Source organism: Heptranchias perlo, chromosome 30 (genome assembly GCF_035084215.1).
Source record: "Heptranchias perlo isolate sHepPer1 chromosome 30, sHepPer1.hap1, whole genome shotgun sequence".
Classification (NCBI taxonomy): domain Eukaryota; kingdom Metazoa; phylum Chordata; class Chondrichthyes; order Hexanchiformes; family Hexanchidae; genus Heptranchias; species Heptranchias perlo.
Genome location: NC_090354.1, coordinates 27,891,436 through 28,468,151, shown reverse-complemented (window position 1 = coordinate 28,468,151; position 576,716 = coordinate 27,891,436). Strand labels below are relative to the sequence as shown.

General features: G+C 45.2%; 3 protein-coding genes across 7 annotated transcripts in view; all 3 read right to left on the bottom strand.

Annotated features, from left to right (window-relative positions):
* The window catches only part of tanc2a (tetratricopeptide repeat, ankyrin repeat and coiled-coil containing 2a), an 826,495-nt gene extending 774,218 nt beyond the window's left edge, over positions 1–52,277 (bottom strand). For both annotated transcript variants that reach the window (XM_067969114.1, XM_067969115.1), the window contains exon 1: positions 51,924–52,277. The gene's annotated coding sequence lies outside the window, so the exon portion shown is untranslated. The remainder of the gene's footprint in view (positions 1–51,923) is intronic.
* Positions 52,278–177,175: 124,898 nt separating this feature from the next.
* Positions 177,176–429,176, bottom strand: mrc2 (mannose receptor, C-type 2). The gene is made up of 30 exons (XM_067969113.1): positions 428,926–429,176; positions 365,576–365,959; positions 355,392–355,565; positions 345,896–346,060; positions 342,499–342,612; positions 340,447–340,587; positions 336,818–337,006; positions 323,451–323,605; positions 320,883–321,002; positions 287,750–287,865; positions 285,153–285,298; positions 275,801–276,021; positions 244,453–244,595; positions 239,545–239,641; positions 235,731–235,869; positions 226,008–226,040; positions 221,697–221,863; positions 219,962–220,029; positions 218,885–218,985; positions 216,696–216,841; positions 212,039–212,153; positions 211,218–211,381; positions 208,545–208,653; positions 199,797–200,035; positions 194,929–195,097; positions 189,460–189,606; positions 189,173–189,295; positions 183,309–183,488; positions 182,042–182,068; positions 177,176–181,944 (listed from the first exon to the last, which is right to left on the bottom strand). Exons 1-30 carry the CDS (start codon positions 429,017–429,019, stop codon positions 181,715–181,717), a joined length of 4,416 nt encoding a protein of 1,471 aa, XP_067825214.1. The 5' UTR covers positions 429,020–429,176; the 3' UTR covers positions 177,176–181,714.
* A 19,361-nt stretch (positions 429,177–448,537) lies between these two features.
* On the bottom strand, positions 448,538–565,515 carry tlk2 (tousled-like kinase 2). 4 transcript variants are annotated; one of them, XM_067969108.1, is made up of 22 exons: positions 565,135–565,515; positions 533,943–534,021; positions 532,753–532,838; positions 517,355–517,423; positions 516,444–516,516; positions 514,557–514,600; positions 512,495–512,593; positions 510,698–510,793; positions 507,683–507,775; positions 494,004–494,114; positions 488,476–488,612; positions 486,842–486,994; positions 484,805–484,871; positions 483,407–483,504; positions 481,346–481,427; positions 474,583–474,674; positions 470,196–470,285; positions 467,131–467,300; positions 465,433–465,571; positions 459,519–459,630; positions 457,172–457,279; positions 448,538–454,231 (listed from the first exon to the last, which is right to left on the bottom strand). In XM_067969108.1, exons 2-22 carry the CDS (start codon positions 533,959–533,961, stop codon positions 454,064–454,066), a joined length of 2,106 nt encoding a protein of 701 aa, XP_067825209.1. In that variant the 5' UTR covers positions 533,962–534,021; positions 565,135–565,515; the 3' UTR covers positions 448,538–454,063. The 4 variants fall into 4 exon arrangements, with proteins under 4 accessions (XP_067825209.1, XP_067825210.1, XP_067825211.1 ...); XM_067969109.1 differs by having other exon boundaries at positions 532,753–532,835; XM_067969110.1 differs by lacking the exon at positions 533,943–534,021.
* Between the last annotated feature and the right edge of the window lie 11,201 nt (positions 565,516–576,716).

Here is a 576,716-nt window from a genome sequence, read left to right as displayed (position 1 = left end):
TACAGCAAGACATCTTTGGGCTCGTTCAAGCCTTCAAAAAAAGTAACCCAGCTCAATTGCACAAGTACTGTATTAACATATTATTGGCAAACATTTAATTTTATGTATGAAGATCAAGTTCTGAGATGTTGTTGCACAATCCAACCCAAGATCCAAATCTACATCTCATTGATTTTACTTTACATTTTATTAAATTTTGGATCAGTTTACTGGGGAGGAGGAGGGGAGAAACGACCATTTATTATCATGTGTTGCAACGTTCAATTTTGTGTCCATAATGAATATTTTTATAGAATAATTTCTATCCTTCATGTGGATACAACAAAACATGCTGAAGGTTTCAATGCCCAACAGCTATTTGTTTCATTCACTAAACAAGAGATATTCTTTTAACAACCACATTGCAAACAATGAAGAAACCTAAATCAGCCAATTTAACCAGCCTCACAAAAATATAACCAGTTATTTGCCACTTTGAAATTATATAATACCACATGGCTCGCACTTATTCCCTATTTTCTGATCCAACTTATAACGCTTATTTGCATTTCTGTTCTACTCACATTATAAACAGAATGCATATTAGGGACTCTTTGAATAGAATACTTACCCAGTATTAGGGCATCCCTAATTGCTAATGTGCTATTCAGTTGAGTCTGCACACTGCATAGAGATTATTTCCAAAGAAAGCCCAAAATTTATCCTCCATTTGTTAAATAAGGTTGTTTTGAGATTTTGTTCTTCCATTGAAAACAAGAGTACAAACAAATGTTATTCCATCTGGGGCAAGGCAAATTGTTGATTTTTCCCACTGTCATTGGAAGCACAAGAGAGGATATGTTAAAATCCCATACTGACTTATCCTTCTAATGACCTCTCCAGTTCAGACTGTCAAATTAATGGCAATTAAGATTGATTTTGAAAGCAATTTTATGCTGTGAAGCAGCACAATTACAACGGTTGTGACTAAACATTGCTTTGTACTGTAAATTACACAAAGAACCAGGATTCTTGTGTATACATTCAAGGGTAATGATTGCCAATTTGTAATTACTGTACTTCAATAACGGACTAATTTACTGAGAATGTTCTCAAAAGCATTAAATTCACATAGGATTTTGAGGCCTTGCCCAAGGTTATTTTAAATACTGAAATTATTTTTAAAATTAGGATTTTGCTTTTAGAATTTCCACTCATTATTACTGCATTAAACTGTACCATTGATAACGCCAAAGTGGAAACTGAAGCATATTAATAAATGACATCAAGCTTACAATATTAAGACTCATTCCTGAGACTTTGGGTTAATCAGCAACAGGTTGTCAGAGAATATTTACTAGCTTTAAAAGGAAAGTAGCGAAAGATTGTTTTCACTAGTTGGCGAGACAGTTAGACTCACCATCATCGCCAGAAGAATGAAAAGTGAAGCTAGATAAAATTTTTCAGAATAACTAGAACATAGAATGCTCCACCACATTGGCTACTGAGGTCAATATTTAAAAAGGAAATGGCTAAATATTTTAAAAGGCAGGATATGGGGAAAGGGCAGAGAAATTATATTAGTTAATAACTCCAAGTGGTCTACTTCTCTGCTTTAAATTCTATGATTCTAGAGAACACCTGTAGGCAATTCTTCTGCTTACAAATGTGGTATGTGTGATCTAACATAATAGACAACTGAATGTCTTGATTATAAATGACCAAAACCAGGGAGCTGATAATCCAATATATAATTACCTCAAGATACAGATCTATCAGCCTATATAGTTGTATACTTTTCTGCAGTCTACCACTACAATCCTGACAAGTCAACAGGAGATGGAGTAACTTCAAACTCATATCTGACCAGAAACTAGATCAGCTTGGTAGGCGTAGCAGTAGATCAGTATTATGAAGGACAGGTGAAAATTTTGTCGGAGTGTTCAATGAATCTCAATGTAGCGCAAACAGGAAAAGATTCTGAGTCAGGCAAACCTGACTAGTCTGTTCAGACACGAGCAGCTTGTAGCTGAACTCACCTCCTTCAAGTTTATGCTTCCTCCCTGGTAAAATGCTAGCAATCAAGGCAAGAGACTGGGCAGAACCTGCTTCTAAAATCTCAATAGATTTGTCTAGAGACTAGCATTTTAAGACACAGGCTACCTCCTGGAGTGCATCTCAGAAACACCGCACCATATTTATTTGTAACGATCAAGAAAAGTCTTGGGCCTGATGATCTGCAAATATCTCTTATGTTGAAAATGGGACGAGGAACGTGGCTCTTTTGATGAAGTGGCCACTTTTGTAGGCGTCATCCCCAACAGGAGTCAATTTTTCTGTTTAATCCAAGTAATTGGATTTTTCACAACACTTATGGTTTTGTCTGCTTTTATAGAATCAATACAAATCACAGCACAGAAAGAGACCACTGTCCTGTGCCGATGCTAGCTCAACTAAATCTATCCACTCTAATTCCATTTCCCTGCCCTTTATTTCCTGTATCCTTCAATTCCTTTTAAATTATGTTAGTTTCTGCTTCAATAAACTTGCAGTAAAGCATTCCACGTTCTAATGACTGTGGAAAAAAATTCTAATTTATCCCTTCATTCTAATAATGATCTTCTCTCTCTGCTCCCTTATTATTAATTTGAAGAACAGCAGGAACTTTTTATCACCATATACCTTCTCAAAACACATCATAATTTTAAAACCCTGTTAGACATTCACCCCTCCCTTTAATCTTCTCTATTCCAGTGAAAAAGCCCTAACTTTTCAAGCCTTTCTTCATAACTCTAACTTCTCATTCTTGCTGGTACAGAAGTGAATCTTCCCCTTACCCTTTCCATTGGCACCAATATCCTTCCTGTAATTCGTGCCCAGAAATGTGGCCTAACCAACATCTTACACAAATTAAACATTACTACCCTTTTATTTTCATTGCCCCATGTAAAAAAACTCATCCATTTGTCTTTTTATCGCCTTTTTATCTGCACTCCCACCTTTTGCGATCTGCACCCATACATCTCTGTTCTTATTTAGGATATACTTCACTTCGCTGCTCTTTTTCCCAAAACGTACTAATTCACACTGCTGAGTGTTATTACTTTACATTTATTAGTACTTAATTGCCCACTCTGCTAACCTGTATGTCACAGGTGATGTTGGGGTCATGCTTCCCGTGCAATTCCACGGGGCCACGAGCACGATCCAGTCCCCATATCCAGCTGCTTCTGGCAGCATTGGTCAGTCCAGGCAGGCTGAATTCTCAGCCTAATGTACTCTGATTTGGCACTGTCTATATGGATCTTCCTCATCATCGGCAAAGTTCCACAGCCAGAAACGTACCGTCATGGCCATAATGGATTAGATAGTTGCTGCTTCTACACTGAATTCTGCCCCACAGTGAATTCAGAATGAAAACTTACTGCAATAGTTCTGCAAAATATATAGGGTGTGAATCAGGATGGCTATAATGCTGAATAATGTTTTGGTGGTAGCTCTCCTACTATACATACATCAACATAAGCTGGTACTGCAGCAAAAGGGGTTGACGCCTGTCAACAGCAGTTCATCTGGGTTTGTCTACCAGAGGAAGCTTGGGATCCATGGGCAAATAAAGCCCCACTGTGCCTACATTGCTGCTATTAGCTGAATAGGGGTACATCAGTGAGCTGGTGATGAGACATCCAATCACCTGTTAGCTGGTGATGAAGTTTAAAATTAGCTGGGAGGTTCCTCACATGATATTAGGCTTTTCAGTTGATATGTGAAACTTGTCCTGGTCAGGAGAGATCAAGGACATTGGCTCTAACCTGTGGCTTTAGAGTTCAAGAACCTGTCTCTTCATCTTAACTAATTAAACTCTGAATTGTTTTCTATATCAAATATGGAAGATTTTTCATTTTTAATAAAGTCTGTACAATCAACCCACTGTAGTTTGTGTAATTACACTGGATTTTCTGACCTTCCTTCCTATATATCTGTGCTGTCAAGATCCCTGCTTACTGCCAATTGGGTTTGAAAGACAATGATTTTCTTTACTCAAATTTTTGGTTCAGACCAGCACGGAAATCACATGATTACATTTTACAGTGCTGTTCCTAATGATCAAAGATCTGCAATGTTAGGATGACTGAGTCACGATATTTATTTCTGCTGCAGGTGTAGTTTGGATTGTATTATTTTGAGTCTGGACCAATACGCCTCTATATATTTTCAACGAACTTTAGATGGAACCCAACCTCTTTCTCAAAGTGATAAGTATCTAGTATCCATGTCAAAAAAATATAGGGACCCCAAACCAAATTTTTGCATGGGCCAGCGCAAGGCAAACACTGCCCCTACAGTACGTCCTTCTGCATTCTTCCTCAGTTTGCCACGCCCACTAATTTGGCAGCAAACAATCATTCTTCATGTGCCTTTGTTAGAACATTTATACACATGGAAAAAAAGTCACAGCACAGATCACTGGGGCATGCCACTACCCACATCCCACAAATCCCTAAAAGATCCATTTATCTCTATTCTTTCCTTTCTGTCCTACATATATAACTATACTTTATCAGGTCCCTCTTAGCCACTCTCACCATTCGAGCTGTTTTTCCTTAAATTACTAGCACACATTAAAGTGCATCGATAAAATTAAGTTAGTCTCGAATGATCAGTTCCAAATCTGTAGAAGGCAACTAACTCCATTGGTTTATTAGTTCCAGATTATTTAGGTAATCTGTATGAACACAGAGGCTTCCTAATAAATTTTCAAATCTAGATAATTAATCTACTGACAATATAGATAGTTGCAATAAACCAATTCTGTTAGTCTCTTGCTATAAACACAGACTTCAACAACGTCAACATCTTTAATAGTCTTTCAGGGTGAAAACAGCAAAATACACATCAATTGCTCTCGTAGAATTATTTAGTACTATATATTAATGAAAAGATTACAAATGCAAATGGTTACATTTTCCTATTGCAAATAAAATTTGGGACAGGATTATTGCTGTTGGAAAAGTGGCCAGTCACAATTAGTGCAGTATCTTTCTCATGCCATTCACGCGCATGCATTTTCTATTTGCATATCTCCAAAGTGCACTTGGCTTCAACTAGATATTTTTCGCCTGCACCCAGGGGAGATAGAGGGCATGACCATCTCTTCGAGCAAACACATTAAAATGAATTTTCACTGCTGGCTGTGGCTGAACTGCATATATAGATAAGATTGCATCACCCAGGTCTTATCTGTGCTCTTTTCAGCAATAAACTGAAGCAGCAAAAAAAAATTGTTATTTCAACAAGCTGACTGTAGTCTCTCCAGGGATAGGAGTCTGGATAGCAGTGGATATTGTCTATGGAGACAATTAAAAATCTAACAAATCAATCTAAAATAAAAAATGGCTTAATGCACAATATGTGGTCATATTCTTGTGAATAAATGATCACAAAAATAATGCTGCATACAAAGCTATTAAAATTGATGTTGCATACAAAAATGCACTATCATTTGTTTTAATTACACAACTTTTGCAATATGCTATTAACAAACCAAGAGCTAGAAAAAAAATTACAAAGCTACAAAGCAGATTCAGTACTAAAAAGGTAACCAAAACCCAATAAGAACCAGATTTTATGGAGAGATTCTTATGACATCTATATTACCTGCTGTAACCAGTCTGTTGTCACAATCACTATCTAAAATTATAATTCATAAAACAGAGAATTTTTTTTCCCTTCTATTACAGACTCAAAATTAGAACCAGAGAGTTTCTGTGAAAACAGTGGCATTTGCTGGGGATTGATGGAATCCGCAGCTGGATTATCATTCATACGATCAGCCCTACTGCACAATCTAATTTCACTTTCAAATTATGCTGCAAATGCAAAACAGGTCCTTTTCTCAGGTACTCCCTAGGACACAGCATGGTGCAGGAAAAATTCAAGGATTTTTATTCACCTCCTTTCTATCTTTTCCAATTGTTTGAACGTACTTTCTTTTCCTACAATTGACACTAGGCATTAAAGCTACATTTTATACTGTTTTCACTTGAGGGGGAGTCCAAAACTAGGCGCCATAAATATAAGATAGTCACTAATAAATCCAATAAGGAAATCAGGAGAAACTTCTTTACTCAGAGTGGTGAGAATATGGAACTCGTTACCATATGGAGTGGTTGAGCCAAATAGCATAGATGCGTTTAAGATGAAGCTAGATAAGTGCATGAGGGAGAAAGGAATAGGAGATGTTGATAGGGTTAGATGAAGTAAATAGAGTGGGAGGAGGCTCGTGTGGAGCATAAACACCAGCATAGACTGGCTGGGCCAAATAGCCTGTTTCTGTGCTGTAAATTCTATGTAATTCTATATTCATAGGTCTTTCCATAGGATCACAGAAATTTACAGCACAGATGGAAGCTATTCAGCCCATCATATCTGTACCACTCTTTGCTGAAGCGATGCAAGACTGATCCCATTGTCTCACCCTCTCCCCAAAGCCCTGTATCTTCCTTTGCTTCAAATATTTATTCAATTTTCCCTAAAAGATACAATCATCTCTGCTTCAAGCATGATTTGTGGCCAAACATCCCATGCTCAAACAACCACGGGTCGGTGCTGGGTCCCCAACTCTTTACAATCTATATTAACGATTTGGAGGAGGGGACCGAGTGTAACATATCAAAATTTGCAGATAATACAAAGATGGGAGGGAAAGTAGAGAGTGAGGAGGGCATTAAAAACCTACAAGGGGATATAGACAGGCTGGGTGAGTGGGCAGAGATTTGGCAGATGCAATACAATATTGGAAAATGTGAGGTTATGCACTTTGGCAGGAAAAATCAGAGAGCAAGTTATTATCTTGATGGCAAGAGACTGAAAAGTACTGCAGTACAAAGGGATCTGGGGGTCCTGGTGCAAGAAAATCAAAAAGTTAGTATGCAGGTGCAGCAGGTGATCAAGGCGGCCAACGGAATGTTGGCTTTTATAGCTAGGGGGATAGAGTATAAAAACAGGGAGGTATTGCTGCAGTTATATAAGGTATTGGTGAGACCGCACCTAGAATACTGCATACAGTTTTGGTCTCCATACTTAAGAAAAGACATACTTGCTCTCGAGGCAGTACAAAGAAGGTTCACTCGGTCAATCCCGGGGATGAGGGGGCGGACACATGAGGAGAGGTTGAGTAGATTGGGACTCGACTCATTGGAGTTCAGAAGAATGAGAGGCGATCTTATTGAAACATATAAGATTGTGAAGGGGCTTGATCGGGTGGATGCAGTGAGGATGTTCCCAAGGATGGGTGAAACTAGAACTAGGGGGCATAATCTTAGAATAAGGGGCTGCTCCTTCAAAACTGAGATGAGGGGAAACTTCTTCACTCAAAGGGTGGTAGGTCTGTGGAATTTGCTGCCCAGGAAGCTGTGGAAGCTACATCATTGAATAAATTCAAAGCAGAAATAGACAGTTTCCTAGAAGTAAAGGGAATTAGGGGTTATGGGGAGCAGGCAGGAAATTGGACATGAATTTAGATTTGAGGTTAGGATCAGGTCAGCCATGATCTTATTAAATGGCGGAGCAGGCTCGAAGGGCCGATTGGCCGACTCCTGCTCCTATTTCTTATGTTCTTATGTTACCCTCGAGTAAAGAAATTTCTCCTAACCTTTCTTCCCACTCTTGGTAACAATTTTAATTTGATGATTCCCTAATTAGAGGAAACAGTCTTTCCCCATTCCACATCAAAACCCTTCAGAATTTTTAAAACCATCAATTTATAATTTTACTTTTAGGATTTTTAAATCTAGAAATTCAGTAAACAAACAATGTGGTAGGTCAACATTCCCACCTCCAATTCCGAAATCTCAACCATGCCACCAAAAGGGAGGTACTTTCATACTGGAAGAGGAAGCAAAAATATTACATCAGTTTTCTGGTTGCTCACACATCTCCTAGCAGCCAGCTATCCGGCAGTGGCAGAAACAGAGGAATGGGTTCCCAGGCTGATCCCTCAGCTAAAGAGCATTCATGAGCAGAAAGTGATAAATGGTAAATTCTCAATAAGAGTTGAGGAACTACTGGAAGACTGCCTTTTCCATCCCTTAATGGCCCTACCCTTTCTTGCTGACTATCTTTTTGTTTCTAAAAATCTTTGCTATTACCCTTTATGTAAATTAGTCCCTTCTCCACTCTACTCAAATTAGTTACTGCACCATTAAAGTTACTTATACCAAGGCTGCTGAGCTATTTCTTTGATGTTTTATTTCCATTACAGTCACAGTTTTTAACAAAAGCTGCCATTGGGCATTTACCTCAACCAACAATGCACAACTTTCAAATTCAATATCCTAGGATGTTTTTGTGCCCCTTACCCCCTCTCCTGAAGTGAACAATTCAGGTTAGAGTGCAATTCTGCAAACAGTGCCTCCATCAAATGGTCATTCTTTGTGCAAGAGTCTGGACAGCAAGTTAACCATGGGTCTGTCGCAGCTCAACCTGATCCTGTCCTCTCTAGTTCATACACAAATACTTCCACTTATTTCTCCCTAGCCCAGAGACTGTATCACCCCATCTGTTACCCAGCTGAAATAGATGAATTCTGCACCACAGATCAATCATGGCACCTTCCAGTTCCACAGCATGACATGCAGATAAACACCAATTCATTCAGAACTTCTTAAACCAAAGATTTTTTCACTGGTCAGAATAACCAACTTTGCATTGTTTATACTCAGAAGGTGCCTGTAATGCTGCTGAAAATCTTTAATAAATGTAAATACGTATTGTGTGTGGATGAGTTTTGTGCTCAACAATTTAAAGGCAGTCAGTGATGGTAAACTAAACCCATTTCCACTTAAGGCACCAAGTGTCAGTATCAGGCAATCCTGGTTAAGTGAAACATGGTATTACAATCTTGGATTTCTTTCAACTTTTTACTCTTGATGTTCTTGACTTCCATTTTATCAGACTACTCTTATAGATGAGCCCTAGCCTGCCATGTACCAGAAAGTTCTACTGTTTTGATATCTAGTAGGTTTTATAGTGTACCTAGGGTAACAAATAGAGAACTCTTTTTTTAAAAAAAAGATTACTGGTTCTATCCCACACCTCCAAGAAATCCTCATCTTAGAAAGGCAGCAGAACAATACACTCATTAGGCCTGGTTTTAGGTTCTAATTGCCAAAAACATATATTGAACAGCAACTGAAAATACAAATTGTAGCAGTAACAATTTTTTTTTTAAAACTGTAGCTAAATTTCACTAAATCCTCAGTGTAATGGAAAACAATAAATGATTCACAATTTAGATTTTTATACACTTTTTTTTTTCTCAACAACTATCAAATTACCTGGTGAGCCAACACTAGACGTTTCAGACAGATTCACCTCAAAGGCCAGGCAGCCTCTTCCATCTTTGAAGGCCCCAGACAAATTCAGTGATTTAAAAAAGGCAGACTGATAAATCCCTTTGAAACAGTAACTAAAGCTTTGCAAATTTAAATGACCGTCTGCTAAATCCAGAAAACTACCAGGCACATATACAAACAAACCATCCAGCACAAATGAGTGGCTCAGCTCCTCCATCAAGTAACTGCCCAGTGACCATCTAATTAATTGTCACAACAGCATACAGTTCAGCTGGCACATGATCTCAATGAGCAAAGCTGACTTCTTGAACTAAATGTGACAGAATTAAAGAAGCCTATACCCAGATGAATCTTAGATGAAAATCTCAGAAAAACATGCTCAGCAGTAGCAGTGATTCTCCACCCCCTCTCATTTGCCAATCTTGTAGCCTCCGAGTGAAATCGCCAACTTACTCCAAATAACTGACCATTAGCTAATGAGTTCAAACTCCATCCATCCCATTTCACTCAGGAAACCTAGTCAACAGAGGGAAGGACTCATACTATGCAAGTCGTGTTGACTTTCAAATTCTAATTGACTCAGCTGAAATGACAATAACCTAGAATTTGCTGAAAAAAAAACTAATTTTAGACTGTGCTCCCTAGTCCTAGAATCCCCAACCAGCGGAAACAGTTTCTCTCCATCCACCCTATCTGTTCCCTTTAATATCTTATAAACTTCGATCAGATCACCCCTTAACCTTCGAAACTCTAGAGAATACAACCCCAATTTGTGTAATCTCTCCTCGTAACTTAACCTGTTTGTGAACGATGCATGCCATCATTAATGTGCAAATTGGCCAGCAACTTATGACGAGGAAGAGTTACCCCACGTATTGTAAATCACCATGTTGCTGGCTGATTTGCGCCACTCCGCCGTTAACGATGCAAAAACGGCATCTCGCCCTTAACCTCCCTGTGATTTTCATGAAGTGGCTGCATTTGCACTTTAACTGCCCATTAAACTCGCCACAGAAAGTTAAGTCGAGTAATTAATAGCGTACGTACCCTTTTAACAATGTGATAATTGTTAACGACTGCCAATCAACCTCTCGCCCAGAAAGTGAATGATTATAAGTGTAGAGTCTCATTCCTTCAGGTAGTGAATGTTGTTGGAGATTTTATAAATGGGCAAATTTTAAAATTTTACATTTTTTCTTACTTTTTCTTTGTCTCTTTTTTCTCTCTCTCTGAATAAAATCTTTCTTTCCCTCTCTAATTGTCTTTCTGTACCTGATTTGACATTGAATTCACGCACTCTAATTCACCCTCCTTCTCAGTCCTTCCTGTTTGTTTCTCAATCCTTTAATCTCATTGGTTAAGGAGATACATTGTTGGTCCTGTCGTTCACTGAGGTCCCAGATGTCCCGTTGCCCTCATCACGTCATTGTCAGCTTGCACTTCCAACAAATTACTGGCCAAATTTTAAAAAATGAAAGGTGCAGAACAACCTAACCAGGTGCGCTGTTCCAGCAAATTCTGTGCCAATGTTCCAGCCCAATTTCCAGCATGATGCATCTGGTTGTTTATCCAAACAGAACCAAAAATCCCACTGTTCCCTATGATATTTTGGATTTTAAAGGAGCATTTCCATTATTGGAAGAAGCTGAAGAAATACCTGCATTCATCTAGTGCCTTATACCAATTCATTACATCTCAAAGCATTTCACACAATAAATTATTTTGAGCAGTGACCATTGTGTAATAAATTTTAGAGGGAACAAAATACAACAGATTGAGTTTATAACCTCACAAATGGAACTGTACTATGTTACAGCAGTGAGTGTGTCAAGGGGGCCCCAAGAGCGAGTTAAACATGCAACAGAATTTTGAAACTGCATGTGTTAGTTTTAAGCAAAAGCAAAATAGTGCGGATGCTGGAAATCTAAAATAAAAATAGAAAATGCTGGAAAAGCTCAGCAAGTCAGGCAACATCTGTAAAGAAACACAGTTAACATTTCGGTCGAAGGCCTTTCGTCAGAAGTGCCTGACTTGCTGAGCTTTTCCAGCATTTTCTGTTTTTATTTTATGTTAGTTTTATGTAGCAAAAGCTTAGGGCAAAAACAATGATATGGCTAATGCTGACGCCTCAAAACTCAGAAGTTTACCTCATTTCATATTTTTATGCCAGATAGTTTAAGTTTACATTGTGCAGATGTGCTGCAATTTCCCAGAGGTTTAGGCTCGAACATTTTGTCACAGGACCGTAAAGTTTTGTGTAAAGACTGGTCGAGAAGCTCACCGTCAAACATTCTCAACCTCCAATACCCTATTTACAGTGAAATGACTTTGTGGAAGCAAAGTGTGACTAAATAGGTTCTAAATTTTCCCTATTTGCACCGCAGACCAATTCAGATCGCCACAATAACACTAGACTTGTGCAACGACAACTTGCTTTACATAGCACCATTAAATGTAAAAAAACACACCAAAGGGATTCACAGAGGTGTATTGTGAAAAATTAAATGCCAAGCCAAAAGAGGAAATATTAGGTGACCAAAAGCTTGGTTGAAATAGTAAGTTTTAAGAAGGATCTTGAAGGAGGAGTGGTTTAGGGATGAAATTCCAGAGTATGGGGCCTAGACAGCTGAAGGCCCTGTTGTCGATGGGGCAAAGGGAACAGGGTGTACAAGGGGCCAGAGTCAGAGGAACAGAGAGTTCGGTGAGAGGGGAGGGGGGAGGGGGGAGGGGGGGGGGGGGGGGGGAAGAGAGAGGGAAAGAGGGGATGATGAGTTGTAAGGCTGGAGGAAGTTACAGATAGGGAGGGGAACGGACTTGAGGGGATTTTAAAGGAGGTGAGGGGATGGAATAAGATGAAATGATCAGTGGGTGATCAGGTCTTGGTGCAGGATAGGATAGATGCAGCAGAGTTTTGGATGAGCTGAAGTTTACAAGAGGAGAGTATTTGGAATAGTAGAATCTGAAGATGACAAAGGCACGAATGAGGATTTCAACAGCAGATGGGCTGAGGCAGGGTTGGAGGAGGGTGATGTTACGGAGGTGGAAGTGGGCCGTCTTTGTGATGGAGAGGATAGAAGATCGGAAACTCAGCTCAGAGTCGAATAGGACGGCGAGGCTGCGAATAGTCTGGTTCAGCAGAGACAGTGGCCGGGGAGAGGGGTGGAATCGGTGGCAGGGCTAAGGATTTTGCCGGAGGGACCGAAGATGATGGCTTCAATCTTGCCAATGCTTAGCTGCAGGAATTAGCACCGCATCCAAGACGCGATGTTGAATAAGCAGTTTGACAACACACAGGCAATGAAGTGGTCAAGAGAGGAGGTGGAGAAGCAGATGTTGTCAGCATACATTTGGAAGCTGACCCCATGTCTGTGGATAATGTCGCATGTAGATGAGGAAGAGGAAGGGACTACGGACAGATCCTTTGGGACTCTAGGTAACTTTGCAGAGACAGGAAGAGAAGATTGTGGGAGATGCTCTATCTTGTTTCGATAGGTAAGAGTGGAACCAAGCAAGGATAGTTTCACTGAGCTGGACAATGGAGAAAAGGCTTTGGAGGAGGATGTTGTGATCAACTATGTCAAAGGCCGCAGAGAGGTCAAAGAAATGCAAGGAGGAATAATGCACCACAATCACTTTGGTTAAGGCCATTTCAGTGCTATGGCAAGAACGGAATGCTGATTGGAGAGGTTCAAAATCGTGTTGCAGGAAAGGTGGCCGCAGATTTGGGAGGCGGCAGCACATTCGAGGACTTTAAACAGGAAAGGGAGAGTGTAGATGGGGCGATAGTTTGCAAAGACAGAGGGATTGAGGGTGGGTTTTTTTTTGAAGGAGGATGGTGATAGTGATTTTGAAAGGAAGGGACCCAAGTACCTGAGGAGAGGGAACCATTTACAATGTCAACTAGCATGGGGACCAGAAAGGTTAAGTTTGGTGGTAAGCAGTTTTCAAGGGATCCCGAGGATGTTCTCATGGACAAGATGAGCTCGGAGAAGGCATGTGGAGATAGAAACTGTAGAGAGACCCAGGGCAAGAGAACCTGGGGGAGGGTAGGAAAGAGGAAAGGGGAAAGGGGGGAAGCAACACTGGCAGCTGAATGAATGGTCTCAACTTTAGAAGTCCATGTGCTCCACATTGGAGGTGAGTTTGAAGGGATTAGAGGAGAGGTGATTATCTTTGCTCTCTAGATGATCCTGGAATAGTGGGTGGTTTTGGCAAAGAACAGTGAGGACTGACAGTACTTGATGTGGTCTAACCAGATCTGCTGATGGATGGTTAAACCAGTTGGGTACCTTTACACTCAATTCTACACCCCTAGGATTTGAGGAAGCGAAGATGGAAGCCATACCAGGGGCAATAGTCTGAATGGGAGAGTAACGGTTTTGCTGCAGACAAGGGCATTTAAGGCAGAGGTGATGGAATCATTGAGCAAGTAAACAGCAGAATCGTGGTGAATGGAAGATCTAAAGGCTCGGAAGTTGAGAGTTTGAAAGTGCAATTGTACATGACTTTGGGGAGCACCTTCTCATACATGGAAATCAAATGAAGTGATGTTGGAAGAGGGTTGGGGGAATGTGTGATGAGCGATTCAAGAAAGTGGTCGGAAATGGTCTTGTCAGTGATTGAGACCATGTGAACAGAGAGGCACACCAGATAGCAAGATCAAGGAGTTGGAGGGGTTTAGGGAAGACAGAATGGCAGTGAATTCAGAGGAAGGGTAAAGGACTAAGATAGAAATTAAAATCACTGAGGATAAGGAGTCAGCAGGATTACAGACAGCCTGGCTCAGCTTGAGAAATGTCGTCAGAAAGGGAGATGGAATCAGTAACATAGGAGTGGATGTAAAAGACCCCATAGAAGTGGCCAACCAGTCACTAAGTGCGAAGTGGTACATTTTGATTTGAGGGTGGTGGTCAGAGATTGTCTCGTCAATGACCAAGACATCAGGTGCAAGAAGACCTGGAGAGATGACAAGGTTTAGGGGATGCCAAAGGATAATGCTGGGGAAGTTTATATGAAGAGTGACATGGAGGGAAGACAGGAGAGTCATGTAGTCAGAGGAAAGGGGGTTGGAGGAGTTCAAAAGCAGGTTGAAATCACTATGGATGTAGAGTTGCTTGGTGTAGAGGTTGAGGGAATAATGAGATGGGAGGAAGTCAACTTGAGGCTTGTGGGGCTGTTAGGACCATGGCCAAGGCAGCTGTGAAATGCAAATAGTCCAAGATGATTGTTGTGGTATACACGGTCAACTTGCCTTAAGGGCTGTCACCTTCAGGGAAGGGGGAAGAAGTACGTCATGGCTTCAATTTTGTGGAAATTTGTGATTGATCGCCCCTCTCAGGGTGTTGTGTGGCATCTACATTAAGATAAATCAAACACAATCTGTGAACAGATCAGGTTTGATGAACCAAATGACATTTTCTCATTTCATACTTTACGTTCTTATGCTTTTAAGGAGTGTTCTGGCAGTGATTCCTATTTGTATGCAGAGGATGAACCAGTGAGGAAGCTTTTTAGTTGTCGAAATGAGGCCTGAACTTTACCCAGAGGAAATTAATCCTGGAATTAATTATACTTCTGACTTAAAGGATGCCAGTAAGCTATGAATATTTGCAACAAGCCACAAAAAAATTCAGATATAGCAAAAAAGCAAAGAAATAATGATGGATAAGAACTGGAGGGATAAAGAGAATGACGTTACTTGCAAATTGATGATTTACTGCTTTCTAACTCAAAGCTGGAAAGTAATTTACCAACTAGTAATAATCAATGATGATATACATTTTATAAATATGCTTGTGACCTACTCTACTAAAATCTACAAGAGCCAGTAATCAGGTTTCTACAAATAGATCCAAAAGACAAGACTTTTCAAGCCTAAATGTTGAAAAAGAAGTTTGTTTGTTTCAGAAATGAAGCAAGTAACAACCTAAGCCCTTTAGCAGTAGGGCATGTCCCCACATCCAGATGAATGAATCAGATCAGTTATAATTAGTGAGTCATGTTCTTTGCTTTTACCTTTGGAAAAAAAATCAGTAAAAATACAAAACTATTGTACGATTTGTTGGTTCACTTGAATTCCACACAGATGAGAAATTAGTTAAATTAACATGAATTGTGCAAAAGGGCAATCAACACTAAAGACATTCTACTGTATACCATATGGCATGATATTCAACAGAGAGAATAAATAAAAAAAATAGTATATAAGGAAAAGTCCAATTTGTAATCAGCCTACTCTACACATGATCAGCAAAACTCAAATGCAGGGTGCAGGGTGGTGAGTTTCAAGCAAGCAGACACAATGATAAAATCTGAAAGAAAAGCCAAAATGATTTATAAGCTTTCCTTAATAACACTACCAGCTACCATAAAGACCATCATAACAGAAAATCACTGTTACAATAGGTTGGCTGTGAACGATTGTTTAAATTCAAGTACACAACATCATACAGTTTACCACAGTGTATTTGTTACCACTTGTTTGAAGAAGTCGAGGTGATTCTTCAAACAGGATCTTCCCCTTCTAAACAACCAAAACTTGCATTTATAATAGCGCCTTTAACATAGCGAAGCACTGTGGGACGTTTTACAAGAGCATTATCAAACAAAATTTAGAGCCATGTTGATTGCTGTTTACCAGGTTGTGTTCTATATAATCCTCAAGTTTACTCCTGATAATCAATTCCATTATTTTACATGGAACTGAAGACTTCTGTGTATGTTTTGTCATCCATTTTCAATATGGGCACCTCATTTGCCAGTTTTCAATCTATTAGTACCGCCCAGTGTCGCACTCATTCATTGCCCATGCCTCATAAATCTCTTCTCTAGCCTCTCAGCACTTCAGAATACCATTTAACCCTATTACATACATAATCCCTTCAACAGGCAGAAGGGTACTTGGCTGAATGTCTCATCCAAAAGGCAGCACCTGCAATAATGCAGCATTCTCAGTACTGCACTCAGTGTCAACCTAGACGAGTGCCTAAATCTTGGCGTCGTACTTGAACCCATGGCCTTCTATCTCATAATTGCATACTGCACCTTATTTGAGTCAAAAATCAAGGATAATTCTATATATAGGGTCTTATCCACAAGCTTTTATTTGTTTGACTTTGAGAGGGCGGAGGCAATACCCAGCATGGTGCGGCAAAACATAAATCATAAAGAAGTCAAACTTTTCAGCTGGAACACTTTATATTTCCCTTTTGCTGTCCAGGCAGGGAGCATCATTACTGCCACTAAAACCTTTATTTTAGAAAGGAGAAAAAAGGCATTTGATATATTCCTCCCCATTTCATTTCTGTAGGGCTTCCCAAGCATGTAACATTTCAGCCAGACAGGATGGGCAGGCAGCCTGTACCCAGGCCTCTGCCAATACTACCTTACAAGAATTTTTTTGTTGCTGTGCCGGTTTCAAGACAGCAGTGTATGCTGGTCTCCCACTGTCTTTTTCCATTTACACACCCAGCTTAGTTGATCCTACAATGTCCTCCTCATTAACATCTGGGGACTGGTGCCAAAGTTGGGAGAACTGTCCCACAGGCTAGTCAAGCAACAGCCTAACATAGTCACACAGAATCATAACTATCAGCCAATGTCCCAGACTCCTCCATCACCATCCCTGGGTATATCCTGTCCCACCGGCACAACAGACCCACCAGAGGTGGGGGCAAAGTGGTATACACTTGGGTGGCAGTGGTCCTGGAAGTCCTCAACATTGACTCTGGATCTCATGAAGTCTCATAGCTTAAGATCAAATGTAGACAAGGAAACCTTCTGCTCATTACTACCTACCACCCTCCCTCAGCTGATGAATCAGTACTCCATGTTGAACACCACTTGAAGAAAGCACTGAAAGTAGCAAAGGCACAGAATATACTTCGATGATCATCACCAAGTGTGGCTCGGTAGTACTACTATTGACCGAGCTCTGAAGGTCCTAGCTGCCAGACAGGGCTTGTGGCAGGTGGTGAGAACCAACATGAGAGAATAACCTACTAGATCTCATCCTCACCAATCTGCCTGTCGCAGATGCATATATCCATGACGGTATTGGTGGGAGAGACTACCACAGTCCTAGTGGAGACCAGTCTTTACACTGAGGACATCCTCCATCGTGTCATATGATACTACCACTGCACTAAGTGGTATACATTAAGAAGCTATCTAGCAGCTCAAAATTGGGCATCCATAGGGCACTGTGAGCAATCAGCAGCAGCAGGGTTCCACCTCAAACTGTAACCTCATGGCCTGGCATATCCCTCACTCCTCCATCCATCAAGCCAGAGCACTAATCCTGGTTCAATGAAGAGTACAGAAGGGCATGCCAGAAGCAGCACCAGGCATATCTGAGATGAAAATGAGATGCCAACCTTGTTACACAGGACTACATGCATGCTAAACAGTGGAAACAGCAAGCTATAGAGAGAGCAAAGTGATCCCCACAACTAATGGATCACATCAAATCTCTGCAGTTCTGCCACATCCAGTCGCGAATGGTGGCGGACAATTAAGCCACTAACAGGAGGAAGAGGCTCCATGAACATCCCCATCCTCAATGATGGCAGAGCCCAACACGTCAGTGCAAAAGACAAGGCTGAAGCATTCACAACCATCTTCAGCCAAAAGTGCCAAGTGGATGATTCTTCTCAGCCTCCTCCGGAGGTCCCCTCCATCGTAGATGCCAGTCTTCAGCCAATTTGATTCACTTCACGTGATATCAAGAAATGGCTGAGCGCTCTGGACCCAGCAAAGGCTACAGATCCCAACATCATCTTGGTCTGTGGCGCTGAAGACCTATTCTCCAAAACCAGCCGTGCCTCTAGCCAAGCTGTTCCAGTACAGCTACAACACTGGCATCTACCTGACGATGGAGAATTGCCCAGCTTTGTCTCGTCCACAAAAAGCAGGACAAATCCAACCTGGCTAATTACCACCCTACCAGCTTACTCTCAATCATCAGCAAAATGATGGAAGGCATCAGCAACAGTGCACTCAAGCGGCACTTACTCACCAATAACCTGCTCACCAATTCACAGTTTGGATTCCACCTGGACCACTCGGCTCTAGATCTCATTACAGCCTTAGTCCAAACATGGACACAGAGCTGAATTCCAGAGGATATGTGAAAGTGACTGTACTCGATATCAAAGCTGCGTTTGACAGAGTGTGTCACAAAGAAGCACTAGTAAAACTAAAGTCAATGGGGATCAGGGCAAAAATTCTCCAGTGGCTAGAGTCATACCTGGCACAAAGGAAGATGGTTGTGGTTGTTGAAGGCAAATCATCTCAGCACCAAGACATCACTGCAGGAGTTCCTCAGGACAGCGTCCTAGGCCCAGCTATCTTCAGCTGCTTCATCAATGACCTTTCCTCCATCATAAAGTCAGAGGTGGGGCACAGTGTTCATTTCCATTCGCAATTCCTCAGATTATGAAGTAGTCCGTACACTCATGTAGCAAATCCTAACAACATCCAGGCTTGGGCTGATAAGTGGCAAGTAACATTAGCGCCACACAAGTGCCAGGCAATGACCATCTCCAACAAAAGAGCATCTAACCACCTCCCCTTGATATTCAATGGCATTACCATTGCCAAATCCTCCACCGTCAACATCCTGGAGGTCACCATTAACCAGAAACTCAACTGGACCAGCCACATAACTGCAGTGGCTGCTAGAGCAGGTCAGAGGCTGGGTATTCAGCGGTGAGTAGCTCAGCTCCCGACCCTCCAAAGTCTCTCCATCACTTACAAGGCACGAGCTTGAAGTGCAACAGAATATTCTCCACTTGCCTGGATGGATACAGCTACAACACTACTCAAGAAACTAGACACCATCCAGGACAAAGTAGTCTGCCTGACTGGCATGCAATCCACCAGCTGAAACATCCACTCCAGCCACACCATGGCTGCAGTGTGTCCTATCTAAAGTATGCACTGCAGCAAGTCGCTAAAATTTCTTCAGCAGCACCTCTCAAACCTGCACCCTCCACCACCTGGAAGGACAAGGGAAACAGGTGCATGGAAACACCATCACCTCCAAATTCCCCTCCAAGTCATACACTACCCGACTTGGACATATACTGTCATTCCTCAACTTTGCTGGATCAAAATCCTTGGACTCCCTACCCAACAGCATCGTGGAAGTACCTTCACCACATGGACTGCATGTACAAGAAGTCGGCCCACCACCACCTTCTCAAGGGCACCTATGGGTGGCAATAAATGCTGTCCTTGCCACCGACAATCATATTCCAAGAATGAATTTTAAAAAAACATTGTCACCTGCTGCAGTTCTGTCAAATACCAGCCTGAAACAAAGTCCAGTGACAATTCATAAAAAGTGAGTCTATACAACTGCCAGGACAAAGTCCAACTTTTATATGACAAACTACAGCTAACTATGGGAACAATCATAAACTGAAATTTTATAAATGTAAAAGCACCTTATAACCAGGCACCACTTAGTGCACAACCACAATCCAGGGTGTGTCTTCCAATTTCTCCAATAGAGAGTCTGGTCTTTGCTCTGCATCTCGCTACAATACTGAGATTGAGCAATCATTATATCAGGAATTGCAGGTGAAATCACTGGCACAGCAAGTTGAGGTAATGCTGTGCACCAGCAAAACTGGCTCATGCCAGTTCTTTTAACAAACAAAATTCCACATTCAGCTAGATGGTCAAAAGCATTCCTATTCCGACAGATCACAGCAGATTGATGAATGCCTTGCTCAAAATAAGCGCATTAAAGAGCTATCCAACTAGCTTATCAGATAAAAGTCAAGAAAACGAAAAGGCCACTGGGCCAACCAATCTCATTCCTTTCACAGATCGCCTATTACCCAGCTTAATTAATTTCCTGACAGGTTCTGTAAAAATTATTTTCCTCACTACCACAAAAAAATAATGCATACTCCCCATGGGGTAGTTTGGACCATAATGTTCCATATGTAAAGACCTTTAAAATCAGTTTTTACTGATCAATTCTTGTTATCAACCCGGTAATCAGGTTGTTGGAATGCATCAGGGCATTTGACAAGTAATTCCAAGGTTGTATAGATTATTGGTGAGCTCTTGTTTGCAATGTTATGTGATGAATCAGTAAGAACAGATTTCTACCTGAATTTGACCTGCAAAAAGACAAGTTCTTCCTAGTCATAATGGATCCCAAGATGTGCATGCATCGCATTAGTGATGTCATCACGCAATATTGCCAAATTATGTAAGGGAAGTAACTTGAGATTAGATCTTTAAGCACTTAGAAGAATTTGAGAGAGTTGAAGTGCTATCTCATGTCTGATCTGTAGTGCCAAAAAGAAAATGAAGCTGCTATTCTAAGAGGCAGTGTGACAAAATTTAATAAGCTCACACACTTAATAGGCAACATTCTGATTACTTGCCACCCAAGCATCAGCCTTTAGTACACCGTGTATCAACACCCAACAGACTTAATTAAGCAAAGTGCATTTATGATTTATAATGGAGATGGAAGAAAGGAATGAAAATGTCCATCAAGATGTATGGAACGATGATTGGCTCTGGAGCAAAATGTACAAAATGAAGTACATCTGAAGAGCCTTGATAATGACTACAGTTATGTTAGTAACAAAATGGACACAGCATACAATAATCACAAAATACTGTTAATAGCACATATGCAAAATTAAATCTTAGTGTCAACTATTTCACATTTGTCAGACTTGAAAATATTTGTGCTTCACAATACTTGGTGATGTGCATATTTGAACATTAATTTTAGCAGTCAACACATTGCAGTATCCATTCACAAATACTACAAATGAATTTTAACAATAGAACTGGCAGTATATTATGAGCATGGAAAACATTACATTAAAGCGCACATATACTCCTTGTACACTGCATTTTAGTGATGTCAAAATAAAAGTTCAGGTAACCAAAACTGCACATATCGTTGCAAACAAGAGCTCACCAATAATCTATACAATGTTGGAATTACTTGTCAAATGCCCTGATGCATTCCAACAACCTGATTACTAGGTTCTTAACAATCTCAGCGTCACTGCATACTTGTGATGAATTATCAAAAACCATCATTTCTTTTCCATTTGCAACTTTGCTAAGGGATGCTGTCCATGTCCATCTAGTCCAACATGCATTAAATTACATTAAAATCCATCTGCCAATCTGGGTATTCAACCAGTAAAATGACTTAATCCCCTCAAATCCTATTAATATCCCTTACACTCATCACCTGGTCACCCATCTTAGTGAACTAGTTTGAAATGTCATCAATTGGAATTTGCACTCAAGACAATTTAACAACACACTCAAAATTTGTTACACTAAGGAATTCAGATTAAAGAATAAACAAATATGCATCTATGTAGCACTTTCATATCTACAGGATGCCCTAAAGCACTTCATTTTTGATGTGTAGTCACTTATGTAGGCAAATTCAGCACCAATTTGCGCACAACATCCCAAAACTGCAAATTAGATAAATGACTAGTTAATCTTTGTTTTTGTGGTGCACGTCGAGAGAGGGATTTTGGACAAACCACTGAGGGAACTTCCCTGCTCTTCTTCAAATAATGTATTGAGATCGTTTCTGGGGCCTCAGTTTAACACACCACCACGAGCAATGCAGAATTTTTCAATACTGCACTGAGGTATCAGCCTAGATTAAGTGTTCAAGTCCTGAAGTGAAGCTTGAACACACAAACTTTATTTAGGTTGGGGAGGGAAGTCCAAACATGGATTCCTAGGCGTGTCACCAGCTACATTATACCAATCTGAGAAACATGCATTCATTCCCACTCACCGCTTTCTTTCCTTGCACCATGCCTCTATGCATGCCACCAATTTAGCTTTAAGATCATTGGCCTTAATCTTCACAATAAATATCTTATGTCACACGTTATTAAATGGCTTGTTGAAAATCAAAATCTACCACATCCACTCCATATCTTTATCAAAGTTTTGTCATTTCTTTGAATTAGATTAACTTAGTCAAGCAAGACCTGCCTATTACATATCCTCATTCTCTGCCCCATACCTTTTTAAGTGTTCACCAATCTTATCCCTGTTATGGCGTCCAGCAGTTTTCTTACTACTTCAGTGAGGCTAAATGGCCTTTAGACACCAGGGGGCCGATTTTTAGATGGCCGAGAGGGACTCCGAAAATGGCGGAATTCCAGAGCGGGTTCAGTTCAGGTGCGCGTGCAGCTCCCGCATGCGGGACTCCCACCAGCAATTAAAGCCGGCAGGATGATAATTTAGATAGTTATTTAGCTATTTGAGGTACTTGGCAGACCTCACTGACTGGAGATTTTGGCAGGGGTGCAATTTTGAAGGATCCTCAGCGTGTTTCCCAAGCTGTGGGAAACACTCCCTGTTGGAGCAGACGTGTTTCAGCCAGCAGGAGATGCAAAGGATTATTTGACAGTTGGGGAGAATTCTTCATTTATTGCAGCTGGGCACTCTGTCACTTCAGACAAAGTTTTGGCTGCAACACCTTTGTCTTTCCACTCAAAATTATTAATTTATACCCTAAACTCTGCTGCGCAAACACATTTATCTACTTTGCAGACCCCCTCAAACTCACACCGTCAGGATGGGGGGGCGCCATAGCTGCATTCATCACTTCATCCGAGGACGAGCAACATCACCAGCCTTGCCAGGCACGCCATCCACCTCCGGCACGTGGAGCTCCACAACACTGTGCTGCGCCACAAGCACCTGCACAACAGCACGGAGGGCAACAACAGAGGGAGCGGCATCACAGGAGGCACTACCCTTGCCACAGGGTCTACAGACCGAGGCTCAGCTTCCTGGACCTCTCTGAGGAGCAGTGCATACGGAGGCTCAGAGTTAATCGCCAGGTAGTCGCGGACTTCTGCAGCCTCCTTCATGCCGAGCTGATCCTAGCTGGCCTGAGCAGCATCTTCTTACCAGTCGCTGTCAAAGTCACCCCTGCCCTCCACTTCTTCGCCTCCTGATCCTTCCAGGGTGCCACCGGGGACATCGCCGGGGCCCCTCAGTCGTCTGCACACAAATGCATAAGGCAGATCACCGACGGCTTGTTTCGCAGGCCTCCCATTATATCAACTTCCCCATGGATAACCTCAGCCAGACGGAGAGGGCAGTGGGATTCCACGCTGTGGCTGGCTTCCTACGGGCGTAGGGCGTAAGCAATTGTACCCATATAGCAATACGAGCAACTCCACACGAGCCAGGACTGTTCATCAACAGGAAGGGATATCACTCCATCAACAGTAAGCTCATCCATGACCACCGCAAGAGATTCCTTCATGTGTGCGCCAGATACCCTGGAAGCTGCTACGATTCCTTCATCTTCCAGGAGTCCAACATCCCGCCCCTCTTCCACGCACCGAGCACCCGCAAGGGCTGGCTCCTCGGGGACAAGGGATACCCCCTGCACACGTGGCCTATGACACCTCCGAGGAACCCCACCACCGAGCAACAGCGTTGATATAACGACAGCCACGTCGCTACTAGGTCTACAATTGAGCATGCTATAGGGCTGCTCAAGATGCGCTTCAAGTGCGTTGATCGTTCTAAGGGAGCACTTCAATACGCACCAGAGCGGGACGCATTATAGTCGTGACATGTTGTGCAGGGCACAACAGACAACAGAGAGAGGTGACGCTGGAGGAGGCCCCATCCACATCTGCCACCCATATTGAGGACAAGGACGAGGAGCAACCCATTGGCAGAACAGTGGCTCACCTGGCTGCTCGTGAGGCCAGGGAGAAACTGATATGTGAATGGTTCTCCTAACATCAGACAGTGTGAAGAGTCCAGTCCTCACCACCTGGACAGAGGAGCGGCCACACCAGCCCCCTCACCCTGCACAAAATAGTCGTGCAACTACACATACACCCACTGTAGAGTGACCCAATGGGTGGCATCAAGTGTGGGTGTTCATGGTGAACCTTATAAAAAGGGACTTATTACACAAGCCAGTCAAGAATGGCCAAGACGTGGCAATAGTGGTGACAATAATAATATTTAATGTGCCATTAACAAAAATCAAATATAAATAAAAAACATGGCCATCCGTCAAACACCTTTGTGCATCCCCTTTGTGCTAACAAAACCTTTGCCTTACGCTTCCGACTACTCCTACGTGGTGCTTCCCCTGTGGCTGCAGCAGAGGTAGTGGCAGGTTGCTCTTGTTCATGCCCTGACCGATTAGATGCTTTGGGCCTACGCCCTCTGGGTTTCGGTGCCTGTGAGGGCCCCTCCAAAGACTGCACCACCTGCACCTGTGCAGGGGCAGACTCGACCCACTTGGAGAGGAGGCAGCATTGCGGGTATTGGTTGAGAGGGGGGGCAAAGGTGAGACGTGGGAGCACTTTGAGTGGTGTCCCCACTTCCATGTCCCCTTTCTCCATCATCCCTCTCGTGGGCCAGGCCCACATCACTCCTATCAACTTTCTGGACAACAGTTTGGAGGACATGTGTGAAGCCTTGTAAGGCCAGTGCTAGGGTATCTGCCTGCCTGTTTAAGGCGGCAGAAAGTTGCTCATCGAGTCCGAAGGGCCGTTGTCAGGGCCTCAATGGTGAGCCGTGCTTGAAGCTCGATGGAGGCTAACCTTCCCTCCATCACAGACATTCCCACACTTACCCGCGACACTATCTCAGAGATGCCCTCACGTCCCTGCAACAGTATCTCAGAGATTCCCTCCTGTACCTGTGCCACCATTCCACTCATGCAGGAGTTGGACTCCTCCATCCTCTGCGCGATCGTGGAGAGTGCGCGTGGCACCTGTTCCAGCACCTCGATCATTCTCCTTTTAAAGGATGGCCCCCAGGGTTCGGCATCTATCCAGCTGAGCAGAGCCTGGAGAAGAGTGCTCCCATCCACGCGGACTCTCCACAGCTGCCCCTGCCATCAGTGTCTGCTTGTGCTCGTGTCTGTGGTGACTCACCACGTGCAACCCCAACTAACTGAGGACGGGGACCCACCGAGGTGTGTGTATCTGCGCTGGTGGATGGCTCGCTCAGATGTGACGGTGCCCCCTCAGAGGCCGGCATGTCCTCTGGGGAATCGTCCTCCGCCGTCACGGCAGTCGCTGAAGGCCCTGTAAGAGAACAGGAGGCAATATCAAGCATGATGACAGATGTTGAGATGCTGAAGATGGCAAGGCATGTTAACATCATTTGCTATTGAGTGCTGAATGTTAAAGTTCCATCACCAGCCGTTTGTCGGGTGGCAGTCTCGGCGTCCCCGACGGACAGGCATTCGAGGGTGCGGCTCACTTCAAGAGCCTCCTGCTCCTCGTCCGTGAGGACGACCTGATGTTGCGGCCCCCCTCCGGTCTTCACCCTCTCCCGTGCATTCTGGGCTCTCTTCTCTATAAGGGGAGAAAGTAGAGAGGCGTGAGTGAGGGATGGTGACGTGGCCAACCGATGAATGCATTGGTTTGGGTGAGGCTGACCGTGAAAGAGATGCATCAGAGGGTGAGTATGAGACAGAGCCATGACATTGTATGAGGATTGGGTTGAGTGGTAGTGGTGGGATGAGTGCTGGGGAGGTGAGTAAGTGCAGGTAAGTTGAGCTTCAAGTGGGTGTGAGGAGTGATGTGATAGAGTAGTGTTGGCAGTACAGAATGAGTTGGGGGTGAGGGTGGTGATGTGGAAGACTGAGTGTAGGAGAATGAGTAAGTGTACTCACTTTGGCTGACCTAGTTAGGTCATTGAAGGGCTTCCTGCACTGGATCCAGGTGTGGGAGACGTTGCTTCTGCTGGTGATCTCCTCTGCCACCTCGAGCCAGGCCTTCTTGATGGCAGAGGCAGGCCACTTCCTCCCGTCCGCCGGGTAGAAAATCTCCCTCCTCCTCCTCACCCCATCCAGTAGGACCTGGAGTGAGGCATCGTTAAATCTGGGAGCAGTCTTTCCCCTGGTCTGCTCCATGCTGCACTTTTGGTTATTTGCTGCAGGAGCAGCATTGGAGGACTGCCCCTTTAAATAGGGCTCCTCCAGCTGTCAGCCTGTGATGCAGGTGCGCAGTCCGCCCGCTGCGCAGGTTGACGACGGGAAACCCGGAAGCCACAGTAAGTACCTTCAATTTACCCATGACCGCGTAGGGAACGGACTGATTTCACTGGGCGGGTTACCCACGCGCCCAGTCACCCCCCCCCACCCCCCCACACCTCCGCTGCCATCCAGCCTCCCTGGTAATATCAGAGCCCTGGTCTAAACCTTTCCCCTTTGTTGAACAGGAGTGCAACAATTGCCATCCTTCAGGCCTTTGAAATAATTCTCATTGCCAGAAGAATTTTTGAAAATTATTACGGTTAGTATCTCTACTATTTCATCACTAAACTTACTCAGTATTTGAGAACAGCAGACCAGTCAAAGAACTCAACCTTCAATCTCGTCCTTTAAAGAACCTATCTGTCCTGAATTTTGTAATATAGCAACATAGGCAGGAATTCATTACTCACTATTCATCAGGTACGTTGTTGGATTTTCTACTTTACAAAACATATTCTGACAAGGTTAGTGATAAGATCAGAGGGTGTACATTTGGTGATGTGGTGAATTTTAGAACCTGGATAGATGTTCCAGCACTAGTACTTACTTTCAACCCACAAACTAAATAGTGACGCAGAAATTTATGCTTTTGCTAATCTACAAGCTGAAACGTTTGTACGGAAGTCATTTCACCTGTCACAGGTCTCTCAATGTAGAAGGAGGATGTAGAGTTCTCTGGATAACTGAGTTCATTAGGTATACAGAAGAGCTTTAGGATTTACCCCTACACTCCCCAGACTAACTTATTACATCAACGTACATCACACCAGTAATAACTTACGGGTCAGTTCAGTACCACTACTGTAACAATTTTTCTACTGATCGTTTTTGCTTAGATTGACAATGGAAGCTATTTTATACAGATGATCTGTAATTTTGATCTACTACCCCCCCAACAAATACCACTGACTAGATCCTTATTTTGGCAGTTACTCTTACAAGAGCAGAGTTCTCATCCTGCACCAGCTTACACAAAAGTACAAGGAAAACAGAGTTACTGTGATGACACAATCAGGTCAAACTTTATAGCAATCGATACCGACTGGCTGAAAGAAAATTGGACTTTAAGGCCAGTTTCCAGCCAGAGATAGATTTTGTACCCCATTTACTCTGTTGGGATGCCGCTGACAGCAAGAGTACCCAAGAAAATCTGAAACAATTCAATGCCACTGCTATCGGTAAGCTGTCACTGACATAATTTAGGACACATTTGCAATCCTCGAGATGGCCGCAAAAGGGTTGACCTCCCAACTCCAGAGGTCAGCAATGCGCATTTTAGTATGCTACGTTGTATGGACTATTCCCTGACAGCAAGAAAGATCCTGGCTAGATTACAGCTTTAAACAATTGTGCACATGCAAGATTTGCAGATCCAGAGTTGCTTTGAAGTAACATTCAAATCTGAGCAACTGCGCCCCAGTGTATTCCACTGCTGCCCAATCTGCTCCCCAGTATGAAAGGGGCAAATTCAACAATACAGCAACTGAGGCATATTCTTATGCTGGAAACGGCTGCAGAGTACAAGGGAGGTGTTAAGTAATGTTGTGCTGAATCCAAAAATGGATGGTAGGTCAGCAAAAGCAGGGGAAAACAATTATTTTGGAGTAGTAAATAAACAGAATACACAAATAGTGTAAAGATAGATAAGATACAGATAACAGATACAGAAGTAATTTTGAAGTAAGTATAGCAATAAAGCTACTTCAAATATCTCAGGAGCATCATAATATTAATAATTTTTCCTCTCATCATTCTTCGCTATCCGACACACTCAGTAACAATCCGTCGAGTGTCCATACTAGAGACAATGGCAAAAATATCTCCAGTGGGATTAAATAGGAAAAGGCCTGTTTGCTAACAAATGGGCATCATTGAATTTCTACAGAAACAGAACTGGAAAGATTACATCCAGACATGTTCCTGTTACTGACTGGTCATAAAAATGAGATTCATATCAAGAACCAGTGGTTAACTTTTTGATTATGACAGATTCAGCAATTATTCTGGTGTTCAATCTTGATCACTTTTAACCTTAAAAAAATCTCAAAATTCACTCAACATCTCCATTTCCAGGTAGATATATCAACTAAAAATTATGCATATATAAAGCTGGAAATTTAAGTCACTGTTTGGGGTTAAAAAGGCTGTCCTATAAATTGTGATGTTGAATGGTACTGTAGCCCACTTACCTTCTCCTGTTTATTTTGGACTTTCTAACATTGCTCCCCAATCTGTGGCTCCCAATCTATCACTTCTCAGTTTCCACTCTTTTGCCTCGATATTAAGCCCACACGACGGGCGAGAGGAGGTTGGGGGGTTGGGGGGGGGGGGTTAAACGTGAAGAACAGGGAACATGCCCCTAACTGTCCGCGTACACGCCCATTGCCGTTTTTATGGCAGCGGGTTGCGGCGTACGTGTGTCCCGTCTTGGCGGGACCCTTCATTATCATATTTAAATCAGGCTCCCACAGTGCAATTGGGAGCCTGATTTAAATTTAACAGCTGCCGGCCAGGTTTCCCAGGACGCAGGAAACCTGGCAGCGATGGGGAGGTGAGATGTCAAGAAGGGAAGTGCTTTTGGGGCCAGGAGCAGGAGTGCTCTCCCCGGCTCAAGTAAACCTTCAGCTTCCCTTCGGCCAATCGCGGCCTCCCCCCTGCAGTGATAGGTGACCCCCGCCGATCTCCGGCCTGCCTCGTGTTCGACCTTCCCCCCACCCCCAATCTCCAGCCTGTCCCTCGATCGTGATTGTCGGGGACCGTTCCCAAGGGTCCCCAGTTGTGCCCACCTGCCACTCTTTTTCCCCACTCAGCAGCCAGCCAACCTGTCAATTTGGTTGGCTGCCAGGCGAGTAACGTTAGAAGAAAATTATGAGGTCCTGCCATTAAATTCAGCAGGACTTGCGCGTCCCCGGTCTTGACGGGTTTCCCCCAAACCCTCCATGCAAATGCCTTTGTGTCTGCACAGCAGCTCACGATAAAAGTCCGTGTGAATTGAAATAAAATTTCTTGCTCTGGGGGGGGGATGGGGGGGTTAAAGCAACATGTTTTATGAGTGGGTCAGATTCCACCCCCAAGTTTTTTGGCTGGAAAGTAGACGATGGTCATCTTGTATACAAGTGTATATATAGTAAGATTTCTACTACACAGTATCAGTTTTGTTCTTCTAATTAATTTAATACAAACATACATGTTTATATATTCCTAGTTTCCTCTTCTAAATCCCCATTCATATCTCTGCCAAAAAAAAAATCATGTACAGCAGACAAATCTAGACAGCAATGCTTAGCAGGAGTGCAATGATTACTCCATGTGGTTGCTTTGCAAATACTGTCAGAATGTGATTGAAAAATATCAAGCAATTGTAGGACAGGTGCTATATGGCCTGCAGCCTGATTCCTGGGTTCCTTTCCAGCGAGATGACTGAGCTAACCATTACTTGGTCACTAGTTCAGATTTCCAGCATCTGCAGTTTTTTGCTTTTGATTACTTGGTCACTAGTTCAGATTTCCAGCATCTGCAGTTTTTTGCTTTTGATTACTTGGTCACTAGTTTGCCCTGGGTCTTTTGGTCAGGGAAAACAAATAATTGTTTAAATTTCCAAGGATGCTTGGTACAAGCAACATGGTTGCTTAGAACTCTACGAGTACTGAACGAGTGAAACGGACACTCCACCTCTGACTAATTCGGCTGTAAACAAAAAGGAGGGAACGCACAAGTCTCAGATCTTATGATTTGAGTTATGTGAGGACTCAATAACATAATCCAATTTCATATTTCAAATCCATGCCAACAGATTTAGGGAAGTTGTTCTACTAAATCCTTGTTACTTTATTATATCGCTACATGTAAAATAAAATGCCTGGCACAAGAGGTGTTGGGGTCACAGGAGGCAGGCGGAGCTCCTGAGGAATCAAGTCACAAGTTTACTTCCAGCTTATACTGACAAGCTTCACTGCTGGCACTGGCATAAAACCTACTCAAAAAGTGTATACATTGGTGTGAATTCAGAACTATTCACAGTTTATATTGACAGAGGTTGGATTTTAGGACAAATTTCACCATTTGCTTCTATAGGTTGAGAATTACTACACTGGTACATTAGAAACAGCTTCAACTGTAATAGTCCTCGATAAAAGAATGAACAACACTCTGAAGAGAATAGAAAGTAGTGGGACATATTTCTGACAAAACAATTTCTCAGAAAACCCCCAAGCCGACCCTCTACTTCGTCTCTCTTGAAAGTGGTGCATCCTGGTGGGGTACAATTTTTCAAGCAGTGACTTGAAGTGACTATCTTTTGATTGTGAAACTAAACAAGTGACTGTGCAGAAGGTATTTGGCCATGGGAGCCCATCACAGAAATATCAGTTTCCAGGAAGGGGCCACTGTATTAGGAGTCATCCCTAGTTGTCTCTTAAGTTTCCATCCAGTAGCTTAGAGATGCTTAGGCCAATTGTAGCACCCCCACCATCTCCCTAAATGAAGCTGGCTAACTCAGCACAGACATTACAAAGAGCTCAACAAGATTTGTATCTGGGCTCTCAGGTTATTTAAAATTCATTCTCGGAATTCATTCTGGGCATCACAGGCAAGGCCAGCATTTATTGCCCATCCCTAGTCGCCCTTGAGAAGGTGGTGGTGGGCCTTATTCTTGAACTGCTGCAGTCCAGGTGGTGATGGTACTCCCACAGTGCTGTTAGGTAGGGAGTTCCAGGATTTTGACCCAGTGACTATGAAGGAACAGCGATATATGTCCAAGTGGGGATGGTGTGTGACTTGGAGGGGAACTTGGGGGTAATGATGTTTCCGTGGAACTGCTGCCTTTGTCCTTCAAGGTGGTGACGGTCGTGGGTTTGGGAGGTGCTGCCGAAGAAGCCTTGACGACTTGCTGTAGTGCATCTTGTAGATAATATGCACTGCACCCATGGTATGCCGATGGTGGAGGGAGCAAATGTTTAAACTGGTGGATGGGGTGCTGATCAAACTGACTGCTTTGTCCTGGATGGTGACGAGCTTCTTGAGTGTTGTTGCAGTTGCACCTGTCCAGGCAAATGGAGAATATTCCATTGCACTTCAGACCTACGCCTTGTAGGTGGTACAGAGGCTATGGGGAGTCAGGAGGTGATCCACAAAATATTCAGTCTCTGACCTGCTCTAGTAGCCATCTAATTACAAGGCTGGTCCAGTTGAATTTGTGGTTAATGGTAACCTCTAGGATGTTGATGGTGGGAGATTCAGTGGTGGTAATGCTAGTAAATTTCAAGAGAAGGTGGTTTAGGCTCTGTTGTTGAAGTAGGTCCAAAGGATGTCCAAAGGGACTTAGGGGTTCAGGTACATAGATCATTGAAGTGTCATGAACAGGTGCAGAAAATAATCAAGAAGGCAAATGGAATGTTGGCCTTTATATCTAGAGTACAAGGGGGCAGAAGTTATGCTGCAGCTATACAAAACCCTGGTTAGACCGCACCTGGAGTACTGTGAGCAGTTCTGGGCACCGCACCTTTGGACGGACATATTGGCCTTGGAGGGAGTGCAGCGTAGGTTTACTAGAATGACACTCGGACTTCAAGGGTTAAGTTACGAGGGGAGATTACACAAATTGGGGTTGTACTCTCTCGCGTTTCGAAGGTTAAGGGGTGATCTGATCGAAGTTTATAAGATATTAAGGGGAACAGATAGGGTGGATAGAGAGAAACTATTTCCGCTGGTTGGGGATTTTAGGAGGAGGGGGCACAGTCTAAAAATTACAGCCAGACCTTTCAGGAGCGAGATTAGAAAACATTTCTACACACAAAGGGTTGTAGAAGTTTGGAACTCTCTTCTGCAAACGGCAATTGATACTAGCTCAATTGCTAAATTTAAATCTGAGATAGATAGCTTTTTGGCAACCAAAGGTATTAAGGGATATGGGCCCAAGGCAGGGATATGGGCCAAAGGCAGGTATATGGAGTTAGATCACAGATCAGCCATGATCTTATCAAATGGCGGAGCAGGCACGAGGGGCTGAACGGCCTACTCCTGTTCCTATGTTCCTAGTACTTGTGTGGCGCAAAAGCAACTTGCCGTTATCAGCCCTGCATGTTGTCCAGGTCTCGGTGCACGCGGGCATGGACTGCCTTATTATCCAAGGAATTACAAATGGAGCTGAACACTGCAATCATCAGGGAACATCCCCACTTCTAACCTTATGATTTAGTGAAGATCATTGATGAATTAACTGAAGCTAGTTGGGCCAAAGATGCTGCTCTGAGGAACTCCTGCAGCTATGTCCTGGGGCTGAGATGATTGGCCTCGAGCAACCATCTTCCTTTGTGCCAGCCACTGAAGAGTTTTCCCCCTGATCCCCATTGACTTCAGTTTTACTAAGGCTCCTTGGTGCCACACTCAGCTGAATGTGGCCTTGATGTCAAGGACAGTCACTGTCATCTCACCTCTGGAATTCAGTTCGTGTCCATGTTTGGACCAAGGCTCCAATGAGGCCTGGAGCAGAGTGATCCTGGTGGAACCCAAACTGTGCATCGGTGAGCAAGTTATTGGTGAGTAAGTGCCGCTTGATAGTGCTGTTGATGACTCCTTCCATCACTGCAGATGATCAAGTGTAGGCTGATAGAGCGGTAATTGGCAGAGTTCGATTTGTCTTACTTTCTGTGGACACTACATATATGGGCAATTTTCCACATTGTTGGGTAGATGCCACTGTTGTAGCTGTACTGGAATAGCTTGGCTAGCAGCTTAGCTAGTTCTGGAGCACAGGTCTTCAGCTTTACAGCCAGGATGTTGTCAGGACCCGTAGCCTTTGCTGTGTTCAAATTGAACACTCAGCCGTTTCCGACATTACAACAGTGACTACACTGCAAAAGTACTTCATTGGCTGTGAAGCGCTTTGCGATGTCATGATGCTATATAAATGCAAGTCTTTCTTTCTTTATATCACCTCGAGTGAATCAAAGTGGCTGAAGAAACATAGAAAATAGGAGCAGGGTTAGGCCATTCGGCCCTTTGAGCCTGCTCCGCCATTCAATATGATCATGGCTGATCCTCTATCTCAATACCATATTCCCGCTCTCTCCCCATACCCCTTGATGCCTTGTGTATAGAAATCTATCTAGCTCCTTCTTAAATATATTCAGTGACTTGGCCTCCACAGCCTTCTGTGGTAGAGAATTCCTCTCTCTTATTGCCCGTAGCCCCTTAATCATAGCTTTAAGACGAGCTCTCCCTGCTGTGCAACCATATGCCAGTTTCCTATCCCTAGTATATCCCTCTGACCACCCATGTCCCCACGGCCCTGAATGAAACTAGTACCCCGTGCTAATCTGAGAAGTGGCAATTTGTTTCTAAATGTTTATAGCAATATAAAAAGTGACTGCCGTAAGTGCTTTAAAAATAGATTATCCATTCTCAGCTCATACCTGATTTTTTGCTAATTGCCACGTTGCTCCATTCCTGCACCAAGACTGACTGGCTCGTCGGCCTATGGCAATGCTACTCTACAACTGGCTGGGAGAGAACAGCCCAGTTACTTGACTGTTCCCTCAGATTTTCTCACTCTCGCCTAGTTGGGCAATGCCTCATCTCTATGCAAAATAGCTTCCTTGTCTAAACCTTGCTGTGCCACACCACTAAACATGCCATTTAATTGAAGTTTCTATGGAATCATTAAATTATTTTTAAAACCTTCAACAATTTTTAATTTTGTTTTTTTCCATATATACCTTAGTTACCAGATAGTCCATTCCTGCAAAATTCCATTAACAGCAACAAAAAGTGTGCAATGAAAACCGAACTACTGAAGCCACCATATTGAAACTGCATTTTTAAAAAATCATTTTTTCCTTCGGGTTATCCTCCTTCCAAGACCATACGCACTGAACATCAGGAATCATTTCTAATCAACCCACAATGTCAAACAGATGTTGCAAAAGGCTTAACACTGTGCATGCATCATTTAAGTGCAAAAAGCACAGAATTTAAATGGGAGTGAGGCGCATGCTGCCATTTAACTTTGGGAGTAACCATTATGTGCACCCTACCATTAATGTCTTGTAAGCATCCTAGGGAATCTTTGTACCGTATATTGTTGAGTTCGGATCTCATTCCTCAACGTGACTGTTAACAGTCACGTTGGTGGGGGGGGGGGGGTTGCATACCATTGATGTAGGATAACATTCTGAATGATGTTACATATATTGTTCAAGAAATAATTTCCAGTTGATGATCAGGAAATGGTTTGATCATGATATATTACTATATTATTTCCCAGGTAGCGCTCAGTTTAGAAATATATTTTACCCCTTCCTGGAAAACACCTTGAAAATTTTAACATTTCAGCTTTCAAAAAGGTAAAAACTACACCACAGAAAATGTCTCCTCCAATCCCATATCATTTAAGCTTTTGTATCTACTAATAAAAATTGATTCTAATAGGGCAAAATTGTCAATGGTGATTACAGAAGCCAGGAATGTTTTTTTCCCTATATAATAACTATAGATGGCTATCCTATCATTATCTTATTTACCCTTCTAAATCATGTCTATGATCCCAGATACATTAACAAGCTCTTAAGTTCAACACTCCCACACATGGCTATATAGGACATCACGTAATCAAGCAATTCAATCTGGTTTGTAGTAAACTTGAACAAAATCTCTACAATATACTTAGAGATTTTTCATGCTATTTTCATGCAATTGACAAAACTTTAGATACTTGGCTATTTATAAAAACCCAAATGACAAAGGATCATATATTAATGTACCAATTCACTAAGTGGTGCTAAGGAAGTATCCAGAAATGGGTTCCTGCTGGTGGGCTGCAATTCTGCTGAACTCAGCCACACTGAGAATAGAAGCCAAGCAGGGATCAGGAACTTCTCCAGGCAAAATAAGAAATATTTAGGGGCTTTATAATCAGTTTTTACTAATTTCCACCAATAAATTCCCAGATATTCTTTTGGGTGGTGAATCGGTAACAAAGATTAACTCCAGAATTTGAGCCGGGAGGGGGGACAAAATTTCCCACTGTTTTCTTACCAAGTATCAAGTCCGGAGACAGGTGCTCACCATATCCATGCCATCAATACACAGGTTGTATGGTATATAGGCCATGCAGGGGTTAATGATGCAATGTGCATGCATCTTTGGGCACAATTTTCGAAAAATAAATTAATTTAGATTTTTAAGGGGACGTGGATCATCATTAAGTCCTTCTGAGAGGACCATATTCCTTATACTATAGCAAATGTCAACTTTCATTCCCGGTCATCTTTCGAGCCCCAATTCCCCAGTCTCCCTCTCTTTCTCCCCACCCCCACCACCGACCCCGCCACCCTCCCATACCCACCCCTCCCCCTCGCCACCCTACCTACACCTGCCCTCTCCCTCTGCCCCACCCCCCCTGCCCCACCCACACCCCCTGACAACCCATACCACCCCACCCACCATCCATTTTTTGCAGGTTTCACTGTATATTAATACAAGTTCTTCCATTTGCTTTTGTGCACCTTCAGACAATTTAAGAGCAGCAAAGGTATGGGAGCAGGTATGTCACCTTTGCTGCAGTTGATGTGTGACCTGGGTAGATCTGAGCAAGGGAATCAAGGATTTTTAAAAATATAAAGGAGTGCACAACATATCAAGAAGTATCATCCTCCTCCCCATAGCAGGGTTATTTACAACAGTTCAAAGGACGTTTCCACAAAACGGCAGTGAAGCAATTCAAAGCAATTGTCTGAAGTCATTACCATTGTATTCAGAAATGTGCACATTTACAATATTCATAATGGTATTATACCAAGGCATTTAAAAAAACATTTTTCATATGATTATCACATTTTATAAGATATCTGGTTTACAGGACACTTTAGTACTATTGATTAAGGCATATGTTCTCTCTCAAAAGGTGACAGCCCACCACCGTGAAAATCTCATCAACTGCAAATAAGTACAGTATTAATTTCAGAGGATCATCTCAACCCCAGATATAATTCAAAAACAAATCACAAGTAATAACTTTTAAAGTTTTATTTCATACAAGTTCTCCAAATTAAAATTCTCCAGTTACTGCGCAGAGATAAAATTCACATTTACTGCTTCAATTACACACAAGTGTGATACCATAGGCGTTAATCTGCAGTGCAGTAGTACTCCGCATATTTCATCTGGGAGCACATTGCTTCCTACCTCCTTGATCGAGCAGATGGTTTTAAGGGGAAGTTTACAAGAAAATGATAATCCAGCCCAGTAATCTTGAAAATAAAATTTGACATCTGTAAGAATTCCAGCTATAGCAAGATCGTTTCAATAACCAAAAATCCAATGGTCAAGGATTATGCAGAAATCATTTTTTTAAAAAACATTGGCGATTCAGCTGCAAAGAACCATGAACTGATGTGCAGTTAATGGATTAAGCAGCATTTTTTTCAAAGCAGATACAATATCACATTGCACATCAGTAATTCAAACCTAAAAACTGCATTGTGATGTGACCATTTTGTAGAGCAAATGGTTATGTTACACTAGCTATTTTGAGCACTGTTAGTGTAGAGAAATAATGAAAGCAGAAGCTACAGTTCAGACAAGGCATTGTAACTCAACAAGCATCAGACATTTTAGCTGCTCATTACCACTAGAGTTTTATATCCAGTTTGAAACCTAATCACCCTGCAGACTTCACACAAATTGCTCACGTGCAGCCACTATGCACAATACAGTTAACCCATTCTCACCCAAAAAGTCTATACTTAACCACTGAAAATAATTGGGGTCATAGGCCCATGAGCTCCACTGTTCTTATAAAATTATATACCAACTATTGAGAGAATATTCTATTTTTCCACTGTGGAGACTAATTTTAATGCCATTTACGTTGTGTGTTCATACCACTAATCATTCCTCATAGATAGCTTGGACAAGCATCAGCTGATACTGAAATAATATTAGAGATACTAATACTATATACTAATATCTAGAACATCTTCCTACCAAATGAAATTACAAGGAACTTTTATTTTGAGGTTTTTTTTATTCCTTCATGGGATGTGGGCGTCACTGGCGAGGCCAGCATTTATTGCCCTTGAGAAGGTGGTAGCCGCCTTCTTGAACCGCTGCAGTCCATGTGGTGAAGGTTCTCCCACAGTGCTGTTAGGAAGGGAGTTCCAGGATTTTGACACAGCAACGATGAAGGAACAGCGATATATTTCCAAGTCGGGATGGTGTGTGACTTGGAGGGGAACGTGCAGGTGGTGGTGTTCCCATGTGCCTGCTGCCCTTGTCCTTCTAGGTGGTAGAAGTCACAGGTTTAGGAGGTGCTGTCAAAGAAGCCTTGGCCAGTTGCTGCAGTGCATCCTGTGGATGGTACACACTACAGCCACAGTGCGCCGGTAGTGAAGGGAGTGACTGTTTCGGGTGGTGGATGGGGTGCCAATCAAGCAGGCTGCTTAGTCCTGGATGGTGTCAAGCTTCTTGAGTGTTGTGGGAGCTGCACTCATCCAGGCAAGTGGAGAGTATTCCATCACACTCCTGACTTGTGCCTTGTAGATGGTGGAAAGGCTTTGGGGAGTCAGGAGATGAGTCACTCGCCGCAGAATACCCAGCCTCTGACCTGCTGTTGTTGCCACAGTATTTATATGGCTGGTCCAGTTAAGTTTCTGGTCAATGGTGACCCCCAGGATGTTGATGGTGGGGGATTCAACGATGGTAATACCGTTGAATGTCAAGGGGAAGTGGTTAGACTTTCTCTTGTTGGAGATGGTTATTGCCTGGCACTTATCTGGCACGAATGTTACTTGCCACTTATGAGCCCAAGCCTGGATGATGTTCAGGTCTTGCTGCACGCAGGCACAGACTGCTTCATTATCTGAGGGGTTGCGAATGGAACTGAACACTGTGCAATCATCAGCGAACATTCCCATTTCTGACCTTATGATGGAGGGAAGGTCATTGATGAAGCAGCTGAAGATGGTTGGGCCTAGGACACTGCCCTGAGGAACTCCTGCAGCAATGTCCTGGGGCTGAGATGATTGGCCTCCAACAACCACTACCATCTTCCTTTGTGCTAGGTATGACTCCAGCCACTGGAGAGTCTTCCTTAACTTCTGCTTGTACACGCAAAAGGGTTTACAGCAGCTACGGGACTCTAGATTTAAATACATCTGCAACAATGACAATTTAATTTAATGCACAAATTTAAAAATATGCAGGCATTGGTTTAATTCCTCCCAAGGCCATGCGCCAGCAAAGAGGACAGGCAAGTAACTTTCTCCTACACCTACCAATGCTGTTCTCCAGCCATAAGTCAGGATATGTGAGCGAGGTAACATGGGCAACTTGCCTTCTGCGTTCTCTCTGTGAAGAATCATATAGTAACTTACTGCCAGCATGGCTAATATTGGGACCTTGCCTTTAGATGCTACCTTGCATCCAGCTATATTTCATGCATTGGAGCACCAGTTAACCCACTGTGCCATCTTTTCAAAGTGAAAATTTGAGCTCCCTCAATAGCGAGTAAATGCTCCATGTGGTATTGGACACAAACCAGAAGGTTTCAGGTATAATTCTTCAATCTGTTTTCAGACAATAATGCAAATTATTGTCTGTGAAGCTCCAAGGACATGAAAGGAGCTAAATAAATACAAGTTGTTCTTTCTTTACCCGATGTTTAGCCTCACTTCCACCCTTTAAAAAAATACTGCTTTATATACCTCTAAGTAGTCCCATTTATTTGCCTCTAACCAACCCTTAAAAAAACACCCAAGACAACTGGTTCCATTTTCCACACTAGTCATTCAAGTGAATTTGCCAAATTAATACTAATCTGTTCGCAGTTTTGTGTCATAGACCCATAGCCTACAAACTGGGTGAAGATTATCCAACTGATTTCAAGACCCTTACATCTGACAGACAAGAGACTTCCATGACCCCATCTACCAGTTCATCCTTCTATTCAAAGGATAATGTGATAAGCTTACACGCACCCCCACCCCCCCACTTTCATGACTTAAAAAATTTATCTTCTAACAATTATGTGCATGCCATTCTACAATGTGCCTGTCACAAATCACTCTTTCTCCTCTTTTTCTCCCCCCCCCAGTAAGATATATTCCCTCTTGTGATGCATGACCTCATTGACCAATTCAAACAAATATAAAATGTGTATTTGGTAGCTACAAACGTACACACAGAATAAGGTAGCTGAAAAGTCACGGTGGATGCATGTCCAGCTTTTGCTAATTCAGCATCACTCCATGACTAGCCACAAAGAAGTTTGATGTGGAGATGCCGGTGATGGACTGGGGTTGACAATTGTAAACAATTTTACAACACCAAGTTATAGTCCAACTACATAGAGGTATATAAAGCAGTATTTTTTTAAAGGGTGGAAGTGAGGCTAAACATCGGGTAAAGAAAGAACGACTTGTATTTATTTAGCTCCTTTCATGTCCTTACCTGAGGAAGGAGGAAGCCTCCGAAAGCTTGTAGATTTCAAATAAAAATTGTTGGACTATAACTTGGTGTTGTAAAATTGTTTACAATTCACAAAGAAGTTTAACAGAGACTCAGAGTAGTCATCCAAATTTTCAACACCCCTTTTTTCCCAATGAGGACTTAGACAAAGTGCAACTCAATATGGAAAATTAGTAAAATCCTACAGCTTAAAAGCAAAGCTTAATGCATTAGTGAAACAAAGTTGCTGGTCTACCAGACTAAATTTAGAGTTGGTTTAAGAAAATCTTATCTGAAAATTTTGGGATGAATCTCATTCCACTTCAAACTGCAAAGCTTAATTGATCATGACACAAAAATCATTATGTAAAAATTGCTAAGAATTAATTATTAGGTGGGTTCTCATTCACTTAAAGTAAGTAACATTCCATATACCGAATCTTATCATTCTTCAGGAAAGTCATAGAATATATAAAGAAATATGCCATATGATACGATTCTACAATACACATATCCTTGAGAATTCGCCTTAAAACTACACTTTCTCACTTGTAAAAGCATTTTAAAAAGAAGTTTAAAAAGCTCAACAAAAAATGGTTTAGTCTTAGCTCCAGCGAAGGCCAAGATAGTTGGGCAGGGGCAGAAAGAAGAGATGTGATTCAGCAATCCCTGCTGGAAGTGCAAATACGTGAAGGTTTGTGGCAATAATACTTTGGCTGTAATGTCCCACGTGAATTCACCGTTTTGCTTACAGGGTAAGTAAGGAACACACTTACCACAAACATGGTGTTGAAGCACGACAAAGGACCATGAAAATGCAAGTCAGCATGGAGTCAATGGTTTCAGGAGAGGTGAAGAGAAACTTATTGGAAACACAGGTGAAAAAGTACACCTCCATCTGTTTTGCAGAGCAGATGGGTTGCATCGTTGAGCCCATAAGATATTATTCTTGTGAAACTATGTCCATTCTTATTTAATGTCATGAAATTTCCTATTCCCATTTTCATAATTATTTCCTCTCTTCACTGTCATTCCCACGCCCCCTCCAATCCAAAGATCAGACTGGTAACGTACTCCAGATTTGTTTTAAAGATGGACACTAGAAAATGCAATTTTTCTCTCAGTGTGGAGAAGCACTAAACCACAATGCCCAACCTCCCCAATGACCCAACACATATTGTGTGGGGAATCGTAGTTGTGAACCACATCCTTCCATTCTGTGGCAGAAAACGACAAACCAATTTCACTCAAATTAGTTCTCAAGAATTACAACCATTTAAACACATTATGAGGCATAACTCTTCTCATTTCAACATTTTTGCTGTGCCATTCATCTTATTTCTTCTGCCACCTGAACATAAGCTTACAATGGTTTTGAAATAACTAGTGAAAACTAAGCACAACTGTCATCAATTTAGTCCTAATTTATCCAATGATAGCTTATTAAAATGTAATGACAATAGTAGTTTATTAGGTAAAGATGAGGATAGGTTCCCTTCTGTTGCTATACACAGAACTTTGTTAGAGCCAGACATTGGTACAGTACAGGTAAAACAGCTAACCAGTTTCATCCTTTCACAGTACTTTTAAGCCAAAGCATTTTGGACACAGGTAATATTTTTAACCTCAACAGAACACACAATACCATTTGTGCATCAATAATACATGTATACACATGAAATATTCAGTGTGCAAGCAGTTTGTCCTTTGCCTTTCTTTAAAAAATGGCATTACAATGCAAAGATACACATCATTCAGTCATATTAATCCAGAATGCAATTCTCAACGTTTTAGGTCAATGTTATACTTAATATAGTCTGGTCCTTATAAAGCAGTATATCCTAACTTGCTGTGAAAAGCTGAACAAGAGACTCGCTAGTATTTATAAAGAAACTAGTAGCATTTCTTAGAAACACGAGGCATCAATGCTAAAGAAACTATTGGACATTTTTGCCTATGCTATGTTATCAAATTCTTTCAGTTACAAGAGAAACACTCCAAGTTCCTTCCACAAATGTATTCTAGAAAATTCAATGAACAACACAGTTCTACGGTCTTCTAATATGCATTCATGGCACAATTCCTGACTTAATAACCAATTTTGGCCACATCATTGTAGGGATGTGCTGAGCACAAACCAGGTTACTCCCCATCAGTAAGAACTGAAAATAAAGTTGAGCAGAGGGAATCTCCCCAGGATGCACATAAACCACCAAAGACTTGGATGAATGGTTGCCTGTCCACCCTATAATGATGGTGAGTGAAGGAAAATTAGCTCTTATACGCAGAACATCAAACGTAGAGACATATGAAACAGGTTATTCATGCTCTCCTTATACATTAGACACTGCAATCTTGGTCACTAACCTCCCCAACCACTGATGCTATTAACCTCTGGTGGAAGCAAAAAACACCCATGGCCAATTTCAGGAAAATTCCTTCCTGACTCTTAAATTCCAAGAGACGATGGAGTACCCATAATCCTGCCATGAACTGGTAAAATTTGTAAATGAAAAGCAATGCAAATTTTTTTTTAAAAAGATGACTAAACAGCAAAGCTACTCGGTAAACCAAAAAAAAATAGTAACATTGCATCTGGAAAAAATTATTCACCCTCTTAAACACCCATCTTCCCCCGAGCACAGTATTAACCAAATTCCCTTTCCCACAGTCTAGAACAGGTAAATTTGCCTTTTTCGAGTGACCTCTAGAATGTTAGGCTATATTCATTCGCAACTTTCTCAAATACCCAACAAAAAACTGTATCGTTGGTATATTATTCCAAAAAGAATATTCACCTTCCAGCAGCTGTGATATTGTTGGCACACTTCAACAATTTTAGAATATCAAAAACAAAGTGGTAAATGTGTTCCTTATTTGCCCTGTAAACAAGTCTGGCATTACTGGAAGTATTATTTATTATTAAATGCCTACTGTTAGCTCAGGAAACACTGTCTGTGCCAACGTGAAAAAGGACAACAGGTACTTCCTCATACTTCTACAAAATATCTTGGGATAGTTTTCTACTTTAAATGCATTACATAAATATAAGTTGTACACCACTTGCAATATCACATGAATAGACATTACATTGGAGGTGCGAATGAATAAGCAATTATTTCCACTTTGAAAAGAGACTATAGCTAACCTCAGGATATATTTTTTCTGAAGGTAGACAATCTTAAATTAGACATACTCAGGTTGACTAAGTGGAATTGCATTTTGGAGAACTGTGGGGTGAAAAAGTGGTAACTTAACTAATGTCTTAAAATGTGTATTTTTAAAAAGTAATGACAAGATTTAGATATCATCTTAAATTAACAAAGTGACTGCAGAATGTGAGAGCTCCTGGACGCCAGTGTGAGCCAGGGCAAACACGTTTGCAGTGTCTGCAGCTTGAGATGCTGGCAGCCTGTATGGATGAAAGCGGGGGCTGCAGGGTGGATAAGCAAACTGACCGTGGCACCATGGTACAGGAAGCTATTCAAGCGGGGGGAGTTAGTAGGAATGTAGTGGTAGTAGGGGGATAGACACAGTTCTCTGCAGCCGAGAACGAGAGCCCAGGAGGCTGTGTTGCCTGTTCGGTGCCAGGGTTCGGGACATCTGCTCTGGGCTGGAGAGGAACTTGCAGGGGGAGAGGGAGGATCCAGTTGTCGTGGTCCACGTAGGTACCAATGACATAGGTAGGATGATGGAAGAGGTTCTGCTCAGGGAGTATGAACAGCTAGGGGCTAAATTAAAAGGGAGATCTTCAAAGGTAATAATCTTTATTACCTGAGCCACGAGCAAATTGGCATAGGGTAAATAAGATTAGAGAGTTAAATTTGTGGCTCAAAGATTGGTGTGGGAGAAATGGGTTTCGATTTATGGGGCACTGGCACCAGTACTGGGGAAAGTGGGAGCTGTACCGTTGGGACGGCCTTCATCAGAACCGTGCTGGGGCCAGTGTTCTGGCAAATCGTATAACTAGGGTGGTAGAGAGGGCTTTAAACTACATAGTGGGGGCGAGGGATCAAGTAAGGGAAGATATGATAAATTAAAAGAAAGAAGACAAGGCAAGAGAGCAAGGTAGCAATAAGGGAAATGATAATCAGAGAGTGGCAGGAAGGGACAGAGCATGCAAACTTAAGAGTGCGCCAGCAGATAAGGCTAGAGGTTGCAAAAATAGTAAAAAGACAACACTAAAGACTTTGTATCTGAATGCGCGTAGCATTTGTAACAAAACAGATGAATTGACAGTTCAAATCGATGGCAATGGCCTGAATATTCAAGGGCACCTGACATTTTGGAAGGACAGGAAGCTAGGAAAAGGTGGAAAGGTAGCTCTGTTAATTAAGGATGACATGAGTATAAGAGAGAGAAATGACCTTAGTTCTAAAGACCAAGATGTAGAATCAGTTTGGGTAGAGATAAGAAATAGTAAAGGCAAGAAGTCACTTGTGGGAGTAGTTTATAGGCCCCCTAACAGTAACCGGATAGGGTATACAGGAAGAAATAATGGAGGCTTTTGAGAAAGGAACAGCGATAATCATGGGTGATTTTAATCTACATATAGATTGGAAGAATCTGATTGGCAAAGATAGCCTGGAAGATGAGTTCATAGAGTGCTTTCAGGACAATTTCTCAGAGCAGCATGTTCTAGAGCCAACCAGAGAGCGAGTTATTCTAGACCTGGTAATGTGTAATGAGACAGGATTAATTAATGACCTCATTGTAAAGGAGCCTCTAGGTAGCAGTGATCACAATATGTTTGAATTTCACATTCAGTTTGAAGGAGAGAAGAGTAGGTCTAAGACAAGTGTTTTAAATTTAAATAAGGGCAACTATGAGGGCAAGACGAAAGAGCTGGCTAAAGTGAACTGGGAAATAAAGTTAAGGAATAAGTCAGTAAAGACGCAGTGGCAGACATTTAATGAGGTATATTTCATAACACTCAGCAAAGATACATTCCAGTGAGAAAGAAAGAAAGGCTCTAGGGGAAAGACGTGCGATCCGTGGCTAACTAAGGAAGTTAAACATAGTATCAAATTGAAAGAAAAAGCATACAATTCCATGAAAATTAGTGGCAGTTCAGAAGATTGGACAGAATATTAAAAACAGCAAAGAATGACTAAAAGAATAATAAGGAGGGAGAAATTAGAGTACGAGAGAAAGCCAGCTAGAAATATAAAAACAGATAGTAAGAGTTTCTACAGGTATTTAAAAAGGAAAAAAGAGTAAGTAAGGTGAGCGTTGGTCCTCTTGAGTGAGAGTCTGGGGAATTAATAATGGAGAATAAGGAAATGGCGGATGAATTGAACAGATATTTTGCATCAGTCTTCACTGTAGAGGATACAAATAACATGCCAGAAATAATTGTGAATCAAGAGGCAAAAGGAAGGGAGGAACTCAAAACATTTACAATCACAAGGAAAAGGGTTTTGAAAAAATTATTAGAACTAAAAGCTGACATGTCCACAGGTCCTGGTGGACTTCATTCTAGGGTCTTAAAAGAAGAGGCTGCAGAGATAGTAGATTCCATAGTATTAATTTGTCAAAATTCCCTAGATTCTGGAAGGGTCCCATCAGATTGGAAAATAGAAAATGTAACTCCTCTATTCAGAAAGCAGGAAACTACAGGCCAGTTAGCTCAACATCTGTCATAGGGAAAGTGGTTGAATCTATTGTTAAGGAGGTTAGAGCAGGGCACTTAGAAAATCTCAATGCACTCAGGCAGAGTCAACACAGCTTTGTGAAAGGGAAATAGTGTTTGACTAATTTATTAGAGTTCTTTGAGGAAGTAACAAGCAACGTGAATAAAGGGGATTCTGTGGATGTGGTGTACATGGATTTCCAGAAGGCATCTGACAAGGTGTCACATCAAAGGCTACTAGACAAAATAACAGCTCATGGTGTAGGGGGTAACATATTAGCATGGAAAAAGGATTGGTTAGCTAACAGGAAACACAGAATAGGCATAAATGGGTCATTTTCAGGTTGGCAAGATGTAACGAGTGGAGTGCCACAGGGATCTGTGCTGGGGCCTCAACTATTTACAATCTATATTAATGACTTGGATGAAGGGACCGAATGTATGGTTGTTAAATTTGCTGATGTCACAAAGGTAGGTAGGAAAGTAAATTGTGAAGAGGACATAAGGAGTCTCCAAAAGGATATAGATAGGTTAAGTGAGTGGGCAAAAATTTGGCAGAAGGAATAGAAAAGCAATATATTATTTAAATGAAGAGAGATTGCAGAACTCTGAGACACAGAGGGATCTGGGTGTCCTAGTACATGAATCACAAAAAGTTAGTATGCAGGTACGGCAATGATTAGGAAGGCAAATGGAATGTTGTCATTTATTGCAAGGGGAATGGAATATAAAAGTAGAGATGTTTTGCTACAGTTGTACAGGTCATTGGTGAGACCACATCTAGAATACTGTGTGCAGTTTTGGTCTCCTTATTTAAAAAACGACATAACTGCTTTAGAGGCGGTCCAGAGCAGGTTCACTCGACTGATTCCTGGGATGAGGGGGTTATCATATGAGGAAAGGTTGGACAAGTTGGGCCTGTATACTTTGGAGTTGAGAAGAATGAGAGGTGATCTTACTGAAACATAAAAGATCCTGAGAGGACTTGAAGGGATAGATGCTGAGAGGATGTTTCCCCTTGTGGGAGAGACTAGAACTAGGGGCCACAGTTTAAAAATAAGGGGTCTCCCAGTTAAGACGGAGATGAGGAGAAATTTTTTCTCTCAGAGGCTCGTGAGTTTGTGGAACTCCCTTCCCCAGAAAGCGGTGGAGGCAGGGTTAGGAGTCAAAGATTGTAGTAGGTAGACGGGAAAGTAGGGTTGAGGTCACAATCAGTTCAGCCATGATCTTATCAAATGGCCTACTCCTGCTCTTAATTCATATATTTGTATGAAACATTTAAATTAGGCACTATATGGCAGAAATTGCCAGCCTCACTAGATACAAGTGCAGGTCAGAGATAGAGCTACAGCACTGTAGCCCAAATTCTGCACCCTGTTCTCATGTCTAAGAAGGCTTGCATCGTTACTGCAGACTCACAGTTACTGCCCTTATAATTTCAGCACTGACCAAATAAATAGACTAATGTTGTGAATGACAAGAACTTCATAGTTAGTAAGAAATACACAAAAATAATAAGAGACAGATTTCTCCTTTTATACCAACACATAAATAAGTAGTAAAATCAGTAGATTTATTTCACTTGTGGATAGAACCTGAAATGTTGCAGGGCATTTATGCACTCAGGAAAGAAACAATGATTCTCCCACAGATGTACATTTTGTATATTTATCTAGTGTCGGATAGCAGAGATTCATTTCTCTCCCTATTTAGTCTTGCTGTTTATTCCTGGGTCAAATGGTAGGAGAGCAACTCAGTGCAGATCCATCACTTCTCACCTGAAGAACTAGTTTATGGCTAGCTCCAAGGTTACCACATCAGATTATAATCCTTCTCCTACACTTACTTCAGCATACAACTGTTTATCCCTTCACTCACTGCTCCTGTATTTACAATCTACCTAGGTCCATTACTATATAAACATGTGAAAAGGAGAAAAAAATAATTTACAGTCCAATGACAGGAAAGCAGTGGCAGGAAGAATCTGCAACTCCCTCTCTCATCTTCTTTCCCAAAGGTTCATTTAATTTATATCAGTGGGTGACTTCATTACCACATCAGTCTCAAGCACATCAGTTCTAAATTAATTGCCAAATTTAATTTCCAGCATCAGATTTTTCTTCTCTAATTTAGAGACCAGATCAAAGTCAGCCCTAAAGTTTTAAAAAAAGTCCTATCTGTCTCTCATACTCTAATCACTTTTTTGCCTGCAAATATGTTTAATTTGCCAACAATGTCCACCTACACTACTTCCCTAGGTAATATGGCCAATATATTCACCAGACTATGTGTAAATAATTAAGTCTCAGCTCTCTGATCACATTCCCTCTTCTAAATCAATGCCCTTGTAGATTGTGATTATATAGAGACTGTAATTATAGCAAACATATTAGTGTTCATTTTATCTATACCCCTTAGAAACTTGAATCATTGGATGTTACAGCACCAGTCCATCCACCCATCAAGTCTGTGCCAGTGTTTTTCTCCGTGAGCCATCTAGCCTAATGCCACTTCCCTGCTCACTCCCCATACTCTTTTACATTCCTCTTTTTCAAGCAACTAATTCCCTTTTTGATTTATTGAACAGTTTTTGACAGAGAATTTCATTTTCTAACCGCCCACTTCTCGTAAAGAATATTTTTCCTAACCTCCCCCTTTTTTTGCAATTATCTTAAGTTTCCACCTGCATGTTACCGTCTCACCAACCAATGAAAACAATCTTTCAATATTTGCCCATCATAATCTTTCAGAATCTTTAAGACCTCTGTGAGAGCACCCCCTTCTCAGCTCCAGTAAAAAAAAGGCCTTAGCTTTTCAAGTCTTTCTCCCTTGTAACATCCTAATTATACCTTTCCGATTACTTTTATATGGTATCCAAAACTGTACACAATATTCCAATCACTGACCTACGGTTTTGTACAAGTTTAGTATTATTTCCTCATTTTGTATTCTATGCCTCTAGAATTCATTTGCCATTTTTGCAACCTTATCTACTTACTCTTCCACCTTTAATGATGTGTGTATTGTCTGGCCCTCTACTCCATTTAAATTCTTACCTTCTATGGTGCATTGCCTTCCCCTATTACTACTTCCAATATGTATCACTACAATTTTTTCTATGTTAAATCGCCTCTGCCACCTATATGTCCATTCTGCTAGGTCTATCTATATCATCCTCCACTCTTTCACAATCCTCGTCACAATTTGGTGTCATCAGCCAATTTTGATCTTGTTTCCTCAATTCAGATTGTTTAAATACATAGTAAATAACAGTAGTCAGAAGTGGGGCTGTTCGCTAATGACTGCACATTATTCAGCTCCATTCACAATTCCTCAGTTTGGGCTGATGTGTGGTGTGAATGTTACTTGCCGCTGAAGTGCCAGGCAATGACCATCTCCAACAGGAGAGTGCCTAACCACCTCCCCATGACATTCAATGGCATTACCGTCACCAAATCCCCCACCATCAACATCCTGGGGCGGGGAGGGGTCACCTTTGGCCAGAAACTTAACAAAACAGCCACATAAATGCTGTGGCTGCTACAGCAGGTCAGAGGCTGGGTATTCTACCACGAGTGGCTCACCTCCTGACTCTTCAAAGATTTGACCACTCTAATTTAACTTCCTTCGCCCTCGTTACTCTATTTATTTCTCAATCCTTCAATCTGATTGGTTAAGGACTTACACGGTTGTTTGCCCTGTTCACTCAGGTCCCCTCGCACTTTCAGCAACTTGCCACACAAAAGATTTTAAAACATAAATGTGCAAGGGCAAATCCAATTAACAGCGGACACCGTTAGATGCCCTACTACTGCAAAATCTGAGCCATTATCAATTTTGGGGACTTATGTTTCATCTAGCTGACTAAAATTTTGCTCATTTTCTCTACAGCTGCTAAACACATCACAGTGGTTTCGGCAAACTGCTAAGTCTATCTATATCATCCTCCAATGTTTCATAATCCTCGTCACAATCCACCAATATTTCCAGATCCATCTTGTGTTGTGTCCTGTATTCTAATACTGTTTAGTTCTTAATTTCCAATTCTTATTCCCCTTTTCCCTGTCTCATCACCTTGCAGTTATCCACATTAAACAATATGTGCCACTTGTCAGACCAACATTCTTATCTATCCAAATCCCACTAAACTTGATCCTCTAGGTCCATGTTATTTGCAACCCTTCCAGTTTCCTACCAGCAAGCATAATACAAATAGTGGTTTCTGTCCCCATTTCCAAATCATGTATATGTACATTGTAAAAATAACAGCCCAAACACTAATCTCCGAGGCACCCTTCTAGTCATCTCCTTGCACGTTGATGCAGTTTCACGTACAGCTACTTTTTTTGCTTCTTCCAATTCAGCCAATTTCCAATCCACTTCAGAAGCTTCCCCCAATTCCTTGTCTTTCAACCTTTTGAACATGTATGGCACTGAATCAAAAGATTTGCTAAAACGTAAACATATAGTGTTTTATTTGTCAACAAAGTTTGTTATCCCTTCAAAGAAATCCAGTAGATTTATCAGGCATGACATTGCTCTCACAGCCATGCTGACACCCTCTTATTAGTCTATATTATTCAGGGTACTTGATTATTTCTTGCTTCAGGTTGCCCTCTGTTTTACCTACTATGATTTCCCAGTTCCTTCTATAAATTGGCACTACTTTTGCCCTTTCTTTCCCAAGCGAAGACCCAATTTTACTAATGGAGTTCTCAGCAAATTAAACATTTGAAATGTTCCCCACCTTATCAGATTTTACTATTAAAACAAAGATAAAGAAATGGCATGAACTTGGAAATCCAGTCTTTCAAATGATGAGGAAAAAGCTAAAATTTAATGTCTTAAATAATTAGATTATACTAGAAGTTGTCAAGCTGATGTTGAATTAGAGGATTTTTTTTTATCTTCCTTAAAATAAAACTGAACATATCCTAAATCCTCCTTCCCGGAGGCCTGAGACTCTTGGCAGAAAGACACTGATCCTACCAACTAGTAATTCTACCCAAATGTGAAGAATTGTGCATATGTATAGAGCTCTCAAGGTACATAACTGCAAATATTATGTAACCTGGAAAGGGGCATGTACTCACTCTGTATTCTACCAGGACATGTGAAAGCATAAAACCTTGTACAACTCTAACATTCAAAAAAACTTTTAGAAGGTCGCGTTTGCGTTGTGGAGATAGGATAAAGGAAGACCACAGTACTTTTATTTATGTTACCCCATTTTTCAAAAAGGTCTTTCATGCAACACTAGGCGGGGATATACCTGTCAGTACACTTTGTCAACTCTATATTAGTCTGCTCATGGGAAATAAATCACTTGCTATAGCGCCTCTTCCCCTATGTATAACACAGATATTAACTAATATATTTACTGCCAGTAGCAAATCTTACTTTCCTGGGTTCCAAACAAAAAGTCAGCAATGATCACAGACTGTTACTTTTATATGTAGCTACCATATTATTATATCTCTATTCTGGATGTGCAAATTTAAATTATGCACATGACAAGCAGTGAGTTCTTTTAATCAAAGACTGGAAGACAGCAGGTAGAGTGTCAACAGCTTTCAGTATTTAATTACAAAAACAAGTCTTTTTGCACATCATTTATTTTTTAGAATTCCGTGAAAATGAATGATTTATCATGGCAGTTGTGAATTATTCATATTTTCATCAGGTTATTTTCCCAAGCACAGGATGGGGAATAATTTTGTTTTAAAACTATGTCAACAGACATGTTCATTTCAATTATCCACAAAGACATACCACAAAATAATTTTTCTTTCCAAGATTAGTTTTCTGTTATCCAGGAGCTAAGTGAAGTAAACTTTCCTACCAAAAGCAGTTTCTTGATTTCATTTTAATATATAACTACAGGGATGTCCTGCACACATTTTTTGGAATCTATAAATATCTCCCCACACCACTGATTCCATTAAATCCCAATTTCCTTAAGAATGGAGATCAATCCCTCCTCCAACATTGAATCCTAACACTAAACTCTGAACACACCCATTTATTTCAGCATCCCTAGTAGTGATTCCACCTGATACAGTAGCACACATATCCTTTTGTTTTCTTCGAGGAGTGGAGGACAGCACGAGACACAAAAACCAACCATCCCCAATGTTGCTCTGGCTACAACCCCCCCCCCCCCCCCCCCAACATTTATAGCAAAATATTGTAGAATTCAAGCATTCTCAATGTACATAATTATATACACAGAAGGGGTTGTCAATACTAAGGGTGCATTCTCTCTCTTTCCCCTCGAATGGGGAATGGAAGCAATGACTTTGTTCTATTTATATCCCATTCAAACACATCGTTTATATCCAAAACACACCAGATTGGAGAATTATAAACAAGAATGATTCCTAATGTCGGCAGTTATTCCCTTCGGTTTATTTATTGCCTGCCACATGTTCGTGGGTTATTATTTGTTTCTTCGCTCTCTCACCTGAGGTGGACAGTCGCGATGTCTCCGTGTGTCGGTGGTGAACCTTCCTTCACTCGCTGATGAGGAAGAGGAGGCCGCCATTCCCCGCTCCGGACCCTGCCATCCCCGGCACCCGTTTACAATCCAAACCTCAGCTCCTTCTCTTGTGTGAGAATTTTTTTAACCCCCCAAAAAAAATCCCTCCCTTTTTGACAAAATAAAATCTCCACAAAAATTTTTCTTAAAAACTACTCGGTGATATTTTTCTTGTCAGGTTTTTGCTTTCTTTTAAATTCAAAAATAAAACCCCCACTTCGCTCGATCCAAATCTCAACGTACACCTCGCACCTCACCGAGCGAACGCTCACCGCCGGACTCGCGCGCTCGCACCTCAGGCAGCGCGAGGGGGCGGCACTGGCCGCGCGCTCACCGGATCCGCCGCGGTATCCCCGCCCCCCCCCTCCTCACCCTCAACCAATCACACCGCCCTCTCCCGCTACTCATCGCTCCAATTGGTACAGAGCGAATCAAGCCGTCCGACCAATCAGAGTGCGGGAGTCCAGTAATTGACGGGGCCAGTTGCCAATCAAATTAACGAAGGAGAAAAATGTATAATTGGTTGGAATATTCATGAGGCCTGAGGACCAATGGGTGGTTTAGAAGGCGGGGTGTCCTGTCGGTTGTATCAGGGGAGAGCGGTCAATGGTGGTGACAGCGCCTCCTGTCAGTAACATCTGGAATCTCTTACAGTACAACTTGGCGAGCTCGGGTAGGAAGAGTGTTCAATTAAAAACATTCACACGATTTAAAGATTTATTCGTACGGTGATCATTAATAAAACCCAATGGCGGATAGATTTAATGCGAAAAACATCTGCAGTGCTCTTACACATTTTGGTCTTCCAAACTTGGATCTGGAGAACAGATGTTCAGCAGTATTAAAGCGGGAGTGAGAACTACTGGCAGATACAGGTCTGACACCAGTGGTGATGGGGAAGTTTGAGATACTGAATCAAGAGCTGCACAAAAAACATATCACATTCACCTCCTCCATTCCCACTGTCCAGGACCCCAAACGCTCCTTCCAGCTGAAACAGCTTGTATTTCCTTCAATTCACTGCTCACAATGCGGCCTCCTCTACATTAGGGAGACCAAACGCAGATTGGATATTCGCTTTGCTGAACACCTCCGCTCAGTCCTCAAGCATGACCCTGACCTGCTGGTCACTTGCTATTTTAATTCTCTGTCCCACTCCCACTCCCACTCTGACCTCTCAACCCTTGAGCAATGAAGCCCAACAGGAGCTCGAGGAACAGCACCTTATCTTTCGATTAGACACTCTACAACCTTCTGGACTCAACATTGATTTCAATAACTTCAGATCATAACCACTGGTCCCATTTTTTCAGACAGCAAGTGCTGTTAATGGTTCTGATGTTGCCATTTACAGTTCCTCTAGAACGATCTTTTGTTTTTTTACTTGTCCCATTACCACCCTCCTTGCCTTGTACCATCATCCCTTTTGTCATTTAATCACTCCTGCCCTCCACCCTATCACCCTTTGACAGACTGATGACTTTGGAAATTTCCTGGTCCAAACCCTTGGGGATCCCAGGATAAAAATCTATGGTTTTTCCTTATAAAGCATTGGTACCAATACTCTGAATATGCCTGGTGACAATACTTGTAACAAATTTCCAATTTTTATGCTATTACCATAATTTTTACTATTGTATTGGTGATCTACCAGTACTCTGAAAATGAATGTAGCATAGTTTAATATTGCACAGCTTTTTAATCATTCCTGGTCATTGTACCTCTTGCGAGGTTTGTTTGTCCTTAAAACAGCCCAGAACACTGCCAAATAAACACAAAGACAAAACACACTAGGAAAGAGGTACAAAATGCATACATATATTTAAAAATATATATTTTTTGGCTAAACAGTACTATTGCTTATAGTACCTGATGACGATATTGAAATAAGACAGGAGGAACTGAAACAGTTACCTGGAACAGGCAGTAGCAGAATGAGGAACAGAGATCATCACCAGCTAGCCAGCAGTAGGAGCAGCCAAGCAACTGCAACAGAAAGCAGGCGCCATCCAGTCAGCAGCAGCAGTACCCAGGCAGCCACAGTAACAGCCAACTAGCCAGCAAGCCGCTGCATTTGGCCAGTCGCAGCAGCAACCAGTTACAGCAGCACAAGCCAGCCAGAAGTAGCACAGTGATGGAGGCTTGAATTGGAAGCCAGAATCACAAATGTCTCACAGAAACAGGAACAGGTACAACAGCACAAATCCATATTAACCTACTGTATCAGCAAGGTACAAGAACACAATGCTATATTAACCTACTGTATCAGCAAGATACAAGAGCACAATGCTTCTATACTAACTAACTGTATCAGCAAGTACAGGAGCACGTAGCTTCTATATTGATCTACTGTATCCTCGTTATTCAAGAAAGGAGGGAGAGAGAAAACGGGACTAAAGGCCAGTTAGCCTGACATCAGTATTAGGGAAAATGCTAGAATCTATTATTAAGGACGTAGTAACAGAGTACTTAGAAAATCATAATATGATTAGGCAGAGTCAACACGGTTTTATGAAAGGGAAATCATGTTTGACAAACCTATTAGAGTTTTTTGAGGGTGTAACTAGCAGGGTAGATAAGAGGGAACCAGTGGATGTAGTATATTTGGATTTTCAAAAGGCATTCGGTAAGATGTCACACAAAAGGTTGTTACACAAGATTAGGGCTCATGGGATTGGGGGTAATATATTAGCATGGATTGAGGATTGATTACCAGACAGAAAACAGAGAGTAGGAACAAACGGGTCATTTTCGGGTTGGCAGGTTGTATCTAGTGGGGTGCCGCAAGGATCAGTGCTTGGGCCTCATCTGTTTACAATATATATCAATGACTTAGATGAGGGGACCGAGTGTAATATATCCAAGTTTGCTGATGATACAAAGGCGGCTGGGAAAGTAAGCTGCGAGGAAGACACAAAGGGGCTGCAAAGGAATATCGACAGGTTAAGTGAGTGGGCGAGAAGATGGCAGATGGAGTATAATGTGGGGAAATGTGAAATTATCCACTTTGGTAGGAAGAATAGAAAAGCAAAATATTTTTTAAAAGTTGAGAGACTAAGAAATGTTGGTCTTCAGAGGGATTTGGGTGTCCTTGTATACAAATCACAGAAAGTTAACAAGCAGGTACAGCAAGCAATTAGGAAGGCAAATGGTATGTTAGCCTTTATTGCAAGGGGGTTGGAGTATAAGAGTAAGGAGGTCTTGCTGCAATTATATAGGGCTCTAGTGAGACCACACCTGGAGTATTGTGCACAGTTTTGGTCTCCTTATCTAAGGAAGGATATACTTGCCTTAGAGGGGGTGCAACGAAGGTTCACTAGATTGATTCCTGGGATGAGAGGGTTGTCCTATGAGGAGAGATTAAGCAAAATGCACCTACGTTCTCTGACGTTTAGAAGAATAAGAGATGATCTCATTGAAACTCTTATAAAATTCTCAGAGGGCTTGACAGGGTAGATGTTGAGTGGCTATTTCCCCTGGTTGGAGAGTCTAGAACTAGGGGTCATAGTCTCAAGATAAGAAGTCGGTCATTTAGAACCAAGATGAGGTAAAATTTCTTCATCCAGAGAGTTGTGAATCTTTGGAATTCTCTATCCCCGAGGGCTGTGGATGCTCAGTCGTTGAGTATATTGAAGATTGAGATTGAGATTGATAGATTTTTGGATACTAAGGAAATCAAGGGACATGGGGATAGGGCAGGAAAGTGGAGTTGAGGTAGAAGATCAGCCATGATTTTAATGAATGGCGGAGCAGGCTCGAGGGGTTACTATTTCTTACGTTCTTATGTTTTTTTGTATCAGCAAGGTATAAAAGCACGAAGCTTCTATATTAACTAACTATCAGCATATAAAAGGCAGAGGCCAAGAATGCATACTGCCCCATCTTAGTTGTCTAGAATATAATCTTAGTTGACCTGCTTTCCAAAGAAGGGAGTTAGTTAGTTTGCATGGTCCATGTTGGGCAGTCATTTGTCTCCATAGATACAGCTTACTATAATTGTTGAGTATTGCTGCATTTCCCACTCTGCTGCTGCTACCAATTCTGTCGCTCACTCTGCTGTCCCTTTTAACCTATGGTCACTTGTGCAAGGCTACATGATAACATAGAACTGCTAGGGACATGTATCAATTGGCTGTTCCTGTACTTTGCAAGCAACGCACTGTCACAGTGCCAAATGATCTATCTGAGAATATAACACTGGGCATCTATGAGTTTTCTAAATCCCTTCTTGTAACCATTGCCCAAGCAAGTTGACGCTAGCCTTCACTGTTACTTGGAGAGTGGGTATCCAGAGCATCCATAACAGCAGTGGAATGATTCATGAGAGATACTCCGAATAGCATGTTATTACTGAGATCAACACTGGAATTGCCATTGGTGTTACTCCCTCCTCAACGACAGACTGCAATGCAGACAACTATTCATCCAATCTATTTATACCATCTTGCCTTAACATGTCTATAAAGGCAAGTGACTGCTCAACACAGACCATAAATATTAACATGCTTCTTTTGGAAGCAGGCTTGCTAAGGTCTAAAGGGATCATTTTAACCTAACTGGCTGTCCATTTTACACCGCGCCCAACTTTACTCTCCATTGAAGGAAAAGGCGTCCGAACCAAACCCTGCCGTTTCCTGCCTGGCCGGTTCGATATATCTCAAGAGAGGTAGCCTGTGTGCTGAACCTTTACTCTGTGTATGCTGGCCCAAACCAAACCCCGTCACTGCCCTTTGTTTCAACAATGCTTCTGCAGCCATATCTCTATCTAATTTCATAAAGTATCTGTATCTGGCTGGTGCTTAATGTAGTGCAGGATGATTATGCGTTGACTGCTCCTCTCATCAAAGATCCTAGTTTTTCCTTGCTTTGTGCAGATAGCAGATGGAACATTATTAATGGCGTTCTGTTATTCTATGCATTATTACACTCTTGTGCACAGTATGTATGTACAAACCAATGTATCGTAGAATATTCGAGAAATATGGTACATACCAGCTGGTCTATGCGCGACTCCAATCTTCCCTTGCCCAATGACTTTTTTTAATTTCATAGAATCAGAATGAAGCCATTTGGCCCATTGTCTCTGTGCCAGCTCTTTGAAAGAGCTATCCAATTAGACCCACTCCACAGCTCTTTCCCTATTGCCTTATAAATTTCTCTCAGGATGTGGGCGACACTGGCAAGGCTGCATTTATCGATGTTATGGATGCTTTGAATGTCCCAATGACAATGAAGGAACGGCGATGTATGTCCAAATCAAGGTGATGTGTGACTTGGATGAAACATTGGAGGTGATGGTATTCCTGTAACATTGCTGCTCAAGAACCTTTCATCATTTATGCCGGCTAAAAAGCTCATTAGCTCCTGAGAAGTGTTAAAGCATCGGTAAAATACTAGCATTGTGAGTGTTTGATATTTTGCCAGTTCTGCTAACTAAATATGTTTGCATGAAATCACCTTTTTAAAAATTATGCAAACTCACAGTTTTGTTTGTGGACATAAAAAAAAACTTTTAAAAAAGCATTATTAACAAAAAGGGAAATATGGTCCTGTAGAGTGTTAGCCTCTGCAGTCCTTTACCATAAGAACGACTGCCTGTTCCAACCATATTCTCAAGCAACAATGCTGGAAAATAAACTGCTTGATTATATGTAAATTTATTGTTTTCTACACTATCTGGGAATGAATACAAAAGCAATAACCCTTAGCATAGCCATTATTCACAGGGCCACGCTACTATATATCTACCAGCCATAACCTTTGGATATTTGCATGGTTTTACTGCTTTTGTTTTCAGTGTATGAAATAAACGAAACTATTGCAATACGAATGCAACAAGCAGCTTGGACAACATCATAAACTGAGAACAAAGCTCAAGCAGTCTCTAGCAATCACTTGAATCCTGAGATTAGATGACTGTCTCAAAATCCCTGATATCTTTTCTCTCTGTAATAAATCACAAAATCTAGGCTAACACTTCAGTGCAGTACTGGGGGAGTGCTGCAGTGTCAGAGGAGTCGTTTTTCAGATGAGATGTTAAACCGAGGCCCCGTCTGCCCTCTCAGGAATGCACAAAAGATCCCATGGCACTATTTCGAAGAAGATCAGGGGAGTTCTCCCCAGTGTCCCGGTCAATATTTATCCCTCAATATTCCAACAACGTTCACCTGAGGAAGGAGGAAGCCTCCGAAAGCTTGTGAATTTAAAATAAAATTGCTGGACTATAACTTGGTGTTGTAAAATTGTTTACAATTGTCAACCCCAGTCCATCACCGGCATCTCCACATCACAACATCACTAAAACAGATTATCTAGTCATTATCACATTGCTGTTTGTGGGTCCTTGCTGTGTGCAAATTGGCTGTCGCATTTCCCTACAGTGACTACACTTCAAAAGTACTTCATTGACTGTAAAGTGCTTTGGGACATCCTGAGGTCATGAAAGGTACTATATAAGTGCATCTTTCTTTTAAATTTGCCTTGAGGATTTTAATTCAATTTTTATGACAGTTTTGCATTGGCATTGTATGTCCACATGGGCTCTGACTGTGAATACATTCCATGGATTTGATGTATGAAGACACTGACACGGTAAGGTGAATCCCTGTGATGTCAATACTACAGAGTTATTGAGAAGTACGTTGCAGCTGATTATGTAGATATTTTATGACCAGTGTATATTGCAAAAAACAAAAAAATACATGAGTATTTTTCAAGAGTCCAAAGGTTAGTACATGCTTTCATATTAAATTAAAATTAACTTAAATTTATGGGGAAAACTTTCTATACAAAGTACCTCCCTTTCATAAAAGGAATATTAGCCTCAGAAGAATATTGATTTACCCTTTTTAAAAATTGTCCATTTTTGTACTGGCATAGAAACCCTTAAATCAGGTGTCTCTCTGTGTTAGGAACATAATAACATAAGAAATACGAGCAGGAGTAGGCTATGCGACCCCTTGAGCCTGCTCCCCCATTCAATAAGATCATGGTTGATCTTCTACCTCAACTCCACTTTCCCACCCTATCCCCATATCTCTTGCTTCCCTTAGTGTCCAAAAATCTATCGATCTCAATCTTGAAAATACTCAACGACTGAGCATCCACAGCCCTCTGGGGCAGGGAATTCCAAAGATTCACAACCCTCCACCATTCTGAGTGAGGAAATTCTTCCTCATCTCAGTCCTAAAGGGCCGACCTCTTATCCTGAGACTATGACCCCTGCTCTAGGCTACTCTAGTGTCATGTCTGATGGGAAGCATCACCATGCACCCCAGAAGAGCTCCACAGCAGAGACTGTGGGCCGTGATTACAAAATAGCCTGGTGGCTGCCCTTATTGAATGGTAAGAAAATGCAGGTAAGAAAATCGATATATTTTTAAAGAAATATCATTCTGCCAATATCTTCTTCCATAAAATGGGGCAGTGCTTTAAATATAAAATATTCTCCCTTGACTTTATTTCCTCTTTAATTTGATAACATGTAGCTGAAGAAAATCCGAATCAATAAGTCTCAAATAATCCGATCCAGTCTATTGACTGCACTTTATTTTGAGAAAAGCAAGCCAAAAAGAAAAGGAAGAAAGACTTGTATTTATTTCATGACCTCAGGACATCCCAAAGTACTTTACAGCCAATGAAGTTTTTTTTTGAACTGTTGTGATGTAGGAAATGTGGCAGCCAATTTGCGCACAGCAAGCTCCCACAAACAGCAATGTGATAATGACCAGATAATCTGTTTTTAGTGATGTTGGTTGTGGGATAAATATTGGCCAGAACACCTGCTTTTCTGTGAAATAGTGCTATGGGATCTTTTACATCCACCTGAGAGAGCAGATGGGGCCTTGGTTTAACATCTTATCTGCAAGATCTTTGGATATTTGCACTGCAGCAATGCAGCACTCCCTCTAGGCTGGAGTGTCAGCCTAGATTTTTGTGTTCATGGCCCCGATCTTAGAGTGGAGGCGGGATGGCAGCAGGGAGGTGAAGGCGCGTGTGGTAAACCCAAAGAAAAAAAAATTACCTTTTCCGACATGATCGCAATGTGATTGATGGTGAGCAAAGTTACTTCCAGGTTTCGCGCCCGGCAGCCAGCCTGGCTGCCGACAGGAGCTGCAATGTCGTGGGGGGTTGGGGGCAGGGGGAGAAAGAGAGAGAGCGAGATGTCATCCAGCGCTGGAACAGAAGACCGGAGGGGTGGAGGGGACAATCGGGGGGTGGGGGGGGAGAGAGGGGAAGATTGGGGTGACGTGGGGGGGAAGAGGAGAAGATCGGAGAGGGACATCGGGGACTGAGAAGGACATCGGAGAGGGAGACTTTGGACATCGGAGCTGGGTGGAAAGTTGATTTTGTGTTTTAACTTTGTGCAATTTTTTAAATTTAATTTATTTATTTCATTTTTGCCTGATCCGGCCCTTCACACCAGACGTGAATCGGAAGCCGTGGGAAAGCCGCCCAGGTAAGTTAAAAATCGTTCTAACTACCTAATATGTCACAAGTAAAGTACCTCAATGAGGTATATTTGGTTCTTTAACTATCATCCTGATGGCTTTAATTAGCAGCGGGACTTCGAGAAGTGCATGCACAGACAGGAGCGTCTGTGGGGAATTCGGAAGTCGGCGGGTTGGAGCCGGCTTCCGATCCCACTCTATATGTTTGCAATTTTCGCACCCCACCCGCCCCCAACGCACCCGCAATTTAAGTTTAAAATTGAGCCCCAAGTCTCTAGAGTGGGAGTTGAACCTATAAATCTATCTATCTCAGAGGTGAGAGTGCGACCAACTGAGCCACAGCTGACACAGCCAAGGCTCACTGTGAAAGGCAGCACTCGGGTTGAAAGCAGTAATAGCGAGGATGATGGCGGTAGATTTTCAACTTGACACCCATGCATAAAACTGACGCTGCGGATCAGCTGCTCATTACAGAAACCGCCCGATTTTCATTTCCATTTCCATTCTGCGTTCCTCCAATTCTGGACTCTTGCGCATCTCCGACTTCCTTCGCTGGACCATTGGCAGCCATGCCTTCAGCTGTCTAGTTCCTAAGCTCTGGAATTCCCTCCCTAAACCTCTTTGCCTCTCCACCTCTCCCCTACTCCTTTAACACCCTTCTTGAGACCTTCTTCTATGACTAAGCCTTCGGTCAGCTGTTCTAATACCTCCTTATGTGGCTCGTCGGATTACGCTACCCCTTGGGATGGTTTACTATGTTAAAGGCGCTATATAAATGCAAGTTGTTGATATTATAATAAATGGCCAATCTGTAACGACAGTTTTACACCTAGGTGGCAAGTTAAAAATGGCCCCCGAGGTATATTAAGAAGTAGTGATTAGGTGACACCAAGCTAGCATTTTAAAAGCTTGTAGATGTAGGAAGTGAGGAGTTCAACAATTTTGAGGATTTAGAAACTAATTAATTAATCAACTTTCAATGCCACAAATGCATGCGAGATCTCTTTAGAATTTCTAAATAATATTTGTGTCCATCCAGAACAAAATTTCTTGAAAACATGAATGGAGACCTCATGGGCTCAATTTTAAAACGGAGCCGGGAAGGGGGCGGGTTTCTCGGATGTCCTTACGATTTTTGACAAAGGACGTCTTTTTTTTTTGTCGGTTTTCCGTCCGACTGATCGGCTGATTGACAGGCTGGTCTCAGTCGGGCGGGAGACCAGCCAGGGAGAGGACGTCTTCAGGAAAGTCTGCAGGTAAGTCTTTGTTTGTATGGATGGGGGAGGGCACGGGGGGGGCATGGACGGGCAAGGGAGACATGGGTGGGCACCGGAGACATGGGTGGGCGTGGGGGCATAGGTTGGCACAGGTGGGCGTAGGTTGGCATGGGGTGGCGAGTCATGCAGATGGGATCGGGGGTCAGTCACAAGGGGGTGTCGGGATCGGGGGTCATCGTAGGGGTCGGAAAATCGGAGCGGGGTGATCGAGGTCGGAGGTGAGAGGATTGGAGTGGGGGAGGGTTGGGGTCGGGGGTCAGGGGATCGGGGTCGGGGTTCCACGATCGGGGGTCAGGGATTTATGATCGGAGGGGTCCGCGATTGGGGGTCAGGTGCCCGCGATGTTGGGATGGTTGGTGCAGGTGGGCTTGTTGGGTCTGGGGGGAAGCAATCTGTGCCTTTCTAGGCACCTACCTGTTAGTCTCGTGCCTTCTCGCCTCCTTTCATGAGGCGTAAAACAGAAGGCCCGGGAATCCCAGTCCCCCGGGGTTGAAATCGGGAAGTGGAGAAAAATGGAGGCCCGAAGCTTCCTTGAAAGGTTTTAAGGCCCGTCCCGCCTCCTGGGAGTGAGTTGGTCACCCGCCCCTCTTCCCGCCCGGGTGAAAACGGGAAATGGGCAGGTTGGGGGCGGGTCTGAAATGGTGGCAATTTTCAATGCCCCTTCATCCCCAACCCACCCGTTTTTTACTTTGAAAATTGAGCCCCATTTGTTTTGAATAAAACCAATCTAAGAAGAAATAAGTCTCTGTATATTTTTAGATATATCATTACAGTTCAAAGATCTTTTCACAACTGAAGGATGAACATCATTCTACTCCCATACACCTGCCCCACAGAGAGGCAGGAATACCATTTGAAACTTTATCTGCCCAGTATGGGGATAAATGGCAGATGCTGCTGCTCAATTAATCTCTCAGAAAGAAAGAAAGACTTGCATTTATGTAGTATCTTTCACGACCTCAAGATGTCCCAAAGCGCTTTGCCACCAATGAGGTACTTTTGAAGTGTAGCCACTGTTGTAATGTAGGAAACGCGGCAACCAATTTGTGCACAGCAAGATCCCACAAATAGCAATGTGATAATGACCATGTCTTCTGTTTTTTAGTGATGTTGGTTGAGGGATAAACATTGGCCAGGACACCGGGAAGAACTCTCCTGCTCGTCTTCGAAATAGTGCCATGGGGTCTTTTACGTTCACTTGAGAGGGCAGACGGGGCCTCGGTTTAACATCTCATTCGAAAGACGATACCTCTGACAGTGTAGCGCTCCCTCAATACTGCACTGGAGTGTCAACCTGGATTATGTGTTCACATTGTAGTTCATGGCAGAGAAACACACTGAAACAGAGAGAGAGAGAGAGATAAAGATACATACAAATACACACAGAGAGAAAGAGAACTTAAAAATATCCTATAGCAAAGTATAACGTTTGGAAACATAGCAACATCTCTTACATCAGAATCTTGCAAGAACTTGTTTGCACAGATAGTTGTTTGCAAACTGTGTGTTAACTTGGCTCAGTTGTTAACACTCATCTCTGAGGCAGAAATGAGTTTGAACCCCAAATCTGGACCTGAGCACACAATCCAGGTTCACATTTCAGTGCAATACTGAGGGAGTACTGCAGGGTCAGAGGTTCCATCCTTCACATGAGACATTAAACTAAGATCAAGGGAGTCTGTTTCGGTGGTTCAAGTGGATTTCTAAGATCCCATGGCAATCTTTGAAGAGGAGGTGGATGTTCGAACAAATGTCCTGGACAACATTTCTATCTCAACGAATATCATCAAAAACAGATGTACTGGTCAGTCATCTCATGGCAGTTTTTGGGATGTTGCTGCTGAATGGTATTTGTTTACATTACTACAGCCACTGCACTTCAAAGAGTAACTCATTATATTGTGCGTTTTGTAATGAAATGTAAGTTTTATTCTATTTTATTGACTCCATCTTCACACAAAATCAGGTTTAGAATCATAGAATCATAGAGAGTTACGGCACAGAAGGGGGCCATTCGACCCATCACGTCTGTGCCAGCCGAAAAAGGCCAATCCAGCTTAATCCAGCTTAATTAGAGGATGTTGCCTGAAATCCTTGATAATGTTATGCGTTTATATTTCTGTATATATTTCATTTAGACCAGAGATTGCATTGTTCACCTGATGAATTAACATCCCGTCAGATACAATCTTAAGCAATTATTTCTGTTCCATATATAGTCACAGCAAACACGCTGAATTTTCACGCTCCAACAGCTGGCTTCCCTTCACCTTGGTACCAGGCGCAATCCTGTACTAAACAACAAGCATTCTCCTAGCAACCACACTGGCACCACCACATGGGAGACCAAAACTAACCAATTAAAACAGTTTCTGCATCCACAGCCATGACAACAAGGACAGAACCAATAATTTATTTTTCTGCTTTGAACATACATTTCACCTTCTATGATATCATGATGTTACTGCATGGTACATCAACTTAATCTGCCTCTTTTGAATTCAAAATTTAAAACCTAGGCTAGATCAAAAAAAAAAACCACATTTATTTCTGTTTTACCCATTGCGCAAACAGAAAACAGACTCGGGGCCAGAGGGATGGGGGTGGGGCGGGTGTCCATTGGATGCAATATTTGTACAAGAGGAGGATCAGACATCATAACATAGGTGTAAAAAAATCCAAAGTGCATGGTGTTATCAAGTCCATTTGTTGCAAAGATATCACATTCAACTGGTCCCTATTGTCTACCTTCTACACAAATATTTTCAACCAATTCTGCGGTTATCAGGTGACCACTGTCAGAGAATGGTAGGACCTGTAAAAATCTCTGAGTGCACGTGTCCTCCACAGAAGGACAGCTGGGGAATGATACCTTGCTTGTGTTGTTGGAGCATTTCAAGCTTCTATACGCTGCTGTATTACATTTATATTCAAGTTGACTCTGGAAGATTAATCAAATTCCATTCTGAGGCACAAGCAGATGGAATGAGCCCCCGACACACTCTCACACACACATCCATAATATTTCTTTCAGGCCAGTTGTAGGCTCTGAATGCAAATGGATCTCTGAGGTTGGACTTGGTTGTATTGGTATTGGGAAGGAGGTCGCCCACAGTGTGCCATGCAGGTACACCTTGTGCTATCTGTTGCATGCAGATCTTAACCACAGATTTCGACACCATCTTTGAACCTGTTAAAATTCTAGTAAAAAAAAACAAAATACTGCAGATGCTGGAAATCTGGAAAAAAAAACCACAGAAAATGTTGGAAACAATCAGCAAATCAGGCAGCATCTGTAATGAAAGGAAAATATAATACCCTTCATCAGAATCAGAAGATATTACAGGTGAGCAGCTTATAAGAAGGAACAGAGAGAGGGAAAGCGGAAAAAGAATGTATACACACAAGGAAAGAGAAAGAATGAGCTGTAAAGTGGTTCACTAGAGAACAGGAGACGGTTAACTGACAGAAGTGAAAATAGCATGAGGTAAAAAGAGGCATGATGAGAGAAATTAGAAATAAAAGACATATACGAGGCCCAGAGGATGGATGAATAATTAAAGCAAGTTAGCTAAGTTGGAGAGGAGATGCATGAAAACCTGACAAAGCAGAGTAGGCTCCAGTTGCCCAGGTGTCCGGTGGAAGGAAAAGGCAAGTCAACACCAGTGGTGTAGACCACCCTGCCTGCAGTGTACCGATGGGGAGATCCCCCTTCCAAGCACCCACCTACTCCCTTCCCCATCCCCGGGATGCGCCAGTGCTTCCAGGGATGGGAGACCGAATGGTTTGGTGCTCTGAATGGGGTTCCCCCATCAGTACACTGCCGGCTGGGTGGTCTGCACCCAGGAAAGCATCTTGGATTTGATTATGAGTAATAGGGATGATCAAATCTCCAACACAAAGCTGGGCGAGGCTTTAAGTGCCAACGATCATAATATGATCACATTTGACATTACAAGGACTGGTGAGATTATAAAAACCCAAACAAAATTGCCAAATTTTAAAAGGACCAACTTTATGTGCTTGAGAAGTCTTGTCAGAGTGGGCCTGGAAGGTTGAATAAGGCTAGGGCAGTGGAGGAACAATGGAGTTCGTTCAAGGAGGTAATTTTGAGTGCAATAGACCAATGTGTACCTATGCTAAGCAAAGGTATCAGGTTTAAAGACTACCAAGCAACTCAGAAAGAAGAAGAAAAAAAGGTATTTAAGGCCATGAAGAAGAATGGCACAAAATTAAGATGGTTTCAATACTAAAAGGCATGCCAGGAGTGTAAAAAAGGCATTAGAGTGGTAAAGAAAAATGTCAATTGAATTTGGCAAGACAAATGAAAAAATATTAATAATAAGTTTTTTTAGGTTATATTAAGAAAAAAGAAAACGAGGCATGGAGTGGGATTGGGCGAGGGCAGGACAACTGATGCTACACAGGCTGCAAAAGTGCCAAATAAGTTTTTTGCCTCAGTTTTTATCTAGGAAACAGATAACTCATTTGATCTGGAAAGGGAATCCCTGTACCACCACCCTCTGGGTTCTATCGGTCAACCAATTATGTATCCGTTGTAAAATATTTCCACTGATTTCCACTTTCTTTATTTTCAGTACCAGCCATTCCAGAGGAACTGTACCAAATGCCTGCAATCCAAGTACACCACATTCACTGCCATACCCCTATCAAGCTCTTTTGGAAAAGAGAAGATGGAGAGGTGATATGATTGCTGTTTCTAGGATTTTAAAGGGACTAGATAATATGGACCATGAAAAACTGTTTCATCTTGGCCAGAACAGTAGAACCAAAGGACATGACCTGTGCTTGAAGGGGGATAAATTCAAAACTAATCTGTGGAAATATTATTTCAGTGAGCAAGTGGTAAATCTATAGAACAGGTTCTCTGGGGAGATGGTGGAAGCAGATAGTGTTGATTCATTCAAATGCAAATTTGATAGATTTCTTTCATAGAATCATAGAATCATAGAAGTTACAACATGGAAACAGGCCCTTCGGCCCAACATGTCCATGTCGCCCAGTTTATACCACTAAGCTAGTCCCAATTGCCTGCACTTGGCCCATATCCCTCGATACCCATCTTCCCCATGTAACTGTCCAAATGCTTTATTTCAGAAAATAATATTTTAGGAAACTGTATTTGAGTAATTTGAGACATGACATATGGTAAATGTAACATGCTTTGGAGGAACAGGTGACTTTAGATTATGGTTCCCAAAGCTCTCCACCACTGGAGGTTTTCCTTGCCTCATTTCTGGGTCCGTTGTAGACTAATTGATAGGGATTGTTTGCTATAATTGGTTAACGACTCCATTATTGTTGTATCAAGCGACTATCAGGATGGTCGAAGGCGAACTAGATGGGCCTTGTTCTTTTTCTGTCTAGCATTTCCTGTGTTCCTATTTGCAATACTTAAAAAATTAAAGATAGTCAGTCCCTAAGGGATTAAAATATCTTACTTCGAAAATATTTCTTACACAATTCAATAAGCTGCCAAACAAATTTCCCCAATGCAATGACATACATGGACAATATGATTGCTATGTTGTTCTCATGGAATTCAAATTCATAGGTAAAGTGAACTTGAGTAGCTAGGGCAGTATCTTTATGCCAAAAGAAGTCGTTCATGCCATAGATGTTAATATTGAGATATTAATGATTTTCCTCCCAAGCATATGCTTGATGGACCATCCATTAATAACAATGAATTAGTCTACTTTGTCTGTATAATTAGTCTGCATAATCACATTCATTAATACATTAAGACAGACTGCCCACCAACCCAACAAACATTTACCTAATTAGTTTAAGTAAAGAAAAGAATAGCCAATTCTTGCTGAAAATATGAATGAATCTGATTAGTTTTGTGTATTAGCCACTCTCCTGATACCGAGGCAAAAGCTACGGCTAGCCGAAACTAATTTTTAAATCACAATTACCCTGTCTATCCAAAGTAAAAAAATACAGATATTTTGTGAAACATTACAACATCTCTGTAATTACAAGCAATGAGGGCCATAGCAACAGTTTCAGATTTTTTGAAATGATATAGCATGGAAACAGCAAAACAGTAGTTGTCTCTCTCCTCTATCAGGAGATACCATTTCAGGTGAATTTTCCACCTTTTCCCCCTGTTTTAAAATGTTTCATCAGCTGATCTAATTTAAACCGAGAACAATAACAGGTGCTCGAGTAAGCTGCAATAGTCACAATGCTTTGTGTTGACGTCATGTGTATCCTTGATGACACCAGTTGGAAAATACAGACTGGCCAGGAAGAGAAACAAAGTAAATAAATATTTCAAAGTATCTACCACATTTTTATATTTTTCATGAATATTGATGCTTATTATATGGGACCCTTTCTCTAAGATGATTGTTTCCACAATGCAAATGGGGCTGACCCTGGAAAATCCTCCAAGAAAGAACTTGCATTTATATAGCGCATTTCACCTCCTCAATATTTCCAAAAGTGCTTCACAGACAATGAAGTACTTTTAAAGTGTAGACATTGTTGTAATGTAGGGAAATACAGCTCTATTTGCACACTAGGTCTGACAAAAAGCAATGACATAGATGACCAGGTGATCTGTTTTTAGTGGTACAGTCCCGACCACTGCTTATCCTGGACAGTTGCCTATATTGGGCAAATGGTGCGAACCATTTGTCATTTCCGTAGCCATCAATTACAAAGGTACCGCTTAAACAGTATTAAATGACTTAGATGAAGGCATAGAAAGTCTCATATCTGAGTTTGCCGATGACACAAAGATTGGTGGCATTGTAAGCAGTGTAGATGAAAACATAAAATTACAAAGCGATATTGATAGATTAGGTGAATGGGCAAAACTGTGGCAAATGGAATTCAATGTAGACAAATGTGAGGTCATCCACTTTGGATCAAAAAAGGATAGAACAGGGTACTTTCTAAATGGTAAAAAGTTAAAAACAGTGGATGTCCAAAGGGACTTCGGGGTTCAGGTACATAGATCATTGAAGTGTCATGAACAGGTGCAGAAAATAATCAAGAAGGCAAATGGAATGTTGGCCTTTATATCTAGAGTACAAGGGGGCAGAAGTTATGCTGCAGCTATACAAAACCCTGGTTAGACCGCACCTGGAGTACTGTGAGCAGTTCTGGGCACCGCACCTTCGGAAGGACATATTGGCCTTGGAGGGAGTGCAGCATAGGTTTACCAGAATGATACTCGGACTTCAAGGGTTAAGTTACAAGGAGAGATTACACAAATTAGGGTTGTATTCTCTAGAGTTTCGAAGGTTAAGGGGTGATCTGATCGAAGTTTATAAGATATTAAGGGGAACAGATAGGGTGGATAGAGAGAAACTATTTCCGCTGGTTGGGGATTTTAGGAGTAGGGGGCACAGTCTAAAAATTAGATCCAGACCTTTCAGGAGCGAGATTAGAAAACATTTCTACACACAAAGGGTTGTAGAAGTTTGGAACTCTCTTCCGCAAACGGCAACTGATACTAGCTCAATTGCTAAATTTAAATCTGAGATAGATAGCTTTTTGGCAACCAAAGGTATTAAGGGATATGGGCCAAAGGCAGGTATATGGAGTTAGATCACAGATCAGCCATGATCTTATCAAATGGCGGAGCAGGCATGAGGGGCTGAATGGCCTACTCCTGTTCCTATGTTCCTATGACAATTTAAGGGCAGTTCAAGCAGCTGTTTGCAAATCTCTGTTTAACTCACCCTCTGACTGTAATTACAACTGCTTGTACCCAGTAAACCATCAAACCAGCACAAACCAGGGATCAGGACCTTTACCCAGTAAACTATCGGAGAATCAGTACAGACCAGGGATCAGGGTCTTTACCCAGTAAACTATCAGAGAATCAGTACAGACCAAGGATCAGGGCCTTTACCCATTGAAGCCACAGAGGGAGAATCACTAACAAAAAGGTCAACTTCTGCTGGATTTGTCAGTGTTGCTTTAAGAACATAAAGAACATAAGAACTAGGAGCAGGAGTAGGCATACGGCCCCTCAAGCCTGCTCCATCATTCAATCAGATCATCTCTAATCTTCGACCTCTACTCCACTTTCCCACCCGATCCTTTGATTCCCCTAGAGTCCAAAAATCTATCCATCTCAGTCTTGAATATATTCAATGACTGAGCACCTACAGCCCTCTGGGGTAGAGAATTCCAAAGATTCACAACCCTCTGCGTGAAGAAATTCCTCCTCATCTCAGTCTTAAATGGTCGCGCCACTTATCCTGCGACTATGCCCTCTAATTCTACACTCTCTAGCCAGGGGAAATAATTTCTCAGCGTCTACCCTGTCAAGCCCCCTCAGAATCTTACATGTTTCAATGAGATCATTCTTCTGAACTCCAGCGAGTACTAGTCCATTCTACTCAACATCTCTTCATAGGACAACCCTCTCATTCCAGGAATTAATCTAGTGAACCTTCATTGCACCACCTCCAAGGCAAGCATATCCTTCCTTAGATAAGGAGACCAAAACTGTGCACAGTACTCCAGGTGAGGTCTCACTAAAGCCCTGTACAACTGTAGTAAGACTTCCTTACTCTTGTACTCCAACCCCCTTGCAATAAAGGCCAACATGCCATTTGCTTTCCTAATTGCCTGCTGTACCTGCATACTAACTTTTTGTGTTTCTTGTACAAGGACACCCAAGTTTTTCTGAACACCAACATTTAATAGCTTCTCACCATTTAAAAAATATTCTGTCTTTCTATTCTTCTTACCAAAGTGAATAACCTCACAGATCCCCACATTATACTCCATCTGCCACCTTCTTGCCCACTCACTTAATCTGTCTATGTCCCTTTGCAGACTCTTTGTGTTCACCTCACAGCTTACTTTCCCACCTAGCTTTGTATCCTCAGCAAACTTGGATACATTATACTCGGTCTCTTCATCTAAGTCATTAATATAGATTCTAAATAGCTGAGGCCCAAGCACCGATCCTTGCGGCACCCCACTAATTACAGCCTGCCAACCTGAGAATGACCTGTTTATCCCTACTCTCTGTTTTCTGTCCGTTAACCAACCCTCTATCCATGCTAATATATTACCCCCAACCCCATGATCCCTTACCTTGTGTAAAAACCTTTTGTGTGGCACCTTATTGGATGCCTTTTGAAAATCCAAATATACCACATCCTGCGGTTCCCCTTTATCTACCCTGCTAGTTACATCCTCTGTTCCCACTTCCTTAATAATGGATTCCAGCATTTTCCCGACAACCAACGTCAGGCTAACTGGCCTGTAGTTCCCTGTTTTCTCTCTCCCTCCCTTCTTGAATAGCGGGGTAACATTTGCTACCTTCCAATCCACTGGGACCGTTCCACAATGTAGAGAATTTTGGAAGATCATAACCAATGCATTCACTATCTCTGCAGTCACCTCTTTTAGAATCCTAGGATTTGGCCATCAGGTCCAGGGGATTTGTCAGCTTTTAGTCCCATTAATTTGCCCAGTAGTTTTTCTCTAGTGATATTAATTGTTTTAAGTTCCTCATTCTCATTTACCCCTTGGTTCCCCACTATTTTTGGTATGCTTTTTGTGTCTTCTATTGTGAAGACAGATACAAAATATTTGTTTAACGCATCTTCCATTTCCTGATTCCCCATTATAATTTCTCCTGTCTCAGCCTCTAAGGGACCAATGTTTACTTTTGCTACTCTCTTCCTTTTTACATACTTGTAGAAGCTCTTACAATCCGTTTTTATATTTCTTGCTAGTTTATTTTAATATTCTATTTTCTCCCTTTTAATCAATTTTTTGGTCGTCCTTTGTTGGTTTCTAAAACTCTCCCAATTCCCAGGCTTATTACTCTTCTTGGCAACATTATAGGCTTCTTCTTTCAATCTAATACTGTCCTTAACTTCTTTAGTTAGCCACGGGTGGATCTCTTTTCCCGTGGAGTTTTTATTTCTCAATGGAATGTATACTATTTGATAATATTGAAATATTTCTTTAAATGTTTGCCATTGCTTTTCAACTGTCAAATCCTTTAATTTAATTTCCCAATCTACCTTTGACAACTCGCCCTTCGTACCTATGTAATTGGCATTAATTAAGTTTAAGGCTCTGGTTTATGACTTAAATACGTTACTTTCAAACTCAATGTGAAATTCTATCATATTATGATCACTCTTCCCCAGGGGTGCTTTAGTGTTTGGTGAGGTTGTTGATCCATTTGCACCTGTGAGCTGACAATTTGTGAATTAAATACTGTAACTTTTTATTGTAACATTTTATTGTAACATTGAGGTACCGAGTGTACTGACTGTCACAATTTTTGATATGTCCGATACAAGGCATCTGGAGTAAGGTGGAAAGTCCTCTGTTTATGACCCTCTCCTCACTGACCTACATTGGCTATCGGTCCCCCAACACCTCAAATTTAAAATTCTCGTTGTGTTTAAATCCTTTCATGGCCTTACCCCTCCCTATCTCTGTAACCTCCTCTAGCCTGATACTCTCCCCCTGGTGCTGGAAAAATGGTGTCTTGGCTGGCTGCTGGTGGTGGCTGGCTGCCAGGAGGTTGATGGGCTGACTGCATGATGGCAGGTTGGCCAGCCTTCCTGATCTGTATGGCTCAGCTACTCACTGGATAAAATCACTGATCCATCAGGGGAGTATGTTTTGTGTGTTTTAATTATACGGTGCTATGGCTCAATCTTGCCTCCGAGTCAGTAGGTCATGGGTTCAAGTCCGACTCCACAGATTTGAGTACATAATCCAGGCTGACACTTCACTACAGTACCGAAGGAGTGCTGCGCTGTTGGAGGTGCCGTCTTTCGGATGAGAGGTTAAACTGAGGCCAAGTCTGCCCTCTCAAGTGGATGTAAAAGATTCCATGACACTATTTGAAGAAGTTCTTCCGGTATCCTGGCCAATATTTAACCCTCAGTCAACATCACTGAAAGAAAACACAGGTTATCTGGTCATGTATCTCATTGCTGTTTGTGGGACCTTGCTATGCCGTGTTTAGGACGGGTTCAGCGGTGGTCAGCATCGGAGGGGGTTTCCCACTCTGCTGTACTTACCCCCAGGGTTTTTGGTGCCTACTTACTTATCTCCTTCCCATAATGTCAACCTATATAGATGCCGAGTGTAGATTTTTGCCAGCTGGAACAATCTCTACGAGACTGCTTGGTGACGACACGCTGGGGGTAATTTTGCATGTCTGCATTGTTGCTGAGGAGCCTTGCCCACCAGCAGCGCAAGTTGGAAATTTTGGGAATGTACTGCCAGGAGGTTGGTGGGCTGACTGCATGGTGGCAGGTTGGCCAGCCTTCCTGATCTGTATGGCTCAGCTCCTCACTGGATAAAGTCACTGATCCATCAGGGGAGTATGTTTTGTGTGTTTTAATTATACGGTGCTTTGGCTCAATCTTGCCTCCGAGTCAGAAGGTCATGGGTTCAAGTCCCACTCCACAGACTTGAGCACATAATCCAGGCTGACACTTCAGTACAGTTTCATTCATTTTCTGATCAGAAAATCGTGGCAGTGCATGCCAGAATTTCCAATTGGTGCTGTTGACGGGTGAGGCTCACAGAATTATCCCTTCTCCATTTTCTGAGGTGCTTTCACATTGCCGCACTGATTCCAGTACCCTGGATGGATTTTTTTTTAATGGACTGTAAGGGCACTGGTGACTCAGTGACTCCTGTAATCAGGCGTAGTTACTGTGTGTTGTGAAGTAGAGTAGATAGATGGTTGGACAGATGTTTTCAGTCGGTATCTTTGAGTAAAACGCGTGGAAAAAACACTGGGTTGCCCCACTGTCAAGAACCCCAAAAATCTATTAAAGTGTTGCCAAAAAAATTGTTTTTCTTTCTTTTTACGCACCAAACCATACAAATTAAACCAAAATGCCACCGTCCTCATTGACTGCTCTCAGTCCCTGGGGTGCCTCAAGCGTACCGGCAGACACTGCGTGCTCCTTCTCCAGGGCCACCTGGATGTGGAGAATGCCGCAGAAGAGAGGCAGACAGCCGGAATGACCGGCCTTACGGGCCATGTCTCGCCTGGACCTGTAGATGGCCACTTTGGTCAGGCCCAGGAGCAGACCCACTCGGACGTCCTCCTACTTGCCCAACCCCCTCCTCACCGGGTGACCAAAGATCAGGAGCGTGGGACTGAAGTGCAGCCAGAACTTGAGGAGCAGCCCCCTTAAATAATAAAACAGGGGCGGCAACTTCTTATACTCAATGTAGACGTGAAATATGGACTCATCCAGGCCGCAGAAATTACAGGTGGCCTGGGAGTCCATGAAATGGCTTAAAAGGCTGTTTGTAGGGACTGCTCCATGCAACACTCTCCACCCCAGATCCCCAATGGCAGAGGGCAGGACTCCTGCGTAGAGAGCCCTCTATTGGGGACCCCCGCCTCCGCTGGACAGCAAGATGGTACGCCAGGGCGTGACTGGATGAGAGACGAGGGCGATGAATTGGAGAGTGTGCAGGAGCAGCCCGTACAGGAAACTCCTTTGCGCAGAGTGAAATGGCACACGTTATCAGTCAGTCTCTCAGTCACAGACTAGTCATTTCAGAATGTGCTGAACGATTGTAAACCCTAGTGCTCATGTGTGCTAAGCATAAATTCACACTATGCTCTCAATTAAAAAGATCAAAGCAAGCTTCCTGTAATCCTGAAAATGAAATGGCCTCTCTACCTCTCTCTACTCCTTTTAATAGCCCCTCAAGGCACTGGTCAAAGAATCCACTTTGGATGCTCAAACTGGTCTGGAGGCCTCTCTGACAGGGGGACAGATGCAGATGTTCGTGGTCTCACCACCTGCTCTAGGTAGTCCTGCATTGTGTTAAATCCTTCTTGGATATTGGCACTGAGGATGGCATCGGACTCTGCCGTGACCCCTGTCATCTGTCTCAGGTCCTCCAAGATGGTCCTCAGTGCCTCCATGGAGTGTGATGTTCAGAAATGCAGGCTCAGGAGCCAGGGACTCCAGGGATTCCAGTGAGAAAGAAAGACTCTAGGGGAAGGACGTACCATCCGTGGCTAACTAAGGAAGTTGAAGATAGTATCAAATTGAAAGAAAAAGCATACAATTCCGTGAAGCTTAGTGGCAGGTCAGAAGATTGGACAGAATATAAAAAACAGCAAAGAATGACTAAAAGAATAATAAGGAGGGAGAAATTAGAGTACGAGAGAAAGCTAGCTAGAAATATAAAAACAGATAGTAAGAGTTTCTACAGGTATTTAAAAAGGAAAAGAATAAGTAAAGTGAGCATTGGTCCTCTAGAGAGTGAGTCTGGGGAATTAATAATGGAGAACAAGGAAATGGCGGATAAATTGAATTTTCCAAAATTCCCTAAATTCTGGAAGGGTCCCATCAGATTGGAAAATAGCGAATATAACTCCTCTATTCAAGAAAGGAGGGAGACAGAAAGCAGGAAACTACAGGCCAGTTAGTTTAACATCTGTCATAGGGAAAATGCTAGAATCTATTATTAAGGAAGTTATAGCAGGGCACTTAGAAAATCTCAGTGCAATCAGGCAGAGTCAACACGGCTTTGCGAAAGGGAAATTGTGTTTGACTAATCGTGTAACATATTAGCATGGATAAAGGATTGGTTAGCTAACAGGACACAGAATAGGCACAAATGGGTCATTTTCAGGTTGGCAAAGTGGAGTGCCACAGGGAGTGGTGCTGGGCCCTCAACTATTTACAATCTATATCAATAACTTGGATGAAGGGACCGAATGTATGGTTGCTAAATTTGCTGATGACACAAAGGTAGGTAGGAAAGTAAGTTGTGAAGAGGACATAAGGAGTCTGCAAAGGGATATAGATAGGTTAAGTGAGTGGGCAAAAATTTGGCAGATGGAGTATAATGTGGGAAAATGTGAACTTGTCCACTTTGGCAGGAGGATTCGAAAAGCAGTATATTTAAATGGAGAGAGATTGCAGAACTCTGAAGTACAGAGGGATCTGGGTGTCCTAGTACATGAATCGCAAAAAGTTAGTATACAGGTACAATTAGTGATTAGGAAGGCAAATGGAATGTTGTCATTTATTGCAAGGGAAACAGAATATAAAAGTAGAGATGTTTTGCTACAGTGGTACAGGACATTGGTGAGACCACATCTAGAATATTATGTGCAGTTTTGGTCTCCTTATTTAAGAAAGGACATAATTGCTTTAGAGGCGGTTCAGAGAAGGTTCACTCGACTGATTCCTGGGATGAGGGGTTATCTTATGAGGAAAGGTTGGACAAGTTGGGCCTGTATACACTGGAGTTGCGAAGAATGAGAGGTGATCTTATTGAAACATATAAAATCCTGAGGGGACTTGAAGGGGTAGATGCTGAGAGGATGTTTCCCTTGTGGGAGTGACTAGAACTAGGGGTTGCAGTTTAAAAATAAGGGATCTCCCAGAGGATATGAGGAGAATTTTTTTCTTTTAGAGGCTCGTGAGTTTGTGGAACTCGCTTCCCCAGAGGGTGGTGGAGGCAGGGTCATTGAATATTTTTAAGGCTGAGTTAGATAGATTCCTGATTAACAAGGGAGTCAAAGGTTATAGTAGGTAGATGGGAAAGTAGGGTTGAGGTCGCAATCAGATCAGCCATGATCTTATCAAATGGCCTACTCCTGCTCTTAATTCGTATGTTCGTATGTTTGTATGGACTGACTCCTGAGGAATCTTCACTTCCCACTGTCAGATCCCACTTTCACCCTAACTTCCCTGATACCGGGAGGGTAATGAATGAGAAAATGCCACACATATAGACAGACAGCAAGGAAGGGTGAGGGCCCGGTTAGCTTCCCTTGGCTTCTCTGGTAAGTGAGTTTAAATTGTTAAAAATGGGAAACCCGACCCCAATCCACCGTGAACCCGCCTACTTCCTGTTTATCTACGGTGGGTTTGGGGTCGGCCAAGTAACCCGCTCTGGAGAGGCGGGTCCACGATTATAATATTTAAATGAGGCTCCGTTCCTTTGATTTTGTCAGTGATTTGGAACTAATGCCCCGGCACGGGTTTCCCAGGGCACGGGAAACCTGGCAGCTAAAGGGAGGCGGGAGCTGCCGGATCCTGCAAATAAATACTTTTCCAGCACAGCTTGTGGGCCAGTAGGAGCTGGAGAGCTTCTCTTGGCCCCTCAAGCAAACCTGCCGTGATCTGCTGACCACCCCCCCCACCACGATCCGATCTCTCCCCCCATGATCCGATCTCTCCCCCCACGATCTGACCTCTCCCCCCCCGATTACATCCGATCTCTCCTCTTCCACGATCTGACCCCCCACAATCCGAGCTCTCCCCCCGAGATCTGATCTCTCCCCCCAATCCGATCTCTCCCCCCCGATCCAATCTCTCTCCCGACGATCCAATCTCTCCCCACGCGAGCCGATCTCCCCCCCGCCGATCCGATCTCTGCCCCCCGATCTGATCTCTCCCCTCACGATCTGATCTCTCCCCTCGCGATTTGATCTCTTCCCCCCCCCCCCCGATCTGATCTCTCCCCCCGGGATTTGATCTCTCTCCCCATGATCTGATCTCTCCCCTCGCGATCTGATCTCTCCTGCCGCAATCCGATCTCTCCCCCCGCGATCCGATCTCTCCCCCCCAATTCAATCTCTGTCCCCACGAGCCAATCTTTCCCCTCCCGATCCGATCTCTCCCCCTGCGATCCGATCTCTCCCCTCCCGATCCGATCTCTCCCCCCCCCCAATCCGATCCGATCCGATTTCCCTCCCTGCGATCTGATCTCTCCCCTCGCAATCTGATCTCTCCTCTCACAATCTGATCTCGCCCCCTGGGATCTTATCTCTCTCCCCGTGATCCGATCTCTCCCCTCGCAATCCGATCTCTCCCCTCCCGATCCATCCCTCCCTCCCTTCTCTCTGGTCCCTGGCTGCTGCCTTGTACCGCAGGCTTTCTCTCCGGACAGCCAGCCAGCCTTTCAATCTGGCCAGTTGCCCGGTGGGAAATGGAGTAAAAAAATTCTAATGCGGTCCTGCCATTAAATTCGGCAGGGCCTCTGCTTTCCCAATATTTCCAGGATTCCCGGCCGGTGACAGGCGCTCCCGCTCTCTCCTTGCTTGCCCGTAAATATCAGGACCAAAGAAGTAAATGAAAGCACAGGAGCAAAAAAACCGTCCTTATTGAGCATACGTTTTCAAACTGAGGTCCTCAGGCCTTATGGTTATCAGATCTTAACCGCCTGTCATCAGAATTCTGAATTTCTGTGTATATATTGATTTATTAAGATGTTATTTGTGTTACAGTGCACTGATAAACATTTTCTGCAACAAAAGCAATGTTTCCTTTGGGCAGCTGGCAACGTCTCTCAGAAATCAGAAAGCAGGCTCACTGGGAGTGTTAATATTCACAGGCAGTACCCCGCACAGAAAAACTTGAAAACCCCTATTGAAGAGGAGGTTGGTAAAAACCAGTTCCGTTTATTTATACTTAGCATTAAATCAAAAGTACAACAAAGGTAAACAGTGGAACATAAAATGCAATAAATAAATAGCTTCTTTGCAGTGATGTAATTAAGGATGAACTGTTACAAGTATTAGAATGACATTACACATTGGGACCAAACAGAAGAATACCACAAATCCACAAACCTGCACAGAACGAGGAGCTGCATCTGATAATGTTATGACCCTAACAGAGGTAGGAAGTGTCAGGCTTCCTTGCATTTGGAGTGTCTGGCTAAAAAGTCATGGGTTCTACAGCTCTACAACTGAGTTAACAAGCAACAAGGTATGAAAATGTACCAAACAGTTGTTTGTATTTAACTGTTTAATACAGTTAAAGTTCAAACCCTTTCAGGTTTTTGAGTCTGAAGTTACAGTTTGTCATTACTTGTACATTTGTTTATTGTAACCAATGTCATACCGTTCAAGTATTGTGAAAACTTCCATAAACAATTTTTAAAAAGCAAAATGTTACTTGCACTAGATAAGTGATGCTAGTTAATCTATACAAGCTAGAAAAAAAAGGCACGATGAACAAACCTAGTCTATATTTAGGACCGCTAACTCCGGTTGGACGTATTCCTTGAGGTTTCATCACATGACCTCCCACCTCCAACCGCCCTGCCCAGTCAAATGGCCATTTTCTCATCTCCAATATTTTTACAACTAATAATTAAATAAAAGCGTTCAAAGAAAATTTAAAAACACGCATTTTTTTAATGCCGTTGTTATTTTTCTCTTGGGATGCTTGTAGCAGTGTCCAGGAGATCGAATTCCAGCTCTTAAGCACAATGAGCATATTTGACAGAAGCGCATAAGCAAACTGTGTAGATTTTAAAATCATCTGTTCAATACCAACCCCCCAGGATGGACGGGAGATGGGCGGGGGGGGGGGATTAAAAATTTAAAAATCTGAAACCCAACCCCAACCCACCTCCAACGCACCGCTTCCAGTTTTAATGGAGGTGGGTTGGGGGTCGTAAAAAATTTAAATGAGGTCCTGCCGTTAAATTCGGCAGGACCTCCGGGTTACCCGCATTTCTGGGTTTCCAGGCTGCTAAACCTATCCCCCCCTCCGCTCCCTCCCCACCTCCCTGTAAATATCGGGGCCATAGAGGTTGATTTTGAGTGCCTTCAATAAATGAAGTATTTGTGATGTTGGGGTCGATTCTCATTGCCTTCGCCTGGTGTTAATGGGGAGGCAACGGATCAAAATGGGGTTCGGTAGACTTACACTAGTAACACCAGCGATGCGGCCGGCGCCATTTTGAAAAGGAGCCTCCCGCCAGGTATCCATAGCGCTCGCCTGATTCAGACGATAGGTCCCATCTAATATGGAAATTGGGGTCCAATGACTTGGATAGGACGCCGATTGCCATTTTAGATTGGACCTGGTCAGAGTGAGCACGGCACAGGCTCTGACCAGTTCCACAGGTGATGGGAGAGAAGGGGCCCTCGAAAGGCAAGTCTCGAATTATTTTCGTGGGCCCCAGAGGAGCAGGAGTGAACCACAGGGGCCCACAAAAGTAATCTGGGCCATTACTGCCCCAGGAACCCCACTCTCCACCATCTCGACCCCCCCCCCCCCCATCCTATACTCAATAATTTGCCTTTCTGGCAGCAGCTCCAGCGCGATTCCAAGTGCCCAATCTGGTGATCTGCATCGGGAGGCCTGTTTGGAGCCCTGCAGCTGGCCTGGTGAATTTAGATGAGGCCAGAGCCTCAAAATCAGAGGGGCCAATTCACCGCCAATAGTGAAAATCGACCCCATGGAGTATTTCTCTCCACAGGCTAAATTTAACAGACATAGATTCGCAGTAAATGGTAAGTAAAAGCAGTAGAAAGTGCCAGCAGGCCTTCCCTCTTATTAACTGGATGCTTCCAGTTTCTTCCCCGTGTTTATAGGCGTTAATAACAATGATGTAAAAAAGAAAATCGCACTCTGGCTCATTAAGTCTAGAAATTTAAAACCTTTCATTTGGGCTAATACGTAAGTTAAGTTATTTATCCCCAGCAAACCTGTTGAGCTGGTTTTTACAAAGTATGGGCATGATTTCAACAATTTTACACAACCATGTGAGAAATAAAACATTCATCACCGCAGCAGAGGCTCATCAACTGGTACCACCCACACACAGTCCCTGGCAGCCTCGTGGACCCACGCTAAAGTCCGTCACTACACATATCGTCTACTATAGTCTGCAGTTGAGCACCGTAAGGAATACACTGTGCACATTAAAGAATGGCAATCTTCAACATATATTGCAAATGCTGTCATTTTATGGAGTGAATTATAGGGCTCAATTTTCAAAGTGAAAAACGGGTGAGTTGGGGGTGGGGGGGCATTGAAAATTGCCACCATTTCAGACCCGCCCCCAACCTGCCCAACACAGATACAACACAGAAGGAGGCCATTCAGCCACTCGTGCCTGTGCCTGTGTTTGTGGGACCTTGCTGTGCGTAAATTGGCTTCCATGTTTCCTGCACTGAAGTGACTGCACTTCAAAAGTACTCCATTGGCCGTTTTGGGATGCCTTGAGGTCGCAGAAGGTGCAATATAAATGCAAGTCTTTCTTTCTTGGTGGTATCTGTGTGCATATAATGTAGTTTATGTGGTGTTACAGTGCTTGTGTGATCACCTAGTTTCCCTACTGCATTTTAAAGCCCTTGTGATTCAGGTACTTCTACAGACACGTTGCTCACGTTCGTAATGTTTGAGTACTGCCACAGCTGAAGGTTAGCAGTGGTGGCAAAGGCCTTGCTACCTATGAGAATGACTATCTGTGATGGATGTAGGGTTGCTAACCCTCCAGGATTGACCTGGAGTTACCAGGAATTGAAGATTAATCTCCTGGACATGGTTACGAGCAACCCGGGAGAAAAAAATAGGGGCATTAAAATAAAATATTGCGTTTTTGTTTCTTTGAACAATTTTGTATATTAGTTATAAAAGTATTTGAGCTGGGGAAAAATGTTGTTTGACTGGGCGGGGCATTTGGAGGTAGGAGATCATGTGGGGATGGTGGTGTAGTGGTTATGTTACTGGACTAGTAATCCAGAAGCTGTGACTAATAATTTGGAGAATGTGAGTTTAACTCCCACCATTGAGTAAGCATTTGAAGTCAGTTTGAAAAATCTGTAAATAAAAAAAACTGTCAAATTGTCATTAAAACCCAATTGGTTCACTAATGCCCTTTAGGGAAGGAAACCTGCCATCCCTACCCAGTCTGGCCTCTATGTGACTCCAATCCCACACCAACATGATTGATTCTAAACTGCTTTCTGAAGTGGCCTAGCAAACCTCCTCAGGGCAACTAGGGATGGGCAATAAATGCTGATCTCGCTAGCGACACTCACATCCTGAGAATGATTTTTTTTAAAAGTCAGAGTGCAACGGGTTATTAGTAAATGGAGGAGGAGAACAACAGCACATATTAGTATGGTAGAATCTGATCATCAAATGTTCACTATAACTGGCTGATTTTAATGGCTGATTCCCATGTGTTCTGCTAGTCTGCTGCTGGAGGCTTTCCTCTCTCTGTGATTCTCTTCTCCTACAGAGTCAAATTTTTTTAGTCCCATTCATTTGATCCCCAACTAGCACTCAGAGCGGAATGCTGCGCAGCGCTAACCGGCAATTTAAACAGATGAGTGGTATTTACCAGTGAGATCTTCTTCCCCACCAGTGCTTCTGAAGGAACCTTCAAACAATTAGCCAGCACCGAAAACCAACAGACCAAAATAAGCAGGCAGGGGCAAAAAATATAGTGTTCAAAATAGCCCATACCTAATTTTCTGGAGTTTATTTCCTATGTAACAAGATTATTTGGTGCATTTTAATTTATGTGTTGCACAAAAATATTTTGAAAACACACAGTATGTTAACTTATTTATGTATATCTTATAGTGTCTCCAACTACAAATAAAATACACTTGGACATGAACTATGTAATCACACTAACAAAAGTCTGCATTCGTAATCTCGTAATAAGCATAAAAGTAGCAGTAAATGGTTAGCTCATGCTGTTTCAGAGTTATCCAGCATATTCCTGAACTCATAGCTTTATTCTATTTGCTCAATGCAAGGTCACATGCTAGAATAATCTCTCGATGCTTGTAAAATTCTACCTGCAGTAACAGGTCAGTCAGCATCTATGGAGAAAACAGACAAGTTACTGTTTCAGGTGTGGTCCCTTTCTCAGAATTGGAAGATATTACAAATGAACAACATTGAGACAGGAACAGAACAAGAGGAAAGGGGAGGGAAACACACACACACACACACACACACGCACACACACACACACACACGAGAAAAGAAATAGAAAGATCGTAAAGTGCTTTAGTGGAAAACAGGAGATGATTAAATGGCGGAAGTGATTTTAACATAAGACAATAGGAGGCATAATGAGAGAAATTAAAAACATTTTCAGTTTCTTTTTCAGACTTCCAGCATCTGCAGTTTTTTGTTTTTTTAGCTACCTGTAATCCTCTCTTAAAGCACTAAGTAGTCACTTAAGGCTTTGAAACAACATGTGAACAGAATACAGCTGTTTCCTGAGCAATTTCATTACAGGAATTAAGTTCAGGAGGCAGTGGGATTGCCACTGTGGTGACCAGACTCTGAACCAGTGAGTGAGGACATGGTCTAAGGGATGGAGGAGCAATATGAGGATGCTAACCGGGACAGTGATGCCATGGGGTCACCATGGGAACGAATGGTCTATGTTAATAGGAAAAGTTATGTACAGGAAAGATACATTTAAGGGGCGATTTCAAAATTACGAGAGGTTTTGACAGAGTAAATAAGGAGAAATTGTTTCCACTGGTGGGAAGGCTAGTAACCAAAGGACACAGGCTTAAGATAATTGGCAAAAGAACCAGAGGGGAGATGAGGAGAATTTTTCTTACGCAGCGAGTTGTTATGATTTGGAATGCACTGGTGGTGGAAGCAGATTCAATAGTAACTTTCAAAATGGAATTGGATAAATACTTGAAAAGGAAAAAATTGCAGGGCAATGGGGAAAGAGCGGAGTGGGGGAATGGGATTAATTGGATAGCTCTTTCAAAGAGCAGGCGCAGAATGGGCCAAATGATCTCTTTCTGTGCTGCAAGATTCTATGATTCTATGAATTCTGAAGTGGATGAATAAGTTCCAATGCTAAGCTGCTGGTAATCTATATGAACAGCAAGAATTCATGAAACCAATTCGATAGTGATTGCTTGGATGGAAAGCTAGCATGGTGATACTAACTCATTTGAAACATCCACTATATCACACAAACTATTCTGTCTCTTGACCTTCTCAGTGCTCTGTGTGCCAATACTGTTCTTCTACTTGCAGAACAAGATGGCTTTCAATGAACAGTCGCGCATTGGCAGGGGAACCAGGCTGTGGAGACTGTTATGGTTCAGGCTTTCTCCTAACACTTTTGTCTTGTACTCGTGTGGAAATGGTGCTTTCCATATGTAGACTTGGTGTCCTGTGAAGTAAAACTTGGACCTCTATATGTGTCATGAAAGCGTGTGATAGTGTGCTCAGGATTAACAATTACCCCCTAAATATGGTATTGACTACTGCAGATCAGATGGGATGCCTACCACATTCTCCCAACTCTTTTGACTTGTGGAAAATACCATGTCATCGAGCCAGCATGTATAACTAATAGATTTATTTATTGGTAGAATGATACATAGAAATAGTATTTCAGTTTTTTGACAGTTTTTTTGTCTATTATTAGTATATTATCCAGGCAGAATGTGAATTCATATAGCTTCATGCCAGCTGATTACTTCACTGATCATTAGTGCCATTTCACAGTGGTCTTGGAATACTCCCCATCTCTCTGATGCCATCTTAATCCTCTGCATGTTTTCTGAGACTTGCTGCTCACTTTAAATCCACTGTCTGGAAGAAAATTCATTTACTGAGATGCTGTCTCATAAATTCATTTTCAATTCCAGGCGTTAACACTGCACAGTTTCATGAGGCAATTCATAGAAAATTAAACATCTGCAACAGACATCTGATACAAGTCCTAAGGGTATCAGCACAGCAGTTAGTGCTATAATTTGTTCATTACTACGCCACTTTCTGTAACACCTAGATTAGGAAATTCCAGCAATAAAACTGAAAAAATACAAGAAATTATTTATTAAATGTTTGTGGCAATTAAAACAAACTCCAAATGAGATAGCACAGTTATACTGAGGGTGATATTTTGTCTGGAGTTTAGTTTTTATGCTGATTTACTGCCTTGCAGAAATGGCAGTCTAGTCGTTAGTTGGTATTTACAACTGTTCACAAATTCCAACAAGGATTTCACATCGCATGGAGTAAAACCATTGATTAAGTTAATTATTAGACAGAGGTGGATTCAGTTTTGGGAACTGCACCTCAGGAAGGATATGGTGGCCTTAGAGGGGGTGCAACGCAGATTCACCAGAATGATACCAGGGCTTAGAGCGTTAAGTTATGAGGGCAGGTTGTATAAACTTAGTTTGTGCTCCCTTGGATATAGAAGATTGAGGGGGATCTGATCAAGGTGTTTATAATGTTAAAAGGATTTGAAAGGACAGCTACAGAGAAACTATTTCCTCTGGTGGGGAAATCAAGAACAAAGAGGCATCATATTAAAATTAGAGCTAAGCCATTCAGTAGCGAAATCAGGAAACACTTCTTCACACAAAGCGTAGTAGAAATCTGGAATTCTCTCCCCCAAAAGGCTGTGGATGCTGGGACAATTGGAGCTTTCAAGACTGAGATCGATAGATTTTTTGTTTGAGAGCAGTATCAAGGGATATGGATCAAAAGCAGGTAAATGGAGTTGAGGTACAGATCAGCCATGATCTAATTGAATGGTGGAGAAGGCCCGAGGGGCCTACACCTGTTCCTATGTTCCTAGTTAACTTCAGCCATATTGCAAATTCTGAATAATCATACGTCACATATTCATGGAATTATACTCGGGCCATGATTTAATTCTCGTTGGTAGATTAAGTCAGTAGAATGGCAGTTGATTTTTTTAAATATTAAAAATAGTGCAGTCATAATGTGTGTGCATAGCATTCTGATCTATCTGGAGTCAGCTGTAGTAAGATTGATGAGTTTTCCAAACATTGGAGCCCACTACAATATATGTATCCAACCCTCGGTATATATCAATATGGAATGTCCGAAGCTATGGCCTGTGGGCATTTGTCAGCTCCTGAGCCCACGAAGCTCAAGCTTACAGTTCTCTGCTTACAGTTCTTACTCCCTGGTTTGTCCCGTTTGAATTTCGTGGGCCCGGGGAGCTTGGAAAGAACTGTTCTTGTTGCTGTTGCCTCCATGGTGGATAAACCCTAAATCGTTCCAGAGACTTGAACACAAAATCTAGGCTGACACTCCAGTGCAGTACTGAGGGAGTGTTACACTGTCAGAGGTGACGTCTTTTAGAGATGAGACATGAAACCAAGGTCCCATCTGCCCTCTCAGGTGGACGTGAAAGATCCCACGGCACTATTCCGAAGAACAGCAGGGGCCTTCTCCCCGGTGTCCTGGCCAATATTTATCCCATAACCAACATCAATAAAACAGTTTATTTGGTCATTGTCACATTGCTGTTTGTGGGACCTTGCAGCGTGCAAATTGGCTGTTGCGTTTCCTACATGACAACAGTGACCATACTTCAAAAGTACTTCAATTGGCTGTAAAGTGCTTTGGGATATCCTGAGGTCGTCAAAGGCACTATATAAATGCAAGTCTTTCTTTGAATGGCCCTGAAGACAAAAATGTGGTCGTGCTGTGTTAGTATATTGCCGTGAATGCGCACAGTGGGGAAAATTTGGTAGGAGTGACCACCGCACAGTCCTTGCAGAGACGACGTCCCGTCTTCGTACTGAGGACACCATCCAACGTGTTGTATGGCACTATCACCGTGCTAAATGGGACAGATTTAGAACAGATCTAGCAGTTCAAAACTGGGCATCCATGAGGCGCTGTGGGCCATCAGCAGCAGCAAGATTGTATTTCACCACAATCTGTAACCTCATGGCCCGGCATATTCCTCACTCTACCATTACTAACAAGCCAGGGGATCAACCCTGGTTCAACGAGGAGTGTAGAAGTGCATGCCAGGAGCAGCACCAGGCCAACCTGGTGAAGCTACAACACAGGACTACATGCATGCTAAACAGCGGAAGCAACATGCTATAGACAGAGCTAAGCGATTCCACAACCAATGGATCAGATCAAAGCTCTGCAGTCCTGCCACATCCAGTCATGCATGGTGGTGGACAATTAAACAACGGGAGGAGGCGGCTCCGTGAACATCCCCATCTTCAATGATGGCAGAGTCCAGCACGTGAGTGCAAAAGACAAAGCTGAAGCGTTTGCAACCATCTTCAGCCAGAAGTGCCAATTGGATGATCCATCTCGGCCTCCTCCCGATATCCCCACCATCACAGAAGCCAGTCTTCAGCCAATTTGATTCACTCCACGTGATATCAAGAAACGGCTGAGTGCACTGGATACAGCAACGGCTATGTGCCCAGACAACATCCTGGCTGTAGTGCTGAAGACTTCCGCTCCAGAACTAGCCGTGCCTCTAGCCAAGCTGTTCCAGTACAGCTGCAACACTGGCATCTACGCATCAAAGTGGAAAATTGCCCAGGTATGTCCTGTCCACAAAAAGCAGGACAAATCCAATCCAGCCAATTCCCGTCCCATCAGTCTACTCTCAATTATCAGCAAAGTGATGGAAGGTGTCGTCGACAGTGCTATCAAGTGGCACTTACTCACTAATAACCTGCTCACCGATGCTCAGTTTGGGTTCTGCCAGGACCACTCGGCTCCAGACCTCATTACAGCCCTGGTCCAAACATGGACAAAAGAGCTGAATTCCAGAGGTGAGGTGAGAATGACTGCATTTGACATCAAGGCAGCATTTGACCGAGTGTGGCAACAAGGAGCCCTAGTAAAATTGAAGTCAATGGGAATCAGGGGGAAAACTCTCCAGTGGCTGGAGTCATACCTAGCACAAAGGAAGATGGTAGTGGTTTTTGGAGGCCAATTACCTCGGCCCCAGGACATCGCTGTAGGTGTTCCTCAGGGCAGCGTCCTAGGCCAAACCATCTTCAGCTGCTTCATCAATGACCTTCCCTCCATCATAAGGTCAGAAGTGGGGATGTTCGCTGATGATTGCACAGTGTTCAGTTCCATTCACAACCCCTCAGATAATGAAGCAGTCCGAGCCCGCATGCAGCAAGACCTGGACAACATCCAGACTTGGGCTGATAAGTGGCAAGTAACATTCGCGCCAGACAAATGCCAGGCAATGACTATCCCCAACGAGAGAGAGTCTAACCACCTCCCCTTGACATTCAATGGCATTACCATTACCAAATCCCCCACCATCAACATCCTGGGGATCACAGTTGACCAGAAACTTAACTGGACCAACCACATAAATACTGTGGCTACAAGAGCAAGTCAGAGGCTGGGTATTCTGCGGCGAGTGACTCACCTCCTGACTCCCCAAAGCCTTTCCACCATCTACAAGGCACAAGTCAGGAGTGTGATGGAATACTCCCCACTTGCCTGGATGAGTGCAGCTCCAACAACACTCAAGAAACTCGATACCATCCAGGACAAAGCAGCCCGCTTGATTGGCACCCCATCCACCACCCTTCACTCCCTTCACCACCGGCACACCGTGGCTGCAGTGAGTACCATCTACAAGATGCACTGCAGCAACTTGCTAAGGGTTCTTCGACAGCACCTCCCAAAACCGCGACCTCTACCATCTAGAAGGACAAGGGCAGCAAGCACATGGGAACACCACCACCTGCACGTTCCCCTCCAAGTCACACACCATCCCAACTTGGAAATATATCGCCGTTCCTTCATTGTCGCTGGGTCAAAATCCTGGAACTTCCTACCTAACAGCACCGTGGGCGAATCTTCACCACACGGACTGCAGCGGTTCAAGAAGACAGCTCACCACCACCTTCTCAAGGGCAATTAGGGATGGGCAATAAATGCTGGCCTTGCCAGTGACGCCCACATCCCATGAACGAATTAAAATAATTATACTTGTAAAACTGGTATTGTGGATCAGCTGCCCGTTATAGAAACCACCCAACTTACATTTCCGCTGATTTCAATGTGAATACATTGTAAACAACACTTATGGGATAAAATTATAGCAACATGTGAGTAGACATTCCAGAAGATGTAATAATGCCACCTGGGGCCTGAACAGCCAGCAAGCTGAAAAATTAACTCTACGCAGGAAATGAAGGGGCAAAGAAAATGTTAAAGAAATAAGTGAAAAGAATAAACTTTTTTTACTTCAAAAAATAGAAAAATATTACGGGTAAATAAAATATGAATTCTGGGTATGAAACTTTTATATGATTACCAGTTGGTTCCACTACAATCTGAGGTTATAGCTTGTACTGACGAGATAATGGCTGGGAATTTCCTGGGAGCTGATCTGCTGCTGTAAGCTCATCGGAAGTGCAGCGGAAACCCCGTTACCGAATTATGGTGATGTTACAGCAACAGAGTGGGAGCCTCTCCGAGGAAATTCCCGATCAATGTCTCTTCAAAAGAAAACCAGAATTTCCCCTTGTAACGTCAGAAATATTGTGATAAATCTGTGCTAGACACAAGCATCATGTGTGAAAAAGAAACAGTGATGGTAAAGCAGTAATATTGTGATATTAGTGTCTATGATAAGTCTGCAATAATCATAGAGTAAATAAGAAGATGTTTTCTATTAAAGATTTAAGAACCACTGGTCACTGAGCTTTAGGAAGAGCCAGTGATCAAAGCAAGTGCCAAAAAGTGGTGCTCCAGATAGGGGTGGGAGGGATGCTGGAGAAGGGCCACCTGAGTCACAGGAGGAGGAGACACTCCTGGCCCCAAAACCTTCCCTGAAAGGCTTTTACATGACTCAAGGGATCTCTAAATTGATACACCCCAGAGCAATGTGGAGGACGGTTGCCAGTTATGTTCCAGTGATGTGAGCTAGGGAGCCCATCTGTTCTGTTACCTGTGCCAAATTATTATTATTAATCAAGTTGTGCTCTTCATCCGGGTTTTCCCACATTACGCACCAGTAGAACATTGTTAGGAACCTGCTTGAGCAGAACGTACCTTCTTCCACAGGGCTTTGCGATACTGGTAGGAGGTTTTGTTGAAAGGCCCAGCATCTGCCTCATTTCTCTGATATGTCTCCTTCTCTGCTGTTACGGACCCTCCTGCTTATTTGAGGAACATCAGAGAGGCTCTTTGGAGGAGTTCGCGTCAGATGATAGATTTTCTCAGCACAGTGTGGACTCCCCTCCCTGGATGTTCGGTGGCTGTGAACAACACCCCCTTGCCAATGGATTCCTTGCCCTCCAGTGGCATATCTCTGGCACTATGCCATTTAATACATGAGAGGAAACATGCACTTGACTTGAAGAACACTGCCCAAGTAGCAACAGTGGATCTCCCAGTGATTTTGCTCGGACTCATTTATTACTGCCTCATTTCCCATATACTTTGAAAATCATTTAAAGATTAAAATGTGCTACAAACAGAACTTATGTGCTGCAATAGTCCACAATCAACAAAACAATAGAAGAACAGGCTGTTGTTCCCTTGGATTTTGTCATGGGTATTGGCTTACATTTTCTTTAACACAAAAGCATAACTGGAGTTTTGCATTGTTGAATATCTTGGTTTCATTGACCCAGCACCCAATGAGCAGACTTTTTCAGTAATAGCTTCTTATTCATTTTGTTTCCGTTGATGGCAGTACAGTCACTTACACCGTCCGAGCTTATCACAGGCAGCCGCCTATAATGGGCAAATGGCACTAACCGTTCACCTTTACCATAGGCATCAATTACAAAGCCATTGCTTATAATGTATTAAGCACCGACTTTTTCTGGCAATTCAATAAGTTCTTACCCTGCACTGACCAATTTAAAAGGCTGTGCTCATTTCAGGCAAAGTTGGGTCTTTAAGCAGTTTCAGTCAGTTATTCGCACCTCGATAAAGTGCGATTACCTTGGTGATCAGATTCTGGATGCAACTGTTAACAATTAGGAGAGGCAATAGCTAAATGGAGAATTCCTGTTTTTAAAAAATATGTTGGTTACTTATCCTTTTGGTTTTACCGTCCACCATGTATAGCGAGCAAATCACTTTAACACCAAACGGTGGGACTGAATCAATCAGAGAATAGAGAAACCGAGTGATGGATCAACAGTAATATACAGACCCTGAGACCTGGGAGCGTTGGCCACTCAGTGACCTTGCACATTGGAGAACGAATGTACGATGTCGCAGAGTGGTGAGATGCAAGTTGAATTCCTCCCATGTTGCAGTAGAGAGGCACCTAGCAGAGACCAGGCATCGAGGAATAAAGGAACAGGAGTAGGCCATTCAGTGAAAAAGAATAAAATTTTAAGTCTTACCCGTTAACTTTGTGCTTGCATACCATAGCTCTGGGCTCACAAGTTAAAGGAAACCGACATCATCCACTCCTCTCAATGGAGTTGGGTTGTTTACTCTAACAACTTGGATTGCCCAAATACTGCCTCCGGCGTAGGAACAGGAGTAGGCCATTCAGCCCCTCGAGCCTGCTCCACCATTCCATTAGATCACGGCTGATCTGCACCTCAACTCCATCTACCTGCCTTAGCTCCATATCTCTTGATGCCCCTACCTAACAAAATCTATCCATCTCAGTCTTGAAAGCTCCAATTGTTCCCCAGCATCCACAGCCTTTTGGGGGAATGAATTCCAGGTTTCCATCACCCTTTGTGTGAAAAAGTACTTCCTGATTTCCCTCCTAAATGGCCTAGCTCTACTTTTAAGATGATGTCCCCTCATACTTGAGCCCCCATCAGAGAAAATAGTTTCTCTATATCTACTCTATTGAATCCTTTTAACATTTTAAACGCCTCAATCAGATCACCCCTCAAACTTCTATCTTCAAGGCAACACAAGCCAAATTTTTGCAACCTGTCCTCATAATTTAACTCCCTTGAAGGGGTTAAAATCCTATGCATTGTAAAATAACAGTGTGTCGCTGGACAAGTGTAAAAGTCAAATATAGAGTCCAGACAACTGATAAGCATGAAATAGAGTCCAGACGTTGATCATCTCGTAATCGAACAATGTGGTTGAAAAACTGTTAAGGCAGTTGGGAGACTGTTGAAAAACAGGACATGTGGCGAGAAAGACAGTTATGGGTTGTACCTGGACTGACACAAATCCAGGAAATAGAGCAATGCATCAAAAGAACTATTGAGGCCTAGCAATAGTAAATGATTGGTCAAAACGGGACTAACCTTAACTTTTACCCACGCCCCAATCAGCAAGAACAACATAAAAAGAAAACATCGCGGTGGAACCAGCACTGCAGTCAACGGAGCCCAAAGAAGCTCGTTTAGAGGGAGAGACTCCAAGAAGACTTCAAGCAGTGGACCTGATCACTCTGCATACCTTGAAGTAGATCCTTGGTAAAAAGGTGTAGGTATTGTTTAGATTTTTAATGTCTGCATGAAATTGTTGGATCATTAAAACTGAACTTTTAGATTAAGACAACAACCGAGTAGCGTAAGTTTCTTTGACTGTCTACCGTCTGGGTCCACGAATCACTGGAATGTCTGGTTTCCTTACGCCCTCATCTCCTGCTGTGGGAAAGATTCTCCGCTGCATGCTCTCTGACAATTGGTTGAGCACAGAATTGATGACAGCCTGGGAGCAGGCTCTATACACTGGGTGGAAAGGTTGTGTGCACTCATGAAGGAGTGTACACCCTCAGTAAAATAATTCTATCACCAAGAGGAACATCAAAGTACCCCGGGGGCAGCTTCTGATGACTAGTTGGACATTGCATTGTACCCCAAAATTTACTCCAAACTGGTATTCCTTTGGGAAATTATGGCTCTTTCATAGCTTGCTGTTTGCGGTAAGTTGTTGGAAGGAATTCTATTCTGGTTTCAGTGGGAAAGTTTAATTGAATGTTGCGACAACAAAAAAAAATCATTCATTAAATAGTGAAATATTACTCAAAATGAAGCAGCTAATTAAATGTCACATTATGTAGATAAGCTAATGCATATTATAATATAATTTGTTTCAAGAGTCTATTAGGAAGAATGTCCCTGATGCTACCACGGCCTAAGCACCATACACTGCAGACAGAATTATTTTTTGCCACAGGATTAAATACAATGTAATCCAATTTTCATTTGTTTTGAACATAAAGATGAATAATAATCATTAGGTGATTATTTAAATAACATATAAATTGCCGTCACTTTATTCAGACATTTCAAGCGTGAGACGTTCAGTCGTTATCATAATTTAGAACTCACAGGGTTATCAGCTGAACAGAATAAAACATAACCAGAGTCTGCACTTATCCAGTTGAATAAGTCCCCAGCGTATGCTTCCTATTTGTTGTCATAAATACGTTGCTCCTCTCTCATATGGTCTCTCTGGCTGCCCTATTTTTTACATGCTCCTGGTATCTACCTCTAGATTTTCTCCTCTTCTAACTCAATTTTGGGTGTCTATCGCCTTGGTGACACCCCCCAACCTTCTCTCCTGTGTTTCTACAGCTACGTCTTCATTTTTACTTCTGCTGTCTTGGTCTTTGTTCACTGTTTGTTCCAGCTTTTAATTTCTTCCTTCCCCTTTTCACAAATCCAACTTCCTTAACCTTTCCTCATAACATAAATGCCTGATGCCTGAAATTATCTTCATTGCTTGCCTCTGCTCCCTTTCAGGAAAATCAATTTTAAAAAATTGAAATCTATTTGATAGCTAACTGGTTCAAAGCACACAGTAAAGCAGAGATCCCCCAAGCGGTAGCACACTCCTCAGCTGGGTGAATTGAATATTTGGCATTTATACTAGTTAACTGGCAACTTAGACCCTTGAGAAGTGTGGAAGCAGCATTATTATGAGTGTGTCGTATTTGGCTGGTTTCCTGTGGCTCGTTATCAAGTTCATGGCGGGGTGGGGGGGTGGGGGGAGTTTTAACCTAACCCGCCCTTTGTGATACCCATGGAATCAGTGGAACGCTGGTTTTACACCCCACCCGATTTTAGTCTCCATTGGACGGGGTGTAAAACCAATGTTCCACCAGATCCTGTGGGTTTCCCATCTGGCGAGTTAAGTTAAAATTATCTCCCATGTTTCATGAAATCAACTGCAGGAAAAATTCCATGCAACCACCATTTCGATTGGCAAATGTTATCATTTACCAAAAAAAAGGCTTTTAACTAAACTAGACCTTGGCAAAAGAGGAAAATATCTCCTAATGGTGGAGTCATATCCGAAGACCCAGCAACAAGCAATGCAAATAAATGGGTGTGAACTGGCAGTAAGGAGAAAATCACTGGCAAATAAATAGCTCATGCTACAAAACCATGTTCAACTAAATGGATTGAACTTCCATTAGAAATAGCATGAGCCAAAACACTTTTTTAGAATTTCATGCAATTAAATGTGTGGTGCTATTCAGTGGGCCGGGTTGCTGTATCTCAGCCTAATGATGGACATTTGTACATCAAATAAACAGTAAAGCCAGCTTATGGAAAGCACAAATACAAGAGCAAATGGGTAGTTTTCCAACCACTGAGGATGAATGGTTAGAGAATGGTTAAGGGCGGGGGGAGGGAGGCAGGGGTCGGAGCAGTTCCAAGAAGGAACATTGGATGACGCCTAAAACTATAGGTCAAGGTACGTTCATTTGGACAGCAGGAACAATCCAAAGCGTGGGCCAGCAGTCCCAAGCGGCAGACAACACAGGGAGGGCCTTTTTTGCCCCCCCGCCACCTCTGCCCAAACACCACTCTGACATCGGTCAGGGGGAGACTTCAAGAGGGGGCCTCAGAGAGATCGATCGGGGGGTGACTTCGAGGAGGGGGGTGCTGGATAGATCAGTCGGAGGGGGAGCCTTGGAGAGATCGATCGGGGACTTCGGGGGGGGGAGGGCTGGAGAAATTGGTCAGGGGCCGGAGAAGTGGGCCAGGGGTTGGAGAGGTTGCTGGGAGTATGATCAAGGGTCGGAAACCCCTCCCCTAAGAATTAAATCTGAAACAGAGCTAAAATTTGAGGCAAGCAGCCTCATTAATATATTTAAATTCAGGACCAGCTCTCTGCAAGTCACACTCCCCTGCCCTTTCCCCGCAGCCCTGCAAATTTTTTCTCTTCAAGTATTTATCCGATTCCCTTTTGAAGGCCATGATTGAATCTGCCTCCACCACCCTCTCAGGCAGTGCGTTCCAGATCACAACCACTCAATGCTTAAAAAAGTTTTTTCCCATGTCACCTTTGGTTCTTTTGCCAGTCATCTCAAATCTGTATCCTTTGGCTCTTGGCCCTTCCGCCAATGGGAACAGCTTCTCTCTATCTACTCTGTCTAGACCCCTCATGATTTTGAACAAACAAATCTCCTCTCAACCTTCACTGCTATAAGGAGAACAACCCCAGCTTCTCCAGTCTATCCATGTAACTGAAGTCCTTCATCCTTGGAACCAGTCTAGTAAATCTATTCTGCATCCTCTCTAAGGCTTTCACATCCTTCCTGAAGTGCGGTTCCCTGAATTGGACACAATACTCCAGTTGTGGCCGAACCAGTGTTTTATAAATGTTCATCATAACTTCCTTGCTTTTGTACTCTATGCTTCTATTTATAAAGCCCAGGATTCTGTAAGCTTTTTTGACCGCTTTTTCAACCTGCCCTGCCACCTTCAATGATCTGTGCACATATACCCCCAGATCTCTCTGTTCCTGAACCCCTTTTGGAATTGTGGAGAAGGATGGAGAAAGTTAAATAAAACTGTGTTATTCTCTATCCCTCCATATCTCTACTGTTCAATCTGGCCCTCTGCCCTCCACTGGCAATACCTGCACTCCCAGTCCAGCACTGCAGAATCCAGCATGTCCCCGAGTATTTGGTCATTTTACCGTCCTTTTGCATTACAGTGCTGCTGCCAACTGCAGCCTCAGTTTTGGTGACAGCAATACTGTCTTCAGAGCACTTCAGAACCATCGGATGAAAAAGTGGGGTACATTGTTCGACTTTAGTTCAGCCAATACAGAGCTCCACCCACTCGGAGCACGTATCATGCATGCGCCCAATTTGCAGACCCACATTTTTCCATCCATTAAAATAAATGACTGGATAAAGATGTGGTAGTGTAGCGGTTATGTTACTGGATTAGTAATACAGAGGTTTGGACCAATAATCCAGAGAACATGGGCTCGATTTTAAAAGTAAAAATCAGGTGGGTTGGGGCATTGAAAATTGCCAGCATTTCAGATCCGCCCCCAACCCACCTCCGACCCGCCCATTTCTGGTTTTCATGGGAGCGGGACGTGGGGCGGGCGACCAACCCGCTCCCAGGAGGCGGGTCGGGCCTTAAAACCTTTCAAGGTGGCTTCAGGCCTCCATTTTTCACTAATTCCCGATTTCAACCCCGGGGGGTCAAGATTCCCGGGCCTTCTGTTTTACACCTCGTGAAAGGAGGCGAGAAGGCCCGAGACTAACAGGTAGGTGCCTAAAAAGACACAGCTTGTGGGCCTAGAGGAGCAGGAGTGCTTCCCCCCAGGCTCAACTAGCCTACCTGCACCAACCCCCTAACGATCGCAGACCCCTGACCCTGATCTCCCGACCCCGATCCCCCGACCCTGACTCCAATCTTCCGACCCCGATCCCCTGACCCCGATCCTCCGACCCCAACCCCGATCCCCTGACCCCAACCCCGATCCCCGACACCGATCCCCGACACCGATCCCCTGACACTGATCCCCTGACACTGATCCTCCGACACCGATCCCCTGACCCCCTGACCCCGATCCTCCGACCTCGATCCTCCCCCTTAACAATCGTGGACCCCTGCGATGACCCCCCCCCCGATCCCGTTCCCCCCCCCCCGTGATTGACCCCCGATCTTATCTCCCATGACTCGCAACACCCGTGTCCACCTATGCCCACCAGTGCCCACCTATGCTAACCCATGCCCCTTGCCCACCCTGTGCCCCTTGCCCACCCATGCCCCTTGCCCACCCGTGCCCCCCCACATCCATACAAACAAAGACTTACCTGCAGACTTACCTGAACACGTCCTCTCCCTGTCTTGTCTCCTGTCCGACTGAGACCAGCCGGTCAGTTGGACAGGAAACCGACAAAAAAAAGACGTCCTTACGTCAAAATCATAAGGACGTCCGGGAAACCTGTACTAATGGGTTTCCCAACCTCAAATTGACCTTCACGCCACCTTCCCGGCTCCGTTTTAAAATCGAGCCCCATGAGTTCAAATCCCACCATGGCAATTTGAGAATTCAGTTTTACAAAATCTGCAGTCCTTACCCAGTCTGGCCTGTATGTGAGTCCAGTCCTGCAATGTGATTGACTCTTAACTGCCCTTTTAAGTGGCTGAGCAAGCCACTCAGTTGTATCAAAACCACTACATGCAACACGAACTGCAGAAGAAGGCCCACCACCACCTCGTCAGGGCAACTAGGGACAGTGACCCCATCCCGAAAATTAATTAAAAAAAGGTGGGCCCACAATCGGGCATGTATTCCAATTCCTGAGATGTACTTTGCACGCTCCTCGGGAGGAGAAAATGCTATCGGTGGCAAATATAAATTCTGCTGTTGGGCCGGATTCTATTTTTTACAATGTGAATGGAGTAGATGGCACAGCACCAGAACTTCGAGCATAGCAGGGAACCACATCTCCTAATCAGTTCTATAATATAAAGGGGTACTGGTCCTAACCAAATATTTATATGGACATAAGAAATAGGAGCAGGAGTAGGCCATACGGCCCCTTGTGCCTGCTCCGCCATTCAATAAGTTCATGGCTGATCTTCTACCTCAATTCCACTTTCCTGCCCGATCCCCCTATCCCTTGATTCCCCTAGAGTCCGAAAATCTATCGATCTCAGTCTTGAATATATTCAATGACTGAGCATCCACAGCCCTCTGGGGTAGAGAATTCTAAAGATTCACAACCCATTGAGTGAAGAAATGTCTTTTCATCTCTGTTCTAAATGGCCAACCCCTTATCCTGAGACTATGCCCCCTAGTTCTAGACTCTCCAGCCAGGGGAAACAACCTCTCAGCACCTACCCTGTCAAGCTCCCTCTGAATCTTACATGTTTCAATGAGATCACCTCTCATTTTTCTAAACTCCAGACAGTTTAGGCCCATTCTACTCAATCTCTTCTCATAGGACAACCCTCTCATCCCAGGAATCAATCTAGTTCATTTATCTAGCTCTTTTTTATTCCTCCTAATTCACAGGCTGCCTTTACTGAGAGGATGAATCCTTGTGGTATCTGTCTCTTTTGTTCTGTTGGTGAAACCTGATGCACTGATCTTCTATCTCGCAGCGGTTCTGTGAGGAACTGTTGAGTATTACCATGTCATTCAGTCTTTGTGTGGGTGTGTGTGTTCTGTTTGTGAATTAGTAGCAGGAAGTTTTTAAACGTCTCTATCTGGCACCATTAGAAATCTTTTTGTTGTCTGGGATGGTGCTGATGGGTCGAGTGGCTAGGCACTTCTTCATTGCTCTTTTGAATTTATTGCAGGGGTATCAGTGTTTTGAACTGTGTTGCTGAGCAGGTTTGGTTACAGTTGCTGGCACACTTTTGTCAGAGAGTAATTGAAGCTTCCCTGTTTTTGTAGGTAATATTTCCTGTTGTTTCTCTCTCAGTCCATTGTCTTGGTGCATTTTCTGTATCAGCTCCATGTGGAATTGACCAAAGCCGGACTGGGTAATGGGTAGCTTGAGAGTGGGATGGTGGGATAAGCTCTGAGGGTGTCTTCAAAAACCAGACTGTATATTGATTTCCCAGTCTGAGTATAGACTGAGTGGGTGGTGGATGCATTGGGCTTTGTTCCGACTGGATTGGATGAATGCCGACCATGCTGCAATCTCCAGGGTCAACATCAGTATAATATTTCCAATCAGCTCCTGGGGTAAAGGGCAGCAGCCATTGGATGCTCGTTGGCTCTGGGGTGGGATCTGCTGTGCTTCTTCAAGATCTTACAGCAGCGCCTTCAAGGGGAAAGTTTTTTTTTGTCATTGAAAATTTCTTGATTCTAGTATGTTTTGATGGAGGAGAGAAGTTAGATGCATCATGTGCCCCTGTAGTTTCATGATGCTTCAGTGGAAATGTTACTGGAGCTTTTTTTAAAATTCGTTCACGGGATGTGGGCGTCGCTGGTGAGGCCAGCATTTATTGCCCATCCCTAATTGCCCTCGAGAAGGTGGTGGTGAGCTGCCTTTTTGAACCGCTGCAGTCCGTGTGGTGACGGTTCTCCCACAGTGCTGTTAGGAAGGGAGTTCCAGGATTTTGACCCAGCGACAATGAAGGAACAGCGATATATTTCCAAGTCGGGATGGTGTGTGACTTGGAGGGGAACGTGCAGGTGGTGTTGTTCCCATGCGCCTGCTGCCCTTGTCCTTCTAGGGGGTAGAGGTCGCGGGTTTGGGAGGTGCTGTCGAAGAAGCCTTGGCGAGTTGCTGCAGTGCATCCTGTGGATGGTGCACACTGCAGCCACTGTGCGCCGGTGGTGAAGGGAGTGAATGTTTAGGGTGGTGGATGGGGTGCCAATCAAGCGGGCTGCTTTATCTTGGATGGTGTCGAGCTTCTTGAGTGTTGTTGTAGCTGCACTCATCCAGGCAAGTGGAGAGTATTCCATCACACTCCTGACTTGTGCCTTGTAGATGGTGGAAAGGCTTTGGGGAGTCAGGAGGTGAGTCACTCGCCGCAGAATACCCAGCCTCTGAGCTAGTGAGGAAAAAGAGAAGAGTTGCTATCCTTAGCACTAAACACCCAGGAGAACATTGCAATGTACAAGGCAGGAGGCGGCGGAGCATGTCAATGCTCAAACCAAGGCACGGAAGATCAAAGTCTGTTAACAGTGTAGAGAGGTCATGAGGGCAACCAAGGTAGGACTGCCTAGCACTTCTTTATATCAAGTAGGTGCGCAAACTATGCATGCTATAGTATACTCTTTCTACAGTTCTTTGAATAATTACCATGCGTGCACAGTAAGTACATAACTGGCAGGGACACACCAGGGCTGGAGGAAGGCCCAGGAACCTCCAAGCATTGACTGATTCTGAAGACGCCCAGATTATTGACCATCAAGGCATGGAGGAAATGGGGGATGGAGAACTGGGAGGCCTCCCCAAGCTCACAGTTGGTACTATCATTCTCACTCTCTTTCTTATCACCTAACTCACTCACATCCTCATTCACTCAACCTCTAGCACCAAAACATACAGTAAAAGCTTCATAGTAGGTGAGACGTTGTGATGTTAATTATAATTGAAGGATTGTAATGATGATAGTGTAGCTTCCATTTCTCTAGGAGATCCCCAGTAGCCATGAAATTCCCAGTACCCACATCTACTCACACAAGCTCCAACTCAGGTACATTTACTCCATGGGAATTAGTTGAGTTACAGGAGGGTGCAGAGGGTGATGCATAGAGTACAGCTGAGCTGCAGCAGTTGGTGTTGATTGAGGAGCAGCAAAAACAACAACTTGCATTTATATAGCGCTTTTAAGGTAGTAAAACATCCCAAGGTGCTTCACAGTAGCGTTATCAGGCACCTTCTGTCCATCAGGCCAGCTCCCGTTCATCCTTAGCTCATGAGCCCAGGAATCATGACCTTACAGAGTCACAATTTAAAAGAAGGGTGTTTCCAGAACACAGTCATTGATACAGTTATTGGAAATTGTTACAACCCACCTGGAACAGATATATGTTAGTGTAGAAGGGTCCGCTACCCGCATCTGCGCAGTGTTAAAGGACGGACTTGAGGCACTGCAGTCTTCCAAGGGGTCTGTGGCAACCACATGGATATCTGCAGGGAGTCCCCACTCCATGTAGCTAAGACCTCTGTTGAACTTCCAGGTACCTCAACACAGCCTCTCTCCTCCAACCTCAACATGCTTGGGAATCAGATAGCTAGAACTGTGAGGTAGGGCTTCAATGACCACATTGATACCAGCGGGCCTGTTGTCGTACCAATCAGTGGCCATGGTGAGGCAGTGCACAGCAGCAGGAACATGCCTGGAGATTGACACAGTAATGGCGCTGTCTAGCAAGATGGCAACACACCGAGGCACTTTCAACAATGATCGCAGACATGGCAAAAAGAAGGCAAGGCCAGAAGACCCCTACGGATGCAAAAGTGGTGGACCCAGCAGTTAAACCATCTCAGGACCCACTTGTCGAAGTAGAGAATCACCTAAATCTCAAGAAACTGTCACAGCAGCCATCTACCTCACTTATTCTTGCCACTGGGGGAGCATTTAGAAAGTTAGGGTTTAGATCATAAAAATTATTCACTGTCGCTAATGGGAAGAACTGGGGCAAAAAAAAATCCACGAGGACACACACATCACAAATAAAATTTAGTTACATAGCAGTTCTAAAGTTCCCAGAATATTCTTGAATAATGCATTATTGAATAATGTACAAACAGATGATAGGAATGGGATCCTTGGTACTTTATTTGCAGCCAAAGCCTATGCAGGTGAAGGTGGATTCATTCATGGCATGGTGAAAATGGACAGAGGACTACTGGTGAATTGGGTTATTCGGTACTTGGGTGAATGCTCCCAAATAACCCAATGCATCAACAGTCCTCAATGACAGCCTGGTGTAAGGCTCTAGCAGCCTGCACTCTGCAGCTGAATCTTCTGTTTCCACCTGAACCTGGCATTTCCTCGCAGGGGCTGGCTATCCTCCTCCTTCAGGTAGTCCATAGTAACACTTTGATGGATGGCAAAGTTGTGCAACATGCAGCACATTATAATGACCCTGAAGACACTGGCTGGGCTATATTATAGGTGCTGCTTCAAGATGGCTCTGCTGCATTCATTAACGATTCAGGTAGTTGCATACATCTCCTTGCATTTATGTCAGCAGCAGTATAGCGGAGTGGGACTAATTGGATAGCTCTTTCAAAGAGCCGGCACAGGCATGATGGGCTGAATGACTGTATGGTTCTATGAGTACACAGCTGTTACAGTGATGTCTTGAGCCATAGCCCAAGATGGTATCCATGGTCCTTTAGGATCCAACCTTGCACTCTTGTGGGTCAAATAATGAGGGCAAGTTGGATTCCCTTAAAGTAAAGGCATCGTGACTGTTGCCAGGGAAGTGGGCATTGACCCGCATAGTCCTGTGCTGATGGTAACAGACGAGCTGAATGCTGATGGAGTGGCAGCCCTTGCCGTTCATGGATGTGCAGCTGTTGTGTGCAAGATGGCTATCATCAATGATGCTCTGCACTTTGGGGAACTCTGCCCTTTGGGAAAAGTCCAGTTTCCTCTCATGCAGTTGCTGGTTGTCCATCAACACTAGGAAAATAAAGTGGTGCAAAGCATTGAAACATAGAAAATAGGAGCAGGAGTAGGCCATTCGGCCCTTCGAGCCTGCTCCACCATTCAATATGATCATGACTGATCCTTTATCTCAATACCATATTCCCGCCCTCTCCTCATACCCCTTGATGCCTTTTGTGTCTCGAAATCTAGCTAGCTCCTTCTTAAATATATTCAGTGACTTGGCCTCCACAGCCTTCTGTGGTAGAGAATTCCACAGGTTCACCACCCTCTGAGTGAAGAAATTTCTCCTCATCTCAGTCCTAAATGTCCTACCCCCTATCCTGAGACTGTGACCCCCTCGATTTGGACCCCCAGCCAGGGGAAACATCCTCCCTGCATCCAGTCTGTCTAGCCCTGTCAGAATTTTATATATTTCAATGAGATCCCCTCTCATTCTTCTAAACTCGAGTGAATACAGGCCGAGTCGACCCAATCTCTCCTCATACGACATTCCTGCCATCCCAGGAATCAGTCTGGTGAACCTTTGCTGCACTCCCTCTATGGCAAGTATATCCTTTCTTAGGTAAGGAGACCAAAACTGCACACAATACTCTAGGTGTGGTCTCACCAAGGCCCTGTATAACTGCAGGAATAAATACTCAAACAAAATCACTCCTACAATTTATTTTCCAAGCTCCAAAAAGTGTAAAATTGGAAATTTAGATGTTGATTTCCTGTCTACTTTGAACCAAGTAATCTTGGATGCCTGTTTTAGATGAATGGGCTGAGCACACATTGCACTTTAATTTTGGGGGGCATATCACCACTACCAGCTTTTGCTCTGGTAGTTTCCATAACCAGATTATACTAGCCAATTGGGCATTATGCAGCAGAAGGGTTTCAGGGAATCCATCACCCACCAATGAGCGGGCGGCCCCCCTTCACACACCAGACACATGTACCCTGCTGGACGTCAACCCAGAATTTAGAGCCAGAGCTGCAGTCACTGGGGGTGTCTGGAGCAGAGCTTGAACCCTTCACCTACTTATTTAGGATTGGGAATACTAACCACTAAAGCAAAGGTTTGCTCCACACATCGCATTCCCAGTACAACTTACAGGAAATTATACATGGGTTCATTTGCATTGAAGGTGGCAGGACAAGTTGATAAGGCTGTTCAAAAAGCATATGGGACTCTGAGCTTTATAAATAGAGGCATTGGGCATGATTTTAGCATGGAGTCAGGAACTGAGTGGGTGGGTAAATAATCGCGTGGGAAACCCTGAAGTGAAGGAGTGCGCTGGATTCTGCGATCGCAACTCAACTGAAGGTAATTGATTTCACTTCCGAGTTCTCCGTGCCACAAACAGCCAGATTGACAGGCTGGCTGTCGGGAGGGAAAGCAGCTGGGAATCGGAGAGGAGGGATGGACGGAGAGATTGTGGGCGGTGGAGGATATCGGTGGGGGGTTCTCGACCATGGGGGTGGGTCTCGATCATTGGCGGGGGAGGGTCTCGACTGGGGGGGGGCCTCGACCATTGTGGAGGAGTCTCGATCATGGGGGGGTCTCGACCATTGGGGGGTATCGCTCGACCATTGGCGGGAGGGATCTCGACCATGGGGAGGTCTCGACCGTTGGTGGGGGGGTCTCGGCCATTTGAGGGGGGTTCTTGACCATTGGCGGGGGATGCCTCGACCATGGGGAGATTCTTGGCCATCAGGGGGGTCTCGACCATAAGGGGTGTCTCGACCATTGGGGTGGAATCTGGACGGGGAGAGGGGCGGGGGGTCTTGACCATGTGGGGGAGGGTCTTGACCAATGAGGTGGAGGAGGGCTCGACCATTGGTCTGGGGGTCTTGGTGTGAATGTTGGTTTAATATCATAACCAGCAATTTCTGAGATGGGGATGGTTAGGGGTGTATGAGAGTTTGTGATCCTATGCCAGAATTTCTGCTCAGTGGTGGGTTTTTTGTCCTAACATGGAATTTGTGCTTTGTGTTTGTGGTCAAATACTGTGGGGTGCATTTGGCTGTATAGTCATTTCTCTGGGGGGGTGGCGGGGTTGTTTCTGAATATATCCTCATTGGCTTGGTTCCCAACCTTTGCTCTGTGGGTGGGTTTTGATTTTTGACTTTTTTTGCTCAGTTGAGTGGGGGCAACGTTTATTATTCTATTGGGGGATGTAGAAAATGATGCAATGGTAGTGCTGCTGGGGAGAGATTTCTTTTCATTGGTTGCAGTTCCTGCTAATTGATCTCCCACGGCATTGCACATGGGGAGTCAAAACCAACACAACTTTCATGTCAACCAAGGGAGATATTTGAACCAAAGCAGGGAGAGAAGGGGTGAAAGGGAGAGGGTGAGAAACTGAAGGCAGACTGGGTGAGGAGGAGAGGAAGGGTAGGGAATGGAGAGGCAGAGATCGGGAGGAATGGGAGGGGAGAGTGGGCGGATTGAGAGTGAGGACAGGGAAGGGGTGGGTGAGGGAGAGATGAGGGGAGAGGATGTTGGTAAGGGAGAGGAGAGAGGGAAAATGAAAGAGGAGGGAAGGAATAGAGAGAGCAAGAGAAGGGGAAGAGGGTGAGAAAAAGGTGAGGTGGAGAAGGAGAGAAGCGATTTTATGATCAGTGCAATATAAGTAACATTCATTTTTGGAACTTCCTAACATCACCAGCACAAGCATTAGCATTAAAAGCTGAAACCATAATGGATGACCCTGGCAGTTATTTTCCGCTGCATATGGGAAATCTGGTGGATTCAATCAAAGGGCCTGTGAACCACTGCTGAGGGAAGACTCAGCTGAGGAAAAAGAAGGGCCTTTAGGAACTCTGGTATGGAAAATAGATTTATTAGAGCAGATATGACAGAGAAGGAGAACATTAGAGAAAGGGATGAAGTATTTACTGGAATTGAGGTGGGAAGAAACACAATCCAAATAGTTGTGGGAGTCTGAGCTTGTAACAAATATCTATGGAAAGCCTATTGCCAAAGATGGAGAGAGAGAAAGACAGAAAAAGAAGGGAAAAGATGAACCACACAAAGGAAAATAATGGATGAGAATTGGAAACACATTTGGAGTTCGATAATTTTTATTAGCAAAACAGCCAGGTTCTTATAAAATATAATGATTCTTTTAAGTAACTTGACTGCAGAATATTCCAATATTTCAGATGTTGTCATTGTTAAAAACATAAGCTCGTGCACACACTCAACATTGATTCAGGGTGTTAACAATTGAGTATTTTCAGTTTATTTAATTTAATTGAGTGATGGCTGGAAGAGTGAATAGAGACCCAACACAAACAACTCTCAGCTGAACCTTTGCCTGAGAGATTGAGAGACCAGCTGCAATCCCTGAGCTTTTCTTGAGATGTGTCAATCTCAGGTTTAAAGGGCCAAATCAACTCCTGCATGAACCGTGCCTCCGTTTCACTGGCGAGTTTGAGAAGCCATGGGAAACCCGTGCAGGTGAGGTGAAATTCATTTCAGGTTCAGAATCCACAAAAAATTACCTACTGTAAGTATTTGAAGTAGATAAATTGCCCCTTTAACGATCTGCTTGCCGGCATTAATAGGGGATGTGACCTCTGGGTCTCCGCAGCACGCACACATCCAAATGCGCCTGGGTTAAACCTGGAAGTGGACGCGTTGGAGCTTGGTTGCGGTCCCGCTGATGAAATCAACAATTTTTACTACCCACCCGCCCCCAGCCCATCCATTCTTGGGGGTTAAAATGACCCCCATAGAGTACAAAAGTTCTGCTAAACTTTTATAAAACACTGGTTAGGCTCCAGCTGGAGCATTGTGTCCAAATCTGGGCACCACACTTTAGGAAGGATGTCAAGGCCTTAGAAAGGGTGCAGAAGAGATTTACTAGAATGGGATGAGGGATGAGGGACTTCAGTTATGTGGAGAGACTGGAGAAGTTGGGATTGTTGTCCTTAGAGCAGAGAAGGTTAAGGTAGATTTAATTTAGGTGTTCAAAATTTTGAGGGGTTTTGGTAGAGTAGATAGGGAGAAATTGTTTCCACTGGCAGGAGGGTCGGCAACCAGAGGATACAGGTTTAAGATAATTGGCAACAAATCCAGGGGGAAATGAGGAGAATTTTTTTTTTGTGTAGCAAGTTGTTACGATTTGGAATGCACTACTTGAAAAGGTGGTGGAAGCAGATTCAATAGTAACTTTCAAAAGGGAAATGGATAAATACTTCAAGAGAAGTTTGCAGGGTTATGGGGAAAGAGCAGGGGAGCGGGACTAATTGGATAGCTCTTTCAAAGAGCTGGCACAGGCACGATGGACCGAATGATTAATTTAAATTTAATCATCATATTTTAATGGAGCTTTCCCCCATTTTCAATGCGAAACTCCCGCCATAAGTGTTACTGAACCGGAAGTTTCCGGGTAGTGCAACATCCATGGAGACCTGGTGAGTGTGATCTCCACCCTGACCTTTAACCTCTCCCTTGGTGTCTAATTTATGTTTGAGAAATTTCTGGGCATCTTGCTCCAAAACTAAACGTTAGCTTTGCATCACCCTTAAAAAAAAATCCTGCATGGAGAAGAATCCGTAAAATTAATACCTTCTGTGTTGTGCCATGTTTATATAGACGGATCCCACTTGTGTGGTGAGACTGTTTAGATAAAAAGGAAAGATCCATCAATATCTGAAAAGAGCAAAGTTGGTTAATGATTGGGATGTAGATCTCTTGTCAATAGTCCTGCAAATATTTGGATTTTTGTATTGGTTATGATGCTGAGGATAGGAACAGCCATTTCCTGTTTAAAAGCAGCATACAGATTTTTTGTATGATGTGTAGTGTGAAACTTGGAGGTATGGGAGAAGGGAGGGTGTAAGGGATTATTGAAAAGTAACAATTCTTACAGCTGTGATATGGAGGATGCTGATCGATTGAGAGAAATCTTGATTGGGATGTCTATGTTTAAAATAGTAGATTTGAAAGAAAGACTTTCATTTATGTAACGCCTTTAGGACGTCCCAAAGCACTTATATAGCTAAAGAAGTACAGTCCCTGTTGTAATGTGGGAAACACAGCAGCCAATTTGCACATAACAAGGTCTCATAAACAGCAATGTGATAATGACCGGATAATCAATTTTTTAGTGATTTTGGTTGAGGGATAAATATTGGCCAGGACACCAGGGAGAACTCCCCTGCTCTTCTTTGAAATAGCACCATGGGATCTTTACATCCACCCAAAAAGGCAGACAGAGCCTTGGTTTAATGGCTCATCTGAGAGACAACACCCCCTCAATAAAGCACTGGAGTGTCAGCCTGGATTTTATACTCAAGCTCCTGGAAAGGGGCTTGAACCATCCACCTTCTGACATCAAAGGCAAAAGTGCTACCCACTAAACTACAGCAGACACTGTTGATTAAGTCTTATCATTCAGTTTCCTCTTTTGAAGGGGTTCGGGGTTGGGCTGGGTTGTTGGCGGAGTTGGGGTCCGTGCAGGAATGGCCGGTAGGGTTGAAGAAACGCACCCCCCGGAAGGAATGGCTGGACTGGTACACTTCAGACGTTACATGTAGATGTCACCCCTTCCTCACCTGCTGCATGTAAATGCCAGAGGGAGGTGGGGGCCAGCTTCCCGGCCGATTTCATTGCCATCCTCCCCCACTTACCCCTGCTCCCTGGGACCACCTGGGGAAAAGTGACGGTAGGCACAAGGCAGCAGCAGTAAAGCCCCAAAATTCTTTTAATAGAGGAAGAGGGCCTAGTGAAGGCCTTCTCTCTCCCCAATTCCACTCCAAAAAATTCTTGGAATTCTCCTCAGGCCTCCCCTGCCCCCTTTAAGTGTCTGGCTGCCTTTTCAAGTGCTGCAGTGGCTGTCCTGCTGGTGGGTTCCCTCCTGGTTCCAAGGATCGTGCCAGCAGAGATAAACAGCCTTGACCCAGGATGGGTTGGGGGTCCCGGCAGAGTGTGAGGATGGTGGTCGGTGGTCCCACCCTGCTTTGATACCCCTGTGAAAAGGAGAATCTGGCCAATAAAATTAAGAATCAAATTTACCTGCAGAGAAATGACAATAAGGAGGAAACCAAAATGGGAGCACTGCAATATTATGCTTCAGGTGAAGGATCGGGTTAGGGCAACTAGCACCTTGGTACCACCAGTGGTGGGGGAAAAAGAATAGCAAGCTTTACAGTGGTGCCTATTAAAGGTAATAGAAACAGGTTTTATTATTACACTTCAGGCGTTACTAAACATTAGAAAATCATGACAACAGGAATTAGGTGTGATAAAAAAGACTTGCATTTATATAGCGCCTTTCACGACCTCAGGACATCCCAAAGCCAATGTATAGCCAGTTAAGTACTTTTGAAGTGTAGTCACTGTTGTAATAAATAGGAAGGATCAAGTATGTTAATATCTGATTCTTAAGATTGTGTTAGAAGATTTTCCTTTACTGTCTCGCAAAAAAAGGATTTTTAATCCTTCAACAATAACTTCTGCTTGCTTGTGGCCCAAGTGGTTATTAAACAACAAGCTTTAATAGATTGACCCACAACAGTATTATTGTTATAATACAACTGTCTTCAGATTACATTAAATGTCAAGCAATTAATACAACCTGGTTTGCCCATGGACTCAGATTGATCATATCTGACCTCTGTGGTGGCCTGGGGTGGTGGACTTCTGACTGTCCTCTCAAGAGCTCTAACATTTGGGAGGGAGCATGCCCTATCTTTATACTATTCAGCTGTGTTGTTCATCATGCAAGCATCTCTGGACTTATCTCCTAGTCGTAAGTCATCCCACCATGCAGATGCGACATTAGCAACTCAAGATAAGTTGTTTTAGGTAATGTAGCCAATGACCTCAACTTCCATCTCTGTTTACAAGCTGTTTGTTCCTTTGAGGAATGCGTGATCTTTCTTATTTGAGTACAGCCCCCCCATTTGGCCTTGTACGGCCCCACCTATGTCAGCTTCATAGCAACTCCGTCTTTTGTTTTGGTGTCGACCCCCTTCTGATGTTATAGCATCTAGAAATGGGCCATCTCTTGACCTTTGGGAGTTTTATAGTACTGAAGTTTCAACATTCTCTGGGGGAAGAATTGGATAAGGGCTGTTTTTGGGCGTAGGTAGCGTGATGCGTTTTTACCCCGTGCCAATGACCCCTGTGCAGGCAGGACGCGAGTTTCGGCTGGCCCGAGGACCACCTGCAATCAGCATTCCATTCCGGGCCTTGAACGTAGAATCAATGCAATTTGCACTTTCCACCACCAGGGGAGCTTAATCTCTTAAAGGGAGGATGTTTCTTAGAAATCTCTTAAAGGGAGCAGGTACCTGTTATTTGCTGAAAATAACAGCCTACTGTCTGCATGGAGTCTGAATGTAGATCAGACATCGCACACGTAAAACACAGATGTAGGTCCCATCTCTATGTTTACACTGATGAGTTATGTTAAAACATTGAATAAAGGTTGCGCACTACTAAATCCCACATCCTCCAATCTGCACGCCAGACCTCACCAATCTGCCGATCTGAGTTGGTACCAGGCCTGCGAGAGTGCGTGCACCAAGGTTCTCTGCTGATACACACTAGAGGCTTTGGTGGAATAGGTGGACAGAAGGAGGGACATCTTATATCCACGGTGGGGGTGGGGGGGAACAAGAGGCCCTCCAGACATATATCCAAAAGGCAGTGGGAGGCAGCGGGGGACAAAGTCAATGCCAGGCGCACAGCATCATCAACATGGATGCAGTGCAGGAAGAAGTTCAATGCTTTGACATGAGTGGTCAAGGTGAGTGAGGTCAACTGTCAAGTGGTGTCTCCTACCAACTGTACCATGCACTACACCCCCCATCACCCACATGCCAACGAACTCACTCTTTCCATCAGTACTCAACTCTTCCAACTGGATGCTTCCTCTTATCCTTACACATTACCACTGTTTCAAGCCACCTACTCACAACTCACAGGCCACACACACTGGCAGCTATTCAACCATGACAGGCACATCACCCAGACACACGTCCCGCTTCCTTGCAGGAGAAAGTGGCGCATATCAGGAGGCAGCAAGTGGCAGTGACGTTTAGCCCCTCAAGCCTGTTCCACCATTCAATGAGATCATGGTGGACCTGTGACCTCACTCCATATACCCACCTTAGCCCCATATCCCTTAATACCCTTGGTTCACAGAAATCTATCAATCTCAGATTTAACATTCACAAGTGAGTTAGCATCAACTGCCATCTGCAGAAGATTGTTCCAAACATCTCCCACCCTTTGTGTGTAGAAGCATTTCCTAACTTCACTCTTGCACGTCCTGGCTCTAATTGTTAGGCTGTGTCCCCGCGTCCTAGTATTCAAATCTAGGAGACCTCCAAAAACAGTTACAAATGTCTCAGCCAGAAGCAATAATCCAGCCACTAACCTGTAAATCCTGCATGGTCCCTTTAAACAGCGCCAGTGGGGGGTCCACCAGGCACTCTAAGACATGTTCAGATGGTTGGGGTTAAGACTGTCCATTGAGTTGAGCGTTAAGTCCCAAAATGGTGTCATCACTTTAAATCAGCGTTGTACACTGATTGAAGCCGTTTTCTCCGTACTTTACATGATTCCAGCGTTTGTTATCTGCGCCTGCGCTAACTCCTATACCAAGATGGTGTCCAGCGCATGTCATGCAGGACACGTGCGTGTGCATCCAAGACACCATCTTGGATGTTGGAGAGGCCGTGTAGCACCGAAACAACGGGAGCTACACGGCCCAATTTAGTGCCCAATGTCTTTTACAAATTGTCTTTGTTCTCACACCGAGACATGACTCTGCCTCCCTCCAACATCTGCCCTCTTGCTAAGATGCTTGGGAGCTTTATGCGAGCTATGCGAGGTGGGATATTTGACCATGCTTGGTTTTAAACCATATTCTTACATAATGCAATGTCAGTCTTCCGATACGGCCTCAGATAGCCCCGGAATGGGTTGCCGTCGGCTGATATTTGCTCGAACGCAGCAAGCTGTTCCAATGTGTATCAGCAGTAAATCTGTGAGTGACGGGCTTTTGTGCCTGACAGGTTTTTCTGTTCTGTTTGAAATCCACCCACAATGATCTTAATCATCAATTACAGATTTAATTAAGAGATAATTACGGACAAAAAAATGGCACACGCACGATTTGCCTTTGACAATCAATGTTATTTAGACAAAGGAAGTTTTATCTGTAAAAGCACCAGTGTACTGTAAAATAACTAATAACCAACACAAATACACACACAGGCAGCAAGCAAAGTGAGAACGGCTGGAATGAGACTCCTGAAGCAAATAGAGCTGTACCAAGTGGGAAAACGTAGCATCCTCCGGAAAAAATTTATTGCTACTGCAGTTATTACCTGGCTGTAAGGGAGAGACAGTGCCGTCAGTCACTTTAGCCCCAGCCGACAGCTCATTAGGGATATCTGTTAATCACTGCATGGTTTTAACCGTGGTTCAATGTTGCCTCTGAATCAGAAGATTATGGGTTCAAGCCCCACTCCAGAGACTTGAGCACATAATCTAGGCTGACATTTCAGTGCAGTACTGAGGGAGTGCTGCACTATCAGAGGTACCGTCTTTCAGATGAGGTGTTAAAACCGAGGCCCCGTCTGCCCTCTCAGGTGGATGTAAAAGATCCCATGGCACTATTTTGAAGAAGAGCAGGGGAGTTCTACCTGGTGTCCTGGCCAATATTTATCCTTCAACCAACATCACTAAAACAGATTATCCGGTCATACATTGCTGTTTGTGGGATCTTGCTGTGTGCAAATTGGCTGCCATGTTTCCTACATTACAACAGTGACTACACTTCACAAGTACTTCATTGGTTGTAAAGCACTTTGGGATGTCCTGAGGTCGTGAAAGGCCCTATATAAATGCAAGTTCTTTTTTTTATTTTGCATGAGGAACTTCAGTTTTGCCACTATCAGTGTAGGTCACTGCTACACACACCATACCATTCGGCTTACACGCTCTTTCTATACTCTTGTCTCAAGATTTTGCTGCCATCGGTCAATATATAGAAGCATTCACAACTGAACTAGCGAAAAGAGCATTTTCCGTAAAAACAAGCAAACCCAGCTCTAAAGGGTAGCTGGATTTTTATTAGGTAAGAATATCAAGGGGTATGGATCAAAGGCGGATAAATGGAGTTGAGGTACAGATCAGCCTTGATCTAATTGAATGGTGGAATAGGCTCGTGGGGCTGAATGGCCTCCTCCTGTTCCTGAGTGCCATGGACTGTCGCTGGTGATAGCAATCGTGTTTTATTGCTAAAAGTGGCTGATGATATCTGTGCATTGTAAAATATTCATTTCACTCAGGGTTTACATATCACTGCATTGTCAAAAAGTGTCAGGTCAGGTCAGATGTCTGAACTATTGCGTTTTGTATAATGCATTGAATGGCGTGCGTGCTTTGTCTGGTACACAATCAGACAAATTATCCTGAATACAACCCTTGTGCTGGTTGTAGACAATGTCATTAAGGTTCCTGTGGGACCTCACTGAGAAATGAACCCTAAACTAGGCAGTGGCTGCAAATTTTCAGTTCAGTCCGAATTCTGAGCAGTGAGATGGAGAAGTTCCGTAACGTATGTGTTATGTACACTTCGAGAGAAGAACCCAACCACCTGAGAGATATGGCTGGAGGAGTGCTTACTGGACTAATTGCATTTTAAAGCTATAAATGACTCTCCTGCTGGAGAAATATCTGTCAGCAATTTGACACTTTAATGGACTTTCTATGTATCCGAATATCATATTGTGCTGAGTGTTAGCCTAAACTGATTTATAGTCAATGCCTATTTCTTATGCACCATTGGGTTGTTGAATTCGTAAATAAAATATTGTAATTACTTTAAGCTGCATGACTCTGGTCTATGTTTCTGAGTCGTGCAGCAGATTGAAAGTGTAGCATGTACCACACAACTCACTGCAATTTGGTTCATTGTTAGATGTAAAGTCCCATTCATATGGGACAAAGTCCACACACAGGAAGCACTGCAAAACTATAAGAAGATGAAGCAGTGCGTGTAATACCCCCCAAGTTGTAACACTATCCAACCAGTTGGCTGTGATGAGAGACTAGATACAACAACAAATTGCATTTATATAGCACATTTAACGTGGTAAAATGTCCCAAGGCGCTTCAAACAAAATTTGATACTGAGCCACATAAGGAGATATTAGGACAGGTGACCAGAAGCTTGGTCAAAGAGGTAGGTTTTAAAGAGCGTCTTAAAGGAGGAGAGAGAGGTAGAGAGGCGGAGAGGTTTAGGGAGGGAATTCCAGAGTATAGGGCCTAGGCAGCTGAAGGCACGGCTGCTAATGGAGGAAAATCGGTTACATTCCCTAGAGATGGAGAAGTTAAGGGTGATCTGACTGAGGCATTTCAAGCAAAAGAAAGGAGTTAGCAAAATAGATAGAGAACAACTTTCCCCTCCAGTCCAGGAATCCAGAACACAGCAACATAATCTTAGAACAGGAGCTAAACTGATCAAAAGCAAATACAGGAAATATGGCTGCACACAAAGCCTTGTGAGAATGTGAAACATACTGCTCCAAAAAGCCGAAGATGTGGAATCCACTGAGGTATTTTAAAGGGAGTTGGATCCTTGGGAAGTAGGCGTAGTAAACGGATATGGAGAAAGAGCAAGGGAATTGGGAATAAAAAGATAAAACAGTTGCCAAGACTAACAAAATGGTGGAGCAGGCTTGATAGGCTCATCGGGTTATATGTTCCTATAACCGCATGTCCCACACTACACACCCCTGACCAGTTAACCCCCCAACACACCTCCAAAGCCCTGTAGCTCAGGACCCATCACGGTCCAGTCAACATCTAAACATCTCCGTCCGTGCTCATAACCCTCAATCCAATTCTTAACTAGATATTTAGTGGCTCTTTTGTAAAGGTGTCAGTAGTCCTGGCATTGGCTGGGAGCCTATCCCACATATTCCTCTGCGACAAAAAAACAAATTTTAAGTCTTACCCGTTGACTTTGTGCTGGCATACCATAGTTCTGGGCTCACAAACCAAATGAAACCTACATCATTCACTCCTCTTAGGGCTCTAACAACTTGATATTGCCCAAATAACAAATTTCCTCCAACTAAATATTGGGAAGACGTAAGCAATTGTCTTCAGTCCCGGTCACACACTCCGTTCCCTTGCCACCGATGCCACCCTGCTCCCTGGCCACTGCCTGAGGTTGAACCAGACTGTTCGAAACCTCCTATTTGATCCTGAACTGAGCTTTTGACCCCATATCCTCTCCATCACCAAGATCGCCTACTTCCATCTCTGTAATATTGCCTGTCTCCGCCCCTGCCTCAGCCCATCTGCTGCTGAAACTCTCATCCATGATCTTGTTACCTCCAGACTCAACTATTTCAATGGTCTCCTGGCTGGCCGCCCATCTTCCACCCTCCGTAACGTTCAGCTCAACCAAAGCTCTGCTGACCGTATCCTAACTCGCACCAAGTCCCATTCACCCGTCAGCCCTGTGCTCGCTGACCTACATTGGCTCCCGGTCCGGCAAAGTCTCAGATTTAAAATTCTCATCCTTGTGTTCGAATCCCTCCATTGTCTCGCCCCTCCCTATTCCTGTAACCTCCTTCAGCCCTACAACCCTTCGAGAACTCCATGTTCCTCCAATTCTAGCCTCTTGTGCATCTCAATTTCCTTCGCCCCTCCATTGGCGCCGTACATCCAGCTGTCTAAGCTCTGGAATTCCCACCCTAAACGTCTTCGTCTCTCTACCTCTCTGTTGTCCTTTAAGATGCTCCTTAAATCCTACCTCTTTGACCGAGCTTTTGGTCACTTGTCCTAACATCTCCTTATGTGCCTCGGTGTCAAATTTTGTCTGATAACGCTCCTGTGAACCACCTAGGGACGTTTTGCTACATTAAAGACGCTCTATAAATGCGAGGAGTTGTAGTAGTAGTAGTAGTAGTAGTAGTAGTTGTTGTTGTTGTTGCACTGCCACCTGCATAGGAATGGGAGTAGGCCATTCAGCCCCTCGAGCTTGCTCCACCATTCAATTAGATCATGGCTGATCTTTATCTCAACTCCATTTGTTCGCCTTAGCTCCATATCCCTTGATACCCTTACCTAACAAAAATCTATCGATCTCAGTCTTGAAAGCTCCAATTGACCCAGCATCCACATCCTTTTGGGGAGAGAATTCCTGATTTCCCTCCTAAATGGCCTGGGTCTATTTTTAAGATTATACCCCCTCGTTCTTGATTCCTCCATCAGAAGAAATAGTTTCTTTGTATCTACCCTATTGAATCCTTTTAACATTTAAACACCTCAATCAGATCACCCTTTAATCTTCGATACTCAAGGGAATACAAGCTAGGTTTATGCAGCCTGTCCTCATAATGTAACTCTCTAAGCCCCGGTATAATTCTGGTGAATCTGTGCCATACGCCCTCCAAGGCCAATACATCCTTCCTGAGGTGTGGTGCCCAGAACTGAACACAGTACTCTAGATGGGGTCTGACCAAGGCAGATTTTCCCACTGTATCTCGCTACAGTTAGTTATGCCTTAGCAGCAGCTGGTAAAGGCACCACAGTGGAATTGAGCCATACAGACCAGAATGTCTCAGGCCTGTGAAGAGTTAACTAATCTTAGCTAGTGCAGCAGTTAGGGCATTACAACTAGCCGCAGTGTCTCTAAACTAGGGACGTGAAAAATCAGCCATGGTTCCTGCATCTGATCACTACCCAGGCTCTTGCTGGAAAGTGCATGGGTGCAAACATCTGGGGTTGATAGGGTCAAACTCAAATCAGATAACCTCTACGGTTGAATAGTGTGCTGAAACACATCATCATGGCTGCCAGCGCCCATGAAACAGCAACAGCCAGCATACTTAGGGGTGAAATAAACAAAGAAAAAAAGATTTGCATTTATATAGCGCCTTTCACGACCTCGGGTCGTCCCAAAGCGCTTTACAGCCAATGAAGTACTTTGAAGTGCAGTCACCGTTGTAATGTAGGAAACGCGGCAGCCAGTTTCGTCAGCACAGCAAGGACCCACAAACAGCAATGAGATAATGACCAGATAATCCGTTTTTAGTGATGTTGGTTGTGGGATAAATGTTGGCGAGGACACCGGGGAGAACGCCCCTGTTGTTCTTTGAAATAGTGCCTTAGGATCTTTTATGTCCACCTGAGAGGGCAGACGGGGCCTAGGTTGAACGTCTCATCCGAAAGACTTTACCTCCGACAGTGCAGCACTCCCTCAGTACTGCACTGGGCTGTCAGCCTTGATTATGTGCTCAAGTGTCTGGAGTGGGGCTTGAACCCACGACCTTGTGACTCAGAAGCAACAAAGATCATCAGTGTGATCACTAGGTGGGAGTCAGTTGGAAGTCAGGAGTTTTAATGACCTTCATGCAAAAACTCCTCTAATACATCAGGCAATATCTTGCCTCTACTTGTGTAATGTTAGGACATTATACATTCTACCATATGGTCAGTGCCTGTACTAATGATATATCAGCAGTGTTCTGGCACAGTTTTAAATGTCAGAACAGTTGGAAATACTCTGCCTTCCATGCAAATACGTTCCTCCAAATCCCGCTGTGTTGTGTATTTTTCACTCTAAAAAAAGAAAGAGGAGAAAACTAACAATTTACACATGGTTTAAACCACATGCACAATTCTCCAAGCCCTGAGGGGGTCTTTAATATTTATACTATTTGTGAAGCTGTGCCTACTCTCAATTCAACAAGCAAATGTCAACCTGTTATCATTTCCATTCTAAGCGATATAAATCATCTGAATGCACACGCTAACTAAAGATAAATTTGTGAGGCAGGCTTGTTAAAAACACCGGCTGTGCTCGTGGCCAGACCCTTGTACTGCACCGAGACCCCCAACAATCTGCGCGCTTCTGCCCCTTTTAGTTTGAAGGGCAGCACAGTAATGGCGATGGTACTTTGGGCGAGTAGCCGGGTTGGCTATCTGCTCAGAGTCCTGGCCATTAGGGTTGCCAACCCTCCAGGATTGTCCTGGAGTCTCCAGGAATTAAAGATTAATCTCCGGGACATTGCTGCGAGCAAACCATAGGAAAAATTACAGGGGTGTTAAAAAAAATTGTGTACTTAAAAATTTTTTCTTTGAACACCAATCTGGTAATGAAGAGTCTGTTCACGTTCCGATTGGCGTGGGAAGGCGGAGTTCGCGAGGACAGACATGTTGGACGATCAATGGCGGGAGTGTGGGGGTGCGGCAATTGCAGCAAGGAGCTCATGTGACAAAACCTCCAGAAATATGTCCAACCAGAGTTGGCAACCCTACTGGTCAGGGGTCAAACTGAGTGGAATGCTATCAGACACACCATGGGCAGGAAAACAAACTAGAGACCATTATTGAGCCTTTTAAGTAAACTCGCAGCCTTTGAACAAGTTTCAGATTCGGCCCTCCTGTGTTCTGTGCCTGTAAAATTACATATAATAAGAAAGCTGTGAACAATTGGATATCAATCTACAAAAAACAGAGCACCAATGGCCCAGGAGTGGTGGAGTATCTTCCTTTCCAAGAGAAGCATGTAAAAGCTCGAGCCTCTTGCAAGGAAACACAGACGCTTAAAAGCAGGCCTTTAAAAACCCAAAGGAATAATGGGTATAGATAACAAATGACTGGGTCAGCTACAAACGGATAGCATGTGCTAAAAGCGTTGGTGTATTATTGCTAGCCACTCTGCAGTGACAAAACAATGTTCAGCACACATAGATGTCCTTTGTTTGACCTGTGAGGCATTAAAGGCTGCTGAGAAACAGAGTGGCATTCACAGTAACGAACGACTAACTGAGGGAAATGATGCATGGTGTGTAGTGGGGGAGGGGCTAAACGTGGGCAGAACATTGGATATATGAACATAATAAAATCTACAATATCCCTAACTGTGGTAACATTTCCCTGTAAATAACATCTAGTTATTCAACTAAGTTTAATACCAGCTGATCAAAATGGTGGTTGTTCTTTGATCTTCTTGCAGTGTTTTCATATGGCATGAATTTATTAATGAACCCATTGGGCATGTGTGCTGAGCTCCAGCGATGCTGTTCACAGACCGAGACCGCTGTTAGGAGGCCATAACTGTACTAACTATGGGCTGGATCTTGCTGGAAAAATAACGGGGTGTTAATGACACAAATCGGCCAGCAAGTTCAGGGGAAGAGGAGATACGTTGTGAGTTTCGAATCTGCAGAACTTCTGGTCGATTTACGCCTCGCCGCTGTTTGCTTCGCACAAACGGCATCTCGCCCTTAGCCTCCCTGTTATTTTTAAGAACTTGCTGGATTTGAACATTCATCGTCCACTAAACTCGCCGCAGAAAGTCAAGTCTGGTAATTAATAGTGTAAGTGTCCTCTTAACGATGTGATAATTGTTAATGCAATGTCAATCTGGCCCAGCAAGGGAACATGTGACGTTGGGGAGTCTCATTCCTTCAGGTGGTGAAATGTTCTTCGAGATTTTAAAAATGTCATATTTTAAATTTAAAATTCTTTTCCTTACTTTTCCTGTCTCCTTTTTCTCTCTTGCTTAATCCAACCTTTCTTTCCCTCTCTTTATTTCTCTTTCTGTACCTGATTCAAGGGCAATTAGGGATGGGCAACAAATGCTGGCCTTACCAGCGACGCCCACATCCCATGAATGAATAATTTAAAAAAATGTCACTCTAATTCACACTATTTCCTTCTCTGTCATCCCTCTGTTCCTTTCTCAATCTTTAAATCTCATTAGTTAAGGAGATAGGCTGTTGGTCCCATCGTTCACTAAGGTCCCAGATGCCCCGTTGCCCTTGTGGTTATCAGTTCACACTTCCAGCAAGTTACGGTGCAAAAAATCTTTGAGCTGAAGGGATGCGGAAAAAGTTTAATGGCGCATGTCGTGAGACGCCTCGCTCCAGTGTTTTCTGAGGCCTTAATGCAATTAGCACATACCTGAAGGGCAGGGCCTCAGCACTACAGGCCCTTCCCCACTGCACAGTAGGCCTGATAATGCATCTGCTCCCGATGCACATAGAATCATACAACACAGAAGTAGGCCATTCTGCCCATCATATCTGTGCCGGCTCTTTGAAAGAGCAATCCAAATAGTCCCATTTGCCTGCTGTTTCCCGATAGCGCTGCACTTTTTTCCTTTTCAAGTATATATCTAATTCCCTTTTGAAAATTACTGTTGAATCTGCTTCCAGTGCAATGCTAGGGCACGATTTTAACATTGAAAAACGGGTGGGTTGGGGGCGGGGGGCATTCAAAATCGCAACCATTTCAGACCCGCCCCCAACCCATCAACAATCCGCCTCTGACCCGCCCACTTCCTATTTTCACGGAGTGGGGACGAGGGGTGGGCAACCAACCTGCTCCCAGGAGGCGGGTTGGTGATTAAAACCTTTCAAGGAGGCTGCGGGCCTCCATTTTTGCAGAGTTTCCGATTTCAACCCCTGGGGGCTGGGATTCCCGGGTCTTCATTTTCACACCAGGTAAAAGGAGGCGAGAAGGCCTGAGACCAACAGGTAGGTGCCTTTCTGGCACAGCTTGTGGGCCCGGAGGAGCAGGAGTGCTTCCCCCAGGCCCAACAAGCCTACCTGCAGTGACCCCCAATGATCACAGAAGCCCCCACGATCTCCGACCCCCCTCCCGTCCCCCCACCAAAGATTGCGGACCCTCCCCCCCCGATCTCTGACACCCCCCCCAACGATCGCGGACCCCCCTGATCTCTGACCTCCCCCAACGATCACGGACCTCCCCCCGATCTCCGACCACCCCCCAACGATAGTGGACCCCACCCAATCGCCGAACCCTCCATCAATCGCGGACCCCCCAATGACCCCCGATCCCAACACTCCCTCTCCCCATGACTGATCCCCGATCCCTCCCCCTATGACTAACTTCCCCCCCGTGATCCCCATGCCCATCGATGTTCCTAAGCCCTCCATGCCCACACATGCCCCTGTGCCCACCCATGCCCCCTGTGCCCACCCATGCCTCCCCATCCCCCCCATCCATTCAATCAGAGATTTACCTGAAGACTTACCTGAACACGTCCTCTCCCCGGCTGCTCTCCTGTCTGACTGAGACCAGCCTGTCAATCAGGCCGGCCAGTTGGACGGCAAACGACAAAAAAAAAGACGCCTTTATGTCAAAATCCTAAGGACGTCCGGGAAACCCGTACATCCGGGTTTCCCGTCCGCAATTTGATCCCCCCCTTCCCGACTTGGGATCAAAATCATGCCCTTAGTGTTGCGTTCTCATAATCAAACACCTCAGTTTACACTGGAACGTTCTATAGGCGCCCAGCTTGAAAAGCAGGATCACCTTTTTCAAATAAACTACAGAATCAATGTAGGAAGATGAAAGAAAGGATTTGCAGTCATATAGCACCTTTCATGACCTCAGAACATCCCAAAGCGCTTTACAACTAATGAAGTACTAATCATTGTTGAAGTGTAGTCACTGTTGTAACATAAGGAAATGCAACAGCCAATTTACAATTGGCAAGGTCCCACAGCAATGAGATAATGGTGATATTGGCTGAGGGATAAATATCAGCCGGGACACTGGGGAGAACTCCCCTGCTCTTCTTCGAATACTGCCATGGGATCTTTTATGTTCACATGAGAGGGGACCTCAGTTTAACAACTCATCTGAAAGACGACATCTCCAACAGTGTAGGACTCCCTCAGTACTGCACTGAAACGTCAGCCTAGATTATGTGTTCAAGTCTCTGGAGTGGGGCTATGAACCCACAACCTTGTAACTCAGAGGCGAGAGTGCTACCACTGAGCCAAGGCTGGAACCTAGAAGTTCCATGAATTGAAAAAAATTGCAAAGATAAGGCAAAAATGTGGGCACATCACAGGCAGGCCTGATCCTATCCTCATCTATAGTCCATAAATGCACTTTCTAGCAGGGACACTAAAGAATGATCAGAGGTGGGAACCCTGACTGATTTTCTTCTTCTAAGCGCAGAAGCACAGAGGTCAATTGAGTTGACCCTATTTCTGCCCTGAGATTTATTAATTTTGTCTATTGTTTTCAGATGTGTGTTTCACAGGATTGAAGTGAAAGAGAGATTGTTGAGTCATGCACATTAAAATGGTACAAAATCAGTAAATCTTTAACAGAATTACAAGCACTGATAACACTGCAAACTGGGAATTGAATGTGTGTGGTTTTAGTGATATAACAGACAAGAGGTTTACCCTCCTCCTTCCTGTCCTTCTTTCTCACCTTTCGATGCAGCAAACTGTTTTGGCAGCAATTCTTTTGCTTTTGTTTTATTTGTCTTTAAAAGCCTCACATGTGGAAATTTATTAAGTACCACTTGAAACTCCAAATGACTTACATCTGCTGGACAGCCTTCATTTGGAAAATTAGTAATATTTTACAAAGAATTACAGTAGACTTGTGACCTATTGCTTCTAAATCCCTGTTGACTACTCTTATGACATAAAGAAAGACTTGCATTCATATAGCGCCTTTCACAACCTCAAGACGTCCCAAAGCACTTCACAGCCAATTAAGTGCGGTTACTGTTGTAATGTACTTTGTAAAATAGGATCAAGCATTTTAGCCTCCACAGATGTTATACTAACCAATCTAAAATTACTAACATCATGCCTTCCTCTTTTTTTGAATATTGGCAAACATTCACATTCAGTTCTCTGGTGTAGCGCCTGAATTTAATATGAACTACGGCCTATTTGATTACTCATTTCCTTTAGAATTTTAGCAAGCATCCCATTTGGTCCAGTGGCCTTGCTGATATTATCTGGAGTGTTGATAACTTGACACCCAGTTAGTGGTGAAATATCTCAGTCTAGTCACTCGGGTTACTTTGAGCAGTCTTAATTCCACTTCGCACATTCTGAAGGATTGAGACAACAGTAATTGATTGCTGACAGTGTATGAGAAACACCAGTGAAACCAGTTATTGGGACCTAAATTGACATCACTTTAACAGTGCATTCACATTACAAGTTAAGCTTTGGTACATAGTGGTTTCACACCAACGTTAAACTATTGTGAGTATAAATCGGGTGTCAAGGCTTGAACCGACTCCAAAGTGAAGCAGAATGGGACTCCCTCCTCCAAGGAGTCTCACTCCGCTTTCCTCCGATGTCAGGTCAGTCCTGAGTCAGGATTCAGGCTGCATTTACACTATAACTGGAGTGAAATGAAACCACTTTGCATCAGCGATAAAATCATTATGTGACCCTGGACTATATTTTCCTGTGTGTAAATGTGTATGAAGAGGAAAGTACGATCAGTAGGAAGTGATAAAGAGCTCTTCCTCTGTTTGTATTGCTTCTCTGAGTCTTGCTTCCTTTCACTGACAGAAATTCGCAAAAAAAAATTGGCTTGTTATGGAACCTTTTACTATCCTTCCGCCTGCTCCTGCCTTATTTGTTTTGCTTGCTTCCTTTCTTCTCTCACAGAAGGGGACAAGTAATTCAGGACTGTATGTGCTACAGTGATATAATTAAAATGACAACAGTTGCATATGTACAAATAGTGACTAATATTACAACCTATGGTTTCCTTTCACAGATGTATGTATCCACAAAACCAAGAATTAGCTCACCAGTGAATAAAAATATGCAGAAGCTTCTTATTTAATGAACTGGTCAAAGATACCTCTTAAGTTTGATTGTAGTCCTAGCTGGGCATTGTTTGGCAGGGGATGCTCATCTCAAGTCCCTGTCGTAGGGGCTGGACTCTTTGGAGCTCACGTTAGCCCAATCTACTTCTTGGTCTAGCCTCATGCACAATGGACCTCTTCAGCTCACAAAATGGGCCACTGGACATCCTACGACTCTTTGCATTCTTCACCTTTTGCTGTTTATTATTATTCCTTGTTCTAGTTTCTCTGATGTTGTTTGCTATCTGATTGTCATGGTGTACCACCCATTTCTTAGCTCTGAACATACTGTTGTATTTGTTACAAAATGCTGAAAGCTTTTTTTGAAAAAGTATTTCTTTACAATATTTGAAAATAAGAATCCACTACTTTTAAAAATATAATCAAAATGACGAATAAACACAAAGAAAATACAGGCATTAACACAGCTCCTTATCACATCTCTCAACACATCTCAGAGTGCGTTAAATATAATAAATTACTTTGAAGTGACTGTTGTTATGTAAAAAAAAATCAGTCCAGCACATAGGAATGTCCCAAAAACAGCAATGAGATAAATAGTCAGTCAATCTTTTTTTGGTGGTATTGAGGTTGAGGAAGGAATGTTGGCCAGGACACCAGAATTCCGTAGGATCTTTAATATCTACCAGAAGAGCATATGGGGCCCCCGTTTCACTGGAGTGTCAGCTTAGTTTATGTACTTTAAAGCCTGAATGGAGCTTGAACTTATAACCTTCTGAATCAGAAGTGAGAGTGTTACCAACGGAGTTAAACCTATACTGTTTAAATGTACTCACTGTACTGTATCTCATGCTAAAATAATTTACATCTGTTCCCTTATGAAGTGGATAAAGTGCAAATATTGGGCAGGATTTATTTTCTAGCTGGCAGGAAGAGAGGCTGGAGGCCTATCCTCTCCACCCCTCCCACCCTAGACACATTTGAATTTTGGCACTTTATTTGGTACCTTTTGGAATGGACTTTTTTTATACACTTAAATATTTCAGAGTTCATATGAGAGAATACAAATGAGTGAGTAGGACTGAAGACTGTAACAGTGAATCAGTACACTTATTAACAAAACAATGTACTTGTTTCTTGAATCTTGTTTCCTGATACTTTGAGCCTGGAATTCACTGTTGGAGATATTAATGTGACATTCCTTTGTTCACAATTTTGACACCATCTTTAATCTATTTATCTTAAACGGATTAAGGCCTACATTAAAATATTGGATAAATGAATTTCATACAAATGTTGGTCATTAATATCGCTGAGGGGTTTCCAGGCTTTGGTCGCAAAATGAATCACTGAAGTGCATAATTTTTTTTTAAAGCCCCTCGTTGCACTAGCAGTTACAGAGACTTACAATCTTGATCAGAAGATGACTGCCCACTGCTCCTCAGCCTTGTGCCATTTTCCATCCTGTGCTTTTGGAGCCGGGATCGGATGCATTTCTTTGGATGCTACAAGGGAAGAAATGGTCCATTCAGGTTCCGAGACTTGCTGTGCTCGAGATGGAGAATGCTGTTCATTTGTCAACGTACCGTGACTATTCTGCAACTTCATGTAGCTGTTCAGAATTGGGGTTCAATCAAAATTAGAAGTGGACCAAAGAACTCAATGCTACACAATTGTAAATATAGCACTGCTCTGGTCCTGGCATCTGCACATAGCAGAAAATTCCGCATTGTCAGCCCGTGATTTTCCATTGATTAATGGATGGAAAGCTGCAGGCAAGGAAGGGAATAGAGCTATATGGGGGCAGGGTGGGAAGAGGTAATAAGAGTGGAAGGAGGTTCATGTGAAGTATAAACACTGGTTGAGCCAAATGGCCTGTCTCTGTGCTGTAGCTTCTGTCTGATTTGTCTGAAAGATTTTTGAGTCTGTAAAAAGGCTCTGATGTTTTTTATCACCATAAGCAGCCACTTAGTTACGAGTGGCCTTTAAGGGCTGCTTATTCACATAATTCCTACTGGACCCCCTTCACCTCACTCCCCACACAAGGCTCAAGTTGTGCAGGGAGTATATGTAAATAATAGTAATGGCCATGCAGTATTCAGCCAGGTCAGTTCATCATTCTGCCCACATGTGCCATTGGACTCTCACAGTGATCCCAGTGACCTTTTTAGGCAAAATCGCTGAATCAGCCCTGTAGTTTGTATATTATGTGGAAGATACGTTGTTGAGGGCTGCGTTCAATCCTCATTCATACTTTAGCCTCTAAGAATAAAAAGTGGGAGCAGCCTCCATTACACCCGTGATTTGTTCTATTTGCAGATTCTACAAAAGGATTTGCTGCCAATCTTTGGGAGGACCCATCAAATTGAAGGAGTCACCGCACAGAATTGCATAGTGTGGAAATTGGGGCGGCGGGGGGGGGGGGGGGGGGGGTCACATTAACCCAACCTGACCAGAAGGAAACTGACAGGATTGGATCGGATGACTGTTTTACACCCCACCCGAAAGTTTCACGCCAGGCAGGTTAGGTTAAAATTACTCCCCAAGTGTCAATGGGCCGGATTTTAATCTAAAAATAACGGGGACCCTAACAACGCAACAGTGCAGATGGTAGAGCAACTTCCGACGACTGCACGGAAATCTGGAAGTTCCGCCACCAGATGCCCTGCTCCTCCAGAAGCTTCGCGAGAAGGAGATCGCGCCGGCTGACCCACTGGTGAAATGACTGCAACGATGCAAAGTTCCTGCACTGCCCTGATGGAAACAAAATAAACTCGCCAGAAAAAGGTACGTCAAGTTTTTTTAAGTGTAACCAAAATTTTAACGGCATGGTAAGTCTTAATCACTGCCAAACAACCTCTGTGACACTGAAAGATTACTTTTACAAGTGTGGAATCTCCTTCCTTCTTTAATTGTTGTTGGACATTTTTTTTTAAAAATTTAAATTTTTATTTTTTTACTTTTTCTTTCTGTCTCTTTCATCTCTGTCCTTTAATTCCATAATTCAATATTTCTGTAACTGATTTTACATTGAATTTACTATTCCATCTGACACTTCCTGGTTCTGTGTCTGCGCTGTTTATTAATATGCTTCAAACTGATTGGTTAAGGGGATACACAGCAGGTTGCCATGTTGTCCCAGTCTGCACTGGATTGAGGGCCTCACAAGAGGAATTTGCAGTCCAAAAACACATGAAAAGTTTTTGGGCAAGTGCAAGTTTAACGAGCAGCGGACGCCACTTGTTCGCCACTCAGAGCGTGTTGTGAATGTGTTGTCTCCTAATCCAATTCACTTCTTCCCTAGAACTTTAAAATTGTGGACCTCCTGCCCTCCTTTAATTTATTCTTCTTTTTACAACCTACAGGCTTTTAAAACCCAAGCTTGGCATCACATGCTTACTATTTCCTGATTTCCTGATTGACTTCAACCTTCTTTCCTACTCTTCTCAAGCTTGGTGGTCTGGCCAATTACCGCCCATCAGTCTACTCTCAATCATCAGCAAAGTGATGGAAGGTGTCGTCGACAGTGCTATCAAGCGGCACTTACTCACCAATAACCTGCTCACTGATGCTCAGTTTGGGTTCCGCCGGGACCACTCGGCTCCAGACCTCATTACAACTTTGGTCCAAACATGGACAAAAGAGCTGAATTCCAGAGGTGAGGTGAGAGTGACTGCCCTTGACATCAAGGCAGCATTTGACCGAGTGTGGCACCAAGGAGCCCTAGTAAAATTGAAGTCAATGGGAATCAGGGGGAAAACTCTCCAGTGGCTGGAGTCATACCTAGCACAAAGGAAAATGGTAGTGGTTGTTGGAGGCCAATCATCTCAGCCCCAGGGCATTGCTGCAGGAGTTCCTCAGGACAGTGTCCTAGGCCCAACCATCTTCAGTGCTTCATCAATGACCTTCCCTCCATCATAAGGTCAGAAATGGGGATGTTCGCTGATGATTGCACAGTGTTCAGTTCCATTCGCAACCCCTCAAATAATGAAGCAGTCCGAGCCCGCATGCAGCAAGACCTGGACAACATCCAGGCTTGGGCTCATAAGTGGCAAGTAACATTCGCGCCAGATAAGTGCCAGGCAATGACCATCTCCAACAAGAGAGAGTCTAACCACCTCCCCTTGACATTCAACGGCATTACCATCGCCGAATCCCCCACCATCAACATCCTGGGGGTCACCATTGACCAGAAACTTAACTGGACCAGCCATATAAATACAGTGGCTACAAGAGCAGGTCAGAGGCTGGGTATTCTGTGGCGAGTGACTCACCTCCTGACTCTCCAAAGCCTTTCCACCATCTACAAGGCACAAGTCAGGAGTGTGATGGAATACTCTCCACTTGCCTGGATGAGTGCAGCTCCAACAACACTCAAGAAGCTTGACACCATCCAGGACAAAGCAGCCCGCTTGATTGGCACCCCATCCACCACCCTAAACATTCACTCCCTTCTCCATCGGCGCACAGTGGCTGCAGTGTGTACCATCCACAGGATGCACTGCAGCAACTCGCCAAGGCTTCTTCGACAGTACCTCCCAAACCCGCGACCTCTACCACCTAGACGGACAAGAGCAGCAGGTACATGGGAACAACACCACCTGCACATTCCCCTCCAAGTCACACACCATCCCGACTTGGAAATATATCGCCATTCCTTCATCGTCGCTGGGTCAAAATCCTGGAACTCCCTTCCCAGCAGCACTGTGGGAGAACCTTCACCACACGGACTGCAGCGGTTCAAGAAATCAGCTCACCACCACCTTCTCAAGGGCAATTAGGGATGGGCAATAAATGCTGGCCTTGCCAGCGACGCCCACATCCCATGAACGAATAAAAATAATGTATGGGCCTTGCCCCTTCACCTAGGTTTTTCAATTAAATTAAAAGGATCACACCCGCCTTAACTATAGAAGAGCATTGGAGATGTTCCTACAACTCCTGGAGACTGATCTTCATTGGTTTTGAGAGGTGCAAATAGGGTTACGCTGTAGCTGAGAGGAGGGCGTTGCTGGATTCCGATCTGTGTATTAAGCAGATTAACTACGGACCAAATTTGAGATGTTGAACAGAGGCTCCATATGCCTGTTCTGGTAGATATTAAAGATCCTATTAAATTCTGATGTGCTGGCCAACATTCCTTCCTTGTCCTCAATACCACCAAGAAACAGCTGAACTGCTTATTCAATCTCATGTTTGTGTGGCATGACAGAGTGCAAAATTGCTGCTGCGTTTTTCTACTTAACAAGTCACTCCACTTCAAACGTGACCAGCCAATTTATAAACTCTTATGCCCTATGCATCCTATCGTCATGCAGTTAGTGTCACAAACATTGTGAACCGCCTGATGAACAAGATAAATACAGTGACCTCAGCCAGATGGAGGATGGAGCTGTTAAAGAGCCAGGACTTGCTCACAATGGCCGATGTGTTCACCTCTTTTGGACTTAGGACTGTCCAGTACCTGCACTGTAACTCCACGGACTCTTATCTTTGGGGCCTGCGCTGTGTTCCCGTTTGTCAGACATCTTCATTTGGCTTTCACCATCCTTGCTGTTCTACTCCAAGATGGTGATGGGCTCTAGGGATGTCATTGAGGACTCACTGGGGAGAATCATCTTTGGAGAAACAGGAGCAGGGGCGACGTTAGAACCATGCAATTGGAACAGGGCCCTGTGTCGGTCAGCAGCCCCGAGTGGCTCCAGGGATAAGTTTGTCTAGTAAAATGTAGGGGCCCCAAACCGTATCTTTGGACAGGACCCCACAAGGCAAATGCCGCTCTTACACAGGAGTTGAAACGACCAGACACAAGTTAAGACGCCCAAACAGATATCTGTTCAATTCCACATCCTAGAACCTGATCACATCGCCTTCTTCCCCCCATTAACAGTGCGCAATCTCAGCTTCCTATCTGACCCTGAGCTAAGCTTCTAACCCAACATCTGAGTCATCACCAAGACCACCCACCTTCAACCTTACCCCATGGCCCATGCCACTGAAACCTTATCCACACCTTAGTAACCTCCAGACTTAACTATTCCAATGCTCTCCTCGTTATTCTCCCGAATTCCATAACTGCACCGAATGTGACATCATATGATGGTGCCATAAAGGTGTCTGTGATGGTGTCAGCCGTGGTTCAGTGGTTGCACTCTCACCTCTGAGTCCGAAAACCGTGGGTTCAAGCCCCACTCCAGGGGCTTGAGCATGTAATCTAGGCTGACACTTCAGTGCAGTACTGAGGGAGTGCTGCACTGTTGGAGGTGCTGTATTTCGGATGAAAGGTTAAACTGAGGTCCTGTTTGCCCTCTCAAGGTAGCTGTAAAAGATCTCATGGCACTATTTCAAAGAAGAACAGGGGAATTCTCCATGGGGTCCTAGCCAATATTTATCTCTTGACCAACATCACTAAAACAGATTATCTGGTCATTTATCACATTGCTGATTGCTGTTTGTGGGATCTTGCTGTGTGCAAGTTGGCTGCCGCATTTCGTATATTACAACATTGACTAAACTTCAAAAAAGTACTTAATTGGCTGTAAAGCACTTTGGGACGTCCTGAGGTTGTGAAAGGTGCTATATAAATGCAAGTATTTCTTTTCTTTTTACAAAACGAAGCCTCAGACTGATGTGTAAAGACAACCATATTTTTAAAGGCGGAATGACTTTATTTTGGTGAAACAATACATCAAATCCATTGTCAAAGTGGTTTGAAGTGAAGACAGAAGGGTGTCAGGGCTGTATCTCGTAACCTGCCTTCTTCAATATTACCATGGACAGTATCATGAGAGAGACTGGTGGGAATAACAAACATTGAAGTTGATGAGCTTCGAAGGACAAAGGTAGACCAGGACCTGGAATATGAAAATGATGTTTCCTGTGAAGCCTCAGATAGGCTGGGGGAGGGGGTGGAAACTCTAGCGCAGGGGGAGGACTGAGACTCCCAAATGGGCCATGAAAAGAGGGGTGGCGTGAAAATACCCAAGGAGAGGCAGAGGCCTGGTGCGGCAGCAGGACATAAAACCTATTGCTACTTCAACGGGCAATGGCAGAACTGGAGGAAGCAGGCAACTGGATGAGAAAGGTGGCAGCCAGATCGAGGAAACGATGCACTTGAAAAGGAAAGATTTGCAGGGCTATGGGGAAAGAACGGGAGAGTGAGATGAATTGGATAGCTCTTTCAAAGAGCCGGCACAGGCATGATGGGCTGAATGGCCCCCTTCTGTGCTGTAAGATTCTATGATTCTATATTAACTTAGCCCAAAGTTATCTTACAAGCTGGACTGCCGTTTCCCCACAGTTGGGATAGTGAACATGTTGGAGACGATATTTTCATCAATTGGCTTTGGAAGATATAGGAACTGAAGGCTTTATAACAACTGAACCTTTCCAGAGGACAGGGAATCAATAATTAATTTAGTTTCTTCAACCACAATAAACACGTTTCATAAGCATTTATTATTCAGTTAATTTACGCTGCAGTTTACACATGGAGACACACAGATAACCTGAGAGATGGGCGATATGGGCCTCAGGCTGGGAATGACTGAGTCGTTTATTTTTACTGCATTATAGATTTATTTTGATAGATTTGCCAATTGATGTGGTAATATAAATGAGTTGTGAACAACAAAACATCTGTGAAAACTTAACAGACAGTGATTATTGCAATGTTTCCAACATTTTCTAGGCGTCTGACATGGGGGCGGGGGGAGCAGGGCGCAGAGGGGTTAATTTTCAATTTACCAACGTGGGGATTGAAGCCTTTGTACAAACTGCTCTCTTTTCCTTTCCGTCAAAATCAATAACGGGCAGCCGACCCACAACTCTAGTAATTACAGTCTGGCAATTGCCCCCAGGGACCCGGAAATTCCTGGGGAGGCCTGGGGTGTGTACGGGGGAGGGGGGGAAATCTGGGGGCAGAGTGGGACTGCTGCCCGCCCACAGACATTGTCCCCGATATTAATGGCGAGGCAGGGATGGTGCGGGGGAGTCCGGTAGCAGGTGGAGAAGCCAGCAAGGTGGGGGACATGGAGGCCCAGCCTAGTTTACATATTTTGGGGGGAGGGGGGGGTCCGCCCCATTTCCAGCACGACTGATGAGCCCACCCGACGACAGCAGCGTCAGTCAGTGGGGGTCCAGACCCACATCGGGTATTTGTAAGAATGATTGCTGGCTTCTTCTGCTGGTTTAGAAACCAATTTTTAAATTTTCACCCTCGTTCACAGGCATCCCTGACACCAGTGTTGCTAAGGGCGTAACTGGGAAATGCATCACATGATGTATTTCTCCCATTTAAGCTCCGGCTCTAATTCCGGACCCCTAAAGTAGGCGTCAGGCCCTTTGCAAATGCAAATCGGGGTTCAAACACCTTTTTGAGATCTCCTCTCCAAGATTGGTTTGCTCTTGAGGCAGCCCTCAGCCAGCTGCACTCAGGGAAATCCAGCTCAAGGGATCGCCCGCAACAAAGAAGGCAAGTAACTTCCCTGAATGTGGAGCCGGGAGGAGTAGGAGTGCTCCACATTAAAAGACCCGATCCCCGACACAGGCCCCGACCCCTGACCCTTGACCCAGGCCCCGACCCCTGACCCAGGCCCCGACCCCTGACCCAGACCCGACCCCCGACACAGACCCGACCCCCGACACAGGCCCCGATCCCTGACACAGGCCCCGATCCCCGACCCCCGACCCCCGACCCAGGCCCCGACCCGATCCCCGACACAGGCCCCGATCCCTGACCCCCAGCCCAAGTAACTTCCCTGAATGTGGAGCCAAGAGGAATAGGAGTGCTCCACATTGAAGGACCTGATCCCCAAACCTGAGCCCCGCGACCCCTGACCCAGGCCCCGACACTTGACCCAGACTCCGACCCAGGCCCCGACCCCGGACCCCCAACCCCTGACCCCCAACCCAGACCCCAAACCCTGACACAGGCCAAGATCCCTGACCTCCAACCCAAGCCCTGACCCCGACCCAGACCAGCTGCTGCGATGCCAAACTCTTCACTGGTGGGCTCTTGATGCTTCACCGGCATCACTGAACTGAGGCCTAAGGCCCAATATCTGGAGCGCCTTGGGCCTCAACATTCAGACGCGAGGGGTGCAAACTATGCCACCCCCACGCACCAAAAAGTGCTTGCGGCCCAATTTCTAGGCCAAAGTGTTTAATACCATTTATTTTATCATTTAAATTGTGCTTTAAATGCTTCTTTCAATTCTAGAGGGTACTCCTGGCACTGGAATAGCTTTTTTAGTTATATTAGTGTCTGTTTCATTTCATAGTGTGCAGATCTTCAAAACTATCAGCCAGCAAGCTGGCCTACAACTGGCCAAAGCAGCTTTGTGTCCGGGAGTGGGGTAAACTAATATTAGCCAGGGTCCCTGCTCCACATCACTATGAAGTGACCTCTTCTGGTAAGTGCATGTGTGAGGACATCAAGTGAAAGAAAGAAACAAAGACTTGTATTTATATAGCGCCTTTCAAAACCTTAGGATGCCCCAAAGTGCTTTACAGCCAATGAGGTACTTTTGAAGTGTAGTCACTGTTGTAATGTAGGAAATGTGGCAGCCAATTTGTGCACAGCAAGATCCCACAGCAATGATATAAATGACCAGATCATTTGTTTTAATGATATTGGTTGAGGGATAAATATTGGCCAGGACACTGGGGAGAACTCACCTTCTCTTCTTCGAATACTGCCATGGGATCTTTTACGTCCACCTGAGAGGGCAGACAGGACCTCGGTTTAACTTCTCATCCGAAAGACGGCACCTCTGACAGTGCAGCACTCCCTCAGTACTGCACCGCAGTGTCAGCCTAGATTTTGTGCTCAATTTTCTGCAATGGGACATGAACCCACTACCATGTGACTGAGATGAGAGAGTGCTACCACTGAGCCAAGGCTGACACCTAGAAGTTCCATGTAGTCACTATTGTAATGTAGGAAATATAGCAGCCAATTTGGGCACAGCAAGCTCTCCCAATCAGCAATGTGATAAATGACTAGATAATCAGTTTTGGTGGTGTTGGTTGAGGGATAAATATTGGCCAGGGGAGACCTCCCCCACTCCTCTTGAAGACAGGGATTGGGTTCAGTTCCATAGTCAGATAGTCTGTCGACGCTCACTGACCAAATGCCAGAAGGCAGGCAGTGACCTTGGACCCATTGCCCAGCCTCAATCACTGCTTCGAAGGGAAGAGGGGCAAAAACTGGAAAAGAAGCAAAACAAAAGCCCAGTTTCCGCTTTGGAGGAGCCCCGGTACCAACAGGAAACCATCGCTGGATCCGGCCCAAGGGGGCAGGGAGTCTCAATACTAAATTGCTGGCACTCAGCATGCATGAGGCACAAATGTTTTGTCGGTACATGTGATGTTCTTCTACCTACTGATGGATTGCTGCACAAATGGTCCCAGCGGGCCAATGCAGTGTTAGATTTGAAACAGTATTACAGCCTTTCAAAGGCCCACATACGTTGTACCTTTGCCTGCCTTTAGAGCCGCGTCTAAATGAAGAGATCCCAGGGCACCACTCTCATTAACCACAACAGAGAGCGCAAATCTTTTTACAGATCCCATGAATGATTAATTATTCTCAAACACCCCACCCTGCCTTTTATCTTTATTTATGTTGGGCTTTGTAATTAGTCAAACAACTGGGCGGGAAAAAAACTTGCAAGAGCTAAGGGCAGATGGCAGCTCGAACAGTCACAACCTAAAGGTCAGGTGTTGAGTCCCAGAGGCACCTGCTACTGCGACTGATTGCCATTAGTTGGGCGAGTTTAATTGATTCTTGGGCAGGCTGTCGGACAGAGCATTGAGTAGAGGGATGGGGTTTCGTCTGGGACAAGGAAGTAAAACTGTTCTAATTACAGGACCCCAGCCAGCGTTCGAGCATTTTCACAAAGAATCCTTTTCAAACAATCCGGCATCACCAGGAGGCAGGTAGAAAAGATATCCCCGCACCCCCCCGCCAAAACTTTCCTCCTCCCAAATACCAGCATTAGACTCAGAAATCACATCTTGGGCTGTTAAAGGAAATATGAAAAAAAGGCTTGCTTTTATATGGCACCTTTCACGACCTTCGGACGTCCCAAAGCGCTTTACAGCTAATGAAGTACTTTTGAAGTGTAGTCACTGTTGTGATGTGGGAAACACAGCAGCCAATTTACGCACAGCAAGATCCCACAAACAGCAATGAGATAATGATCAGATAATCTGTTTCAATGATGTTGGTTGAGAGATAAATATTGGTCAGAACACTGGGAGAACTCCCCTGCTCATCTTTGAAATAGTGCCGTGGGATCTTTTACGTCCACCTGAGAGGAATACAGGACGTCTCATCCAAAAGGCGGCACCTCCGACAGTGCAGCACTCTCTCAGCTGGAGTGTCAGCCTAGATTTTGCGCTCAAATCTCTTGAACCTTCTGACTCAGAGGCAGGAGTTCTACCGTTGAGTATATAGATGGACAAGTAGGAAGTGGATGAAGGGGAATGGAGAGCCAAGCTCCAAATTTGGCTTTCTGTTGTACTTTGTCAATTAAGTTTTATAAATGTCAGATTGTCCTAAAAAATCTCCAAATGATACAGTATTTCGAAATGGTTTTAAACATTTTCCAGATAAATATGTTTTAGGTTAACTTTTTTATGGGTGGCTCCAAAAGGTACATTGCTTCTCCACAGTTCATTCAAATCATAATAATTGTGCTTTTAACTTATTTCAACTTCCTTTGTAATCCAAGATTGAAGAGAAATAACTTAAGTTTTAAATAATAATAAAAAAAGAAGCAGTATTTCTACAACTTATTACATCTAATTAGATAGCTCTTTCAAAGAGCCGGCACAGGCACGATGGGCTGAATGGCCTCCTTCTGTGCTGTAACATGGCTATGATAGTACGACATTCGCTCCTCCCTCAAGACTGAAACTATTATAAATATATCTGCTGCCTCTTTCCCAATAACGTGTAGGAAAATAGACACTTTCGTTTCATTCTGCAGCTACTGCATAGAATTTACAGCACAGAAACAGGCCATTCGGCCCAACAGGTCTATGCCAGTGTTTATGCTCCACACAAGCCTCCTCCCACCTTACTTCATCTCATCCTACACTTCTATTCCTTTCTCCCTCGTGTACTTATCTAGCTTCCCCTTAAATGCAGCTATGCTATTTGCCTCAACTACTCCTTGTGGTAATGAGTTGCACATTCTCACCACTCTCTGATTAATGAAGTTTCTCCTGAATTCCTTACTGGATTTATTGGTGACTATCTTATATTTATGGCCCCTAGTTTTGGACTCCCCCACAAGTGGAAACATCTTCTCCACATCTACCCTATCGAACCCCTTCATAATTTTAAAGACTTCACCCCTCAGCTGTCTCTTTTCTAGGGAAAAGTGCCCCAGCCTGTTCAGTCTTTCCAGATAGTTATAACCTCTGATAGTTACTAACAATTCAAGCTGTTTAAAGCTTTTCCAATATTCGTCAACATTTCCAGTCATCTGAAGTCTAGGTGGAGTTTGCAGCTTCTCCATTTCACTTTCTTTTATGTTTTGCTGCACAGGGCATCTCTTTAACATTTTTGTTCACTGTGATTATTTGTAATTCCAGACTGATGAAAAAAAAATAACTTGATTAAGATTTTAAACAGAACATTTAGCCTCTGGTCATAGAACTCGGTCTTGCAGTCTCATGGGCCGGGGCAATTTGCTTCAGACCAGTCCCTTAATTGAAACTCTGTCAGTCATGATTGCTAAGGGAATATCTCAAAATTACACACTCAAACCAATCTGTAACCTTGACATTTACTAAAGTAGAGAACTTCTATAAATGCTCACATCATTACAATCACGTTGCTACTTTGTAGGAGTTTCAATGAGAATTTGTTTGGAATCTATCCTCCTTTAGAATAAGACTGACAGCAAATAATGACAAAATTAATTTTTAGAAGATTATGGTTTATAAAATTGTTTTTGTTAGGAATATTCATATATCATGAATCTTTCCCCTTGCCTCTATTCAGAGGGTTTTTCCTGGTGTGAGGTTACTGATCAATAAACATCAACCTAATGGTGCAGAGGGAGAGAAACACAGGCAGAGGTTTGAAATATTTTCAATTTAACACCCAATATTTCAAATGTCCAGCTGACTTTAAAATACTTACTGCAATTGCTACCGCAATCTAGTTCACTATGATCCAACCAAGGGTGTCAAGACCGCACACAACTGGGCACCAGAGACAATGATGGACCTCCAGCGCACCAATCAAGATGATGCATGCAGCGCCCTGTCTAATTACTTTGCTCGCTGCTTTTGTCACTTTGCAACAAAGCCCTAACCTTTAGTTTAAAGGATGCGAGTATAACTCGTGCTCCCGCTGAAGGTTAATTAACCACTTACTAAAGCAGATGCTCCAGGTTAGTAAACATGTTTTTTTGCCACTCACAGTGGATTGTCTTCCTTATGTTTTATGTAAGGCTTCTCTCCTACTTTGTTCTTTGACATTCGATTTCATATGTTTCATGAATCTTTAATTTGCTTAATCTGGCAAATTGCTGAGGGTTTCATATTATGAGGAATTTGTGCAGTTGGGGTGTGGGGAGGATTGCATTTACATTAGCTGATAAAACTGTTTAATGTTATTACAGAGAATGTAATCTATTTACTTATTAATTAATTCACTGGCTTTAATACAAGTTATGTGCCTGTGCAAGATGGTCCTTCCACTGTTTAAGCAGATTAAAGGGGATTGCATATTAAATAAATGGACACACCATGCGACTGATACAATAGCTGTGTAAATATGTAGGAAAATGTTTATCAAAGAGACTTTATGTAAGGTAGAAAAATAGATGAAAATGGAAAGACTGATAATGGAGACAGACGGGGATGGAAAATCAGAGAGCTCTTCACAGTAGAGTGCTCTTGAATACCTCCTAATGACCAGCTAAAGAGTAGCATCACAAGAAGCCTTGGATGAAAATTTTAGTGATGTTGGTATCAGTCAACAATAACAACAACTTGCATTTATATAGCATTATCAAACAAAGTTTGACATGCAGTAGAACTTTGAAAAATATTAACGTGCATTGTATTATCGCTTACCTCCAAAGACAATGGCACAGGGAAACACTTAAAATTAACGACTGTTAGTTATACGTCAAGTAGAACAGTCAGAGTCTCCTCACTCAGAACATTGTCAGAGTTCGCAAAACGGACACATAATTTGGAGGTGTGACGCTTCCTTGGAGTACAATCACAGTATGGCCAGATCCTGGTCATGTCTGGTCACCACTGTGAGGGAAATGTGCCTCTTCAGGGTTTGTAAGACTGGCCTCCTGGGCTAAACTCAACAGTTGTACTCTTTCTGGATGAGTCTTGAATCCATCCTTACCCCACCCCCAGGGGTTTGTGTCAATAGTTCAGAAACTGTCACCAGATTGCTAAAACCTTGATGCAATCCCATAATAGGTACGAAACAACAACAATAACTTGCATTTATATATCGCCTGTAATGTAGTAAAACGTCCCAAGGCGCTTCAAAGGAGCATTGTGAAAGCCTGCATGGCCTCTTACATTCTCAGAGGGGTTGTGGATTTCCTAAAGTCAGAGACAGACCATCTTGCAGAGAATATACTACACTGAGTGAACCATTCTGAACAGATTTGTCGCAATACTTCCCTAGCCACCTGTATGATTCCCCTGGTCTCGGGTGGCACAGCACAGTCTACGTTCCACTTCCAAGTCTTTTTGATCCGCTGCCCTATAATTAGGGTGTGCAGTAGAACAGTCGGCGTCCTCTCACCCTCCTCCTGGGGAAGTGTGTAGTCTTCACTTGGAAAGGTTGGGCCTGTCCTTAATGGACCAGAGTCACCTGATGCAGATCTCATGTGCAGCTTAGGGGCGGGTTCAGTTCCCAGAGCCGCAGGAACAGACTGCTTTCAAAACCGACTTCCGGCACCACCATGGACGGTCAGCAGCTCCGTGAGATGTGAGAGCTGCTGCAGCACGAACCGTTACAGTGAGGTTAGAACATTTTTCATCTTTGTTTTCCTTGAAACTATGATATCATAATTGATATCTTCAAATCCATGCCCAACTTTCCCATAACTCTGTGTTTGAACATCTCCAATCAGGTTTCCACCCCTGCCACAGCACTGAATGGGCCCTTATCAAAGTCACAAATGACATCCTGTATGACTGTGACCATGGTAAATGATCCTTCCTCATCATTCTGCAGCCTTTGACATGGTTGACCACACCATCCTCCTCCAATGCCCACTCCTTCATTGTCCAGCTGAGTCGGACTGACCTCGCCTGGTTCCAGTCTTACATATTCAGTCATAGCCAGAGAATCACCTGCAATGGCTTCTCTTCCCGCTCCCGCACGGTTACCTCTGGAGTCGCTCAAGGATCTATCCTTGGCCCCTCCTATTTCTCATCTACATGCTGCTCCTCAGCGACATCATCCGAAAACACAATGTCAGGTTCCACGTGTACGCTGACGACACCCAGCTCTACCTCACCACCATCTCTCTCGACCCCTCCACTGCCTCTGTATTGTTACACTGCTTGTTTGACACTGGATGAGTCGAAATTTCCTCCAATTAAACATTGCGAAGACTGAAGTCATTGTCTTCGGCTCCCACCACAAACTTTGTTCCCTCGCCACCAATTTCATCCCCCTCCCCGGCCACAGTCTCAGGCTGAACCAGACTGTTTGCAGCCCCGGTGTCTTATTTGACCCTGAGATGATCTTCCGACCCCCATATCCTCTGCATTACAAAGACCGTCTACTTCTACCTCTGTAATATTGCCCGTCTCTGCCTCTGCCTCAGCCAATCTGCTGCTGAAACCCTCATCCATGCTTTTATTACCTCCAGACGCAACTATTCCAATTCTCTTCTGGCCGGCCTACCATCTTCCACCCTCCATAAACTTGAGTTCATCCAAAACTCTGCTGGCCGTAACCTAACTCGCACCAAATCCCGTTCACCCATCCCCCATGCTCGCTGACCTACATTGGCTCCCGGTCCAGCAATGTCTCAATTTTAAAACTCTTACCCTCGTGTTCAAATCCCTCCAAGGCCTCACCCTTCCCTATCATTGTAACCTCCTCCAGCCCTACAATCCTCTGAGAACTCTATGTTCCTCCAACTCTGGCCTCTTGTGCATCCCCCACTGCCTACGCCCCACCATTGGCGGCCGTGCCTTCATCTGTCTAGGCCCTAAGCTCTGGAATTCCCTCCTCAAGCCTCTTTGCCTCTCCACTTCTCTCTCATTCTTTAAGATACCGCTTAAAACCTATCTCTTTGATCAAGCGTTTGGTCACCTGTCCTAATGTCACCTTCTTTGGCTCGGTGTCAATTTTTGTCTGATTGCGCTCCTGTGAAGCGCCTTGGGACATTTTACTACGTTAAATGTGCTATATAGATGCAAGTTGTTGTTGTTGATGTGATCAGCAGTGTAAACAAGCCACTGCATTGCCACTTACAACATTGCACGTTCCTCTGTATTAAAAACATGGTGTGGTATTAGAAGATACTTCACAGTGACGAGGCTATACCCTTTGCTACAAAGCCAGGTTTTCTTCAGACTCTGCACGATCGGCAGTTTTTCTTCCGGCTGCTGTTTCAGGCGAACAATTAGGATGAGTCATTCCCACAACATGGAGATGGCCACAGGTGCCATGTGATGTCTACACTCTGTTGTCACAAGTTTTGCATGTAACAGCCACTTCCTCTCGTACCTCCCCCTCAGACCGTTTCCAACCCACTCCATGAGAGACCCAGGATGCCATTTACTCTTCTCCCTCAAACTGCTTTGCTCTATCGAGCTATTACCCAAGGCCGTTAGTAAATATTATAGAAGCAGAGACCCCAGGATTGATCCGGGTGGGACTCCATTCGCCACTGTAGCACAGCTTGAACTATTGCCATTTACTGGTTTGTATCATCAACTCAATTCTGTATTTTGACACTTCACCCTTGATCCCATAAGCCTTCACCTTTGCTGTAAGTCTTTTGTGAGTAACCTTGTCAAATGTCTTTTAAAAGTCACAATTTACAGTTCTGCCCTGAAGCTCTTTGCATTTTTAAAGAAAAATGTAAAACAGAAGGGAACTAATGAAATTATTTGTCTTCCTGGTCTTTCCCCAGACTTTGAACTGAAGAACAGTTCAAAGGTTTGCTTAAGATAAAAAGAAATGCCAAATTGTTTTCCAATAGTTCAATATGATCACAGGACTCTATACATTTATAAAAAGAAAAAGAAAGACCTTGCATTTATATAGCGCCTTTCACAACCTCAGGACGTCCCAAATTGCTTTAAAGGCAATAAAGTACTTTTGAAGTGTAGTCATTGATGTAATGTAGGAAAAGTGGCAGCCAATTTGCGCACAGCAAGGTCCCACAAACAGCAATGTGATAATGACTGGTTCATCTGTTTTAGTGATGTTGGTTGACGGATAAATAAGAGCCAGGACACCGGGGAAACTACCCTGCTCTTTTTCGAATAGTGCCGTGGGCTCTTTTACATCCAGCCGAGAAGGCAGACATCTCATTTCAAAGACGGCATCTCTGACAGCGCAGCATCCCTCAGCACTGCACGGGAATGTCAGCCTGGATTTTGTGCTCAAGTCTCTGGAGTGGGACTTGAACCCACGACCTTCCGATTCAGATGTGAGAGTGGTGCCACTCCTGACATATAACAACGCACCCTTCAGGGAACGGCAAAGATCAATAGTTTAGATATTTAATAAGATTGTGAGCAAGGTTCTGAACATGGTGAGAATCACCAAAAATCAATGAGGTTCAGCATCCCTGTGAAATTCCTGACGGAATTTATTCCCAGACAAGACCTCGACCTCGGACCTGTGATCCTCTCCCTCCCTCCAAGCCTCGTGTCTGGATAGAATGTGTAGACCACGGCCTAATGAAAGATCATCTGAAAAATTGATCAGGCAGCAGGATCTTGTAATAAGACAAAACGGGCTGCATGTTTTCTTCTGTCCCATGAACCTAGAGCTTCAGAGAGTGAGAACGAGGAAACCGGGTCTCAGGCAGGTCGAACAAGGAACAGAAAAAACAGGGGCTAAAAATGAGAATAAAAGAAAAGATTTTTTTTTTGAAAAAGCTGAAAAGTTTAACAAATATTTGATGGTTTGATGACGCCAAACCACCGACCCCCTCTCCTCACTCCCTTCCTGCAATAGTTTCCAGCTTTATTTCCAATGTCTTTGGTTACCAAGAAAATTCTCCACATCAGCACATTTTTTTTTACCACAGGAAACAAATTCCAAGCCGGAGCTCTCAGAGACGATCAGTGCACAGAGTGAGAGCAGGAACGCTGTCTTCTGTGTGTTGCTATGCAATGGGCTCGTTTGGAGAGGGGAGCGTTCAGTATATTTGCGCCAGTAACTAAGAAGAAAATGAACTCCGGGATGAGCTGCTGTTCCTTTTTCCCTGGTGATCGGATGTGTCTGCCGCAGCCCGGTTACCATGGAAACGATGTCAAGGTGATGGAGCCAAAGATGATCTGCAGCACAAGCATGAGAATCCGCCTCATGGCAGTTTCCTCAGGAATTCGTCTTAAGGCTTCCCGAAGAATTTTACATAGAATGTACAGCACAGAAATAGTCCATTCGGCCCATCTGGTCTATGCCGGTTTTTATGCTCCACATGAGCCTCCTCCCGCCATATTTCATCTCACCCTACCTTTAGATCAATCTTTGTAACAGAATTTGTAACAGAAACTTCATCAATTACCGAAGTGTATTCAGAAAAGGTTCTTCATTGGCAGACGCTAAACAAAGATAAAACTAATAAACATTGTCGATAACAGAAAAATTATTGCAGTTGTACTTTGTTCATGTTATTAATAGCGCAAATCCTACCCTACTTACAACATTCGCTGTGGCTGGAGACTTATCTGTAATCCACACCATCCTCCTTCTCGCTGGCTCTCAAAAGCATCTCATTTTTCTGAGGATGCCAAGCTCTGATTATTCATTTTGTAATTTAATTTACTTTTCCTCCCTTAGTTCTTCGCTCACTGTTTCAAGCCAAGAGGGCAGGCAGGCAGGAAAGGTGTTTTCAGGCCTCCTTGTGAGATATGCAAGGAAGGCCCGGGGGTAGCCTGGCCTCGGATTTTCTCCTCCTTCCTGTGCTCACTGTCTCTCCCGTGAGGTGAGACACCTACCAGTCACATGACAGCGCACCAGCACCATTGCAACCCCTGTCTCCGAACAGCACGTGCTGTAAGATATCAGTGTTTGACAGTGTAGTTATTATGTTGCTGGACTAGCAATCCAGCAGGCCTGGACTCGTAATCCAGAGAACGTGAGTTCAAATCCCATCGTGGCAGTTTGAGTATTTGAATTCAGTTGAAAAAAATCTGGAAATAAAAAGTTTGTATCAGAAAAAGTGAAGTTAGGAAGGAAACCTGCTGTCTGGCCTTTATCTGATTCCAGTCCAGTCCCAACAAATGAACATACAAAATTAACGGGCAGGAAAAGACAACCTGGTCCATCGAGCCTACCCCTCATCATGATGGCCGAAGCATCATGACTAGATGCTCCTTCCCTCCCCCCCACCTCCCCAGTCTGGTAATCTCCTGGGAGAGGAAAAAAAACAGAAAAACTCAACCAAAATGGTTGACTCTTAACTGCTCTCTGAAATGGCTTAGTATCAAATGGGGGCAACTGGGGATGGGCAATAAATGCTGGCCCTGTCAGCAATGCCCACATTCAGAGAATGAATCATTAATCTTCTGACATTAACACCTGAAGTACGGGTTCAACAAGCTGAGTAACTACCTGGATTAAACATGAGTAAACACAGTAGCACCTGCGTTCAGTTGCTTTCCGTGAACTTCTGGGTGGAATGTGTCTTGTAGAGGCAGAGTGACCCACCTTTGGAGACAATATCACCTACCCTGTCCAATGGCAGGCTTGCTGGTGTCATCTCACCCTCAACAACTGAAGAAGCGCCTACAGAATTTTTTATATTAGTCTTTGGTTACCAGCTCCCTTAGTGCATTTACAGCTGTTAGCTGTGGCTCAGTGAGTAGCACTCCCACCTCTGAGTCATGAAGGTTGTGGGTTCAAAGTCCTGCTCCTGAGACTTGAGCATAAAATGTATGCCAGCACTCCCAGTGCAGTACTGAGGAAGTGTAGCACTGTTGGAGATGCTGTCTCTCTGATTAGGCTTCATTTACCCTCTTAGGTGGATGTAAAAGATCCCACAACACTATTTTGAAGATTTACACCCCACCTGATTTTTACATTCCATTGACTTCAAATCAGCCGGGTGTAAAACGGGCACCACACCCAAACCCCACCGCGTGCCCGCTGGGCGGGTTAGATTAAAATGACCCCTTTGGGTCTTGTTATTTTCCGTCCTTACCCCACTGACTAGCTCCCGGTCTGTACTAAAGCCGCATTTTTATTCCTCAGCGGGGATCGTTGTTAAAAGAAGGCATTGGGAACAAAGTTGGATTATCCATCGCCAAGTTATTTGAAAAAAGGGGGGAATAAAACGACAAAGAAGAAATGTTGGCCTTTTCGCTGATCTTGCAGAAATGACAGAACCTCAACAGAATTTTGTCCGTCCTGTTTTTGTCACCTCCTCTTGAAGAGAAATTCAAGAAAGTTTAAGGAATCCTCCTGCACAAGCCTGGAGCAAATGAGTCAGGACTGGGTATGAAGATTGGATTGTTTGATTTTTCTGAATGACTGTCAAGGGCCAGGGAGAAGTGTTTTCTCATGGCCCTTTCCCCTTTGGTTGATTAAATAAACTGAAGAGAACCCATGATAGGGTCATTTGTAAATGAATGGGCTTGATGGGTCATCTAACCTGTCATAATTTTATACCCCCCTCCCCATCACTTTAAGGTATCCCAACATTGTGTTCACAACACAAGGGTCAGTGTCCATGGGATGGAGAATACAATGGTGGGCTCTGGGTGGCTGATTCCAGGAAACTCAGGCATGGAGGCCTGAGGCCTGAGTTTGAAGCGCTCAATAAGCCCCACAGCAGGTGGTGGGCACAAAGGGAGCTGGGGGTCTGCGTACAAGGTGTGCGCTTGGCTCACCAGGCCCTTCGAATTCCGTGCACAGCTCCCTAAACATAGCGGGAGCGCCTCTGCAATGCTCCAGCCACACAGCGTCCATCTGAAATGAAGCAGGCCGCCACTGAAATCCAGCATTATCTCTGCTGCAATGTTGCGAGTGTTTCCTGCTCCATTTGAATTTTAAAAAAAGGACTTGAAATTCCTGCAGAGCAACATGGATGAATGGTAAAAATCTGAATCAAATTATAGCTCCGTCTTCTGTGCAAACAAAATAAGTTGTGTTCGAGAATCGCAAACTTATTTTTAGAAACTTGCAGTAGATTTGGAAGGCCTTGGTTGGAAGGCTGCTCCAGTCTGCAATCTGCCCGCTCTCTTGAAATGCTGTTCGAGTCTCGTTGAACAATGGAGTGTACCATCCCATGTAAATATGAGACTCACTTCTCCCCCCACTTCTTTTTTTATAAAGGACCTGTCAATCCGATCAAAAGGTTATTTATAATGGGGGCCGGTGGGGGGGAGAACCAGTGACGTCCATCACCAAGAGGGAGGCTGAGCGTTCCAACAGAGAAGAACAGCACACGGCACTTAAAGAGACACTCCCTCCCTCACCGGTCTATAGAGCTTTGAGCGCATGAATATTCAGGAGTCATGTTCAGACAAAAGAGATGACACTAATGATGAAAAATTATATTGTGGACAGCCCCAGAGATGGCCTGAGAAAGTCTGTGTGCATAAATTTCTTTGCACCAAAAAAATAAAGGATTAAGTAGAAATATATCAAGCCAGTGTATGTCACGATTATCTGCCGTAGAAGATTAAAACCAGACCTGAATGCCAAATGAGGGAAGTACATACTAGTTAATTATACAAGGACCAATCTCACTAGAATGGCTAGATTACTCACAGTCAACAGAACTGTGCCTGTGGCTGGATTCAGAGACAAAGAAATAGATAATTCCGGAATGTGTGTTAGGGTTCCGGCTCTTTTCCTTTGTTGTTCCCAACAAAAAGCTCTGTTTCCATGGGATGGAGAGGACAATGGTGGGCGTTGGGTGGCTGCTCCCTGGAAAGACAGGGGTGAAGGCTTGAGGCCTGAGGCCTGCAATCCGCCTGAAGAACTCATCACGCCTAGGGGTTGCCAATCCTCCAGGATTGTCCTGGAGTCTCCAGGAATTGAAGATTAATCTCCAGGACACTGCTGCGAGCAACACCCGGGAGAAACATCATCGAGGCTATTCAAAGAAAATTGTGTGGTTTTTTTTCCCAATTTCTTTGACAGCTATTGGAGATGGGGATTAAAGGTTTTTGACTGATGGTCATGAATCATTCAGTTGGGTATCAAAACCTCTATTCACTTTCCAATTGGCCTGGGAAGGCAGTTCTCAGTGAGGATGGACGTGTTGTGTGGCCGATGGCAGGAACATGGGGAGGGGGGAAGGGTCATTTGGAAGTGGGGGAGTCGTGTGATGAAACCTCCAGGAATACATCCAACCAGAGTTGGCAACCCTAAACATGGCACAATGCAGGCTGTGAGCACAAAGGGTCCGTGCTCGGGTCGCCAGGCCCCCAAGTTCCATGTACAGCCTCATAACTCGACTGGAGTGCCCCAGCAACCCCTCCCACCGCATCATCACCCATCTGAAATGAAGCAGGTCACCATTGAAATTCAATACAAAAATCCTAACACCCCCTTCCTTTCATCTCCCTGTTAGTCCTGCCCCCCTTTCCTCAGTGGTCCCCATGCCCCTTGTGCCTGTGACCCTTCCACCTCACACTAGGAAAGTGCCCAATGCACAACAGGCAGCCAGCAACCTTTCACTGGGAGATAGTACCTGATAATGTGGCCCTGGCACTCCTAGTGCATCACGAGAGACATGCCTGAGTTTCACGTAGTTGTGCAAATGGGCTGACCTCACTTTGTTCATCAAGGAAATTATGGTAAACCTTTATAAATCATTGGTTGGACCTCAGCTGGAGTACTGTGACCAATTCTGGGCACCACACTTTAGGAAGGATGTCAAGGCCTTGGAGAGGGTGCAGAGGAGATTCACTAGAATGATAGAGTATGAGGAACTTCAGTTATGAGGAGAGATTTTAGAAGCTGGGACTGTTCTTCTTAGAGCAGAGAAGATTGAGGGGAGATTTAATAGAGGCGTTCAAAATTTGGAGGGGTTTTGATAGAGCAAAAAAGGAGAAACTGTTTGCACTGGCAGGAAGGTTGGTAACCAGAGGACACAGATTGGCAAAAGAACCAGAGGGGAGGTGAAGAGATTTTTTTTTATGCAGAGTTGTTATGATCTGGATTGCACTGCCTGAAAGGGTGGTGGAAGCAGATTCAATAGTAACTTTCAAAATGGAATTCATAGAATCATAGAACAGTTACGGCACAGAAGGAGGCCATTCGGCCCATCGAGCCTCTGCCGGCTCTCTGCAAGAGCAATCCAGCTAGTCCCACTCCCCCACTCTTTCCCCGTAGCCCTGCAAAATTTTCTCCTCCTTATTTTTTAGCCCCTCCAGACAACGATAAAACTTCCCCTCTTTAGGTCCACTCATGCCACACACAATTCAAACATAGCAAGCAGGTGAGTAACTAATTACAGGCCTCTGCCAACATTGCCATGGAACTGATCCCAAGAGGATTGTGAGCGTGGCTCGTAGTGAATTGAGGCAATTTATCCTCACTCCATCCAATGAGGAACCACCTGTATTCTGCTCAACACCTCCCATTGCTAACTTAGCTAAGTCTGGTAGGCTCAGTTTGTGGCTAACTAAAGCTTTTAACTCATGTTTCACAACATGTATCACAGCATGCAGCAGCATCCACGTAATGCGCCATTGCATCAAAAATGTTTATTTTTCCCCCTAATTTTTTCCTCTCCTTTCCTGAAAGTGCTGATTCATGCTGGGGGAATCGGATAAATACCTGAAAAAGAAAAATTTGCGTGGCTATGGGGAAAGAACGGGGAAGTGGAACTAATTGGATAGCTCCTTCCAAGAGCAGGCACAGGTTTGATGGGCTGAATGGCCTCCTGTGCTGTATCATTCTATGATTCTATGACTTGTGTGTGCGTAGGCTCCTGCAGTGCAGGCATTGGTGGTGTGACACACAGGCTGAATTATCTGCTTCCGTAAATAGAACGAGTGCCTGATGAGCCAAAATCAGTACCCTTAGATGTGCCTTGAGCAGAATAGTACGCCATGGGACTAACTATTATTCCTTAACTACAGAACATCACATCAGAAACCACCTGGGGGTCAATTTTAACCTTACCATCCTGCCGGAAACCTGCTCCGAGTTAAACCCCGCCTTCCCCAAGTTCTACTCTGAAAGATGGTAAACATCATGCTATCAGACAGTCATGTTCAGGCTAAAATGATCAGGTTTATTTAAGATTAAAAAGTTATACAGAAGCAGAAAGACACAACAAGAAGTTAAAATTAAAACAAAAATAAACAAAAAACTGAACTTAGTGGAAATCTGAAACAGAAACAGAAAATGCTGGAAACACTCAGCAGGTCAGTCAGCACCTGTGGCGAGAACAGAGGAGTCAAGATTTCACAGAGGAATTAAAGTTTGCACAGATGAGTTTTTTAAAATTCATTCATGGGATGTGGGCGTCGCTGGTGAGGCCAGCATTTGTTGCCCTTCCCTAATTGCCCTTGAGAAGGTGGTGGTGAGCCGCCTTCTTGAACTGCTGCAGTCTGGGTGGTGAAGGTTCTCCCACAGTGCTGTTAGGTAGGGAGTTCCAGGATTTTGACCCAGCGACGATGAAGGAACGGCGATATATTTCCAAGTCAGGATGGTGTGTGACTTGGAGGGTAATGTGCAGGTGGTGCGCCTGCTGCCCTTGTCCTTCTAGGTGGTAGAGGTCGCGGATTTGGGAGGTGCTGTCGAAGAAGCCTTGGCGAGTTGCTGCAGTGCATCCTGTGGATGGTACACACTGCAGCCACTGTGCGCCGATGGTGAAGGGGGGTGAATGTTTAGGGTGGCGAATGGGGTGCCAATCAAGCGGGATGCTTTGTCCCGGATGGTGTTGAGCTTCTTGAGTGTTTTTGGAGTTGCACTCATCCAGGCAAGTGGAGAGTATTCCATCACACTCCTGACTTGTGCCTTGTAGATGGTGGAAAGGCTTTGCGGAGTCAGGAGGTGAGTCACTTGCCAGCCTCTGACCTACTCTTGTAGCCCCAGTATTTATGTGGCTGGTCCAGTTATGTTCCTGGTCAATGGTGACCCCCAGGATGTTGATGGTAGGGGATTTGGCAATGGAAATGCTGCTGCATGTCAAGGGGTGGTTGTTAGACTCTCTCTTATTGAAGATGGCAATTGTCAAGCACGAATGTTACTTGCCACTTATCAGTCCAAGCCTGGATGTTGTCCGGGTCTTGCTGCATGCGGGCACGGACTGCTTAATTATCTGAAGGGTTGCAAATGGAACTGAACACTGTGCAATCAGCAGCGAACATCCCCATTCTGACCTTATGATGGAGGGAACGTCATTGATGAAGCAGCTGAAGATGGTTGGGCCTAGGACATTGCCCTGAGGAACTCCTGCAGCAATGTCCTGGGGCTGAGATGATTGGCCTCCAACAACCACTACCATCTTCCTTTGTGCTAGGTATGACTCCAGCCACTGAAGAGTTTTCCCCCTAATTCCCATTGACTTAAATTTTACTAGGGCTCCTTGGTGCCACACTCGGTCAAATGCTGCCTTGATGTTAAGGGCAGTCACTCTCACCTCACCTCTGGAATTCAGCTCTTTTGTCCATGTTTGGACAAGGCTGTAATGCGGTCTGGAACCGAATGGTCCTGGCGGAACCTGAACTGAACATCAGTGAGCAGGTTATTGGTGAATTAAAGTTTGCACAGAGGAGTTAAAGTTTCAGGTGTAAACTCTCCATTAGAACTGGCAAAAAGGTCCATAACTGAAATGTCCACAATCTGTTCTCTCCACAAATGCTAATTGACCTGCTGACTTCTTGTTTCCAGAATTTTCTGTTTTGTTTTTGTATTTCAACACTTGACTTACACAAACTATTTTAAAACAAAAGAAAAGTCAGCCTCAAATCCTTGCAGTTGTTTTGGTAGCTTTTGATGTGCTTCTGATAGACAGCATGCAGGAGATGACTCACACTGAACCTCAGGCTGCCAACTCTGGTTGGAGGCTTCCCTGGAGGTTTGATCATGTGACATTTCGACCGCATGACATCTGACCAAGTGATGACTGATCACGTGACACCTGATCACATGACTTCTACAAATATTATTGCATTTACCTTATAAAGGCTGGATCCCCTGTCGTTGACTCTTTTTGCTCGTGATTTCGCGCCAGCAGCTGTTGTGTGAGAAGTTCTAAGGTGCAGGAGGCCACTCGTGAGCAGGCGAAGAGGGGAAACCGAGGGGGGGGGAAGAGGGGAAAATGAGGGAGGGGAATAGGGGAAACCGAGGGTGGGTAAGAGGGCAAACTGAGGGAGGGTAAGAGGGGAAACCGAGGGAGGGTAAGAGGGGAAACCGAGGAACCCCGCCCATTTCAGAGACCCTCTAATTGCCAAGACCCCCGATTGCTGAGAACCCCCCGATTACTGACACCCCCCCCCCAATTGCCAAGACCCTCCGATTGCTGAGACTCCTTGAATCCCGACTCTTCAGCCTCCTCCCAACTGTGGTCCACGAGGTCGCTGCTCTCTGCGGGTGTCATCCCTGAACCAGAGACTTCTCCAACAGCAGCCGGTTATAGGGCTGTGCCGAGGGGTTGGAGTGGGGGGTGGTGGGGAGGGGGTGGGATCTGCAGCAGGAAATTTAAATCGCTGAATCTCCTGGGCTACTGGAGGCAACGTTCGGGGGAGGAACCCTCGATTCCAGGAAATTCCCGGTCATTCCGAGAGGGTTGGGAACCCTAACTGAGCCCCTCCTGTGGTTAGGAATGTGAAACAGTGAACTGCAAACCACAGGAGGGACCCTCAGTTATATGGGGTACGCTTCCTTTGATGTAAATGCAAACTCTCTAAATGGGAGCTCGAGGAACAGCACCTCATCTTTCGATTAGACACTTTACAACCTGCCGGACTCAACATTGAGTTCAACAACTTCAGGTCATAACCACTGCTCCTATTTTCTGGGACAGCAAGTTCCACTGTTGTCATTTACAGCTCCTCTAGACCCATCTTTTGTTTCTTTACTTGTCCCATTACCACCCTCCTTGCCTTGCACCATCATCCCTTTTGTCATTTAATCACTCCAGCCCTCCACACTATCACAGACCTTCCCTGTTGTTCTTTCCTCTCCTCCCCCCTCTCCCCTTTCCCTGGCTCTGTACTTGCTTAAAATCTGTTTAATCTTCAACTTCTTCCAGTTCTGATGAGAGGCCATCGACCTGAAACATTAACTCTGTTTCTTTCTCCTGACCCGCTGAGTGTTTCCAGCATTTTATGTTTTTATTTCAGATTTCCAGCATCCGCAGTATTTTGCTTTTGTTACCCTCTCACGGTCTGTTTGCTGTGATCCCTGCTGGCTGTCGAAAATCGCATCTTATCCGGTTTGTGTACACCTTGTCAGTGCTTTAAAACAATGTACAGTCAAAACTCTTCTTAGAGCACAGCTCCCTCGATGGCTCAGCCCTTTAAAGTGTAATGAATTCACCCGTCGACTTGCTCACTTCAACACTATCGCAGGACGATCGAAAAGGTTGTCGCGACCGTGGCAACGAGTTACGATGGAGTCAAGTATCTTGCTCTGGACGGACAGCAGTGGAAGAGTTGGGTTACCTCATGTGCCGCTAAACTTAACTTACTTCAACACTTGCCAGGAATTGAATTCACTTTTGGTCAGGCACTGGGGTTTACCACTGACCAACAATTTGATTAGCACTAAGAACCAAGCTTCTGCATCCTGGCTCAGTTACAGATCGAAGAGTCATTTCGGAGTTTGGTGAAGGGAAGTCAGCTTATATCTTAACTCTAGTTTTCTTTTCGAGATTATACGATTTAAAGTATGGAAACTCTTCCCTGTTTGATGCAGGATGAAAACTCTGCACTTGCAGAGAATCGTGGATGTGACATCTAAAGAAAGGGTTAAGTGGGTGGGGAAAATAGGGAATGAAAGATGGGAGCAGTGGGCTTATGAGAGAATTGAAACAAGCTGTAATGGCTGGTGAGAAGATGTAATGAAGAGCTTTCCTCCCGCCCATCCGCTGGTACAAACAGGCTGATCCCTGAGATCCTCGATGGACTCAGAACTGAAGTCACAGTTCTCCTGATGGCTCTGCTCAGAAATGAATATAGGAAGGTCAGAGATTCAATTCCTGGACTGTGCTCAGTTGCTGTACTCAGCTCGGGCTAGTGGTAGAGCACTGGGCTAAGGAGAGAGGATTCCCACTTTTAATCGCAGCCCGGTGAGTCCTGTTGCAAGTGTACATGTGGAATCAGGTGAGAACAGGATTGGGGTTGATAGTGATGTCCTCACAGTCGAATAGCTGATACACGAAGAATGAACCATTGCCTGAGGTACCAAAAAGAGCCAATGCCTGTGGATCCATCCTGCATCATGAGTCCGCACCTTCAAGACTGGGGAAAATCGGAGACAGCAAAGGAATGGGAAGAACTATATCATAGAGAGAAACTATTTCCTCTGGTGGGGGGAGTCCAGAACAAGGGGGCATAATCTTAAAATTAGAGCTAGGCCGTTCAGGAGTGATGTCAGAAAGCACTTCTTCACACAAAGGGTAGTGGAAATCTGGAACTCTCTCCCCAAAAAGCTGTTGAGGCTGGGGGTCAATTGAAAATTTCAAAACTGAGATTGATAGATTTTTGTTAGGCAAGGGTATTAAGGGTTAAGGAACCAAGGCAGGTAAATGGAATTAAGATACAGATCAACCATGATCTAATTGAATGGCGAAACATACTCGAGGGGCTGAATGGCCTCTTCCTGTTCCTACGTTCCTATTTAAAATCAGGTTCAGTTCTGGGTTTATTTGAATCTGAATGTGACTCTCGCTCACATACTCAGTAACTGACATTCTGTAATTCAATTGAGGGGTTCAAATATCAACATAAACTGGGGCAGGTTTGTGAAGATGATAGATTTATGTGGCCTAGATTTATCCGATTTGGTGGGAATCCCACTGGATTGGTGGCGGAGCAGGCTTTGTGTCCACTTGTCTGTATCCACTTGTCTATATCCACTGGCGGATCTGCCAGGGTCAGGCTCAGTTAAACTTTTTTGGGCAAAGTCCCAGCGGTATCTCAACTACTGCCAGGTCACCCACCAGGGGAGGGGAGAGAAATGGCTGTGCGGGGTATCCTGGTTATTAGGAACAGGAGTAGGCCATTCAGCCCCTCGAGCACGTTCCACCATTCAATTGGATCATGGCTGTGAGTACCTTAACTCCATTTACCTGCCTTAGTTCCGTAACCCATGCCTGACAAGAGTCTAGCAATCTCAGTTTTGATGTTTTCAATTGACCCCCAGCTTTTTGGGGGAGAGAGTTCCAGATTTCCACTACTCTTTGTGTGAAGAAGTGCTTCCTGACATCACCCCTGGACGGCCTAGCTCTAATTTTAAGGTTATTCTGGACTCCCCCACCAGAGGAAATAGTCTCTCTCTATCTATCCTGTCAAATCCTTTAATCATCTTAAACACCTCAATTAGATCACCCCTTAATCTTCTATACTCAAGGGAATACAAACCCAGACTATGCAACCTGGCCTCATAATTTAACCCTTTTAGCCCTGGTATCACTGAAGGAGGGAAATGGCTGCACAGAGCACAGTGGCAGTGCAATTGATTGTTCTGTGATCGATTGCACAAGGCTAGGCAGTCCGTTACTTTTTAAAGCTCCCTTCTGCTCCCTCAATGACATTCCTGACGCCCAGTGTTCCTAAAGGAAATATGTCGGATGATGTAATCCCATGATTAATGTATCATTTAAATACACCGGCCCAAATATCCTAGAGCTGGTAGCAAGTGTTGGCAGAATGGCTTCCTGCCGCATTGCCCCTCCCACCAGCTGCAGAATTGCCCCAAATTTGGGCAGTAACATGGCCCAAATCTAGCCCAGGAACTTCCATCCACTTCCAAGTATTAATTTCAACACATAGAACTTGTAGTTTTTATTTTATGTTTAAATATAATTAATGAGTAGACACACACACACACACACACACACACTAGTCAATCTCCCATGGTACAGTATGTGGGGAGTCAAGGTTAAGTTTTTCCAGTACTTTCCGCCAATCTCCAGCTTCCCAAAAGGAGTGGGGGGGGAGGAAGAAGAGCATTTTTAGTCCCAATCTACAGGCGCTATCATTGGGTGGTTCAGTCATGTCAGTTAGGTCCCAGGTAATGGCTGGGCCTAGTACTCATGGCTCCCTTGGAAGAGGCAGCTATACAATCGTACATTATTTTACTGTCAATTACCCTTCAGTCAGGGAGGGCTCATCTCTTGATTGAAGTGGTTTCCAAGGCTCTTTGCTAACTGTCAAATAGTTTGATGATGTGACCTTCTCAAAGGAGTTAAACCTGTATGAGAAGACAAGAAAGCATGCAACAAAAAAATGCCATTCAGTCTATCAAGCTCATTCTTTCCTTAAGTGTCAGCTTGGCTCAGTCAGTAACACTCTTACCTCTAGATCAGAACGTTGTGGGTTCATCGTCCCATTCTGGGACTTCAGCACATGGTCTACTAGGTTGACATTTCAATGGAGTACTGCACTGTCAGAGGTTCTGTTTTTTGCACGAGATGTTAAATCGAGATCCTGTATGTCTGTTCAAGTTGAGGTAAAAAATCCTATGGCATTATTTGAAGAAGAGCAGGGAGTTCTCCCAAATGCTGGAATATGGGATTAGAGTAGACAGGACTGATGGCCGGCGCGGACACGATGGGCCGAAGGGCCTCTATCCGTGCTGTATAACTCTATGACTCTAACATTTCTCCCTCAGCCAACACCACCAAAAAACAGATTAATTGGTCATTCATCTCATTTGCTGTTTATGGGATCTTCCTGTTTGGAAATTGGCTGCTATGTTTGCCTACATTACAACACTTCAAAACTAATTTGTTGGATAAGAATCTCTTTGGGACATGATAAAGCATTACATGGAGGGCAGTTTTTTCTTTTCCACAGAAACCTTTCATGTATAATGTACCCAGTCATGGACTCTATCCCATTTAATCTCCTGAGAGAGAATATTCATCCCTCCTCATCTCCACAGACAATGTCCTTTCCCTCCACCCATCATCCAACAGGACAAGAATCATCAGAGTAGATTTTACTCTCTTTGAGTACACTTCCCGAGAGGAAGCAGCTGCTCGCGTTGTTTCCTGACTTTCATGGCCCAGGGAATTCCAGGATCAGGCCCATCCCGCAGCCGGGGCCGTGTACCTAGAATCTAGGGAGGAAATCGGTGCACAGTTGCAGGCTGCTGAGATAGGGGCCCTTTGGAGAGCAGCAGTTAGAAACCCCCGCCTGCTTCAGGTCATCCTGGGGGAAGGGGGTTTCTAGCTGCTGCCCCTCTTGATTTTCCAATCTAAAATTAATAAGCAGCAAACTAGGTAGACAGATTATCTGGCGTGCTGACCCCTGCATTTGAGCATCTGATCTAAGCTGCTGTTGAGTGAGGTTCACGCTGGCTGTGCTATCTTGTGAAATTTGCTCCAGTACTTATCCGAATAACCTTTGATTCCAATTTTCTAGTTATTCATCTGTATCTGAAAGTCCGTTCCACAGATCTACCAACTGTTTTCTTCTCACTACAAGTTTCTCCTATAGACGTCAGCTCTGTGGGCAGCGATGGCCCTCTGCTACCTCACCAGTAGCATGAGCCTACACAGTGAGTGTTGGCAGGCTGCTCGGAAAGTGGGCGCCGCTGGCAAGGCCAGCATTTATTGCCAACCCTAGTCGCCCTTGAAAAGGTGGTAGTGGGCCTTCTTCTTGAACCGTTGTAGTCCAGGTGGTGAAGGTACTCCCGCAGTATTGTTAGGTAGGGAAATCCAGGATTTTGACCCAGTGACAATGAAAGAATAGGAACATAGGAACATAGGAACAGGAGTAGGCCATTCAGCCCCTCGTGCCTGCTCCGCCATTTGATAAGATCATGGCTGATCTGTGATCGAGCTCCATATACCTGCCTTTGGCCCATATCCCTTAATACCTTTGGTTGCCAAAAAGCTATCTATCTCAGATTTAAATTTAGCAATTGAGCTAGTATCAATTGCCGTTTGCGGAAGAGAGTTCCAAACTTCTACAACCCTTTGTGTGTAGAAATGTTTTCTAATCTCGCTCCTGAAGGGTCTGGCTCTAATTTTTAGACTGTGCCCCCTACTCCTAAAATCCCCGGAAATAGTTTCTCTCTATCCACCCTATCCGTTCCCCTTAATATCTTATAAACTTCGATCAGATCACCCCTTAACCTTCGAAACTCTAGAGAATACAACCCCAATTTGTGTAATCTCTCCTCGTAACTTAACCCTTGAAGTCCGGGTATCATTCTAGTAAACCTAGGCTGCACTCCCTCCAAGGCCAATATGTCCTTCCGAAGGTGCGGTGCCCAGAACTGCAATACATGTCCAAGTTGGGATGGTGTGTTGTTCCCATGCACCTGCTGCCCTTGTCCTTCTAGGTGACAGAGGTCGCGACTGTGGAAGAGATCACCGCTGAGCCCAATTCTGACCTGAAGTCCACACACGTGCATGCAGTTCTAGTAGAAATAGCTGGATTGTGGTCTGGAGCAGGAGACCAGACCATGTATCCCTTCTCTACCCCAGGCTGCGACCAACTATTGGACACCAGTCAATTGCTGCGGCTTAGATCAGCGTGGACCAGGAATCAAATGTGAGGCCTTCTTGGGGGTCTCTGGATGGAGATTCTACCTCCGAGTCGTTGTGATGTCTGCACTATCTGCTCTGATGCAGGGTCAGTACCCGGACACATCATCGAAAGCAAAATACTGCGGATGCTGGAAATCGGAAATAAAAACAGAAACTGCTGGAGAAGCTCAGCAAGTGAGGCAGCATCTGTGGAGAAAGAAACAGAGTTAACGTTTCAGGTCGATGACCTTTCGTCAGAACTCTTGAACACATTAACCTGTCTTTCTGTTTCAGATGCTCTGCATTTCCGATATTTTCTGTTTTTTAGCTCAGATTTCCAGCAACTGCAGTTTTCAATTATATTTCTCCTGTGAATTTCAGCTCCACCGCCAATCTTTTAACAGTGATCTGATTGTATTCTCTGAAAACCTGGCCCAGAAGCAATTCTTTGCCAATGCAACAGGCTACACTTAAAGAATTGATCAGTATTAGCTTTTCCTCCATGAAGTGAGTCACATCGGCAGAGACTTGAGAGAAAGTGTTGAGTGCAAACTTCCCAAAACCACAAAGTCCCAAACGCAAAGCGAACATTTGTGTCAATACTTGTAGCAGGTTAATGACTGGAGTAAGGATAATGAACATTCTGATTGGATAAGGGCCGTGACATGAGTTCCCTCTTCCACCTCTCCGACTTCCGTCTGCCCTTCCCCCGGCACCTTCCCGTGAAAACGCAAGAGATGCAACACCTGCCCATTCACCTCCTCCCACACCACTGTCCAGGGCCTCAAACGCTCCTGTGTGAGTCAGCGATTTACCTGTACTCTCTCTAATTTAGTAAACGGTATCTGTCCATTGCTCACAGTGCGGTCTCCTCTACATTGGGGAAACTAAATAAGGATTAGATAACCGTCCGCAGGTGTAACCCTGAGCTACCTGTAACCCCTCCTCCATCCCCCACACCCCAATTCGCTCTCTGACTTTCCTATCATTGATCTCATACACTGTTCCAATGAAGATCAAACTTCTGATCTGAACAGTAACTTCAGAATTTGCCTCTACCTTCATTTTCAAACCTGTTTTAATTTCACACCTGACCCCCAGGTTTTCCACCTCTCCCATTATCTCACGTTTCTTTAGCTATGTTCACACCCTTTGTTTCTTTAATGTATTGGTGCTTCTATTACTTGATTGAGATGATCTGTCACCTCATTCCACTCATGATTCCTCTCTGTGCTTGCCTGTTATTTCCCCCTCCCCTCCTTCTGTCCCACTCTGTTTCTTCATTTCTAGGGTCCTCACCCAAAACGTTACTGTGCCAGTTCACTTCACCGATGCTGTTAGACCTGCGGAGTTTGGACAGTTTGGACAGTTACATGGGTAAGATGGGTATAGAGGGATATGGGCCAAGTGCAGGCAATTGGGACTAGCTTAGTGGTATAAACTGGGCGACATGGACATGTTGGACCGAAGGGCCTGTTTCCATGTTGTAAACTTTTATGATTCTGTGATTCTATGAGTGTTTCCAGAAATTCCGGCTTTAAAGAAAGAGGAAAGACTTGCATTTATATAGTGCCTTTCACGACCTCAAGACATTCCAATGCACTTTACAGCCAATGAACTACTTTTTGAAGTGTAGTCACTGTTGTAAAGTAGGAAATGCGGCAGTCAATTTGTACACAGCAAGATCCCACAAACAGCAATGTGATAATGAACAGATAATGTGTTTATTTTAGTGATGTTGGTTGAGGGATAAATATTGGCCAGGACATCGGGGACAACTCCCCTGCTCTTCTTCGAATAATATCATGGGATCTTTTACATCCACCTGAGACGGCAGATGGGGCCTTGGTTTAACGTCTCATCTGAAAGACGGCATCTCCGACAGTGCAGCACTCCCTCAGAACTGTACTGGAGTGTCAGCCTGGATTATGTGCTCAAATCTCTGGAGTGGGACTTGAGCCCACGACCTTCTGACTCACACAAGGCGAGAGTGCTGTCCACTGAGTTCTTTCATTTCCCATTTCAGAGTTGCTGCTGTGATATCAGAGAGGTCCCAGTGGCCAATGAAAACATTCAAAGCTCCAGGAGACTGAACTGGTGGGGGCTGTGAGAATCTCCAGTTTAGCAGTCAGAAAATTCTTGTTCCGCAAGAGTGCCTTTGTGTAAGAGGCAATTAACACGGACCCCTAGTTAATTGGTGTTTCATTCCTGAGCAAAAATATTTAAGAATTCTGGTCAAAACATGAAATCACCAATTTGAAATTTTACTGGCATCAACAAAGGTCCCATGGTGATCTGCAGTTTGCATATTACTTTGTCTGAGCTTGCTCCGTTGTCATTAATTTGCCTTCCTCTCGCCCCCGTCTCAAGCTTGTATAGAACCTTGGTTAGACCACACTTGGAGTATTGTGCACAGTTCTGGTCTCCAGATTATAAAAAGGATATAGAGGCACTGGAGAAGGTGCAAAAAAGATTTACAAGGATGATACCAGAACTGAGAGGTTATACCCATCAGGAAAGATTGAACAGGCCGGGGCTCTTTTCTCTAGAAAAGAGAAGGCTGAGGGGGTGACCTAATAGAGATCTTTAAGATTCTGAAAGGGTTTGATAGGGTAGATGTAGAGGAGATGTTTCCACTTGCAGGGGAGCCCAGAACTAGGGGCCATAAATATAAGATAGTCACTAACAAATCCAATAGGGAATTCAGGAGAAACTTCTTTACCCAGAGACTGGTTAGAATGTAGAACTCGCTACCACAAGGAGTAGTTGAGGTGAATAGCATAGATGCATTTAAAGGGAAACTGGATAAACACATGAGGGAGAAAGGAATAGAAGAATATGCTGATAGGGTGAGATGAAGAGGGATGGGAGGAGGTGCCTGTGGAGCATAAACATTGGCAAAGACCAGTTGGGCCGAATGGCCTGTTTCTATGCTGTACATTCTATGTAATTCTTTGTAAGGTATTCTAGATGGAGACTTAATATCGTCCGATTGGGTGACCTATACTCTCCCTTCTTATGTAGATATTTTTTTGATTATAATCGGTCTCCAGATGTTTCCTTGATTCTTCTCTAGGAAGGTGCCAAGGTGCTTTCTGAGAGGGGGGAAACTATTTCATTCACCTCTGGGAAGAAAAGAAAGGCTTTGGCATCCCTGAAGACCTTGGAGGATTAAGTAGCACAATGAATCCTGTCATAAACCTGATGAGTCCTCGGTAATTGCCTCCCTCCAGACTGCACACACAGAGTGCCTGGTGCATTTTACAAATGCTTGTAATTATGAGCACAGGGACAAGCCAAGTTATTTGCTGCTTTATACTGCGTAGACAAAGCAGAACGTGATACCTCCGCAGTGTGTTATAGCGATGGCACAAGGTGCATTTCACATGCAATATCTCCCTTGATGCTTCCATTCTGCTTCATACACACAAGCCTTGCATTTCTTCAAAGGTTTATTGATAGACACTTGACTGAGCCACAGCTCCGTCAGCTGGATAATTTGGATGTCACCGCTCCACATTCTCCTATTCATTAGAGAGGGTTTTCTTCAAATTAAGGAATGTAGGTGAAGGAGCAAGGGCTGTAGTGCAAGATGCTACCAGAGTTGAAATGAGTAGAAATGAGTTTCATTATGGTGTAGTGATTAGGAGCAGTGACATCCAAATTATCCTGCTGATGGAGCTGTAGCTCTGCCAAGTGATTAGGCAATGCCTAATGTGATTATTAATAACATATGGATTGTAAGAGGAAGGGGAGCGTGAGAGAGTAAGGAGGTACTGGGAAAGAATAAATGAGAACAGGAGATTATATTGCCAATAAATCTATACAGCTGAATAAAATTGGTGCTAAAGAGTTCCCGTCTGATTGTCTTGACTCTGAAAGTACCTCATCTCTCTCTTTTTTGATCGGTCACCTCTAGAATGCAACCTTAAAAAAGATTTTAAAATCTCCTACATTGCACCTTCGATTGACACTTTGGGATAGAACTTGACTTTGTGCGATAGTGTAAAACGGGTGATGGTGAGTCGAGAACCCGTTTTACATCCCTCCTGATTTTTATTTCCATTGAGGTCAGTGAAAATATAAATCGGGAGAGTGTAAAACGGGCTTTCGACTCACTATCACCCGTTTTACACCAACCCACAAAGTCAAGATCTACCCCAAAATGTTTTATACTTTTTAACTTACCAGCAAAGATCTCTGCTACTTGTTTTAATATTTTTGCAACCAAACTGATTAATCCTAATTGGTGTACTTACTCTTGTCATCATTTACATTGACATATTGAGGCCTATTCTGCATACAGCAGCATGACCTGAACCACTTTGAGTGTTCTTAACCTGCGCACGCACTGTGCACAAGGGTCATCGGGCCCCAATTCATATGGAATTAGGGGCAAGTCCCATCTTGTACCTGGAGTGCCTGAGCAGTGTTCTGGACTTGTCATCCTTGGAGGGTTTATTGTGTCGCATATTTTGTGTCAGCCGTGGCTCAGTGGTAGCACTCTCATCTCCGAGTTATAAAGTCGGGGATTCAAGTCCCACTCCAGGGACTTGAGCACATGATCCAGGCTGACACTTCCACTGCAGTTCTGAGGGAATGCTGCACTGTCGGAGGTGCTGCCTTTCAGATGAGGTGTTAAACCGAGACTCCGCCTGCTTCCTCAGGCGGGCGTAAAAAATCTCATGGCACTATTCGAAGAAGAGCAGGGGAGTAATTATTCTTCAACCAGCATCACTAAAACCGATGATCTGGTTATTATCACATTGCTGTTGTGGGACCTTGCTGTGCACAAATTGGCTGCTGCATCTCTCAACATTACATCCGTGACTAAACTTCAAAAGTATTTCATTGGTCGTGAATTGCTTTGGGACATCCTGAGGTCGTGTAAGGTGCTTTATAAATGCAAGTCTTTCTTTCTAGACTCTCAGCGCTCATTTCAAACAGGCCCTTAAAGGCAGGCTAGGCATAAAAATGGAACAGCCGATTTGTTGGATGGCTCTCTGCTCCAGTTGGGGCCACCCTCCTTTGCAGGACCTCCTGCACCCTGTCCCTTGTCCTGCAAATCAGGCTGGCTGCCACAACTACATTTTTTTAGATTAGAAAAAGGGCCCGTCAAACACAATACTTACATGAGTTGAGTTAACATTCTGGGCACATTCTGCTTGCAGCCTGGCCCATGGCTGATGTACAGCGATCTGGTGTCACCGTGCCCGGATCACAATTGTTTCGATTATGGAGCTGCACCAACCTCAGGGCATCCAAAAGCTGCAACTGTTCATTGAAATCCACCCTTAGTACATACTATGAGAATGATTGGAAAACTCTCTCTAATTACCTCAGCGGGTAATGTGACGCAGGTTAACAGGGTTCAACCGCTGGTCTGTGCTGAGTCACTTGATCTCAGGCGGACTGGCATTAGAGACACTACAATTGGTTCCCAGGCTAAGGGGAGGGAAAAATCAGGCAGATTTCCTCTCCTGGACCCCGTCAAGTGACCTCAGCTGGAATGCGCATGTTTGTGGACATTAGGTAAGGACACAATCAAACTGGCCTTCGATGCTAGCCACAGTTGAATAGCCTGGTGTTATGATTTGCAGTTTTAAGGTACTGATTTCTCTTTAAATGTTTTTTTCCAATGAGCAGAGCTTGTCTCCACAACCTGGAAACTGCACCTTAACATAATCTGCCCTTGTAGAGGACGTGCAACCTGGGACTAACAATTACCCCAGCTGCATTAATCTGCATATTGGGCATTACATAGATGGGTTTATTGTTACTGCTTCATCAGAGATTCAAAAGGTTAATTAATCCTCATTGGACATTCATAACGACATTAATACTACGTTTTCAATCAACTCAACACAGTGAAACCCTGAGTCCAAATCCAAGCTCAATCAACTGATGTACTTATAAACAATTTACAGAGTAGGCAGAAACATCTAAAGTCAGATAAAGCAATACTAGAACAGTACAATAATCAATCAGAAATATCATTAGAAATGTCACAAGTGATTAATTACCCTTCTGAAAAGTCTGGTGAAGCAGTGACAATATATACTGTAGTCTGTTCGATCTCAGCTGTACCGGCATGTTTTGTGAACTCAAGTACTGATAGGCACGCCCAACGGAACACAGAACAAAGATATCAGCCGGGCTCAGCTGGTAGCAAACTCACCTCTGGTTCAGAAGGTTGTGGATCCAATCCAGGACTTTAGCATAGAATCCAGGCTGTACAGTATTCAGTTCAGTAGTGAGAGAGTGCTGCATTGTCAGAGGTACCGTCCTTCAGATGAGACCCTGTCTGCTGGTTGGACTATTCAAAGCATTCGCTTGGTCCCCTCAACCAAAACACCACAAAACATTAACTGGTCATTCATCTCATTGTTATTTTTGGGATCTTGTACAAAATGACGGCCATGTTTGCCTACATAACAACAGTCACTGCACTTCAAGCAATTAATGTGGCGTGTTTAGACATGTGTCTGAGACTAGATGAGCTGTTAATTAAATGCAAGTCTTTCTCTTCTCTTTCTAAAACTGATCTGATTAAACACATCTTTCACTTGGTAATTTTTTTCTGCACAACAGCTAAACATTTTAACACGTAACACGGAACACAGGCCTACAGGAAATCATCATCACCAAGAATTCAATCGATAATCCAGACAACTGCATTGACCAGTTAGGTGTCATCTGAGAAACCTTCAAACAACCGCAACAACAACTTGCATTTATATAGCGCCGAAACGTCCCGAGGTGCTTTACAGGAGCCTATTCAGAGAAAAATTGACACCGAGCCATAGAAGGAGATATTAGGCCAGGTGACCAAAAGCTGGGTCAAAGAGATAGGTTTTAAGGAGCATCTTAAAGGAGGAGAGGAAGATGGCGAGGCAGAGAGGTTTAGGGAAGGAATTCCAGAACTTAGGGCCTAGGCAGCTGCACTCAACATGCAGGAATGAAGCATTTTGAATATTAGAATATAATTTTGATCTTCAATTGGAGACTCAGTTGGCTGTTTTTGATTTTTAACTATCGGCAGACCAAATGATTGATGTTTTAAATTTAATAACACGTGCAAATTATATATTTGTATCACCATCTACATACATAAAGAATGGCCACTTGGGTGATGTACCAGAATGGTTCTGTACAATGGAATCGTACCCTTGCAAGGGTCACTCTCTACAGGAGAGGAAGGGAGAAAGATTGATAGAAAATACAGATGGTTAAGACTTCAATTCGGCAGATCAAAGCGTGAACAGCCTTTCGATATAATCAACATAAAAGTACTGAGGTTCAGCTGCTCGACCTCACCGGTGCATTTATTGAGTGTAGAGAAAGTCACCGACCCTGTGGTCCCTGAGAGGAGCCACACTCAAAGGGAAGGCGGGATGTAGACAGGGCTACAGTGCGTAACACTAATGCTTGGATACATGCTGTCTTTAAACACTAAAGGTAACTAGAGCCCGAACATCATTTAATCCACTATTATTCCCTAATTCCAATATCAGATCCCTGAAAACTGGGACATGAGAATCAAAATGGAAATCCATATGGTCTCTGGAGTTGGACATGAACCCACAACCTTCTGACTCAGTGGCAAGAGTGCTACCACTGAGCCATGAAGGTGTGAAATATTTATCCATCCTCACATCTACATTGTTCATTGTTCAAAGCCAGCTTCTCTTCAAAAATGGTACCTTGCTCCCCCATCCAACAGTGCAGGAGCCATCCTGTCTTGTGAAGTATGTGTGATCAGTTCAGCCTTTACTTAAAAAAAACCTTCAGTTACACTCTCAACCAGATATTTATCCCGTTCTCGTATTGAAGAGGTTAATCAACAAAGCGGTCTTTGAAATTGGTGTTAGTTCTTCAAAGTAAATGGGTGCTGAGAGTACATTGTCACCTACCTCAAGGCAATACACCGCTGTATGATTCAGGAGGTTAGAGTTTGGCTCCTGATTCCAAGCCTTGCATCATCATTAAAATGCAGGAGAGAAGCCAGCACTTTGTGACACTGTGTTACTGAAGCTAGTGGTGGGTGAACCTCAGTGTTCCAGCAGTAGAGATTTATGGCTTCGAGAACCATAAAAGGCTTTCATTTTATTTTCCACTTAATCCTTGTAAACCTGATCTAATTGCTGTGATGCTGATGGTAAATCTGAGAGGCTGTTGTGAAAGAGAGAATGTTTTATCTGCTGACTGGGCACATTACGTTGGTGTGGTATCGTGATGTGCGATGTAATGTGAGAGGTGCCAGTCTGCACCCACAAAGTACCTGGTCTCAAATGTGTCATAAAGAGAGAAGGAAAAGTGAGAAGTAATTCAGCAGGAGAACAAAAAAAAGAAAAGACTTGCATTTATATAGCGTCTTTCATAACCTCAGGACGTCCCAAAGAGCTTTAAAACTATTGAAGTGGAGACACTGTTGTAATGTAGGAAGTGTGGCAGCCAATTTGTGCACAGCAAGATCCCACAAACAGCAATGAGATAAATCATCTGTTTTAGTGATGTTGGTTGAGGGATAAATGTTGGTCCAGACAGCAGGGAGAACTCCCCTGCTCTTCTTCAAAATAGTACCATGTGATCTTCTTTGTCCACCTGAGAGGGCAGACAAAGTCTTGGTTTAATGTCTCACCTGAAAGACAGTGCAGCGCTCCCGCAGCACTACACTGGGAGCGTCATGCTCAAGTATCTGGAGTGAGACTAATGAACCCACAACCTTCTGACTTAGAGGTAAGAGGGCCACCCACTGAGCCACAGCTGACACCTAGCAACATCCTATCAGATGACTCCAGGAAGCTGGACACCACTGAACTTGCTGCCCTCATGGCAGGAGAATAACACATACTTTCTGGGCAAGGGAACCACAAAAAATGGGGGAAGAAATAAAACAAGCTATTTAATTATTTGAAATGAAGTCTTCATCTGTGAATTATTGATTTCTCCAGATATGTTTTTCATTTCCACCCCAAGTTATTTTGCCCCCTTTTATTTTTCCACCCATTTTCTCCCCTTCCCTGAAGATAATGGGGTCTATTTTCTACTTTTGGGGGACTGACTGTGGGAGCGCGCTGGTTGGCTGCCCCCCATTCTGGCGGCAAAGAAAACCCCCCGCCGCCCCCCCCACGATTTTGAGGTCCCGGCTTCCTTTAAATCTGGCAGGCGAGCTGAGGGGCAGCTAAATAGGCAGCTCTCCAGATTGAGGCCTCAAGATCAGGCTGAGGCAGGTACGTTACGGCAAGGGGGGAGGGGGGAGAAGGAGGGGGGTCATGATCGCAGAGGATGGGGGTCCCGGGCGGCAGGAGCCCAGATTATTCTTGTGAGCCCCGAAGGAGCAGGCGCGATCCTCAGGGGCGACACTTACATTTGGTGAGTCGACTCTGACCTAGAATGGCAATCAGGTGTTAATTGTATCCAATTGAACTACATCAATTAGTGATAATTGTATTCAGGTGGTGTGTATCAATTGGGGACTCTCTTGTATCCATTTACATGAGAGCTGATCGAGGGTGTGGTGTGGGTAATGTGGATTTCTGTGAATAAAGGCTTGGAAAGTTCACCCCATAAGCTTGGTGTCTCACTAGAGTTTTCATCTGTACTTATAAAATGGCTTTCTCCAGCTATCTTATGTGAAATTACCACTCTCTTGAGTGTCCTCAAGGTGTTGTCATCAAGGTCCCATTTACGTCCTAGGATCAAAATGGAGCCGGCCGCATTGCTGATGTTACCGGGACGGTGAATCTACCGAACCCCATTTTGAAGTTGTTACTGCCCTGTTAGCACCAGGCAAAGGCGGTGAAAATTGACCCCGATAACTCTTTCTGGGGTACAGATGCCCTCTGATCCCTCCGCCACGTGAGTGCTCTTCACCTGTGAGCCAAGACAGTGATTGCTCACAGCTTATACACCTGTGGAGGGAACTAGAACCGAGCTCCACCTTGTTCTCACCTGAAGTTCCCCCATCGGCGGTAGTCACGGGCTGATTTTACTTCTTCCGTAGTCCGAGGGCTCGGGGCTATTGTATTGCCCCCGGGCCACCTCCCCAACCACCTCCCCAACCACCTCACCAACCACCTCCCCAACCACCTCACCAACCGCCTCCCCAACCACCTCACCAAACGCCTCCCCAACCGCCTCCCCAACCGCCTCACCAACCGCCTCACCAACCACCTCCCCAACCACCTCCCCAACCACCTCCCCAAACACCTCACCAACCACCTCCCCAACCACCTCCCCAACCACCTCACCAACCACCTCCCCAACCACCTCCCCAACCACCTCACCAACCACCTCCCCAACCACCTCACCAACCACCTCACCAACCACCTCCCCAACCACCTCACCAACCACCTCACCAACCACCTCCCCAACCACCTCCCCAAACGCCTCCCCAACCGCCTCACCAACCACCTCACCAAACACCTCACCAACCACCTCCCCAACCGCCTCCCCAAACGCCTCCCCAACCGCCTCACCAACCGCCTCCCCAACCGCCTCCCCAACCGCCTCCCCAACCGCCTCACCAACCGCCTCCCCAACCGCCTCCCCAACCGCCTCACCAAACGCCTCAACAACCGCCTCACCAAACGCCTCACCAACCGCCTCCCCAACCGCCTCCCCAACCGCCTCCCCAACCGCCTCACCAACCGCCTCCCCAACCGCCTCACCAACCGCCTCACCAACCACCTCCCCAAACGCCTCACCAACCGCCTCACCAACCGCCTCACCAACCGCCTCACCAACCACCTCCCCAAACGCCTCACCAACCGCCTCCCCAAACACCTCCCCAACCACCTCACCAAACACCTCACCAACCACCTCCCCAACCACCTCCCCAACCACCTCCCCAAACACCTCCCCAACCACCTCCCCAACCGCCTCCCCAACCGCCTCCCCAAACGCCTCACCAACCGCCTCACCAAACGCCTCACCAACCGCCTCACCAAACACCTCACCAACCACCTCCCCAACCGCCTCACCAACCGCCTCCCCAACCACCTCACCAACCACCTCCCCAACCGCCTCCCCAAACGCCTCACCAACTGCCTCACCAAACGCCTCACCAACCGCCTCACCAAACACCTCACCAACCACCTCCCCAACCGCCTCACCAACCGCCTCCCCAACCGCCTCCCCAACCGCCTCCCCAACCGCCTCACCAACCGCCTCACCAACCGCCTCCCCAACCACCTCACCAACCTCCTCCCCAACCGCCTCACCAACCGCCTCCCCAACCACCTCACCAACCACCTCCCCAACCACCTCACCAACCACCTCCCCAACCGCCTCACCAACCGCCTCACCAACCACCTCACCAACCACCTCACCAACCACCTCCCCAACCGCCTCACCAACCGCCTCACCACAACCCAGTGATTGAACATTGAACCTTCCTGGTCTTTATGTCCAAATTCCATTCTGGACATTAATGTACCAACTAAGCCATTGTTGAGTCCACAAATGTTCTCTTCAGTCCCCCCCCCCCCCCAATTTTGTCAAGTTATTTTGTCCTCTTACTTTAAATCCCCAACCCATGTCTGAGAGGGTAAGCATGTTTCAGGCCTTGTCAATACTGTTCTGCCAGCAGCCAGCTTGTACTGGACTGTAAGTGACTTGTCCTCCGATGGTCAGGCTGGGATTGGGAGCTCACTGTGTGGGCCCTAAGGTCTGGAATTTCCTCCCTGAACCTCTCTCTCCTTTAAGATGCTCCTTAAAACCTACCTCTGTGACCAAGCTTCCTGTTCTAATATCTCCTTCTTTGGCTCGGTGTCAATTTTTGTCTGATAACGCTTCTGTGAACTGCTTTGTGATGTCTTACCACATTAAAGGCACTATATAAATGCAAGTTGTTGTTATTTAAGTAATGTATCCAGTTTGGTCAACATAGGCGGTGCAGGGAAAAGCCACCAGGCTGATCCCCAAGATCAGAGGGTTGAGCAATGAGGGCTGGGGAAACCGGGGCTCTTTCATCTTGAAAGGTGACATAGGGAAAGGAAAAAATAACTTGCATTTATATAGCACCTTTCACAATCCCAGGACGTCCCAAAGCACTGCACAGCTAATGAAGTACTTTTGAAGTGTAGTCACTGTTGTAATGTAGGGAAACAGGGCAGCCAATTTGCACACAGCAAGATTCCAAGACAGCAATGTATAATGACCATCTGTTTTAGTGATGTTGGTTGACAGATAAATATTGGCCAGGACATTGGGGAGAACTCCCCTGCTCTTCTTCGAATGGTGCCACGGGATCTTTTACATCCACCTGAGAGGGCAGATGGGGCCTCGGTTTAACATCTCCACTGAAAGACGGCACCTCCGACAGTGCACTGAAGCGTCAGTCTGGAATACTGCTCAATTCTCTGGAGTGGGACTTGAACCCAAAATGAAAAAAGACGATAGTTCGAGAGGGCCTCTTAGGGCAGAAAAGTTAAATTGGGAGTGGTACTTCAGGGTAAGATATGGCAGCAGGGTAGGACAAGAGTGCATAGTGGGAACGGTGAATTTCCAACCGGTGAGAGAATTTAGGACTGATGTCAGGAAGAATCTCTTCACACAAAGAGTAATTCACACTTGGAATAGACTTTGGGTAGAGTAGTGGAGGCCAAAATCTTGGAGTCCTTCAGGAGACAGTTGGATGCTCTGATGGGGGCTAAGATGGGCCGATTGGCCTTTCTCATCTGCATTTATCCTTTGAGCTTGTAAATCAAGATGATGCCTCACCTTGCGATGGCACAACATACATTTCCTACATTACAACAGTGACTACATTTTAAAAGTACTTCATTGGTTGTGAAGACCTTTGGGACCTCCTGAGGTCATGAAAGGTGCGATATAAATGCAAGTTCTTTCTTTCTATACCGGTTTCCTTTTTTTTTTATTCGTTCACGGGATGTGGGCGTCGCTGGCGAGGCCGGCATTTATTGCCCATCCCTAATTGTCCTTGAGAAGGTGGTGATGAGCCGCCTGCTTGAACCACTGCAGTCCGTGTGGTGAAGGGAGTGAATGTTTAGGGTAGTGGATGGGGTGCCAATCAAGTAGGCTGCTTTGTCCTGGATGGTTTCGAGCTTCTTGAGTGTTGTTGGAGCTGCACTCATCCAGGCAAGTGGAAAGTATTCCATCACACTCCTGGCGGAAAGGCTTTGGAGAGTCAGGAGGTGAGTCACTCGCCGCAGAATACCCAGCCTCTGACCTGCTCTTGAAACCACAGTGGCTGGTCCAGTTAAGTTTCTGGTCAATGGTGACCCCCAGGATGTTGATGGTGGGGAATTCGGCGATGGTATTGCCATTAAATATCAAGGGGAGGTGGTTAGACTTTCTCTTGTTGGAGATGGTCATTGCCTGTCACTTGTCTGGCGCAAATGTTACTTGCCACTTATCAACCCAAGCCTGGATGTTGTCCAGGTCTTGCTGCATGCGGGCACAGACTGCTTCATTATCTGAGGGGTTGTGAATGGAACTGAACACTGTGCAATCATCAGCGAACATCTCCATTTCTGACCTTATGATGGAGGGAAGGTCATTGATGAAGCAGCTGAAGATGGTTGGGCCTAAGACATTGTCCTGAGGAACTCTGCAGCGATGTTGTGGGGCTGAGATGATTGGCCTCCAACAACCACTACCATCTTCCTTTGTGCTAGGTATGACTCCAGCCACTGGAGAATTTTCCCCCTGATTCCCACTGACTTCAATTTTACTAGGGCTCCTTGGTGCCACACTCGGTCAAACGTTGCCTTGATGTCAAGGGCAATCACTCTCACCTCACCTCTTTAATTCAGCTTTTTTGTCCATGTTTGGACCAAGGCTGTAATGAGGTCTGGAGCCGAGTGGTCCTGGCGGAACCCAAACTGAGCATCGATGAGCAGGTTATTGGTGAGTAAGTGCCGCTTGATAGCACTGTCGACGACACCTTCCATCACTTTGCTGATGATTGAGAGTAGACTGATGGGGCGGTAATTGGCCGGATTGGATTTGTCTTGCTTTTTGTGGACAGGACATACCTGGGCAATTTTCCACATTGTCGGGTGGATGCCAGTGTTGTAGATGTACTGGAACAGCTTGGCTAGAGGCGCAGCTAGTTCTGGAGCAGAAGTCTTCAGCACTACAGCCGGGATGTTGTCGGGGCCCATAGACTTTGCTGTATCCAGTGCACTCAGCCGTTTCTTGCTATCACGTGGAGTGAATCGAATTGACTGAAGACTGGCTTCTGTGATGGTGGGGATATCGGAAGGAGGCCGAGATGGATCATCGACTCGACACTTCTGGCTGAAGATGGTTGCAAACACTTCAGCCTTGTCTTTTGCACTCACGTGCTGGACTCCGCCATCATTGAGGATTCTTACAACACCAGGTTATAGTCGAACAAATTTATTTTAAAATCACAAGCTTTCGGAGATTATCCCCTTCATCTGACGAAGGGGATAATCTCCGAAAGCTTGTGATTTTAAAATAAATTTGTTCGACTATAACCTGGTGTTGTAAGATTCCTTACATTTGTCCACCCCAGTCCATCACCGGCATCTCCACATCATAATTGAGGATGGGGATGTTCACGGAGCCTCCTCCTCCTGTTAGTTGTTTAATTTTCAACCACCATTCAGGACTGGATGTGGCAACACGTTCATGTCTCAAACTCATCACTGATGTCAAAATAAACTATCAGGGTTTGAAACATTACCCAGTATGACAGCACTTTGTGCAGTTCTTGCACAGGCAGACACCCCAGCTGTTCAGTTCACTTGTTCTGATCGGTGAAAATCTCTGAATGTTGTCAAATTACCATTTGATAACTAGTGCTAAACAACTGCTGTGGGGCCTCACCTCAGTGCCTCAGCCTCTCGCTTACGGTGACTGAATAAATCAAATTACATTTTTATTCCATGGGTTCCTGGGGTTTTCACTGCTGTTGTCAGGATTGTATTCTGTCCATTTTTCTGTGAAGATCATAAATCAGTTGTCTTGCTCACGGGCCAGTGGATGGGTTGCTCTTAAAATATTCTCTGACTCTTTCTGTTTATAAAAATCGTAGGATTACATTGTGTTTAATAACACTATTTACCTTGGATCACAATTATGTTTTTGAGGTTAAATTCTTGATCTCTTGTTCTTTTTTCTCCCCTAATTCCTCCTTCTTCCACGTGCACCATGCTGTTCAACCTATTTCCACACTTCAGCCAGTACCTCTCTGTGACCAGCCCTGGCAGGTTCATGAAAGCATCCTCCCTCTGATGTTTCTCTCACTTGCCCCTCCTTGGGTACAGTAGCCTAGTGGTTGTGCTACTAGAAAATAAGAACATAAGAAATAGGAGCAGGAGTAGGCCATACGGCCCCTCAAGCCTGCTCCGCCATTCCATAAGATCATGGCTGATCGTCGACCTCAACTCCATTTTCCCGCCCGATTCCCATATCCCTTGATTCCCCTAGAGTCCAAAAATCTATCTATCTCAGCCTTGAATATATTTAATGACTCAGCATCCACAGCCCTCTGGGGTAGATAATTCCAAAGATTCACAACCCTCTGCGTGAAGAAATTCCTCCTCATCTCAGTCTTGAATGGCCAACCTCTTATCCTGCGACTATGCCCCTAGTTCTGGACTCTCTAGCCAGGGGAAACAATCTCTCAGCATCTACCCTGTCAAGCCCCCTCATAATCTTATATGTTTCAATGAGATGACCTCTCATTCTTCTAAACTCCAGACAGTATAGGCCCATTATGCTCAACCTCTCTTCATAGGATAACCCTTTCATCCCTGGAATTAATCTAGTGAACCTTCGTTGCACCACCTCTAAGGCAAGTATATCCTTCCTTGGATACTGGACTAGCAATCCTGAGGTCAAATCCCATCATGGTAAGTTTGTGGGCCGGCACTCGAAGAATGACCACGGAAGCTGCCAGATAGTTACAAAACCCAACTGGTTCACTAATGTCCTTCAGGGAAGGGCTCACCACGGCCTAGTCTAACCTACATGTGACTCCAGTCCTACAGAATAGGTGACTCTTAATTAGGCTATCAATGTCTTGAGTCACCCACATCCCAAGAAGAAACAAATAAAAGAAAATTGGGGGTTTAATTTTGGGGAGGAGTTCTCCCGATTGTCTGCTGTAACTGTGGTGGAAGATCTGTGGAAACCTTGCTAAAAATGGCACCGATCTTCCGCTGAAGTTACAGCGGTCGGTTGTGAGAACCTCGGCAGAAACTCAAACCTTGGTCCTCACTCGGAGCCTGGCCCCGAGGCTGATCTTGGTCCAGCTCATGCCAATGTCTTCACTGTGCAGCTGGTACTTGGTGACCAGGGCTGGGGAGGCTGAAGGAAGCGGCGTTAAAAGGGCTCAGCCACAAAGTATTTAGCGGAGACCCAGCCTCCCAAAACCACCCCCTATCCCCCGGGTAATGACACCATCCCTGTGCATGAGGCCCGCGGTGATTCTCTACTGCAGTGCCCCTGTCTGTCTTTGTACCATTCAATCTGTGATGCTTCAACAGTTGTAAAAGGTCATTTTTTAATTCATTCTTGGGATGTGGGCGTCGCTGGCAAGGCTGGCATTTATTGCCCATCCCTAGTTGTCCTTGAGAAGGTGGTGGTGGGCTGCCCGCTTGAACCGCTGCAGTCCGAGTGGTGAAGGTGCTCCTGGTGGGCAGCTCAACACCATCATTCTGATTTCAAGGAAGATCTGAATTAAGCTTAACATTTTGTTCATTTAAAGTGATTGATGTTTACCTCCGTTGAATAATAAAACCTTTTATTTTTTAAATCTAATCTCATGGCATCAGGTCAAACATGGGCAAGGAAACCTCCTGCTGATTACCACCTACCATCCTCCCTCAGCTGATGAATCAGTCCTCCTCCATGTTGAGCACCACTTGGAGGAAGCACTGAGGGTAGCAAGGGCACAAAATGTACTCTGGGTGGGGGACTTCAATGTCCATCACCAAGAGTGGCTCGGTAGCACCACGACTGACCGAGCTGGCCGAGTCCTGAAGGACATAGCTGCTAGACTGGGCCTGCGGCAGATGGTGAGCGAACCAACACGAGGGAAAAACTTACTTGACCTCGTCCTCACCAATCTACCTGTCGCAAATGCATCTGTCCATGACAGTATTGGTAGGAGTGACCACCGCACAGTCCTCGTGGAGATGAAGTCCCGTCTTCGCACTGAGGACACCATCCAACGTGTTGTGTGGCACTACCTCCGTGCTAAATGGGATAGATTCAGAACAGATCTAGCAGCTCAAAACTGGGCATCCATGAGGCGCTGTGGGCCATCAGCAGCAGCAGAATTGTATTCCAGCACAATCTGTAACCTCATGGCCCGGCATATTCCTCACTCCACCATTACCAACAAGCCAGGGGATCAACCCTGGTTCAATGAGGAGTGTAGAAGAGCATGCCAGGAGCAGCACCAGGCGTACCTAAAAATGAGGTGCCAACCTGGTGAAGCTACAACTCAGGACTACATGCATGCTGAACAGCGGAAGCAACATGCTATAGACAGAGCTAAGCGATTCCACAACAAACGGATCAGATCAAAGCTCTGCAGTCCTGCCACATCCAGTCGTGAATGGTGGTGGACAATTAAACAACTAACGGGAGGAGGAGGCTCTGCAAACATCCCCATTCTCAATGATGGCGGAGTCCAGCACGTGAGTGCAAAAGACAAGGCTGAAGCGTTTGCAACCATCTTCAGCCAGAAGTGCCGAGTGGATGATCCATCTCAGCCTCCTCCCGATATCCCCACCATCACGGAAGCCAGTCTTCGGCCAATTCGATTCACTCCACGTGATATCAAGAAACGGCTGAGTGCACTGGATACAGCAAAGGCTATGGGCCCCGACAACATCCCAGCTGTAGTGCTGAAGACTTGTGCTCCAGAACTAGCTGCGCCTCGAGCCAAGCTGTTCCAGTACAGCTACAACGCTGGCATCTACCCGACAATGTGGAAAATTGCCCAGGTATGTCCTGTCCACAAAAAGCAGGACAAATCCAATCCGGCCAATTACCGCCCCATCAGTCTACTCTCAATCATCAGCAAAGTGATGGAAGGTGTCGTCGACAGTGCTATCAAGCGGCACTTACTCACCAATAACCTGCTCACCGATGCTCAGTTTGGGTTCCGCCAGGACCACTCGGCTCCAGACCTCATTACAGCCTTGGTCCAAACATGGACAAAAGAGCTGAATTCCAGAGGTGAGGTGAGAGTGACTGCCCTTGACATCAAGGCAGCATTTGACCGAGTGTGGCTCCAAGGAGCCCTAGTAAAATTGAAGTCAATGGGAATCAGGGGGAAAACTCTCCAGTGGCTGGAGTCATACCTAGCACAAAGGTAGATGGTAGTGGTTGTTGGAGGCCAATCATCTCAGCCCCAGGGCATTGCTGCAGGAGTTCCTCAGGGCAGTGTCCTAGGCCCAACCATCTTCAGCTGCTTCATCAATGACCTTCCCTCCATCATAAGGTCAGAAATGGGGATGTTCGCTGATGACTGCACAGTGTTCAGTTCCATTCGCAACCCCTCAGATAATGAAGCAGTCCGAGCCTGCATGCAGCAAGACCTGGACAACATCCAGGCTTGGGCTCATAAGTGGCAAGTAACATTCGCGCCAGATAAGTGCCAGGCAATGACCATCTCCAACAAGAGAGAGTCTAACCACCTCCCCTTGACATTCAACGGCATTACCATCGCCGAATCCCCCACCATCAACATCCTGGGGGTCACCATTGACCAGAAACTTAACTGGACCAGCCATATAAATACTGTGGCTACGAGAGCAGGTCAGAGGCTGGGTATTCTGCGGCGAGTGACTCACCTCCTGACTCCCCAAAGCCTTTCCACCATCTACAAGGCACAAGTCAGGAGTGTGATGGAATACTCTCCACTTGCCTGGATGAGTGCAGCTCCAACAACACTCAAGAAGCTCGACACCATCCAAGATAAAGCAGCCCGCTTGATTGGCACCCCATCCACCACCCTAAACATTCACTCCCTTCACCACCGGCGCACTGTGGCTGCAGTGTGCACCATCCACAGGATGCACTGCAGCAACTCGCCAAGGCTTCTTCGACAGCACCTCCCAAACCCGCGACCTCTACCACCTAGAAGGACAAGAGCAGCAGGCGCATGGGAACAACACCAGCTGCACGTTCCCCTCCAAGTCACACACCATCCCGACTTGGAAATATATCGCCGTTCCTTCATTGTTGCTGGGTCAATATCCTGGAACTCCCTTCCTAACAGCACTGTGGGAGAACAGTCACCACACGGACTGCAGCGGTTCAAGAAGGCGGCTCACCACCACCTTCTCGAGGGCAATTAGGGATGGGCAATAAATGCCGGCCTTGCCAGCGACGCCCACATCCCGTGAACGAATTTTTAAAAAAAAATTACAACCTCAGTATAATCCTGTATGTCTCTTGTCATAATACTGAAATAGACACTGTACAGTATAGGAGTCTGACATTAATATATTGCTGCTCAACAGACTGTATGTGCATTCCTTCATTTCAACAGATACCACCTACTGCAGCAACCCCACACAATGGAGACATTGCAACAGCAAAAATTCAGTCTGAGGTGTATTGTATCCATTAGCTCCACCGTGGGGTGTCAGCTGTGGCTCAGTTGGTCGCACCCTTGCCTCTGCGTCAGAAAGTTGCGGGTTCAAGCCCCACTCCAGAGACTTGATGGAAGATAGGAACAAGAGTAGGCCATTTACCCCCTCAAGCCTGTTCCATTATTCAATGGGATTATGGCTGATCTGTGACCTAACTCCATATCCCTTGCTACCTTTGGTTAACAAAAATCTATCAATCTCATTTAAGCACATGATCTAGGCTGACACTGCAGTGCTACACCATCAGAAGTGGCACCTTTCGGATGAGACATTAAACCAAGGCTGTCTGCCCTCTCAGGTGGATGTAACAAGACCCTGTGGCAGGGGAGCTCTTCCCGGAGTCCCGGCCTCAACTAACACTTAAAACAGATGATCTGGTCATTTATTTCATTGCTGTTTGTGGGACCTTGCTGTGTGCAAATTGGTTGCAACACTTCATTACAACAGTGACTACACTTCAAAAGTAAAATGCTTTGGGAAGTCCTGAGGTTGTGAAAGGCGCTATATAAATGCAAGTCTCTCTTCCACCTCGAAAAAAGTGCAATATTTTTGCATGCATTTTATACAAAACAACGATAAAGCTACTAAACTGAACCCAAATATACAGGTTGGTCTGCTGAAGACAAAGAGTTAATGAAACTCTGAACTCTTAGTCAAGAATTAGAAATGTTAACTCTTTTATATTGTGTTTTCAGGGTTAACGTATCTGCATTTGCTAGATTTCAAGATTTGTTTCTTTTTGTAAACATACTGTAATGCCATTAGTAACCTCCAGCTCTTGCACTGTTGGCAGTGTGCAATAGATGTTCCTGTCTATCCCACTGTGTAAGGGGCAGACCAACCTGTGATCTCTCTCCAGAAATGGCAGCCTGCTCTCAACTTGGGAGGTAATATGCAGGATTGACGAGCTGCCTACGTCAATATCACCACTCTTTCACTGAGAACAGGCTGCTTGTTTCTGCTGGAATGAGGCTCGTGGTCCTCTTTCACTTCAGTCACTACTCACTGGAAACTGGGCAGTAACATCCGTGGAAACAGCATGCACAGTCCTCCGTTGCTATGCTGCTTTTCACAGGTGGCAACTGGGACCCCAGTGATACAAACAATGCCAATGTCGACGAATTAAATAAATGAAAGGGGATAAAACATTGCACTTTTGTGCTACAACAGGAACTCTGTTCCTTTACAAAGTGGTGGAGCTGAGACTTGTTTACTAATTAATCATTATCTCAGTCCCACTCATTAACAAGAGGTCAGTCCCTACCACAGCCCGGGAATAACACTCCGCAGCTCGGATTTCTTCACAAGTATCCCAAATATATATCTGTCCAGTGGTGTTATTATAGGAGCATTCTTAGTCATTTTACTGTTAAATAGAGCAGGTGAAACCTTGGTATCACCTGATTGAATTAGCCTGGTTTTATTAATGAGGATTGACCAAAGCAAGTCAAAAGCAGACAACTGGAGTCTGGACCCTTGTCTTCAGAAAGTTCAGGTATCTGCAATCAAAGCTACAGTTTTCCAGCTCACTCTTTGCCCTTCATAGACTTCAGCTGAACACAGCCAAGCCTTAAAAACATATTGTGTATCCTGGATGCTGCACATAATGGAGACAACTCGCAGTGAGTGGTGGGGGGTGCCAAGGACCATCACTCACCAAATGCCACTGGCACTAAACCCAGGTTTCTCTCTCGGGCCTCATGTTTTCCATCCTGGACTGGCGGGTCTCACTGAACACAGTCAACAAATCCTTTGATAAACTTAAGTGAATTCTTGTTGGACACCTCTAAAATTTTCCAATATCTGCAGGCCAAAATAAACCAACACTCACACACAACTCCCCTGTAAGCCTGAAGTGTGCCTGTTACTTTTTTAAAAATTAACCAGTGTAAGGTGGGTTTTCAGGTCTGTAAATGATTTTCGCTTCCATGGCCCAGGTAGTTGAGATTACTCAATATGACCGAGGGCCACTCGGGTCAGGTAGGATATCTGGAACTCAACCCATTCAATCCTGATTATCAACAGAGCAAGGCCAATCCAATTCAACAGTGCATTCGAGCTGTTATGCTAATGATAATCAATGCTGGAGTGGTATAAGAAACAAAAATCAGGAGAGGTAAATGAGGTGGCCATCACCCCCTGAAAGATTGGGGGGCTGATTTTCTTGCCCCAATTCTATTCATTCTCGGGATGTGGGCGACGCTGGTGAGGTTGGCATTTATTGCCCGTCCCTAGTGGCCCAGAGAAGGTGCTGGTACTCGCTTCAGATTGGTTACTCTGGCAGGGAGGATTGCAGGCCAGTAATTGAAATGAATGGAAGTAAAATCGAGTGGGTTCTGCGAGGGGCACGTGATGCTCCTGCCAGAATTTCCTCTCTGCGTAACACCCAGGAAGTGGAGACAAAAATCTATCCCATGTCCTTGACGAACCCCATTGGAGCCACTGCCCATAACTCTGACTGGCTGTGTTATACTTTAACCCTTTGAGAGTATGGGTGGGGGGGGGTTAATGGCAAAATAAAAACTCTTCACAACATGAACTTAAAAAAACACTTTATTCTGAGAATCCTGTTTGGCAAATTTCTCTGCATTCTGTTATACTCAGCGATAGAAATGGACAGAAAGTCAGTTTTTGCAGCTCCTCTATCACAAAATAAATGTGTATGTTTCGAAAGCTTGAAATAACTTTCAGTACGGGAAGGGTTAAAATCCCCTTCTCATTTCCCCACCCCCCCCCTGAAGAAGTAGCGGAGTTTATTCTAAGAATACTTGGACCCCCAGAACGGATCGTGGGGTGAAATTGGTCTTCCGCCAGTAGCGATAAACAGGCACATAGCGAATCGGTAGCCCATTTTACACCCCGTCCGATTATCTTTCCCATTAACATCGATCGGGCACGGTATAACAAGGACTCGCTGTGACCCCATTTCACGTTACCGACACAGACCAATTTCACCCGCCACCCCCCCCCCCCCACCCCGCCCCCGTATCGTCTGATTGTCATCGAGACTCTTCGTAGCTTTGTGCATGGCTTACTATTTCAATAAAGTGCCCTACAGAATTCCTGGTACTGGCATCGGATGCAAAATAGAAAAAATATTGGTCTCCAGTGTTGCAATCCCTTCATCTGAAAGAACATCAGAAAACAGAAAGATTTATCTTCACGGATCAGAGGAATGTGGGATGATGTTAACATTCAGGGACATTTGTTTCATTGTTTTGGATCCTCCCCCTTCCAGCAGAAGTCAAATGAAAGATTCTGCTCTTGTGATGGTATAATTCCCTTCACTCTGACTTACAAAACTCACTACCTGACTGACTGGTGTTATCGTCCCTCTCAGTGTTAGCTGACTGTGACGTCTTACCACAAGTCCTCTCAAACCCTGCTATAAACTGCCCTCATCTTTTCCCCGTCACTGACCCGACATTCTTTCCTTTACCAGTATCATTCTTTGCTACAGCTTCCAACGTAAAGGCAATCTAACCCCTTCCCCAGAGACCCAAACCAAAAGTTCTCCTGCAGGAACACCTCAAATGCCCCCCAACACCCCTGTAAGAGGGTTTTGGGCAGCCCAGTGAAAGATGCTCCAAAACCCTGCAATGAAGGTGATGGCTCTGACCCAATCCAGAATACTCCCCCACTCTCCCGCCAACTTTAACAGCCAAGAATTGCTCCATCCCTCCAATCATAACTATGCTGCCCAATCACATCCAATATATCAGAGACTATGGGGGTGATTTTAAACCCCAAAAACAGGTGGGTTGGGGGCTGGTGGGAGTTGAAAATAGTTGTTTCTTTGGGTCACAACCGCAAAATTTTCGGACTTTGCATTCCCAGTGGGAAGCTTGTACTTTTACACGCTGACGTTAAACCCGGAAATAAAGCCGGATTGCCGTCACGACCCAAAAAACAACTATTTTCAACTCCCACCCGCCCCCAACCCACCCGTTCTTGGGGTTTAAAATCACCCCCAATAAGTGTCGCAGCAGCACATTATAAAGTGACGGAACCTTAAATTTAAATGTACCTAAAAAGTTTTAAATTTTGTTTCAAATGCAATAAAAAAAACCCAGAGCAACCGCAGCCCTGACGATATTAGTATATGACACTGCACGGTATTAGTACATGACGCTTCACCTCATCGTCTGCTAATTTAACTGAGGTGTTAGCCAGTTTAAAATAAATGGGTTATTGGTTGCCTCATTTCCAGGCTTATATTGGAACAAGTTAGGTAACCAGTTTAACTGCACTTCTTTAACTTTTTATCCGCGTGCTAGCTCAGGAATATAAGGGGTCACTTTAGAAACTCATGCTCCTGGTATGGAGCTTTGCGCCCTGGGAGCACATAACTTGGGATTTGAACACATCCCCCTTCTCCCCAGCATTTTCCATCCATTAAAATTTGTGGATGGAACGTTGTGAGGTCGGAGTGCCCTTTCCTGGAAGCCCCGATTCATGCTCCTGTCTGGGATCGCAAGCTCATCCCTCAAAGAAGGTTTTTCTCCCGCCCCCCCCCCCCAACCAACATATTTCCTCGGAAGTTGGAAGCGTGGGACTTTTCCTTCTGATGAACGCGTGCGATCCGGTGATCAGTGATTGACCCTGACAGGCGCAGTTAAAATTTAATAAATGCAACCGCACTTGGCAGAAGGGGAAACCTCCGAACGATCCAATCTGATGCGGGCAAGTATCTCTCTCTGATCTCTGCTCCACATCATCACTTAAGGTATATTCCCTCTCCTTGCATCTTCCTCTAGCTGGAGCGTTGTTGAGATCTGGGATCTAAGACATGTCCATAACTGCCCAACACCACTGGCTGTTTCCAGTGGGGTTCCGCAGGGCTCAGTACCAGGTCCCTTGCTTTTTGTGGTATATATTAATGATTTGGACTTGAATGTGGGGGCTTGATCAAGAAGTTTGCAGATGATACAAAAATTGGCCATGCGGTTGATAGTGAGGAGGAAAGCTGTCGACTGCAGGAAGATATCAATGGATTGGTCAAATGGGCAGAAAAGTGGCAAATGGAATTCAATCCAGAGAAGTGTGAGGTAATGCATTTGGGGAGGGCAAACAAGGCAAGGGAATACACAATAAATGGGAGGATACTGAGAGGTGTAGAGGAAGTGAGGGACCTTGGAGTGCATGTCCACAGATCCCTGAAGATAGCAGGACAAGTAGATAATGTGGTTAAGAAGGCATACAGGATACTTTCCTTTATTAGCCGAGGCATAGAATATAAGAGCAGGGAGGTTATGCTCGAACTGTATAAAACACTGGTTAGCCCACAGCTTGAGTACTGCATACAGTTCTGGTCACCACATTACAGGAAAGATATGATTGCATTAGAGAGGGTACAGAGGAGATTTACGAGGACGTTGCCGGGGCTGGAGAATTTTAGCTATGAGAAAAGGTTGGATAGGTTGGGGTTGTTTTCTTTGGAATAAAGGAGACTGAGGGGAGATTTAATTGAGGTAAATAAAATTGTGACGGGACTAGATAGAGTGGATAGGGAGGACCTATTTCCCTAAGCAGAGGGGTCAGTGACCAGGGAGCATAGATTTAAAGTATTTGGAAGAAGGATTAGAGGGGAGCTGAGGAGAAGCTTTTTCACCCAGAGGGTGGTGGGGGTCTGGAACTCACTGCCTGAAAGGGTGGTAGAGGCAGAAACCCTCAACTCATTTAAAAAGTACTTGGATGTGCACTTGAAGTGCCGTAACCTACAGGGCTACAGGCCAAGTGCTGGAAAGTGGGATTAAGCTGGATAGCTCTTTTCCGGCCGGCATGGATACGATGGGCTGAATAGCCTCCTTCTGTGCTGTAACTTTCTATGATTCTACTACTCTATATCATTGTTTCTCTCATTTCCTCCCCCAGCGCATCTAACAGGTCAATCGTGTCGATCACATTCGCTCAACTATTCAAACATGTTTTAAAAACAGGCTTTTCAACTCCTGACTTTCTGATTGTGAGTTAGGAACATAGGAACAGGAATGGGCCATTCAGCCCTTCGAGCCTGTTCCGCCATTCAATTAGATCACAGCTGATCTCTATCTTAACTCCATCTACCGGCCTTGGTTCCGTAACCCTTAATACCTTTGCCCAATACCTTCTAATCTCAGTTTTGAAATTTTCAATTGACCCCCAGCCTCAACAGGGGGAAAGAGTTCCAGATTTCCACTACCCTTTGTGTGAAGTGCTTCCTGACATCACCTCTGAACAGCCTAGCTCTAATTTTGAGGCTATGCCCCTTGTTCTGGACTCTCCCACCACAGGAAATAGTTTCTCTCTATCTATTAAATCCTTTAATCATCTTAAACACAAGTTAAGTGGGTAACAAGTGCTGGGTCAGAGGAGGTACAAACCCACACAGTGTTAATCGGGCACATGTCCCATCCTCTCCGATTGCTCTGCTGCCAACCTCTGGCTATTCTCTGTGTGCTGCTCTGCATCAATAGCTTTTCAAGGTCTGCTCTGGGTTGGAGTCACCTGGACGTTAACAGCTGCTCACGGGATGTCTGTCTCGAGCTGCTCACAGAAGCACTTTCAAAGGCAGTGTTGACTCCAACCCAGATCCCGTTCACTCGCACCTCCCTTCCCGTCTGTGGAGGCGTGCGGGCCTCAAAAACAGCGCACAGACTGGGGGAAACACTGCAGCCAACATTTTTACCATGCTGAAACTGAGGGAAGGTTCGTCAGGCACAGTGGGTGCCTGACGATTTTATTCTTTGAATTGTGCACTTTTACATAGAGACGCTCCTGTATAAAGGTCTATAACACAGTTGAAGCCTGTTTATTGGGGTGCCCTGGTGGATACAAATTGCCCCATTTGTCAGATCATCCCTCTGAAGCAAACTCTACCAGTATTGATGTAAATATATTTAGGGAGATAACTGGGTGCCTGAGAAATATATCCTATAAAGGCAAGTCCCCATTAAGCGGTTTCAACTGTATCAACGTGAGATTGTGCTGGGACTCTGTGCTGACCTGCGTTATGTTCTGAACACCAGTCTGTGTTTTCCACACTGCTCGAAAGAGAGAGAGAGAGAGACAGAGACAGAGGAGCAGGTGCCAGTGTTATTCCTGCTGTTCGTTCATTTCCATGTCTGACACCAGGATGTTTTTCTCCACGGATTCGTTGGGTGTTGAGGAGGTCCGGCTGTACCTCGCGCTCTCGAAGGCCCCCCGACGGGAGCCCGACGCTGCCCGCCTTCGATACAGGAGCAGCAGGACCACAACCACAGCCAGCAGCACCAACGCGCCCAGCACGTACAGGATGATGTCTAACGTGTGCCCCTGCAGGCCGGCTGCAAAAACAAACACGGACAAGGAGAAGGAAAATAATGCCTCATAATCGAGTCACCACATTCAAGTGCAAATGAGCAACAGAAAAGTTTTACTTACAGGAAACAGCAAGACTGGTTTCTTGAACTGTGTGGGGAAATTTAAAAAAAATGTTAACTTAGTTGGCAACGAAGGAACTAACAAGCTGGCCTTCTATCTAAGACAGTGTGGGATTTTGACTTTGTGCGATAATGTAAAACGGGCGAGAGCGAGTCGGCAGCCAGTTTTACACCTCTCTCGATTTTTATTTCCATTGACTTCAATTGGGAGAGATGGAAAACGGGCTGCTGACTCCATCACCCGGTCTCTCGCCATTGCACAAAGTCAAAACTACCCCGTAAAGTTGAAAGGATTGGATCACAGCAAGGTTATACAATACAGTATTTTTCTCAGTAAAAATAAAATAATGGCGAGGGTGTCCCTTGGCGGGTTGGTTGTACGGACCAGAGCATCGTAACATGTAGCACACCGCGTATTATTCTGCTGCTAAGGCGGAACCTTAAAGTCACTCTAAGGGACCCTTCAAAGTCACATGGTCTAATTGCTGTAAATAGGCACTTTCTTGGGTCAACGAAAGGACACTTCCTTACTTAATACTTCATGGGGTCACTTAGAGGACAATTGTCTCTGTAGATTGGCAGTTGGTTGTTAGTCCCTGGCTGCCTTTCTTTGTTGAAAAATAGCTTGTTTTGCATCTGTAACGAAGTGCTCAAATTTTAAGAGTCCTTTGCCATCCTTACATGATCTAGTCTCAGATAACATCTCTGCAGAGTGGACTTAAAAAGAACCAAGAGGAGAATGCAGTGAAAAAGAATAAAGGGTGATGGGTTCATAAGAGACTCTTTTGTAAATGAACGACCTGATGTGGTCCTCAGTCACTCAGATCAGGAAGATCCCAGGTTCGATCCCTGGTTTGTGTTGATTTAGCTGATCTCAGCTGGGACCATGGCAATGGCAGAATAATCAGACTCAGTATATGCAGGCTATTGGGGGACAGAAACCAGCCAGGGTTTCTGCTCCTCATTGCTAATCCATTGACCCCTGCTGGAAAGTGCACCAATATAAATGTGAATGTTCGATGAGGGCAGGGATGGAACCCATGGTAGGGGCTGAATGGCCTCCTCTTGTTCCATACTGCAGTATGAGCCACAGGAGGGGAGAATTTCTCAAGAGAAAACAACAAAAAGATTCACTTCCCACTGCCGTGTACACACTGTAACATCTGCTGTGAGCACGGTCTTGTGTCCATCTGCCCAGGAGTCTGCCTGTCCTGGAGCAACGTCAGTCTTTATTAGTCAAAAAAATTCTCTTCCCTTTTAGTTCTTACCTCTTGGCATTTTGCAGACGATGCCTAGTGTGATGCTGGTACAGGGGCCAACTCCCCAGATGCCAGTGTTACTGTTGATCCAATAGCATGTGTTCGGACTCATTAAACTCATGTTTTCAGTTTCACGAACCCAGTTTGAATAGTTCAGGGCCGTCTTATCAGTCCAGACAAGTGAGCCACCTACAGCAACAGGGAATGAAGAGCTGATTATTCCGTAGGATTCATCAATGACAGTAACCGCTTACACCACACGGTAACCACACTTAACTCCAGTAACTGCTTACACTACACAATAACTGCACTAACTACAGTAACTGCTTACACCGCACGGTAACCTCACTAACTACGGTAACCGCACTAACTGCAACCACACTAACTACAGTAACTGCTTACACCGCACGGTAACCTCACTAACTACAATAGCTGCTTATACCGCACTGTAACCTCACTAACTACGGTAACCGCACTAACTGCAACCGCACTAACTACAGTAACTGCTTAAACTTCACAGTAACCGCACTAACTACAGTAACTGCTTAAACTTCACGGTAACTGCACTAACTACAGCAACTGTTAAACTGCATGTTAACCGGACTAACTACTGTAACTGCTTACACTGCATAGTAACCGCACTAACTATGGTAACCGCTTGCATTGTATGGTAATCACACTAACTACAGTAACTGCTTATAATGAACGGTAACCACACTAACTGCTTACACTGCACGGTAACCACACTAACTACAGTAACTGCTCTTTCAACTTGAGAAAAAAGATTTTATTGAAGACATTCACTGCACTACATGTGGTGGTAACTGTTCAATACAGAATAGGGAGATCCAGATCCACATTCCTGGTCTCAGCTGAGTCAAATGATCTTAACTGCGGTGCTCATAGGGTAAGTAATGATTGGTTTCAGCGTTCCTGAGCTAAGGAGGAGAAAACTCCAGTGGCATTTCCTTAAAATGTTTGCGTATCAATATTAGAGAAACCCAGGGTTAAGTTGCGATGCCCCTCGCAGCCAGCTGATGCTCAGCATCTGGGCTTAGGCATGGAAAAGGCCTTTGGAATAATGTACTTTAAGGCTGTCTGTATCCCAGCATGAGTCAGTGTCTTCAGGAGAGGAAGGCAGGAATATGGAAAAACATTAAATAACAGAACGGTTAAAAAGAAAGAACTTGCATTTATATAGCGCCTTTCATGACCTCAGGATGTCCCAAAACGCTTTATAGCCAATGAAGTACTTTTGAAGTGTAGTCACTGTTGTAATGTAGGAAACATGGCAGCCAATTTGCGCACAGCAAGATCCCACAAACAGCAATGTGATAATGACCAGATAATCTGTTTTAGTGATGTTGGTTGAGAGATAAATAATGGTCAGGACACCAGGGAGAACTCCCCCTGCTCTTCTTCGAAATAGTGGCCGTGGGATCTTTTACGTCCACCTGAGAGGGCAGACTTAACGGTTTGACATCTTATCCGAAAGACGGCACCTTCGTCAGTGAAGCACTGCCTCAGTTCTGAACTGAACTAAGAAGGGGTTAACCAGCTGGGAATGAAAAGTCCCCTTTGTCCCATTATTCTAAGTCACTGACAGTTCTACTATCTCTCCCCTTTATTGTCCGGTCACTAAAAGCATCTAATGTGACATTCCACTGATGAAGTTAAAATTTACAGCCTCAGCTCATCAGGGAGAGAGCCCTGCACAAAACAAGATAAGCCCGCTAGTTAAATCGATCAGTAATTAAATGGCCATCGGACTGAACACCTGCTTTTCCAATAGGGACTCTCAACCTTCCAATTGTAATTCTAGGAAATTTTTATGGCCTGCTCCATTGTTTTTTCATTTCGATCCACAGATGTTTTGTGCATTGTAACTGGCGGCTGTTTAAGCACTAATTACTTTTCTCCATGTTAATCGTCACAGATCAGAATTTAAAAGAGACTCAATAGGGAAGTGCTTTCAATGCAAGTCTTTGTACTTTTATGTCTCACTGATCTATCCAGTTTTTATATATCAAAAAACAACCTTTCTTTTAAACAGTATTTGGCAGGTATTGCCATTCAGGAATGAATAGGATTCGGCTCCAGCTCGTTGTGGTTCAGACACTCACTGACTGAGCACATTCCTCATGTCGATGGACCTCAGGCCTCGCCTCTGACTCATGGGGCAGCATTTTGAAAGGGAAAAATGGGTTTGTTGTGGGCGAGGTGGGGGGCATTCAAAATTGCAACAATTTCAGACCCGCCAGTTCACCGGGGCAGGACATGGGGCAGGCAACCAATCCGCTCTCAGGAGGCGGGTTGGTCACTAAAACCTTTCAAGGGGGCTGCGGGTCTCCATTTTTTCAGGTTTCGCGATTTCAACCCCGGGGGGCTGGGATTCCCGGGCCTTCTCCTTCACCCCATGTGAGAGGAGGCGAGAAGGCCTGAAACTGCAGGTAAGAGCCTTTAAAGCACAGTTTGTGGGCCCGGAGGAGCAGCAGTGCTTCCCCCAGGTCCGCCCCAACGATCGTGACCTCCCCCCACCCGACGATTGCAACCCCCCCAACTATCACGACCACCCCCCGCCCCAACGATCGCGGACCCCCGCCATGATCCCGATCCCGACCCCCCCTCCTCAGTGACTGACCCTCGGTGACTGACGCCCGATCCCACCCCCCCCCATGACTAACCTCTGATGACTGCCCCCCCCCCACTTTCGGTGACCCCCATGCCCACTGATGCTCCCATGCCCCCGATGCCCCCTTGCCCACCCATGCCCCCGATGCCCCCTTGCCCACCCATGCCCCCCCCCCCATCCATACAATCTAAGACTTACCTTATCACACCCTCTTCCTTGCTCTGACTAAGGCCAGTCAAAATCGTAAGGATGTCCAGGAAACCTGTACTTCCAGGTTTCCTGTCTGTGATTCCACCTCCCCCGCCCCCTTCCTGGCTCCGAGTTAAAATCCTGGCCATGAAGGCTGTGAGTTGAAGCCCCACTCCAAAGACGTGAGCACAAAATCTAATCTGACGCTCGAGTGCAGTACTGAGGGAGTGCTGCATTGTCAGAGGTGCTGTCCTTCAGGTGAGATTTTAAACCGAGGCCCCGTCTTTGGGGTGTCGTGAAAGGCACTATATAAATGAAAGTTCTTTATTTTTTACTCAGCCTAAAACATCAGGATGTAAAAACTAATGTCCTGTAGGGAAGGAAACCTGCTGTCCTTACCTGGGTCCGGCCTATATGTGACTCCAGCCTCACACCAATGTGGTTGACTCTTAACTGCCCTCTGATATGGAGTACTTTCACCACATGGACTCCAGCGGTTCAAGAAGGCGGCCCACCATCACCTTCTCAAGGGCAACTAGGAATGAGCAATAAACGCCAGCCTTGCCAGTGACGCCCATATCCCGAGAATTAATAAAAGCAAGGCTGCATATAGAGACACCATAAGTCTTGGCCAGAATGGAGATGATTGGGTAATTCCCCTGTTAATCACACCTGAAGAGTGCACTGCTGTGAGTGACTGAGATTGATTTTACGCACATAATTTGTATTATGTAACTATCCTCCACTCATTGCACTTTGCTGGGGAAATAATCCTGCTGTAATCGGGAGACTCTGTTTTGCTATAGTTTCGGTCATGAGTTTGGAGATTCTGTAAATTAAAACCAAAGTCCCGCCCCTGCCTCCAACTCATTGGCTGACATAGTGGTGTCAATATTCACTCTGTAAGAAGAAAACTCCTCCGAGCCACTCCTGGGGTATATCAGGAAACTGCGCACCCTCGGCCCATGATTTTCATCCATTAACTTTAATTGACACAAGATCACCGACTGGGAGCACGCAAATTCCCGCTACACGCACCCAGTGGAATTCTTTACCCCTCCAGGCCATCCTGTGTGCATGGTCCAGCACAGTACTGCCAATCACTGCTCTGCACTGGGTTGGAGTCTTCCTGAAGTCACTGTCCCTTTAAGAAAGTGGTGCTCTGCATGGACAGATGATACACCCACACTCTACTGTATGAAGGTCTTTCTCCAGATTGCACCCTTGATTCTTTTTCTCTCTTCCTGGCAGCAGATCTCTCAGTTGTCTCCCACATCAGATAAATCTTAGTTTTGTGTTGAAAGTCTCTCTTCCTGGAAGAGTTTTGACCACGTACAAAATAAGGGAATTGCTCATTACCCCCACATTGTCCTCTCCCCTCTGTGACTTGGGTTGGTACCAATTGATAGGACGAAAGTCTCCTCTGATGGCTAGAAGGGTCCGAAGTAGGGTTGCCAACTCTGGTTGGACGTATTCCTGGAGGTTTCATCACATGACCTCCAACCTTCAACTGCCCCACCCAGTCAAACAGCCTTTATTCTCATCTCCAATATCTTAATAATGAAAGTGTTCAAAGAAAATGAAAAAAAAACACAATTTTTTTTAAGGTCCCTATGATTTTTCTCCCTGAAGTTACTCGCAGCAGTGGCCAGGAGACTAATCTTCAATTTGTGGAGATTCCAGGACAATCCTAGAGGGTTGGCAACCCTAATGAAATGAATTTGAGCAGTCTCAACCCAGCTCCCAGTGGATAGAGGCCAATATTACAGTTGGTTCTAAATTGCCGAACACAGTCTGAGAAGCCAAAGGAATGGCTAGTGCTTGATGCTGATCTTGGGTCCCCAAAATAGAAAACTGCATCGTGTTCCAGCTCATTTTAATGAGCATATAGAAATTGCAAGTGCTCATACCCGCAGTCATTTGTTTTTGATATTCAAGATGGCAGCACAATTGGGAAAGAGATTTTAGAGTCTTGCTCTACTGAGCCACCTAGGGGCCAGAACCTGGAACTACATTGTGACAGTTGACATAGAAAAACTGATTGGGAACTGCTGACATTGCACTGGTAAATACTGACAGAAAAGTTTGACCAAAAATCGTGACAACAGGAAATAAGGGGCCAGAAATTGCTCCCGAAATAACAGAGGAGCTCAACAGCGCTCTCCGTTTTTAATGGCGAATTGAAGGAGTAAGCTCCCACATTTACATATGCGCACTAAAACGAGGAAATCGTGAACTTGCTCCTATTGGTTCGCCGGTGATTTGACAGCTTCAAATTAAAAGGCAACGCACGCTGCAATCAGTGAAATCACTGAAAAATCGCCAACTTGCTCATCTGCTCAGCTGGAAAGTAATTAATTACGCCATCAAAAGGTACGCTTAAAAATGCCAGGTCTAAACTAAGTTTTAAAAGCATGGTTAGTCTTAATGATTGCAAAACAACTAAAAATTAAATTTTAAAAATGTGAAGTCTCATATTTTAATAGTTTTTGGTCATTTAAAAAAATTAAAATTATTTTTTTATTTTTCCCTTCTGTCTCTTTAATTTAATTCAATTATTTATTTGTTTTATTTACAATGACATCCAGAATACTAACTTTAAATGAATGACGTCTGCTTGCCTGTTTGAGTAATGACACCTGACTTTGTGGGCGTGACTTCTCGTCCTGACAGATTTTGTGGGCGTGTCTTCTATCCTCACAGATATTTCCATGCGTGTTAACTCACGCTGCTCAGAGGCTGCGTTGATAGCGCACAATTTTTTAAAAGTTCAAAATCAAGCAATTCGACGCCACAGAGCCCGCAGTAAGTATTTTCATTAATTTAATTCGCAGGAGCTGTGGTGATCGTTGCCTCGCTGCTCTGCGCGGTTTCTGGCCCAAGGCTTATGGATGCAAGATTAGCATTCAGTACTTTCTGTCATCTTCTATGCCGTGTTCGCTGTAACCACACTACTTGTAGGATCCATGTCCACTAGAGAATGACCCATATATAAATACAGATTGCTTTGCTTCTATCTAGTTGCCATGTTGCAGTGTCCAGACAAACTTACCCTTTGTGTTGTACATGAGACTCAGCCAGGCGCCTTTGGTGTCATTTTCATACGTCTGTAGGTGTTCCCATATAAACACATTCTCAGTCTCATCAAGAATGGATAGCATCTCGGCCCCATGTACTGTTCAAAAACAATTTGGAAAGGAGTACAAAGTAGAGCAGCCAGCATTGTAAATATACAGCACAGTCTGAGGCGTTCCACGACACTCAGTTTCTATAAGATGAACAATGTGTCCCCTGCAGAGATTTTATTATCCCCATCATTTAATCATATATTTTACGTACCTTTTTGACAGAACTTAGCTGCATCTTTGGGAGTTGCTTTCTTCTCCAAGTGGAAAGTATAACAGTGATTACGGAATGGGATCCAGGAAGAATCCTGCAGGCCGTCTGGACAAGTTCCAGTGAAAGTTGACTTGCTGGACCACGAGTCTGTGAAGAAAATACTCGGCACGTCAGCAGCAGGAGGTTAAATTCTGAATCCGGCAGGCAGAAACATCACAAGGGCTCATTTACTCTTCGTACACTGACTGCCTGTTCATTTACTGGTGCTAGCCTACAAATGACCAGGCTTACTGGAACATAGGAACAGCAGTAGGCCATTCAGTCCCTCGAGTCTGTTCCGCCATTCTATTAGATCATGGCTGATTTGAACATCAAATCCATCTCCCCGCCTTTGGTCCGTATCCCCTAATACCCTCACCTAATAAAAACCTATCGATCTCAGTCGTGAAAATTTTAATTGACTCCCAGCATCCACAGCCTTTTGGGGGAAGAGAGTTCCAGATTAGTACTTCCCTTTGTGTGAAAAATTATTTCCTGAGATCACTCCTGAACGACCTAGCTCTAATTTTAAGATTGTGCCCTCTTGTTCTGGATTCCTCCACCAGAGGAAATAGTTTCTCTGTATTGTTGGCCAAGTTGCTTTTGCCTGTGTGTCAGCAGGTCGGAATAAACTCAACAGTTTCTGCAGCCCCTGGCCAACAGTATCTACCCTATCGAATCCCTGTATCAGATAAAATACCTCGATTAGATCACCCCTCACCTTTCTAAACCCCCTCAACTGTCTAATTTAAATTCAATTTCACTGGTGGGATTTGAACTCATGTCCTTTGGTTTGCCAGTTTACTACCATAACTAAGAGGCTACTGTACCCACCCGCTGACCATCCATTGAGAGAGTTAATTCTTACTCTTTTTTTTAGTAGCATCCGCAGATCAGCGCAACTTACTACAGGGCACTGATGTGTGTCACGACTAACGCTAGGCCGAGAAGCACATCAGAATGCAACTGCAACAATGCAGCCGTTCCACTTGCTAAGGTGTTAACCCTGCATTTAACGAGTTCAAACCTGCAAACATTGGCCCATTCTCCCGTGTCGTGTGCGTGGCTGTTGTGCTTTGATTGGCTTAAGTAAAGGTGTCACCGTGGCTCAACAACAACAATTTGCATTTATATAGCGCCTTTAATGTCGTAGAACATTCCAAGGCTCTGCTCTGAATTGGAAGGTTGGTGGTTCAAGTCCCACACCAGAAACTTGAGCACAAAATCTAAGCTTACACTCCAGTGCAGTACTGAAGGAGTGCTGCACTGTCGGAGGTGCCGTCTTTCGGATGAGACATTAAACTGAGGCCCCAGCTGCCCTCACGGGTGGACATAAAAGATCCCATGGCACTATTCAAAGAAGAGCAGGCGGGTTCTCACCGATGTCCTGGCCAACATTTATCCCTCAACCAATATCACTAAAAAAAACAGATTATCTGGTCATTATCTCATTGCTGTTTGTGGGATCTTGCTGTGTGCAAATTGGTTGCCGTATTTCCTCCATTACAATAGTGACTACACTTCAAAAGAACTTAATTGGCTGTAAAGCACATTGGGATATCCTGAGGTTGTGAAAGATGATATATAAATACAAGTTCTTTCTTTAAAAGTGTGTGGACCACGATGTACCCAAAAGGCCCAGCCTTAGAATAGATCCATTCTGGATTTCACTTATAAAAAAAATGGCAGCCCTTGTTGATAGAATATTTAGCTGGAACACTGCTAACACTTGCTGTCCTTTTCAGACAGCTTATCACCAGCTAAAAGGTACGTGTGCACTGACTCAGTCATTTCTCAGAGCTGTGAGGATTAAATTGTACGTCGTTCCAGAACGGCACGGAAATATTCGGAATTAAAAATTTTTAATCTGTCAGGCACAATGCAATGAAGTGTTTAAAAGAAATATAATGCAAACGCTGGAAATGGGAAATAAAAGTCGACAGTGCTGGGACTATGCAGCAGGTCCATCAGCATCTGCGAACAGGCAGGTTAGGGGGTGCAGGCAGGAGGCTGATCAACCCTTCCCTGTGTTCAGATTCTCACTTATTGCTCAAGTTTCTGTTGTACTGGGACCTGCCGCTTCTATTTGGCTCACGCTCTCTATTACTTCTTGTCCTGTTTTTCTTGCCAATATCTGGTAGTTTATATAATCCCCAGCTGGAGTTACGGAAGAGGAGATGGTCCTGATCCCCATCAAATTATGGCTCCCTATGTCACAGTTGTTTGCTGCAAGGTCAGGGTTAGGATAATAGTTTGGGTCGAGACTCGATGTTGGTCTCTTCCCTTTCTCTTTAATAACTTTGAACAAAACAAAGGGAAACATAACATTAAATCACAATATCGTTCCCGGTGTCCACCAAACACTCCAGTCCCTGCGGGCACCGTGTGCTCCCTTTCCAAGGCCACTCAGGCACGGAGAAGTCGGCGGAACAGAGGCAGGCAGAGCAACTCCCCCCATGGGCCGCACTCATCCTGGAGGGTCGGAGTGAAGTGGAGCCAGAAATTGAGCAACAGCCCCCTTAAAGAATCGAACAGGGACTGTAACCCCTCGCATTCAACATATACATGAAACAAGGATTCACCAGGCCTCAAAGATCACAAGCAGCCTGGGAGTCTGTGTATATTGTGTATTTCCATTATTTTCTACTTTCATTTTCAATACAGTTCAGTTCATATGAGGCGGGGGGGGGGGGAATTTGATAGGGTAGATAGAGAGAGACTATTTCCTCTGGTGGGGGAGACCAGAACAGTGATGATACGTGGAAGTGTTCCTGAGTTGGCTCCTGGGCTCAGCTCAGAAAGAGTCCGTTTGACATCTTACAATCTGTAAATACGTCTGATGGAAAAGCCTACTTTTTGGGTCCGCAATATACCTCTATTTTTTAGAGAAGTGCAATTCACTCATCTCATGCCAGTAGCAGGCTGAATGTCAGGAGGTGTAATAAATATCGAGACTCCCGTTAGTAATGTGCTGAATCTCAGCGTGTAATCATTCGCAGTACAAAGCTTACATTTTAACAAAATTTTGTGTCACTACTGTTCGTCTCTGTTTTCTCAACTGCAGATACGCAGTGTCACAACAACATAGCGGGTGCCTTGACATTAACACACGTCCTCACCACCCACGTGCGGATGTTAGTGGTGCGTGCCTAACTGTTCAGCCTATGGCTTCCTGCACTCTCTTTGACAATCCATGGGGGTGATTTTACCCCCCAAGAACGGGTGGGTTGGGGGCGGGTGGGAGTTGAAAACAATTGTTTTTTGGGTCGCGACCGCAACCCGGCTTTATTTCCGGGTTTAACCTCGGCACGGAAAAGTACAGGCTTCCCACTGGGAATGCAAAGTCCGAATATTTTGCGGTTGTGACCCAAAAAAACAACTATTTTCAATTCCCATCTGCCCCCAACCCACCCGTTCTTGGGGTTTAAAATCACCCCCTAGTGTTCAGCTTCCCTGCTCTCCCACATGCCGACTTTGTCTGCATTAGGTCACCTAACCCAGCAACTCCATTCCTCCTGTGGTGCTTTGGGATGAGACGTTAAACCGAGGGCCCCGTCTGCCCTCTCAGGTGGACGTAAAAGATCCCATGGCACGATTTCAAAGAAGAGCAGGGGAGTTCTCTCCGGTGTCCTGGCCAATATTTATCCTTCAACCAACATCACTAAAAACAGTACAAATAAAGAAATAAGAACGGAACATGCCGGAAATACACAGCAGGTCCGTCAGCATCTGTGACGGGGAAAGGCGGGTTATTGACCTTCACAGTGTGTGACCCTTCAATAGAACTGAAAACTGAGAGATAAAGAGAAGTTTCAACAAGGTGGGAAAAAGAGAGAGAAAAGAGGGGAGAGAGAGATATGCCAACCACAGAGAGGGAGCGACTGAATTGAATTGCTGCAAACCCCGAGAAGAAGACAGTTAGATGATACAAAAGATCATCGGTGAGGTGATGAATAGGAAGACTGTGGAGAAGCATAGATAGTGAAAACAGGGGAACAAAACAAGGTGAGAAAATAGAGAAAAACAGAGACAAGGAGAGCTGCAAACACAGATGGGAAATTAAAACGCAAAATGCAACAGCGTGTTGATTTCCTCTCTTCCCTTCTTTTATTTTCCAACCTTCCTAAAATGCCTGTTTATCTCTGAAGTTTCAGTTCTGATGAAAGGTGGGGTGTGGGAGGGTGAGAGTGAGTCAATGCATTGCTCGCGTGCTAGTGATCTGATTCGGGATAACAGAATGTTTCTTTCACTGCACACAGTGATCAAGTGTGGCAGGATGTGAGCGTGCAGTGTCATAACACTATTACAAGAATTTTTTTTAAAATATTCATTCTCGGGATGTGGGCGTCGCTGGCGAGGCCGGCATTTATTGCTCATCCCTAATTGCCCTTGAGAAGGTGGTGGTGAGCCGCCTTCTTGAACCGCTGCAGTCCGTGTGGTGACGGTTCTCCCACAGTGCTGTTAGGAAGGGAGTTCCAGGATTTTGACCCAGCGACGATGAAGGAACGAATTACAGAACAAAAGACATAGAGAGAGAGAAAGAAAGAGAGAGAAGGACAGGAAGCTGGAGTTGCCACTGGTATGTAGTAGCCTTCTCTCGCTGAAGAATAAGGAAATACTGTGAATTCACGTCCATCCCTACATCTAAAAACTAACATCTGCCACAAACAGTGTAGGTAAAAGTCACCCATGAGAACTAGAACCCTTTCACTTAGTGGCCTGGACCTGCCTCGATAGTGAGGGAAAACACATGACACAGCAAGCCGAGCATTAGGTTCAAGGTGCCCAGAGCTGATGCTGCAATCTGGCTTCCCACCAGTAGATGGGGATGTCGGTGCCACCAATATTGCATTTAGCTTTCGAGAGGGGTTCAAGTGCCAGAAGAACAATAATTGTGCTGCATCAGCGCCACCTACAGCCCTGGCTCAGAGGAGGCCGTTCACTTGCATTTGACATGATTGAGGATGGGGGATGAATTCTATTAGATTGAGCAGAAATAATTATTTAATTGTGCCAGACTGTTTATTATAAATAGAAGGGAGCAAGGGCTAACGAGAAGCCATCAAGCAGCACATTTTATGACATGACACAATGTTAAACAAGAATCTTGTTTAATATTCTCTGCCTTTTCATTTTCTGTAATGAACCTTCTCCCCATCAATGCTCCTTAATAAAGTGTGTAAACACTAATTCCTTTATAGGGTAGTTTCACTCATGCTAAGGAGTATGGGTAGAGTGGCCACCATTACCGCACCAATCAGTGCCTGTGCTCTATCTCTTGAGCTCAACGGGTGGCTGGTTTGAAGTCCCAGCAAAATACTGAAGAGGTGATGGTGGCTGAGAGACACGAGGCGCTCATGATGAGGGAGCAGAGGAAGAAAACATCCGGCTCCCGCCCTCTCAGGAGGTGGAATTCCCCACTCAACCTACCTCCGGCCACGTTGCAGATTGCTCCCTTCAGCTTTGTGTCGCAGTTGGACGCTCGCCACGTCCCGTCCAAGTCCATGTGAGCGCAGCCCGAGACCTGACGCGGCTCCCCGTCCTGCCAGTTGGTGTAATCCGACTCCTCCCCGCCCAGCCAAGAGAACTTCCTGGCTCCCTGCGTAAAATCACAGCCGTTACTGAGCGCACAGGCGGTGGGAAAACATGGGCCAGAGAGAGAGAGAGAGAGGAAAGCAGGGAACAACAACAACTTGCATTTATATAGCGCCTTTAACATAGTAAAAGCGTCCCAAAACACTTCACAGGAGTGTTGTCAAACAAAATTTGAAACCGAGCCACATAAGGAGATATTAGGACAGGTGACCACAAGCTTGGTCAAAGTGGTAGGTTTTAAGGAGCGTCTTAAAGGAGGAGAGAGAGGTAGAGAGGCAGAGAGGTTTAGGGAGGGAATTCCAGAGCTGGGGGCATGGGCAGCTGATGGCACGGCCGCCAACGGTGGAGCGATGAAAATCGGGGATGCGGATGAGGCCAGAATTGGAGGAGCGCAGAGATCGCGGAGGATTGATGGGCTGGAGGAGGTTACAGAGATAGGGAGGGGCGAGGCCATGGAGGGATTTGAAAACAAGGATGAGAATTTTAAAATTGAGGCATTGCTGGACCAGGAGCCAGTGCAGGTCAGCGAGCACAGGGGTGATGGAGGAGAGGCAAGGTTGGAACAGACCCCTTTAACAGGAGCCATTGAGCAGTCACGACCCCACTCCTTTATGCTCCAGGCTTTCTGATTTTGACCGCGCCTCTGTTGGGGAGCTGCAGAATGTAACGTCCAGGGCTGGTGTTCCACAGGAGAGATGACACAGCAGTTGATCTGCTTAGAGAACAGCGATAGTTGGAGAAAGTGGATGGAGTGAGGAGATTACGAGAGGGGTAGGATTGCCAACTCTACAGGATTGTCCTGGAGTCTCCAGAAATTGAAGATTAATCTCTTGGACGTTGCTGTGAGCAACACCGGGGAGAAACATCATCGGGGGCATTAAAAAAAAATTAAATGTTTTTTCCATTTTCTTTGAACACTTGCATCTATTGGTTATAAAAATATTGGGGATGGGAAAAAAGGCTGTTTGACCAGGTTGGAGATGGGAGAACATTTGATGAAACCTCCAGGAATATGTCCAACCAGAGTAGGTAACCCTAGAGAGGGGAGAAATGAACAAAAGTCATGATTAATAGTGGAGTAAATGTAGCATTGTGTGGGATGCACTCTGATTCGGTGATACCCCTGACAATCCCAGCCCTTGGCTGCACCGCACACTGAGCAGGTGGGGGCCAACTTACTCTGACTGCGGTTGAGAGGAGCCTGTGGTGCTTTTTATTTACACAGCTGTCAGAAATGTCAAAATGCTAAGCGTGAGATTTGTGATCAAAATAAGGAGTGAGACCCACGAGCCCAGGAGCAGCTGCAATATTCGCGTTTACCTGTTAAGACAATCAGGCTAACGTCTCAGTTAAAATCAGCAAAGTAACCGTTCACAAACAGGGTCCGCGTTCGATGCACACAGGAACCTCAAGGGGCTTGTGCTTAATTTGAAGACTGAGACACATCAACGTTATAAGGTGCATTTTTAGAGCAAAAGGGGCAAATCCTGTGAGACTTGACACTGTGTTTGTAGCCGTGAGGGGTCAGTAATGAGCAAAGTCTGTGGGGGTAATTTTAACTTAACTCGCCCGTCGGGGAACTGACAGGATCGGGAGCTGGTTTTACACTCCGCCTGATTTCACTTTCCATTGAAGTCAACGGACAGGAACATTGGGCGGAGTGTAAAATGGGCATTCCACCCGATCCCGTGGGGCTCCCGCCTGACGAGTTAGGTTAACATTACCTTCCTGCGTGGTGTGTAGTGTGTGAGCACACAAGGTCAGCTCCCGATTGTGAACCGGTGCCATCGCCATCGACCCGGGGAGCCTGTGGGAACGCGTGGAGCCATCACTGAAGGAGCAGGACCCTGTGACATGTGAAGGTCTGTACAAGACACACAGCGTGTGCCATTCCCTAGCAGCATGCAGCAAGATAAAAGCTAACATTACAACAAGTCAAATCACGTCGATCGATTACAGGAGCCTGCTGACCGCTGCAGTCTGTCAAGTCATCAACCACTGGGGGAAAAAAACCACAACATCAGGGCTGAAAATACAATAATGGACTCCTGCCCGTATAGATAATAGAATCATAGAATATTGCAGCACAGAAGGAGGCCATTCGGCCCATCATGGCCGTGCCGTCTCTTTGAAAGAGCTAGCCAATTAGTCCCACTCCCCTGCTCTTTCCCCATAGCCCTGCAAATTTTTCCCTTTCCAGTATTTATCCAATTCTCTTTTGAAAGTTATTATTGAATCTGCTTCCACCGCCCTTTCAGGCAGTGCTTTCTAGATCATAACAACTCGCTGCGTAAAAAAAATTCTCTTTATCTCCCCTCTGGTTCTTTGTCAATTACCTTAAATCTGTCCTCTGGTTATTGACTCTCCCGCCACTGGAAACAGTTTCTCCTTATTTACTCCATCAAAACCCTTCACAATATTGAACCCCTCTATTAAATCTCCCCTTGACCTTCTCTGCTCTAAGGGGAACAATCCCAGTTGAGCTTTGTTGCTGTGGGTGATGATTTTGTTTTGAGTTGTAAGATGTGTTACTGCCTTGTGACACCCCCCTGCCTGTGTGATAAACTACACACACGAGGCAAAGTCAAACACTTTCCCCCTCACAGTGGTAAAGGTTGCAGCCCTGGTGCACCCCGCTCGTTCCTTGCTTAATTGGGCCATTTCGAGGGCAGTCGTACACTTCAACGGTTTATTGGCCTACTGACAGGTCACTGGTGCAGATTTATAGTTCGCACTCTGACCTCTGCATTCCCATCCCTCACCAATCACGGGGGCCCGTGATTCTTCCCACCGCCTCACGGTGAGATGTCCCATGATTTTCTACGCTCACCGGGCACATTTGCTTCCCTGTGTTCTGCAATTTTGCTTAAAAAGGTTGTGGACGCAGTGAAAATGTTGGTTTCTGAGCGAGAAGAAATCACAGTGGCCCTGCTAACCACGAACCTACGACACGCTTGGTTTAAGCCTGGGATGGACAATGGAGATAAACTGGGGGAAATGGGCAAAAGAATGTGGCAGATAAAATTCAATGTCAGTAAGTGTGAGGTGATGTATTTTGGTAAAAAAATAACAGCAGTAATTATACTGTGAATGGAAGTGGGCTCGGAGCTGTGGAAGAGCAGAGGGATTGGGGGGAACAGGTTCACAGGACATTAAAGGCCACACTGTTAAAACAGCTAATAGAATTCTAGGTTTTATCTCAAGAGGTTTAGAATATAAAAGCCAAGAAGTAGTGATAAGTCTATATAAAACCTTAATAGGACCTCAGTTGGAGTACAGCGTACAGTATTGGGGACAACATTATAGGAAGGATATTGATGCTTTAGGGAGGGTACAGTGCAGATTCACTGGGAGGCTGCCTGGTATGAGGAAATACAAACAAGAAAAAGGATGTGAAAAATTGGGTCCTTTTTTATTAGAAAAATGCAAATTACGGGGTGATATGATAGAAATGTTTAAAATTATGAAAGGATGGGACAGGGTAGATAGAAGCAGAGTGTTTCCAGTAGTTGAGGGGTCAGGAATGAGGGGCCATTGATACAAGATTAAATGTTAGAAGAGAGGTCAGGAGAAACTTCTTCACACACAGAGCTATGAGACTGTGGAATTCACTTCCAGAGTTAGTGGTTGAGGCAGAAACCATGGGGGTAATTTTAACCTAACCTGCCCGGCGGGAAGCTGGTGGAATCTGATCAGCCGCATGTTTTACACCCCGCCCGTTTTACACTTCCCTCATTTTACTCTCCCCCTGTTTTAGACTCCCCCTGTTTTACTCCTCCCCCTGGTTTACACTCCCCCTGTTTTACTCCTCCCCCTGTTTTACACTCCGCCCCCTGTTTTACTCCTCCCCCTGTTTTACTCCTCCCCCTGTTTTACACTCCGCCCCCTGTTTTACTCCTCCCCCTGTTTTACTCCTCCCCCTGTTTTACACACCGCCCGGTTTACTCCTCCCCCTGTTTTACTCCTCCCCCTGTTTTACTCCTCCCCCTGTTTTACTCCTCCCCCTGTTTTACACACCGCCCGGTTTACTCCTCCCCCTGTTTTACTCCTCCCCCTGTTTTACTCCTCCCCCTGTTTTACACACCGCCCGGTTTACTCCTCCCCCTGTTTTACTCCTCCCCCTGTTTTACTCCTCCCCCTGTTTTACATTCCGCCCGGTTTACACCCCGCCCAATTGATTGACGTCAACAGGTGGTTAAAATTGGGAGGAGTGTAAAACCGGCAGCCAATCTGATCCCTTCAGTTTCTCGCTGGGAGGGGTTAGGTTAATATTACCCCTTACGTCATGAATGAAAAGGGATTGGAAGGATAAGGGAACAAGGCAGCTAAATGTGATTAGAATTATTTGCTCGCGTGGAAGGTAAACGCTAACATGGATTGGTTGGGCCGAATGGCCTGTTTCCTTGTTACAACTTCTGTGTAACCTGGGATTGGGACCAATGCACCAACATGATTACAATTTTGTCAATTAAAAGTCACAGACACTATTATTGCCCGTCTTACAGTGACAGAACTGTGGTGTAATTCATTGATTGTAAATACTCAAGATCAGTGCAACTAAAATCATGTTGCAAAGTAAAAATTGGTTCTAGTTGTATTTATCATTCTTCAAGGTACTTACAAAAAGTAAGCGACTATTATGAGTTTACACTGCAGATCTACGTGATACAATCTGATAAAAGAGCCTTTGTAGCAGGTGTTACCTCCTCATTAGATAGTCCGATCCAGAGAGGGAGTTGGACGCTATTCATGACCTGTGTAAGGAAGGCCTGATGGTATGGGTCCACCACAGTGGCCAGGGTCTCGTTACGAGTCTCGCAGAGCCAGGCAGCTTCCAGCCAAGTGAGAGGCTTCTGGATAACTCGGTAGGTGCTGTTCATGTAGTTGAGCTTTGACGTCAAAGGAGGTGGGAACCTGGCAGGTGTTGATGGTAGAGACGGGTCTGAATAGAAATGAAGAGAGTTAGGATCAATGGGAAAGTGCAAAGGGACTTATGCCCCTAGGAGGAGTCATGTTTCAAGTTAGATGAATGATAAACAGACAAAGTCACACACTCCCCTCACTGTCCCCACTGCTGTAAGTACTGTTTATCCAACACCAGAGATGTTTGCTACAGAACAACAGAATCACATATGAGACCAGATATGGTAGTGTAGTGGCTTATGTTACTGGACTAACAATCCAGAGACCATGAGTTCAAATCCCACCATAGCAGTTTCTGAATTTGAATTCACTTTTTAAAAAATCTGGACTAAAAGTGACCATGAAGCTGTTGGATTGTCCTAAATTCCCAACTGGTTCACTAATGTCTTTTAGGGAAGGAAACCTGCCGTCCTTACCCAGCCTGGCCTACATGTGACCCCAGTCCCACACCAACGTGGTTGACTCTTATCTGCCCTCTGAAATAGCCTAGAAAGTCACTCAGTTCAAGAACAACTAGGGATGCACAATAAATGCCGGCCTTACCAGCGACGCCCACATACTGAGAATTAATATATAAATTGAGGAAAACTGATGAACAATTTTTTAAAAGTTGACATCTCAGAACAACCTAAAACTCAAAAGGAACCTTAACTAAAGGCTTATGATCAGGGCCACTCGTTTAGGTGATTTAATAAGTTATTATACTTTTTAATGACACCAGTTTCCAGGATTTTTACCAGTGTTTTGGGATCACATTCTGCAATTCGGGTTGTTTCTCTGCACAAAATCTAGGCTGACACGCCAGTGCTGTACTGAGGGAGTGCTGCACTGTCAGAGGTGCCCTCTGTCGGATGAGACGTTAAACCGAGGCCCCGTCTGCCCTCTCAGGTGGATGTAAAAGATCCCATGGCACTATTTCGAATAAGAGCAGGGGCAGGTCCACCCAATGTTCTGGCCAATATTTATCCCTCAACCGCTATCACAGAAAAAAGTTATCTGGTCATTATCACATTGTCGTTTGTGGGATCTTGCTGTGCACAAATTGGCTGCCGCATTTCCTACATTACAACAGTGCTTACACATCGATGGAATTTAAATGAGGCCCGACCATGAAGGTGGTTTGAGCCCCCGACTGATTCCAGATAACAGGCAGCAGTTTGTTCCTGCCGCCGATGGAGGCAGTCACTTCAAAATCAACCCCACTGAGACTCTTATCTACCAGACACAGGTCCCAGATAGAGTCTAAGATTTGCCCTTGGTTTCCAGTTGCTTCACGAGGGTTGCATAAGACACCAGATCAAAAGACTTACACAAATCAATGAAAGCCTCCCCTTGCCACTTCGGCTCGATGGACAAGGGCAGCAATGTCATGGAAACACAATCACCCCCAAGTTCCCCTCCAAGTCACACACCATCATAACTTGGACGTATATAGCCATTCCTTCATCTTCGCTGGGTCGAAATCCTGGAATTTCCTACCCAACACCATTGTGGGAGCATCAGTAGAACAAACTCTGCAGCAGCGTGAACAGAAGGCCCACCACCACCTTCTCAGGGCAATAAATGTGGCCTTGCCAGTGATGCTTACATCCCAAAAACAAATAAAAACATAAGTGGGACTCCTGAGCCTCAGGGTGTTTTGCGACCTCATAAAAAGCCACACACATTCCTCATGAGAGCAAAGTCCAGCCTGTTGCTTTACTCCATTGTCCTCCAAAACATCCAATATGTGCGTCACAACAAACAGAAAATCACCTTGAAAGCCACTGGTATCCAAAAGCTCCCTCAATAGTACTTGGGCTCATTAGCAGCTCCCCTCATTGGATGGAAATGATAACTGAACTCTGGAACACTGAGGGACTGTGTGCCTCAAACAAAACCCTATTTACAAGCCTCACAAGACGGAGCACAACATTACTCATCAAGAACTTTGTCATTCTCCATTCACCTAGAGCAGCTTCCCGGGTTGTGGGAGATGCTGGTAAGGCCACTTTCATTGCCCTTCAGAAGTTGGTGGTGGGCCTTCTTGAGCCGCTGTAGTCCTTCTGGTGATGGTGCTCCCACAGTGTTCGTAGGTAGGAATTTTCAGAATTCTAACCCAGCGACGATGAGGAATGGTGATATATGTGCAAGTCAGGATGGTGTATGACTTGGAGGGGATGATGTTCCCACAGCATTGCTCCTCTTGTCCTTCTTGGTGGTAGAGGTTGCAGGGGAGGGAGGTGCTGATGAAGTAACCTTGGTGAGTTGCTGTAGTGTAGTCTATAGATGGTACTATAGTTGTAGTGCAGTCCATAGATTGTACTGTGTCAGTAGTGTGGTCTATAGATTGTACTATAGCTGTAGAGAGGTCTATAGATTGTACTATAGCTGTAGTGCGGCCTATAGATTGTACTATCGCTGTAGTGTGGTCTATAGATTATACTATCGCTGTAGTGCGGTCTATAGATTGTACTATCGCTGTAGTGCGGTCTATAGATTGTACTATCGCTGTAGTGCGGTCTATAGATTGTACTATCGCTGTAGTGTGGTCTATAGATTGTACTATCGCTGTAGTGTGGTCTATAGATTGTACTATAGCTGTAGTGTGGTCTATAGATTGTACTATCGCTGTAGTGCGGTCTATATATTGTACTATCGCTGTAGTGTGGTCTATAGATTGTACTATCGCTGTAGTGTGGTCTATAGATTGTACTATAACTGTAGTGTGGTCTATAGATTGTACTATCGCTGTAGTGTGGTCTATAGATTGTACTATCGCTGTAGTGCGGTCTATATATTGTACTATCGCTGTAGTGTGGTCTATAGATTGTACTATAGCTGAAGTGCGGTCTATATATTGTACTATCGCTGTAGTGCGGTCTATAGATTGTACTATAGCTGTAGTGCGGTCTATAGATTGTACTATCGCTGTAGTGTGGTCTATAGATACTACAGTTCTGGAGGAGGCCGATATTGAGTCCAGTGGCAGGGGCACTGATCAAGTAATCTGCCCTGTCCTGGATGATGTTGTGTTCTTTAGTGTTATTGCAGCTTTACCAATCGCAGGTCAGTGGTCACTCTTGACTTGAGCCTTGTAGATGGTGGAGAGATTTTAAGTGATCAGGAGGTGAGCCACTTATCAGATGGTACACTCAGCCTCCGTTCTACTCTTGGAGTCATGGTGTTCAGTTCAGCTTCTGGTCAATGATGATGCCCAGGATGTTGATGGTGGTGCCATTGAATGTCAAGAGATGGCTGAACTTTCTCTTATTTGAGTGTCAGCCGTGGCTCAGTGGGTAGCTCTCTGACCTGAGTCAGAAGGTCGTGGGCTCAAATCCCACTCCAGGGACTTGAGCACAAAATCCGGGCTGATACACCAGTGCAGTACTGAAGGAGTGCTGGTCTGTCAGAGGTGCCGTCTTTCAGATGAGATTTTAAAACTAAGGCTCCATCTGCCCTTGCAGGTGGATGTAAAAGATCCTGTGGCACTATTTTGAAGAAGAGCAGGGGAATGTGTCCTGGCCAACATTTATCCCTCAACCAACACTATTAAAAAACAGATTATCTGGTCATTATCACATTGCTGTGTCTGCTCAAATTGGCTGCTGTGTTTCTTACATTGCAACAGTGACTACACTGCAAAAATGTACTTAATTGGCTGTAAAGTGCTTTGGGACATCCTGAGGTTGTGAAAGGTGCTATATAAATGCAAGTCTTTCTTTCTTTCTTCCTTAAGATGGTCATTATCTGGCACATTAATGTGGTGCGAATGTTACCTGCCATTTATTAGCCCAAGTCTGGATCTAATCTGGGTCCTGCTGTAGGCTGCCATGAGCTGATCCATTATCGGAGGAGATGTGAATGGAGCTGAACAGTGTGGAATCATCAATGAACAGCCCCACTCCTGACCTTATGATGAAGAGAAGGTCATTGATGAAGCAACTGAAGATGGTTGGGTCGAGGATGCTTTGCTGAGGAACTCCTGCAGTGATGTCCTGGGCTGAGATGATTGGCCTCCAACAACCACAACCATCGTCCTGTGCATCAGGTATGTCCAGCCATTGGAGAGTTTTCCCTTTGACCCTCAGTGACTTCATGTTTTGCTAGGGCGGCGTTATGCTAAGCTCGGTCGAATGCCTCGATGTCGAGGGCAGTCACTCCCACCTCCCTGATGGTACATTTTACATCACTCTCTCCAATATATTATACATTATCAATCTTTGCCCACATTGCTTCTTGGTACATTTAACATCATTGAGTCTTCATTAGTCGATTTCTGCAGTACATCTCCCCTGAAGCCTTTAAATACTTGGGACACCGCTGGGTGCCATCTCACCACAATCCAGCGAGGGATATCCCTGCCAGGCTCTGGGACACCGCTGGGTGCCATCTCACCACAATCCAGCGAGGGATATCCCTGCCAGGCTCTGGGACACCGCTGGGTGCCATCTCACCACAATCCAGCGAGGGATATCCCTGCCAGGCTCTGGGACACCGCTGGGTGCCATCTCACCACAATCCAGCGAGGGATATCCCTGTCAGGCTCTGGGACACCGCTGGGTGCCATCTCACCACAATCCAGCGAGGGATATCCCTGCCAGGCTCTGGGACATGCACTACCTCCATGGACACATATAGGCTCAAATTCTGCACATGAGCAGACGATATTCCTGCAGCAGCCGGACTGATGTTTGTCAGCAGTGATAGGTAGACGCAATGCAAGAAACGCTGATCGTCAGTGGGAAACGGGTGACGTCTATGGCAGCTTTTTATTTTAAAAAAACCAGTGCCGACTTTGACTGTTCTGTTCTGTTTTCTTGGCTGTTCCTATTGGCGTTATGTACGGCTTAACCTCCTGACTGAACTTTCTCCAGTTCTCTGACGCATTCTTTTCCAGGCTCAGTCTACTGTGTGGCTGCAACATACTGACTTCTGTGGTATTCCAACTAGCACCTTACTCCTGACACAGGCAGAGGGACCTCATCTGCTTTCAATCAGAGTTCATTGAAAATTTTCTTACTTGCAATGTCACTTGTATCCAGCAGGTGCCTCCCTAATGCACTTTTCCCTCGGGTAACGTAACATTACAATGGATCCAGGGCTTTATAAATAGAGGCACAGAGTACAAAATCATGTTATGCTAAACCTTTATAAATCACTGGTTAGGCCTCAGCTGGAGTATTGTGTCCAATTCTGGGCACCACACTTTAGGAAAGATGTCAAGGCCTTGGAGAGGGTACGAGGAGATTTACCGGGGATGAGGGACTTCAGTGATGTGGAGAGACTGGAGAAGCTGGGACTGTTCTCCTTAGAGCAGAGAAGGTTAAGGGGAGATTTAATAGAGGTGTTCAAAATTATATAGGGTTTTGATGGAGTAAATAAGGAGAAATTGTTTCCATTGGAAGGAGGGTCGGTAACCAGAGGACGCAGATTTAAGATAATTGGCAAAAGAATGAGAGGGAGACGAGGAGAATTTTTTTTACGCTGTGAGTTGTAATGATCTGGAATTTACTGCCTGAAAGGGCGGTAGAAGCAGATTCAATAGTGACTTTCAAAAAGGAATTGGATAAAATACTTGAAAAGGAAAAATTTGCTGGTCTATGAGCAAAGAGCAGGGGAGTGGGACTAATTGGATAGCTCTTTCAAAGAACCGGCACAGGCACGATGGGCTGAACGGCCTCCTTCTGTGCTGTAAGATTCTATCAAAACAAATGAGACACACGTTCTAATCCAGTTCCTAAGGTAGTGGGGCAATAACTGCACCAAACCACACCTCCCTGTTGATACTTGTCTGGCATATCAGACTGAAGCAGCCGAGTGTGTAATTGGAATGGTTGCTCCATATGGTCCATGTGCTCCTTGTTGCTTGAGGAGCCCTGGGGCTAGGTTCAGATCCTGGCTGTGATCTGCTTTCTGCTCGTTAACACTCATTCGACTTAACACTGCAACCATGGATGTCTACAGCATTATTAGTCAGAAAAATCACTGAATTTCTTGGGGGCTTTGGCATGTCGCAATAAACGTTTTAGCAAACAGCAAAAGCAAAGATTCCCTCGAGTTTCTTAGAGAAGAAACTGTCACCTGTATCCCAGTTTAAAATGTTCCTGGGACTCTGATGAACTTCAAAATCCTTCATAAAAACAGAAAATGCTGGAACTGCACGATAGGTCAGTCAGCATCTGCAAAGAGAAGACGCTGGTTATGATGCCTTGGATGTGTACCCTTCATAACCTGTCTCTCCTCTTTACAAACACTGACTGTCCTGTGGATTTCCAGGACTAACGGTACAAAGGGACTTGGATCAATCTGCCTGGCAACAGAGTGTGATCAGAATACCACAATTCTCTTTAGTTACCCCACAATTCACTTTAGTTACCCCCACAATCCACTTTCGTTACCCACTGCCAGGTGCCTGGTAATGAACGAGTGTTGGAATCACCTAGTCACGGGGCGGGGAATCTGCAGAAACCATTTTGGGAGGGTCCTTGGGCAGATATAGGGTTACCAACCCTGGAGTCTCCAGGAATTAAATCTCCAGGACACTTTTATTTTCATTTTCTTTGAACACTTTTGTTTATTAGTTATAAAAATATTGGAGATGGGCAAAAGGCTGTTTGATTGACGGTTAAGAATCATCCAATTGAGTAATGAAGAGTCTGTTCGCTTTCAATTTTGCGAGGGAAAGTGATGCACCACAAGGACGGACATGTCGGGTAACCAATGGAAGGAGCATAGGGGCAGGATGATTGAAGGCGGGCGGACATGTAATGAAACCGCCAGGAAAAAGTCCAACCAGAGTTGGCAACCCTAGGCAGGCAGCACAGGAAGTTCAAAACATGTACTAGTTGGCAGCCTCCGAGTTAGAAGGTTGTGGTTTCAAGTCCCACACCAGAGATTTGAGCACAAAATCTAGGCTAACACTCCAGTGCAGTACGACTGCTGCACTGTTGGAGGTGCCGTCTTTTGGATGAGACATTAAACTGAAGCCCCATCTGCCCTCTCAGGTGGATGTAAAAGATCCCATGGCACTATTTGGAAGAAGAGCAGAGGAGTTCTCCCCGGTGTCCTGGCCAATATTTATCCCTCAAACAACATCACTAAAACAGATTATCTGATCATTGTCACATTGCTGTTTGTGGGATCTTGCTGTTTGCAAATTGGCTGCTGCGTTTCCTGCATTACAACAGTGACTACACTTCAAAAGCACTTCATTGGCTGTAAAGCGCTTTAGGATGTCCTGAGGTTGTGAAAGGTGCTATATAAGTTCAAGTCTTTCTCTTTTTCTCCTGGTTATTGTTGCACAAGCAGACCAAGGCCTAGAAATGCTGACGGTCAGTGGGAAATACTGATAGTTGGCACGTATGGAACCAAAATTAAGGCGCTTTCTCCAACAGTGAGGCCACAGCAAACTCCCTGAGCAAATCAGCTTCAACGGGCTTCCTGACTGCATCTTGGAAAGTATGTCAACCTTGTGACTTCACCAATCTCTCTGAGATACTTGCAATTTGAAGATGTCTGTGCTCAAATTCCATAACATACGTGAAGGATGATAGTGGAACTCTCCACCCATCTCACTACATAAGGAGGAATCCTCCTCCACCTACCCTGCAGTTATTCCCATGGAGACAGCTGGGCTAGTGGGTGATGCAATGTATTGATCGAGCTAATGTTCCATTGAGCTGGGACCAGGAGATTCAATGCAGTCCTGAAATGAGCTAACACTCCTCTTCAGTAATGGATTGTTTTCTTTTTACTGAGATACAGGACCTTCTTAAATGGTTAATTAGCCACCCATCTGGCTGATACGATATTGGGTGGGTCTGTGTGGGAGATTGATACTCATTGTCACAGGAGCTTTGCTTGTAGAGGGAATGCCTGAGATTGAGAGCTAAAATCCAGCCCTGCTCATAATCGTGTCCTGAGCTGTGCCACGGTTATTGTTGGCTCGTTGTGGACTTAGAAAATATTCATGGGTTTATGGGGTGATAGAAGTGTTTAAAATTCTGAAGGTGTGGGGACAGGGTTGATAGAATCAGACTGTTTCCAGTAGTTGAGGGGTCAGATCAAGGGGCCATATACAAGATTAAATGTAACTTCTTCACACAGAGAGTTGTGAGGCTGTGGAATTCACTTCCAGGGTTAGTGGTTGAAGGTACGTCAACATTCAAGAGGGGTCGAAGGGATATGGGAACAGGGTGGGCAAATGTGGTTAGAACTATTTGCTCACGTGAAGGAGAAACGCCGACCTGGACTGGTTGGGCCGAATGACTTGTTTCCTTGTTGTAACTTCTATGTTTTTCTGTGTAAAAGTCCTGACACAACACCTGTAGGCCCATAGTGAGCCAACATCCTATTTCTCCAGGCCATGGGTAAGGAATCAATTGAGGTGCTGAGAAAGGGGACACATATCTACGTGAGAAGTAAGTGCGTTAAGGGGTATGGAGAAAGGGCGAGGAATTGGGATTAATAAGATAAAGAGCTGCAAAAATGAAAAGGCGGAGCAGGTCTGATCCCACGTTCTCTGCTAGAGATTGGTTTCACCGTACCTTTGCTTCTCTGACAGATGTAACCATTTTTATCGCCCGTGCAGCTCCTGTCATCCCAGCGTCCAGTGAACTGTGGGTGCAAGGCATGCCAGACGACTGCACAGTTTACCTGGAATGACAATACAGCAGCTTAGTCCTCATGTATAATTGCATCAGATATCACTGATTTCTTTTTTTTTATTCGTTCATGGGATGTGGGCGTCGCTGGCGAGGCCGGCATTTATTGCCCATCCCTAATTGCCCTTGAGACCTTCTTGAACCGCTGCAGTCCGTGTGGTGACGGTTCTCCCACAGTGCTGTTAGGAAGGGAGTTCCAGGATTTTGACCCAGCGATGATGAAGGAACGGCGATATATTTCCAAGTCGGAATGGTGTGTGACTTGGAGGGGAACGTGCAGGTGGTGTTGTTCCCATGTGCCTGCTGTCCTTGTCCTTCTAGGTGGTAGAGGTCGCGGGTCTGGGAGGTGCTGTGTAAGAAGCCTTGGCGAGTTGCTGCAGTGCATCCTGTGGATGGTACACACTGCAGCCACAGTGCACTGGTGGTGAAGGGAGTGAATGTTTAGGGTGGTGGATGGGGTGCCAATCAAGCAGGCTGCTTTGTCCCGGATGGTGTCGAGCTTCTTGAGTGTTGTTGGAGCTGCACTCATCCAAGCAAGTGGAGAGTATTCCATCACACTCCTGACTTGTGCCTTGTAGATGGTGGAAAGGCTTTTGGGGAGTCAGGAGGTGAGTCACTCGCCGCAGAATACCCAGCCTCTGACCTGCTGTTGTAGCCACAGTATTTATATGGCTGGTCCAGTTAAGTTTCTGGTCAATGGTGACCCCCAGGATGTTGATGGTGGGGGATTCGGCGATCGTAATACCGTTGAATGTCAAGGGGAGGTGGTTAGACTCTCTCTTGTTGGAGATTTCAGAACAGAACATACTCTCTCTGGGCAAAGAAAGAAAAAATAAGAACTTGCATTTTTATAGCACCTTTCATGACTTCAGGATGTCCCAAATCACTTTACAGCCAATGAAGTACTTTCTTTGAAGTTTAGTCACTATTGTAATGTAGGAAAGGCAGCAGCCAATTTGCGCACAGCAAGGTCCCACCAACAGCAATGTGATAATGACCAGATAATTTGCTTTAGTGATGTTAGTTGAGGGAAAAATGTTGGCCAGGACACCGGGGAGAACTCTCCTGCTCTTCTTCAAAACAGCACCATGGGATCTTTTACCTCCACCTGAGAGGGCAAACGGGGCAGGAGGCTCGACACCTAACAGCTGAAAGACTGCAGTGGCTGAACAATTACTGGCTGCACAGGTACCTTTACAATTGAACTCTACTAGACTTCAGGGTACAGATGGGTCAGTAACGGATCAAGTAGGAGTTGTATACCCGTTGATATTAAATACATTTCTTTGCATCAGCCATGGCTCAGTTGATAGCAAACTCATCTCTGAGTCAGAAGGTCATGGGATCAAGTCCCACTCCAAAGACTTGAGCACAAATTCTAGACTGACAATTCAGTGCAGTACTGAGGGAGTGCTGCACTGTCGGATGTGACGTCCTTTGGATGAGACGTTAAACTGCCCCGTCTGCCCTCTCAGGTGGATGTAAAAGATCCCACGGTAATATTCGAAGAAGAGCAGAGGAGTTCTCCCCGGTGTCCTGGCCAATATTTATCCCTCAACCTACAGATTAAGCTGGTCATTATCACATTGCTGTTTGAGGGATCTTGCTGTGTGCAAATTTCCTGGCACGTTTCCTACATTACAGCAATGAGTACACTTCCAAAAAGTACTTCATTGGCTGTGAAGCGCTTTGGGACATCCTGAGGTTGTGAAGGGCGTTTTATAAATGCAAGTTCTTTCTCTTTCTTTAACAGCCACGTAATCTTCCATTCCTTATCTGTAATTTTTCAGTTTTATTTAAATTTAGCTTGTGTTTCCCCATTGTCCATACCATTCCCCTTCTTTCTTTGTCTAAATCCACTATGGCATTTTCAGTGTTGTCTTTAAACTGCCCTCACAATCGCAGAAACCGCACCAAGGTGTTTCCAAAGTTGGGAAGGGAGCCAGCCTGAATGAGACAAAAACCAAGACCAGCGAGAGGCAGCTTGGGCACCTGGGGTGGGGGCGGATCGTCTCAAGGACCTGCGGGGGGGGGGGGGAAGGGGGAGCTCCGGGGACCCAGTGGGAAGGGAGCTCGAGGACCCAGCTGGGGTTGGGGGGGGGGAAGACCAGAGACCCAGTGGGTGGGGGGGCAGAGGAGGGAGCTCGGGGATCCAGCGGGGCGGGGGGGGGAAGCTCGGGGACCCAGCCAGGGTGGGGAGGGAGTTCGGAGGCCTGGTCGGGGTGGTGGGAGGGGAGGCAGCTCGGGGACCGAGTGGGGGAGCAGCTCGGGGACCTGGGGGGGCTGCTTGGGGACCCAGCGGGGTGGGGGGGGGCAGCTCATGGACCCAATGGGAGGGGCAACCAGAGGAGACCAGGAAGAGCAACTCTTCCATTTAATGGAGAAAGAAGCAAGTGAATTAGGAAAGGGGTTTGCAAAAGTCGCTCAGGAAAGAGTGGGGGAGGGGGTGAGGAGGAGTCTCCCAAGGCCTGGGGTTGGGTAATCCCGGTACCAAGTCACCTTATAACATTATTCGCTCACGATCTGAGTGGCACCAGGCCAAGAGGGGCAACTTACCAGTTCATTGGTTGCAGAGGAGGCATGATGGCCTGAAGGTTCCCCTGGAGCCCAGTTGACGTATTTCAGTGGTTCCTTTTGCAGCCACTGGAAGTCCTTGTTCGTGTCGTGCAACCCGATCCAGAGATCAAAGGTGATGTTTGGAAGAATGGCCGTTATAAAAGCTGATGTAGAAAAGCACATATAGATCAGGTGGGGCTATGATTAGACGCCAAAGGTGCTGAACCCCGTGGATGGACAGAGTGAAGGAGCTCCCCAGCACTGTCGGCATAATGGGGGTAATTTTGACTTTGTGCGATAGCGTAAAACGGGCGATAGCGAGTCGGCAGCTCCTTTTACATCTCACCCAATTTTTATTTCTATTGAAGTCAAAATTACCCCCAATTACACCAGTCAGCTGACAGCCCGAAAAGCAGACGTTGATAAAGCTGATTCACAGCTTGTACAGTTTCACCTGCTTTAATCCAATAATTTTTGTGTGTGTGTTCGTGTACATGTGTGTTCGTGTGCGCTCATGTGCACGTGTATGTGTGTTCGTGTGCACGAGTGTGCACGTGTATGTGTTCGTGTGCATGAGTGTGCACGTGTATGTGTGTTCGTGTGCACGAGTGTGCGTACGTACCTCCCTCCTGTCCCAAGCCTACATTGTTGAACCTGCAGCTACTCACTGACCTATCTCAGCAGCAGGATGAAGTATGGGGACAGAATGAGGACAATTAAATCGTGCAGACCCTCTGAAATAGGCAAAATTAAAGCAACGATCATTAAATGGAGCCTCGGTGCTGAAATGCGAATAGATACAGACTGTCAGCGATCGATACCTTGTTCGTGGTGATTGGCGATTGTTGCCAGCAGTCCCCCTGCTCTCTCACAAGCAGCTTTCCCTTCAATCCAGTTTACGCGATCCATTTTATTATATCCATGTATCTGGAAACACTGTGGAGAGAAGAAAGAGAAGAGAGGTTAGAAGGAGAGAGTGAAGGAGGAGGGTGCAGAGAGGGAGAGGGGATTGGAAGGAGAGAGTGAAGGAGGAGGGTGCAGAGAGGGAGAGGGGATTGGAAGGAGAGAGTGAAGGAGGAGGGTGCAGAGAGCGAGAGGGGATTAGAAGGAGAGAGTGAAGGAGGAGGGTGCAGAGAGTGAGAGGGGATTAGAAGGAGAGAGTGAAGGAGGAGGGTGCAGAGAGTGAGAGGGGATTAGAAGGAGAGAGTGAAGGAGGAGGGTGCAGAGAGTGAGAGGGGAGAGGAAGGAGAGAGTGAAGGAGGAGGGTGCAGAGAGTGAGAGGGGAGAGGAAGGAGAGAGTGAAGGAGGAGGGTGCAGAGAGTGAGAGGGGAGAGGAAGGAGAGAGTGAAGGAGGAGGGTGCAGAGAGCGAGAGGGGGTTGGAAGGAGAGAGTGAAGGAGGAGGGTGCAGAGAGTGAGAGGGGATTAGAAGGAGAGAGTGAAGGAGGAGGGTGCAGAGAGTGAGAGGGGATTGGAAGGAGAGAGTGAAGGAGGAGGGTGCAGAGAGTGAGAGGGGATTAGAAGGAGAGAGTGAAGGAGGAGGGTGCAGAGAGTGAGAGGGGGTTGGAAGGAGAGAGTGAAGGAGGAGGGTGCAGAGAGTGAGAGGGGGTTGGAAGGAGAGAGTGAAGGAGGAGGGTGCAGAGAGTGAGAGGGGGTAGGAAGGAGAGAGTGAAGGAGGAGGGTGCAGAGAGTGAGAGGGGAGAGGAAGGAGAGAGTGAAGGAGGAGGGTGCAGAGAGTGAGAGGGGAGAGGAAGGAGAGAGTGAAGAAGGAGGGTGCAGAGAGTGAGAGGGGGTTGGAAGGAGAGAGTGAAGGAGGAGGGTGCAGAGAGTGAGAGGGGATTAGAAGGAGAGAGTGAAGGAGGAGGGTGCAGAGAGTGAGAGGGGGTTGGAAGGAGAGAGTGAAGGAGGAGGGTGCAGAGAGTGAGAGGGGATTAGAAGGAGAGAGTGAAGGAGGAGGGTGCAGAGAGTGAGAGGGGATTAGAAGGAGAGAGTGAAGGAGGAGGGTGCAGAGAGTGAGAGGGGGTTGGAAGGAGAGAGTGAAGGAGGAGGGTGCAGAGAGTGAGAGGGGGTTGGAAGGAGAGAGTGAAGGAGGAGGGTGCAGAGAGTGAAGGAGGAGGGTGCAGAGAGCGAGAGGGGGTTGGAAGGAGAGAGTGAAGGAGGAGGGTGCAGAGAGTGAGAGGGGATTAGAAGGAGAGAGTGAAGGAGGAGGGTGCAGAGAGGGAGAGGGGGTAGGAAGGAGAGAGTGAAGGAGGAGGGTGCAGAGAGTGAGAGGGGGTTGGAAGGAGAGAGTGAAGGAGGAGGGTGCAGAGAGGGAGAGGGGGTTGGAAGGAGAGAGTGAAGGAGGAGGGTGCAGAGAGTGAGAGGGGGTTGGAAGGAGAGAGTGAAGGAGGAGGGTGCAGAGAGGGAGAGGGGGTTGGAAGGAGAGAGTGAAGGAGGAGGGTGCAGAGAGTGAGAGGGGAGAGGGAGAGTTAGGAGAGAGTGAAGGAGGAGGGTGCAGAGAGTGAGAGGGGATTAGAAGGAGAGAGTGAAGGAGGAGGGTGCAGAGAGTGAGAGGGGATTAGAAGGAGAGAGTGAAGGAGGAGGGTGCAGAGAGGGAGAGGGGGTTGGAAGGAGAGAGTGAAGGAGGAGGGTGCAGAGAGTGAGAGGGGATTAGAAGGAGAGAGTGAAGGAGGAGGGTGCAGAGAGGGAGAGGGGGTTGGAAGGAGAGAGTGAAGGAGGAGGGTGCAGAGAGGGAGAGGGGGTTGGAAGGAGAGAGTGAAGGAGGAGGGTGCAGAGAGCGAGAGGGGGTTGGAAGGAGAGAGTGAAGGAGGAGGGTGCAGAGAGTGAGAGGGGATTAGAAGGAGAGAGTGAAGGAGGAGGGTGCAGAGAGGGAGAGGGGGTTGGAAGGAGAGAGTGAAGGAGGAGGGTGCAGAGAGGGAGAGGGGGTTGGAAGGAGAGAGTGAAGGAGGAGGGTGCAGAGAGTGAGAGGGGGTTGGAAGGAGAGAGTGAAGGAGGAGGGTGCAGAGAGGGAGAGGGGGTTGGAAGGAGAGAGTGAAGGAGGAGGGTGCAGAGAGTGAGAGGGGGTTGGAAGGAGAGAGTGAAGGAGGAGGGTGCAGAGAGGGAGAGGGGGTTGGAAGGAGAGAGTGAAGGAGGAGGGTGCAGAGAGTGAGAGGGGGTTGGAAGGAGAGAGTGAAGGAGGAGGGTGCAGAGAGTGAGAGGGGGTTGGAAGGAGAGAGTGAAGGAGGAGGGTGCAGAGAGTGAGAGGGGAGAGGGAGAGTTAGGAGAGAGTGAAGGAGGGATGTTGTTTTTGTAGCTTCATGATCTTCCCTTGGAGAACAGTGTGAGGTAGTGGAAGGATTCTCAGGCTGATTAACAGTCTGACAGGCCGCGACTTGAACACTCCTTCCATGGCCATAATCATCTCGATATCAGCCAAGGGGGTGGTTAGTCCTATAGGCCGGGAGGGTTTTCTGGGCAGGGTGGTGGGGGGGTGTTAGAAAGAGAGTGAAGGGGGGGGAGGTTGGAGTAAGTGAGAGGAGGCAACGCAGAGACCGATGGGAAAGACCAAGGGGGAAAATGTAGCTAAATGAAGAATGAGAGAGGGACAGTGGACAAATTTTTCATGTTATTTTATCTCTTTTCTTGCCAACATTCTCCCCTCCCCTGCAGGCATTATTCTTTATTAGGGTTCAGTTGCACAGGCACTGGGTGACCTCCAGTTCTCTTGCCCAAATGACCATTGTCCACTTGACAGCCTCGAAAGTGACCCTCAGGAGACTATTCAATTAGATGGGGGTGGAGCATCACCAGCTGAGAAGCATCCTCCAGCAGGGGCAGTCGGGTATGGATCAGGAGCAGGCAGTCTGACCGACTGCCCCCTCCTACCACCACTCTGGCTGAAATCAACTAATTCAGCAAAGAACAAGGGACCAAACCTGAGACCTCCCTGGTCTGTACAACTCAGTCACTCGTTTCAAATTCACTGAGCCATTGGGGTGAGGGGTGAGCTTCCATTGCCTTCACTCAGAGCAGGCCCTGAACCCAGGGACTCGAGCTAGGCCAATATAGAAGACACTGTGGGACAGGGCTCATGCCTGCAGGTGTCCTATTAAAGGCACAGGGCGGGGAAGGGCTACAAAGATCAATTTGTTTGCCTTCAGGCAGTTCCTGAAAATCAAAATGTACATTTACATTGATATAAAATCAGAAAATGCTCAGTAGGTCAGTCTGTATCTTTCAGTGTGGCCATTTCCAATCTCTGTTCTTTCAATCTCCCTCCATGTTTAAACCCCTTCCCTAGGGACTGCCCTTTGACCTGGTAGGACGGCTTGTGTGCTCTCATGACGCCGGCGCGAGTATAACTCCTGGTAGGTCCGCCAAGCCAGATAGGTCAGCAAGTAGGAGGAGGTTTGCCAACCCTCCAGGATTGTCCTGGAGCCTCCTGGAATTAAAGGTTAATCTCCAGGACACTGAGGCAAACAACCCAGGAGAAAAATCATAGGGGCATTAAAAAAATTGTGTTTTTAAGAAATTTTCTTTGAACACTTTTATAAAAATATTGGAAAATGAGGAAAAATGGCTGTTTCGTGACAGCCAAGATTCATCCAATCAGGAAATGGAGATTGGTGGGGGAAGGCGGGACACCGCGAGGATGGGCGTGTCGGGTGACCAATAGTGTGGGGGCGGGGCGGTTGGAGACGGGAGGTCAGGTGATGAAACCTCCAGGAACACGTCCAACCTGAGTTGGCAACCCCTAGGTAGAAGCCAGACTAAAGGCCGTGCACCGCCTTCCTGGTAAGGGGTTGTGAGTCAAACGAACGACCCATTGACGTAAAAATGCCTTTCGTTACGGAAACAACCCCGAGACAAGACGAGTCTGTTACAGACCGGCAAATATAAACGTCAACCGTGGAGAACGGCGATCTGCTGGATGCAGGGGAAGACGATACTCCGATTGGAGTCAAATATCTCGCACTGGAGAGACAGCAGTGGAAGAAATGGGTTGCCTCATGTGCCATTCGGAGCAGGAGACTCGAACTAACTAACGTACATATTTAAACCGATCAAAAAACAGAAAACACTGCAGACACTCAGCAGGTCGGGCAGCATCGGTGGAGAGAGAAACAATAGGGTCATCAGAAAGGTCATCTGTTTTTATTTCAGATTTCCAGCCCTGGCAGTATTTAGCTTTTATTTAAACCGATGCTTTATTTGAATATACACATGGTCTTGAGTCCGCAGGCGCGGAGTGCGATCTCCCGCCTGGCACTAACTGACCAAGAACATTTCCACTGGTCTGAACATAAGGCCTTAATCATCCAACACCCAACAAACGGAGCTGGTTGCAGCCAGGATCCTGTCACACACGGACTGGTGCGAGACAACACAGGACTGGGCCGAGTGTAAATGAGGTTTTAATACAGTGTATACTGTCCTCCCGGGATCAGTACTTTAAACATATCATAATAAAATCGAACTAGCCCCGCACTTGATGATAATACCTTGTTTACAAATGGGGTCCATCCCCTCGGGCACCCCCCATAGTGCGCAGACGGCGGTGGAGGTAAAGGGGGCTTCACCATTGAACTGTTTGTCCGTTTACATATGTACTGTAGGTCATTCAGGCATCTCTGGTCACCCCACACCTCTGTAATGAGAAGGGGAACATGTGTGTGAGAGAGAGAGAGAGAGACGGAGAGGGAGAATGGAAGTGAAAAAGAGAAAGAATGAGAGCGAGTGAAAAGTGAGTGAGAGAAAATGAGAGTGAGAGGGAGAGTAACCATAGCATCTTATAGCACAGAAGGAGGCCATTCGTCCCATCGTGTCTGTGCCGGCTCTTTGAAAGAGCTATCCAATTAGAGAAAATGGAAGTAAGAGAGAATGAGAGATTGAGGGAAAATGAATGAATGAGAGAACATGAGCGAGACAGAATGAGAAAGTGAGTGAGAAAACAAATGAGAAGCTGAGGGAGAGAGAACCTCATTTGTTAATAGTTTAAAACCACGAATCACATTAAAATAATGAATCTTGATTAGCACTGAGGAGTAAATGCTTTAAAAGGCAGGCATTGTGTCAAAGTCACATTTGTAACTATTTTTAAGGGCCAGTGAAAATGATTTGGCAAATCTTTTTCTGTTCCTTTACAAATTCATCTGCACTGAAGCCCATTGCTGCCTCACTTGTATTTTGTGCATTTGTTATGGAAATGACACCTGACTCTTATAACACTTCCCTTCACTAACAAAAAAAAATGCCAAATATTCCTTCATGAAGGAGGTGCCCCTTCAACATGGATGGGGAGTTTTCTGTGATGTTACAAGATAAAGCCATTGTTACCCAGTGATGCCCACATCTATCGCTGTCAGTGCCCATGGGGTTTAGCATTAAAAGGCCAGCAAATTGTGAAACCAATGACCATAGGCTCTGTTGGTGATTTAATTGCCATCTCCAGTTTTCCACCCTGTGAAAAGTGCACAACTTGCGCAGTAGGGTAAATGTCCACTGTATTGGGGCCCATGATGGCAGGATCAGGGTGCCTATCAAGCAGGTTCATGGTCCCTCGGGCAGTCCTCTCCTGTATGTCCTGAGAGCGCAGCCAATATAGTGATGGTTTGCACAACATAGTCATCGCCTGGTGGTCGGGGGCACCAGGGCAAGGAAAACCTCTGGCCAAATATCCAGTATTAACATTAATGCCCTTTGAGTTTCACATGGCTGAGTGTTAGCCTTAATTAATCTCAGTGGCAGTTGGCTCTGGGAGGCAGCGGTAACGGACAAGAAGTCCTCCCATGGAGGGAGAGGGCCTGGAGTTGGCCCCCTCTCCTCTCAGGGGGCTTCCAATGCTCTGCCGAGGTCTACAAGGCTGCAGCTCCTGCGGTCTTTGGGGGGCTTCTGCCCCTTTAAATCTGCTCCTGCCTCCTGGGATGTTGCACCACGACCATCATTTCCCTCGGGCCTGATGACAGGCTCCCTCATGGCAGTGGGAATGTCACCGGGAGCCTGTCGTGCGTTGGGAGCGACCCGCGACCCAGAAAAACGGGTTGGAATTGGAGGGGAGGGCAGAAGATAAGCTCTGCCGGAACTCTGCCTCGAGCTGGAGAATCCCGTCCAATGTTCCCCATTCCCCCCCCACCGAAAGCCATTGACTCCGACTGGCGTTCAGTTCCATGGATTTGCCACCCTCCGGCCAACTGGCCATTCCTCTTGTGTGACCTTGGACAGCGGGTTTCAGCAGGCTTTTCAACTGTAGTGAGGGGGCATCACAGCCATGCTCTTAGTTAGCTCCATAGTGGACAAACTTTCCAGCCCAGGCCCACAGATAACCCTCAGGAGCAGGAATTCTCGCTCCCTAACCCACGGTGGCCGAGTCCAATTTTAGTGACCCAACCACTGCCCTGACTGAGACTGAGAGCTAACCCAGCACAGGCCGAGGGATCGAACCAGGCCTGGACGGCCCAGCGCTACACCGGGTGGTGAATTTACACACTAGGCCATTGGTGGAGCTCCGTCACCAGGCTTGTGTTGAGTTCCAGGGCATGGCTGTTACAGGCCTTGACAACAAGTTGCACCAAGAAGCCAAAAGCTGCTGCTCCAGGTTAGTTTTAAGCTTCCAAAGTAGGACGTATAAGAAGCTGGAAGGGATTGGGAAATATCTAGCCCATGAGGCTCGTTTCCTTGCCGCTCTTCTTACCTTTACTGGGCGACATGTAGACACATTTTCTGTCCCTAGAAACAGGCCGTGGCCTCCCTGAGGCCCAGGAGACAAAGTTCAGGATTGAACCATCAGACCACCTGTAACACAGAGTCCGGAGACACACGATCAGGAACCTCAACCTTTTATTTTATTTCACTGAACATCAAAGTTTATCAAAATCCCTAAGACTTCAAAAAGCGACCCTTGGGACGTATGTGGATGTATCACGGGGACAGGATTTGGATTGGGTGCAATGCCACCTGCCCTCATGGTCAAAAAGCCGCCTGCCACTCTGTCTAGGTTTATGGACATTGGCCGATTTGGGTCAGACACCCATGGAACCGTATCCCAGCCATGTCTGTGCTTTCAGAAGAGTTGGGGGGGTGGGGGGAGGAGGAGGGGAAGATGAAGAATAAGGTAATACTTCTTTACCCAGAGAGTGGTTAGTATGTGGAACTCACTACCACAAAGAGTAGTTGAGGCGAATATCATAGATGCATTTAAGAGGAAACAAGTTAGGTACCTGAAAGAGAAAGGAATAGAAGGTTATGTTGATAGGGTTAGATGAAATAAGGTGGGAGGAAACATAGAAACATAGAAAATAGGAGCAGGAATAGGCCATTCGGCCCTTCGAGCCTGCTCCGCCATTCAATAAGATCAATGCTGATCCTCTATCTCAATACCATATTCCCGCTCTCTCCCCATACCCCTTGATGCCTTTTGTGTCTAGAAATCTATCTAGCTCCTTCTTAAATATATTCAGTATATATTGGAGGAGGCTCATGTGGAGCATAAACGCCGGCATAGACCAGTTGGGCCGAAAGGCCTTTTTCTGTGCTGTACATTCCATGTAATTCTATGTAATAAAATTCCCACTAGCCAGGGAAGGGCTAGAAACAGCAGAAAATGGGAACAAAACAACTGGTGGTGAGGGGAGGAAAAGATTAATGTACAGCATGGAGAATGGTTACTACAGAATCAGTACTGAGGTCCAATGAAGGTGGTCGAGGGATTCTGAATGCTGAGTGCGGGTGTGAAAAGACTGCACTCTGCACAAGAGTAAATACCACAAACCTGAATCGCCCGTCATTCTCGTAGGTGTGAAGGCCAATCCACCAAAACTGGTCCTGAACCCGGGAAAGCTGGAAAAGTACAAAATGAGCTAGCCATTCCGTTCACTGTAGGTATCTTTTATTTTATTGTTTATTCTCAGGATGTGGGCGTCGTTGCAAGGTCAACATTTATTGCCCATCCCTAACTGCCCTCGAGAAGGTGGTGGTGAGCCGCCTTCTTGAACCGCTGCAGTCCGTGTGGTGAAGGTTCTCCCACAGTGCTGTTAGGAAGGGAGTTCCAGGATTTTGACCCAGCGACGATGAAGGAACGGTGATATATATCCTAATGGAGATGATGTGTGACTTGGAGGGGAACGTACAGGTGATGGTGTTCCCATGCACCTACTGCCACTCGCCACAGAATACCCAGCCTCTGACCTGCTCTAGTAGCCATGGCATTTAAGTGGCTGTTCCAGTTGAGTTTCTGGCCAGTAATCTGTAACTACTAGCCTGGATTTGTTGATAGTGACTCATTGATTTTAAATGGGTTTCAGTCTGCATTACCATTGGGAAATCTAGGTCACTGGGATCTAACACTGCTCATGAAGAATAGCCATTTGGCCAAGGTACCGGAGGGCAGTTGGCACCGACTAGACGTAGAACTGGATCCCAGAAGTGAAATTGGAAAGAACAACCTCCTTCAACGTACAGTCCAGCAACAGTTCAAATTTAAAATTCTCATCCTTGTGTTTAAATCCCTCCACGGCCTTCCCCCTCCCTATCTCTTTAACCTCCTCCAGCCCTACAACACTCCGAGATCTCTGTGTTCCTCCTATCCTGGCCTCTTCTGCATCCCCAACTTCCTTCGCTCCACCCTTGGTGGCCGTGCCTTCAGCTGCCCGGGTCCTAAGCTCTGGAATTCCTTCCCTAAACCTCTCTGCCTCTCCCCCTCTCTCTCCTCCTTTAAGACGCTCCTTAGAAGCTACCTTTTTGTCCAAGCTTTTAGCCAACTGTCCTAATATCTCTTTATGTTGCTCGTTGTCAAATTTTGTTTGTTAACGCTCCTATGAAGCGCCTTGGGACGTTTTCCTACGTTAAAGGCGCTATATAAATGCAAGTTGTTGTTGCACACGGTTTTTAAAATTTTTAGAGAACAAACATAAGAACAGGAGTAGGCCATTCAGCCCGTCAAGCCTGTTCTGTCATTCAATTAGATCGTGGCTGATCTGTACCTCAGTTCCATTTGCTCACCTTTGATCCATATCCCTTGATATCCTTACCTAATAAAAAAAAACTAACGCCAATATAGTTTCTCTCCTCTCCAGAATGAATGTTCAGGCACAGGACCTGCGGGGTGGGAGCGGATAACGGGAATTTGGGAGCGGAGGCCAACCATCGAAGGTGGAATATCACCTGGGGCGTGCTCTTGAATTCCTGATACGTGCTCCCGGGGGGCGGAGCTCTGAGTCGGGAGCACTAATCCGAAACATCTACACTCTCCTTCACTGTTTATTCACCAATGCCGGGGAAATTGTTCAATTGTAAAAAACAGCCTTTAAAATAGATTTACAAATGGGCTGCTTGCATTCATGTGAAACCATTAAATTGGCTGAACGATCCTCACCATTGTCTAGATTCTTATTTCCCCAAATTAACTGCTATGACAGACGTTGGTGCACATCTGTGCAAAAACCACTGGAGATGGTTCCAGGGAGGAGCGCAATGTTGTTTCCCCGGCTGTCTCCCTGGAGCCCTACCTCCTGCAGCGTCTGTCCCAGGAAGGTCAGCTCCTGCTGGCTGTGGATGGACGCCAGCTCCGCTCCGAACCAGGTGCAGATCCGCTGGGCCTGAGGCCAAGTGGAGAGATGCTCAAAGAACTTGTACTCGGCATCCCAGAACCGCACCCACTTCTTACTCTCAACATCTGGAAAGAGACAAGATTGGCTCGGTTACTTTATCTGAAGGAAGGCAAAGGCTAAAAACAAAAACAGAAAATGCTGGAAACACTCAGCAGGTCAGGGCAGCATCTGTAGGGAGAGAAACAGAGTTAACGTTTCAGGTCGATGACCTTTCATCAGAACTGGAAGAAGTTAGAGATTTAACAGTTTTTAAGCAAGTGCAGTGCCAGGGAAAGGGGGGGGGGGTGGGTTGGACGGGGACAAAGCTAAACTTGGAACAATGGAGCTCCTGTTTTGAAGTCTCTGACCCATCTGGGTTTGTACTGGACAGTCCAGTTTGTGAGAAAGGCTGGAAATTTGTAAAATACAAACCAGACATTAAAAAAAAACTGAAGTTCGTATTTCCCACGCATGATATGGGAGTCACACCGTTCAATATTCTAGACTCTTTGGGACGAAACGATTTTCTTGCTGGAAAAGATCACCTGTCCCAGTTACACAACCATTTTAGGTTAATTTTTCTGACCGCATGGTTCAGGTGCAGAGCCTTGCATTTTGGGGGCATGCGTTGGGAAATCTCGCCACAGCCCACTTTAATGGATGGAGAATCATGATCTGGCTGGGCAGGTTTCTGATGAGGCCTCCCAGTAGACGAGGCTCCGTGCTGGGAGCACGCAGCTGGAACGTGTAGCCTCTTTTGTTGCTTTTTCGCTTACGCGCCTATGAAAGGAGGCGCAGCACTGCTATGGACACAACGCTATCCCAGCGTCCATTTCATACGTGAATGTACTCTACTAAATCTATAGGGAGTAGATCACTTTCAATCTGAGAGAAAAGTTGGGATGGCTTTGTGTTTCCCCCCACCCCCCAAGGTCCCAGACACAATCATACGCTCTCTGTTCCTGTCTGTGTCTCTCAATGTAGCAGAGAGGGTAGGGAGGGAGTATGGTGCTTTCAATGAAAGGGTAGAAGGCAGCATTTTGGCAGTGGGAGGGGAATGGGCTACAGTGACTGAGAAAACAATCAAGGCAAAGTTGAATCAGGGCTCGATGCGAGTCGAACTGAGCTTTAACCAGTTTTGGAAATCTCCAGAGCTTCCTGTTTCTGTACTAATGAAAAGGCAGCCCGATAACAAACCCGTCGATTATCAGTGCAGAGAGCAGGCTGACAGATGGCAATGGGATTGAAAGAAAAGCGCCTGATTCCCAGCTGGAACACGGCCAATATCTCTGGCAATTGAAGGATGGAGAAGAAAGACTGGATCTCCAAACAGTTGAATTTTAACACAGTGTGTGGAACTGTCAATCAGATAGTAACAATTGTGGGCAGCCAAAGAGCTTGTTTGGATTTCCTCTGTGAAAAGAACTAGGAGTCATTTATTAACTTGCCAGGACGGAAAGAAAGGGCCTACTCACCTAAAGCCCTTTATTGAATCATTATTTTTCAAACATTACTAGACTACACAAAGCACTGCAACTGATTTCACAAACAAACAAGTTAGGTGTCTTTAATAAATAGACAGGTGAACATCTTCATGAACAGTCACAATCACCTGAAAGAAATTTCTATTTATTTCTGGTCAACATTTATCTCTCAACCAACACCATCAAAATAGATGAATTATCTCGTTGTTTGTGGGATCTTGCTGTGCGCAAATTGGCTGCTGTTTCCTACATTACAACAGTGATTACACTTCAGAAGTACTTCTTTGGTTGTGAAGCACTTTGGGATGTCCTGAGGATGAGACAGGCACTATATAAATGCAAGTTCTTTCCTTAGTTGAAGATCTGTCCTTGCTGTGCGTGAGGTACCTCACCACATACAAAGACTCAGAACATCTACCCTCATATCTCTGTACTTAGTCCTTAGTACTAGATGAGCAGAAACTTCCTCCAATTATATATTGGGAAGACCAAAGCCATTGTCTTTGGTCCCTGCCACCAACTCTGTCCCTCTCCCTGGCCACTGTCTGAGGCTGAATCAGGCTGTTCGCAACCTCGGTGTCCTATTTGATCCTGAGTTGAGCTTCCGACCCAATATCCTATCCATCACCAAGACCACCTACTTCCGTCTCCGTCCCTGCCTCAGCTCATCTGCTGCTGAAACCCTCATTCATGCCTTTGTTACCGCTAGACTTGACTGTTCCAATGCCCTCCTGGCCGAACTCCCATCTTGCACCCTCTGTAAACATGAGCTCATCCAAAACTCTGCTGACTGTATTCTAACTCGCACCAAGTCCCATTCACCCATCACACCTGGGCTCGGTAACCTACATAGGCTCCTGCTCCGGCAACGCCTCGATTTTAAAATTCTCCTCATTTTTAAATCCCTCCATGGCCTCGCCCCTCCCTATCTCTGTAACCTCCTCCAGTCCTACAACCGTCCGCGAATTCTGCGCTCCTCCAATTCTGGCTTCTTATGCGTCCCCGACTTCCTTCGCTCCATCATTGGCGGCCGTTCCTTCAGCTGCCTAGGCCTTAAGCTCTGCAATTCCCTCCCTAAACCTCTCTCTCTTCCTTTAAGACGCTCCTTAAAACCTTCCGCTCATCTGTTCGAATATCTCCTTATGTGGCTCGGTGTCAAATTTTGTTTGATAATCGCTCCTGTGAAGCGCCCTGGGATGTTTTACTACATTAAAGGCACTCAATAAACGCAAATTGTTGTTGTTGTTGTTGTTATCTCCCTTTATTTTGCACAGTCAACAGGTGAAGCCAAGGTCACCCACTGCATCCAGAAAGGGAGCCAGGGCTCAATGGGGCCAGGGCAATGTCTCATCATCAACGCTTTCTGTTTTTGGTTGCCACGAGCAACCATGGATTCAGCACTAAGCCGCCCATATCCATCTCTCTGTCAGGGTGCATTTCACCCATCATGTCACACTTCCTATGTCACACTTTGGTGTAACACACTGTTTGTGTGCAGATTTCTTGTTGTTGATTGGTTCACATTTTGTCACCATAAAACAGCAACGAATCAGATCTGAAGAGACAGCGGACAATTGCGTCAAATGCAAGGAAAGCAGGTCAGAAAACTCAGGACAATAACAAACCAAGCATGATCAGTCAGCAAGAACCATCCATGAAAAAAGGAGGTGAACCAAACTACTCCAAATACTTCTTTTGGAACTGTTTTCGACAGTCATCACTGTCTCCATGAAACTGAGAACTGGGAATAAGGTTTGTAACATAATAAAGACAAAGAAAACATTAAGGAGAAGCTAGATAAGTACACGAGGGAGAAAGGAATTGAAAGATATGTCGATAGGGTGAGATGACGTAGGATGGGAGGAGGCTTGTGTGGAGCACAAACACCGGCATAGACCTGTTGGGCCGATTGGCCTGCTTCTGTGTTGTAAATTCTTTGTAAATAAAAATGATTAAACTTATTTATATAATAGTATTTGCTGTGTTTGAAATGCCTGTAGCAATAATTTCCGTCAGAGGCCTGTGTCTACGTGAAAAGCCTCAGCCTTGAGTTCATGGAGGTTCCCAAAAGTCTTAATTTCCAACAATCATTCAAAAGTGCTGGCACAAATACCTAATGTAATTGATAATCTGTGAATGGCAGATCAGTTAATATAGTAATGAGAAATATAAGTCCCAACTTTACTGCTAGTACTTCCCATGTCACAACATCTCAAGGAACTTCACACATCAATTATTTTTGCAGTGCAGTGACTGTTGATATGTAGGTAAATGTGGCCGTTATTCTACACTAACAAGCTCTCACAAACAGCAATGAGGTGAATGACCAACTCATTCATCTTTCGGTGGTGTTGGTTGAGGATGGAATGTTGGCCAGGACATTGGTAGAATTCCCTGCTCTTCTTCAAATAGCGTCCTGGGATCTTTACCATCGACCCTTACAGGCGGAGCGGGGGCTTGGACCGCAACCTTCTCTCTCAGAGGCGAGAGTGCTACCAAATGAGCCAAGCTGACACATGATAATCTTTGTGATTGCACCAATGTACTGAGAAACCTGGCCATTGACGAACCGCAGAGAAACCAAGAAATGAGATGCCCTGCTCAATCCAGAGAATAATCAACATCATAAAACATAGCAGGGGCAAACAACCCTTGGGGTTTGTTGTCGATGGTGTCTTCTGAACCCCTCCACCACAATACAGCTTCTCACTCCTGTTATTCTGTACTATAGTAAAACGCACTATACCTTCGGTGCCCTCTGGTTCTTTCACAACAGCTCCTGTAGGAAGAAGGATGTGTCTGTTAGAACAGCATGGAATCCCAAGACATGCCATTGCTCTGTCTCAGTTACAGATACATTAACAAAGTGTGTGCTGTCAGCCAGAGCAACTGCTATTACAGGGCTGCACACTATAACACACAGCTATTACAAGGTTATACATTATAATATACAGCTATTACAGGGCTGTATACTATAACACACTGCTATTACAGGGCTGTATACTATAACACACTGCTATTACAGGGCTGCACACTATAACACACAGCTATTACAAGGTTATACATTATAATATACAGCTATTACAGGGCTGTATACTATAACACACTGCTATTACAGGGCTGTACACTATAATACACAGCTATTACATGGTTATACACTATAACACACAGCTATTACAGGGCTGTACACTATAACACACTGCTATTACAGGGCTGTACACTATAACACACTGCTATTACAGGGCTGTACACTATAACACACTGCTATTACAGGGTTGTACACTATAACACACTGCTATTACAGGGTTATGCACTATAACACACTGCTATTGTTGCTTGTCAGCAAAATTGAAGCCCATGGAATAAAAGAGGCAGTGGCAGCATGGATATAAAATTGGTTGACAGGAAACAGAAAGTAGTGGTGAACGGTTGTTTTTTGAACTGGAGGAAGATATACAGTGGTGTTCCCCGGGGTTCAGTACTAGGACCATTGCTTTTTTGGATATATATTGTTGACTTGGACTTGGGTATACAATTTCAAAATTTGCAGATGATGCAAAACTTGGAAGTGTAGTAAACAGTGAGGAGTATATTGATAGACTTCAAGAGGACATAGATAGGCTGGTGGAACAGGAGGAAGCATGGCAGAAGAAGTGTGAAGTGATACATTTTGGCAGGAAGAATGAGGAGAGGCAATCTAAACTAAATGGTACAATTCTAAAGGGGGTGCAGGAACAGAGATACCTGGGGGTATATGTGCACAAATCTTTGAAGGTGGCAGGACAGATTGAAAAAGTAGTTAAGAAAGCATATGGGATCCTGGGCTTTATAAATAGAGGCATAGAGTACAAAAGCAAAGAAGTTATGATGAACCTTTATAAAACACTGGTTCAGCCACAACTGGAGTATTGTGTCCAATTCTGGGCACCGCACTTTAGGAAGGATGTGAAGGCCTTAGAGAGGGTGCAGAAAAGATTTACTAGAATGGTTACATGGATAGACTGGAGAAGCTGGGGTTGTTCTCCTTGGAACAGGGAAGGCTAAGAGAAGATTTGATAGAAGTGTTCAAAATCATGAAGGGTTTAGATAAAGTAAATAAAGAGAAACTGTTCCCATTGGCGGAAAGGTCGAGAACCAGAAGACACAGATTTAAGGTGATTGGCAAAAGAACCAAAGGCGATGTGAGGGAAAACTTTTTTACACAGCGAGTCGTTATGATCTGGAATGCGCTGCCTGAAAGGATGGTGTAAGCAAAATCAATTGTGGCTTTCAAAAAGGAACTGGATAAATACTTGGAGGGAAAAATTTGCAGGGCTATGGCGAAAAAGCGGGGGAATGGGACTAACTGGATTTCTCTTATAAAGAGCCGGCATGAGATTGATGGGCCGAATGGCCTCCTTCTGTGCTGTAACCATTCTATGATTACAGGGCTGTACATTATAACACACTTATTACAGGGCTGTACACTATAACACTATAAGACTGTTTCTCTTTATTTACTTTATCTAAACCCTTCGCTGCTATTACAGGACTGTACACTATAACACACTGCTATTACAGGGCTGTATGCTATAACACACTGCTATTGCAGGGCTGTATGCTATAACACACTGCTATTACAGGGCTGTACACTATAACACACTGCTATTACAGGGCTGTATGCTATAACACACAGCTATTACAGGGCTGTACACTATAACACACTGCTATTACAGGGCTGTACACTATAACACGCTGCTATTACAGGGCTGTACACTATAACATGCTAATATAGTGCTGTATGCTATAACACACAGCTATTACAGGGCTGTACACTATAACACACTGCTATTACAGGGCTGTACACTATAACGCACTGCTATTACAGGGCTGTACATTACAACACACTGCTATTACAGGGCTGTACACTATAACACACTGCAAAGGACACGCCAAAGAGCTTCACTTCCAATGAATTACTTTTGAAGTGTAGACTCTGTTATTATTTAGGCAAAGTATAAAAGTTAATAAAAGTTGTAGATGAGGTTAATTCAGAACACTACCTCAAGGTATGCTGGGATTCTAGAACAAGGGTGCAGAGGCTATAACTGGAGGAAGGACAATATGAGAGAGATGTCAGTAAAAGTGACGGACACTTGGGATGGCTTCTGGGTATGGTAGTGGGGGCAAAAACCTTTGATTCATTCAAGAGACAGTTAGGTGATAATGTTGCGGGGGGGGGGAGGGTAGATTTTTATTTAGAGCTAAGATGGGCAAAAGGGCTTCCCTCATCTGCATCTATCTTGTGATGGCGAGTCAGATTTGAAATTCTACATTCCCAGTAGCCACCACAGGAGGTCAGTAGATTATACACATGGCTTCAATTAACATCCAGGTCGAGTACAGTCACCACCATTTGCCAAGGCCTAAACCAGACAAGGTCGGATCAGGACCTGGGGGAATCAGGGACTTGAGTTCCGAACTTTGCCCTCCTGATGATCACAATGAATTGAAATGCTCAAAAATCTTAATATCGCATGCCTCCAAACCAGACACAAGTGGGGAAAAAAAGAGTAAACACACTTAGAATCGTACAGTACAGAAGGAGACCATTCAGTTGATCGTGTCTGTGTTGGCTCTTTGAGAAAGCTATCAAATTAGTCCCAATCACCTGCTCTTTCTCCATAGCCCTGCAAATTTCTCCTATTCAACTATATATACAATTCTCTTTTGAAAGTTATTATTGAATCTGCTTATACCACCCTTTCAGGGAGTGCATTCCAGATCATAACAACTCGCTGCATAAAAAATGGATTTTTTGCCAATTATCTTAAATCTGTGTCCTCCGGTTACCGATCCTCCTGCCAGTGGAACCAGTTTCTCCCTACCTATTCTATCAAAACCCCATATGATTTTGAACACCTCTATCAAATCGCCCCTTAACCTTCTCTGCTCCAAGGAGAACAATCCCAGCTTCTCTAGTCTCTCCACATAACTGTTGTCCCCCATCCCTGGTACCATTCTGGTAAATCTGCTCTTCACCCTCTCCAAGGCCTTGATATCATTCCTAAAGCATGGTGCCCAGAATGGGACACAACACTCCAGCTGTGACCTAGCCAGTGACTTCTCGGCATCCAGTTTATGTTAGAAATTTTGGGACACCACCTCAGAAACTGGATTTTTCTGGTTAAAAATCAGATGTCTGTGAATCCTAAATCTTGGATTTCCTTCATGCTGGAATTTCCAATGCTGGGTAATGGCCCCATATTGAATAATCTATTACCTGCTGGCAGTGGCTATGTCGTGTTTCAGGTTCCCTCCCTACAGCACCGTTGCCAATGAGCTACTGCCAAAGGAAGTGGCCGGAGTAATAGGCATGGTATTCAGGGGTGGGGGTGCTGCATCTGCTTTCAATTGCAATCCTACTTTATTGAAAATGCCCACAGTGCACCTTGCTACCAGTTGCTGTCTCACTAACATACCTATCAGGTTGTATAACCACCTCTCTTGAAATATCCATGTTACGCCTGTGAAGATCTTGAACCTGAAAATGGAACTATATGTTTTACGCTGCGAGTAGTTATGATATGGAATGCGCTACCTGAAAGGGTTGTGGAAGCAGATTTAATCATGGCTTTCAAAAAGGAATTGGATAAATACTTGAAGGGAAAAGATTTGCAGGGCTACGGGGAAAGAGTGGGGGAACTGGATTGCTCTTACAAAGAGCCGTCATGGGCTCGATGGGCCGAATGGCCTCCTTCTGTGCTGTAACTATTCTTTGATTCTATGTTGGCTTCGTAAAATAGGTCTTCAGTGTCCAATAATCCAACTCTTAGACTTCTTCACAACTCAACCACTGAGTGCGAACAGGCTCTATATTTTCTTCATTCCTTCGTGGCTCTATTGTGTATGACCAGGTAGATGACTTTGGGGTGGGTTGTTTAGTCCATTATTCCTCTGGTTAAGTCATTCTTTCAGACCTGTGCAGAGCATGCATCGTCTCAGCCTCTCATTGTTTCCCTATGTCTTAACGAGCTCTCTCCTGTCACTATCTTTCAACTTCACCGACTGGAGCCTTGGTGCTACTTGTCCTGCTCATGTCCATTCTTACAGAATCTTTCTCCATTGACGCAAAATATCTTCTTTGTTGTCTGATTGATATTTTGTTCTTGAAGTCACTAAACAACCCGGTTTTCGTAGTTTGATGACTATTTCATACATCTACCCATTAGTCATTTAGCTGGTGATCCTGTACTGTTAATGGATGTGTTATGATGGTCCAATAGACTCACCAAGGACCCGTCTATCACTCTGACTTTCTTCAGCCATCTTCCAGCTGGCTGCACTGCACCACTCGACATTCTATTTAACCGAGAGAACTTTGCTTCAGTTAATAATTCACAGCAAACACGCTGAATTCTTATGGAGGTCTTTTATCAGATATGGCGTCATCAGGTCTAGCAACCCATGATGTGCAGTGATTCCTGAACTCTTCCGACTTGTCACTTTGGAGGCTTCAAAGAATTTGAGTTACCTTTCTACTATTAATTCCAGGAATTCTCTTCCAACCTCCTGCCATGTTTTGTCCAGTACTTTTTCTGGGTTATAAAAGACCCCTTGGATGCAATTTGAGAAGAAGAAAGAACATTTAAACAGGACGTCCAAACACAGTTTGCAACTAATAAATTACTTTTGAAGTGTTGTTTTGTTCCAATCTGTCACAGCAAGGTCCCAAAACAATCTGCTTTTGGTGTTGTTGGTTGAGGGAAGAATGTTGTCCAAGACACTGGGCAGACTCCCTGCTCTTCTTCAAATAGCACCACCGGACCACTTATGTTACCTGAGCAGGCAGATGTGCCTAGATCTAATGTCTATCCAACATTGCTGCACTCCCTCTGTACTGCACTGCAGTGTCAGCCTAGGTTGTGTGCTCAGAGCTGAGAGTGGGGCTTGAACAACCTTCTGACACAAAAGAGAGAGTGCCAACCAACAGAGCCAAGCTGACATTTGATACACTGTATTTCTTTTACGTTGTACTTTTATGCCATCCGTTTGTAGCTCATTTTAAAATACCACTCGTCTGCATCCCACATTAATATACCACCCGTCTGCATCCCACTTTAATATACCACCTGTCTGCATCCCACTTTAATATACCACCCGTCTGCATCCCACATTGATAAACCACCCATCTGTATCCCACTTTAATAAACCATCCGTCTGCATCCCACATTAATAAACCATCCGTCTGTATCCCACATTAATAAACCATCCGTCTGCATCCCACATTAATAAACCATCCGTCTGTATCCCACATTAATATACCACCTGTCTGCATCCCACTTTAATAAACCATCCGTCTGCATCCCACATTAATAAACCACCCGTCTGTATCCCACATTAATATACCACCTGTCTGTATCCCACATTAATAAACCACCCGTCTGTATCCCACATTAATATACCACCCGTCTGTATCCCACATTAATATACCACCCGTCTGTATCCCACATTAATATACCACCCGTCTGTATCCCACATTAATATACCACCCGTCTGTATCTCACATTAATAAACCACCCGTCTGTATCCCACATTAATATATGACAAGCCTGTATCCCACATTAATATACCACCCGTCTGTATCCCGCATTAATATATGACACGTCTGTATCCCACATTAATATATGACATGTCTATATCCCACATTAATATATGACATGTCTATATCCCACATTAATAAACCATCCGTTTGTATCCCACATTAAAATACCACCCTTCTGCATCCCACATTAAAATACCACCCATCTGTATCCCACATTAATATACCATCTGTCTGTATCCCACACTAATATATAATGGAGGTATCCCTTTCAGTTTTTCTTTTATTTTGTCCCTGAGAGTTAGTATCATATTCCGAGCAGGATGTAGCTCGCTGGATCTATGTTAATGTGCTGAGCCTGCTGTTGGCTTCCTTCCTCTCCAGAGAAGATCGTTGTGCTTGTCCACAATCCTCAATTGGCTCTCTGACAGTGTCAATCGTCTGCATTTGAATTGAGCTGAGCCCTTTGCAGCCATTAGCTGCCAATATCCTGAGTAAAGTCCTGGAATTCAAACTTTCAGTCTCGTTGTTTATATTTGAAGTAGACAATGTCATTTTCAATGGATCGCATTTCACATCTGCAATTTAACATCTGACCTGCTATTGAGAGCTCTCCATTCACAGTGTTATTGATAGCTCTCTGACTTTGGATTCCACAGTGCACCGACATCTAGCACCAGTTAGCTTCTTGTACCATTGCCTGTCCTGTTCTGTTTGCTTGGCTGTTCCTATTAGCATTATATACGGCTTAAACCCCGACTGAACTTTCTGCAGTTCTCTGACGCATTCTCTTCCACATTCAGTCCACTGTGTGGCTGCAACATACTGACTTCTGTGGTATTCCAACTGACTACTTACTTCTGACACAGGAAGAGGGACTCCATCTGCTTTCAATCAAGAGTTCATTGAAAATTTTCTTACTTGCAATGTCACTTGCATCCAGCAGGTGCCTCCCTAATGCACTTTTCCCTCGGGTAACGTAACATTACAAGATGACTGGAATGAATGACCCAATCCAGTTTTCCATTTTTTTATGAGGGAGGGGTTGTCAATAAGCTGCAACATCCCGCAGCAAGTCCTCTGAATTTCTGCACGTGTTAACGCAATTTGCGGCGGGGGGCGGGGGGTCCAGAACAAGGATACATGATTTTAAAATTCAAACAAATCCAAGTGAATGAAGGAAAAATCTCTTCACACAAAGGGTTGTGAGCATGGGGAACACACTTCCTCAGAACGGCACAGAAAGAGAATCAAGTGCGATGTTTAAAAGGGAGCTAGGTTCTTCGACAGCACCTCCCAAACCTGCGACCTCCACCACCTAGAAGGACAAGGGCAGCAAGTGCATGGGAACAGCACCATCACCTCCAAGTTCCCCTCCACGTCGCACACCGACCCAACTTGGGCATATATCAACATTCCTTCATCGTCATTGGGTCAAAATCCTGGAACTCCCTACCTAATAGCACTGTGGGAGAACCTTCACCACACGGACTGCAGCGGTTCAAGGTAAGGTCGACCACCACCTTCTCAAGGGTAACTAAGGATGGGCAATAAATGTTGGCCTTGCCAGCGATGCCCATAACCCGAGAATGAATTAAAAAAAGATACTCACTTGGGAAGTCATGGCATTAAGGAATAATAGAGAAAAGAGAAGGGACTTGGGATAAGGAGAACAAGTTGCCATGGGAAACAAAATGGCGGACAGGTTTGACGATCCTCCTCACGTTGCTAGGTTTACTGCGAATCTACAGCAGGAATTCTGGTTTCTAATGGGATCTGAGAAGCAAACACTTATTCCAGCAATGGGTCCACCTAGAACCTGCCCCATTCTAATTTATTTTAAAGACTCCCCACCTTCCTATCGGACACAATGGATTCATGTCTTCCTACAATAAGACTCCATGTACGTGATATAAAGGTCTTCACGATTATGAAGGGTTGAGATGAGATAAATAATGGCAGATTGTTTCCATTGGTCAGTGAGATGGCAAAGAGAGGGCACAAATTTAGGTTAATTACAAAAAGCACTAAAAGGGAGGTTACAAAAAGAATTAAAAGGGAGGTAATAAAAACATTCTTTATACTGAGGGATGTTCAGAATGTGGAATTCTCTTTTACATTTCATTCTCGAAATTGAATCTATAAATTCTTTTCAAAGGGAATTGGACAGCTGCTTGAAAAAGAGAGATATTGAACGGTGTGGGGAGTGAGTGGGAGAGTGGGATTAGACTGGGTGGGATATTAAAGGGTATGGGGAGTGAGGGGGAGAGTGGGATTAGATTGGATGGGATATTAAAGGGTAGGGGGAGTGAGTGGGAGAGTGGGATTAGACTGGGTGGGATATTAAGGGGTATGGGGAGTGAGGGGGAGAGTGGGATTAGATTGGATGGGATATTAAAGGGTATGGGGAGTGAGTGGGAGAGTGGGATTAGACTGGGTGGGATATTAAAGGGTATGGGGAGTGAGGGGGAGAGTGGGATTAGATTGGATGGGATATTAAAGGGTAGGGGGAGTGACTGGGAGAGTGGGATTAGACTGGGTGGGATATTAAGGGGTATGGGGAGTGAGTGGGAGAGTGGGATTAGACTGGGTGGGATATTAAAGGGTACGGGGAGTGAGTGGGAGAGTGGGATTAGACTGGGTGGGATATTAAAGGGTAGGGGGAGTGAGTGGGAGAGTGGGATTAGATTGGATGGGATATTAAGGGGTATGGGGAGTGAGAGAGTGGGATTAGACTGGGTGGGATATTAAAGGGTATAGGGAGTGAGTGGGAGAGTGGGATTAGATTGGATGGGATATTAAGGGGTATGGGGAGTCAGAGGGAGAGTGGGATTAGACTGTGTGGGATATTAAAGGGTATGGGGAGTGAGTGGGAGAGTGGGATTAGATTGGATGGGATATTAAAGGGTATGGGGAGTGAGTGGGAGAGTGGGATTAGACTGGGTGGGATATTAGAGATCTGATGGTCTGAATGATATGTTTCTGGGTTGTATCATCCATTGACTATACGTTGAACATGTGCCTAATGTGATCAATTCACAGTTTAAAACACGAGCTCGCTCTTTCCAGGTTTTCCGCTCTCTGCAACAAACCAGCAGCAGTTGAACTAATGCCCACTGTAATGTCCTGAAGCCGATTCGACTGGGACTCAAAGGGAGATTCCTCGGCCCAGAGCAAAATCCAGGCTCCAGTGGCATAAATCTGTGGACAACTGAGCTGCTGAGGGGATCTGAATAACTGTTTAAGAAACCTGAAGATAGGCATTGGACATGAAGAGCCAAACAATATTTACAGGGATGTAATGTACCACCCACTTAAAGTACCTTTGTTTATGAAAGGATATCTTTTCAAGAATTCCACTCAATAACTGGCGTGGTGCTGGGCTTTACTGACCATGAGAGTCTCAGCTTCTATTCTGGCCAATGTTGAGTTAGCAGGTCTCTGTCTGGGCGGGAGTGAGCAGGTTACAATTCGCCTCGGCAATCCTGGGCTAGAGATTAGGGAATGTCGGCCAGGGGCTCTGGCTCCTGATCCCTGTACAAGTGACTCCTGTTGGAGAGTGCGTGTAGGTAAATGTGGGACAGGTTTGGGCTCAGGGTGTGATGCCTTCTGCGGTTGAACAGCCTGTTGACTCCCCGTGGCTCAGGCACTAGGAGTGGCCAGGTGCTGGAGGGCTGCGGAACTCTATTCTGGCATGGGTCAGCACCCTCAGGGGCAGGAGGGCAGATTATTATGGGTTATCGAGTGTCAGGTCTAACCGATGTGCAGGTTCTGAGTCAGACTTAACATTGGGACCTCGGGCACCAGTTGCAGGGCTTCGTTGCTCTGAAGGGATTTGTTGCGTATCGTTCCCTCCACTGCTTCTCCCCCCCTCGCCATCGTTCCTACCTTTGCGGATCTTGCAGATCCAGTCCAGCTGAATCTCGCACCGCACTGCTCGCCACAGCGAGGAGGCCATGTCCGTGACCGCACAGCGTCGGATGTTATCGTCATCGTAGATATCCCGCCCAAAATTGTTGTAGGAATACTGCGCCAGAAGGAAACGGGATTCAGGTTACTTACGTTAGAGGCCTCCTACCCCCAATTCCCTCCACCAAGAGTTGGTCACAGTGACACAACAACAACAACAACAACAGCAGCATTTATATAGCACCTTTAACGTCGTAAAACATCCCAAGGTGCTTCACAGGAGCGATTATCAGAAAGAATTTGACACCGAGCCAAATAAAGAGATATTAGGACAGGTGACCAAAACTTTGGTCAAAGAGGTAGGTTTTAAGGAGCGACTTAAAGGAGGAGGGAGAGGTAGAGAGGTGGAGAGGTTTAGGGAGTGAATTCCAGAGCCTGAGGCGTAGGCAGCCAAAGGCATGGCCGCCAATGGTGGGATGATGAAGGTCGGGGATGTGCAAGAGGCTAGAATTGGAGGAACTCTTGTGGAAGAAACACTCTTCCACAGTGGCCACCACTCCATCGTCAACGCACAAGGGAAGCACTTATACCATTGTTGACTGTGTCACCCATTGCATCTCCTCCATGACCCAGTGCAGGAATGTCAGAGATGCCTTCACTTCTTGTTCATTATTTTCTATACCGCACCATTTTTGTTCCCACTTAGTCGTTTTGGCCTTTGGCCTGGACGGATGTGTGGGGACGGCGGCCGAGGAGGAGGGAGCGGAAGGGTAAACAATCCCTAGGCCGCTCTCACGCACTGCCTGGTATTACTCAATGCCGCACCAAGAAGCACCTAGGGGCAGGGCACCCGCTGGTGTGTGGCTGAGAGTGACTGGGGCATTGCCAGTGCGCTACGACATTCATAAAAAGGATGGACTTGAGTGGTATCCAGTTGGTTACATAACATTGGGACCTAACGACCTATCTTATTATTCAACGCCAGTCAACATAACCGTCACACAGAGCCTATGGCATCAACGCAAGCCACGGACCAATGCCAGCTGGTGGGGAACTACAGAAAACGAACCAGCGATTGGCCTACCCCTGTTCCAATCGCGTCTTTATATTTTTTTTCCATTTTGTCTGTTTAGCTTCTTTTCAAATGAACCTCGACAGTTTTACTTTTGTAATGTGCACACCGACCCCTTCCTCTGAATGTTGCTGCCCATCCTGCAGGTCATCCTAACTTGCACCAGTCCCGTTCACCCATGACCCCCTGTGCTCGCTGACCTACACTGGCTCCCCGTCAGTCAAAGCCTTGATTTTAAAATTCTCATCCTGGTATTCAAGTCCCCCTGTGGTGCCGCCCCTGCCTATCTCTATAAACCTCCTCCAGCCCTATAACCCTCCGAGATCGCTGAGCTCCTCCAATTTTGGCCTTTTACGCATCCCCGATTTTCATCGCTCCACCATGGGCGGCCGTGCCTTCAGCTGCCGAGGGCCCAGGCTCTAGAATTTCCTCCCTAAACCGCTCCACCTCTCTCTCATCCTTTAAGATGCTCTTTGAAACCTACCTCTTTGACCAAGCTTTTGGTCACCTGTCCTAATATCTCCTTATGTGGCTCGGTGTCAAATTTTGTTTGATAATCGCTCCTGTGAAGCGCCTTGAGACGTTTTACTATGTTAAAGACGCAAGTTGTTGTTGTTATGCAAATTATCTGTACTGAAGATTGGACCTGGCCCAACCAATGGAGAGCTCAGGCCAGGGAAACTAAGCAAGGGAGCAGTGATTACCCTTCAAACTTACTAGTAACTTGAACTTGAGGTAAACGGACCGAGGTAAACAGACCGAGGCAAACGGACCGAGGTAAATGGCCTGAGGTAAACAGACCGAGGCAAATGGACCGAGGCAAATGGACTGAGGCAAATGGACTGAGGCAAATGGACTGAGGTAAACAGACCGAGGCAAATGGACTGAGGCAAATGGACTGAGGCAAATGGACTGAGGTAAACGGACCGAGGTAAACGGACCGAGGTCAATGGCCTGAGGTAAACGGACCGAGGTAAATGGACCGAGGCAAATGGGCTGAAGCAAATGGACTGAGGCAAATGGACTGAGGTAAACGGACCGAGGTAAACGGACCGAGGCAAATGGACTGAGGCAAATGGACCGAGGTAAATGGACCGAGGCAAACGGACCGAGGTAAATGGACCGAGGCAAACGGACCGAGGTAAATGGACCGAGGCAAACGGACTGAGGTAAACGGACCGAGTTGGCAGCAGCATGTAATCTAATCAGAGATGGTTTATTGTGACTTTCTAGCAGGTACATTGACGAGAGACAGTCAGGGAGAAAGACAAAAGGATTGAGAAAGAGAAAGCAAGAAAGAGATGGAGGAGAAAGACAGAGACAGAGGCAGAGAAACAGGTCAAGAAAAATGGTGCGGGAGAGGGGTAGAGGGGGAGGAGTAGGAGGGGAGGGGGATGAAAGAGAGGGAGGGGAGATATGATGGAGGAGAGGGAGGGAAAGGGAGGTGGCAGGGGGGGAGTGAGGTGGGATTAAGAGGAGGGAGAGGGAGTAGTAGGAAGGGGGAAGGGAGAGAAGGCAGAGAGAGGGGATAGGAAGGTGAGACTTGTCAAGGGAGAGGGCGGAGACTGGTGAGAGGGTTTGTAAAGAGAAGGAAAAGGGTTGAGGTGAAAGGGTGGAGGGAAAAGGGGAAGAGGATGGGAAAGGAGTGGGAAACAGAGGGGTCAGGGGAGGGGAGGAAAGGGGAGAGGAGGACAGGTACAGGAAAGGAGAGGGGTAGTGAAAAGGGAAAGGGGAAATGGGGAGAGGAGAAGAGAGGGGATGGAAGGGGAGGGGAGGGGGAAGAGGAAAAGGGAAGAAGGGAAGTGGAGAGAATGGGGAGAAGGGCAGAGAAAGGAGGGAGAGAGAAATGAGGAAGCAGGGAGTGAGACAGACTGAGGTAGGAAGGAGACAGAGGGCAAAGAGAGAAGAAATTGGGGAAAAAGGAATTGGGGAAACAGAAATTCTGAACAGCCTGTATTAATCTTCCTACATCAGGCCTGCTGCGAAGTTTTCGGGTGTTTTATTTTGCTCTGTTCCTTCTCAGACTCTTGCATTAATTATTTTTATATGTCATCACACTTTCTAGCAGTAAGTAGGAATGAGCCAAACTGATTAAACCAGCAGACCTGAAATACTAAATGTGCCAGGGATATTTGGACAGCCAAGTGGCCGACCATACTGGTTATGAGACTGGGTTCTGAGCTGGTAGAGTGCGAGCTGGATTCCAGATGGCAGCCTGGGACTAATGGAAGGAAGTATCTTCCTACAGTGATTGAGCGAGAAAAAAGTAAGAACTCGAGCCAATACTGTAGCCAGCTAGACACTCGGAGGCGGGTCACTCACCCACTTCTCACTCACGGATTAGGCCTGCACCACAAGTATCATCAGTGTAAGATAGAGTCAAAGTGTACACACACTGCATGTGAGTATCAGTAACTGTGTAAGATGGACACACACACACACACACACACACACACACACCACTGCGTGTCGGTATCAGTAACTGTGTAAGATGGATAAATACATGCACAATTTAACATCGCACAAGCTGACACACCAGGGATGTTTAACTGTGTGAGATGGGTACAGGGAAAGGGTGATTGATAAGTCAAGAAAGATTAGCCTTTCAGTGCTCCAGTAAGGAGTGTAAGCTCAGCATGTCACTCGCTGCAGAGTACAAACTTGCCAATGTTCAGCCCACTCAAGCAAAGTAGTCTGCACATTGGTCCCTCGGATACTCACTCCCGCTCCGTCGCTCCACGTCCAGCTCCGGTCTGTCCCTGGATTCCGTCTATTCAGCCCAAGCCAGAACCAATGATACTCATGATCCTCCGACTCCCTGGGAAGCAGGAACAGACAGTGACAAAACTAGGCCAATGAGTCTAAACTCCTGTTTTACCATTCACCTTCATTTCATAAATTTCAGGTGACCATCGAATTTTAAAAAAATATCATAGAATGATACAGCACAGGAGGCCATTCAGCCCATCGTGCTTGTGCCATCTCTTTAAAAGAGCTATCCAATTAGTCCCACTCCCCTGCTCTTTCCCCATAGCCCTGCAAATTTTTCCCTTTCAAGTATTTATCGAATTCCATTTTGAATGTTATTATTGAATCTGTCCACCGCCCTTTCAGGCAGTGCATTCCAGACCATAACAACTCGCTGTGTAAAAAACTTTATTCCTCACGTCGCCTCTGGTTCTTTTTCCAATTACCTTAAATCTGTGTCCTCAGGTTACCGACCCTTCTGCCGCTGGAAACAGTTTCTTCTTATTTACTCTATCAAAACCCTTCATGATTTTGAACACCTCTATCAAATTTCCCCATAATCTTCTCTGCTTTAAGGAGAACAATCAAAGTTTCTCTGGTCTCTTCACATAACTGAAGCCTTTCATCCTTGGTACCATTTTAGTAAATCTTCTCTGCACCCTTTCTAAGATCTTGACATCTTTCTAAAGTGTAGTGCCCAGAATTGGCCACAATACTCCAGCTGGTACCTAACCAGTGTTTTAGAAAGGTTTAGCAATACTTCCTTGCTTTTGTACTTTTCATGGCTTTGTGAAAGGGAAGTCGTGTTTGACTAATTTATTAGAGTGCTTTGAGGAAGTAACAAGTAACGTGGATAAAGGGGATTCTGTGGATGTGGTGTACATGGATTTCCAGAAGGCTTTTGACAAGGTGCCACATCAAAGGCTACTACACAAAATAAGAGCTCATGGTGTAGGGGGTAACATATTAGCATGGATAAAGGATTGGTTAGCTAACAGGAAACAGAGAGTAGGCATAAATGGGTCATTTTCAGGTTGGCAAGATGTAACGAGTGGAGTGCCATAGGGATCAGTGCTTGGGCCTCAACTATTTACAATCGATATCAATGACTTGGATGAAGGGACCGAATGTATGGTTGCTAAATTTTCTGATGACACAAAGGTAGGTAGGAAAGTAAATTGTGAAGAGGACATAAGGAGTCTGCAAAAGGATATAGATAGGTTAAGTGAGTGGGCAAAAATTTGGCAGATGGAGTATAATGTGGGAAAATGTGAACTTGTCCACTTTAGCAGGAGGAATAGAAAAGCAATATATTATTTAAATGAAGAGAGATTGCAGAACTCTGAGACACAGAGGGATCTGGGTGTCTAGTACATGAATCACAAAAAGTTAGTATGCAGGTACGGCAATGATTAGGAAGGCAAATGGAATGTTGTCATTTATTGCAAGGGGAATGGAATATAAAAGTAGAGATGTTTTGCTACAGTTGTACAGGTCATTGGTGAGACCACATCTAGAATACTGTGTGCAGTTTTGGTCTCCTTATTTAAGAAAGGACATAATTGCTTTGGAGGAGGTTTAGAGAAGGTTCACTCGACTGATTCCTGGGATGAGGGGGTTATCATATGAGGAAAGGTTGGACAAGTTGGGTCTGTATACACTGAGTTTAGAAGAATGAGAGGTGATCTTACTGAAACATATAAATCCTGAGGGGACTTGAAGGGATAGATGCTGAGAGGATGTTTCCCTTGTGGGAGAGACTAGAACTAGGGGCTACAGTTTAAGACGGAGATGAGGAGAAATTTTTTCTCTCAGAGGGTCGTGAGTCTGTGGAACTCCCTTCCCCAGAGAGCGATGGAGGCAGGGTCATTGAATATTTTTAAGGCAGAGTTAGATAGATTCCTGATTAACAAGGGAGTCAAAGGTTATAGAGGGTAGACGGGAAAGTAGGGTTGAGGTCACAATAAGATCAGCCATGATCTTATCAAAAGGCAGAGCAGGCTGGAGGGGCCGAATGGCCTACTTCTGCTCTTAATTCGTGTGTTCGTATGGACTCTATGCCTCTATTTATAAAGTCAAGGATCCCGTATGGCTTTTTATCTGCCTTCTCGAGTTGTCCTGCCACTTTCAAAGATTTGTGAAAATTCACACATATTAGTTAGAGTGCGTGGGGCCAGTGTCTGGGATACAGTTCCACAAGATGGCGCTGTGCCGAAAAAGCCATGATAAGCCAATATGAAGTTGACCAACTTGCTGTGACTGTACTTGAGATGATCAATAAGTCTACATTGAAGATAGTGAACTGATGAAAAGAATCTGTTGAGCTACATCTGCCAAGTAAGTCAATAAAGCTCCTTATCTTATGCGGAAAGCTGGAGACAACAGCCATCACTCACACTGCCCAGTAACTGACGGGGCAAGGGGTTATAAAGAGGCAAGAAAGAAACAAAAAGAACTTCCACTGATACAACACATTATCATGGAATCACTGAATAGATTCATAGAATGGTTACAGCAGGGAAGGAGGCCATTCGGCCTGTTGAGTCTGTGCCAGCTCTCTGCAAGAGCAATCCAGCTAGTCCCACTCCCCCACCCTATCCCAGTAGCCCTGCAAATTTTTTCCCTTCAAGTACTTATCCAATTCCCTTTTGAAAGCCAAGATTGAATCTCCCTCCACCACCCCCTGAGGCAGTGCATTCCAGATCACAACCACTCGCTGCGTAAAAAAGTTCTTCCTCATGTCGTCTTTGGCTCTTTTTCCAATCACCTTAAATCTGTGTCCTCTGGTTTTTGACAATCGGAACAGTTTCTCTCTATCTACTCCGTCCAGACCCTTCATGAGTTTGAATACCTCGATCAAATCTCCTCGCAACCTTCTCTGCTCTGAGGAGAACAACCCCAGCTTCTCCAGTCTATCCACGTAACTGAAGTCCCTCATCCCTGGAATCATTCCAGTAAATCTCTTCTGCACCCTCTCTAAGGCCTTCACATTCTTCCTAAAGTGCGGTGCCCAGAACTGGACACAATACTCCAGTTGTGGCCGAACCAGTGTTTTATAAAGGTTCATCATAACTTCCTTGCTTTTGTACTCTATGCCTCTATTTATAAAGCCCAGGATCCCATATGCTTTCTTAACCTGCCCTGACACCTTCAATGATTTGTGCACATATACCCCCAGATCGCTCTGTTCCTGTACCCCTTTTAGAGTTGTATCCTTTAGTTTATATTGCCTCTCCTCATTCTTCCCACAGAAATGTATCACTTCACATTTTTCAGCGTTGAATTTCATCTGCCACAAGTCCGTCCATTCCACCAGCCTGTCTATATCCTCTTGAAGTCTATCACTATCCTCCCCACTGTTCATTACGCTTCCAAGTTTTGTGTCATATGCAAATTTTGAAATCATGGCCAAAGAACATCCCATAGTACTTCACGACCACAACAGATAATATCTTTTGTGTTAGGGTGCAATCTGAGGTTAGATAGGGAATATGGGGTCAGATAGGGATTGGGGGTCAGATAGGATTTGGGGGTCAGATAGGGATTGGGGGTCAGATAGGGATTGGGATCATAGGGATTGTCAGACAGGGATGGGGGGGGTTAGACAGGGATTGTGGCTATATTATGAGATTCGACAAGGATTGTGAAGTTAGACAGGGATTTTTTTTTATTCGTTCATGGGATGTGGGCGTCGCTGGCAAAGCCAGCATTTATTGCCCATCCCTAATTGCCCTTGAGAAGGTGGTGGTGAGCCGCCTTCTTGAACCGCTGCAGTCCGTGTGGTGAAAGTTCTCCCACAGTGCTGTTAGGTAGGGAGTACCAGGATTTTGACCCAGCAACGATGAAGGAACGGCGATATATTTTCAAGTCGGGATGGTGCGTGACTTGGAGGGGAACGTGCAGGTGGTGTTGTTCCCATGTGCCTGCTGCCCTTCTAGGTGGTAGAGGTCGCGGGTTTGGGAGGTGCTGTCGAAGAAGCCTTGGCCAGTTGCTGCAGTGCAGCCTGTGGATGGTACACACTGCAGCCACGGTGCGCCAGTGGTGAAGGGAGTGAATGTTTAGGGTGGTGGATGGGGTGCCAATCAAGCGGGCTGCTTTGTCCTGGATGGTGTCGAGCTTCTTGAGTGTTGTTGGAGCTGCACTCATCCAGGCAAGTGGAGAGTATTCCATCACACTCCTGAGTTGTGCCCTGTAGATGGTGGAAAGGCTTTGGGGAGTCAGGAGGTGAGTCACTCGCCGCAGAATACCCAGCCTCTGACCTGTTCTTGTAGCCTCAGTATTTATGTGGCTGGTCCAGTTAAGTTTCTGGTCAATGGTGACCCCCCAGGATGTTGATGGTGGGAGATTTGGTGATGGTAATGCCGTTGAATGTCAAGGGGAGTTGGTTAGACTCTCTCTTGTTGGAGATGGTCATTGCCTGGCACTTGTCTGGCGCGAATGTTATTTGCCACTTATCAGCCCAAGCCTGGGTGTTGTCCAGGTCTTACTGCATGCGGGCTCGGACTGCTTCATTATCTGAGGGGTTGCGAATGGAACTGAACACTGTGCAGTCATCAGTGAACATCTCCATTGCTGACCTTATGATGGAGGGAAGGTCATTGATGAAGCAGCTGAAGATGGTTGTTGGGTCAGATGGGGATTGGGGGATTAGACAGGGATTGGGGGGTTAGATAGGGACTGTGGGGTGGAAAGAATGAGCTCATCGGTCAAAAGGCAAGTTCCATTTCTGTGCTTTCTAAGGACCAGGCCCCTTCTGCTCACCCTTCCTCCAGGGACAGCTTCAAAGAAAGCAAGTCCTTGAAGGGAAGGGAGTCTGGGGACTCCAAAACTCTCCCCCCTCTCCAAAAAAAGTAATTCTTTAATCTGGGTTTGTTGACTCACCCAAATATTTCATGGACCAGTTTCTCTGAAAACTTCTCCTCTTCGAAGCTGTTGATGCTGAGCAATTGAGCACCTTGCTCATGGCAGAACATGTGTGCCTGCACCCAGTTCTTCTTCGCATGGACACTGTTGAAGTGAAACACCTGGTCAGGACAAGGAAAGAAAGCAAGACAAGCGTGAACACTGAGCGAGCAGCACCTGGGCAACCTAAATATTAAACGTTCAGAACTTTGGGACATCAGAAATCACAGAAAATTATCTGTTCAGGTTAAATAGAATTATATAGAAGTAACAGCACAGAAACAGGCCATTCTGCCCCACTGGTCTGTACCGGCGTTTATGCTCCACATGAGCCTCTTCCAATTCCTCTTCATCTAACCCTATCAGTTTAACCTTCTATTCCTTTCTCCCTTGTGTATTTATCTATCTTCTCTTTAAATGAATCTATACTATTCGCCTCACCCATCCCATGTGGTAACCAGCTCCACATTCTAACCACTCTCTGGGTGAAGAAGTTCCTCCTGAATTCCCTATTGGATTTTGTGGTGACTATCTTATATTTATGACCCCTAGTTTTGGAGTTCCCCACAAGTGGAAACATTTTCTCCACGAGTACCCTATCAAACCTTTTCATAATCTTAAAGATCTCCAACTCTAAAAAAAAGAGCCCCCAACAAGATGTTGTACCATATATGTGTTTACTTTGAAAACTCGATGGAGTACAGATGGGAGTAGAAAAAAAGTCTTGTATTTATCTGCTCTGCCTCATTTTTCAGAAAAATCTCACAGTGCTTCACAACAACAACAACTTGCATTTATATAGCGCCTTTAACATCATAAAACGTCCCAAGGCGCTTCACAGGACCAATTTTCAAACAAAATCTGCTACAGGGCCACATGAGGAGATATTAAGACAGGTGACCAAAAGCTTGGTCAAAGAGATAAGTTTTAAGAAGCATCTTAAAGGAGCAGAGAGAGGTAGAGAGGCAAAGAGGTTTAGGGAGGGAATTCCAGAGCAGGTGAAGACCTGGCCTAGGCAGCTGAAGGCACGGCCACCAATGGTGGAGCGATTAAAATCGGGGATGCGCAAGAGGCAAGAATTGAAGGGTCGTAGAGATCTGGGAGGGAGGTTATAGAGATAGGGAGGGGCAAAGACATGGAGGGATTCTGAAAACAAGGATGAGAATTTTAAAATAGACACGTTCCTGGACTGGGAGCCAATGTAGAGAAGAAACCATAGGGGTTGTGGGTGAACGGCATTTGGCGTGAGTTAGGATACGGACAGCAGAGTTTTGGATGAGGAAGCAATGAATTACTCTGAAGTGCTGTGATTGTGTTATGTTGGCTAACTTGGCAGCCATTTTGCACACAGCAGGATCCCAAAAACAGCAGGTTCAAGTCTTACTCTGTTTTGTTCCTTATCTGAGCCATGTTGAGCGTGTGGCCAGGAGCAGAGTAGAAGGAGTGGATTTTCCTCTGCTTTGCCGTCCGAAAGCAAGCGGGATAGAGGCAGAAAAGAGGGTGAGTTTTGGCAGTGAGGTCTTCTGCCTCAACCTGAATTTCCCTTCCCTGCCCTGCCTGGACCAGCACTAGACTCTCCTTCCCCGCCCACCGCTCGTTAATGCCAGTGGTGTGGAGGGGGTGGGGGCGCGGTTTGCGTCCCAGTCCATTTGCTTCCCATCCACCATGGTTCCACCGCTTCCTGGGACCACCTGGTGACCCACAGCAATAGGCCCGGGGTAGCGGGTAGTGGCCCCAGCTGAAGGGAGAGGGCCTTACAGCAGTGGGATTCCTGCAGGGAGCCCATTGTGAATATGTAATGACCCCTGACCCAGGAAACAGGGTCCGAGTCATGGCGGTGAGCATGAGTCCCGTTCTAACCCTGTAATGGTGTGATCAGGAAAATCCAGCAGGAAGAGGGTAAATCGATGGGAAGAGTCACGCCTGGGCGAATTCTGACAGCTCCTGGAGGACTTACAAAGAATGGAGCCCATCCGCTCAGCTGTAGCCATCAGGCCAGATGGACAAAGAAAAGGGGTTGAAATATCAAGGGGAAATCTATCAAAAATGAAGAAAGCTGATGAACATTTGGTGTTTGCAGAGGAATTGTCAATGTTCAGACCTTGATGCAGGAATCTGCCAACTTTTGGGCCTTCAGTGCCCAAGTAAAGCCTCATTCTTCCCAAAATATTTACCAGGGCTTTTCCACTAGGGAGAGGGTGAAAAAAGTGCAAAAATACACAACTGAATTGCACTCAACTAATGAGCAGGAGCAGTGCACAGGATCCCATCGCTCGAGCTCACCACAACATGTCTGTTCAGTGTCTGCGGTATGGAGTGAGCACCATTACCACAGCAGTACTTGTAAATATGGATACTTTGAATTGGAGGGTTTCTACACAGGACTGATGTTTGACTGTCTCATTTACAAAACTTCAAGAGGCTAGAGAATAGAAATGGCCATTTCTCCTGAACTCACAGTCTCGCCGGAAATGATCGAATTCTGGACACCTGCATTTGGAATGTTGCTGGTCCCTCCTGGCTGGAAATTGAAGGATGAGTGCGGATACAACGGACTGTGTCTCAATCCCATCCGCCCCCCGCCTTCCAGAATTACACCAGAAAATCAGCGGAGGGAGGGCAGGAAATCCCAGTCAGTAATGCTCGATGAATATGTGGGGATTACTCCACATGGCAGTTATAAAGATTCTATCAATCAGTGCCCAGCTGTGGAATGACCTTTAACTCGCAATCTAGGCTTGGCTCCTGCGAGACGCCAACAGAAGAAGAATTTAGATAATGCCTTATCACGTCTCTTAGAAACATCCCAGAACACGGCGTTCAAAGTGCAGGCAAATGTGGTCACCAACTTTGTGCACAACAAGATCAAGAATTGGATAAATTGAGCAATGAATCTGTTTTTGGTGGAGTTGGTTGAGGGTAGCATACTGGCTAGGATACCCAGCTCTTCTTCGAATTTCATGGGATCTTCGCCATCCACCCAAACCACCAGATCAGGCAGCCAGGCACCCATCCAAAGAATGGAAAGTGCATTCAGCCACTTACCTTGCTGCTACTTGGTCATTGGTTTACCCTGGGATCTTTGCACCACAGGAAACAAGTAATCACTGAGATGCTCACATTTTCTTCATACAAGAGACTCATGGGTATTTGTCCAAATTGGCAGAATGCGACTAGTGCTGTCCCCCAAGGATCTGTACTGAGGCCACAGCTTTTCACTAGTTTATAAATGACTTGGATGTGGGAATGGAGGGCCATATATCTAAGTTCGCTGACGACAGTAAGTTAGGTGGCACAATAAATAGTGTAGATGGGAGCAGAAAGTTGCAAAGGGACATTGATGGATTAAGTGAGTGGACAAAACTGGCAGATAGAGTTCAATGTGGGGAAGTGTGAGATCATCCACTTTGGACATAAGAAAGATAGATCAGGATATTTTCTAAATGTCGAGAAGCTAGGAACTGTGGAGCAGAAGGCAGATTTAGGGGTCCAAGAACAGAAATCACTAAAAGCTAGTGGACAGCTGCAAAAAATAATTTAAAAGGCTACTGGAATGTCGGTCTTTAACTCGAGGGGGCTGGAATACAAAGGGGTGGAGGTTATGTTACAGTTATATAAAGCTCTGGTTAGACCCCATTTAGAGTACTGCATTCCGGTGTGGGCACCGCACCTCAGGAAAGATATATTGGCCTTGATGGGGATGCAGTGCAAGTTCACCAGAACGAGTACTGGTGGGTAAGACCAAATGGGCAAGGGCTCGGATCTGCAGGAATTCTGAAGATCTGTGGACTTCTGGAATGTTGGCCCAACAGGCTGAATGAGGGAGCATGCCCAGAACATGAGCAGCAGTGTGCTCCTCTGGCGGCAGCCTCCCGAGCACACATCCTTCAGGGAGACATGGAACTGGTGGACCAAGTGTGGGGTGTGGCACGTTCACGGTGTTATCCTGATCCGGCCCTCGTGCCTTCTGCTGTAGGTAACAACCGTTGGGACATGCTTCAGTACTGCCCAATCCCCTCTCCTTCATCCAGAGGCCAGGGTCTGGCTACCTGGCCTCTTTTTATGTATTCTTTTAATCAGGAAGCAAACATGGTGCAGAAAGCGGGGATGTGTGGTGGGGATTCATTGGGGAGTGGAGGTACAGGATCGGGAGAGTAGGGTTGGCTCAGATTGGAACTTTTCAGGGAGAGTTGGGTTATGGAGGAAGTGTTTAGTTTTTGTTTATTCGTTCATGGGATGTGGGCATCGCTGGCAAGGCCAGCATTTATTGCCCATCCCTAATTGCCCTTGAGAAGGTGGTGGTGAGCCGCCTTCTTGAACTGCTGCAGTCCGTGTGGTGAAGGTTCTCCCACAGTGCTGTTAGGAAGGGAGTTCCAGGATTTTGACCCAGCGACGATGAAGGAACGGCGATATATTTCCAAGTTTGGAGGTGGGAGAATGGGTCATGTTGGGTGAGGTGGCATTTGCCTGCCTGTTGTTGAAAGGGCAGGTTTTGTGAGGAGCTGAGCTAGTTTGGTAGTGCCTTGCCACGTCAGGTTTAGGCACAGTGCTCCCTCCCACGCAGCGGCTAATGCCTCTGAGCTAGGCTGAGGTTTCCTAGTTCCTAGACTGTGTTCTTCAGAAAGTGCAGCATCAAGTGACTCTTACAAACACTACTGGCCTGCTTTTTATGTTAATGATTTTGATCTTTTTGAAGTAAAGCTTAACTGGGATTTGCCTGGACCGCAGCCTCTCTTATATTCAGTGCTATGACTGCCGCTGCTCCTGAACTCTTTTACTCTTCCCTGAGAGACATTTCTGCTCCACTCTGTGAAGAATCAAGTTACTTTGAAACAAATGTTTTAATTTATTTCCATCAAATAACATCAGAAACATGACTTTTCCACATACTTCTCCCGCACAGAGGGAGCTGCCTCTGATACACACTGACTCTACAAGCTCACTGAGACTGGCCTGGACTGAGGAAAGGACGTGCAGTCCCATCGAGCTCGCCCTTTCCACTGACCATGTTTAATCTGCCCTGACCCTCCAGGATTGACCTGGAGTCTCCAGGAATTAAAGATTAATCTCCAGGACACTGCTGCGAGCAACAGCTGGGGAGAAAAATCATAGGGACATTAAAAAAAGTGTTTTTTTTCATTTTCTTTGAATACTTTCGTTTATCAGTTATAAAAATATTAGAGAGAGGGAGAAAAGTCTGTTTGACCAAGTGGGGCTGTTAAAGGCGGGAAGTCATGTGATGCGATGTAACCTCCAGGCATACGTCGAACTGGAGTTGGCAACCCTACCTGCCCTGGACTCTACCCCACCCATCTAATCGTCTGAGGGAAAGGTCTCCGTAGGGATAATTTTGCAAATTTGCACACCCTCTGCCAAACTGCACCTGTTAAAAGTACACAGCAGGAATTTGTGCCTGAATTCCCATTGAGTGCTGCAAGTGGTCAAAGATTGAGGCCAGGGTGGCATGGACATGTACAATTGCACGAGTGCCGTGCATTCAGACCTCTTCTTTATAAAGATCTCTACTGCTCTCCACACTTTTAGATCCTTCTGCACCCAGAGGCTCTGCCACGTGCCTTCCACTGCACGGCTTGAATCAAACAGCCGGGAGATTTGTACAGTCAAAGCAAGTGAGTCAGAGTGCTGGAGGCCCTGGTGTTTGAACTCTCTGCCTTTCCCCTTGGTTTTGGAATCAAATGCTGCTCCATGCAGGGCAAGTGGATTTCATCCATGTGAGAGTGACACAGATAAACACGGGTTTAACAAATGGTATCTGAAAAATTCAACCAAAAGAAGCGAATTGCAAGCTCGCAACAAACCAGCAATCTGCTCCACATGGAGATCTTTTGACTAAATATAATGTGCTCACCAAAAGAGAAACACTGAGAATTTTTTGTTGACGACCGTTCCCGTGCTCAGTACTGGGCCACACTGAGGTCCCTCGAACTGTCGCAATGTCAAAATCTCTAGGGGTAATTTTAACCTAACTCGCCGGGCGGGAAACCCACAGGATCGGGTGGAACAATGAGTTTATACCCCGGCCAATATTACACTCCAGTGACCTCAACAGAGAGTAAAATCGGGCGAGGTGTAAAGCCAGTGTTGCACCTGATCCCGTCAGTTTTCCAACGGTCGGGTTAGGTTAAGATGAGTTTAGCACAGATTGTGAAATGACAGGCTTGCACTAAAGACCAAAGAAGGAAAGAACTTGCATGGATATAGCACCCTTCAGCATCCTCAGGTCGCCCCAAAGTGCTTCACAATGAATTACTGTTTTGAAGTGTAGTCACTATTGTTATGTAGGCAAACGCAGCAGTCAATTTGCTCACAATAAGATCGGGCGGAGTGTAAAACGGGGCGTCCACTCGCTACCACCCGTTTTACGATGCCGCCCAAAGTCGAATTTCACCCCACAATGAGCTTAACCCCTCTCTTCACACTGCTAAAAATTAGGTGCGATATTATGGTCAACAAGCTCAGCATCCCTGGCCCCTCCGCACTCAGAAGCCAAGATTGTAGTGAATTCCAGGCCTCACTGTGCGGAGACACGGTATCTGTCCTTGGAAGTATTTTCAGCCAGGAGTTACTGCATCGTGGCAGCACTGTGCTGTTGTGGTTTAGAACATGTGTTTTTGGTTAAGATAGAAAATTAAATTGTGCATTAACACATGAAATATCCCAAAGAATAGGAGAGTTCGGGCTCAGCAATGCTGGTTTCTTACTTCCAACTCCACAGGAAAAGAAACTCTGGCCAAAATGAATTAAGGGCACGGATTGTTAACGTATTTTTTTGCTCAGTCAGCGCTGCATTTATCTGAGGGAGGCTATTATTAGGTGAAGCATAAGCATGGAATGAGAGGTCACTTGGCTCATTATGCTGACTCCTGCCATTAATCATGTAAAATCTACCCCATCATGGACTCGATCCAATCATGGACTCGACCTCATCACGTATAAGGTACCCTATTATGCTCTGTACCCCATCACGGTCTGTACCTCATTTTCGGGATATGGGCATCGCTGGCAAGACCAGCATTCATTGCCCATCCCTAGTTGCCCTTGAGAAGGTGGTGGGGAGCCTTCTTCTAAAACCACTGCAGTTCATGTGGTGACGGTTCTCCCACAGTGCTGTTAGGTAAGGAGTTCCAGGATTTTGACCCAGCGACAATGAAGGAATGGCCGATATATGTCCAAGTCGGAATGGTGTGTGACTTGAAGGGGAACATGGTGTTCCCATGCACCTGCTGCTTTTGTCCTTCTAGATGGCGGAAGTCGCAGGTTTGGGAGGCGTTGGAGTACTATTCTGTAGATAGTACACACTGCAGCAACTGTAAACGGTGGTGGGGCATGTGGATGTTTAGGTTGGTGGATGAAGTACTTTGTCCTGGATGATGTCGAGCTTCTTGAGTGTTGTTGGAGCTGCACCCATCCAGGCAAGTGGAGAGTATTCCATCGCAATCCTGACTTGTGCCTTGTAGATGGTGGAGAAGCTTTGGGGAGTCAGAAGGTGAGTCACTCGCCACAGAATACTCAGCCTCTGACCTGCTCTAGTAGCCACTGTATTTATGTGGCTGGTTCAGTTGAGTTTTTGGTCAATGGCGACCCCCAGGATGTTGATGGTGGGGGACTCGGTGATGGTAATGCCATTGAACGTCAAGGAGAGGTAGTTAGGCTATCTCTTGTCGGAGATGGTCATTGCCTGGCATGAATGTTACTTGCCATTTATCGGCCCGAGCCTTGCTGTTGTCCATATCTTGCTGCATGCAAACATGGATTGCTTCATTGTCTGCGGAATTGTGAATAATTCCTGTGCAATCATTAGCAAACAGGCCCAGTTATGACCTTATGATGGAGAAAAGGTCATTGATGAAGCACTGATAAAGATAGTTGGGCCTAGGGCACTGTCCTGAGGAACACCTGAAGTGATGTCCTGGGGCTGAGATGATTGGCCTCCAACAACCACCACCATCTTCCTTTGTGCCGGGTATCACTCCAGCCACTGGAGAGTTTTCCCTCTGATCCCCATTGACTTCAGTTTTACTAGTGCTCCTTGATGCCACACTCAGTCAAATGCTGCCTTGATGTCAAGGGCAGTCACTCTAACCTCACCTCTGGAATTCAGCTCATATCCTTGTTTGGACCAAGACTGTAATGAGGTCTGGAGCCGAGCGATCCTGACTGAACCCAAACTGAGCATCGGTGAGCAAGTTATTAGTGAGTAAGTGCTGCTTGATAATACTGTCGACGACACCTTCCATCACTGCTGATGATTGAGAGTAAGCTGATGGGGGAGGGGTGATTGGCGGGTTGAAATTGTCCTGCTTTTGTGGACACTCACCCGTCGTGGAATCTGCCCGACACATTTAATTTCCTGAGGAAAGGAAGTTCTGCCAAATTTCTCCCCAAAGATAATTGGGCAAAGCTCCATAATATCCACACTCATTATTCTTTTACTCGTTAAATAATCGGCCTCTTCATTAGTCAACTCTGCTGGCCGATTTCCACGGGTGACAGTTCCATGGTCCGAGCAACACAAGGACCACCATGTTATCTGAACCACCTGCAGCACTGAAGCTCACTCTCAACGTTTCCTTTGGAGAGGCCATTTGACCCTTTAAAGCATTAGTATTTACTATGCGCATTTTATGGAACTTCCATTCATTAACTGAAGACGAAGTGAACTGGAACACCATTAGTTCCCATCTAGATATTGTGCTTGAAAGAATGAAGTAAAGCCCTTATAACTCAGCCAAATTCACCTTAAAAACAATCTGATTACATGCAAAAATGTGGAATAAACAACTCTCTGTAAAGTTCCCAACATTGTACAATGTAGTGAGGTAATTTCACCTTTATGCACCATTTTATAAGCTAAGAACCTGGGGATACATTTCTGAGGTTGATATCCTGCAGGCCCAGTTCATTGGTTTATTGCACCTCAAAGACGTTGTGATAATTTGGGAACAAGGCTCAGAATGGGGTCATTTGGCCACTGTAGCTCTTTCTACTGTGACAGGGCTGCCGATTCATGAACATCCATTCTATACCATCACACAAACTCAAAATCTACCCCATTGGGTTAATAATTATTATATACTAATGGAACATTTGTAATGCTCATGATAAGTTGGAGAGCATACTGATTTACAATGACAGGGGAGTTATATATCATTATAATCCAGGCAAAAAATATGGAATTAGAAATTGAAGTGAAATAGGGCCCATCAGCGGCCTGATTTTAAGGGAATTAAACTAGCAAAAACACCCAGCTCAGTAACTGAAGGGAAGCACTGAAAGTGGAGTTCCAGGATCCTGAAGTAGGGATAGGCCCTTGGAGGAAAATGTTGTTTTAGTGACTTACAACAGTGTCGAGAAAACTGCATGGGTAAAATTACAGTAAAGGCGGCTGCGTAATGTAAAACGCTGAGACTGCTGCCTGAACTGAATGTGCTCGGGCAGAGCCTCAAGGGTAAAACGGCCTCTTCGGATTTCCCACTCAACCATTTTGTGAAGGCAGCGAGCACTCTGCAGCTGGATTCACCCACCCGCTGAGTAGCTCGTTAGCCTCTTGCATAGTGCTAAAGGATCTTTATTACAGGTGCATCCTGATGGGAATCTCCAGTGCTCAGCCAGTTAACAAAACTGAATTGCACAAAATCCCCATTTAAAAGTCGTGCACTCCAGGCGTTTTGTTAGCAGCTTGTCGATAAGTAAAGAAAAGTTTTTTGACTTTTTTTTGTTAACATGGAGGTAAAATATAGTTCGCTGAGCCAGAGACATGGCCACTATAGTCACATACACAAAATGTTTCTAAAATTAATTCTCTGGATGTGGGCGTCGCTAGCAAGGCCGGCATTTATTGCCCATCCCTGGTTGCCCTGAGAAAGTTTTGATACAACTGAGTGATTTGCGAGGCCACTTCACTGGTTAGGGCCGAGATGGAGCATTGTGGGCAATTCTGGGCACCACAGTGTGGGAAGAATGTCAAGGCCTTAGAGAATGTGCAGAGGTGATTCACTGGAATGGTACCAGGGATGAAAGACTTCAGTTATGTGGAGAAACTAGAGAAATTGGGATTGGTCTCCTTAGAGCAGAGAAGATTGAGGGGGGGTTTGATAGCGGTGTTCAAAATTATGAAGGGTTTTGATAGAGAAAATAAGGAGAAACTGTTTCCAGTGGGTCGGTAACCAGTGGGCACAGATTTAAGATAATTGGGAAAAGGACCAGAGGCGAGATGAGGAAAAAAAATGTATGCAGCGAGTTGTTATGATCTGGAATTCACTGCCTGAAAGGGCGGTGGAAGCAGATTCACTAGTGACTTTCAAAAGGGAATTGGATAAATACTTGAAGGGGAAAAATTTGCAGGTCTATGGGGAAAGAGCAGGGGAGTGAAACTAATTGGATAGCTCTTTCAAAGAGCTGGCACGGCACGATGGGCCGAATGGCCTCCTTCTGTGCTGCATCATTCTATGATACAGAGGGCAGTCAATAGTCAACCATGTTGGTGTGGAACAGAAGTCACATATAGACCAGGTAAGGACGGCAAGTTTCTTTCCCGAAAGGACATTAGTGAACCAGTTGGGTTCTTACGACAATGCGACAACCTTATGGTCACTTTCACAGAGACCAGCTTTTTATTTCTAGATTTTTAAAACTGAGCTCAATCTGCCCACGGTGGGATTTGAACTCACGTTCTTCTGGATTATTAGTCCTGGCCTCTGAATGAATTACTAATCCAGTAATATAACCACTACACTGCCGTACCTGCCTACAATTATAGACAGCTGTGCGGCCAATGGAAGCGTCTCCTTGCAGCATACTCTCGAAAAACCGACCGTCGCATGTTCACGCTGAATAAACACCGGGTGACACACCCGTCGCCGTCACTCCGTGTGGTTCATTTACCTCGTGCGAGGATTACAGGCGGCTAACCTGCGCCTTAACACTTGTCCCTGTGCCGCCCGGGCTGTCAGACACCATCAGTTATACAGACCTGGCAAGGCTACAGCTGAATTACATCCACAACTGACTGGAGGTTACATCCACTGCACTGATAATTATTACTTTTAATACCAGATTTTAATGGGAAGGACTAAACCAGGTCATGTAAAATGCCTTGCACAGCCTCACTGACCCATCGAACGAGCTTGGGGGGTATATCCCTCCCAGGTTTTTACTGCAGGTTTCAGTTTGCGAGTGGCTGGTGGAAAAGTCTTATCTGTCCTGTACACAACATCCGAAACTTCACTGATTCTAAATAGAAGCCTAAACACATTTATATTCTTTTCCATATCTCAGCAGTGAACACCCCAGCCAAGAATAGCAAACAAACATTATCTTTTATCTATTATTATCCTGCACCATAATCACAGGCTTGGAGCTCAAGAATTGTGATTATTTAAAAAAAAACAGAAATAATTAGGTATGTATTCTTAAATGGCCTTCGTAAATGGCCATTTGCGTCCAAGATTTGGAGGGAAGGGAGGGGGATGGGATTGGCGAGAGGGAATGGGTCACAGAAAGTTCAGGAGCTCAGGTAGCATGGCAGCTCCAGGCTGACGCAGGGGGGTGTGTCGCTCAATGGTTTCCATGTGGTGAATCTGGCCCGAGTTTGTTCATTTTCTTCTTCAGGGTGATGGGATTGTCTGATTCTACAAGATGTCCCGTCCTGTCTGATGACAAACAAATGCTCACCAATGGCTGCTAGTTGGTGAAGACTGGCTGAGTTAGTAGTTTTCTCTGGTCTTGCTGGTGCCCGTGCAGTTCAATGCATCTTCTCCATCTTCCTCGCTGCAACACTCCACCCCATCACCATGAAGCTCCCCGCCAGAGTGGAGCTAACCTACAGGACAAGCGGGAAACTGTTCAACCTTTGACGCCTCCAGGCCAGAACCAAGACCACCCCAACTTCTGTCATCGAGCTGCAGTACGCAGACGATGCCAGCGTGTGCGCACACTCAGAGGCCGAGCTACAAACCATCGTCGACGCATTCACCGAGGCGTACGAGAGAATGGGCCTCAGGCTAAACATCTGGAAAATAAAGGTCCTCTACCAGCCCGCTCCTGCCACACAACACTGCCCGCACCCCCCGCCGACCATCAAGATCCACGGTGAGCCTCTGGACAGCGTGGATCATTTCCCATACCTCGGGAGCCTCCTCTCGACGATGAAATCCAACAACGACTCCAATGCGCCAGTGTAGCCTTCGGACATCTGAGGAACAGAGTGTTCGAAGACCGAGACCTCAAATCCAGCACCAGCCTCATGGTCTACAGAGCAACCGTGGTCCCCGCCCTCAAGTACGCATCAGAAACATGGACAATGTACAGCAGACACCTCAAATCCCTGGAGAGATATCATCAACGTTGCCTCCGCAAAATCCTGCAAATCCACTGGCAGGATAGGCGTACCAACGTGAGTGTTCTCTCCCAGGCTAACATCCCCAGTATCGAGGCACTGGTCACACTCAACTAGCTGCGATGGGCGGGCCACATTGTCCGCATGCCCGACACAAGATTCCCTAAACAAGTGCTCTACTCCGAGCTCCACAATGGCAGACAATCGGAGGAAACGCTATAAGGACACTCTCAAAGCCTCCCTAAAAAAATGAAACATCCCCACCGACACGTGGGAATCGCTTGCCCTAGAACGCCCAACTGGAGAAGAAGCATCTGCGAAAGCGCCAGTTACCTCGAGCGTCACCGAGTGGAGCACGTGGAGGCCAAGCGTAAGCAGCGGAAAGAGCGCGCAGAATCCAGAGCGTCTCACCCACCCACCCGCCTTATTAAACACTACCTGACCCACCTGTGGCAGAGTCTGCGGCTCCAGGATTGGACTATTCAGTCACCACAGAGCCCACCCTCCTGGAGTGGTGGCAAGTCGTCCTCGACCCTGAGGGACTGCCAAAGAGGGAGAGCATAAGCCTGCAGTGTGTGTATATGGAACGCCCTGTTTCAGTCACTTGGTTGGTGCTGTTGTGTCAGCTCAGTGGGTAGTTCAAGCCCCATTCCAGAGACTTGAGCACAAAATCTAGGCTTGCAGTGCAGTACTGAGGGAGTGCTGCACTGTCGGAGGTGCCGTCTTTTGGATGAGACGTTAAACCAATGCCCCACGTGCCCTCTCAGGTGGACATAAAAGATACCATGATACTATTTCGAAGAAGAGCAGGGGTGTTCTCCTCGGTGTTCTGGCCAATATTTATCCCTCAACCAACACCTAAAAACAGATTATCTGGTTATCATCACATCGCTGTTTGCGGGATCTTGCTGTGCGCAAATTGGCTGCTGCGTTTCCAACATTACAACAGTGACTACACTTCAAAAGTACTTCATTGGCTGTAAAGTGCTTTGGGACGTCCTGAGGTTGTGATAGGCCCTATAGAAATGCAAGTTCTTTATGTTGCCGTTGTTTCCTCAGCAACCGTTTTTTTAGTGCTGTTGACAGGGGTGTGTTTCAAAGCTGTCCGCTCTGTGTCCGGCTCACTCTCCACAAGCACCTCCCAGTCGGTTGTGTTGGTGCCACCCGGCTTCAGGGTGTAATTCAACATCTCCCTAAAACTGTTCCTGTGCCTGCCCCGTGAACACTCAGCATGTTGGTGCTCGCCTTGCTCGGGAAGCCATGATCGAACAAGGCCCATCCAGCTGAGCTGTGCTTCTATTACCTCAATGCTGTTTGGTTTTACAAATTTGGCTCCTGTCATTTGATGGGCCTGAGGCAGTGCAGGTGAAACTTGTTGAGCATCTGACGTGTCTATGGTTTTATGGCCAAGGTTTTATGACCAAGGTTTTATGACCGTGGAGGAGAGTCAAAGTGAAAACTGCATGACATACAGTACCTTGAGTGTGAAAACTAATACTGCGATCCTGCCAGAAGATTAATCTCCTGCCTTCAGTGCTCACATCCCTCTCTCAATCTGCCAAAGGAGTACCAAAACTAGAATCATAGAATGGTTACAGCACAGATGGAGGCCATTCGGCCTGTCGAGCCCGTGCTGGCTCTCTGCAAGAGCAATCCAGCTAGTCCCACTCCCCCGCCCTTTCCCTGTAACCCTGGAATTTTTTTCCCTTCCTGTACTTATCCAATTCCTTTTTGATGATTGAATCTGCCTCCACCACCCTTTCAGACAGTGCATTCCAGATCATCACCACTCGCTGGATAAAAAAGTTTTTTCTCATGTCGTCTTTGGTTCTTTTGCCAATCACCTTAAACCTGGTTCTTGATCCTTCTGCCAATGGGAACAGTTTCTCTCTATCTACTCTGTCTAGACCCTCCATGATTTTGAACACCTCTATCAAATCTCCTCTCAACCTTCTCTGCTCTGAGGAGAACAACCCCAGCTTCTCCAGTCTATACACGTAACTGAAGTGCCTCATCCCTGGAACTAGGGGCCATAAATATAAGATAGTCACTAATAAATCCAATAGGAAATTCAGGAGAAGCTTATTTGCCCAGAGTGGTTAAAATGTGGAACTCGCTACTACAAGGAGTGGCTGAGGCGAATAACGTAAATGCATTTAAGGGGAAGCTAGATAAACACATGAGGGAGAAAGGAATAGAAGGATATGCTGATAGGGTGAGATGAAGAAGGGTGGGAGGAGGCTCGTGTGGAGCATAAATACTGGCATGGACCTGATGGGACGAATGTCCTGTTTCTATGTAATTCTACGGTCTCTCTGACGCAAGTAAGCATTTCTTGGCCGAGCACCTTCCGACTGCACAGTTAGTCACAGCACTCAGTTCGCTCTCAGTGAGGGTGACGGATGGTTTGATGTACTGTTTACCAGGTTCAGGTTTTCAACTACAGATAATGCAGGATGTGGGCGGTGTTGGGGGGGGTCCATGGAAGGTAGCAAAATAATTGAACAAAGCGGAAATTATAACGTTTAAAAAATATATCATCAGCGATGTGCACCTGACAGCCCAGGCTTGGTCCCCAAGGGATTTTCATCTTGCAGATTGACACCTTCCCTTTAAATCCGAATCCCATTTATAATTACTTTTGCCATAATAGTGGTGACTGGGCAATGCATTGATGTGATATTCCTTTGTCCGCTAACTTAATGCACACGTAAACTTGTTTAGTTTAAAGGGGCATATTCATCCTTGTATTCAAATCCCTCCATGGCATCGTCCCTCGCTCTCTCTGTAACCTCCTCCAGCCTTACAACTCTCTGAGAACTCTGCGTTCCTCCAATTCTGGCCTCTTGTCCACCCTCCACTTCCATTGCCCCACCATTGGTGGCCGTGCTTTTAGCCGCCTAGGTCCTGAGCTCTGGAATTCCCTCCCTAAACCTCTCCACCTCTCCACCACTCTCTCCTCCTTTGAGACCCTCCTTAAAATCTACCTCTTTGACCAAGTTTTTGGTCATCTGTCCTAATGTCTCCTTCTTTGGCTCAGTGTCCATTTTTGTCTGATTGCGCTCCTGTGAAGCTCCTTGGGACGGTTTACTACGTTAAAGGCGCTATATAGATGTAAGTTATTGTTATATATCTTATAGGTAAATATTTTGAGTTAAAATAGCAGACAGAGGAATGTTATACTAATGTGTTAAACAATTATCCACCAACAGTAATTTCTGCCCTTAAAAACTGGACAGAATGGGTTTCATATAAATTAATGGAGAAAAGCAGCATTTCTAAAAAAAAAATCTTAAATATAAATGAGGAATGCACTTACTGGGAGATCGGTTTAAAAAAAAATCCAGACCACTAATGAGTGATGTCTGTGCTCACATTCAGAGCTTCTGATCTCCTCTGTTTGCAAATTCTGAAAGGGACTGATTGTGTGTTACAAAGATAGACATGAATCACTTGGCCTCTCCTAAACTGCAATCGAAGCAGTCTGGGGAAATGGGCAAGGGCTGCCTTTGTGTTTCTATCACTCCCCTGAGGCACCATTGGCGTTCTGAGCTACGGGGCGATTGCCAGGAGATCACACTCTCGGGTACGTTTTACTTTCCAATCGCACGGGTACAAAGGATCACAGCGAACAGCAAGGTCAAAAGGTCGGTGGAATTGTTCCTTTGCAGATGTGAGGCCTGCCAGCCCGGGAACACTCACCGTCTGACTTCACCTCAGAAGCCGGCCGCAGGTCCTAACCCCAACACCAGCTCACAGGGTCCAACTCCTCTTATTGTGCTAAGGATTACAATCTGTGAAATCGGGGTTAAAAGCCCAAGGAGGGAGGTGGGGGGGGGGGTCGGAGAGGAATTCTCCACATTTTTCCTCCCCGGAATTCTTTTATATGTTTTTTTTTGCTAGGAGATTCCATGGCTGCTGGGTGGGGGGGGGGGGGGCGGGGGGGGGGGGGGGCGGGGGGAGTGTCTAGTTGGGAGGCTCCAGGCATCGCGAGTGTGGGGCAGGCTCGATGGACCAGTTGGTCTTTTCCTGCCCGTCATTTTCGTATGTAAACAGGAAATGTGGTCAGGAATTGAAGCCTTGCAAGCTGGAAACTCTTGTTTATAGATTTGGGAGTTTGCACGAAAGGCACTCCTGGAGTTGTCCAGTGGGATGGTATGAAGCTGCAGTAACGCATTTTGCCTTGAGGTAGGAGGATACGGATGAGTGCAGACACTCACCGTGGCGACTTCCCAATCTCAGCCAGGCCACGTCGGGGGTGTTGCTGAGCAGACGGCACATGGATAAATCAGAGGCTGCAAAAATCTACAGGGATGAGGGACTTCAGTTATGTGGAGAGACTGGAGAAGCTGGGGTTGTTCTCCTTAGAGCAGAGAAGGTCAAGGGGAGATTTAATAGAGGTGTTCAAAATTATATGGGGTTTTGATAGTGTAAATAAGGAGGAACTGTTTTCACTGGCAGGAGGGTCAGTAACCAAAGGTCACAGATTTAAGGTAATTGGCAAAAGAACCAGAGGGGAAATTAGGAGAATTTTTTTTACGCAGCGAGTTGTTATGATCTGGAATGCACTGCCTGAAAGGGCGGTGGAAGCAGATTCAATAGTAACTTTCAAAAGGGAATTGGATAAATACTTGAAAAGGAAATATTTGCAGGGCTATGGGGAAAGAAGAGAAGTGGGACTAATTGGATAGCTCTTTCAGAGCCGGCACAGGCACGATGGGGCGAATGGCCTCCTCCTGTGCTGCTGCTCCTGCCTACTTTCCAGTGACAGCTGGCGAGGGCATCCGGGGATTAGAAGACATCCACGGTGAGAAAACTTGCTCTCCGTGAGGTACAGTCACTTGGGAAAGGTACCAGAGAACCAGACCCCAGTGTGAGTCACTGCCAGGAGAGCAGTGATGAAAGGAAAAAATTTGGGGAGAAAGCAAGGGAGTGGGACTAATTGGATAGCTCTTTCAAAGGGCCGGCACGGGCAAGATGGACCGAATGGGCTCCTTATGTGCTGTATTATTCTATGACAGAGGACAGTGATTGGATGGTGATTAGTACATGGGACCCAAAGAGGAGAATAAAACAATGGAAAGGGGGTGGATTGAAAAAATAACTATTTATAGCTATAGTCAGGAGACCCCACCTCGTCAGAAAATTTCCTCATGGCGATTATGTTTGAGGTATCATCCAAAGTTTTTCACCATGACAACGCGATGGGTTTCACCTCACTCTTTAATATTCCACACAGCCTCCTGTCAACACACCAGGATTGTCTGGCCACCACCCTCGCTGGCAGGCTGTCACTGCTTTCTCTTCTCATACTGCAACCAGCTTCTCCGTTGCTCTGGTGCTGGCTTGATTTATCGCACCAAGTCCCGTTCACCCATCACCCTCTGCTCGCTGACCTTCTTTGGCTCGCGGTCCGGCAACATCTCGATTTAAAAATTCTCATCCTTGTTTTCAGAATCCCTCCTTGTTCTTGCCCCTCCCTATCGCTGTAACCTCCTCCAGCCCTACAACCCTCCGAGGTCTCTGCGCTCTTCCAATTCTGGCCTCTTGCGCATCCCCAATTTTCATCGGTCCACCATTTGCGGTCGTGCCTTCAGCTGCCTAGGCCCTGAGCTCAGGAATTCCCTCCCTAAACCTCTCCACCTCTCTACCTCTCTCTCCTCCTTTAAGATGCTCCTTAAAACTTACCTCTTTGATCAAGCTTTTGGTCACCTGTTCTAATATCTCCTTATGTGGCTCGGTGTCAAATACTGTTTGATAACGTTCCTGTGAAGCACCTTGTTTTGCTACATTAAAGGCGCTATACAAATGCAAGTTGCTGTTATAGCAACTGAACGCGCAAGGCCTTCGACGAGATCGTAACAAACCAAGAGACTAAGGGAAGGCCTTATGAGGCACCAGGTGGTCCTGCTGGTAGCTCACAGTTGATCTGAGAAGATTCTGAACTCACCGACACCAATGATATGAAGTTCACAATTACTCCACATACTGAAGCAAGTCCTCGTTGCTGAGGAAATAGAGGATGCAACAGAGCAACATGGAAGAGGACAATAAATTAGACAACCTTTGAAAGTAATGGGCTTAAAGGGGCGTTTCCTTCACATTTGGCAAATTATTTTGTGCTTCCGGAGGGAAAGGCTGTAATTCAAGTTCCACGATGAATGTCACACGGAAGCGATACAATGACATGGTTTAATGAAATTTATAACATGACTACATATTTTCACAAACTAATCGAAGATGGTTTGACAGACACATTCTCACAAAGATAGAGCTCCTTTGTCCCCCCTCCAATCTTCTCCCCATCTCTCCTCAAGGTAGTCACGCATGCAGGGCATAGTTTCAAAGGTACCAACAGCCATCTGGTACCTTAGCCAAGTGGTAGCCCCCAGGTGCAAGCTCCCCGTGGGCAAGCCCAGACGGTAACTGTCAGCAGGCTATTCAGGGAGATTTTAATTACCTACTTATTGATTGGGACAAAGAGGGGGTAAATGGAAAAAAGGGAAAGAAGTCCCCAAAATGTGTACAGGACTCCTTCCTCGAGCAGTATGTCAGTAAGTCAACAAGAGCGGACTCTTTGCTAGATCTGGTTATGGGTAATGAAATAAATCAGATAGATGAGCTAAACGTGGGTAATGACCACAATATTATACGGTTTAGGATCCAACTAGAAAAAGAAAATGTCAGTACAAAACTAAACCACCAGAATGGCAGATTTTAGAAAGATGAGCGAGCTAGCTGAGGTGAGGTGACAGAAGAAATAAACACATCGCACTATAGAGGAACAGCGGGATGTTTTTTAAAAAAGAGATTTCAAAGATGCAGAATAAGTAAGTTCCATTAAAAAAGGAAACTACTAATAGTTTCAGACTGCCTTGAATAAATAGAGATTAGAAACCAAATAAAATAGAAGACCTGCATTTATATAGTGCCTTTTATGGCCACAGGATGTCCCACAGCTAATTCATTATTTCTGAAGTACAGTCACTGTTGTAATGTAGAAAACGCTGCAGCCAATTTGCGCACAGCAAGATCCCACAAACAGCAATGAGATAAATGACCAGATAATCTGTTTTAGGTGTTGGCTGAGGGATAAATATCGGCCAGAACACCTGGAGAACTCCCCTGTTCTTCTTTAAATAGCGATCTTTTAAATCCACCCGAGAGGCGAGACATGGCCTCGGTTTAACGTCTTATCCAAAAGATGGCACCTCCGACAGTGCAGCACTCCCTCAGCACTGCACTGAAGTGTCAGCCTGGATTATGAGCTCAAGTCCCGGGAGTGAGACTTGAACCATGAACTGCTGACCTAGAGGTGAGAATGCCACACATTGAGCCAATATTTCTAATTAAGTAGGACCAGTGGACATAAATTCAATTTAGTTGAAAGAAATTTGGAAAACAATTTGAGGAAAAACTATTTTATTCAAAAGAGTGATAAATATTTAGTACGATCTACCAGGTGGGATGTGGAGATGAGCTGCCAGGAGCTAAACGGCCTTTTCTTGTCTGTGACCGAAGGTTTGTGAATAAGCGGCTTGATTTTTTTTGTTACAAAACTGTGAGACAGTTGGACAGAGGTCAGATGATATATTTATAAAAGCAAGCAACCACTCGGCTATCTCCTCCATGCCTGGCGTACCCTCAACTTGGGTCCCTGCGCCCGATCGCTATCAAACGCCACCTTCTGGAAAATATGGCCACGTGGACGTCGTGTCTCCTGATCTGGCTTCGATCGCTCAATGGGATCGGAGAGGAACGCTCCAGATTTTATTTTCCCTTTTTGACCTTGGCTTTTTTTCTGGATTTTTTGCCTCTCCCTGGAGATTACATGACTGTGGGGGGGGGAGGGGCACGGTGTAGGAAGTGTCTAGTCATGATGCTCTTGGCATCATGAGTGTGGGGCAGGCTTGGTGGGCCAGGTGGTTCTTTTCCTGCCCCTCAATTTCGTATGAGGCAGAACAGGAACAGGTTCGGCCGTGACGTCTCACACGGTTGAATAGCCTACCGACACTCACTCTGAAGGCTCACTGGTGAAGATTGGTCACTTATGAAAGAGCAGTTGGTGCCTGTGAAATTGTGCCCAGCACAGGTCAGCGCGTTGAGAGGACGAGGGAGACACTGTGTGGGTCTCACATAGCCACCAGTGATCAGAAAGTAAACGTGCAGCGATTCGCTGAAGTCAGCAGCTGCAGCACTCGGTAGAGAAACCAGTCTTTCAAACCGCTGGCCACACAGACGTCCGGCGGGTTTACCACCGAGCTGCAGCCGGCTCGTCGCAAACGGCCACTCGGCTCGATACTGAGAGCAGCTGCTGACTCATTTTTTTGGGGGGGATACAGAAAGCCTCCTGTCTGAGCGTCCAGGTTACTGCGAGCGGGTTTAATCAGAGAGTAGCGGAAGGTAAAGGATCCTGTGGCTTGCGTGCTGGCTGCCTCTGAGCTCACCTCCGCACGCAGACCGACCATCTGGACTGGAAGGGAAGCCAGATTCTGATGCAATATTCAGCAGTGCTCTGGGTCAGAGGGATTTCTGCTGAAATACTGAACAGCTCAGTGATCCTGAAAAACAGTGATTACAGAGAACAGACGGAGCAACTCTGACTCGAAATAACTGGAAACAATTGCACTGATGACCAGTACGATAATCTCAATCATTATAACCAGATCACTCATTAATAAACCAGGTTTTACAGTCCGGTTCTCATGGAAAAGCGTGGGCAACAACTAGTAATTTATTCTTTAAACTGGAAGTTTGTCATTTGGGACTATTTACACAACGTTGATTCATTTTGGTTTCTTTTGTGAACTGGTTTGAGTTGAGTTGGCGTAACCTGAAAAACTGCTGCTCACTCACTCGTACACTGACATGTTACTTAGCCAGAGGCTGCACACAATTCCTTCTGACTGGGCCAATCTCCAGAGCGCTGTCTGGATCTGAGACAGACCAAGTTGTCATCGCTGTCTGGTGCCAGTAAGTAGACTGGGAGGAAGTATGAAATTGAACGTATGACGAACCTTTGTGAATCTCTGCGGACAGTCCTGGTAAACACTGAAGCTGGTGAGAATCAGTACATTTGCCCATAACAACAACTTGCGCGGCGAAAACATCCCAAGGAGCTTCACAGGAGTATTATCAGAAAAATTTGACAAAAAAAGTCTTGTATTTATCTGCTCTAACTCATGTTTCAGAAACATCTCACAGTGCTTGACAACAACAACAGCTACTTGCATTTATATAGCGCCTTTAATGTCGTAAAACGTCCCAAGGCGCTTCACAGGCTCAAATTTTCAAACAAAATTTGATTCCGAGCCACATTAGGAGATATTAGGACCTCACAGAGGTAGGTGTTAAGGAGCGTCTTAAAGAAGGAGAGAGGGGTGGAGAGATGGAGAGGTTTAGGGAGGGAATTCCAGAGCTTAGGGCCTAGGCAGCTGAAGGCACGGCCGCCAATGGTGGGCGATGGAAATCGGGAATGCACAAAGGGCCAGAATTGGAGGAGCGCAGAGATCTTGGAGGGTTGTAGTGCTGGAGGAGATTACAGAGCTAGGGAGGGGCGAGGCTATGGAGGGATTAGAAAACAAGGATGAGAATTTTAAATTTGAGGCGTTGCTGGACCTGGAACCAATGTAGGTCAACGAGCCCATGGATCTTCCTCAGTATCACAGCCCAGAAAGGTTGCACAACCTATAGACATGGTCAGAATATGTGTAGTAGTCTGAGAGCTCCCCTCAGCCCGTATCAGGCAATGCGGGTTCTATCTCCAAGGCTCCAGTTGCTTCTCCCAGTTTATTGGTAATGGATAGTCTTTGGATAGCATTGCAGCTGGACATATGCCTTCCTAGTTCCGGTTATCAGCCTGGCTCAGATTCAGAAGGTCGTGGGTTCAATAGTCACTTCAGAGAGACGAGCACTTCCTCAGGACATCCTATTTTGATTTACAACCGGTGGGTTACATGAAAACCATGATCCGTTGCAACATGACACCAGGATAGACCAATAATAAGGAAGGAAATTGCATCTATATAGCACCTTTCACCTCAGGACTTCCCGATGACAGCCAATTAATTAATTTTGAAATGTAGACTGTTGTTATGTAGGCAAACATGGCAGCCAAGTGGTACACAGCAAGATCCCACAAACAGAAAAATTATAAGTTAATCAGTTTTTGGTGGTGTTGGTTAAGGGATAAATATTGGCCAGGACACTGAGGGATTCCCAGCTCTTCTTAGAATAGTGCCGTGGAATTTTATACGGCCACCTGAACAGGTAGACAAAGCCTCAGTTTAAGGTCTCATTCAAAAGATGGCTCCTATAGCAGTGCAGCACTCCCTCAGTACTGCACTGGAACGTCAGCCTAGATTATTGGCTCAGATATTGGATGGGAGAATAAACAATTGGGAATTGAAACATCAGCCTGAGGGGTACGGAATTGGAAACCAAGAAATCGGAACCAGAAGAGAGGGCTTTCTGTAAGTAAGTAGAGCAGACAAACACCGACTCCCACAATCTCCCCAAAACTCCCATCACATTTCAGACATCACACTTCAAACTGTCAAGTGTAAGAAAACTAGTCAATCCCTGCTGGTTTTTCTGGCCTTTATAACTTGAGCTCTCCACAGGTGGAAGAACCAAGAATTTATAAGCAACTGTCAACCTACAAAAACAACTTTAGTCAACAAGTAGCCTCTAAAAGACCGCAGGGACCAATGGATTTCAAACTTTTCTGCAAATACTGAAACGTTCCAGGGGACCCCCTGCAAATATCAATAGGCTCCCAGGAACTCCTACAAATTCAGACACACTCCCAGGAACCCTCAGTCTTAATTTCCAAAAGACAGTGTCAGCTACCCAAAGAAAAAGAGTGCAGGAAATGTTTTTTTAATATAATAGTATACAGCAACAGAAATAATGTTAGTAAGTCAACAAATACAGAAAAAATGCAAGATAGAAATCTGATAGGACATAGGAACAGGAGTAGGCCATTCAGCCCCTCGAGCATATTCTGCCATTCAATTAGATCATGGCTGATCTGTATCTTATCTCCATCTATCTGCCTTGGTTCCATAACCCTTAATACCTTTGCCTAACAAAAATCTATCAATCTCAGTTTTCAGATAGCCTCAAGGACCCCCTCACAGACCCCCTCCTTCCCCTGGGGTTCAGGGAGCACTCGTCCACAGGGAGTCCCCGAGCGACAGCCTTAAAGGCACAGACCAGGTTAAATGTGGTTGCATCTTAGTGGAGGAAACATCAAAGCTGTGTTCTAGATCCCAGTACCATGAGCAATGCCAGGGGAGATCGGCTAGTTACAATAAATATTGAGCTCTTAAAAAAAAATTCTTCTGATAGTCAAATTGGAGCTCTCACCTTGCCTTCCACCTCAGCGTGTGATGTGGTTTGCCTTTGATACAATTTTGGAGAGTTGGGTTGATGGCAAGAACAAAGGCGTTTAGGCACCAGCTGTAACAGCCTTCAGTAAGTGAGGAAAACAAAGATAGTTTTGTCTGTGATCTCCATATCCGTCACGTTCTGTGTCTAAACATACCCACAGCCCATTGATTAGAATCCCTTGTAATTACTACTCAGTGAATTCCTCGTGCCTGAAGGGATCGGGGCGGGGGAGGGGGGGAGTGGGCGGGGCAGAAAAATGACAATCACGAGAGTTTGAATCACATAGAATCATAGAATCATAGAAGTTTACAACATGGAAACAGGCCCTTCGGCCCAACATGTCCATGTCGCCCAGTTTATACCACTAAGCTAGTCCCAATTGCCTGCACTTGGCCCATATCCCTCTATACCCATCTTACCCATGTAACTGTCCAAATGCTTTTTAAAAGACAAAATTGTACCCGCCTCTACTACTGCCTCTGGCAGCTCGTTCCAGACACTCACCACCCTTTGAGTGAAAAAATTGCCCCTCTGGACCCTTTTGTATCTCTCCCCTCTCACCTTAAATCTATGTCCCCTCGTTATAGACTCCCCTACCTTTGGGAAAAGATTTTGACTATCTACCTTATCTATGCCCCTCATTATTTTATAGACTTGTATAAGATCACCCCATCAACCTCCTACTCTCCAGGGAAAAAAGTCCCAGTCTATCTAACCTCTCCCTATAAGTCAAACCATTAAGTCCCGGCAGCATCCCAGTAAATCTTTTCTGCACTCTTTCTAGTTTCATAATATCCTTTCTATAATAGGGTGACCAGAACTGTACACAGTATTCCAAGTGTGGCCTAACTAATGTCTTGTACAACTTCAACAAGACATCCCAACTCCTGTATTCAATGTTCTGACCAATGAAACCAAGCAAGCTGAATGCCTTCTTCACCACCCTATCCACCTGTGACTCCACTTTCAAGGAGCTATGAACCTGTACTCCTAGATCTCTTTGTTCTATAACTCTCCCCAACGCCCTACCATTAACGGAGTAGGTCCTGGCCCGATTCGATCTACCAAAATGCATCACCTCACATTTATCTAAATTAAACTCCATCTGCCATTCATCGGCCCACTGGCCCAATTTATCAAGATCCCGTTGCAATCCTAGGAGCATTTGTTGATATACTCAGAAAATTAATGCACAGAAGGAGGCCATTCGGCCCATCAAGTCCGTGCCAGCCGAAAATGAGCCACCCAGCCTAATCCCACTTTCCAGCACTTGGTCTGTAGCCCGATCGAGGGGTTGGGGTTGAAGTTATTCCAAATCTTTGGAATCAGAGTGCAACCAATGCAAAACCTGCAATTCACTGAAAAATTACAATCTGCAAAAGAACATTGTACATGGTGCTAACACGGCTGATATCTCACAAACCTATCTCACTAAAGTGCATCCATCCTAAGGCAAGACCTGGTTCTAAATGATTCAAAGTTATCCAGAAAATTAACCCTCTCGTGAGCCAGATTGAGCAAAAAAACTGTTTTCAGAATAATACCAAGGCATGGCTGTTACCTAAGAAATCATGGAAGAAGCACAGGCCTCTCAGCCTATCAATAGGCAGGAGAGTAAATTTTACAAGTAAGTACATCAAGTGCGGATCCTCGCCCCTCCTCCCTCAGCGTGTATCGGGAATTCTCCCACAATTTTTCCGTCCAGTAATTGTAACATCTATCCTCATGTACAGTCTACATTCCTGCACTCTACCACACAGAGCTAATCCTTGCTTTGCATTAAAACGCCCTGATCCCCATAGGTTAACAAGCAAAATTCAAAAATATTCATCCATCCATCCTCACAGGAACCATTGTCTCTCATGGACCTTTTCATCAGCCAGGTACATACCCATCCCTAGAACCTCTGACTGTACTGTCAGCCTTTGGCTCTGGTAGCATTCTTGTCTCTGAGTCAGAAAATGGTGGGTTCAAGCCCCACTCCAGGATTTGAGCAACTAATTTCAGCTGACACTCCAGTGCAGTTCTGGGGGAGTGCTGCACTGTCGGAGGTGCCGTCTTTCAGATGAGTTGTTAAACTGAGGCCCCATCTGCCCTCTCAGGTGGATGTTAAAGAACCCATGGCACTATTCGATGAAGAGCAGGAGAGTTTGCCCCGGTGCCCTGGACAATATTTATACCTCAACCAACACCTAAAAAACAGATTATCTGGTCATCTATCTCATTGCTGTTTGGAGAACCTTGCTATGTTCAAATCGGCTGTCATGTTTCCTTATCTTACAACAATAGTAGTTTACAGGCTGTGAAGCACTTTGGGACATCCTGAGATCATGAAAGACGCTATATAAATGCAAATCCTTTCTTTTTTTCTTTCTATCCAGCTCCTTTTTTTGTGAGTTAATGGACTCAGCCTCAATTGTTGTTGCTGACCGTCTGTCCCATGTCCCATTCCTTTAGTTTTTTTTTGTTTCTAAGGCCCTGAAATTGCACTGTGGAATCGCTTTAATTTAAACAGGTTAACATTTCCACTGCGAAATTACAGACGAACGCGTTAAATGTTTGTCTACCGGTATCCCACAGCTTATTCTCAGGCCTTAAGTTACTTCAGAACCTTGCCCTTTTCTGGTAAATACTAAGACTTAACTTTTCAACTCTGATACAACTCTTATTGAATTGGGTCCATTCTAGTCACCCAATGTTACACATTCTGAAGTGACATTGCTTATCATTAGTATAGTAGTTCAAATGTAAATATTATACTGTCTAAACCTCCTGTTAACTAATCTCCATCACCTGCCTCCCAAACCAGTTATTTTAGACTTGAGGACAGGCCAAATTGCAGAATACTACACTTAAAATGGCCACTGATGTCTCAATTTCTGGAACCATGTTAACTGTCATTTATTTCTGTGTTTGACAGGCACCCTTTTATCTCTCTCTCCTCCCCCCTCTGCTCTCCCACAGCTCTGCTTCATGTCCTGCTGTTGGGATTGCTAGAAAAATCCAATACGGAATTACGTAACAGGCTGTTTGGCTGATCATTCCCAACTCATGGCAGCTCCCACCTGCCTGCCAAAGTCAAACGCAGCATCTCTCAGCAAGAGTGGGGAAGCGCAGGAAACAAGGACAGGTGGCAGAGATCAGCATAAATTGAAGTTTGGGAGCCCAGTGAGGAGGGCATTGGAAAAAGAAAGAACTTGCATTTATATAGCGCCTTTCATGTCCTCAAGACGTCTCAAAGTACTTTCCAGCCAAAGAAGTTTTTTTGAAGTGTAGATCCCACAAATAGCAATGAGATAAGTGTCCGGATAATCTGTTTTGGTGGCTTTGGTTGCGGTATAAATATTGGCCAGGCTAGCAGGAGAACTCGCCTGCTCTTCTTCGAATAACACCCTGGGATCTTTTATGTCCGCCTGAACAGGTAGACAGGATCTCAGTTCAAAGTCTTCTCCAAACAATGGCATCTCCGACAGTGCAGCACTCCCTCGGTAATGCAATGAAATTGTCAGCCTAGATAAAAAGTGCTTGAGTCTCTAGAGTGAGGCTTGAACCCACAACCTTCTGACTCAGAAGCAAGAGTGCTACCACTGAGCCAGGCTAACACTTAAAGGGCATGAACAAGGGTTCCAGTGACCGATGGAGATGGGTAATGTTATGAGTAGCCTTGTGATGGACCGGATGTGGGGTCGGAGAATCGGGCAGGACCGAGGTTCCACACCAAGAGGTTGAACTTGAGTGGGAAACCAGGAAGGGGGGATGGGATTATGGGCCAAGGCACAGAGTTTATGGCAGGGGTCAAATAGGATAGTTTCGGTCTTGTCATTGTTGAGCTATGAATTCTGTAAGTCAGGTCAGCGCAGCAATAGACGTGGACTTAAGAGTAGCGGTAGAGAGATAAAGCTGGGCATCGTCAGCATACATATGAAAGCTGACCCCATGCTTATGAGTGGTGGCGTCGAGTAGGGTGAGGAGGGATAGCGTACGATGGTTAGAGTGACAGAAGATCATGAATGACTTTGACCAGTCTGATCTTAGTGCTGTGAGTGACACAGAAACCAGATGGTAAGGGCTGGAACAGGGAGTGGTGCGAGAGGTAGGTAGCCAATGGGTAGTGATAACATGTTCCAGAAGCTTGGAGAGGTTGAGATTGAGCAGAAGCTGGAGAGGATAGCGGTGATGGAAGGGAGGCTTTTATTAAGAGTTGGATCGTTATTTGCTTTGAGTCTTATGAGAGGGAGCAGTTTCTGATGTCGGCGAGCATTCGGCACCCAGAAGGAGAAGTCCTGTGGCCAGGAGCTGAGTCGGGAGAGGGCCTAGGACATACAAAGTGAGTCTCATGGAAGTGATGAGTCTGGTGAGGGCTGGGGTGGACATAGAGAAATGATAGTGTGTTGTGTAATTAGAACAATGGTAGATGGTGAACTAAAGTGCCAGGAAGGTCGGGGGAGCTGAAGGAGACTGGAGCAGCTGAGCAAAATCTCAGCTTTGCTACTTTTGTCCTACAGAAAAGGACTCTTCTTAGCATCCTGAAAAATGTCCACTGTGAAAGCTACAATACTAAATGGAAATATCTCATTCAAAGGTGCCAAAACCAGGTAAAACAACCCATGCAGCGATGGGGGGAAAGAGAGAAGTAGAAGCTGACCTAGAATGGTACCAGGGATGAGGGACTTCAGCTATGTGGTGAGACCAGAAAAGTTGGGATTGTTCTCCTTAGAGCAGAGAAGGTTAAGGGAAGATTTAATAGAGGTGATCAAAATTATGAGTGGTTTTGACAGAGTAGATAGAGAGAAACTGTTCCCACTGGCAGGAAGGTTAGTAACCAGAGGACACAGATGTAAAATAATTGGTAAAAGAGCCAGAGGGGAGATGAGAAGAATTTTTTTTTTTACGCAGCGAGTTGTTATGATCTGGAATGCACTGCCCGAAAGGGTGGTGGGAACAAATTCAATAATAACTTTCGAAAGGGAATTGGATAAATACTTGAAAAGGAAAAATCTGCAGGGCTACGGGGAAAGAGCAGGGGCTAATCGGATAACTCTTTCAAAGAGCCGGCACAGCCATGAGGGGCTGAATGGCCTCCTTCTGTGTTGTATGATTCAATGACCTTTAAGCACTCCTGTCCCATTTCAAACCGAGGCCGTCCCCCAGTTTAATGAGACACTCATGGCCACCACTGCAGCCTGTCACCTGCCTTTGGCAGGACGTTACGTTTGCTGAACATCAAATAGTCTCCAGATTCATTAAAAATAGCTAGAATGGCAAACCATTTTTCTGGCAGTTATTGTCCTGCTGCAATTTGAATGCTTGAGCTGGATTGACGTCAAATTTCTGCACGTTTTATTTCACCATGAGGGTCATGGCTTGATGTTCAGTCCATCTTATCTTGTTTGGCGCTTCGACAGAGCTGTCAACTTACCTAAAGCAGCAGCTGAGTTTCATTTTACATTAAGAATTACAGCATATCAAGAGCAATCCTACACTCCCAATACATGCAAGAGGGAACCTGCATTCATAGGATCACAGGTATTTCTAGACGAAGAAAGACCATGGTCCATCTAGTTCGCCTTCTACCATCCTGGTAATCGCATGATACAATGATGATAGAGTTGTTGACTAATCATAGCAATCGATCTCTACCAATGAGTCTACAACAGACCCAGACATGAGGTGAGGAAACCCCCAGTGGTGGAGAGCTTTGGGAACCATAGGTCCAAAGACACCTGTTCCTCCCAAGTATTCTACACTTATCACATGTCAAATTACTCATATACCATATCACAAAATGTTATTTTCTGAAAGGAATCTTTCTGATTTGCATTTGAATGAATCGATACAAACTGTTTCCACCGTCTCCCTAGGGAACCTGTTCCATAGATTGACCATTCACTCATTGAAATATTGTTTCCACAGATTAGTTTTGAATTTACCCAATCCAATGGGTCAATAAGGATTCTGCATTCTCAGTGCAGCAGATCCAGAGGGATTCTGTACTCCCGATAAACCAGACCAAGATGGGTCCTGCACTCCTAATACAGTGGACCAAAAGCAGAAAAAGTGGGATCCTGTACGCCTAACACAATGGGTCATGAGTGATCCAGCACCCCCATGTAACAGATGAGCAGGGACTCTCTAATCTCAGTTGAAGGGTTCTGAGGAATCCTATATTTCTATTGCAGTGGATGAGGAGGGGTTCTGTGCTCCCAATACAACAGATCAGATGGGATCCTATGTGCCCAATACATTGGATCAGAAGTGATCCTATATGCCTATTACAATAGATCAGATGAGATCCAGAGCTGCCAGCTCAATGGTTCAGATGGGATCCTATATGTCCAATACCATGGATCAGATGGAATCCTGTGATCCCAATACAAAAGATCAGCTAAAATCCTATGTGCCAAATACAATGGATCAGATGGGATCCTGTGCTCCAACAATGGATCAGATGGGATCCTGTGGTCCCAACACAATGGATCAGATGGGATCCTATGGTCCCAACACAATGGATCAGATGGGATCCTGTGGTCCCAACACAATGGATCAGATGGGATGTTATATGTCAAGTATCATAGATCAAGAGGTTTTGTTTGGAGGTGGAGCAAATTGCTTCTAACTCTGGATTCTATTAACTCAACTTATATTCTCACTTTAGTCACATTTCTCCTCAGAAAACTTCCCACCCATTGATTCACATGCCATAATAGCATGAATGTAGATCTTGAAATCTGTGCTTGTGCTCACACTGAGAAGCTCTGCCTTCCCCCTTTGTAAACAATTTTACAACACCAAGTTATAGTCCAACAATTTTATTTGAAAATCACAAGCTTTCGGAGGCTTCCTCCTTCCTCAGGTGAGGAAGGAGGAAGCCTCCGAAAGCTTGTGATTTTCAAATAAAATTGTTGGACTATAACTTGGTGTTGTAAAATTGTTTACAATTGTCAACCCCAGTCCATCACCGGCATCTCCACATCATTCCCTTTTTGTGCCTGTGGCCTCAGTACAACAAGGCAGACCTCACCACATGAAGCCCTACCACACGACTGTTTACATTTAAAGTGATTTAATCACAACTACGGGGAAAGCAGTTTTGTATCCGTGCCTAAGATATAAGTGCACTATTGAATTGCTGCAGCACGTCATTTCTACAAGGGTTCTTTATGTTTAGACAGCGTTATATCAGTACCACAATAAGGCTTTGAGTCATTGCCAATCTCAGCCACATCACAACAACAACATGCATTTCTACAACGCCATTAACTTAGTGAAACATCCCAAAGCACTTCACAGGAGCGATTATCAGACAAAAATTTGACACCGAGCCACACAACGAGATATTAGGACAGGTGACCACAAGCTTAGTCAAAGAGGTAGGTTTTAAAGAACATCTTAAAGGAGGAGAGGTGGAGAGGTTTAGGGAGGGAATTCTAGAGCTTGGGCAGCTGAAGGCACGGCTGCCAATGATGGAGCGATGGAAATCGGGGTTGCGCAACAGTCAAACTTCAAAAAGAAGATGAGATGAATTTTGACTGCTTTCCAAAGTAAACTTGTAAAGAAATTCCTGACTCTCCCTACCTTGTAGCAGTGTCGGAGCGTTTGGGAGGAGCTCCATCCCTGTGGGCAGCTTCCTGTAACACTAGGTGTAGGAGTCACTGCCGCTGGCCCGACATCTGGGTTGAGTGAGGTTGCCAGGTTCTGCCTGCAGATGTATTTTGCCCTGAAGCTGTTGCAATCCTTCACGTTCCATAATCCAACGGAGTTTCCCGTAGCCAGTACCACGCAGCCACCTTTATAACCTGCAACACAAGGCTCAGTTCATCCATTCTGTACTCCAGTGTAACACTGCAAGCTACAAGGCAGGAGGCACTGAACCTCACACATGCCAGATTAGGATTAAGAGTAGATTGACAAGATGGTTTTTATTTCTGTAAATAAAGAAAGACCTTGCATTTATATCATGCCTATCACCACCTCAGGACATCCCAAAGCCCTTTACAGCCAATGAAGTACTTCTTGAAGTGTAATCACTGTTGTAGCGTAGGAAACGCGGCAGCCAATCTGCGCACAGCAAGGTTCCAGACACAGCAATGTGATAATTACTAGACAATCTGTTTTCTTTTTCATGATGTTGGCTGAAGGATAAGTATTGGCCAGATACCATGGAGAACTCCCCTGCTCTTCTTCGAAGTAGTGCCATGAGATCTTTTACGTCCACCGGGAGAGGGCAGATGGGGCCTCAGTTTAACCACTCATCCGAAAGACGGCACCTCCGATAGTGCAGCACTCCCTCAGAACTGTACTGGAGTGTCAGCCCTGATTTTGTGCTCAAGTCTCTGAAGTGGGACTTGAACCCACGACCTTCTGACTCAGAGGCAAGAGTGCCACCACTAAGCAAAGACTTACACCTTACTTAAGGTACTACAAGGTTTATTTATTTTCTCCTGATTTGTTTCCATCAGGTCTCCCCACATCTAGCACTGGCCAAGAGAGCAGGTAAGTGGTCTGCTTTCATGCCTCTGTTGATGTGCTGTCTGCAAGGAAACACCAGACACAGTCTGCAGCGACCATCCTTCTAATTTTCCCTTCTTCCTGCCCTGTGTTTGATGCCTCCTCACGGAACTGAGCCTGGGAATTCACTCTGTAGGCAACCAAGAACCCAATCTATCACTCTATGACACAACATACTAGAACTCCAATGCTGAGCACCACCAAAAATCTTTAAAGCAGAAGCTTCTGCTTTTCCCTTGTTATTGTGCCTCACATGCACGTTGTCCCCGGGTCTGATAATCTACAGCTGTTTTTCTCCACTTGAACTCAAATTCAGTGACAATATGTGACTTCACGGCACTTAGGGTAATGTGCATACTCAACATTTTTTAACTGTAGTAATTTTGCAGTAATTTTGACTGTTTTTGTGTTTTTATTCCCATGTGTGATATTAAATTGGGTTATTAGCTCAATTTATATCAAAACAAACCAACTTGCCATATTGAGATGCAAGTAAACCATACGTCCACCAAACTTGTGACTCACACTTCCCAATGTCATTCGCTAAGTTTCTTTTGTTTCCATCATTTACCTGCCATTTGCTTTTTTAAGAAAAAAGAACCAACTCCTTCCTAATGATAGCTTGATAAACTACCTATTCACCTATCAACTTTTAGACAAGTAAGTTACTTATCCTGGTGTGGGAAGGGAAACAAGGGAGGATTAGCTGTACTGAATTGAAAGTTAAAATTAGGACTCATTGAGCCATGAAAATATCACCCTGGTGGAGAAAGATGAGCCTCAGCTCAGATCCACATCAAGGACCGATCAAATAGCAAAACATATTTTGGAAGCCAACCCAACAGTAACCTTTAGTAAACATCCATTTCCCAAATTAGTACTTTAGTATCTGAGATGTTAGAGGCAAGTATCTCTATCTCTGCCTCCCTGCTGGGCTAACATTTGCCTTGCTGGCTCCAGGACTAAACACATAGGTTATTGTTCCAAAGTTTTCCAATGGTTTGCTATCAAGAAGGCCTGCGGTCTTGCCAGATTATCTTGGAGAAACAATAGTTAATTAAATATCGGTACATTTTTTATCATTGCAGTGTCCCTATGCACCGATGAGGCTTTCAGAAGTTGCTTCTCTTCCATCTTTATGGCTATCCATTGCTACAGCTCATCACTGGAGTTAATTAATCAATTTAAGTCGGCTGTAATAGCAATAAGTGGTACTGATGTACAGACCTGAAGATGGATGAGACATGGTTTCTTAAAGCTTAAAGAGTAAGTTAAGGGAATGCTGTCCATATTTAAATTACCAATTCTTCACCGAGAATTATTTTAGTCAAATACAGTCAACCATGAGGAAGGACGTGACTCACTTTACAGACTATTCTGAAACATGTCAGTGGAGCCACGGAGGAATGGTTTCTACCAAGGACCTCGGTACAGCATCGCAGAGATAGGACGCTGGCGCTCTCAACAGCAACCTGCCCCCATGTGATGCAGCCATTTCTTCCGATGCCCCACTGGAGCTCTGATGCTTTTAATATCAGGGAATCCCCTCCATTGCCTGTAACCTTCTCCAGCCCCACAACCCTCCGAGAACTCTGCATTCCTCCAATTTTGGCCTCATGTGCGCCTCCGATTTCCTTCGCCCCACCATTGACGGCCTTGCCTTCAGCCATCTAGGCTCTATGCTCTGAAATTCCCTCCTTAAAACCTACCTCTTTGACCAAGCTTTTGGTCCCCTGCCCTTATGTGGCTCAAAGTCACATTTTGTGTGCTAACACTCCTGTGAAGCGCCTTGGGATGTTTTACTACGTTAAAGGCGCTATATAAATGCAAGTTATTGTTGTTGACCAATCTCAAGGCCAGCAGATAAGCCACCTTCCACTGGACCTACTGCTACCGGCAGGGAAGCACAGAAGGCACCGTCCCAAGTGACATATCCACAATCTGAGAAGTCCACGGAAAACCATCCCCTTGGAGAAGTTCCCCAATGACTCTGAGGATAATTGCACCACCTGGTGTGGCACTGAACCTTGCAGATCGCGAACGTCCCAGGTCCAATTCCTTCTCAGTCTGATGAACGGTCATTGACCTGAAACGTTAACTCTCGTTTCTCTCTCCACAGATGCAGCCGGACCTGCTGAGTGTTTCCAGGATTTTCTGTTTTTATTCCTTCTCTCTGTGTTAGATGGTTAGTACACTCACTATAATTTACCTCAGTGCCTGGGTCAGATCAAGGAGCAAAAAACTTCATCGTTCTATCTGCTCAAATTCAAAGCTAAATGGCAACCACCCTGGAATCTGGGTCCCAAAGCCCCAATCCCATTCCTGCAAACACAGAGTTCACTCCTCCTTCTCAGGTTGTCAATTTTGTGGTATGGAGGGATTATTTACTTTTGGGGACTTTCCAAGAATTTTCAGCAGCAGCAAAGGAGACATCAGGATTCCAGGGTCAATCACTTTCCTGCCTGGTTTTTTGGCAAAAGACAATAACCCTGAACTTTTGGGATCTACCAAGATGGCAGCCAAGTCTCGCTATTGTATGTGTTTGAGGCTTAAGTAATCGTCATGAAAATACACTGCACTGTACACATTGTAATATTACAACACACACACACACAAACATAAATAGTTGATGCAAAAAATTACAACAATTTAATTGTAAATCACTTTCAGCTGGCTGTCAGATCCAGGGATGGCTATACAAATATTGTGGACTAATCTGTGTCGTTGAGTGTAACGTTTAACGTTCTTTAGTAAGAACCTGACCCGAGTTCTCTGGAATTTACTGTAAGTGGAACCACTCTGCCAAAAAAATACTTTTTTTGTTGCTCGAGGCAGAGTTTCCATGAACTGCAGATCAAATTAACACTTTAGTAACACCCCAGCCCACCTAATCATTCGTTCACCACCGGCGCACTGTGGCTGCAGTGTGCACCATCCACAGGATGCACTGCAGCAACTCGCCAAGGCTTCTTCGACAGCACCTCCCAAACCCGCGACCTCTACCACCTAGAAGGACAAGAGCAGCAGGCGCATGGGAACAACACCACCTGCACATTCCCCTCCAAGTCACACACCATCCCGACTTGGAAATATATCGCCGTTCCTTCATTGTCGCTGGGTCAAAATCCTGGAACTCCCTTCCTAACAGCACTGTGGGAGAACCGTCACCACACGGACTGCAGCGGTTCAAGAAGGCGGCTCACCACCACCTTCTCGAGGGCAATTAGGGATGGGCAATAAATGCTGGCCTCGCCAGCGACGCCCACATCCCGTGAACGAATAAAAAAAAAAGCAGAAAAATAAATACAGAACGTTGACCTGCCTCCTCCTCAGTGGCCCAGCTGGTAAATCATGTGGTGTTGCTCCACATAGATCTCGAAGATTAAAGAGTTTGACTCCCTGGTCTGTGCTGATCTTAGCTGGGGTAGCAGCAGGGGGCACTAAAATTGTCTCTGGGGCCTCAGAGGGAGTTGGGGGGGGGTGGGGGGTGGAATCAGCCAGTGCTCCCAGTGCTCTCGAGCTGCAACATGCATGTGTGTGAGGATGTTGGACGGCGACAGGATTAGGCTCAACTGTAATGTGATCCCCCCCCCACGGTCAAACAGCCTTGCCAACAATTATTGGCAAGGCTCAAACATGAACAGTGGCCAAAGAACTGGTGGCTGCCAAGGCCCATGGACCAGTCAGCACCTGCAGGGGAGGAGGGAGGAAAATTGAGGGGGAAAAAACAGAAAGCTTTGAATAAAAACACAATTTTCTTACAAAAGCAATGACTTCTAAGAGGTGCTGGTGTCTCCTGGTGACCTTTGCCCACACCTTGGTGAGACTCAATTCACTGGGTATAGCTTCTACCAGTGGAAACAGTTTCTCACCATTGACTCTATCGAAACTCTTCATAATTCTGAACACCCCTATTAAATCTTTATCTTTTTGATATATATTAATGACCTGGACTTGGGTATTCAGGGCATAATTTCAAAGTTTGCAGATGACACGGAACTCGGAAATGTAGTAAACAGTGAGGAGGATAGTAATAGACTTCAGGAAGACATAGACAGACTAGTAAAATGGGCAGACACACGGCAGATAGAATTTAACACAGAGAGAGTCTAACCAACTCCCCTTGACATTCAACGGCATTACCATCGCCGAATCCCCCATCAACATCGTCAGGGTCACCATTGACCAGAAACTAAACTGGACCAGCTACATAAATACTGTGGCTACAAGAGCAGGTCAGAGGCTGGGTATTCTGCGGTGAGTGACTCACCTCCTGACTCCACAAAGCCTTTCCACCATCTACAAGGCACAAGTCAGGAGTGTGATGGAATACTCTCCACTTGCCTGGATGAGTGCAGCTCCAACAACACTCAAGAAGCTTGACACCATCCAGGACAAAGCATCCCACTTGATTGGCACCCAATCCACCACCCTAAACATTCACTCCCTTCACCACTGGCGCACCGTGGCTGCAGTGTGTACCATCCACAGGATGCACTGCAGCAACTCGCCAAGGATTCTTCGACAGCACCTTCCAAACCCGCGACCTCTACCACCTAGAAGAACAAGGGAACAACACCACCTGCACGTTCCCCTCCAAGTCACACACCATCCCGACTTGGAAATATATCGCCGTTCCTTCATCGTCGCTGGGTCAAAATCCTGGAACCCCCTACCTAACAGCACTGTGGGAGAACCTTCACCACATGGACTGCAGCGGTTCAAGAAGGCGGCTCATCACCACCTTCCCAAGGGCAATTAGGGTTGGGCAATAAATGTCGGTCTCACCAGCAACGCCAACATCCCATGAACGAATAAAAAAAGTAGTGAGAAGTGATGCATTTTGGAAGGAAGAAAACTGAAGTCCCTCATCCTTGGCACCATTCTAGTAAATCTCTTCTGCAGCCTCTCTAAGGCCTTGATATACTTGCTAAAGTGTGGTGCCCAGAATTGGACACAATACTCGTGCTGAGGCCTAACCAGTGATTTATAAAGGTTTAGCATAACCTCCTTGCTTTTGTACTCTATGCCTCTATTAATAAAGCCAAGGACCCCATAAGCTTTTTTTAAACGGCCTTATCAACTTGTCCTGCCACCTTCAAAGATTTGTACACATACACCCCCAGCTCTCTCTGTTCCTGTACCTCCTTTAAAATTGTACCATTTAGTTTATATTGCCTCTCCTCATTCTTTCTTCCAAAATGCATCACCTCACATTTCTCTGTGTTAAATTTTATCTGCCATGTGTCTGCCCATTTCATCAGTCTGTCTACATCCTCCTGAAGTCTGTTACTATCCTGCTCACTGTTTACTACATTTCCAAGTCCTAATACCATCTCCCATAAAACCTGCTTCCAACCTGTTTCTTTGTGCAGCTAATGGGGGGGGAAAAATCATGAGAAAAATCCCACAAAAGTTGGCAGAAGAGGATGTTTTATAGGGTTAAGTATTTAGGATTTTGGCTTCCCTGAAGACACAGTTGGTAAATGCACTACTGAGCCGTGTCGATCAGTGAGGTCTCAGGTTCAGTCCTTGGTCTGTGCTGAATTAGCTGATTGCCCTCCCTGGTTCGGCCTATTATAATTGTTCTCAGTGCCTTTTGGCTAGAGAAGTGAAGTATTATCCTGGATTCCCACTACAGATCGCTATCCAGTAAATCCTGCTGGATGTACACGCGCGAACATTGTGGGAGGACCGGATCAGGTTCGGCTCTCAGGTCCCCCATGACTGAATAGCCTGCTGACAGTGACGGTCCAGGTTCACACGTTGGGCCAGTGCTGAACTGGCCCCTCCACTGTTCCATTTTAATCAGGAGGTCCTGACTTCAAACAGCGCTGCTCAGAAAAGCAGCCATTCCGCACAGGGCTCCTAAGGCAACAAAATCTGCCGATCGACCAGTTGTACAAAAACGTCGTCCCAATCTCCATCCTGTCAACACACCGCAGGCTGAGAGGTGTAGTACTGGAGGACGGCCAATCCCCTGAAAATGGGTCCGCAAATTCAGGAGAGGATCAGAGCAAATTGGAAAAAGTGGTTGGGATTCAGCTCAGAGTGTTCCAAGCTGGTCGACAGGCAAATTATGGTGACTTCAGAATCTTGTGCCAAAATGCTGCTTTTCTGAGCAGTGCTATTTAAAATCAGGACCTCCTGATTAACTCTAGGGTACGGTAGTGTAGTGGTTATTTTACTGGACTAATAATCCAGTAGAATGTGAGTTCAAATCCCACCATGGGCAGTTTGAGAATCTGAATTCAGTTTTAAAAATCTGAAAATAAAAAGCTGGTATCAGTAAAAGTGACCATGAAGCTGTCGGATTGTTGTAAAAACCCAATTGGTTCAGTAATACCCTTTAGGGAAGGAAACCTGCCGTCCGTACCTGGTCTGGCCTACATGTGACTCCAGTCCAACACCAATGTAGTTGACTTTTAAAAGCCCTCTGAAGTGGCCTAGCAAGCCACTCAATTATGTTAAAACCGCTACAAAGGAGGCAGCTCACCACCACCTTCTCAAGGGCAACTAGAGATGGGCAATAAATGCTGGCCTTGCATCCCGAGAATGAATTTTTAAAAAAAATCCCAGGTTCCAATTTGGGAGAGCCATGTCCAAGCTGCACAACCTTAAAAATCCAGTGCAGAATTTCCCTTCAGCCCGGCCAAAAACAAAACTCTGGATGCGCGTTCTCGGAGGTTTTCAATGACCGTTTATATTCAGCCCTGGAAATCAACTTCCTGAAGAGTACTTGAAATGGAGGAATCGCAACCGCAAAAACAAAACTACATTCAAACGTTAACACGGAGCGCTGGGCGACTTTCACAGTGCAGTTGTATCTTTTTACTTGTCCAGATTTTGTGTGTGTGTGTGTGTGTGTGTGTGTGTGTGTGTGTGTATTTTTATAGAACAAAGCCTCATTATTAACTAGCTGCATAGCTCAGATGTCCTTAAAACCTACAGCAGTTATAAAAATGAAAGCATTCGCCAGTGTAATTACACCCAGGCAGCCAACCACTCACGCTGCACATTTATTTCCTCGTCACCCCGAGTGATATTAGTTCCAGATGTGCTGCGTACCATTGTGTGGCCAAAGCAAACACCAGTCAGCCCAGATTCACTGCTGCCTGCCCAACAGCACCTCACAGGAGACAAAAAGCACTCTGGAAGTCTTTCTGTATAAACTTTGTCATTTTTTCCTTATGTGGAAGGAAGATTGCTTTAGTGCATTGGGTGCAGCTAAATCATAAAACTGTGGCTGAACGGGGTAACACTCTTGCTTCCGAGTCAGAAGGTTGTGGGTTCAAGTCCCGCTCCAGAGACTTGAGCACAAATTCTCCAGTGCAGTACTGAGGGAGTGCTGCATTGTTGGAGGTGCCGTCTTTTGGATGAAATGTTAAACCGAAGCCCCTTTTGCCCTCTCGGGTGGACGAGAAAGGTCCCATGGCAATATTTCGAAGAAGAGCAGGGGAGTCTTCCCCGGCGTCCTGGTCAGTATTTAACCCTCAACCAACATCACGAAAACACAGATTATCTGGTCATTTATCTCATTGCTGTTTGTGGGATCTTGCTGTGCACAAATTGGCTGTTGCGTATCCTACATTACAACAGTGACTACACTTCAAAAGTACTTCATTGCTTGTAAAGCACTTTGGGACGTCCCGAGGTCATGAAAGGCGCTATATAAATGCAACTTTTTTTTTCAGTTCCTACATAACAACAGTGACTGCACTTCAAAAGTCATTCGTTGTACGTGAAGGGCTTGAGGATATTTCTCTGAGATGTGATGAGACTTTATATAAATGCAAATTCTTACGTTGCATTTACAGCTCAGAGAAAATCTTCCCGTCCCTCCCGTGGTCCCTGGCTCAGCCCATTCAGTCCCATTCCCAGTTTACAGATTGACTCAACTTTTTTTTTTGATCTTTGCTTTTGACATCAGTGAGCCATTTCGAAAGTGTAAACTGATTGGTTTTGAAGTCTGGTCACTATATTGTGGATAAGCCAATGTTATTCAGAATATGATGAGGGACTGGCTAAGTCCCGCCTCCCTCTCTCGGCTTCGCATCGAGAGGTCTATTTTTGGTGTGACAGTGTGGAAGTTTCTTGTGTGTAAACCTGACACTGAAGACGACACTTTTCCGATCACTGTTGCTTCAATAAAGGCGGTAACCCAAATGGTTCAAGGACCTGCGCTGGGAATTTCCTTTATGGTTTCCCCAAAGTCGGGGGGGGATGGTGGGATGTTCAGAGGCTGCCCTCCAGCTGTGTTAAGCAGCTGGATGGCCACATACTCCTGAAAATGACCCTAAATCTGAAACAGTTGAGGGAGTCAGAGTTAGACAAACCTCCAACAGCGGTTCCCCGGCGGGGAAGCTCCTGATGAACGTTCACGCGATAGCGGGGAGGTTTAAAGGGGTCACGCTCTTACCTGGCTGGTTCCGATTCCAGTTGGTGAAGGAGACGGCGTCCCCTCCCATCCATTGGAAGACCCCCGGATGGTTGGCGTCCTGCAGCCCCGTCCAGAAGTTGCCCGATCGACCGAGGATGAGGCTGATAATAAACGACTGCTCAAATCTAACAGGAAACACAAAGGGAATCAGAACAACTAACGACAGCAGCTTAAAACTGGGGAAGACACAGTTTCTGAAGAGCAGGAGATTGGAATGATGAGACGCTCAATAGCTTTTCACTTTAAATAGCAAACTTACTTCCAGATATGGGTATCTCGAAACTAGGATTAAGGTGGAATTTTCATCTCTACATTCTCAATCAATGCTCCCATGCGTCCTCTGGATGGGTTTCCTCAGCGACGAACAGGTGTAGACTAAACTCCTAACTGTCCCAGTCTCACTCTGTGATCAGATAGTGAGCTCACCTGGGGTGAGGAACAGCCCCACCAATTGGAATACCCAGTACCCTGCTGGAGGACCTATTCATTAAACACAGGGGGTCATTTTAGCTCCCAACCAGCATGTGTGGTGCGTCTGGTGGTGGTGGGGGGGGGTTGGGTTAAGATGGTGGTGGTGGGGTTCTCGCAGTGTTCCCAACGCATTCCGGCCGCAGCCCCTTCCTCCCACCATCTTAAACTACCTGAGAACAGGCACGGAAGAGCCGCCCACTCCCAGCAGGCGGGGTCCTACTTTACATTGGGATGTCGTGGCCCGATGACACAATTGGCAACACGACAGCATTTCAACTTCTGGACTCGGGAGGCCCCCGACAGGCAGAAGTCACGGAGTAGCCAGAGAGTTTAATAATCTGGTCTCCACATTACAAAAAGGATATAGAGGCACTGGAGAAGGTGCAAAAAAGATTTACAAGGATGATACCAGAACTGAGAGGCTATAACTATCAGGAAAGACTGAACAGGCTGGGGCTTTATTCTCTGGAAAAGAGAAGGATGAGGGGTGACCTGATGGAGGTCTTCAAAATTATGAAAGGGTTTGATAGCGTAGATGTCGAGAAGATGTTTCCATTTGTGGGGGAGACCAAAACTAGGGGGTCTATATAAGATAGTCACTAATAAACCCAATAGGGAATTCAGGAGAATCTTCTTTTCCCAGAGCGTGATTAAAATGTGGAACTCGCTACCACAAGGAGTAGTTGAGGCGACTAGCAGAGATGCATTTATGGGGAAGCTGGATAAGTACAAGGGAGAAAGGAACAGAAGGATATCCTGATAGGGTGAGATGAAGTAGGGAGGGAGAAAGCTCGTGTGGAGCATAAACACCGGCATAGACCTGATGGGCCGAATGGCTTGTTTCTGCGCTGTAAAATTCTATGTAAATATGTAACTTTTCAGTGGAATCCTTGTGGGCCAGGAGGAGCAGCAATTCTCCCCCAGGCCCTGCAAGGATTCCTTGGGCCTCCCCAGCCCCGGCCTCCCCATCCCTCTCCCAGTATTCGTTGCCAAGCCACCTCCCCCAGTCCCTAACTTCAGTCCGGGGACTGTTCCCTTGGGTCCCCGACCCGATTTCTGCTCTGCCCACTGGCCCAGACGTCATTCCCGCTAATTTCAGGCGGCAGATTATTTAAATGAGGGCTGGGAGTTAAAATGGCCCAGGCCTCGCGGTGGGCTTCCCGCAGGGGGCTTCCCTCCCACCCCCCACTTAAAATCGACCCCCAGGAATCTCTCATATAAATCAGCACTTTGAATGCAGGTGTGTGACTATGAGACGGGTGGGGAGGATTCCACTAGCCGGTGCTGAGTAACATTTAGGTTTATAACAGTTAACCTAAAATGGGTTTGGAGTGTCTGAAGCCAGTTCATAGTGGCTGTGGGCCCACAGCTCAAAGCAGTCTCTGTTTTGGAACTAAAATGGTAACCTCAAAGATCACAAGGATAGCCATTATGCAAAATGAAAAAATGTCATACTGCTGAATTAGGGCGTGACCTTCCATGGGGATAGGGCTGAGGTGCATTGCTGGGGCCGAATAGAGAGAGCTTTACTCTGCACCCGCTGACCTACATTGGCTCCAGGTCCGGCAACACCTCGATTTTAAAATTCTCATCCTTGTTTTCAAATCCCTCCAAGGCCTCGCCCCCTCCCTCTCTCTGTGGCCTCCTCCAGCCCTACAACCCTCCGCCATCTCTGCGCTCCTGGATTAATATCTGGATGAGCACAAAATATTCACTCTCCCCACCCTAATAAAAAGGACAGTTGGATCTAGTTTAGTTTTTGAAATGATCTCTCAGCTGGGGAAAAACGTTCCGGAATAAAATCGATCCCAATTTTTTTCGAACAAACCTGAACTCCACGACCCCACGCAGGGATTGCCGGCTCGGTAAAGGAGAGATCCCCTTGGAGTCCCTCAGCACGGGGCATTAACTAAAGAGCTCCTGTGACATTGATTGCACTGTGGCACACACGCAAGCGAGGAGGGAGTGAATCGGTAGTTTACATATAGGGACTACCCCCGGCATTGCTGGCCCGTCAGCATTGAGATCACTCAGATCAGTAAGGCCCGAGCTGCTTGTCCTCAGTTTGATGCGGGTCTCCGTCTGGATATAGGACTCCCACGTACCTGTTCAGGATGGTCACGAGGGTTGACCTTTGACCTGTGCACTTCTTCAAGGCCTCGTCGAAGGTCACCGATTCCTCACCCACAAAATAGCAGGAAGAGCCGTGCAACTTCCAGCCCTGCGAGAAGGGAAAATACATTTTTAGTGAAGATCTGCTGCTGTACCACTCAGAGGAGGGGTGCCCGGTGTTATTGCCATTAGAATTCAGGCTCTTAACTTGGCAGTTTCCATGCATGTCTTATGAACTGAGACTTCTATGACACAAATAGAATAGCCTGAAACAGGGGTAATATTTACCCCATTGTGCGGTTTTTATGCACCAGAAACAACATAGGCTGCACGGCATATTCTCCTGACAGGGAACTGGATAAATATTTGAAGGGGAAAAATTTGCAGGGCTCTGGGACTAATTGGACAGCTCTTTCAAAAAGCCGGCACAGGCATGATGGGCCGAATTGCCTCCTCCAATCCTGTATCATTCTATAATTCTATGATTCTAACTCAAGATAGAGGGACCAGCAACATTTCTACTCTTCTAAAGACGGGCTTCAACACACCAGATCACAGTTGTTATTTTCCCCTCTAATCATGCAGTCTTGCTACTAATCTAGTTTACCATTCATATAGGCGATGTACGAACATCAAACTTCCAACTATTATGGTTGGTTTCGATACCTTGACATACATATCTGAGAATAATCCCAAGCAGCTGAAAGGTATTTCAAAGACATGAGGGAATTTCTGGTACAATTAACTTGTGACTCGTGTCAGCCATCGCTCAGTGGGTAGCACTCGAGGAGCTGAGTCAGAAGGTTGTGGGTTCAAGCTCCACTCCAGGGACCTGAGCGCACAATCTGGGCTGACACTCCAGTGCAGTCCTGAGGGAGTGCTGCACCGTTGGAGGTGCTGTCTTTTGGATGAGATGATAAACCAAGGTGTAAACCCATCCACCCTCTCAAGTGGCACGATTTCAAAGACGACCAGGGAGTTCTTCCCGGTATTCCAACTAATATTTATCCCCCAACCAACACCTAAAAAACAGATTATCTGGTCATTATCACATTGCTGTTTGTGGGATCTTTCTGTGCACTACATTACAACAGTGACTACACTTTCAAAAGTACTTCATTGGTTGTAAAGCGCTTTGGTGCGTCCTGAGGTCATGCAAGGTGCTATATAAATGCAAGTCTTTCTTCTTTCTTTCTTACATGTACACTCCTCCATTCCCAGCAAGGAGTTGTGTTCACAGGGACTACGAGTTGGAGACTCTAACAGTTCCATACCGATTCCCTTCTATATCTCGAATGGCTTCAGGTGGAGCTGCACCTTGACACCCAGCGCATTTGGGCTCTTTGGTACCAGGCTGGAGGACATGGCAAAGGACCCAACAGAGGGCGTTCAGACTTGTTGTCAAACCACGTCCACTAATTTAAGAGGGGGACAGAAAATAGCGTGGGCTACGAACCAGACTTGTTAACCTCCGTGCCCAACTCACGATGTGCTCCTGTTGTACGAAGCTCAGCACCAGGAGCACTAAATCATAACATTGACACTGATCATTACTTCTGATTAAACATGCGTTGAAAACCCAGTAAGACCGCTGCCAGAAAGGCACATTTAATTCAAGTGCACCCGAGGAGGATAGAGACAAATACATTTCTTCATGTGATTTCTGGACCTGACAATCTGATATTAGCAACTGAATTAAGAAGAGTGTGATGAGCGGTGCTTCCCAAACACTTCTCCTGTAATGGGACAATTGATATTTTTCTGTATCTCCCACCTATGAGAAAAGCACTGAGGTAGAAAATCGTCTGGGGCAGAGCCACTAAACAGGCGGTTTCACATCGACCGCCTGATATTTATTTCTACTGAAGTCGGTGGAGTTGAATATCGGATAGGGAGTGTAACAGGCAGTCGATTAGATACCCGCCCTAGACAATGCTATTGCGATGTAGCTATTGCGTATTGTTCTGAAGTTTTGTTCTAATATTCGTTTAAAGTCCCTGTGATCCTGCGTGTTTGGTGAGATTCGCTGGGGTAGTTACAATCCTTCCCAGGCCTGCTGTTGGCACCATCGCTGAGCCTGTGCCAGAAAGGCATCTTCTCGCTCGGTGAATTGTTTGACAAGAATGAAAACGTCCAACTTCAGAAAAGCTTGGCCACCTCTGTGTTTTTGCCTTCGCCCCCATTTTCCAGCCTTTACTGCCAACTTAACAACGTCACAATCATTGGCGCACGAGAAACACCTTGTTCCTGCTCACTCAGGCAGTTAAGCTAATAATTTTAACCAGGCTCCGTTAAAGGGAAGACTTTGGGAGAATGCTCGTACAAAGTACATCCCATCCCCTCTAAAACAAGCGCCACCGTTATCTTTCACCTACTGGACACACCCTCGTTTTGAGCCTTTGTTTCAGGTCTCCACTCTCCTCTGGAGCTGTTGCTGTGACATACGGACGGCCTCTGTGTGTCCAGGAGCAACTGAATTTATTTTAACCTGAGCCGGGGAGCTGATCTGGAGCTGTGTGAGAGCGAGTTCAGAATTATTAGCAACAGGGAAAGGTTATTTGGCCCCACTCAATCCCATTTCTCTCCAGAAACGCATTTCTGTGATTATTGAGCTTTATTTATACAGTTCTTATAATAAGGCTTTCCTGGTAACTTTTTTCACATTTCTATTATCCTTTGAGTGGAAAAGTTCTGCCAACTCCCCTTTTTACTCTTAACTTCCGAATTTTTAACTTGCGACACTTTGGCCAGGCCAACTTTGTGAAACTTCCTTCTATTTCTTCCTGAAGTCTCTCATTGAGAGAGGCCCAGGGTGAATCTCTCAGTGAGAAAAAGCTGGGTGAATTCACACTCTGCCAGTAGGTCTGTTGTGACGTAAAACTACTGCCCCGGGCAGGCCTGATTGGCTCCAGAAGCTCCCTACTGGAGTGACCACCCACTCCCCTTTTAACGCACTGTGCCAGCTCACATCCGCGATAACAGGAGATTGGTGTGCCAGTAGCCTTTAAACCAGACTCACTCCTCTGCCAGATAAATGTCACTCTGAACCCCTCAGCATTCGAGGAATGCAGCAGAGACTCGTATCAGATGCTCTCCGTGTGTACCTTGCGCCTTCCCGTTGCAGCACGGTGCTGAGGGGAAGCCGGTGCAGAACACAAGCACCGAGATCAGCCCCGTGCCCCGGGATAAGTCTGCATTACAGCGCGGTCAGTGGGAAAACCGGCCCCGTATTCCACTCCCAGGGCCAAGGCTTTTTTTTTTGTTCTGTGAGGCTTATTTATTCTGGATGGGTTCAGCACACACAAGAAAACGGCCTCTGTTCCAGCCATCTAGACAGAGAGAGAGGCACAATCTCTGAACAAAAGCAGTTTTCACGTTGTAAGGCAGGGGCGGGGGGGGGGGGGGGGGGGGGAGGGGGGAGGGGGGGAGGTGAGAAGGCAAAGCTGTTGCCCAGCAACAGGGAAAAGGAGAAAAACCAGGAGCAGGAGAAGGGAAGGAAGGAAGGAGAGAGGGAAGAAGGAAAAAAGGGAAGAAAGAAATAAGAAAAGGGAAGAAAGAAAGAAAGTGAAAAAAGGGAAGAAAGAGAAAAATAACAAGACTTGCATTTATACAGCTCATTTCACGACCTCAAGACATCCCAAAGCGCTTTACAGCCAATTAAGTACTTTTTAAAGTGTAGTCACTGTTCTAATGTAGGAAACACGGCAGCCAATTTGCACACAGCAAGCTCCCACAAACAGCAATGAAATAAATGACCAGATAATCTGTTTTAGTGATGTTGGTTGAGGGATAAATATTGGCCAGGACAATGGGGAGAATTCCCCTGCTCTTCTTTGAAATAATGCAATGGCATCTTTTACGTCGACCTGGAGCTACTTTGCTTTTTTTTTTCATATGTACGTTTTAGTCCCATTCTTGTTTTTATTTATTGAGGAGCTGACCTCGGCCTTTCGTGGCTGGTTACCTGGTTACCAGCAGACTGGCTTCCATTCAGCGGCACACTGGCCCAAACTTGGAGCTGGGCCTCGGCGCTGGGGTCTCTTGAAAGTGTGAAGACGGATAGGGAGGTGAAGCCGCTTTGGAGGGGAAGAGTTCCAGACGGCAGGGGTATAGTTACTGTCAGATCAGTCAGACCAGATTGGCACGTGCAGAATTCCTCGTTCTTGTGCGTGAAACTTATGGGCCCCACTCTAACTCATTTGCATTTGGTGGCGGGTATTTCTTTCTTTTTTATATATAGGTGTCAGCCTTGGCTCAGTGGGTAGCCAAGTCAGGAGCTCGTGGGCTCAAGCCCTAATCCAGAGATTTGAGCACGTAATCCAGGCTGACACTTCAGCGCAGTACTGAGGGAGTGCTGCACTGTCGGAGGTGCCATCTTTCGGATGAGATGTTAAACCGCTGCCCTCTCAAATGGACGTAAAAGATCCCATAGCACCAGTTGAAGAAGAGCAGGGGAATTCTCTCCGGTGCCCTGGCCAATATTTATCCCTCAACCAACACCTAAAACAGATTATCTGGTCATTATCACATTGCTGTTTGTGGGATCTTGCTGTGCGCAAATTGATTGCCGTGTTTCCCGACCTGACAACAGTGATTACACTTCAAAAAAGCACTTCATTGGTTGTAAAGCGCTTTGGGGCGTCCTAAGGTCATGAATGGCGCTATATAAATGCAACTCTTTTCCTTTATCTCCCTGTCACGTTTGGGATTTTCTGACCGTTTTCCTACAGAAAGTATTTACAAAAAAAAGCTATGTTTAAGGGTTGTGCTTTTAAAGCAAAGTGGAATCACTGCATTTTTTTTTAAAAAGGCAGTGTTAAAAGGTGGGTAAAATGCTCATGGAATAGGCTCTGATTTTGTTTCCCTGAAGTCCGTAAACAATAAGTAATTCATCAGTAATCGATAACACCTCATACCCCCTGACCCTGGGCATGGGCAGGGGTTGTCTGGCATAGGTCCTCCACCCCCACTCCTGTTTTGTGAACACAGGGAGATAAAAAAACAGATGGAAACACATGCAGTCGGTCAGGTTTTCAAACAGAAAGCTGTGAGGGCAAGCTTCTACCAGGCTCAGAAGACTTGAATGCAGAAGGCCATTTTGTTTATGTCAAGCAATGATGTGGGGAAGTATAGGGTATTTATTATTTTGTATTATGCAAAGCCAGGTTCTACTGATTGAATGAAGTGAGTTTGATTGTAACTGTTGATCTGTATGTTCACTTGCTGTGACTTTATAGCAGCTTAAAAATTTGTATCTGGTTTTTTTCTGTCTGCCTTTGAACAAATTGGAGAGGCATATGTGGAGGAACATGATAAAAACACAAATATCGGGTTCAGAATACAAGGAGCTCCTACTGTTACACGCCTGGGTTACACTATCATATATTTAGATATTGGGCAGTACGGGCACACTCCTGAGCATAAGATGCTCAGACCACTTATGGGAGTGAGTGGTACCACTTTACTTGAAAGTGTATCTATCCAAGTTGACATAAATGAGGGCCAGGCGGGACCTCCTGTAGGGCACTGAATGCCGGAGACCCCATAGGAAGGTGACATAGGCAGTCTGGAGGGAGGTGGCAAAGACAGTCAGTCCCTGAGGACTGCTACGCAGCGCAGAAAGAGGTTCAATGTCCTTACAAGGGTGGTCAAAGTAAGTCAAGGCACTGGTGCCAATATACATCCTCTACTATTCAGACAGCTTCTTTCACCTCCTTGTTAAACTCTTTCTCTCTCAGCATCTGGGTCTCAGGGGAACTCGCTTCAACAAAGGGAAACCTTTCCAAACACTCGAGCACTTTCCTTATTCAAAACCACTCACTTTGCCTGCAACCAGGACTTCTGCTAGTCTTCTAGGACACTTTGTTTAAAGGGACATGGCACCTTCACCTCTCATCATCATGGCAGCATGCATGACCTCATCTCGGGGAAGTCTCAATGACACTCACAATCCTGAAAGATTGTCTTCTCCCCCTCCAAAACAATGGCATAGAACCACTGCCAAAGAAGGACAACCAGGGGAGGACAACCATCAACGGAAACCCAGAGTCCGCAGGAGAGGAGGTATTAGATTCAATAGGAAGATGGACAGAAGAGTCGTTCGAGGTGAACTAAAGCGTAATGTAGGAAATGTAGCAGCTAATTTGCACACAGCAAGATCCCACAAATAGTAATGAGATAATGACCAGATAATCTATTTTAAGTGTTGGTTGAGGGGTAAATATTGGTCAGGATACTATGGAGAACGCCCCTGCTCTTCTTTGAATAGTGCCACGAGATCTTTTACGTCTACCGAGAGGACAGACGGGGCCTTGGTTCAACGTCTCATCTGAAAGACGGCACCGACAGTGCAACACTCCCTCAGTACTGCATTAAAGTGGCAGCTTGGAATATGTGTTCAAGTCTCTGGAGTGAACTTGAACCTACGATCTCCTGACTCAGAGGCAAGAGTGCTATCACTGAGCCAAGGCTGACAAAATCCCTCGTTCTAGGTCAATGCTTATAGGGGTTCCTAGGCCTGACTGTGGTGGAACGGAATCAAAATCAATGGCGATACAACCCTAAAAGCTAGGTATGATGCATCATTAGCTGCGTATATTAATTCAGGCTCCCCACAACAACAATCCTTCAGTGAATTGAACAATGTGACATGATACTTTTGCAAGGACTAAGCAGACATTGACAAATCAATGAGAAAGAACAGAGAGACAACCATCAACTGGCACGATACCTCAAAAAATTCACCACTTTACTCTTAACCTCGAGTTGGAAAGCCCTGCGCCAATTCATCTGCTTCATTTGAAAGAGTATCAGCAGTTGCATCTTCTCCCAATAGCTGGTTAGAGAGTGGGACTGGTAATAATCACAGTCTGTAGAATTCAGGCCTCCTACCACCTTGGCTGGCAGAGGAGGAAAGATGGCTCTGAAGGGGATATGGGGCAAAGAGGAAATACAAAAGAACTCTAAAGGCACTATTGATTGGACAAACCATATTTTTTGTGACTGGAAGGCTGCTCTTGTAGCCACAGTATTTATGTAGCTGGTCCAGTTAAGTTTCTGGTCAATGGTGACCCCCAGGATGTTGATGGTAATGCCATTGAATGTCAAGGGGAGGTGGTTAGACTCTCTCTTGGAGATGGTCATTGCTCGGCACTCGTCTGGCGCAAATGTTACTTGCCACTTATCAGCCCAAGCCTGGATGTTGTCCAGGTCTTGCTGCATGCGGGCTCGGACTGCTTCATTATCTGAGGGGTTGCGAATGGAACTGAACACTGTGCAATCGTCAGCGAACATACCCATTTCTGACCTTATGATGGAGGGAAGTTCATTGATGAAGCAGCTGAAGATGGTTGGGCCGAGGACACTGCCTTGAGGAACTCCAGCAGCAATGTCCTGGGGCTGAGATGATTGGCCTCCAACAACCACTACCATCTTCCTTTGTGCTAGGTACGACTCCAGCCACTGGAGAGTTTTCCCCGATTCCCATTGACTTCAATTTTACTAGGGCTCCTTGGTGCCACACTCGGTCAAATGCTGCCTTGATGTCAAGGGCAGTCACTCTCACCTCACTTCTGGAATTCAGCTCTTTTGTCCATGTTTGGACCAAGGCTGTAATGAGGTCTGGTGCCGAATGGTCCTGGCGGAACCCAAACTGAGCACCGGTGAACAGGTTATTGGTGAGTAAGTGCCACTTGATAGCACTGTCGACGACACCTTCCATCACTTTGTTCATGATTGAGAGTAGACTGATGGGACGGTAATTGGCCGGATTGGATTTGTCCTGCTTTTTGTGGACAGGATATACCTGGGCAATTTTCCACATTGTCGGGTAGATGCCAGTGTTGTAGCTGTACTGGAACAGCTTGGCTCGAGGCGCGGCTAGTTCTGGAGCACAGGTCTTCAGCACTACAGCCGGGATGTTGTCAGGACCCGTAGCCTTTGTTGTATCCAGTGCACTCAGCCGTTTCTTGATATCACGTGGAGTGAATCGAATTGGCTGAAGACTGGTTTCTGTGATGGTGGGGAGATGGGGAGGAGGCCGAGATGGATCATCTACTCGGCACTTCTGGCTGAAGATGGTTGCAAATGCTTCAGCCTTGTCTTTTGCACTCACGTGCTGGACTCTGCCATTATTGAGGATGGGGATGTTTGCAGAGCCTCCTCCTCCCGTTAGTTGTTTAATTGTCCACCACCATTCACGACTGGATGTGGCAGGACTGCAGAGCTTTGATCTGATCCATTGGTTGTGGAATCACTTAGCTCTGTCTATAGCACGTTGCTTCCGCTGTTTAGCATGCATGTAGTCCTGAGTTGTAGCTTCACCAGGTTGGCACCTCATTTTGAGGTACGCCTGTTGCTGCTCCTGCCATGTTCTTCTACATTCCACATTGAACCAGGGTTGATCCCCTGGCTTGTTGGTAATGGTGGAGTGAGGAATATGCCGGGCCATGAGGTTACAGATTGTGCTGGAATACAATTCTGCTGCTGCTGATGGCCCACAGCGCCTCATGGATGCTCAGTTTTGAGCTGCTAGATCTGTTCTGAATCTATCCCATTTAGCACGGTGGTAGTGCCACACAACACGTTGGATGGTGTCCTCAGTGTGCAGACGGGATTTCGTCTCCACAAGGACTGTGGGGTGGTCACTCCTACCAATACTGTCATGGACAGATGCATCTATGACAGGTAGATTGGTGAGGATGAGGTCAAGTTGGTTTTTCCCTTGTGTTGGTTCGCTCACCACCTGCCGCAGGCCCAGTCTGGCAGCTATGTCCTTCATGATTCGGCCAGCTCGGTCAGTAATGGTGCTACCGAGCCACTCTTGATGATGGATGTTGCTTCCTCCAAGTGGTGCTCAACATGGAAGAGGACTGATTCATTAGCTGAGGGAGGGCGGTAGGTTGTAATCAGCAGGAGGTTTTCTTGCCCATGTTTGACCTGATGCCATGAGATTTCATGGGGTCCGGAGTCAATGTTGAGGACTCCCTGACTGTATATCACTGTACCGCCACCTCTGGTGGGTCTGTCCTGCCGGTGGGACAGGACATACCCAAGGATGGTGATGGAAGAGTCTGGGACGTTGGCTGAAAGGTATGATTCTGTGAGTATGGCTATGTCAGGCTGTTGCTTGACTAGTCTGTGGGACAGCTCTCCCAATTTTGGCACAAGTCCCCAGATGTTAGTGAGGAGGACTTTGCAGGGTCGACTGGATATGGGGTTCTACTTATTCAGCAGAAGTTCAAGCTCCAGGGTCAGGTTTTGTTTCACTAACTGGATGTGATTGGGGGGCAATTTTAAACTAACCCTCCCGTTGGGAAACTGACGGGATTGGGTGCGACGTTGGGTTTACACCCCACTCGATTTTACTTTCCAGTGAAGTCACTGGAGGGCAATATCAGGCAGGCTGTAAATCCAGCGTTCCACCTGACCCCATGGGTTTCCCACCAAGCGAGTCAGGTTACAATTGCCCCCAAAGGCTTTCAGTCCCAAAACAATTTTAAAAAAAAGACCATCCTTGAGGTATGACTGAGAAATACCAGGAATGGTGCATTTGTTCTTCTGCCAAGGAAGCAATCGGGTAAACGACGGATCTTTGCTTCTTCTCTTCAAATCATCAGGGTGTCCAGGATTTGGCAAAGCAGTTGACTATTGCTCAAGTAAAATAGTTCGGGAATTTAAAAAAAAGATCTGCCTAATTCTGGACACTCAGAACTCGCTGAGTACAGCAAATCATTCCTGGCACAAAGTGAGCTTGTTAAAGAAACAAAGGAAATGCAGGCTGCCAGCAGGGTTAGAGGCCCAGAAAGATCTCGGCTGTTAGATTAATGGATTTAAACCTAGTGTATGGTGAACGATGGCTTCATAAAAAGGACATTACCGAGTGCAATATCTTCTCTTGTGGATCTGCCTTTTCACACCAAGGGGGCTGAACTCATCCTCTCAAGTGTAAGGAGGGAAAGTGAAAACAGACAATTACATCCCTTGGGGGGATTTACTCCAGCGAGAACGGAGAGCACATTTAACTCTCAATGGAGAGGAATCGAGTGAACAGCGCTGGGCTGGTATTATTCACAAGCTAGTTGAAGAAATGACCAGAGTTAAGAATGAGCAAACTCGCATTTATATCGCACCTTTTACAATCTTGTGACGTCCCAAAGCACTTTACAGCCAATGAGGTACTTTTGAAGTGTGGTCACTGTTGTAATGTAAGAGGGCTAATGTGGAAGCCCATGTGAGCCATTAGAGCACGCTCTGGAAGCTTGCTTCTCTTCCCCAGTATGATTCACTTCTCACAGGTGTAGAACAACAACAAAAACTTGCATTTATATAGTACCTTTAACATAGTAAAAAGTCCCAAGGCACTTCACAGGAACGTTATCAAACAAAATTTTTCACCAAGCCACGTAAGGAGATATTAGGACAGGTGATTAAAAGCTTGGTCAAAGAGGTCGGTTTTAAGGAGTGTCTTAAAGGAGGAGAGAGAGGTAGAGAGATGGAGAGGTTTAGGGAGGGAATTCCAGAGCTTAGGGTCTAGGCAGCTGAAGGCAAAGCCGCCAATGGTGGAGCGAAGGAAATCAGGGACGTGCAAGAGGCCAGAATTGGAAGAGTGCAGAGATTTCGGAGGGCTGTAGGGCTAAAGGAGGTTACAGAGATAGGGAGGGGCAAGGCCATGGAGGAATTCGAAGAAAAGGTTGCAAATTTTAAAAATCAAGAGAAGGGCAGAGATGATGCCTGAAGGAGGGCTAACTGCCCCTGAGCAAAGATATATCAGATCAGGACCTGCAGAACCGCAATGTGATTCCAACCTCATGAGGCCAGCAATATAACAGAGGATACTTCAGGAGCACGAATAGGTGGTTGAGTCACTTGCCTACGTGCAGGGGATAATGCAATCGGTTGGCACCCAATTGGGTGATGTCATGTGGCAAGGGGTGGAGCTGCATCGGTGCCATTTGAAACAGAAGCATTGAGATCACAGGCAGCAAGAAACGTCGCAGCAACTCTCACCAATGCTCCCACTGCAACACTGGGGTCCACACTCCATGGTGGCTGACCTCCCTCCTTGGCTGGAGAATCGTTGGACGAGCACCTCCATTGCCAGGATGTACGCTCAATCAGCCAGCGGGCTGAGAAATGATGGTAGCCTTTAAGTGGGGAGGTATTGCTTATGTTTGCCACCAGAAGACCTTGCTGTATCTAGCGACAGGCAAAATACATTGCAAGTGGGCCCCAGCGCTGCCCCCTCGTGTACCCTGCCCCCGGGGCCCCCTCGTGTACCCTGCCCCGGTGCTGCCTCCTCGTGTACCCTGCCCCCGGGGCCCCCTCGTGTACCCTGCCCCCGGGGCCCCCTCATGTACCCTGCCCCGGTGCTGCCTCCTCGTGTACCCTGCCCCCGGGGCCCCCTCGTGTACCCTGCCCCCGGGGCCCCCTCGTGTACCCTGCCCCGGTGCTGCCTCCTCGTGTACCCTGCCCCCGGGGCCCCCTCGTGTACCCTGCCCCCGGGGCCCCCTCATGTACCCTGCCCCGGTGCTGCCTCCTCGTGTACCCTGCCCCCGGGGCCCCCTCGTGTACCCTGCCCCCGGGGCCCCCTCATGTACCCTGCCCCGGTGCTGCCTCCTCGTGTACCCTGCCCCCGGGGACCCCTCGTGTACCCTGCCCCCGGGGACCCCTCGTGTACCCTGCCCCCGGGGCCCCCTCATGTACCCTGCCCCGGTGCTGCCTCCTCGTGTACCCTGCCCCCGGGGACCCCTCGTGTACCCTGCCCCCGGGGACCCCTCGTGTACCCTGCCCCCGGGGCCCCCTCATGTACCCTGCCCCGGTGCTGCCTCCTCGTGTACCCTGCCCCCGGGGACCCCTCGTGTACCCTGCCCCCGGGGACCCCTCGTGTACCCTGCCCCCGGGGCCCCCTCATGTACCCTGCCCCGGTGCTGCCTCCTCGTGTACCCTGCCCCCGGGGACCCCTCGTGTACCCTGCCCCCGGGGACCCCTCGTGTACCCTGCCCCCGGGGCCCCCTCGTGTACCCTGCCCCCGGGGACCCCTCGTGTACCCTGCCCCCGGGGCCCCCTCATGTACCCTGCCCCGGTGCTGCCTCCTCGTGTACCCTGCCCCCGGGGACCCCTCGTGTACCCTGCCCCCGGGGCCCCCTCGTGTACCCTGCCCCCGGGGACCCCTCGTGTACTCAATGTTAACGCTGCTTCACGTACTCGACAGCAGGGCTGCCAGAGTAGGAGCTATCCTTAGTGGCAATGGTGCAAGAAAAGGGGCCATCAACCCTTGTGCTTCTCTCTGAGCAGAATGGTCAACTGAGTGTCAATTCGATCCACGCTGGAGGCCACCTTCATGAAACATGTCCACCAGGAACTTTATTGAGACCGTCCAAACTAACTCCACCCAGGATCTTTAAGCCTTAGAAACATCAACCCCTCTGTGGAAACTAAATTTGAGCCCAAGTTGAGGAGGTGAAAGCTTAATGTTTCTCAGTCCCTATATCAGAGGCATAGAAACATGGCAAATTTACAGCACAGAAGGAGGCCATTCGGCCCATCGTATCTGTGCCGGTCGAAATACAGCCACCCAGCCTAATCCCACGTTCTGGTACTTGGTCCGTAGCCTTGTAGGTTATGGCACTTCAAGTGCATATCCTCGTACCTTTTAAATGTGATGAGGGTTTCTGCCTCTACCACCCTTTCAGGCAGTGAGTTCCAGACCCCCACCACCCTCTGGGTGAAAACATTTTTCCTCAGCTCCCCTCTAATCCTTCTACCAATCACTTTAAATCTATGCCCCCTGGTTATTGACATCTCTGCTAAGGGAAATAGGTCCTTCCTATCCACTCTATCTAGGCAGCTCATAATTTTATACACCTCAATTAAATCACCCCTCAGCCTCCTCTGTTCCAAAGAAAACAACCTCAACCTGACCAATCTTTCCTCATTGCTAGAATTCTCCAGTCCTGGCAACATCCTCGTAAATCTTCTCTGTACCCTCTCTAGTGCAATCACACCTTTCCTGTAATGTGGTGACTAGAACTGTATGCAGTACTCAAGCTGTGGCCTAACCAGTGTTTTATACAGTTCCAGCATAACCTCCCTGGTCTTATATTCTATGCCTCGGCTAATAAAGGAAAGTATCCAGAATGTCTTCTTAACCACCTTGTCTACCGGTCCTGCTACCTTCAAGGATCTGTGGACATGCACTCCAAGGTCCCTCACTGCCTCGACACCTCTCAGTATCCTCCCATTTATTGTGTATTCCCTTGCCTTGTTTGCCCTCCCCAAATGCATTACCTCACACTTCTCTGGATTGAATTCCATTTGCCACTTTTCTGCCCACCTGACCAGTCCATTGATATCTTCCTGCAGCCTACAGCTTTCCTCCTCACTATCAACCACATGGCGAATTTTTGTATCATCTGCAAACTTATTAATCACGCCCCCTACATTTAAATCATTAATATATACCACAAAAAGCAAGGAACCTAGTACTTTTTTTTTATTCGTTCATGGGATGTGGGCGTCACTGGCGAGGCCAGCATTTATTGCCCATCCCTAATTGCCCTCGAGAAGGTGGTGGTGAGCCGCCTTCTTGAACCGCTGCAGTCCGTGTGGTGAAGGTTCTCCCACAGTGCTGTTAGGAAGGGAGTTCCACGATTTTGACCCAGCGACGATAAAGAAACAGCGATATATTTCCAAGTCAGGATGGTGTGTGACTTGGAGGGGAACGTGCAGGTGGTGTTGTTCCCATGTGCCTGCTGCTCTTGTCCTTCTAGGTGGTCGAGGTCGCGGGTTTGGGAGGTGCTGTCGAAGAATCCTTGGCGAGTTGCTGCGGCGCATCCTGTGGATCGTACACACTGCAGCCACGGTGCGCCAGTGGTGAAGGGAGTGAATATTTAGGGTGGTGGATGGGGTGCCAATCAAGCAGGCTGCTTTGTTCTGGATGATGTCGAGCTTCTTGAGTGTTGTTGGAGCTGCACTCATCCAGGCAAGTGGAGAGTATTCCATCACACTCCTGCCTTGTGCCTTGTAGATGATGGAAAGGCTTTGGGGAGTCAGGAGGTGAGTCACTCGCCGCAGAATACCCAGCCTCTGACCTGCTCTCGTAGCCACAGTATTTATATGGCTGGTCCAGTTAAGTTTCTGGTCAATGGTGACCCCAGGATGTTGATGGTGGGGGATTCGGCGATGGTAATTTTTTTTTTTATTAGTTCACGGGATGTGGGCGTCGCTGGCAAGGCCGGCATTTATTGCCCATCCCTAATTGCCCTCGAGAAGGTGGTGGTGAGCCGCCTTCTTGAACCGCTGCAGTCCGTGTGGTGACGGTTCTCCCACAGTGCTGTTAGGAAGGGAGTTCCACGATTTTGACCCAGCGACGATGAAGGAACGGCGATATATTTCCAAGTCGGGATGGTATGTGACTTGGAGGGGAACGTGCAGGTGGTGTTGTTCCCATGCGCCTGCTGCTCTTGTCCTTCTAGGTGGTAGAGGTCGCGGGTTTGGGAGGTGCTGTCGAAGAATCCTTGGCGAGTTGCTGCAGTGCATCCTGTGGATGGTGCACACTGCAGCCACTGTGCGCCGGTGGTGAAGGGAGTGAATGTTTAGGGTGGTGGATGGGGTGCCAATCAAGCGGGCTGCTTTATCTTGGATGGTGTCGAGCTTCTTGAGTGTTGTTGGAGCTGCACTCATCCAGGCAAGTGGAGAGTATTCCATCACACTCCTGACTTGTGCCTTGTAGATGGTGGAAAGGCTTTGGGGAGTCAGGAGGTGAGTCACTCGCCGCAGATTACCCAGCCTCTGACCTGCTCTCGTAGCCACAGTATTTATATGGCTGGTCCAGTTAAGTTTCTGTTCAATGGTGACCCCCAGGATGTTGATGGTGGGGGATTCGGCGATGGTAATGCCGTTGAATGTCAGGGGGAGGTGGTTAGACTCTCTCTTGTTGGAGATGGTCATTGCCTGGCACTTATCTGGCGCGAATGTTACTTGCCACTTATGAGCCCTAGCCTGGATGTTGTCCAGGTCTTGCTGCATGCGGGCTCGGACTGCTTCATTATCTGAGGGGTTGCGAATGGAACTGAACACTGTGCAGTCATCAGCGAACATCCCCATTTCTGACCTTATGATGGAGGGAAGGTCATTGATGAAGCAGCTGAAGATGGTTGGGCCTAGGACACTGCCCTGAGGAACTCCTGCAGCAATGCCCTGGGGCTGAGATGATTGGCCTCCAACAACCACTACCATCTTCCTTTGTGCTAGGTATGACTCCAGCCACTGAAGAGTTTTCCCCCTGATTCCCATTGACTTCAATTTTACTAGGGCTCCTTGGTGCCACACTCGGTCAAATGCTGCCCTGATGTCAAGGGCAGTCACTCTCACCTCACCTCTGGAATTCAGCTCTTTTGTCCATGTTTGGACCAAGGCTGTAATGAGGTCTGGTGCCGAGTGGTCCTGGCGGAACCCAAACTGAGCATCGGTGAGCAGGTTATTGGTGAGTAAGTGCCGCTTGATAGCACTGTCGACGACACCTTCCATCACTTTGCTGATGATTGAGAGTAGACTGATGGGGCGGTAATTGGCCGGATTGGATTTGTCCTGCTTTTTGTGGACAGGACATACCTGGGCAATGTTCCACATTGTCGGGTGGATGCCAGTGTTGTAGCTGTACTGGAACAGCTTGGCTCGAGGCGCAGCTAGTTCTGGAGCACAAGTCTTCAGCACTACAGCTGGGATGTTGTCGGGGCCCATATCCTTTGCTGTATCCAGTGCACTCAGCCGTTTCTTTATATCACGTGGAGTGAATCGAATTGGCCGAAGACTGGCTTCCGTGATGGTGGGGATATCGGGAGGAGGCTGAGATGGATCATCCACTCGGCACTTCTGGCTGAAGATGGTTGCAAATGCTTCAGCCTTGTCTTTTGCACTCACGTGCTGGACTCCGCCATCATTGAGAATGGGGATGTTTGCAGAGCCTCCTCCTCCCGTTAGTTGTTTAATTGTCCACCACCATTCACGACTGGATGTGGCAGGACTGCAGAGCTTTGATCTGATCCGTTGGTTGTGGCATCGCTTAGCTCTGTCTATAGCATGTTGCTTCCGCAGTTTAGCATGCATGTAGTCCTGAGTTGTAGCTTCACCAGGTTGGCACCTCATTTTTCGGTCCGCCTGGTGCCGGTGAATGTCAAGCGGAGGTGGTTAGACTCTCTCTTGTTGGAGGTGGTCATTGCCTGGCACTATTCTGGCACGTATGTTACTTGCCACTTATCAGCCCAAGCCTGGATGTTGTCCAGGTCTCGCTGCATACGGGCACAGACTGCTTTATTATCTGAGGGGTTGCGAATGGAACTGAACACTGTACTGAGCCCTGCGGAACCCCACTGGAAACAGCCTTCCAGTCACAAAAACACCCATCGACCATTACCTTTTGCTTCCTGCCACTGAGCCAATTTTGGATCCAATTTGCCACTTTCCCTTGGATATCATGGGCTTTTACCTTTTTAACCAGTCTGTCATGTGGGCCTTTGTCAAAAGCCTTGCTAAAATCCATGTCGACTACATCAAACATGTTACCCTCATCGACCCTCCTTGTTACCTCCTCAAAAAATTCAATCAAGTTAGTCAGACATGACCTCCCCTTAACAAATCCATGCTGACTGTCCTTGATTAATCCAGGCCTTTCTAAATGATGGTTTATCCTGTCCCTCAGAATTCATTCCAATAATTTGCCCATCACCAAGTTTAGACTGACTGGCCTGTAATTACTCGGTCTATCCTTTTCTCCCTTTTTAAACAACGGTACAACGTTAGCAGTCCTCCAATCCTCCGGCACCACGCCTGTAGCCAGGGAGGATTGGAAAATGATGGTCAGAGCCTCCGCTATTCCCTCCCTTGCTTCTCTTAACAGCCTGGGATACATTTCATCCGGGCCTGACGATTTATCCACTTTCAAAGATGCTAAACCCCTTAATACTTCCTCTCTCACTATGTTTATCCATCCAATATTTCACACTCCTCCTCCTTAACAACAATCTCTGCATCATCCCGCTCTTTTTTGAAGACAGGCGCAAACTATTTATTAAGAACCATACCCACATCTTCTGCCTCCACACACAGATTACCTTTTTGGTCTCTAATAGGCCCTACTCTTTCCTTCGTTATCCTCTTGCTCTTTATGTATTTATAAAACATTTTTGGGTTTTCCTTAATTTTACTTGCCAGTATTTTTTCATGCCCTCTCTTTACTTTCCTAATTTCCTTTTTAATTTCACTCCTGCACTTTCTATACTCCTCTAGGCTTTCTGCAGTATTGAACTCTCAGTGTCTGACATAAGCTTTCATTTTTTGCCTTATCTTACCCTGTATGCTCCTTATCATCCAGGGGGCTCTGGATTTGGGAGTCCCACCCTTTTTCTTTGTGGGAACATGTTTACTCTGAACCCTTTGAATCTCCCCCTTGAATGTCTCCCACATCTCTGACATTGAATTACCTTCAAGTAGCTGTTTCCAGTCCACTTTTGCTAAATCACTTCTCAGCTTAGTAAAATTGGCCTTTCCCTAATTTAAAACTTTTACTCCTGTTCTATTTTTGTCTATTTTAAATCTAGCTGAATTATGATCACTACCACCAAAATGCTCTCCCACTGATACTCCTTCCACCTGCCCAGCTTCATTCCCTGAAACTAAATCCAGAACTGCGTCCCCCCTCTTGTTGGGTTTGCTACATACTGGCTAAAAAAGTTCTTCTGAATGCACTTTAAGAATTCTGTGCCCTCGATACCTTTTGCACTGATTATATCCCAGTTAATATTAGATTAGTTGAAGTCCCCCACTATTACTGCCCTATTTTTGCACTTCCCAGAAATTTGCCGACATACTTGCTTTTCTATCTCCCTCTGACTGGGTGTCTATAGTACACTCCCAGCAGTGTGGCTGCCCCTTTTTTGTTATTTAGCTCAACCGTTATGGACTCATTTGACGATCCTTCTAACATACCATCCCTCCTCACAGCCGCAATTGTTTCTTTAACCAATATTGCCACCCTCCGCCCCCCCCACCACCTCCTTTTTTATCCCCCTCTCTATCACGTCTGAAAACCCTGTAACCAGGAACGTTAAGCTGCATTCCTGCCCCTGTTTAAGCCTTGTTTCAGTAATAGCTAAGATATCATACTTCCTATGCCCTCAGCTCATCTGCCTTAATCACTAGACTCCTTGCACTGAGGTATATACCATTAAGCACTGCCAAACTCCTTTGTTGTCTAGTTTCTAACCTTTGACTCCTCTGCCTTCCAAACTCGCTGATTAATTTTCTGCCTTCCATTTCCAGCTCTGCTTCTCTCCCGTCTGAATCTACGCTCAGGTTCCCATCCCCCTGCCAAGCTAGTTTAAACTCCCCCCCCCCCCCAACAACAGCACTAGCGAACCTCCCTGCGAGGACATTGGTCCCGGCTCCATTGAGGTGCAATCTGTCCGGCCTGTAGAGGTCCCACCTCCCCCAGTACTGGTCCCAATGCTCCAGGAATCTAAAGCCCTCCCTCCTGCACCATCTCTCCAGCCACGCATTCATCTTTTCTATCCTTCTATTTCTATACTCACTAGCGCGTGGCACCGGGAGTAATCCAGAGATTACTACCTATGAGGTCCTGCTTATTAATCTCTTTACAAACTCCTTAAAATCTGCCTGCAGGACCTCATCCCTCTTTCTACCTATGTCAATGGGACCGACATGGACTACGACTTCTGGCTGTTCACCCTCCCCCTCCAGAATGTTCTGCAGCCGCTCGGTGACATTCTTGACCCTGGCACCAGGGAGGCAACATACCATCCTGGAATCTCATCTGCGGCTGCAGAAACGCCTGTCTGTTCCCCTAACTCTAGAATCCCCTATCACTATTGCTCTCCTGACCTTTCTCCTCTCTCCCGTGTACAGCTGAGCCACCTATGGTGCTGTGGACTTGGATCTGGCTGCACTCCCCAGAGGAACCCTCTCCCTCACCAGTATTCAGAACTGAATATTGGTTAGACAGTGAGATGCCCTCAGGGGACTCCTGCACTACCTGCTTGGTCCTCCTTGTCTGTCTGGCGGTCACCCAGTCCCTCTCTGCCTGCACTCTCTTAAGCTGCGGGGTGACCATCTCCTGAAACGTGCTATCCACGTACCTCTCAGCCTTGCGGATGCACTGCAGTGACACCAGCTCTGAAATCTGGAGCTTGAGCTCCTCCAGCTGATGACACTTCCTGCACGTGGTTGTCCAGGACACGGGAAGCATCCTGGAGTTCCAACATGGCACAGGCTGTGCATTCGACGGGTCTGAGCTGCCCTGCCATGCCTCCATGCAGATGACTCCTTCATCCTGTCCTTTCAGGCTGGATTTGAACGCAGAATGTTTTTCTAACCATTCTATTATTCACTCCATTAAAGTTAACAAGTCACCTGGTTCAGACAGAATGCATCCTAGGTTGCTGGGGGAAGCTAGGGTGGAGATAGCAGAAGCTCTGACCACAATCTTTCAATCCTCCTTTGATGTGCGAGCGGTGCCGGAAGATTGGAGGGTTGCAAATGCTGCACCGCTGTTCAAAAAAGGGAAGAGGGATAAACCTGGTAATTACAGGCCAATCAGTCTGAAGTCAGTGGTAGGAAAACTACTAGAGACCATCGTCAAGGACAAAATTAATTCTCACTTGGAGGAGCATAGATCAGTAAGGGATAGCCAGCATGGATTAGTTAAAGGCATATCTGACTAACCTGATTGAGTGCTTTGATGAAGTATCAGAGAGGGTTGATGAGGGTAGTGTAGTAGATGGTATATATATGGACTTTCAAAAGGCATTTGATAAAGTATCACATAACAGACTTATTCATAAAATAGAAGCACATGGGATTAAAGGGATGGTGGTAACTTGGGCATATAATTGGCTAAATGATAGGAGGCAGAGAGTAGTGGTGAACGGATGTTTTTCTGACTGGAGTTCTGACTCCGTTCCCTAGCCATCAACTCCATCCCTCTCCCTGGCCACTGTTTGAGGCTGAACCAGACCGTTCGTAACCTTAGCGTCCTCTTTGACCCTGAGATGAGATTCTGACCACATATCCTATTTTAAGAGGGGTGCAAGAGCACAGGGGCCTGGGGGTCCATTTTCACAAATCTTTGAAGGTGGCAGGGTAAGTTGATAAGGTGGTTAAGAAAGCGTATGGGTTACTTGGCTTTGTAAATAGGGGCATTGAATACAAAAACAAGGAAGTTATGCTAAACCTTTACAAATCACTGATTAGGCCTCAGCTGGAGTAGTGTGCACAATTCTGGGCACCACACTTTAGGAAGGATGTCAAAGCCTTGCAGAGGGTACAGAGGAGGTTAACCTGGGTGATGCCAGGGATAAGTGACTTCAGTTACGTGGAGAGATTGCAGAAGTTGGGATTGTTCTCCTTAGAGCAGAGGAGGTTAAAGGGAGACCTAATAGAGGTCAAAATTACTTGGCAGTTGATGCTAGCTCAATTGTTAATTTTAAATCTGAGATTTATAGATTTTTGTGAACCCAATGTATTAAGGGATATGGGGCTAAGATGCGTATATGGAGTTAGGTCACAGATCAGCCATGATCTCACTGAACGGCAGAACAGGCTCAAGGGGCTAAATGGCCTACTCCTGTCCCTATGTTCCCAAGGGTGGACATTGCGGAGGCTCTGGCCACAATCTTTGAATCCTCCTTAGGTATAGGAATGGTGCCAGAGGACTGGAGGATTGCAAATGTTACACCCTTAATGAAAAAAAGGGGAGGGGGAAAAACCCGGCAACGACAGGCCAGTCAGCCAAACATCGGTGGTGGGGAAACTTTTAGAGACAATAATCCGGGACAAAAGTAATTGGCACTTGGTAAAATATGGATTAATAAATAAAAGCCAGCAAGGATTTGTTAACGGCAAATTGTGTTTGACTAACTTGATTGAGTTCTTTGATGAAGTAACGGAGAGGGTTGATGAGAGTAGTGCAGTTGACGTTGTGTATATGGACTTTCAAAAGGCATTTGACTAATAGGCTTGTTAGCAAAATTGAAGCCCTTGCGATTAAAGGGACAGTGGCAGTCTGGATATGAAATTGGCTAACGGACAGAAAGCAGAGAGTAGTGGTGAACGGTTGTTTTTCAGACTGGAGGGAAGTATACAGTGGTGTTCCCCAGGGGTCAGTATTAGGACCACTGCTCTTATTGATAAATATTAATGACCTGGACTTGGGTATAGAGGGTATAATTTCAAAGTTTGCAGATGACACAAAACTCAGAAATGTAGTAAACAGTGAGGAGGATAGTAACAGACTTCAGGAGGACATAGACAGATTGGTGAAATGGGCAGACACATGGCAGATGAAATTTAACACTGAGAACAGTGAAGTGATTCATTTTGGTAGGAAGAATGAGGAGAGGCAATATAAACTAAATGGTACAATTCTAAAGGGGGCGCAGGAACAGAGAGACCTGGGAGGTTTATGTACACAAATCTTTGAAGATGGCAGGACAGGTTGAGAAGGCTGTTAAAAAAACCAATCGGGATCCTGGGCTTTTATAAATAGAGGCATAGAGTACAAAAGTAAGGAAGTTATGCTAAACCTTTATAAAACACTGGTTAGGTCTCAGCTGGAGTATTGTGTCCAATTCTGGGCACCACATTTTAGGAAGGATATGAAGGCCTTGGAAAGGGTACAGAGGAGATTTACTAGAATGGTACCAGGGATGCAGGACTTTAGTTATGTGGAGAGACTGGAGAAGCTGGGATTGTTCTCCTTAGAGCAGAGAAGGTTAAGGGGAGATTTGATAGAGGTGTTCAAAATCATGAAGGGTTTCGATAGAGTAAATAAGGAGAAACCGTTTCCAGTGGCAGAAGGGTCGGTAACCTGAGGACACAGATTTAAGGTGAGCAGCAAAAGAACCAGAGGGGAGATGAGCAAGTTGTTATGATCTAGAATGCACTGCCTGAAAGGGCGGTGGAAGCAGTTTCAATAATAACTTTCAAAAGGGAATTGAATAAATACTTGAAGTGAAAAAATTTGCGGGGCTATGGGGAATGAGCAGGGGAATGAGACTAGTTGGATAGCTCTTTCAAAGAGCCGGCACAGGCACGATGGACCGAATGGCCGCCTCCAGTGCCGTGTGATGCTATGAGATATTTCGATAGAGCAAGTAGGGACAAACTGTTTCCTCTGGCAAGTGGGTTGGTAACCAGAGGACATAGATTTAAAATAATTTGCAAAAGAACTAGAGGGGAAATGGGGAGAAATGTTTTCATGCAGAGGGTTGTTAAGATCTGGAATGTACTACCTGAAAGGGTGGTGGAAGCAGGTTCCGTGGGAGTTTTCAAAAGACAATTGGACACGTACTTGAAGAGGACTATTTTGCAGGGTTATGGGACTAATTTAGGCAGCACTTTCAACGAGCGGGCACAGGCACGACGGGCCAAATGGCTTCCTCCTGTGTTGTAAGATTCTATGATTCTAAGGCAGATAAAGCTTTACTCCTTTGGCAGTAGCGGTTTCTAAGGTGGGGGTTTTGAACAGAGAAAAGCAGCGGGCTTGGATATGGATAGAACAACCCCAAACTGAGAGAAAGGCGAGCCCAAAGGCTTAAACTTTGCATTGCTTTAAATGGGAGTGCTGTAGTTGCCATGGTGGCACAACCTGTTGGTGCACCAATGCACAAAGCGTTCAGCCGCAGCTTTCGTCCCTTGCATCCCCAAACTTCCCGATCGCGGGCAGGTCACCCCACCCAGTCGCCAAGCAGAGGCCAAGGGGTTCCCCACAGGGAAAGATCGTAGGGTGCGTCATCCCTAGGATGCACTGGCACAGCCCCTAGCGGGCAGTTTAGAGCAGCACTGGCAGAAGAATGGGAGCAGGCTGCCTCAGATGGGCCTGAGGGGGGAATCAGAGGGCAAAAGTGGAAAAATGACCAGCAAATTAAAAGAGGAACCAGTTAAATGTCATTATGGTGAGGAAAAAGTCTGTCTGTTTGCAGCAGGATCCAATGTTGTACTACTTTCTCAAAAAATTACATGGCTTGTTCCTTTCTTTTAACAAGTCTCATTAGCCTCACAAAGGCCCAAGCTGACCCCCATTTGTGGGACACCTCCCAGCAGCTGACACTAAAGAGAGTGAGGGAGCACGGAGTAGCAGCTATCGATGGAGTCTGGTTTCGACAGAGTCTATAATTGGGAATTTAGTGAGTGAGGGGATTCGGTGCAGTAAGGGGTGAGGTGCATTTGATTAGTCAGCGGAGAGGAGCGTGCCGAGGGCGGAGAGGGGCGCGCCGAGGGCGGAGAGGGGCGCGCCGAGGGCGGAGAGGGGCGCGCCGAGGGCGGAGAGGGGCGCGCCGAGGGCGGAGAGGGGCGGAGAGGGGCGTGCCGAGGGCGGAGAGGGGCGTGCCGAGGGCGGAGAGGGGCGCGCCGAGGGCGGAGAGGGGCGCGCCGAGGGCGGAGAGGGGCGCGCCGAGGGCGGAGAGGGGCGGGGAGGGGCGCGCCGAGGGCGGAGAGGGGCGGGGAGGGGCGCGCCGAGGGCGGAGAGGGGCGGGGAGGGGCGCGCCGAGGGCGGAGAGGGGCGGGGAGGGGCGCGCCGAGGGCGGAGAGGGGCGCGCCGAGGGCGGAGAGGGGCGCGCCGAGGGCGGGTCACAGCAACAAAACAAAACTGCAATGTGACGTCACAGGTAAGGCAGGTAGGTGGTTGGTGGAGAGTATCTCTTCAGTTTTCTTCTTTCTTAGGACTGTGGGCTCAGTAACTTACAGCATAAAACTAATTTTTAAAAAAAGATCTAAACTTAATTTAATTAATTAAACAAGGCCAGTACTTGGTTCAACCTAAAAATAATGATTGGCATTGTAGTAATCAATTAACTAAATAAAATAGTTATGACAGGGCAGGAGATGTGTTGCAGCTGCAATATGTGGGAGCTACTGGACAGTTTTGTCCAGGGCGACTACATCTGCAGCTCGAGGAACGTCAGCTCTGAGTTGAGGAGCTGGAGTCCGAGCTGCGGACATTGCGAGGCATCAGGGAGGGAGAAAGTTACCTGGACACTTTGATCCAGGAGGCAGTCACGCCCCTTAGTCTAAATACTGTAGAATTGGCATGTGGTCAGGGACAGGAGGGTGTGACTGCGAGTGAGGCAGGTACGGGGATCCAGGAGGTAACATTGCAGGAGCCTCAGCCTCTGCACTTGTCCAATAGATAAAAGGCTCTTGCAGCCCTTGTGGACGAGTGCAGGGAGGACAAGCAAACTGGCCACGGCACCGTGGTTCAGGGGACCATTCAAGTGGGGGGAGTCAAAAGGAATGTGGTTGTAGTAGGCGACAGTATGGTTAGAGGGATAGACACTGTTCTCTGCAGCCAGGAGCATGAGTCCCGAAGGCTGTGTTGCCTACCCGGTGCCAGGGTTAAGGACATCTCCTCAGGGCTGGAGAGAAACTTGGAGTGGGAGGGGGAGGATCCAGTTGTCGTGGTCCACGGAGATACCAATGACATAGGTAGGACTAAGAAAGAGGTTTTGCTGAGGGAGTTTGAGCAGATAGTGACTAAATTAAAAAGCATAACCATAAAGGTGATAATCTCCAGATTATTACCTGAGCCACGAGCAAATTGGCACAGGGTAAATCAGATCAGAGAGATGAATGCGTGGCTCAAAGATTGGTGTTGGAGAAGTGGGTTTTGATTCATGGGGCACTGGCACCAGTACTGGGGAAAGTGGGAGCTGTTCCGTTGGGACGGGCTTCACCTGAACCTTGCTGGGACCAGTGTTCTGACAAACCGAATAACTAGGGCAGTAGAGAAGGCTTTAAACTAAATAGAGGAGGGGAGGGCTCAGGTAGGGCGAAGTTTAAATTGATAAAGAGAAAAGACAAGGAAGTAGTACAGGAAAGTGATGGGGGTAATGATAAACAGTGTGTGTCAGGAAGGGACAGAGCGTACAAACATAAGAGCGCACTAGCAAATGGGGCCGGGGTAGGAAAGAATGGTAAAAAGACAAAATTAAAGGTTCGTAATAAGATAGATGAATTGACGGCACAAATAGAAACAAATGGGTATGATCTTGTGGCCAGTGCAGAGACGTGGTTGCAGGGTGACCAAGGTTGGGAGCTAAATATTCAGGGTTATTTAACATTTCGGAAGGATAGGAAAAAAGATAAAGGTGGTGGGGTAGCTTTGTTAATAAAGGATGAAATTGGTATAATAGTGAGAAATGATCTTGGCTCAGAAGATCAAGATGTCGAATCAATTTGGGTGGAGGTAAGAAATAGCAAAGGAAAGAAATCACTGGTGGGAGTAGTATATAGGCCCCCTAACAGTAGCTACACTGTAGGGCAAAATATTAATCAGGAAATAATGGAGGCTTGTAAAAAAGGTAATGCAATAATCATGGACAATTTCAACTTTCACATAGATTGGACAAATCAAATCGGCAAAAATAGCCCTGAGGAGGAGTTCATAGAGTGTATTAGGGACTGTTTCTTAGACCACTACGTTGGGGAACCAACCAGGGAACAGGCCATTTTGGATCTGGTAATGGGTAACGAAACAGGATTAATTAATGATCTCAAAGTAAAGGATCCCTTGGGAAGCAGTGATCATAACATGATAGAATTTCACATCCAGTTTGAGAGCAAGGATCTTGGGTCTGAAACTACTGTATTAAACTTAAATAAGGGCAATTATAAAGGAATGAGGGCGGAATTGGCTAAAGTGGACTGGGTAAACAGATTAGATGGTATGATGGTGGATAAGCAGTGGCAAATGTTTAAAAAGATATTTTGTGACTCGCAACAAAAATATATCCCTGTGAAGAGGAAAGACTCCACAAAAAGGGTGAACCAACCATCGCTAACTAAGGAAGTCAAGGATGGTATCAGGTTAAAAGAAAAAGCATACAACAGTGCAAAGATTACTGGTAAGCCCAAAGATTGGGAAAACTTTAAAAACCAGAAAAGGATGACTAAAAGAATAATAAAGAGGGAGAAAATAAATTATGAGAGTAAACTAGCAAGAAATATAAAAACTGACAGTAAAAGCTTCTACAAGTATATAAAAAGGAAGAGGGTAGCTAAAGTAAACATTGGTCCCTTAGAGGACGAGACTGGGGAAATAATAATGGAAAACAAGGAAATAGCAGAGGAATTGAACAGATATTTTGTATCTGTCCTCACAGTAGAAGACACTAATAATATACGAATAATAGTAGAAAATCAAGGGGCAAAGGGGAGCGAGGAACTAAAAACAATCACTATCACTAGAGAAAATGTACTAGGCAAACTAATGGGTCTAAAGGCTGACAACTCCCCTGGACCTGATGGCTTGCATCCAAGGGTCTTAAAGGAAGTGGCTACAGAGATAGTGGATGCATTGGTTGTAATCTTCCAGAATTCACTAGATTCTGGAAAGGTCCCAGCGGATTGGAAAACCACAAATGTAACACCCCTATTCAAGAAGGGAGTGAGACAGTAAGCAGGTAACTATAGACCAGTTAGCCTAATGTCTGTCATTGGGAAAATGCTAGAATCCATTATTAAGGAAGTAGTAGCAGGACACTTGGAGACTCATAATACAATCAAGGAGAGTCAACATGGTTTTATGAAGGGGAAACCATGTCTGTCAAATTTATTAGAGTTCTTTGAGGAAGTAACGGGCAGGGTAGATAAAGGGAAACCAATGGATGCAGTATATTTGGATTTCCAAAAGGCATTCGATAAGGTGCCACATAAAAGATTACTGCACAAGATAAGAGCTCATGGTTTTGGGGGTAATATACAGGCATGGATAGAGGATTGGCTAACTAACAGAAAACAAAGAGTCAGGATAAAAGGGTCATTTTCCAAATGGCAATCTGTAACTAGTGGGGTGCCACAGGGCTCAGTGCTGGGGCCTCAACTATTTACAATATATATCAGTGACTTGGATGAAGGAACAGAGTGTCTTGTGGCCAAATTTGCTGATGATACAAAGATAGGTGGAAAAGCAAGTTGCGATGAGGACACAAAGTGTCTGCAAAGGGATATTGACAGGTTAAGCGAATGGGCAAAAATTTGGCAGATGGAATATAATGTGGGAAAATGTGAAGTCATCCACTTTGGGAGGAAAAATAAAAAAGCAAAATATTATTTGAATGGAGAAATACTACAAAATGCTGCGGTACAGAGAGATCTGGGTGTCCTCGTACATGAAACACAAAAAATCAACATACAGGTGCAGCAGGTAATCCGGAAGGCAAATGGAATATTGGCCTTTATTTCTAGGGGGATGGAGTAGAAAAGCAGGGAAGTCATGCTACAACTGTACAGGGTGCTGGTGAGACCACACCTGGAGTACTGCGTACAGTTCTGGTGCCTTTATTTAAGGAAGGACATACTTGCATTGGAGGCAGTTCAGAGAACGTTCATTAGGTTGATTCCAGGTATGGAAGGGCTGTCTTATGAGGAAAGATTGAACAGGTTGGGTCTATACTCATTGGAGTTTAGAAGAATGAGAGGAGATCTTATTGAAACATACAAGGTTCTGAGGGGACTCGATAGGGTCGATGCTGAGAGGATGTTACCCCTCATGGGGGAATCTAAAACTAGGAGGCATAGTCTCAGAATAAGGGGTCACCGGTTTAAGATGGAAATGAGGAGGAATTTCTTCTCCCAGAGGGTCGTAAATCTTTGGAATTCTTTACCCCAAAAAGTTGTGGAGGCGGAGTCATTGAATACATTCAAGGCTGAGTTAGACAAATTTTTGATCAGCAAGGGAGTCAAAGGATATGGGGAAAGGGCAGGGAAGTGGAGTTGAGGTAAAAGTCAGATCAGCCATGATCCCATTAAATCGTGGAGCAGGCTCGAGGGGCCGAATGGCCTACTCCTGCTCCTATCTCTTATGGTCTTATAGTCTAAAGGGGCCTGATAGCAGTCATTCAAACATCACTGACTGGCGGCCCAGCTCAATGGGCCAACTTTAGATCGTGTGCTTTATTGACCAAAGTGACTTTTCCAACATCTGGCCAGAGGCAGGTGGCTACTCAGTTGGGGTTTAATGCTGTGGAGGAAGGGCAGCGAGAGGTGTTGCAAATGAATTAATAATATTCAGGGACGCGAGAGTGAATATTCATTGAAGGTTTAAAAAAAAAATCGGCCAGGGTTCCTGTTCCTGGTCCCGTGACCACTGCTGGAGAGTCAACGTGTGGACATCGGGCGTGGACGTCGGGCGTGGACAGGATGGAGCTCAGTCTCAACATCCCATATGGTTAAATTGACCGCCGGCACACCAATAGCGGCTGACACCAGATGGGACTGAGGCAAGAGGCGGGGGGGGCGGGAGGAGGGCAGAGAAAGAGTAAAGGAGATAAAACTGGGGAAAACAATGAAGACTGAATGGGTCAGCACTCTAAAGGCCAAGCTGCAGCTTGAGGATGGCCCGAGCTTTACTGGTTACAATTGGCTCCATTCTGCAGGAAGCATCAGCTTCTCGCAAATCCATTTTAAAACTTGGAAAATTAAATTTTTTTTTACTCATTCATGGGATGTGGGCGTCGCTGGCAAGGCCAGCATTTATTGCCCATCCCTAATTGTCCTTGAGAAGGTGGTGGTGAGCCGCCTTCTTGAACCACTGCAGTCCATGTGGTGAAGGTTCTCCCACAGTGCTGTTAGGTAGGGAGCTCCAGGATTTTGACCCAGCGACGATGAAGGAACGACGATATATTTCCAAGTCAGGATGGTGTGTGACTTGGAGGGGAACGTGAAGGCAGTGTTATTCCCATCTCCCTTAAATGTTGAACACCCGACTCCCCAGAGTTGCCAAAAAGATCTGTCAGTATCTTCAGCAAGGGCTCAAACCCATTGCCAGCATCTGTTTGATTGAGCTTTCAACCCAGGCCCCTCACTGGGAGTCAGACTATGAGCTGGTCAGCACAGAGATGTCGAAAGCCAAATGTCACTAGAGCAAGAAACAGCTTTCAACCAAAAGTAATACATCTCGTTCCTGAAAAGTGAAACATGGCAGATGTGTTGCACCCCCACTCTGAGCCCCGCCTTGCACCCCCACTCTGAGCCTTGCGTTACAGAATGCCCAAACATGGCTCTGAATAAGACTGATTCCACAATCCCAGCAGGAAGCCGCACCCGCAGAGAACACATCGCACAATCCCAGGAGTGGAGCCCGGGAGTGTCCACCCATCATCAAACTGCGGGCCAGCCGTTTTCCGCGACTCGTAATATCAGAGGGCAGCTCATGCTCGGAGTGTTGGAACGTGGAATAACCCCCACGTGTTGATGGAAGTTCATAATATTTCAACTAAGAAAAAGGCGCTGGAGCGAGTCCTTCTCCTCTCAGTCAAGGAAGCCTCTCTTTTTGGTGCCAGCAGTTAGTTATTCAGAGTACTGACACTGCCTGCAATGGTTACTTGACAGCCTGACTCAATGAAAGAAAGAACTTGGATTTATATAGCACCTTTCATCACTTCAGCACGTCCCAAAGCACTTTGCAGCCAATAAAGTACTTTTCAGATGTAGTCACTGTTGTAATGTAGGAAACATGGCAGCCAATTTTCACACAGCAAAGTCCCACAAACAGCAATGAGATAATGACCAGATCATCTGTTTTTTTTTTAGTGATGTTGGTCGAGGGCTAATTATTGGCCAGGACAATGGGGAGAAGTCCTTTGCTCTTCTTCGAATAGTGCTGTGGGATCTTTTATGTCCACCTGAGAGGGCAGACGAGACCTCAGTTTAATGTCTCATCCGAAAGACGACACCTCCGACAGTATTGCATTCCCTCAGTACTGCACTGGAGAGTCAGCCTAGATTTTGTGCTCAAGTCTCTGGAGTGGGACTTGAACCCACGACCTTCTGACTCACACGAGGTGAGAGCGTTGTCCACGGAGCAACGGCTGACAATGGGCCAACTTCCTTCATGTTAACGTATGTTTTCCAACAGCTGGCCAGACAGTGGGAGGTTAATATGTCTGAACAGGGGGGAGGGAGAACTGTCTGGAAAATACAGCTGCAATAAAACTGGGAAATGAAACAGCAGCAACAGTTTTACCGTCTGAATCTGCGATCCGGCATCACAGGAGATCTCAGGCTGTGCACCTGCCATCGCCTGCGATTCTCTGCCCGTGTGTGCCGCTCCCCACCAGGGACTGGGGGTTGTGGCCTCCCCCTCCACGTCTTCTCTCTTACAGCGCTGACTGGGGTCGGAATCCTGTGCTCAGGAACTGACAAATCACATCAAATAGTCCAAACTTTTCAAGCGTCCCGTTTAAATTAGTTACAATTACAGAAAGGATCTTGGTTTATCCCATATTTGGATTGCTCCCCTGTACCTGGTTTGCTCCCCCACCCCGTACCTGGATTGCCCCCTCCCCCCCCGTACCTGGATTGCCCCCTCCCCCCCCGTACCTGGTTTGCCCCCTCCCCCCCCGTACCTGGATTGCCCCTCCCCCCCGTACCTGGATTGCCCCCTCCCCCCCCGTACCTGGATTGCCCCCTCCCCCCCCCGTACCTGGATTGCCCCCTCCCCCCCCGTACCTGGATTGCCCCCTCCCCCCCCCGTACCTGGTTTGCCCCCTCCCCCCCCGTACCTGGATTGCCCCTCCCCCCCCGTACCTGGATTGCCCCCTCCCCCCCCGTACCTGGATTGCCCCCTCCCCCCCCCGTACCTGGTTTGCCCCCTCCCCCCCCGTACCTGGATTGCCCCTCCCCCCCCGTACCTGGATTGCCCCCTCCCCCCCCGTACCTGGATTGCCCCCTCCCCCCCCGTACCTGGATTGCCCCCTCCCCCCCCGTACCTGGATTGCCCCCTCCCCCCCCCGTACCTGGTTTGCCCCCTCCCCCCCGTACCTGGTTTGCCCCCTCCCCCCCGTACCTGGTTTGCCCCCTCCCCCCCGTACCTGGTTTGCCCCCTCCCCCACCCCGTACCTGGTTCTTTTTAGGAAGCAATTAGGAAAGCAAATGGCATGTTGGCCTTTATTGCAAGGTGGGGGGGGGGTGTGGAGTACAAGAGTAAGGAAGTCTTACTACAGTTGTACAGGGCTTTGGTGAGACCTCACCTGGAATACTGTGTACCATTTTGGTCTCCTTATCTAAGGAAGGATATACTTGCCTTAGAGGCAATGCAACAAAGGTTCACTAGATTGATTCCTATGAGGAGAGATTAAGTAAAAGGGGCCTATATTCTCTAGAGGTTAGAAGAATGAGAGGCAATCTCATTGAAACATTTAAGATTCTGATGGGGCTCGACAGGGTAGATGCTGAGAGGTTGTTTCCCCTGGCTGGAGAGTCTAGTACTAGGGGGCATAGTCTCAGGATAAAGGGTCGGCCATTTAAGACTGAGATGAGGAGTCATTTCTTCACTCAGAGGGTTGTGAATCTTTGGAATTTCCTACCCGAGAAGGCTGTGGTTGCTGAGTCATTGAATATATTTAAGGCTGAGATGGACAGATTTTTGGACTCTTGGGGAATCGAGGGATATGGGGATCGGGCAGGAAAGTGGAATTGAGGTCGAAGATCAGCCATGGTCTGATTGAATGGTGGAGCAGGCTCGAGGGGCCGTATGGCCTACTCCTGCTCCTATTTCTTATCTTTGCAAGCCCCCCTACCCCGTACCTGGATCTCCCTCCCCCCACCACTCGTACCTGGATCGGCCCCCCCCCCGTACCTGTATCGCCACCCCCCCAATACCTGGATCGTCCCCCCGTACCTGGATCGCCCCCCCCCCCCCCATACTTGGTTTGCCCTGTCCAGTCACTGTTTTCTTTTAAAAGGTTTGTTAACATTGTGTCCCTTCAAATATGTACAATCCGACATCACCAACACCAAAATAAAAAGCTAGAAATCACTGTGTGATATTAGCGTCCGAGCGCTCAATGGGGGCCATTTTGACTTTGGGCGATAGTGTAAAACAAACAATATCAATTCAACCACCCGTTATGCATCTCCCCCGATTTCCATTTCCATTGAAGTCACTGGGAGAGGTGTGTAACGGGCGGCTGAATCAATATTGTTCTTTTGACACTATCCAAATCAAAATGACCCCCATTGTGTCTTTACAACATTCGTTTGTCTGCTGTTTAATGGAAGCATCGGCCACATCTTCTTAAACAGGCTAACGTCGCTGTTAAAATAGCAGACAAAGGAATATCACATGATCGCACTGCTCAAAGTAATTTGAAGGCTCAAGAGTCAGTGTAATGAGCTGAACCTCCCCAAAGGAAAGCAGAACATGGCAACAGCAGCAATGACCGGGAGGCAACGGAGGTGTCCACGCATGGGGTTTGCTGTTCATTCTCGGGATGTGGGCATCGCTGGCAAGGCTGGTATTGATTGCTACATAAAAATGTAAATAAATGCACAGGCCAGAGTTCTTTAAAAAGTCAGCCCCTCCTGTCTGTCCCTATAAGGCCACTCTGCCAGTGTTTGCCCCCCACAGCTGGGCCCTTGTTTCCTCCCCCCCACCACCCCCACCCCCCCCACAACTGGGCCCTTGTTTGCCCCCCACAGCTGGGCCCTTGTTTCCTCCCCCCCCCACAGCTGGGCCCTTGTTTCCTCCCCCCCCCTACAGCTGGGCCCTTGTTTCCTCCCCCTTCCCCCCCCCCCACAACTGGGCCTCTGTTTGCCCCCTACAGCTGGGCCAACTTTCAACTTTCTGCCCGGGCACAAAACTGTCTTTGCGGAAATAAATGTAAATGAAAATCAGGCACGCAAGCTGCACGCAAATATCTTTTACATAACAGTAAACAAACCTATAGAGGGAGGGAAAGACGGACGGAGGGGGGAAAGAGATATAAAGAGAGGAAAGAAGCACACAGACATATAGCGTGGGGGGCGGGGGAAGAGAAGCTGAGGAAGGAGATAGACACCGTCAGAGAGACAGCGGGGAGAGAGGCACAGAGAGACAGACAGTGAAGGTAAAAGTAAAAGAAAGCAATAAAGGGAGACAAACCCAAAAATGGGGATGGTGAGAGAGAGAGAGAGGAAGAGAGGGAGGAAGAGAGAGAGAGAGAGAGAGGGAGAGAGAGGGAGAGAGAGAGAGAGAGAGAGAGAGAGAAAAAATGGTTCCCGCTCTAGAAGGATGTGGGATACAGCCAGATTTCTCAAAGCCAAATCATCAGTTTGGAAGGGTATTGGTTGACTGACCTTTGCACAGCCGGGGTTGTCCTCCAACATCTCCTCCTCCTCCTCTTCAGAGAAGCAGCTGGGCTTTTTGCAGATTGACGCTAGTGTGAGATTACAGGGCCCATCATTCCAGCGCCCTTCCTGGTTCAGAAAAGAGAAAGAATAGGTAGTGCTTGAGCCTGAGTGTTTACTGGAGATGCAGATAGGCTGCCCCACAAGGGAGAGAGAAATAGCACGCAGAGTGCCGGAAGGCTGGCCATCGTCTCGACTGACTGACACTCGACTACTTAACAATGCATCTGATTAACGAAAATTTGTAAATAAGTCATCCAGGGTTAAACCAACCTGTTTTGACAACTAAATGCTCTTGTTGTAAATCCCAGTACACAATTAGTTCGATGGTGACAGCTTCACATTCAGAGTGTGGTCAACAATAACATCCAAATACTTTTCCTTTGGCATTTTTGCTAATGGATAGCGACACTGAACTGATCCCCTTCCCTGTGAGATATGACCTCTCCAGGGCATAATATGACTCCCTCTGTGGTGCGATACAACACAGAGCCGGTCACTCCCCTCCGTCCCCTCGGGCCGGTCACTCTCTCCCGTCCCCTCGGGCCGGTCACTCTCTCCCGTCCCCTCGGGCCGGTCACTCTCTCCCGTCCCCTCGGGCCGGTCACTCTCCTCCGTCCCCTCGGGCCGGTCACTCTCTCCCGTCCCCTTGGGCCGGTCACTCTCTCCCATCCCCTCGGCCCGGTCACTCTCTCCCGTCCCCTCGGCCCGGTCACTCTCTCCCGTCCCCTCGGGCCGGTCACTCTCTCCCGTCCCCTCGGCCCGGTCACTCTCTCCCGTCCCCTCGGCCCGGTCACTCTCTCCCGTCCCCTCGGGCCGGTCACTCTCTCCCGTCCCCTCGGGCCGGTCACTCTCTCCCGTCCCCTCGGGCCGGTCACTCTCTCCCGTCCCCTCGGGCCGTTCACTCTCTCCCGTCCCCTCGGGCCGGTCACCCTATACTGGTCATACCCAGACGGGGTATCCCCTATATTGCATTATATCCAGAAAGAGAGTCCCTAACACTGAATCACTACCAGATGCAGGGAATTCCCTTTGCTGCGTCATGCCCAGGCAGGCAATTCGCTACACCGCATGAAATCCATACACAGGAAATCACTCATGATGCATCACAACAGAGACAGGTATCCTCCATAGTCCACAATAGCCAAAGACAGGGTATCCCCTACGGAGGTAACAATCTAATAGGAGCCTCCGATTCAATGGATGCGAGTTCAAGGAATGGCAATTCCAGGAGCCAGACATGCTCTGAGGAGACCTCCTTGGCAAAATTCAACAGAGCGCAGTCCTCAAATAACCTGCCAGACGAGGGACCCCCCTCTCATACCTGCTGCATAACACTCGAAAGGTATATATCAACCTGCAATGTGCAGAATATTACATTGTGTATCCTTTCAATTGAAATCCCAGCCCCATACTCCTCCCTCTCCTGCTTAACTCTTTAGGAATATTGAAACCTTGGTTCTGATATGTTCCAGGCCACCGTTCTGTGTTTGAGGTGTAACCAGTATCGATTTCAATGTATTTGACATCATGCCCATCAGACTGATGTTCAAAGACTGTGTAACAGGAAGTGGGTGGGATAGCAGTGAAGGGCCGACATTGGCGTTCCAGGTTTGAGAGGGGATCCGATGGGAAACCCGAATGGCGGACGCTACGTTCCATTGCCCGAAGTGAAGTGAAGCTGATTTTATACTGACGGTCAGTGTTTCTTCCTCTCCGATTTTCCCTCCCTTTCATCACTGCTCTCCTGGTGGTGACTTACCCTGGGGTCTGGTTCTCTGGTACCTTTCCCAAGTGACCGTACCTCACGGAGAGTAAGTTTTCTCAACGTGGAAGTCTTCCGATGCCCGGATGCCCTCGCCAGCAGTCACTGGAAAATGGGCAGGAGCAGCAATTCATAGAATCATACAGCAAAGAAGGAGGCCATTCGCCCCATCGTGCCTGTGGTGGTTCTGAAAGAGCTATCCAATTAGTCCCACTCCCCTGCTCTTTCCCATAGCCCTGAAAAATTTTCCTCTTCAAATATTTATCCAATTCCCTTTTGAAAGTTATTATTGAATCTGCTTCCACCGCCCTTTCAGGCAGTGCATTCCAGATCATAACAACTCACTGCATAAAAAAAATTCTCATCTACCCCCTTGTTCTTTTTCCAATTATCTTAAATCTGTGTCCTCTGGTTATCGGCCTTCCTGCCAGTGGAAACAGTTTCTCCCTATCTACTCTATCAAAACCCTTCAATCCTGGTGAACATTGTTTTTAGCCTTCCCCTAGATCAGGGCTGCTAAACTCAGTTGTTTGACCAGACTGCTGTTCCTTGTTGTGATCAGTTAATTTAGTGCAGACCAGGGATTATATTATACGACTCAATGTCACTGCATGTGCACCAGCTCACGGATCATCGAAGGAAGAGGGGAGGGTTATTGAACATCCAAGGTGGCCATTCTGAGTGGAGGAGGATTAAGTGAATTCTGTTTCCGCCCCTTTGCGGCTCTACTGAAAGGAGAGACCATCTCTTACCGAGCCCCAGAGTGTGACGCAGTCCTCTTGGCTGCTTGCGAAGTTGTTGGGCTCGAATGGATGCCAGTAGGTGAAGTGAACTGGAGTCCCATCCGACCACTCAAAGTTCATCTGGAGTTTGATGTCGTTGAGGCCAATCCACAACTCCTCGACATCTGCAGCGAGAGGAGAGACAGGTGGGCTTTAGGGAGCTGAGATAAGGGGCTAAATCCAGCTGCACTGCAGCTCAACCCCAGACACACACCATCAGACGCACGTCCCGCACCTCAGACACACACACACCCCGCTACAGACATACACACACCTGCTTTATCACCCGCTCTCCCAGTCAACCATGGACTCAGTAACTGGCAGTGAGGGCAACCTGTAAAAGCCCCGGTTTGTAATTCGCCAGTGATCAGATCAGGAACTGCTCACACATTGAAATTCCAGTCCCCATTAACACCACCAAAGTACGAAGGAAGATCTCTTTATAATCATGGCTTCAGCCGGTTTCACCGTAATGTGAAGGGGCCGGTGATGCTGCCTCTGGAGGCTGGCGAAATCCGGAAGTGGCAGTTTCCCCATGATGCTCGGCAGGGTGGCAGCAGGGACTATCAACGGGATCTGTGATCCGTACAACGCCTTGTAGTACAGGCCCCGCCAGAGTTTGTACCAGGAAAGTGGGGACCCCCAGTCCAGGGAGTCTCCGCCACCCCTTCACCCTGTGTCATCGACCGAGACAGTGTCAGCCGTGGCTCAGTTGGTAGCACTGTCACCTCTGAGTCAGAAAGTTGTGGGTTCAAGTCCCACTCCAGTGCAGTACTGAGTGAGTGCTGCACTGTCAGATATGCTGTCTATTTTTTAGTCATGTTGGTTGAGGAGAACTCCCCTATTCTTTTTCAAATAATGCAGTGGGATCTTTAATGTCCAACTGAGAGGGCAGACGGGTCTCAGTCTAACGTCTCATCCGAAAGACAACACCTCTGACAGTGCAGCACTCCCTCAGCACTGTACTGGAGAGTCAGCCTAGATTTTGTGCTCAAGTCTCTGGAATGGGACTTGAACCCACAACCTTCTGACACAACCTTGGTCAAAGAGGTAGGTTTAAAGGAGCATCTTAAGGGAGGAGAGAGAGGTGGAGAGACGGAGAGATCTAGGGAGGGAATTCCAGAGCTTAGGGTCTAGGCAGTTGAAGGCACGGCTGCCAATGGAGCAGCGAAAGAAATATGGGTTGCACAAGAGGCAAGAATTGGAGTAACACAGAGTTCTCGGGGGGTGGTAGGGCTGGAGGAAGTTACAGAGATAGGGAGGGGTGAGGATTTGGAGGAATTTGAACACAAGGATAAGAATTTTAAAATCGAGGCTTTGCCAGACCCCAACACACCATAGAAATATGAAAACATGGAAATTCTCTGCCAGATTGTCGAAAGGACATCCCCATTGTGTGGTCAGGATATTGGAATAGCATGAACTGTCGGCTTGGCTCAGTTGGTAGTACTCTCATCTCTGAGTCAGAAGATTGTGCGCTGAAGCCTCACTGCAGGACTTGAGCACATGATCTACACTGACAATTCGGTGCAGTACTGAAGGGAGTGCTGCACTGTCAGAGGTGCCGTCTTTCAGATGAGACGGGAAGCTGAGGCCGTGCTTGACTGTTCAGCAATGCGTAAATGATCCCATGGCACTTTTCAAAGAGCAGAGTTCTCCCCGGTGTCCCGGTTAATACTTAACCCTCAACCAACACCACCAAAACAGATCAACTGGTCATTCCTCTCTTTGCTGCTGTGGGACCTTACAGTGCCTGAATTGGCTGTTGTGTTTCCCACATAACAACAGTGACTACAATTCAAAAGTACTTCACAGCCTATGAAGCCCTTTGGGAAGTCTGAGGACATGAAAGGCTCTTTATAAATGCAAGTTTGTATGTTCGTTCTTTCTTTGTGACCAGATCGGAAAGGGATCAATGAAGCTGTGATGAAGCTCCCCTGATATCTAAATCTTTACTTACCTGGCCAGTATCCTATCATTAGACACATCTCTAGATAAAGTGTTTCATCTACTGAGGAAGGCCTGCTCAGCTTTTGGCTTTGTGACAAAGTGTGTATGGGATGAGCAAGGACTGACAACTAAGATCAAGCTCAAAGAGCAGAAGGCAAAGGTCCTGACATCTCTTCCTCCACAGCGGAGAGGCTTGTTCGGCCTACAGAGACCACAAAGACCTTGATAATTTCCACCTCCACCCCTTGGCAAACATCCGATGACACAACAAGATTCCAAACACGGAGGCCTCGGTCCATGTTGGCTTTTCAGCAACTGAGTTCATGTTGATAAAGGCTCAGCTGAGATTGACTGGGCAGATCTACAAGGAGATGGAGCCAAGTTTCAGGTCACAGAAACCATCGCCATCAGTGAATGGGCCAGCCCTGTACTTCATGCTTGCTGAAGGTGTCCTTGCAGCAGATGGCGTGGTTCTGCCCAGTCTCTCTGATGGCCTGCACCCTGTAAAGACAGTTTCCTACATTCCCAGGCCACGAGAGCCTTCTCCTCTTGGCCAGATTTTCCATGTTTCTTTCCCTACCTCCACTAATCTGCTGTAGCCACTCAGACCTCCTCTGGACCCAACCTTTGTTTCCTTACTTGCCCCATTATCACTCCCCTTTTGCCTTGCATCATCACCCCTTTTGTCATGTAATCACTGCCCTTCACCCTGTCACAGACCTTCCTTTAGTTCTTTCCTCCCCCCGCCCACCTCTTTGTCCTGGCTCTGTATTTACCGAAAAGCTGTTCATTTCTAACATCTTTCAACTTCTGATGAAAGGTTATCGACCCGAAACGTTAACTCTGTTTCTCTCTCCACAGATGCTGCCTGACCTGCTGAGGGTTTCCAGCATTTTCTGTTTTTATTCCCTACATTTGTTGCCAGGTAGGTATGGCAGGGCCTGCAGATGTGGATGGTGACATCTGGGCAGGATATGATGGAAAGATCACCCTGGCACGTCTTCTTTCATACAACATCACCGAGAAGGTGACATACTGAGACTAGGAATGTGTCTGAGGAAATATCCAACATAATGGATAGTCAGGAATTCATACATCTTAATGGTGCCATTGGGTCTGCTGTCACAGCTTCCTGTTGGAACAGGAGCCAAACGAGGTCTGCAGATGGGGGGGTGGGGGTACCGACAGTGGGCACAGAGCCACCTGATCTGCCTGGCATCCCTTTGTTGGTCCTCCTCCTCTTTTCGCAAACACCTCAGAGAGGTGGATTCCCATTGGGAAACCCACTGGTGATAGTAATGGCGGAGGAAACAAGAATAGAAATTAGAAAAATTGGCGCAAAAACTCGTGAGAACCTAAATGGCAGCAGGGAAAGAAACAAAAAATGAATGAAGGGAAACAGTTAATATATGGCTAAAGTAAACTTCTCTTAACATTACTGTGTCCCTTCCATGACCTTCAGTATACTTACAGCCATCTAGCAACCCTGGGCACCTACGTCATATGGATGTGGTTACGAGTGAATATCTAAACATTAGACAACTACCAAGGGGTCATCCCTGCCCTCAAATTAATATTTAAATGAAGTCCCCACCCGTTTCTTACGCTGGTTTTTCCTGCCAGGAAATCGCAGGTGATGCAAAGTGTGCAGGGATCTGGTGTAACAGATTTCAACCCACTTTTCAAACTGTGATCAGCCAAGTGTTTTCACTTGTGGGGGAGACCAAAACTAGGGTTTTTTTTTTATTCGTTCACGGGATGTGGGCGTCGCTGGCGAGGCCGGCATTTATTGCCCATCCCTATTTGCCCTTGAGAAGGTGGTGGTGAGCCGCCTTCTTGAACCGCTGCAGTCCGTGTGGTGACGGTTCTCCCACAGTGCTGTTAGGAAGGGAGTTCCAGGATTTTGACCCAGCGACAATGAAGGAACGGCGATATATTTCCAAGTCGGGATGGTGTGTGACTTGGAGGGGAACATGCAGGTGGTGTTGTTCCCATGTGCCTGCTGCTCTTGTCCTTCTAGGTGGTAGAGGTCGCGGGTTTGGGAGGTGCTGTCGGAGAAGCCTTGGCGAGTTGCTGCACTGCATCCTGTGGATGGTGCACACTGCAGCCACGGTGCGCCGGTGGTGAAGGGAGTGAATGTTTAGGGTGGTGGATGGGGTGCCAATCAAGCGGGCTGCTTTATCTTGGATGGTGTCGAGCTTCTTGAGTGTTGTTGGAGCTGCACTCATCCAGGCAAGTGGGGAGTATTCCATCACACTCCTGACTTGTGCCTTGTAGATGGTGGAAAGGCTTTGGGGAGTCAGGAGGTGAGTCACTCGCCGCAGAATACCCAGCCTCTGACCTGCTCTCGTAGCCACAGTATTTATATGGCTGGTCCAGTTAAGTTTCTGGTCAATGGTGACCCCCAGGATGTTGATGGTGGGGGATTCGGCGATGGTAATGCCGTTGAATGTCAAGGGGAGGTGGTTGGACTCTCTCTTGTTGGAGATGGTCATTGCCTGGCACTTATCTGGCGCGAATGTTACTTGCCACTTGTGATCCCAAGCCTGGATGTTGTCCAGGTCTTGCTGCATGCGAGCTCGGACTGCTTCATTATTTGAGGGGTTGCGAATGGAACTGAACACTGTGCAGTCATCAGCGAACATCCCCATTTCTGACCTTATGATGGAGGGAAGGTCATTGATGAAGCAGCTGAAGATGGTTGGGCCTAGGACACTGCCCTGAGGAACTTCTGCTGCAATGTCCTGGGGCTGAGATGATTGGCCTCCAACAACCACTACCATCTTCCTTTGTGCTAGGTATGACTCCAGCCACTGGAGAGTTTTCCCCCTGATTCCCATTGACTTCAATTTTACTAGGGCTCCTTGGTGCCACACTCGGTCAAATGCTGCCTTGATGTCAAGGGCAGTCACTCTCACCTCACCTCTGGAATTCAGCTCTTTTGTCCATGTTTGGACCAACGCTGTAATGAGGTCTGGAGCCGAGTGGTCCTGGCGGAACCCAAACTGAGCATCGGTGAGCAGGTTATTGGTGAGTAAGTGTCGCTTGATAGCACTGTCGACGACACCTTCCATCACTTTGCTGATGATTGAGAGTAGACTGATGGGGCGGTAGTTGGCCGGATTGGATTTGTCCTGCTTTTTGTGGACAGGACATACCTGGGCAATTTTCCACATTGTCGGGTAGATGCCAGTGTTGTAGCTGTACTGGAACAGCTTGGCGAGAGGCGCAGCTAGTTCTGGAGCACAAGTCTTCAGCACTACAGCTGGGATGTTGTCGGGGCCCATAGCCTTTGCTGTATCCAGTGCACTCAGCCGTTTCTTGATATCACGTGGAGTGAATCGAATTGGCTGAAGACTGGCTTCTGTGATGGTGGGGATATCGGGAGGAGGCTGGGGTCATAAATATAAGATAGTCACTAATAGATCCAATCGGGAATTCAGGAGAAACCTCTTCACCCAGAGAGTGGTGAGAATGTGGAACTCGCTACCACAAGGAGTAGTTGAGGCAAATAGCATAGATGGACTTAAGGACAAGTTAGATAAACACATGAGGGAGAAAGGAATAGAAGTATATGCTAATAGGGTTAGATGAAGTAAGGAGGAAAGAGACTCGTGTGGAACATAAACACCAGCATGAACCAGTTGGGCCGAATGGCCTGTTTTTGTGCTATACATTCTATGTAAAAATTTGCAAGCACAAAGGGATGTTGGAGGGTTTCAGCAGCAGATGGGCTGAGTTGGGGTAGAGGTGGGTGATGTTACTGAGGTGGAGGTCGGCAGTCATTGTGATGGAGAGGATATGGGGTCAGAAGCTCAGCTCAGGGTCAAATAGGATGCCGAGGTTGCAAACAGTCTGGTTCAGCCTGAAGCAGTGGCCAGGGAGGGAGATGGAGTCAGGGTTGAGAGTACAGGGTTTGTGGTGAGGGTCACAGACATTGGCTTCGGTCTTCGCAATGTTTAACTGGAGGAAGTTGTGGCTCATCCAAAACTGAATGTCGGACCAGCAGTCTGACAGCATAGGGGCAGTGCAAAGGTCAAGAGACCAGGTGAAGATGTACATTCCATTCGCTCCCCTCCTCTCCTAAAACTACTCCCGAACTGGCCATTGGGAAGATTAGCACAGCAGCACGGGTGACCTTCCCTGTGCTATTTTCTCCATGCACGTCAAGAAGCATTTGCCTTCTGCTCGGCACATCTCCTGGTGATACAGCGTGAATCTGGTACTCACCATATGAAGACAGACAGACTTGCATTTATATAGTGCCTTTCATGACCTCAGGACGTTCCAAAGCGGTTCATGAAATACTTTTTAAGTGCAGTCACTGTAGGAAATGCGGCAGCCAACTTGCGCTCAGCAAGGTTCCACTAACAGCAATGTGACAATGACCAGATCGTCTGTTTTAGTGATGTTGGTTGAGGGATAAATATTGACCAGGACACCGGGAAGAACTCCTTTGCTCTTCTTCAAAACAGTGCCAGTGGATCTTTTACGTCCACCCAAGATGGCAGGCGGGGCCTCGGTTTAACGTCTCATCCGAAAGACGGCACCTCAGACAGTGCAGCGCTCCCTCAGCGTTGCACTGAAGTGTCAGCCTAGATTATGGGCTTGAACCTTGATTCAGAGGCGAGAATGCTACCACTGATTCACGGCCGACAGCTATGTCACCATATGTGCCAAAACACAGCCAAACACTCCGTGGCACAGCACCAAATATCAAATAGGGTTTCAGTGTGGAGGATTTTCAGACAAGATGCAACGCATGGTCTATTGAAGATACTAAAGGTTGAGGTCACTGCCTGAAGCGTCTGTTGCATGAAAGGTAGTTGAAATGTCTGACACCCAGTCTGATTTTATCAGGTGAGAAGGCTAATTCAAGGCGTTGTCTGCTCGAGGTAGGATTTGACTGTGGAGAAAGGCTGTGAAGGTTTGCAGCTGTGAGCCAACTTCAAAAGGAACGAACACCTGGTCCTATTTGAGCCAGCTGGTCAGTAAGATGATCAGCACTTTAAACAGACGTCAAGAGGAAATCCCAACCAATAGGAGAAGGGGGTGGGGGGGGGGGGCTCGAGGGTTTGATAGCTAGTGTCTTTCAAAGGGGGCATAACATTAATATTAGAGCTAGGCTGCTTGAGGGTCATAGAATCATCGAGTCATAGAAATTTACAGCACAGAAGGAGGCTATTCGGCCCATCGTGTCTGTGCCGGCCGAAAAAGAGCTATCCAGCCTAATCCCACTTTCCAGCTCTTGGTCCAAAGCCTTGTAGGTTACAACACTTCAAGTGCACATCCAACTACTTTTTAAAGGTGACTGCCTGAAAGGGTGGTAGAGGCAGAAACCCTCAGGCAGTGAGTTCCAGACCCCCACCACCCTCTAGATGAAAAAATTTCTCCTCAACTCCCCTCTAATCCTTCTACTAACTACTTTAAATCTATGCCCCCTGGTTATTGGCCTCTCTGCTAAGGGAAATAGGTCCTTCCTATCCATTCTATCTGGGCCCCTCATAATTTTATATACCTTAATTAAATCTCCCCTCAGCCTCCTCTGTTCCAAAGGAAACAACCCCAGCCTATCCAATTCATGTCAGGAAGCACTTCTTCACACAGAGTAGTGGAAACCTGGAACTCTCTTCCCCAAAAAGCTGCTGAGGCTGGGGGTCAACTGAAAATTTCAAAACTGAGATTGATAGATTTTTGTTAGGCAAGGCTATTAAGGGATGTGGAACCAATGCGGGTAGCTGGAGTTAAAATTCAGATCAGTCATGATCTAACTGAATGGAAGAACAGGCTCGAGGGGTGTTACGGCCTACTCCTGTTCCTACGTTCTTATTCTTGCTTGGGGGGGGGGAAGGGGTTGGAGAAGCTGGGAGAGACGTTGCTGTGGGCGGGTGAGAAGGGGGTGATTAGACATATTGGTATTGGTCGCGAATGCAGCTGTGAGGAGGACACAAAGAGTCTGCAAAGGGATATAGACAGGTTAAGTGAGTGGGCAAGAAGGTGGCAGATGGAGTATAATGTGGGGAAATGTGAGGTTATTTACATTGGCAGGAAGAATAGAAAAACAGAATATTTTTTAAATGATGAGAAACTATTAAATGTTGGTGTTCAGAGAGATTTGGGTGTCTTCATACAAGAAACACAAAAAGTTAGTGTGCAGGTGCAGCAAGCAATTAGGAAAGCAAATGGAATGTTGGCCTTTATTGCAAGGGGTTTGGAGTAAAAGAGTAAGGAAGTCTTACTACAATTGTACAGAGCTTTGGTGAGACCTCACCTGGAGTACATCGTACAGTTTTGATCTCCTTATCTAAGGAAGGATATACTTGCCTTAGAGGGGGTGCAACAATGGTTCACTAGATTGATTCCTGGGATGAGAGGGTTGTCCTATGAGGAGAGATTGAGTAGAATGGGCCTATACTCTGGAGTTTAGAAGAATGAGAGGTGATCTCATTGAAACATAAGATTCTGAGGGGGCTTGACAGGGTAGATAGTAAGAGGTTGTTTCCCCTGGTTGGAGAGTCGAGAACTAGGGGGCATAGTTGCAGGATAAGGGGTCTGCCATTTAGGACTGAGATGAGGAGGCATTTCTTCACTCAGAGGGTTGCGAATCTTTGGAATTCTCTACCCCAGCGGGCTGTGGATGCTCAGTCGTTGAGTATATTCAAGGCTGAGATCGATAGATTTTTGGACCCTAGGGGAATCAAGGGATATGGGGATCGGGCGGGAAAGTGGAGTTGAGGTTGAAGATCAGCCATGATCTGACTGAATGCGGAGAAGGCTCGAGGGGCCTTATGACCTACTTCTGCTCCTATTTCTTATGTTTCAATGTTCTTAACTGTAGGGTTGTGACGCAAGGATACAAGAATCTATGAAATACATTGTGCCTGTTATACAATCCGTTAGCAGATATAAATGTAGCGGAGTAGAACAGTCAAGTATTCATTTCCAGTTTAAATCTCTCCCTCCAATTAGGAAAACAGCAGCCTCAACCATCAATAGATGAATCTAGCCGCAAACCATCATTGAGAGAGTAGCTCTTGTGACGCTCCCTGATTTATCTTTTGACCCTGTGAAGAGAGCCCTGGTCTCCCTCGCGCAGTGATTGGGGTGCGGGGGGGGAGGCTGAGAATCAAACAGAATGGGGGAGGCGACCAGCCCCTCCCAGCCAGCACCATAGGTCAGGACAGCCCTGGGTGTCAGCTGTATATGGACACAAGCTGAGTTCATTACATTATACAGCACCTCCCAGTGTCTGCTGGCATGCAGTCAGCACAGAATCCCGAGTATCGCAGTGAGAGATACACGCACCGAATCCCAACATCACGGTGAGAGATACATACACAGAATCCCGAGTATCGCGGTGAGAGATACACGCACCGAATCCCGAGTATCGCGGTGAGGGATACACTCACCGAATCCAGAGTATCACGGTGAGGGATACACGCACCGAATCCCGAGTATCACGGTGAGGGATACACGCACCGAATCCCAACATCACGGTGAGAGATACACTCACCGAATCCCGAGTATCGCGGTGAGGGATACATACACAGAATCCCGAGTATCGCGGTGAGGGTTACACGCTCCGAATCCCAAGTATCGCGGTGAGAGATACACTCACCGAATCCCAAGTATCGCGGTGAGAGATACACTCACCGAATCCCAAGTATCACGGTGAGAGTTACACTCACCGAATCCCGAGTATCGCGGTGAGAGATACACTCACCGAATCCCGAGTATCGCGGTGAGAGTTACACTCACCGAATCCCGAGTATCGCGGTGAGAGATACACTCACCGAATCCCAACTTCGCGGTGAGGGGTACAGGCACCAAATCCAGAGTAACGCAGTGACAGATACACTCACCGAATCCAGAGAATCGCGGTGAGAGATATCGCAATACTCTGGATTCAGCGAGTGTATCTCTCACCACTATACTCGGGATTCGATGAGTGTGAGAAATACATACACTGAATCCCGAGTATCGCGGTGAGGGATACACGCACTGAATCCCGAATATCACGGTGAGGGATACACTCACCGAATCCCGAGTATCACGGTGAGAGATACACTCACCGAATCCCGAGTATCGCGGTGAGAGATACACTCGCCGAATCCCGAGTATCGCGGTGAGAGATACACTCACCGAATCCCGAGTATCGCGGTGAGAGATACACTCACCGAATCCCGAGTATCGCGGTGAGAGATACACTCACCGAATCCAGAGTGTCGCGGTGAGAGTTACACTCACCGAATCCAGAGTGTCGCGGTGAGAGTTACACTCACCGAATCCCGAGTATCGCTGTGAGAGATACACTCGCCGAATCCCGAGTATCGCGGTGAGAGATACACTCACCGAATCCCGAGTATCGCGGTGAGAATTACACTCGCCGAATCCAGAATATCGCGGTGAGAATTACACTCACCGAATCCCGAGTATCGCGGTGAGAGATACACTCACCAAATCCCGAGTATCGCGGTGAGAATTACACTCACCGAATCCCGAGTATCGCGGTGAGAGATACACTCACCGAATCCAGAGTATCGCGGTGAGAGATACACTCACCGAATCCCAACTTCGCGGTGAGGGGTACAGGCACCAAATCCAGAGTAACGCAGTGACAGATACACTCACCTAATCCCGAGTATCGCGGTGAGAGATACACTCACCGAATCCCGAGTATCGCGGTGAGAGATACACTCACCGAATCCCGAGTGTCGCGGTGAGAGTTACACTCACTGAATCCCGAGTATCGCGGTGAGAGATACACTCGCCGAATCCCGAGTATCACGGTGAGAGATACACTCACCGAATCCCGAGTATCGCGGTGAGAGATACACTCACCGAATCCCGAGTATCGCGGTGAGAGATACACTCACCGAATCCCGAGTATCGCGGTGAGAGTTACACTCACCGAATCCCGAGTATCGCGGTGAGAGTTACACTCACCGAATCCCGAGTATCGCGGTGAGAGTTACACTCACCGAATCCCAACTTCGCGGTGAGGGGTACAGGCACCAAATCCAGAGTAACGCAGTGACAGATACACTCACCGAATCCAGAGAATCGCGGTGAGAGATATCACAATACTCTGGATTCAGCGAGTGTATCTCTCACCACTATACTCGGGATTCGATGAGTGTGAGAAATACATACACTGAATCCAGAGTATCGCGGTGAGGGATACACGCACTGAATCCCGAATATCACGGTGAGGGATACACTCACCGAATCCCGAGTATCACGGTGAGAGATACACTCACCGAATCCCGAGTATCGCGGTGAGAGATACACTCGCCGAATCCCGAGTATCACGGTGAGGGATACACGCACTGAATCCCGAATATCACGGTGAGGGATACACTCACCGAATCCCGAGTATCACGGTGAGGGATACACGCACTGAATCCCGAATATCACGGTGAGGGATACACGCACTGAATCCCGAATATCACGGTGAGGGATACACTCACCGAATCCCGAGTATCACGGTGAGGGATACACGCACTGAATCCCGAATATCACGGTGAGGGATACACGCACTGAATCCCGAATATCACGGTGAGGGATACACGCACTGAATCCCGAGTATCGCGGTGAGGGATACACGCACTGAATCCCGAGTATCACGGTGAGGGATACACGCACTGAATCCCGAGTATCACGGTGAGGGATACACGCACTGAATCCCGAGTATCGCGGTGAGGGATACACGCACTGAATCCCGAGTATCACGGTGAGGGATACACGCACTGAATCCCGAGTATCACGGTGAGAGATACACACCGAATCCCGAGTATTGCGATGAGGGATACACGCACTGAATCCCGAGTATCACGGTGAGGGATACACACACTGAATCCCGAGTATCATGGTGAGGGATACACACACTGAATCCCGAGTATCGCGGTGAGGGATACACGCACTGAATCCCGAGTATCACGGTGAGGGATACACGCACCGAATCCCGAGTATCACGGTGAGGGATACACGCACTGAATCCCGAGTATCACGGTGAGGGGTACACGCACTGAATCCCGAGTATCACGGTGAGGGATACACGCACTGAATCCCGAGTATCACGGTGAGGGATACACGCACTGAATCCCGAGTATCACGGTGAGGGATACACGCACTGAATCCCGAGCAGTAGTTTTACTGGAGTCTCTGAGGTCTGTGACAGTCAGGAAGTCCCAACAATGGATATTGTTGGATGAATATGATTACAGAATACGTTTAGGGTTTGCTGATTAGGGAAGGTGCAAAGGAGTTTTAACAAAAGTCAAAATTGTTTTGGACTGGATGTTTTATGGGGCCTCACTGCTTTTGTGGAATTACTGGGAAATTCCATTGCCCTGTTTACAAAAATGAACATTATTTGTGTTACTCTACATGGCAGCATCATGATGTTAAGGTTGTGCAGCTCCTCAGGAACCTTTCCTCAAAATGGCAGCAACCTCCCTTTAACAACACAGCCCGGCCAGTGAGGAGGCCCCTCCAGTGAGAAAGGCCCCTCCAGCGAGAAAAATTTAGAACCGGTGTTTAGTGTGTTTAAAATGTTACCGATTTTCTCCCGTTTGTTTCAGCTCTGCCTCATCATTCCCCAGCTGAGGCGGGAGTGCAACCTCCAAGATCTCCACCTAGGCTGTTTCCAATAGGCTGTTGGGAGGTGCATGGAATGGGTCGGGTTGACTCTCTCTGATTTTCTATCCGTACCCATGCAGTAAAGTCCAGGACTCTGCTTGGCTTCTCCCTGTTACTGTGGCTGAGATCAGCAATCATGTATATGATTGTTTGCAATTCTGCATGAATGGAATTCCTGATTTTAACCATTGTCAGCCATGACAGCACCTACACACTGCACCCATTAGTGGGTTAAAGCTATTCGCACTTGGTTCTATCACAATGATTAGTACATAGAATTACATTGAATTTACAGCACAGGAACAGGCCATTCACACCAACAGGTCCGTGCCAGTGTTTAAGCTCCACATGAACCTACTTCCACCCTACTTCATCTAACCCTATCTGCATATCCATCTGTTACTTTCTCCCTCATGCACTTATCTAGCTTCCCCTTAAATGCATCCATGCTATTCTCCTCGACTACTCCTTGTGGTAGTGAATTCCACATTCTAACCACTCTCTGGTAAAGAAGTTTCTCCTGAATTTCCTATTGGATTTATTACTGACTATATTATATTTATGACTGCTAGTTTTGGACTCCCCCACAAGTGGAAACATCTCTACATCTACCCTATCGAACCCCTTGAGAATTTTAAAGACCTCTATCAGGTCACCCCTCAGCCTTTTCTATTCTAGAGAAAAGTGCCGCAGCTTGTTTAGTCTGTTCCCAGTGTCACTAATTGTCCAGGGTAACGTGGCCTTACCCTGTTTGACCTGGGTCAGGATGAATTCCAGCTCGGCCAGGTTGTGGAGGCTGACCAGGTTTCCCTCGGATCTCACGCAGCTCTTCTGTGATTCCTGCCAGCTCCTCTTCTCACTGTTCAGCCGGTAGCAGTTGCACTGAAATGGCAGCCAGCCCACATCGCACTTGGTCTTCCGGTTGACCCAGATATCTAATGGGAAAGTAAATGGTTAATTCCTCAACTAGAAAGAGGTGCTCAGTGGTTCTTATATTTTAACTCTTGTATGTAAAGAGCCCTTGGTGATTTGGAAGGATGCAGTCATGTGATATGAAATTAAAGAGAAAGAAAGACTTGCATTTATATAATGCCTTTCATGATCTTAGGACATCCCAAAGCTCTTTCTGCTACTCAGACTGGCAAAAGGTGGGAAGTGGTGTTCCACAGGGATTGGTGCTGGGACCACTGTTGGTCACAATTTACATTAATAATTTAGATTCAGGAATCGGAAGTACAATTAGCACAAAATTTGCAGACGACACCAAATTGAGGGGTGTAGTTAATACAAAGGAAGAATGCATCAAAATGCAAGAGGGCATTAATAAACGTGCTGAATGGGCGTGGAATTGGCAAATGAATTTCAATATAGATAAGTGTGAGGTGGTGCATTATGGTAGGAAGAATAAAGAGGCCACATACTGCTTGAATAATAAGTCTGAATGGGGTAGAGGAGCAAAGGGATCTCGGGGTACAGATACACAAATCACTAAAAGTAGCGATGCAGGTTAATAAGGCCATAAAATAGGTTCATTTCTAGAGGGATAGAATTGAAAAGCAGAGAAGTTATGTTAAACTTTTGTAGAACCTTGGTTAAACCACACTTGGAGTACTGTGAACAGTTCTGGTCTCCATATTATATAGAGGAATCGGAGAGGGTGCAAAAAAGATTCACTAGGATGATACCAGAACTGAGAGGATATACTTATCAGGAAAGGCTGAAAGGCTGGGGCTCTTCTCTCTAGGAAAGAGAAGGCCGAGCGGTGACCTGATAAGAGGTCTTTACGATAATGAAAGGGTTTGATAGGGTAGGCTCAGGGAAAATGTTTCCACTTGTGAGAAGTCCAAAACCAGAGGTCATAAATATAAAATAGTCACTAATAAATCCAATAAGGAATTCAGGAGAAACTTCTTTAGCCAAAGAGTGGTTAGAATGTGGAATGCGCCACCACAAGTTGAGGCAAATAGCTTAGATACATTTAAGCGGAAGTTAGATAAGTACATGAGAGAGAAAGGAATAGAAGGACATGCTGATAGGGTTAGATGAAGAGGGGTGGGAGGAGGCTCGTGTGGAGCATAAATGCCGGCATAGACCAGTTGGGCCGAATGGCCTGTCTCTGTGCTGTAGACTTGATGTAAGTACTTTTTGAAGTATAGTCATTGTTTTAATGTAGGAAACCTGGCAGCCAATTTGCACACAGCAAGGTTCAACAAACAGCAGATAATGACCAGATCATCTGATGGGTTTGATCATCTGAAGGCTTCAAATGGAATCTTCAATTTGAACCAGACAGGCCTGAGAAATATTTTCCACAAAATGACTGGGACCAAGCAAATTTAAATAGCCATTAACTCCAAAGGTCACACCTATCAAAAATATACTCCAACCAATCCCGTATGAACCGAATAACTTAGCCCCTCTGTTGGACGCTTGGCTCAGACAAACTGGGGCGGCAGGGGGGGGGGGCGTTGAGGAATTTCACAGATCTTTTCTCTCCCCAAATTGGCCTGGGTTTTTGATCTGGTTTTTCGCCTCTCCCAGGGGATCACATGGTTTCGGGTGGGGTGGGGAGTCTACATATTGTGGTACACAGGGTATCACAGTTGTGTGAGACAGGCTGGATGGACCAAAGGGTCTTTTCCTGTCCGTCATTGTTTCTAGTTAGTTTGGACTGGAGGCCCATTCATACTCACAGGGAGTTGTACTCTGTGCCAGAATGTGAATCCATCTACTGGTTTAATCTAGGGGAATCCATGCATAGGAAACACGAGCGGAACCCAGACCATAATTAATTAATGGCAATTGGTTTTTCAATTCCCTTTCCCTCCCTGCCATACTCCTCCCCCCACCCCTCTCCTCTCCGTCATAACTGGCTCCTGGTGGCGTCCCATTCGACAGATTTACACCAGTACCTGGTCAAGTGGTTAATCCCACGTAAAAGTTGGCATTGGCAGAAGAGAATCACAGCCATACCTGATCTCATTCTAATCCAACAGTATGTAGCAGGGAATGGGAACTTAAGAACAGAGGGAGGCCATTCAGCCCCTTGGGCCTGTTCTGTCATTCTTTTAGATCATGACCAATCTGTACCTCCATTTACCCGGCTTGGCGCCATATGCCTTGATACCCTTACCTAACAAAAATCTTATCAACCTCTGCCTTGAAAATTTCAACTGACCCCCACATCCACAGCCTTTTGAGGGAGAGGATTCCAGATTTCCACTACCCTTTGTGATTCACTCCTGAATGGCCTAGCTCTAATTTTAAGATTGGGCCTCCTTGTTCTAGAGTAGTGATTATTCCCTTCCCTAGCCCGGGTGTGGTGCCTCCATCAACTGAGGTAATCTGATCCAGCACAGAACAGGGATCAATCCTGGAACCTTCCAGTCTGATCAGCTCAGTGTACTTAGATTGTAAAACTTACTCAGTAAAACACTGGCGCAGCAAATACCATTTCCTTCATACAACTCCTTGCCAAGGGTCCTGCAACCCCTCTTCCAGCTCAGCACTCCTCCAGTGAGCTGGGTCAATTCAGGACATCCTATTTATAGTCATGGCGCTGCCAAAATGCCATCTGGTTTCAGTCAAATCAAACATAGTCCCACAATCTACCGCAAACCACCAGCACTACAGCACAGCCAGTTACAGTCTCTTAATCAAGCTTAGCTGTCATTCATTACATACTATACAATCAGGAGTTACTACTTGAAGGGCAGGTTAGTTCTACTGAATCGACCTACCATCCGTCAATGTTACAAACAGGTCCTTGAATCTCAACACTCTGCACCAGTCCAGGCCTGGGCCTGGGCCTGGGCTCCGGGTTTGATGATTTAACACTGCTGGTTATTAAGATTTCTTTCTTTCCCTGTTCTCTTCCACTATAATCTGCTCAACGACAGGCAATTTTTCCCTGCACAACCCTAACCCCCCTCTGGATTCTTGGATTCTCGTTGGCTGCTTTTCACAGGAGGCCACTGTAATTATCCAAGATGAGATTGGTTGCTGTGATAGAGGGGACAGTGATTTCTGTGGAGTAATGAGGTGGATGGGCCCAATAACCTCTCTCACCTGATCTTATTTCTCAACCTATTTTGCATTCTTCATTTTTCTCTCCATTTCCCACTTGGCCCCCCGATCCATCGCCCCCGGCCCCTCAATCCATTGCCCCCGGACCCACACGGTCTCTCACTAATCTCAAGATTTTGGAACTAACTGCAGAGAATTTGCTCCTTTTTGACACTGAAGTCTCTGCACAACTGCTGGTGACCCTGTCAGGAACTGACAGGACAAAGTGTGTGTTTGTTTCTGCTGAAACTTCCATCACTGGAATGTGCCAATTATTTCCCAGAGTCTGCGCCCCTGTTTATTTTCCTACCTGTGGTGCCACGATCCGGGGACTTTGGCTTCTTCTTGCAGACGTACGGCCGGGCGATGCCACAGTCTTTGTTCTGCCATCTTCCAGATGATTCTGTCCGGATCACTCCACAGTTTTCCTCCAATGAGTTTGCTGGCTGGTCTACGATAGGGACGAAAGGACAAAGTCAGGAAGTTTAATTAAGCCTGGGCCTAGACTAGGCCAAGAGCAGGCCTCCTGTTGGTTTGTGTTATGGCCATGTACGTAACTCCCTCTCTCCATCACTCTGCCTACATTAGCCAGCAACACCACAAATAAAATGACCCATCTCCCTATCCAGGAGGTATGACTGAATAGCAAATCTCAGCTACGAAGGTAGTATGAGAACAGTCAGCCTTAGCACCACCCGGCCTCCTTATTATTCCTACCAAAATGTATCGCCTCACACTTACCTATGTTGAAACTCATTTGCCAATTACACGCCCATTCTTCAAGTTTATTAATGTCTTCCTGTATCTTGTCGCAGTCGTCCTCAGTATTAACTGTACCCCCCAATTTAGTGTCTTCCACAAATTCTGAAGTTGTACTTCTGATTCCAGAGTCCAAATCGTTTATGTAAATGGTGAACAACAGTGGTCCCTGCACCGATCCTTGTGGAACACCACTTACCTCTAAATTTGATTAGTTTATCAATTATCTCCCCGCTTTATTTGAGGAAATCACAGTATGTAGGTAAAGGCAAAGGACGTATATATGGATTTTCAGAAGGCATTTGATAAGGTGCCGCATAAGAGACTTGTTACAAATGAAGACCAAAGGCATGAAAGAGAATGTAACTGTATGGATATAGAATGTATATTTCTTGGATTGACAGGATGTGGATCGTGGTGTGCTGCAGCGATCTACGCTTGGTCACCTTTTGGTTTCCATTTATATAAAGGATTCGGACATAGGTACAAGAGAACGATACTGAAGTTTGCTGATGATTAGGGCACATGGTAAACTGAGGGAGAACGCAGGAGACTGCAGGAGGACGGAGACAGGTTAGTGGAGTGGGCAGTTAGGTGGCGGATGCAGTTCAATGCAGAGAAGTATAGAATAGAATCATAGAAAGGTGACAACACAGAAGGAGGCCATTCGGCCCATCGAATCCGCAACAGCTCTATGCAAGAGCAATCCAGCTAGTCCCACTCCCTCGCCCTATCCCCGTAGCCCTGCAAATGTTTTCCTTTCAAGTACTTATCCAGTTCCCTTTTGAAGGCCATGATTGAATCTGCCTCCACCACCCCCTCAGGCAGTGCATTCCAGATCCAAACCACTCGCTGTGTAAAAATAGTACATTTTGAGGAAAAGAACAGTGAAAAACGTAGACACAAAATGAGGAGACTCTTAACAGAGGGGAGGAACAGGCGATGCGTGTTATAGGCAAGGCTTTTAACATCACTAGCCCATCACCCGTGGCATTGCTCAAGGCCAGTCGGTGCTTACACTGTTTCATAACAATATGGATGTTGATCTAAGTGTGACGGGGAAAGTGTTACAGGAAGTAAGTGCGACACTTACAAGAAGTGTACACTATATGCAGGATTTTTAATATACTGCTAGTCAGTCTCTCCTGGTGGTGCACACAAGGGAAACAAGACAAAGTGCAGTCTTCAGGTGAAGCAGGGATGGAGGGCGAGGGATAATGGGACCCGAGTACACAGAGGTAATTCAATCCCCATTCTAAAGTCATGAGTTCTCTGCTTATTTTTATATAATTCCTATATTTTGTATGATAAGTTTTTCTATTTAGCTAAAGGCAAATTGGGAAGCAGACAAGTAGAGTTATTGGAGTTTCCCTGCGGGGCTATAGGGCCACCACAGGCTGGAGGGTGTAACTACAGCATGACATACTTACATGGGCAGTTTCTATTATAAATGTGAACATAGGAACTTATACAACAACTTGCATTTATATAGCGCCTTTAATCATAGAAAACATCCCAAGGCACGGAATGGACTAGCTGCTGCAGAGGGGGAGGGTGAGGAGAGAGATATCAGGAGTTACTTAATATTTATTGAACTGATTACCGCTCTCCCAGTTGAGATATTTCAATGGGGATCCATCAGACCATTGCCATCCTCCATCAATGTCCAAATCATTCAGGCCAATCCACAGAGTAGCACTATAACCGGTCAGGAGACCTAGAAAAGGAGACAACCCACATCACAATGTAAAACATCTCAGTGAAACTGCTGGTCTGTGGCACTCTGCCTAGACTAGCCTCAACTGATTGTGGGCTTCATCACTTCAGACTGAAAGACTCGGCCTGAATACACACCGCCAGGGTTTTATTGAATTTATTCCCCCTCAAGTGGCTCTCCCTGCACCACACACCAGACACTGCCTTAGACAGTGGGCGACGTTTTAAAATCCATTCTCAGGACGTGGGCACTGCTGGTAAGGCCGGTGTTTATTGCCCATTCCTCGGTGCCCTGAGCAGGTGGAGGTAGGCCTCCTTCTTGAACCGCCGCAGTGGTGGTGAAGGTGCTTCCATAATCTTTGCAGTGGTCTGATACAAATAACTGAGCGGCTTGTCACTTCTGATGGAAGTTAAGAGTCAATCACGTTGGTGTGGGACTGGAGTCACGTATAGGCCGGATAAGGATGGCAAGTTTCCTTCCCTAAAGGACATTAGTGAACTAGTTGGGTTTTTAACGACAATCCAATAGCTTCATGGTCACTTTTACTGATACCAGCTTTTTATAACCAGATTTTTAAAAAACTGAATTCAAATTCACAAACTGCCTTGGGTGGGATTTGAACTCACGTACTCTGGACTATTAGTCTGGTATCATAACCACTACACTACCATACCCCTGGGCCTGGCCTAGTTCTAGGCCTCATCCAATGCTGCTTCGAAGCCAGCCAGCAGCATTGGAAGAGGCCTAGAACTAGGCCAGGCCCAGTGGTACAGTGACTCCAGTGATAGTTTTCTCTTCTTTCCTGTGGACAAGTGCCTGACTGGGGTTCGGGGTTCGGGGACCAGAGCGTGAGTTCTACTTTGATGCTGATAAAAACTCATTAAAAACCTCAGTAATGAATGAACGTCCCCACATCACGAGCGGCAAATCGTGATCCTGCTTTAAAACACAGACTGGTCCACATTTCACAAACTTCCTTACAGCCCACTCGAAAATCAGACAGGTGGCAACTCGGCACTTAAGAGACGCAACTGCGTTCAGGTCAGTGATTCTCCTACGCAGTATTAAAACAAATCGATAATGCCCGCTTCCCATCTCCTCAACACCCCCACTATCCGCCCACAGTAGTTCCAAACTAAAATGCACAAAAGTTAACCAGGCACCAAGGGATCAGACTGCAGACGCTCAGAGTCTGAACTCTGGTGCATTCTCCACGTTTTCTGCCACATTCGGCTCTCGGCCCTCTGCCAGAGGAAGTGACTCACAACATGGGAACATTCCACCTTGGGTTGAGGCAAAATATTGGCAGGAGCTGCCCCGAGGCTCTGGCTAACCCGTTCCCTAGGGAGTCCCAGCTAAGGCAAGTCACGTGAGGAGCAGAGGCCTGGTGTGGAAAAGAAAACACTAAAAAGATGCACAAACATTGCAGCAAGATCTGTGGGCACAGATACCGTAATTAATAGAGTAGAAGGGTCGGTCGGGCGCCTAAACCTCACCTGCAGTTACCCTCCTCCTATTGGCACAACTGATCAGAAGCAGGTGCTGACATTACAATAAGAGCCATGGGGATTGGTTGAGCTCTGTGTGGTACAGAGTCATCACCCGTTTGACCTTAGACCAGCCAGCCTGCTTCCCGGGCGGGCTTCTCGGAAAATTCTAGAATGTACGCTGACTGCCAGAAGTTTCGTTTTTAAACTGGTATTCCCCCCCCCACCCCCCCATTTATTCCTGTGCCTCCTGATGCTGAGGCGTTGGTTTGTTATTAAAGGCTTTTAATAGATTGGCGTCAGCAGCAAGGGTTCAAACTCGAGCTTTGATCCCGTCTCTGCCCCATATCACCAACCCCCCCCCGCTTCCCATCCTCCCACTGGTTACTTTGGGCATCTCACGTGCTCGATAAATGAACGAGTTTATGCCACTCACACAGTCTAAAGACTCACAGGACAGTTATTACATGGGAGGAGCCTCCAGCATTTATTGCACAGATAGTCTGCCTCCCTGGCACCTAGCTCAGGGCCGCAATCCGACATCTCGGCAGGGGCTATGGGGTTTGGTGGAAGAGGAGGGAAAGAGGAGGGAAAATAAGTGCCACAGTTTAATACTTCCATGGGCAAAACCTTCAGACCTGACTCATTGGGGAATATGGCTGATTGTCTATCAGTGACTGTGGTACTTGGTGCTACAGTGAAGAGCTGGAAATACCAAACAGAATGCTTAAGTAAAAAGGTACAAAGTCTGTAAAGAGATTGAGATGTGGGATTAATAAACCCAGGATTGCCTTGTAGTGTCAATTTGGCTCAGTTGGTAGCTCTCTTGCCGCTGAGTCAGAAGGTTGTGGATTCACATCTCATTCCAAGGACTTGAGCACTGGGCTGGTGCTTCAGTGCAGGACTAAAGGAGAGGTATGTTCTTGAAAGTGCTGATTTTCAGATGAGGCTTCAAAACAGCGATCTCATCTGCCTGATAAGATGGATGTAAAGGATCCAACGGCACTATTTGAAGTTCTCCTGATGTCCTGGCAATATTCTCCTCTCATCAAAACAGATCAAAAATGGTCATTCATTTCACTGCTGTTTGTGGGATCTTGCTGTGCACAAATTGGCTGCCGCATTTCCTTACAGTGATTGCACTTCAAAATAATTTACTGGTTGTGTCGCGCCATTGGACCTGAAGGCCGCTGTATAAATGCAAATTCTTTCTTTTATCTATGCAAGTTCCATTTGTGATTCTGACAATTACAACCCCACCCTGTAACTATTCAATGGAGTCCATACACTGCAGAAAGCTAAAGAAAGAAGAGAATAAAGAAACTGTATTTATATAGTGCCTTTCACAACCTCAGGACCTCCCAAAGCGCTTTACAGCCAATTATGTACTTTTTGAAGTGTAGTCACTGTTGTAATGTAGGAAACACGGCAGCCATTTTGCGCACAGCAAGATCCCACAAACAGCAATTAAATAAATGACCAGATAATCTGTTTTAGTGATGTTTGTTGACGGATAAATATTGGACAGGACACCAGGGAGAACTCTCTTGCTCTTCTTCGAATAGATCCGTGGGATCTTTTCCATCCACCTGAGAGGGCAGACGGGGCCTCGGTTTAAAATCTTTTCTAAAGACGGCACCGCCGACAGTGCTGCACTCCCTCCGTGCTTCACTGCAGTGTCAGCCTGGATTGTGCGCTCAAGTCTCTGAAGTGGGGCTTGAACCCACGACCTTCTGACTCAGAGGTGAGAGAGTGCTACGCGCTGAGCCACGGCTGGCCTGCGTTGCTGCCCGTACCATTGATGTAGGTCTGCTCGTGGAGCTCAGTAATGCTCAGGAGATCGGAGCTTTGCTGCTGGCAGCTGGTCCGGGCTTCGCTCCAGGAGAGAGTGGACTGAAAGTTGAATTGGTAGCAGCTGTTGGTCAGCGGGTCCTTGTCCCAGAACGTTTCACAGTCGTCACCTAAAGGCAGAGAAGGTTTACTAGTAAAACCACACGGAGCTGAGAGTCGTGTACAACGCTAGCAGGGCGTGCAAGGCCACAGCACCCCACAATAGATCAGAAACAAACTGTACAGACTATATATTTTCCAAGTGAGAACAATGATTTGAGAGGAAACTATGCTGTAAGCAGAGCTATCAAAATCCCTTAACCACCGCCCCCACCCACCAAACAAGTAAAGATAGATACCAACTTCTTAAAAAATTTATTCTCAAGCCTTGGGTGTCGGTGGCAAGGCCGGCATTTATTGCCCATCTCTAGTCGCCCTTGAGGAGGTGGAGGTGGAGGTGGAGGTGGGCCCTCTTCTTGAACCATTGCAGGTGGTGAAAGTGCTGTTAGGTAGAGAGTTCCAGGATTTCGACCCAGCGACGATGAAGGAATGGCCGATATATGTCCAAGTTGGGTCAGTGTGTGACTTGGAGGGGAACGTGGAGGTGATGGAGTTCCCATGCACCTGCTGCCCTTTGCCTTCCAGATGGTGGAGTTCACGGGTTTGGGAGGTGCTGTCAAAGAAGCCGTGGCGAGTTGCTGCAGTGCATCCTGTAGATAGTATACACTGCAGCCACGGTACACCCCAAACGACCGTCCGCACCCCCCGCCCCGCTTTCGTTCCTCCCCCAGCCCCCCACTCCACCCATGTACCCCCCACTCCCCCTGCCCCTTCTCTTTCCTTCCATCCCCCGACCCCTCTCCTTCCTTCCACCCCGCCCAGCCCCCCTCTCCTTCCTTCCACCCCATCCACCCCCCCTCTCCTTCCTTCCATCCCCCGACCCCTCTCCTTCCTTCCACCCCGCCCAGCCCCCCTCTCCTTCCTTCCATCCCCCGACCCCTCTCCTTCCTTCCACCCCCCCCAGCCCCCTCCTTCCTTCCACCCCACCCACCCCCCCCACCCCCCCTCTCCTTCCTTCCACCCCGCCCAGCCCCCCTCTCCTTCCTTCCACCCCCCCCAGCCCCCTCCTTCCTTCCACCCCACCCACCCCCCCCCACCCCCCCTCTCCTTCCTTCCACCCCACCCACCTGCTCCCCTCCTTCCTTCCACCCCACCCACCCCCTTTCTTTACTTCCACCCCACCCACCCCCTCTCTCCTTCCTTCCACCCCACCCACCCCCCCTCTCCTTCCTTCCACCCCCCCACCCCCCCTCCTTCCTTCCACCCCACCCACCCCCCCTCTCCTTCCTTCCACCCCCCCACCCCCCCTCCTTCCTTCCACCCCCCCACCCCCCCTCTCCTTCCTTCCACCCCCCCACCCCCCCTCCTTCCTTCCACCCCACGCACCCCCCCTCTCCTTCCTTCCACCCCACCGACCCCCGCCTTCCTTCCACCCCACCCCCCTCCTTCCTTCCACCCCACCCCCCTCCTTCCACCCCACCCCCCTCCTTCCACCCCCCCACCCCCCCTCCTTCCTTCCTGCCCCCCACACTTCTCATTCCTTTCTTCCCCCCCACTCCCTTCCTTCCCTCCTCCTAACTAGCACAGCAGCAGTTGTATCCCATCATGAACAGTATCCCAGTATGTCGGGGCTATTCTTTCTGGGTAGCGCACAATGGTTGGGTACAAGACGTGACAAAGGGTTTCTGTGAAGGGTCTTGTCTCTCTCAGATGCTGACGGTCTGTCAGTGCATTTCCAGCATTTACCGTCTCTACATTTCGGATCCATTGCAACCTGTTGTGTTGGGAGGTCTGGGTCCCAAACCCCTTGCTTTTTACAGTGAATACTGGAATATATGAGGGCTTGAATGTAACTTACTAACCACATGCACACCTAGTGCCAAAAATAATATTTTTATCCTTATATGTTGCATAAGAAGTTACACATGGCCTTTCATAACTCTTATGGGTGACGGTGGGCACAAGGCCTTTTTTCCCTTTTCCCAATCTTGCCTCGCTCTCTCCCGCAGACAGTGACTCACCCGCGGGTGCCCAGCGATGCCAGCTGCCCTCTGCTACCTCACACAATCGGCCATTCTTCATGTGCGCAGCTAAACAGCCAATGTTGGCAGGCTCGTTGGGACCAGATGGCATCATGGCCAAGTCTAATGCTGTCCTCGTGTGACATCCAAAACACACACACAAACACTTTCCAGCAGGAGCCCGAGCTGAATTCCCCCATCCCCATCCAGAGACACTGCCGACCTCTCAACTCTGCAACTGGTCAAGGAGCAAGATCTCATTAATCTTCCTTCAAGGGTTGGGCGGATCGTGATTCTCCTGAACTTGTGCGTCACACCGTAAAGTCATTACCTGGTGCATGTCCCAGGCAGTACAGATCTTTAATATAGTAATCTCATTTCGAGGTTTCCTTGCATGAAATAAATCAGCTGCACCGTAAGATTTGGACTTGTACATAATAAAAATTACATGATAAGTAAATTATAAATCACTAAGTTTCAGCGTAATGATAAATCTACATAGCTTCAGGCAGCCTGATTAATACTTTCAGGAGAATGGGGGAGGGGTCAAAGTTTCATGTTACAAGTGATGCCAAACTGTCAGAGATGATCTGAAGGTGTTCTGATCAGAAATCATGGAGGAATCCCTTTCTGAACCCAGCAGAGAGAGAGGGGAAGAGAGAGAGACACAGACAGATGGTGTGGAGGCACAGAAAGGTGGAATAGGGATTCCAGAGAAGGGCAGATAGAGAAACAGAAATTCCAGAGAGACAGAGAAAAACAGAAAGAGAGACAGACAGAGAGAAAGCGGGAGAGACAGACAGAGAGACATTACAGTATCCAAATCTCCTATCTGCCATTTAAAAAAAAATAAAATGAAATGTTACAGTTTAAATATGTTTCAATTTTGCTAATCTTAAAACCTTCCTTCCTCAGTAATAATCTGCTGACACTTGAGAAACAACTTTTAAAATGAGAAAAATAGTAAACTATTTGTTCATTTTTTAAAAATCCCTTAATAGCAAATAGGGAACTTGAAGCCAGACTCGGGCCTGGGATTCTGTGTGGGTTATATTTGATAACCCCTGAAAACGGGCACTGGGATCGCGGTGCGTAATTAACCCTCGCCCGAACGTTGTGATGCAGGCAGCATGTAACATTCGTGCTGCCTGCTGTTTTAAATGATTGCTGTGTGCAGCCAATGCTACCTGCACTGTTGATTGACAACACGTTATCAGCAGGGGGCCCCGATATCGCGAGTGGCTAGTGCTTCTTAAAGGCAGCCTGCATCTATTAAAGGGGAGGTGCACTGTGGCTGCAAGGAGAGGTGTTGAGAATCCCTACGTGGTCAGTTTTCAGTAAAATATTAAGATGCCTATGTGGCAAAGAAGCAGAATGCAAAATGGTTAGAAAGGGTTAATTAGTTAGTAACTGAGATTGGTACAGGTGGCCTGGCCCTCCTGCTGGGCCATATGTTTGCGTAGTCAGCAGGTTTGCATGGTCTTAGCAATGTAGAGTCTTTGATGTGATTCAAGGACTGGTCTGAATGTCTCCATGTTTATGGCAGATCAATATAGGTAACGAGCTTAGCCAAAGTTGAAAGACATTCCAGGTTGGGAGATAAGGAACAGAAGGAACAGGGAAGAACATTCCAAGTTGGAAGGTGAGGAAGTATCCCCTTTGATGTCTAACAGCAGCATGGTCAGCACATGGACGATTTATGATTGGCCGGAAATAATGTAACCTCGCATGGCAACCTATGCCCGGCTTATGATTGGTGTTGACCCTCGTTAAGTATGTTCCAACCCCTATTGATTTGTATAAAAACGTGTGGATTTCTGTATGTTTCTTGTTCTTGCTCTGCCAGCATAGAGGGACTCTATCAGGAGTCCAAATCAATGCTGCAGACTAAGAACCCTGCTATTAAAGTTGTGCTGAACTTTAAAATGTATTCGACTTCAGTTTTTACTGAACCAGACTGAGGGGAAAGAATCCGGATCGTCAGTGTGAGTTATTTGAGAAGTGATTTAGCACTCTAATAGTTTGAAGGATGGCTGCGCCTGGGAGAGTGCGTGCACCAAGGTTCTCTGATGATGCGTTAGAGACCTTGGTGCAAGAGGTCTTGGTGCAAGAGGTGGGAAGAAGGAGGGGCATCCTGTATCTGCAGGGGGGCAAAAGGTCCTCCAGACATATGCTCAAGGGGCAGTGGTTGAAAGTAATGGATGAGGAAAATGCCAGGAGCATAGCGCCAAGAACATGGATGCAGTGCAGGAAGAAGTTCAATGATTTAACACGGGTTGTCAAGGTGAGTGAGTTCAAGTTTCAAGTGGCATATCGTACCAACTGCACCACTAGCATCATCCACTGCTCAATGCACTACACCCCCATCACCCACCTAACAACAATCTTTCAATCAAATGCTTAATTTCACCCTCACACATTGCAAGCCGTACACCCACAACTCACAGGTCACATATACTGGCATGACAGCCACATCAAACATCTTGCAGGACACCGCTATTCAAGAGAGGAGGGAGAAAGAAAACAGGGAACTACAGGCCAGTTAGCCTGACATCAGTCATCGGGAAAATGCTGGAATCCATTATTAAGGAAGTGGTAACAGGGCACTTAGAAAATCATAATACGATTAGGCAGAGTCAACATGGTTTTATGAAAGGGAAATTGTGTTTGACAAATTTATTAGAGTTTTTTGAGGATGTAACCAGCAGGGTAGATAAAGGGGAACCAGCGGATGTGGTATATTTGGATTTTCAAAAGGCATTTGATAAGGTGCCACACAAAAGGTTGTTACACAAGATAAGGGCTCATGGGGTTGGGGGTAATATATTAGCATGGATAGAGGATTGGTTAACGGACAGGAAACAGAGAGTAGGAATAAACGGATCATTCTCAGGTTGGCAGGCTGTAACTAGTGGGGTGCCGCAAGGATCAGTGCTTGGGCCTCAGCTATTTACAATCTATATTAATGACTTAGATGAAGAGACCGAGTATAATGTATCCAAGTTTGCTAACGATACAAAGCTAGATGGGAAAGTAAGCTGTGAGGTGAACACAAAGAGTCTGCAAAGGAATATAGACAGATTAAGTGAGTGGGCAAGTAGATGGCAGATGGAGTATAATGTGGGGAAATGTGAGGTTATTCACAAGAATAGAAAAACAGATTTTTTTTTTAAATGGTGAGAAACTATTAAATGTTGGTGTTCAGAGAGATTTGGGTGTCCTTGTACACGAAATACAGAAATTTGTCATGCAAGTACAGCAAGCAATTAGGAATGCAAATGGTATGTTGGCCTTTATTGCAAGGGAATTGGAGTACAAGAGTAAGGAAGTTTTGCTACAATTGTACAGGGCTTTGGTGAGACCACACCTGGAGTACTGTGTTCAGCTTTGGTCTCTTTATCTAAGGAAGGATATATTTGCCTTAGAGGCGGTGCAATGAAGGTTCACTAGACTGATTCCTGGGATGAGAGGGTTATCCTATGAGGAGAGATTGAGTAAAATAAGCCTAAATTCCCTGAAGTTTAGAAGAATGAGAGGGAATAGCAGTGAAACGTATAAAATTCTTAGCGGGCTCGATAGGGTAGACGCTGAGAGGCTGTTTCCCCTGGCTGGAGAGTCTAGAGCTGGGGGGCACAGACTCAGAATAAGGGGTTGACCATTTAGGGACTGAGATGAGGAGGAATTTCTTCATGTAGAGGGTTGTGAATCTTTGGAATTCTCTACCTCAGAGGGCTGTGGATGCTCAGTTGTTTATATTCAAAACTGAAATTGATAGATTTTTGGACTCTAGGGGAATCAAAGGCTATGGGGATCGGGTGGGAAAGTGGAGTTGAGGTTGCAGATCAGCCATGATCTTATTGAATGGCGGAGCAGGCTCGAGGGGCCGTATGGCCTACTCCTGCTCCTAGTTCTTATGTTCTTACGACACTCACTGACACACTTCCTTCTTTCTTGCAGGAGAAGGTGGCGCATAACAGGAGGCAGCAAGAAAGAACTGGAGGAGGACAAGTGCACCTACACGTCCTCACCCCCATGGAGCAGACAGTTCCGATCACTGGAAGGCCCATCGTTGAGGCCGTGGCCACTGGCGGTACCGGAGGGATTGATGATGAGGGTCTCTGCGTGCCTAATCCTCCTTCTCGCTTCCCACGTCTCCCTCATCCCACAATCTTTTCTGACTCACGTGCTGCAGATGGTGAAAGCATGCATTTCTTACTTTCTCCTCTCCCCTCATCACAACCCAACCCGTGTCCATTTGTCATTTGAGATACCCAAGAACTGGAACCTGCCCAGTCAGAGGAAGGTGACAGTGATGATGCAGACACACTGTCACTCGATCTTACACTCACAGCCACCAGCTCAGAGACCGTCACTGCGCGTAGTTTAGAGGCTAGGATAGAGGAGGGATCCGTACATGGTGAGACATCGGGCACAAGTGTGCAGGAGCCGGGGAGGGGTGAATGGATACCACAGGTGCCAGCTTGCCGGATGGCGAGGTCACTCACTAGTACTGCTGCAGAGGAGTCAGATGATGATTTCGATGGGCCAGGCTACAGAAGAAGGCTGATGGGCATACACAACCAAATGCTTGGTGCACTGGAAAGCCTGCCAGAAAGCCTGCACATAATGTCAAGGAGCATGGAGGAGTCCAGCTCCAACTTGGCACAGGGCTTTGCGCAGACCTTGGAGCCCATCCTTTCCAACGTGGAATGGGTGGTCACCTCCATCAGCATACCTGTGAAACCCACCATGATGCAACGTCTGATGACTGAAGTCACAGCTTCCATTGCAGCACAAACATTTTCCATCAAAGGTGTGGCTGCTGCATTGGAATCTCAGACTGCTGCTATCGTGGCTCTGGGTGCCACGGTGGAACGGGGCTTCCAGGGCATCACAGCACTCCAGCAATCTGTTCTCCTACAGATCACCAGGATTGCTGAGGCGCCGCCCCGGGAGTGGCAATAGCGCCTTGGAAGACGAATTTGCTGTCCTCTCTCAGGATGACAGCATTCCTGCTCCCAACCCTGCCACTCCACCAGTGCCCTTGTTGTTGCCCATCAGCCAGCCAGGCCAGACTGCTGCAGCCCAGGCCAAGATGCTGCAGTCTGAAGCCTGGCACTCTCGGCCCAGAGCTGCTCGAGGTCGTCCTCCAAGGCCATCTGCAGTTTCCGCCATTGGAGGTCAGCAGACTTCCACCACCCATGCTCCAGCCACTGGGGATGCACCTCGTAGGAGCAATAGGAAAGTAAGGCACACATACGACAGGCACTAAGGGAATGCACAAGGGTGAATAGTCTCATTTTCTTTGCTTAATTTCATGTATTCATTTATAAATGTACATTTGAATTTGTATTTGGTGGTGGCCTTTATTTCTGCGATGAGCTGAGGGAGGAAGCAATGTGTAATCATAAGGAGGACGATTTGATGGTCATGTGAGGGAGGAAAGGTAAGGAATGTGGGGCTGTTGGTGAATGGGGAGGTGTAGTTGAGGTTACTGGTATCGCTCATTAATAATCTGATCACGTAGAGCCCTGGCAGAAAGGGCCTGTCTACCTTGTAGCCTCCCTTCCTCTTCCTCCATTTCCTCCTCCTCCTCCTCCTCTCCTTCCTCCTCCTCCTCCTCAGGTTCTTGTCTGATAGGCGGTGGCAAGGGCTGTTCCCTCATATTGGCCAGGTTGTGCAGCATGCAGTATACTACCACAAATCTCGATACCCACTCAACTGAGTATTGCAGGGCTCCTCCAGAGTGGTACAGGCAGCATAAGCGTTGCTTGAGGACGCCTATAGTGTGCTCGATGATGTTCCTTGTGGCCGCATGACTCCCATCACAGGCCTGCTGTGCACATGTGCGTGCGGTCCTGACCGAGGTCATAAGCCATTTCATGAGGGGATAGCCCTTGTCACCCAGCAGCCAGCCTTCGACTTGCCGTGCTGGTTGAAATATAGGTGGCACGTTGGATTGCCGCAGAATGAAGGAATCATGACTGCTGCCAGGAGAGCGGGCACTGACCTGCGTGATGTGCTGCCTGTGGTCACACACCAGCTGCACTTTGAGGGAGTGGAATCCCTTTCTGTTCATGAATATGGCCGAGTTCTGATGTGAAGCATGCAAGGCAGTATGCGAGCAGTCAATGGCACCCTGCACCACGGGGAAGCCTGCATTGTGAGCAAAACCCTCGTGCTCGCTCCTCCTGCTTGTCTCTGGCAAGAGGGAATGAGATGAATCTGTTTCTCATTGTGTACAGAGCCTCAGTGACCTCCCTTACACTGCAGTGCACTGCGAACTGCGAGATGTTGCTTAAATCTCCAGCAGCAGCCTGAAAGGAGCCAGAGCCATAAAAATGAAGAGCCACAGTTACCTTGACAGCCACAGTCAATGCTGTCCTTGCCCTGCTTTGCGGCTGTAGTTGTGGCTGCAGCAGTTGACAGATTTCAGTCACAACCTCTTTAGTGAACCGCAGATGTCTGATGCACTGGTCATTGTGAAGTTGAGGTAAGAGAATTGGTCCCTGAAGACCCTCCGTGGATGTGGCCTCCTGCTCCTCCTCCTCCTCCTCCCCCCTCTTCCAGCAGCTTGTCCTGCTCTGCGTGGCCTCTCTTCATTCTCCCGTTAATGTTCAAATCCCAGGCCACCCATGTCTGGAAGCAGCTTTGTTCAGCTCTATATTTTAAATGCCACTAAAATACTGCAAGACCAGCCAGACCACTCTCTTATAGAATACTGAAACTTTAGCCAAGTAGAAGAAACATCCAAAAACATGTACAATTGCACCAGCAACCAGAATAAGTAATCCAGCAACTAACCTGTAAGTACTTCATGATCCCTTTAAATAGCGCTGGTGGGGGTCCTTCATGCCATCTAAGTCCTGTTGAGTTGTGCGAGGTTAAGACTGGGTGCTGGCTGGAGCAGGGAGTCCCAAAATGCTGCCGGCTGCTCCAAATCAGTGTTGCACACTGATTAACGTCATAATCTCCCTACTCTGCATGCTGCCGGCGGTCGTTAGATGCGTGCGTACAAACACCTTTACCAAGATGGCGACCTGCGCACTTCCTGTCGGAAATGTGCGCACGCATCTCGGACGCCATTTTTGGGACTTAGTTGTCCACATAGTGCCTACAAAACGAGCACTAAACGGCCCAAATTCATCCCCATCGTGTCTGTGGGAGCCCACTCGGCCTTGTGTCATTCTGACCTTTTTAAATAAAAAGTGATTTTTTTTAAAAAAAAAGACAGACTTTTAAAAATACAATCAATTTAAATATGTGGAAAAAACACCAGCAAGTTAGACTGAATTCTAGGTCACATTTGTGCCAACCCATGGAAACATCTGTAAGGATTCCCCTCCCCCTCACACCTTCTTAAACACAGAAGCTCACTTACTTTCTATCGGACAAAATCCCCATCTTTCGTCCTTCCCGTAATCAACTGTTGTTGCACACCAAAGGTGACCGTCTTCTCGACCGATGCTAGTGCAGTCATGGTACCACTGGCTGTCGTACACAAATGGGATGGTGCATGGCTTCCCGTGAGAGTTGCCCTGGATGGTGTAAATTTCTAAAGGAAAGAAAATATATTCTTAAAAATAAAAGGCTGCACATAGAGGCACCACAAGTCCCGGCCAGAATGGGGATGATTGGGTAATTCCCCCTGTCAATCACGCCTGCTGCAAGTCACTGGGATTGATTTTACATGCATAATTAACTATCCTCCACTCACTGCATTTTGTGGAAGAAATAATCCTGCTGTAATCGGGAGACTCTGTTTGCTGTAGTTTTGGTCATGAGTTCGGAGACTCTAAATTGAAACCACAGGTCCCGCCCCTGCCTCCAACTCATTGGCTGACAATGTGGTGTCAACAGTCACTCCGTAAACAAAAATACCTCAAATCTGAAACAAAAGTGGGTCATGGTGGAAATACACAACATAAGAGTTAGAAGGTCTGGCTATTTGTGTTTTTTTTAATATTGGCAGCCTATTTTAATCCAATAAAGTTAATATTCACTTAGAAAGACATGGGTTAATTAAGGTAATATGGCAGGAATTCGTAAAAGGCAAATCACATCTGAAAAATTTAACAAAGTTATTTCAGACTTGAGAAACAAAGTTATGGTAAACCTTTAAAAATCACTGGTTAGGCCTCAGCTGGAGTATTGTGTCCAATTCTGGGCACCACACTTTAGGAAGGATGCCAAGGCCTTGGGATACCAGAATGGTGCCTGGGATGAGGAAGTAGAGAAGCTGGGATTGTTCTCCTTAGAGCAGAGAAGGTTAAGGGGAGATTTAATAGAGGTGTTCAAAATTATGAAAGATTTTGATAGACTAAATAGGGGAAACTGTTTCCACTGGCAGGAAGGTTGATAACCAGAGGACATAGATTTAAGATAACTGGCAAAAGAACTAGAGGCGAGATGGGGAGAAACTTTTTTACGGAGCGAGTGGTTATGATCTGGAAGGCACTGCCTGAAAGGGTGGTGGAAATATATTCAATAGTAACTTTCGAAAGGGAATTGGATAAACGAAAAAGAAAAATTTGCAGGGCAATAGGAAAAGAGCAGGGGAGTGGGGCTAATTGGATAGCTCTTTCAAAGAGTCGCCACAGGCACGATGAGCTGAATGGCCTCCTTCTGTGCTGTATGATTCTGTGAGAGATGAACTGCATTGATAAAAGAAATGCAGTGGATGTTGTATATATGGATTTTCAAAAGGTGTTTGATAAGGTACCACGTAGGAGGCTTGTTGATAAAATTAAAGCATGAACAGAAAGTTAATTAAAGGACAGAAAACTGGAAGTTAGGCATTTTTTTCCACTTGAGCGAGGTAAACAATGGTGTCTCCCAGAAGTCAGTGTTGGGACCATTGCTCTGGACCTGGATATAGGAGGCACAATATCATAATTTGCGGATGACACAAAAATGAGGAGCGAAAAGGACTGTAAGCAACTTCAGGAGCACACAAACAGGTTAGTAGATTGGGCAGATGGATGTCAGATAAAATTTGATGTGGAGAAACGAAGGGTGATGCATTTTGCAAGGAAAAATAAGGAGAAAATATATATATGAAATGATAAAACTTTAAAAGTAGAGGAGTGGAGAGACTTAGGGATACGGATATACAAACCTTTAGAAGTGAGAGGACAACTTGAAGCTGTAAAATATGAATATGGGATCCTAGGTTTTATTAATAGAGGTAGAGAGTACGAAAGTAAAGAGGTAATGCTAAATCTACAAATCACTGGGTAGATGGCAGTTGGAGTATTGTGTCCAGTTTTGGGCGCCTTACTTTAGGAAGGATGTCAAGGCCATGGAGAAGAAACAGAGCAGATTCACTGAGATGATACCAAGGATGAAAGGCTTTATTTGAGTAGCGACTAGAGAAACTGGGGCTCTTTTCATTAGAACAAAGAATGCTAAGAGGAGAACTGATCGAGGTGGTCAAAGTTATGATAGCTTAATCCTGATTTACTTTGTCAAAACCTATGTCCACTGGGCAGTGCATCAGTAACTAGAGGGCATGAATTTATCATCATGAAAAGAACAAAGATAAAGATTAGGATTTATTTTTACGCAGACGGTTGTTAGGGCATGGAAGCAGAATTTATAATAACTTTTAAAAGGGAGGTGGATTAATATTTGAAAAGTCTTTGGGTAGAGGGCAGTGGAATGAGAGTAAATGGGTAGTGCTGTGAAATTCTATGTTTCTTTGAAGGGTCATCCAGATATTAGAGAAGGAACTGGACTTCAGAACGCACAGTGATTGAATTGCTTGTAATGATCAAGGACTTTTCATGCAAAGGAATAATTAGTGTTTATAAACACAACAGGTGCCTGACTCACTTCAGTGTCACTGGCGTTGAGTATTGCGTTATCGGTGACCAAGAAACCTTAGAACAGGTTCCCAGGCCGAATAATGGTCAAAGATTTTCTGCACAGTTCTTTAGTGGAGATAATCCTCACAAGAAAAACATCACTGGAAAATCCAGAGGCTGCGATTGCAAACAGGACCACTAACAAAAATGAGTCATTTATCATTGGAGCTCCATTTATATCAAGAGGACAAACAGCTTTCCAAAAAAATACTGAGACCTGACATTAAAAAAAAGTTAAAAATCAGGAAATTATAAGGTTGTAACTTAATGAAAGGGTTTGGATGATTTATATACAGAATGATGGATTGCCAGGAGGAAATGGCCTCCTGGCTGGGTTCTAATCAAGGACCACAGTTGACTGGATCTGGACCTCAGGACTGGTTATTGCCATTAATTCACTGAGGAGATAATACATCGAACAGTGTATAACAGGACGATTTCAACGCCAGTTAGGTTTCTTCCCTTTGGTTGATGTGGGGGTGAAGATAGAACCAGTTTCACGTGACATTGGACAAAGACCATCATTGTTCTCAGGCATCACATGGCAAGGTCTGTGGGTGGAAAACTATTCAGATTGGAGACATGATTGAGATTACATAATTAAGCACCGTCTTATGTAATAAGTGGGTCTGGCGGGGAAGGAGGGATCAGCTGTCACAGTCCCTCTGCACTAAAACGGAGGGAGGTGAATGCCTACAGGAAAATCTTTGGAGAGAAGAAAATCTGTATCTTCCTCCTTCATTCCTGAAAGTAAATCAGGTAAAGGCTGAAGGAGTTCAGTCAAATATAATTCATCCTGACCCATTTTCTCCCACAACCCTTGTATGACCTGCTTATTGGAAAGAGGAGTCTCAACCATTAGGACCACTTTCAACCCTCAAACCACCTCAAAGACTCGCAGTTAACCTGAACTGCTGCCCAAATTCCTCTCCGTCAATTTCCCTGTCTCAACAGGATGCCCTATTGCCATTACGGGGGGTGGGGGAGGGGAGGAGGTGGGGTGGAGAGTGCGACAGGTCCAAAGGATCCAGCAACTCCTACACCACAAGGTAGCTGGATTAACCCTGTTCACAGAACCATTAACTGGGAGGTCTTCAGCTCCCCCACTCTATGTGTTGGTTCAGTTTGCTCCACCAGGCCATTCCCCCCGACACTGTCGGTACCTCTGTTTCTGCAGGCTCACTCCTGAGCAATCCTTTGAGAGTTGTGGAAGCTTGGCGAGTTTACAGAGACTGGAGTTGAACTCTTGAAAGGAACATGGTGTGGGTAACAACGTGTGATGTCACTCCAGGCCTGCTCTAGACTGCCTCAATAAGTTTCCTGACTTAACACAGCAGCACCGTTCTGATGAGGTGTTTGGCAAATCTGGAACTGTGTCGGAACAATCCCATGGCTGCACCCACCGCCCCCCACCCCCAAACAATAAAAGGTTGGCCACACATTTCTTTTTCACGAAGATGACGAGCAAAAACCAATGTCAAGTCTTGTGATCAAGGCCACTGGTTTACAGTGACTGAATAAGTCAAATTCTGTTTCTACGACGTGACATAATAGTAACCCAGAGACATGGAGTAATAATTCAGAGAACGTGAGTTCAAATCCCACCATGGCAGTTTGAGAAGTTGAATTCAGTTTTTTAAAAATATGGAAATGAAAAGCTGGTATCAATAAAAGTGACCATGAAGCTGTCGGATTGTCGTAAAGACCCAACTGGTTCACTAATGTCCTTTAGGGAAGGAAACCTGCCGTCCTTGCTTGCTCTGGGCCTAAATGTGACTCCAGTCCCACACCATCATGGTTGACTCTTAACTGCCCTCTGAAGTGGCCCAGCAAGACACTCAGTTGTATCAAACCTGCTACAAATGCAGCGGTTCAAGAAGATGGCCCACCATGTTATCAGGGCAACCAGAGATGGGCAATAAATGTTGGCCTTGCCAGCGACGTCCACATCCCAAGAATGAATTAAAAAAACATACCAGGATCATCATCGGTGTTTCGGGGCTCACACGCCACGATTCTGCCATTGGGTCCCTAGTTTATTGGTGCTGGAATTTAATTTTTGACGCATGGATTTAAACGATTTTTATAGCGTTTTGCGATCCATTTGCAACTCTCGCCCCTTTCGTGTGAAAATGACTAACCGTCGGTACTGCCCATGTTGGCTAATGTGGCGGATGTTCAGCTGAGGTTTTGCTTTAGTGAGGCTCTCCTAGGACTTTAGCCAGCCCTAAAACCTCCCCAATTTAGTGACGACACTGCTTGAAGTACAGTCCCCACCACCTAAAATGCCCATGTTTAAAACGGGCAGTCGCTAGTATTGGCCAAAACGTGATAACCATTAGCCGTTTGCATTGACGTCAATTTCAAAGTTGGTGGTTACAGCATCTTAAATGTGTTTATTTCGGGCAGAAAGAGCTGTGTTTACTTACTAGTTCACACCTCATTAAGGTGCACTGAATGCAATAATAAGATCGCCTTAATGTTCAAATACCTTTTGTGTCTTTCAGCCCCACTAACCGTCTCTAGATGGTGAGGGGGTGACGGGTTGTACTAAGCACTGACTGCAGTTTAAATAAAGCTGCATATAGCGACATCACTATTCCCGGTCAGAATGGAGATGATTGAGTAATTCCCCCGTCAATCACACCTGGAGCCCGCACTGCTGTAGTTGACTGGGATTGATTTTACGCACACAGTATCATAGTACGTACAGCACAGGAGGAGGCCGTTCGGCCCATCGTGCCTGTACCGGCTCTTTGAAAGAGCTATCCAATTAGTCCCACTCATCTGCTCTTTCCCCACAGCCCTGTAAATTTTTTCCCTTCAAGTATTTGTCCTATTCCATTTTGAAAGTACTATTGAATCTGCTTCCACCGCCCTGAAGCCCATGGGATCCAAGGGAAAGTGGCAACTTGGATCCAAAATTGGTTCAGTGGCAGGAAGCAAAGGGTAATGGTCGACGGATGTTTTTGTGACTGGAAGGCTGTTTCCAGTGGGGTTCTGCAAGGCTCAGTACTAGGTCCCTTGCTTTTTATGATATATATTAATGATTTGGACTTAAATGTAGGGGGCATGATTAAGAAGTTTGCAGATGATACAAAAATTGGCCATGTGGTTGATAGTGAGGAGGAAAGTTGTAGACTGCAGAAAGATATCAATGGACTGATTTGAGGTGATGCATTTTGGTAGATCGAATCGGGCCAGGACCTACTCCATTAATGGTGGGGCGTTGGGGAGAGTTATAGAACAGGGAGATCTCGGAGTACAGGTTCATAGCTCCTTGAAAGTGGAGTCACAGGTGGATAGGGTGGTGAAGAAGGCATTCGGCATGCTTGGTTTCATTGGTCAGGGCATTGGGTGCAGGAGTTGGGATGTCTTGTTGAAGTTGTACAAGACATTAGTGGGGTCATGCTTGGAATACTGTGTACAGTTCTGGTCACCCTATTATAGAAAGGATATTATTAAACTAGAAAGAGTGCAGAAAAGATTTACTAGGATGCTACCGGGACTTGATGGTTTGACTTATAGGGAGAGGTTGGATGGACTGGGACTTTTTTCCCTGGAGAGTGGGGGGTTTGGGGGTGATCTTATGGGGGTCTGTGGAATGGTGAGGGGCATGGATAAGGTGGATGGTCAAGGTCTTTTCCCGGGGGTGGGGGGGGTCTATAACGAGGGGGCATGGATTTGGGGTGGGAGGGGAGAGGTGCAGGGAGGTCCAGAGGGGCAATTTTTTCGCTCAGGGGGTGGTGGGTGTCTGGAGCGAGCTGCCGGAGGCGGTGGTGGAGGCGGGTGCAATTTTGTCTTTTGGAAGGCATTTGGAGGGATGTCGGCCAGGTGCGGGCGGTTGGGACTAGCTTGGTGGTGTGAACTGGGCGGCGTGGACATGTTGGGCCGGGGGGCCTGTTTCCATGTTGTGAACTTCTATTCTATGACTGGTCAGGTGGGCAGAAAAGTGGCAAATGGAATTCAATCCAGAGAAGTGTGAGGTAATGCATTTGGGGAGGGCAAACAAGGCAAGGAAATACACAATAAATGGGAGGATAGGGAGAGGTGTAGAGGAAGTGAGGGACCTTGAAGTGCATGTCCACAGATCCCTGAAGGTAGCAGGACACGTAGATAAAGTGGTTAAAAAGGCATATGGAATACTTTCCTATATTAGCCAAGGCAGAGAATATAAGCGCAGGAAGGTTATGCTGGAACTGTATAAAACATTAGTTAGGCCACAGCTTGAGTACTGCGCACAGTTCTGGTCACCACATCACAGGAAGAATGTAATTGCACTAGAGAGATTGTAATGCAATGTAATTGCATTACAGAAGAGATTTACGAGGATGTTGCCAGGACTGGAGAATTTTAGCTATGAGGAAAGATTGGATAGGCTGGGGTTGTTCTCTTTGGAGCAGAGGAGGCTGAGGGGTGATTTAATTGAGGTGTACAAAATTATGAGGGGCCTAGAAAGAGTGGATAGGAAGGACCTATTTCCCTTAGTAGAGAGTTCAATAACCAGGGGGCATAGATTTAAAGTGATTGGTAGAAGGATTAGAGGGGAGCTGAGGAAAATTTTTTTCACCCAGAGGGTGGTGGGGGTTTGGAACTCACTGCCTGAAAGGATGGTAGAGGCAGAAAACCTCAACTCGTTTAAAAAGTATCCTGATGTATATCTGGCCTACAAGGCTGGAAGACCAAGTGCTGGAAAGTGGGATTAGGCGGGGTCGCTCATTTTCAGCCGGCGTGGACACGATGGGCTGAATGGCCTCCTTCCGTGCTGTAAATTTTCTATGATTCTATGATTCTTTCAGGCAGTGCATTCCAGATCATTTCAACTCGCTGCATAAAATGTTTCCTCATGTTGCCTCTGGCTCTTTTGCCGATCATTTTAAATCTGTGTCCTCTGACCCTTCTGCCACTAGAAACAGTTTTTCCTTATTTACTCCAGCTAAACCATTCCCCTTAACCTTCTCTGTTCTAAGGAGAATAACCCCAGCTTCTCGAGTCTCTCCACATCACTGAAGTCCCTCAGCCCTGGTACCATCATAGTAAATCTCTTCTGCACCATCTCTAAGGCCTTGACATCCTTCCTGAAGTGTGGTGCCCAGAATTGAACACAATACTCCAGCTGAGGACAAACCAGTGTTTTATAAAGGTTTAGCATAACTTCCATGCATTTGTACTCTATGCCTCTATTAATAAAGCCCAAGATCCCATATGCTTTTTTAACAGCCTTCTCAACTTGTCCTGCCACCTTCAAAGATTTGTGTACATGCACCCCCAGGTCTCTGTTCCTGCACCCCCTTTAAAATTGTACCATTTTGTTTACATTGCCTCTCCTCATTCTTCTGACCAAAATACATCACTTCACACTTCTCTGCATTAAATGTCATCTGCCATGTGTCTGGCCATTGCACCAGTCTGTCTATGTCCTCCTGAAGTCTGTTACTATCCTCCACATTATTTGCTACATTTCTGAGTTTCGTGTCATCTGTAAACTTTGAAATTATACCCTCTATACCCAAGTCCAGGTCATTAATATACATCAAAAAGAGCAGTGGTCCTAATACTGACCCCTGGGGAACACCACTGTATAATTCCCTCTGGTCTGAAAAACAACCATTCACCACTACTCTCTGACCCCTAGCCAATTTTGTATCCACACTGCCACTGTACCTTTAGTCCCATGGCCTATAATTTTGCAATTATGTGGTGCTTTATTAAATGCCTTTTGAAAGTCCATATACACAACATCAACCGCGCTACCCTCATCAGCCCTCTCCATTACTTCATCAAAGAACTCAATCAAATAAGTCAAACGCAATTTTCCTTTAACAAATCCGTGCTGACTTTCATTAATTAGCCCATACTTTTCCAAGTGCCAATTAATTTTGTCCCAGGATTATTGTCTCTAAAAGTTTTCCCCACCACTGACATTAGGCTGACTGGCCTATAATTGTCAAGTTTATCCCTCTCCCTTTTTTGAATAGGAATGCAACATTTTCAATCCTCAAGTCTTCCAACACCATATCCAAGGAGGATTGGAAGATTGTGGCCGGAGCCTCTGCAATTTCCACCCCTACTTCCCTCAGTGACCTAGCGTGTATCCCATCTGGACCAGGTGACTTTTCTTCTTTGAGTTATGCCAATCTTTTAAGTACCTCCTCTTTATCTATTTTTATCCTATCCAATATTGCTACTACCTCCTCCTTTACTGCTACATTGTTAGCATCCTCCTCACTAGTGAAGACGGATACAAAGTATTCATTTAGTACCTCAGCCATGCCCTCTCCTTCCACAAGATGATCTCCTTTTTAGTCCCTAATCGGTCCCACACTTTGTTTGACTGCCCTTTTACTATTTATATGTTTATAAAAGACTTTTAGGTTCCCTTTTATGCTAGCCGCCAATCTATTATTATACTTTCTCTTTGCCCCTCTTATTCCCTTTTTTAAGATTTCCTCTGTACTTTCCGTATTCAGCCTGGTTCTCTACTGTATTATGAACGTTATATTTATTATAAGCCTCCTTTTTCTGTTTCATTTTAAGCTCTATATCTCTCGTCATCCGGGGAGCTCTAGCTTTGGATGCCCTTCCTTTCCCCCTGGTAGGGATGTGTCAACTCTGTACCCTGGCCAACTCCTCCTTGAAGGCCTCCCATTGTTCAATTACTGTTTTGCGTAACAATTTTTGATTCCAATCCACCTGGGTAAGATCCCTTTTTAACTCAATGAAATTAGCCCTCCTCCAGTTAAGTATTTTCACATTTGATTGTTCCTTGTCCTTTTCCATAACTATTTTAAACCTAATGATATTATGATCACTGTTCCCCAAATGCTCCCCCACTGAAACATGCTCCACCTGCCTCACTTCATTCCCCAGAATTAGATCCAGCACTCTTTCCTTCCTGGTTGGGCTGGAAACACATTGGTCCAGAAAGTTCCCTTGAACGCATTTCAGAATTCCTTCCCTTTGCCCTTTACACTGTTACTGTCCCAGTCTACATTGGGATAATTGAAGTCCCCCATTATCACTACTCTAAAGTTCTTGCAACTTTCTGAAATTTGCCTGCAAATTTGCTCCTCTATCTCCTTCCCACTGTTTGGTGGCCTATAGTGTACACCCAGTAGCGTAACACCTCCTGTATTGTTCCTTAATTCTAACCAAATAGATTCTGTCTTTGACCCCCTCAACTATCCATCCCTTTCCAGTGCCATAATAGTTTCTTTGATCAATAACCCCCCCCTCTTTTCTTTCCTTCCCTATCTTTCCTGAATACCTTGTAGCCAGGAATATTAAGTACCCAATCCTCCCCTTCTTTGTATTATGTATCTATCCTCCACTCACTGCATTTTGCTGGAGAAATAATCCTGCTGTAGTCTGTTTACTGTAGTTTCGGTCATCGCGTAAATTAAAACTACTAGTCCCGCCCCGCATCCAACTCACTGGGTGATACAGCGGTGTCAATAGTCACTCCGTTTAAATAAAGCTGCAGGTCAGAGTGGAGCTGGAAACAACTGGGCAAAAGGTCACGACACAGAAGGAACATTCTTATTATATAGCACTGTAATAGCGGCACCAACTTACACCAGTCATCGCGTACAGCGGGCAAATCGCGTTGGCACGAACGCACCTGCTTTAAGCGATGGGGACTGTAGAGGAGATCATTAACTAGACTAGACCGTACGGCCACACAGGTATCAAATCTTACCATGATACGGTCGAGCGCACAGGTCCTCGTCAGTGTTGTAAATCCTCCACATATTAGTGCGGGCTGTGCCGGACCCTGGAGCACCGGCTTCAGGCTGCAGGTTCAGGAAGCTGCTGAGCTGACTGCCCAGATTGTTACAATGCCATCGCATCTGGGCGGACTCCTGGTCGCACTCCGTCATACCCAGTGTGGACGCTGTGTCGTTCCTCCTCTGGATGCTCAGGCACTGCTTGGAGCCGAGGTTGAAGAGTCGCAGTCTGGACACCCACTTCCACTGCTGCTGGTCAAAGCTTTCGTTACAGGACAGAGCCAGTCCTACATTGGTGCCCCTGCTCTCCAGGCAGCTCTGAGCTTTCTCACTGTAGATCAGAAATATACTGGGATCTGCAAATCAGAAATACACAATTAAAACAAATGACTAGAGCTCACGTGGGTAGTCTGTGTTCAACAATATCAAACTAGATCACAGCAATATAAAACTGTGGGAATGATATATCAATTATACTATCATACACCCAGAGCTCAGCGCCGTGTACAAAATGCACCATCAGCCATATGTATACTGTACCATCACACATGGATTGCTCAGGTGTGTTTAGATACTGCATTGTTATACTGTTATGTCAATAGCCATACAGAGCACAGCCCAGGGGAGACAATATATTACACATTCCATACCCACACAGCCCAGGGCAGTGTACATACTACAAGGAAGGGTGGGTTACAGTGGTCAGATACAGGTTGACATGGTGCACTGGCCATCTGAGCCATCCTGGGATCCTCCTCACCAGGGAATGGGTGAGGGGAATAAATGAAACACATTACTCATGGGGGTGAGGCTAATTCCTGACTGCAATCCCCCTAAGAACCCGGTGATGCGCTAGCAGAAGGCTGTGCAGATCTGATGGGGGTAATATTAACCGAACCTCCCCGAGCACAAGACAAGCCTGTTTGGCCCTTTAAGCCCACTGCATCCAGGGCCCATATCTGATTATTCTATTCTGGACTCCCTTTCTCCCTTACTAAAATTTGTAGATTCCCACCTCAGGGAACACTAAGTGCCTTTCCCTGCAACAAATCAGTGCTCTTAATATCTGTACAAGAAAGAAAGAAAGACAGACTTGCATTTATATAGCACCTTTCATGACCTCAGAACTTTACAACCATTGAAGCGTAGTCACTGTTGTAATGTATGAAACGCGGCAGCCAATTTGCGCACAGCAAGATCCCACAAACAACATAACCAGATCACGATGTTGGTTGAGGGATAATATTGGCCAAGACACTGGGGAGAACCCCCCTGCTCTTTGAATAGTGCCGTGGGATCTTTTACACCCACCCGAGGGGGCAGGCAGGGCATCGGTTTAACATCTCGTCTGAAAGCTGACACCTCCAACAGTGCAGCACTCCCTCAGTACTACATTGAAGTGTCAGGGTAGTTTCTGAGCTCAAGAGTCTGGCGTGGGGTTTGAACCCACAACCTACTGACTCCGAGACGAGAGTGCTACCAACTGAGCAAACCGGGCAGGATGTGAAACAGGCAGCCAACCCAATCCCATCAGTTTCCCGCCGGACCGGATAGGTTAAAATCACCCCCTACCCCCGATGTCTACATGCCTAGCACACACCGGTCACACACTCAATATACTGCAGCATTTTCACAGCATTCCCGAGTTAGTATCCATCACAGCAGCTTCTATGCTGCCTGTTTATTTGTACAGTAGACAGTACGTTCCCTCTGTTTACACAGCTTATAATCTAATAGCTTACTCTGTCCAAAGGCTTCCCAATGGCTCGGTCTATATCTCAGGATATTCCTGATGCAGCCATTGCCTCAGTCTGGGGCGCATCACTTCTCTAAAAGAGACGATAGAGACATTAAAGTGAGGCCCCGTCTGCCCTCTCAGGTGGACGTAAAAGATCCCATAGTACTATTTCGAAGAGCAGGGGAGTTCTCCCCGGTGTCCTGGCCAATATTTATCCCTCAGCCAACATCATTAAAAAAACAGATTTTGTGGTCATTATCTTTCTTTATTGGTGAAAAGGATACTCTCAGTAGTGCATCCCCATGGATAGGAAATGTGAGCTCACATTAGCTAAACATTAAAATGTAACAAACAGGAAACTGGTAGGAACAAACTATGGGAATTCTGATGTTTACCCAGTTGACTGTATTTTGTTTCATGTCAGTTTGTCTTTTTTTAATGTTTCAGCCCCAAACCACAAAGTTAGAGACCTCCTGCTGTGGGTTTGGGCTTCTTCCTCTGGATTTGCGTTGCTAGAAGTTGCGGGCACCTGAAAATGCAGCTTTTTGTTAAAAATGGGCACTGCCACTGAGGGATGCCAACTCTGGTTGGACGCATTCCTGGAGGTTGCATCACATGACCTCCCGTCTCCAACTGCCCTGCCCGCCACACGCCTGCCATTGGTTGCCTGGCACGTCCATCCTCGCGGTGTCCCGCCTTCCCCCACCAATTGGAAAGCGAACAGACTCTCCATTATCTGATTGGCTGATAGCCAAGAATCAGCCAAACAGCCATTTTGCTCCCCCATCTCCAATATTTTTATAAAAGTGTTCAAACAAAAAAGAAAACAATTTTTTTAATGCCCCTATGATTTCTCTCCCGGTTGCTGCTCGCAGCAGTGCCCTGGAGATTAACCTTCAATTCCTGGAGACACCAAGGCAAACTTGGGGGGTTGGCAACCCTACTGTCACTTCATTACTAAACCACATTTTTTGTAGTGTTTGAAAACAAAGACATGGGCGATAAAGAGAGGTCAGTGGCCCTGTGATGTCATTATAGTTGCCTAAACCCTCGTGGATTATCCTGAAGTCTCCAGGGATTAAAGATTAATCTCACGGACCCTGCAATCTGAGAGAAAAATCATTTTTAAAAATCCGGGATGGGAAAAAAGGCTGTTTCACTGACAGTCAAGAATCATCCAATCGGGTAATGAAGAGCCTGTTCGCTTCCCAATTGGACGCAGGAAGGCAGAGCACCGAGAGGATGGACATGTTGGGTGACCAATGGTGGTAGTGTGGGACGGGGTGATTGGGGGTCGTGTGGTGAAACCTCCAGGAATACATCCAACTAATGCTGGCAACTCTACATGTTATCGATAATAACCACCCTGGAAAAATGTGGAAACTTTAAACCTCACCCAAAAGTGAGAGAATTATAACACAAGTGTGGACACTGAAAGCTGCATGTGACTTCCAGGGTTGGCTACTTCAGACTTGCTCCTAGGTCAAGCTGAAGAAGCAGCCCCCGTTAAAGGAACGGAGCCTCTCCAGGATGCAAGCAGCTCCTCCTCCATCATGACATCACTGAAGTTGTCCTTTGGTGCTAAGCAAATCTAAATGGACTCTGCATCCCTCCCTGCAACAGATCAGACACCAAACTCCACCTCATTTGATGTCCAGGAAGAGCAAGCAGCTTTGGTGGTAATTCGAGGGCAGGTCTGGAGCTTGCCTTCTCAGCGAACGAATGTGCACAATATGCTGTTGCTTCTATGAAGAACATACTGAAGGATCTGGGGGCACGATGGGTTATTACCTCACATCATAAATTTGCCTTTGCATTAATGGTTAAACTGACTCACAAGCATAAGCTGGGGAACAATGATGTGTATTGGGTGATATACACTGCAAACTCTCCTTTATTCAGATGTGAGAGAGAGCGAGAAAAAGACAGAGAGAAAGATAAAGATAGAGATAGAGAGAAAGAGAGAGAAAAGAAAGGAGGGAAGGAAGAACTGGTATACACATACACATATATATACATATATCATCTTATTACATTCTCATGACATCCCAATGTATTGCACAGTCAATGAATTACTTTTGCAGTGCAGTCACTATTGTTTTGTTGGAAAACACAGCAGCCAAATTATGCAGAGCGAGGAAAATGAGATAAACGGCCTGTTGATCTTTCAGAGAAATATTGACCAGGGCACTTGGAGAATTCCCTGCTCTTCTTTGAATAGTCCCATGGAATATTTTACATTTGGGAGGGGAGACAGGACCTCAGTTTGTCTCGTCTAAAAGACGGCACCTCCGACAATGCAACACCCCCCCCAGTACTGCGCTGGAGTGTCGACCTAGATTATCGTTCGAATCCATAGACACCAATCTGACACTTAAATGTTAATATATGCCCGTTAGACATACTAGTTTGACTGGTTAAAGCATTAAGTATCTGATCCATACAGACCAGGGAGGTCCCAGGCTTGATCCCTTGCCTGTGCTGAGTTAGCTGATCACAGGCTGAGTACCCGTAACTCGTCACGGGTACGGTAGCATAGTGGTTATGTTACTGGGCTAGTAATCCAGAGGCCTGGACTAAAATCCAAAGTCATGAGTTCAAATCCCGCCACGGCAGCTGGCAAATTTAAATTCAATTAATTAAATTCAATTAATTAAATAAAAAAAAATCTGGAATTAAAATGCTAGTATCAGTAATGATGGCCATGAAACTACCGGATTGTCGTAAAAACCCATCTGGTTCACTAATGTCCTTCAGGGAAGGAAGCCTGCCGCCCTTACCCGGTCTGGCCTATATGTGACTCCAGACCCACAGCAATGTGGTTGATTCTTAATTGCCCTCTGAAATGGCCTAGCAAGCCACTCAGTTGTAAAATCTCGCTACGAAAAGTCATAATAAGAATAAAACCGGACGGACCACCCGGCATCGGACCACTAGGCACCGGACACGACAACGGCAAAACACCAAGCCCAGTCGACCCTGCAAGGTCCTCCTTACTAACATCTGGGGACTTGTGCCAAAATTGGGAGAGCTGTCCCACAGACTAGTCAAGCAACAGCCTGACATAGCCATACTCACAGAATCATATCTTTCAGCCAACGTCCCAGACTCTTCCATCACCATCCCTGGGTATGTCCTGTCCCACCGGCAGGACAGACATACCAGAAGTGGCGGTACAGTGATATACAGTCAGGAGGGAGTGGCCCTGGGAGTCCTCAACATTGACTCTGGACCCCATGAAATCTCATGGCATCAGGTCAAACAAGGGCAAGGAAACCTGCTGCTGATTACCACCTACCGTCCTCCCTCAGCTGATGAATCAGTCCTCCTCCATGTTGAACACCACTTGGAGGAAGCACTGAGGGTAGCAAGGGCACAAAATGTACTTCTGGGTGGGGGACTTCAATGTCCATCACCAAGAGTGGCTTGGCAGCACCACTACTGACCGAGCTGGCCGAGTCCTGAAGGACATAGCTGCTAGACTGGGCCTGCGGCAGGTGGTGAGCGAACCAACACGAGGGAAAAACTTACTTGACCTCGTCCTCACCAATCTACCTGTCGCAAATGCATCTGTCCATGACAGAATTGGTAGGAGTGACCACCACACAGTCCTCGTGGAGATGAAATCCTGTCTTCGCACTGAGGACACCATCCAACGTGTTGTGTGGCACTACCACCGTGCTAAATGGGATAGATTCAGAACAGATCAAGCAGCTCAAAACTGGGCATCCATGAGGCGCTGTGGGCCATCAGCAGCAGCAGAATTGTATTCCAGCACAATCTGTAACCTCATGGCCCGGCATATTCCTCACTCTACCATTACCAACAAGCCAGGGGATCAACCCTGGTTCAATGAGGAGTGTAGAAGAGCATGCCAGGAGCAGCACCAGGCATACCTAAAAATGAGGTGCCAACCTGGTGAAGCTACAACTCAGGACTACATGCATGCTAAACAGCGGAAGCAACATGCTATAGACAGAGCTAAGCGATTCCACAACCAACGGATCAGATCAAAGCTCTGCAGTCCTGCCACATCCAGTCGTGAATGGTGGTGGACAATTAAACAACTAACGGGGGGAGGAGGAGGCTCTGCAAACATCCCCATTCTCAATGATGGCGGAGTCCAGCACGTGAGTGCAAAAGACAAGGCTGAAGCGTTTGCAACCATCTTCAGCCAGAAGTGCCGCGTGGATAATCCATCTCAGCCTCCTCCCGATATCCCCACCATCACGGAAGCCAGTCTTCGGCCAATTCGATTCACTCCACGTGATATCAAGGAACGGCTGAGTGCACTGGATACAGCAAAGGCTATGGGCCCCGACAACATCCCAGCTGTAGTGCTGAAGACTTGTGCTCCAGAACTAGCTGCGCCTCTAGCCAAGCTGTTCCAGTACAGCTACAACACTGGCATCCACCCGACAATGTGGAAAATTGCCCAGGTATGTCCTGTCCACAAAAAGCAGGACAAATCCAATCCGGCCAATTACCGCCCCATCAGTCCACTCTCAATCATCAGGAAAGTGATGGAAGGTGTCGTCGACAGTGCTATCAAGCGGCACTTACTCACCAATAACCTGCTCACCGATGCTCAGTTTGGGTTCCGCCAGGACCACTCGGCTCCAGACCTCATTACAGCCTTGGTCCAAACATGGACAAAAGAGCTGAATTCCAGAGGTGAGGTGAGAGTGACTGCCCTTGACATCAAGGCAGCATTTGACCGAGTGTGGCACCAAGGAGCCCTCGTAAAATTGAAGTCAATGGGAATCAGGGGGAAAACTCTCCAGTGGCTGGAGTCATACCTAGCACAAAGGAAGATGGTAGTGGTTGTTGGAGGCCAATCATCTCAGCCCCAGGGCATTGCTGCAGGAGTTCCTCAGGGCAGTGTCCGAGGCCCAACCATCTTCAGCTGCTTCATCAATGACCTTCCCTCCATCATAAGGTCAGAAATGGGGATGTTCGCTGATGACTGCACAGTGTTCAGTTCCATTCGCAACCCCTCAGATAATGAAGCAGTCCGAGCCTGCATGCAGCAAGACCTGGACAACATCCAGGCTTGGGCTGATAAGTGGCAAGTAACATTCGCGCCAGATAAGTGCCAGGCAATGACCATCTCCAACAAGAGAGAGTCTAACCACCTCCCCTTGACATTCAACGGCATTACCATCGCTGAATCCCCCACCATCAACATCCTGGGGGTCACCATTGAACAGAAACTTAACTGGACCAGCCATATAAATACTGTGGCTACGAGAGCAGGTCAGAGGCTGGGTATTCTGCGGCGAGTGACTCACCTCCTGACTCCCCAAAGCCTTTCCACCATCTACAAGGCACAAGTCAGGAGTGTGATGGAATACTCTCCACTTGCCTGAATGAGTGCAGCTCCAACAACACTCAAGAAGCTCGACACCATCCAAGATAAAGCAGCCCGCTTGATTGGCACCCCATCCACCACCCTAAACATTCACTCCCTTCACCACCGGCGCACTGTGGCTGCAGTGTGCACCATCCACAGGATGCACTGCAGCAACTCGCCAAGGCTTCTTCGACAGCACCTCCCAAACCCGCGACCTCTACCACCTAGAAGGACAAGGGCAGCAGGCGCATGGGAACAACACCACCTGCACGTTCCCCTCCAAGTCACACACCATCCCGACATGGAAATATATCGCCGTTCCTTCATTGTCGCTGGGTCAAAATCCTGGAACTCCCTTCCTAACAGCACTGTGGGAGAACCGTCACCACACGGACTGCAGCGGTTCAAGAAGGCGGCTCACCACCACCTTCTCGAGGGCAATTAAGGATGGGCAATAAATGCCGGCCTTGCCAGCGACGCCCACATCCCGTGAACGAATATTAAAAAAAAAGCCAGAGTGGCAGCTAGGACGCTAAATGGCCTTAGTGCCCCCAGGTTCCCTACTGCTGATCCCACACATGCATGCAGCAGTGATATGGACTGGATCAGGTCCGGCTGTGACGCCATATGGTGGAATAACCTGCCAACACTCACCGTATATGCTGGCATGTGAAGACTTGCTGTTTGGCTGAGCTGCCTGAGGACGATTTGCACCTGGAGAACTCTACCTCAGCCAGGAGTCTTCAGGAGACAAATATGGTGGGGAAAGGAGCATAAAACTGACACTCTGCTCGATGGGAACTTCTTTTTCTCCTCGTTTGCACCGTTTTTGGGTGGTCACAACCCAGCTCCTGGTGGGTGCGAGTTCACAGCAGAAACTGCCCTTAATTCAGCATTAGGTTGGCAACCTCATTCAGTTGGCACTAGATTACATAGACTCTACAACTCAGAAACAGGCCATTCGGCCCAATTGTTCTACGCCAGTGTATATACCCCACTTGAGCCTCCTCCCTCCCTAATTACCTCTTCCCACCCTGCTCCCCTACCCCTTCTATTCCTTTCTCCTTCACGTGTGCATCAAGCTTCCCCTTAAATGTGCCAGTGCGTGGTCTGGTAAATGTGCAGTAAGGGTTGAGCACACTTCTGCCATTTGGGTTGTTGATGGAGCTCCACCCTGTATCTCAGGTCAGATACCTGCTCTCTTTTTCTCAGGACTTATTTTCTTCCCAAATTCCCCCCACCCACGAGTGACTTGACTCCTTTTTGTACTATTTCCAGGCAGCTTTATCCATATGTTAGCTTCGACAGTAATTGTTGGTAGGCTTTGCGACTAGAAGGGGCATCACATGCTCACTTCCAGCAGGGTCACCGAACAGCGATGATTTTTCCCCTCCCTAATACAAGACTGTTTGGTCTGTATGGCTCAGGCATTCACTGAGGTTGAACTCAGTGAGGCATTGTAGGTGCCCAGAGCTACCTGCCAGATGCCAACACTGGGTGTCCATAGTGGAGGAATATTCTACCAATGAAATCCCTCATAAGTGTATGTCTGCTTAGTTCAATTGAGTCAGGAAGTTGAGTCCAAGCCCCAATCCAGGCCGATACCTCAGTACAGCACAGAGGGAGTGCTCCAACATCAGAAATACCGTCCCTCAAATGAGACGTTAAATTGTGGCCCCATCTGCATTTTGAAAGGGATGTAAATTATCTCACGGCACTATTTGAGCAGCAGGGAGTTCTCCCCCATCTGCTACCACCAAAAACAGGTTACCTGGTGATTCATCTCATTACTGACTGTGGGGATTTTGCTGTGTGCAAAGTGGAATTTGCTAAATAACAGCAATCACTGCATTTCAAAGTAATTCATCAAATGTGAGAAGACACTATGTCCTGGCCAAAATGTTCCCTCAACCACCACCATCAAAAACAGATTAACTGGTCATTCATTCATTCGCTGTTTGTGGGACCTTGCTGTGAGCAAAATTGGCTACTGTGTTGGTCTACATTTAACAGTGACTGCACTCCCAGAATGGTTGTAAAGCACTTTGGGAGGTGTAGAAATGCAAGTCTTTCTTCCTTCATCCCTTAATGAGCAAAAATTGCATCTCTCCCTACCCCTACCTAAACTAAACAACAAACGCAGCAAATTAAAAGAAGTGAACAAACAGTCTCATAACCAGTATTGTACACCTTGAACAAGACATGTGAACAGATACATGTCTGGCAAACTAACCCGGTACACGTGTGCTGTAAGCTGGTAAAGGGGTCTACGCCCGCAACAGCAGGGAATGCAGACTCAAGAACAGCTGTCTAGAAACACCAGGCACGTCCCACACAAACGCTGCCAATCACCTGCACAAGCCCCATTCAGTCCCTGCACAATTGGTCTACCAGAATATTTGCCAACATTTGCTGAACAGTAACTGTAGACCAGAGGAGATCCATTGATAGTTTGGGGAGGAGGAGGAGGGGGTAATAGTAATAATTTGGAATGGGAGGTGGGGAAAAGCTCCTCAGGAACTGCTAAAATATAAACAGCAACACCTCTTGAATAATTACTCAACATCAATTTTTTAAGCAAACACTGAGGCACATTCTCAAAATTTGGATGATGCGTCTGCAAATTTGAACTCTAGACAGTCTTTAATGCGGAGTGTACTTGCTGAATCTATGCCAGTGTCTCCATCACGCTCTGTGAAATGTGAGGCAGAATCTAAAATGCTGTTCTTTTTTAAACCAAGGAGAGGGCAAAGGACCTAGTGCAGGACACCACACAGGTCGTAAACAGTAGGAGAGACGACAAGGTCATTCAAGTTCAGTGTTTGGTTTTTAAAACCCGCTGATGGATCTTGGGGTTTCACCACACAACACAGAGGTAAAGGTTTCCTCTCTGTGATGGCCAGTAAGCAGCCTGGCCTATTGCGGCCAGTATTCAGCACAAAGCCATCCAATGGAGTCAAACTGGTGCTTACACTGCTCAATGGCAATGCAACATGTGGAAAACGGAGCGAGATGCTCGACAACCCCTTCATCCTCGGAGAAGGTCAAGAGAGTCCTGAGCACGAGGAGTTAGCACAGGAACTCGACCATCGGCTACCAAACTATAAGCGTTGAGCATGGGCAGGACCCCCTCTAAAACTCACAAATATTAACAGCAATGTACAGGTCCATTGATGACTGACTTGCTATGCAGCAGGTGATGTGAAGGTATTATTTTGTGAGGCATAGTTCAGTCTGCTGGGTTTTTTGGCCCATAACTTTCCTCCCATCTTCTCCAAAAGAAACCAGGTTATGATGACATCATTCCACAGGCTGCCCTCTGATACCTTGCCCACGTGCCAATCTTCGTATTTAAACTTAGACGGTGATAGTCAGCACATGATTCAATTGGGGGGGGGGGGGGGCGGGGATGATTACAGCTGAGCCCGATCTTGTCCAAACTCTGTGACATCCAGTTTCCAGCAGGAATCCTGCTTATTGACCAAGAACAGGCCAAATGTAGCATCACTAACTCCACTCCACCCCTCCGCCACCCCCTCGCCAGCTGAGAACAGGTAGCTTAGCAGAGGCTGGTGATCAAACCAGGGGCCTTGCTGGTCTGTAAAGCTCAGTTCCACGGTGGGCAATGTATTTACTAACTGAACCACCCGGAGAGATCACACCCTCTCACTCCTACAGTGCTACGCTCCAGTTGCTGCTGACAGAATTTCTAATGTTGAGGTTCTGTAGTTCCTACATTACAACAGTGACTACATTTCAAAAGTACATCATTGGCTGTAAATCGCTTTGGGACGTCTTGAGAGCGTGAAAGGCACTATATAAATGCAAGTCTTTCTTAATTTGCCAAAATCAACACTTACGATGTATGATACATGGTAAGATCAGGCTGCAGAGTCCAATTGAAGGTGACTTGCCTTTTTTCTCAATATACACATTGCAGAATGCACCATGCAAAGTGTGCACAATATAAAGAACAAGGCAAATAGCATAGATGCATTTAAGGGGAAGCTAGATAAGCACATGAGGGAGAAAGGAATAGAAGGATATGCTGATAGGGTGAGATGAAGTAGGGTGGGAGGAGTCTCGTGTGGAGCATAAACACCGGCATAGACCAGTTGGGCGAATGGCCTGTTTCTGTGCTGTAGAGTCGATGTAACTCGATTAAAGGGACAATAATAGTGATTTGAACCGAAGATTAGTCTGCAGTATTACCTTGATTCACAGTCTGCGCAGTGATATGCATTAACTTAGAGCTAGTCACTGTTTTTACTTTGGAAATGCGGCAGCCAATTTGCACACAGCAAGGTGCCACAAACAGCAATGTGATAATGGCCAGATAACTAGTCAGAGATGAAGGAATGTTGAAGTGAAAGAAATGTAATTAGTTTGAGGGTATGAAATCTCTCCATTTTCCTCTGTGTGCCCCAGTCTGCCTGAGTGCAGTTACTAACGCCAGCCATGGCTCAATGGGTAGCACTCTTGTCTCTTAGCCAGAAGCTTGTAGGTTCAAGACCCACTCCAGGGACTTGAGCACAAAATCCAGGCCGACACTCCAGTGCAGTACTGAGGGAGCGCTGCACTGTCTTTCGGATGAGGCGTTAAACCGAGGCCCCGTCTGCCCTCTCCGGTGCTCATAAAAGATCCCCTGGCACTATTTTAAAGAAAAGCAGGGGAGTTCTCCACGGTGTCCTGGCCAATATTTATCCCTCAACCAACAACACTAAAATCAGATTATCTGGTCATTATCACATTGCTGTTTGTGGCACCTTGCTGTGTGCAAATTGGCTGCCGCATTTCCAAAGTAAAAACAGTGACTACAATTCAAAATTGTCTGTGAAGCGCTTTGAGACATCCTGACATTGTGAAAGGCGTTATATAAATGCAAGTCTTTCTTTTTACCAACATGTAACCAATAGGGCAGGCAGGCGACCTTCTCCTTGAAGTTCTCCAGTGCCACTGCGAGCCAGCCACCAGGACTAAGTTAGACCATCCTTTACAAACAATATAATGTAAGAATATCCATGTTCACTCCAACACGGTAACACAGTAATGGTCCTTCTTTCCAGTGGGCCATTCCGAACTACGACCTTCAGTTAACAACTGCAAAACCAAAGTGGGCCTTTGGCAGCTAAAAGTCAAACACAACATGATGGAAAGGAGAGAAACCTACACCAAAATAAGCAGAGCCGGCCTGTATGGGGAGGGAAGAATGCAAGCATTTAGGTCTCATTGGTACGTAAATGCTACAAAGGATATTGCTTATAGAAAGTAGGATGGCTGAACTCAAGCTGGGGGAACTGAGCCAATTTGGGATCCAGCTGAAATTCCTATTGGTTCTAAGAGCCAAAGAGAGAATTGGCCCCTAGCAGAGATTGTAGCATCCTGACATCACACGCGATAGGGTAGATAGAGAGAAACTATTTCCTCTGTTGGGGGAATCCAGAACAAGGGGGCATAATCTTAAAATTAGAGCTACACCATCCAGGAGTGAAATCGGGAAGCACGTTTTCACACAAATGATTGTGGAAATCTGAAACTCTCCCCACCAAAAGGTTGCGGATGCTGGGGGTCATTTGAACCTTTCAAGATTAAATCAATAGATTTTTGTTAGGTAAGGAATATGGAGCAAAGACAGGTAAATGGAGTTAAGGTACACAGAATGGCGGAACAGGCTTGAGGGGCTGAATGGCCTACTCCTGTTCCAATGTTCTTAGCACTAGAATCACTGCAGTCAGATGTGCCAATGGGAAAATACATTGGGATAAGCAGTACGACTGGCCATAAAGTGGATCCATAAATTAGCATTGGTGCCTGCTGGTACCTACTTGGCTACAGTCACAGTGCCATTGTGCTCAGTCCTGGTTTGTCTTTGCCCAGTGCAAGCTCAGTCCTGAATAACGTTAGTGACAACATTTGAAAAACTGCCTTCGAAAAGTTGGTTTCCTGCCTGATCACTTGAGAGTTAGAAGCTGAAGCTTATAGTGACACAGAAAGGAGCACAGGCTTTGGGAAGGAAAGGGAAATTTGTGTAGTTTAAAAAAATACCTTCCAACTTTCTGTTAGTTCTTCAACTGCCCCAATTTTATTCTCTTTCATTTTCCACTGTCCAGCTTAATTTTCATAGCTCCCCTCCCCTCCGTTTCTGTTCAGTTTCACCGTCATTATGAGGGGCTTTGATAGAGCAAGTGGGGAGAAACTGTTTCTTCCAGCAAGTGGGCCAGTGACATGAGGTCTTGGATTTAAAATAATTGGCAAAAGAACCAGAGGGAAAATAAGGAGAAATATTTTCACACAGAGGGTTGTTAAGATCTGGAACACACTACCTGACAGGGTGGTGGAATCAGATTCCATAGGAACTTCCAAAAGTGATTGGACATGTAGTTGAAGAGGACTAATTTGCAGGGTTATGGGGGAAACACTGGGGTGCAGGACTAAATTGGACAGTTTTTTCAAAGAGCCGGCAGAGGCACGTCGGGCCGAATGGCCTCCTTCTGTGCTGTAAGATCCTGTGATTTCCTCCTTCATTCTTTTTTGTGACATTTGCAAAATTATTCACTTTCTTGGAGCTTCTGCCAATATCCCTGCACCACTTGTCTTGTCTGCCGATCACCGATACGACTCAACTTTGATTACTAGCCGTGAGCAGCAGCAAGTGCCAAAAGTCCACAGCCCACTCCTTTTATATAAAAGGGACACAGCCCGTACTATGAACGGCCATTTAAAAATACGGAGGCAAAAACTTGGGACGGATTAAAACTGAAGGGAGACATGGAATTGAAGATCAAAATCCTCACCGTTTACACTCAAATAAAATACCATTAGGGGAAAAATTATATAGTAAAGGCCGCAACTGCCTAACATTTAGACGTCCATGGGATCCGTCGTTACTCAAACAATGAGTTTCTACCCCTGGTATGTGTTTAATGATTTGATAAAGGTTAAAGTAAAGGGAAGAGCAGGAGAGTTCTCCCCAGAGGCCTGGCCAATATTCATCCCTCAACTAACACCAATAAAATGAAACAAATTATTTGCTCATTTATCTCATCGCTGTTTGTGGGACCTTGCTGTGCGCATATTGGCTGCTGCATTTTCAACATTACAATGGTGACTACACTTCAAAAGTACTTCATTGGCTGTAAAGCGCTTTGGGACGTCTTGAGGTCGTGAAAGGCGCTATATAAATGCAAGTTCTTTCTGATTTACTTTATTTGGTGGGAGGGGCTGTACTTTGGTTCATTCGACCAGACAGCCTGAAGCTGAAGAGGTTCCTAATTAGGAGTCGGGATGTTTTCTTGGTGAATTCGCCCATTCGCTGAGGGAGAAGGGTTCGAATTCTATCTCCAGATGTCAGAATATTATAGAAAGGTTTGGAGATACACGATCTCTCTGCTTGCGCCAAGGTCAAGTGTTATCATGACAACATTTTTTCCATACTGGAATGAAGTAACCTATGAGAAGCCCAGAGTGTAAGAAAGCAGTGAGCAAGTCTTTAACCCATCGAGGCCACACATTACGGGGCATCAGGCCTATCTTGGGCTCTATTCTACTTACTTAATTTCTTGAGGGAAACCTCTAAATTAATGCAAGTCTCTTCAGGGAACCATTACGCAGGGGGTGGAGCAGGTGGGGGTGGAGTGGACGAGGAGAATTTATCTAGCTTGCCATCTCTTGAGGTTTGTTAATTTCATATTCATGTCTTCCAGTTCTGTTCACAATCCAACTGAAAGGACTTGCTCACATTCATGATATTCATCCTTCTAAGTATTTTAACAGACTGGATTATGTGCCCCCCTCAATCTTTTAGCCAATCAAAACAATTCAGTTCTATGAGTGGCTCTTCATAAGTTATGTCCCCCAATCAGCCTAGTTCAATCTTTCCAATGCATTTATGTCCTTTTCCAAGATTTTTTTGGATCAACCCCATTTGTCTGATAAACATGGTAATGGGTTTCCATGCGTAAGAATCTCCAAATCAAGTCACTGAGAAACCCACATAGGTAGAGTTTCTATTTGCCCAATTTGGAGTGCACTTACCCAAGTTGGGAGACCTCAAGTGCAAGTTGTCAAGAGACAAGGCCTAAAGGCTCCCAAATGCACAAAGACCATTGGTGGGGTGCACCTGACTTCACAGCCTATCAGCCCATGGCACTGGAAATCTTCCTGCTGGTGGCAAGATCATCGTAAGTTCTGGCATTGCCTTGCAGGGTTATCTGCAGCTAAGAATCTTAGTCCCCGTGATGGGCTTATTGCTCCAGGTCTTCTTAATGAGCCAGGTGTTTAAAATGATAAAGGGTAGATACAGAGAAACTATTTTCTCTGGTGGGGGAATCCAGAACAATCTTACAATTAGAGCTAGGCCATCGCGTGTGAAATCAGGAAGCATTTTTCCACACAAAGGGTAGCGGAAATCTGGAACTCTCCCCACCAAAAGGCTGTGGATGCTGGAGGTCAATTGACATTTTTAAGTCTGAGATTGATAGATTTTTGTTAGGTAAGGATAGCAAGGGATTATGGATCTTATTTTTGTGTGTTCGTAAAGGCATTTAGAGTCATAGAGTCATAGAGTTATACAGCACGGATAGAGGCCCTTCGGCCCATCGTGTCCGCGCCGGCCATCAGCCCTGTCTACTCTAATCCCATATTCCAGCATTTGGTCCGTAGCCTTGCATGCTATGGCATTTCAAGTGCTCATCCAAATGCTTCTTGAATGTTGTGAGGGTTCCTGCCTCCACAACCCTTTCAGGCAGTGAGTTCCAGACTCCAACCACCCTCTGGGTGAAAAAGTTCTTTCTCAAATCCCCTCTAAACCTCCCGCCTTTTACCTTGAATCTATGTCCCCTTGTTATAGAACCCTCAACGAAGGGAAAAAGCTCCTTAGTATCCATCCTATCTGTGCCCCTCATAATTTTGTACACCTCAATCATGTCCCCCCTCAGCCTCCTCTGCTCCAAGGAAAACAAACCCAATCTTCCCAGTCTCTCTTCATAGCTGAAGCGCTCCAGCCCTGGTAACATCCTGGTGAATCTCCTCTGCACCCTCTCCAAAGCGATCACATCCTTCCTGTAGTGTGGCGACCAGAACTGCACACAGTACTCCAGCTGTGGCCTAACCAGTGTTTTATACAGCTCCATCATAACCTCCTTGCTCTTATATTCTATGCCTCGGCTAATAAAGGCAAGTATCCCATATGCCTTCTTTACCACCTTATCTACCTGTTCCGCCGCCTTCAGGGATCTGTGAACTTGCACACCAAGATCCCTCTGACCCTCTGTCTTGCCTAGGGTCCTCCCATTCATTGTGTATTCCCTTGCCTTGTTAGTCCCTCCAAAGTGCATCACCTCGCACTTTTCCGGGTTAAATTCCATTTGCCACTGTTCCGCCCATCTGACCAACCCATCTATATCGTCCTGCAGACTGAGGCTATCCTCCTCGCTATTTACCACCCTACCAATTTTTGTATCATCAGCGAACTTACTGATCATACCTTTTACATTCATATCCAAGTCATTAATGTAGACCACAAACAGCAAGGGACCCAGCACCGATCCCTGTGGTACCCCACTGGCCACAGGCTTCCAGTCACAAAAACAACCTTCGACCATCACCCTCTGCCTTCTGCCACTAAGCCAGTTTTGTATCCAAAGTGCCAAGGCACCCTGGATTCCATGGGATCGTACCTTCTTGACCAGTCTCCTGTGGGGGACTTTATCGAAGGCCTTACTGAAATCCATGTATACCACATCCACTGCGTTACCCTCATCCACACGCCTCGTCACCCCCTCAAAAAATTCAATCAAATTAGTCAGACATGATCTTCCCTTGACAAAGCCATGTTGACTATCCCTGATTAATCCTTGCTTCTCCAAGTGGAGACTAATTTTGTCCTTCAGAATTTTTTCCAATAATTTTCCTACCACTGATGTTAGGCTCACTGGCCTGTAGTTCCCCGGTTTTTCCCTACTCCCCTGAACAGAGTTCAGGTATAGATCAGTCACGATCTGACTGAATGGTGGAACAGGCTCGAAGGGCTGATTGGTCTATGATCAAGGATTGAAATTTTGAGTCTACCATAGAGACTTGACTTGGTTCCTTCATCATATTCATTCCGTTACCAAAACTGCTTCCTCCCTCCTCTGCAACACTGCTCACCTCCACCCCATCTTTCCCCTTCCGCCTCCAAAAGAACTAGCAAACTTACATTTATATGGCATCTTTCACGACCTCAGACGTCCCAAAGTGCTTTACTGCCATTGAAACCCTAACCCATGCCTTCAGCTCAAGGGCTGTATTCTCCAATGCCATTCCAGCTGACCTCTGCATCAACTCCGCACAGGCTTCAATCATCCAGAACACCACAGTTCATGTCCTCACCGGAACAACATCCCACATTCCTGTCACCCTGTCCTCTCCCAGCCCCACTGACTCCTCCTATCCCAGTGTGTTGGTTCCACAGTTATTGTCCTCCTTTTCAAAACTTTCCATGGACTTGTCCTACCGTACCTTAGTTATCTCCGCCTGCCGTGCATCCCTTCACACACCTTCCGCCCCCTCAACACTAGACTTCTCACCCCTTCCACGCTCCACCCATGTCCCTCCATCTTGCCACCTCTCTGCTTTCAAAAACATCCTCAAACCCTGGTCTTTGGCTATGCCTTCAGTTCCCCACCCTAACCTCCCCTTTCCCCTCGCTCGATATCCATGCCATCTCTTTCTTCCTTATTCTGAAGTGCTCTGCGTTATCATCCTTGCACATTATAAATGCAACTTGTTGTTTGACTTATAATCATGATGTGGAGATGCCGGTGATGGACTGGGGTTGACAACTGTAAACAATTTTGCAACACCAAGTTATAGTCCAGCAATTTTATTTTAAATTTCATTTCCAACAACGTTCACCTGAGGAAGGAGGAAGCCTCCGAAAGCTTGTGAATTTAAAATAAAATTGCTGGACTACGACTTATAATCAAATGCCTTTCAGATGCTTCCCAGTAATTGCTCAACTTTGTTGATCTTAAGTTTCACATGATTTGAAATTTTCAGAGAATGAATCGTTCATCACAGTCAATCCTTTTCCTTTTACTCTTTTGCTAACACAGTGTTTATACAATTTATTTGTCCTTCGCCAACATGTGTCATCTTACATATATCATTAAAAACCAATCTGCCAATCCGTACATTGCTTTCTAATCAAGTAATGGACTTTATTATTACAGTTTCAGAACTGATGTTAAGGAAAGAAAAAATAACATATTTTAGAGCTAGGATTGGGTTCACTGGGGCAGTGCTGTTTAGTCATTTCCCAGTGGTAGGTATCTGGGCAGCAGTTCTCCGGAATGGATTAACATTCCTGAAGGACGTTGCTGCTACACAGTTGATGCCTGTACCAGGTCCTGAAGTTTTATCAACTGAAGACACTAATGCAGAAAGATCCAGAAAATGAATGCAGCACTGCAACGAGTGACAGGATTATCGACAACAGACTATATACCCCATTATCTACCACACTAACAGACTATATACCCCATTATCTACCACACTAACAGACTATATACCCCATTATCTACCACACTAACAGACTCTGTACCCCATTATCTACCACACTAACAGACTATATACCCCATTATCTACCACACTAACAGACTATATACCCCATTATCTACCACACTAACAGACTCTGTACCCCATTATCTACCACACTAACAGACTATATACCCCATTATCTACCACACTAACAGACTATATACCCCATTATCTACCACACTAACAGACTATATACCCCATTATCTACCACACTAACAGACTATGTACCCCATTATCTACCACACTAACAGACTATATACCCCATTATCTACCACACTAACAGACTATATACCCCATTATCTACCACACTAACAGACTATATACCCCATTATCTACCACACTAACAGACTGTTTACTATATCAAAAGCAAAATACTGCAGATACTGGAAATCTGAAATAAAAATCAGTTTTTAAGCAGGTACAGAGCCAGGGAAAGGGGGAGGGAGGGGAGGAAAGGAAAGAACAAAAGGGAAGGTCTCTGATAGGGTGGAGGCAGGAATGATTAAATGACAAAAGGGATGATGGTGCAAGGAGGGTGGAAATGGGACAAATTAAGAAACAAAAGATGGGTCTAGAGGATCTGTAAATGATAACATCAGAACCAATACCAGCACTTACTGTCCGAAAAAAAAGGGGAGCAGTGGTTATGATCTGAAATTACTGAAATCATTAATAAAAACAGAAAATGCTGGAAAAGCTCAGCAAGTATTGAAATCAATGTTGGGTCCAGAAGATTGTAAAGTGCCAAATCGAAAGATGAGATGTTGTTTCTCGAGCTTCATTAGAACAGTGTAAGAGGCCGAGGACAGAGAGGTCAGAGTGGGAGTGGGACAGGAAATTAAAATGGCAAGTGACCGGCAGGTCAGGGTCACGCTTGCGGACAGAGCGGAGGTGTTCAGCAAAGCGATCACCCATTCTGTGTTTGGTCTCCCCAGTGTAGAGGAGACCGCATTGTGAGCAGTGAATACAGGTATACTACATTGAAAGAAGTACAAGTAAATCGCTGTTTCACCTGAAAGGAGTGTTTGGGCCCTGGACAGTGAGACGGGAGATGGTGAAAGGGCAGGTGTTGCATCTCCTGCACTCAGACGGGGAGGAGTGCGGGTGTTGGGGGTGATGGTGGAGTGGACCAGGTTGTCACGGAGGGAGCGGTCCCTTCAGAATGCTAAAAGGGAAGGGGAAGGTGTGTTTGGTGGGATCATGCTGGAGGTGGCAGAGGATGATAGGTTGAATGTGGAGGCTGGTGGGTGGAAGGTGAGGACAAGGGGACCCCATCATGGTTCTGGGAGGGAGGAGAAGGGGTGAGGGCAGAAGTGCAGGAGGTAGGATGGACACGGTCGGGGACCCTGTCAACAAGTGGAGGGGAATCCTCGGTTGTCGGGGTGGCAGGCAGTGACTAGTGGGGTACCGCAGGGATCAGTGCTTAGGCTCCAGCTATTCACAATATATATCAATGATTTGGATGGGGGAACCAAATGTAATATTTCCAAGTTTGCTGATGACACAAAACTAGGTGGGATCGTGAGTTGTGAGGAGAATGCAAAGAGGCTTCAAGGCGATTTAGACAAATTGAGTGGTGGTGGATGAGGACTGGTTGGGCCTCCGTACAAGGAAGCAGTGGTGGGCCTGCAGACAGTCCTGGTCTGACCATTAGATTAACAACTAGACTACGTGCCAGCTTTAATGTTTTGTTACAAAATGTCTTAGGAGACTGGTTTAAAAAAGGGTCTATTTTTCTGTTCCTTTGGTTCCATAAGCTCATGTGAACAACTTTTATAGGCTTGCATTTATGGCAAGGAGTTTGGAAAATCATAAACAGCAGAAATTTGTATCCATCTCAACAGTGACAAAGCTCCCAAGTCAAACTGGTGTATCTGTTTTATTTGAGAACAGAGTGATATTTCCCACTGTTAATTGTGATGAAATAGAATTGCTTCGAGTTGGTGAACGTATGACTTTGTAAAAATTTCTCTACTTGCAGCAGTTAATTATCTCTCATTTCATTAATACAATTCTTTATTTCCCAAAAGTGCAAGGGATGGTTGATAATGAAGTCAGAGATTGGGGCTCATTTGAGTAAGAGGGGCTTTAACTCGGATGTGTCTGCTCCCCGTACTGATGTTGAAGAAGGTGGGATTAGTGTAACTGAGAAGCAGATGATCCAAGTGATGTTGCAGCCCCTGATGATGCTACATTGATTAGTTCTCTGCTGAAGGCTGGACAGGCACATTACTAGGAGCAGTTGTGCTAGAAGTGAAAGATAATGGGCAGGGCATCAGTGAGGATGTGAAAATACTGAATGAGAAGTGAAGGGAGGGTGGTACGGTGGCAGAAGGGTGTTGGAACTGTTGGGAAAATTTACACTTCTTAAAAGTTTCTCCAAATTTCAGTTGCAAGAAGAAAAGTTTTACACAAAAATTTGCATAATTTAATTTCGGCATTATTTCAGTGAGCAAGCGGCCAATCTATGGAACAGGTTCCCTAGGGAGACGGTGAAATCAGTTAGTATTAATTCATTCACATGGAAATTAAATGGATTTCTTTCAGAAAATAACATTTTGGGACACAGTATATGAGTAATTTGAGACATGACATGTGGTGAGTGTAACATGCTTGGGAGGAACAGGTGACTTTAGACCTACGGTTCCCAAAGCTCTCTATCACGGAGGGTTTTCCTCACCTTGTGTATGGGTCTGTTATAGACCAATTGATAGAGGTTGATTGCTATGATTGATCAACAACTCCATTATCATTGCATCATATAACTACCAGGATGGTAGAAGGCAAACTAGATTGACCGTGGTCTTTTTTGGTCCAGCAATACCTATGTTCCTATGAGCGATGACCAGAGAAACTGAAGCATATTTCACTTGAGCAGAGAAGGGAGATCTGATAGAGGTGTTCAAAATTATGAGGGATTCTGCAAAGATAAATAGGGATAAATTATTTCTACTGGTCAGAGAGTCGGTAACTGGAGGGCATAAATTTAGAATAATCACCGAATAAACAAACAAAGAGAGAGGTTACGACAAATTCTTCGACACAGAGGTTTGTTACGATATGGAATGTCCAATTGGAGCAGATTCCACAATAGCTTTTAAATATTTAAAGAAGAAAAATTTTAAATGGGTATGAGATTGTTGGAAGAGAGCCAGCACAAGCATAATGGGCCAAATGGCCTCCTTCTGTGCTATAAAATCCTAACTGGTAACTGAATGACACCTTTGAGAGTGCTGCATGTGGTTGAACTGGTCATTGTGAGTGGACACTACTGGTCATGTTCCATACATAATGATTTTTAAGATATTTAAGTCCATACTTTATCCTGTTAAATCAGAAGGTTTTTGCAAAATTACAAGAAAACTTATGAAGCAGGTCTTCAAAAGCTGAGAAGATGGTTTTTTTTATTCGTTCATGGGATGTGGGCGTCGCTGGCGAGGCCAGCATTTATTGCCCATCCCTAATTGCCCTTGAGAAGGTGGTGGTGAGCCGCCTTCTTGAACCGCTGCAGTCCGTGTGGTGACGGTTCTCCCACTGCTGTTAGGAAGGGAGTTCCAGGATTTTGACCCACCGCCGATGAAGGAACGGCGATATATTTCCAAGTTGGGATGGTGTGTGACTTGGAGGGGAACGTGCAGGTGGTGTTGTTCCCATGTGTCTGCTGCTCTTGTCCTCCTAGGTGGTAGAGGTCGCGGGTTTGGGAGTTGCTGCAGTGCATCCTGTGGATGGTACACACTGCAGCCACTGTGCGCCGATGGAGAAGGGAGTGAATGTTTAGGGTGGTGGATGGGGTGCCAATCAAGCGGGCTGCTTTATCTTGGATGGTGTCGAGCTTCTTGAGTGTTGTTGGAGCTGCACTCATCCAAGCAAGTGGAGAGTATTCCATCACACTCCTGACTTGTGCCTTGTAGATGGTGGAAAGGCTTTGGGGAGTCAGGAGGTGAGTCACTCACCGCAGAATACCCAGCCTCTGACCTGCTCTCTGGCTGGTCCAGTTAAGTTTCTGGTGAATGGTGACCCCCAGGATGTTGATGGTGGGGGATTCGGCGATGGTAATGCCGTTGAATGTCAGGGGGAGGTGGTTAGACTCTCTCTTGTTGGAGATGGTCATTGCCTGGCACTTGTCTGACGCGAATGTTACTTGCCACTTATGAGCCCAAGCCTGGATGATGTCCGGGTCTTGCTGCATGCGGGCACGGACTGCTTCATTATCTGAGGGGTTGCGAATGGAACTGAACACTGTGCAATCATCAGCGAACATCCCCATTTCTGACCTTATGATGGAGGGAAGGTCATTGATGAAGCAGCTGAAGATGGTTGGGCCTAGGACACTGCCCTGAGGAACTCCTGCAGCAATGCCCAGGATCTGAGATGATTGGCCTCCAACAACCACTACCATCTTCCTTTGTGCTAGGTACGACTCCAGCCACTGGAGAGTTTTCCCCGATTCCCATTGACTTCAATTTTACTAGGGCTCCTTGGTGCCACACTCGGTCAAATGCTGCCTTGATGTCAAGGGCAGTCACTCTCACCTCACCTCTGGAATTCAGCTCTTTTGTCCATGTCTGGACCAAGGCTGTAATGAGGTCTGGAGCCGAGTGGTCCTGGCGGAACCCAAACTGAGCAGGTTATTGGTGAGTAAGTGCCGCTTGATAGCACTGTCGACGACACCTTCCATCACTTTGCTGATGATTGAGAGTAGACTGATAGGGCGGTAATTGGCCAGATTGGATTTGTCCTGCTTTTTGTGGACAGGACATACCTGGGCAATTTTCCACATTGTTGGGTAAATGCCAGTGTTGTAGCTGTACTGGAACAGCTTGGCTAGAGGGGCAGCTAGTTCTGGAGCACAAGTCTTCAGCACTACAGCTGCGATGTTGTCGGGGCCCATAGCCTTTGCTATATCCAGTGCACTCAGCCGTTTCTTGATATCACGTGGAGTGAATCGAATTGGCTAAAGACTGGCTTCTGTGATGGTGGGGATTTCGGGAGGAGGCTGAGATGGATCATCCACTCGGCACTTCTGGCTGAAGATGTTTAGCATGCATGTAGTCCTGAGTTGTAGCTTCACCAGGTTGGCACCTCATTTTTGGGTACGCCTGGTGCTGCTCCTGGCATGCTCTTCTACACTCCTCATTGAACCAGGGTTGATCCCCTTGCTTGTTGGTAATGGTAGAGTGAGGAATATGCCAGGCCATGAGGTTACAGATTGCGGTGGAATACAATTCTGCTGCTGCTGATGGCCCACAGTGCCTCCTGGATGCCCAGTTTTGAGCTGCTAGATCTGTTCTGAATCTATCCCTTTTAGCACGGTGGTAGTGCCACACAACACGTTGGTTGGTGGCCTCAGTGCGAAGACGGGACTTCGTCTTCACGAGGACTGTGTGGTGGTCACTCCTACCAATATTGTCATGGACAGATGCATTTGAGACAGGTAGATTGGTGAGGACGAGGTCAAGTAAGTTTTTCCCTCGTGTTGGTTCGCTCACCACCTGTCGCAGGCCCAGTCTGGCAGCTATGTCCTTCAGGACTCAGCCAGCTCGGTCAGTAGTGGTGCTACCTAGCCACTCTTGGTGATGGACATTGAAGTCCCCCACCCAGAGTACATTTTGTGCCCTTGCTACCCTCAGTGCTTCCTCCAAGTGGTGCTCAACATGGAGGAGGACTGATTCATCAGCTGAGGGAGGATGGTAGGTGGTAATCAGCAGGAGGTTTCCTTGCCCATGTTTGACCTGATGCCATGAGACTTTATGGGGTCCGGAGTCAATGTTGAGGACTCCCAGGGCCACTCCCTCCTGACTGCATATCACTGTACCACCACCTCTGGTGGGTCTGTCCTGCCGGTGGGACAGGACATACCCAGGGATGGTGATGGAAGAGTCTGGGACGTTGGCTGAAAGGTATGATTCTGTGAGTATGGCTATGTCAGGCTGTTGCTTGACTAGTCTGTGGGACAGCTCTCCCAATTTTGGCACAAGTCCCCAGATGTTAGTGAGGAGGACTTTGCAGGGTCGACTGGGCTTGTTTTGCCGTTGTCGTGTCCGGTGCCTAGTGGTCCGTCCGGTTTTATTCTTATGACTTTTCGTAGCGAGATTTTACAACTGAGCGGCTTGCTCGGCCATTTCAGAGGGCAATTAAGAATCAACCACATTGCTGTGGGTCTGGAGTCACATTTAGGCCAGACCGGGTAAGGACGGCAGGTTTCCTTCCCTGAAGGACATTAGTGAACCAGATGGGTTTTTACGACCAGATCTTATTTAATTAATTGAATTTAAATTGGCCAGCTGCCGTGGCGGGATTTGAACTTATGACGCTGGATTTTTAGTCCAGGCCTCTGGATTACTAGTCCAGTAACATAACCACTATGCTACCGTACCTCGTAACATTGGCAAGTCAGAAGGTCTAAGAAAGGTTACGTATTTAATTCAAACAGAAGTAAAGATTGTAAGGTGCAGCACAACCATTAATTTACTAGTTTAGAGAGAATGTGCCGTACAACAGCCACAGGGGACGACGACACATGCAAGATTAGCTAAAACCAGGAAGAGTAGTCAATGACCGAAGGAAAAAGGACCACAACCATAGATGGCGACTTGCTGCTGGCAACTCTGGAGGTGAAGCCAGAGCATTTCAACGGTGGAAATGCCCAGTCCCACAGCAGTGAGCCGACTGCAAAAGGAGAGGTTGTACCTTATCGTCACGTCATAAAGGGGGCAGTCTTAGCACTGGAAACTTTACCAGTAATATATGGAACACAGACCGCAAACTCAACGTTGCGGAGTCCGTACTGTAGTCTTAGTAAAAGTATTTTTGTTCGATGTCCAAGTAAAACCCAGCTATGATTAAGATGCTGAGATTCACTTAAATTACTGTTGCATTTATAATGATCTAGACTCTGCTGGTTAACAGAAAGCATCAGTCTACTTTTGCTGTAATTATCAATACTTAAACTGTTGATAGGATTAATCATTTAGTCAATGCTGTTAAATGAGGTATTTCTAATTAATATGTCTCTGTGTACAACTTGAGTCTTTGATGCCCTTGGCAAGCATGAGTTGAGTTGCACTCAGTGTTGCAATATGTTCCGGCACAAACCGGGCTTGATTAACAATCAATATCTTTCAGAATGGAATATTTGGGTCAGTCCCCGGCAAGTGAATTTAGGCAACATTTACAACACCCTAGACACAAATGGTAAATCCCAATCCAATTTTCCAATGTACGTATGTTGGTGAAAGAGGGGAAGATTCATTTGATAATATCCATTTGAATTAGTTGAAACTTATCAGTCGGCTATTGTCAGAGCTCCTGTGACTGTCCTCCATACATCTTAAACAACACCAGGTTATAGTCCAACTGTTTTATTTGAAAATCACAAGCTTTCGGAGGCTTTCTCCTTTGTCAGGTGAGCGACGAAGGCGAAAGCCTCCGAAAGCTTGTGATTTTCAAATAAAACAGTTGGACTATAACCTGGTGTTGTAAGATTCCTTACATTTGTCAACCCCAGTCCATCACCAGCATCTCCACATCACATCTTTAACAAGGCAGAGACATGATCCCTGGTGTTGTGTTTTAGACTGTCCGCAGTTGCTCTTTCGTTGACTTGTTCTATACTGCGGCTGCATCACAGCTTGTAGGGTATCTACGCCATTGGCCAATTCAGGGATTAGCTCATCCGCCTTTTGATGGTGTTTCCTCCATCAAGGGTCCCACTGCCCTCCTCCAGGGACTCACTCATCTGAAGCCATTGGAAGTGACCCAGTTACTTAACCACCCGGCGCTCGGCGTTGACCAGTCATGGGTAGCACCATCTACCGTCGTTACGGTAACAGGTTTCAACATCTGACCTGACACAAATTGCAGATATATTTACTACTGTGCTGGATCTCTTTGGTACCACTGGGTCCTGTTTAGGACCTCAGCCGTAAATTTACCTCACATTGTCCTATTCTCAAGTTTACCTTGAGGTAATTTTCTCAATCTACCTTTTCTATACCTCTTACTTTATGATATAACACCATGCAGTGTGAGCAGGACTTCCTATGACTTGTTCCTACTATATGGGTGAGCATTTTATTTACTTTGTTGATTGCTGCCCTGCAGTGATTGGTTAGGTTGAGTGGATTCTACTAAAATCCCTAGATTTCTTTCAACGCCATTCAGGGATTACTTGTATAGCCATACTAGATTTCATTTGCCATGGTTACATCCACCTACATAATTTTGTAGTTCCTGAGCTTTCTCCTTAATCAACAGCCCCACCTAGTTTGCCATCTTCTGCAAATCATACCAATTTACATTGAGTTTCTGAATCCAAGTCATTGAGACAATAGTGATCCCAACATTGACCTCTGAGGCACTCACAGTACTATAGAAACATAGAAATATAAAAAATAGGAGCAAGAGTAGGCCATTCGGCCCTTCGGGCCTACTCCGCCATTCAAAATGATCATGGCTGATCGTCTAACTCAGTGCCCTGTTCCTGCTTTTTCCCCATATCCCTTGATCCCTTTAGCATTAAGAAATATATCTATCTCCTTCTTGAATATATTTAATGACTTGGCCTCCACTGCCTTCTGTGGTAGAGAATTCCACAGGTTCACCACCCTCTGAGTGAAGAAATTTCTCCTCATCTTGGTTCTAAATGGCAAACCCCGTATCCTGGATTCCCCAGCCATCGGGAACATCCTCCCTGTCTAGTCTGTCTAGTCCTATCACACCCACCCCAACATTTCGCCTTTAATAAGTACCTGCTACTTTCTACTCTTCAGCCAATTTCTCATCCATTCCCAAGTTTTACTTTGAATCTCCAAAGTTTTGAACTTAACTCACAGCCTTTCATGAAGGACTTTCTCAAATGCTTTTTGGAAGTCTTGATACACCATGTCAATTTGACCTGGTCAACGGCGTGTACCTGGGATTCATTTGGTCTGGAAAAGCTGTTAAACCAGCTGTACAATTGTAAAACATCCCATCAGGTGAAATCTCAACAGGAGAACAGGGAGAGGGTTAAAGTGGAGTCTCCGATTTGCTTTAATTGGCAGGAGGCGCTTTACTCTGGTTTGTACGGCCTGAAAGCCTACAGCTGAAGTGGTTTCTACTTAGGATCTAGAGTGTTTGCTTGGCTGAAAGATTCTTTCTACAGTCATTAAAGGACAAGGTTCGAACACTGTCTGTACTGCGCAGTGTATGTCAGCAGATGGGATGATGTTTCCTCACTAGATGCTAAGAGTCTTGATGTTATCTTGAAATTGGTCTGTTCACATTGCAGTGAAGGAACCAGAGAGAAGAAAAAGATGGGACAGTTTTGACACTTTTTTGGGTTTGGATCAGAGATTATTAAATTGAATAAATAATCTCTTTAGTTATTGGGAGTAGAAACTATTCTTGAGTGAAGCTACTGTTGTGACCCGAACCTTCAGTCATTCATAACCCATTTGCAAAACAGTATTTTATTTTCTCCCTGTACTGAGGAGTGTTCCCTGAATGAGCCTGCTCACCGAGTTGTGTCAGTGCTCTCCCAATCCTGAGGCAAATGGGGCTAGATGTTGACCATCCAGTCAGCGAGCAGAAAATCTAGTTAGGACACTGCGCCTCTTGTTCCTAAAAGAAGTTATTAAATATAAATGATAATATTTAATAATTAAATCAATTACCGGAGGAAGGGGGGGGGGGTGAAATCAGTAGAAGGTGAGGTTTGCACTCTGAATAAAGCACAAAGAACCAGGACTGGCAGCAAAATCTTGGAAGCTGCACAAGACAACTGGGGCATTGGAGCTGTGGGCTTTCTGGCTCCTGTTCTTGGTCAACAACCCAGAAGGCCCTAAAGCTGGTGGCCCTCGAGGCCTGGAGCAGTGGTAAACTTTCCTCCCCAACTTTTGGGTAAAAGAGTCTCTTTAGGGGCATTCATGCACTGGGGCCATTATAATGGTCTGAAAGCAGATATAAAGACAGTTCCGCATAATTCAAGTCATTGGAGAACCGTAACAGGCATCAACAGCTTTCCCATATTGTGAAGTTTTAGAACACACTGACCAGCATGTGAAGGTTAATTCTGCATTTGAATTGCTGCAATCAGGGTGTATAGTTGCAAGTGGTGACGGTGTCTGTGTGGGAGTCGCACCAGTAGGAGCAGTACTGTGTAAAGTGTCAGCCGTGACTCAGGAGTAACGTTCTTGCCTCTGAGTCAGAAGGTTGTGGGTTCAAAATCCAGGCTGATACTCCAGTGCAGTACTGAGGGACAGCTGGACTATCAGAGGTGCCATCTTTTGGATGAGACATTAAACCAAGGTCCTCTCAGGTGGATGTAAAAGATTCCATGGCACTATTCAAAGAAGAGCAGGGGAGTTCTCCCTGGTGTCCTGACCAACATTTATCCCTCAACTAAAATCACTAAAACATCATCGGGTCATTACCTCATTGCTGTTTGTGGGACCTTGCTGTGCGCAAATTGGCTGTCACATTTCCTACAGTACAACAGTGAAAGTACTTCATTGGCTGTAAAGCACTTTGGGATGTCCTGAGGTCGTGAAAGGCGCTATATAAATGCAAGTTCTTTCTTTTTACAGGTCTGCTGTTGCTTTCTCATGCAGATGTTTTCGATTGGTACAGAATGTTGAGGTGCTCGTGTTCTTGGCATAAACAACACAGGAGGTCTCCCTTAACCATTAGAGGCAGTTGCGGTGGTGCTCCGGCTATAATCCCATACAGGACAGACCTGGCAACATCTCTTCACTGTTGGAGACGTTAGTCTCTGACATGGAATTGGCCAACCTACCCAAGCTTAGGACTGGACTAAGTCAAGAGATGGGTTGTCTCTGCAGCAACACTACGATCACTGGGCAGAGACAGGTCTAGCCAGACACTGAATCTGCTAACAGTGACAGGGCCGCTGAGTTTTCCAACTCATCTATCAGTTTTTGCCAGTCATCTTCTCCTTTTGTTTGTCCGAGCCTACAACAAATGTGATTACCAATCCAGGGAGCTGAACGCCATCAGCTTCATGGAGTTTACAGGGAAGGTGGACAACATCAAAGTCCATCTTTCTCCACAGCTGCTCTTCACAGTGTTGAACATAACGCATGGTTTGCCCTCCCACCCTCTCACTTTGGTCTGAGGTGTTTAAGATGATTCAAGGAATTGATAGGGTAGGTAGAGAGAAACTATTTCCTCTGGTGGAAGAGTCCAGAACAAGGAGACATAACCTTAAAATTAGAGCTAGGCTGTTCAGGGGTGATGTCAGGAAGCACTTCTCACACAAAGGGTAGTGGAAATCTGGAACTCTCTCCCCCAAAAAGCTGTTGAGGCTGGGGGTCAATTGTAAATTTCAAAACTGAGATTGATCAGGTTTCTGTTCGGTAAGGGTATTAAGGGATATGGAGCAAAGGCTGGTAAATGGAGTTAAGATACAGATCAGTCATGATCTGATTGAATGGCGGAACAGGCTCGAGGGGCTGAATGGCCTCCTCCTGTTCCCATGATCCTATGCAACTGACTCTGGCAGTTTCCTGCTCCTTCAGGGGTGGAATTAACCACACTGTGGAAATGGTACCTTCAGCAAGGAGGACTGATAAAGACAAAAAAAAGACCGAGGCCATTCACACATAATTACACTATAAACATAGTAATCCCCCCTTAACTGCCTATCATTGGGACTGTAGTCTTCAGGAATATGCAATTAGTCTCCATTCAGACAAAGAGTAATGGAAGCTGAGGAATAAGTTAGCAGGGAGGCCCATGTGGTAGACGGTATAGATGGGTTCAAGAAACAGTTGGATGGTCTCTGGAGAGGAGATATCAGGAGATAGTGTGAATGAGCTAAATAATGGGACAGGCTTGGGCATAATGGATTTTTCCTGTCAACGCTCGATTAAGCAGCTGGCCACTCTATTCATGGTGTAATGTAACAGGTCCCAGAAAGGGCCACTATTTGAACACATTACCCACAGGATCTCACTGTGAACAATCTCTGTAATTACACATTCCAAAAGAACTCCAGCCCAACCACTAAAATAGAGGAGATTTCAACACTGGCTGGTTTTAAATCTGTTTATGATGACGCAGGTCCTTTAAATAAATACTAAACATCCTTCTGGAATAACAACATCAAGTGTTCCAGAAGGGTTCATCCCACAGATGGAGGTCAATCTTGCAGTGGTGGCAGGTCGGCAGCGGTGGGGAGGTGAGGGTGAAGGTGCGCGTGGCAAACCCGCATGAACAAAACTTACCGTTTGCGAAGCGATCGCATGTTGATTGCTGGTGATTAACGTCCTCTCCAGGTTTCGTGGGGGGGGGGCGCGGGGGGAGAGAAAGATAGCGCGAGACGTCATCTGGCGCTGGACTGGAAGACCGAGGGTGAGGGGAAGATCGGGAGGACATGGGGGGGTTGGGGGGGGGTGGTGAGGGGAAGATCGGGGGAAACCAGGCTTGAATCAGAAGCAGTGGGCAAGTCGCCCAGGTAAGTTCAAAATTGTTACAATTACTTACTCTGTCACAGGTAAAGTGCCTTAAATACCTCAATCAATCACTCAATGAGGTACATTTGGCTCTTTAACTGACTTCCGTTTTCGGGTCACCCGCGCGCACACAGGTGGATCCCTGGGAAACTTGGAAGTCGGCAGGTTGGAGCCGGCTTCCGAACCCGAATGGGATTTGTGTGATTTTCAGAGCCCCCAAAGCACCAGTAACTGCCCCCTAAAATTGAGGCCATGGTGTCTGTCTCCTCATAATTTAAACTCTGGGAGCTCTCAAGAAAAAATTCTGGATAATGCTCCTTTTTTTTGTTAAAAGACTTACATTTATATATTGTCTTTCACAACATCAGGACGTCCCAAAGCGCTTTACAGCCAATGAAGTACTTTTGAAGCGTCGTCACTGGTGTAATGTTGGAAATGCGGCAGCCAATCTTCGCACAGCAAGATCCCACAAACAGCAATGAGATAATGACCAGATAATCTGCTTCAGTAATGTTGATTGAGGGATAAATATTGGTCAGCTGCCCTGCTCTTTGAAATAGTGTCATGGGATCTTTTACAGCCTGAAAGGGCAAATGGGGCCTCAGTTTACTGTCTCACCTGAAAGATGGTTCCTTCAACAGTGCAGCACTCCCTCAGTACTGCACTGTGTGTCAGCCTGGATTTTGTGCTCAGTTCTCTGGAGTGGGACTTGAACCCACGACCTTCTGACTCAGAGGTGACAGAACTGAGCCACGGCTGACACCCACCTCCCTTCAGGCCCTCTCACAATGTTGGTAAGAGAGAGCAGGAGCAAAATGCAGATCTCAAGTCCTCTGTTAAGAACACTGTAACCAATCAATAGAAAGTTTGACTCATGCGGTTCTCCCCTCCTTCCTGGAGGCCAGTATTTGCCTCTCCTCCTTCCCACTGGGAAAATCAGCAACTTCCCATGGGAACGATTGTGGGTGTAAACACGGTGCAGTGCTGGGCACAGCGCTGCTGGCACACTAACCCACTGCACTGCCAGGCTGCTACAAGGGTTTCACACATTTGCCCTATGACCATCTCTGCAATGTGCACAGAATTACTTCTAGATTTCATCAGCAGATTACTCGGAGAAGGCTGCAATCAGCCCGAGCACCAAACAACAAAACAAAGTAAAATGGGTGCTAGGGCACCCTAAGCAAACCGAGGGGAGAGCCGGCGGAATGTGGAGCATCGATACGGAATGAAGATCACATTATGCTCCCATTGAAACAAGACATCGATGCCACCATCTTGAACGGGTAAAGTTGTGCCGTCATTGGTCTGATGGTAACGGGAGTGCTGGGAAAATCAGATCTTCAGTCACAGAGACATGAAGGAGAGTCGCTGGAACTGGCCAGCATCTGAAGAGGTGACGTGCAGCCGAGCAACCAGTGTGTGTAAAACCTTATCCAACCCTACTGCAAACATAAAGGGTTGGAATGAAATAGGACTGGCTACAAAGATCAGATCAATTTGTGGGTTTTTTTCTATATAGATGAGGTCTATCCTGGGCAGGAGGTTTAACCTTTAACCCTGCTGTGTCACAACAACAATAACTTGCATTTATATAGCGCCTTTAACATAGTAAAACGTCCCAAGGTGCTTCGCAGGAGCGTTATCAGACTTCAACTGATCAACATAGAAGCACTGTACACAGATAGATATACTCCAGCGTCTGTCCCAGTACTTTTGTCTCCATGCATTACTTGAATTTGACCCACCTGGCCCTGCTCTCTGGTCATGCTGCCAAGGCTGTATGTTATCTGGTGCAGTCGGCATCGACTGGTGGAGCCAAATTCCTACATTCCACTACCCTGCTCAACCAATTATAGCAGTAATCAAGCCGATTCCTCTATCGGAAAGACCCAATCATTTGTGTATATTGCAGGTATCCAGCCCATTACCTGGAAGCCAATGTACACCAGCATTGGTGCTCGTAAGCTGCTCTTACCTTACTGCTTGTTTAGTTTAGATTGCACAAAGAGCAGTATCTGAATGCCAGCTCCCTTGTCCAAATGGCACAACCAAAAGTGGGTCAATGGTTCAACCGCTGGGATAAACGTGACGGGTTCAGCAGTGTAATCATGGGAGACCGGCATACAGGCACTGCTGTCCCACTGCAATAAACCAGCAGTAATGTAAAAGCACTGCAGACAGGCCAAGGCTTGTTTTAACACAGCGAGACACCCCAGTGGTTGGAAGGATGCCATTTCTGCAGTGGCAGGGCATGGGTACATGCTCAGATTTTTCACATGGTAGGAGAATTTTTTTTTTTTTAAAAAGGCAAGCTCCACATCAAAAGCCACAAAGGCTCTTCAAACACCTCAACAGGTAACAGGATTAAACTACAAACGATATTCTAAACTCGGCCTCGCCAATCATCTATACAAGGTTAGGGTAGCTTGTTTGAACTTGCAATCGAATATACATTAGGTCCATCAGCTAACGAAGAGAGAGAGAGGACAGATTAACAATTTGGGTAAAGATTTGGTTAAAATCTGACATGCTAACCTTTTTCTCTTTTCAGAGGCGACTGGATCCGTTTTTATTTCCGATTTCAAGCGTCAGGTTTACAGTGTTTGCTCTTTTTTAAATCTCTAAGTAACCTTGTTGCTAACAGGCAGCCTGTCCCACCATATAGTTTCAAAACAATTACAACAGTGACTACACTTCAAAAGTGGCTTTGGGATGTCCAGAGGTTATGAAAGGCGCTATATAAATGCAAGTCTTTTGTTCTTTTTGAACAGGTGTCGGGGAATCAGTCAGTGGACTGAACTTCCCCAAAGTACAACAAATTCATAAACGCAGAAATGCAACGCTCACAGGGGGAGAGTGCAAATGGCCAGTGTTGGACTATAGACTGAAAAAACCCAAGCTCGGCCTCACCTGGTCACTATTCACCTCATCTTTTACTCTTTAACCCTCAGCGCTGTCCTGCACTGTGGGCATGCTTCCTTCACCTAGGTTTCTCAATTTTAAAAATAAGGAACTTCAAACCACCTCCTCAACTAGCATCACTCGACAATGTCCTGGGTAGTGATGTATTGAAAGGATCATTCTGAAATCCTCTCCTCGTTCAGTATAATCTCTGCTCCTTTCTAACATTACTGTCCATGTTTGCTGGTTCAAGGCCTGCCAGACAAACTTTGAAGGTCCATTTTCAATGATCACACATTCCTAGTACTTTCTGACCCCCCCCCGCCCCCCATGCTGCTGGTCCTTTACCTCATTGAGATGAGAGCATGCTCATTAACTTAACTAACATTTCACTATTTGATGGAATTGATGCCTTTCCTCTCCACAGGCTCTCACTTTCACCATTGATTGACATGATTTCCTGTTCAACTTTCTAATGGGGGCGAGTGCAGTACTGAGCCGGAAGAGCCTCCGCCATAAAAAGCTTTGATCAGACACTGACTTCAGATTCATATTCATGCAAAACGACAGGTCTGGCTGAAGAGAATTTCTGGGAAATGGGCTGTTCCAACAAACTTCACAACATTGAATCTGTGGCTGTTGCCAGAGCCCAAGCTTCAAATGTTACTTTTATTCAAACAGTAATTGGCAGCAGCCCTGATCAGTGATGGAGTGACTGCAGCTGTCTCAGAATTTACACTTGTCTATGTACAAATGCAATGAAGTATTTTCCACAGGAGAGTGACTTTTTATATTTACATTTAAAAAAAAATAGGTGAATGCTATGTCATGGCCTTGGAGAGGGGGCAGAGGAGATTTAGTAGAATGACACCAGGGATGAGGGACTTCAGTTATGTGGAGAGACTGGAGAAGCTGGGATTGTTCTCCTTAGAGCAGAGAAGATTAAGGGAAGATTTAATAGAGGCGTTCAAAATTATGACGGGTTTTGATAGAGTAAATAAGGAGAAACTGATTGCACTGGCAGGAGGAACGGTAACCAGAGGACACAGATTTAAGGTAATTGGCAAAAGAACCAGATTTGGGGGAGGGGGGGGAGGAATAAGGAGAATTTATATTCAGATTCAATAGTAACTTTCAGAAAGGATAAATACTTGAAGGGGAGAAAATTGCAGGGAAAGAGCAGGGGAGTTGGACTAATTGGATACCCCTTTCAAAGAGCCGGCACAGGCACGATGGGCCAAATGGCCTCCTTCTGCACTGTAAGATTCTATTCGATGATTCATGCAGCTTCCATTCCTACAGAATTTAAACACAATTTCAGATGGTGGCACAGGTTATGGCTTCCCCTAACTATCTGCATCATCAGTGTCCTGTAGGGAGATGGACGTTCACATTAAAAGTTTCTGCTACACATTTTTGGGTAGGAAGCGATGGCTGGCACAAGTCCGCCTGTTAATCTCTTCCAGTCCCTCGTTGGGTTAGCACAGTGGCTCCTCTCACAACTGGACGTCCGAGCAAGCAGGATTGAATCTGCTCACCGACGTGCTAGCAGGGTCTCTTCTACATTGGTCCAGTGCAGGGAACGGACAACCCGCATGCAGCTCTGCTGTTGCTTTCTCCTTTCCGAGCCGATTGGCTGCCATGCAGCAATTTATCTTATCCCTTCCATCGTTGGCCGAACCGGTGCTCATGTGACGCACTGACTGGGCGACTGCAGCAGTCACACGCACAGTACACCTGCAGTGGCATCAGGTAAGGAGTGGGAGGCACCATTTTAGAAGCGGCAGGAAGTGCAACAGAATGAGGAGCGACAGACAGGGAGGGGCGGCATTTAACAGGACACAGTGTCAAGTGGGAGAAAGTAGCAAACTGGCATTTCGGATTAAGCATCAACATTTTCAAATGTAATTTTTTGGCAGGACTGTATGAGGGAGTTGTAATTTGAGACAACTTTCAGGTCAATGAAAAGGCAAGAAAGATTTGCACAAAATACTTTTTCCCAGGGGGGAGGGAGGATTTCAGTATAATTTGAAGCAAAGGAGCATTTTTTTTAAGTGCAGAAAATAACATGATTGAAAACAGAAAAGTTAATTTTGTACAGTGACTGTTGGTGGTGCATTGGAGTCTCTTAATGCACTTTCACCTCGATGGGCCACAAACACTTGACCCCTGTCCCAAAGGTTAATGATCCAATTTCTGATGGCAAGGGAGACTCACTTTTAGCATCATACTCCCAGAATTCAACCTGTACCCAAACTGTAATCCAAACAGGGCCTGAAAACTTGCACATCTTTCCCAGATACAGTGTCCTTTTCTCCGGCTATCGAATTTTGAAAGGTTGACCATAAGCGAGTTAGTGCAACTATTATGAGCTCGTATTCCATTGAGCAAAGCCCTCCAGTGCTGTGCCAGGTGTTAAATGACTCAGAAGCATAGAAGGAGGCCATTCAGCCCACTGTGCTTGTGCTAGCTCTGTAATCACTGTTATCTACTATAATCCCATTCCCCTTCCTCGTACACTCCATGTTTATCAGATTCCTCATTGAATGTTAGACTGACCTAGCTTCAAAAGCCCATGTGGGAAGGGACTCCATACCCTAATAACCCTTCGTATGAAAAATCTCTTCTAAGCCTCTCCTTTATGCTTCTAGTCCTAATTCTAAATTTACGTTCCCTTGTTAAAATGGAAATAATCTTTGGCCATTAACCTGTTCAAACTTTGATCACTTCTTACCCCTCACCCTTTTCTCTGCTCCAGTAAATACAGCCCGAGTTTTCAAACCTCTCACATAATTATATCCGCTCACTCCAGTTATCCTCCTAGTGAATCTATGTTGCTCCTTCTCCATAGTTCTAAGACCCGTTCTATAATGGGATGCCCAAAACAGCACACAGTACTCCAACCGTAATCTAACCTGCATCTTGTATAGATTCATCAGCACTGCCTTTCTTTGCGTTCAGGACTATCCGATTCCCAACTGTCCTTATGTCCATGCCCACCAGTATCTCCGTTCCTCCACTCCATTGAGAATTTTGCTTTCTAAGCTATATTTCCATTCTCTCTAAATGTACAATTTCATATTTATCTATGTTGAATTGCATTTGCCACATATCGACCCTCTCCCCCAGCCCGTCTGTGGCTTCCTGTGACCTCCAACGTTCTTCCTCACCGTTTGCCACGTTCCCTACTTTGGTATCTTGATCCACCCCTCGACAGGATGTGTCCAGGAACCTTGTTTGTACAACTCATGTATCAGTGAAAAATCACCTTTCATACCAATACAATACTGATAATGACCATCCATCACAAGCTTTGGGAGTCTCTCCAGCTGTCAAGAGTCTCTCCTCCAAATAGCATCCTTTGCAATACAATAAAAGGAAGAGGGGGAACTGCACCGAATTCTAACACTAACGTACCACAGACAGAACAGGTTATAAATACAGAACAAAACACATAGGGTGACAGGCAAGTGGTAGTTGGCATGTGACTCCCCAGACGGTCTACCAGTGCCACAGCTCTAAAGTCACTGGTTTTAAAAGCATTGGGAGAACTGGATGACACAGTGGGTTAGACACTTGCCTTTCACCCTGGGTTCAAATCCAACCAGCTGCAGCAAGGAAAATTCCCATAGAGATAGCTCTGGAGTGTCAGCTTTGCTCAGTTGGTCACACTCTGGCCTCTAGGTCAGAAGGTTGTGGGTTGATGTCCCAGTCCTGGACTAGAACACACAATCTAGGCTGACGTTTCAGTACTGAAGGAGTGCTGCACTGTCAGAGCTGCCGTCCTTGATGTTAAAACCAAGGCCCCGTTTGCTTGTTCAGGCAGACCCTAAAGATGCCACGCCACAAGTTGAAGAATAGGCCATTCCTCCCTTAACCAACGGCAGATTAATTGGTCATTTACCTCATGTTGCGGGATCTTGCTGTGCACAAAACAGCTGCAGTGTTTCTCTATATATAATGTGTTGTACTCCAAAGTAATTAACTGTATATGAGGTGTTTTGGGATCTTAATAAGGGATGTACTATAAATGCAAATCTTTCTGGGCAGGTAGGGACTGCAGGGTTAGGAGGTCAATGTAGGATTTCATAGCTGGCAGGCATTGTTACAAATAGATAACCTTCCTGGGAGGGCCTTCATTCCTCCAGTTCCTCCACACCCTATAGCAGTAGTCTAGCTTAGCATGCACATGGAAATACCATCCTGAGCTTGTAGTTCGGTGATACCACATATGGGTATTCTATTCCTGTGTGATATAAAGCCCTAGGGCCTGTGCTATCACGCCAGCTTGTTCTGACCTGAAACTAACTAACTATTGAACTGTAACTTCTCTCTACCCCACCAATACTTCACCTCTGCAGGGTGGATGGATAAAAAAAGACTTGAATTTATACAGCACCTTTTCACAACCTCAGGACACCCAAAGGGCTTTACAGCCAATTAAGTATTTTTTTTTTAAAAAGTAGTCACTGTTGTGAGGTAGGAAATGCAGCAGCTAATTTGCACACAGCAAGATGATAATAATCAGATAATCTGTTTTTAGACATTGGTTGAGGGATAAATATTGGCCAGGACACCGGGTAAAACTCTCCTGCTCCTCTTCGAAATAGCGCCATAGGATTTTTATGTCCACCTGAGGGGGCAAACGGGGCCTCGGTTTATCGTCTCACCCTCCAACAGTGCAGCACTCCCCCAGTAATGCACCGCAGCGTCAGCCTGGATTTTGTGTCCCTGGAGTGGGACTTGTCCCATAACCTTCTGACTCAGAGGCGACCACTGAGCCACACCGGATAGGATCGTGGTGAGTGGAGGATCCATATCTATCAGGTAGGTAATCTATCTTTTCGTTCGGCAGCTTGCACACACCGTAGGGATGTACCAAAGTAGTCCAGGTTGGGGGGGGGGGGGGGGTGCGGGAGAGGATGGAGAACGGGGAGGCTGCTGTACAGGAGCCGTGACACCAGCCTTTGGGACCAATCCACCAAAGGAGTGGTTATTTGCTGCAGTTAAACCTGCACAATAATATTTAGTAAATGTGTGAGGATTGTTCCATGTGGCAGCCTCGCTATCAATTGGAGCCCATTAAGAATTGCTTAGATAGCAGCCATAGACCTGCAGGCTGATAGTTATCCTGTCCCAGAGCTTCCTCCTGCAAGGCAGTAGCAGTGGACGATGTACTCAACGCTCCATTTTGCTACCCCAGTTCTTTTCATAAGAACATAAGAAATAGGAGCAGGAGTAGGCCATACGGCCCCTCGTGCCTGCTCCGCCATTCAATAAGATCATGGCTGATCTTCTAACTCAATTCCACTTTTCCCGCCCGATCCCCATATCCCTTCATTCCCTTAAGAGTCCAAAAATCTATTGATCCCAGTCTTGAATATACTCAATAACTGAGCATCCACAGCCCTCTGGGGTAGAGAATTCCAAAGATTCACAACCCTCAGTGAAGAAATTTTTCCTCATCTTGGTCTTAAATGGCCGACCCCTTATCTTGAGACTATAACCCTTAGTTCTAGACTCTTCAGCCAGGGGGAACAGCTCTCAGCATCTACCCTGTCAAGCCCGCTAAGAATTTTATGTTTCAATGAGATCACCTCTCATTCTTCTAAATTCCAAAGAGTATAAGCCCATTCTACTCAATCTCTCCTCAAAGGTCAACCCTCTCATCCCAGGAATCAATCTAGTGAACCTTCATTGCACCGCCTCTAAGGCAAGTATATCCTTCCTTAGATAAGGAGACCAAAACTGTACACAGTACTCCAGGTGTGGTTTCATGAGAGCCCGATATAATTGCAGCAAGACCGCCTTACCCTTATATGCCAACTCCTTTGCACTAAAGGCTAACATACCATTTGCCTTCCTATTTGCTTACTGTACCTGCATGTTAACTTTGGACACACAAATCCCTCTGAAGACCAACATTTCTTAGTGTCTAACCTTTTAATTATTCTGCTTTTCTATTCTTCCTACCATTATACTTCATCTGCCACCATCTCACCCACTTAACCTGTCTATATCTCTTTGCATCCTCCTCTCAGCTTACTTTCCCACCTAGCTTTGTATCGTCAGCAAACTGGAATACATTACACTCGGTCCCCTCATCTAAGTCATTGATATAGATTGTAAATAGCTGAGGTCCAAGCACTGATCCTTGCGGCACCCCACTAATTACAACCTGCCAACCCGAAAATGACCCTTTTATTCCTACTCTCTCTTCTGTCTGGTAACCAATCCTCAATCCCTGCTAATGTATCACCCCCAATCCCATGAGCCCTAATCTTGTGTAACAACCTCTTGTGTGGCACCTTATCGAATGCTTTTTGAAAATCCAAATATACTGCATCCACTGGTTCCCCCTTATCTACCCTGCTAGTTTCACCCTCAAAAAGCTCTAATAGATTTGTCAAACATGATTTCCCTTTCATAAAACCATGTTGACTCTGCCTGACCATATGATTTTCTAAGTGCCCCGTTACCACGTCCGTAATAATAGATTCTAGCATTGTTTCTTTTTAAACTAGCTCACAAGTCTTTGCACCATAGGAAACAAAGAGTTGTCAAGAGATATAAAAACTTAGGCCTCTACAAGCATGGATGTAGTAGAAACAACATTCCACTTTAGAGATGTAATGGTTCAACTTCTTGACCCAAATGAAACTGCTGGACCCCAAGGATCACCTCGTCAGAATGTGAAAACAAACACAGCTGATCTACAATAAGGGCTTACAGTACATAAATTATGAGTCAAACCTAACACTAACAGCGCAGTTTTCCACACAGGAAGCTTAAGATTCCACAATCCAAGAGGTTTCAACAGTGGGCACATTAACTTGTGAAGAAATAAATTAAGATCCTGATTGACTAATTAGTCAAAGTCTATCTGAGCACAATTTCCAAGCAGCTGCAGAAAAGTGGACATCAACTATCTAAGCAATCTGGTCTAGTAATCCAGGGAATGCAAATTCAAATCCCACCATGGCAGTTTGAGAATTTGAATTTAGATATAAAATCTGGAAATAAAGAGCTGGTATAAGTAAAAGTGACCTTGAAGCTTTAGGATTATTGTAAAAACCCAACTGATTCAAGTTAAGCAAGAAAACCTGCCGTCCTTATCTGGTATGGCCTACATGTGACTCCAGTCCCACACCAGCTTGGTTGACTCAACGATGGCCATTAAGTTGTACCAGGGATGGGCAAGAAAGAAATGCAACCTGTGAACTGAGGACCCAAAGATCTCCAACATCAACCCATGTAAAACCAGGCTTTAAACCAATGTTCAACAGATGATAGCCAGACTCCAGCATACATCACAAAAGATTGAACTATGACTGATTTGGACACCACTGCACAATTTTTTCCCCATTTTGTTTAGTAAGGAGTAATGTTCTGACTTCCTCTGGCTCATAGGGTGCACAGATCAGAATTCCAGGGGCGTGCTGCAAATTAAACGAATGTTCGGGGGATCGTGCACAGGCGCCCAAATTCCCACTATGCGCTCTAGTGGGTGAGGTGATTTACTAGCAGCGTAACGCCGGGGCTACAAGGACTAATGAAGGTACCTACTAGGTGTCAGCTGTGACTCATTGGTAGCACGCTCGCCTCTGAGTCAGAAGGTTTTGGGTTCAAGTCCCACTCCAGAGACTTGTGCTTAAAATCTCGACTGACACTCCAATGCAGTACTGAGGGAGTGCTGCACTGTTGGAGATGCCGTCTTTCGGTTAAACCGAAGCCCCGTCTGCCCTCTCAGATGGAGATAAAAGATCCCATGGCACTATTTCGAAGAATGGCAGGGGAGTTCTCTTTGGTGTCCTGCCCAATATTTATCCCTCAACCAACACCACTAAAAAAAATCACATTGCTGTTTGTGGGATCTTGCTGTGCACAAATTGGCTGCCTCGTTTCCTACATTACAACAGAGACTACATTTCAAAAGTACTTCATTGGCTGTAAAGCGCTTTGGGGTGTTCTGAGGTTGTGAAAGGTGCTGTATAAATGCAAGTCTTTCTCTTTGTTCTTACTACCTAGAACAAGAGACCTGATCTAAAAGTCATCATCTTTCAATAACCAGCCCCTCAATTAGAATGACTCCAGGTTCGGGTGCAATATTTAATCAGCCACCTCTGCTGATTGTGTTTCTCCGACATATTGGCACTTACATCTGTTAAAGAACCTGTGGGACCAGGGGAAATTGGAGGAACAGCATACAAAAACCGGGGAGTCTAGGCAAAGGAGAGACTGTCCTGGCTGACAAAACCTCTGTCCTCAAGTGGAAACATCTCAAGGTTGCCGCAAGAGACAAGCCACCCACCAGAAATCTCCTGAACCACCTGCAGGTGGATCTTCCAGTGTAAGGGGAACTTTAGGACATCAGGCAGAGTCTGCTACTGTCACCTACCCCTGCTAATTGTTGAGACAGGACTCAGGCAAACTAGCAGGATGGTACCAAAGGGAGCGGGAGTGAGCCCCTCCCTGCTCGAAGCTGTAATGGGGCAACCCTAGCATTTTCTGACCACATACATAATGCTCCTATAATAGCATCCGAGAGTGATCCACAGTTAGCCTTACCGCCCTTAGTTTCAACCGCTGAATGCATGAAATTCAGGCACTGGGAACTAAGAAGATTAAAGCAAAGGAACACGGGGGCTCAGGGACTCCAGGTACAGCTGAGCAGGCTTTGCTGTAGCCTACTGATGGAGTGAGAGAGGGGCTCATACAAAGGGATCCTGCTTCTCCGTCACCATCCCTGGCACAGACACTGGGTTCTTTGGCAGTGATTAGTGCTGTTGTGCATTGAGCCACATCCAACTGGGAATGGCTGGATTCCACCAGCTTACTGCTCTCGACTATCTTATTCCAAATTATGATTCTGAAAGGGTTCGATAGGGTAGACGATGTTTCCACTTGTGGGGGAAGTCTAAAACTAGGGGTCATAAATAGAAGATAATTGCTAATAAATCCAATAGGGAATTCAGGAGAAACTTCTTTACCCAGAGTGGTGAGAATGTGGAACTCGCTACCACAAGGAGTAGTTCAGACAAATAGCATACATTAAACGAAGCTGGATAAACACATTAAGGAGAAAGGAATAGAAGGATATGCAGACAGGGTTAGATGAATTTAGGTGGGAGGAGGTTCGTGTGGAGCATAAACACCAGCATTGGGCAGTTGGGCCGAATGGCCTGTTTCTGTGCTGTACATTCTATGTAAATAACATAGGGAAGCAGTTCCTTAACGGGACATTTTGCAAACCAGAGGCAAATCGTGGTAACATATCTGGGCAACAATCGTTTTGTACAATGAGCCCGAGCGTCAGCAATCACGAATAGGCTACTGCATTTTGCACAGTATTTAAAGCCTCTGGCAGATGTTGGTGATTCAACTACGGCCGCACTTATCTCAGTTTGATGCATTCAAGTATGGCATGAATCATCGAAGGAAATACTAGACAACCACAGATCAGCTCGGGTACACTGTCCAGTTTGTGCCTCTTGTTTTTTTATTGCTGTCGTGCATTTGTGCCGGCTTCATTTGCTCTCGATATGTGACCATCTCAGGCTGGTGGAAGTGGTGGCTGGTGTTACCATATGGGCCAAGCTGCTTAGACTTTCTTTCGTACACTGATCCTATAAAGGGCAGCCGAGGGGGGATACTTCCTGGCAGCTTGTCATTTGCTGCCAATAACGTTAGGCCCCCAAGAAACCTACAAAAGGAAACAAAACCCCAGGCTGGCCTCTGACAGGATATTTGATATTCTTCAACCTACTCCTTAGGAATTAAACCGAGGCCCCATCTGCCCTCTCAGGTGGACGTAAAAGGTCCCAAGGCACTATTTCGAAGAAGAGCAGGGGAGTTCTCCCCGGTGTTCTGGCCAATATTTATCCCTCAACCAACATCACTAAAACAGATTATCTGGTCATTTTCTCGTTGCTGTCTGTGGGATCTTGCTGTGCGCAAATTGGCTGCCATGTTTCCTACATTACAACAGTGGCTACACTTCAAAAGTACCTCATTGGCTGTGAAGCACTTTGGAACATCTTGAGGTCATGAAAGACGCTATATAAATGCAAGTTCTTTCTTTCCTCATCTCTCTCCTGACTCCCAAACAGCCGATTGGTTGGAGCAAATTCTGAAAACTGGGCTCTCTCTGGCTGGAAACCAGTTTTACAGATTGGCTGTTTCAGCCAAATCAAAAGCCCAGATTTTGAAGATCTACAGCACAAAGATCAATCTTTGACATGTTTTTGTCCAAACGGGTTGCCTTGAGTACAGTCACTGGTGGGATTTGATGGATTTCGATCAAAGCCCAGTGTAGGAGATCCTGATTTCAATACAGGATCTCCAAATGCTGCAGAACACTCGATTGGGCTTGGTGCTCTCCGAATGGGCCAATAAAAATTTATGTCTCCGAGCAACCCAAGTAAAGTCTCCACAAAAGCTTGAGATCTTTGATAAAATACCAGACGCAGCTCTTCATTTCCCACAGATATTTCAGTAAATGTATTAACCAACAGAGTTGAAAGCCACCAGTGATAGACCTGTAACCACCAGATCTTCTCAGCTTAAAACACATTCTCCAAGTCTGGAAGAACCATTCCCACACTTAAAGCCAACATACCAAGGAAGTTTTCCACAGCCAAAAAATACGTTTCATTGAAAATCTTGCAACAAAGCCACATTCTAGTGCCCAAGCAGCAGTCCCTAATCGAGTGCCTAAGGCAAAGCTAAGACAAAGCAGTAAAAACCACCCTAGCTCCACATCCCTGGGCCATGGGAGCCTTCTCTGCATTTCCAGATAGTCTATGCTTTCCTCCTCCTACTCTGCTGTAACCATTCACAACATCTTTTCTGTACTCTGGGTGGGGGACTTCAACATCCATCACCAAGAGTGGCTCGGTAGCACCACTACTGACCAAGCTGGCCGAGTCCTGAAGGACATAGCTGCCAGATTGGGCCTGCGGCAGGTGGTGAGCGAACCAACACGAGGGAAAAACCTACTTGTTTGTCGTCACCAATCTACCTGTCGCAGATGCATCTGTCCATGACAGTATTGGTAGGAGTGACCACCGCACAGTCCTCGTGGAGATGAAGTCCCATCTTCGCACTGAGGACACCATCCAACGTGTTGTGTGGCACTACCTCCGTGCTAAATGGGATAGATTCAGAACAGATCTAGCAGCTCAAAACTGGGCATCCATGAGGCGCTGTGGGCCATCAGCAGCAGCAGAATTGTATTCCAGCACAATCTGTAACCTCATGGCCTGGCATATTCCTCACTCTACCATTACCAACAAGCCAGGGGATCAACCCTGGTTCAATGAGAAGTGTAGAAGAGCATGCCAGGAGCAGCACCAGGCGTACCTAAAAATGAGGTGCCGACCTGGTGAAGCTACAACTCAGGACTACATGCATGCTAAACAGCGGAAGCAACATGCTACAGACAGAGCTAAGCAATTCCACAACCAACGGATCAGATCAAAGCTCTGCAGTCCTGCCACATCCAGTCGTGAATGGTGGTGGACAATTAAACAACTAACGGGAGGAGGAGGCTCTGTAAACATCCCCATCCTCGATGATGGCGGAGTCCAGCACGTGAGTGCAAAAGACAAGTCTGAAGCGTTTGCAACCATCTTCAGCCAGAAGTGCCAAGTGGATGATCCATCTTGGCGTCCTCTCGATATCTCCACCATCACAGAAGCCAGTCTTCATGCCAATTCGATTCACTCCACGTGATATCAAGAAACGGCTGAGTGCACTGGATACAGCAAAGGCTATGGGCCCCGACAACATCCCGGCTGTTGTGCTGAAGACCTGTGCTCCCGAACTAGCTGCACCTCTAGCTAAACTGTTCCAGTACAGCTACAACACTGGCATCTACCCGACAATGTGGAAAATTGCCCAGGTATGTCCTGTCCACAAAAAGCAGGACAAATCCAATCCGGCCAATTACCGCCCCATCAGTCTACTCTCAATCAACAGCAAAGTGATGGAAGGTGTTGTCGACAGTGCTCTCAAGCGGCACTTACTCACCAATAACCTGCTCACCGATGCTCAGTTTGGGTTCCGCCAGGACCACTCGGCTCCAGACCTCATTACAGCCTTGGTCCAAACATGGACAAAAGAGCTGAATTCCAGAGGTGAGGTGAGTTACTGCCCTTGACGTCAAGGCAGCATTTGACCGAGTGTGGCACCAAGGAGCCCTAGTAAAATTGAAGTCAATGGGAATCAGGAGGAAAACTCTCCAGTGGCTGGAGTCATACCTAGCACAAAGGAAGATGGTATTGGTTGTTGGAGACCAATCATCTCAGCCCAAGGACATTGCTGCAGGAGTTCCTCAGGGCAGTGTCCTAGGCCCAACCATCTTCAGCTGCTTCATCAATGACCTTCCCTCCATCATAAGGTCAGAAATGGGGATGTTCGCTGATGATTGCACAGTGTTCAGTTCCATTCGCAACCCCTCAGATAATGAAGCAGTCCAAGCCCGAATGCAGCAAGACCTGGACAACATCCAGGCTTGGGCTGATAAGCGGCAAGTAGCATTCGCATCAGGCAATGACCATCTCCAACAAGAGAGAGTCTAACCACCTCCCCTTGACATTCAACAGCATTACCATCGCCGAATCCCCCACCATCAACATCCTGGGGGTCACTATTGACCAGAAACTTAACTGGACCAGCCATATAAATGCTGTGGCTACAAGAGCAAGTCAGAGGCTGGGTATTCTGCAGCGAGTGACTCACCTCCTGACTCCTCAAAGCCTTTCCACCATCTACAAGACACAAGTCAGGAGTGTGATGGAATACTCTCCACTTGCCTGGATGAGTGCAGCTCCAACAACACTCAAGAAGCTCGACACCATCCAGGACAAAGCAGCCTGCTTTGATTGGCAACCCATCCACCACCCTAAACATTCACCCCCGGCGCACTGTGGCTGCAGTGTGTACCATCCACAGGATGCACTGCAACAACTCGCCAAGGCTTCTTCGACAGCAACTCCCAACCTAGCGACCTTTACCAGCTAGAAGGACAAGGGCAGCAGGTACATGGGACCAACACCACCTGCACGTTCCCCTCCAAGTCACACACCATCCCGACTTGGAAATATATCCCCGTTCCTTCTGTCGCTGGGTCAAAATTCTGGAACTCCCTTCCTAACAGCTCCGTGGGAGAACCTTCACCACACGGACTGCAGCGTTTCAAGAAGGCGGCTCACCACCACCTTCTCAAGGGCAATAAATGCTGGCCTCGCCAGTGACGCCCACATCCCATGAACGAATAAAAAAAAATCTTTTGTTTCTCTGATCCCTCTCATTATCACCTCCTTTGCCTTTGCACCATCACTCCCGTCATTTAATCATCTCCTGCCCTCCACCCAATCACAGATCTTTTCTCGTTTCTTTTCCTGCCCCCTATTCCCTGGCTCTGCACTTGCTTAAAAGCTGGTCATCTAACATCTTCCAGTTCTGATGAAAGGTCATCGACCTGAAACGTTAACTCTATTTCTCTCCCCACAGACGCTGCCTGACCTGCCGAGTGTTTCCAGCACTTTTCTGGTTGTGTTTCAGATTTCCTGCAGATGCAGAATCTGGCTTTTTTTTCCTCCCCTTTTCAAGCTGGTTTCCGCTTGTGGTCCCAGATCCAAAGTACTGGGATAATGGAGCTGATCCAGTCTAACGTGGCCAGTGGGCAAGTTTCCAAAGCAGCAGCTTTTCATTTCCTTTCATTTTGCTCAGTTACAGGCTGCCCTGATCAAGTCAAGCCAATCTCACCAAGGTTTGGTCGTCTCACCAAGGCACTGTACTGATCCTTTCCGACCGTACCAGGAGAGAGAAGTGGGGCAAGTCACTGCCTCACCATCAGACAATTCACACTTCTGTTGGAGGTAAAAATTACTCCTTCTCACATCAGAAGTCATGGGGCCAGAATTTGCTGGGAAAATAACGGCAAGTTTAATCGCGCTCGCCGTCATCAATGTGTAAATCGGCCAGCAACTTGTGGTGAGGAAGAGAAACCCCGTGAATTGCGAGTCGCCACAAGTTGCTGGACAATTTGCGCTGCTCCGCCGTTAGCCTCGCAAAAACGGCAGCTCGCGGTCAAACCCGGCCATGAGTTTCAAGAAATTGCTGTAGTTAGTGCTGGTACTTAATAGCGTAAGTACCTTTTTAATGAGGAGATGTGTGTTCTTGCAATGTCACTCAACCTCTCCAGCTCTGAAGGAAACAATCGAATATGTGGAGTTTCATTCCTATAGGTAGTAAATTGTTCTTAAAGATTATTAAAATCTTAAATGTTCTAATTTTTTTTCTTACTTTTCCTTTGTCTCTTTTATCTCCCTCTCTTTTTCTTTATTTCTCTTTCTGTACCTGATTTGACTCTAATTCACTATTTCTTTCTCCGTTGTTCCTCTGGTTCTTTCTCAATCCTTAAATGTCATTAGTTAAGGAAATAGACTCAGGGCATTGGTGGGACCACATCTAGAATACTGTGTGCAGTTTTGGTCTCCTTATTTAAGAAAGGACATAATTGCTTTAGAGGCGGTCCAGAGAAGGTTCACTCGACTGATTCCTGGGATGAGGGGGTTATCATATGAGGAAAGGTTGGACAAGTTGGGCCTGTATACACTGGAGTTTAGAAGAATGAGAGGTGATCTTATTGAAACATAAGATCCTGAGGGGACTTGAAGGGGTAGATGCTGAGAGGATGTTTCCCTTATGGGAGAGACTAGAACTAGGGACCACAGTTTAAAAATAAGGGGTCTCCCATTTAAGACGGAGATGAGGAGAAATTTTTTCTCTCTGAGGGTCGTGAGTCCGTGGAACTCCCTTCCCCAGAGAGTGGTGGAGGCAGGGTCATTGAATATTTTTAAGGCTGAGTTAGATAGATTCCTGATTAACAAGGGAGTCAAAGGTTATAGTAGGTAGACAGGAAAGTAGGGTTGAGGTCACAATCAGATCAGCCATGATCTTATCAAATGGCAGAACAGGCTCGAGGGGCCAAATGGCCTACTCCTGCTCTTAATTCGTATGTTCGTGGTCCCGTCATTCACCAAGGTTCCAGCTGCGCGGTGCCATTGCTGTGCCGTTACCAGCTCGCACTTCCAGCAATTTGCAGCGCAGAAAGTTTGAGCTGAAGGGTGAGGGAAAAAGTCTAATTAACGGGGCACGCTGCGAGATGCCCCACTCCAGCAAAATCTGGGCCATTAATACCCTCAACCACCATCTCTCGTTAAGAGTATCAAGTACGCAGTCACTGGCTTCAACAGCAGCAGGCACTGCGACTCGAACCTGTAAAGCTAATCCCCAAAGGGGGTCAAGTAACTTAGAAACCACTTGGGATTTCATCCGAATCCCTGGATTGCTAACTACCTTGTATCTCACCAGAATCCATTATTCACTACAGAACTGCTTTAAATGGAGGCTTGAGAGTCAGAATGGCACACTCTAAACCACAGAGATTATCTGGTCATTTATCTCATTGCTATTTGTGGGATCTTGCTGTGCGCAAATTGGCTGCCGCATTTCCTGCATTACAACAGTGACTACACTTCAAAAGTGCTTCACTGGCTGTAAAGCGTTTGGGATGTCCTCAGGTCATGAAAGGTGCTATATAAATGCATGTTAGTTGTTTTTACTCACAGACACTGAAGCCCCATTAGCTACGATTTGCTAACACAACGCAGGCCGGGGATCAAATCTGGTTTGTAGAGTTCAGTTCCACAGCCTGTAATGAATCCACCCACTAGGAGAGTCCACCCTTTGTTTTAAAATATAGAAAGAAAGGTACAACGTACATTCTTTGCAAGAGAAGAATCACACAGCTGCAGTCCAGCTGTGGCTGCTGCTGGATCCAACAGAACTAAGCAGGGTCTGTGAAACATCAGCTGACGGAGAGCCCGATAATGTCCTGCGATTAATTAGCCCGGTAAGTAGAGTCAGGCAGCATGTCAGATAGCGTGCACACGAACTCCACGACCCCACTCCTGGGGTTAAGGCAGCAGCATATTCTGGGTGGGTACCCATTCCATTTGTGGTGTTATTGGGTCACTTCAGCTGGTGGGGGGTCATCACCGCAGTATAACTGGACTGGCTGCGGATTAGAATGCTGGCTTCATGCGGTCTCAGTCTCGGTCCCTCAGACCATGGCTTTGGGCGATAATGTAAAACGAACAATGACAGATCGGCTGCCCATTATACATCTCTCCCGATTTACATTTCCACTGAAGTCACCGGGAGAAGTGTGGCTGATCCGATATTGCCCGCTTTACACTATCACCTAAAGTCAAAACGACCCCCCAACGAGTTCCTGATATCGAATAAGAGGCATTGTGGAGGTGGACACTTTACCAGAGAGGAAATCAGTAGTGAGATATCTGGGGAGCCGTATTTATTGCCCATCCTTAGTTGCCCTGAGGACAGTAAGTGTCAACCACCTAGTGTGGGACTGGAGTCACGTAGGCCAAACCAGGCAGGGATGGAAAATAAAAGATATTAACGCAGACGGAACAAGGAGCTGTGATGGCAGTTTCTTTCCCCTGAAATGTTATATTCACCCCTCTTCTCAAGACATTGATTTATGAGAACAAAGTCTACAGAAGAAATAGCCACTTGCCAAGTCAAGCCCAATCCATCCAAAGCCAATGTATGATCATTCTAACATGGACTTCATGTCTGTTTACTCTCCCACCATGGTCAACTCCAGCTGGTCAAGTCTGATGAAGCAACCAAGGATCTCCAGAAGGACCTGGACAGAACTTATAAGTGGGCAGAACTATGGCGTACACTTCATTGCGGATAAGTACAAGATCTTATACGCTGGAAGAAAAAGTGTGTGACACACTTCTTGAATGGTGTTGAGCTGGGGGAAGAGGCCGAAAGAGATATGGGAGCAACAGCAGATTCTACACTTCCCACATCCCACTTTGCAGAGCAGCAATCAGCAAAACCAAATACTGAGCTAGAATGTCAGATCAGTGGGGTCTAGGTTTGAGGCGGTCGTGCTGAATCTGTGTGATATTGTGTTCAGGCTGCACCTGTGACCCGACAACCCAGGTATAGTTTGTTCCGACTTAACATTAATATTGTCACGATGCACCTCTCCTGGTTTGATGGGAGTGTGTTGTCCTGTTGTACTTTGCCTAAGGTGTTGTTATTAATGTGTGAGCCTCAAGGTGCAAAGTCCTTTCACCCTCATGTGATATCTACACATGCACACACTTCCAGCATGGATACTGATCAGAAGTGAGAACCCTGGCTGACATTTCCCCTCTTTAGTCCAGGGTTGCTGAGGCCAAACATAACTTCCCTACTGCTGACTGAGCTGAAATCAGTCAGCTGAGCACAGGCTTGGGGGGGGGGGGGGGGGGAGGGAGGGAGAAAGGAAGGAAGGGGTGGGGGGGGGGGGAGGGAGGGAGAAAGGAAGGAAGGGGTGGGGGGGGGGGGGGGGGAGAGGGAAGGAGAGAGAAAGGAAGGGAGGGAAGGAGAGAGAAAGGAAGAGAGGGAAGGAGAGAGAAAGGAAGAGAGGGAAGGAGAGAGAAAGGAAGGGAGGGAAGGAGAGAGAAAGGAAGAGAGGGAAGGAGAGAGAAAGGAAGAGAGGGAAGAGAGAAAGGAAGAGAGGGAGGGAGGAAGGATGAGAGGAAGAGAGAAATGTTTTCTAGAATTTGTAAAATTTGATTTTGGTTTACAGAAACTACCTTTTCAAAATACGGTTTTACTTTTTCTAATTTGAAAATGTCCAAAACTCTATCCGGTATTATTACTAATTAATGACTTCCAGATTCTCAGGGAGTAGCAGGACAAGGGGGCAGGAGGCCAGGGGGTGAAGGGGCAGGTTCAGGGCAGACGCCAGGAAGTATTTCTTTACACGGAGGGTAATCAGCAGCTGAAGCAGTGGCACGAAGGGAGGTTGTGGGCCGTGACCCTGAAATCATTGAAGTAACAGCTGGACACTTTAATGGGAAGAAGGTGGGGTTGGTTTTGTGGGCAGATCGGACAAATGGAGTTTTTCATCCAGACTTACCTGGTGATTGATGGTTTTAGAATATTCACACAAGATAAAAGTGGGTTTTAAAGGCTACCTGCTTGCTGCAATTATCACACAAATAGCTTTCGCCTGTCACTGCTTTTAGGAGAGTGTTTTCTCAGCACATGTTCAAACGTGATCTGGTATCTGTAATCCACTGATGAAAGGGAGTGCAACAGAGGCAAATGTTTCAAATAAATTAGATAAGTACATAATTACTGTCTCCCTTCAGCCCGACCTGCACTCCTGCAGGTTTCCCACTGTCCCGTGCTAGGTTTCGGTAACTCAACCATTCCAGCAACCCCCCCGCCCAGCACCTGGTAACCCAATGACAGATGGTGGCAGTCGGCTCGAATGTAACAGCAGTCTCACAACAGGCACCAGACACATCTCTCAAATTCTATATCTTCACTTTGATTCCAGTCACACACTTTCCATTTCTAGAAGTTAAAAATCGGTGTGTCGAGGTGGAGAGGTGATTTGAGGATCTTTCGATCTGGCTGCAACCAAGTCGCTCTATCCGATCGGTCAACAAAAACTTACATTTGTATAGTGCCTTTAACATAAAACGTCCCAAGGCGTTTCACAGGAGTGATTATCAGAGAAAATTTGACACCGAGCCACACGAGGAGATGTTAGGACAGGTGTCCAAAAGCTTGGTCAAAGAGGTAGGTTTTAAGGAGCATCTTAAAAGGAGGAGAGAGAGGTGGAGAGGTTTAGGGAGAGAATTCCAAAGATTAGGACCCAGACAACAAGGCTTCAGAACGAGCATGGGTTCTCAAATCACTGATCACTCACCACAACAAACCTCATCACAGTCAGGAGTTTTAGACACCACTATTCTGAACGCATCATAGAAACTCTGCTGGTTGTAGTGTGATCTTCTGTGTTGACTGCATTATGATGGTTTCAGTCACATCTTAATGCAAAATAGTGTATAGTTACATAGCCCCATTAAGATTTTGAGAGTATTGAGTTCCCAGCGAAACTTCGCACACCAGAGCTCACGTTAGCCCCAGCTTCCCCGGATCTCTACTTATACGGTCAGCCGTGTCTCAGTGGGTAACATTCACCTCTGAGTCAGAAGATCGTGGGTTCAAGCCCCACTCCAGAGACTTGAGCACATAATCCAGGCTGACACTCCCAGTGCAGTACTGAGGGAGTGCTGCACTGTCGGAGGTGCCGTCTTTCGGATGAGACGTTAAACCGAGGACCCCGTTTGCCCTCTCAGGTGGACATAAAAGATCCCATGGCACTATTTCGAAGAAGAGCAGGGGAGATCTTCCCGTGTGCTGGCCAATATTTATCCCTCAATCAATACTTAGAATCATAGAATGGTTGCAGCACAGAGGGAGGCCATTTGGCCCGTTGAGCCCGTGCCGGCTCTCTGCAACAGCAATCCAGCTAGTCACACTCCCCCGCCCTTTCCCCGTAGCCCTGCAAATTTTTTCCCTTCAAGTATTTATCAAATTCTCTTTTGATAGCCACGATTAAATCTGCCTCCATCGCCCCCTTGGGCAGTGCATTCCAGATCCTAACCACTCGCTGTGTAAAAAACCTTTTCCTCATGTCGCCTTTGGTTCTTTTTCCAATCACCTTAAATCTATGTCCTCTGGTTCTTGGCCCTTCTGTCAATGGGAACAGTTTCTCTCTATCTACTCTGTCTAGACCCTTCATGATTTTGAACACCTGTGTCAAATCTCCTCTCAACCTTCTCTGCTCCAAGGAGAACAACCCCAGCTTCTCCAGTCTATCCACGTAACTGAAGTCCTTCATCCCTGGAACCATTCTAGTATATTTGTTTCTGTACCCTCTCTAAGGCCTTCACATCTTTCCTAAAGTGCAGTGCCCAGAATTGGACATAATACTCCAGTTGTGGCCGAACCAGTGTTTGATAAAGGTTCATCATAACTTCCTTGCTTTTGTTCTCTATGCCCCGGTTTATGAAGCCCAGGATCCCGTATGCTTTTTTAACCGCTTTCTCAACCTGTCCTGCCACCTTCAGCAATTTGTGCACATATACCCCCAGGTCTCTCTGTTCCTGCATTCCCTTTAGAATTGTACCATTTTGTTTATATTGCCTCTCCTTGTTCTTCCTACCAAAATGTATCACTTCGCTCTTCTCTGGGTTAAATTTCATCCGCCACATGTCCGCCCATTCCATCAGCCTGTCTATATCCTCTTGAAGTCTATCACTATCCTCCTCACTGTTTATTACACTTCCAAGTTTTGTGTCATCTGCAAATTTTGAAATTGTGCCCTGTACACCCAAGTCCAATTCATTAATTTATATCAAGAAAAGCAGTGGTCCTATTACCGACCCCTGGGGAACACCTCTGTATACTTTCCTCCAGTCCAAAAAACAACCGTTCACCGCTACCCTCTGTTTCCTGTCACTTAGCCAATTTTGTAGCCATGCTGCCACAGCCCCTTTTATTCCATGGACTTCAATTTTGCTGACAAGCCTAATATGTGGCACTTTATCAAATGTCTTTTGGAAGTCCATATACACCACATCAACCGCATTGCCCTCATCAACTCACTCTCTTGCCTCATCAAAAAACTCAATCAAGTTAGTTAAGCATGATTTGCCTTTAATAACTCTGTGCTGGCTTTCCACACTTCCACATTAATCCACACTTGTCCAAGTGACTGTTAATTCTGTCTCAGATTATCGTTTCTAAAAGTTTCCCCACCACCGAGGTTAAATTGAATGGCCTGTAGTTGCTGGGTTTATCCTTACACCTAAAACAGATTATCGGGTCATTTATCACATTGCTGTTTGTGGGACCTTGCTGTGTGCAAATTGGCTGCCACATTTCTTACATTAAAACAGTGGCTACGCTTTGAAAAAAGTATTTAATTGGCTGTAAAGCACTTTGGGACATCCTGAGGTTGTGAAAAGCGCTATAGAAATGCACGTCTTTATTGCTTTTTATACTGCCTGCAGTATATTAATAGGAGTGCCCCAAGCTATGGGGGGAGGGGGAATAAAAATCAGCCAGGGTTCAGGCTTCCGATCATTAGTTTGTGGGAGGGTATGTGTACGTATGAACATTAGGCGAGAGCAGGATTGGCGTTGGTTCTGATCCCTCCCACAGCAGCCTGCTGAGAGACTCTGTCCAGGGGCATGTGTGAAGAAAGACATTTAAACAAGGCGCCTGGACTCAACTCCTGGAAATCACTTCAGTTTTAGGGGCTAATTTCCCAGGTACATGCTGTCAGTCTAGAACCCGACCTGTTGTTAGCACACATCAGAAAACCGCAGGGCTTTCCTGACATGCCTCAGCAATGGACAACTTTCCTCACTCCCAGGCCGGTACCTAGGAAGTTTAGGCCTTAGCCCATCTTTAGGCCTCAAGATTTAGTCACTTTATTTAAAGTCTGTGGGAAAAATTTTAATCGTATTTTAGTTTTGGTCTGCAGTGAGGGGGACATCATGCTAAGTTTAGGTTTTACTTTCTATATTTTCTTTCAGAGATGCTTTTCAAAATGTATTATGTCCAAAAACGTCCCAATTATCAGCCCCGATTTTAACTCCAGGCCTGTTTTCAGTTAGAAACCCGCCTGCTGCTCCAGAAACGAGGCCCGGGGTGGGGGGCATTTTAACTCCTGGGTCTCACTTAAATCCCGCCGGCAGACTTCTCACCCGTTCCGGGCAGGAAGCGGCAGAAAACCGTATGGCCCAAAGGCCAACAGCAGGTAAGTCGCGGGATCGGCTGCTGGGTTGCTCCGTGGGAGTCCCGCGATCGGGTGGGAGGATGGAGGGCGGGGGTGAGTTTGGGACGGGGGAAGCCTAAACTTTCCTCCTGGAATCCGGTGGGGCACTCATGCTCCTCCTGGCCCCCCCCACGGAAAGTAAACTGAAAGAAAAATGTACCTTTTTGGGCCTCTTCCGGCCCCGATCCATTTCCTCGCTGGGTTGGGCCTGGAGGGAAACTCACTGCCGCTTCCCGCTCAGGCCGCCTGGTAAAAATTGCAGTCGGACCCAGATGATGTCATTGTGACCCGCTATGCGCATGTTAAGAAGGACCCCGTCGGCTTTAGGGAGGTGTCCTTTCGCCTGCTCAGGAGGGCAGGTGAAAATCAGAACCCATCAGCTCCCGGCGGCTCCAGGGCGGGTAAGTAACCTGGGCGATTTTAACTGCCCACCCGCCCGGTTTCTGCCAGGCGGATAGAGTTAAAATTGCCCCCATTGTTTCATTTCATTCACAATTCAAGAGGCCACAAATGATGCTGAGAAATAATAAACTCGGGCTTGAATGAGCACAAACATTTCGCTCGTCCGGTTCAGTTCATCGAATCATATGGCACAGAAGGAGGCCATTCAGCCCATCGTGCCTGTGCTGGCTCTTTGAAAGAACTACCGATTAGTCCCATTCCCCTGCTCTTTCCCCACAGCCCTGCAAATCTCTCCTTTTCAAGTAAATATCCAATTCCTTTTTGAACCAGTTTCCAACATCTGGTCCATATGCTGTGGAGACTGACCAGTCCTGGTTTGGTCCGAGAGATCATTTTAATCTCGTCTCTTTATCTTGAATTTTGGTTTAGTTTTCATAAGAAATTTAGTCCCAACTTTTACTTTTTAATCAATTAGTTAAATAATTTTAATGAAATATTTACCTCCCGATTATAACTGATGAAAAACACCGGCTGGTCCTGTGGATCAGGGAGACCCGGCCCCGGGGAAACCCAGAAGTGGACACGGGGAAACCCGGCCCCGGCGAGACCCGGACACTGGGAACCACCACCTTAGTCACAAGTAGCCCAGTAACCCAGCCATGGGTACCTCAGCCACAGCTATCCCCCGCTCCAAACACTTGGTTCAGGAGAGAAAATGTGCAACAGAAAGACACTCTACCACATAGAATCATAGAAGTTTACAACATGGAAACAGGCCCTTCGGCCCAACATGTCCATGTCGCCCAGTTTATACCACTAAGCTAGTCCCAATTGCCTGCACTTGGCCCATATCCCTCTAATACCCATCTTACCCATGTAACTGTCCAAATGCTTTTTAAAAGACAAAATTGTACCCGCCTCTACTACTGCCTCTGGCAGCTCGTTCCAAACACTCACCACCCTTTCAGTGAAAAAATTGCCCCTCTGGACCCTTTTGTATCTCTCCCCTCTCACCTTAAATCTATGTCCCCTCGTTATAGACTCCCCTACCTTTGGGAAAAGATTTTGACTATCTACCTTATCTATGCCCCTCATTATTTTATAGACTTGTATAAGATCACCCCATCAACCTCCTACTCTCCAGGGAAAAAAGTCCCAGTCGATCAAACCTCTCCCTATAAGTCAAACCATCAAGTCCCGGCAGCATCCTAGTAAATCTTTTCTGCACTCTTTCTAGTTTAATAATATCCTTTCTATAATAGGGTGACCAGAACTGTACACAGTATTCCAAGTGTGGCCTAACTAATGTCTTGTACAACTTCAACAAGACATCCCAACTCCTGTATTCAATGTTCTGACCAATGAAACCAAGCAAGCTGAATGCCTTCTTCACCATGGTCGATTGTACCTCAATTCCGTGTAGGAGATATTTCTTACATCCCCTCTAATAAAGGAGGCACATTAAAAACACCCTCTGTGCAATGTACATTAACGTGCTTTCTAAAAGGCTACCTCATGCAGAATCTACACATAATCATGTGGAACAAGTATTGCATCACACACCAGAGTGCACTCTTGAATTATGTACTATAATGTACACAGGGTCAACACTCCCCCAGCACACAGTGAAATAAAACTCAACACTGACAACTCAAGCACCTCCCCTTTACTGTCTCGTCCTTCACTCCTCAATGGGACACCCAGCAAAGAAAGAAACTTAACAGAAATAAATAAACCATCTCCACAAACTGTGCTCGATGTAGAACAGTCCAGTGAATTACAGAGGCTGCAGTGTGGATAAAGCTCAGGGTCCAGGCCGCGTTAATCAACTGTGGAAATCTCAGGGTCCAGGCCGCGTTAATCAACTGTGGAAGCTCTGCTGTCAATTTATATGATCTGAACCAACAACAACTTGCATTTATATAGCGCCTTTAACATAGAAAACGTCCCAAGGCGTTTCACAGGAGTGATTATCAAACAAAAATTGACATCGAGCCCACATAAGGAGATATTAGGATAGGTGACCAAAAGCTTAGTCAAAGTGATAGGTTTTGAGGAAAGTCTTAAAGGAGGAGAGGGGTAGAGAGGCAGAGGGGTTTAAGGAGGGAATTCCAGAGCTTAGGGCCTAGACATCTGAAGGCACGGCCGCCAATGGTGGAGCGAAGAAAATCGGGGATGCGCAGGAGGCCAGAATTGGAGGAGCGCAGAGATCTCAAAGGGTTGTAGGGCTCGAGGAGGGAGGCCATGGAGGGATTTGAAAACAAGGATGAGGATTTTAAAGTCAAGGCTTTGCTAGACCGGGAGCCAACGTAGATCAGTGTGCATCGGGGTAATGGGTGAATGGGAGTTGGTGCGAGTTAGGATACGGGCAGCAGAGTTTTGGATGAGCTCAAGTTTATGGAGGGTGGAAGGTGGGAGATGGGCCAGCAGAGCATTGGAATACTCAAGTCTAGAGGTAACAAAGGCATGGATGAGGGTTTCAGCAGCAGATGAGCCGAGGCAGGAACGGAGATGGGCAACGTTACGGAGGTGGAAGTCGGTGGTCTGGTGATGGAGAGGATATGGGGTCAGAAGCTCAGCTCAGGGTCAAATAGGAGGCCAAGGTTGCGAACGGTCTGGTTTTGCCTCAGAGAGTGGCCAGGGAGAGGGATGGAGTCGGTGGCTAGGGAACGTAATTTGTGGCAGGGACCAAAGACAATGGATTTGGTCTTTCCAGTATTTATTTGGAGGAAATTTCTGCTCATCCAATTAGTGGATGTTGAACAAGCAGTGTGACAAATCAGAGATAGTGGAGAGGTCGAGGGAGGTGGTGGTGAGGTAGGGCTGGGTGTCGTCAGCGTACATGTGCAACCTGTGTTTTCGGATGATGTCGTCGAGGGGCAGCATGTAGATGAGAAATAGGAGGGGGCCAAGGATAGACTCCTGGGGCACTCCAGAGGTTAAGGTGCAGGAGCGGGAAGAGGAGCCACTGCAGTTGATTCTCTGGCCATGACTGGATAGATAGGAATGCAACCAGGCGAAGGCAGTCTCTCTCAGCTGGAAAAGGGAGGAGAGGAGTTGGAGGAGGATGGCGTGGTCAACTTTGTCAAATGCTGACGACAGGTCAAGAAGGATGAGGAAGGAAAGTTTACCATGGTCACAGTCACATATGATGTGTGTTTCAAAGCAGCATTCCCTCTGCCTCGTGTGTTCCACTCCATGCAGTTCTGTGACTGCCCTTGACATCAAGGCAGCATTTGACCGAGTGTGGCACCAAGGAGCCCTAGTAAAATTGAAATCAATGGGAATCGGGGGAAAACTCTCTGGTGGCTGGAGTCATACCTAGCACAAGTGAAAATGGTAGTGGTTGTTGGAGGCCAATCATCTCTGCCCCAGGACATTACTGCAGGGCAGTGTCCCAGGCCCAACCATCTTCAGCTGCTTCAATGACCTTCCCTCCATCATAAGGTCAGAAATGGGGATGTTCGCTGATGATTGCACAGTGTTCGGTTCCATTTGCAACCCCTCAGATAATGAAGCAGTCCGAGCCCACATGCAGCAATGATGTGAAGATGCCGGTGATGGACTGGGGTGGACAAATGTAAGGAATCTTACAACATCAGGTTATAGTCCAACAAATTTGATGGACTATAACCTGGTGTTGTAAGATTCCTTACATATGCAGCAAGACCTGGACAACATCCAGGCTTGGACTGATAAGTGGCAAGTAACATTTGCGCCAGACAAGTGCCAGGCAATGACCATCTCCAACAAGAGTCCAACGACCTCCCCTTGACGTTCAACGGCATTACCATCGCCGAATCCCCCATCAACATCCTGGGGGTCACCAAAGACCAGAAACTTAATCGGACCAGCCACATAAATACTGTGGCTACAAGAGCAGGTCAGAGGCTGGGTATTCTGCAGCGAGTGACTCACCTCCTGACTCCCCAAAGCCTTTCCACCATCTACAAGGCAAAAGTCAGGAGTGTGATGGAATACTCTCCACTTGCCTGGATGAGTGCAGCTCCAACAACACTCAAGTAACTCGACACCATCCAGGACAAAGCAGCCCGCTTGATTGGCACCCCATCCACCACCCTAAACATTCACTCCCTCTACCACTGGCGCACCATGGCTGCAGTGTGTACCATCCACAGGATGCACTGCAGCAACTCGCCAAGGCTTCTTCAACAGCACCTCCCAAACCCGCGACCTCTACCACCTAGAAGGACAAGGGCAGCAGGCACATGGGAACAACACCACCTGCACGTTCCCCTCCAAGTAACACACCATCCCGACTTGGAAATATATCGCCGTTCCTTCATCGCTGGGTCAAAATCATAGAACTCCGTTCCTAACAGCACTGTGGGAGAACCTTCACCACACGGACTGCAGCGGTTCAAGGCGGCGGCTCAGCACCACCTTCTCAAAGGCAATTAGGGATGGGCAATAAATGCCGGCCTCGCCAGTGACGCCCACATCCCATGAAGGAATAAAAAAAAAGCCAACCTGCGTGTTGTCTTGTTTCAGTCCAAGTCGCAGTGCTATCTTCACTCCTCATGACTCCTTGTTACACCAAGATAACCAGTGTGTAAATGGTAGCCTCACACAGTACATTCTGGACTCACTCACTCAGGTACACTCAGTCTGATAGCTTAATGCAAACTATTACAAAAATAATAATCAATCCAGCTATGGAGGTACAAACAAGAGAACACAATCCCAAATAGTGTAAAGTTCTGGTCACCAATTCATAGAAGAGCCACGAGGCTGATTCCTAGTGTCAGAGGAAAGGGTAGGAAGACTTGGACTCTTCAATCTTGATACAAACGATTGTGGAAATCTGGAACTCTTTTCCCTCCCCCAGAAAAGCTGTCGAGGCTGGGTTCATGGAAAATCTCAAAAGTGTGACTGATAGATTCTTGTTAGGCAAGGGTATTAAGGAATATGGAACCAAAACAGATAAATATAGAGTTAAGATACAGAACAGCCATGATCCAAATGAATGGCGGAACAGGCTCGAGGGCCTGAATGGCCCACTCCTGTTCCTACGAAAGGAGTTGAACAAGATTGGGGGGTGTGGCTGGGTGCTTACAGAAGTAGATAAAGATACTAAGTGGCACAAAAAACATTAATTTGGACACGATTTTAAGTTAAACCACAACTGCAAGTTTAAAAAGTCTCAGATACACACCGGGAAAGGCCGGTTTAGGACTGATGTGAGAACGCATTTCTTCGCAGAGAGTGATTAATATCTGGATTGGGCTGTGGGCGAGATATTGTAGGCAAAATCTCAGGAGTCACTCAAAGATAGATGATGTGAATTGTATGTTGAGGGGGGGGGGGGGGGGGGGGGGGAGGGGATTGTAGGTTTCTGTAGGATGGTGAGGCAGATGGGCCAAATGGCCTCCCTCATCTGTACTGTGATTTTTGCCTGCGGTGAACATCACAAGTCCGTGTATCACTGGTTCAATACTCAGGTGAGATTCACCGACACCCAGAGACCGCACCTGTTGCTTCTCCTTCCTACCAGTGTCTGAACACCATTAACGCACGGCCCTGGCTGCAACACTCTCCACACCGATTTTTAAACATATAATTTGAAAGATTTACCAACACTGAACACATTAATTGGGAATGAGCGCACCCTCCCTGAGTCACCATCTATGATGATGAAATTCCCAGTTACTTTAATGTCAACAGTAGGATTCCCAGCGCCATTACCTTTTCGGAAGGGAGGCGTCAGCTGTGGCTCAGTGAGTAGCACTCTTGCCTCCGAGTCAGAAGGTTGTGGGTTCAAGTCCTGCTCCGGGAACTTGAGGCCATAATCCAGGCTGACAGTATTTCAGATGAAATGTTAAACCGAGGCCCCGTCTGCCCTCTCAGAGGGACATAAAAAATCCCATGACACTATTCTGAAGAAGAGCAGGGGAGTTCTCCCTGGTGTCCTGGCCAATATTTATTCCTCAACCAACATCACTAAAACAGATTATCTGGCCATTATTTCATTGCTGTTTGTGGGATCTTGCTGTGCGCAAATTGGCTGCCGCATTTCCTACATTACAACAGTGACTACACTTCAAAAGTAATTCATTGGCTGTAAAGCACTATGGGACGTCTTAAGGTTGTGAAAGGCGCTATATAAATGCAAGTCTGTCTTTACTTTTTTAACTACTTGCCAGGTGATCTGGCCTGATAACAATACTGGTGGCTGCATCTTTCCAACACATCTTAAAAGGGGCGTGGGAGATGTGTCACCCGATTTATGTCCAGAGAATAGTACAAGTAAATAACTTTTGAGAATGGACACAACACAACTATCACAAGTCTTTTTTTAAAAAAATACAACAAAGCATTTAAGAGACTCTGTGCCACAGACATTATAGTGTTTGCCCCAACACACACACATATGCCACCGGGGTCAAGACAGCAAGAGTTTTTTTTGCAAACTGGCACCAAGGTTGTGTTTAAAATTCTTCCACCGAGGAAATAATGCTCCCACTTTTCATTAGTCGGCTGCAAGTGGTGGGCCCCACCGACACATGGTAGAGAACAGTTACAGGGGTCAGTGAACCCAATTAAACAAGGAACCCGCAGCTGCACAGAATCAGCACGGGTCTGTCTGCGCTGCCCAAACATTACCAATCACTTGCCTGGCCGCCTCACTCCCCCCCCCCCCCCCCCTTTTAAAGGGCCGAGCTGTAAGGTGATGTGCAGGGGGTTATGAGGCATCATCTTTATAAGACGGGCTGTTCAATAAAAGGCAATGTCATCATTAAATCACCTTCTCTACAACCTGCAGCTCCTTCCAACACTTTGATTTCTCGCAATTAGAAGTTTCAAACTTTTTTTTTAAACCCAAAAAAAAATCAGTGTCTCTCTTCCCCTCCCCCTCATCACAAAAAGAGTCACATCTGTTTTCACTCAGTTCAGGACATTCCTTCTACTGGATTCAGCCATTAAACTAACTTTATTTCACAAAAATAAAGTATCCAGCTTCAGTAAACTCGAACAAAAGGTGTTAAATCGCAAACACTGCGCTCTTAGATCATTAAAGGGAGATTGCAATTAACGTTTAAAGCAAAAAAAAAGTTTGCTGCCCACTTTTTTTTTGTTTGTTTGGCAGCAGACAGTTAAAAGTCTGAATGAAAAAGATTTTCTTTTCTTACCTGAGCTGGCACAGCGCAGTCCTGCAACAAGGAGGAGAAGGCAGAGCGCGTTCAGCCCGGTGTGGGGAGGCTGGCAGCGGGCTCCGGTGCCCATGGCTGGCGGGGAGGGAAGGACAGTGAGGTCGGGGGAAGACTCACAGACGGCGGTCCGATCCGATCCGAGCTGAGCTGAGCCCCGTCTGTCTCCGAGTGATTCAAATCTCCGAGAGAAGAAGCAGACACTGCGTCAGCACAGCCCCGCAGAGCCAGAGCGCAGCTCCGCAAACCACTTACAAGTTTTGCAAAAGTTGGGAGGAAATCTGCATCTTTTTAATTTAAAAAAACTCACACCAAATTATTTGAACTGTTTCTCCATTTTTAAAAAAAAAGTTATATTTACAGGAAGAAAATCTGCTTTCAATAAAGAATAATGAACTCTAGGAAATTCCTTTCCAGCAACTCTCTGGGATAGAGCTGGAATCTGAGGATGGGAATGACTGGATAATGCAAATTACAAACTCAGTTTAGATTTTTTTTTTGCAATTAAACTGCAGTCTCTCGGTCAGTTTTTATATAGATGTTGTCTCAATTACTTCCCCTTCTCCCCTTGTGGGGAAGCATCTGCCCACACAGGTTATGCTTTATGGTTTCTCCTGCTCAGGGCACAGCGGAAACCTGCAATTCAACGTGTAAGGAAAGGCAACCACAAAGGCGGTTTGAACCATTTCACGGTGCGCCAACTCCGTGTGCACTGTCACTTGCTGTGAACTAATACGTATTTAAGGGGAAGCTGGATAGACACCTGAGGCAGAAAGGAATAGATAGGGTGAGATGAAGAAGGCGAGGTGGTGTGAGACTATATCCTGGACATTGTCTGAAGGTCCACTTGGCCAGGTCAGCTGTCATCATTTGTAAATATATATGGTTGGAAAAATTCAAATTACAAACTATAAAGATAAGTACATGAGGGAGAAAGGAATCGAAGATTATGCTGATTGAGTTAGATGAAGTAGGGTGGAAGGAGGCTCGTGTGGAGCATAAACACGGGCATCGACCTGTTGGGCCGAATGGCCTGTTTCGGTGCTGCACATTCTATGTAATTCTATGATGATTGGGCTTCAATGATGGGGCCAACTAGGGAGCGGCCTCAATTTAAAGGAATAAAATGTCAAATTACAGCCACTTCCAAGACCCTCACCTCATCTAACCCAAAACTAAACCTGGGAAATGTTCGACACGTGAGACTTTGGGTTTCAGCATTTCCAACTGCATTGCAATGGGAAAGCTCTTACATTTTTATCTCTAGAACTTCAAACCTTACTGAAATGTTGGTGATTTGTAATCTAGAACATCTCTTGATTCTACGGATATATGTACAAAAGATAATTGTCTTATGTTTAAGGAGTAAAGTTCTACTGAACAGAAACAATGCCATTAAAAAGTTACTAAAAAACACTTTTCTGTTTCCTTATTTTCTCTGCCCTTTGTTGTATCTCTCCTTGCACCTCCATGCCCCTGTTATTATCTCCCCTATCCCCTGTTATATCTCCATTTGCTTTTCTTCTATGTCCCTCTCTATCTTTGTTATATCTTCCTCTTCTATCTCCCTATTATATCTCCCTCTCTGCTATTATCTCTCCAGTATATCTCTTCTCCATCCCTCTCATATCTCCCTCTGTGCTGTCTCCCCATTATATCTCACTCTGTTCTATGACCTCATTATATCTCCCTTTGCCAGTAACAGTGTCAGTGTATGACCTGCCCCATCCTCTGGCAAAATGACATTCAAACAATGGCTAGGAGATATCTCGGAGCAGCCCAAGATGGCTCTGCCGTGACCCTTGGAGGGGGAATGACGCATATAAATCCTACCGCACCAGTCCAGGAACATTGCACTTTTTATTAATATGTACTAAACACTATTTATCATAACATCAGTACAATGCATCAGTAGCAAGGTTGCTGCCTCAACTAACCATCATGATAGGCTTGGTAGAATGAGGGGACATGCGTATATGTTACTTAAGCATAGAACGAGATTAGGTGTCGGGGAAGTTTTCTTTTTGCAGAGGGTCATCGGCCTTTGGAACATATTGCCGGCTCATGAAGTGAGTGTGGAGTCATGGCAAGTGTTCAAAAGGGAGGTGAACGGGTTCCTGGCTAAATCCAATATCACTAAAGGTAGATAGGGTGCTGGGCGACGTGTGTACAGTCACTGTGGCCTCCTGGAACTCTTTCGCTTGCCTACAGGGGTCAAAAAGAAATTGACCAGAATTCTTTTTTTTCCTGAATTGGCCTAGGAGTTTCCCTTTAATCTTTTGTTGCCTTTCCCTGCAGATTACATGGCCTATGCTGGATGGGGAACATTGTGGGCTGTGATGTTTAGTTGCAACATGACTGTATGGGACAGGCTCGATGGACCAGGTGGTCATTTCTTAAGCATCAGTTTCCTATGCTATAGCTTATTTCTTCTTCCTTTTCCCTCTCTCTGTCCCTGTGCCTCCTCCTATGCTGCAAGATTCTATAACTCTTATGACTGAACAGAGGTTTGAGAGGGTGAACAGGAGAAGATTATTCCCTCTGGCTGGGGAGCCAGTGACAATGGGTCATCGACTTAAAATTGTCACTAAGAGTGCGAGGAGAGGGGTTAGACAAATATTCTTTACACAGACGGTTGTTGGAGCATGTTTTGCTACAGGGAGCAGCTGAAGCAGAGGGCAAAGCAGATAAATATTTGAAGCAGACAAAGAAACAGGGTTAGTGGGAGAGCACAGGGCAGTGGGATTAGTTTTGGATTGTTCTAGTGAAGTGGTGGAATAGACAGTATGGGCAGTAAATGTCTCTGGTAAATTCTTTATCTTTATCCAATGGGCGGGATTACCGGCAGTTTTAGTCTGGATAATCTAAAATCTGAAGGCGCCCAAAAGTTCTCCCTCCAATCACTTTCAGTGTTGTAGAACGTTGGAAGCTTTAGTTGTGGAGATTTTCAATACATTTCAACAGTAAAGAAACCATCAAAACTCAAACCCACGATTCTACCCCTAACCTGGCACTCGACTGCCCTTCGTTGAATTTTGGTCTTGGCAAGCGACGGCAGCTCCATGTAGAGAGATGACACAGGTTTTTCTACTATACGTACAACCTACAGGCAGTGCAGAGAAGGGCAACAAGGCAGGTGCTCACTATTAGAGGGATGAGTCATGAGGAATAACTTGATAAATTAGAGATCTTCAGCCTCACAGAGACACATCTCAGAGTGGATCTTCTAGATGTATACATACATTTATTGGTTGGAGAAAGTAGACTGAGAACAATAATTTGATACATGGCAGAGGACAAGAGGGCACAGCTTCACGGCTGCCAAGGGGAACTTATAGACAGCAGGTAGGAAGTATTTCTATACACAGAGGGCGATCACCAGCTGGACTGGGTTGCCAGAAAGAGCAGTTGCGGCCAGGACACTGGGACTCATTTAAGAACGAGCTGGGTGCTGTAACGGGAAGACAGTAAGGTTAGCACTCTAGGGATGAGAACAGATCTGGTCTGGGTAAATTGGAATCAAAGATTGGCAGGCAAAACTGTAATTGAACAGTGGGCAGCCTTTAAAGAGGAGATGGTTCAGATACAGTCTAGGTACAGTCCCACGAGGGGGAAAGGCAGGGCAACTAAAGCCAGAGCTCCCTGGATGACAAAAGAGATAGTGAGTAAGATGAAGCAGAAAAAAAGGACATATGACAGACGTCAGGTTGATAATAAAGTGAGAACTAGGCTGTATATAGAAAGTTCAGAAGGGAGGTGAAAAAGGAAATAAGAGGGGCAAAGAGCATGAGAATAGACTGGCGGCCAACATTAAAGGGAATCGAAAAGTCATCTATAGGCATGTAAACAGTAAATGGTAGTAAGAGGAGGGATGGGGCTGATTAGGGACCAAAAAGGAGATTTACTCATGGAGACAGAGGGCATGGCTGAGGTACTAAATGAGTACTTCACATCTGTCTTTACCAAGGAAGAAGATGCTGCTAGAGTCTCAGCAAAGAAGATGTAGTTGAGATACTGGATGGGCTAAAAATTGATAAAGAAAAGGTACTTGAAAGGTTAGCTGTACTTAAAGTAGATAAGTCACCCAGTCCAGATGAGATGCATCTTAGATTGCTGAGGGAACTAAGGGTGGAAATTGTGGAGGTACTGGCCATAATCTTCCAAACATCCTTAGATACGGGGGTGGTGCCAGAGGACTGGAGAATTGCAAACGTTACACCGTTGTTCAAAAAAGGGTGCAAGGATAAACCCAGCAACTATATCCCAGTCAGTTTAACCTCAGTGGTGGGGAAACTTATAAAAACGACAATCCGCGATAGAATTAACAGTCACTTGGACGAGTATGAATTAATTAGGGAAAGCCAGCACGGATTGTTAAAGGCAAATCGTGTTTAACTAACTTGATAGAATTTTTTGATGAGGTAACAGAGAGGATAGATGAGGGCAATGCAGTTGATGTGGTGTATGTGGACTTTCAAAAGGCATTTGATAAAGTGCCACACGATAGGCTTGTCATCAAGATTGAAGCCCATGGAATAAAAGTAGTAGCAGCATGGATACAGAATTGGCTAAGTAACAGGAAACAGAGAGTAGTGGTGAACGGTTGCTTTTCGGACTGGAGGCAGTTGTACAGTGGTGTTCCCCAGGGGTCGGTGCTGGGACCACTGCTTTTCTTATATATAATGACTTGAACTTGGGTGTACAGGGCACAATTTCCAAATTTGCAGATGACACAAAACTTGGAAGTGTAGTGAACAGTGACGAGGATAGTGATAGACTTCAAGAGGATATAAACAAACTGGTGGCATGGACGGACACGTGGCAGATGAAATCAAACGTAGACAAATGGGAGGTGATACATTTTGGTTAGGAAGAATGAGGAGAGGCAATAAAATCTAAAGGGCACAATTCTACAAGGGATACAGGAACAGAGAGATCTGGGGGTATATGTATACCAATCGTTGAAGGTGGTAGGGCAGGTTGAGAAAGCGGTTAAAGCATACGGGATCCTGGGCTTTATAAATAGAGGCATAGAGTACAAAAACATGGAAGTCATGATGAACCTTTATAATTCACTGGTTTGGCCACAGCTGGATTAGTGTGTCCAGTTCTGGGCACTACACTTCAGGAAAGATGTGAAGGTCTTAGAGAGGATGCAGAAAAGATTTACTAGAATGATTCCAGGAATGAGACTTTAGTTACGTGGATAGACTGAAGAAGCTGGGGTTGTTCTCCTTGGAACAGAGACGGTTGCGAGGAGATTTGATAGAGGTATTCAAAATCGAGAAGGGTCTAGACAGAGTAGATAGAGAGAAACTGTTCCCATTGGCAGAAGGGTCAAGAACCAGAGGACACAGATTTAAGGTGACTGACAAAAGAACCAAAGGTGACATGAGGAAAAATATTTTTACGCAGCGAGTGGTTATGATCTGGAATGCACTGCCCGAGGGGGTGGTGGAGGCAGATTCAATCATGGCCGTAAAAAAGGGAACTGGATAAGTACTTGAAAGGAAAACATTTGCAGGGCTACGGGGATAGGGCAGGGGAGTGGGACTAGCTGGATTGTTCTTGCATAGAGCTGGCACGGACTCGATGGGCCGAATGGCCTCCTTCCGTTCTATGACCTATGATTCTAGGAGGGTGAATATTAAATGGGCTGAAGGGCCTTCTTCATCGAAACCAATTTTGTCACCATTGTCGATGCACTAGAATCCCAGGAGGATTTGGTTTGAGCATGGAGACCTGTTGGCCTTTGTGGGGCTGAAGCCATGGACTTACTTGCAATGTTGCACTACACTTTAGTGTTCACAGGTAGGCTTTGCCTGGTACTGTTTATGTCTAATGTCTTGTGTCTTTTCATTCCCTCGGTGAGGAGCTGTGGATCACAATAGGAGTCAATCATCCCCTTTCCGAGCAGTAATCTGGCAACACCGACAGGAACTCATTGCATTTCACAGGTATTGAGAGCATTATTGAGGGGACTAAATCTGTGCATCCGCATCGGTTACCAAAATAGCAGGCTAGATTCTCTCTCACCTTATGAATAGTAGCAAGTTGCAGAACTTATCAAGGTCAGACTCCAAAGGGAAGCCGTGGTTCTGTTCCGATCAGCTTTTGACCAATTGTGGAGCAATTCTAGTGCACGTGGTGTAATGTTCCCACTGTACTTGTTTCAATCTGGGATCATCTGGCGAACAAAATAATGCCCATTAAATGGCTTGCAAACCTTAAAATAAAAGCTCACCATAACTGCGTAGTTTGGCGTACTGGGGGAAGTAGCTGCTGCTGGTCTGTAATGACACGAAGTCCCTACAATCATCTCTCTGCTCATTGATGAAATGACACTTCACAAAGGCGATCAGAATGGTTCAAGTGTGCTTTTGAATGTCACATGCAAGGAACATGTAACATCTCCTCTTAGAGAATTCAACTACTGATATGCACATGTAGTTAAATGTGCCATTGTTCCCTGTGAGGTTCCAAAGCTGTGTTAACTTTTCCTTATTCCCACATGATCTAACTGCATTTAAAATGCAAGTTACTTGAATCTGAATAAAACAGTGAAAATGGTCAGGTGCTGTGTCCCTATTCAATTAATAACAGCATTGTTTCTGGAATACTTGCAATGAAATGAAAGAGGCCAATATACATGAACTTTTTGGTGAAGGGTAGTGTAACCACAGAAGGAATGGGCTCGGCCAACACTCATCTTTCCTCCCACAGCTTGTACCTATGAACACAAGAATGTTTAGGAAAAGGGAATGGTCATTTGGTCCAACAAGGCTTCCCCTGCTTGATAAATCAAAACCGCACCCACCCACTCAGCATATCCATCAATCCCTTCTCTCTCCCGAAACATGAACCGATTTATACCATCTGCTTCCAAACTCAACTCTCCTTTTGTAAAATGTTTTGCCCGACTTCCAGTTTCCCCATTTTTAAACTTGTGCCCCCTGGTATGGTGATAGTGAGGAGGAAAGCTGTAGATTGCATATAAATGGACTGGCCAGGTGGGCAGAAAAGTGGCAAATGGAATTCAAACGAGAGAAATGTGAGGTAGTGCATTTGGGGAGGGCAAACAAGGCAAGGGAATACACAATAAATGGGAGGATAGGGAGAGGTGTAGAGGAAGTGAGGGACCTTGGAGTGCATGTCCACAGATCCCTGAAGGTAGCAGGACAGGTGGATAAGGTGGTTAAGAAGGCATATGGAAAATTTTCCTTTATTAGCTGAGGCATAGAATATAAGAGCAGGGAGGTTATGCTGGAACTGTATAAAACACTAGTTAGGCCACAGCTTGAGTACTGTGTACGATTCTGGTCACCACATTACAGGAAGGATGTGATTGCACTAGAGAGGGTACAGAGGAGATTTACGAGGATGTTGCCAGGACTGGAGAATTTTAGCTATGAGGAAAGATTGGATAGGCTGGGGTTGTTTTCTTCAGAAGAGGAGGCTGAGGGGTGATTTTAATAGTAATAAAATTATGAGGGGCCAAGATAGAGTAGCCAGGAAGGACCTATTTCCCTTAGCAGAGAGGTCACTAGTCAGGGGGCAAAGTAATTGGTAGAAGGATTAGAGGGGAGCTGAGGAAAAATTCTCACCCAGAGGGTGGTGGGGGTCTGGAACTCACTGCCTGAAAGGGTTGTAGAGGCAGAAACCCTCAACTCATTTAAAAAGTACCTGGATGTGCACTTGAAGTGCTGTAAATTACAAGGCTATGGACCAAGTGCTAGAAAGTGGGATTAGACAGGGTGGCTCATTTTCGGCCGGCGCAAACACGATGGGCCGAATGGCCTCCTTTGGTGCCGTAAATTTTCTATGATTCTATGATACTTGAACTTGCCACAGTGAACAATTTGCTCAAACTAACTTTGTTTTACTAACTAAGTTTTCCTCAGTATCCTAACCAATATTTATCCCTAAAACACATTATCTGGTGATAATCACATTGCTGTTGTGGGATCTTGCTGTGCACAAATTGGCTACCGCATTTCCTACATTACAACAGTGACTACACTTCAAAAGTACTTAATTGCCTGTGAAGGGTTTTGGGATGTCCTGAGGCTGTGAAAGGCAAGATATAAATGCCAGTTCTTTGTCTTTTATTTCAGCACTCAATTGTTTCTTAAATGGTTCCAGGATTTGTGCCTCCACAACTCTTATCTGCCAGTTTATTCCACACATTGATTACTGTGTGAAGGAAGAATTGACTGATATTAACTAAAATTACCTTTTTCCAGTTTGAACCTGTGCCCCTAGTTCTACTCCCACACTTCAATTTGAAGTAATATTCTAGGTTAATTTTTTTTCTATACTCTTAACAACTTTATATAAGACCACCTCTCAAACACCTCCTTTCCAGGCCAAAAAGCCCAAGTCTCTGCAGCCTTTCCTTATAACTCAGACCCTGACACTGATGATCAGCCTGCCGGCTCGTCTCTGTACTGCCTCCAGCTCTTGAATGTCTCTCTTGTTTCTTGCGGCTTTCCCCTCCCCCGAAAGATTGTGGTGCAAGCGCAGAAAACAGAGAAAAGATCCAGTGTTGGCAATCCAAAGCTGCTGTAGTTTAGCAAAAGTCCAAAGCCCCACAATGTAAAAATAGGCCTCTGCTGTCAGATTCCATTTTACTCCCATACTGTAAGCTCCTGGTTGGACACCATTTCTGGGATCTACTGCCTCTATGCCTAGACGTAAAAGCCCCTTAGGTGCATTCTGGTGTTGAATTTGTTTCAGGATTTATTATAATCCAATAATGACTGAGGAAGGAATGAATAGCTTTGTCAAGGTTTAAAACGCCATGGCATTCAGCAGGTCCCAGCTAGGGTTTCCAACCCTCCCGGATTGTTTTGGAGTCTCCCGGAATGGAAGGTTGATCTCCCTCCCCACCATCAGACCTGGAACCTGCCTCCCTGCTGCTCAAGACTTTGCCTGTAGCCGTCTGTCTCAGGCTCCCAGTCATTCCCAATTTGCCATTTACAGAAATAGCCTGTAATTTCCTGGTAACTGGTCCCTGGCGAGGTTACCCATGGTGGCAGACGGCTGGGACCGGATAGCCATGAGGAAATTCCTATTCAACTGTGTTCAGAAATGCAGCCTGCAAGTTCTGCAACCGGTAAAGCGAAATTTCTAAGAAAAGCCAGTGGCCTTACTATCCTCTACTTTAATTAAAGTCTGTCCTTCATGGATTGTGTCCTGCTCATCCTTCTTTTTAAATGAACAGTCCAGGGCACCAAGGGTGTGGTATTACAGTGGTTATGTTACTGGACTAGTAAATCCAGAGAATGAGTGTTCACATTCCACCATGGTAATGTGAGGATTTGAATTCAGTTTAAAAAAGTCTGGAAATAAAACATTGCATCAGTAAAATCTGTTTAAAAAAAAACCCAACTGGTCCGTTAATGTGCTTTAGGGAGGAAACCTGCTGTCCTTACCCGGTCTGGTGTATATGTGACTCCAGTCCCACATCAACTTGATTGACTCATAACTGTCCTTTGAAGTGGCTTAGCAAGCCACTGAGTCAAGGCAACTGTGGATGGGCAATAAATGCTGGCCTTGCCAGTGACGCCCACATCCCGAGAATGAATTAAAGAAAAAGCAGATTTCTTCTTAACTCAAATTACACTCTCCCTCCTGAAAAATTTTTAAAAGTGCAACTTCAATTTATACATTTCACAACAGCATTATAAAAGATGAGTGTGTATGGTCAAATTAATTGTGCGACAGGTATCTGGATATAAGATTGCCAACCCTCCCGGATTGTCCAGGAGTCTCCCGGAATGGAAGATGAGTCTCCCGGCCACTGCTGCTAGCAACCCGGGAGAAAAAAAAAAGTTTGCATTTTACTGCATTTGCAGTTTGCATCTGTGGCTTGTGCCTGTGTACTTTCTTCGCCTGCTTGCAGGCAGCACCCTGCCTCTTGGAGCTTCTCAAACGACGGCTGTTGTTGTGAAACCACGAGTAAAGATACCCGACTACAGGGGCCCCAACTTTTATAAGGCAAATACAACAACGTAATTAAATGACTGAACGCTGAGTTGGCTTTGCGCCCTTGAAAAGAATGTTTTAATCTTGACCTACTGAATTAGTTAGCGCAAAGACTCGGGAAATAAAGCGATGCATTGAGAAAGAAAGAACAAACTTGTATTTATATAGCACCTTTCACAACCTCAGGATGCCCCAAAGCACTTCACAGCTAAAGCTGCAATTTTGAAGCGTAGTCACTGTTGTAATGTAGGAAATACGTACAAAGCAAGGTTCCGCAAACAGCAATGAGATGAATGACCCGATAATCTGTTTTTAAATGATGTTAGATGAGGAAAAATGTTGGCCAGGACACTAAGAGAACACAACTGTAGTCTACTTTGACTAGTGCTGTGGAATCTTTTATATCCACCCGAGAGGGTAGATGGGGCCTCAGTTTAACATCTCATCTGAAACATAACACCTATGACAGTGCAGTGCTCGCTCAGTACTGCACTGAAGTGTCAGCCTAGACTATGTGCTCAAGTCTCTGGAGTAGGACTTGAACCCATAACCTGCTGACTTAAGAGACAAAAAGGTACCACCACTGAGCCTGGCTCAATGCTTTTGCTGCAGTGGAATGAAATACAAAAGTTCATCTTAAACTCTTGTCCTACGTGCTCCCTCCAAAAAGTTTCCTGGGTCTTGTGGTGGAAAGATAAGCACAATTACAACAACTACTTGCATTTATATAGCATCTTTAAAGCAGTAAAGCTTGGTCAAAGAGGTAGGCTTTAAAGAGCATATTAAATGAGGAGAGATACAGGTGGAGAAGTTTAGGGAGGAATTCCAGAACTTAGGGCCTAGGCAGCTGAAGACATGGCTGCCAATGGTGGAGCGATTAAAATCATGTAGGATGAGGGAAGAGGTTCTGCTTAGGGAGTATGAGCATTGTAAACAATTTTACAACACCAAGTTATAGTCCAGCAATTTTATTTTAAATTCACAAGCTTTCGGAGATTTTCTCCTTCCTCAGGCAAGGAAGGAGAAAATCTCCGAAAGCTTGTGAATTTAAAATAAAATTGCTGGACTATAACTTGGTGTTGTAAAATTGTTTACAATTGTCAACCCCAGTCCATCACCGGCATCTCCACATCAGGAGTATGAGCAGCTAGGGGATAAATTAAAAAGTAGAACCTCAAAAGGTAATAATCTCTGGATTGGCATAGGGCAAATTGGCATAGGGTAAATAAGATTAGAGAGTTAAATTTGTGGCTCAAAGATTGGTGTGGGAGAAATGGGTTTCGATTTATGGGGCACTGGCACCAGTACTGGGGAAAGTGGGAGCTGTACCGTTGGGACGGCCTTCATCAGAACCGTGCTGGGGCCAGTGTTCTGGCAAATCGTATAACTAGGGTGGTAGAGAGGGCTTTAAACTACATAGTGGGGGCGAGGGATCAAGTAAGGGAAGATATGATAAATTAAAAGAAAGAAGACAAGGCAAGAGAGCAAGGTAGCAATAAGGGAAATGATAATCAGAGAGTGGCAGGAAGGGACAGAGCATGCAAACTTAAGAGTGCGCCAGCAGATAAGGCTAGAGGTTGCAAAAATAGTAAAAAGACAACACTAAAGGCCTTGTATCTGAATGCGCGTAGCATTCGTAACAAAATGGATGAATTGACAGCTCAAATAGAAATGTACGATCTATTAGCCATTACAGAGACATGGCTGCAAGATAACAAAGGCTAAGATAACAAATTACAAGCAATAATCAAGGGTACTTGACATTTTGGAAGGACAGGAAGCTAGGAAAAGGTGGAGGGGTAGCTCTGTTACTTAGGGATGACATGAGTGTAATAGAGAGAAATGACCTTAGTTCTAAAGACCAAGATGTAGAATCAGTTTGGGTAGAGATAAGAAATAGTAAAGGCAAGAAGTCACTTGTGGGAGTAGTTTATAGGCCCCCTAACAGTAACCGGATAGGGTATACAGGAAGAAATAATGGAGGCTTGTGAGAAAGGAACAGCAATAATCATGGGTGATTTTAATCTACATATAGATTGGAAGAATCTGATTGGCAAAGGTAGCCTGGAAGATGAGTTCATAGAGTGCTTTCAGGACAGTTTCTTGGAGCAGCACGTTCTAGAGCCAACCAGAGAGCAAGCTATTCTAGACCTGGTAATGTGTAATGAGACAGGATTAATTAATGATCTCACTGTAAAGGAGCCTCTAGGTAGTAGTGATCACAATATGATTGAATTTAGCAATAAGTTTGAGGGAGAGAAGAGTAGGTCTAAGACTAGTGTTTTAAACTTAAATAAGGGCAACTATGAGGGCAAGATGACAGAGCTGGCGAAAGTGAACTGGGAAATAAGGTTAAGGGATAGGTCAGTCGAGATGCAGTGGCAGACATTTAATGAGATATTTCATAACACTCAGCAGAGATACATTCCAGTGAAAAAGAAAGACTCTAGGGGAAGGACATACCATCCGTGGCTAACTAAGGAAGGTAAAGATAGTATCAAATTGAAAGAAAAAGCATACAATTCCATTAAGATTAGTGGCCGGTCAGAAGATTAGTCAGAATACAAAAAACAGCAAAGAATGACTAGAAGAATAATAAGGAGGGAGAAATTAGAGTACAAGAGAAAGCTAGCTAGCAATATAAAAAGATAGTAAGAGTTTCTACAGGTATTTAAAAAGGAAAAGAGTAAGTAAAGTGAGTGTTGGTCCTCTAGAGAGCATCTGGGGAATTAATAATGGAGAATAAGGAAATGGCGGATTAATTGAACAGATATTTTGCATCCGTCTTCACTGTAGAGGATACAAATAACATGCCAGAAGTAATTGTGAATCAAGAGGCAAAAGGGGGGGAGGAACTTAAAACATTTACAATCACCAGGGAAAGGGTTCTGAAAAAATTATTAGAACTAAAAGCTGACAAGTCCCCAGGTCCTGACGAATTTCATCCTAGGGTCTTAAAAGAAGTGGCTGCAGAGATACTAGATGCATTGGTATTAATTTTCCAAAATTCCCTACATTCTGGAAGGGTCCCATCAGATTGGAAAATAGCAAATATAACTCCTCTATTCAAGAAAGGAGGGAGACAGAAAGCAGGTAACTACAGGCCATTTAGCTTAACATCGGTCATAGGGAAAATGCTAGAATCTATTATTAAGGAGGTTATAGCAGAACACTTAGAAAATCTCAATGCAATTAGGCAGAGTCAACACGGCTTTGTGAAAGGGAAATCGTGTTTGACTAATTTATTAGAGTTCTTTGAGGAAGTAACAAGCAACGTAGATAAAGGGGATCCTGTGGATGTGGTGTACTTGGATTTCCAGAAGGCTTTTGACAAGGTGCCACATCAAAGGCTACTACACAAAATAAGAACTCATGGTGTAGGGGGTAACATATTAGCATGGATAAAGGATTAGTTAGCTAACAGGAAACAGAGAGTAGGCATAAATGGGTCATTTTCAGGTTGGCAAGATGTAACGAGTGGAGTGCCACAGGGATCAGTGCTTGGGCCTCAACTATTTACAATCTATATCAATGACTTGGATGAAGGGACCGAATGTATGGTTGCTAAATTTGCTGATGACACAAAAGGTAGGTAGGAAAGTAAGTTGTGAAGAGGACATAAGGAGTCTGCAAAGGGATATAGATAGGTTAAGTGAGTGGGCAAAAATTTGGCAGAAGGAGTATAATGTGGGAAAATGTGAACTTGTCCACTTTGGCAGAAGAAATAGAAAAGCAGTATATTATTAAATGGAGAGAGATTGCAGAACTCTGAGGTACAGAGGGATCTGGGTGTTCTACTACATCAATCACAAAAAGTTAGTATGCAGGTACAGCAAGTGATTAGGAAGGCAAATGGAACGTAATCATTTATTGCAAGGGGAATGGGATATAAAAGTAGAGATGTTTTGCCACAGTTGTACAGGGCATTGGTGAGACCATATCTAGAATACTGTGTGCAGTTTTGGTCTCCTTATTTAAGAAAGGACATAATTGCTTTGGAGGCAGTTCAGAGAACGTTCACTTGATTGATTCCTGGGATAACGGGGCTAGCTTATGAGGAAAGGTTGGACAAGTTGGGCCTGTATACACTGGAGTTTAGAAGAATGAGAGGTGATTTTATTGAAACATATAGATCCTGAGGGGACCAGAAGGGGTAGATGCTGAGGGGATGTTTCCTCTTGTGGGAGACACTAGAATTAGAGGCCACAGTTTAAAAATAAGGGGTCTCTCATTTAAGACGGAGATGAAGAGAAATTTTTTCTTTCAGAGGGTCATGAATCTGTGGCACTCCCTTCCCCAGAGAGCGGTGGAGGCAGGGTCATTGAATATTTAGATAGATTCCTGATTAACAAGGGAGTCTAAGGTTATAGTAGATAGTCAGGAATGTAGGGTTGAGATCACAATCAGATCAGCCATGACATTTTTAAAATGGCAGAGCAGGCTCGAGGGGCCAAATGGCCACCTACTGCTCTTAATTCGTATGTTCGTACAAGAGGTCAGAATTGGAGGAGCGCAGAGATCTTGAAGGGTTATAGGGCTGGAGGAGGTTACAGAGATAGGACGGGGGGAGGCCATGGAGGGATTTGAAAACAAGGATGAGAATTTTAAGATCGAGGTTCACTCCTGGTATGCTGATGTTGGTGCTATGCATGATTCCAAGTGGTCATTCACTATTTAAAACAAACCCTTCAACATTGAAGTCTTTGATGGTGGGTTATTTGGGTGCAGTTTGTACAGACCTCAAAATTTGTATCTCATGGGGAAACACCATGAATACGGCCATTCAGATCCAGGAAGAAGCTTGGGGAACTTCATCAAATTCTAATCCATTGGCAAGGCATCAAGTGATGTCCATGCAGACTATGGACAATGTTCAAGTACACATATATAGTGCTTCATCTGAAACTGGTAAAGGAATCATATACCATGTAAAAGTAATAATCAAACATAACAAGCTTGTGATAAGAGTAGTTTTAGTGGAGGATAAACTCTCAAATTATTGAGGTAAAGAAATTATATCGCACAGGTAAATGATTCTTCTACCCCCGCCCACTCCCACTCCCCCTCCCTCTCCCTCTCTCCCACGTGAAGCAGGGAGCTGGAGGTTTCCATCTGCACCCATTAATTGGAGAAAAATAACCGATCAGCAGCCCAAGCACAAGGGGAGTTGTACACCAGGAGAAAGGAGGGAATTGTCCGACTGTCACAATGTGTCACCTTTGTCTTGGTTTGATTTGTCTTGTTTGATGGTACATGGCAGAAGAATGTTTCTTGCTAAGCCCACACTAGTCCTTCGGGACCTCGAGTTGCAGGCATGTTGTTAAGGCCACTTTTGCAGGAAAAGAAAATTGAGGCTCAAATAGACTAGTGTCACAAATATTTTCTAGTCTTTGAAGACCATAAAAGGTGGAGTGAAGAGAATAAATTTGTTTACAGCATTATTTTAGGTACTTTGCAAAATTCATCCAATCTCTGTGGCCTTTACCTTCTCTCCTCTAAGCTCCAATCTACTGTTTTTTTTCTCCAGCACCTATCATGGAATCTTACAGCGCAGAAGGAGGCCATTCAGCCCATTGTGTCTGCGCTGGCTGTTTGAAAGAGCTATCTAATTACTCCCACTTCCCTGCTCTTTCCCTTTAGCACCGCAATGTTTTGCTTTTCAAGTACATATCTAATTCCCTTTTGAAAGTTACTATTGAATCTGCTTCCACCACCCTTTTAGGCAGAGCATGCCAGATCATAACCACTCGCTGTGTAAAAAAAAATTCTCACCTCCCCTCTGGTTCTTTTGCCAATTATCTTAAATCTGTGTCATCTGGTTACCGGCCCTCCTGCCAGTGGAAACAGATTCTCCTTATTTACTCTATCAAAACTGTTCATGATTTTGAATACTTCTATTAAATCTCCCCATAACCTCCTCTGCTCTAAGGGGAACAATCCCAGCTTCTGTAGTCTCTCCACATAGCCAAAGTCCCTCATCCCTGGTATCATTCTAGTAAATTTCCTCTGCATCTTCTTGCAGGCCTTGACATCCTTCCTAAAGTGTAGTGCCCAGATGGGGCCTAACCAATGATTTATGAAGGTTTCGCATAACTTCCTTGCTTTTGTACTCTAAGCCTCTATTTATAAAGCCCAGGATCCCAGAAGCTTTTAGAATAGAATCATAGAATCGTTACAGCACAGAAGGAGGCCATTTGGCCCATCGAGCCTTTGCAGGCTCTTTGCAAGAGCAATCCAGTTAGTCCCAGTCCCCTGCTCTTTCCCCGTAGCCCTGCAAATTTTTTCCCTTCAAATATTTATCCAATTCCTTTTTGAAAGCCACGATTGAATCTGCTTCCACCACCCTTTCAGGCAATGCATTCCAGATCATAACTACTTGCTGCGTAAAAAAGTTTTCCCTCAGGTCGCCTTTAGTTCTTTTGCCAATCACCTTAAATCTGTGTCCTCTGGTTCTCGACCCTTCTGCCAATGGGAACAGTTTCTCTATTTACTTTATCTAAACTAGTCATGATTTTGAACACTTCGATCAAATCTCCTCTCAACCTTCTCTGCTTTAAGGAGAACAACCCCAGCTTCTCCAGTCTATCCACTTAATTGAAGTCCCTCATCCCTGGAACAATTCTACTAAATCTTTTCTGCACCCTCTCGAAGGCCTTCACATCCTTCCTAAAGTGTGGTGCCCAGAACGGGACACAATACTCCAGTTGTGGCTGAATCAGTGTTACATAAAGGTTCAACATAACTTCCTTGCTTTTCTACTCTGTGCCTCTATAAAGTCCAGGAACAAGTGTGCTTTTTTAACCACTTTCTCAACCTGTCCTGCTTATAGTAATAGACTTCAGGAGGACACAGATAGGCTAGTGGAATGGGTGGACACATGGCAGATGAAATTTAATGCAGAGAAGTGATACATTTTGGGAGGAAGAATGAGGAGAGGCAATACAAACTAAATGGTACAATTCTAAAGGGGGTGCAGGAACAGAGAGACCTGGGGGGGTTTCATATACACAAATCTTTGAAGGTGGCAGGTCAGGTTGAGAAAGCTTTATCAACTTGTCCTGCCACCTTCAAAGATTTGTGTATGTGAACCCTCAGGTCTCTGTTGCTACGCCTCCTTTAAAATTGTACTATTTAGTTTATATTACCTCGCCTCATTCTTCCTCCCAAAATACATCACTTCACACTTCTCTATATTAAATTTCCTCTGACCCCTGTCTCTGCTTCGCTGAACAGCTCTGATCTCTCCAAGACATCCACACTCTCAGGAGAGTTCTAATCTGTATTGTAGATTGTAGTCCTTAATGCCAGAAATAACCCAGTTAGTTTCTGTGAAATGCAGAGATGGCCAATTAACAAAAAGGAGACGGAGGTAGAATCAGCTGCCCAATTACGGCTAATGTTAGTGTTGGGTTCTCTGGCTCGAGGCTAGAGTTCAAATCTCAGCTGTGACCAACATATGAACTCAGCGACCTTCACTGGAGGTCTTACCAGCTCTCCGCAATATACAAGGTCAGCGAATCTGTCCTGCTCTACAGAAAGCGGGACAGAAAAGGACAAGTGCAGAAGAGGGAAGCTTATAAAACTGGGCTGCAGATGAGGAGATGTCGACAGGAGTAGAAGTCAATTAAGGATGAGTGGAACGGCATTAATTGTTGTACACTGTGCAGTGGGAGAACTTGGTACCTATTAACATTGAGTACAGAAAGCACAGTAAGGCAGTTATGTTAATGCACGAAGACATCGAATAGCCATTGCTGTATCTCACCTAGGAGGTAATTGCCCATACATAATTTGTGTTCAACATCAGATGAGAATTCTGATTCTAGAAATCACTTCTTGTAAAGCTGAAAATATAACATTGAGATGGGAAAACTCCAATAAAATTGAAGAAATTCAATTTTTTTTTCATCCACTAAATAATAGATTAGCCCACATCGGAAAGGAAACACAAAAAGATACAGTACCTTTAAGTCAAACAACTCCATCCTTAAATTCTTTTGTCCTCATCATCCTCTGGTTTCTTGCCAGTTGCTGGAATTAAGCTGTTACATGTCCTAAATCTAATAACTTGAATGAACTTCCAGATACAAACTAGACCAAGAAAAAGTAGGATAACCCAAAACTCAAGGGCAAAAGAAAGTTGCTGTCATTAGCTCCGTGACCTTCATGGACAGGGCTGTCCAAAGTTTGTGTCTTTGGAGGACCCATTCGTACATGCCATGGAGCCACATGCAAAATTTAAATCCATCCCATTAATTTGCGTGCATCTCAAACTATTGATACCAACAGATCCTGGAGTTTTTGCTTGGGATTTATCCACCAATGAGTCAGTGCACCAAGAACTGCCCTTTCCAAACTTCCAGGGTCACAAATTTCATACAACTAATCAGTGATTAAGGAATACGAGCACTATATTAGACTGTATTGCCTAGGCTTCAAGGACCAAGATCAGGGCTCAGAGGCTGGGAGTGGCCCATAGGCCGCAGCTTGGTCACCCCTGCTATATAATTTACTGCAAGTATAATTGCACCAATGAAATGATGGGAGAGCCTTTCACTTCTGGGGCCTGGGTTTGAATCCAGCTCTGACTGATGGGGATGGGAATCTTCTCTGCCTTGCTGGCCATAAGGGTCTTGTGTGAAATGAATTGGGGCAGTCACAATCCAGTTCTAGTTGGCATGGGCCTACCTCACAAGGCTGCCCCTAATTCAGCACTAATTGGCAAGCTTACTCAGAGGCTACAGAATGGCTCGTGTGGGAAATGGAAAAATAAACCACATTGTTAGGAGGGAGCTTTAACTCTGCATCTGGCTATACCCGGTCTTAATGCTGGCACTGGTACCTGAAATGGAAATTGTTCCATTCACTTTGACGAACACAAAACCAGATCATGCAATACTATTTTAGGTAATATACATCTAATGAAAACAAATCAAAACAATGCATTGGCTCAGTTATAGCCAGTGGCCAGTCAGAGGATCTGTTTCATGTGCCTTGTCCAACATTTATCCCTCAACCAACATCACTCAAACAAATTATCTGGTCATCACATTGCTGTTTGTGGGACCTTACTGTGCACAGATTGGCTGCCGTGTTTCCTACGTTACAAGTGACTAAACTTTTATTTAAAAAAAGCTATTTCATCGACTGTAAAGTGCTTTGGGACGTCCAGAGGTCGTGAAAGGCGTTATAGTCTTTTTTTTCTTTTTAACGTACAATCCACGATCCCCTAATGTAGGATACTCTTCATGTCTGCATCTCCCTGCAAATTCTTTAAATCACTTATCTTGTTTTTTTTTAAAAACAGCAAGTTAGATCCTGCTTACCTTTTTACGCAGACGCACAATGAATATAGTAAAGGACCAGTATGGTATGTCCATCCACGAAGACCTCGGCTGAGACTGTTATTACAGTTTACATTCTCAATAACCACAGGAGTATTTGGGTCTGATTTGTACCTAAATCTAAGAGATAAAACAACCATATTTCATCAGCTATGTCACCCAGTTCCCTGTCATGGCGAGAGGACTTGAGGCCCTCCAGGGTAACACAGGCCACGTTTGGATTTCAGACAAGGAGAAAATAATACTTTCAGGAATATTAAAAGTTTGTTATGAGGTTCAATTTATTAGCAGATGAATAAAAGAAACAATTTCTACACTGCAGCAGCTATCAACGGACATCTAACGGTTTGGAATCCGCACAGTCAAAGCAATACAATTTATTGAAATATACACAGCAAACCCTTATCAACAGACTGGGTTATTAGTCAAGCATGTATTTCACAGTGACACATACTCACAGGGGCTCCACGGTACCTTCCTTTTGATTCAAAAGAAAATATCCGTACCGGTTTAACTTCACCCCTTCATTTTCTTTTTTTTCTTTCTTTTGTACATTAAAGTAAAGCTGTAGTCTAGAAGAGGCTCACTCAGTTGAAATCAGAATAGTCATCATACCACTACAGTATGCAGTTAAATAGAGGCGTTTGTACAATCTTTTTTCTTTTTTTTTAAAACGGAACAGTTGGAAAGAGAGGAACCACAGGGAGTAATAAACTGGTCTGAAGGTTTACCAAACCAGGAGTTATTCACAGTGTTTTAACTAGCTGCAATGAAAGAAATTGAAAGGAACGCTCTAAAACCAAAGTTCCTGCACATGTGTAACTGCTGAATGACACTCAGCCTTAAGTACAAGGATGCTGATAAAAGATTTAGCGGACATTTTTTTTTTGGGGGGGGGGGGGGTCATGGGGAGGAGGGGTTGCCCAAAGATTGCCCATATGCAGTGTACTAACTGGGACACACGAATTTCCAAATACAAAAAATACACACACTGGAAGGAATAAATCAAAAGGAAAGTTTTCCATAAAATGGTTTCCATTGGAAAACTGTGGGATTCAAAAATCGGATGTTCTGGTTTATCAAAATGCAGTCTGGGTCACTATACTCCTTACATTAAAAAATGTTTCCTTTAAGAAAAAAGACAAACACTACGTCTGATCCAACTCACCGTGTCAGAAAGTGATTTAAAACTTACAAAGAAAGTCTGATGCCTTTTAAATCTTGTGTTACAGAACTGTTGCAGGTTGCAGCAATCACAGGTATAACAATCGGTGCGTTAAATGGATCAACTTTATAACCTGCTAAAGACTATCAAGCTGTAGTGAAATTCACCATTAAAAACTATGAACTGCAAGAACATTGCTGGACATTTAGGGGTACGTGAGCAAACAGGATCGATCGGCTGTAAGGACTGAGTAGTTCCCCTCCCCTAAAAAAAAAACAGCTCCAGTTTGTGTGTTTAAAAAAGGTACAAGAGTAACTCGTAATATTTGTTTAGAAACCTGAATTGCAGCAACTGGGCATCACATCTTTTAGCGCTTCATCAGAAATGTGCTAAACAGCAACTTTCCCTGATATTTAGGTGAGTGGAGGTATTGAGCCCATAAGCCATTATGGTTGGGGGGGGGGGGGGGGGGGGGGAGGGTTAGGGAAAGAGTACACACAATAGGTGAAACGAGGATCACCCCAACGACACTCACTGAATTCTGTTTGCCATTTTGCTTTACCGAGCTTATTTGGCTCCCTTTCCATCCCCACCCTCTAAAATTGCGATCCTCCCTTCCCCCCCCACCCACTACTATTTCTGAACTCAGGAGAAACTAAAATGCAGCCCCAAGGGATGATAACAGTTAGTCAAATGCCGCCTTCTTAAAACGGCTGCTGCTTTGCCAAGAACATGCGCGCCAACCTCAAACATCTTAGGCAGAAGTGCACTTTGCAAAGTGGACCCTCTGGTAGCAAATCACTAGGAACTAGACTTGGTATCCCTTCTCCGCAGCCTCTCCCCCAGGACAACTGTGCACTTCCTAACCTTAATGCAACCCATGCACACTCTGTTTGCTGATGTTTGAGTACAAGTTCAGGCAAGTGTTAAAAAAAAAAGGAAACATGACCTATTTAATCAGTTATCTAAGGTGATTAAAACAGACCGTCAAATTGCATTCCACTGAAGTTGAAGTACATAATAACTTGCCTCGGTCCTTCAATAAAATCAGTATAAAAGCCAAATAAAAAATTAAATAAACCCCAGAAATAGCACTCATAACCACTGCAGTGGTGTGAGTCCTTAATGATGCTTTAAAGTCAGCTGTAGAATTTGGGCTGGTCACTGTGCATTAGCAGCAGTGTGTACGATTCCATTCCAAATAGGAAACTCAAAAGGTCGCAAGACTTTCTCCACAAGTACAGTGCCATTAAATCTGGGTCCAACTTTAGGAGTTACTAATAACGACCCTGACTGAACTTTGTTTGCCATTTTGCTTTACCCAACTCAATTTTTTTTAAATGACAGTTCTGCTCCCATTGGTTCCCTTTTCACCCCTCACCCTCTAAAATTGGACACCGACTTGACTTTGCTGGGACAGAACAGGCAACAAAATAACCCAATTTCTCCACAGAAACAAATGACAATAACCACACTGATGGGCACTGGATCTTTACTGTTTCCTTATCTTTAAGGTGGATTCAGTGGGTGCCCACAGCCTTGGGACTGGAACTTTCAATTTAATTTTAGGGAGGGGAGGGGCAGAAGCAGAAGCAAATCTCATTAATCTAACCAAATTAACAAAATATACTTCCATAGCTTAAATGGGCACTTCTCCCATACTTCAATAAGAGCTATTGAAGTTGCAAGTCCAGGTAGTGCCTTAAAGTCAAGAGGATCCACTCAGATACCAAGACTTAGACTTCACTGGGAGACCAGATCCAGCTCATACATGCAGTTGTTCAATATTTTTGGAGAGAGCTGCAGAAGAGACAAGTCCTTGTGTGACGTACACCAATTCCAGAGTTCAACGATTTGTAACGTTGAGATTCTGTCCAGCTTTAATTGACAAAGGATTCAGGACAGTCCAATAGGAGGAGATTCCACTTGTAGTGAAATCTTTTCAAACAAATTACTGGGTTACTCTGCACCAAGCTTCATGAAGTTGTATCTATTTCAAGAAGTAGATTCTGCACGGTGCTTCGGGTCATCTCTCCAGCTAATTTTCTCAGACCCCCATCCGAATTCCCTGCGCAACTCTCCCCAGAGAGAGCTTTTAACTACAGAAAGCCGCACTCCAATTTTGCTACTGTACCAAAGCTTTATCATCGTTTGTTCAACAGGTTCTAACTTGAATTCTGGGCCGTGCCAGAGGGAAAGTGCATTCTTCTCACTTTATCTCACCATTCTGAAAAGGGCATGAAACCATGCAGTAAAGAGAGAGACTTTAAGGCTACAATGTGAAACCAAATATAAAAAAAGTTTTGATTTTGATCAATACCCACCCTATTAAAGGATGCTCCTTAAACATTTCCTGGTGGAATAGTTATTTTTTGGGAATGGGCGGGGAAAGAAAGATTCCAGGTGATGTAGGTATAGTGTGTGCTAGGACACAAGTTGAAACCCACAGCTCTCCATAGGGTTTGTTCACGACCTCAAGGAATTTATGAATCAAAATTCTGGGGGGGGCAGGGAAGCAACAGTAATGTACTGCTTGGGAGAGATTGCAAAAGAGCACACTCGTGCAAGTGAGCAAGAGACACAAACAGTGAGAGGAGAATAAAGAGGGAAAGCAAGAGAGGGAGAAACGGAGCGGCCAAGAAGGCAGGGAGAGCACATACACGAGCAGGAGCGTAGCAGTCTCTCCACCCTGGGGCGATACCCTGCACGTGCACAATATTCTTACTGTTCTACAAGATTTGCAGTGTAATACACGTATTGGAGTTCAGGAACAAGACTGCTCTCCCCAGAACAGAGTGATAATCATTATCCATGTTCAGTTTGAGAGAATCTTGAGTGACAAATCAGCACCTGCACTCAATGGGAAAAGTATGGATTTAGTGTATTTTACAAACATGCAGCTCTCTCTCTACTTCAATAAAAGCAAACATTATGAAAATCATTTAATTCAGAACTAGTCAAATGGGCTTATTCACCCAACAACAAAAAACTGGGGCAGCAATGGGTTGAATGGCCTTTTATGTTGCAAGATTCTTTGATACTAGTCTGAGCTGAAGTTGCCTCACTTTACCTAAATTTCACTCCTGTGCTATAATGAGTTTATTAATTTTTTTTTGGGAGCTCCACACTTTTTGGTACTAGTTTGCCTCACAAACTCAAAGTAAAAAGAAAGGTTCAGCGTTATATTCAGGGAAATGCATTGTGCTTATCCACTAGTTCAACTTTCCCTTGGGGGTCCTTTTAATACATTTGACCAACTGCAACCAACGATTGCCCCAGGGTGGGGCTGAGCAGGATTTCTCCCAATTCTGACCGACAGCTCAGGGGTCTGTAGTTACTGGGTTAACTGGTCATGTGGTCATACAACAATGGGCAGTGGTTGCGTTCATGGGAAGGGATGGGATGTGGCCAACTGACATATCAATATCTGCTGACCAGAGCTAGACCCCTCAATATTTAAAAATTCTACTGATCTTGAACCATTAACGTACAAAGACAATTTTCTACCCTGAAGGGTTTATTATTTAAAAAAGAAATAAAATATCACGTGAAAGTCAGACACTTTTGAACATCTGCATTTCCCAGCTGGATAATTTCAGTTCCCCATCCCCCACCAAATAAAAAATTCAGGTGGAAACCAACAGTGGATCACAAATATTGTGTTGTTCTCACTCATTAAATGCACCAAACCAGTTGGTAACTAAACTGTGCACACGTTTTCTGAAAGCAAGACCACCAAAAACTGAAGTGAAGGGCCTGGTTTGGGGAGGGTGAGCGAGAGGGATAAAAAACAAAAATGACCCATTGCCACGACAGAGCAAATACCAACACACAAAAAAATGCTGAAAATGCAGATGCCTAAATGTCAAATCAGAACATTTTTCCTGTTGCAGATTCTTCAAAGTCTTAGTGTTGTCTGTACCTCAATCTATATCCATCTGGGCAGAAAATGAGCAACGTGTTAATAGTATTGCAGGAACAGTGTAAGAAAAAGCAGCATAGGAACAGAGTCAGAAAACAGAGAGCAGAAAGTAAATGGACAGGAATCTGGGGTATGGGCGGCTGGGGGGGAGCGAAAGGAAGAGAAAAGGTCCAATTTTTTTTTTAAGACCAATAGTACTGAATCCATAACAAACTCTAAAAGTACATCACTGCCACCAACAGGCAGCCTCAAAAAATTCTGGGAAGGTCGAGTCCCTAGTCTGATATTTGTGCTTAACATGAAGCAGATGTTACCAATTCGTACTATTTTGGTGGGGGGTGGGGGGTGGGGGGAAGCATTTAAAAAGGCAAACACCCATCTTGTTCACACTCTTCCAGCACAAAGCCACTTTCAGGGCTACAGCCAAGGGACATGGGAGCAGGATACAGATTCTGATCATTGTCCTTTTCATTAGCAGCCATCAGTCATGGTCCGTGATTCATATCCTCTGTCATCGCCTCCTTGCTTCCTGCCTGCAGCATCGCAGTCTCTGTCCATCTCTCTTTTGGAGAATCAGCAAGGACGTTCTTCCTCACAGATGGACAGACAAGGAGAAAGCACCTGGTACAAATCAGGATATCACCAGCACGGATTCTGTACTCCTTTTCTTTAATATACTATCTAGGCGGATAGTCTGCATGCTCAGTTTGAAGTGCTGTTATTAGCTGATCCAGAAGTCGATGCGACCACGCCTGGGCTGGTGCTGGACACAGACTTCCTAATATGAGGCATCAAGTAAGGGTCACTGGCGAGTTGCTGAACATCTATCCGGTCCTCTTTACGATATGCCAGACAGCGACGGATAAAGGCCTGCAGTAGAATTAAAGAAAAAAATTACTATCCCATAATTGCCATAAAACTATAGTATGCTCAGAAATATTGGCAAGTATCAGATCATCTCGGTACAGGCTGGGACGCAATTCAAAATAACCAAGATTCAAATAACAAACTACAAACTGTTTGTTTTTGAGTGAATTATTGCGTTCAATACCTAGAGAACTGACAGGTATGGTCTTGCTTATTCTTGGAATGAGGAACTTGGACATGTACATGAATAGCTATCATTCATTTAAACTGGGCAAACCACATGGAACTGTCCCTTTAAAAAGGAAAAAGAAAGTCTATGGAAGTAACCAGTACAAAATGGACTCAATTTTACAGTGCAGAATTTACTGTGCCTACTCTCTAAACTATCCACTTAATCCCACTTCTCTGCCCTTTTCCCATATCTTTTTCAGCTGTCCTTTTTTCAAATATTTATCTACTTACCGTTTATAAGCTATTGTGGATTCCACCACTGTTTCTGCTAGGGCACTCCCTGTCCTGATGACTGTCCGCGTAAAAAACTTTTTCCTAACCTCTCCCTTTCTTCTTTTGATCTTAAAAACTTACTAACTGCATGACCATGGAAATAGTTTTTCCCAATTTACCTTATCGAAACCCCTCATAATTTTGAGCACCACAATCAGATCTCTCAGAAAATTTACAATTTTTTTTTATATTTCTAGGTCACCAACTCTCAGTCACCTCCTTTCAAGGCTGAAAAGTACAAGGGTCTCCATTCTTTCCTCATAGCCCAGCCCAGCGATGCTACGCATCAGTCTCACAGCCCTTCAATATTTCCCTAGGCCTCAATGACCAGAACTAGACACCAGTGATCCAAACGGATGGTACGAGCCAGAACAGGCCCACCATTACTAATTTGGTTCTGTCGCAGGTATCTACTCGGGCTGAGTATAGTTAGTTGCTTTCTTCATGATTTTTTTCACATCGTTCACCTGACGAAGGAGGTAGCCTCCGAAAGCTTGTGAATTTAAAATAAAATTGCTGGACTATAACTTGGTGTTGTAAAATTGTTTACAATTGCTTTCTTCAGGTCTGTTTGCCTGCTTGCTTTTTTAAAAAAAACTCCCACTGCCCTATACCTGCCAGCGCAAAACTGCCTTGTGATCTGGGCCAGATCTCTATGTCCTAAGTGTGTGTACTACATGCACTCCCTCAACCTCTCTGACAGCAGGTTGAGTTAACACATGGTGAAGCATCATTCAGTTCAGTATTTTAAACTGCTTTATTCCACAATAAATAATAGATGCAGAACACCAAGTATGATGAAATTATACCAAGCGACACAGTTTACATACATTTATAAAATAAACAATGCACGGACACAAACCTACTTGGAGCAATTCTTCGTGCGGAGGTTATTTCTCCTTGCAGCCTTTCTGCCAGTCCACTGACTTCTAGCGTTTGCCTCGATTCTACAGGAAGGGCCAGATATTGGCCCATGCTTGGGATCAGTGCAAAACAACTGCCCACCCTACATTTAAATCACCTCTTGTCTGCCTATGGATGGTCAACCCAGCACGAGGTTGTCTGGAGAAACTGCTCCCTTCCAGACAACCTTCTGTTCAAAACACACATTAAAAATACTCGTGTCCAAGTCTCTTACACGGAAAAAAATGGCTTACAGAATCCCAAACCATGACAAAACATTCATGACTGTTGCTACACATTCCATGACTTGACATTTTGATCTTGACTAATCTTGGATTTCCCCTCAAAAAAATGATAACCCTATCGCCATGTTTAGACCTACACAAAGTACGTATCTTAGGACATCAACAGTGATTTAGGAAAGCCGATTATTCTATATAGCTGCCTGGCAGAAAACACCAATAAATTCGCTTATACTGATCCAGATTTAAGATAACTCAATATATTTGACTCTTCGACTCTGGACAAAAACTCTACAGCCTTGTCCACGACTCCATTCCCCTCTTGGATTGCTATTCAGTGGCCCCTGCTGGAAGTGAACATGCCTGGATGTCAGATGAGGGACTGATCAAGCTCTACTGTGATAACTCCCAAGTTCAACAGTTGCATGATCACACAACTTTAAATTGAAATATTTAAAGACAAATACCATCGCAACATGTAAAAAATTCATACTGGGGATACGGGCGTTGCGAGCAAGGCCAGCATTTATTGCCCATCCTTAGCTGCCCTTGAGAAGGTGGTGGTGGGCCTTTATCGTGAACCACTGAAGTCCGTGTGGTGATGGTACTCTCTCAGTGCTGATAGGTAGGGACTTGAAGAATTTTGACCTAGCGATGAAGAAACTGACTTGCTGAATTTAAATACACAAGATCATTTGCAGTTTCAATTTTCTCTCAAACTGAAATGCCCATGTAGCTATTTGGTCCCACACAGCTGTTGGGTGGCCAATAATCCAGATTTGGTGTCTCTTTTACAGGCAGCCTGTCAATATAACTTCTCGGTTGGAATGCCGGCATAAAAATAAACAAAAAGTCACTTAGTTAAAGTTATTTGGTAGTATGAAGACTTTTTCCCACTTCCCAACACCCCCCCCCCCCCCCCAGTATTTTCTCCCCTGCCTTGCTTCCCTCTTACTGTTGAGGGAACAACCCACTGTCAGGCCTCCATTAATGCTGCTCTATCGTTGGCCACCAAGGTGTGTGCGAGAGGCGATCACAAATGATTCTCCTTCCAGAAAAACACGGGAATTCAATGGATGGAAGATCATGTGCACAGTCACCGGTTCCACCACCCTGGGGTCTATTATATCAGGTCTGCGATACTTTGAGCAACTGCAGCAAGACTGCCGGTAAAAGTCTAAATGGGTTGTTATTTGATGAATACAATAAAATAGCAGGGTCACGCAGCTTTCATATAAAAAGAAAAACAAAAGGACTTGATATCTATCATGTGGCTTTGGCTGAATAGCCTTACCTTTGCTTCTGCGCTGTTCACTGGCTTCTGGGGGAACTGTACCTCCGTGGCTTTCAGAATCGTGTTTTCCTGAAGGATGTCCTGTTGGGACTGGTTGTGACCAAATGGCTATGGAATTTGGGGGGGGGGGGGGTGCAGGGGGGACAAAAGGTAAAGCATGTCAGAGATAAAAAGAGCAGCAAATGGTCATTAGTGTGAGAACCAGAAGCTTGAAAGGGAAGGAATTATCAAAATACTTCTCCCACCTTTTTTTATACATTGGAAAAAATACAGCTTCACAAGAGTGCACAAACTCTCAAAATGAGAGAAACCTCAGCCTCTCAAACTTCAGACACTGCTACTGGGTGGCCCACATTTAAGTGATTCTGGTCTGGTCCCACTGCTGAGAATGGAGATCGGTGCCAACCCACCTATTTTGTCTTTACAGCTTACCATTCATGGGCTCCAGAAAGAGGTTGACAGGGAGCTACAAGCACTCATTTCAACTTGGAATAACATCTGCACCTTCCCAGACGATCCTACTAGGTCCGTCTCTCTCCCAATCTAGTACAACGGAGAGGTCCCAGGACAGAAAACCTGGCATGAGAAAGGGATCACCGGACTAGGCCACTCCTCAAGGCCCAGATTGTACCACTCCCGCCAAGTAAATTGGCAAATTTCACTTCTCGGAAAATAGGGAGTTTAATCACATTTCAAATATTAAGAAAATGCCTAATTTTTTTTTTTACTATCGGTTTATGAGAGGAAGTTAGTCACCAGATTTATCTGCAACTGCCAGTCGAGCTAAATATACAAAATCACCAAGAAACTGGCCGAAGTGAGATGGGAAGCTTCATAGTCAGAAGGTCGTGGGTTCAAATCCCACTCCAGAGACTTGAGCACGAAATCCAGGCTGACACTTCAGTGCAGTACTAAGGGAGTGCTACACTGTCGGAGGTGCCGTCTTTTGGATGAGATGTTAAACGTTAACCGAGATGTTAAACATCTACCCTCTCAGGTCAACGTAAAAGATCCCATGGCACTATTCAAAGAAAAGCAGGATAGTTCTCCCCGGTGTCCTGGCCAATATTCATCCCTGTACCAACATCACTAAAAAAGATTATCTGGTCATTATCACATTGCTGTGTTGGACCTTGCTGTGCCAAATTGGCTGCCACGTTTCCTACATTACAACAGTGACTACACTTTGAAAAATACTTTGTTGGTTGTACAGTACTTTGGGATGTTGTGAAAGCTGCTATATAAATGCAAGTCTTTCTTCCTTCTTTCTTGGTTAATGTGCCAACTGCTTTGGTCTGTGACTGGTCAGTTGAGGCAGCCTCAATACACTCATACATTGAATTACAAAGCCATAAACATTGATCAAAATGCTTTCTGATAGACTGATGGCTAAGCAGAAGGTTATGGATAGATACTTTAGGAACCTTTTCTTCTGGGCAGCTGTGTTCAGGTGTGCATCACCCTCTGGTCTCCCGAGAACGGGGTGGGCAGCACACACAGCCAATCCTAAATAATAATTCAGGGGTGGGGGTCAGCTGAGAGGAGAACCTCAGTTCTTCATCTCTAGGTGGATCTGAAGCCTGACTGAACACCCATGAAAATATCTGTGACAAGTGCAGCAAACTCGGTTGCACCTAGCGTCAAAACTCAGCCCTGCAATCTGAATGAGTTACAACAGAACTACAGCCACCGTAACATTAAAGACTGAGGTACGAAACACAAACCCCCACAAAAGATGTGGTTTATAAAATATACCGGTTGCCGACCAGCAGACAAAAATGTTAAAATGGAGAACATGAATAAAAATAAACAGAGAACTTAACTGGAGGAAAGTTGAGGAGAATTACTTTTAATGCCAGTCACACAAGCGTGCAGCATCAAAGCACCTACAAATCAGAGCAAGGTTCGGCAAAAATTCTGATATATGTTGAAGCAAAAAGGGGGGCGAAAAGAAAGTCTTGCACCTTTCATGACCTCAGGACGCCCCAAAGTGCTTTACAGCCAATTAAGTACTTTTTGACGTGTAGTCACTGTTGTAAGGTAGGAAACGTGGAGATTGTCCTGGTCCTGTGCCTGGTGCTCTGGATCAACTGGGCGCAGTGAAATCAGGTAACTCGAGCAAGTTATGTGCATGCCTGTAAAGCAGCCTGCTGGATTTTCCTTCCATTTATTTAAAAAAAGATTTTATGGAGTGTAAACATGTTCCCAGATTAAGAGGATCAATTTTTATTTAGACCCAAAGGGTGCTCTTTATGTCAACTTTGCAACACTCTACAGTGGAAATGAAAACCCACCGTTCCACATAACAGGTAAATATTTTTGAAGAAAAGCATGAACCACAAGTTACCTTGCGTCCATAGAGACACTGGTAGAAGATAACTCCCATAGACCAAACGTCTACCTTATTGGAGATCTTAGGAGGCTCTTTCCCAACCACAAAACATTCAGGAGGCAAGTACCTAATAAGCAAGAGAGACGTGTTAGAGTATTGAGCCACAAGTGCTACATCAGTGACATAAACAGGAGACATGTTGGCGAGCAGCAGGCCTCATTGGCCACCAAGGAAAAACACCGAGTAAATGAGGATCATGTTGGTAGAAGGCCTTTAATATGACTGTCAGCAGAAAATAGTCCCCTCATCTATACGGCAAATGGGATGAAGACCAGTGATGGATGGGTGGAAGGCTCTTATTAAAGTAAATTTCATTGTGTCCCATTTTCCAGTTAGTTTCAAATTAAACTATCCTCAAGAATCACAAAAGGTCAATCACTTGGGGGTGTGAAGGAGAAAATGACAATTTCCCCTGCCCACTGCGGCCCCACATATACAACCTACCCGCACCCTGCCCACTGCGGCCCCACATATACAACCTACCCGCACCCTGCCCGCTGCGGCCCCACATATACAACCTACCCGCACCCTGCGGCCCCATGTATACAACCTACCCGCACCCTGCGGCTCCACACATACAACCTACCCACACTCTGCCCCACAGCAGTCCTATACATACAAAGCGCCCGTGCCACACATACACACACTCTACTCTGACACAAAACCTACATTCTGCCCACGAACACACAGAACCTGCACCTTGCACCCATACATAACTACAGAGTCTACACAAACCGCGCCCACTGTACAAAACACACTATGTGCACCCTGCCTACTGCACTCAAAAACACACAGTCACTTATCTGTAATCAATCCATTCAATTATTTTGACCATAGAAAGTGGTCTGAAACTTTAGCAACAAGGTGGGGCAGGGTGGGAAAAAAAGTGAGGGGAGAGTTGAAAATAAAAGTATACATTTTGATTACTTCAAATCTGCTGCCAGGAGGAAAAGGATGGGAGTTTGATGTTTGAATTGCTCAATTCAAAAATGAGGTAATCTAATTATTCATTAGTTAAGCTCCATGTGACAATAATTAGACAAGGAGGGTGGCCCCTTAGATCTGAACCACAAACACATGTACAAGATCTATTGGTAACAATAGGTCCTCTTTAGCTAACAGATCGAAACGGCAATTGAAGGAGTGAGGGGGCTGCACGACTTAGAAGCCCTACTAATGCTGTCCATGGTCACTTCTGTGAAACTGATGCTTTATTGGGTCTCCAAAAGAGTGAACCTGCTCATCAGCACGATGGTTAAAGGGGCTATACTCAGGCTGGGATGTCTGACAACCACGACTCAATATGAGTAGGGAATTATCTACATCATATCTGATCCCCCTGCCCAGAGTTCCTGAGGGATTGGGAACTAGCAGAGAATAAAAAGGTCTGTAGAAACGTCCGGAGGAGGAGGGGCTGTTAAAGTCTACCACTCTGTTGGATGGTTCGGACACCAATGACCAATCTTAGCAGCGGCATCGCAAAGGAACAAATCGCTCTACCTATGGCATTCTCTATCCAAAACAAACCTGCCGGCCTTGCATCAGGTGCTGGAATAATGGCACGGCCAGCCAGCCCGCCCAATGATGCACACAGATTGTGCCATTTGGACTCATGGGACTAACAGCTGCAGCATTCTGGAGGCTGCTGGCTTCATAGCCACAATCTCTTGCACACACAAGTTCCTGAAGCCAGAATCCTTCCTAAAGTACATCAGGGAGACAAGTTAATAGTGACCTGGGTGTGCCTCCATGTGGCCCTGACATGGGCACGAATGCCCATCACCATCCTGCTCTTCTCTCTGGCCTGTGTGGCAAAGGGAGGTTGTCATCTTTGGATGCAAAGGGCGCCTTCCTCAGAAGACTCCAGATGACGAGTGTGGGAGGTGGTCACCAGAGTGGGTCGTTGCGGGAAATGAACAGAGGGAAATGGGTCATTTTAACCAAAAAGCACAGCAAGCATATTACTCAGATAGACTCTAAAATCTATGAACAATAAGCCAATTTCACGCACAAGGTATATGCTTGTGCTTTACAACACAATTTTTAATTCTACAAAAACGTGCAATGTGTTGCTACTTAGAATGCTGGATTTCATGCAGTTGATTTTAATGATAATGCCAAAACAAATCTTTATGCCAGGTTAATTACCATGTTTTGCTCCAGTTTCAAAATACTCTGAATAAGCTGAAGAAAAACTTTTTGTACACTCAATCCTTTTAAGTTACTTGCTGCTCAGTCACCCACACTGCCATTCATCCTGGATAAGCAAAATGATCTGGTTCATCCAATAGTCAAAAGTTAAATTTTACAGTCCTGTTGCAGCAGTAGCCGGTAAGTGTGTGCAGTTCGTAAGGGGGAAAAAAAAATAACGACATGACGTGGACCTCACTGTATCTTGCAAGACTCACTTATTTAAATATAAATCCTGCAGATTGGATGCCATGCAGAGACTGTAGATTCCTGCAGGGGCAGGATATGTGACAGCAGCAGATCTAAGTGGCTGCTGCTGTGTCTTAAAGGGGAACTGACCAGTGTAAAATTGGTCCAACAATTCTGCACCAAGCTTGGAAGAGACACATTACTGAGGGCAGGGGGCAGAGTGCTTCCTTTGTAGAGAGGGATCGGGAGAGGTGCAGCAAAGGGAGGTTGTCATCTTTGGATCCAAAGGGTGCCTTCCTCAGAAAACTACAGATGACGAGTGTGGGAGACGGTCACGGAGAAGGTTGTTGCAGTACTCTGGTCAGGAGGGCAGAGTGTTAAACATGCAAGAAAATTTTCATTCTGAAGTCTGCCAAAGGAAGTGTATCGTGCCTTTAACTGCACGTAATTAAAAAGGAAGGCATGTCTGTAACAAACACTTTCAAAGAGACACCCTGCTCCTCACTTGGGAAACCTTGCCTAATTCACCATCACAGGGTAGCCCATATTGATGTGTGGTACTCCTTGCATCTTTCATGGAAACAGTGTAAAGTTGGAGCTCACTTGTCTGTAAACAGAGGCCTCCAATGTTTCCACTAACAGCATGCTGCATAATCATGTCTCAGGCAGGATGCCCACATGCATTCCTAAGTCAGGGCTCTTCAACTTTGTCTCACTTCACCAAGTTTGTTATTGAATGAAGAAGTCCATGAGCAACTGGAGATGGCCCTCCAGCACAACCCCATTAACAGAAGTCCTAAGCGTAGCCGTGGGTCCTGCAAATGCTGCTTTTGAGATCTTGGGATCCAATGAGTACAAGCCTATCCTTTCTGGATTCACTGTTGTGGGAATCAGCTGGACAGTACCTGGACATGGGGCTACAATGACCTCATTTACAGCTCTGTGGTGTGCTCCAAGCGGATCACAGGACATGCTGAAGGAGAGCACAACAGCAGGGGGTAAGATGGGAGTAAGTACTGATGCGGGAGTGCTCACTCTCACTCAGGGCTACTCCACATCCATGCCACTAAGCAGGCAGGTGCGGACAGACATGGAGCTAGCAGTTGTAGGGCCACCTTATGGCCAGAAAGGAGGTGAAGAGTTACCTCCATCACAGGAACCACTCAGCGACATCTGTCAGCCAGCGACCTCAATCCCTCTCCCATTATTGTAAGAGCATTAAATGCGAGCAGGTATACACCATAGTCACAAAGCAGAGCACTGGGGTTAAAAAACACTAACTTACAGAAAATCAGGGTAACAAATTATTTGATCTTTATGGTAGAGATGATCAAGTAGAGAATAACAGAAGGCCAGGTGTTTGGGAACATAGATTCACCAACGTTTATGCTGGGGCGACCTTGATCTTTAGTTGAAATGGTTTTCTATTAGATACTGCTGTTGGCTACATCTCCATGCATCAGACAACTCAAACTTCAGGGCCATCAATGACCCTCCCTCGGCCACTTGCTGCATAGTGACTCTTCTTCTGCCAGCAATATTGCGTAGCATGCAGCACACCACTGTCATTTTGGACACTTTCCCAGGATTGTGCTATAGAAGAATCCCAAACCTGTCTAAGCAGCAGAAACTTTGCTTCTGCATGTCAATGGTATGCTTTGTTTCCTTGTGGAAGCAAATGCCTCATTAAATTTAATATCTTCCATGGATCATGGTTTTCAGACTGGCATCATGAGCCACAGCTCAAGAAAGTATCCCTAGTTTCTCAAGATCCATCCATCTGACCTATATATTCAATTAAATAATGGTAGCACTGTCAACTGGTGTAGGATAAATGCATTGCGACAGCTTCCACCTGCAAGATATGTGCTGACACATGCAACCTGTATGTTGACTGAATACAACCCTTCCCTTTGAGGAGCCCACAAGGTTCATCGTTGAGGCCCTGCACTATCCAAGAGCCCAGCCACCCTGAAAAAGTGTAAAGCCTCTCTGGCTGCTGGCAGATATCAGTTGGAAAAGTGATAAATTCTTTTGACAGGGCAAATACATCAGTAGCCTGATGTATGTGGTGGTGCACTGTGGACTGGTAGGTGACACCCAAGGTAGTTGGAAAGGAGACAATTGCAATTTTCACAGCCATGGGAAGTGACATTCCCATTGCTAGAGGAAGCTTGCAGGAGGCGGAAAAGTTATGAAATTGCCTTATTGTGGAAGCATAGGTGATGGAGGCAGATCTTCTTGAACGTGCCTAGACCTGCGACCTCCACCACCTAGAAAGACAAGGGCAGCAGGTGCATGGGAACACAATCACCTCCAAGTCACATACCATCCCGACTCGTTCCTTCATCGTCGCTGGGTCAAAATCATGGAACTCCCTACCTAACAGCACTGTGAGCGCAATTTCACCACATGGACTGCAGAGGTTCAAGAAGGCAGCTCACCACCTCCTTCACTCGAGATGGACAATAAATGCCGGCCTTGCTGGCAACACCAATAATCCAGAGAATGAATTTTAAAAAAACTGCGGCAGGGTCATCTCCTTGGGTAATGGCGACACTGGGCAGACCACCTTAGATACGGGTAGAGTTGTCTCTGTGCGTCCCTCATCCTCCAGCTCCTCGAGAGTAACAGAGGCAATCATTCCCAAGTTTCAAGTGATGTAATTGAGAATAGAGCTCTTCACCATAAAGTGAATTACTTTTTAAAAAGTTAAAGGGCTAGATTACAAAAAGGCAGCAAAAGCTACCCAAAAAAAAAAACAGTTGCTCCCAAAACACCGTTACCAAAGCTCACTGTGAAAGTCCAAGATATGAGGTTCGAAATACACCTGCTTTGAACTTGCTCAGAGAGGATGATGTTATTTCTCTAGAGTGAACCATGCACAATGAGGAGTTGGGAAGCTCCACCCTCATCGAATAGTTTGCAAATCTCTGATGAGCTTCAGCCACTTTTTCGAGTGCCTTGGGTGGCACCAGCTCGTCTCCTTTGAAGAACCCGGCGCTGAGTAAGCACGAGGTGTAGTGCCGGAAGTTTCCGGCCTGCACCAGTTACACACGCGTGACCGGTGCACACCATTGCAAAAAATTACAGTCCACATTGGTGCTGTGTACCTCACAGCAAACTGCAGCAAAATGAAAGATTATACGTGTTTATCACACTTATTCTGAGGTTAATGTGGAGACAATTAGCCCTACGTGCTTCAGGATAGTTTAACTTTATGCCTTTGTGCTTCAACTTGCTATGGCACCAACGGTATCATTTTCTGTCCCGTGCCACAGTTCCTGTTGGTACAGGAAGATTCCAGACAGTGCCACGTGAAGGGTAGTCGCAACATTCAGCAAGTGACATTGTAATACGAGTACTAAATAAGCGCATCCAAAATTTACACGCAATTTAGATTCAATTTCAGTCTAATCGGCTGCATTTGCTGAAAACACTTGAGCTGATGTTAAAAAGAATCGGACAGCATCTTGCAGGGTGATCTTACCAGTATGTGCCTGCTCCCTGCGACGTGAGCTCCATCCCATCTACTGAGTTGTAGCTGTCATCGTCCATGATTTTAGATAATCCGAAGTCTGTGATTTTTATTTCTCCGCACGCTGTCCCATTCACCAGGAGGATGTTACCTGTGAAAGTGTAAAGCTGATGACATTTATTCAAGAAATGCTTCCAGACTGGCAATAAAACTAATGACTTCAGCATCAACAGTCGCTGCCAACTCACCCAACTGCAAAGTTGTTTTTTTAAATCCAAGGACGGCCTTATTTATTGTACATTCAGTGCATCGTTAATACTGGTTTAAAAAGTTGGATACAATACTTGTATGGGCGGCAAAATACCAAGGACCTAAGTTGGACCGCTCCCATCCACCCATTACACAAACCCACTCCTTTTCTAAACTTCAAAATAACTTTAGACAAGTCCAAAGGAAAGGTTTAAGATGCCGACTTTAACCTACCTGAAAATGGCAACTTAATTAAACTAAGGACAATCTTTGGCACCGCTTTAAAAAGTTTTCTGCTTAATTTAGAGATGCTCAAATTAGAAATGGGGTCATTGCTGTTCAAATTATCTGCCCAATGACAGAGGTTTTATACACTTGAGATCTATTTAAGCATGTACATTTGTCACATCATTCCTGTTTGAATCTTTACTACTTGAATATTTTATAATGCTTTCCATAGAGCTAATATTCATTCATATTATAGGACAGAAACCCTTGAATTTTAAAGCAGCAGGGAAATTCATTATAGGCACTCAATGTTATTCGCTTGCTTACAAATTCATGGCCAGTCTCTATTCCCTATGGTAGAAGATAGGTAAGGGGGATTGAGTGGTACAGTACGGTTCAACTTAGATCTAGGTAACTCAGAGTGATGAGATAAAAGCATGCTAAATGAAGTTAGTTTGGGTATACCCAATCCATCTAGCATGCTTTCATCCCATTGCTACGGACCACATTTGAATCTAGCTTTGCTAGATCAAGGATATGTTAAAATACGGGCGCCCAATTTCCTTCACATCTATCCCAAATCACCCTCACTCAGTACCTCCTGTGCAGAAATCACCAGCATAAAACTGCTCACAATTGCCCATTAGAAAATGGCACTCGGTAATCAGAATGGTTTCTGGCGAGTAACAGAATAGAATCAAAGAGCAAGCACAGGAGGCTGTAATTTGGGCCATCGTGCCTGTGCTTGCTTGCTCTTTGAAAGAGCAATCCAATTAGTCCCACTCACCCCGCTCTTTCCCCATAGCCCTGCAATATTATACTGGATTGGAAGTGTTCCAGGTGGAAAGAGCTTCACCCTCCACCTAACCATTATACTCAATATGAAATGGCCTGTCGACTGGTCCAAAAAACGTGAGTGGGGAGGAAACTGAAGTAGAGATGAATTATAGAAAACGTATATTCTTTGCAGAAATTATATTCTGTAATTGTTCATCATTGATTGCAATAAAGAATTTAACAAAAATGATTGTTGCTTTGAACAGATTGGAACATCAGGAACCTTTTACAGATACTATATAATCTTGTTCAAAAATTGCTACAAGAATCCCAATTAGGTCATTCCCTGTTCAAAAGTATTTAGACTAAACATAGTGCACGTGGGAACTGAATGTTCTGAGTCACACTGCCCGTTGATGCCAATCAACAGGTCAGACCTTCAGTCGAAATACACACCTGGCTTAAGGTCATAGTGGATGATGGGGGGCTTGATCTCATTCAAATATTTCAGAGCGTTGACCACCTGCATGATGATGGAGCGCCCTTCCTTTTCAGACATTAACTTGTGCTGTTTCAGGTAGAAATCCAGGTCGTTGCCTTCACAGTACTCTAACACAGTACAAAACCTGAGGAACAAGATCTGCACATTATTTTGTTGCACACCTTTAGGGTTTTTTGCCATCCATCCTCTCCCAAAGAATATTTATAAGCATCTGTATTTTCACTTGGAATCAGCTGGGCCCCACTTTATAAAGAAGACAGAACGCACTACTTGGCATGGGCAGTCACTATGGAATTTTCATACATATGAATCTGATCTTATCCAGCAGGAAAGCACATCTAATTCATTGCTCATTTTCTTCTCCGATCAGTGAGGGATATATTATGGAAGGAAGTGACTAGTGGTGTCCCACAAGGGTCTGTGCTGGGGCCTCAACTATTCACTATATTTATTAATGACTTAGATAACACAAGAGAGAGATGTATTTCCAAGTTTGCCGATGACACAACGATTGGTGGCATAGTAATTAGTGTAGACGGGAGCATAAAATTACAAAAAGAAACTGATAGATTGAGTGGGCAAAACTGTGGCAGATGAATTTCAACACAAGTGTGAGATCATCCAATTTGGATCAAAAAAGGATAGATCCGAATATTTTTTAAATGGTGAGAAAAGAAGAAGAATGGAGGTCCAGAGATTATGGGGACCATGCACACAGATCACTAAAATGTAGTGGTCAGTTACAAAAAATAATCAAAAAGGCTAATGGAATGTTAGCCTTTATAACTAGAGGACTAGACTATAAAGGGGAGGAAGTTTTGCTACAGCAATACAAAGCCCTGGTTAGACCACATCTGGAGTACTGTGTACAGTTCTGGGCACCGCACCTTAGAAAGGATATATTGGCCTTGGAAGGAGTGCAGCGCAGATTCACCAGAATGTTACCGGGATTCCAAGGGTTAGATTATGAGGATAGATTACATAAACTAGGCTTGTATTCCCTGGAATATAGAAGGTTAAGGGGTGATTTGATTGAGGTTTTTAGGATTTTGAAAGGAATAGATAGGGTAGATAGAATCTTTTTCCACTGGTGGGGGAGTCTAGGACAAGGGGACATAACCTTAAAAATCAGAGCCAGGCCATTCAGGAAATTAGCAAATATTTCATCACACAAAGAGTGGTAGAAGTGTGGAATTCTCTCCCACAAAAAGCAGTGGATGCTAGCTCAATTAATAATTTTAAATCTGAGATCGATAGATTTTTTGCTAGCCAAGGTATTAAGGGATATGGAGCCAAGATGGGCGGATGGAATTAGGATACAGATCAGCCGTGATCTTACTGAATGGCAGAACAGGCTCGAGGGGCTGAATGGCCTACTCCTGTATCTGTGTTCCTATTATTTGACAAAGCCTTAGACTGTGCCCCAGTGTAGAACCAACAAAACCAATGAGTCTGGATGATGTGCGACTCAAAAATTTGAGCAAAACAGTACAACTACTCAATTACTAGGCAGTCATCTTCAATCAGCCTGGGCTCTCCTCCCACATACTTTGTTCTTTAGCCGGGAGAGGGCAATGCGCTGCTTGGTGAACTTCAGTATCTCAAGGTGGGGAGGGAGCAACTTTACAAACTAAATCAGCACTGGGAAGTCATGACTCTCGGGGCTGGAAGTTTTGCTGCTAGAGCTACTGGGGAATTGGTTCAAACAAACTCGGCTGCCCAGATAATGGGTGCTATTAAGCGGAAACAAGGGCAATAAAAAAAATTTGTTTTGCACTCAGCCTGCAAGTTACTCAATGGCTTCATAAACCATTATGTTCAGGGTACGCTCCTTGATATAACGACTGCGCTTCTAAAATGCAACTAACTGTGCACTTTTGCCAATCCCTTCAGTCAAGGGACTTTCAGCCACAGATTGCCAGATTTCTGTCTGTAGTAATCTGAGCTATTTGTACTTCCACAACTGAGAGTAATCTAGACGATAAAGATTTAACAGCTGTTTAAACAATGGTGTCAGCACAATATTTTCCATGTGCTCTGTCTGGGGTCACAGTATTCTCCTGCACAATACAGAGTATGTTAAACATTATGTAACTCCTGAAAACTAATGCACAGTATTCAACAACAGCAGGCAACTTTAACAGATGGCAAAGCTGAGTGCAACCCATACTTTTACTGTACTACTTCCCTTACACTTCTGAAGGGCTGTAACGTGAGCTTATTCTACTCAGATCTCCCAACAGGAAGCTTCCTTTGTTGACCTATTAAGCTTCCAGCAAGCTGACTTGTCTGATGTCTATTGCCTGTGCCCACCTAAGACCTGGTTAAGAGGAAATGCACTTTACCCAAGTGTCAGTGGACCTAATCAAGACAATAAATTGGTCCCCAGTAACTATCACACCATTAAGAAATCAGCTAGAAATTACTACACTTGGATGGGTCTTACGGTTTATATTTAAAGGGGTAGAACTGTCTTGACAGGAGTACTTTTGCTCAAAGTCTTTTTAGAGGGGAAGATGGTATTTCCACCTTAAATTTCTTCGATATCACTTTTATTTCTGACAGACACTCGAGGAGTGTCTCCCTCTCTTGTAGCCCGTAGGGTCAGGTGACTCTGGGTCGTTCCTAGGCCTGTATGAAGCCATTTCCCCCTCAATGTTTACAATGGGGGCACTCCCTGTAAATAATACCACCAGGGCAGCCTAGCAGGCAGACTAGTTACAGGTCTCCATGGTGATGATTGCTTGATGTGTTTTTAAAAAAAAAATGCAGACATTTAAGGCAAGGCTATTGCCTCTATAAAAAGGGATTCTGGGCGGGAAGCACTCCGAACTGCTTTACACGGTCTTTCCCCTTTTAAATGCATGACTTGCCTGAAACATGTCGCAGACAACTGACTAAATCCATAGGCACACAAGGCAACATTAACCAACTGCAAGCACAAAGACTCAACAGGCAACCTCGGGTAACTGTTGCTATATAATAAGAACACACTGTAGTTTAAGTAAAAAAAACTTACGAGTCTGTATCTAATGAGAAGTAGTCGTAGAGTCTGACTATCCTGGGGTGATCCAGCTCCTTGTGAATTCTATACTCTCTGCAGGCATGTCTGTAAACAAAACAACAACAAGATTTAAGGTGAGAGGGGAGAGATACAAAAGGGTCCAGAGGGGCAACTTTTTCACTCAAAGGGTGGTGAGTGTCTGGAACGAGCTACCAGAGGCAGTAGTAGAGGTGGGTACAATTTTGTCTTTAAAAAAGCATTTGGACAGTTACATGGGTAAGATGGGTATAGAGGGATATGGGCCAAGTGCAGGCAACTGGGACTAGCTTAGTGGTATAAGCTGGGCGACATGGACATGTTGGACCGAAGGGCCTGTTTCCATGTTGTAAACTTCTATGATTCTATGAGAAAATGTGCACCCAGCCCAGACTGATGTAAAAATGTTACCCAAACCAGGTAACATGGCAAATAACCCTTTAATGATTAGAGTAGTGTTTTTTTGCATTGAGATCCAGGAACTAAGTTCTATGGTTCCATCCATCCATTAAAACATTATTGGATTTGGTGGCGGTTACAAAACACACAAACCCAAAATGCAACATTTCCTACTTTTCATTTTTTAAAAATTATCGTCCTTCTGTTTAAAACATTACTAGAGAGATGGTGAAATGATGAAAAGTACCTGAACAGCACAAAACGGACTACAAGGATATCAAGTGTGAAGTCCTGCATAACTTTAACTGCACCCAAACGGTTCGTAGTTTACACTCAGAGGGGAGATTTCCCCCCGAGTGTGTGCCTGGACCCAATGGGTTACCACCAGAAAAATCGGGTGGGTTTCTTCATAGCCGTGCACTCCAACATACCCGATTTTCCAATAATCGCTGCACCCAGGTGATCCATTACATCTGGGTGCAGACTCAGGAAAATCTCCCCTATGTTTTAGGAAACCTGCCAAAAAAAGTCGGCACAACGCCAGGTAAATGTATAAAGACGAAACTCACTCAAGCAATGGAAAGTGTATCATGTCCATGACAGAGACACCCATCGAAGAATAAATTGAATGAAGAATTGGCTTCTATAAGCACTCCAGATTGTAAGCAGCTGTAGGATTGATGCCTCGCTCAATAGTGAGAGCCAAAGAATGCACATGGAACACCTTTATGATTCGGTTTGAGGGGGAGTATTGCCAGAAAATGCAATTAGAGACTTCCATTCAAATATGTGCACACACTTATAGATTACTGCTGAAACAGCCTGCAGTCAGGTCAGCTCAAAGAAGCCAGACTTTCTCTGAAGGAAATGGGATAGGTGTGAGGGGAAGAAATTGCTACCAATACGTGCGCTGTCCAGGAAATTGAGAACAAATCCCTCAGCTTTCTGGCAATGCGTGTTAGAAATCTTTACGGATGGGACGACCGTACTACCATTCACAGAATAAAGGCACTCTCCTCAATCATGATCCTTTGTGCAATATAAGCCCATTATAATAAGAGCCACAGAAAACACAGTCAGTCACTGCTAAGTAAGGCTTCAAACGTAGTTACAGGTGGGTGTGCTGGAATGACCTGTCCAGGGACTGGATGGAATCCCAAGAGTGTGTGGGGCACAACCAGAATGGTTATAGAATTATGGTATTTTACAGTATAGACCATTTAGCCCATCGCACCTGTGCCAGCTCTTTGAAAGAGCTATCCACTTAATCCCCTTCCCTTGCTCTTTCCCCAAACCCTTTTAATGTTTTTCATTTTCAAATATTTATCCACTTCATTTTTAAAAGCCACCAGAGATTCTGCTCCCACCAGTTTCTGGTAGGGCATTCCATGCCCCATCAAACCTCTGCCTAAAAAGTGTGACTAGCCTGAAGTTCACATCCCTCCAACTCTGACAAGGAACTGAAGAACAAGGGTGTATCACACAGAAACTTGACCATCCTCAAATCCCTGGCTTTGGATCACTATGCATAGTGTTCAAGGGAAAATGAAGCAGTTAACATCCTTTGGGAAATAGATTGTGCATTTTGTTTTAACCCAGAAACTTAACCCAAGTAATTAGATCATTCTTGAATCAATAGAGCTGTGATACAATAAAACATTTTCATTACGAACTTTCACTCACTTGTAGCTTGCTTGGACATTAAATCATTAATAAAACATCCACCAGTAACAGCAGCACAAGGAATATCATCCATTAGACTAAGATTGTAAAGGCATGTAGCACCTTGACATGGTCATGGCTGTACACCTAGACTTGGCACAGTGAAATGGCCATTTCTCAACTACAGTCAGGGACAGCATTTAATGCTATCGTTTGAGTTAATACTGTACATAGTAATTCTGTCATTAGAATAAGGCCAATTATTTTAATCTAGGAGGTCATCCACACACCTCAAATTGGATATACTGAGAAATATGGCGATGGTACTTGTCCAAGCTATACTAATGCAATTTGGTATTGGCAAATGATAGCCAGCAAGAGAAAAAAAGCTCAAAATTGGAAAAATAAAAAGTCAGGCTAATATTTCAGGCTCCTTTGTCAGCATAGTGTACGGGTCCCACCCAAAGTATTAACCCGTCATTTCTCTTTCAGATGCTAGCTGACCTACTGTATATTTTCAAAGTTTTGTTTTCATTCCCGATAGATACAAATTCTTCCTAGCCCCAAGTCTGCTCCTCGCAGAGTAAATACTGATATAATCACTTGCTATGTACAAGTCTGGTTTATAAAGATTGGAACTATCCACATACCCAGGATTCACTGCCACTTTTCTTAAATACGATGGAAATTTGTGCAAAATTTTTTAAGTTGCAAAAGGAAATATATATTAAAAGTATTTTTCCAGGCAGAGCTCCAGTACATTCTTGCAGTGCTTAAAGTGCCTCCTACTTTAGCTCTTAGCCATCATAAGGGTTTTTTGTAGTTGTAAATCATTGTAAAACCAACAAATAGACAACAAACCTACATAAGTAAAAAATAAAAACACCTTAGAAAACCCACAGTGCAGAATATATTGCTTAAGCAGCAACTAAAAGTACACTTGAAGAATGAATCCATCCTTTAGAAGTTGTCAGCTCATAAAATGAAACGGCTTTGAATTTAATAGTCTGAACCCAGGGGAAAACAGCTACAGTGCAGAAAAATAAAAAGCTGCAACATAAATCAATTTAACAGACATGGTCCAAAACTCCAATTGAATTTCTTACGATGTATTCCATATGCTCTGGTTTGCTTACAAGCCACTAATTGATTAAATTCAGCATTTGTCTCGCACAAGTATATATACTTACGCATATAGAATTTTAATAGCACAAATCTCTTTCCAGTCAGCAAAATATAGCCCAATGATCACGTGTATAAGGGCTACACTTTCTGGACATGTGTGAAAACAAACAATTGTGTAAGTGGGAAGAGAGAAAAGTAGGAAAGCAAGTCACAGCACAGGGACAAGCTAAGGCAGTGATAAGGCACTGTATAATCCAAGCACCTGTTCTTTTTTCTTTATTGAAGGATTGTCATGTAATAAACTCCAATTCTTTTTAAGTAAATGACAGCTTTTATTGGCATCTGGAGCCAAAACAGAGTATACTGCATAGAACCCTTTACTGGCATTAATTACACAGCAAGTGAAAGGACTCCCATCAAAACTGTAGGGTCTATCATTTTTAATGGGACAACGTGCCCTGTAATCTCCCCCCCCTCAACTTCTGTGGCAGCACTCTCACCCCTTGAGTCAGAAGGTTGTGGGTTCAAGTTGCACTCCAGAAACTTGAGCACATAATCTAGGCTGGTACTCTAGTGCAGTACTGAGGGAGTGCTGCACTGTCGGAGGTGCCATCTGTCGGATGAGAAGTTAAACCGAGGCCCCGGCTGCCGTCTCAGGTGGGTGTAAAAGATCCCATGGCACTATTTCGAAGAAGAGCAGGGGAGTTCTCCCCGGTATCCTGACCGATATTTACTACTCAACCAACATCACTAAAACAGATGATCTGGTCATTATCACACTGCAGTTTGTGGGACTGTGCGGTGCACAAATTGGCTCCCACGTTTCCTACAATCACAACAGTGACTACACTTCAAAAGTGCTTTGGGACAGCATGAGGTTGTGAAAGATGCTATATAAATGCAAATGTTTCTTTCTTCTTGTGGGGAGGTGCCTGGTCTCCACCTGGAACTGCCCAGCATGGCAGATTCGAAATAAAGGGCTCATCGTGTAGGAAACTGGGGACAGACCACATCACATCACTCCACATTGGGAGCATTCCCAAGCAAGGCCATCAAATAAGTGCCGACACTGTGGGCCGTGGCAAAGTATTAGTGAAAAACACCGCGGGATGTGTTTGCTCCAATAAGTACAGAGACCATGAGAACTCTGATACACTTTGACAATACCCCTTGTACTTACTTGTGGTAATTCTCTTTCTTTTCCTCCCGCCAGGTTTTATTTAACTGGTGAATTTTTACCGCTACGTATCTTTGTTCTTGTAAATCGAATGCCTATTAAAAAGATTCAAAACATGGAGTAATTTCATTTTAAAACAGGACAAACCTTCTGAAGAAATTACACCGCTAATAACCAACAGCAAACACGTGTACACTGCAGGAGAGCCAATTTAAAATTTTCACTATGAGCAATGCATGTTCCAGTGCAATGACTGCAGAATGGGAGTAACTTCTTGGGGACATTTATGCTTCATTTACAGCTGAATTTTGCTCTCTGTTGCCTCCTCCTCTCCCCACCTCAAAGCTCCCTCGGGAAAAAAAAAATACTATTTCTGTAATTGGAGTTGGTTTAGACAGGCTCAGTTAGTGAACACATTTCATTCTTCCAGAGTATCAACCCTACCAAATTCCCATTACACCACTTAATGGTTTCTTAAGCAAGCCCAATGTCTTGGCTTCAACAGTATTCCTGGCAACCCGTTCCAGCCGTTGATCATCCGCTGTGTAAAGAAATTCATCCTGGTGTCGGTCTTAAACTTGCTCTATGCAACCCCTGACCTCGTGTCCTCTTCCCACTGCCCTGATGCATCTGGAAGCGTTGACCCGGCTTTAACTTCTCCAGCTGTTAAGTATCTTACAAACCTCTGCAAGGGTCCATTGAGATAGTCAAGTACACAGCAAAACCTTAAGTATGTAGACACCACAGTTCAGGAGACTGAGATGTAACATGAGTGTGTGGACGTGCTTGTGGGAGCTTTGAGTTGGAGGTATCTTGTGGCAATCTAGAGGGAGCTCTGATGTGCACCAACTTGTGCTACACTTGGATGGATGAGTTTCGTATGGACAAAGTGTGCAATTGATTTCTACTTCTTTCCTCAATTTTTTTTAAAGAGAAGGGTGGGGTTAGGGTAGCTGTACTAATTAAAGACAACATAATGGCAATAGAAAAAAGGGACACAAGTAATATTAAGATAGAAACAGAATCCATATGAATGGAGACAAAGTATAAGAACAGATCGATCACGTTAATAGGCACATTCTACAGATCACCTAATAGTGGAAGGGATGTGGAGGATGAAACATGTAGATAAATCTATGAAATGAGTAAAAAGCATTGAATAATAATCATGGGAGATTTCAACTACCCCCAAATAAACTGGCAAGAAGAGGTAGGGAAAGGGGAAAGGGAATGGAATTTTTAGTGTACAGGACTCCTTTCTTACCCAGTATGTGAGAAGCCCAAGAGAGGAATCACTGCTGGATCTAGTAATGGGAAATGAACCAGAGCAGATAAGAGAAGTAAGCGTAGGGGAACATCTAGGCAATAGCGATCATAACATAATAAGGTTTAAAATAATGATTGAGAAAGACATAAGTAAGACAAAGACCAAAGTAATAGATTGGAAAAAAGCTAATTTTGAGGGGATGAGAATGGAACTAGAGAAAGTAAACTGGGGGAAAAAAAAACTGATAGAGATAGAACAGTAGCTGGAAATATTTAAAATGGTCAACAGAGTTCCAAAAAAAAATGCCTCTAAAAAAGAGAGAGTGACATACTTAAGTCCAAAACTAGAGTCTTAAACTTAAATAAAGCCAATTATATAGGTATGAGGTGCGCGTTGTCAAAGATAGATTGGGAAATTAGATTAAAGGATATGACGGTTGAAAAGCAACGGCAAACATTTAAAGAAATAATTCAATATTCTCAACAAATATACATTCCATTGACAAATAAAAACTCCACGGGAAAAGTGATCCACTCGTGGCTAACTAAAGAAGTTAAGGATAGTACTAGATTAAAAGAAGAGGCCTATAATATTGCCAAGAAAAGTAATAAACCTGAGGAATGGGAGAGTTTTAGAAACCAGCAAAGGACGACCAAAAAATTGATAAAAAGGGAGAAAATAGAATATGAAAGTAAATTAGCAAGAGATATATAAACGGATTGTAAGAGCTTCTACAAGTATGTAAAGAGGAAGAGAGTAGCAAAAGTAAATATTGGTCCCATAGAGGCTGAGACAGGAGAAATTATAATGGGGAATCAGGAAATGGCAGATGTGTTAAACAAATATTTTGTATCTGTCATCACAGTAGAAGACATGAAAAGCAAACCAGAAATAGTGGGAAATCAAGGGGCTCATGAGTGAGGAACTTAAAGTAATTATCAGTAGAGAAAAAGTACTTGAGAAACTAATGGGACTAAAAGCCAATAAATCCCCTGAACCTGATGGCCTACATCTGAGGGTTCCAAAAGAGGTGGCTGCAAAGATAGTAGATGCATTGTTTATGATCTTCAAAAATTCCCTAGATTCTAGAATGGTCCCAGCGGATTGGCAGGTAGCAAATATAACCCCGGTATTCAAGAAAGGAGGGAGAGAGAAAACAGGGAACGACAGGCCAGTTAGCCTGACATCAGTCGTAGGGAAAATGCTGGAATCCATTGTTAAGGAAGTGGTAACAGGGCACTTAGAAAATCATAATATGATTAGGCAGAGTCAACATGGTTTTATGAAAGGGAAATCATGTTTAACAAGTTTATTAGAATATTTTGAGGATGTAACTGGCAGGGTAGATAAAGGGGAACCAGCGGATGTTGTATATTTGGATTTTCAAAAGGCATTCGATAAGGTGCCACATAAAAGGTTGTTACACAAGATAAGAGCTCATGGGGTTGGAGGTGACATATTAGCATGGATAGAGGATTGGTTAATGGACAGAAACCAGAGTAGGAATAAACGGATCATTCTCAGGTTGGCAGGCTGTAACTAGTGGGGTGCCACAAGGATCGGTGCTTGGGCCTCAGCTATTTACAATCTATAGTAATGACTTAAATGAAGGGACCGAGTGTAGTGTATCCAAGTTTGCTGACGATACAAAACTAAGTGGGAAAGTAAGCTGTGAGCAGGAACCAAACAAACAGTCTGCAAAGGGATATAGACAGGTTACGTGTGTGGGCAAGAAGGTGGCAGATGAAGTATAATGTGGGGAAATGTGAGGTTATTCACTTTGATGGGAAGAACAGAATATTTTTTAAATGGTGAGAAACTATTAAATGTTGATGTCCAAAGAGACTTGGGTGCCCTCGTACAAGAAACACAAAAAGTTAGTATGCAGGTACAGCAATCAATTAGGAAAGCAAATGGCATGTTGGCCTTTATTGCTTGGAGGTTGGAGTACAAGAATGAGGACGTCTTACTACAATTATACAGGACTTTGGTGAGACCTCACCTAGAGTTCTGCGTACAGTTTTGGTCTCCTTATCTAAGGAAGGATATGCTTGCCTTAGAGGTGATGCAACAAAGGTTCACTAGATTAATTCCTGGGATAAGAGGGTTGTCCTATGAGGAGAGATTGAGAAGAATGGGCCTATACTCTCTGGAGTTTAGAAGAATGAGGGATGATCTCATTGAAACATATAAGATTCTGAGGGGGCTTGACAGGGTAGAGGCTGAGAGGTTGTTTCCCCTGGCTGGAGAGTCTAGAACTAGAGGGCATAGTTTCAGGATAAGGGGTCGGCCATTTAAGACTGAGATGAGGAGGCATTTCTTCACTCAGAGGGTTGTGAATCTTTGGAATTCTCCACTCCAGTGGATGCTCAGTCATTGAGTATATTCACGGCTGAGATCGATAGGTTTTTGTACTCTAGGGGAAATCAAGGGATATGGGGATCAGGCGGGAAAGTGGAGTTGAGATTGAAGATCAGCCATGATCTTACTGAATGGCGGAGCAGACTCGAGGGGCCGTATGGCCTACTTCTGCTCCTGCTCCTTTTTCTTATGTTCTTAGAACTAACTAGCCAACAATGAAGCACCATGAATAAAGAGGTATAGGTAAATTTGAAACTAAAGAAAAAGGCATACACTAAGTACATAGACAATAAAAGGAGAGAATGACAAAAGGGAATGTGAGGGGGTAAGGAAAGAAGTCAAAAAACAAATAGGAAAGCAAAGAAGAACTATGAAATTAAATTAGGAAGGAATATGAAAAGAAATAGTGACTTATTCTTCAGACACATAAATAACAAAAGAAAAATCAGGATACAGGCCACTAAGGGATGCACAAGATAAACTCACAGGTAATGGCAGAAATATAGAATAGGTACTTAGAGACTAACAAGGTGGGCATGATATTAGAATAAGAGATCAAAAAAGACAAAGACATTTAAGATAGAAAGGGGGTGGGGGGGGGGGGGGGGGGGGAAGAAAAGATAATTGATAAACTAATCAAACTTAGAGAGGATAAACCCCCTGGTCCGGATGGATTGCATCCGTGAATATTACGAAGTTAGGGAAGAGATAGCAGTGGCACCATTACATACATATAAAAATTCATTAGGAACGGGAATAGTGCCAGAGGACTGCCGGACAGCTAATGTTCTATCTCCCTTTTTAAATATAGGAATAACAAGTCCAGGGAACTATCAACCAGTTAGTTTAATGTCGGTGGTAGGAAAGAAAATGGAAGCTTTACTCAAAGATGTAATAGAAAAACATCTAGAGAACGAAAATATAATAAAGAGTAGTCATCATGGATTTCAGAAGGGAAAGTCATGCCTGACCAACTTTACTGAAGTAACAAAAAGTAGACTAGGGTAATGCAGTAGATGTAATATATTTGGATTTTCAAAAGGCCTTCGAAAAAGGTACGCATTGTAGACTCATGACTAAGGTCAGAGTATGTGGAGTCAGGAGACCCACAGCAGAATGGATAGTAAGTTGGCTACAAAACAGAAAAGAGAGTAGGGGTTAAGGGTACCTACTCAGACTGGCAAAAAGACAAGAAGTGGTGTTCCACAGGGATCGTGGAACCGCTGTTGTTCATAATTTACATTAACGATTTGGACTCTGGAATCGGAAGTACAATTTCAAAATTTGCAGATGACACCAAATTGGGGGGGGGGGGGGGGGTGTAGTTAATACAAAGGAAGAATGCATCAAAATGTAAGAGGACATTAATAAACTTGCAGAATGGGCATGTAATTGGCAAATGAATTTCGATATATATGAGGAGTTGCATTTTGATAGGAAGACTACGGAGGCCATATACTGCTTGGACATTAAGAGCCTAGATGGGATAGGGGAGCAAAGGGATATAGGGGTACAGATATACAAATCACTAAAAGTAGTGACACAGGTTAATAAAACCATAAAAAAAGACACATCAAGCAGAGGTGCATTTCTAGAGGGATAGAAGTGAAAAGCAGAGAAGTTATGTTAAACTTGTATAGAACACGGAGTACTGTGCACAATTCTGGTCTTCATATTATAGAAAGGATATACAGATATTGGAGAAGGTGCAAAAAAGATTCACAGGGTTGATACCAGAACTCAGGATATACTTAGCAGGAAAGATTGAACAGGGCTCTTCTCTCTAGAAAAGAGAAGGCTGAGGGGTGACCTGATAAGAGGTTTTTAAGATAATGAAAGGGTTCAATAGGGTAGACATAGAGAAAATGTTTCCACTTGTAGGGGAGTCCAAAACTATAATATAAAATAGTAGTTAATAAATCCAATAGAGAATGCAGGAGAAACCTCTTTACCTAAAAAGTGGTAAGAATGTGGAACGCACTACCACAAGGGGTAGTTGAGGCGACTGGCAGAGAAGTATTTAAGGGGAAGTTAGATAAGCACATGGGGGAGAAAGGAATAAAAGGATATGCTGATAGGGTAATATGAAGTAGGAGAGGGGAGGCTCGAGTGGAGCATAAACACCAGCGAGGACCAGTTGGGTCAAATGGCCTGTTTTTGTGCTGTAGTTCCGATGTAACTTAAAACAAAATTAACTTCTTTTAACGTGCACCAATAATTAAAATAACATCCCAAAATTAAAAACCCAAAGCGTAGGAATGTACATTTTTAACATATTGCTTGTATTCAGCCTTTTGGTGACAACACAGCAGTCCACTTTTCAGGTGCTGTGATCCATCCCCCATTTAATCTGGGCCCCCTTGTTAATGAGGACAGCCTGGCCCACAGGTGCATCGCTTTTGCTCTCAATCGGCCCCCGGGAGGTGCAGAAGAGCAATACCCCTTCTTATATGATGGGGAGCTGTTAGTGCAAATCCATGTGTTACCATTTCTTAGCATAGTGCATGGCCACACTGACCAAGCTATGCTGTCAGACTGGAAAAAATGTTCTGCTCAATTTGATTTCTATAGTCTCAGTTTCCTGGATTTAAAGCAACATCACTGTGTTATAGGAACATAGGGACTGGAGTAGGCCATTCAGCCCCTCAAGCTTGTTCCTGTTGCAGATCATGCTCCTATTCTCGTAATAAACCCAACACTCAGCATGTAATGTAAAGATGAAACCATACCGGTCGCAAAAATTAACAGCACACTGCCTTGCAGGTTATGCTTTGTTCACATTTAATTGTGGTGAAGTGGTTAATCAGGAAAAAAGGATACGGATTCAAATCCAACCCAGAATGATGGGATGTAAGTCTCCTCTCTGATGGCTATAATGGTCTTATGTGAAATGGGTATGGCTAGTCTCAATCCAGTCCATAGTGCAGATGAGCTTACACCAGAAAACTGCCTCTAATTCAGTATACTCTCTCTAAAGGACATAGTACGTGTCGTGTAGTGTCTGAAATGGAAAGTGTTCCATCCTCTGCCAACATTCCACACTTTGATAAGGGCAAGATTCATAAAATTTAAAAAAAACTTCAGATGAAATTACATATTTTCTCAAACTGTTCAGCAAGTCTGCATGGAAGAACATACCTTGTACACTTCACTGAAACCTCCTCTTCCCAACAGATGTAGTAGCAAATACCTGTCATTTAACATGGGATGGTCTTTAAATCTGCAAGAAGAGCATTTTAAGACATTTCAAAGTCAAATCCTACAACTCAGACCTTTGTACAACCAGATGGGTCACTGGAATAACCCTCACCTGCACTGTGCTGTTACATAACTCTTTCAAAACAAGTCTAAATTACATCAGTGCATCAACACACAGCACTGTCCCCCATATACAGAGGCAGGGAGAGGCTAGTGATGTGCTGCTGTCCATGATCATTGAATCACTTAATTTCCTATCCCAGGCAATGCTGGCATGAAGGCACTGAGTGGAGGCCTGGCAATTCCCCAGAGTTCAGTTAAAAGATCAGTCACCTTGGATGGTTCTCACACACCCATCGTTACAAAGTGGTATTGCAGGGAGCTGGAAACCAAATAGCCTGCCTGATGTCTCAGCTGGGGATGGCATGGGACCCAAGAAAATAATGGAAAAAAGATAGTTTAATCTCAAGAAAAATACGATTTTCAGAAACCAACCAACTGAGTTGGATTACTGTCTGGTAAGCACATCATATGTTTAAACAATGCAAATACTCCATCTACAGGATTTCAGTAGTGTTGGTTCATGTTCTGGTTCCATGGATTTGAAACATCACTGTGTTGTAGATGATCATACTCCATGACCCTACTCTTGTAATAATATCACCTAGAAGGACAAAGGCAGCTGGTGCATGGCAATACTATCACCTCTAAGTTCCCCTCCAAGTCACACACCATCCTGACTTGGACAAAATCCAGGAACTCCCTACCTAATAGCAATGTGGGAGTACCTTCACCACACGGACTGCAGCGGTCCACCGTCGCCTTCTCAAGGGCTAACTAGGGATGGGCAATAAATGCTGACCTTGCTAGTGACGCCCACATCCCGAGAACAAACCATTTAATCTTCTCTGGAGTGCCAATAAAATACTGGCAGCCATAACTTTTTAAAATCAGTATCTAGTAGAAATATAAATATTAGCAGAAGCAATCCAAGGAGAGATACTAAATTTTCCTTGTTCTTCCATGATTGGAAGATAAATTAAACATTGTGGAGAGTCTCTGCTACATGAGACAATATAATTGCTCGTCACTTCTGCTATAACACGTGGAGGGATAGGCACCAAATTGTTATCTAAGGTGTTCCAAGTAAGGAACAAGACTGCAGCCCTACAAGCACACAGGAGGCAATACACTTATAGGACAGCTATAGCTGGATCAAGAACACTGTAGACTTGCTGGCCATTAATCACTTTTAGAAGGTTTAACTCCTGCTCAGTAAAACAATCCACATGTGCTGGACGCAGTGACAGCTTCATTGCAGGAAATTAAAAGTGATTCAGAGCTCTGGAATTCTTTAAATAGACTGGCAGTCTATAACTGCTAGTATGGAAAAGGCACCCACCATATATATGTGCCTGGTGAGTTGAAAGCAGCTCCTTTGATAATCAGCTTTCCATGCTGACATTTGAAGTTAAGTGTGTGGAATCCTGGTCAAGTATCTGGTAGCAGTCCATGAAATACATGAGGGAAGGAAAAGCTCTGCCTCTCATTTATCAGCTGTCCACCCTACCTCTGAGGCTAGAGCACATTACACAGGTCTCCTGGATAAGCCCACAGTCCTTCGGAGTTGCAGACTCCTGTTCCTGTTCCCACACGGCCAATTCCCAATAACTGGTCAGGTTTAAGGGGTCAGTGTGGTGCTTCCATTCTTAAAAAAAAAAGGGGGGGACGAAAGTGTGGTGGGAGCCAGGGTTTTTAAAAAAAAAAATAGTAATGGATAGATCGGACAGATAAACTTCTCACTTTAACTACATCTCTTACTGCCTCAATTTGCAGTTGTAAAACTCTGCCACCAAAAGAGTCCCTTTCTCACAATTGGAGACATGGTAGAGACAGCAATACAAGAGTGAAACATGGGAAAGTTACCTCAGCCTCCCCATACAAGGATATATATATAAAACCGTCCCCTTGGGGAGATTGAGAGACACATCGATAACTTACTGTGAATTATCTTCGTTGTGTATCCTCTTCAGTTCCCTTATGTGTAAGTTGCGTACTCTTTCTAACCGCTCTAGCTCTGCCTGTATCTCTGCCTCCTCCTGTACAAGAGCAAGGAAGAGCTTAGTGAATGAAAAAAGATAATCTAAACAAACAATGCCACAAGTTGGACAGTAAAATGGAACCTGCACTTAACACAGTGACAAAGTACTCAACAAAGTTAGAAAAAATAAATTTAAAAATAACTGCGCACTTTTAAATTTTCTAGTAATTTGAAAGTGATTATGGATTTCTTTTTTGAAGGAAAGGCACAGTAATGTCCATTTCGCCCGCTATTGATTGCACACCACTCACCCAAAGTCAATTAAGTAGCTTCAGGCCTGACTGAAGATATCTATACAAGACATTAACAGGTGACAGGAGGCACCTCCCTCAGCATGCCAGTAGCAAAAGAAAAGAACTCTTCCTGCAGTAGCTCGGCGAATGGTTTATTTAGTTTAATTACAAGATGCAGCATAGCACTGAGCCCTACAGACCATAAGGTCCCACATTTGATGTGCCGAATCAGCTCTCAAATAGTCAGCGGTAGTGGTGCTGCAATTCTCCTCAGCTGTGCTGGTGCATAGAGGAGAACAAGTTTTCACATCTGACTCCTGCTGGAAAGTGTACACGTGTGGCCATTAGTGAGGACAGGAGCAGGGTCAACTGCGGTGCCGTTTACACTCACCATCTAGCCTCACCCATGAAGAGTGACCACTTGGCTGAAGGACAGGAGGTGCCGTTGGCACAAGTAAAACTGTATGCCAGCAAGATTCGGCACCGTCAGTAGATGAGGGGAGGAAAGGATAAAATTCTCCGTAAAGTAACATCTTGCTCAAATATCCTTTCCGTGATGCGCAGTACATTGTTTCCCATACTGCTGTCACTACTGAATTTACTTCGCTCACTGGCAACACCTGATGCCGTAACACCAGCACTCAAGTACCAAGCAGGCCAACACTTGATCCATCAGGACCTCGAAACGTTTTGGTGGGACCAGGACCAAAGTGCTTCCGAGCTACTGGAGCATGCGTTTCGATATGCAACATCGATTTTCAAACTTTTCTGTGTGGAGGATTCCCTGCAAACACTGGCATACTCCCCGAGACTCCTTGAAAATATTAACACACTCCCAGAGATCCCTTGTCCCAAATTCCAAAACACGATCCGATCCCCCAAAAGGAAAACAAGAGCTGTCTTTTCAGGAACTTTAAATCAGTATACAGCTACATGGGAGCAAGTGAGAAAAAAAACCAAATCGAATGACTGACTGAAGCTGTCTTGGAAGCAGAGATCCCCTTATGGGCCCCAGTTTGGGATAGAATACAACCCCCTCTGGCACAGGAAGGCGGATCAACCCACCTTTTTTAAATGTCCTAATCTTAGTTTGAAGATTTCTTCCTGTTCATGGTATTCTGCTAAAGTCAACCTGCAAAAAGAAAACATACAGGTTATCACATTTCTGCTGAGATTATCTGTGATATCACTGGTTAGAGCACAACCTTGAGAGTATCACGTTGAATTTTCAATTCCTCTCCTAGCTCACGGTTTAAAAACATTCAGAGGCATTAATTTTTAACCTTCAGAGATTTGGTGACGTACATTGCAACTTAGCCTTGGATCTGTTCAAAATGAACTGGGCGATGGGAGAGGGGCTCAATTGAAGCCCAAGGTAGTTGCTACAGTAGCAGGGATTGCAAATGAAAAAAGGTAGCTCGATCTCAAATAATTAAATTACGTAGGAACACATCCATTTTTTTGAGTTTACAAACAACTCGAACTAATTCCACACAATTACTTCAAATCTATTTTTCGGCAAATATAAAAACATGGCAAAATTTTTCAAAATTTTAAACAATATTTCTGTACTTTGCTCCAGGTACACAAAAACTGTGCGTTGAGTTCAATCATAAAGCCCAAAGGAGATAATGCTGTACCGATTAGCAGATCAGCTTTATTGAGAGTAAATTCCCTTTTCTGAGATGGCTGAGAGGTAACCTAATAGAGGTCTTTAAAATTATGAAGGGGTTTGAAAGGGTAGACATGGAGAAGATGTTTCTGCTTGTGGGGGAATCCAAAACTAGGGGTCATAAATATAAGACAGTCACTAATAAATCCAACAGGGAATTCAGGAGAAATTATGCAGAGAATGGTTAGAATGTTGAACCCGCTACTACATGGAGTAAACGAGTTGATTAGCCTAGATGCATCTAAGGGGAAGCTATATATGCATGAGGAAGAAAGGAATAGAAGGATATGTTGATAGGGCGAGAGTACGGTGAGAGGAGGATCGTGTGGAGCATAAACACCAGCACAGACCAGTTGGGTTGAAGGGCCTGTTTCTATGCTGTAAATTCCATTTTATAAAGAATCTATGAAGAGGAAACCTTCCCTGTGGTGTCCAAATCTTGACCAGGTATTATGAGAGATGGAAGGGACTAAACGGCATTTATATCAGTGTTGAAGAAACAGACTTCCTGAAGGAGGGCAGCCTATCTAATTTCATGATGCATCATAGATCTGGTATTTGATGCAAGCCTTGTGCCCAGTGATATGAGCAATGTTTTCCATCTGCACTGTTGTGCTTTCTTCCAGTCACTCTTCTGTGCCATCAATTTTTGGTGCAGTTATGAGAGGTTCATGCCATTTGTACATTTCAGTGTTTAAAACAAAATTTGTAAAGAAAAAAAAAATCTAACCCAACAATGTCCCCAGGCACCTACACTGATAGCAGATCCCTAGCAAGCCACAGGAAATAGTCTCTAGAAGGTGGTGTCTATCTATCAGAAGTTTAATGAGCATTACAATGGAAAGTAACATTACACTTTATGAATACGCCACAAATATCCAGAGAAGCTTCCATCAAATCACAAACCCAGAAACCCTGCAAAAGGAGAGTCGGGACGGCCCAAAGTGGCTCAACTTAAGTTGCAAATTCCTGCACCAATCTGCTGGGATCACAGCTACAAACAGGAGGGCTGTTATTAAATATAGTCAAACTGTTACATTGTTCATTGGGACATCCTGAGGTCGTGTAAGACACTATATAAATGCAAGTTCTTTCTTCCTTACATCATCTTTCAACAAAGACATCTAAATCACCTATAGTGTAGAAAGTGTCCAGGATTCATTCAGACCCGCAACTTTAAGCGACTTAGTTACAACTATCTTCCCAATACCAAAGAACGAGCTCCTTAATATTCATTATATCCGTTGCTATCCTTTTATAATAATCAGATAAATTTATAGAACAAAGGTTTCAGCACAAGTGCAGACTCTGAATGCTGTCAGGCAAATAGAGCACTTTTGGCATTAGTGAAAGATCATAAAAAATAGGACCGAAAGCATCAATCACTTGACTGCACACTTTAATATCAGTTTGTTTGCAACCTGACTCACGTCTCATTTTCTGCTCCGTTCGCTTTGTTTTTCCTCTGTTTCTGCTCATTATTTGTAGGCGGCATCGGACACATGGCTGGCGGTTTTCGTTTTGCTAGCAACTTCCTCTGTCTCTCAATCTCCTCTCGCTGGGTATTTATCCGCTCTTGTTGTCTGTACAAACAAAGCATTAAAAAGGTGCATTAGAGACAGAGAGAAAACTCCAGGGGAGAGGGAGTACATGTGGAGGAGGGCTGCTGAAATCATCCAACTGTGTCAACAAGTTTCAATGAAACAGCAACGCAAAACAGCACGTATGCTTTAAGATTAAAACAATGAAGTGGTTTGCAGGAGAATAAAGTGCTATGTGGTAGTAGTTTGCAGCAGCAGTTTAAAATTGCAATAAACTTCATTATGAGCACCTATACAATAACACCCCCCCACAGAAATTACTGTGAGCACCCATACAGTAACATCCCCCCACACACAAATCACTATGAACACCCATATAATAAACCCCCCCCCACACGTCATTGAGCACCCATACTGTAACACACCCCACACACATCACTATGAGCACCCATACAATAAACCTCCCCCACACAAATCACTATGAGCACCCATACAATCGCACTCCCCACACGTCACTATGAGCACCCATCTAATAACACTCCCCACACATGTTACTATGAGCACCCATACAATCGCACTCCCCACACGTCACTATGAGTACCCATACAATTACCTGCCAGCCAGGTTTGAGTTGCCACCTAAAATGGTTCCAGTTTGAAAATCCACACTACATGCACATCTATCAGCAGGGGGGCTATTTCCTACAACTCTACAGCTTGCTGTTAATTAAATCGTGTGGGAGGGGGTGCAGTTTCTATCTGCAGTTCCTGTTATTTTGTTTCTCCTTCACATTTCTCTTCCCTAAAAGGTTTTTTCTTTGTTCCAGCTCTCTCTCCCAGTCACTTCTTATCACTAGTTTGAATTATTCTTGTCCCGCATTGATCAAAACCCCTCGTATTGAGTTGCAACTTTCTTGTTTCATTATTTTGCCATCCTCCTTCATCCGCTTTCCTTTCATTTTCTGCTGGTTTCCTGATTGCTTGCTTGGGCTATTATTCATGGAGTGACTACAGAAGAATGTACCTTTTCATGATTCATTTATGATGCCATTTTATTACGTTCCTTTTTTTTTGGAAACTGTTTGAACTTTCAGTATAAATAACAAGTCACACATCCAAGTACAGACAAACACGTGGTCCGATTTCTCTCCCCACCACACTCCCCATTCACAAATGCTTCTGCTCATCTGTCGAATTTCTTGGCTATAGACTTTTAACACAGTTACAAATAACATGGGAGGTAATTTTAACAGTAACCACTTGGGCAGTAATCTGGCAGAGCAGATCACAGTCCCGTTGCAGAACTCGCTATATTTTCATCCCATTCTAATCAACGCAATGAAAATCAGGCGGGTTCTCGAATAGGTGGGTGGGCAGGCGATCCACTCCGCCAAGGCGGTGACGGTGAAAATTACCGCCATTGTGTCATGAGTTGGGAGGAAGGTGCAAGGCAGGGATGTTAAAGTGAGCACCACCGGCTCCATTTCCACCCTTTGGCCATAGCTCCTAACGGTCAGCACTTACTTAATAAGGTTCTGGAACGCGTAGCCATCTGTCCATTGCTCTGTAAAGGAGGCTCCGTGCCGGACTGTAGTGAAGTGTCCTAGTCGCAGACGGTCCTGCATGCTTTTGTCTCGACAGGCAAGCTTCTCTTGTTTTGACTAAACAGGAAAGAAACATAATGGGTTAACAAAAAAAAACACAATTAGCCAGCTAACTCCCCACTCCTGGTATTTTAGCATTCGGAATGAATGACATCCTGGGGTCACAAAGCAAGAAAGATTGAAGAACGCAAGACAATCCTGAACGGTAGCCAGTTATTTAAATATTCTCTAATTCCTCTCCCATTTGTCTTCCAAAGTTTCCCTGATTCATATCCCGTACCAAGTCCCTCTCACCTTCATCCCGGTCTTTTCTGACTTATATTGGCTCCTTGTCGCTTACGCCTCAAATTTAAAATTCTCCTCGTGTCCTCACGGTGTCACTCCTCCCTATCTCTGTAACCTCCTCCAGCACTACAAGTCCCCCGAACTGCCCAATCACCTGACTCCTGCCTCTTGTGCCTCCCCCTCCACCCTACCAGTGACAGCTGTGACTTCAGCCCTCCAGTCCCCATGCTCTGGAATTCCCTCCCTAAACCTCTTTGCCTCTCTCTCCTCCTTTAAGGCCCTCCTTAAGCTCCACCTCTTTGACCAAGCTTTTGGTGACCCCTCCTAATATCCTCTTTCGCTTGGTGTCCATTTTTTGATTACACCTCTGTAGCACTTTGTGGCGTTTCTCCGCTTTGAAGACGTTAGAATCATAGAAAATGTACGGCACGGAAGGAGGCCATTCGGTCCATTGTGTCCACGTCAGCTGAGAAACAAGCCACCCAGCCGATTCCAACTTTCCCTCATTTGGTCGGTAGCCCTGCAAGTCACGGCTCTTCAGGTGCACATCCAGGTATTTTTTTTTTAAATGAGTTGAGGGTTTCTGCCTCTACCACCCTCTCAGGCAGTGAGTTCCAGACCCCCACCACCCTCTGGGTGAAATTTTTTTTCTCATTTCTGTTCTAATCCTTCTACTAATCACTTTAAATCTATGCCCCCTGGTTATTGACCCCTCCGCTAAGCGAAATAGTTCCTTCCTATCCACTCTATCGAGGCCCCTCATAATTTTGTACACCTCAATCAAATCACCCCTCAGCCTCCTCTGTTCCAAGGAAAACAACCCCAGCCTATCCAATCTGTTATCATAGCTAAAATTCTCCAGTCCTGGCAAGATCCTTGTAAATCTCCTCTGTACGCTCTCTAGTGCAATCACATCCTTCCTGTAATGTGGTGACCAGAACTGTACACAGTACTCAAGCTGTGGCCTAACTAGTGTTTTATACAGTTCCAGCATAACATCCCTGCTTTAATATTCTATGCCCGGCTAATAAAGGAAAGTATCCCGTATGCCTTCTTAACCACCTTATCTACCTGTCCTGCTACCTTCAGGGATCTGTGGACATGCACTCCTAGGTCCCTCAATTCCTCTACACCTCTCAGCATCCTCCCATTTATTGTGTATTCCCTTGCCTTGTTTGCTCTCCCAGAATGCATTACCTCACACTTCTCTGGATGGAACTCCATTTGCCACGTTATATAAATGCAACTTACCCCCTCAACCACACCAGCCCGACTCTCCTCCCAAGTCTTGTTTGCTCTCGGATTCCGGCCCCCCCACCCCCCCTTCCTGCAAAGCATCTGGGGACATTTTGCTACTTTAAGGTCCAACACAAGTGCAAGTTGTTGATGCTGTTATACGCAGCTTTTTAAAAAGAGATCTGGGTCAAACACCTCCATTATACACTCAATAGCTGAGTGTTTCCTGAGCTGAATAATTTTCCAACATTTGTTGTTCGAGGGCAAGAGGCAGGATCGAGTTTGAGAGTAAGAAGGCCAGCCTGCAACACTGGGAAGATTGGCCTGTTTACAAGGTGTGCACATGTATGGTGGCCCACTTAAAACTGCAGCTAACGTAGATTTCACTGCACGCATGCACGATTTAAAAAAAAGACACACATTACTACTTTTGGTGATAAAAAGCAAAACACTGTAAATCCAAATTTTTGGGCCGGGTTCTTATTCTAGACTGACAAATGAAAGATATGTAAGCATTTTAATAGAATCTGGGGAGAAATTAATGAATGAATGACCTGTAACTTGCTTAAAAGAAAAAACAAACTGGATGATGTAAGAGACCATCTCAGTCAGTCAGAAAATAGCAAGAAATTATAGAAACAAGGAATGTGTGAATGCAGTAAGGGGCACCCAGAGAAGAAAGTGAGACAATCGAAGAAATGGAATTGCATATCATGCCTGGAAACAGAACTAGAGGGATCAGAGCCAAAATTTGCAGACAATACTAAAATAGGCAGCAGAGTCAGTAATTTTGAGGACCAAAGGAAGCAGCAAGGAGATATTGGTAAGATGATGAAATGGGTACAAAGGTGACAGATGGAATGTCAGTGAGGTGGTACATTTTGGATTAAAAAAATACTTTGAATGGGGATAAGCTGGGTGATGTGGGAAAGCTGAGGAATTTAGAGTTCAGGTTCTCAATACCTTAAAAGAACCACTTCAAGCAGGTAAGACCATTAAAAAAAAGCTAACTGAATACTGGGTTTTATGGCAAAAGGTATAGAATTTAAAAGTCGAGATGTAATGGCGAATCTATATAAAACCTAAGAGCACAGCTGGAGTACTGTGTGCAGTTTTGGGCTTCACACTATGGTAAGGATATTGAGGCAGGAGAGAGTACAGTGCAGATTCACTAAGATGCTACTTGGTATGAGGAAACACAAATAGGAAGAAAGATTCGAAAAACTAGGACAAAAGATTATTGGGGGGGGGCGCGGTAAGAGGGATATGGGAACAGGGCAAGCACATGGGATTAGGGCTACTGCTCATGTGGAGAATAAACATGGACTGATTGGGCCAAATGGCCTGTTTGTGTGTTCTAATTTCTGTAATCCTATAAATCGAAGTGTTGCAAAAGTGGATTCGTCAGTCCCGAAGAGAATAAACAAATGAGCACCAAGGGTGCAGGATAGCCTCCCGCCAGCATGCTGCTCTGACAAAAGATGTTGCTCCAAATGACAGCCTGCCTCCCCTCCCCTCTGGACATGACAGATCCAACCAATATAACCAAGGTCTGAAGTTGCTAAAGTGTAGCAGTTCAGATGAAAGGTCATCAACTTGAAAAGTTAACTCTGTTCCTCTCTGCTGACCTGCTAAGTGTTTCCAGCATTTTCTGTTTTTATTTATTGTTAAAGTCTATGTCCAGGCTAAAGGACTGCAGTGTGCCAGGGGAAAGATTACTCTCAGTGTCCTGTCTGAACAGCCAGTACTTTACGCCAAGGGTTTTCCTCACCTGCAATCCTGGCCTGTAACCATCAGCTGGCTATTTGAATGTTTGGTCTATCACAGCCAAGCCTGATCATGTCATCAACATGCACTCTAGTAGATCAATTAGATAGGAGTAAGAACCTGTTCCAAATCTCTTCCCTGCACCCAGACACAATGCAGCCAACAGCCCGCAAGATTTGATGATTCAGCACAGATTGAAAATGTGGGCCCTTCCCTGTCGATATGCCAGTACTACATCACATAGTGCCTACTAGACTGGGCTATCGGGGGACCTAACTAAAAATGGCGTACCACTTTAACATGACCCAACCTCAGTTTTACCCTGTATCCAACTTTTAGTAATCCAGACACCCTCCATGCAGATAAAGGGTAAAGTGTTACATTCCTTCGCATTAATGTCCCTCAGCTTGCCAAACACAAGAGACCCAATGCAGTTGCAAGAGTGAAGTCAGCACCAGGCACTAATGAGTTAGAGTTTACAGAGCTACCTGGTGCCATAATCTGGGCTGAGCATTTGAACTGGTTATCTATTGGGAAATGGACGTACTCCATTTATATTGCGAGCCAGCTCCACAAACGAGAAAGCATAAAATATGGTTATCTTATGCCAGCACTAGGATCACTGGCTCACCCTCTTGTGCTGATTTTCCATTAACTTACCTATCAAGACGGAGGAATTCCACATCAAAATGCTGATGTATTTCACACAGTAAAACATCAACTTGCAAGTTTTATACTAACTCCCTAATCCACCCATAAATGTAGTAAAAGTCTGTAATGTAATATTTCATCCTCGCTGTGAAGATTTTTAGGATGGCAACCAATCCAATTTGGAGAGGGAGGTACAGGGCAGCTCCTTCCATGGACAGGGCACTGATTAACAGCCCTCAGTACCTGCAACAATCCCCATTTAAACCAAAAGGAAAACCGGAACAAAATCATTCCCTCACTTGGAAGAGGAGGGGACAGGGAGCACTTTCTATTTTATGGGAAAAGATTAGGCTCAGGAGATAATTTCATTGACTTTACTTGAGCAATTTCTTACCCCCTCCGTCACAGAGATCCTCCAGTCACATGTGCCTCCCTGCTAGCCAGGCGGGCAAGTGCTCCATGTGTCTCACATGATTCCACAGGAAACCCAGGGTCAGCAATAACTTTGAAACAGCCTGACTGCTGCGCTGATGCCATCCAAACCATGAACCCATACTACAGGTTGGGTTTCAGATTTCTTTGACAGTACAGTGGCCAGAAGGCTCCTCGGTGGCTCAGGCACCGCTTTGAATTCAAACTCTCACCTCAGAGTCAGAAGGTCGTGGGTTCAAGTCCCACTCCAGAGATTTGAGCACGAAATCTAGGCGGGCACTCCCTCAGTACTGCACTGTCAGAGGTGCCATCTTTTGGATGAGATATTAAACTCTCAGATGGATGTAAAAGATCCCATGGCACTATTTCGAAGAAGAGATCGCCCCGGTGTCCTGACCAACATCATTCCAAACAGATTATCGGGTCATTATCACATTGCTGTGACTACACTTAAAAAAAAAAGTACTTAATTGACTGTAAAGTGCTTTGGGACATCCTGAGGTTGTGAAAGGCGCTATATAAATGCAAATCTTTCTTTTCCCCACTGTTTGCAGTGGAGCTGTTGCAGAAAGAATGACAGACTTGCATTTATATATCACCTTTCACAAATCTCAGGACGTCCCAAAGTGCTTTTCAGCCAATGAAGTACTTTTGAAGTGTAGTCACTGTTGTAACGTAGGAAACTCGGAAACCAATTTGCGCACAGCAAGGTCCAACAGCAATGTGATAATGACCAGATAAACTAATGTTTTAGTGATGTTGGTTGAGGTATAAATATTGGCCAGGACACTGGGGAGAACTCCCCAGCTCATCTTCAAATAGTTCCATGGGATCTTTTACATCCACCTGAAAGGGCAGATGGGGCCTCAGTTTAACATCAGTAAACCAAAGCAGACAAGCAGCGAGCAAGACCCTGCTCACGCTGGTGAGAAAATAGATGCTTCTAAAACAAAGTCAGTCAAAATTCTCCCGAGGCTAATATTTTCTTTAAAATAGGAAAGTACATTGAATGTAAAGAATACTCCTTAGACTTTCCTATGGATCAGTCAGCGCCTCTCAAATTAAGGCTCATGGTACCTTTTCTATTAGCAGCTTTTTGCTCATCGTCACGCATTTATTTAACCGTTCTTTGTATCTTTCAAGCATTTTCTGTTGCTCATCTATTTGTCTTCTTAAATCACAATTTGCCTGAAACAGAGAGAAAGGAAATCAGTGAGCCACTGCTACATTTGCAACAATATAGTACAACAGCATCTAATATTATAGACACTGCCGATGCTGCCGTAAAGATTAACGACAGATTAACACCAAGAAAAGCCTGTGTGAAACAAATTGCTGCTTTTCAGTTTCACCGACAACTATTTTCCTAGCTTAGAGGCCCTCTCAGGGAAAGTTCTGGTACTGCAGAATTAAAATAGTGGCCCACAGCCAAATGTTCAACTTCAGCATTAACCCACTCATTTTAAATGGGTCAACACTGGCAATAAAATAACACAAATCAGAAACTCTAGGTGCGGATGTCCAAGGACATTCGATGTTACGTCTCAGTCTGGTCCTGCACCACAGTGGTCACAGAAAGAGTTTTCACCCTGAACATCCAAAGAATATTTCAGACTTTCATGCGATTAAACCCATGACTAGTTTGCAGGGAACAACTCCAAACAGGATGCTGTGAGAGCCACAGAATTATCTTTAATAACAAAAAAGGAGGTACTGGATGGTACAGTGGATTAGACGCTGGCTTTTCAGCTCTGGGACCCATGTTCATATCCAGCCCACACCGCTGGGATGAAGGTCTCCTTTCTCTGTTGTCTGGAAGGGTCCAATATATATTAAAAAAAACTTGGAGCAGCCTCAAGCCACTTCCACGGCAAAGCTGCCAATCTCACCGAGAGGTCAAGGGATGACTCGAAGTGGAGAAATGTCTTCTGAGTTTGAGGTACATAGTTGGGACCAAGTGGAGGGAGCTTTACTCTGATGATGGCTTTACTTGGTAGGATAGGGAGTGTAAGTATTGTGAAGCATAAGGCATCACAACTGTATGGGACAGGCTGGATGGACCAGTACTTTTTCTGTCCATCATTTTCCATATGTTCATCCAACCATGACCTGATAAATGTCAGCCTCAAGCAGCGAGCATTAAGTGCTGGTGAAGGGAACACTGTCCAATTCAAGCATCAACAACACTCACAGGAGCACAAAATTCACCAGAAAACACTCAACAAATTAATGATTTATTCAAAATGAAAACAAATAAAAAGTCTCTCCCCCCAACTCCCAAATAAGTTTTCCAAAAAGTTTACGACAGCACTTATTAAAATGGAGAATTTTAATATTAGTCTGTGGAATTTGCTGCCCCAGGAAGCTGTGGAGCTACATCATTAAATAAATATTAAAACAGAAATAGACAGTTTCCTAGAAGTAAAGGGAATTAGGGGTTACGGGAAGCGGGCAGGAAATTGGACATGAATTTAGATTTGAGGTTAGGATCAGATCAGCCATGATCTTATTGAATGGCAGAGCAGGCTCGAGGGGCCGATTGGCCTACTCCTGCTCCTATTTCTTATGTTCTTAGAATATTCTGACAAACATCCCTTAAATAGATTCCTAAATGTATTTTGTGACGATTAGGGACTTTGACAAACAGGAAGGCGAGACAAATCTTTCCCAGTGGAATCAGTTCCATGTATCATTCACGGAATGGAACGGAAACATCTTACAAATACTCCCCATCTTAGTTCACGGTATACCATTCTGGGGACACTTAACCAGTAAAACAAGCCTAAAAGATCCATGGCAACAAAAAAGCTAAAACCTCAGCATATCAAAAGAATCTCAGTTTATGTTTTACTAAAGGTACTTTCCAGACACCAGTGTTTTTACATGTATACACCCCCCAGACACACTGTATTGGTGCTCAGACTGTAACAGGGTGAACTTCTCATCCTTTGTATAAATGTTGGCCACACGCTTTAGCCCAATCTGGAGTTGATGGGACTCACTTTGGCAGCCAACATGCTTGGTTTCTTTTGGCGTGCAGCCAGGAGGCGCTGTGTCTCCTGGCTGGTTTACCCGCAGAGGGTTCACGGGCAGAGTGCACGTTGCTCAGAACAGTCTGGCCATTCACGATTCATGTGCAAATTCAACTCTCCAGCTGTTACTGGCCTTGCATCTGCCCAAACATCAGACACCGCCATTTCCATAAGTTACTATATACACTGATGTGGTTGTCAAGAATATGCATGGCTGAAACAAAATGCTAGAAAGTTCTAGACTCCAAATTCTTTGATCTAGGGTCACTGGGAGAAATTTACATGCATTCCAGGTTACTTTCTTTGACGATAAAAGAGTCCACAATAAATCATTCTTTGGACTGAAGTCAGCTTCGTTTCCATGTTTAAAAGGGCAGCTCATTTCACAAGCAGAACACGTCAGTTTGGGCTGCACAACAGGCTTCTTTTTGTGTCTCCGAACTCATGTGGCTGTTCACCAAGTTGGGAAATAGCCCATTTTCCCTTTTGCGCCCTCTTCTAGTTTTACAGCTATTTCCTTTTTAAAACATATATTAATTGGGGTGCCGTTGATTCTTAAGGTGTGAACATTTTGCGCAGTTGACGGCTCTCCGAAGTGCAGGTCGCCCAACCTACCTTGTTCCCGCAGCTGGAGAGAACTTTCACACACTTCCTCACAGGTCTCCAGATCAGCCAGCGGAACCACCTGCTCCGTGGATCCAACTGGCCAGCAAACGACCAGGCAGCAAACTTCAAATGTGAAGGACAGGAGTGAAGCGGAGAGGTCACTCTTGTAAGACCAAGACTGCACCAAAGCCATGTGAGAAAAGTGCCTTTAGTTAAGTTACAACCAGATCAATCCTATCCCCTCCCACTAATAAAATGCTGCTTGTTGGTGGGTTTCTTCTTCGATTACCACCAATTTTATTTTTAGTAAAGATTTGTAGCGGGGACAACTGTAAAATTAATATACCATGACCAGTGTTTAGCTAGCATCACCAGCTTGTGGAAAGACTAACTTAGAACCTGCCTTGGCTCTTTTTTTTTAAAAGCTATAGTCTCCTCCTGGTAATTCAGTCATCTTTTAGACTAAAAAAATTAAATAACCCAATATTTTGAATTAAGCCACATACAAAACACAAAGTAGGAACTTGGTGTTAACAACTTAAACTACCAGATAATTTGAATTGTGACCTGGAATAATGAGTAGACTATTTTAATCCATTAATTATGGAGCATGTCCATAATTAAATCCGCTATTTGAAAAAGGAATTGAACCAAATCAGCCAAAATATTCCACTCTTCCTCCCTCACCTCAAAAACAAGGTTTCCCATAATTAACTAGCAGAGTTATGACTTTGGTGTTATATAGGAATGCATCAGTCAGAAAGACCTCTGCAGACCACCTGCCTGGTGGTCCCAGTATGAAGCACTTTTTCTGCACTTATTTGTTTCAGTAATGACTGAGAAACAAGGCGGGGTAAGCAACTTTTCCCAATGGAATCAGCTCTGTGCACTCGATCACAGAATGGTAATGAAACAATTTCCGCAACACTTACCAAACAAAGTGGCAAGTTTATAAGTGAATTAAAGACACCCCTTCAAACTGATCGGCACGGGTAGAGCAGCCAATAAACACCAGCAGAAGCCAATGTAACCTGTGTAAAGATATGACAGCTGCATACGAATTAAGAGCAGGAGTAGGCCTTCGGCCCCTCGAGCCTTCTCTGCCATTTGATAAGATCAAGGCTGATCTGATTGTGACCTCAATCCTACTTTCCCGTCTACCTACTATAACCTTTGACTCCCTTGTTAATCGGGAATCTATCTAACTCAGCCTTAAAAATATTCAACGACCCTGCCTCTCTGGGGAAGGGAGGAGTTCAACAGACTCACGACCCTCAGAACATTTTTTTTCCTCATCTGTTAAATGGGAGACCCCTTATTTTGAAACTGTGGGTCCTAATTCTAGTCTCTCCCACAAGGGGAAAACATCCTCTCAGCATCTACCCCTTCAAGTCCCTTCAGGATTTTATATGTTTCAATAAGATCACCTCTCATTCTTCTAAACTCCAGTGCACACAGGCCCAACTTGTCCAACCTTTCCTCATAAGATAACCCCCTCATCCCAGGAATCAGTCGAGTGAACATTCTCTGAACCACCTCTAAAACAATTATGTCCTTTCTTAAATAAGGAGACCAAAACTGCACACAGTATTCTAGATGTGGTCTCACCAATGCCCTGTACAACTGTGGCAAAACATCTCTACTTTTATATCCCATTCCCCTTGCAATAAATGACAACATTCCATTTGCCTTCCTAATCATTTGCTGTACCCGCATACTAACTTTTTGTGATTCATGTACTAGGACACCCAGATCCCTCTGTACCTCAGAGTTCTGAAATTTCTCTTCATTTAAATAATATACTGCTTTTCTATTCCTCCTGCCAAACTGGACAAGTTCACATTTTCCCACATTATACTCCATCTGCCACATTTTTGCCCACTCACTTAACCTATCTATATCCCTTTGCAGACTCCTTATGTCCTCTTCACAACTTACTTTCCTACCGACCTTTGTGTCATCAGCAAAGTTAGCAACCATACATTGGGTCCCTTCATCCAAGTCATTATACATGCTCAAAGTGTCAGAGACTGTGCCTGTGGAGGGGTCGATACATGATTATACAGAGACCTGATTAAAAAAATTTGAAGCTGCATTTAGGACTATTTAGTGTTGCATTTGTGGGTGTTATGTGTTTGGTGGGGTGGGGGGGGGGGGGGGGGGGGGAGGGGGGGTCCGCCTGAACCAGAGTCTGATACAAACACTTAAAGGCCTTGGATACTGATGGATATAATTGCATAGCAGTACTTTTTTTGTTAATTTGTTCATGAGATGTGGGTGTCGCTGGCGAGGCCGGCATTTATTGCCCATCCCTAATTGCCCTTCAGAAGGTGGTGGTGAGCCGCCTTCTTGAACCGCTGCAGTCCGTGTGGTGAAGGTTCTCCCACAGTGCTGTTAGGAAGGGAGTTCCAGGATTTTGACCCAGCGACGATGAAGGAACGGCGATATATTTCCAAGTCGGGATGGTGTGTGACTTGGAGGGGAACGTGCAGGTGGTGTTGTTCCCATGTGCCTGCTGCCCTTGTTCTTCTAGATGGTAGAGGTCGCGGGTTTGGGAGGTGCTGTTTCAGATGAGACGTTAAACCGAGGGCCCCTTCTGCCCTCTCAGGTGGACATAAAAGATCCCATGGCGTTATTTTGAAGAAGAGCAGGGGAGTTCTCCCCAGTGTGCTAGCCAATATTTATCCCTCAATCAATACTTAGAATCATAGAAAAATTACAGCACGGAAGGAGGCCAATCGGCCCATCAAGTCCGCGCCAGCTCTATGCTGGAGCAATCCAGCTAGTCCCACTCCCCCGCCTTTTCCCCGTAGCCTTGCAAATTTTTTCCTTTCAAGCACTTATCCGGTTCTCTTTTGAAGGCTATGATTGAATCTGCCTTTACCACCTCCTCCGGCAGTACATTCTAGATCCGAACCACTCGCTGTGTAAAAAATTTTTTTCTCATGTCACCTTTTGCCAATCACCTTAAATCTATGTCCTCTGGTTCTTGACCTTTCCGCCAATAGGAACAGTTTCTCTCTATCTACTCTGTCTAGACCCTTCATAATTTTGAATACTTCTACCAAATCTCCTCACAACTGTGTCTGTTCCAAGGAGAACAAACCCAGCTTCTCCAGTCTATCCACTAAAGTCCCTCATCCCTGGAATCATTCTAGTAAATCTCTTCTGCACCCTCTCTAAGGCTTTCACATCCTTCCTAAAGTGCGGTGCCCAGAACAATACTCCAGTTGTGGCCGAACCAGTGTTTTATAAAGGTTCATCATGACTTCCAAACTTTTGTACTCTATTTATAAAGTCCAGGATTCTGTATGCTTTTTTAACCGTTTTCTCAACCTACCCTGCCACTTTCAATGATTTGTGCACATATACCCCCAGATTTTTCTGTTCCTTTACCCCTTTTAGAATTGTGCCCTCTAGTTTATATTGCATCTCCTCGTTCTTCCCACCAAAATGTATCACTTCGCATTTTTCTGCATTAAAATTCATCTGCCACACCCATGCCACCAGCCTGTCTATATCCTCTTGAAGTCTATCGCTAATCTCCTCAGTTTACTACCCTTCCAAGTTTTGTGTCATCTGCAAATTTGGAAATTGTGCCCTATACACCCAAGTCCAAGTCATTGATATATATCAAGAAAAACAGTGACCCCTAGGGAACACCACTGTACACCTCCCTCCAGTCCGAAAAACAACCATTCACCACTACTCTGTTTCCTGTCCCGTAGCCAATTCTATGTCCATGATGCTACTGACCCCTTTATTCCATGGGCTGCAATCTTGATAAGCCTACCATGTGACACTTTATCAAACACCTTTTGAAAGTCCATATACACCACATCAACTGCATTGCCCTCATCTACCCTCTCAGTTTTTCGATGAGGTAGCAATCAGGTTAGTTAAACACTATTTGCCTTTAACAAATCAGTGCTGGATTTCCCTGATCAATCCACCCTCATCCAAGTGACTTAATTCTGTCCCGGATTATCGTTGCTAAAAGTTTCCCCACCACTGAGATTAAACTGACTGGCCTGTATTTGCTGGGTTTATCCTTACACCCTTTTTTGAACAAGGTTGTAACATCTGCAATTCTCCAGTCCTCTGGCACCACCGCCGTATCTAAGGATGTTTGGAAGATTATGGCCAGTACCTCTGCAATTTCCACCCTTACTTCCCTCAGCAACCTAGGATGAATCCCATCTGGACCAGGTGACTTATCTACTTTAAGTTCAGCTAGCCTTTCAAGTACCTTTTCTTCATCAATTTTTAGCCCATCCAGGATCTCAAGTATATCTTCCTTTACTGAGACTCTGGCAGCATCTTCTTCCTTGGTAAAGACAGATGCAAAGTACTCATTTAATACCATCCCCTCTGCCTCCATGAGTAGATCTCCTTTATGGTCCCTAATCGGCCCCACCCTCCTCTTACTACCCATTTACATGCCTGTAAAAGACTTTTGGATTCCCTTTTATGTTGGCTGCCAATCTATTCTTATATTCTCTCTTTGCCCCTCTTATTTCCTTTTTCACGTCCCCTCTGAACTTTCTATATTCTGCCTGGCTCATTTGTGTTATCAACCTGACATCTGTCATACGTCCCTTTTTTCCCCACTTCATCTTACTCACTATTTCTTTTGCCATCCAGGGAGCTCTGGCTTTAGTTGCCCTACCTTTCTGCCTCGTGGGATTGTGCCTAGACTGTTACCCGAACCATCTCCTCCTTAAAGGCTGCCCACTGATTAATTACAGTTTTGCCTGTCAATATTTTGATTCCAATTTACCCTGGCCAGATCTGTTCTCATCCCATTGAAATTGGCCCTCCTCTAATTGATTATTTTTATTTTAGAATGGTCAGTATCCTTTTCCATAGCTATTCTAAACCTTATGATACTCTGATCACTGCTCCCTAAATGCTCCCCCACTGACACTTGCTCCACTTGGCCCGCCTCATTCCCTAGAACCAAGACCAGCAATGCCTCCTTCCTCGTTGAGCCGGAACTCTGCGGCTTTGTACCTCTCTAATTTCCCTGCAAATTTGCTCCTCTATATCCTTCCCACTAGTTGGTGGCCTATAGAATACACCCAGTGGTGTAATGGCATCTCTTTTATTTGTTAACCATAACCAAATATATTCTGTCCTTGACCCCTCCAGGACATCCTCTCTCCAGTACTGCAATATTCTCCATAATCAATACTGCCACCCGCCCTTTCTTTCCTTCCCTATCTTTCCTGAACCCCTTGTATCCAGTAATATTTAGTACTCAATCCTGCCCTTTTTTGAGCCAGGTCTCAGTTATTGCCACGACATCGTATTCCCACGTGGCTATTTGCGCCTGCAGTGCATGTGTGTGAACGCACGAAGCGTGGTGAACAAGGTTGTTTACCACGCTTCGTGCGTTCACACACATGCACTGCAAACCAGTCTTAGACTTTCTTGTACTCTCTCTTAGTCTGATCCCACCTAATACTGTACTATTACTTGCTCTAGTGCTATCTTTCTCCCCCGATCCTTTGTGCCTCGTGTTTCTCCTTTCCATTGCAATGGGATGAGAAATTAGTAGAATGATACCTGGACTCCTAGGGTTAAATTACGAGGCGAGATTACACAAACTAGGGTTGTATTCCCCAGAATTTCGAAGATTAAAGGAGTGATTGGATCAAAGTTTAACTCATTTAGGGGTAAACAGGGAGAAACTATTTCCGCTGGTTGGGGAGTCTAGGATTAGGGGATATAGACTAAAAATTAGAACCATGATTTCAGGAGTGACGTTAGGAAACACTTCTACACGCAAAGGGTGGTAGAAATTTGAAACTCTTTTCCGCAATCAGCAGTTGATGCTCGCTCAATTGTTAATCTTAAATCGGAGATTAATAGATTTTTGTTAACCAAAAGGTATCGAAGGATATGGGGCTAAGGCGGGTGCATGGAGATAGGTCACAGATCAGCCATCGTCTCATTGAATGGCAGGTCAGGCTCGAGGGGCTAAATGGCCTACTCCTGTTCCTTTCACCTTATGGAAATTGTCATCGAGCCATAAACGTGAAACAGTATTGCTAAAAAGCCCAAAACTGCGGTAGTAAGAATCTACAGTCTCCTTCACCTGCAGGTAACTTGGATAAAAGTCCTTCTCCCACAGAAATGGTAAGCTTGCCTTATTCTACTGGCACTCAAAGTAATGGACATTGCTGACTCTCCGCTGCCATCTGATGGAAGTGATGAATACAATAACTTGAATTTTAAAAATCCAGTCTACATTCAATATAAAGAGCCTACAACCCAAAACTTGAACCCAGCTTTGCCCTTCACAGTGCCCATGAAACAAACAATGTTTAGTTTCACCATTTTGTTTTTATTTTACTAGTTTGTGTACACCTCCTCTTCCCTTCCACCATGACCACAAAAAATTAACGGAGTAGTTAAGCTTTCATTATTTTCAAAAATAGTTTGACATTTTGCCATACTGTCCCCATCGTATATAGTAGACGCATTCGTTCTAAAGCGATCTGCCCGCTATATGCAGCGGACGTTAAACCATAACAGGTTGTAGGAATGAAATAACTCCTGTAATTTGTTAACAGTGCGAACAGCTGATTGAAGCTCCTTTAAGACCTGACTTTGCCTGAAAATCAGTAGAACTTTTAAAACCGGTAAGTATTGAACAGCACAAAATAATCGGTGTTTAATTCGTTTTCACTGGCACCTTTATAATTGACTCCAATGGTGATGACAAATGGTCAGTGCCATTTGCCCGATATAGGTGGCTGTCCAGGATAAGCGGGGACGGTGTAAGTGGTGGGGACTGTACTTCACTGACAAACTCCTTCATATAAAAAGGTATCTGAATTATTCAAAACAGTCACATTCTTGGTAATTTGGTTCCTACCTAGATGCTTGCTCTAAAAATTAAATTACTGCCCTTTCCATGAAATTTAGGGCTTTTAAAAAAAATTTGTAACAAAAAATCTCTTTACCTCCAATATTAAAATAAGTGCATTTAAAACCAGCCAGACATCGCCCTCTTCTCCCACCAAACCTTAGGTGTTTGTGGTTGAAACAGTCGCCAAAAGTAACTTTTAACATCAGAAATTCCTCTAGTTCTTTCTTCAGCTGTACTTACAGAACACATCCAAAGTCAAACACACAAAAATTTCCATCTACACTACATCAAACAACACGCCCCACCTGGGACCATTTTTACTGGGCCATCTGTCAATGGTGAAGTTAGCAAGTGAGCTGATACGAGGCACAATGTCATTGCCCAGGCAGTCACGAACTGGAATATTACAGATGAATTTCTCCACAGCACCTAGTTCAGAAAACCCCTGGCGTAAGACTCTTGAAGTTACTCAACTCTCTTTAAAATATGCTTGTCCCAATTTAGGAAGGATCTACTCATTTTTTACTCCTCGAGACAAATGCATGGATTTCAAAAGCTAAAATGGACTTGTGTAGCCATGCAATCTGTTCCTGCAGGGCATTAGATTCATACTGGGTAATGATGTTGTATGGAAAGTACACGAGAGGGGTCAGGTCTACCAGTGCATTGGCACCACCACTCATTAACTACCCAATCCAGGAGATAATTAACTAGGTGATCCTCTATCCAACCCTTCCCCAACCCCTCGCTTGCACAAAAAGTGGATTTTGCCCTGTTATAATCTACCACTGATACAAGAATAGGACTGTAAATTGACTAGGGGGTACAGTAGTGTAGTGGTTATGTTACTTTACTAGTAATCCAGAGGCCTGGACTAATAATCCAGGGAACGTGAGTTTGAATTCAGTTTTTTTTTAAAATCTGGCATTGGTAAAAGTGACCATGAAGCGGTCAGATTGTGAAAACCCAACTGGTTCACTAATTTCCTTTAGGAAAGGAAACCTGCCGTCCTTACCCGGTCTGGCCTATATGTGGCTGACTCTTAACTGCCCTCTGAAGTGAAAGAAATAAAAGACAGACAGACTTGGATTTATATAGCGCTCTTCATGAGCTCAGGATGACCCAAAGTGCTTTACAGCCAATAAAGTATTTTTGGAGTGTAGTCGCTGTTGCAATGTAGCCATTCAGTACTATCAACCCGCCAGTGGTTCAAGGCAACGGCAGGAGTGGCAGACAACTAAGGATGGGCAATAAGTGCTGGCCTTGCCATTGATGCTCACATCCGGAGAAAACATTTTTTTAAAAAAACTTAAAAGTGGTGCAGCGAGTCGAATCAAAACACTGCAGCGATATGTTGGATGGGGCAATAGTGCTCATGATTTCTCATAGCAAGAACTCCAACAGAGAACTGCCTTTGAAGGCCACCTTCAGAGCAGCACTACCAGATCCCTAGGAACTGGCTGTTCAGGTCGGAACGGTGAATGAAGCGGAGGGAAAATAGGGAGTGAAAAGGGGACAAAATAAAGGGGTTCCATTCTCACCAGAAAGAAACAAAAAACACTTCACTACTCAGGCAGATTCAAGTGTCTTACTAATATTGTTACAATGTGGAGTTCAAACCCAAGATGATTCTGATCTTGGCAAACCAAAATATAAACTAACAATTTTTTAAAAAAGCTCCCCAAAAACCCCAGTGCATCAGCTAAATTTAAGCTGGAGCCAACCACATACAATGACATTGAGAACAACGATGATATACATTGAGATATCAGTGGCTTATCAAGTAGAGACGTCACTCTGAGCGGACACTCGCCCACGTGCGTTTTGACTCTAGTGATAACTGAATAATGTATGACTATACACAAGGACAACTCAGTTTTTGAGCAACAAGGCAGTTGTGTAATCCTCAAAATATTCAACAGTACAAACAAGCGGGGAATGGTTAACTGCAGAATGGCACCTCAGGGAGGTTAACAGCTTCTGATGGGGTGTTTATCTTCAGCATGGTGAGGTCAACGGAGGAGCACATCTGCTTCCAGGGTCAGAGACTGGGCAAAATGTAAGCAAATCCTCTGACCACTCACATTGGCCACCAAACATTGGCCTATCCTTAGCCACTCAGTAAGGACTGGCGGCCAGGTATGAAATAGTGAATCGCTTGCAGTTTTCTGTCATTCTGATGTTGTAGAATCCATCTTGCCATAGAAGTGGGCTGGAGCAGGCTGTAGCAATAGCCCAGGGCAATACAGAACCACTACGACTTGAAGGAATTCTATCATGTTAATGCAACATAACTCTTCCTCAGGCAACAGGATTGTATTCAATTAAATTGGCCGTCAACATGAAGTGTTATCCAAAGGCCAAGTTAAGGGTCAAGAACCAGAGGGCATAGATTTAAGGTGATTGGCAAAAGAACCAAAGGTGACATGAGGAAAAACTTTTTTTTTTAAAAACACAGCAAGTGGTTAGGATCTGGAATGCACTGCCTGAGGGCGTGGTGGAGGCAGATTCAATCATGGCCTTCAAAAGGGAACTGGATAAGTACTTGAAAGGAAAAAATTTGCAGGGCTACGAGGAAAGGGCGGGGGATTGGGACTAATTGGATTGCTCTTGCATAGAGCCGGTGCGGACTCGATGGGCTGAATGGCCTCCTTCCATGCTGTAACCTTTCTATGATTCTAACACCTGTAGTTACACAGTAGGCCCACATGGAGGCCTCCCCCTCACTCGCGTTATTCAGCAGCACTGTTTGCACAGAATTTGAACACAAAGGTTCAGTGAAACACCCACCCCCACCCCCACCCCACCAAAAACACACGATTTGGGCGCTATGATTACAAAACTCTTCCTCCATCCTTAACCAGCTCCACAAGATTTCAATAAAGCAGATGGGGAAAACCATTGATCATACAAGTACTAAATAGATGGAGTTTTAGATATAATGGCCAACTAACCAGATCTAGTTTAATTTTATTTTTTTATAAAAGTAATTTATTTTGAAGCACTGCGTTCATTTGAATATTGTAAACAATTTTACAACACCAAGTTATAGTCCAACAATTTTATTTGAAATTCACAAGCTTTCGGAGGCTTCCTCCTTCCTCAGGTGAATGTTGTGGAAAACAACATTTTCCACAACATTCACCTGAGGAAGGAGGAAGCCTCCGAAAGCTTGTGAATTTCAAATAAAATTGTTGGACTATAACTTGGTGTTGTAAAATTGTTTACAGTTGTCAACCCCAGTCCATCACCGGCATCTCCACTTCATTTGAATAGTCAGACAATACACACTGTTAGAGATAATTTGTACACTTACTGCCATCTCATACCCTATTTCTAGCAGCAAACGAGAAGCCATTTTGTGCCTTCTGTTTGCCACTAAAATGTGTGAATTTGTATCATCTGCTGGTAGGGTTTTGAAAGCTAGAGGTTTGAATGCAACTCTCAGACTTTCCATACTCGTACTGAAAACAGAGAAACTCAAACACTGGCTTGACTGCCCAAATTTTGCGCTTAACTTGGTGATTTAAGGGGTGACTCCACAATCTCCAACAACGCTCATCGATACTACACCTCGGGAGAGCAGTCAGCAACCCACCCTTTCCCAGGCTACTCTCCCTAAGGACACTAGAGTGCAGAATATACCCTTCACCTTGCACTTCAAGTGACCCCAATACTACTTTAGAAATCAAACGGATGCACTTTAAATGCCACACGAACCAGCTGGATCCCAGATTTGGTTCAGAGTCTATGCTGGACATGGGGTGGGTCGAAATTCAGCCCAATAGAGATATAAAAATTGAAGAGCAGGGGAAACATAAAGGTTACAGTTTGATGGTCCCCTTTAAGTGTTTATGGAATGTTAGTTTTCTTTTTTGCAATGTGAGGGCGGGTTTTACAGCACAATGTCTGTGGGAGATTTGTTATATCATCTACAAGGACATGGGTCACGAAGGTGATATTAACCTTATAATGACTACAAGATGCAATTTGAAAATTCCAATTACTGAGGAGCTCAAATGTTGAAATGGAGCCATTCTCCCAGTTTGATTAGCAGAAGAGCTGCATTAGGTCAAACAGAGCAAAGGTGAACACTGGGACAACCAGTTTGACTCTTCCCTGCCAATTTCCTCTCCGCTTCACGCGACTTCCTACGCCACAGGTGTGAAGTGATGTTAAAAGGTACCTTTGCACTTTGCTAAATGCGAAAAGCAAGCTTAGTCAAAAAGAAAGAGTTTTACCCGTAGTAAATCGTCAATTCGCCCTTCCTTTTTTTCTAGGTCGGAATTTTTGCTGCTTTCCAGGGCGGTGAGCTTTTCCAGCGTGAATTCTGTCTGCAAACACACGAAGCTGTTTCGTTAGTAAGTTTTTATGCAACATTCAGGGAACGAGTGAGTATCGATCACACACACACACACCTGGCCAAAATATTAAAAACTGCTCTAAAATTTAGCTTTTCTTCACTGAAGCAAAAACTTTTTCAAACAGGAGATCACATTAGTTTCCTAAGACTGCTTACATCCTTATCCCTGCACTCCATTACACAGCCAACAGGCCTATGTTAGGGTGCTTGCAGACACTAAGAGTATAATTGACCCACAGGAACATTTTCTCTAACTAATGCCATAGTTTTATTATATGCATTTTAGTGGTTTAGTGTATTAATGCAACAATGCTCTAACTTTATATTAGAACAATAATATAGGATATTCCACCACTGGTGCTGCATTATAAGGAGTTTGAGTATGGAGACTTATAAGCCACACAAGTCATTGGGACGAATGACTTATAAAGGCTAATTCAGTGATTCTGCGCTCCCACCAACCACTGGACAGACAAAAGGGCCTGCAATGTTTTCCCAGCTCCAACTCTCACTTGAAGCACTGGATCGCAGAATTACCTCTACAGTCTCTTTTACACAAGTGGCAGACTCTCCACAAATGTACTAATTGTGAGGCTTCGTTTTATGGATTACATGGATACCCATTAAGAGACGCTGCCGTGTTTGCTCCATGAAGCAGGTTAGGTTTTATGCAACTCAAATGACCTGGGTGAAAAAACTTACAAGCATGTTCTTTATATTTAGAGACCATACGAATGAGTGAGATGGCTCAGTGGCCTGAGGTGCATGTTATCCAAAAGGGATTTAGCAAGATTTAGTATTCAAACAGATAGCTGGTAAGTGGCATTTAATACTAGTGGTAATGGATATGGGTACCAAAAATAACAGTTACATGATGTAACCCCAAAATTAAAATAGGAATAAAAACAATTTTCAGGAAAAGTAATGGTTAAAGTTCTAGAATCACAGATAATTTGGATGTAAGCAGTTATTTAACTACTCTGGATTAGATCAGCTAGCAAGGCTCAGACAAGTTTGGTTAGGAGAAAGGTTTTTCCAAAACAGAGTATAGGTGTGGAATAAATGCTCATCAATAATAGTGAGTGCTAAGTTAATTCCTTAAAAAAAGGAGCTGCATTAATATCTGGTTGTAAAATGAACTAAATTATCTGAAGAAGTGTAAAGGAGGTAAGCACTTCACAGAGAACACTGTGGGTTCTATATTGTTGGAGATCATGGAAATGTCTTCTATGGAGCTCAGCTGGTTAGGGTTGAAATGTTAGATTGATATTGTAGCTAAGTGCCATATTGGGAAGACAGTAAGGTTGCTATTTGGTGAGCAGATCAAATGGGCCAAAAGGGCGTCAAAATCCAAACCTATCGTGTGATGTGATATCCTGGAGTTTTAATCAATACACTTCTAATGGGCACACAGCCCATGAAGGGCCAATGGCCTTTTCTTCTGCAGGATAGCCCTGATGGTGAATTCCCAACCATTGGAGGCACCATACAGAGACTCCCAGAGGAAGTAGAGATTGAAGGCAATTGACCAGGGCATTCTCATACATAAAACAACATTTGTAAACAATTTTACAACACCAAGTTATAGTCCAGCAATTTTATTTTAAATTCACAAGCTTTCGGAGATTTTCTCCTTCCTCAGGCAAATGTCTGAGGAAGGAGAAAATCTCCGAAAGCTTGTGAATTTAAAATAAAATTGCTGGACTATAACTTGGTGTTGTAAAATTGTTTACAATTGTCAACCCCAGTCCATCACCGGCATCTCCACATCATAAAACAACATGGCATAAGATGTGTCATCATGGATGCACAGGGGTGCACATGCCCTAGGATAAATTAATTGTTGCCAATATCCTGCAATTACCAAGTTCCAATTTTTCTCCTTGCAAAACCCAAATCATGCTCTCGTCAGTTGTGCTCATATCAGACTCAGTTTGTAAGTCTGCTCTCTCGTACATTCTTCTGCATATACACCACTACTAATCAGATTCAGACATTGTTAACTAGACAGTACACAGATGCCAGCATCTCATCAGCACAGGCAATATTAACACTGATTTTAAAGAGGAGGATGTGCAGAATCACAGAACTTTTTAATCATCAACAATCAGATACTCAGTGGAAAACTGTTGCTCCAGCCCTCTTGGCTCTGTGGCAATGGCAGCTTCAGAATCCGAATGCTTAGGGTGAACTAATGTGGATTGTAGTGAGCTGGATATCTAGGATTTTTTTTTGATTGATAGTTTTTTGGGGTACCAGAGAAAATTGCAGACTTTATCCTCCCAACGAGCAGCCCTAATACCATTTGTCCACTCTGTTCCGGTGGGCACTCGGAAAATTACCCCCCGCTCACTCCCGAGCCATCTTTTTCTTTTTTTTAAACCCATCCCGGTTTCAACTAAATCCAGTTTCTGAAGAGCATCAGGCCAGAACAAGGACATCAAATAGACGTTAGAAAAAAACACATAGAAAAAGTACACCATCACTGAAGCAGACTTCACAAACTCCACATTAAGTTTATTGCAGAGGAGTATACCACATAGATAACTAGGGGTTCAAGCCCAACCACTGGCTACCTCACTTGCAACTCCTTTCCATCTCAAAAAGTTTTCAGTTTAGTTATTAATCTCCAATGTGGAACTTTAACAAAAGTTTTTGAAAATTGAAGTATACGGCATTACATTTCCCACATCGACCACAGCAACTATCTCCAACAAACATCAGGCACCAATCGATTCACAATCTTTCCTTCCTGAACCCGTGCGAGGTGTCCCCCCACCCCTTGAAATAAATTTTGAAAATTTTTCCGACACCTGACATTAAACTCAGTGAATGGCAAATTCTACTAAGCTGAAGTTGAACCAAAAAAATGTGTAGGATGTGTATTTCATACCTGCGACTGTTTATGTTGTACATTAATGATTTTTTGTGAACTACAGGAATGCTCGGTGTTGGTTGATCCCACTGACGAAGGACTGCCTTGCTGAACCTCGGGTTTAAAACAGAAAGAACATGCATTACTTCAAACCTGAACATAAATTGTTCCAACTAAGCTTTAACACCACTTGGTGGTGAGAAATGGGCTTTCTTCTTCAGATGACCTGTGGCATTGCTCATTATGACAGCCTTGGCTCAGAGGCAGCACTCTCGCTTACGAGACAGAAAGTTGTGGGTTCAAGTCCCACTCCAGGGACTTGAGCGCATAATCCAGGCTGACACTTTGTTGCAGTACCAAGGGAGTGCTGCACTGTCTTTCGGATGAGACGTTAAAGTCGATGCCCCGTCTGCCCTCTCAAGTGGACATAATTGATCCCGTGGCATTATTTCGAAGAGCAAGAGAGTTCTTCCCGGTGTCCTGACCAATATTTACCCCTCAACTAACATCACTAAAAAAAAGTATCTGATCATTATCACATTGCTGTTTGTGGGACCTTGCTGTGCGCAAATTGGTTGCCGCATTTCCTACAACAGTGACTAAACTTCAAAAAAAGTACTTCTTTGGCTGTAAAGCGCTTTGGGACGTCCCAAGGTCGTGAAAGGCGCTATATAAATGCAAGTTCTTTCTTTTGTACTTTAAAGAGAAATGGGTTTAGGACTTGGTGCTGAAGCCATACTTGTCTTGTGAACTCCCCCCCCCGACTTCCCACTCCAGGTCACACTGTGTCCAGGATGCGCTGCTCCAACCTGAGCCTCGCCACTCCCACACCTGTTCGATACCAGGGGCTGTGCTTCTGACCAGACCCACAATCTTAATCATGTGCCATGTGCTGACCAAATGGCATGGAGGAACTCTCAAAAATACATTTCCCCCCCATAAAAGCTTCTCGCTCCCTCTTTATGCACCTCGCCCCTGCTCAGCAATATCTTTCCCCTCCCCTTTCTTCACTCATCCCATGCAAGAAGTTTGTATTTTTTTCTCTTTTTACTCCCCCATGCTGTACAACCGGGCATCTCAGACACTCTTCACCCATTCAATTCATTTTTTGCTCCCTCTCCCAGGTCAAAAAGTTCCCACCACAAATCTACTCCATAGGCCACAATAAATCAAAGAAAGGACACTAAACTCTACCTAGAAAATAAAACACAGAATAAAGTAAGGGTCCATAAACCATTTATCAGTCCTTCCTCCCTCTCAGCATTCAAGCCATCTCCTCCCTCCAATAGGCCACTTCTCAATTCCTCCTGCTCACTCCACATCTGCCCGATGATTCAATTTCCTGTGCACTTTTATCTTCTAGACAGGTTACTATGCTGCTCTACCTTCCGATTCTTTTATTCAACCAGTGTACATTACTGGCATTAAAACGGCCAGAGAGTTTTGGGGGCCCAGTGTAGACTAGTAGCAGTGATGTAGACTTATGGCCGGGCCCAGAGTTGAAGCAGCAGTAAGGGACTTGGGTGCTGGCCTCTGATATGAGGTGATGTCTTTTATGGGAAAGCATGATATATATATATATATATATTAGCGCGAGGTATAGCTATCTCTCATATATAATCTCGAACTTAGGACCTCCTGATCTGCGCGGTTCAGTATCACACATTACACCGAGGGGACCATGTAAAGCTCTGAACAGGGTGGAGTTGTCTGAACACTCAAGGGCTTCAGTGTTGAAATCTTTCATTAAATTGTATTACTGCTCAACATATCCATTAATTTATAGACATCTCCCACTAAGCATATAATACTCACAGAAGGTGATGAATACGATAAGGAATGTTGTGGGGATGAACGAGCTACGGGCGGTACACTCCTCCCTGGACTTGTGCCTGCGACACTGCCACCAGCAAACTGAAACACAAGTACCATTTAGTTAGGGTACAGTACACGGCACTACCGACACAGGCTGGCTCACATTCATCGAGGTACCAGCCATCGTTTTCCACCTGGATGGGGTGAACAAATTACAACTGCATATTTCCTCTCCTGCCTGAGCAAGTTGAAATAGAATCTGGCTGAAAAAACAAAGTGCAGATTTCCCTGCCTTCTCTACTTCACCTCAAACTATTTGTCGCACCCTATTTAATTCTTAGCTCAGCACTACTGTTTTATCTTCTTTTTAAAAAATGCACACACTGCTAAAAAGCTGGGTCTAAGTTGCTCCGTTGTATAAAAGGACGGTCACTCTATGTTGACGATCAATGGCAGGACTCAACACTTGCCAAGGAAATGGTTGAAACTGGTTGTTTACTAGTGGATTCTTCGGAATGTGGGCGTCACTGGCAAGGCTGTCATTTATTACCCATCCTTAGTTGCTCTTGAGAAGGTGGTGGTGGGCCTTCTTCTTGAACTGCTGCCATCGGTGTGGTGAAGGTGTTCCCACAATGCTGTTAGGTAGGATGTTCCAGGATTTTGACCCAACGACGACAAAGGAACAGCGATATAAGTCCAAGTTAGGATGGTGTGTGACTAGGAGGGGAACTTGGAGGTGATGGTGTTTCCATACAACTGCTGTCCCTGTCCTTCTAGGTGGTGGAGGTTGCGGTTTTGGGAGATGCTGTCGAAGAACTGTGCAGTAGAATTCTATATGAAGCCGTGGCAATTTGCTGAAGTGCATCCTGTATATAATCACACACTACTGCCATGGTACACCATGGAGGGGATGGATGTTTAGGCTTCACTTTATGCCCCAAATATGATCACAAAGGTAATTTTAAACAGCTCCCTCCCTGAACTGTTGCTCTCAACCCAGGCACAAGAAGCATTGTGACACCACTAAGTTGCTGTACCCTCTCATCTCTGTGAGAACGTTGTACAGTAAATGCACATTCCCTTTAGGTTAAAGAAATCGTTTCGCTTTAGAGGAAAGCAGGCTGCTCCAGACAGAGGTAGCATTGGAATTTTTGCTCGAGAATAACTTTTACTTTTTGGAAAATTAGATGAGTATTTTTTGTAAACCAGAAGTCTCACTTGGGGTGTCCTGATGAGCTCTCGTCTGGGCTCAATGCGGCAGTTGACAAGATAAATCATCAAGTGTAATCACCTGAAGATTTAATGCTAGAAAATCAAGTCAAAGATAATCACAGACATAACCAGTTCAATCTTCAGAGTTCTAGGCTTCTCAAATCCTGGTGGAAAAAAAGCCTTTCGGACACCATTTTTTGGACATAGCTCCCAACTCTAAAATGGGGCAGGCGAAGTCAGGGAAGTAAAGCTTTCCTTTATTAAAAAAATAAATAAGGGTACAGAATAGATGAGATGCACTGGATTAGATAGACACAAACTAAAGACTAAAATAAAATTGGACAGCGAAGGGAGAGGGTATTTTAGTTGTAGGAGGTGATTAGAGTCATAAAACTATTCAAATGTTAGAAGGTGTAAAACTAGCATTAATCCTACACAATTAACAATAAAACTACTCCCAACATGAAGTACCTTTTATCACTAGATTAGGGTTTGGTTTGAGAGGTGGTGACTGGTCCAGAGACTGGAATTTCCTTACATCTGGTAGCACAAGGGTTTAAAAAAAAAAAAATTTCCATCCCAGAATTTTAAGACGGAAAACTGGTCTTTAAGTAAACTTTTTTTTTTTAAAATGGAAATTTTCACATGGCCTCATTCTCTGTATTTGCCTTAATAGGCTATTCCTCAAATGCACACAGTCTCCAGGTTAAATAAAGTGACAGGCAATAAATGAGCCTTTTGCTCACCACAGTTCCCAAGCTGCTGCTGACAAGTTAATATACACAAGTGGCCAATCAATAATTGCATTCAAAATAGTGACGTACCGGGTGTTAAAAACCCTGCGACTTACCTCAAAATAATCACTAATTTTATGTCCCCTTGGGGTGCCTTTCCCTACAAGGAAACAATGAAAAATTAGCAACCAGACAAAAGTATTTCCTCAAGTTCAAAGGTGAAGATCACCTTCCTGTTTCCCACCCCTCTCAAAATGAAAGAGCAAAATCCAATCTGCACAGAATGAGCTAAAACTGGACAACTCATTACCACATCGCAACCGCTCCAGGTTAACGGCTGAAGCAGATATCGGCCTCAATATTTACAGGGAGGCAGGGAGAACGTTGTGGGGGGGCCAAAAATGGCCGAAGAACCCAACAAGGTTGGGGACGTGGAAGTCTGACCAAACCTGGCTGGCGATCGGGGCTGAGGGAGGTTGAAGGCTTCCTTGAGGGGCCGGGGGGGGGGGGGGGAGCACTCCTGCTCCTCTTGACCCACAAGGAGTGCTGAAAAAGGCACTCAACTTGTGGAGCCAGCAGCTCCCGCCTCCCTTTCACTGCTGGCAATTCCCGACCCCTGGGAAACCTGCGCAGCAACAGTCAATTTTAAATCAGGCTCCCAATTGCACTGTGGGAGCCCAATTTAAATATGTTAATTAAATTTGCCACCTCTCCACGGTGGGACACTTGGATGCCCAGATATCCGCCGCCCTTGAGGGCGCGCGTCACGTCGGGGTTGGGTTCCCCGTACTTAACTCTTTAACCCCAGCCCCTGATCCTCTCCCGCCTGTCGTAGGGGGGTTAAATTCGAGGCCATTATGTCGGATTATTCTGCAAGACAGCGTCAGAAAGAGTTTATGTTGCATCTACTGAAATGGATCTGGTCTCAGTTGATGAGGAGAGAGCACATCAATCACATCATGTGCAGTTCTCATCAGACAAAACATTTCCTACAATTTTCTATATAGGCAGTGCAAGTGCCAATTGTCTCTTGGAAATACAGACCAGGGGTTCCAGGTTCAGTTCCTAATCGGTGCTGATGTGGCTGGGTTTTTGGCAATGGGGAGGGGCAATGGAAAGAAAAAGAATCCCCACAGATGAGGTTCCCGCTCCCAATTCTATCCATGTTGAAAGTGCACGTGTGTAGACTATTGGCGAGGACTGTATTGGACGCTCGTAAATTGCCCCCACAGTCCAGCAGCCGTCAACTCTCACTGCCTGAGCTTAAATATAAAGCAAGGCACCACCGAGAGCCACCGTTGCCCATGGAACTGTATCCTAGCACAAGTCACTATCTTCAGGAGGAAGAGATTTCACTTTCTCTCCTTAAGTCACATATCTTAAATTCCCAAAACATTTTTTTAAAATTGCTTACAGGGGCAGGAAATATATTCACTGCTCCCCTCACCCCAGTTAGTTTATCCCGATCTGTATTGAAATGGATACCAGCCCACCCCATAGGAAACATTTTATTTCCCCCTCCTCCTATAGCATTTGCAGGTCTCTTTCAGCTACTCCCTTGAGTCTACAGGACACGTAGGGAAGAACTCAATGATCACTTAGGTTTCAGCAAGTTTTCCCCAGCTGTTTGAGTACGGCAGCTCCCTAAACTTTTGTCTGATTACGCTCCTGGGACGTTTTTACTATGTTAAAGGCACTATATAAATGCAAGTAGTGGTTGTTGTAAACAAGGGGCCAACAGAAAGTGGGTTTGCCTTTCCATGGCTGTTTGGAAAAAAAATGTATTGCAAGAGGGCCCAGAAATTAAAACTGTTTAAACGCAAGCAGAAGGATGTATAAATATGTCTTCAAAAACTGTGGTTGATTTTATTTTCATAAGAAGCATACATTTTTCCAATCAGGTGCTATCGAACATGTCCATCTATCACTACATTCCCATTGCGCTATCAATGCAGTACTGCTGTATGTAAAGGGATGAGCACTCAGCAGAAAAACTGCCTTGCCTTGATTGGCCTCATTGTATGGATCCGCCTTTCGCTTCCTCCCTCGCTGCTCACTTTGCTTCTTCTCTGGCGTCTAAGAAAAACAAGGATTGTCCTGAATGTAAAACTTACGTTCTGTAAAGCTTCGATGTTACAGCAATTTTAAGATGGCCACGCTTTTCTCTTCCTCCACCCCCCCACAAACCCAAGGACGGAGAAAAGAGAGAAGCGAAAGGAAGGAGATTAACCACAACTAGGGTTTTAGCTTTTCTCCAACATATAAGCTGAGCAGGGCCTCCAAATAAAGGATGAAGCCAACAGGTGTCAACTGATCATCAATTGGATAACCATCCTTGGTGCCAAACTTACTCTCTAAGCAGCACCAGCTAGTGCCACTTCACTCTGCCAAAGGAGATCAGCTGCAGATGATGCTCTGTTCCCCCACCCCTAGAGGAAACCAGGCCCCACAGGCCATGATTTTGGCATAGGGATCTAGTGTCGGTAACACCAACTTCACTTTCCAGAGGACGGCCCCGGCCCCAGAGAGACACTCCCCATCTAAGATGTAGGTATCCGAGCAAATTTCAAAAGAAGCCACGCAACATTCGAAGGAGAGACAATGATACCAGCTGTAGTCAACGGCCACCATACAGACGTCCTTGTGCTTGATGGGATTTGATTGTAATTATGAAGAAACCCCTTAACCTCTGAGGACTAGGAGATTTCAGCATCACACTGGAAAAAAGAATCTAGGTTTAAATTTGAGATTACATACAAGATACTTGCTCTATTTTCCAAAAATGGCGTTAATTCAGTGTGGGATTTTGTAGGCTGCAGAGAATGCACAGTCCCAAGGGCTAAGCACCTTTTGCTCGTTCAATACATGTGAATCAGAGAACCTTTCAACAATCCATGGTCTGACAATTACTAACCTCGGATTCCTTGTCACTCAGAGATCCCAAGCTACACAAGCTCTGGTTGGACGACTCATTTACTGGCATCTACAACAAAGAACAAAAAAAGTTATGTTTTTTCTTGCCCATTCACTGTTGTTGCAGTGTGGATCTAGTATCTTGCCATCAGAATTAGGCCAGGATTAACTGTTGCAAAATTACTCCATTCACGATGGATGTTAATTGTAATGCCCTAGAGTAGAATAATTCACTGCAGGGAAATTAAATATTGATCCACTGCAGTGAAATTTTCACTTAATGACCGTTCAATCTACAATGCTTTTAGAAAGGTGAAAGAGTGCGCCCGCGTTTGATTCCAGTCACTTCCCTCGAGTTCCTACACATATGTTTAAGAGCTAACCACAATTACATGTTAGAGCATAGTCTGAGCATATGCTGAACACTGCCAAAGGCAGCAGTTGAGTACATTTTATGTCAGATCACCCACAGGGTGCAGAAAGCAACTCCTTCTCAAGAAATATTGGGTGGTACTGATGCAAAGTGCTTCGGAAAAAAAAATAAAAAAGGCCAGGAATCCTGTTCCTGACCCCTACTGGAATACATGTTTACAGACTCTGGGTGAGGAGAGATCAGGATCAGCTATGATACCCTCCACCCCACAGTCAAATAGCCTGCTGATACTTACTGCTTGGGCTCACACGTGAACTTCTGAGAGGTACCAGAAGCTGCTCAGTGCCTGTGTAAATGTACCCCCGGGGTTGGGGAGAGAGTAGAGAAAGGGGGAGAAAATTGGAAATGTGGTATTTTTTTTTTAAAAAATATAAAAAAGTACACACTGGGGTTCCTGCTTTTCAACCATAAAGAGAGAATTTTAAAAAAGTGAAGATATGAAAGGTTTCATGGTTATGAGATGAATTTGAAGTCAGTCATTGTCTGTCCTCAGAAGGACTTAACAACACAACACATACGAGAGCAACTGCACCACTAGCATAGAGCACATTGGACGATCAGATAACTGGCAGAGGTTATCGTGCCATTAATACATGTGCTGGTCTATGGGGGATAATCGTGTACACACGCACGCACACACAGACAGAGAGAGTAGCCTGGAGGCACCAAGGTCAACAGTGCCCCAAGTGCTGCTCTGACTGGAATCAACTCATGCAGTGGAAAGCAGAGATCGAAATCGGGACCTTCTGGTCTGTTTGGGGAACCTCTTACCTATAGCCGTGGGGGAAGAGGGGGGAAGAATTTTTTTAAATTATGCTTACAAAGAATTGTTCCATCTTCCTGCACTGCATTTGCCATTGATGAATAGTGCTCTTGTTTTTCAGAGTCTGATTACTGTCAAAAATATTTATACAGCAGTGGAAAAAATTCCAGAGTTATAAACATACCACCACCAATTGGAATATTGTTACTAGTCACTTCCTTTCATGGAATAGCCCTTTTTTTTTTGAATAGGTCATCTAATTTAATTGCACAAATTCCATTTTAAAATCTAGGTTACCAATTGCTACCCCCACATCTCAAATTACAGGGTTCTTTTCTGCACTGGGGTTGCAGGATTTAAGTTAAAAACTTGTCACTATAAAATAATTGTTTTTTTAAAATTGCACTGAACAGCGAGACTTTTTTTTATTACAGCACTCACTTGGTAGTATGAGAGATGGAATGCCTGACGAACCTTTGGGGCATTAAGGACCCGGCTACAGCTTGCACTGCATTAAAAATTGGCACCTTTGCTGTCCAACATTTGGTAGTTTCTGAACGGGGTCCAAATGTTTTTCTTCACCCCCTTCCATCTACAAAAACGCTTCAAGAACTTCAGCAATAAACAGGCCTATGAACCCCCACACATGCCGTTCATTCACATCTGAAAGTGATGTCAGACACGTTTCCTGGGAACTCTGCTCTTTGCAATAAGGTTTGTGATCAAAGAGGTACAAGCTGATGTTAATACCTATAATCTTCCGTCCCTTTTCTCACTATTCCCTCGGGTGAGCAAGAAACCAGGCCACTGCTGCACCTCGGCCGATCACTAGGAGGCACACAGGAGCATTCCAGAGCCACTTCATTTTCAAGAGATAAAAAGACAAAAAAAAAACCCTGCATGCGTTAGGAATACACAGCAGGTTTGTCAACATCCGAATAAAAACCCCCATCCCCCCCAAATCCTGGCTTGACTCAGCAGCCTCCCCTCACTCGGCCCCTGCCCCTCCCCCGGCAGCCCCCCACCCCGAGCTCCCACCCACTGCCTGCAGTTTTGGATGAGTCATGCTACCATTTTGTTTTGGCACTGAACTCAGCAATATAAATTTGGCATTAGCTTCTCAATAGGTGTGCTCCTGCCAGCAGAGGAGAAGCCTCAGGCTATGGGTTACCAGATTGCTCTACTTAATGTGGTATTTCCAGGCAGTACTGTGGAACTGTCCAGGAATACTATAATAGCAATGTTTTGCCCCCACTCTCCTCCTCCCCTGTAGACTTTAACAACAGCTGAGTACAGATCCGTGGGTGTCTGCAGCTCTCCAATACCTCACCCATGTGGCTGTTCTTTATGTGTGAGCCTCAAGTGAATGTCAGGCAATTTGACTCCAAGCAGCATCACATCTAAGTAGTGATTCTGTTCTTACTCGACGTCCAACCATGATCCATCCACCAGTGGATAACGATCAGGAGCAGGGCGTTCTGGCCAGATTTCCCCTCCTTGACCCAGGGGTGCTGAAGCCCTTTGTAGTAGCCCCAGCCAAGATCGGCTAACTTTACACAGACCTGGGATCAAACCAGAGACCTTTCTACTCTGTACGGTTCAGCTACTCACTGGAGGAACCTTTGGGAACCCCCGACACAGATAATTGTTTAACACCTCTAAACAAGCCCGCAAAAAGCAAAAACTAGATTAGCTGTGGACTCCAGAGAATGGGCACAGCTTCAGAAAACCACCACCATTCCCTTCCAGAAGCACATCCCCATAGGCCCTAAATCAACTTGTCTGGAGGTGGACCCTGTCAACCTCTCAGGTAGGGGCCGATGCAGTAACGAACCTGTAGACACATTTATTCCTGGACAAAAAGCCATTATAGGTAGAACCAGCTTGCTTGGTGGGACAGAAATGTTCAGGCGCATTTCCACCAGCTGATACAGAGAGGCACCATTATTTCTCCTTTTACATTTTTCCAACTGAACAGGGCTTTTTAAATGCTAATGTTAGTCACAGCAAAGTTATCGCAATTCTCAAAGGCATCAACTATCAGGCCAGTATCTTCAGTAAAGAACATGGCAGGGCTTGGATACAAGGATTTCAAATCCAAACACATGAAAAATTATTCACCATAAACCACGTTAAACAAGGAAGTGCTGCTCTCTCACGAGATGGATAGACCTAAAAAGCAGGTTTCTGAGAGCACCTCAGCAACAACATAAATGCTACTGCTGTTGAGCTGAGCCACTCAGCCTATTAGTTTAGTCCAGCAATGCACTGGATAGCTCATGCAAATCTCTCAACATGGAAAGGTGCAACTCAACAGAATCCAGTATCTGCCAGAGTTGAGGTGTTCTTGAAACTGGGATGGTGAAACTTACAACGCTGGTGCCAAGCCACAGTTGGCATATCTCAGGTTTCCATGAGAGGTAGCGGCGTTTTAGATTTTATAAAGAGCCAATACAAAAAGATCAGATGTCTTGGAGTTGGGGTGCAAACTGCAACTTCAGAATTATACAAATGCCTACATGAAAGATGAAACACAGACACCCCACCATGGCTATCTCAATTATGGAAGGAAGGTCTGAGTGACCGATTTGCCATTACTAATCCAGCCTTTAATGATCTGCTGTACAAATATATACAGGCATTGTGTGCAAAAATATAATAGGCAATTACATTTTAAATTAATATAAACTCTCTTTCACAGCTTCCTCCAACGTAAGATTAGCAGCTGCTGACCAAAACCCAAAGCTACAACACACCACGGGTTGTCAATTGATGCCATGGCGATATTGCCAAGACAATACATGTTGCAACACCGATGAAGTAACCGCAAAATTCACCCATATAATTGGAACAGTCACTTTCCTGGTCAGGTGCCTTGGTGTGAATTAAGTCATTCAGTCTTGCAATTTTTTTAAAATTCGTTCACGGGATGTGGGCATCGCTGGCGAGGCCAACATTTATTGCCCATCCCTAATTGCCCTTCAGAAGGTGGCGGTGAGCCGCCTTCTTGAACCGCTGCAGTCCGTGTGGTGAAGGTTCTCCCACAGTGCTGTTAGGTAGGGAGTTCCAGGATTTTGACCCAGCGACGATGAAGGAACGGCGATATATTTCCAAGTCGGGATGGTGTGTGACTTGGAGGGGAACGTGCAGGTGGTGTTGTTCCCATGTACCTGCTGCCCTTGTCCTTCTAGGTGGTAGAGGTCCAGAGTTTGGGAGGTGTTGTCGAAGAAGCCTTGGCGAGTTGCTGAAGTGCATCCTGTGGATGGTACACACTGTAGCCACAGTGCGCTGGTGGTGATGGGAGTGAATGTATAGGGTGGTGATGTGGTACCAATCAAGCGGGCTGCTTTGTCCTGGATGGTGTCGAGCTTCTTGAGTGTTGTTGGAGCTGCACTCATCCAGGCAAGTGGAGAGTATTCCATCACACTCCTGACTTGTGCCTTGTAGATGGTGGAAAGACTTTGGGGAGTCAGGTGGAGAGTCACTCGCCACAGAATACCCAGCCTCTGACCTGCTGTTGTAGCCACAGTATTTATATGGCTGGTCCAGTTAAGTTTCTGGTCAATGGTGACCCCCAGGATGTTGATGGTGGGGGATTCGGCGATCGTAATACCGTTGAATGTCAAGGGGAGGTGGTTAGACTCTCTTGTTGGAGATGGTCATTGCCTGGCACGAATGTTACTTACCGCTTATCAGCCCAAGCCTGGATGTTGTCCAGGTCTTGCTGCATGCGGACTCGGACTGCTTCATTATCTGAGGGGTTGCCAATGGAACTGAACACTGCAATCATCAGTGAACATCCCCATTTCTGACCTTATGATGGAGGGAAAGTCATTGATGAAGCAGCTGAAGATGGTTGGGCCGAGGACACTGCCCTGAGGAACTCCTGCAGCAATGTCCTGGGGCTGAGATGATTGGCCTCCAACAACCACTACCATCTTCCTTTGTGCTAGGTATGACTCCAGCCACTGGAGAGTTTTCCTCCTGATTCCCATTGACTTCAATTTTACTAGGGCTCCTTGGTGCCACACTCGGTCAAATGCTGCCTTGATGTCAAGGGCAGTCACTCTCACCTCACCTCTGGAATTCAGCTCTTTTGTCCATGTTTGGACCAAGGCTGTAATGAGGTCTGGAGCCGAGTGGTCCTGGCGGAACCCAAACTGAGCATCGGAGAGCAGGTTATTGGTGAGTAAGTGCCGCTTGATAGCACTGTTGATGACACCTTCCATCACTTTGCTGATGATTGAGAGTAGACTGATGGGGCGGTAATTGGCCGGATTGGATTTGTCCTGCTTTTTGTGGACAGGACATACCACCTGGGCAATTTTCCACATTGTCGGGTAGATGCCAGGGTTGTAGCTGGACCAGAACAGTTTGGCTGGAGGTGCAGCTAGTTCTGGAGCACAAGTCTTCAGCACTACAGCCGGGGCCCATAGCCTTTGCTGTATCCAGTGCATGCAGCCGTTTCTTGATATCAGGTGGAGTGAATCGAATTGACTGAAGACTGGCTTCTGTGATGGTGGGGATATTGGGAGGAGGCCGAGATGGATCACCCACTCGGCACTTCTGGCTGAAGATGGTTGCAAATGCCTCAGCCTTGTCTTTTGCACTCACATGCTGGATTCCGCCATCATTGAGGATGGGGATGTTTACAGAGCCTCCTCCTCCCGTTAGTTGTTTAATTGTCCATCATCATTCACGACTGGATGTGGCAGGACTGCAGAGCTTTGATCTGATCCGATCCGTTGGTTGTGGAATCGCTTAGCTCTGTCTGTAGCATGTTGCTTCCGCTGTTTAGCATGCATGTAGTCCTGAGTTGTAGCTTCACCAGGTTGTCACCTCATTTTTAGGTATGCTTGGTGCTGCCCCTGGCATGCTTTTCTACACTTCTCATTGAACCAGGGTTGATCCCCTAGCTTGTTGGTAATGGTAGAGTGAGGAATATGCTGGGCCATGAGGTTACAGATTGTGCTGGAATACAATTCTGCTGCTGCTGCTGATGGCCCACAGCGCCTCATGGATGCCCAAAGACTGTGCAGTGGTCACTGTTACCAATACCGTCATGAACAGATGCATTTGCGACAGGTAGATTGGTGAGGATGAGGTCAAGTAGGTTTTTCCCACGTGTTGGTTCGCTCACCACCTGCCGCAGGCCCAGTCTGGCAGTTATGTCCTTCAGGACTCGGCCAGCTCGGTCAGTCGTGGTGCTAGCGAGCCACTCTTGGTGATGGACATTGAAGTCCCCCACCCAGAGTACATTCTGTGCCCTTGCCACCCTAAGTGCTTCCTCCAAGTGGTGCTCAACATGGAGGAGGACTGATTAATCAGCTGAGGGAGGAACTTTATTTAAAATTTGACTAAGTTTGGCATCAAGCATTTAACTTAAATTTAATCTTAACTTGCAGTTTTCAGTTAGTGGCAAACAAGCAGCCTGAAGTGGCAGTTGCTCACCTAGTTAATTCGGTGACTGGTTAGAACTGGTAATCTACTGTCAGCTAGGGCTGACTCAGGAGATTGGCATTCTAGCTAGCATAAATTCAGAAGGGTTTTGCTAACGCATGGAGTGAGGGAGCACGGAGTAGCAGCTATTGACGGAGTCTTCTTTCAACAGAGTCTATAACTGGGAATTTAGTGAGTGAGGGGATTCGGTGCAGTAAGGGGTGAGGTGCATTTGTTTAGTCGGCGGAGAGGGGCGCGCCGAGGGCGGAGAGGGGCGCGCCGAGGGCGGAGAGGGGCGCGCCGAGGGCGGAGAGGGGCGCGCCGAGGGCGGAGAGGGGCGCGCCGAGGGCGGAGAGGGGCGCGCCGAGGGCGGAGAGGGGCGCGCCGAGGGCGGAGAGGGGCGCGCCGAGGGCGGAGAGGGGCGCGCCGAGGGCGGAGAGGGGCGCGCCGAGGGCGGAGAGGGGCGCGCCGAGGGCGGAGAGGGGCGCACCGAGGGCGGGTCACAGCAACAACAAAAAACTGCAGTGTGACGTCACAGGTAAGGCAGGTAGGTGGTTGGTGGAGAGTATCTCTTCAGTTTTCTTCTTTCTTAGGACTGTGGGCTAAGTAACTTATAGCATAAAACTAATTTTTTTTTTTAAAAACTAAACTTAATTTAGTTATAGCAAGTTGTGTTTTTCAGTGAATCAAGGTCCCTGGTATAGTTAACATTCTCTAAATTAAGAATAATTTAAAAGGAGTAAACTCCTTAAAAGGGAGTAACTAATGAGCTTAATCTAAGGCAAGTCATGGCAGCAGAGCTCGCACCCGTGATATGCTCCTCCTGCACTATGTGGGAAGTCATGGACACTACCGGTGTCCCTGGCGACCATGTGTGCAGGAAGTGTGTCCAACTGCAGCTACTGGCGAACTGCATTTTGGAGCTAGAGCTGCGGGTGGATTCAATGTGGAGCATCTGTGATGCTGAGATTATCGTGGATAGCACGGTCAGTGAGGTGGTCACACCGCAGGTAAAGATTACGCAGGCAGAAAGGAAAAGTGTGACCGCCAGGCAGAGTAAAAGGACTAGGCAGGTAGAGCAGGAGTCCCCTGGGGCCATCTCACTCTCAAACAGATATTCCGCTTTAGATATTGTTGAGGGAGATGGCTTATCAGGGGAATGCAGCCAAGAGCCAAGACCGTGGCACCACGGGTGACTCAGCTGCACAGGAGGGCAGGAAAAAGAATGGGAGAGCAACAGTGATAGGGGATTCCATTGTAAGGGGAACAGATAGGCATTTCTGCAGCCGCAGATGTGACTCCAGGGTGCTATGTTGCCTCCCTGGTGCTAGGGTCAAGGATGTCACAGAGCGGCTGCAGGACATTCTGAAGGGGGAGGGTGAACAGCCAGAGGTCGTGGTCCATATCGGTACCAACATCATCGGTTTAAAAACAAAAGGGATGAGGTCCTGCAAGCAGAATATAGGGAGTTAGGAAAGAAATTAAAAAGCAGGACCTCTAAGGTAGTAATCTCAGGATTCCTCCCAATGCCACGTGCTAGCGAGAGCAGAAATAGGAGAATAGACCAGATGAATGCGTGGCTTGAGAGATGGTGTAGGAGGGAGGGGTTTAAATTCCTGAGACATTGGGACGAATTCTGGGAAAGGCGGGACCTGTACAAGCTGGACGGGTTGCACCCAAGCAGAACCTGGACCAATATCCTCGCGGGGGCATTTGCTAGTTCTGTTGGGGAGGGTTTAAACTAGTATGGCAGGGGGATGGGAACCAAAAGGGCAGGTACAGATAGGACAAATTCAGATCAGGAAACAGGAAGTAGAAAAGCAGTTAGTGACATAGTTAGTGACTCAAAGGCAAAAGAAGCAAAAGGTTAAATAGTGTTCAGCACAGGAATTTGACGGGGTTAAAGGATATATACTTCAATGCAAGAAGTATTACAAACAAAAGAGCTAAGGGCACAGATCGACACATGGCAGCAAGTTATCATTGCTATAACGGAAACCTGGCTTAAAGAGGGGGATAATTGGCAGCTCAATATCTCTGGATATAGAGTTTTCAGGCAGGATAGAGTGGGTGATAAAAGTGGGGGGGGGGTAGCATTATTGGTTAAAGAATCAACTACAGTTGTGAGAAGGGATGATCTGCTAAATGGATCATCAATCGAGGCCATATGGGTTGAGCTACGAAATAAAAAAAAAAGGGGCAGTCACACTACTAGGAGTGTACTATAGACCCCCAGATAGCGAAAGGAAGATAGAAGAACAAATATCTAGGCAAATTTCTGAGTGCAAAAATAAGAGGGCAATAATAGGAGGGGACTTCAACTACCCTAACATCAACTGGGATTCAAACAGCGTGAGGGGCACAGAGGGCGCAAAATTCTTGATCAGTGTCCAGGAGAACTTTTTTAGCCAGTACGTGACAAGCCCAACAAGAGGGGATGCAATTCTACAGTTAAACTTGGGAAATTAAGTTGGGCAAGTGGATGAAGTGACAGTGGGTGACCATGTTGAGGATAGTGACCACAAATCAGTTAGTTTTAGCATTATTATGGAAAAGGACAGAGCTAGATCAGGAGTAAATGTTTTAAATTGGGGAAGGCAAATTTTAATGAACTAAGAGGTGATTTGGCAGAAGTGGACTGGACACAACTACTTGAGGAGAAATCAGTGGCAAGCCAGTGGGAGGCACTAACAAGTGAAATTCTACGGGTACAATGCAGACACGTCCCCTCAAAGAAAAAGGGTGGCACTGCCAAATTTAGAGCCCCCTGGTTGTCTAGAAGCATACAGGGCAAGATAAAGCAGAAAAAGAAAGCTTATGACTGTCACAGAAAACTAAATACTGCAGAAAACCTAGAGGAGTATAGAAAGTACAGGGATGACGTAAAAAAGGAAATAAGGACATGAAAAAATATTAGCTAGTAAGATTCAAGAAAACCCAAAGATGTTTTATCAGTACATTAAGAACAAGAGGATAGCTAAGGAAAAGGTGGGACCTATCAGGGATGATAAGGGTAACTTGTGTGTAGAAGCAGAGGATGTGGGTAGGGTTTTAAATGAATATTGTCTCCGTATTCACAAAGGAAAGGGATGATCCAGACATAGTAGTTAAAGAGGAGAGGTGTGAAATATTGGATAAGGTAAACATAACGAGAGAGGAAGTACTAGAGGACTGGAATCCTTGAAAGTTGATAAGTCACCAGGGCCGGATGGATTGTTTCCGAGGCTATTGAAGGAAGCCGGGGAGAAAACAGCATATACTCGGAGGATCATTTTCCAATCCTCTCTAGATACAGGGGAGGTACCGGAGGACTGGAAGACTGCAAACATAGTACCATTGTTTAAAAAGGGTATGAGGGAAAGGCCGAACAAGTATAGGCCCGTCAGTCTTACCTCGGTGGTGGGCAAACTATTAGAATCAATACTGAGAGATAAGATAAACTGTCACTTGGAAAGGCATGGTTTGATCAGGGATGGTCAGCATGGATTTATTCAGGTAAGGTCATGCCTTACAAATTTGAATGAATTCTTGGAGGAAGTGACAAGGATGATTGATGAGGGTGCAGTGGATGTTGTCTCCATGGATTTTAGTAAGGCATTTGACAAGGTCCCACATGGCAGACTGGTCAGAAAGGTAAAAGCCCATGGGATACAGGGAAATGTGGCAAATTGGATCCAAAATTGGCTCAGTAACAGGAAACAAAGGGTAAAAGTCAATGGATATCTTTGCAAATGGAAATCCGTTTCCAGTGGTGTGCCACAGGGCTCAATGTTGGGTCCCTCGCTGTTTGTGGTATATATTAATGATTTGGACTTGAATGTAGGGGGGCTTGATTGGCAAATTTGCAGACGACACAAAAATTGGCCGTGTAGTTGACAGCGAAGAGGATAGCTGTAGACTCCAAGAAGATATCGATGGGTTGGTGGAGTGGGTGGAAAAGTGGCAAATGGAGTTCAACCCGGAGAAGTGTGAAGTAATGCACTTAGGGAGAGCAAACAGTAAAAGGGAATATATTGATAGGGCTAGAGGAAGTGAGAGACCTTGGAGTGCATGTGCACAGGTCCCTGAAGGTGGCAGTACAGGTAGATAAGGTTGTGAAGAAGGCATACGGAATGCTCTCCATTATTAGCCGTGGTATAGAATAGAAAAGCAGGGATGTAACGATGGAACTGTATAAAAAGCTGGTAAGGCCACAGCTATTGTTCGCAGTTCTGGTCACCACATTACAGGAAGGACGTAATTGCTCTGGAGAGAGTGCAGAGAAGATTTACAAGAATGTTGCCAGGGCTTGAAAATTGCAGCTACGAGGAGATTGGATAGGCTGGGGTTGTTTTCCTTGGAGCAGAGGAGGCTGAGGGGAGACTTGATTGAGGTGTACAAAATTATGAGGGGCCTAGATAGAGTAGACAGGAAGTACCTGTTTCCCCTAGCGGAGAGTACAAGAACTAGAGGACATAGATTTAAGCTGACTGGCGGAAGGATTAGAGGGGACATGAGGAAAAACTTTTTTACCCAGAGGATGGTGGGTGTATGGAATTCACTGCCCGAATTGGTGGTAGAAGCAAGGACCCTCAACTCTTTTCAAAAGTACCTGGACCTGCACCTAAAGTGCTGTAAGCTACAAGGCTACGGAACGGGTGCTGGAAGGTTGGATTAGAATAGGCACCTGGTTGTTCTTCGAGCCGGCGTGGACACGATGGGCCGAATGGCCCCCTTCTGTGCTGTATCTTTTCTATGGTAGGTGGTAATCAGTAGGAGGTTTCCTTGCCCATGTTTGACCTGATGCCATGAGACCCGGAGTCAATGTTGAGGACTCCCAGGGCTCCTGACTGTATATCACTGTACCGCCACTTCTGGTATGTCTGTCCTGCCGGTGGGACAGGACATACCCAGGGATGGTGATGGAAGAGTCTGGGACGTTGGCTGAAAGGTATGATTCTGTGAGTATGGCTATGTCAGGCTGTTGCTTGACTAGTCTGTGGGACAGCTCTCCCAATTTTGGCACAATTCCCCAGACGTTAGTGAGGAGGACTTTGCAGTGTTGACTGGGCTTGGTGTGCCTTAATAGTGTCTGGTGCCTAGTGGTCCGATGCCAGGTGGTCCGTCCAGTCTTATTCTTATTATGACTTTTTTTTAAAGCGAGATTGTACAACTGAGTGGCTTACTCGGCCATTTCAGAGGGCAATTAAGAATCAACCACACTGCTGTGGGTCTGGAGTCACATATAGGCCAGACTGGGTAAGGACGGCAGGTTTCCTTCCCTAAAGGACATTAGTGAACCAGATGGGTTTTTACGACAATCCCGTAGTTTCATGGCCACCATTGCTGATACTAGTTTTTTTTAATTCCAGATTTTATTTAATTAATCTTGTCCAGTTAAGGGCTGCCTGAACAGCATTTATTTTTATGCAGTGCCACTGACGGCAGTCTCATGATCAGGTAAACCAGAGGGCATGTTTGCTTTTCAGGTGGTCCAAAATGCAGAGATATGGTTTCCATGGGCACCTGCAGACCCTATCAATAACAATACAAGCAGTGCCACCATGGTTTCTGGCTGCCTAGTAAGCCTAGTTGCAAATCAGCACTTAAACAATGGCGCCTGCAGGGTTGTTTTCCTGACTGCTTGAATTCAGGCGTAATAAGCGGCAGACCACGAAGACGATACTGCAGAACTACTGCTTGAAGTGGTGCCGCAGCAAAAATACACTGTCTGATAGAAGGGCCTGTGCCAATAAGGTAATGAGCGGGAAATTCAACACATTTATTAGAAGCGTGCAAGTGATTTATGCAACTGATCTGCTAAATAGGAAACAAACTTTGAAGCTGGCATTTTAATATGAGCATTAAATTAATAAAGTATACTGGATTATCGTTTTAATAAAGCAGACATGTTTGATGGACAAACTTTTCTTTTGCAAAAGAAACCATTTTCTTCCCCCGAAGTCTTGTCGTCTTACACATAAATTATCCAGTTGAAATGACAAACTGTGGCCCAGAATCGGGCTTCTTCCACGTGCATGCTCTCCAGCCAGATGCTACAAGGAGCATGGGCTATGCTCAAGGTCAGCAAGCTAGATCCTCATGCCTAGTCTTACCACAACGCAATTGCACAACACCCTGGAAATATTAGAGTTTAACTTTTATAGAAATCAGAAAGTAAAAAAAAAAATGCCCAAAGATCGGACGCCTATCAAGCCACTTCTGAAAAATGGTTAAGCTACCCAATTCAACAGACAGCTTCTTTCAGTGTGTGATAAGCATAGAGCTGGGAGCATTTACTGTGTACACTGCAGCTATAAAGGTACTGTTACAAGGCACGTTAGTCATCATTTACAAACAAGATGGTCCCCTTGATCTAAAGTTCTGTCCTTGACCTTTGAAAGCAAACAGCAAGGGGAACTGGGACGATAGTCTGGCTTATTTTTAGATTTGTGTTGTGTAGTGGAAATCTTGAAACAGCTAGAATGAGTGAGAAATGACCAATGTTCAGGTGGCCAATGTAAACAGCAAACCCGATCTTAGAAAGTGTTTATCACAATCCTGAAATCACATCACTCACAGGCAGTTTCAAAGATGAACGACATATTGTAAACTCCAACTAAAAATTTTGAAGGGGGATACATCCATCTAGGACTCAAAAATAATCAAAGCATTTAGATCCTCAAGCATTTTGATGAGGATCTTTCCACGATTACAATGCTGTAGCACTGGATCCTGCCACTAGAGGCTCTTAGTGCATTGTGCAAATAGTAGCACTACCATCAATGGCAAAATCTGCAATAGTGCAATTTACTCACTAGGTCTCTCAGGCTTTTCAGACCTTGCTCTCCCCCCACCCAGGTATAAACTTGAAACCGTTGTTACCATTTTTGCTTTTTACAGAAATTCTTGGGAGTCATTTATAAATTGTTGCAGGGGATTTTTCTCACCAATTTGCTCTCCTCCCTAGCCCAGTAGGTTAACTGATGGCAGGTTATGGTTCTACAGTCATCCGTAGTCCTCAGCTACCATGCCGAAGTGGCCATTACTCCTGTGTGAGTGTAACCAATGATTGTTGGTGATAGACGCGGTCATAAGAAATAGGAGCAGGGGTAGGCCATACAGTCCCCCCGAGCCTGCTCAGCCATTCAATCAGATCATGGCTGATCCTCAACCTCAACTCCACTTTCCCACCCAATCCCCATATCCCTCGATTCCCCTCGAGTCCAAAAATCTATCCATCTCAGCCTTGAATATGTTCAATGACTCAGCATCCACAGCCCTCTGGGGTAGAGAATTCCAAAGGTTCACAACCTTCCGCGTGAAGTATTTCCTCCTCATCTCAGTCTTGAATGGCCGACCCCGTATCCTGCGATTGTGCCCCCGAGTTCTAGACTCTCTAGCCAGGGGTAAACAATCTCTCAGTATCTACCCTGTCAAGCCCCCTCAAAATCTTATATGTTTCAATGAGATCATCTCTCATTCTTCTAAACTCCAGACAGTATAGGCCCATTCTACTCAACCTCTCTTCAGAGGACAATCCTCTCATCCCAGGAATTAATCTAGTGAACCTTTGTTGCACCGTCTCGAAGGCAAGTATATCCTTCCTTAGATAAGGAGACCAAAACTGTATGCAGTACTCCAGGTCATCGGGGCCTCGTTCTCTATAATTTTCTCCCAAACTCCATCTCTTGTGCTCCATCTCTCCACACCTCCAAAACCCTCTTCAATGCTACCTCTGGCCTCATGTTTGGTCACATCAAATTCTTCTCCAATACCTCTCCCCCAACCCCAACCCCCAGCCCACCACCCTCCCCAAAATCTGTGAAGTGTCTTCGACAATTTGCTATACCTTCGCTCAGTGGTGGCACACTTGCCCCATTCTAGAGACTTGAGCATATAATCTAGGCTGATACTCAGTCCAGTACCAAGGCAGCACTGCACCGTCAGAGGTGCTGTCTTTCAGATGAGATGTTAAGTCCAGGACCCTCTTAGGTGAGCATAAAAGAACCCATGGCATTTTTTGAAGGAGAGCAGGGGAGCTCTCCCAACGTCCTGGCAAACATCTATCCCTCAACCAACATAATTAAAACAGATTATCGGGTCATTTATCTCGTTGCTTTTTTTGTAAGACCTTACTGTGCCAAATTGGCTGCCGTGTTTCCCTACGTTACAACAGAGACTACACTTCACAAGTACTTTATTCGCTTCGGGACATCCTGAAGTTGTGAAAGGCACTATATAAATGCAAGTTCTTTTTTTCCTTCTTTTTATTGAAGGATTGATATAGGTTGCTGTTGTTGACAGTTGATCCCAATAGTTTCCTCACAGAAAGCAAGCAGGAACAAGAACTCAGGCAATCCTCCTATAACAGAGCCAGGGACACTGAGGCCAAATGTAGCACCAAGTCTAGCATGCTGGCTGAGTTCAATCAACTCAGTACAGTCCAAGGATGGAGTCCAGAACCTCCACGGGTCTGTACGACTAAGCTACTCAATGCTGACTCCTCAGGGGAGCCAATGCACTGGAATTTGCGCATTGCCGTTGGTTATTAAGAGAGCCGTAAACAATGCCGCTATCAGAAGGTGCACAACAAACAAAAGCATTTCATTAGCCAAAAGGAAATATTTGTACATTACCCAAAGAAAGTCAATGTTGTGTACTTGACAGTACAAGGCAGCTGCTCAGGAATTTAAAGCCTATTTGTCCCGAAGAGGCCCTTTGGTGTTTTAAGATGAATACAGCATTTTATCACCATCTCAGTCCTGGCTACTAAATCTCTCACCTTGACGACGCCCATCCCAGTGAACCTCGCTTCCAGCAGTTCCTGCCGCCGTGGGTCCAGACTATGCAATTCTTCCATCATTTCTACTGAAAAAGAATGAACACAAAATTCAGATTCTCACATTCACTCCAATGGGAAACTCCACAGTGCCAGAAGAAGTGTGGCTGCAAGGCAAAACATCATCATGCTTAGGCCTGTGACTCCTCTCCCCCAGACAAGAAGTTCCAACCCTCCAGTCATACAGACAGAGGAGCAACGGGAGGAAAACTAGGTGCTAAAATGTAGGAAATAAACAATATAGTAACAACCTTATGTCAGTGCTCGCTTCAGATTTACAAAACCGTACTTCCTGTCAGCTTCCCCCTCCCCCCCATTATAAATTCCTATGTCCACATTTGTAAAGTACATTGCTGATGTAAACATGTCACACTTTAATTACACCTTCTCACCAGTGGTGGGGTTCTAGCACTTTATTTTTGCATCTCCCAGCTCCTCAGCAAACACTGCAGAAACTCCCGTGCGCTAACTAACTACTTCTGCGCTTCCAAAATTTCCGCAAGTTTTGCTAATTAGTTATAAACAGTATTTTACAAAATAAGGTCAGAACACATGACGTTAAAAATGAGAAATGAATTATGTCTGTGCGCTCTGGTCCAATTATATCACTTCACCCAACAACCAAACATGGTTTTGACTCCCCACGTGCAGCACCACAGGAGTTTTGTTTGGGGGGGGGGGGGGGGGTGGGGGGGGGCGGGGAAGTGAAAAAAAAACTGGCCTAAAACAACCCATGGTAGTTCGGAGTTCAGGACAGGAGCACTGAAGCTGCTAGACTAATGGACAACTAATTCAACATTACACTGACCCAACAGTACTTGGCCATCTCCAACTACAGACTCCCACGTCATCCAACAGGAACTGCAGCACTGTCCTATAGTTTGAACCAAAGATTTACCAATAAACATTTGGCGTCATTTCTGCTTTGGTTTTCGATTCCAGGAAATCAACCAGCTCATGCATTGACAGGATGTTCGAGCAATAATTAGCTGACACAAGCCAGCACAGAAAATAAATAACCATAAATCTGACTGTTGCCCCCTACATCAGTCCCTGAGCTGGAAGCTGATTATTGGAGAGCAAAATGCACAGTCTACTTATTATTCAAAATATAATTAAAAATGAAAATATACCTGCAGGTACTGAAAGCATCTCACAACTGCAGTTAAGATCTGTCTTTGGTAAAGGGCAGATGTCCTGTTTAGCACAGGCCTAAATTATGAAGGAAAAAAAATGCTTTAAAGCAGTACCATCATCTGGCAGAACAAAGAATGTGAAATAACTTGCCTATAGTATGAATTTCCTCATTCTTTAAGTTTCAACGAGGTCAACATCCAAACTAGGAAAAACACCCAATATGGAGTTTGACGCCTCACAATAGCCACGTAACAAGTGATTTACACCTGCAGTGCAGTACTGAGGGAGCGCTGCATTATTGGAGATGCTGTCTTTTGGATGAGACAATAAACCAACCCCAAACCAAGAACCCATCTGCCCTCTCAAGTGGATGTCAAAGATCCCATGGCACTATTTGAATAGCTGGGGAATTCTCCCAGCATCCTGGCCAACATTTATCCCTCAACCAACATCACTAAAAACTGATCTCGTCATTTATCGCATTGCTGTTTACAAACTGGCTGTACACTTCAAAAGTACTTGATTGGCTGTGAAGCACATTGGGACGTCCTGAAGTAACGAAAGGCACAATATAAATGCAATTTTTCTTTCTTTCCTGCCAACATATGAATTGCTGTCTCTGCATCATACCTCACTTCTTTTGAAGTCAAATCCAGAGAGAAAGACAAACTTCAAGTGAAAGTATACCATCCTTGATTTGGCACCGTCTAGAAGAAACTCAAGAACACAACGCACAAAATGGCTGCAGGTAATGCAAATTATATGCACAAACACAAGTACTCAAGGAGCAATGCTTCAGAGGGCTTCCTTCTAAAAGTCAGACTTTCCCTATTTCAATAAACTACTATGAATGGGAAAGAAAATTCTAATTTTACCAGATAAGTTCATCACATCACTCATGTTCCTTCACCTTTTCTGTTTCTAGTTTCTCATCAGTGTGACTGATACCTAATCACCTATTTATGCCTCCTGTGTTGCCACACACCTCTCTTCCAATAAGTCACACAAAATGTCACTGGATTCAGGTTTAAATCCTACTTTCCCTCCCCTTTTCAATCGTTCTGATCCGTTTAGAGATTTGGGCAAGGAGACGGAAAGAGAAACTGGAGAGAAAGTTAATCAAGCATGGGTTCATTGATGCTGCATCCAGATTGCTTACAGGAGTCCATATAGCAACCCAGGAGACACAAACAGGTGATTAGTGCTAATGAAAAAGACAGTAAGTACAGAATTAAGTGAAAAGGATTGCATGCCTTGAGGAATACTGGTAGAACCTCCCCCACCCAGCTGGGCAGCACAATTATCCTCTTAACCCCAACTGTTGGGATGAATTGTGTATGTGATCATTTCGAAGAAAGCACCTGCACTCAGCAAGCACACACGCCAGTTCATTGGACAACGTTATGGAGGTGGAAATAGGCAGTTTTTGCAATGGAGAATATGGAGCTCTGGGTTAAATAGGGCACCAAGGTTGCCAACATTCTGGTTCAGACCGAGCCATTGTCGGGGGGGAGGGGGGAAGGCACAAAGATAATGGCTTTGCTCTTGCTCATGTTTAGCTGGAAGAAATTGTGACTTAACCAAGCTTTGATTTTGGACAAGCAGTCTGACAACAGTGGCAGTGTTGCTGTTGGGGTCGAGAATGTGAAAAGTGACCGCATGTCTGCGGATCTTGTCGTCAAGGGCTGCATTTTTTTTTGCAATGCGGCATTTATTGCCAATCCCTTGGTGCCCTGAAGTGGTGGTGATGGGCCACTTTCTTGAACAACTGCAGTAGTTTGATACAACTGAGTGACTTGCTCGGCCACTTCAGAAGTCAGTTAAGAATCAACCATATTGATGTGGGACTGGAGTCACTTATAGACCAGACAGGGTAAGGATGACAGGTTACCTCCCCTAAAGGACATTAATGAACCAGTTCAATTTTTACAACAATCCGACAGCTTCATTGTCACTTTTACTGATACCAACTTATTTTATTTCCAGATTTGAATACAAATTCTCAAGGTGTCATGGTGGGATTTGAACTCCTGTTCCATGGATTAATAGTCCAGGCTTCTGTTACTAGACCAGCAATATAACGATTACACTACTGTACCCTACCTCATGTAGATGAGGAAAGCCAAGGATGAATGTCAGGAATCCCAAAGGATAACAGTAAGGGGGAACCGGGAGGGGAAACCATTGCTAGTCATGCTATGGCTACGATCGGAACCAATCAAGGGCAGTCCTATCAAAATCGACAATGGAGGAGCAGCTTTGAAGGAGGATGGTCCAGTTGATCATGTCAAAAGCTGAAGAACGATTGAGAAACATTAATGTCCCATGGTCACACTCGGAGAATACCGTTCGGGATTTTGATTAGGGCCATTTTGATGCAGAGAGAGGGACAAAAATCAGATTGAAGAGATTCAAACACAGATCTGGGAGGTGACAACAGGTTAAAAGGACTTGAGAGAAACAGAGATGTTGAATGTTGGAAATGGGGCAGTCGCTTGCAAGGATAGAGGGGTGGAGGGGAGTGATGATGACGGTTTTGAGAGGGTGGGGGGAAAAGTTCCTGAGGAGACGGAGCCATTTAAAATGTCAGCTAGCATGCAGACCAGAAAGTGAAGCTGGGTGGTCAGCAATTTAGTGGAAATGGGAGAAGGAGGTAGGTCTCATGGACAAGAGGAACTTTGAGAAGGTGTTGGGGGGTGGGGAAGGAAAAGAAAAAAAAGATAGAATCTAGGAGAGATTGGGGTTCAGGAGTAGGGCAGGGTGCCCTGGGGAAATGTTTGGTTTGATGGACAAGGTTGGGGGGGGGGGTTAGCGGCTGAATGGATGATCTCTCTCTTTGGTGACAGAGGAGAGGGGTTTCATGGCAATGGTTGGTTAGTGAAGAAAAGCAGGAGGTTATCTTTGCTCTTCAGGAAGATCCATTAATAAATAATTTTGGCAGAGGAGAACAAGGCCCAGTAGAGCTTAGTGATGGTCAACAAGATCTGCTAATGGATATATAAGCCAGTTGTGGATCAGATACATTGAGGTCTACACCATTTGAAACTCGGAGTGAAGATGGAGGCCATACAAAAGGGGAAATGAGCAGGATAAGAGACTGTAGGTTCTACATAGAATCTACAGCACACAAACAGGCCAATGCTGGTGTTTATACTCCATACAAGCCTCCTCCCACTCTAATGGCCTCTTCCCACCCTGCTCCCTTATCCCTCTGTCCCTTATGTATGTATCCAGCCTCCCCTTAAGTGTGTTAATGCTATCTGCTTCAATCAATCTATGTGGCATCAAGTTCCACATTATATACAGAATGGAAAGAGAAATTCCTCCTTCGTGGCTACCTTATATTTATGCCCCCTTGTTCTGGACTCACCCACAAGTGGAAACTGTTACTCCACACGCATCCTATTAAATCCATTCATCATTTTAGGAGGAATTTCTTTGCACAGAATGGTGAGAATGTGGAACTTGCTGACACATGGATTGCTAGAAGCAAATAACATTGACACATTTAAGGGGGGGGGGGGGGACTTGAGATGTTTCTATGAGGTAGATTCTACGCAATACAACCCACCTCCCAAGGTTTAACAGCAGTGCTTTGCCAGCTTATTTTACTTACAGTATAATAACATTAAGAATAAGGAGTTTAAATAACTAAAACAGTGCTGGGAAACCCTTTGAAGAAACCTGCTCCCGCATATGGAAGATAGGCATCCTACAGCACTGCTCAGTAAGTTGGATATGTTATGATACACAAGTGTTACACCATATAGGGGGAAAATGTATTACTCTGCTTCCAATGTGGAGCTGTATCCCTTTATTAGACAAAGTCTAATTGTAAAATATACACAGGATCAGGTCAGAGGTTAATGAATCAGGGGACTTTGCAGATCAGAACACGCTTGTAATTTTCAGGCTCCAGGCCAGACTGGCTTTCAAAAACAAACTGCAACAAGTTGTGTACGAGGAACCTGTGTTAGATGCAACATTTTGCATACAATCTTGTATCTAGCACATGTCCCTCAATGTTACAGATACAAAACAATCTTAAGAGTAAAAGCTCGTCATTAACCTGGAGTCTGTAATTTACTAGTTACAATTCCCCTCTGACTGACCTCAGGATTTTACAGGCATCTGCAATTACCTGGATTTGTCTAATTAGACTACTTCCCGCAGGAATCACTTATGCAGCGGTCTTAAAAGGAACAGGACACATTAAGTAGTTAATCACCATAACTGTGCTCGAGGCCACCCATAAGCAATGCCACAGGAGATCCACCAGTGCAATCCATATCATCTTCAGTGATAGTAAACCAGTGATAGAAAAGGAAGAGATTACAATTCTGCATGTTTCCGGCTCGCTCACTTCTGGGTCTTTTCCTCTCATCCTTATTAGTCTGTTACATCACCAAAACACTGATTTCTTCCCATTTTATTTATATTATTCAGCTGTTTGCCATCCCCATCCATCCATCAATACAATAACGGAACATGTTGGAACTTCTCTATGTTGCCATGACTGCACCCACCGCCACAATCCAAATGTCAAGTCCTTATGCTCTATTGTAGTCCATCTACCAGTAAGTGAACATTGTACTCCATTACAATCCACTCCAATCAAATCGATAACCAATGCTTGTTAAATGAAAAGTTAACATTCCAAAAACTTCCATTGCCCTCAGTTTTCTCCCTTCCTCCTCACGCTGGGCTACTAGGCAGACAATACATTGTCAGTGTACTATTCAAGCCTGATCCTGCCTCACCAGACAGCCACGCTTCCCGTGGGAAGAGCTTGATAGTTATCTAGAGCTGGAACCCAAAGGTGACTTTCCCCCTCGCTAGCCCAGAACACTGAAGCCAACAGGAACACTCCTATTGCCATAACAGAGAAGATCAGCCAACTCAATACAGAATGGATGTCATAAGTAACATTGGCCTGGTCCTAGCAACAATTTGCATTTAAATAGTGTCTTGAATGTAGTAAAATGTCCCAAAGCACTTCACAGGTGCGTTATTAAACAAAATTTAACACCAAGCCACATAAGGAGATATTAGGACTGGAGACCAAAAGCTTGGTCAAAGAGGTAGGCTTTGAGGAGCATCTTAAAGGAGCTTAATCATTAGAGCATTGTGTTACACCGACAGTTAAATACCCAGTACACCCCCAAAAAACATTTCTCTCCACACATCTTGTTTCTGGTGAGATTTAGTTTGAAAATATCTGCACTAAATAAACAAACATTGAAGCCGAGTGACAAAAAAATCTGAAAGCCCCACGTACATCAAGGAAGACGGATCATAAATTGAAATTGCTGCACCTGCCCCCCCCCCGGCAAGGTAAAGCCAATCATCACCCAATTACTTTTTGAAGTTACTATTCACTCAACTACCCCCATGACAGATTTCCCTGTTTTTACAGCCCAAATCATAGCCAGCTATTGTAAAAAAAAATCTACGAAAACAATAATGAAAGCTGTTCTGAAAGTGTCTTTGTTTCACAAGGCCAAAAATTAAAGAATGCAATAGAAAAATGTTAGTAAGATTGTGAATTCCTGATATAGATATACAGTATTGTTGCGCACAAATTCTTCTATCGACCAGAGTTAACTGCACAACAGGGAAGGAATAGCCTGTTGGCTTATTCTGATAACTAAACTGCAGGACATGACCATAAATGGCAGTTAGCAGTTAATTTAATAAACTGTCCACATCATAATCCACTTTGATGCCATCCTGCCGTTTGCAAAAGCTCACTTCTCTTTTTAAACACACATTGCCTCCACACCTTTTACAATGTAAGTTTCCTGCTTTTGCGTACAAGAGAAAGACGTGCAGGTAATGGTCTACAGCACAGAAACATGCCACAAAAGTAAGGCCTGCCCAAACACCTGCCTGCTGTGCAAGGAAGACTCAGCCAGAATTAAATTCCCATTGCACATCACTAAGTCTGCAACTCTGCTTTCCCTCCCCCTAAAATTCAGAGAAACGTAAACAAGCATCTCGAGAAGTTTACCACACACAGATACTCTCCAACTCAAGAGTTTACATTGCACAAAGGAATTTTGAATTGGTTACAACTGATTTTTATCTGTTCAGCACATTCCTTTAATTCTTGTGTGTGGAGTTGATTTTTGCTCTTGGTATATTGAAGTGGGTTAGATGAATCTTTGCTTGGGGCTGCATTTCATTAAATAAATCCGTGGATTTAAATAGCATCTTATCAAGCCATCAAAATGTCTGAAAGCCCTTCAGACTGTAAATTACTTTTGCAGTACAGGAACTTCAAGTATTTGTATTATTGTCTAACTGCTGCCTTTACTCTTACCGAGTATTTTGGTTATTTTGATACAAAGATAATTGGGAAAAGTGTAAAATGTACTGGGCTGTGAGGCCAATTATTAATTTGTTAGTCTTGCCCTATGACACAGATCACATCAGCTGATGTGCTGTCCAGGAATAAACTTGGACCCATACTTGGCACACTGTGGCTTAGGTTGTAAATGCACCATCCATAGGCAGACCCAGAAGTAAATCTCAGATAGGCAGGCAATTGTGGTGCTAAAACTTGTCTCAAAGACTGAGGCAAGACAAACAAAAAGAACTCAGTCAGGATTCCCAAGTGCACTACTGTAATATGCCTGGGTATGGACAGGATCGCCCTGGGCTGGAATGTTCCCATTGTCAAACAACTGGTCAATTGTCAACGTGATGACTCATACACTAATGGGAAACGTGGGAAGGTCTCAGACAAAGGTCTGTACCCTAGCACCAGAGGAAGGGGAATCCTTTCAAAAAAAACTTGCACCTACTTCAGACTATTATTTAGTACTTTATACAGAGGTAGCAATTCACAATCATATCAATACAAACAGCCCTGTGTCAGAACTCAGCAACTGTGGGTAAAACAGAGGACAAACACAGGTTCCGGCTGTAAACCATCACAGGACTTTAAAAAGAACTTCATCATCATGGAAAACATTAGGACAAAATACAACTGAATTCAAGTTTGGAGCAATTTGCTCAATATGGATTTCTGGATTCTGTCTATTCAATGCTGTTAAGTCGATCCCACTTTCTGTATTATTGGCAATAATGCAATTTTCTTCAGTCTTAAATTGTTACCTATAGCAGGTTTCTACTGCAGTTTCACATCTCTGAAACAAATAGATTTTCAATGTTTTATTTTTTGTCCTTCCTTTAGATCTCCAGTCACAGACGAGGGGATGTGCAGACTACCTGCTCCAGAACCTCTGCCGCACTCTAATGGAACGTTTAATGTGGCAACACTCAGTTACCGGCACTCTTACCGAGAGCACTCAACTACATAACCTGCATAAGCTCCACACCTCGCGAGAAACAAATCTTCACGGGTCCCGAGAGCTGCCACTGAAGGGAGTGCGAAATATGGACCCTCCAACAAGCCTACGACAAGGCCAACAGCACATTAAAAGGGAGAAATAGGGAGACGGTTTCAACCAAAATGTTATGTCTTTTTCCTTCACATGCTGAGTGATCTGCATTGGCAAATCTGTGCAGTGAGCTGCAGAAAGGGTACTCATATCTCATCTTTCTCTGCTGCAAACAACGGCTCACCACCACCTTCTCAAGGGCAATTAGGGATGGGCAATAAATGCTGGCCTCGCCAGTGACGCCCACATCCCATGAACGAATAAAAAAAATGATGGATTTGAACTGATTTTTGCAGTAGCTGCTTATAAAAGTGACCACAACCAACTCCAAAGCAAAACAAAAGGGGTAAATTATAAGGACAGGTTGCATAGATTAGGCTTGTATTCCCTTGAGTATAGAAGATTAAGGGGTGATCTAATTGAGGTGTTTAAGATGATTAAAGGATTTGATAGGGTAGACAGAGAGAAACTATTTCCTCTGGTGGGGGAGTTCAGAACAAGGCGGTGTAGCCTCAAAATTAGAGCTAGGCCGTTCACAGGTGATTTCAGGAAGCACTTCTTCACACAAAGGATAGTGGAAATCTGGAACTCTTCCCTCAAAAAGCTGTTGAGGCTGGGGGATCAATTGAAAAATTCAAAACTAAGATTGATAAGATTTTAGGTAAGGGTTTTTTTATTCGTTCATGGGATGTGGGCGTCGCTGGCAAGGCCGGCATTTATTGCCCATCCCTAATTGCCAGAGAAGGTGGTGGTGAGCCGCCTTCTTGAACCGCTGCAGTCCGTGTGGTGACGGTTCTCCCACAGTGCTGTTAAGAAGGTTACAGAACCAAGGCAGGTAAATGGAGTTAAGATACAGACCAGCCATGATCTAATTGAATGACGGAACAGGCTTGAGGGATTGAATGGCCTACTCCTGTTCCCATGCAACTCCAGTACTGTACATGCGGCTTTAAAACACCTGGACTTTTGCAGATTTCTTGACACAGGACTGCACGAGCAATTCAGCTAATCCAAGAAGAAATGTCTGTGTCGAGCACTGAAAACAACGCATAGGAAATCTGTTGTATTATCAGCTTGGAAACTAGAGAAAACGGGGGTCACCCACGTCACCGACATGGAGTGGAACATGATGCCTAGTTTGGTCAAAGACATATGATACAGCACTGTTAATTCAATCCAGCTCATCAGCGTCAATGATGGGTGCAGCAGTCTTCCAGAAGAATTGCATTAGATTTATTTAACTGAGCGATGTTGACTAGTAACAGGTCAGGAACTTGTTTATTGCGTTGCAAGGAGGGCAGACAGAAAACTGCAGTCCTCAATTTGAAACTCAAACACTGCAATCGCAAGAGAAGCAATTTTTCTTCTTTGCAAATAAATATCCTGGGATGTTGGCCCTTTGTCAAATTCCTTCCCAACGCCAAAGTCCAGTTGTAGATCAAACCTTTTGTGAGTCCTACTGTTAGGGGCCCACAATTTTCTGAACCAGAATAACTGCATTAATAAGCTTTGCAATCATAATTTCTGCCAACTTTTGATGAGGAGATTGCAAGATGCACTGGCACATTGATAACGGAGTCCATTCACTGGGACAAAGTATCCTACAGCAGAAGCTACTACAGGCTCAGTTCACACACATGTTCTCAGCCTAAACATTTAACAGCAATATATAGCCACGCTATTTCAGGGACTTCGCTACTTCTAATACAAGTACTAGCTTTCTATTTTCAGGCACACAGTCTGGAGAATTTCTCTAGGCAGCCATCGTGCCATCACCTTCACATGGTTACAAAGAGTACTCGAAACATAAGGTGACTGTGGAGGGGGGGGGTGGTGGTCATTCAACTATGGGGAGAAAGAGGAGAACACGCACACGCGGTAGGGAGCAGAAAAAGAATACTCTCTGTACTTGTACAAAGATGAACACTGTGAACAGTCCCTAAGGAAAAAACAGAACATACTGACACAATGAAGCACCACTGATTTTATCACTGCACTTCACCTAGAAAATAAAATGGTGCAGTCTCCTGGCTTGCTGTCAGCTCAGCAGGGACTGTCAACGGCGGCTGGTCAAACCTGGACACCAATCTCCAATAAAACACGAGAATGAGTGGGCGGGAACCACATCAAAACTGTACCCAAATAGCTTTTGAGTACATACAAATAACGGGATTCTGATAGAGAAGAAACAAAAGGGTAGGAAAAAAAATCAGGGATCTTATGCCTTAATCAGGTCATGATTAATAGTCACAGGATTAAACGGTTTTAAGGCGTGGTATATTCATATTACTTGTAATTTTCCACTATTTTTAAAAGTCTTCTTTTCTTGTTTGTTATCTTGGTAATTTCCCTCATTCTGAATCTCTACTTGAACATGCACTGGGCCCCTCAAAACCTGCCACAGTTTCTGCTGGTGCAATGCTGAAATTAACAGCTCACAGATTTCAGGCCAGCAGAAATTTTCATCCCCCCACACATTTAGGGCTGTTTTTAAGCACTTTGTTGTTAGTTGCCAGTTTAATGACGCTGTGAGTAACTGATATTTCACACAGAGTTAACAGCTTTCCTTTGGTGCGTGGATGGACCACCAATATGACCGATAAAGATTCTCAGTCTTGCACTGAGTTTGATGGTTTTATCACTGGAATGCACTGCCTGAAAGGGCGGTGGAAGCAGATTCAATAGTAACTTTCAAAAGGGAATTGGATAAATACTTGAAGGTGAAATAATTGCAGGGCTATGGGGAAAGGGCAAGAGAGTGGGACTAATTGGATAGCTCTTTCAAAGAACTGGCACAGACACGATGGGCTGAATGGCCGCCTTCTGTGCTGCATGATTCTATAAATCAATCTTTCTCAGTGTTCATTGACTAGGGAGGAGAGGGAAAAGTGAGTTTGCCACTCCTGATTACTATATAGTGGCTCTTGTTTCAAAGTGCACGTGTGGATACTGGGTGAAGACATGAACAGGCTTATATGTGATGCCCTCCATTGTTGAATAACTTGCCAACACCATCTTAAGCTTACACATGAAAAATGGCCAGATGGCTGAGATACCAAATGGGTACTTGTACTTATGGAACAGCATCCTAGTAAAAGTCAGCACCTTCAAGAGGAGAAAATTGGGATAGAAAATTTCTTATTGTGTGTGATCAGAGAAATACATTCTACTGCAGTTTGGCTCAGTTGATTGCAGTTGCCTCGGAGTTACAAGGTTGTGGGTTCAATCCCCACTCCAAAAAGGATTCGAGCACATAGATCATGGCTAACACTCCAATGCAATACTGAGGGAGAGCTGCATCGCCCAAAATACCACCTTCAGATGAGGCATCAAACTGAATCTTCACTGCCTGCTCCATTAATCCAGGTGAACATTAAGGACCCCAAACAAGGACAACTTGCACTCATTAGTGCCTTTAAGTAGAAAGACTCCCCAAGATGCATCACAGAGGCATGAGGGAAAGTAAGTGAGCCAAAGAACGAGCGATTAGGAAGGGTCACCAAAAGCTGATCAAAGAAGTGAGTCCTAAGAAGGGCCTTAACTTCACCAACTCCCACTCTTCCTTTAAAAAGGGAATTCCAGAGTGTGGAACCTACACAGCTGAAGGCACGGTGGAAGTTGACAATAGGCTGGAATCAGAGGAACGGAGAATTCGGAGTAGGGATGCAGGTTGCAGGGCTGAAGGAGGTTACAGAAATAGGGAGGGTAAGACCATAATGGAATTTTAAATTTGAGGCATTGGGGGATTGGAAGCTAATGTAGGTCTCGGAGGACAGATATAATGGGCATACAGGATTTCATGTGGGATAGGATACAGGCAGCGGAGTTTTAGATGAGCTCAAGTTTACAGAGAGTGGAGACCGGCAGGAGTGTACTGGAGATAGAGTCTGGAGGTGCTATATGCAGTGGCAGATGGACCGAGGCAGGTGATGTTAGAGCTGGAAGTAGGCCATCTTTGTAATGGAGAGGATACGAGATCGGCAGCTCAGCTCAGGGCGAAACAACATCCATGGCGCTATGTGAACAACAGTGAGTTGTCCCCACATTCCGGCCAATAGTCCTCCTTCAACCAACATCACCGAAAACAGACCACTTTGGTCATTCATCTCATTGCAGTTTGTGGGATCTCGCTGTGCGCAAAGTGGTTGCCATGTTGTCCACATAATATCAGTGAGTGCACTTCAAAAGTAATCCACTGGTTGCGAAGTGCATTGGGACGTTTGACAGACCTAAGGCACTACATAACATGCAGGTTCTTTCAATCAAACCACAGGACCAGGATAAACTAAATGCTGGGTGAGGATGGATTCACCCTTACTGATTGTAGCACCATTCACATTTCTTCACAACTACAGTTTCAAAAAAGTCAAAAAATTACAGAAGCCTCTGGTGAAATTAAGCCACAATTCAGAAAGTTTTGAAATGATAACCAATTAGACGTTTCAATGATTGACATTAACAGTCAGCTTGCCACTCAACTGAAGTGGAATAGGCATCATTATGGCACTATCACGTGGAAGGGCACACAATTGGCATGACATTGCCATGCTTCAGCTACAACCGATACTCAGCTACAGAACTTGCTGCCAAGCATCTCTATAAACAAACAAGTGTCTAAGTGAAGATATCACTTTCCAAATGCAACTAGTTAACAGTACTCATTATACCAGTCAGGGCCACTTGCAGCCACCTCCTTCACCAAAAGCCTTCAGCAGACATACTGCTGAATGAGCCTCAGGGCCCACCATCCATACTGCCCGGATACAGCCCTGTTCCCTCTTCTTTTCTTGTTCTTAAGGGATAGTCGCAAGGAAATACGATTTGGAGACGGGGTTATCACAGCTTCAAGTGAAAGAAAGATCTGCATTAAAATAGATCTACCATATAGAACAGACCAACAATATTTTTTTTTTAAAAACTGCCTTTTTCTGTGTGTGGGAGGGGGGGGGGGGGTGGAAAGAACCTCCGTCCTTTGCCTGACAGCCTCCCATAGTGACAACTGAAATCAGGACACCATCGGTCCGTGGTGCTGTGCTCCCAAGATGGGCCCTTAAAAGAGGCACTGGGTGGGATCCCTCAAGCAGTTAGAACCATAGAGCACAGAAGGAAGCCATTCGGCCCATCATGCCTGTGCCGGATCTCTGGAAGAGCAGCCAATTAATACCACTTCCCTGATCTTTCCCCATAGCCCAGCGAATTTTTCCTTTTAAGTAGAGACCCAATTCCCTTTTGAAAATTACTACTGAATCTGCTTCCACCATCCTTTCACGCAGTGCATTGCAGATAACAACAACTCGCTGAGTTACATTAGTTGGGGAAGAGAACATAACAGTACAACTTGGACATGGGCCAGCACTGTCACTTGGATTTCAGTAGTGTAACAATGCACATGTGAAATCTACATATGTTTCCACTTGAAGTGTTAAACAAACAGATGTAGCCCTTCTGAACTTAAAACTGATTTTACATCATATGAGACACACACTTGTGCAACCGGACAAGGGGGCATAGTCTCAAGATAAGGGGTCGGCCATTTAAGACTGAGACGAGGAAAAATTTCTTGACTCAGAGGGTTGTGAATCTTTGGAATTCTCTACCCCAAAGGACTGTGGATGCTCAGTCATTGAATATATTCAAGGCTGAGATTGATAGATTTTTGCACTCTAAAGGAATCAAGGGATATGGGGATAGAGCGGGAAAGTGGAGTTGAGGTTGAAGATCAGCCAGGATCTTGCTGAATGCGGAGCAGGCTCGAGGAGCCGTATGGCCTACACCTGCTCCTATTTCTTATGTTCTTATTTTCCCCTAAACTTAAGTCCTGTGCAGCCAGTTTCAAGCCAAACGTAATAATGCAAGGACCTGCTAAAACTGGTTTGCGAGTCATCCTGGCCACCAGTCCTGGCTATCCCAACGGTTTTACATTCAGCTTGCAGCCTGCTGCGCAAGACCTGCATGTCAAAGAACCAGTGGCAGGAGTGGTGCAGCTGGACACACTGGCTGCGGAAACGAGTCGAGAAAGGGAGAGTCAATGTTATCGCAGACCCATGAAAAAGTGGCTCTTAGAATGTGCCATCGGGTTAAGTATGTGTGTGTATGAAGAGAACAACACAAGCGATTTGAAGTTATGAACGTCACACTAGTATCTCATCTTGCCACAGAAGTACGTCTTGCAACTTTGAAGTGTACTGGCTTACCTACAATAGCTCTCACCTTCCTGTAACTTAACAATACTATATGGGTTGTTGGAGGGACTGGGTATCACCAGGTGAATTGGTGATTCTCATTCCATCGTTCATGCCTTGTTACAACTTTAAAACATAACCACCAGAAAAATCATTTTTGTCATCTTCAATAAGAGACTCAGACACAGCAACTGGCTTGTAACTTAATTAAAACAGATCTTCTCCCCACAACATCCAAGGGAAAGGAGAGGAAAGCTTAAGGGGTAGAGTAAAAGAGACTGATTGTAATCTGGGCATTTAAAGGAACACCAGTTAAAACCACACATACAAATAAACGGTTGGTTCAGGACCTGAATGTGGGGCATCACCTTGCCCGCCAGCCCCCACCCCTCCGACTCTTGCAGCTGCAGAACATGCACAAAGCTGGAGGCAAGAACCAAAACGGAAAAAAAAAATGTTATCTAGATAACAAAAACAAAATCAAACAGATCTTTACATGAATTGAGCAGTCAACTGCTTACTAGGTCACAGCCCTTTTAAAAATTACTGCCTAGCAGGGTAATTAAATGGAGTCGGCCTCTGAATTAAGGGCTTAAGTAACCACCCTTTAAACACAGTGACTATGGTTCAAAATTAACAGGATGGTTGGGTTTAAGAATTAAGTGTCAGTGTTTGTCACCAGATACAACAGCTGTCTACCTGTTGCACTCAGCAGTTAAGGTTTTTCGCCAATTATGTATTTTTTTAATGCAAGAAATCTGTTCACATCAATTTTGATGACTCCACTGACTCATGCAATTTAAAAAAATTACAGGATCGGTAAACACTTTAACCAGTAAAATCTAGTGCACACTTTGTAATAGTGTTTTGCTCAAAGACATCAGAACCATTACCGTCAACATTTGGAACCATCAAGCATCCCACAAAACAACTGACCCCTCTCCCTCACCATGAAATCACTTGGGTTTTGAAACTGTTGAATTAAGATTAGTGTGCGGTATTCAATGCATTCCTATGGAATTCCATTGTCCACTATTTCAATGTAAGAGTTAACATTCATCTCAAAATAGTAGACCAAATTGCACGTGTATAATCCCCACCATTTCGCGGGCAGCTTTCTATATTGGGCAAATGGCACGAACCAGTTGCCATATCCCCTGAAGTCAATTACAAAGGCGCTGCTTATAACACATTAATCACTCCAGTGGTAGATCTGACTTGTTGCATTACACAGTATATCAAACAACATGCCTGGACCATGAGACTCAAAACAGTCATCCCTTAAAAGGCTTTGGATGACATCCTACTGCTTAAGATACCACTTGGGCCCTTTGGTGGATTAATGCCTTGCTGTCCACAGACATTTTGTCTCTGATTATTAAAAAGAAAAAGATGCTATATAAATGCAAGTTCTTTCATGACCTCAAGACCTTATTACAGCCTTGGCCCAAACATGGACAAAAGAGCTGAATTCCAGAGGTGAGGTGAGAGTGACTGCCCTTGACATCAAGGTAGCAATTGACCGAATGTGGCACCAAGGAGCCCTCGTAAAACCAAAGTCAATGGGAATCAGGGGGAAAGCTCTCTAGTGGCTGGAGTCATACCTAGCACAAAGGAAGATGGCAGTAGTTGTTGGAGGCCAATCATCTCAGCCCCAGGGCATTGCTGCAGGAGTTCCTCAGGGCAGTGTCCTAGGCCCAACCATCTTCAGCTCCTTCATCAATGACCTTCCCTCCATCATAAGGTTAGAAATGGGGATGTTCGCTGATGATTGCACAGTGTTCAGCTCCATTCGCAACCCCTCAGATAATGCAGTTCGTGCCCGCATGCAGCAAGACCTTGACAACATCCAGGCTTGGGCTCATAAGTAGCAAGTATCATTCGCGCCAGACAAGTGCCAGGCAACAACCACCTCCCCTTGACATTCAACGGTATTACCATCGCCAAATCCCCCACCATCAACATCCTGGGGGTCACCATTGTCCAGAAACTTAACCGGACCAGCCATATAAATACTGTGGCTACAAGAGCAGGTCAGGGGCATTCTGCGGTGAGTGACTCACCTCCTGACTCCCCAAAGCCTTTCTGCCATCTACAAGTCAGGAGAGTGATGGAATACTCTCCTCTTACCTGGATGAGTGCAGCTCCAACAACACTCAAGAAGCTTGACACCATCCAGGACAAAGCAGCCCGCTTCATTGGCACCCCATCCACCACCCTAAACATTCACTCCCTTCACCACCGGCGTACTGTGGCTGCAGTGTGTACCTTCCACAGGATGCACTGCAACAACTCGCCAAGGCTTCTTCGACAGCACCTCCCAAACCCACGACCTCTACCATCTAGAAGGACAAGGACAGCAGGCACATGGGAACAACACCACCTGCACGTTCCCCTCCAAGTCACACACCATCCCGACTTGGAAATATATCGCCATTCCTACATTGTCGCTGGGTCAAAATCCTGGAACTCCCTTCCTAACAGCACTGCGGGAGAACCTTCACCACACGGGCTGCAGCGGTTCAAGAAGGCAGCTCACCACCACCTTCTCAAAGGCAATTAGGGATGGGCAATAAATGCTGGCCTTGCCAGCGACACCCACATCCCGTGAACGAATAAAAAAAACGTCCCAAAGCCAATTAAATACTTTTTTGAAAAGCATTCTCATCTGAGTCAGAAGGTCATGGGTTCAAGCCTCACTGCAGGAACTTGAGTACTTAATCTGGGCTGACACTCCAGTGCAGTACTAAGGGAGCGCAGGATGGTCGGAGGTACCGTCTTTTGGATGAGACGTTAAACCGAGGCCCGGCCTGCCCTCTCAGATGGATGTAAAAGATCCCACGGCACTACTGGAAGAGCAAGGGAGTTCTCCTCGGTGTGCCGGCCAATATTTATCCCTCAACCAACATCACGAAAACAGATGATCAATGATCACATTATTGTTTGTGGGATCTTGCTATGCGCAGATTGGCTGCCGTATTTCCTACATTACAACAGTGACTTCAAAAGTATTTCATTGGCTGTAAAGTGCTTTGGGACGTCGAGGTCACGAAAGGCGCTATATAAATGCAAGCTCTTTCTTTATGAGCTAGTTAACCCAATCGAAGTGGTGAGAATGCTCAATGCATGTGAAACATAGATAGCACTGGTCAGAACACTGGGAGGACTCCTTACTCTTTAAGTAGTGTCTTTAATGTTCACCGGAACAAGCAAACAGATTCACGGTTCACAATTCATAAAGGAGGACATCACCTCAGTGCTGCACTGGAGTGCCAGCCTAGTTTATGCACTGAAGTTTTAAAGTGGAGTACTACACAGAACTGTCCCCAGATCAGGATCAGTAGTAAATGACCCAGATGAAAAATATTAAATATAAAATGAGAAGATTGTGGAGACACGTGTTGAGCATTGCTCACCACTTCGATTGGTTTCACCAGCTCATAAAGAAAGAACTTGAATTTATATAGCACCTTTCGTGGCCTCAGGACATCCCAAAGTCATCAGCAGCCAATGAAATACCTCTGAAATCACTGTTGTAATGTAGGAAATGCGGCAACCAATTTGCGCACAGCAAGATCCCACAAACAGCAACGTGATAATCACCAGATAATCTGTTTTAGTGATGTCGGTTGAGGGATAAATATCGGCCAGGTCAACAGAGAGAACTCCCTTGTTCTTCCAATAGTGCCATGGGATCTTTTACATCCATCTGAGGGGGCAGACGGGGCCTCGATCTAATGTCTCATCCAAAAGACGGCACCTCCAACTGTACAGCGCTCCCTCAGTACTGCACTGAAGCATCAGCCTAGATTATGTGCTCAAGTTCCTGGAGTGAGGTTTGAACCCACGGCCTTCTGGTTGAGATGAGAGTGCTTATCAAAAAAGTAGTTCAGCTGATATCACTGTCCCTTTCATTAAATATGGAGAATTTCACAAGGGAGATGAAATCATGTATGGCATAAATCAAATTATCCCCTTCTTGGAATTTTTTGTTTTGTTTCCTGCTTCTAAATACAGAGTATCTATCTCGAATAAAGAGTTTTGCCTAGTTAAGCATCATGAATCAAGTTTTATAGTCTATTTAGCTGTGAGCCCACCCGGGGCAGGGGCTGGGGGAAAAGATGGGACCAAGTGGAAATTAGGTCTATTATCAGACACTAGATTACATGTATTTGTACAGAAAACAAGTACAGAAAACAGACACAAACTGGTGTTACATTTGAGGAACTAGATTACAGCATTAAATTAATCAAATAGAAAAAATTTAACTTTCTGAAACAGCGTCTCAACTTTTGGCATGGCGCAAATGTATCACGTTACAAATTTAACATAATGCACATGTACTGCATGCTGAGTGGAGCAGAATTTCATTCTGTAACATTTGGACTCAATTATATTTTAACACTTGATATAAGTTACATTCGTTCTACAATTAGGTCTTTTATTCTGGGTTGCTCGCCACACCCTAACACAACCTACTCCAAATTGTTAAAGCTGGGATGTTTATTTTTCCTCCAGACCCTTCCTTCACAGTTCTCCGGCAAAAAAAAAATTCACATACAGGTTGAATTTCTGGAACTACTTTCTTCAAAACCTAAAAGAACTGGACTGTGTAGGGGGCCCCTGCACCTCACCACCCCTGCTGAATAAAGCCAGGAACATGTCCCCAGTCATTATTGGTTAAAGCAAAAAGAGGGAAAGTGAAAATACTGCCTTTTCGGAGCACACTAGCCATGGCAGCGTTCTGTTCGTTTAAAGTCTGTAATTGTGGCTGCCATTTTGGTTTCCACCAATGAGGGAAAAGTGTTGTAAATCAACAACAACTTGAATTTATACAGTGCCTTTAACATAGTAAAAAGTCCTGAGGCACTTCACAGGAGCATTATCAGACAAAATTCAACAAATCAAATAATCATTCAAAAAAAGCAGTGGACCTTCCTTATAGATTGAAGAGCATCTTCAAGGTGGAGTGAATATAGAAATGGTGAATCAGCCTGCGCTTCGTCTCTCATCCTCTCAGCCAATGGTCATTTTATCCTGGGCTGTGGCATTGGGCTTTTCATCCAGTGAAGCCCCAACTCCTTGGTGACAACCTCCCTCGCATTTTCTGTACTCCTCACACCTGGCCAGTTAGTCATATCTAAAAGGAAACAGCACACCCCACCCCACCCCCCTCCTCCCACTACCCCAGTTTTTGGCACACAGCGGTTTACAGTATGCCCCTGTTCCCACCCACAAAAGAAAAGTCTACGGGGCTCCCAGGTTAGACCAAATAAGGCGGTTGATTTATGAGAGTCTTAAACAAATGCAAATATTGAAACAACTCTTCAGGAAAAAATTAAATGCACACAAATAGTTTAACCTGCTAAACTTTTTAAAGAATGTAATAACATTCATTAAGAATGGAAAAATCTTTGTTTGAACAGAACTTGACTTAAAAATTAAGACGGGTGGGCTCATGTGGCTCTAATTCTAAAGTGCTTTCTAAAATTAAGTTTGAAAAGCTACAATTAAGAAATTCAATGAGCACACAAACAGCAACAGCACAAAATTCGGTGTAATGGTCACCCCGGGGACTTTATATCATGGGGAATAGAATAAGGGCACTCGCACCAGTGTAAATGTTGCACCTGTGACTTTTGTATCAGAGGAATAGAGGAGGTCAAATAGGATCGCTTGCATAGTGCGAAAGTTGCAGGTGCGTGCGGATGGGAGTTGGGGTTCGAGAAGAACAGAATACAATCACTTCCATTAAAAAAAACCACACCTGGGATTTTTACCCTAAGGGAGCAACACGAGTTCACTTGCACTAGTGCACAAGCTGCACTCCCAGGTTCCCATTTACCCAAGTTAGTGGAATTACTGTCAGGTACATTGGACACAGGTGGGACAAAGGAGTAATGGCACGTTAAGGAGATGTTTCAGACAAAATACAACAGAAAGAAGGAAGTAATGACAAACTTTGGATATGTTAGCTTAACCTAGTATTTAAGTTAAATATATTCACTAAGTGTTTGCCACCTAATATTTGGCCACTGGAGTCTTCAAGCGGAAAACATGATTTTTTTAAATTAATCAAAACACAGACTTTAAAAGTAACTTCACAAATTTGTTGAATCGGAGCCATTTCAAAGTAATATTGTATGACAGCATGGAAACAAAAACCTGGAACTGCTAATACGACTTGCAGGTATCAAACACACAATGCGTCAGAGGGAACACGGACTTCCAATGATCTGTGGAATGCACACCTCTACTCCTCACGAGCTAAAACGACACTCAATTTACAGTAAACAGCTTCTTTGACTCACATTAGAATTTTGCTGCCCACTTACTAGTAATCAGTTCTGTATATACCCTCCTTTATAGAACGCTGACGTACCATTTTAAATCTAGAAATCACATGCAAAGCTTTCATAACCAAAACAGAAGAGCCTGGAATTATGAGCCAGAGAGTCTCACCTTAATGTGAGCAGACCCTTCAGCCTCTCCCTTGTACCATTTTATAAAGGGGCTGCAGATCTGTGTTTTTGTGAATGTGCTGCCCAATTACAACCATTCGCCAAGTACGAGAGTCACTTATCACGCTCAAATTTTGGGGAATTTTTTTTTAAAGTTCATTATTTCCCTCGATTTGTTGGAGGTGTGATGCAGAAATTCAGATCGTTACAACAGTGTTAATAGGTCAATGCAAGTCTTCCATGCACATATATAGAATCTGATCAATGCATCCTCTCTCTTAACCCCCCCCCCCCCTCAACAAACAGGTGAGTTGAGAGAACTGAAATACACTTAGTTCAGTTCTGGTCACCCTGACAGATTGAATGCAATCTCAGGACTAAAAGGAAGAAAAACAAAGACGCTTCCAAAATAAAGTAGGACTTTAAAATGGGGACCTGCACATCCTGGTCCAATTATCCCTCACTGTCACGACACTCGGTCTTGACCCCCATCTGCAATGTCACAGGACATTGCCTAGTAGAATCACAGAATTTTACAGCACAGAAAAAAAGCCGTTTGCCCACTATGAATGGGCTCTCCACTGAGTACTGTTCCTCTGATCTTTTAAAATTTTTAAAAAACATATTTATCCACTTCTCTTTTAAAAGCGATTATGGATCCTGCTTCCACTAGTTTCTGGTCGGGCATTCCATGACTTCACAAGTCTTTTAAAAATCTTCTAACCCCTCTCATTGTTCTTTTGTTGATCTTAAGTTTATTGCCTCTAGTTAGTAACTTGGCGACCAGTGGAAACAGTTTTTTCTCTATTTACCCTCATCAAAACCTTTCAATTTCAATCAGATCTCTGTGATACGAGTCTCAATTTCTCTAGACTTCTCATAACTAAAGCCTCTCATTCCTGGTATCAGCTTAGTAAATCTCTTCTGTATTCTTTCCATGGCGTTGACATTATTCCTAATGCAAGATGCCCAAAACTAGACACTATATTCTGACTGTGGCCTAACCAATGATGTGTATAGATTTAGTTTTACCTCTTTGCTTTTGTACTTGATGCCACTATTTAACTATAATTCCATATGCTTCGTTTTTTTTACGTCAACTTGTCCGCCCACTTTTAAAGTGTATCTGAACTAAGTCTCTCTGCTCCTCTACACCTTTTAAAGTTTTGCCATTTAGTAAACATGTCCTCTCCTTATTCTTCATCAGCTAACATCTATCTGCCCAATCTACTAAGCTAGCTATATCCTTCTAAAGTCCTTTTTAGTTACCCAAGCTCTTTTTGTGCCATCTGTGAATTTTGATCTTATGCACCTATACCCAAGTCTAGATCATTCATATATTTTTGAGAAGGGCAATGGTCCTAACACTGATCCCTGGTATCGATCCCTCCAGTCTGAAACACATTCATTAACCACTACTCCTTACACTGTCCTTTAATCTACATGCTGCCTTTAATACACAGTGGCTTAGTTTTATCACCAATCTTTCTATGCGGCACTTTATCAAACACCATTTGAAAAATCCATACACACACATCCCCTGCATTTCCTTTATCAATACATTCCACTAATTCCTCAAATAACTCCATTGAAATCATTAGACACAACTTACCTTATATAAAATAAGCTGACTGTTCTTAAATTAACACATTTTTAAAGCATTAATTTTATCCCGCATAATGGCCTCCAGAAGCTTACTCACTACCGATGTATCATAGTACATACAGCACAGAAGGAGGCCAATCAGTCCATTATACCTGTGCCAGTTCTTTGAAAGAGCTATCCAATTAGTCCCATTCCCCTGCTCTTTCCCCATAGCCCTGTAAATTTTTTCCCTTCAAGTGTTTATCTAACTCGCTTTTGAAAGTTACTATTGAATCTGCTTCCACCACCCTTTCAGGCAGTGCATTCCAGATCATTACAACTCGGTGTAAAAAAAAACTTTAAAAAAAATGTTCATGGGATGTGGGCATCGCTGGCAAGGCCAGCATTTATTGCCCATCCCCAATTGCCCTCGAGAAGGTGGTGGTAAGCTGTCTTCTTGAACCGCTGCAGTCCGTGTGGTGAAGGTTCTCCCACAGTGCTGTTAGGAAGGGAGTTCCAGGATTTTGACCCAGCGACGATGAAGGAACGGCGATATATTTCCAAGTCGGGATGGTGTGTGACTTGGGAGGGGAATGTGCAGGTGGTGTTGTTCCCATGTGTCTGCTGCCCTTGTCCTTCTAGGTGATAGAGTTCGCAAGTTTGGGAGGTGCTGTCGAAGAAGCCTTGGCAGTTGCTGCAGTGCATCCTGTGGATGGTACACACTGCAGCCACGGTGCACCAGTGATGAAGGGAGTGAATGTTTAAGGTAGTGGATGGGGTACCAATCAAGCAGGCTGCTTGGTCACCTCTGGTTCTTTTGCCAATCACCTTAAATCTGTGTCCTCTGGTTACCGACCGTACTGCCACTAGAAACAGTTTCTCGTTATTTACTGTGTCAAAACCGTTCATGATTTTGAACACCCCTATCAAATCTCCCCTTAACCTTCTCTATTCTAAGGAGAACAACCCCAGCTTCTCCACATAACTGAAGTCCCTCATTCCTGGTACCATTCTAGTAAATCTCTTCTGCACCCTCTCGAAGGCCTTGACATCCTTCCTAAAGTGTGGTGCCCAGAATTGAATACAATACTCCAACTGAGGCCTAACTAGTGTTTTAAAAAAGGTTTAGGATAACTTCTTTGCTTTTGTACTCTACGCCTCTATTAATAAAGCCAAGATCCCATATGCTTTTTTAACAGCCTTCTTAATTTGTCCTGATACCTTCAAAGATTTGTGTATGTGCACCCCCAGGTCTCTCTGTTCCTGCACCCCCTTTAAAATTGTGCCATTTAGTTTATATTACCTCTCCTCATTCTTCCTACCAAAATGTATCACTTCACACTTCTCCACGTTAAATTTCATCTGCCATGTGTCTGCCCATTTCATCAGTCTGTCTTTGTCCTCCTGAAGTCTGTTATCATCCTCCACATTGTTTACTACATTTCCGAGTTTTGTGTCATCTGCAAACTTTGAAAATTATACCCTCCATACCCAAGTCCAGGTCATTAATATATATCAAAAAAGAGCAGTGGTCCTAATACTGACCCCTGGGGAACACCACTGTATACCCATAATCGGTCCCACGCTTCCTTTGACTACCCTTTTAGTATTTATATGTTTACAAAAAAAATTGTGTTAGGCTAACTTGTCATAATTTCCTGGTCTTTCCCTTTCTTCCCTCTTGAATAGCAGTAGATTGGCAACCCCTTGGTTCAACTTCCAAATCCAAGGAGGTTTGAAAGATTGTGGTCACAGTCTCTGCCATTACGCCATTTCATATTTCAGTCTGAAAAACAACCGTTCACCACTACTCTCTGCTTTCCGTCCCTTAGCCAATTTTGTATCCATGGTGCCACTGTCCCTTTAATCCCACGGGCTTTAATTTTGCTAACAAGTCTATTATGTGGTACATTTATCAAATGCCTTTTGAAAGTCCATATACAAATCAACCACACTACCCTCATCAACCCTTGTAGTTACTCCATCAAAAGAACTCAATCAGGTGAGTCAAACACGATTTTCCTTCACCAAATCCGTGCTGACTTTCATTTATTAGCCCATACTTTTTCAACTCCTGGAATACTGTCACTAAAAGCTTCCCCACCACTGTGAGGCTGACTGGCCTGTAATTGCCGGGTTTGTCACTCTCCTTTTTTGAATAGGGGTGTAACATTTGCAATCCTCCAGTCCTCTGGCACCGTCCCCAAGGAGGTTTGGAAGATTATGGCCAAAGCCTCCGCAATTTCTACCCTCACTTCCCCCAGTGACCTAGGGTGCATCCCATCTGGACCGGGTGACTTTTCTACTTTGAATCCTGCCAATCTTTTAAGTACCTCCTCTTTATCTATTTTTATCCTATCCAATATCCTCCTTTACTGCTACAATGGCAGCATCCTCTTCTCTAGTGAAGACTGATGCGAAGTATTCATTTAGTACCTCAGTCATGCCCTCTGCCTTCACAAAATGATCTCTCTTTTTGTTCCTAATCGTTCCCATGCTTTCTTTGACTACCCTTTTAGTATTCATATGTTTACAAAAGAATTTTGTTAGGCTGACTAGTCTATAATTACCTGGTCTTTCCCTTTCTTCCCTCTTGAATAGAGGCAGTAGATTGAACCAAGGGTTGCCAACTTCCAAAGCCAAGGAGGTTTGAAAGATTGTGGTCAGTGTCTCTGCCATTATGCCATTTCATATTCTACCAAAGGCTGGCAAGTGGGTGGTATTCAGATCTAACCCATAGGGAGGATTGATGAGGGCAGTGCAGTGGATTTTAGTAAGGCATTTGACAAGGTCCCACATGGCAGACTGGTCAGAAAGGTAAAAGCCCATGGGATACAGGGAAACGTGGCAAATTGGATCCAAAATTGGCTCAGTAACAGGAAACAAAGGGTAAAGGCGATGGATGTCTTTGCGAATAGAAATCTGTTTCCAGTGGTGTGCCACAGGGCTCAGTATTGGGTCCCTTGCTGTTTGTGGTATATATTAATGATTAGGACTTGAATGTAGGGGGCATGATTGGCAAATTTGCAGACGACACAAAAATTGGCCGTGTAGTTGATAGTGAAGAGGATAGCTGTAGACTCCAAGAAGATATCGATGGGTTGGTGGAGTGGGCGGAAAAGTGGCAAATGGAGTTCAACCCGGAGAAGTGCGAGGTAATACACTTAGGGAGAGCAAACAGTAAAAGGGAATACGCAGTAAACAGGAATATATTGAGAGGGGTAGAGGAAGTGAGAGACCTTGGAGTGCATGTGCACAGGTCCCTGAAGGTGGCAGTACAGGTAGATAAGGTTGTGAAGAAGGCATACAGAATGCTCTCCGTTATTAGCCGAGGTATAGAATACAAAAGCAGGGATGTAATGACAGCTATTGTGCGCAGTTCTGGTCACCACATTACAGGAAGGACGTAATTGCTCTGGAGAGTGCAGAGAAGATTTACAAGAATGTTGTCAGGGCTTGAAAATTGCAGCTACGAGGAGAGATTGGATAGGCTGGGGTTGTTTTCCTTGGAGCAGAGGAGGCTGAGGGGAGACTTGATTGAGGTGTACAAAATTATGAGGGGCCCCAGATAGAGTAGACAGGAAGTACCTGTTTCCCCTAGCGGAGAGTTCAAGAACTAGAGGACATAGATTTAAACTGATTGGCGGAAGGATTAGAGGGGACATGAGGAAAAACTTTTTTACCCAGAGGATGGTGGGTGTATGGAATTCGCTGCCCGAATTGGTGGTAGAGGCAGAGACCCTCAACTCTTTTTAAAAAGTACCTGGACCTGCACCTGAAGTGCTGTAAGCTGCAGGGCTACGGACCGGGTGCTGGAAGGTGGGATTGGAATGGGCACCTGGTTGTTCTTCGAGCCGGCACGGACACGATGGGCCGAATGGTCCCCTTCTGTGCTGTATCTTTGCTATGCTATGGTTCTATGCTAGGTACTGCAAAAATACTGCAAGATGAAATGGATCTCCAGTCTCCTCGCCTGGATCTCGAAATTGCGGCTATACTCACAACTTACCCAAGTACAGTATCACTTCCCATTATACTTTGTCTGTTCTCCAATAAAGAACACAAGACAATCCAGATTGAGAAAAGGCCATTCAGCCCATCAAGCTCGTTCGATCCAGAATCTGTGCATGATTATTGTGTCATGGGCAGCACTCCCACACTACCTGCTGATCCTCTACTCTAGGGAACACTAAGTTCCTTTCTCTATCACTTCAGCCTTGGTGGTGCCCTGAACAGTGGGCCTTGGCCATTCACTTGTCATCTCCAATGCCAGCAAATTCCAGCCTTCAGAGATTTCATTTGTAAAAATAACATCTGCAATTTGATGGAGCAGAGCAGTACTGACCCAAATTTAAAAGAAATACATTTAACCTAACTATATAACAGTAACACTGAGATTACCTGCTCGATGACATACTTATAAAAAGGTCGAGAGTAGTGCTGTATAAGTGCATTTTACAGCTTTGCAGGTAAAAATGAGAAATAATTTTAAAATGCACTCTGCGCGCTTTTAATTGATGCCCTAGATTACAATGTGGCTGGAACTTCCTGCCAGGTCACGTGGCTTTTGTGGCGCAGACATGTTATGTGAAGTTTTGACAATGTCTATTCCAATATCTACCCCATCATCGCTTACCCAAAACCTAACAGCAGTATCACCAGGCACCTGTAGCTATTAATACTGGCGGGCTTTGCTGCAAGTGGAATGCAACATCTCCCCTCCCCAGCAGAGGGATTTGATATTTGCATAGCCACTAGGTCATTTGTGTGCATGGGTATATAAACTAGAGGAATTCTGAATCCATCTTATGACACACTGGTAGGCCCCAACTAGACACATACTGTTGGGTTCAATTTGGTATTGACAGCGTGCAACATAATTTCCAAGGCGTAACTCCCCAGGTCAGGACTCATCATTTTGTTACAAGCTCTTATCAGCCCTCTGTTACAAGAGCTCCTTATTCAAAATCCCTGAAAGCAAGCATAAGAAAGTAGCCAAATTCAACACACTCTCCGCCTCCCAAGATACAACATCTTGCATTTATATAGCGCCTTTAATGTAGTAAAACGTCCTAAGATGCTTCACAGAAGCGTTATCAGACAAAATTTGACACCGAGCCACATAAGGAGATATTAGGACAGGTAACCAAAAGCTTGGTCAAAGAGGCAGGTTTTAAAGCACGTCTTAAAAGGAGAAGAGGTACAGAGGTTTAGGAAGGGAATTCCAGAGCTTAGGGCTGAGGCAGCTGAAGGCACCAATGGTTAAGCAATTAATATCGGGGATGCACAGGAGGCCAGAACTGGAGCAGCGCAGAATTTTGGAGGATTGTAGGGATGGAGGAGGTTACAGAGATAGGGAGCTTAATACAACCTCATAGCTCCACTGTAACATCCACACCATTAAAGGAACTAAAAAGGTTCACTATAGTTAGGTCAGCCCATATATAATTTGATGCAAAATTGCTGAATAAAGTGAGTTCAGTTAAAGCCCATAAAACAAATGAGATTTAAACAGCAGGTTTGGTTGCAGAATGAATCCAGTATAAATTCAATTTTTGATTAAGAACTGTGGAGCAAACTATGAAGCAGAGCCTCCAAAATCAAAATTCACTTCTCCAGTGCGAAGATCCCCCCCGCACCAAACAATAAAACTGGCCTTGTCTAATGTCAAATTGCTAACGCACCACCCTGGGCTGGCAATCCCAGAGAGAACGACTTGAGGATCTAACTGCAGAACTTGTTTTTCTCCCTAAAAATGTAATATCCTAAAGGAACAATTCACTGCTTCACGTATATTTCGGTTTTACCAATCTAATAGCCAAAAAAGGAACAAGGTCACAAGATCATGCTAAGCACGAGAAAAGGCCATTCAATTCACTTTAGCTCACCCTTCTAGTACCCTAACTGGTCAACTGACTCCTACGAAGCCTCACTTGATTCCTCAAAGTAATTAACGTTAAAACGTAGACAAAGAATGAATAGCATTTAGGTGCCGGCAAAATTAAATATCAAGGACGATTTCACACCAAAACACTAAAGAAAAATATTCCTTCAATTCTCTACATGTGTAGAAAGAAAATCTGGTACTTCACACAAAATTTGAAATTAAATCTGCTCACTGATTCTAGCCAGAGTCACTGCAGTCAACTTCAGTCCTTATCTAGGTTACGAGATATAATCCAAAGCTGTACCTTCTCTCCCGCAACCAATCAGGATATTATGACAGCTGTTGAAGCCCGGTCAATAATATATCTTCAATAAAGCTGGGCCCACAATCACTACCCACAAAGAATAATGCAGGAAAGCTGTGCCCAAGTCTAACCTTCTTTTTGAGTAAATTGAAGATGATCCTTTCTCAAATGCACAATATTCATATGTCAAAAAACATCAACTTTCAGAGACAATTACCCAATAGAAATAAAGATAATTTATCCATTATTTACATTCAGTAATTCAAAATTAAAAAAGATTTCCTAGCAATAGATTTAATATACATTCCAATTCAAGTATTGCTGCCTTTCTGATCAAACCCGTACACTGCTGAAAGACATGCAAACAGAACATACAATGACACCCACATCTAATTAAAAGAGCACACTTTAATATTTATAATTTTAAATAAAATAAGGTCAGTTAAACGTCACACCAAATTAACAACTTGCATTTATATTGCACCTTTAACGTGTAAAACGTCCCAAGCCGCTTCACAGGAGTGATCAAACAAAATTTGACACCAAGCCACATAAGGAGATATTAGGACAGGTGACCAAAAGCTTGGTCAAAGAGGTAGGTTTTAAAGGAGCATCTTAAAAGGAGAGGGTTGTAAAGAGGCAGAGAGATTTAGGGAGGGAATTCCAGAGCTTAGGGCCTAGGCAGCTGAAGGCACGGCCGCCAATGGTGGAGCAATTAAAATCAGGGATGCACGAGAGGCCAGAATTGGAGGAGCGCAGAGATCTGGGAGGGGTGTAGGGCTGGAGGAGGTTTTAGAGATAGGGAGGGGCGAGGCCATAGAGGGATTTGAAAACAAGGATGAGAATTTTTAAAAATCGAGGTGTTCCCGGACTGGGAGCCAATGTAGGTTGGCGAGCACAGAGATGGGTGAATGGGACTTGGTGCGAGTTAGGTTACGGGCAGCAGAGTTTTGGATGAGCTCAAGTTTATGGAGGATGGAACATGGGAGGCCAGTCCAGGACAGCATTGGAATAGTCAAGTCTAGAGATAACAAAGGCATGGATGAGGGTTTCGACAGCAGATGAGCTGAGGCAGGGATATTACAGAGGTGGTGGTGGGTGGTGAAGGAGCGGATTTGTGGTTGGAAGTTCATCTCAGTGTTAAAAGGGATGCCAAGGATGCGAACGGTCTGGTTCAGCCTCAGACAGTGGCCAGGGACAGGGATGTAGTCAGTGGCTAAGGAATGGAGTTTGTGGCGGGGACCAAAGACAACGGTCTTCCCAATATTTAGTTAGAGGAAATTTCTGCTCATGCTGTACTGGATGTTGGACAAACATTGTGACAAATCAGAGACAGTGGAGGGGTCGAGAGAGGTGGTGGTGAGGTAGAGCTGGGTGTCGTCAGCATACACGTGGAACCTGATGATGTGTTTTCGGATAACGTCACCAAGGGGCAGCATGTACTTGAGAAATAGCAGGAGGGTCAAGGATAGATCCTTGGGGGAACATCAGAGGTAACGGTGCAGGAGCAGGAAGAGAAACCATTGCAGGTGATTCTCTGGCTACGACAGGATAGATAAGAAAGGAACCAGGTGAGTGCAGTCCCACCCAGCTGGACGACAGAGAGGCTTTGGAGGAGGATGGTGTGATCAACCGTGTCAACGGCTGCAGACAGGTCGAGAAGGAGGATGAGGGATTGTTTACCACAGTCACAGTCATATAGGATGTCACTTGTGACTTTGACAAGGGCCATTTCAGTACTGCGGCAGGGCGGAAACCTGATTGGAGGAATTCAAACATGGAGTTACCGGAAAGTTGGGCAAGGATTTGGGAGGCGACAACACATTCAAGAACTTTGGAAAGAAAAGGGAGGTTGGAGATGGGGTGGTAGTTTATAAGGACAGAAGTAAATTATATTTATACAAAGAAGATCACCATAAAATGTCTTAATAAGTGAAGAGGCTCAAATGCAGCATTTCAGTTTCCATCATGTAATTCCCTGGTACAAGTGCTACACAGTTTGTATTACATAACTGTAGTGCGCTTTAAACAAGTTGGATATGCTCAAAGCAAGCTCCCCCATTCAAATATTGGGCAGAGGTTTAAAAGGGAAAAAAATGATTTCCTAACTTTTATATAGACCAGGAGGCCCTGTACTTACAGGCTTCACTTCCATAAACATGCTGTAAAAAAAAATTATCTGCAACTGGATTGGAAGCAATTTGTTGCTCTTACGGTGTCACACAGCTCCTCTTACCTCTAATGGATTGAGCCTCATTACAGTATTTACCAACTTCCTACACAGAGGTTGGTTTGGGGGGGGGGGGGGGAACCCACAGAGGTTGGTTTGGGGGGGGGGGGGGACGACTCACAGAGGTTGGTTTGGGGAGGGGGGGGGACCCACAGAGGTTGGTTTGGGGAGGGGGGGGGGACCCACAGAGGTTGGTTTGGGGAGGGGGGGGGGGGACCCACAGAGGTTGGTTTGGGGAGGGGGGGGGTACCCACAGAGGTTGGTTTGGGGAGGGGGGGGGGTACCCACAGAGGTTGGTTTGGGGAGGGGGGGGGGACCCACAGAGGTTGGTTTGGGGAGGGGGGGGGTACCCACAGAGGTTGGTTTGGGGAGGGGGGGGGTACCCACAGAGGTTGGTTTGGGGAGGGGGGGGGGGGGGAGAAGAACCCAGAAAAAATGATTGGGGAGGGGAGGGGAAGGGAAGGGTGGGGGAAGACAGAAATGGGCTGAAAAGTTTTCGAGGAGTGTGGAGATGGACTTTCCCCGCGATCAGTACAGCCACTGAGAGGAACCGAAGGCTTTCACCTTCAGTCTAAACCCCTTCTCCCCCGCCCGCAGCAGCAGATCCCATTGAACTCACTATTTCGCAAGGGTTCTGGCACCGGGCCTTCGTGCGCAGGCGCAGTCTCCACGCCTGCCCGACGCGCATGCGGCGAGTGGTCAGTGCTCGGCCAAGGCGGCTGTGCGCAGGCGCGGTACCACGGGAACCTCAGCCGCTCAACGGCAGCGCATGCGCACCGGACTCGTCCCCCGGACACTATTTAGCACCGGAGGGGGAGCTTGTTTAAAAAGCACCGCGGCCCCCGGGGAGGGCAGTCCGAAATAATTTACCCCTCGAAAGCACCAGTAACACCAGCACCCCCCTACCCGACCCGCGCCAAACCCCCGGCGGCGGCTCCTCAACTCAACTCCACCGGCAGGCCTCTGGCCTCGCACTAAAAGCTACCTCAGATCCTACAGACAGACGGCGATTTTCAGTCAAAAACTCACTCAAACTGCCCAGGCCCCAGACACCTGCTGCCGCCGTGTGGCGACCGAGGGCCCGAGGCCTAGTCGCTCCCTCCTTCCTTCCCTCCCCCCCCCCCCCTCTCTCACCTGGTGCTGCCGGCTCGGATTCACTCCCACACGGCGGCGGCGGCGGCGGCGGCTCCTCCACCTGCGGCCTGGGCTGCGATCGGGAGATGCGGCTTCCCCTCCCGCCCTCTGGGCCTGCGGTTAGTCCCCGCGAGTGAGTCCTGGCTATCAGCCCCGTGGAGTGGAGGTGGGGGATGTGTAGAGAGAGAGAGAGAGAGAGACAGTATTCCGGGGCCTAGCGGCGGGGTGAGGAGCGCGACATCTGCACTTAAAGCTGCGGCTGTGAACGGCCCAGACCCCTGGAGTGACGGGCTCTTAAAGCGGGGATGTCCCCGGTTCGGGCGGGCGATTAAAAGTTAATCAACAATAAAGCGCACTGTGTCCTCTCGCGAGACTACAATAGGGCGCTCTCCCTGCCCCACACACTCTTCGGCCATCTGCTCCTCACCTCAGCCCTGCTCCTCGATGCCCTGTGTGGAGAGATTAAAACTTATTGCAATTTATATTTCCTCCTCCGCCGCCAGGGGAGTGAGATTCTAGGATGGGGTGGGGTACAACTCGACTCGCACTCCATCTGGAAAGAGAAGGGAATCGAGCCACGGTCTTCGGATTGCCACCCAACTGCTTTTGGGAACAGGTCTTTTCATTTTGAGCAAGATGTCCTGAAGTGTCTGAATCCAAGTCAGACACTTTTTTTTAAAAAAAAATGTATATATATTTTCTTAGTAGAGGTTCCCTCCGTTTACTTCTTTGCCTTGAGAGAAAGACTTGCACCTGTGTAGAAAGATTTACGGCGCAGAAGGAGGCCGTTTGGCCCATCGTGTCTGTGCCGTTGGAAAAAGAGCTACCCGCTTTCCAGCACTTGCTCTGCAGCCTTGTAGGTTACGGCACCTCAAGTGCACATCCAAGTACTTTTTTAATGTGATGGGGGGTTTCTGCTTCTACCACCCTTTCAGGCAGTGAGATCCAGACCCCTACCACCCTCTGGGTGAAAACATTTTCTCCTCAGCTCCTGTCTAATTCTTCTACCAATTACTTTAAATCTATGCCCCCCTGGTTATTGACTCTGCTAAGGGAAATAGGTCCTTCCTGACCACTCTAGTCCTCTCATGATTTTATACACCTCAATAAAATCACCCCTCAGCCTCCTCTTCCAAAGAAAACAACCCCAACCTGTACAATCTTTCCTCATAGCTAAAATTCTCCAGCCCTGGCAACATCCTCGTAAATCTCCTCTGTACCCTCTCTAGTGCATTCACATCTCTCCTGTAATGTGGTGACCAAGCTGTGGGCTAACTAGTGGTTTATACAGTTCTAGCATAACCTCCCTGCTCTTATATTCTATGCCTCCTTAACCATCTTATCTACCATAGGAACAGGAGTAGGCCATTCAGCCCCTCACGCCCACTCCACCATTTGATAAGATCATGGCTGATCTGTGATCTAACTCCATACACCTGCCTTTACCTGTCCTGCTACCCTCAGGGATCTGTGGACATGCACTCTAAGGTCCCTCTCTTCCTCTACACCATTCTTATATAGCACCTTTCACAACCTCAGGACATCCCAAAGCGCTTTACAGCCAATGAAGTACTTTTTTTGAAGTGTAGTCACTTATAATGTAGGAAACGTGGCAGCCAATCTTCGCACGGCAAGGTCCCACAAACAGATAATCTGCTTTAGCGATGTTGGTTGAGGGATAAATATTGGCCAGGACAACGGGTAGAACTCCCTGCTCTTCTTTGAAATTGTGCCATGGGATCTTTTAGGTCCACCTGAGAGGGCAGACGGGGCCTCGGTTTAACGTCTCATCCTTAGCTTATAGGGGCATTGGTTATGGAAGTTCTCAATGGATTTTTATCACGAACAAACATCAGATCTGAAACCACGAATCTATCTGATTAACCCTGACCCTTGTTCACTTTTGAGCTTCGGCTGTGACAGTAGGAGAGTGACATTCTTGCGCTGTGCTCTCAGTGGCATATGTCACTTTGGGCTTAATGAATGTTTCACCAAGAAAATGACTTCAGAACAAAACCAGCACTGGTACCATGGTGTACAAAGCTTGGGATGTTTTGAACCAGATGGTCTGGTTTTCCCAGTGGAACTTTCTAAAATGTACACCAAATCAAGAACCTTGCTTCCCCATTTAGTTCTGTGTCTATGATGTGGAAGCACTAGGTATTATAATCTTCAGTGAATTATCATCAGCAGCACAGAAAACATCATAACTCAAGCCTTGATTGCACCCCCGATTCTGCTCCACCAGCCTTTCGATTTTGGACTTGGTAAAAGGTTAGGAGAGTTACATTTTTGTCCTGCATTCTGGGTGGCATAGCATTGTTATAGGGTTTATTAACGTTTGATACAGAAACTGACTGCAGAGCCAATGTCATTGAATATAGAACACACTACAACAATAACATAGATGTATGTATACTGATTGACAATATGTAAAAGGCAATGACTTGAGAATTTGCTGCTCCAAATTACCTCATAATTCAGAAAGAAAGAAATAAGTTGTATTTATATAGTACCTTTCATGACCTCAACACGTCCCAAAGCATTTTACAGCCAATGAAGTAATGTCCCCACAACCAGCAATTAGATAAATGACCAGATAGTCTGTTTTAGTGATGTTGGTTGAGGGGTAAATGTTAGCCAGGAAAATGGGAGAACTCCCCTTCTCTTCGAGTCGTGCCATGGGATCTTTAACAATCACCTGAGGAAGCTCATGTGAACCTTTGTTTAACTTCTAATCCGAAAGATGGATTCACATGTTAATAAGTTATTAATTTTCAACTAAGGTGAAAGTGGGTTGTTTAATTCATCCTGAATAGTAAAATACTAATCAGTGTTTTAGAGTACCATCATATATCTACTATGTGTCAGCATGGCTCAGCAGTAGCACTCTCATGCATGAGTTAGAAGGTCATGGCTTCAAGCTCCAATCAGGACTTGAGCTCTTAGTTCAGGCTGACACTTCAGTACAGTACTGAAGGACTGCTGCATTGTCAGAAGCGCCGTCTTTCAGTAGAGATGTTAAACAAAGACCCCATTTGCTGAGAGATGATGAAACAATATGACATGGTCATGTGGAGACATTGGGAGAAGAAGGGATAGCACACCACCATAGTCATAGGTGATGTCATTCGTGACTGTTACAAATTTCAGGTCTGCCTTAGACAATCACTTGTGATAGTCTTCACCTCCCCCTCCTTCTCTTCTTCCCTGAGTCCAATTGTCCCCCCATCCTCTAATCCTGTTTGACTTGAATACTGCATTTGGTCTTGATTCCCTTTGTGCAACAATAGAGTCATAGCCAATGAACTGTTTCAAAACCAGGTGGGTGGCAACCCTAACACCATGGTTTGATTCCCTTCTCTTTGTGCAGTTACATTCTTGATGAAGTATTGATCGAGTTGATGATTGTACCCCATTAGCCTTTTTGATTATTTTTTGTACCTGACTACTACATTTTAATGATCTGTGTACATGGACCCCTAAATCTCTTTGGACCTCCACTGTTCCTAACTTTTCACCGTTTAAAAAATACTCGGATCTATCCTTTTTTGGTCCAAAATGGATGACCTCACACTTACCTGCATTGAAATCCATCTGCCACAGTTTTGCCCACTCACTTAATCTATCAATGTCTCTTTGTAATTTTATGCTCCTGTCTACACTACTTACTATGCCACCAATCTTTGTGTCACCTGCAAACTTGGACATATGGCTGTCTATTGTGTGTATAAGTCATTAATAAATTTAGTGAATGGTTGAGATCACCCCAGAATCATTCTATACTCAAAGGGAATACAAGCCAAGTTTATGCAACTGTCCTCATAAATTAACCCTTTAAATCCCAGTGTCATTCTAGTGAATCTGCTCTGTGCCCCTTCCAAGGCCAATGAGGTGTGGTGCCCAAAACTGAATGCAGCACTCCAGATGGGATCTGACCATAGACTTATGATGATCACTGGAAAGACAAACATGAACTGCTTAGAAGAAATGGTTTCACATAGAGGGTTATAATGGCAATGGCACTTGGGGGAACCACCTATGTTTTTTGTTAGGTAAGGTTATCAAGGGATATGGAGCAAAGGGGGTAAATGGAGTTGAGGTACAGATCAGCCGTCATATAACTGGAGGAGCATGCTCGAGGGGCTGAATGGCCTACTCCTGTACCAAATGTTCCTCTATTTCCCATTGGATGAAAACACTTCTTGAGACTATGAATTCAGAATGAATGACATGTTATAATATAAAGTAGGCTGAATGTACCACCAAATTTCATAAATCATAGAAATTAGAGCCATTCACCCATTGTGGCTGTGCTGGTGCTAGCTCTTCATCTGGAGCTATCTACTCTAATCCCATTTTCCTATCCTTTCTCTGTATTCTTTTATGTTCTTCCTTTTCAAATACGCGTCCTGTTTTAATTGATGCTATAGTTACTCTGCTTTTCTAGTCACCTGTGATGAAGCATTTCATGATCTTATAACCCTCTGTGTGAAACCATTTCCTCTAGTGATCATCGTCAGATTGTGATCCCCTTGTGACGGATTTGTTAACGAGTCAGAACAACGTTCCAGTGTTTACCCTCTCAAAACTGTTCAGAATTTTTAAAATCTCTATTAGATTCCCCATGAACCTTCTTCATTCCAGTGGGGGGAAAACAATTTTTTGAGCCTTTCTTCATAGCTGTAACCTCGTAGTCCTTGTATTGTACCACATCCATGGCCCTAATATCCTTCCTGTAATGAGGTGCCCAGAATTGCACACAATATTCCAGCTGTAGCCTAACCAATGTCTTGTACAAATTCAATATTCAATGCCCCGATAAAACCAAGAACATGTGCCTTTTGACAGCCTTTTCTACCTGCACTCCCACCTTTAAAGATCTGTGTACCTGCACCCCTTGGAGTAAAGAGTTAAGATGTGGAATTGTTAGGCTGTAGGGGAAAGGAACGATGATTGGGGATGCTCGGTCCATCCTGGGATGGAGTAGAGCACCGGACTCTTTCTTTTTAATTAGAAAAGGATATAATGGCATCATTGGGCCATTTGTACCATGTTTACTGATGATGCTTTATTCACTGGGCTGGATATCAGGTTTATGGTTCCATTGCTCCATGTGTCTTATTGTAGTATGTGGTTTGCTTTAAAATAAATAAAATTTTATTCATAAAAATCAACATTGAATACATTATTTAGGATCTGCTTCCTATAGTTACCTCCAATTCCACTGGGCAGAATTTATCAGAGGATCAAAAACAAAAATAGGATGTCACTGTGCAGACTGTGTGTGTTCTATTGACTAAATTGATCATGGGTTCAAGCCCCCCTCCAGTGTCTTCAGCACATAATCCAGGCTGACACTTTAGTGCAGTATGTAAGGGGTTTCTATTACTGTTTCTCGGGCTTATTATAGGTCAGCCAGTTATGTTTTCCTGAGCTGCCCTGCCCGCTGTGCGGTTGCGAATCGCTTACCCCTTCCTGATTCTAAGCTGAGGACTTATCGAGTGGTAACAAAGACAGACAAACAGACCAGTGGATTGGTACAAGGAGAACCAATGTTTATTAATAAGAAAACTAAAACTACAAGGTAAACAGTATAATACAGAAGATAAAAAGAAAGAAATCGCTATGGATGTAATACAGTCTTACACTTATCGGGGGTGGAAGAAACGGACACATCGAGGGAAAATCCTAAAATCACAAGTTTAGCAATATCCCCTTTAACCCCCAACCTTACACCTATGCTAAGCTGTCTTGTGGCAGCCAGAAAATTAATGCTCACCGGTGAAAACAGATGAAAAGGCCTGGCCCCTGTGCCTGCTGTTGCCGTCGACATGTGGTTGCAAGGTTTACTGGATGGCCTTCCTTCTTAGCTGCTAGCAGACAGACAGGACACCGGGCCAGGAGGCGAAGAGAAAGAGAGAGCGAGATACTGGGCAGCCCAGTTATACCCTCTTGGTAACAGGTTTTTTTCATACCTCATCAGCTTGCTTCATTGTTTGATTTAAGCACGAAACGTAAGACAAAGGACCCCATCTCTGGCCCATTTACATTATGGCCGTTTCCTGTATCGATCTGTTCGCTAACTGCTTTACCATTGTTCCGAATGTACCTTGATGGTTCACCTTTTGTCCTGCGATCACTTCCTGCTCGAATTTTGATGTGTTGGCCGGCCATGTTGATAGCTTGCCTCAGGGCTAGAATGCAGCTGCATTGTTTAAAGAAACCTGTCTGAAACACGAAGCCTGCTGAGTTGTTGAGAATGCAATTTCAAATCTGCCGGTCCTCGGCCATGTGTCTGACCGCAGCCATTTTGAGAGACCTTGGATTTTTTAAAACAGTCACACCAGGGTTTCTTTAATAACTCCAATAAATCTTCGGGGTGGGGGGAACATGTGAAATTTTGCGAATCCCTTCAAGTACTGAGGGAGTGCCGCACTGCCGGAGGTGTTGCCTCTTGGATGAGAATGAGGCAAGACTCCGGTGTCAAAGGTAGACTGTGTTCCACAGAAGAGAAGACGTCAGTGATGAGATGTGCTGTGATGCCATCATGTCCGAGAGATGAGTGCCGTGTAAAAGGAGAGTCCAAGAGTGGGAGGAGAGTCCGAGAGCGGGAGGAGAGTCTGAGAGGAGAGAGGAGAGTCCAAGAGGTGGGAGCAGTATAAAAGGAGAGTCCATGAGCGGGAGGAGAGTCCGAGAGTGGGAGGAGAGTCCGAGAGGTGAGAGGAGAGTCTGAGAGGTGAGAGCAGTGTAAAAGGAGAGTCCGAGAGCGGGAGGAGAGTCCGAGAGGTGAGCGCAGTGTAAAAGGAGAGTCCAAGAGTGGGAGGAGAGTCTGAGAGGAGAGAGGAGAGTCCGAGAGTGGGAGGAGAGTCCAAGAGGAGAGAGGAGAGTCTGAGAGGTGAGAGCAGTGTAAAAGGAGAGTCTGAGAGCGGGAGGAGAGTCCGAGAGGTGAGCGCAGTGTAAAAGGAGAGTCCGAGAGCGGGAAGAGAGTCCGAGAGGAGAGAGGAGAGTCTGAGAGGTGAACGCAGTGTAAAAGGAGGTCCCAAGAGCGGGAGGAGAGTCTGAGAGGAGAGAGGAGAGTCCGAGAGTGGGAGGAGAGTCCGAGAGTGGGAGGAGAGTCCGAGAGTGGGAGGAGAGTCCGAGAGTGGGAGGAGAGTCCGAGAGTGGGAGGAGAGTCCGAGAGTGGGAGGAGAGTCCGAGAGTGGGAGGAGAGTCCGAGAGTGGGAGGAGAGTCCGAGAGCGGGAGGAGAGTCTGAGTGGAGAGAGGAGATTCTGAGAGGTGAATGCAGTGTAAAAGGAGGTCCCAAGAGCGGGAGGAGCACGAGGGTCAGGGAGAGAAGTGAAAAAAACACCTAAAGTGACGTCAGCACAAGGGAAGGAGCTGATTGGTGAGTAGCTGGTGAGTGTTCTTTTTCTGGTGAGTGTTTCTTTTTAAGTCTTTAAGTTTATTTTTGTTAAGTTTAGTTAAAAATATAATAAATCGAGGCATGGCAGGGCACCTCAGTCCTGACGAATACACATCCTGTGCTATGTGGGAACTCCAGGACGTTTCCCGTGTCCTGGACAACCACAGGTGCAGGAAGTGTCATCAGCTGGAGGAGCTCGAGCTGCAGATTTCGGAGCTTGAGCAGCAGCTGACGTCACTACGGTGCATCCACGAGGCTGAGAGCTACGTGGATAGCATGTTTCAGGAGATGGTCACCCCGCAGCTTAAGAGAGTGCAGGCAGAGAGGGTCTGGGTGACCGCCTGACAGACAAGGAGGACCAGGCAGGTAGTGCAGGAGTCCCCTAAGGGCATCTCACTGTCTAACCAATATTCAGTTCTGAATACTGGTGAGGGAGAGGATTCCTCTGGGGAGTGCAGCCAGATCCAAGTCCACAGCACCATAGGTGGCTCAGCTGTACACGGGAGAGAGGAGAAAGGTCAGGAGAGCAATAGTGATAGGGGATTCTAGAGTTAGGGGAACAGACAGGCGTTTCTGCAGCCGCAGATGTGATTCCAGGATGGTATGTTGCCTCCCTGGTGCCAGGGTCAAGGATGTCACCGAGCGGCTGCAGAACATTCTGGAGGGGGAGGGTGAACAGCCAGAGTCGTGGTCCAGAGGGATGCGGTCTTACAGGCAGATTTTAAGGAGTTAAGAAAGAAATTAAGAAGCAGGACCTCATAGGTAGCAATCTCCAGATTACTCCCGGTGCCACGCGCTAGTGAGTATAGAAATAGAAGGATAAAGCAGATGAATACATGGCTGGAGAGATGGTGCAGGAGGGAGGGCTTTAGATTCCTGGGGCATTGGGACCAGTTCTGGGGGAGGTGGGACCTGTACAGGCTCGACGGGTTGCACCTCAACAGAGCTGGGACCAATGTCCTCGCGGGGAGGTTCACTGGTGCTGTGGGGGGGGTTGGGGGGCACCAGGATGTAGCATTTGAATGGAGAAAGGATTGCACAAAGGATTGGGAGAGAAAGATAGCACTAGAGCAAGAAATAGTGTGATAGTAGATGGGACCAGACTAAGAGAGAGGACAAGAAACTCTAAAATAGGTTTGCCGTGCTTGTGTGTAAATGCACGAAGTGTGGTAAACAAGTTTGGAGAACTGCAGGCGCAAAGAGCCACATGGGAATATGATGTTGTGGCGATAATGGCAACCTGGCTCAAAAAAGGGCAGGATTGGGTACTAAATATTCCTGGATACAAGGTATTCAGGAAAGATAGAGAAGGGAAGAAAGGGGGGAGGGGGGTAGCAGTATTGATTAAGGAGAATATTGCAGTACTGGAGAGAGAGGATGTCCTGGAGGAGTCAAGGACAGAATCTATTTGGTTAGAGTTAAGAAACAATAGAGGTGCCATTACACTACAGGGTGGCGCGGACACGGTGGGCCGAAGGGCCTCTATCCGTGCTGTATAACTCTATGACTCTATGACTCTATTCTATAGGCCACCAACTAGTGGGAAGGATATAGAGGAGCAATTTTACAGGGAAATTACAGAGAGGTGCAAAAGCCATCGAGCAGTGATAACGGGGGACTTCAACTACCCTAATGTAGACTGGGATAGTAATAATATAAGGGGCAAAGAGGAGGAGTAATTTTTGAAGTGTGTCCTGGAGAACTTGCTTGACCAGTATGTTTCCGGCCCAACGAGGAAGGAGGCATTGCTGGACTTAGTTCTGGGGAATGAGGCGGGCCAAATGAGGCAGGTGTCAGTGGGGGAACATTTAGGGATCAGCAATCATAATATCATAAGGTTTAGAATAGCTATGAAAAAGGACACGGACCACTCTAAAGTAAAAATACTCAATTGGAGGAGGGCCAATTTCAGTGGGATGAGAACAGATCTGGACTGGGTAAATTGGAATCAAAGGTTGGCAGGCAAAAATTGTAATTGAATAATGGGCAGCCTTTAAGGAGGAGATGGTTCAGGTACATTCCCACGCTGGAGAAAGGTAGGGCAACTAAAGCCAGGGCTCCCTGGATGGCAAAAGAGATCCAGAGTAAGATGAAGCAGAAAAAAGGGGCGTATGACAGATGTCAGGCTGATAATACAAGTGAGAAGCAGGCAGAATATAGAAAGTTCAGAGGGGAAGTGAAAAAGGAAATAAGAGGGGCAAAGAGTATGAGAATAGACTGGCGGCCAATATAAAAGGGAATCCAAAAGTCTTCAATAGGCATGTAAACAGTAAAAGGGTAGTAAGAGGAGGGACCAAAAAGGAGATCTACGCATGGAGGCAGAGGGCATGGCCGAGGTACTAAATGAGTACTTTACATCTGCCTTTACCGAGGAAGAAGATGCTGCCAGAGTCTCAGTAAAGAAAGATGTAGTTGAGATATTGGATGGGCTAAAAATTGATAAAGAGGAGGTACTAGAAAGGCTAGCTGTACTTAAAATAGATAAGTCACCCGGTCCAGATGGGATGCATCCTAGGTTGCTGAGGGAAGTAAGGGTGGAAATTGTGGAGGTACTGGCCATAATCTTCCAAACATCCTTAGATACGGGGGTGGTGCCAGAGGACTGGAGAATTGCAAATGTTATACCCTTGTTCAAAAAAGGGTGTAAGGATAAACCCAGCAATTACAGGCCAGTCAGTTTAACCTCAGTGGTGGGGAAACTTTTAGAAACAGTAATCCGGGCAGAGTTAACAATCACTTGGACAAGTGTGGATTGATTAGGGAAAGCCAGCACAGAATTGTTAAAGGCAAATCATGTTTAACTAACTTGATAGAGTTTTTTGATGTGGTAACAGAGAGGGTCGATGAGGGCAATGCAGTTGATGTGGCGTATATGGACTTTCAAAAGGCGTTTGATAAAATGTTGCATGACAGGCTTGTCATCAAGATTGAAGCCCATGGAATAAAGGGGGCAGTAGCAGCATGGATACAAAATTGGCTAAGTAACAGGAAACAGAGAGTAGTGGTGAACAGTTGTTTTTCCAACTGGAGGGAGGTGTACAGTGGTGTTTCCCAGCGGTCAGTACTAGGACCACAACTTTTCTTGATATATATTAATGACTTGGACTTGGTTGTACAGGGCACAATTTCCAAATTTGCAGATGGCACAAAACAGTGAAGAGGATAGTGATAGATTTCAAGAGGATATAGACAAGCTGGTGGAATGGGCGGACACGTGGCAGATGAAATTTAATGCAGAAAAATGCGAAGTGATACATTTCGGTAGGAAGAACAAGGAGAGGCAATATAATCTAGAGGGCACAATTCTAAAAGGGGTACAGGTACAGAGAGATCTGGGGGTATATGTGCACAAATCGTTGAAGGTGGGAGGGCAGATTAAGAAAATGGTTAAGAAAACAGTCGGGATCCTGGGCTTTATAAATAGAGACATAGAGTACAAAAGCAAGGAAGTCATGAGGAACCTTTATAAAACACTGGTTCGACCACAACTGGAGTATTGTGTCCAGTTCTGGGCACCGCACTTTAGGAAAGATGTGAAGGCCTTAGAGAGGGTGCAGAAAAGATTTACTAGAATGATTCCAGGGATGAGGCACTTTAGTTACGTGGATAGACTGGAGAAGCTGGGGTTGTTCTCCTTGGAACAGGGAAGGTTGCGAGGAGATTTGATAGAGGTATTTAAAATCATGAAGTGTCTAGACAGAATAGACAGAGAGAAACTGTTCCCATTGGTGGAAGGGTCAAGAACCAGAGGACACAGATTTAAGGAGATTGGCAAAAGAACCAAAGATGACATGAGGAAAAACGTTTTTACACAGCGAGTGGTTAGGACCTGGAATGCACTGCCCGAGGGGTGGTTGAGGCAGATTCAATCGTGGCTTTCAAAAGGGAACTGGATAAGTATTTGAAAGGAAAAATATTGCAGGCTACAGAGATAGGGCAGGGGAGTGGGACTAGCTGGATTGCTCTTGCATAGAGCCAGCACTGACTAGATGGGCCGAATGGCCTCCTTCCATGCTGTAACCTTTCTATGATTCTATGTCAGCTGTGGCTCAGTGGTAGCACTCTCTCCCCTCTGAGTCAGAAGGTCATGGGTTCAAGTCCCACTCCAGTAACTTGAGCACAAAATCTAGGCTGACAGTGTAGTGCAGTGCGGTACTGAGGGAGTGCCGCACTGTC

Coding starts and splice junctions, on each gene's coding strand:
- mrc2 (XM_067969113.1), bottom strand. CDS start 429,019: ATGGGCACCGGAGCCCGCTGCCAGCCTCCCCACACCGGGCTGAACGCG. Junction 342,613..345,895: donor CGAGCAGACCTACATCAATG/GTACGGGCAGCA, acceptor CTCCTTTTCTAG/GTCTCCTGACCGGTTATAGT. Junction 244,596..275,800: donor CGCTCCGACACTGCTACAAG/GTAGGGAGAGTC, acceptor TGTCCTGACCAG/GTGTTTCACTTCAACAGTGT.
- tlk2 (XM_067969108.1), bottom strand. Junction 470,286..474,582: donor AAGAAAGAGAATTACCACAA/GTAAGTACAAGG, acceptor TTTTGTTTACAG/ACATGCCTGCAGAGAGTATA. Junction 467,301..470,195: donor TTCTCATTAGATACAGACTC/GTAAGTTTTTTT, acceptor CTTGTTCCTCAG/GTTTTGTACTGTGTTAGAGT.